This window comes from Bos javanicus, chromosome X (assembly GCF_032452875.1).
Source record: "Bos javanicus breed banteng chromosome X, ARS-OSU_banteng_1.0, whole genome shotgun sequence".
Classification (NCBI taxonomy): domain Eukaryota; kingdom Metazoa; phylum Chordata; class Mammalia; order Artiodactyla; family Bovidae; genus Bos; species Bos javanicus.
The window spans coordinates 90,614,273-91,190,988 of record NC_083897.1 but is presented as its reverse complement, the minus strand read 5'-3'; the positions used below and the strand labels follow the sequence as shown (position 1 = coordinate 91,190,988).

Here is a 576,716-nt window from a genome sequence, read left to right as displayed (position 1 = left end):
AGTAAATGAAACGCCAAGGAATCCTAAAAATATGGTTAGGATGTTGTAGTAGAAAATGATAAAACTCATACTCAGCTTTAAAAGATATTTGAGTAAATCAAGAGGCACTTTAGCAAAGTTGGGAGATTGGGCTGGTGTCTGCAGGGATTATTATTATTCATTTCTTGCTTAGTACTTTCTTGTTTTCAGTCACTTAGTCGTGTCGTGACTCTCTGGGACCCCATGGACTGCAGTACGCCAGGCTTCCCTGTCCTTCACTATCTGCTTAGGACTTGAAAGTGTCAGTCCCTTAGTCGTGTCCTGCCAACTCTCTGTTCATGGGATTCTCTGGGCAAGAATACTGGAATGGGTTGCCATTTCCTTCTCCTGTCTGCAGGGAGGTGTGGACCAAACAGGCTGCAGCTACAACACAGGTCTGCTTCACAATTGCCAGGTACTATCTCCTTGTCTTACCAGAGGTGGCGTTTTATAGTCTATTCCACCATTCCCGAGTCAGATTACACCCATGTAACATGTCTGTGCTGGGGGTGGGGCACAGTTTTTGGAAGGTAGAGGAGAGGCAACATTATAATATGGAAGGAGGTAGAGAGTGAATTCCTACTGGCAAAGTCATAGCATGTTTCTGGATAAAGAGATCCACAAGTTGCAGGTTTAGTACAATGCCTAGGATATTTACAAATTAGATTTTCCCCTGATTTTCATAAAATAATTGTATTTTCCACCTGTTAAAACAATAGGGCAAGACAGTTTTGACTTTTTCTAAACAAGAGTAGAAATCTTTTTTGAAAGACTAGCACTCCACTGCGTGGTTTATCTATAGTTCAGTGCTACTGCACTGATGAGCAGGGTTGTTTTTTGAGCCACTGTAGTAGTAGACTGTTACAGCGATAGCTGTGATATGTGCATGCCTCCCACATTGTCGTAGCCTTGGCGATGGAGCTTGCTTTGTCTGATGGCACAACAGCATGTGTGAAGCAAGCAGAGAGTTGAAAAGTGCTTGCACACTGGGGTTTGCCCTCTCTTGCTGTTCTTGAAACAAGATCATAGCAATGTGAAGAATCCTGGGCTAGGTGAATGATGAGCGATTCATGATCCATGCATCGCTTTTACCCTAGCTGCCAGAGAATCATTTACCAGAAGTGTGGGTGAGACCATCCTATACCATCCAGCCCCCAGCACAGCCAGTTAGCTAACAGAGCACTGACCACGAATGCATTAAGTAAGCCTTCTGAGAACAGCAGGACTGTTCAGCTGAGCCCAGCTGAACTCATTGAGCTGCAGAATTGTGAGCAAAAGAATCAGTTGTGCAAATTGTGGGGTGCATCAAGAGCTAGCTGACACAACCATTAACTGCCATCCATCAAATTCCAACCAAAACTAAAGAGAGAACGTATATTTCCTAGTAGAATTTCACCTCTTTTGAAGAAATTGACATTAAACTGAGTCAGACCTTGACTCTGACTGCAAAGGTAATCTTCCCTTCACTATGACAGATTGCACGTGTGCTGAGATTGCTGAGATGCACACCCAGTACATGTTGTTCCTTATGGTACAGACTTTCTCTTCTCTCATTTTTTTTTTCTACCTGGGTGATCCAGGCACTCAGGAGACCATAGCTTCTATGTAACATTCTAAAACTGAGAAGACCTGCCCTGAGAGCAACAGGTCAGGGATACATATTTGTGCACTTTTTCTGAGTTAGGAAGGAGCAGGCAGATTGGAAAGTGAGAGCAAGATTAGAAACATGATCCTGCACAGTTGGGCACCTTTCTTGGTGAGATGGGCATGGAACCCAGAGTTGTCTCTTTTGTGATTAAATTAAAGTGGAATACAATTCTAAGAGGGAGAAGTTCTCCAAAACAGATGTCAGCTCAGATGGAGACAATTTCAGACCTTCTCAGAGCTTTATGGTATTCACAGCTGATTCTAGCTTTCAGGAGAGTTACCACCCATATCTGCCAGGATTTCTGGATGTATTAAAGGGAAGCTGAGTCAGGGAATGTGATTTTAGTAGTAGTCAATGCGTGGGGAAAATTGGTGTTTTGTTAACCAAATGCCCTAGCATTTAAATCTCACTCTCTCACTAGCTGTATAGTCTTAAATCAGTGAATACCTTGGACCTTGATAGTTCTCATCTGTAAAATGCGGATAATGAAAGTACCTACCTCATTAATTTCTCCCTCCCGCAAAGGCTTTCCTGACCATTACTCACTCATCTCTTATACTGTGATTAAATTACCCTCCTCCTTTTTGCCAGGCTCCCTTGACTTGAATTCTGTCATAGTTTTATTTAGGGAGTGCTGTGATGATCTGTCTGCATGTTTGAAAAAAATGTAAAGGCTAGGGGCCAGCCAGATACATACCTGTTCCCCACGTCAGCACAGTGACCTGAACTTGGCATCCAGCAGGGATTCAAAATATATTGATTGAATGAAAGAGTGTGACAAAGGCTATTTGGATCATGAAGGATGGTTCTCATTACACCTAATAATTGTTTATTCCAAATATAAAATGAGAGATGAGTGAACACAGGCAACTCCATACGTGGCTTTTCATGTGGGGAGGCTTCATCGTGTTCCTTGCATTCTCTCTTTTTCCCTCAAGCGCAGAGAGGGGCTATAGTAAGTCATTCAGTAGAAACTTCTCAAACACCAAGTGATTAGAACAAAACAATGCCTCTCCAGTCTTTCTCTTTGATTAATCAGTGAACCATGGGGATAAAAACAAGACTTCTAAGTTTGTGATTGTGTGAGTAACAGCACACGTGTGAACAATCAAGGGTGTGAGCACAAAGGTCAATGGAGATCAAGTCCAGGTGAGTGTTACCACTCTCAAAGAGGCCGTGAGCACCCCTTAATTCCTCCTGCTTCTTTGGTGACTCCCTCTGGTTCCCTGACTGCAGTGTCCCCCTTTTTCACCGATTACTGTCCTCTCTACCGACCTAAATTCAGCACCCAAACCCTTGCTAGTGCTGTCTCTAGAGTCAAATGCTAATCACTAAGAGAGGTGTTTGAGGTCCTATAGAATCTGACCCTGTCTCCTCCCTGACTGTACCCCAAGCAGCCTCCCTTCAGTCACTCAGCTCCAGGTCAGCTGGGCTCTGCAGTTTCTGGGTCATGTCAGCGAGGCTCCCTCCTCAGGGCCTCTTCCCTTTGCCTGCATGCTCCTCACCCACATCTGCCTGGCTGACTTCCTCACTTCCATGGAGGTCTTGCTCATTTCTCACTTGCTTTCTTTGTGAGGGCTACCCAGGCCACTGGACAGTATATTGGCAAGTGCACCCACCTTTCCCACCGTCCACCCTATCCTTCATCCCCTTTATCTTGCCCTACATTGTCCTTTAGTTACAACACGTATCACCTAACAGACTCTGTTATTTACTTCTTTGCTTTGTTTGTACTTATCTCTGTCCTCCCCCATAGTTCCCAGCTGCAAAGTCCTTGATCTTAGAAATCTTTCTCTCTTGCTCACTGGTCAATCTCCACCAGCCTAGAACATTACTGAGAACACACTGTAGTCACGCAGATGATATCAGTTTATGTACTGAATGTATCTGCCTCCCTTGGTATATTGTGATACCCTTGAGGGCAAGGGCGGTTGTTTGTCTTTGTCAAACCATGGATCTTTGTCACTCCATGATCCAGCAAACTTTCTGATACAGCTGGAGAGACACTACTGAATATTCACTGAATTAATGAATTAATTTGTGAAAGTGGCACTAACAGAGAAAAGATTCTGTTTCCAAACTGTAGTTCTTCCAGTAGGCACCATCTGTGTGAGAACCATGGACCTATCAGCGCCATGCAAACTCTGCTAGTCAGTGCGGCCAGATGTCTGACTTGTTTTCTGTGGAAATCTCATAGGCTAGCACTCGGCTTACTACCCAGCCTGACTTAGGGTGGCATTTCTGGAACTCAGGCCTTCGTCATCTAAATAGACTTTGCTTTAGCTGTGCAGAACATGCAGTACTTTATGTATTTTCTTTCAATAAAATTGTATCTTTGAGAATAAAAGGTAATCATATAATCAAACGTGAGTGCAAAAGAAGGTAATGAGCTAGTTGGAGGAAATTGGAGACTACCATGGAATAATAGTACACACAAAGATTGGCACCAAGCTAGGCTCTTCCTGGATCTTCTGTAGTTGAATCCTAATAAAAACTCTCAAGAGGTAATATTGTCATTCCCATTTCACAAGGGAGAATATTGAGACCATGGACATTCTGTGAGTTGCCTGTGATCTGGCAGTAGATAGCCCAATGAGAGCCCAGTTCAGGGCTCATTCGTGATAACACCTCAGAGCAAGTTCAGCATAGACAGTTGCTGTTGCTGTTTAGTCACTAAATCGTGTCTGAATGACCAAACGGACTATAGCCCACTAGACTCCTTGTCCATGGGATTTCCCAGGCAAGAATACTGGAGTGGGCTGCCATTTCCTTCTCCAGGCGATCTTCTGGGCCCTGGGATTGAACCCGCATCTCCTGCATTAGCAAGTGGGTTCTTTACCACTGAGCCACCAGGGAAGCCCACAGCATAGGCAGATCCCCCAACACACTTAATCTGCTCCCAGCAGTCCTGTTTGGTTCCCTTCCTTTTTTCACTGATCCGCTCTCCAAAGCTTCATCCCAGCTCATATCACTTGCAGAAGTGCTTCATCCCAGAGATTTCGCCCCAGCTCCTTTGATCAAATGTTGGTGTATTCAACACTGACCCCTGCTGTGGCAGATGGAAGGTGACTGTTCTGAGCCCTTGCGAAGGAACAAAGTAACTGTTATTTATACTTCTTCATGACTTTTGATGATTGTGTATGCTGGGGAGGGTCCTTTGCTGCAGAGCTAGTTTCCTTGTGTGAGAATCGTGTTCTTGGCAGGATGCCCTTTCCTTCCACAAAGACTTCAAACTGGCCCAGGATGGAAGGTCAGGATCTTACTGATCAGTGCTGCTGTGTACCCACAGGCCCAAGCACTGCACCATGAGACCGGTTCCCTCAGAAGCAACACAGATCTCTCAGGGTTACCAAGCTGTTCTGCACATTTCACAGGCTCCTTTGATAAAGACAACAAGTGAGATTTGGAATCAAAATTGGGATCAGGAAAATGACCACAGTCTTCCAGGACCTCAGTAAAATCTGCCTGTTCTGGGATGATGCACATTAGTGAGCAGCATGGTAGAGGGGCTCTGACCGTGGATTCTGAGCCAGGCATCATTCTCTGGAATTCGAGATTACTAGACAATGGCTTCAGAGAAGGCAATGGCACCCCACTCTAGTACTCTTGCCTGGAAAGTCCCATGGACGTAGGAGCCTGGTAGGCTGCAGTCCATGGGGTCGCAAAGAGTTGGACACAACTGACCGACTTCACTTTGACTTTTCACTTTCATGCATTGGAGAAGGAAATGGCAACCCACTCCAGTGTTCTTGCCTGGAGAATCCCAGGGACAGGGGAGCCTGGTGGGCTGCCATCTATGGGGTCGCACAGAGTCGGACACAACTGAAGCAACTTAGCAGCAGCAGCAGCAGCAAACAATGGCTTCCCCTTTACTCTTTTACCCATCTTCTTCTCGGGTATTTATTTCAGGACACATTTGAAAATCAGTGGTTTTGTTAGCAGTTTTCATAAAATAGAAGATCTCCTAGCAGAGGACACCAATTAGACTCTTAGTTTCTAAACTTCATTTTAACGTTGATCAGATTGCTTTTGGTACCAGCCTACACCTCACAGGAAAGCTCCTTGACCTGTTGCTTTGGATGAATCTTCTGTTGTGTATAATTCCCAGAGTTCTTGTAAAGGAATCCTAGTTCTCTTGTTGCTGTTTCCGAACTACATATCAGAAGAGATGATAGAGTCTCTTTGGGGGCTACTTCGGGTCAGCTATTTTCATAACTCACTGACAATTTCCATAAAATCCCTGCAGCATAAATGCCATTATTCCAGTGTCACAAATGAGGGAATGAAGACCCGGGAGGATAGATGCCTTGCTCATCACAGAGTGAGGAAGTGGCCAGAGCTGGGATTTAGAACTGCTGTCACAATCCATTGTCTGCATATCTCCACAATTTAAAAAAGTATTTGAAGAACATTCTTGTTTTTTTTTTTTTTCTAATTTTATTTTATTTTTAAACTTTACATAATTGTATTAGTCTTGCCAAATATCAAAATGAATCTGCCTCAGGTATACATGTGTTCCCCATCCCGAACCCTCCTTCCCTCCTCCCTCCCCATACCATCCCTCTGGGCCGTCCCAGTGCACCAGCCCCAAGCATCCAGCATCGTGCATCGAACCTGGACTGGCAACTCGTTTCCTACATGATATTTTACATGTTTCATTGCCATTCTCCCAAATCTTCCCACCCTCTCCCTCTCCCACAGAGTCCATAAGACTGTTCTATACATCAGTGTCTCTTTTGCTGTCTCGTACACCAGGTTATTGTTACCATCTTTCTAAATTCCATATATATGCGTTAGTATACTGTATTTATGTTTTTCCTTCTGGCTTTCTTCACTCTGTATAATAGGCTCCAGTTTCATCCACCTCATTAGAACTGATTCAAATGTATTCTTTTTAATGGCTGAGTAATACTCCATTGTATATATGTACCACAGCTTTCTTATCCATTCATCTGCTGATGGGCATCTAGGTTGCTTCCATGTCTTGGCTATTATAAACAGTGCTGCGATGAACATTGGGGTACACGTGTCTCTTTCCCTTCTGGTTTCCTCAGTGTGTATGCCCAGCAGTGGGGTTGCTGGATCATAAGGCGAAGAACATTCTTGTGTTTTTGAGAGTCACCAATGTAAAATGAAAAATTCTATACTGTTTCTCTATCTCATCATTCTGTTTGTTTTTAGAGTCTTTCTCATGACAAATAGTACTTTCCTTTACAGACAGTATTAAGCTTATAACATTATACTTGGGGGTGGCAGACGTGGAAAGGCATATACATGACTCAGTTCTGCAAAGTGTCGCATTTCGCCATACTGTGGGCTAAAAACTGTGCCATATACTGTGTAGATGCACATGGAGAAAAGAGCCAGGTCTTGTCCTCCAAAACCTCCCGAGTTTCTAGAAGAGTTTGCATGGCACCTGATACTCATAAACCACAGCTATGCTACCTGTGTAGAAAGCCTCTACTGTACTACCCCAGGTTGCGAATGGATGTTTTTGAGGTTAAAGTTTCACGTTTAACATACCTTCAGCGATGCCTAAGATGTTTCCTGCAGTGTATGTCCTACATGATAAGCAAAGAGCAAAGCAACCATTGTGCCAGCCCTTAGGATCTCACAGGAAAACAAACCAAAAAGAAGTTGTACTTGCTGAATTAGAAGTATCCACAGAGTACATGTACAGTGCAAGATGGGAAAAGAGGAAGAGGAGACAAAGATTAGGGCTGAGAATGAAGAGAGGCAGTAGGGTCAAAAGTCAGATCATATTGTGACTGTGAACGCTAAGGCCTGTATTAGAAAATTCCACTGTTTGCGGGGGGCATGCGATTCCTTAATCGTGAATATTTGTGATTTTCAACAGAATGATTAAATAATCACATTGCCAGTTTTATCACTTCAGTTCAGTTGCTAAGTTGTGTCTGACTCTCTGCGACCCAGTGGACTGCAGCATGCCAGGCTTCCCTGTCCATCACCAACTCCCAGAACTTGCTCAAACTCATGTCCATTGAGTTTGTGATGCCATCTAACCATCTCATCCTCTGTCGTCCCTTTCTTATTATATTCTTATACAAGCCTTATATTCACTAATTAATCTCTCCAGTTACATTTTTTTAATGATTTTTATGTTTCCATCATTTTTTTATTTGCAAAGCCTTGGATTTCCAAAGGCTCCCATCATGAGGACATTTCAGAAACTGAGAGATTATTAGAAGGACCAACAATGATGATGAATCCAGGAGGTCGCCAGTACATTGGTAGTCAAGGCTCCTGAGTACAGGGAGCTGTATAAAAGTCAGGAAATGTGTATGTTCCACGCGCTGTGGTAGGCTCTGGGGTTAGATGTATCAGGCAAGCTGATCCAGCTATCTTAGTACAGAAAATCATGCAAGCACATCTTAAACCCAGTGGTCTGGAAAGATTTGTCAGGATTGTTGATGGAGGAGGTGTCTCACCTGCACACACACACACAGACACATACTCACACACAGTTAATAAATTATAAGTCTTAAACCCAGCTAGGATCATAGAGTTTTGGTGCCAGTCTGTCTGCCTCTAAAGCCTCAAAGAATGTCTATGACATTAAACCCTTTTTCATAATAATTTATTTCAATTTAATTGAGAACCATTACCTGCAGTTCCCCTGACTGTGCTTGCCTGTTGTTGCCCTGCAGAGAGACTGGGAACTGAATGTTCTGCTTTATCTAAAGGGCAGGGACTGAGTGGGCAGCTTCTGCACCCAAGCCCTTCATGCTGAGTATGGCCCCGTCAGACCTCCATGTGACCTCATGTTGTTGCCACACTGCAGGCTGCCTGTTCTTGCCTCTATATTATAATTAGTCTTCACTACAATTAGAGTTAGAATTCTCTGCACTGTGACTTTAGTGATGCTTATTTTAATTGGCACCTTTCAGGTACGTGTGATTATCACTGGGCCAGAAATGATTTCTTAACCTTCCCAGTAGATTGGATAATGCAGAGAATTACCTTATGCTCAACAGATTCAATACACTAATAACTTAAATACTGGTGATCAGTTTTCAATTACTGCACAGCAAATTGCCTAGAATTTGGCAGTTTAAACTAACACATATTTATTATTCCCTGGTTCCCATAGCTAATGCATGCTGCATGGATCAAGTGAGTTCTCTGCTTAGGGTCTTACATGGCTGAAATCAAAGTGTCAGTGGGACTGGAATTTTACCTGGAGACTCTGGGGAAGAAGCAGCTTCCAAGCTCATCCAAGTGATTGGCAGAATCCATCTCCTGTGGTGTCGGGACTGAACTATATCTTTGCAGGATGTTGTTAGAGTTGCTCTCAGATTCTAGCCTGTATTTCTCATCATATAGTTCCCTCCATCTTCAAGCAAATGAAACTGAAAGTTGCTCAGTTGTGTCCGACTCTTTGCAACCCCATGGACTATATATTCCATGGAATTCTCCAGGCCAGAATACTGGAGTGGGTAGCCTTTCTCTTCTCCAGGGGATCTTCCCAACCCAGGGATCGAACCCAGGTCTCCTGCATTGTGGGCTGATTATTTACCAGCTGAGCCACCAGAGAAGCCCAGGAATACTGGAATGGGTAGCCTATCCCTTCTCCAGCGGGTCTTCCTGTCCCAGGAATCAAACTGGGGTCTCCTGCATTGCAGGTGGATTCTTTACCAACAGGCTATCAGGGAAGCTTAAGCAAATGATGGTATATCAAAACCTTTTACTTCAAATCTCTCTTGCTTTCCTCTGCTGCAAGCAAGAGGAAACTCTCTGCTTTTAAAGGACTCCTGTTATTAGGTTAGGCCCCTTTGGATAATTCAGGATAATCTCCCAATTAAGGTCAGTGGATTAGTAACCTCAGTTATAACTGCACAATCCGACTAACCATGCAGATATAACACAAATGTGTGTGTAATTCCTCCTCTAATTCACAGTACCTGGGATTATGGTGAGATATCTTGGGAGACCAGTTTTAGAATTCTGCCTACCATAGCCTTTAATAACCATCAGATAATTATTTATTAAAACCATGTTTTGTGACCCTGATGGAGTATCTGTAAATCCTGTGATCATACTATAGCTCTTCACTGAGTTCCATCATGTCATTATGTAGTTTTATTTGCACCAGTGACTTGTGTATTAGTCAGGGTTCCAGAGGAACAGAGCCACTAGGATATTTAGAGAGAGAGAGAATAATTTTTTTATTAGGAACTGGCTCACATGTTTATAGAGGCTGACAAGATCCCAAAATATGCATTTGGCAAGGTGGAGACCTAGAAGAGCTGATGGTACAGTTCATCTGAGTCCAAAGGGCTGAGAACCAGGAGAGCCAGTAGTGTTAAGTTCTAATCTAAAAGTGCTGAGATCGAGCCTCAAGAAGATGTGCTTTTTCAGTTCACAGGCAGGAGAAGACCAGAGTCCCACCTCAAGCAGTCAGACTTGATTCCCTCCTCCTTGAAGGAAGCTCAGCTATTTTTGTTCTATTCAAGGAAGGTTTTAACTTGGTTTGGGACATCCCCTTAGAGGGCAACCTGCTTTACTCAGTCCACTTATTCCAGTGCTGATCTTATCTAAAACTCCCTCACAGACACACTCATAATAATGGTTGACCTACTGTCTGGGCACTTTCTGTGGCCCAATCATGTTGATGCAAAATATTACACATCAGTCCAGGTATATTGACACAGTCCATAGGTTATCATTTATTTTAAAATTCCTATTCTGTTTTAATTTAACTGCTTGGTTTCTCAGCTTCCTTGCCTATAAGAGGGAGCTGTGGATAAGTTCACTTTGTTAGTTGCATTTTAACCAATTACCTTTAAGGTATATGTGTGAAAGGGAAACACTGATCAGGAAGCAGTGTGCAGTCTATATGGTAAAGGAGAATTTTGCATCATGTAGCATGCAGATTTAATAATACCTAATATTTGTGAGCATTCTTTGGCATTGCCTTTCTTTGGGATTGGAATGAAAACTGACCTTTTCCAGTCCTGTGGCCACTGCTGAGTTTTCCAAATTTCCTAGCATATTGACTGCAGCACTTTCACAACATCATCTTTCAGGATTTGAAATAACTCAACTGGAATTCCATCACCTCCACTAGCTTTGATCATAGTGATGCTTTCTAAGGCCCACTTGACTTCACATTCCAGGATGTCTGGCTCTAGGTGAGTGATCACACCATCATGATTATTTTGGTCGTGAAGATCTTTTTGTACAGTTCTTCTGTGTATTCTTGCCACCTCTTCTTAATATCTTCTGCTTCTGTTAGGTCCATACCATTTCTGTCCTTTATCGAGCACATCTTTGCATGAAATGTTCCCTTTGTATCTCTAATTTTCTTGACGAGATTTCTAGTCTTTCCCATTCTGTTGTTTTCCTCTATTTCTTTGCATTGATCACTGAGGAAGGCTTTCTTATCTCTCCTTGCTATTCTTTGGAACTCTGCATTCAGATGCTTATATCTATCATTTTCTCCTTCGCTTTTTGCTTCCCTTCTTTTCACAGCTATTTGTAAGGCCTCCTCAGACAGCCATTTTGCTTTTTTGCATTTCTTTTACATGGGGATGGTCTTGATCCTTGTCTCCTATACAGTGTCAAGAACCTCCGTCCATAGTTCATCAGGCACTCTGTCTATCAGATCTAATCCCTTAAATCTATTTCTCACTTCTACTGTATATTCATAAGGGATTTGATTTAGGTCATACCTGAATGGTCTAGTGGTTTTCCCTACTTTCTTCAATTTAAGTCTGAATTTGGCAATAAGGAGCTCATGATCTGAGCCACAGTCAGCTCCTGGTTTTGTTTTTGCTGACTGTATAGAGCTTCTCCATCTTTGGCTACAAAGAGTATAATCAGTCTGATTTCGATGTTGGCCATCTGGTGATGTCCATGTGTAGAGTCTTCTCTTGTGTTGTTGGAAGAGGGTGTTTGCTATGACCAGTGTGTTCTCTTGGCAAAATTCTATTAGTCTTTGCCCTGCCTCATTCCATACTCCAAGGCCAAGTTTGCCTGTTACTCCAGGTGTTTCCTGACTTCCTATGTTCAAGCTGGTTTTAGAAAAGGCAGAGTAACCAGAGATCAAATTGCCAACATCTGTTGGATCATCGAAAAAACAAGAGAGTTCCAGAAAAACATCTATTTCTGCTTTATTAACTATGCCAAGGCCTTTGACTGTGTGGATCTCAATAAACTGTGGAAAGTTCTGAAAGAGATGGGAATACCAGACCACCTGACCTGCCTCTTGAGAAACCTATATGCCAGTCAGGAAGCAACAGTTAGAACTGGACATGGAACAACAGATTGGTTCCAAATAGGAAAAGGAGTACATCAAGGCTGTATATTGTCACCCTGCTTATTTAACTTATATGCAGAGTACATCATGAAAAATGCTGGGCTGGAAGAAGCACAAGCTGGAATCAAGATTGCCGGGAGAAATATCAATACCTCAGATATGCAGATGACACCACCCTTATGGCAGAAAGTGAAGAGGAACTAAAAAGCCTCTTGAGAGTGAAAGAGGAGAGTGAAAAGTTGGCTTAAAGCTCAACTTCAGAAAACTAAGATCATGACATCTGGTTCCATTACTTCATGGCAATTAGATAGGGAAACAGTGTCAGACTTTATTTTTTGTGCTCCAAAATCACTGCAGATGGTGACTGCAGCCATGAAATTAAAAGACGCTTACTCCTTGGAAGGAAAGTTATGACCAACCTAGATAGCATATTCAAAAGCAGAGACATTACTCTGCCAACAAAGGTCCGTCTAGTCAAGGCTATGGTTTTTCCAGTGGTCATGTATGGATGTGAGAGTTGGACTGTGAAGAAAGCTGAGCGCCGAAGAATTGATGCTTTTGAACTGTGGTGTTGGAGAAGACTCTTGAGAGTCCCTTGGACTACAAGGAGATCCAACCAGTCCATTCTGAAGGAGATCAGCCCTGGGTATACTTTGGAAGGACTGATGCTGAATCTGAGGCTCCAATACTTTGGCCACCTCATTCAAAAAATTGACTTATTGGAAAAGACCCTGATGCTGGGAGGGATTGGGGGCAGGAGGAGAAGGGGACGACAGAGGATCAGATGGCTGGATGGCATCACCGACTCCATGGACATGAGTTTGGGTAAACTCTGGGAGTTGGTTATGGACAGGGAAGCCTGGCGTGTTGTGATTCATGGGGTCGCAAAGAGTCGGACATGACTGAGTGACTGAACTGAACTGAATATTTGTGAAATAGTTACTATATTTAGCACACTCTTTTGTACGTTTTTTAAAATGCTTTACCTCCTTTGTTCAGCAAAATCCCATGAGATACATGCCATTGTTAGTCCCATTTCCATATGAAAAAACTGAAGCACGCAAGTAGTTTGTCCCAGATGACAGCTGGTAAGTAGTAGGTCCCAGGGTTTTCATCTATGGCTTCAGAACCAATGTCCTGAACTCATTAGTGTGAACATTGAATTTATCATCCACACCAGAATGAGAGCACCATTGAAAATTATACCTCAGTGGGCATAAAATGGAAAAGACTTAGATGTATGAAGACATTGCTCACTCTGCTAGTGAAAATCCTCTGCGTTGCAAGCAGCAGAAAATTCTTTTCTAGATTTTCTCAATGGAAAAGGAAGTTCATGATCTCAGAGGTTTTATAACATCATCACTGTCCCTCCCTTTGCTACATTATTCCTGTCAACATAAAAATTTATTATTATTATTATTATTTTAAAAAACAAAAACCCAAAACAGAAAAAAACCTTTTTGCCTCCCTCCTTCTTACCTGCTATGGGGACATTTCTTTTCCCCTTGGTAGCCGACCTCCCTAAGGAGGGTCTACACTCACTGTCTCCAGTTACCCCTACTCCCATTCTGTCTTAATCTCACTGTGATTGAATGTGGACACCTTCACCTGAACTGAAACTGCTCTAATCAACATAATAATCACACAATATTTCTAAATCAAGGTCTGTGTCGCAGACCCTCCTTACGTGACCTGTCTATAATTTGGAGCCGAGTCAATCACTCCTTCCACCTGGGACTACCTTCTCCCCTGGTGTATTATTTAGCATTCTCTGGAGACATGGAAACAATAGGATATATATACAGGAAGAGATTTCTTTAAAGGAATTGGCTTATGCAGTTGTGGAGGCAGAGAAGTCCCCCTATCTGGTGTCTGCAAGTTGGAGTCCCAGAGAAGCTTGGTGGCTTAATTCATTTCAACTCCAGCAGCCTGAGAACCAAGAGAACTCATGATGTAGATTCCAGTCAAGGTCTGAAGACCTGAGAAACTAGCACCAAGAACAGTAGAAGATCAATGTCCCAGTTCATTCAGTCAGGCAGGAGAGGCCCAGATTTTCCTTCCTCCACCTTTTTGTTCTATTCAGGACTGTTTGCCCTCGCACTGGTAAGGGCAAACTTCTTTTCTAGGGCCACAGATTCAGATGTTAATTTCACCCAGAAATAGCCTTACAGACACACCCAGAAATGATGTTTAGCCAAATATTTGGATACCCCATGATCCAGTCAAGTTGACGCATACACACCTGGGTTCCAGGACAACACTTCCCTAGTTGTTCCCTGATGTCATGTAACTGTAGCTGCTCAGTCTCCTTGGCTGGTTCTCCTCCTTTCCTTGTGTTCTCTCCATATTGACAAACCTCAGAACTGAATCCTTATCCTCTTCTTCTCTACCTACACTCATTCCTTTCATGATCTCATCCAGGACCATGGCTTTCTATTGCCATCTATACCCTCTTCTCTCCCCAGCTTTGATGTCCAACTTAGGCTCCAGAGTCTGTTGTCACTGTCCACCTGGAAGCACAAATGGATATCCAATAGACATTACATTTCAATCATGTAAAAAATGAACTTATTTCGTGTCAATCGACCGACCTCTGTTGTTTGTCATCTCAGTTAATATTATACTTCTAGATACTCACTTAAAAATTTTGGGGTCAGGGGAGTCTCTGCAGGTCCAGTGGCTAAGAGACTGTGTTTTTAATGCAGGGGACCTGGGTTCGATCCCTGATCAGGGAACTAGATCCCACATGCCACAACTAAGAGTTTGTGTGCCCCAACTAAGGATCCCACAGGTTGTACCAAAGATTGAAAATCCTGCATGCTCCAACTAATTCCTAGTGCAGCCAAATAAATAAATAAACATTAAAAAATATTGGGGTCAGTCTTACCACTACATCCATCCAAAAATCCAGTTGCTTCTCAACCTAGATGCCTATCAGCAGATGAATGGATAAGAAAGCTGTGGTACATATACACAATGGAGTATTACTCAGCCATTAAAAAGAATACATTTGAATCAGTTCTAATGAGGTGGATGAAACTGGAACCTATTATACAGAGTGAAGTAAGCCAGAAAGAAAAACACCAATACAGTGTACTAACGCATATATATGGAATTTAGAAAGATGGTAACAATAACCCTGTGTACGAGACAGCAAAAGAGACACTGATGTATAGATCAGTCTTATGGACTCTGTGGAAGAGGGAGAGGGTGGGGAGATTTGGGAGAATGGCATTGAAACATGTATAATATCATATATGAAACAAGTCTCCAGTCCAGGTTCGATGCACAATACTGGATGCTTGGGGCTGGTGCACTGGGACGGCCCAGAGGGAGGGTATGGGGAGGGAGGAGGGAGGAGGGTTCAGGATGGGGAACACAGGTATACCTGTGGCGGATTCATTTTGATATTTGGCAAAACTAATATAATATTGTAAAGTTTAAAAATAAAATAAAATTTTAAAAAAATGAAAAAAACAAAACAAACAAAAATCCAGTTGCTTCTATGGTCTAAGTAGACTGAGAGTATGAAAAATTTTGCCTCCTTCACTCTTACCACTTAATTCTAAGCCACTAGAACTTTTAGCCTTGATTACTGCCACATCAAAGTATTTACATGACCTACAAGTTTCTGCAAGATTTGATGTTATGTTATTTCTCTGAAATCCAACTACATTACCACGAAATCCCTCCATATCTACCTTAAATAGTCACATTTTACCTGAAGGCTCTTCAACTGGCTGTTGTCTGTGTTTGAAATGTTCTTCCTCTACATATTTAATGGCTCATCCCATCAACTCCTTCAAGTCTTTGCCTAAATATCACTTTCTGAGTGAGGCTTATCCTGACTACTTAACAAAATTTCCAATTACTTAGCATTCCAGATCTTTCTTAATTTGCTCTAATTTGCTTTCCATGCAGTATAATCTTCCTACTTACAGTATAGTTTAATCATTTATTTTTTATTGTTTATGCAGTTACCCCAAAATATGAGTTCTGTGAGGGCAGAGACAGATGTTCATTTTGTTTACTGTAGTATCTTCAGGAAGAACACTAGAGTGGGTTGCCATTAATACCTTTATTCAAATCTCGCCGTTTCTCTGTCTTGTGACCTTCCTATTCTTTTTCATTTGGTTCAGTTTTGAAATAATAATAACATACAAAAGAAGCATAAAACATATATACAGAGATTAATAATGAATAATTATAACATGAAAACATATATAACCATCACCCAAAACAATGACTCAAATATTATTAAAACCCCAGAGCCCCTGATGCTCCCCTCTCTGACCACAACTGTGTATCTCAGTAGAGAGATATGCCATCCTGATCCTTGCTCAGTATTTCTTCCTTACAGCTCATTATAGCTTCACCTACCACCTATGTAAACTACACTAAATTATCTACTTTCATGTTTGAAAAAAATCTTATGCCATCAGGCATCACATGCATGTTTGAGTTTTTAGTGTATACTTAGAGAACCACCTCATGTAACTTATTTATAGACGCTTCCTGAAATATTGAAATGAACCCGTCTTCCCAGGTTAAAGGGACAAATCCTTGCCCTAAGTATGTGCTTGGGAGTGAATTCAATGCGAGGGTATACATGAGAGCTAAACGGTGTTCTCAACCTCCAGTGAGTCTATAGGCCAATTAGGGAGAATGTGTTTACTGATGCTGTATGCTGCTAGAGCTGAAGATGGCTCAGGTTAGCAGCAAGGCCATGGGGGAGGTATTTCTGGTGGCACCTATCACTGGTTTGTGATTTGGGGCAAGTCTCTCTACCTCTCTGAGCCTGTGCACTTACTTCTTAAAGAGAGATTTAAAACCTGCATTGAACGGTTTCAGCTACATGCAATAAATTCTGATAAATTCTCTCTTAATTATTATTCTGTTATAAATGTTTTCAATTTTCCTTGCTGTGGCTTCTTATATATACCCATCATTTAAAAGTGGACAGTTAATTTCCAAATACATGTTTTTTTAAAACTATCCTTGATATTAATTTCTCATTTTGGTATTAATTTCCCATTTAAATGCTTTCTTCTCTGCAATCACCCTCTGTTTTTTCAGTCTTCTAACTTTATTGAGGCTTTCAATGGCTAAGTCAAAGATCTCTCTTGGTAAATCTCACATTGCACTTGAAAATATGTGGGTTATTTTCAAACACCTTTCGATATTGGTTTCTAACATAATTCCACAGTGATAAGAGAACAGATTCTGCGTGATTTCAATACCTTTAGACAATGAAGTTTTTGCAGCTCGTTTTATACTATGTCCCTGGATCTGTTCCAGTGTCTCCTGGTTCATAGTCTATGGGAACTTGAATGGAATTTGTATCCTGTTGTGTGAAAATTTTATAAATCTTAATTATGCTGAATTGGTTCATAGTGCTTTTCAGGTCTACTGTATCCTTCCACTTTTCTCTTTATCCATTCTATTAATTTTTGAGAGTTTGATATTGAAACTCCAACTAAAAATCTTAGTTTATCCACTTAAAAAACAATTGTAATATCTAATGGAACTATATGTAAGTTTGTTCTGTATTTTCCAAGTCTCCTGTAAATGTATTATCATACTTTCATACTTTTAAAAAGAATAAAGAAAAAAGCATACTCCCCATGGTTATCATATGTGGAACTTTATAGCTCTGTACTGTAACCCACTGATCACGCTGTTCCAAAGGAAGGGTCAACTATATTTTGATTTCAGTTTTCCCTGAACAGTGTAGATAGCATACATACAAGGTAAGTAACTTTAGTACCTACTAGATGTTAATGTGAGGATTTGTTTACCCCCAGGAACACACCAAGGCAGCTAAGTGGAGTGATAAGAGCCTGGACATTAAGATAATAAATATTGGGATTAATGATTATAATCATGGTGAAAGCTAACTTGTACTCTTCACTCTAAGTCCCAATGGGCATAGAGAGTCTGCTTCCAGCCGGGCACCCCAGTGCCACAGTAAGATCTGAGTACTTAAAACAGGAAAGTCTAGGTTAGTGATGTACCTTGCTTTTTACAAAATCAAAACATTATGGAGGCTTAACTTTTGTTGAGTATTCCCTGCGTCCAATATATTGCTTGATTATGTGTATCATCTCATTTAATCCTTTCCATGGCCTGAGGAAGTAGGTAGGCTCAGTGATTATCCCTATTTACTGGTCAAAAACATTGAATTCAGAGATTAAGTAACTTTTTTGGTGATCACACAGTTAATAATGAAGGGCACATAAAATGGTTTTAGACAGTTTCTAGAACCCACATTACTTTTTGTGAGGGAGATACTTTGAGGGGGAAATAATTTCAAACTTACAGAAAAGTTGTAAGAATAGTATTAATGCATGCAACTCCCATTTATACTTCATTCAAATTCTTCAATAGGTAATAATTTCTCTCTCCTTTCCACCTCTTTCTTTCTTTCTGCCTCCCTTTCTCATTTTCCTGTCCACACACATACCACACACAGATGCATATACATACAAATAGTTTCTAAATCATTTGAAAGTAAGCTGCATGCATATACATACAAATAGTTTCTAAATCATTTGAAAGTAAGCTGCAGACATGTTCTTTTACCCCTAAAAACTGCAGTGTTACTTCCTGAGAACAAAGACATCCTTTGGGGTAAGCACTGTACAATTATGAAAATCAAGAAATTAATGTCGACACAGTACTATTCTGTATCTTTTTACAGATCTTATTCAAACATGGCAATTATCTCAACAGTGTCATTTATATTGGGTTGATGAACAAGTAATTATGGTTTTGGACTGTGAATTATAAATCATTGTAACTAGGCTTAAACACATCTTTATTAATCAAAATAGGAACCATTACAATCAACACATTTTTGCCAATGAGAACTAAATTTGTTTATTCCTGAAGCATAAAAATCCATATTTCTGGATTTGTCTAGCTCTTGGAAAGCATTTTCTGCCTCCTGCTGATTGTGAAAGCATTTTCCCTGCAAAAATTTGTTGAGATGCTTGAAGAAGTGGTAGAATTGGCAAGAGGTCAGGTGAATATGGTGGATGAGGCAAAACTTCATAGTCCAACTCATTCAACTTTTGAAGTGCTGGTTGTGTGACCTGTGATCAGGCGTTGTTGTGGAGAGGAATTAGGCCCTTTTTGTAGACCAATGCCAGAGGCAGATGTTGCAATTTTCAGTGCATCTCATCAATTTGCTGAGCATAGTTTTCAGATGTAATGATTTCGCTGGGATTCAGAAAGCTGTAGTGGATCAGACTGGTATCAGACTACCCAACAGTGACCATGACTTTATTTTGGTGCAAGTTTGACTTTGGGAAGTGCTTTAGGTTTTCTTCTTGGTCCAGTCACTGAGCTGGTCATCACTGGTTGTCATATAAAATCTACTTTTTGTTGCACATAACAATCCGACATAGAAATGGTTTGTTGTTGTTGCATAGAATAAGAGATGATGCTTCAAAATGATTTTTTTTATCAGCTCATGAGGCATCCTTTTTGCAAGCTTTTTCACCTTTCCGATTTGCTTCAAATGCCAAATAACCGTAGAATGGCCGATGTTGACTTCAGTAACTTCTCATGTAGATACGAGAGGATCAGCTTCAATGATGGCTCTCAGTTGGTCACTGTCAACTTCCAGTGGCTGGGCACTGCACTCCTCATCTTCAAGGCTCTCGTCTCCTTTGCAAAACTTCTTGAACCATCTCTGCACTGTATATTCATTAGCAGTTCCTGGGCCAAATGCATTGCTGATGCTGCAAGTTGTCTCTGCTGCTTTCTGACCCATTTTTAACTTGAATTAAAAAATGGCTCAAATTTGCTTTTTATCTAACATCATTACTATAGTCTAAATATAAAATAAATAGCAAATAATAAGTCATTAACAAAATAAAGCAAGAAATTGCATATTAAATGATACATAACATAACCACACTTATTTAAGAATGTATTCCAATATCAAATGGCAGAGTTCAACAATGCAAAACTACAATTACTTTGCACCAACCAAATAGAAAGTTTTATAATTTTCGGTTCTACTTGCCAGTCGAGAATCACATTTGTATATAGTTGTTATTCCACTTTAGTGTTCTTCAGTCTGGAACAAATCCTCAGACTTACTGTCTTGAATGACCATAACAGTTTTGAAAGTATGAGCCATTTACTCAAATGTCCCTCAATATGGGTTTGCCTGATTTTTGATTCTCATGACTAGATTCAGCTTATGTATCTTTGCCAGGGAAAAGACAAAAAGTGGTAGTATATCCTTCTCAGTACATTATATCAATCAGTACATGATACTTATTCTGTATTGGTGATGTTGGATTTGATCACTTGCTCAAGGTTGTATTCAGCAAGTTACCCTGGAGTAAAGTTATTTTCCCTTTGTCCACTTGTTGTGGGGGTATACTTGGAGACTATGGAAGTATCCTATTCTATCATCACTGATGATTCTTCCCTAAACCCATTAACATAAGATGGTTGAAAAGTCATGCACATTTCCCCCCATTTACTAATTGGGATTCTTCTGCAATGAAGAACTTTTAATCTCACACTCACTTATAAATTATTCATGTCTTCATTTATATCCTGTGAGCTCATGGACATATATTTTATTCATTGGATAATAAAGCATTACCATCATAATTCAGTTTGATGCTCCAGTTTCCAGATCTGGTCAGTGGAAAAGCGGAGGCCCCTTAAATCTTGTTCCTGTGTCCTTTTGGATGTTCCCCTATTTTTCTTTGAAAAGTTATTTTGGTACAACAAGATATTCCTGGCTCTTTTTGTACTTTCCCTATTCTTTCCCTGAAATCAGCCATTTTCCAAGGAGCTCTGGTTTCTTTTGTCTAGAATGGTATTTAGAAATCAAGTCTGTGCTTTTAACCATTATTCTCTACTGTCAGAATGAGTTTACAGCCTCCTGCATTTCCCTTAACTTCAGTTACCCAATATGTGGAATTGGCATAAAAATAGGAATTTTGTTTTGACTGCACTGCACAGCTAATGGGATCTTAGTTCCCCAGCCAGGGGTCGAATGTAGGCCCTAAGCAGTGAAAGTGCTAAGTCCTAACCACTGAACCTCCAGGGAATTCCCCAAAATATGATTTTTGTCATTGGTATGTTGTAAGGTTTAAATATAGTAATGAAACGTTTAGTATAGTGCTTGGCACACAGGTAGTTTTTTAATGGCATAATTTAAGCATCAAAAAGAATAATAATAATAGATTATCATCCAGTAAATAAAATAATAATCTATAAGTCCATTAGAAAATAAGTGGTGGCTGTTTTCATCATCATTTTTGTTACTATCAAATACTTCCAACTGTCAATAAGAGATACCTCTGGGTAAAACCTCAGGTTTACAGTAGTAGCCTTGTCAAGTCAAAGCCAACTCAACAGCATCACGGAACTTGCAAAAATAGAAGCATGAAGAATGATCCCAGAAGCATGCCTCAGGCCTTAGTGACTAATACCACTTCAGTATTGGAAACAAAGGGCAGGAAGTGAAGAGCACCAACTACTCCTACAGCTCTGCTTCTGTATCCAGTACCTCCCTTATCATGGTCCCAAGAGCACTGTGCTCTAAACAGTTATTTGTTTGCTTTATTCAGTAGACCGTGAACTGATAGATGTAACTTGTTTATGACTTATTCTTGGCACTTAAAACAGTGCCTGTCAGAAGACATTTGACAAGTACTTGCTGATTGAATGGATGGAAGTTTTGAGTAGTTTCAACTATCTCATTATAATAAATAATGAGGGATAGAAACTAGGCTCAAAAAGGTAGAGGGATATCCCCAAGGCCATATAACTAGTAAGAAATAGAGGTGGAATTCCATCCTGGTCTGACTCTAGAAGCCTGACGTCTTAGTTGCATTGGCCTCTTTGAACAGTGGGCCTTCCCAGAAAGATTATCTTGTCCAGTTTCCATGTTTCCCCGAGTCAAGTGGGACACCCACAGACACCAGACTGAATATCTAAGACTGGTTCAGGATCAGGTATTTAATTCAACAAATATTTATCAATCACTTGCTCTAGGCCTTTCTGGCTCTGGGGACAGAGCTCTGAGCACAATAATCAGACCCCCTGTGCTCGTCAATATTTCATTCTCATGTGAAAAGACAATGAAGAAAGGGATAGATAAGATCTATGTGTGTGCAGAAAACAGAGTAGATGTGGACGTGAGAGAGAGCTTGCTGGGTTCAGAGAACCTGGAGTAGTTCATAATGGCCAGAGGTAGAATGGGGTATGGGCTGGGGGTTGAAGTGGGAAACTGGAAAGCAGAATCCCACAAGAAAATGAATTACTTAATTTCCTTGAGATGAAGTGCTCTTTTCAAGAAAATGGGGATTTGACATCCAAGAAAATGCATGGAAATATCTAAGACTGAAATCTAAAACAGTAACGTTATTGAGCAATAAAGACAATAATAATAGCTGGTTTGTGGAATCTATGGTATGTAGCCTTTTAAGTTTGGCTTATTTCATGAAGTAATACTCATTTGAGATTCCTCCATGTCTTGAGAATCCCATGGACTGAGGAGCCTGATGGGCTACAGTCCAAAGGGTTGCAAAGAGTTGGACATGACAGAGTAGCTATGCACAAATGTATATATTTTGATGAGTTTGGACACATAAATAAACCTGTGATATCACCGGAATCAAGGTATTAAACATCATATCCATCACATCCAAAAATTTCCTTGTGCTGTTTTGCAAGATTTTTTTGGTGTGTATGGGGTAGGAACACAACATGAGAGTATCCTCATAACATATTTTAAAACACAATATTATATTGTTAACTATAGATATTATATTGAACAAAAGATCTTTTCTTGTAGAGTTTTAAGAATTTTTTGCATATTTTAGATAAAAATTCTTTATCAGATGTATCTTGTGCAAATATTTTCTCCTAGTCTATGTCCTATCTCCTCATTATCCTTATATTGTCTTTTGCACAGCCAGTGATTTTAATTTAATAAAATCTAGCTTATCAATTATTTCTTTCAATTGTTTATCAATTATTTATTTCTTTTGTTCACCATCATACCCAAAATCCTCTGGATTTTCTCCTATGTTATATTCTAAGAATATTACAGTTTTGCATATTACATTTAGATCTGTGATCTATTTTGAGTTAATTTTTGTGAAGAGTATAAACTCTGTGTCCAGATTTATTTATTTTTTCATGTGAGTGTTCAGTTGTTCCAACAACATTTGTTGAAAAGACTATTATTCTTCTTCCATTAAGTTGTCTATGCTGCCTTGAGGTTGACCTTTATTTACTTGTGAGAATCTATTTCTGGGCTTTCGATTCTCTTCCATTGCTCTATTCGTCTATTCTTTCACTAGTACCACACTCTGTTGGTTAGTTTAGCTTTATAGTAAGTCTTAAATTAGAATAGTATCAATCCTCTGATTTTTTACTTCTCCTTAAATATTATGTTGGCTATTCTGGATATTTTCCCTTTCCATATAAACTGGAATCTGTTAGTCAATAACCATAAAATAATTTGGTGGGATTTTTATTGGAATTATATTGAATCTTTAAGCCAAATTGAAAAGAGCTGACATCCTGACAGTATTGAGTCTTCTTATCCATGAACTTGGAACATCTTTTCATTTATTTACTTCTTTGATGTCTTTCATCAAAGCTTCGTATTTTTCCTTATACAGGACTTGTACATATTTTTTTTCAGTTCGGTCGCTCAGTAGTGTCCAACTCTTTGTGACCCCATGGACTGAAGCACACCAAGCTTCCCTGTTCATCACCAACTCCCGGAGCTTGCTCAAACTCATGTCCATCAAGTCAGTGATGCCATCCAACTATCTCAACCTCTGTCATCCCCTTCTCTTCCTGCCTTCAATCTTTCCCAGCATCAGAGTCTTTTCCAATGAGTCAGTTCTTCGTGTCAGGTGGCCAAAATATTGGAGTTTCAGCTTCAGCATCAGTCCTTCTAATGGATGTTCAGGACTGATTTCCTTTAGGATTAACTGGTTTGATCTTATAATCCAGGGGAATCTTAAGAGACTTCTCCAACACCACAGTTCAAAAGCATCGATTCTTCAGTGCTCAGCTTTCTTTATAGTGCAACTCTCACATCCATACATAACTACTGAAAAAACAATAGCTTTGACTAGATGGACCTTTGACGGCAAAGTTATGTCTCCACTTTTTAGTATGCTGTCTAGGTTGGTCATAGCTTTTCTTCCAAGGAGGAAGCGTCTTTTAATTTCATGGCTGCAGTCACCATCTGCAGTGATTTTGAAACCCAAGAAAATACAGTCTCTCACTGTTTCCATTGTATATTTTTAGATTTATATATAAATCTATATGTTATGACCAACCTAGACAGCATATTAAAAAGCTGAGACATTAGTTTGTCAACAAAGGTCTGTCTAGTCAAGGCTATGGTTTTTCCAGTAGTCATATATGGATGTGAGAGTTGGAGTTTAAAGAAAGCTGAGCACTGAAGAATTGATGCTTTTGAACTGTGGTGTTGGAGAAGACTTGAGAGTCCCTGGGACTGCAAGGAGATCCAACCAGTTCATCCTAAAGGAAATCATTCCTGGATGTTCATTGGAAGGACTGATGTTGAAGCTGAAATTCCAATACTTTGGCCACCTGATGCCAAGAGCCGACTCACTGGAAAACTCTCGGATACTGGGAAAGACGGAAGGCAGGAGGAGAAGGGGACGACAGAGGATGAGATGGCTGGATGGCATCACTGACTCAATGGACATGAGTTTGGGTAAACTCCAGGAGTTGGTGATGGACAGGGAGGCCTGGTGTGCTGCAGTTCATGGGGTCACAAAGAGTCAGACATGACTGAGCAACTGAATTGAACTGAACTATATATATAAATATATATAGTTTTATATATATATATAAATAATATATAATTTTATTATATAAAATATATACATATTTGTTAGATTTATATATAAATATTTCATTTGTGTGCTAATATACATAGCATTGTGTTAATTTCAATTATACTTGCTCATTACTTGCATATAGGAAAATAGTTGTCTTTGGCATATTAACCCTTGCTTATTAGTTCCAGGCATGGAACTAATGAACCTCTTTATTAGAGGATTTTTGGTGATTCTTTCAGATTTTTCTACATAGATGATTATATCTTTTGACAACAAAGATAGTTTTCTTTCTTTCTTCCCAATTTCTATATACATTTTTCCCCTTTCTTGTCTTATTGTATTATCTAGGACTTTGAGTACAATGTTGAAAAGTAGTGGTGAGAGGGGATTTCCTTGCTTTGTTCCTAATATTAGCAGGAAAACATATAGTTTCTTACCATTAAGTATGATATTAGCTGTATGGTTTTTGTACATGTTTTTTTTTTTTTTATCAAGTTGAGGAAGTGCCCCTCTATTCCTGGTTTCTGAGACTTTTAGCATGATTGTGTGTTGGACTTAAATACTTTTTCTGCATCTGTTGATGTAGTCAAACAATTTTTCATTTGCCTATTAATTGAGTTTTGAATGTTGAACCAGTCTAGCATGCCTAGGATAAATTCCACATGATTGTGATGTATAATTCTTTTCATACATTGTTGCGTTTGCTTTGCTAATACTTTTCTGATATATTTGTTGTTGTTGTTTAGTCATCAAGCCATATCCAGCTCTTTCTGACTCCATGGACTGCAGCACTCCAGGCTTCCCTGTCCTCCACTATCTCCTGCAGTTTGCTCAAACTCATGTTCCTTGAGTCAGTGATGCTATCTAACCATCTCACCCTCTGTTGCCCTCTTCTCCTCCTGCCCTCAATCTTTCCCAGCATCAGTCAGTTCTTTGAATCAGGTGGTCAAAGTATTGGAGCTTCAGCTTCAGCATCGATTCTTTTGATGAATATTCAGGACCGATTTCCTCTAGGATTGACTGGTTTTATCTCCTTGCAGTCCAAGGGACTCTCAAGAGTCTTCTTAAGAGAGACATTGGTCTATAGTTTTCTTTTCTCCTTTAATGTCTGTATAGTTTTAATATTAGGGTAATGCTGGCCTCACAGATGGATTAGGAAGTGTTCCTCAGTTTCTGTCTTCTGGAAGAGATTATACAGAACTGATATAATCACATCCTTAAATGTTTGGTAGAATTCACAAATGAACCTATCTGGGCCTGTCACTTTCCATTTTGGAAGGTTATGAATTATTCATTCAATTTTTTATTGATTTTATTGATGGAGGCCTATTTAGATTATTTCTTCTTGTGTGAGTTTTGGCAGATTGTCTTTCAAGGAGTTGGACCATTTTATCTAGATTATCAAATTTGTAGACTCAGAGTTATTCTTAATATTACTTTCAATTTTCTTTTATTTATTTATTTGGCTGCATCAGGTTTTAGTTGTAGCACAGGGATCTTTGTTGTCTCATGTGGAATCTTTTTCACTGCGGCCCTTGGACTTTCTAATTTTAGTGTGCAGGCTTAGTTGCTCCAAGGCATGTGAGATCTTAGTTCCCTGACCAGGGATTGAACACATATACGCTGCATTGCAAGGTGGATTCTTAACCACTGGCCCACCATGGAGGTCCCTTGATTTTATTTTCAGTGTTCATGGAACTTGTAGCAAAATAGTGGAGAACTATAGCATATTGAAAAGCAGAGACATTACTTTGCCAACAAAGGTCCGTCTAGTCAAGGCTATGGTTTGTCCAGTGGTCATGTATGGATGTGAGAGTTGGACTGTGAAGAAAGCTGAGTGCCGAAGAACTGATGCTTTTGAACTGTGGTGTTGGAGAAGACTCTTGAGAGTCCCTTGGACTGCAAGGAGATCCAACCAGTCCATTCTAAAGGAGATCATCCCTGGGTTTTCTTTGGAAGCAATGATGCTAAAGCTGAAACTCCAGTACTTTGGCCACCTCATGCAAAGAGTTGACTCGTTGGAAAAGACTCTGATGCTGGGAGGGATTGGGGGCAGGAGAAAAAGGGGACGACAGAGGATGCGATGGCTGGATGGCATCACTGACTTGATGGACGTGAGTTTGAGTGAACTCTGGGAGATGGTGATGGACCCGGAGGCTGGCGTGCTGTGATTCATGGGGTCGCAAAGAGTCAGACATGACTGAGCAACTGAACTGAACTGAACTGATTCAATGGGGAAACCCAACAAACTCTACCTTAGCGAAGTGATTGAGGTTAACTTTTTCAGTTATAAATCAAGTTGATAGCACATATCCATTGCCAGGTGAAATATCAACAACCTCAAATATGTAGATGATACCACCCTGATGGCAGAAAGTGAAGAAGAACTAAAGAGACTCCTGATGAAGATAAAAGAGAAGAGTGAAAAAGCTGGCTTAAAACTAAACAGTCAAAAAATTAAGACCATGGCATCTGGCCCCATCACTTCATGGCAAATAGATGGGGAAAAATGGAAACATGAGAGACTTTATTTTCTTGGGCTCCAAAATCACTATAGATGGTGACTGCAGCCATGAAATTAAAAGAAGTTTGCTACTTGGAAGAAAAACTATGACAAACCCGGACAGTATATTAAAAAGCAGAGACATTACTTTGCCGTCAAAGGTCCATCTAGTCAAAGCTATGGTTTTTTCCAGTAGTCATGTACAGATGTGAGAATTGGATCACAGAGAAAGCTGAGCATTGAAGAGGTGATGCTTTTTAATTGTGGTGCTGGAGAAGACTCTTGAGAGTCCCTTGGAGTGCAAGGAGATCAAACCAGTCCATCCTAAAGGAAATCAGTCTTGAATACTCATTGGAAGCACTGGTGCTGAAGCTTAAGCTCCAATACTTTGGCCACATGGTGCAAATAACTGACTCATTGGAAAAGACTCTGATGCTGGGAAAGATTGAAGGCAGGAGGAGAAGGGCACGACAGAGGATGAGATGGCTGGATGGCATCACTGACTCAATGGACATCAGTTTGAGCAAGCTCTGGGAGTTGGTGATGAACAGGGAAGCCTGGTGTGCTGCAGTCCATGGGGTTACAAAGAGTCAGACATGACTGAGTAACTGTACTAAAAGGAAGTCAACCCTGAATATTCATTGGAAGGACCAATGTTGAAAATGAAGCTTCAACATTTTGGCCACCTAATGTGAAGAGCCAGCTGATTGGAAAAGACCCTGGTGCTAGGAAAGATTGAAGGCAAAAGGAGAAGGGAGCAGAAAGGATGAGATGGTTACGTAGCATCACCAGCTGAGTGGACCTGAATTTGAGCAAATCCTGGAGATAGTGAAGGACAGGAAAGCCTGGCATGCTGCAATCCATGGGTTTGCAGAGAGTTGTACATGACTTAACTACTGAACAACAACAACAATACATATATAAAGAAGTACATTAAAGGATTGCCATCATGTTTGCTATTGCTATTCCTTACAAACTACCACAAACTTGATGTTCTAAAACAAAATCCATTTATTATCTCAGTTTTCATAGTCACAAGTCTTGAAACAGTATGGCGTAAATGGGTTCTCTGCTTAAGTTCTCACAAAGCTGAGATCAAAGTGCAGGTAAGGCCACATTCCTTTCTGGAGGCTGTGAAAGAAGAATCCACTTCTAAGCTCATTCAGGTTGTTGGCAGCATTTAATTTCTTGTGGTTCTAGGACTGAGGTTCCCATTTTTCACTAGCTGTCAGCCAGGGTCCTTTCTCCCAGGATCTTCAGACTGCCTACATTCCTTTTCACATGAACCCCTTCATCTTAAAACATCAACAGCCTATTGAGTCTTCATGTTTCAGATCTTTCTGATTTCCTTTTCTGTTCCCACCGTGGACTTTTAAGAGCTCTTGTTTTTACAGTAGTATTACCTGAAAAATCCAGGATAGTCACTCTATCTTAAGGTCAACTGTTTAGTAACTTTAATTACATTTTCAAAGTCCATTTTGTTATGTGATACAACATATATATAGAAATGAATAACACTAAGGAGTAAAGATTATGGTGTCCAATTCTGCCTCACATAGTCAGCAAAATATTAATTGCTGTCACCTCAAAATAGAGAAACTTCAAAGCAGAAAAGTAATTTGAAGTGATCTTTTTTTTTTACACATTTAACTGCATTTTATTTTATTTTTTTTATTTTTTAAACTTTACATAATTGTATTAGTTTTGCCAAATATCAAAATGAATCCACCACAGGTTTTTTATTCACATGCATTCCTGAGTTGTTTGAATTTTGAAAATAATTCATATGTACTAATTATAATTGGGGTGAGGGCGGAGCTATTTATTCCATAGTGAAATAAAGTACATCAGTGTAAGAGGCCTGGCTCTTCATTATGGACTGGAATTTGGTGGTGGGGTAGGAATTTTACAGCTATTCAGTAGCCTTACACATAAAGTATATGTTATCCCACTCTGTAAATCCCTTGCTTAAAATTATTCGATTGCTTTTCTTACTTTCACAGTCAGGGAAATTGTAAGATCCATTTTTGTGAATTAAAGTCTAGGTGGGGATCTGTATATCACTCCATTCCAGGTGCCAAAGATGGTGTACTAAGCCTTTGTAGCAGGTTGCAGGGCTTGAATTTTCCAGGCCACTTCTAAGAGATCATTTCAACAGTCTTGTGGAGATAAGCAACCCAGAAAAGCCCATGTTTTTCACAGGCCTTTGAAGGAAGATAGGGGGAGTAGCTCCCAAGTATCATATGCCTGGTTAATAGGCCAGTATATTTCCTTCCCTGGCCCATCCAGGTGAAGAGAAGAGCAACCCCACATGTTTGATGATATTTTCAATGTTAGAGATTAGCGTTTCTGGGAATCCAGTCTTCCAAGTCAAAATTATTTCTGCTTTCCAATAAGAGAGCAGTATAAATGAGATCCTCAGGGAATGAAGCAAATTCTACATGTCCTTTTTGATGACTGGTGAGGTGACTGACTTCAATACTTTCTGTGGAGGAAGGGGAGAGTCTTATATTCCACTAAGAACTTCATGGAGTTGACAGGATGAAGGTTACCATCATTCTGAGCTCAGCAATGTACAGGTATGGGCAGAGGTCTAAAATGTAGCCAGGGCCATTCTTGGCCACAGATGAACACAGGCTGCACAGAAGGCCTCTTTTTTGAGCAGGGTGAGTCTATTTGTGAATTTTCCCAATATGGGAGGGGCCTACTACAGGCCTTCTTTTTGATATAGGGTAGAATATAACTCCATAAAATAAAAATGGAAAAAGAAATGTTGATATGTATCTATACTTACACATCTAAAGATCTAGCTCTACAGGGAGCACAGGCTGAAGTGTTTGTGGTTGTTACCTCTGGCAGTGGTGCTGGGAGTCAGGGGAATATGAAAGAGACCCTCCTCATTGAACACTAATTTTTGCCATCTGAAATTTTAACAGGTGTTTGTATTATGGAAGAAAGTGGCCATGGTATTAATATCAAGGCTTAGCAGCCTGTCCCTTGGTTTTGTGGGGCCTGCCCCTCCTCCTTGGTCTGTGGTCATGACCAGAGTCTTGACAGTTGTCTCCCAACCTTTGGTGGGCCTTTCAGTCCCAGGCTCAGTAGCCTCTGCTGTTCCAAACATTGTTTGCTCCTTCAAATGGCAAGTTCTCCATGGAGCCTGCAACACGAACTGAGAGCTTAAGGTAATTAGATGAGATCTCTCATCTTACAGAAAATAAAAAGCAATTCAAACTTACCATACGGGAAGGCATCAGGAGGTTGTACGTCATGCTTCAAGAAGGTGTGATGAGCAGGGAAGTCTAGAGGGAATCCCTGACAGGCACCAGTTGAGTTGCTCACTGTGCAGAAATAAAATAGCGAGTGATCCATACCTGAATTTCAATGATCTACTTTGGCCACTCTTAGGTTTCAGAAAGGACCTTCATCAAAAGTTGATATATTTCTAATATGTGGCTCAGATATCCCCCTCATTGTCCTTTCTCTAGTTTTTCTTTTTGCTGGGCATCCTGGCCTTGTCCGAAAGTTCCAAACTCAAAGTCATGTTTCAGGTTGTTGAGCAGAACAGTAACAACAACAACAAAGCCCCAAATTGAGATGATTTTGGAGGTACTTCCAATATATTTAATTGGGCTAAAGCCTACCATTGTTTCCCAAATATATACTAGCCTATTTGTAAAAGAAAATATACAAAAGCATACATATTACATGGACATGAAATTATTTTTATTGTAAGATATATATACACACATGTCTTTGTATATGTCAAGAAATAGAACATTAGAGTCTCCCAGATGTTTCCTGCATTTCTTTTCCACTCATGAAATCTAAGTCTTCATTTTTAAGGATAGCACAAAATATGTATCAGTAAATTGCAGTATATGATATAAAATGTGTGCATTCAAAATAATAATTTTAAAGCATACACTTGTGTAACAATAACCTAATTTAAAGACCACTTCATGTAATTTATAAACCCTTAGTGTGCCCCTTCTCAAATACATCCCCACTCAAAGTACACCTTTCCTGACCTTTGTAAAAATCTTTACCTTGTATTTATTGATACTTCAACCATATTTGCATACACCCCTTCACACTATAGTTTCCTATTCTTAAACCCTTTAATATGTAGTCATACTCTGTTTACTCCTTTTGACGTATTAATTAATTTTTCTCACTCTAATGAAAGTTGTTTATCTTGATACTAGTAACTATAGTTTCCTTATTTGTTATTGCTGTGTAAATACCATTCTATGAATTCTAAAATATATGCACCACTTCTAATAATGAGGAGCATTTGTGTTCTTTCCCATTTGGGAGTATTAGGAATAACGATGCTATGAATAGCATAAAATAACTTTACAGTAAAGGAACCCTCAGAAATATTTGACAGTTTATTTCTCAGAATTTCTAATGTCTTAAATGACAGCCTTAGTATTAATATTTTAAAAAAATTCTTACACATGTATAACCAAAATTAGAGAGTTTTTAACTTTTGACAAAAATGTCTAACATTCACAGAACAATCATAATTTTTCCTACTGATTATTACAATCTCTTTGTTTGCTTTCAGCTTTTATGGTCCTCAACTACCACACAAAGTAAAGACTGCCTGTACTATTGAACATTTTCCTACATTTTTCTACCTCTTTGGTATTCTTGACCAACTGCATTACTACATGATATTTAAAATTGCCTCACTGTAAAATTACAATTAAAATTGCCTCACTGTAAAATTACAATTAAAATTGCCTCACTGTAAAATTACAATTGTAATCTAAAATTACAATCACTGTAATATTTAATACAGTGATTGTTGGTATTTTTGTTTGTGATTATATTGAATCTTTAAAATGATCCAGAGAGAACTAATGTCTTTACAAGATTGAGTTTCTCAGTCAGTGAACACAGTACATTTCTCTATTTGATGAATGACTATTATCTGTATTAGTTTTCAGTTTAGATTGCAGTAACAAGATATCACAGACGGAGTTGTTGAAATAGCAGGACTTTATTGTCTCATGATTCTGAAGGCTAGAAGTTCAAGATAAAGGTACCAGCAGGTGCTTCTTTTTGAGGGCTATGAGGGACAATCTGTCCCATGCCTTTCTCCTAGCCTCTGGTATTTCCATATCTTGTGGAAGCATAACTCCATTTTTTACATGGCATCCCCTCTGGGTATGAATTTTGTAAGGACACCAGTCATATTAGATTAGGGGTTCACCTTACTCTGGTATTATATAATTCCAAAGCTATTCTCACATTTTTAGGCATTTGTTACATCAGCACCCTGCTTCCTGGTACCAAAATCTGTATTACATTAGTAGACTTCTATAACAAAATTGTTATTGTTGTTCAGTAGCTCAGTCGTGTCCTACTCTTTGTGACCCTGTGGAATAAAGCGTGCCAGATTTCCCTGTCCTTCACCATCTCCCAAAGTTTGCTCAAACTCATGTCCATTGAGTCGTGATGCCATCCAACCATCTCATCCTCTGTTGCCCACTTCTCCTCCTGCCCTCAGTCTTCCCCAGCATCAGGGTGTTTTCCAATGAGTCTGTGCTTCACATCAGGTGGCCAAAGTATTGGAGCTTCAGTCCTTCCAATGAATACTCAGGGTTTGTTTCCTTTAGGATTATCTGGTTTGATCTCCTTGCTGTCCAAAGGACTCTCAAGAGTCCTCTTCAGCACCACAGTTTGAAAGCATCAATTATTTGTCGTTCAGCCACCATTATGGTGCAACTTTCACATCCATACATGACTACTGGAAAAACCATAGCTTTGACTATACAGACCTTTGTCAGCAAAATTATGTCTCTGCTTTTTAATATGTTGTCTAGGTTTGTCATAGCTTTCCTTCCAAGGAGCAAGTTTCTTTTAATTTCATGGCTCCAGTCACTGTTCACAGTGATTTTGGAGCACAAGAAAATAAAATCTCTCACTGTTTCCTCTTTTTTCCCCTTCTATTTGCTGAGAAGTGATGGGAGCAGATGCCATGATCTTCATTTTTTGAATGTTGAGTTTCAAGCCAGCTTTTTCACTCTCCTCTTTCACCTTCACCAAGAGGCTCTTTAATTTCTCTTTGCTTTCTGCCATATTATTATTATCTGCGTATCTGAGGTTATTCATATTTCTCCTGGCAATCTTTTTTTTTAAGAAAATTTAATTTTTTATTTGAATAATGGAAATTTTACAATGCATTTCAGTTTATCATATTGCTGATGGTTTTGAATTTATGTTTATATATCTATGCTAAAATTTTATTTTATTTTTAAAATTTATTTATTTTAATTGGAGGCTAATTACTTTACAATATTGTAGTGGTTTTGCCATACATTGACATGAATCCGCCACAGGTGTACATGTGTTCCCCATCCTGAACCCCCCTCCCACCTCCCTTCCCATCCCATCCCTCTGGGTCATCCTAGTGCACCAGCCCCGAGCACCCTGTCTCATGCATCGAACCTGGACTGGCGATTCCTTTCTTATATGATATTATACATGTTTTAATGCCATTCTCCCATATCATCACCCCACTCCCTCTCCCACAGAGTCCAAAAGACTGTTCTACACATCTGTGTCTCTTTTGCTGTCTTGCATACAGGGTTATCATTACCATCTTTCTAAATTCCATATATATGCGTTAGTATACTGTATTGGTGTTTTTCTTTCTGGCTTACTTCACTCTGTATTATAGGCTCCAGTTTCATCCACCTCATTAGAACTGATTCAAATGTATTCTTTTTAATGGCTGAGTAATATTCCATTGTGTATATGTGCCACAGCTTTCTTATCCATTCATCTGCTGATGGACATCTAGGTTGCTTCCATGTCCTGGCTATTATAAACAGTGCTGCGATGAATATTGGGGTACACGTGTCTCTTTCAATTCTGGTTTCCTCGATGTGTATGCCCAGCAGTGGGATTGCTGGGTCATATGGCAGTTCTATTTCCAGTTTTTAAAGGAATCTCCACACTGTTCTCCATAGTGGCTGTACTAGTTTGCATTCCCACCAACAGTGTAAGAGGGTTCCCTTTTTTCCACACTCTCTCCAGCATTAATTGTTTGTAGATGTTGGATCGCAGCCATTCTGACTGGTGTGAGATGGTACCTTACTGTGATTTTGATTTGCATTTCTCTGATAATGAGTGATGTTGAGCATCTTTTCATGTGTTTGTTAGCCATCTGTATGTTTTCTTTGGAGAAATGTCTGTTTAGTTCTTTGGCCCATTTTTTGATTGGGTCATTTATTTTTCTGGAATTGAGCTACAGGAGTTGCTTGCATATTTTTGAGATTAATTCTTTGTCAGTTGCTTGGTTTGTTATTATTTTTTTCCCATTCTGAAGGCTGTCTTTTCACCTTGCTTATAGTTTCCTTTGTTGTGCAAAAGCTTTTAAGGTTAATTAGGTCCCATTTGTTTATTTTTGCTTTTACTTCCGTTACTCTGGAAGGTGGGTCATGGAGGATCCTGCTGTGATTTATGTCCGAGAGTGTTTTGCCTATGTTTTCCTCTAGGAGTTTTATAGTTTCTGGTCTTATGTTTAGATCTTTAACCCATTTTGAGTTTATTTTTGTGTATGGTGTTAGAAAGTGTTCTAGTTTCATCCTTTTCCAAGTGGTTGACCAGTTTTCGCAGCACCACTTGTTAAAGAGATTGTCTTTTCTCCATTGTATATATTTGCCTCCTTTGTCAAAGATAAGGTATCCATGGGTGCATGGATTTATCTCTGGCTTTCTATTTTGTTCCGCTGATCTATATTTCTGTCTTTTTGCAAATACCATACTGTCTTGATGACTGTGGCTTTGTAGTATAGCCTGAAGTCAGGCAGGTTGATTCCTCCAGTTCCATTCTTCTTTCTCAAGATTGCTTTGGCTATTTGAGGTTTTTTGTATTTCCATACAAATTGTGAAATTATTTGTTCTAGTTCTGTGAAAAATACCATTGGTCGCTTGATAGGGATTGCATTGAATCTATAGATTGCTTTGAGAAGTACATGCATTTTCACTACACTGATTCTTCGAATCCATGAACATGGTATATTTCTCCATCTATTTGTATCCTCTTTGATTTCTTTCACCAGTGTTTTATAGTTTTCTATATATAGGTCTTTAGTTTCTTTAGGTAGATTTATTCCTAAGTATTTTATTCTTTTCGTTGCAATGGTGAATGGAATTACTCCCTTAATTTCTCTTTCTGTTTTCTCATTGTTAGTGTATAGGAATGCAAGGGATTTCTGTGTGTTAATTTTATATCCTGCAACTTTACTATATTCACTGATTGGCTCTAATAATTTTCTGGTGGAGTCTTTAGGGTTTTTTTTTTTTTGTAGAGGATCATGTCATCTGCAAACAGTGAGAGTTTTACTTCTTCTTTTCCAATCTGGATTCCTTTTATTTCTTTTTCTGCTCTGATTGCTATGGCCAAAACTTCCAAAACTATGTTGAATAGTAGTGGTGAGCATGGGTACCCTTGTCTTGTTCCTGACTTCAGGGGAAATGCTTTCAGTTTTTCACCAATGAGGATAATGTTTGCTGTGGGTTTGTCATATATAGCTTTTATTATGTTGAGGTATGTTCCTTCTATTCCTGCTTTCTGGAGGGTTTTTATCATAAATGGATGTTGAATTTTGTCAAAGGCTTTCTCTGCATCTATTGAGATAATCATATGGTTTTTATCTTTCAATTTGTTAATGTGGTGTATTATGTTGATTGATTTGCAGATATTGAAGAATCCTTGCATCCCTGGGATAAAGCTCACTTGGTCATGATGTATGACCTTTTTAATATGTTGTTGGATTCTTTTTGCTAAGATTTTGTTAAGAATTTTTGCATCTATGTTTATCAGTGATATTGGCCTGTAGTTTTCTTTTTTTGTGGCATCTTTGTCTGGTTTTTGTGTTAGCGTGATGATGGCCTCATAGAATTAGTTTGGAAGTTTACCTTCCTCTGCAATTTTCTGGAAGAGTTTGAGTAGGACAGGTGTTAGCTCTTCTCTAAATTTTTGGTAGAATTAAGCTGTGAAGCCCTCTGGTCCTGGGCTTTTGTTTGATGGAAGATTTCTGATTACAGTTTCAATTTCTGTGCTTGTGATGGTTATGTTAAGATTTTCTATTTCTTCCTGGTCCAGTTTTGGAATGTTGTACTTTTCTAAGTATTTGTCCATTTCTTCCAAGTTGTCTATTTTATTAGCATATAATTGCTGATAGTAGTCTCTTATGATCCTTTGTATTTCTGTATTATCCGTTGTGATTTCTCCATTTCATTTCTAATTTTGTTTATTTGATTCTTCTCCCTTTGTTTCTTGATGAGTCTGGCTAAAGGTTTGTCAGTTTTATTTATCTTCTCAAAGAACCAGCTTTTAGCTTTGTTGATTTTTGCTATGGTCTCTTTTGTTTCTTTTGCATTTATTTCTGCCCTGATTTTTAAGATTTCTTTCCTTCTACTAACTCTGGGAATCTTCATTTCTTCCTTTTCTAGTTGCTTTAGGTGTAGAGTTAGGTTATTTATTTGACTTTTTTCTTGTTTCTTGAGGTATGCCTGTATTGCTATGAACCTTCCCCTTAGCTATGCTTTTAACGTGTCCCATAGGTTTGGGGTTGTTGTGTTTTCATTTTCATTCATTTCTATGCATATTTTGATTTCTGTTTTGATTTCTTCTGTAATTTGTTGGTTATTCAGCAGCATGTTGTTCAGCCTCCATACGTTGGAAGTTTTAATAGTTTTTCTCCTGTAATTGACATCTAATCTTACTGCATTGTCATCAGAATAAGATGCTTGGAATGATTTCAATTTTTTTTTAATTTACCAAGGCTAGAATTATGGCCCAGAATGTGATCTATCCTGGAGAAGGTTCCGTGTGCGCTTGAGAAAAAGGTGAAATTCATTGTTTTGGGGTGAAATGTCCTATAGATATCAATTAGGTCTAACTGGTCTATTGTATCATTTAAAGTTTGTGTTTCCTTGTTAATTTTCTGTTTAGCTGATTTATCCATAGGTGTGAATGGGTTATTATTAAAGTCTCCCACTATTATTGTGTTATTGTTAATTTCCCCTTTCATACCTGTTAGCATTTGTCTCACACATTGTGGTGCTCCTATGTTGGGTGCATATATATTTATAATTGTTATATCTTCTTCTTGGATTGATCCTTTGATCATTATGTAATGTCCTTCTTTGTCTCTTTTCACAGCCTTTATTTTAGTCTATTTTATCTGATATGACTATTGCTACTCCTGCTTTCTTTTGGTCTCTATTTGCATGGAATACCTTTTTCCAGCCATTCATTTTCAGTCTGTATGTGTCCCTTGTTTTGAGGTGGGTCTCTTGTAGACAACATATGCTGGGGTCTTGTTTTTGTATCCATTCAGCCAGTCTTTGTCTTTTGGTTGGGGCATTCAACCCATTTACATTTAAGGTAATTATTGATATGTATGATCCCATTGACATTTACTTTATTGTTTTGGATTCGAGTTTATACACGCTTTCTGTGTTTCCTGTCTAGAGAAGATCCTTTAGCATCTGTTGAAGAGCTGGTTTGGTGGTGCTGAATTCTCTGAGTTTTTGCTTGTCTGTAAAGCTTTTGATTTCTCCTTCACATTTGAATGAGTTCCTTGCTGGGTTCAGTAATCTGGCTTGTAGGATTTTCTCTTTCATCACTTTAAGTATGTCCTTCCATTCCCTTCTGGCCTGAAGAGTTTCCATTGAAAGATCAGCTGTTGTCCTTATGTGAATCCCCTTGTGTGTTATTTGTTGTTTTTCCCTTGCTGCTTTTAATATTTGTTCTTTGTGTTTGATCTTTGTTAATTTGATTAATATGTGTCTTGGGGTGTTTTGCCTTGGGTTTATCCTATTTGGGACTCTCTGGGTTTCTTGGACTGGGTGGCTATTTCTTTCTCCATTTAAGTAAGTTTTCAACTGTTATCTCCTCAAGTATTTTCTCATGGTCTTTCTTTTTGTCTTCTTCTTCTGGGCCTCCTATGATTTGAATGTTGGGGCGTTTAACCTTGTCCCAGGGGTCCCTGAGGTTGTCCTCATTTCTTTTAATTCTTTTTTCTTTTTTCCTCTTTGCTTCATTTATTTCTACCATTCTATCTTCTACCTCACTTATCCTATCTTCTGCCTCTGTTAGTCTACTGTTGGTTCCCTCCAGAGTGTTTTTTTATCTCATTTATTGCATTATTCATTATATATTGACTCTTTTATTTTTTCTATCCTTGTTAAACATTTCTTGCATCTAGTCAATCCTTGTGTCCAGGCTATTTATCTGTAACTCCATTTTTTTTTTTCAAGATTTAGAATCATTTTCACTATCATTATTTGGAACTCTTTATCAGGTAAATTCCCTATCTCTTCCTCTTTTGTTTGGTTTGGTGGGCATTTATCCTGTTCCTTTACCTGCTGAGTATTTCTCTGACTTTTTGTCTTGTTTATATTGCTGTGTTTCAGGTGGCCTTTCCATATTCTGACAGTTTGTGGTTCCTCTTTATTGTGGAGGTTCTTCACTGTGGGTGGGGTTGGACAGGTGGCGTTTCAAGGTTTCCTTGTTAGGGAAGCTTGTGTCAGTGTTCTGGTGGATGGAGCTGGATTTCTTCTCTCTGGAGTGCAATGAAATGTCCAGTAGTGAGTTTTGAGATGCCAGTGTGTTTGGTGTGACTTTGGGTAGCCTGTATATTGAAGCTCAGGGCTGTGTTCCTGTGTTGCTGGAAAATTTGCATGGTATGTCTTGCTCTGAAACTTGTTGGCTCTTGGGTGGTGCTTGGTTTCAGTATAGGTATAGAGGCTTTTGGATGAGCTCTTATCGATTAATGTTCCCTGGAGTCAGGAGTTCTCTGGTGTTCTCAGGTTTTGGGGTTAACCCTCCTGCCTCTGGTTTTCAGTCTTATTCTTTCAGTAGCCCCAAGACTTCTCCATCTATACAGCACTGATGATAAAACATTTAGGTTAATGATGAAAAGTTTCTCCACAGTGGGGGACACCTGGAGAGGTTCACAGAGTTACATGGAGAAGAGGAAAGAGGGAGATAGAGGTGACCAGGAGGAGAAGAGGGAATCAAAAGGGGAGAGAGCAATCTAGCCAGTAATCACACTCCCAAGTAAAAATGGGTACTGAAGATTGGGTTCTTAAAGGTACAAAATTGGTAACAAATACCAAAAAACAAAGATTAAAAATCTAGAGTAGAGGTTAGACTCGCAAAAATACAATATTAAAAAAACAAAACAAAGTCACAAAAATTATAAAATATATATATGATTGCTTTAAAAATAGGGTCTTTTTTCAAGGTAATAGTAGGTTATAAAAATGAAAATTAAAGGAGTAATAGAAGACTTTAAAATTAAAAAAATTTAAAAATGATAATAGTGAAAATATATCTAGGAATTTCTCTGAAGCTGTTGCGGACAGTGTGGGGTCAGCTCAGTTTCAGATAGTTCCTGGATCTGGCTTATACTTCTCAAGATCTATAGGCCCCTTCCAATGTAGTCAGTGCTAACTACAGGGTTTTAATCTATTGCACCTGTCACTTCCAAAGTGGTTTCCTCTATTTTAGCTTCTTCTGTTTGCTGGTCTCTTCAGTGTCTAATTTCCACCCTGACACAAGGGGGTGATGGTGGTCGCTTATTTAGGCTCACTTGTTCAGTCGTGCTGTGGGGAGGGAGGAACACTGCAAACAAATATCATTGGCGTATGTGGGGAGTGCTCACAGTGTTTCAAACGCACTGGGTTTGCCCCCGCTCATGGCGTGTGTGCTTTCAAGGTCTACACTTCTCAGGCTCTAGGTTGCTCTGACAGGAACTGTCTGAGGCGGGCCCTGGGTTGCGTGCACTTCCCAGGTCTAAGCAGCTCAGGTTCAGATTCTCGGGTACTTCACAAAGGTGCATACCCTGTTGGGCCTGTGTTTTGTGCCCTTCCCAGGTTCGAGCAGCTCAGGTGACCAGGTGCTTGGTGAGCACAGTCACCGGCAGGTGGGGGGTGCGTCTTATCGCCGCCTCCGTCCCAGCTGCTCGGTTTTCTGGGTGTACAATAGGTGCGCCTTCTCAGGTGTGCCGTGTGAGTCTTCTGGGAAGCTGATCTCTGGCTGTGACCCTCCTGGCGGATGTCAACTATACAGAATCCCAAGAAGTCTTGGTTAGCAATGAAGCCTGCTTGCAGTTTGGTAGAGGGTGCCTCTCTGGGGCCGCGATTGCCACTTTCTGGCTCTGGCTGCCCCCTGCCTGTTTGTCTCCAGCGGGGAATGGGCCGGTCCGCAGCCTGCTAGCTCTCCTCTGGTATTTGCTCAGGCCTTTGTTCTGTGAGTGGGCCTGGTAGTGTCTTAGGTTAGGGCTTTTTGCAGGATAGTTCTCTCTCTCTCTCTCTCTCTCTCTCTCTTTTTTCCTTCTCTCTCTCTGGCTATCCCACAGTCTGGGTTGCTATCTCATGTTAGTTTCCTCAGATTGCCCTCAGGGCATTTGGGCCTGGTCATTATTGTAACCAATGCATCCTGTGCCTCCCTGTTCAGCCCCCGCGTGCTGGTGGTGGCTGTGAGTGCTGGGAGTTGCTGTTAGGCACGTAATCTGTGGGTTTTATTTATTTATTTATTTTTCCTCGCAGTTATGTTGCCCTCTGAGATTCCAAGACTCCCCACAGACCCGCTGGTGAGAATGTTTCCTGGTGTTTGGAAACTTCTCTTTTAAGACTCCCTTCCCGGGACTGATCTCTGTCCCTACCTCTTTTGTCTGTCTTTTTATCTTTTATATTTTGTCCTACCTCCTTTTGAAGACAATGGGCTGCCTTTCTGGGTGCCTGATGTCCTCCAGCAGCATTCAAAAGTTGTTTTGTGGAATTTGCTCAGCGTTCAACTGATCTTTCGGTGAATTTGTGGGGGAGAAAGTGGTCTCCCCATCCTATTCCTCTGTTATTTTAGGACCGCCTCCTTCTCCTGGCAGTCTTGATTCCAGTTTTTGATCCATCTAGCCCGGCATTTCACATAATGGACTCTGCGTATAAGTTAAATAAACAAGTGACAATATACAGCACTGATGTTTTCCTTCCCCAATTTTGAATTAGTCAGTTGTTTCATGTCCGGTTGTAACTGTTGCTTCCTGACCTGCATACAAGTTTCTCAGGAGGCAGGTAAAGTGGTCTGGTATTCCATTCTATTTAAGAATGTCCCACAGTTTTTTGGGATCCACACAGTCAAAGGCTTTAGTTGAGTCAATGAAGCAGAAGCAAGTGATTTTCTGGAATTCTCTTGCTTTTTCTATGATCCAACAGATGTTGGCAATTTGATCTCTGGTTCCTCTGCCTTTTCTAAATCCAGCTTGTATATGTGGAAGTTCTCAGTTCATGTACTACTGAAGCCTACCTAAAGGATTTTGAGCATTAGCTTGCCAGCATGTGAAATGAGTGCAATTGTGTGGTAGATTGAACATTCTTTGAATTACCCTTCTTTGGGATTGAAGTGAAAACTGACCTTTTCTATTCCTGTGGCCATTGCTGAGTTCTCCAAATTTGCTGGCATATTGAGTGCAGCACTTTGACAGCATCATCTTTCAGGATTTGTAATAGCTCACCTGGAATTCCATCACCTCCACTAGCTTTGTTCGTAGTAATGCTTCCTAAGGCTCACTTGACTTCACACTCCAATATATCTGGTTCTAGGTGAGTGACCACACCATCATGTTTATCCATGTTCTTAAGACCTTTTTTGTACCATTCTTCTGTGTATTGTTGCCACCTCTCCTTAATCTCATCTGCTTCTGTTAGGTCCTTACCGTTTTTGTTCTTTATTGAGCCCATCTTTGCATGAAATACTCCCTTGGTATCTCTAGTTTTCTTGAAGAGATCTCTAGTCTTTCCCATTCTATTGTTTTCCTCTATTTCTTTGCATTGTTCACTTAAGAAGGACTTCTTACTCTCCTTGCTATTCTTTGGAACTCTGCATTCAGATGGGTATATCTTTTCCTTTCTCCTTTGCCTTCTGCTTCTCTTCTCAGCTATTTGTAAGCCTCCTCAGACAACCATTTTGCCTTCTTGCATTTCTACTTCTTTGGGATGGTTTTGGTCACCACCTCCTGTACAATGTTATGAACCTCTCTCCATAGTCCTTCAGTCACTCTGTCAGATCTAATCCCTTGAATCTATTTGTCACTTCTACTGTATATTCATAAGGGATTTGATTTAGGTCATACCTGAATGGCCTAGTGGTTTTCCCTACTTTATTCAATTTAAGTCTGATATTTACAGTAAGGAGCTGATGATCTGAGCCACAGTCAACTCCAGGTCTTATTTTTTCTGACTTTATAGAGCTTCTCCATCTTCAGCTGCAAAGAATATAATCAATATGATTTCAGTATTGACCATCTGGTGATGTCCATGAATAGAGTCATCTCTTGTATTGTTGGAAGAAGGTGTTTGCTAAGAATAGCGTGTTCTCTTGGCAAAACTCTGTTAGCCTTTGCCCTCCCTCATTTTGTAATCCATGGCCAAACTTGCCTGTTACTCCAAGTATCTCTTGACTTCCTACTTTTGCATTTCAGTCCACTATGATGAAAAGGACATTGGTTTAGTAGGGCTGCTATAAAATACCACCAACTTAATGGCTTAAACAGCAAACACAGCATATATATATGTATATATATGTATATATATATATATATATATATACACACACACACACACACACACACATACATACATACATACATACACGCACATACCACTGTCTGGAAGTTAGAAATCCGAAATGAGGGTATTGGCAAGGTTGATTCTTTCCGAGGGCTGTGAAAGAAAATCTGTCCCATACCTCTTTCACTCTTTTGGTTGTCTTCTCCCTATGTGTCTTCTTGTGGTCTTTCCTCCATTTATTTTTCTTTTCCTCAATTTCCCCTTTTTATAAGGACATCAGTCATATTGGGTTAGGGTCCACTGTAATGACTTTAACTTAACTAATTACAATTACTTTTACAATTAGTAATTACAATTACTAATTACTTAACTAATTACAACTGCAATGACTATTTACAAATAAGTTCACATTCTTAGGTACTAGGGCTTACAATTCCAACACATGAATTTGGGATGGTGGTGGGGGACACAGTTTAACCTATAGCAGCATCTCTGAATAAAGCTTTATAGTTTTTCTACATAGGTTTTTACATTCTGTAATTTATTCTGTGGTATTTGTGTCAGTTACCGATTTATTACCTCTCGGCTTGGAATATATCCTTCAATACATGGTCTGAAAATGTACTTCTATTAAGCATTTCTGCTTTTAACTACGCATGATGTTAAACTTTCTCAGTAGATGGCAGTAGAGGGACATTGAAAGAGAGGCTTTGCTTCAATTTCCAGCTGTGGCAGGGTGAGTTCATGGTGTAGGTGTGAGTCAGCTTAGTAGGCAGCTGCCTCAGCCACAGGCCTAGAACTCAGGGTCCCTCAATAACCTTGCAGCCCCTGTATGGCAGTAATCTGTCCACAGAACCTCTCAACACAGAAACCGGAACCCCTAAGATTCTCTACCCCAGAATAATTATTACTAGCATGTTTACTCAAAGTCCTCCCTCCTGTGCCTGTTTCCCTGAAGGCTACTCACCCACACCAGTCCTCTGATTTTTCTGCAGAACCTATCATACGCCTGTCTGTGGCCTGGAGGGTCCCATCCTCTCTACTCACCCACTGTACATCCAAGTCACCAGTTTACTGATTACCTTCTCCCTGCCTATGCTCCAGAGGGTTGCATTGCCTTTTACTTGTCCAGAGACTGTAGACCAGAACCAGCCTGGCTAAATCAACCAATTTCTCTTCTGTATAGTGTACTGAACTCTCAGCCCTAGGGTGTCATACAGAGTTTCTTTATATCTTATAGTTATTCTTTTGTCATAGCTAATAAGAATTTGTATCAAATTTACACTCTTTCCTGCCATGTGTGATGCCTTTCCTGATTAGATCCATACTGAATAGTAATGGTGAAAGTGGGCACTCTTGTCTTGTTCCTGACTTTAGAGGAAATGCTTTCAATTTTTCACCATTGAGGATAATGTTTGCTGTGGGTTTGTCATATATAGCTTTTATTATGTTGAGGTATGTTCCTTATATTCCTGCTTTCTGGAGAGTTTTTATCATAAATGGATGTTGAATTTTGTCAAAGGCTTTCTCTGCATCTATTGAGATAATCATATGGTTTTTATTTTTCAATTTGTTAATGTTGTGTATTACATTGATTGATTTGCGGATATTGAAGAATCCTTGCATCCCTGGGATAAAGCCCACTTGGTCATGGTGTATGATCTTTTTAATGTGTTGTTGGATTCTGATTGCTAGAATTTTGTTAAGGATTTTTGCATCTATGTTTATCAGTGATATTGGCCTGTAGTTTTCTTTTTTTGTGGGATCTTTGTCAGGTTTTGGTATTAGGGTGATGGTGGCCTCATAGAATGAGTTTGGAAGTTTACCTTCCTCTGCAATTTTCTGGAAGAGTTTGAGCAGGATAGGTGTTAGCTCTTCTCTAAATTTTTGGTAGAATTCAGCTGTGAAGCCGTCTGGGAATGGCTGCGATCCAAAAGTCTACAAGCAATAAATGCTGGAGAGGGTGTGGAGAAAAGGGAACCCTCTTACACTGTTGGTGGGAATGCAAACTAGTACAGCCACTATGGAGAACAGTGTGGAGATTCCTTAAAAAACTGGAAATAGAACTGCCTTATGATCCAGAAATCCCACTGCTGGGCATACACACTGAAGAAACCAGAAGGGAAAGAGACACGTGTATCCCAATGTTCATCGCAGCACTGTTTATAATAGCCAGGACATGGAAGCAACCTAGATGCCCATCAGCTGATGAATGGATAAGAAAGCTGTGGTACATATACACAGTGGAGTATTACTCAGCCATTAAAAAGAATACATTTGAATCAGTTCTAATGAGGTGGATGAAACTGGAGCCTATTATACAGAGTGAAGTAAGCCAGAAAGAAAAACACCAATACAGTATACTAACGCATATATATGGAATTTAGAAAGATGGTAGCAATAACCCTGTGTATGAGACAGCAAAAGAGACACTGATGTATAGAAGAGTCTTATGGACTCTGTGGGAGAGGGAGAGGGTGGGGAGATTTTGGAGAATGGCATTGAAACATGTATAATATCATGTATGAAATGAGTCACCAGTCCAGGTTCGATGCACGATACTGGATGCTTGGGGCTGGTGCACTGGGACGACCCAGAGGGAGGGTACGGGGAGGGAGGAGGGAGGAGGGTTCAGGATGGGGAGCACGGGTATACCTGTGGTGGATTCATTTTGATGTTTGGCAAAACTAATACAATATTATAAAGTTTAAAAATAAAATAAAATTTAAAAAAAAAAGAAAAAAAAAGATCCGTACTGATACAGTACTTCATGCTTCTGATGAAATTAATGTTCCTACATTTTAATTTTATTCATTTTCTATCACTCATTCACAGATATATAGGGCTGTAAATTATATATAGTGTGTGTGTGTGTGTGTGTGTGTGTGTGTGTATACATATATATTCCAGGATCCACAGTTTAGTCTATAGATTATTTTGAGTTTTCTAGTTCATAATCATGTCACCTTTCAATAATGACAGATTTATCTCTTCATTCATAATGCTTATACTTTTTATTATTTTTGCCTTACTGAGAGAATTAAGGTCTCCAATAGCATTGTTAAGTGGAACTACTTCTTTATTTCACTCTTTTAGTAAGATGTTTATTGTAGGGATTTAAAGGTAAATTTTATTTGGTTAAGAAAGTTTCTTTATATTCTTAAATGTCTGAAAAAATACTATGAATGCAGCTTGACATTTGTCAGACACCTTCTACTGCATGTATATGATTTCCATGCTCTATTCTGTTAATATGGTGGATTACAATAATTTATTTCCAACCTTGATCTTGATGTATCACTTTGTTTATACTCGCTGAATTTATTTGATAATATTTTCTTAATAATTTTTCATCTATTTTCATGAATGTGATTCCTTACTTATTCTTCTTTATTTATACCTTTGTAATTATTTATTGTAATAATTATATATTGTAATATTTACTATGAAAATCATTACCACATAATATGAATTAGGAAATGTTCCTTCTCACCTATGTTCCTTGGAAGGTTTTATTGAAGACTGGGGTTATTTTTTCCTTTAATATTTGGTAGGCCTAGAGTATTTTATTTTTGCTTTATTATGAAAAGTTTTTTTAATACTCATTCATTTATTTTAATGGTTATAGTCTATTCATGATTTCTGTATCTTCTTGAATCAAGCTTGTTAAGCTATATTTTTCAAATATATATTAATTGATTTAAATATTCACGGAGGTTGTCATAACATTTTGCATATTTTCTCATTATTTTTAAGTTATTGTTTTGATATCATATAGAAAAATGAGAATGAAATATAGATACGCATATAAAAATGAATACTTGTGGATTATCACTAAGGTCAAGAAATAAAACATTGCCAACCTTCTTGAAGTCCCCATGTGTCTTTTTCTTGCTGCAGTATCACCCTCACTCCTTGAAGTAGCCACTATTCTTTTTTATTAATTTCTTCATTGCTTTGTAATTTTTCCTACATATGCATATCTCTGAATCAGTACAGTTTCACTTTCCATGTTTCTTGCTGCTGCTGCTGCTAAGTCGCTTCAGTCGTGTCCGACTCTATGAGACCCCATAGATGGCAGCCCACCAGGCTCCCCCGTCCCTGGGATTCTCCAGGCAAGAATACTGGAGTGGGTTGCCATTTCCTTCTCCAAGTTACTTAGATCTATATAAAAAAATCAGAAGGTATGTGTAATTTGTGTTTGGCTCTACTTACCCAGCATTATATTTGTGAAAGCCATTCATGTTATTGTTGCATAATATTCCATTATATTAACACACCAAAGTGTATTTGTGTAACCCACTGCTAATGGACATTTGGGATTTTCCAATTTTTAGCTATCATGAAAAATGCTGCTATTAATATTTATGTCTATGTATCCATCTGCACAGATGCATACTTTTCTGTTAGGTACATATATAGAAAAGAAATTAGTGAGTCATAGAAGAGTGACAGTGAGTCATAACCTCAACTCTGCTAGAAAATGTTTTTCAAAGTGGTTGTATTATTTTACACTCCACAATACATAAAAGTTCTTGGTTCTCTACACTGATGACAATACTTAGTATTGTGAGATATTTTCATTTTAAGCAGATAGATTTTTTAAATTGTGTTTTATATTTGCTTTTTCCAGTGGGGTCTGGATCAATATGGAGGAGTGGGAAGGGCTTGAGCTCACCTCCTCCCACAGGCACAACAGTATTATAACTACTTACAGAGCAACTATCTCTGAGAATAACCTGAAGACTAGCAGAGAAGATTCTTCACAATTAAAAATACAAAGAAGTAACCACAACAAAATGGGTAGGATGGGCACAGATGTGTTCTAGTCAGGAACCATACCCCCAGTGCAGCAACCCACAGGCAGGAGGAAAATCACAGCCATGCAGGTCCTCCCCAAAGCAAGGAATCTGATCCCCACTTCTTGCTCCCAAACCCAGGGGACCCACACCAGGAAGATGAGCCCTCAAAATGTCTGACACTGAAAACCAGCAGGACATGTTCATGAGGGTCTTTGGGTTATAGGAAGCTAAGACTCCACTCCTAAATGGAGTGCACAAAAACTCACTCACTCTGAGTCACAGTGCAGAGATAGCAGTTTGAAAGGTGCCAAGATCAGATCTACTTGCTGATCTTGGAGAGCCTCTAAAAAGAGACAGGGGGCAGTTGGGATTCCCCTTGGGGACATAAATGCTGGCAGCAGCCATTTTTGTGATCTCCTTCTCTGTGCTGACACTGGTGCTGGTGAATTTTGGAATCCTCCTTCTAGCCTGTTAGTCCTGGGGGCATGCCATACACACCAGCATGTCTACAGCAGCTGCACACCATTGAGCCACACAGTCAGCTATGCCCACAGGAGTTGCATGCTGCTGGGCCATGAAGCCAGCTGCACTGGCGTCTGCCACACCAAATAGTGCACTCACAGCAGTTTCACAGTATAGGGTATCACAGCCAGCCACCCAGAGGCCTGCCCAGCACACCACCATGCCAGCAGTAGTAGCATGACACTGGCTTCACAGCCAGCCATGCTGGGGGCCTGCTCTACATACCAGAGTGCCTGGAGCAGTTGCCAAGATTCACAGCCAGTTGCATTGGGGGTCTATCCTGACCACCAGAAAGCTTGCAGCAGTTGCATGCTGGTGGATCTCGTGGACAGCGATGCTGGAAACCCGCCTTGCCCACCAGTGTGCACATAGCAAACAGCCTTGCCACAACAGAAAAGCACACACAACCCATGTAGGGAACAATCTTGAAGTGTTTGGCTCTGGTGGGCAGAGAGGAGCATGTTGCTGGGCCCCATAGGATATCTCCTACAAAAGGTCACTTATCCAAGAAGGAGATTAATGAAACTACCTAACAAAGAAATAAACACAGAAAATTAGGCAAAATGATACAAAATATCAGAAAAAGAACTAAATGAAATGGAGATAAGCAATATACCCAATATAGAGTTCTAGGGTATGATCATAAAGATGCTCACCAAACTTGGGAGAAGAATGGATGGGCATAGTGAGAACTTTAGCAAAGAGGTGGAATATACAAAAAAAAAAAAAAAACTAATCAGAGTTGAAGAATACAATAACTGAAATTTAAAATTCACTAGAAGAAATCAACAGTAGATTAGATGATATAGAGATCAATGATCTGGAAGACAAAGAGTATTGAAATTACACAAGCTGGAAAGAAAAAAATAAGAAAAAATGAACATAGTTTGAGGGACTTCTGGGACAACAATAAGTATACTAATATTTGCATTGTAGGGGTCCCAGAAGGAAAAGAGAGAGAAAAGGGCAGAAAACTTAGCTGAAGAATTGATAGCTGGAAATTTCACTAAGCTGCAGAAGGAAACAGATACCTAGGTCCAGGAAGCACAGAAAGTCCTAAACAAGATGAACCCAAAGAGGTCCATAACAAGAAAAATTATAATTAAATTATATAATTAATTTATAATTAAAATTTCAAAAAATTAGAAATGAAGAGAGACTTAAAAGCAGCAAGTGAAAAACAACTAGTTACATATAAGGGAACTCTGAGATCATCAGCTGACTTTTCAGTAAAAACTCTACAGGTCAGAAGGGCATGGCATGATATATTTAAAGTGTTAAAAGAAAAAATCCTACAACCAAGATTATTCCATTTGGCAAGGTTGTCGATCAGAACTGAAGGCAACAAAGAGATTTACAGACAAGCAAAAGCTAAAGGAGTTTATCAACACTAAACCTGTCTTACAAGAAATGTTAAAGGAGCTTGTTTAAGAGGAAGAGAAAAGGCCATAACAAGAAATATGAAAATTATGAAAGGAAAAATGTCATTGGTAAATGCAAATGTATAATAAAGGTAGTAGATCAAACACTTGATTAAAAGATGAAAGTAGGAACATTAAAAGACAAAAAGTAGTAAAAAATCATCTATGTCTACAATAAGTAGTTAAGGAATAAAAAATTATAAAATATGACATAAAAACATAAAACATGGGGGAATTAAAAATGTAGAACTTTTAGAATGCATTGGACTTAAGAGATCATCAACTTAAAATGCTCAACTACATACGCAGGTTGTTATATATGAGTTTCATATTAACCACACAAAAGTAAAGAAAAAGAAATCCAAATGTAACACTAAAAATAGTCATCAAATTACAAGAAAGGAGAGCAAGACACAGAGAACTACAAAACAACCAGAAAACAATTAACAAAATGGCAGTAAGTATATACTTATCAATAATTTTTTTAAATTTTATTTTATTTTTAAACTTTACATAATTGTATTAGTTTTGCCAAATATCAAAATGAATACGTCACAGGTATACATGTGTTCCCCATCCTGAACCCTCCTCCCTCCTCCCTCCCCATACCATCCCTCTGGGTGTCCCAGTGCACTAGCCTGAAGCATCCAGTATCGTGCATCGAACCTGGACTGGCATCTCGTTTCTTACATGATATTTTACATGTTTCAATGTCATTCTCCCAAATCTTCCCACCCTCTCCCTCTCCCACAGAGTCCATAAGACTCTTCTATACATCAGTGTCTCTTTTGCTGTCTCGTACACCGGGTTATTGTTACCATCTTTCTAAATTCCATATATATGCGTTAGTATACTGTATTGATGTTTTTCCTTCTGGCTTATTTCACTCTGTATAATAGGCTCCAGTTTCATCCACCTCATTAGAACTGATTCAAATGTATTCTTTTTAATGGCTGAGTAATACTCCATTGTGTATATGTACCACAGCTTTCTTATCCATTCATCTGCTGATGGGCATCTAGGTTGCTTCCATGTCCTGGCTATTACAAACAGTGCTGCGATGAACATTGGGGTACACGTGTCTCTTTCCCTTCTGGTTTCCTCAGTGTGTATGCCCAGCAGTGGGATTTCTGGATCATAAGGCAGTTCTATTTCCAGTTTTTTAAGGAATCTCCACAGTGTTCTCCGTGGTGGCTCTACTAGTTTGCATTCCCACCAACAGTGTAAGAGGGTTCCCTTTTCTCCACACCCTTTCCAGCATTTATTATTTGTAGACTTTTGGATCGCAGCCATTCTGACTGGTGTGAGATGGTACCTCATAGTGGTTTTGATTTGCATTTCTCTGATAATGAGTGATGTTGAGCATATTTTCATGTGTTTGTTAGCCCTCTGTATGTCTTCTTTGGAGAGATGTCTATTTAGTTCTGTGGCCCATTTTTTGATTGGGTCATTTATTTTTCTGGGGTTGAGCTGTAGGAGTTGCTTGTATATTTTTGAGATTAGTTGTTTGTCAGTTGCTTCATTTGCTATTATTTTCTCCCATTCTGAAGGCTGTCTTTTCACCTTGCTAATAGTTTCCTTTGTTGTGCAGAAGCTTTTAAGGTTAATTAGGTCCCATTTGTTTATTTTTGCTTTTATTTCCAATATTCTGGGAGGTGGGTCATAGAGGATCCTGCTGTGATTTATGTCAGAGAGTGTTTTGCCTATGTTCTCCTCTAGGAGTTTTATAGTTTCTGGTCTTACGTTTAGATCTTTAATCCATTTTGAGTTTATTTTTGTGTATGGTGTTAGAAAGTGTTCTAGTTTCATTCTTTTACAAGTGGTTGACCAGATTTCCCAGCACCACTTGTTAAAGAGATTGTCTTTAATCCATTGTATATTCTTGCCTCCTTTGTCAAAGATAAGGTATCCATGGGTGCATGGATTTATCTCTGGGCTTTCTATTTTGTTCCATTGATCTATATTTCTGTCTTTGTGCCAGTACCATACTGTCTTGATAACTGTGGTTTTGTAGTAGAGCCTGAAGTCAGGTAGGTTGATTCCTCCAGTTCCATTCTTCTTTCTCAAGATTGCTTTGGCTATTCGAGGTTTTTTGTATTTCCATACAAATTGTGAAATTATTTGTTCTAGCTCTGTGAAGAATACTGTTGGTAGCTTGATAGGGATAGCATTGAATCTATAAATTGCTATCAATAATTTTTAAAAGTAAATGGATTAAATGTGCCAATCAAGGTACATAGGGTAGCTGAAGGATTAAAAAAATAAGACCTATTTATATGCTAGCTACAAGAGACTCACCTCAGATCTAAAGATACACACATGGACTGAAAATGGAGAGATGGAAAAAGATAATCCATGTAATGCAGTAGCAATTCTTAAAATACACTTTTAAATTATTATAACAAGATAGTAAGAATGATAAAGAGGTCAATTGAACAAGAGGATATAACATTTATAAATATCTATGCTCCCAGTATAGAAGCATATAAACACATAAAGCAAATATTAACACAGAGGAAGAAATAAACAGTAACAAACACAATAATAGTAAGACATTTTAACACTCCACTTGCATCAATGGTTAGATCATCCAGACAGAAAATCAATAAGGAAGCATTGGTTTTAAATGCTACTTTAGACTTATATCAATAGTTAGACCATCCAGACAGAAAATCAGTGAGGAAACATTGGTCTTAAATGATAATTTAGACCAGATTCACTTAATAGATATATACAGAACATTCCATCCAACAGCATTGGAATACACATTCTTTTTAAATGTACATGAAACAGTCTCCAAAATACATCATATGCTAGGTTACAAGAAAGTCTCAATAACTTTAAGAAGATTGAAATCATATCAAGTATTCTTTCCAACCACAATTGTATGCAACTAGAAATCAATTACAATAATAAAACTGGAAAAAACACAACATATGGAAGCTAAACAACATGGTGCCAAACAACCAATTGGTCAACAAAGAAATCAAAAAGGAAATCAAAAAATACCTTGACCGTGGCGGATTCATGTTGATATATGGCAAAACCAATACAATACTGTAAAGTAAAAATAAATAAATAAATGAATAAAATAAACCCCTAAAAATAAAAATTAAAAATAAAATACCTTGAGACAAATTAATGGAAAAAAGTTACCAAAATCTATAGGACACTGCAGGAGCAGTTGTAATAGGGAAATTTATAATGATACAAGCTCATCTCAGTAAAGAAGAAAAACCACAAATAAATAATCTAACATTATACCATTATATACCATTATACCATTATAATGTTATAATAATATAACATTACAAAGGAACTAGAAAATGAAGAAAAAGTAAAGGCCAATGTGACTAGAAGGAAGGAAATAATAAAGATCAGTGTGAAAATAAATGAAATAGAGACTTTAAAATACCAAAAGAAAAGATCACTGAAACTAAAAGTTGGTTCTCTGAAAACATAAACATAACTGATAGCTGTTAAGCCAGACACATCAAGAAAAAAAGAGAGCCAAAATAACTAAAATTGGAAACAAAAAAGAAGTTACAATCAACAAAACAGAAAGGTAAAAGGATCACAAGAGATTAAACAATTATATGAAAACACATTGGACAACCTAGAAGAAATGTATAATTTTATAGAAAATGTACAAACTTATACAACTGAGTCAGGAAGAAATAGAAAATCTGAATAGACTTTATCAGTAGTGGGACTGAATAAATAATAATAATAATAAACAACTCACAACAAACACCCAGGAACAGACAGCTTCACAGGTGAATTCTGCACAACATTTAAAGAAGAGTTAATACCTATCCTCCTGAAGCTATTCTAAAAAATTAGAGAGGAAAGCGGAGAAGGCAATGGCAACCCACTCCAGTACTCTTGCCTGGAAAATCCCATGGAAGGGGAGCCTGGTAGGCTGCAGTCCATGGGGTCGTGAAGAGTCGGACACGACTGAACGACTTCACTTTCACTTTTCACTTTAATGCAGTGGACAAGGAAATGGCAACCCACTCCAGTGTTCTTGCCTGGAGAATCCCAGGGACAGGGAGTCTGGTGGGCTGCCATCTATGGGGTCGCACAGAGTCGGACACGACTGAAGCGACTTAGCAGCATCAGCAGCAGCAGAGAGGAAAGATCACTCCCTACTTTTTTTATGAGACAAACATTACCCTGATACCAAAACTAGAAAAAGACACTACTACTAAAAAATTTTCAGACTAATATCCCTGATAAATATATATGCAAATCTTCAACAAAACACTAGCAAGCCAAATACAAAAATAAATTAAAATGATCATACACCATGATCAAATGGGATTCATCCCAGGGATGCAGGAGTAGTTCAGTCAATGTGACTCCCAAATCAGTCAACATGATTTTCCATGTTAACAAGACATATATAAAAAAGAAAAAAAATCTCATTATCATCTCAGTCAGTGCATAAAAAGCATTGGAAAAAATCCAACATCCATTTTTTATAAAAACTCTCAACAAAGTGGATGTGGAGGGAACATACCTCAACATAAAAAGGGCATATATGACAAATCCACACCTAACATATTCAACTGAGAAAAGCTGAAAGAGCAGCAATAATACAAGGATGCTCACTTTTATCACTTTTATCCAAAATAGTATTGGAAACCCTAGCCACAATAATCAAACAAGGTGAAGATAGATAAGGAATCCAAACTAGAAGCAGTAGCAGACTTTATTTTCTTGGGCTCCAAAATCACTGTGGACAATGACTGCAGGCATAAAATTTTTAAATGTTTGGTCCTTGGAAGGAAAGCTATGGCAAACTTAGACAGCATATTAAAAAGCAGAGACATCTCTTTGCCAACAAAGTTCTGTATAGTCAAAGCTATGGTTTTTCCAGTTATGTACAGCTGTGAGAGTTGGGCCATAAAGAAGTCTGAGCGGCCAAGAATTGATGCTCTCAAATTGTGGTGCTGGAGAAGACTCTTGAGAGTCCCTTGGACTGCAAGGAGATCAAACCAGAAGATAGACACACACACACACACACACACACACACACACGTATGTATACACTGAAGAATATTATTCAGCCATAGAAAAGAATGAAATCTTGCCATTTGTGGCAAAATCAAGGGACTTGCAGGGTATATTGCTAAGTGAAATAAGTCAGAAGAAAACAAATACCACGTGATTTCTCTAATATGTGGAATCTAAAAAACAAAACAAATGAACAAACAAAACAAAACAGACTCATAGATACAGAGACCAAATTGATGTTTGCAAGGGGGAGGGGAGAACAGATAATTGAAGGGGATTAACAGGTGCAAGGAGAAGGCAATGGCACCCCACTCCAGTACTCATGCCTGAAAAATCCCATGGACGGAGAAGCCTGGTAGGCTGCAGTCCATGGGGTTGCTAAGAGTCGGGCATGACAGAGCGACTTCACTTTCACTTTTCACTTTCATGCATTGGAGAAGGAAATGGCAACCCACTCCAGTGTTCTTGCCTGGAGAATCCCAGGGACAGGGGAGCCTTGTGGGCTGCCGTCTATGGGGTCGCACAGTCAGACATGACTGAAGCAACTTAGCAGCAGCAGCAACAGGTGCAAACTTCCAGCTATGAGTCACAGTGATATATATAATATACACATAGGAATATTGTTAATAATATTGTAACAAATTTATATGGTGGCATATGATAATTGGATTTATTATAGTGATCATTTTATAATGTATAAAAATATTGAATCAATATATCATACATATAATATAAAATTGTCAATTAAAACTAATTTTTTAAAGATTAAAAAACACCTTCCTCTTTCTTGATAAGTTTGGTCACCAGGATGTTGAGTTTGGTGTAGATGTGAACCTCATAATCTGACCCTCTCAGATTGACCTGTCATTTACTGTCTGGGCTTGCCATATGAGGACTGTAATTTCCTTGTCTGGCACTGTCTCCACACACCAGGAGATGGCATGGAGCATAAGCTTGGGGTGGGGTAGGGCGGATAGATCAAACATGTAAGGGGGGGCAATAATATCCTAAATAAAGGAGTTCTGAGAGAATATCCCTCCTCTCACACATCTTTTTGGAAAGTTATATGACTCAACGACATGGAAAGATTATTTCAGGAGATTATTGGTTATCCAAAATTTTAATAGTGATGTGATTGTCACCAGAAAATATTATTTGCCTTTTGCTCCCCAGGAATGACCAAAGAGCAAAAACCCAATTAAACAAAACAAGATACTGTTATCTGAAGTCAACAACAATCTCCCAAATGGAGGTCTCCTAACCTAACCTATGGAGGTTTTACTTGGAAAAGCTTTTATTCTTGAAATTTTATATAAATTACATCTGTTCCTTTGGTTATGCATTCATTCAACATTTATTTAGCTCTTGCTATGTATCAGGCAATATTCTAAGTATATATGCTAAGAAAATTGACTAAAAAGTATTCTTGTCTGTTTTAACTCAGTCCCTTTTAACTCAAATATTTTAGGACTCTAGTTAAAAAACCCCACATTGATCTCTTTTGTATACCATAGCCTCTCTTACTTTATTTGAGAAATCTATATTTTTATATATTTTGCTTAATCATGGGCTACATGAATTCTTTTAGTAAAATTGAAAATATGTGTATATGTGTTTGTGTGGAGTTAGAATAAAATCTCAAGAGGTAGAAAGGACCTTAAAGGTCTTCTGTGCAATCCTACCAAATGAGTATTTTCTTTCAACAAGTCCTTTAGAGTAGGCATTTAACTTTTGCTTGAATATATCTGATGATGAGAAGCTCATTACCTTGCATTTTGTTGCAGAATACTCTTCTCTTTTAAATTATCCTTGCAATTTACAATTAGGATGAAACTACTGATGTGCTTGGTTTTGGTGTGGAAATGAGGAAAGTGAGTATAGCTTATGTGATCCAGAGATGAAAAGGGTACAAGAGAGCTTCAAGAAATGAAATGGGTACTTGGGAGGAAGACCTTGAAAGGCATAAAAATAACTGGACCCATGGGAAAGCTGCTAGAGCCCCGAGGAGGTTCCCTGCGTTTCAGGAGTCCAGTTGGCTGACAGGGATGCCAGTGTGGCTGCAGCAGACAGAGGGAGATGACATCAGAAAGGGAGACAGTCAGGACCATACAGCCCTGTTTAGATTTTATTCTTTAAGTTTAGTGGGAAGCATTGGGTGTTTTTAAGCAGGGAAACTATTATTTTTGCCTTTTTTACACATTCCCATGGCATTTATTTTATAACTGGAAGTTTGTACCTTTTGATCCTCCCCCTTGTCTTGCTTTTAAAACACCACAATTCTATTTGTGCAATTCTCTCAGCATACCCCCTGCTTTGTCACTTTACACCTCACTCCAGAAAACCTAAACTACTAATAATCCCCTGACTATACCAGATGGAGGAAGCATATCATGTTTCCCTACACTTATATGCATACCCACTTCTCTTTTCCTACAATTCCTTCCTCCCTGCTCTTGTCCATCTGGCAAATGATTTTCAAACAATTATCTCATTCTTCTGTCTTAGTTTCCTCAAATTTAAAGTAGGTATCATAATAATACCTAGCTCACAGGATTTGTATAAGCCTTAAATAAGGTAATCCACTTAAGTGCTATCCAGGCTGTGGCTAGAGAGACACATAAACTGTCCTACAGAAGCTGAGAGGAGGGAGGAGCTGATTGCTGGGTTGGTTTGGGAAGGCTTTTTAGAGAGGAAACATCTGAGCTGGGGCATGAAATACAGGAATAATTCTGTTCAAGATAGCTTAATCCAAAACTTAGACATTTGTTTCTTCATTTCCAAGGTGGGGAAAAAGCCCATATTAAAAATGGCTTTTCCTGGGTAATCATTCTATTAATTAAATTCCTGGCTTCTCTTTTGTGCATTAGATGAGTGGCCACCAGGAGGCAGCACAAAGTAATAAAATCATGTATTCCAGAGACACTGCATCCCTTTGCTTACAGTTCTCTCAAAAATTAGGATGTTCTCAAGTAACTTAATACAGAAACCAGGCTGAGCTCTCTAGAATATTCTCAAAATCCTGCTCACCAAGATTAGGCAAGGCGTAACTACACCCAGGTCTGTAGAAGCCTATGATGGAACTCAAGGCACTGACATCTACCCTGAAGGGCCTGGTCTAGGAGACCCCTCAGAGCCTACTGGGTACAAGTGGTAGCTTGCAGCAGTTGGACTTTATTTTCTTAGGCTCAAAAAGCACTGCAGATAGTGACTGCAGCCATGAAATTAAAGACACTTGGTTCTTAGAAGGAAAGCTATGACAAACCTAGATAGTATATTAAAAAGCAGAGACATCACTTTGCTGACAAAGGTCCATATAGTCAAAGCGATGGTTTTTCCAGTTGTCATGTACGGATGTAAGAGTTTGACCATAAAGAAGACTGAGCATGCAAGAATTGATGCTTTGGCACTGTGGTGCTGGAGAAGATTCTTGAGTGTCCCTTGGACTGCAAGATCAAACCAGTCAATCCTAAAGGAAATCAACCCTGAATATTCATTGGAAGGACTATTGCTGAAGCTGAAGTTCTAATACTTTGGCCACCTGATTCAAAGAGCCAACTCATTGGAAAATACCTGTTGCTGGGAAAGATTGAGGGCAGAAGGAGAAGATAGTAGCAGAGGATGAGATGGTGAGATAACATCACTGACTCAATGGCCATGAATCTGAGCAAACTCTGGGAGATAGTAAAGGACAGGGAAGCCTGGCATGCTGCAGTCCATGCAGTCCATGCAGTCCCAAACAGTTGGGCACGACTTAGTGACTGCACAACAACAACAACAAAGGCACGAGGTCACAGACTGTAACTTCAGACAGGGACTCGTATATTAGAGTCCATTTCTTCTGTAGTAGATGCTTTAATGCACTGTCCAAATCCCTTTCAGGACTCAAGTATTTTTAATCTCCTAGATGCTAGAAGCAGTGCCTGAAGATAGCTTTTTGGGAATTGTCATTCGACTCTACACATGGACATCGCCAGATGGTCAACACCAAAATCAGATTGATTATATTCTTTGCAGCCAAAGATGAAGAAGCTCTATACAGTCAGCAAAAACAAGACTGGGAGCTGACTGTGGCTCAGATCATGAACTCCTTATTGCTAAATTCAGACTTAAATTGTAGAAAGTGGGGAAAACCAGTAGACCATTCAGGATTTGGAAATCAAATCCCTTATGACTATACACTGGAAGTGAGAAATAGATTTAAGGGACTAGATCTGATAGACTGTTGATGAACTATGGATGGAGGTTCATGACATTGTACAGGAGACAGGAATCAAGAACATCCCCAAGAAAAAGAAATGCAAAAAAGCAAAATGGCTGTCTGGAGAGGCCTCACAAATAGCTGTGAAAAGAAGAGAGGCAAAAAGCAAAGGAGAAAAGGAAAGATATAAGCATCTGAATGCAGAGTGCCAAAGAATAGCAAGGAGAGATAAGAAAGCCTTCCTCAGCAATCAATGCAAAGAAATAGAGGAAAACAATAGAATGGGAAAGACTAGAGATCTCTTTGAGAAAATTAGAGAGACCAAGGGCACATTTCATTCAAAGATGGGCTCAATAAAGGACAGAAATAGTATGAACCTAACAGAAGAAGATATTAAGAAGAGGTGCAAGAATACATGGAAGAACTGTACAAAAAAGATCTTCACAACCCAGATAATCACAATGGTGTGATCACTCACATCCACCTAGAGCTAGACATTCTGGAATGTGAAGTCAAGTGGGCCTTAGGAAGCATCACTACGAACAAAGCTAGTGGAGGTGATGGAATTCCAGTTGAGCTATTTCAAATCCTGAAAGATGATGCTGTGAAAGTGCTGCACTCAATATACCAGCAAATTTGGAAAATCCAGCAGTGGCCACAGGACTGGAAAAGGTCAGTTTTCATTCCAATCCCAAAGAAAGGCAATGCCAAAGAATGCTCAAACTACCACACAATTGCATTCATCTCACACGCTAATAAAGTAATGCTCAAAATTCTCCAAGCCAGGCTTCAGCAATATGTGAACTGTGAACTTCCAGATCTTCAAGCTGGTTTTAGAAAAGGCAGAGGAACCAGAGATCAAATTGCCAACATCTGCTGGATCATCACAAAAGCAAGAGAGTTCTAGAAAAACATCTATTTCTGCTTTATTGACTATGCCAAAGCCTTTGACTGTGTGGATCATAATAAACTGTGGAAAATTCTGAAAGAGATGGGAGTACCAGACCACCTGACCTGCCTCTTGAGAAACCTGTATGCAGGTCAGGAAGCAACAGTTAAAACTGGACATGGAACAACAGACTGGTTCCAAATAGGAAAAGTAGTACGTCAAGGCTGTATATTGTCACCCTGCTTATTTTTTGTTTTTGTTTTTGTTTAAATATAAATTTACTTATTTTAATTGGAGGCTAATTACTTTACAATATTATATTGGTTTTGCTTATGCAGAGTACATCATGAGAAACGCTGGACTGGAGGAAGCACAAGCTGGAATCAAGATTGCCGGGAGAAATATCAATAACCTCAGATATCCAGATGACACCACCCTTATGGCAGAAAGTGAAGAAGAACTAAAGAGCCTCTTGATGAAAGTGAAAGAAGAGAGTGAAAAAGTTGGCTTAAAACTCAACATTCAAAAAACTAAGATCATGGCATCTGGTCCCATCACTTCATGGCAAATAGATGGGGAGACAGTGGAAACAGTGGCAGACTTTATTTTTGGGGGCTCCAAAATCACACCAGATGGTGATTGTAGCCATGAAATTAGAAGACACTTGCTCTTTGGAAGGAAAGTTATGACCAACCTAGACAGCATATTCAAAAGCAGAGACATTACTTTGCCAACAAAGGTCCATCTAGTCAAGGCTATGGTTTTTCCAGTGGTCATGTATGGATGTGAGAGTTGGACTATAAAGAAAGCTGAGTGCCAAAGAATTGATGCTTTTGAACTGTGGTGTTGGAGAAGACTCTTGAGAGTCCCTTGCACTGCAAGGAGATCCAAACAGTCCATCCTAAAGGAGTTCAGTCCTGAGTGTTCATTGGCAGGACTGATGTTGAAGCTGAAACTTTGGCTACCTGATGCGAAGAACTGACTCATTGGAAAAGACCCTGATTCTGGGAAAGATTGAAGGCAGGAGGAGAAGGGGACAACAGAGAATGAGATGGTTGGATGGCATCACTGACTCAATGGACATGGATTTGGGTGGACTCTGGGAATTGGTAATGGACAGGGAGGCCTGGCGTGCTGTGGTTCATGGGGTCACAAAGAGTTGGGCGTGACTGAGTGACTGGACTGAACTGAACTGAAGAAAGCTGTCTTGCCCAAAGCTGCATTCCCAAAGATGCAAGTATTTATTGCTTTATATGGAGGTTAAAAAGAAAAACCCTGATGGCTGGCTCCATTTCAGGAGGGCTGTCCCAATTTCAGAATTCCTGTGGGATCACCTGGAGTCTTTGTTGAGGCTTTATCATAGTTTGGCATCTGTGTCTGCCTAATCCTGCTTCTTTCCTTCCCCCAACAGCAGTCAATTCTGAGAGCATCTCAATAAACTTTCTGCACACTTAGCTCTGAGTCAGTCAGGTTCCCTGGAGAACTCAGTCCCACCTTTGTTTTACATGTGGGGAGACTCAGGCAATTTTGAGTGTCGTATTTTGAGAGATCACTCTCAAAATATGGATCACTCTCAGTGGCCAAAGACCTCAAATCTAAGGAGAGCAGTCCTCAAAGACATGCTGAACATTGTGAACACGTCCTCAATAGCAAGGTTTGTCTGTCTTCTTCCCTATATCTCTAGTGCCTCCACATAGTAGGCATTCAATAAATGAATGTTTAATGATTGAATAAATGAACACCAGTTCTTACATTGCAGATAAGTAGGAGTCCCTCAGACCCTTTTAGTAGGAAGCTATTGAGACTAGGTTATACTTCTTGATGTCTCTAGCCAGGTGTTTTCTTCTTGAAATCCCATAGCTGTCCTCAAAGGAAACATTCTTCTCAGTCCCCATCGAGAATGGCAAGAAGCTTTGGAGTGGCATGCCTAACTGTATGTCAGGCTTTGGCTGCACTGACTGCATGAGACTGTCAAACTGAGAATAGACACCTAAACCATCTTCATGCACCCTAGCTGGAAAATGTAAATATTAAGACAGAGAGTGCCTGTATTTTTGAGGCCACAGGTCAAAATCAAGAGAAATTAGTTTTAATTATTAATATATTCTAGTCAGTACAGAGAGCATTCCTCTGACATTAACTGAGATTGACTTTACTAACCCACTCTTTACACTGCCTTTTAAAAAAAAATTCTGGTAAATCTAAGATAATGGCCTAGAAAAAACAAAGCACTGTAGCCCATAGAAGATTAAGAGCATTGTTTATAAAATCAGAGATGCTTTTGTTCAAATCTTGGTACTTTAGTGGCAGTGTGACCCTAGGTGAGTTACTTAATGTTTCTTTACTTCAGTTTCCTCATCTAAAAAATAGGGATAAAAATATTATTATCTCCTTGGAGGTTTTACTGTGAAAATTAATAATCGTTTTAAAATAAATAATTTTTGATTATTTCTTTATTTCTGACTGCACTGGGTCTTTCTGATGCACCAGGGCTCTCTCTAGTTGAGGTGAATGGGGGCTACTCTCTAGTTGCGGTGCATAGGCTTCTCACTGTGGTGGCTTCTCATTGGGAAGCTTGGGCTCTAGGTGTGCAGGCTCAGTAGTCATGGTGCACAGGTTTAGTTGTCCCCTTGGCATGTGAATCTTCCTAGGCCAGGGATTGAACCCATGTCTCCTGCATTGGCAGGCAGATTCTTAACCACTGGACCACCATGGAAGTCCTGTGAAAATTAAATGAATTAATATATATAACGTGTTCAGAACAGTTGCTCAGCACCTAGGAAGTGTTTTATAAGGCAGGTGGGATCCCATCTTCTCACATTTCTAAAGAGACTCTAGATACTGGAATACGTATTCTAAGGAGCCTGTGGAGTCCTGGATATCCTTTGCTTTAGGGTTGTCTGGCTCTGTGGCTATTGTTTGTTTAACTGTATAACTTATGAGAAGCTAAGGTTTCTGGTTGGAAGATGAAAAAGATGCCTAATTTTAGCCACCCTCAAGTAACTGGTAAGCTGTTTTTTTGTTTGTTTTTGTTTTTGTTTATAGCTCTTAAAGGTATAGCGTGTTTGTACTTAAAAACAGTTACCTCCATTCTATAAATACCACTGGAGAGATTTCCAACCCTGGCCCTAGTCAATTTATTCATATCTCTTGGGGCAAAGGGGTAAGGGTAGATGTTGTGGAAATTCCACACAAATTGAATTCCCCCCTTAAGTACTCTGTATGTGAGATGTACAGGATCAAAAAAATAATAATAATAAAGTGACAGTGTAATTATGGGTCCCCTGCAAAGTGTACTCCCATGAAATCTTATTGGGATAGTTCAAGATCACTTGCCTGCTAGTTAAGGTGACATCTGCTTATATGTACTTCCCAAGCTTTTTATAATGATTATCTGATAATTCAGAAAAATGGGGTGTTCCATTGAGAGTCTCTCCTTGGAGAGGAATACTCATCCAATTCTTTCTTCTGTTATTTTGGGATGCGAATTATGGCTTATGGAGTTATGTGTTTTTTAAAATTCAGTGTTTCAAGGTCAAGGGTTTGGTGCTAGAGGGAGAAGGGCTTCCTACTGCTAAGGTCTGGCAATCAAAATTAAAAGGTAATTGACCATCCCTCCCTTGGCTAAGAACATGAAGGGCGCTTTCCTTTGGACATCCATACAAGGGATGGATTGTCTTATAAATAGACAAATATTAGTTACAAAGATAAAGATGGTTGAAAGCAAATAAGATTATGGCAAAATAAAAGTTTATAAATGTGATTTATGAAACTACAGCATGCAAAAAGAGTTTGGCTCAGTTCAGTTGCTCAGTCATGTCTGACTCTTTGCAACCCCATGAACCAAAGCACACCAGGCCTCCCTGTCCATCACCAACTCCTGGAGTTTACCCAAACTCATGTCCATTGAGTCGGTGATGCCATCCAACCATCTCCTCCTCTGTCGTCCCCTTCTCCTCCTGCCTTCAATCTCTCCCAGAATCAGGGTCTTTTCCAATGAGTCAGTTCTTCGCATCAGGTGGCCAAAGTATTGGAGTTTCAGCTTCAACATCAGTCCTTCCAATGAACACTCAGGACTGATCTCCTTTAGGATGGACTGGTTGGATCTCCTTGCAGTGCAAGGGACTCTCAAGAGTCTTCTCCAACACCACAGTTCAAAAGCATCAATTCTTTGGCTCTCAGCTTTCTTTATAGTCCAACTCTCACATCCATACATGACTACTAGAAAAACCATAGCCTTGACTAGACAGACCTTTGTTGGCAAAGTAATGTCTCTGCTTTTTAATGTGCTATCTAGGTTGGTCATAGCTTTTCTTCCAAGGAGCAAGTGTCTTTTAATTTCATGGCTGCAATCACCATCTGGAGTGATTTTGGAGCCCAGAAAAATAAAGTCTGCCACTGTTTCCACTGTTTCCCCATCTACTTGCTGTGAAGGATGGCACCAGAAGCCATGAGCTTAGTTGTTTTTAATGTTAAGTTTTAAGCCAACTTTTTCACTCTCCTCCTTCACTTTCATCAAGAGGCTCTTTAGTTCTTCACTTTCTGCCATAAGGGTGGTGTCATCTGCATATCTGAGGTTATTGATATTTCTCCCGGCAATCTTGATTCCAGCTTGTGCTTCATCCAGCCCAGTGCTTCTCATGATGTACTCTGCATATAAATTAAATAAGCAGGGTGACAATATACAGCCTTGATGTACTTCTTTCCCAATCTGGAACCAGTCTGTTGTTCCATGTCCACTTCTAACTGTTGCTTCCTGACCTGCATATAGGTTTCTCAAAAGGCAGGTCAGGTGGTCTGGTACTCCCATCTCTTTCAGAATTTTCCACAGTTTATTATGATCCACACAGTCAAAGGCTTTGGCATAGTCAATAAAGCAGAAATAGATGTTTTTCTGGAACTCTCTTGCTTTTGTGATGATCCAGCGGATGTTGGCAATTTGATCTCTGGTTCCTCTGCCTTTTCCAAAACCAGCTTGGAAGTTCACAGTTCACATATTGTTGAAGCCTAGGTTGGAAAATTTTGAGCATTACTTTACTAGCGCGTGAGATGAGTGCAATTGTGTGGTAGTTTGAGCATTCTTTGGCATTGCCTTTCTTTGGGATTGAAATGAAAACTGACCTTTTCCTGCAGAAGGATGGTAAGAGTAAGAAAACATTAGCTAAGGTGCATACTCCAAAGATAATGAGATAAATGTGAATAAATTTACATACCAGGGTAAAGTAAAAATGGATCAACTAAAAGAAAAACAGTGGTTATAAAGTGCAAAGCTTAATTTTTCCCTCTCCTGCCGTCATCTCTGTTTCTGTCTAGGCACTTTATCTGAAGAACCACCAGATGCCCTTGGACTCATAAGAGGGGCTCTGGAGAATTTTCATGCCTAAATAGAGACAACACTAGTGACCATCTACACCAAGGGCTCCTCACCCCAGGCAGCTGACATCTTTATTTCTGGATATAAAGTGCAAATACTTAAGTGCCAATGAGCTTGACTCCCCTGCAGGGTGCCAAATTTGAAATAGAGGATCATAGGAAAAGAGGAAAGCCTTACAGACTGCCTCCAGCTCTGCTGCATGCAGGAAGCAACAGGTGATAACCTGTTGGAGAAGAAAGAGAAAGCCAAGTTACTTTGTTAGACTATTCAACTTAAATTTTTGTAAGGTTTTGAAGGAGCCACATTTCAATACTGTATTAAGATTGAGTAGGAGGATATTTCATATGGAAAGACTGGAATGTCTACCTCAAACAGTGAATTTCCAAAGAGGTAAAATCTTTTTTCTCAAAAGGAAGAGAACAGTGTCAGGCAATAACAAGGGCGCTGCAGCATGAAACAGACTCTCCATTTTCAAGCAGAAAATCATGCTTGATCTGCCAACAGAAGGAAAAAAGAACAGGGAAGGAGTAACTGCCTACAATATTGGAGCTCCTGTTTGTTTGCCAGAAACTATGCTAGGTTTCTTATGTATGTTATCATCTACTAGATGACTTGGGTATTATTTTCATCTCCATTTTACAGAGGCTCAGAAAGGTTTAGTTACTTGCCTGTGGTTACACAACAAGTGATTCAACTAGAATTTGGAGTTAGGTTTGATTTCAACACGTATATATTTTCCCATTAGACCAAAGGAAAGCAGTACCATTATCTTTATTGAAAAGTGAATGTCCATTGTGGTTCTTCCTTAGGCTCTTGATAGGGCAGTAAAATGGCAGTATTTAGACTGTTATAAGGCTTTGACCTTACACTGCCTGGCTTCAATCATTGTACTTGTTACGTGGTACATTACCATGGGAAAGTTACCCTACCTTGTTGCAACTTAATTTCCTCATTTGTCAAATGCCTCCTAAGGCTGTTGTGATGATTAGGAGGTATAATATCTGCAAGCATATAATAATTCATACTTGTTATTATTGTTATCATCCTGCAAGGCCAATGAAATCAGAGAAACCAGGGTTACCTGGTTCTGCCATTGACAACTTCTGTCATTCTGAATATATCTCTTAACCTTCTTGTTCTTCAGTTATTCATCTATAAAATGGAGAAAATAATAGTGTTTACTTTGTTAGGGAGTCTGAGGATCAAATGAGTTAATACTTTCAAAACTATTAGAATGGTGCCTGGCACATAGTAAGAATTCAATATTATGAGAATTGTTGTTGTTCAGTTGCTAAGTTGAACATATGATTCTGGGGGCTGTACTTAGGTCTTTAATCTATGGCACTGTGGCCAATAATAGCACCCTAGTTTGGGCGAAGTATTCGTATCTTGAAAAGATAAAATTAGAGGAGGGAACAATTATTTCTCTATTTAATATGAGAGTTTAAACTTAAGAGCAGTCTGAGAGCAGATCTAAAATATGTTTTGAAAGCCATCTTTGGAAAAGATAGGAATGGATCCAGTGCAAATAACAAGAACCATAAATATTGTTGTTCCAAATTTTTTGTGCTGACAACTTCTGTAGATTACAGATTTTTTTATGAAGAAGAGGCCCTTAGAACATACTTGGAAACCTCACCTCAGGTCTGTTCTATAGGAAAACAGTGATTAATCTATAGGAAAAAAAGGTACTTCCCCACTCCCATGCTACCATCCCACTCTAACACTTTCCATGTTGTCTGTCACAAGCAAATACAGGGATTTCATGAGACCTGGAAACTGTCATGATGTGACAGTAAGATTAGAGAATGAGCACTGGATGAACAAAGAAAAAGCACTGACATTACTGAGCAATTACTGTCTATCACATCTTTTACATCCATTTACTGTTCAGCACAATCCTATGAGATGGGTACTATTTTCCCACACATTTACTAATGAAGAAATTGAGGCATGTGGATGTGAAATAATTTGTCTAAGGTCAACGGGTAAATGCAAGAATAGGGACTGACTTCAGGTTTGACTGACTTCAAAGTCATACATTTTCTATGGTAGCATTATGACATCATAATTCTACTCATAGGAGTGCCATCCTAATTCCAACTGAGTGGCTTAGAAACCATTAGACATATCTTTCTCTTGGGTCCTCGGGTTCTTCATCTATACAATGAAGAAGTTAGACATAGAGTTTGATTTCTAAGTGCTCTTTTTTTTCCCCCATTTGATTATCACATCATCCTATAAAAGAAACTGAGCAAATATTGTCTCCATTGTATAAATGAAAACTGGAAGTTCAGAGATGTTTTATGTCCTGCATACAGTCATGTAACTAGTTTCTTGGAGTCAGACTGAACCCCATGTTTCTGAATTTCAAGATTAAAGCTTCACAGGCCACTGGTCAAAATCATGTGACACTCTATTTCTTCTCATTATGGGAAAATTCCCCATTCCTATAGATCAGGGCTCCCATGAATAAAATGTTTGCATATTAAAGTATGATCTGAAATCCTTGCATATTTTCTCTGAATAAGTCATCAGTTAGAGGTTTGTTTTTGTTCTTCCAGAGATAGAATAACCCATTACTCATACCCTTTTCCAAAGGGTTTTGATGGGAACAAGTGATATTTAAAATGCAACAGTCTACCATATATACTAGATCCTGGACATTATTTCTGCAGTTACTAAGCTTGCTTGATAATCATAATCCCTAGAGAACTTGTTAAATACACAGATTCCTCCAAGCCACTGAGAGCTGCTGATTTGGAATAAGACTATGACTTTTTAATAAGCTCCCTCATACAATGGATCTTCACCATAAGCTAGGGCTGTTTTTTTTTTTTTTTTTTTTTATCAATATGGCTGACTAGTTGGTTTTTGGGCAGTGTACTTTGATTGGTCAGAGCACATGCCATACCATTTATTAAATATTCTGAACACAATCAGCAAGGCAGGGGTCAATATGTTCATCTGAGGTACTAAGAGGAACTTAGAGTCCCAGGAGGCTCAGTAGCTTGCAGAGATATTAAGCAGGTTGGGGTGAGGAAGAGGTGAAGGTACAGCATGTTCATTTTTTTTGACTGCAATAATTTTTTTTGGTCACTGTCAAAGACAGCAGACCATGGAGTATGTATCAGTCAGGGTTCTCCAGAGAAACAAGATCAATAGGAAATGTATAAAGAGATTTATTTTAAGGAATTGGCTCGTGTGATTATGGGGGCTGGCAATTTCAAAATATGTAGGCTAATAGGCTAAAAACTCAGGCAGGATTTCTATGTTACCTCTTAGGCAGAATTCCTCCTTTCCTGGGAAACTTCAGTTTTTGCTTGTTAGGGCTTGGATCAGCACACTATTAAGGGTAATTTTTAAGGGTAATTTATTTTATTTAAAGTCAACTGATTTACTTGAGAAAGAAGAAAAGGTTTAGACATCTTGATCCCTGATTTCGAAGTTTATTACAAGCTATAGTAATCAAAACAGTATGGTATCAGCATAAAAATAAACACATAGATCAACTGAACAGAATAGAGGACTCAGAAATAAGCCCATGCATATATGGTCAATTAATTTATGACAAAGGATCCAAGAATATACAGTGGGGAAAGGACAGTCTTTTCAATAAATGGTGTTGGGAAAACTGGATAGCCACATGCAAAAGAATGGAACTATTTCCCCTATTTTATATCACACACAAAAATTAACTCAAACAAGTCTTTAGATTTGAATGTAAGATGTGAAACTACAAAACTCCTAGAAGAAAATAAACGTGGTAAGCTCGTTGACATTAGTCTTGGTGATTATTTGTTTTTTGGATATGACTATAAGAAAAGGCAACCGAAGCAAAAATAAACAATCTAGTTTGCATCCAAAAGAAAAGCTTATCCACAGCAAAGGAAATCATCAACAAAATTAAGACAACCAACTAAATGGAAGAAAATACCTGCAAATCATATATTTATATCTGACAAAGTGTTAATATCCAATATATATATAAAGAACTCGTACAACTCAATGGCAAAAAAATAAAAACCCTCAATCCAATTAAAAAGTGAGCACAGGACCTGAATAAACATTTTTCCAAAGAAGACATACAGATGGCCAACAGGCACATAAAAAGATGCTCAACATCACTAACCATCAGGGAAATGCAAATCAAAACCACAGTGAGATACCACCTCATACCTGTCAGAATTGCTATTATCAAAAAGACAAGAAATAAGTGTTGGCAAGGATGTTGAGAAAAGGGAGCACTTGTGCATTGTTAGTGGAAAGATTAAAAAGGGGAGGGAGTTCTGTACTCCCTCTGAGCACTAGGAATTACCTTTCCCGACCCTGAGACAGCACTGGAGGACTTCTGGAGTCCTTTGTCTATGCCATTGTGCCCACTTCTGTGTTTTAGGCTGTGTTAAGACTAGGGGATACAAAAGGCGGGAAAGGGTTAAAAAAAAAAAGAGTAAACTCGCTGCTAACAGGGTAATTCTACTTTTGGTATTTTTTGTTTCTTTTTCTTGCTGCTGTTTACAGAGAACTTAAATTGCTGTGGTGTATTCTGTCCTGGTTTTATACTTGTTTTCAATGCAACAGACATGGTGAAGCATGCTCACTCCATCTTACTAGAACCAGAACTCCTGCAATAGATTCTTCACTACTCTCTCTGCTTTCACTCTAGCCCTTCTTACATACCATTCTCTACACATCAATTGGAGTGATCCTTAAAACCCTCAATAAGACTACATCACTCTTTTGTTTAAAAACCTGAATACTGTTAGTGGGAAGATTAAAAAGGGGAGAGAGTTCTGTACTCCCTCTAAGCAGTAGAAATTACCTTTCCTGATCCTCAAGACAATACTAGAGGACTTCTGGAGTTTTATGTCTGTGCCATTGTGCCCACTTTTGTGTTAAAACTAAAGGGGAAAAACAATTTAAAAAGGTAAACTCACTGCTAAGAGAGTAATTCTACTTCTGGTATTCATTCTTAAAAAAATAAAAATAGAACTACCATATAATCCAGCAGACCCACTCCTGGGCATATACCTGGAGAAAACCATAATTCAAAAAGACACATGTATCCCAATGTTCATTGCAGCACCGGTTACAATAGCCAGGACATGGAAGCAACCTAGATGTCCATCAAGAGAGAAATAAAGAAAGAAGATGTGGTATATATATACAATGGAATATTCCTCAGCCATAAAAAGGAACAAAACAGTGCCATTTGCGGAGACGTGGATGGACCTAGAGACTGTCATACAAGTATTTACATTAATATATGAGACCTATACTTTTTGTATAAAGGAAAAAATCATTACTTTTTGCTCCTTTCTTTTGCCATTGTTTCCCCCCTTCACCTACCAAAGCTATTGTTATTCCCTAATTTAAAGAAAAAGTACAAAATGTGTGCACCTTATTGTACATAAATTTTATCTCATAAGAAACAAGGAACTACAAAATATTGACCTTTATTTAATTATATGCATTCAATAAAATATTCATATGTAAAAAATCTAATTCGTGTATTTGTAGACTATTTTATTTTCCTTTTTCCACACAAATTTCAGCTCTTAGAGGGCAGAAATTCACTTAGTCTTTCTTGTTCACTTCTGTATCCTCCATGTATAGAGTAGCCCTTTACACATAGTAAATTCTAAAAATTTGATCAGTTGAATGAACATCTTTTGTATTTTACTTTTAAGCATACATTTAAAAAACATAAAGCATTTTTGGTAAATGCTCTGTTTAGTAGGGCTTAATATTCTGTTTCATTCACTTCAACAACATCACATCAAGAACTGCTTCATTGCACTGGGGGCTTTTGCATGAAATGTTGTGAGAGTCTGCATTCAGCCATTTGCCTGGTATCTACTTTATTTTGTGCTGGAATTATAATCTTGTCTTTGTTCATCTTGTCATTTTCTCATCCTTTTGTTTAAGACTAGATGTCTTTTCATAAAGCATTTCTTCACTGTGATCATATTGTTTATTAGATTACTTGATTATTTTTATGTTTTGTTGTTGATGTTCAGTTGCTAAGTTGTGTCCGACTCTTTGCAACTGCCTGGTTTGCAGCACACCAGGCTCCTCTGTCTCCCACTATCTCCCAGAGTTCACTCAAATTCATGTCCGTTGAGTCAGTGATACTATCTAACCATCTCATCCTCTGCTGCCTTCTTCTCCTTTTGCCTTCAATCTTTCCCAGCATTGGGGTCTTTTCCAGTGAGTGGGCTCTTTGCATCAGGTGGTCAAAGTATTGGAACTTCAGCAATAGTCCTTCCAATGAATATTCAGGACTGATTTCCTTTAGGACTGACTGGTTTGTTCTCCTTGCAAGGGACTCTCAAGAGTCTTCTCTAGTACCATAATGTCTTTGGTGCTCAGCCTTCTTTATGCTTTATTTTCATGCTTACCACTCAACAATATAAGCTTCAAAACTGCTCTTTTGTTTGCTGCTTTAATCCCTAATTTCCAGAACAGGCATTCTATCACTGTTTGTTGAATGAATATATCATATTTAATTTCATCAATTGCCTCATTTGTAAACAGGGATAGTACTCCTATGTCACTGACTCTTAGGAAGAACAGTAGTGCTATATCACAACATGTATGCTAGAGGGCATGTTAGGTGCCATGACTAGCTAAGGGTCAGGATGTTGCATACCAACTTCCACAGCAAGGCTAATTCAGATCTATGCTTTAGCAAAATTGCAGACTTTAACCTGAAGTTGAACATTGGCATTGCACTTATATATAGTTAAAATCACAAGTGAAAATCCCAAAGTGTTAAGTTTCCTCTCCATAGGAAGACAGTGAGTCCTGTAAAGAATTTTATATACTGGGAAATAGGGGTGAAATTGATTATGAAACACTTCATTTCTAAAATCAGGGAATTTCAGAACTTGGACTTGATGCAGTGGGCACTGGGAATGATTTTAAATTTCTGAGCTGGGGTGGGGGGTGGTGCAGAGGCAGTGTTATAAAAATGGGGTTTGCTTGAAGACTGCCACCATATCCTGCCTGTCTACCATACCCCACATGCATGGTGGGGTGTCTCTTCAGGACCTTGCTTCAGAAGTGTAAGTTCTCCCATCCACTAAACTGGTGTTTGTGTTTGCATGTGAGTGTGTTTTTCATTGCCAAAGGAGATCCAGTTGTTCCATGCTGTTGATTTGGTGGTGCTGTTGGTCAGCAAATGGGAAGAATAGGTAAGTTCTTTGTGGGGCTTTCAATAAGTGGCAAAAGCTTCCCAGCAGCTGTCTGTGGGGTGGGGTGGAAGAGAGTAACTATGAGGGACTTTTTTGTAGCTGTGTTTGTTTGCAAATTTAGAATATCTTGCTATGTTTCATGATATGTAAAATGCAAATAATATACAGGTGTATGTGTTCTAAATCTCCTCCCTTTCACACATATTCCTTGAGGCTACATTGGCTTGGGTAGCTCTTGGCTTTTCACTCAGTAATTACCTTTCTCAGTATGTTACAGCGAGCTTGAAAAGTATGGATTCAGTGATTCATCCTATTTATTGTCTAATTTAGAAGGACAGTGAAAGCACTCGTGGTTACTTTGTGATTTTCCACACTGACAGCTTAGGTAAGATATGGCAAGTCCCAAAGTAATTCAAAGTTCTTTCAAGTTCTCTGCAGCCTGGCAGAGTGCATGCCTAGAAAGAGAGAACATTACAGGGCTCCGATTTTAACACTAGACTGTCCAGCAGTCTCTGCTGTCATTCCTCTCTCAAACTAAGAGCCATAAGGAGAATTCCTTAATCTTCTGCCTCCACCTGAACTGACTTGTCAGGAAGATGGTCACCTTAAGTCTAAGGTCTAGACTTTATGCAAAGGTATGCTTTGATGGCATCTCTAAAAGACCTCCTGCCTCCAGATCTCTCCCCTAGTGTCTTGCCACACTGCCTAAATGTTCCAATTGTATAAATTGATTGCTGTATGACATTACCAAGAACATATGCTAATATTATTTATAACAAGGATAAAGGTAACGGGTTAATTCTGGAAGGCATCCTTTTTTGCCTATTTAAAAAATCTATGTTCATCATGTTTCTTTCCATAGCACAAAGAAATTACAATTTAATTTTAAAATTCCTTCCTTTAGATTCATGCTTTTTGTGTCTACATGACTCCTGGTTTGGAATGCAAACTCTGTTTAAGCTAGGAGTTAAGCCATTTGAAACCATGGTTATCTTGGGATGCATTAGTGTGGTAGTGTGGACAAAGCCAGGCTTGAGTCCCACATATCTGCATTCAAATCCCTACTCTACTGGTTAGTAACTGTGTGGTTTTGGAAAAGTCCCTTTAACTCTTTGGGCTTCAGTTTCTTGAGGGTGGTGTTACTTAATTCATAAGGTTTTGATTAAGAGAGGGAAAGAGAAGAGAGGGTCAGTTTATGTGGGTAATATAGAGCTATTGTGTAACCAGCTTTAGAGTCTCAAGAATTTCTCTGTAAGAGGTTGATAATCGGGTGGTTGATAATCGGGTGAAAAGAACAGAAGAGGTGGGCACAGGCTAGAGGACTTGCTTGTTCTGTTTTAATGTGGTATCAGACTTTTTTACTCATGTGATATATTTATTGGGGGTAGCTTATGGTGATGTGAAGGCTAAAGCCCTCTAAGCTTCCTATAGGTGCTGTCACTGGAGCTTAAGAACAGGCCAATATCAAAAGAGGTCCTGAATTTTCTGACTTCACAGTATTACAGAGGGCTGTACCTGTGCTGTGCTTAGTTGTTCAGTCGTGTCTGACTCTTTGAGACCCCATGGACTGTAGCCCACCAGGCTCCTCTGTCCATGGGATTCTCCAGGCAAGAGTACTGGAGTGAGTAACCTTCCCCTTCTCCAGGGGGTCTTCCCAACCCAGGGATCGTACCCAAGTCTCCCACATTGCAGGTGGATCTGAGCCACCAGGTAAGCCCAAGCAAGCCACTATGAGGCAGATGCTGCCTCTGAAAATAATAACAATAGCCACAAGCCAATAATAATTAATAGCTGGTTTACATAGTGATTATTAATGTGCAAGGTATTGGTTTAAGCACTTTAATTCAATTTCATCTTTCCGAAACCTCTTAGGAGGTAAACACAATTGTTATCTACATTCTATAGATGAAGAAACTATTGGATGACAGATATATGACAAAGGTAGGAAATCTCTTCTTTTTAAAGACCATTTGGAGGCAGGACTCTGAACTCTCTCTTCTCTTCTAACCTCAGTATTTGCCTTTCCAGGGACAGAGAGAGCATGGTCCAATATAATAGGTGCTGTGTTTTAAATATGGCTGAGTCACTGAGTCAGGAGGTTCCAACCTTGATAAGCAATTTGATGAGGGGGTAGCAGATTTTGTCTTTGAGGATCAAACCAATGCTATCCCAAAGATGTCCAGTCCCCCAAACACCCCGTAATGGTTAATTTTCTGTGTTAATTTGGTTACACTATGGTGCCCAGTTGTTTTTCAAACACTAGTCTAAATATTGTAAAGGTATTTTGTAGATATGATTAATATTTAAAATTGGTTGACTTTTTCACAATTTAAAATTTATTTTTTTATTGGCATATAATTGACATATAGCACTGTATTAGTTTCAGGTATACAACATGATTCAATATTTGTCTACATTGCAAAATGCTGACCATAATGTCTTTAATACTCATAAGCATACATAGTTAAAATTTTTTTTTTATATTGAGGACTTTTAAGACCTACTCTTAGCAACTTTCAAATACGCAATACAGTATTATTAACTATAGTAACTGTAGAATAAGGGAGTTAGAGAAGACAAGGTTTGGAAAAAGAATGAGACCAGCACTTTACAGGAACAGATCACCTTTAATGAGGCGAGAAGGGGCAGCAGTCAGATTAGTGAGCTGCTGCACTAACCCAAGAAAAGAGCAAGTTTGTCTAGGCATATATGTGGAACTCTACTGTATTAAGGGGGCCTGTTCTTCTCCAAGGTTCTTCAGAATAGTTATCTCTCAAATGGCTGGGGCAAGGAACTCTGGAGATGGGCCAGAGGCTGGACCAGCTGGGAGTTGGGCTTAATCAACCTTAAGTGAAGTAAGGTGAAATCGCTCAGTCGTGTCCGACTCTTTGTGACCCCACGAACTGTAGCCTACCAGGCTCTTCCATCCATGGGATTTTCCAGGCAAGAGTACTGGAGTGGGTTGCCATTTCCTTCTCCAGAGGATCTTCCTGACCCAGGGATCGAACCCAGGTCTCCCGCATTGTAGGCAGACGCTTTACCGTATGAGCCACTAGGGAAGTCTAATCAACCTTAATGTCCTTTTTTTTTTTTTTCCCTTTGGGCGAGAGAGTTCTTTGTTTTGCATAGAATGGTGGGGAGGACCCGGAGGGGAGTTTTAACTCCAGGCTATTTTGAGCCATGTAACTTTCTTTCAGTCACTATGATTTTGACCCTCCTGTTCATTTGTTTTGTGCCTCTCCCCTTGCCACCCAGAAATCACCAATCTGTTTTCTGTGTCTATAAGCTTAAGTTTTGTTGTTGGTTGGTTGGTTTTGTTTTTAGATTCCACATATAAGTGAGATCATATGGTAGTTGTCTTTCTCTTTCTTACTTCACTTAGTATGATAATCTCTAGTTGCATCCATGTTGCTACAAATGGCATTATTTCATTCTTTTTTATGGCTGAGTAATGTTCCATTATGTATATGTACCATATCATTTTTATCCATTCATCTGTCATGGACACTTAACTCTTGTTTGCAGTACTTGGTTTCACATGCTATGGTCTAGCACAGGCAATCCCAACATGTTTGCCATGAAAGATTCTATAGAATGTAATCATCCTAGCCACTACCTGGAGATGATTGGTAGATACATGCCATTTAAGGGTTTTGCCACAGCCTCACTTTCAGCTTCAAAAACATTATCTTTAGTTGGGTGAGTAAGGGTCTGAAAAAAAAGGAAAAAGTAGAATCAATCGGGTGCTCATCTCCCAAGCCTTAGCACTATGAAGTTCTATAAGACTTATCAGTTGAGTTGCCAGCAGCAGAAGTAGTAGCAAAATATATTAGGATTCCAGTAAGGTATAATATGCATGTAGTGCCAGAAAATAATCCTGGCAGATTTTAGCTAAGGTTTTGTCATTTCTGTGAGAAATGGTACAGTTACACTAAGCTTCCTTATGATCTGTAACCCATCCCTCCACACCCACTCTTGAGATTGCTCCTCCTACTTAATTGACATTGTACAAGTATCTGACACATTTCTGCTGTGTGGAAATCCCTTTGCTTCTGCCTCTCTGACCCAAACCCCCTCCCACCTTGCTTTCTGTGATATTTTTCTGTTGGCAGTCCCAGGGCAAGATTAAAGCACCAGGTTTAAGGTCTAGCACTAGGTTTAAGCTTGCTGACCATAAAAGCATTAAAATCTACAAAGAGGAGAAAGAGATAAAAGCATTTGATTTCCCTGTGTAGGGACATCATCTTCCTCCACATTACCTCTACTTGCAAATGAATTCTAGCAATGAACTCTAGTCACAAATGAGATTGCATATGCAATAGATGGATGGATGGATTTAAATGTATGTATGTGAAGCGTGGGGTATATATGTAGATATGCAGAAAGGTGTAAAAGTATATAACACTCTGGTTTCTAAGTCTATTTTTTTTCCTTTTTTTTAAATTTTATTTTATTTTTTAACTTTACAATATTGTATTGGTTTTGCCATATATCAACATGAATCTGCCACAGGTATACACGTGTTCCCCATCCTGAACCCTCCTCCCTCCTCCCTCCCCGTACCATCCCTCTGGGTCGTCCCAGTGCACCAGCCCCAAGCATCCAGTATTGTGCATCGAACCTGGACTGGCGACTCGTTTCATATATAATATTATACGTTTCAATGCCATTCTCCCTAATCATCCCACCCTCTCCCTCTCCCACAGAGTCCAAAAGACTGTTCTATATCAGTGTCTCTTTTGCTGTCTTGTATACAGGGTTATTGTTACCATCTTTCTAAATTCCATATATATGCATTAGTATACTGTATTGGTGTTTTTCTTTCTGGCTTACTTCACTCTGTATAATAGGCTCCAGTTTCATCCACCTCATTAGAACTGATTCAAATGTATTCTTTTTAATGGCTGAGTAATACTCCATTGTGTATATGTACCACAGCTTTCTTATCCATTCATCTGCTGATGGACATCTAGGTTGCTTCCATGTCCTGGCTATTATAAACAGTGCTGTGATGAACATTGGGGTACACGTGTCTCTTTCAATTCTGGTTTCCTCAGTGTGTATGCCCAGCAGTGGGATTGCTGGGTCATAAGGCAGTTCTATTTCCAGTTTTTAAAAGAATCTCCACACTGTTCTCCATAGTGGCTGTACTAGTTTGCATTCCCACCAATGTGTCTAAGTTTATTTAAAGCTTTATAGAATGATTAGAAATAGATTATCTGGGGAATTTCGTACCTGTTGAACAAATGAATGAGTAGAGAAGATTTGGATCTATGGGGAAAATCACAGTGAAATAGGGCTAATAGAAGAGCACTTCAGCAATGGTTCAGCAAGGACCTCCAAAAATCCACTCAATAAAATCAATAAGAACATTGGCAAAAAATTATTAAAAGTCAATTTTGGGGAAATTCCCTGGCAGTCCAGTGGTTAGGACTCCACGCTTTCAGTGCTGAGGGAATGGATTCCATTCCTGGTTGGGGAACTAAGGTCCTGTGGCAAAGCTCCCCTCTAAAAACTCAACTTTTTCAGAATTCTAGAATTAGCCAAAGGCTTGCAACAATCCAAAAAGCAATTATTCAAGAAAAATGACTGAACCCCCATGAGAATAGTGAGCTGTGTGGCATTTTAACTTATTCTATTCTTATCCCTGTCTCATTGCCTCCACAGTAGTTTTGAAAAATAACAACCTGATAATACCAGTAATTGTGAAAATTTGTAGCCTAGAAGCCACTGGAGGGGGCAGGTTGGGTTTGAGGTCTTCAAAAAGCCCCATTCCTGGAGAAATGTTACAATTTGACCTATCTGAAAGTTCTTGGAAACACCCATGCATATGACTCATCATTATTTGCCCTGGCTCAGAGCTCACTGCACACAAAATCCTTTTTTGTTTGTTTAATAAACTTTCTTTTTTTAAGAGCAGTTTTGGGTTTAGAGAAAAACAGGAGGAAGTACAGACTTTCCATATACTACCCTTCCTTCCTCTCCTAATAATAGCTATTATTATTAACAGCTTATATTATTGTGGCACACTTGTTAACAGCCGACAAACCAATATTGACACATCATTATTAATGAAAGTCCATAGTTTACAGGAAGTTCGCTCTTTCAGCTGTATGTTACATGGGTATTTTGACAAACGCATAGCGCCATGTATCTACCATTCCATGCAGAAGCATCCCACTGTCCTCAAAGGCCCCTATCCTCCATGTATTCATTCCCCACTCCCCTCCTTCTGAACTGGTAGCAAATGCTAAACTTTTTACTGTCTCTATAGTTTTGCCTTTTCCTGAATGTCGTATGAATGGAATCATAGAGTTTGTAGCCTTTTCAGACTGGCTTCCCTTGTGGCTCAGCTGGTAAAGAATCTGCCTGTAATGCAGGAAACCTGGGTTCGATCCCTGGGTTGGGCAGATCCCCTGGAGAAGGGAAAGGCTACCCACTCCAGTATTCTGGCCTGGAGAATTGCATGGACTGTATAGTACATGGGGTCACAAAGAGTCCGACATGGCTGAGCAACTTTCACTTACTTTCTTTCACTTTACTTATCAATATGCATTTAAGATTCCTCCATGTCTTTTCATGGCTTCATAGCTCATTTATTTTCATTGCTAAATAATATTATATTGTATACATGTACTAATTTGTTTATCCTATTTACATATTAAAGGACATCTTGGTGGCTTCCATGTTTTGGCAATTAGGAAGGAATAAAGCTGCTATAAAAAGTCATGTGCTTGTTTTTGTGTGGACATAACTTTTCAACTTAAAATCATACATGCTAGGTTTCTGCATTATGTGAACCAAAAACTTCCAGATGTCCAAGCTGGGTTTAGAAAAGGAAGAGGAACTAGAGTTCAAACTGCCAACATTTACTGGATTATAGAGAAAGCAAGAGAATTGCAGGAAAACATCTATCTCTGTTTCATTAACTACACTAAAGCCTTTGACTGTGTGGATCATGACAAATGGTGGAAAGCTCTTAGAGAGATGGGAATACCAGACCATCTTACCTATCCTGCAAGAAACCTGTATACAGGTCAAGAAGCAACAGTTAGAACCCTGTATGGAACAATTGATTGGTTCAAGATCGAGAAAGGAGTATGACAGAGCAGTCTTCTGTCACCCTGTTTGTTTAACCCATATGCTGAGCACATCATGAGAAATGCCAGGCTGGATGAGTTAAAAGCTAGAATTGAAATACATGGGAGAAACATCAAAATCCTCAGATATGTGGATAAAACCACTTTAATGGCAGAAAGTGAAGAGGAAGTAAAGAGCCACTTGCTGAGGGTGAAGAAGGAGAGTGGAAGAGTGGCTTAAGACTAAATATTAAAAAAAACTAATATCATGGCATCTGACCCCATTACTACATGAAGAGGTGACATTCCTCTTCTTGGGCTCCAAAATCACTGCAGATGGTGACTGCAGCCATGAAATCAGAAGACGATTGTTTCTTGGCAGGAAAGTGATGACGAATCTAGACAGTATGTTGAAAAGCAGAGACATTACTCTGCTGACAAAGGTCTGTATAGTCAAGGCTATGGTCTTTCCAGTGGTTACATACTGTTGTGAGAGCTGGAGTGCAAAGAAGGCAGAACGCCAAAGAATTGATGCCTTCGAACTATATGGTCCTGGGGAAGACTCCTGAAAGTCCCTTGGACAGCAAGGAGATCAAACCAGTCAATCTTAAGGGAGATCAACCCTGAATATTCACTGGAAGGACTGATGCTGAAGCTGAATGAAGGTCCAGTATTTTGGTCATCTGGTATGAGCAGACAACTCACTGGAAAAGTCCCTGATGCTGGGAAGGATTGAGGGCAAAAGGAGAAGAGGGCATCAGAGGATGAGATGGCTGGATGCCATCACCGATGCAATGAACATGAACTTGGGCAAACTCCAGGAGATGGTGAGGGACAGGGAGGCCTGGCGTGCTGCAGTCCATAGGGTTGCAAAGAGTCGGACACAACTGGGCGGCTGAACAACAACTTTTCAACTCATTTTATTTTTTAATTAATTTTTATTGGAGTATAGTTGCTTTACAACTTTGTGTTAGTTTCCACTGATATTCCCTCTTCTTTAGATTTCTTTCCCATTTGGATCACCGAAGAGCACTGAGTAGAGTTCCCTGTGCCATGTAGTAGGTTCTCACTACTTATTTTATACATAGTATCTATAGCGTATGTATGTCACTTCCAGTCTCCCAATTCATCCCACCTCCCCTTTCCCACTTTGGTGTCCATATATTTGTTCTTTATGTCTCTGTCTCTATTTCTGTTTTGCAAATAAGATCATCTATACCATTTTTTAGACTCCACATATATGCATTAATATATGATATTTGTTTTTCTATTTTGGACTTACTTTGTAGAACAGTCTCTAGGTCTATCCATGTCTCTATAAGATGATCCAATTTCATTCCTATGGCTGAGAAATATTCCATTGTATATATATACCACATCTTCCCTATCCATTCCTCTGTTGATGGACATCTAGATTGCCTCCATGTCCTGGCCACTGCAAACAGTGCCACAAAGAACACTGGGGTGCATGGTGCATGTATCTTTTTGAATTATGGTTTTTTATGGGTATGTGCCTAGTAGTGAGATTGCTGAGTCATATGGTATTTTTATTCCTAGTTTTCAAGGAACCTCCATACCATTCTCCATAGTGGCTGTATCAATTTACATTTCCACCAACAGTGCAAAAGGGTTCCCTTTTCTCCACACCTTCTCCAACATTTATTGTTTGTAGAATTTTAATGATGGATGTGAAGTGACACCTCATTGTAGTTTTGATTTGCATTTCTTTAATAATTAGTGATGTTGAACATCTTTTCCTGTGTTCATTGGCCATCTGTATGTCTTCTTTGGAGAAATGTCTGTTTAGGTCTTCTGCCCATTTTTTGATTGGGTTGTTTGTTTTTCTGACATTGAGCTGCTATGAGCTGCTTATATATTTTGGAGGTTAATCCTTTGTCTGTTGTTTCGTTTGCAAATATTTGCTCCCATTCTTAGTGTTGTCCTTTCCTTTTGCTTATGGTTTCCTTTGCTGTGCAGAAGCTTTGAAGTTTAATTAGGTCCCATTTGTTAATTTTTATTTTTTATTTTCATTACTCTAGGATGTGGGTCAAAAAAGATCCTGCTGTGACTTATATCAGAGTGTTCTATATGTTTTCCTCTAAGAGTTTTATAGTGTCTGACCTTACATTCAGGTCTTTAATCCATTTTGAGTTTGTTTTGTGTATGGTGTTAGGAAGTATTCTAATTTCATTCTTTTACATGTAGCTGTCCAGTTCTCCCACCACCACTTATTGAAGAGGTTGTCTTTTCTCCATTTTATATTCTCACCTCCTTTTTCATAGATTAGGTGATCAACTCTTTATAATAACAAGGAGTGTGGTTGCTGGATTGTATGGTGAGACTCTGTTTAGTATGTAGACTATGTTTAGAACTGTAAGTCTGTGTTCCAAAGCAGCCGTACCATTTTGCATTCCTACCAGCAATCGATGCTGTCAGCATTTTGGATTTGAACCATTCTAATAGGTGTGCAGTGGCATCTCATTGATTTAATGACCTGTGAGGAGGAACATCTCTTTATATGTTTATTTGCCATGTATATGCTTTCCATGATGAGGTTTCTATTCATATATTTTGCCCATGTTATAATTCAGCTGTTTGTCTTCTTATTGTTGAATTTTAAAGGTTCTTTGCATGTTTTGAATGCAAGTCTTTTTTCTGTGTTTTGAAAATATTTCCTTCTAGTCTGTGGCTAATCTTTACATACTCAGTAGTGTCTTTTGAAGAGCAGAATTTTTAATTTTAATGAAGTCCAACTTATCAGTTTTTTCCTTCTTCAGTTCATTTCAGTCGCTCAGTCGTGTCTGACTCTTTGTGACTGTTATGTCTAAAAAGTTATCATCAGGCCATCAGATGGATTTGGGTTAGGATCCAACTACCCACTCATATGGAGAAGGCAATGGCACCCCACTCCTGTACTTTTGCCTAGAAAATCCCATGGATGGAGGAGCCTGGTGGGCTGCAGTCCATGGGGTCGCTGAGGGTCGGACATGACTGAGCGACTTCACTTTCACGCATTGGAGAAGGAAATGGCAAGCCACTCCAGTGTTCTTGCCTGGAGAATCCCAGGGACGGCGGAGCCTGGTGGGCTGCCATCTATGGGGTCGCACAGAGTCAGACACGACTGAAGTGACTTAGCAGCAGCAGCAACCCACTCATTTGCTATGCTTTATGACTATGGGAAAGTCTCCAGAAACCTTCATTTCTGTAAATTAAAATGAGATGATATTTATGAAATAAAATGATATAAAGCCCTAAAAGAGCAAAAAGCAAAATATAGGAAAGAAAAGTCATTACTAAATCAAAGTTTACCTAGTTATCTTCTAGAAGTTTTATAGTTTGTGTTTGACATTTTTATCTGTGCTCCATTTCCAATTTTTTTTCATGTGCAGCTTTTTATTTGATTTTAGTATTCATTGTAAAATTTGTGCTATTTTGTATATGGATAGTGTTTTGTACATATTAGATTTTCTCCCCCATGCTCAATTAAAGTCATTTTTGTAAAAACAGCATTGCTCTTTAACACACTAGTCTTTGTGCTTAATTTGTATTTTGTACCTTCTCTTTGTACAGATTCATTTCTTTTTGCATGTGGTTGTCCAGTTATTCTAGCGCCATTTGTTGAAAAGATTATTCTTTATCCATCTAATTGCCTTTGCAGCTTTGTTAAAGATTAGTTGACTATATGTGTGTGGGTCTATTTTGGGGTTCTCTATTCTATTCCAATAATCTATTTGTTTATTCTTTCACAAATAGCACACTGTGTTGATCACTATAGCTTTAAAGTACTGAAGCTGAGGATCTATGAAAGCCACAACTAATGAACTTAATGGTAAAAGACTGAATGATTTCCCTCTAGGATCAGGAAAAAGAATATCTGTTTTCACTACTTCTATTCAACATTTTATTGGAGGTTCTAGATAGGGTAATTAGGCAGAAATAAAGAAGAAATTCAGATTGAAAGAAGTAAAACTATATATATTCACAGATGACCTTATATATAGAAAACTGTAAGAAATCCACACAAATTATTACAGCTAATAAATTAATTCAGCAAGGTTGCAGAGTACTAGCATAATATATAAAAATTAATTATATTTCTATATACTAGCAATTAATGGCCTGAAAATTTAGAAAAAATCCTTTAATAATAGCATCAACAAGAATAAAAAGCTAAGGAATGAATTTAAAGTGTAAGACATATACTGAAAAATGACAAAACTATAGAAAAAAATAAGTAAGTCCTAAATAAATGGAAAGACATTTCATTTTTATAGATCAGAAGACAATAATTTTAAGATGCCAATACTCCTCAAACTTATCTACAGATTCATTTCAGTCCATAATCAAAAAAAAAAAAAAACTCAGCTGGTATTTTTTTTTTTCAGAAATTGAAAAGCTGATTGTAAAATTCATATGGAAATACAAGTGATCCAGAATACCCTAAACAATCTTGGTAAAGAAGAAAACATTTGGAGGAATCACATTTCCTAATTTCAAAACTTACACAAAGCTACAGTTATCAAGACAGTAATGTCTTGGCATAATAGACATATGGATCAATGAAAGAAAATTTAGAGTCTAGAAAGAAACCCTTATGTTCAATTTTTGACAAGAGTGCCAAGATAATTCAATGGGGGAAAAATTAGTCATTTCAACAAATGGTGCTGTGACTATTGGACATCAACTTGCAAATCAATGAAGCTAGACCTTTATCTCACATGCTATGTGAAAATTAACTGAAATGGATTAAACACTTAAATGTTACAGCAAGAACTATAAAAAACACTTAGAAAAAGACATTAGTGTAAATTCTCATGATCTTGAATTATTCAAAGTTTTTTAGATGGTACCACAAGCATAAGAACAAAAGATAAAAATAATTTGGACTTCTTCCAAATTAAAAACTTTTGTGTTCCAGAGGACACAGTCTGGAGCCTATTATACAGAGTGAAGTAAGCCAGAAGGAAAAACACCAATACAGTATAATAACGCATATATATGGAATTTAGAAAGATGGTAACAATAACCCTGTGTACGAGACAGCAAAAGAGATACTGATGTATAGAACAGTCTTATGGACTCTATGGGAGAGGGAGAGGGTGGGAAGATTTGGGAGAATGGCATTGAAACACGTAAAATATCATGTATGAAACGAGATGCCAGTCCAGGTTCGATGCACGATACTGGATGCTTGGGGCTAGTGCACTGGGACGACCCAGAGGGATGGTATGGGGAGGGAGGAGGGAGGAGGGTTCAGGATGGGGAACACATGTATACCCGTGGCGGATTCATTTTGATATTTGGCAAAACTAATACAATTATGTAAAGTTTAAAAATAAAATAAAATTTAAAATTAAAAAAAAAAAGTCAAAAGACAATGCACAGAATCAGAGGAAATATTTGCAAATCATACATCTGATAAGAGACTAACATCCAGAACATATAAAGAACTTACACAGCTCAAAAATATGAGAAAATCCAATTAAAACTTGGGCAAACTTCAATGAACATTTAAGAAGATATGCAAGTTGCAAATAAACTTGTTCAACATGGTCAGTCATCAGGGAAATGTACTCAAAAACACAACAAAATAGCTCGTTACCAGTATGGCTAAAATAAGCAAGGCAGACAATAAGAAGTGTTGGTGAGGATGTAGGGAAATTGAAACCCTCAGACAGTTTTGGATTGTTAGATGGTACAGCTGCTTTGGAGAACAGTTTAACAGTTCCTCAAAATGTTAAACATAGACATACCATATGATTCAGCATGAATACTCCTAAATATTTATGCAAGAGGATTGAATATATATGTCCACACAAAAACTTCCACATGAACATTCAAGTCAGCATTATTCATAATAGCCAGAGTAGAAACAGCTCAAATGCCCATCAACTAATGAATGGATAAATAAAATGTGGCATATTCTAAAATGGAGTTTTATTCAATAAAAAAAAAAAAAAGAATGAATGATATAGATGAACCTTGAAAGTGCAATGCTAATGTGAAGACAGTCACAAAAAGCCAAATATTGCATGATTTGACTTATCTAAATATCCATAATCTACAGAAAAAGAAAATAAATGGATTAATAGTTGCCAGGGGCTGGGGTGAGGGAAATCGAGATTAACTGCTAACAGGCATGGGGTTTCTTTTTGTGGTCAAATCAATTGCAGTGTTTTCTGCACAACTCTGAATATACTAAAAACCACTGAATTGAACACTTAAAATTGTGGCTTCTTTAGTATGCAAATTATGTCTCAGCAAACCAATTTTTCTTTAATGGGGCTTATCCATCCTGCTTTATAGTTCTGTTGGGAGACTTAACTGAAGACATTTGAAAAGTTTTACAGAATTAGGCACCAAATATTTGGTGAAACTGAAGATAAGTTTCACCTGCTCCCCGACTTTGTCCAGAATTGGACAAAATATACTACCAAGGTAAATGCAACAGAGCTCCAGGGTCAGAAACAAGCTCAAATACCTGCTCCTTAGGCACTGACACATTGAAGAGAGTTCAAGCCTATTCAGTGGGGGAGCTGGGACAAGGTGGACTTTACTCTCTGCTTTCTATTTCTGGACCAAGTAAGTATTTCTCTCCACCCACTTTGGCAGACAGACTGCCATCCATACATCCTCCTTCACTAGCAAGCATATCTCCTTTCTCCCAAAGGTTTGAGGTATAGATCTCTTACTTTGGACTTGAGAAAAAGTGCTGATTTGAAAGCAATGTTTCAAAAGAAAAGAATCTGTAACATCAATCACAACTGATTCCATCTTGCTAGTATTTTCCTTGTATATTCTGACAGCTCAGGGCTTAATGGATAATAGGGCCAATTAACCCTGCTGCTGCTGCTGCTGCTGCTGCTGCGTCGCTTCAGTCGTGTCCAACTCCGAGCGACCCCATAGACGGCAGCCACCAGGCTCCCCCATCCCTGGGATTCTCCAGGCAAGAACACTGGAGTGGGTTGCCATTTCCTTCTCCAATGCATGAAAGTGAAAAGTGAAAGTTAAGTCGTGTCTGACTCTTAGCGACCCCATGGATTGCAGCCCACCAGGCTCCCCCATCCATGGGATTTTCCAGGCAAGAGTACTGGAGTGGGGTGCCATTGCCTTCTCCGAATTAACCCTGAGCCCTCCATAAACAGATTAAGTTTCAGACATATTCAGAAATCAAGGCTAGGAGATCATGATTTCCTGAAAATTCCAAAGAACACTGAGATGTTGAATTCAGAATCTGGTCCTGGGACCGAGGTCTGCATTCAGGCCTGTTAGGTATTTGTGCCTATCCCAGCTGGGTTGCAGAAATCACTGGCCTGGAAGCCAACATTTACTCTCCCATTTTAACTCACAGACTAACAATCCCAAGAACTGCCTTACTCAAGAACACAGCTGTCACATTCTAATTTGAATCATGATTTTGAAATAACGAGGCACAAAAATTCACCCTGCTTTATATACAAAGTTTATCTTTTATTGCATCTATTCCAGTGGAAAATGAGATATGTGAACATTGAAATATTCCATGTTAGGAAGAATGCATCCCTCACAAAAAAAGTGTGACTGTCTGATGCTTGTATCCATCAAGGACCAGTCTCCAATAATAAGGAAATGGGTAAAACACAGTTGAAACTCTCAAAAGAAGCTTCATCTTTTGGCAACAAGCACAGTTACACTAGAGTGTCTTCAAGGAAAGCAAACAACGCTGTGAGCACAGATAGTGAGATCCTACCTGAGTCACGGGTATCAGGAGGGGCTTTGAGATGAAGAGAAATACCTGAGCTGATTCCTAAAGATACAGTAAAGAAGGTAGATGGACAAAAGGATGTTAAGGAATAACCCATCAGGCAGAATAAAATTTATGTATTTATAGACATGTAAGATATTTCATTTAATTGGAACCAATTATTGAGAATGGAGTGGTAAAAATAAGTTAATGTATGATAGGTAAAAAAAAGATAGGGATATATGTTTGGCAAATATTTCAATATATGAAACCACCCTAAATCTGTCTCATTTCATTGACAACAACCATAAGATTAGTTAATTGGGCAGGGGAAATGCCTTACTGGGCTACTTCAATGGATCCCTTTGGTGAGAGCTGATTGTTAGCAGTGCTGCCTTCAGGGAGAACTCCAACTACACGCTGGGGCATTGGGGTTGAGTTCCTGGCCATAGCCTAGGGAATAAAGGAAATAAATTCCTTCCACCCACTGTCTCCCAATTTCCCAAACATTCAAGACTCTCTATAACAACAAAAATGATTTATTTGCAACACAACCCAGTCCCCATCACTTCAATACAGCACAGGAATAGAAAAGAGTCACAGTGCAAGCATTATTTAGTCCAAGGCAGAACTCCATGCCTCCCAATACAGCAAGCCTGTCTCCCCCAGAGACCCATGCTCAGAGCCCAGCTGAACACACAAACAAGCAAGCCCAGTATGAAGTCAGCCCCAGGTCTCAGCACATTTCACCCTTCCCCCGCTGCCCTATTAACCTTCCTAACTGCAGCCTTCTATGCCTTCCACTCCCAACCAGGCCAACTCTCAGGCTCTGAGCCACCAGCAAGCTTTCTCTGTAGGATTATTAACAAGGGTTTAAGGATTACCTAAAATGAGAAAATACCCTGTGAAATCTATTGTTCCAGAGAAAATTTAAAATGACTCCCCCATACATAATTCTAATCAACAATGACAACTCTTCATTTTTTCACTATAGATATAAGAGGTTTTGAAATGATTGCCATCTCTGCTCCATTCACATTTCCCTACTGGCTTTATTAACGGCTGTTCTCTTCACAGCAGGATAATAAAGGGATCATCCCAGGCATTTCTGCCAGGTTCAGAGCCTGAGAGGAAAAACCCTGATGGCTTAGAAAAAGATTCCCTTCTGTTTCCTTCAAAAGATTTCTAGGGAGATTACTGCTTAAAAGTTTCCTAGTCCATCTAAGAAACAGTTTTAGATTTAGAGGGAAATCCAAACACAGAAGCGGTCTCTTCAATTAGGTAATAGTTTCTAGGATTCAGGAGGCAAGGAAGAGGAGTTGCTGTCTCAAGTTGCTGTCTTCACCCCAAACCTTCTAGATCCTCAGAAGACGGACTAGTGGTCAAAACATACTGATATTTGGCATCAGAACTGTTTTTATAAAGTGAGACACTCATAAATAGGGGAAGAAGACTTAAAGTACAATGCTGAAGGCAAGGAATAGAATCTACAGATTGGGTAGAGCACTTGGGTTGAGCACTTTCAGATTTAACAGTATTTGTTTACGATAAATCCTTTTCTAATTTCTTGGGCAAACCTGATCTATCTGTACCTTTGCTGTCACCTGCATGTACAGGACTGGGCAATCATACCCTCATACTCCTTGTACAAGATACTCCCATTTGCCTCAATCAGAAGGATGCTAATGGGAACATACTTATAAGGGACACAGGAAGGCTGAGGGACACTCTGATCCACCAGCTCATTGACAAGGTTCTGGATGATGGCATGATTGGGAGAATTGAGACCATAGTGTAGTACCCGAGGACATACTCCCTTACAGTAGTTTGGGGTATAGAGATGGGGAGCGATGATCCAGTGATCCCAGCCCAGCTGCTGGAAGCTGACTTGAAAAGGGTGGAGGGAACACAGATTACTTTCAGGCCCGTCATGCTCCCTGGAGGGGCCAGGAACTTCAGATGCAATACTGCCTGCTTGACGAGCCCTCCTCAAGAGAAGAGAAGGGTCTTTTTCTGTAAATTCTTTCAGGCCTTTAGGGAGAGGTTTGGTCTTCTGAACACTCTGAGTGTCATTGAAATACAGTAACAAGAAGACAGTGTCCAATGATGAAGTTCCATGCCACCAGAACTCACGAACCTCACTACCTCTTGGCTGCTGACACACGAAGCGGAGTCGTAGAACCCTGCGCCCCTTGTGATTCCAGAGCTTTTGCCCAACATGTTCCATGATATCCATCTCTGTCCAAGCTTTGGGCAACAGGGAAGGCTTTGAGGAGCCTCTTCCTGAAGAAGGAAAGTGATTGGTTGGGCTTTTCTGGACCCAGGGCTCCACATGGCAGGAGAGGTGGGAATGAGTTAGGTGAAGTTGATGGCGGTAAACCACAGTGGCTCTGACTAGTTGGTATGCTACCCGGTTTGGTCTCAGAGGAAAGTCCAGGGTCTGTATGTGCCAGGAGCCTGTATTAGTAAGAGGGAACAAGAGCAAAGCGTTAGCTTCTTACCTCCTAGCCTTAGTCTCCCTAACAGACCGGCTCAGTACAAACTGACAAGCAGCCCTGAAATGAATTTAAGATCATAATAGTGATCTATTGAGCACTTATATAATGTATTAGATGCTTTACATGCATTAGCTCTTGAATCCACAATAGCCTTATGAGATAGTTGTTATTCCCATTTTGCAGACAAGGAAACTGAAGCTCAGAGAAGCTATGCCAGAGGACACACAAGCCAGTGTTTGTTAGAATGAAGATTTGAGTCCAAGTCTTTTTCCCTTAAGATGACAAATTGTGGCTCATTTTTAGATCACTCATAGTCCTAGGTGGAGAAAAACACTTCAAATACAGAACTGTCTGTATATATTGTATTATTTAGTTGACTATTAAAAAGGTGACCAATTAAGAGGGTCATTGAAACATGAATTAATAATAAATCCTCATGCTATATCACTATATAGTGGCAGCTTTAGGGTGACAGTCCAATATTGGGGGGTATCGTCTGCTATCGCTTCAAATCTGGGTTGGAGATGCCACAAAATAATTTTTTCTAGTTGGGACAGGTGTTTACTACTTTTGCTTTCTATTTGAATTTCTTCTTGAGCAGCTATTCCATTATTGGGCAGGTTCTCCCTTAATCCTCAGTCTCCCCCTTTTCCATTTCTTACCAGCAATGATTCTTCGTTTACCCCATTCATTGTAAATACCGTATTCAACAAGGCACAGTCATATAAATGACCTCAGCTAAGAAGTCTACTTAAAAGCTGCATCTTTTGAAAGTGAAAGTCGCTCAGCCGTGTCCGACTCTTTGCGACCCCATGGACTATACAGTCCATGGAATTCTCCAGGCCAGAATACTGGAGTGGGTAGCCTTTCCCTTCTCCAGGAATCGAACCCAGGTCTCTCGCATTGCAGGCGGATTCGTTACCAGCTGAACTACAAAGTGATTGTTTTAATCTAAACCGTGACGCTGACACCTAGTGGCCAAAGCATTGAAAAGTGGGACCTGCAGTGCTCTGACCTTCTGCGCCCTCTCCGGGCAAAGGTCAAGAGCAACGATTACAAAAACCAGGCATAGCAAGAAAAACCCTTCTGTCATCTTCAGCTATCACTAACCATCAGTTCAGTTCAGTCGCTCAGTCGTGTCCGAATCTTTGTGACCCCATGAACCAAAACACACCAGGCCTCTCTGTCCATCACGAACTCCCGGAGTTCACCCAAACCCATGTCCATTGAGTCAGTGATGCCATCCAACCATCTCAGCCTCTGTTGTCCCCTTCTCCTCCTGCCTCCAATCTTTCCCAGCATCAGGGTCATCTCAAATGAGTCAGCTCTTCACATCAGGTGGCCAACGTACTGGAGTTTCAGCTTCAACATCAGTCCTTCCAATGAACACCCAGGACTGATCTCCCCCAGGATGGACTGGTTGTATCTCTCAAGAGTCTTCTCCAACACCACAGTCCAAAGGCATCAATGCTTCGGCGCTCAGCTTTCTTTATAGTCCAACTCTCACATCCATACATGACCACTGGAAAAACCATAGCCTTGACTAGATGGACCTTTGTTGGCAAAATAATGTCTCTGCTTTTTAATATGCTGTCTAGGTTGGTCATAACTTTCCTTCCAAGGAGCAAGTGAGTTTTTTTTTTTTTTTAATTTCATGGCTGCAATCACCATCTGCAGTGATTTTGGAGCCCAGAAAAATAAAGTCTGTCGCTGTTTCCCCATCTATTTTCCATGAAGTGATGGGACCAGATGCCATGATCTTCGTTTTCTGAATGTTGAGCTTTAAGCCAATTTTTTTCACTCTCCTCTTTCACTTTCATCAAGAGGCTCTTTAGTTCTTCACTTTCTGCCATAAGGGTGGTATCATCTGCATATCTGAGGTTATTGATATTTCTCCCAGCAATCTTGATTCCAGCTTGTGCTTCTTCCAGCCCAGCATTTCTCATGATATACTCTACATATAATTTAAATAAGCAGGGTGACAATATACAGCCTTGACGTGCTCCTTTTCCTATTTGGAACCAGTCTGTTTTTCCATGTCCAGTCACTAACCATGGCCATGCTAATTTACATATTATCTACCTAATCTTCCTTCTCCACTGAATCCATGACCCTGGAATTCAGTAAGCTTGGGATGTTCAACATAGAAGCTCTTGAATGTTTTGATGCATCAGGATTTTAGTTATGTATCCAAGTTTCAGGTGCAAAATTCGTAATCATAATTCATCATAATTCAACATCTGTGTACACTACAGAGTGATCACCACCACAAGCTTAGTTACCATCATCTGTTACCACACAATTAACTCCCTTCACCTATTTCGCTCACTCTCCAACCCTGGTTACCTGCTGGTAAACACTAATCTGATCTGTTTCTGAGTTTTTAATTTTTGTTTTTCATTTATTTTGTTTTTATATTCCACATATGAGTGAAACCATACTTCAAAGTGAAGTCACTCAGTCGTGTCCAACTCTCTGCAACCCCATGACTGTAGCCTACCAGGCTCCTCCATCCATGGGATTTTCCAGGCAAGAATACTGGAGTGGGTTGCCATTTCCTTCTCCAGTACCATACTCCAAGTTTTTTTAAAAGTTCAGGTTCCAACTCATGCTTAATACACCCTCAAGTTTGGGGCACTTGGATATCATTCAGACAGAGCTCAAGCCAGGCTTGTAATTGCTTTCTCAAGTTACTCCATACTCCCATCCTGTAATAATCTTTCCAAGACACCCACCCATACATCTGCCCCACCCTGCCTGAAAAGGAATCTAAACCGAATCTCTAGCAGGCAGTCTGGTTAGGAACTGCCCTTTCCTTTCAGACCCTGACATCACATATTTCCTGAAGCAGGGTGGGGTTGCTAAGGATCAGGGCCAGGAAGGGTCTGCTCAGAACTTTTCAGGGAAATGTCTGACTCACACATCCTGTGCGATTGAACCTGGAATAGCTCTCAAAGCAAGCTTGATTCAGCTGGATCATCTCCTGATGGAATGATCAGACCCAACTCTCTTGTCATCCATTTCTGGATCCTTTCCAGAGTCCCTAGATACCAGTATGTCCCACAGTCAGACCAAGATACTGGCCTAATTCTCGACATTCTACTTTCTAGCCTCATATCATCTGTACAGAATTGATTTATGCAGCGTATGAATGAAATCCAGATTCCTTGTAATGACCACTGCATCCCTGAGTCTCATCAGTCTCATATCCCACCACTCTCTACAATCTCACTAGGCTCCAACCATCCTGATCTTCCTTCTATTCTTCAAGTACTTGTTTCCACCTTTCAGCCTTTGTACATGTTGTTCCCTCTGCCTAGATCAGACTTCTCTCTTCTCTTCTCATGCCAAGCTTCTTACCTTACAGACCTCAGCTCAAATGTCACCTCTTCAAACATGCCTTCACTGACAATCCCATGCAAAGGGAAGATTTCTTTGCTATTCTCTATCAGAACCACCTATTTCATTCTTTGGTAGCATTTACCACAATTTACAACTATCCATGTTTACTTACTTGTCTCACCCAGAGAACCATACCTATCTTGATCACATCCCAACACCTAGAACAACGCCTAGCACTTAGCAGTTGCCAAATAAATACTTGGTGAGTGAATCTCCAACCACATCAAGTTATCTTTTTCCTCAGTCAGAATGCACTTCCCTCCCTGTATCCATAGTCTCTTTACTCCTTCTGCAAAGTCTGGCCCAAATGCCACCTCTCCAATGAGGCCTTTCAACTATTTCAGCATTTCCCTCTCCTTTCCCTAAGCAGCAACCCATTTCTTCTTGGAGTCCCAGGAATCCTACTGCTTATCCTTTTCAAAGCATTTGCTGTGCTGTACCACCATTATGTTATTACTTATATATCCATTCTACTATAGTGGGGGCTCCTAGAGCAGTTATTTGCCTTCTCATACCCAACCCAAACACAGTGCTTGGTGCTCAATTAAAGTCTGTTAAGCAGTCAGCACAGCAGGATAATTAAAAGCACAGGCTCTGAAGCCTGAAAGCCTGGGTTAGAAACCCAGCTCTATTAATTACTAGCTGTGTTACACTGAGCTTCATTTTCTTCACCTATATAATGGGTATATTCATAGTATTCCATAGTGGAGCAGTAGTAAAGAATCCTCTTGCCAATGCAGGAAACACAGAAGATGTGGGTTTGATCCCTGGGTTGGAAGATCCCCTGGAGGAGGAAATGGCAACCCACTCCAATACTCTTGCCTGGAAAGTTCCATGGACAAAGGAGCCTGGCAGGTATAGTCCATGGGGTTGCAAAGAGTCAGACACAACTGAGCTCGCACACACAACTACTTCATACGATATTGGGGAGGATTAAGGAAGACAATGTTTGTAAAATTACTGTGCCTAATGCCTGGCATATGGTAAGCACACACTAAAGTTTAGCTTAGGGGAATGGTGGTTGTTTTACTTGGAGGAGGGAGGTAAATCATGTCTGTTGTCATCTCTGAGACTAGCAAAGGCTTAAGATTAATTTCACCAGGTTCCCAAGATTTCCTTGAGATTGATGGCTTTCTTCATTCCCTAGAGAACCCTGCACTGCATAAGCCCACTACTGCCCTAGATCAGTGTCTAATGAAGATGTTTAAAGCAGAAGGGAACCATGAGGAAACAAAGAAAATTCCAAAATACATTTGGTAATTTGGTACCACAAACCCAAACTAGCAACATAGTCTAAACAGAAAAACTGCTTCGTATACCAGGATATCGGGGTATGACATTCAAAACACTTAAGTAGTTATGGACAGACTATAAAACAAGACAGACTTGAAGCTCAACTCCTGCCTCTGCCACCCCATCCTTGTGACCTCTGCAAGTTATTTAACTTCGCTCTCTGCTTCCCTTTTCTTTAAAAATTAGGCTAAGCCTTTCAGGACAGCTAAGCAGAGTCCCTATCATTAAGGATTAAATAACAGACTCTCAGGTGTGAGCCTGTTTCTGTCCTTTCTGAGGCCTTGTAAATTTCCCCAACTCAACATCCTGTACCTTTTGTCTTCTAAGAATAAAACAACACAAACAGCCCTCCACAGAACATGAGTATTTCTCAATTATAATTTTCAGTAATATAATAAGCATTAAGACTTTCTTTGAAAGCTAGGAGCTGAGACATCACTCAGTTGCCCTGGGGCCTGAGAGAAAGTCTCAGGTAGGCCCCAAGGCAATCTGTTCTTAAATTGGAGCCCTAAAGGGAAGCAAATTTGGAGCCAGGTTCTCCCAAGGGTGTCATCTTTTGAAAATCAAGAAACCAAGCCCAAGAAAACCACCCACCCTGTAGGCAATGTGAAGCCTGACAGAAAACTGACAGATCCACTTTTTTCTACACTATTCTTCCCCATTTTTCTCTCCCCCGCACCAGAACAATATAGTATGATAACTCACCTCTGAGAGGCCTTGCTACACTAGCCAGCGGCCTCACCAGCCTCACCATGGTGGCCCCAACGGTGCGGTTTTCCCTAGGGTGTCCACTTGCGTCAGCTGAACGCTGGTACAACTCCAGCATATACCGTAAGGGATGCCCTAAGATCCGAGGCTTCCTCTGCTGCTTGCCAGGGGCTTCTTCCAGCAGCTCCTGAATCAGGGGCAAGGTAGGGGCCTCAGGCAGGTGGGCAATAGAGGGCTGCCCTACCTGTGTCATTTGGACCCTATGTTCCATAAAAAGCACCAGTCCCCAAAGAAGAAGGATTCTAAGGATGCTCAGAAGGACCATCTTGAAAAGCTTGGTGTTCAGCAACATGTTCTGGTAAAAGCCCAAAGGATACCACTTTAAACCTTTCCTTTTACATGGGTAACAGCATCCAGGCTCCACTACCACAAAAGATAGAGCAAGGAAAAATGAAAGGCTGGCAGGCAGGTCCTATGTTTCTTCCTCTGGTAGGATCTCCTGAACCAAAAAGAGGTTTTCTAAATTGTCCTCTTTGCATCAAATAAACAGAAACAGCAGGTGGGACAAGGCAGCGTGCCCATCCTGCGCTCCAGAGCTGGGAACAAGATCGTATTTAAAAGGAGAGGCCCATTCCAGGACTGCTCCCTTACCTTATCCACTAGGATGAAAAGAAGCAGCCCTAGCCTGCTCTGCTTCACAGCTTTAAAGGTAGTCTCTTAATCAGTCCTTAAAGGACCAGAGGCCTCCTGTTCCCACCCCACTTCCATGCAATGCTTTTCCTAATGTGGCATTTCCCAAAATGTGGTCTGCTAAGGACTTGCAGTGGAACTATTTGAGGGGATTGTTAAGAATTTGGGCTTCTGGGTCCAGACAAAAACATGGACTTTCTGAGCGTAAGTGCCAGAAATCTGAATCTTAAGTCCTCCAAGATGTTCGTATGAGTACTAAAACGTGGGAACCTCTCTGTGAGTATGGCTGCTGGAGCTTGAAGAAGATGCCCGAACAGTGGTTTTCAATCTTGACTCTATACTGGGACCACGTGGGGAGTTTTAACTATTATGGATGCCTGCGTACCATCCCTAGAGATTCTGATGGAGTCAGTATGGGGTATTACCAGGGCATCAGGAGTTCTTAAAGTTCTGCAGGTGATTTTAATGTGCAGCCAAGTTTGAGAACTCTGACTTAGAATTTTCTGGTTTTTCCATGGAAGGTGTTGAGATTTTGTGTGGGTTTCATCAGAGAAGCACAGGGCAGTGGGAGCTGAATCTATGAAACTTGGTTAGGAGCTAACCTAGCTTGGCTGGTTACTGGAGGCATCAGGGCTGAACCAGTTAGTTAAGGCTACCCCAGACCAGGATTCTGCAGAAAAATGGTAGGTGTAGTCCTGGCCCTGTCCAAGAAGAAGCAGTTTCCTGGATCTCTAAGAAGGTGGGACATTAGGTCAAGACATGGCTCTTTGGAACAGGTACGGACTTTGTAAGCAACGGACCTGTGTTTGGATTGTTATTGATACTGTTTCTTATTAGCAGTCATTTAAGCTCTCCAAAGCAAATCTCTTCATTTCCCTGAGCCTCAGTCTCCTCACCTGTAAAATAGAGATAACATGTTTTAATCCCACAGCTTGTTGTGAAGATACAAGGAAATAATCTGTATTCATCTCAACAAAACCTAATTAGACATACATGGTTACATGCTGGAAATTATTTCTTCCCTTCTCTGTTTTTTTCCAACTAGGCCTTGGTCTCTGGTATGTATTGTAAAACAAAAGATATGGGTCCCCTAGGTCTCAACTCAAATCCCAAGTCAACAACCTATTAGCTGGTGACCTCTAACAAGATTACTCCCAGTAATCTGTAATGAGTAATGAGTTTCTTCGTTTGTACCGCCAGCTCCTGCAGAGAGTTGTTGTGAGTGTTGTATTGTGTACATTTTTATTGTATACAATGATATACAAGTAAGGGATATAAGCAGATGATTCACAATAGGCAAAACCTGAATGGCCAAAACATGAAAAGATGTAAAAGAAATCAGAAAAATGTAATTTAAAACCACATAAGATACAACTTCACATCTAGGAATGGTAACATATCAGAAGTCTGATGTTATTAAATTCAGGTTAGGATGTAGAATGCAGGTAACTTTCTTACAGCCCTGATGGGAATGTGATTGGGTACAGTTGTTTTAGAGAGCAATCTGGCATTATCTCTAGTGAGTTTGAAAATGTGCAATTCAGGCATTGCTACTATTGCTAGAACAGTAGCTTTTAGACACTTTTGTCTGATTCACAGGAATAAATACACTTTACATCCAACCCACTATAAACACAAGCACACACGTGCATGCACACACACATATACCTGAAGTAAACATTTCCTTAAACAATTATTATCTTTACATGTTAGGAGGGATACTATATCATGATGAGTAAGAACATGGCTCTAGAGTCAAAATCCTAAATTCAGACTCCAGCTCTACCATTCATTAGCTTGACCTTGGGCAAGTTATTCAACTTCTCTGTGCCTCAGTTTCCTCATGTGTGAAATAGAAACTGTAGCCTCTCTCTGCTTCAGTTTTCTAATATATATGTACAATGAGGTTAATCAAAAGACAACTCACAGGATTGTTGTGTTAAATGAGTTAATACATGTAATGGACTTAAAAGAGTGACTGGCACAAAGTAAATACTAGACACAGGTTAATTATTATTACATTTAATGCAAGTTGTGCTCTCCAGAAAGCTGGGCTCATCTTGAAATGACCTGTTATGAGCTGTGGAGAGGCAGCCCAGAAGTTTCTCTGTCTTCCATGTCCACACCACTTCTCCCTTCTTTCTTACCCCTTCTCTGCCTCCTAACATTCTCTTTGGCCCCTGACCTCTGTCTGTTACCAGTTAAACTTCCTATTTTCTATCCAACATAACTCAATAAAAGTACAAGTTGTCAGAACAACTAGTAAAGTGTTCATAGCCAGTTTTCTTTGATGTTTCTCTGGTATTTGAGTGGAATTATATTCATCAAGAACATTTTTCTGCCATAATAGTGAGATTTTGATTCAGGATCAAAAGAAGTAAAGAGACAATATATTACCCTGGAAAGAACATGATTTGGGTTAGAATTCCTGGTTGTGCTATTTTTTTCTGTTGCTCAACCTCTCTCAATCTCAGCTTTCTTTTTTTAAAAAAAGATTTATTGATGTATTTATCGGCTGTGGTGGGTCTTCATTGCTGCACTTGCGCTTTCTCTAGTTGTGGCAAGTGGGGGCTACTCTTCATTGTGGTGCCCTGGCTCCTCATCGTAGTGGCTTCCTTGTTGTGGAGCACAGGCTCTAGGCACACAGTCCTTGATAGTTGCAGTGCATGGCCTCAGTAGTTGTGACTATCGGGCTCAGTTGCTCCGTGGCATATGGAATCTTGCAGGACCAGGGTTTGAACTGGTGTCCCTTGCATTGTAAGGCAGATTCTTAACCACTGGACCACCAGGGAAGCCCTATCTCAGCTTTCTTAACTGTAAATTGGGGATATTCTTTAGGAGTGTGGTGAGATTTAAATGAGATAATGTGTACAAACTATTAGCATATCAGACAGTCAGTTCAGTCGCTCAGTCGTGTCCGACTCCTTGCGACCCCATGAACTGCAGCACGCCAGGCCTCCCTGTCCATCACCAACTCCCAGAGTCCACCCAAACCCATGTCCGTTGTGTTGGTGATGCCATCCAACCATCTCATCCTCTGTCATCCCCTTCTCCTCCTGCCCTCAATCTTTCCCAGCATCAGGGTCTTTTCAAATGAGTCAGCTTTCTGCATCAGGTGGCCAAAGTACTGGAGTTTCAGCTTCAACATCAGTCCTTCCAATGAACACCCAGGACTGATCTCCTTTAGTGTGGACTGGTTGGATCTCCTTGCAATCCAAGGGATTCTCAAGAGTCTTCTCCAACACACACAGTTCAAAAGCATCAATTCTTTGGCGCTCAGCTTTCTTTATAGTCCAACTCTCACATCCATACATGACTACTGGAAAAACCATAGCTTTGACTAGACAGACCTCTGTTGGCAAAGTAATGTTTCTGCTTTTTAATATGCTGTCTAGGTTGGTCATAACTTTCCTTGCAAGGAGCAAGCGTCTTTTAATTCCATGGCTGCAATCACCATCTGGAGTGGTTTTGGAGCCCAGAAAAATAAAGTCTGTCACTGTTTCCCCATCTATTTACCATGAAGTGATGGGACCAGATGCCGTGATCTTAGTTTTCTGAATGTTGAGCTTTAAGCCAACTTTTTCACTCTCCTCTTTCACTTTCATCAAGAGGCTCTTTAGTTCTTCTTCACTTTCTGCCATAAGGGTGGTGTTATCTGCATGTCTGAGGTTATTGATATTTCTCCTGGCATATAGACACTCTTAAATAAATGGTAAAATTTACCATTAATAGCCTATGATTTTAAACTGTGTGTAAAGTGTTCCTGACTGAAGGAAATATCCACTTAGCATCCTCCTAAAGTTCACCTTAATTTTTATTCCATCCCTCTACTCACCAGGGCTTCAGGAGACTTGCCCGGTTGAAAAGGTCAGCTTTCTTATTTTCAGAACTTCCTATTTCTCATTTCAGAAAAAGATCCCAAAACTAACTCCTTTCCTATGACCAGAATTGAAAGAAGTTGACATGATTATTTCCTGGAAATATTGCCTGGTGGGCCTGATACATGCTATTGCCCTAATCCCCCAGAAGAGGGCAGGAACTGTCTTTCTAGCCTTTATGGTTGGAGTGTTGAGTTGGAGTGGAGGGACAGGTTATAGGCAACTAGAACAGATCTACTAAAGGATATTTAGAAGGTCTTTCTGCTTTAGAAAAAGTAATATGTGAAAACATTAATTATGTAAATTGAACAGTTTAGGAGGTGATTATTGACATAACAAAAAGGGTTCTTTGAAACAACAAAATGGGTCACCTCAAATTGCTCTGAGCAACAAGAAACATTAATGTACAGTATGGGTTAACTTTTCAAACTATAATGTGCTGGACTGGTAAGAGGCATAAAAATTTACAAAATTTTACATGAATTATGCATGTTACAGGCATATGTTCTAGACACTACTAGACCCCAGTAGTACAGAAATTAATAAGACAAGTCCTCTGTCTTTCACACTCCTAGTACTATGCTAGGCACTGAGATAGGTTGGGGTACACCAAAATAAAACAGGTAGTTTCTATCTCAAGAAGATAACAACTTTAATAGAGACATAAAAGATAGGATATATTTCCCATAACCATGATATTTCCTCTAAGTAGTCTTCTGAGTTCTTAAAAAAATTACCTATTTTCTAGATGTTATGTTAAAAAAATCATTTTCCTTAAAACAAAGAGTATCATATATTTTATAGAAATCTTTATTAATTTGGCATTAGACTATATCCTTTTGCATATTATATCTTATTTTTATCTTCATATCAACTCTGTGAGTTAAGCATTATATTCCCATTTATAGGTAAGGAAGTTTATCAGACAAGAAAACTCGTCCAAGGTTGTACAGTTCTTAAATGGTGGAATACATTGGGATTTGGATCCAACTAAGAGGAGACTTCGGAGAAGGCAATGGCACCCCACTCCAGTACTCTTGCCTGGAAAATCCCATGGATGGAGGAGCCTGGTGGGCTGCAGTCCATGGGGTTGCTAAGAGTCGGACACAACTGAGCGACGTCACCTTCACTTTTCACTTTGATGCGTTGGAGAAGGAAATGGCAACCCACTCCAGTGTTCTTGCCTGGAGAATCCCAGGGATGGGGGAGCCTGGTGGGCTGCCGTCTATGGGGTCGCACAGAGTCCGACATGACTGAAGCAACTTAGCAGCAGCAGTAGCAGCAGCAGCAAGAGGAGACTTGAGTCCCTCTCTTTGTATCTTATAGGTTGCTATATAAACTGTCAACTAGTATTTAGCACCTTAAGAAGACTCAGTTTCCCTGTAAGATAATCCCACATGGATTCCTGAGTATAGAATTTTGACTCTTATTGTTGCTTATGAACCATATGACTCCCAGACAACCAGAAGATTATGTTTTCTTTTAGCTAAGCATGACACATTCTGAAGGTCTGTTTGGCATCAGAGATACCTGCTATTTTTGGAGTTTTTGGTCATTTTTGGATAATCAAGGCATCAGTAACCAATTGACCACATTCTCATCCTATCAGTTTAGTTCAATTGCTCAGTCATGTCCAGCTCTTTGCAACCACATGGACTGAAGCAGGCCAGGCTTCCCTGTCCATCACCAACTCCTGGAGTTTGCTCAAACTCACGTCCATCAAGTTGGTTATGCCATACAAACATCTCATCCTCTGTTATCCCCTTATCCTCCTGCCTTCAATCTTTCCCAGCATCTGGGTCTTTTCCAATGAGTCGGTTGTTCGAATCAGGTGGCCAAATGATTGGAGCTACAGCTTCAGCATGGGTCCTTCCAAAGAATATTCAGGACTGATTTCCTTTAGGATTGACTGATTTGATCTCTTTACACCCCAAGGGACTCTCAAGACACTAACACCACAGTTCAAAAGCATCAATTCTTTGGCACTCAGCTCACATCCATACATGACTACTGAAAAAATCATAGCATTGACTAGATGGACCTTTGTTGACAAAGTACTGTCTCTGCCTTTTAATATGCTGTCTAGGTTTGTCATAGCTTTTCTTTGAAGGAGCAAGCGTCTTTTAATTTCATGACTGCAGTCACCATCTGCAGTAATTTTGGAGCCCAAGAAAATAAAGTCTTTCACTGTTTCCATTCTTTCCCCATCTATTTGCCATGAAGTAAAGGGACCAGATGCCATGACCTTCATTTCTTGAATGTTGAGTTTTAAGCCAGCTTTTTCACTCTCCTCTTTCACTTTAATCATAGTGTCATGTGCATATCTGAGGTTATTGATATTTCTCCCGGCAGTCTTGATTCCAGCTTGTGCTTCATCCAGCCTGGAATTTAACATGATGTACTCTGCATATAAATTAAATAAGCACAGTGACAATATACAGCCTGGATGAACTCCTTTCCCAAATTTTTTAAATTTTTTAATTTATTTTTTATTGAAGGATAATTACTTTACAGAATTTTTTTTTTGTTTTCTCTCATACCTCAACATGAATCAGCCATAGGTATACATATATCCCCTCCCTTTTGAACCTCCCTCCCATCTCCTTCCCAATCCTACCCCTCTAGGTTGATACAGAGCCCCTGTTTGAGTTTCCTGAGCCATACAGCAAATTCCCGTTGGCCATCTATTTCACATATGGTAATGTAAGTTTCCATGTTACTCTTTCCATAAATCTCACCCTCTCCTCCCCTCTCTCCATGTCCATAAGTGTATTCTCTCTATGTCTGTTTCTCCGTTGCTGCCCAGTAAATAAATTCTTCAGAACCATTTTTCTAGATTCCATATATATGCATTAGAATATGATATTTATCTTTCTTTTTCTGGCTCACTTCACTCTGTATAATAGGTTCTAGGTTCATCCACCTCATCAGAACAGACTCAAATGTGTTCCTTTTTATGGCTGAGTAATACTTTGCCAACAAAGGTCCATCTAGCCAAGGCTGTGGTTTTTCCAGTAGTCATGTATGAATGTGAGAGTTGGACTGTGAAGAAGGCTGAGTGCCAAAGAATTGATGCTTTTGAACTGTGGTGTTGGAGAAGACTCTTGAGAGTCCCTTGGACTGCAAGGAGATCCAACCAGTCCATCCTAAAGGAGATCAGTCCTGGGTGTTCTTTGGAAGGAATGATACTAAAGCTGAAACTCCAATACTTTGGCCACCTCATATGAAGAGTTGACTCATTGGAAAAGACTCTGATGCTGGGAGAGGTTGGGGGCAGGAGCAGAAGGGGATGACAGAGGATGAGATGGCTGGATGGCATCACCGACTTGATGGACATGAGTTTGAGTGAACTCCAGGAGTTGGTGATGGACAGGGAGGCCTGACGTGCTGCAATTCATGGGGTGGCAAAGAATCAGACACGACTGAGTGACTGAACTGAACTGAATATTCCATTGTGTATATGCACCAATACTTCTTTATCCATTTATCTGTTGATGGGCATCTAGGTTGCTTCCATGTTCTACCTATCATAAATAGTGCTACGATGAACAATGGGATACATGTGTCTTTTTCAACCCTGGTTTCCTCAGGGTATATGCCTAGGAGTGGGATTGCTGGGTCATATGGTGGTGTTTTATTCCTAGTTTTTTTAAGAATCTCCATACCGTCTTCCATAGTGGCTGTATCAATTTACATTCCCACCAAAAGTGCAAGGGTTTTCCCTTTCCTCCACACCCTCTCCAGCATTTATTGTTTGTAGACTTTTTGTTGAAGGCCATTCTGACTGGTGTGAGGTGATATCTCATTGTGGTTTTCATTTGCATATCTCTAATAATAAGCAATGTTGAGCATCTTTTCATGTGTTTGCTAGCCATCTGTATGTCTTTGGAGAAATGTCTAGGTCTTTTCTCCACTTTTTGATTAGGTTGTTTGTTTTCCTGGTATTGAATTGTATGAGCTGCTTGTATATTTTGGAAATTAATCTTTTGTCAGTTGTTTCATTTGCTATTATTTTCACCCATTATTAGGGTTTTCTTTTCACCTTGCTTATAGTTTCCTTTGCTGTGCAAAAGCTTTTAAGTTTAATCAGGACCCACTTATTTACTTTTCTTTTTATTTCCATTACTCTAAGAGGTGGGTCATAGAGGATCTTGCTTTGATTTATGTCACTGAGTGTTTTCCTCTAAGAGTTTTATAGTTTCTTGTCTTACATTTAGGTCTTTAATCCATTTTGAGTTTATCTTTGTATATGGTATTAGGAAGTATTCTAATTTAATTCTTTTACATGTAGCCAGTACCATTCTGGAGGAGGCAATGGCACCCCACTCCAGTACTCTTGCCTGGAAAATCCCATGGATGGAGGAGCCTGGTAGGCTGCAGTCCATGGGGTCACTACGAATCGGACACGAATGAGCAACTTCATTTTCACTTTCAGGCATTGGAGAAGGAAATGGCAATCCACTCCAGTGTTCTTGCCTGGAGAATCCCAGGGAAGGGGAGCCTGGTGGGCTACCGTCTATGGGGTCGCACAGAGTTGGACACAACTGAAGTGACTTAGCAGCAGCAGCAGCAGCAGCAGTACCATACTGTCTTGATGACGGCAGCTTTGTAGTATAATCTGATGTCAGGAAGGTTGATTCCTCCCTCCCAATTCTTCTTTCTCAAGACTGCTTTGGCTATTTGGGGTCTTTTGTGTTTCCTTATGAATTGTGAAATTTTTTGTTCTAGTTCTGTGAAAAAATGCCATTGGTAATTTGATAGGGATCACATTGAATCTGTAGATTGTGTTTGGTAGTATAGTCCTTTTCACAATATAGATTCTTCCTATCCAGGAACATGGAATATCTCTCCATCTGTTTATGTCATCTTTGATTTCTTTTATCAATGTCTTATAATTTTCTGTGTACAGTTCTTTTGTCTCCTTAGGTAAGTTTATTCCTAGATATTTAATTCTTTTTGTTGTAATGGTGAATGGGATTGATTCCTTAATTTCTCTTTCTGATTTTTCATTTTTAGTATATAGAAATGCAAGTGATTTCTGTGTATTGATTTTGTATCCTGTAACTTTGCTAAATTCACTGATTAGTTCTAGTAATTTTCTGATAATATCTTTAGGGTTTTCTATGTACAGTATCATGTCATCTGCAAACAGTGAGAGCTTTACTTCTTCTTTTCTGATCTGGATTCCTTTTATTTCTTTTTATTCTCTGATTGCTGAAGCTAGGACTTCCAGAACTATGTTGAATGATATTGGTGAAAGTGCACACCCTTGTCTTATTCCTGATCTTATGGGGAATGCTTTCAGTTTCTCACCATTGAGAATAATGTTTGCTGTAAGCTTATCATATACAGCCTTTACTGTGTTGAGGTAGATTCCTTCTATGTCCATTTTTTAAAGAGGTTTAATCATAAATGGGTACTGAACTTTGTCAAAGGCTTTTTCTGCATCTCTTGAGATTATCATATGGTTTTTATTTTTCAATTTGTTAATATGGTATATCATAGGGATTGATTTGCATATATTGAAGAATCCTTGCATTCCTGGAATAAACCCAACTTGAGCATGGTGTATGAGCTTTTTGATGTGTTGCTGAATTCTGTTTGCTAAAATTCTGTTGAGGATTTTTGCATCTATGTTCATCAGTGATATTGGCCTGAAGTTTTCTTTTTTGTGTGTTGTCTTTGTCTGGTTTTGGTATCAGGGTGATGGTGGCCTCATAGAATGAGTTTGGAAGTGTTCCCTCCTCTGCAATTTTTTGAAAGAGTTTTAAGCTTCCCTTGTAGCTCAGTTGGTAAAAAATCTGCCTGCAGTGCGGGAGACCCAGGTTCGATCCCTGGGTTGGGAAGATCCCCTGGAAAAGAAAATGGCAACCCACTCCAGTATCCTTGCCTGGGAAATCTCATAGACAGAGAAGCCTGGTGGGCTGCAGTTCATGGGGTCCCAAAGAGTTGGGCATGACTGAGCAACTAACACTTACTTAATTACTTACTTAGAAGGATAGGCATTCTCTAAATGTTTGATAGAATTTTCCTGTGAGGCCATCTGGTCCTGGGCTTTTGTTTTGGGGTAGATTTTTTATCACAGCTTCAATTTCAGTGCTTATAATTGGGTTGTTCATAATTTCTATTTCTTCCTGGTTCAGTCTTGGAAGATTGGACTTTTTTAAGAATCTGTCCATTTCTTCCAGGTTATTCATTTTATTGCCATATAGTTGTTCATAATAGTCTTTTGTAATCCTTTGTATTTCTGCATTGTATGTTGTAACCTCTCCTTTTTCATTTCTAATTTTGTTGATTTGATTCTTCTCTCTTTTTTTCTTGATGAGTCTGGCTAAAGGTTTGTCAATTTTATCTTCTCAAAGAACCAGCTTTTAGCTTTGTTAATCTTTACTATTGTTTCTTTCATTTCTTTTTCATTTATTTCTGCTCGGATCTTTATGATTTCTTTCCTTCTACTAATTTTGCAGGTTTTCTGTTCTTCTTTTTCAAATTGTTTTGGGTGTAAAGTTAGGCTGTCTATTCAATATTTTTCTTGTTTCTTGAGGTAGGATTGTATTGCTATAAACTTCCCTCTTAGAACTGCTTTTGCTGCATCCCATAGATTTTGAGTTGTCATGTTTTCATTGTCATTTGTTTCTAGGAAATTTTTTATTTCCCTTTTGGTTTCTTCAGTTACCTGTTGGTTATTTAGAAACATGTTGTTTAATCTCCATGTGTTTGTATTTCTTACAGTTATTTTCTTGTAATTGATATCTAGTCTCATAGCGTTGTGGTCAGAGAAGATGCTTGATGTGATTTCAATTTTCTTAAATTTACTGAGGTTTCATTTGTGACCCAAGATGTGGTCTGTCCTGGAGAATGTTCCATGTGCACTTGAGAAGAAGGTATATTCTTCTGCATTTGGATGGAATGTCCTGATGATATCAATGAGATCCATCTCATCTAATGTATCATTTAAAACTTGTGTTTCCTTATTAATTTTCTGTTTTGATGTTCTGTCCATTGGTGTGAGTGGGGTGTTTAAGTCTTCTACTATTGTGTTCCTGTCAATTTCCCCTTTTATGTCTGTTAGTGTTTGTCTTATGTATTGAGACTCTCCTATGTTGGGTGCATAGATATTTATAATTGTTGTGTCTTCCTCTTGCATTGATCCCTTGATCATTATGTAATGTCCTTCCTTATCTCTTGTAACCTTCTTTATTTTAAGGTCTATTTTGTCTGATATGAGGACTGCTACTCCAGGTTTGTTTGCTTCCCATTTGCGTGGAATATATTTTTCCTTTCTCTTACTTTCAGCCTATATGTGTCTTGAGGTCTAAAGTGGGTTTCTTGTAGGCAGCATATATATGGGTCTTCTTTTTGTATCCATGCAGCCAGTCTGTGTCTTTTGGTTGGAGCGTTTAATCTATTACATTTAAAGTAATTATTTATATATATGTTCATATTGCCATTTTCTTAATTGTTTGTGGTTGATTTTGTAGATCTTTTTTCTTCTGTTGTATTTCTTGACTAAGTCGCTTTAACATTTGTGGTAGAGCTGGTTTGGTGGTACTGAATTCTCTTAACTTTTGCTTGTCTGAAAAGCTTTTTATTTCTCTATAAATTTTGAATGAGATCCTTGCCAGGCACAGTAATCTTGATTGTAGATTTTTCCCTTTCAGTACTTTAAATATATCCTGCCATTCCCTTCTGGCCTGCAGAGTTTCTGCTGAAAGATCAGCTGTAAGCGTGTGGGGTTTCCTTTGTATGTTACCTGTTGCTTCTCCCTTGCTGCTTTTAATATTCTTTCTTTGTGTTTAGTCTTTGTTAGTTTGATTAGTATGTGTCTTGCCATGTTCTCCTTGGCTTTATCCTATATGGGACTCTTTGTGCCTCTTGTATTTGATTGACTATTTCCTTTTCCATGTTGGGGAAATTTTTAACTATAATCTCTTCAAAAATTTTCTCATACCCTTTTTTTTTTCTCTTCTTCTTCTGGGACCCCTATTATTTGAATATTGGTGCATTTGATATTGTCCCAGAGGTCTCTGAGACTATGCTCAGTTCTTTTCATTATTTTTACTTTATTCTCCTCTTCAGAAGTTATTTCCACCATTTTATCTTCCAGCTCACTGATTTGTTCTTCTGCTTCAGATATTCTGCTATTGATTCCTGCTACAGTTTTTTGTTTGTTTGTTTGTTTTAATTTCAGTAGTTGTGTTGTTTGTCTCTGCATGTTTATTCTTTAATTCTTCTAGGTCTTTGTTAATTGATTCTTTCATTTTCTCCATTTTGCTTTCAAGGTTTTTGATCACCTTTGCTATCATTATTCTGAATTCTTTTTCAGGTAGTTTGCCTATTTCCTCTTCATTTTTTGGACTTCTGTGTTTCTAGTTTGTTCCTTCATTTGTGTAGTATTTCTCTGCCTTTTCATTATTTTTTTTAACTTATTGTGTTTGAGGTCTCCTTTTTCCAGGCTTCAAGGTTGAATTCTTTCTTCTTTTTGGTTTCTCCCTCTAAGGTTGGTCCAGTGGTTTGTGTAAGCTTCTTATAGGGTGAGATGTGCTGAGTTTTTGTTTGTTTGTTTGTTTTTCTTCTGATAGGCAAGGCTGAGTGAGGTGGTAATCCTGTCTGCTGATGATTTGGTTTGTATTTTTGTTTCGTTTTATGTTTAGATGAGGCATCCTGCACAGGGTGCTATTGGTGGTTGGATAATGCCAGGTTTTGTATTCCAGTGGCTTCCTTTGTGTGAGTTCTCACTATTTGATACCCCCTAGCATTAGTTCTCTGGTAGTCAAGGGTCTTGGAGCCATTGCTGCCACTCCAAAGGCTCAGGGCTTGATCTTGCATTTTGCAGGAGTCTATATATTCTTTTCTGCTGGACAGGTACTCCTGTCCACTCTCAGCTGGTGTTCTGCATGTACTTCTGTGTCTGAAGGTGTATTCCTGATGTATCCATGGAGAGAGAGATATTCCATGTCCACGTACTCCTCCGCCATCTTGCTCCTCTCCTTTCCTAATTTTTAACCAGTTCATTGTTCCATGTCTGGTTCTAACTGTTACTTCTTGACCTGCATACATATTTCTCAGGAGTCAGGTAAGGAGGTCTGGTATTCCTATCTCTTTAAGAATTGTCCATAGTTTGTTGTAATCCACAAAGTCAAAGGCTTTAACATAGTCAGTGAAGCAGAAATAGATGTTTTTCTGGAATTCTCTTGCATTTTCTATGATCCAGCAGATGTTGGCAATTTGATATATGGTTCCTCTGCCTTTTCTAAATCCAGTTTGAACATCTAGAAGTTCTTGGTTCAAGTACTGTTGAAGCCTAGCTTGGAGAATTTTGAGCATTACTTTGCTAGCATGAGAAATTAGTTCAATTGTGTGATAGTTTGAACATTCTTTAGCATTGCCTTTCTTTGGGATTAGAATGAAAACTGACTTTTTCCAGTCCTGTGGCCACTGCTGAGTTTTCCAAATTTGCTAGCATATTGAGGGTAGCACTCTAACAGCATCATCTTTTAGGATTTGAAATAGCTCAGCTGTAATTCCATCACCTCTACTAGCTTTGTTTGTAGTGATGCTTCCAAAGGCCCACTTGACTTTGCATTCCAGGATGTTGGGCTCTAGGTGAGTGATCACATCTTTGTGATCTGGATCATTAAGATCTTTTTTTATATAGTTCTTCTGTGTATTCTTGCCACCTCTTCTTAATATCTTCTGCTTCTGTTAGGTCCATACCATTTCTGTCCTTTCTTGTACCCATCTTTGCATGAAAGGTTCCCTTGGTCTCTCTAATTTTCTCGAAGAGATCTCTAGTCTTTCCCATTGTATTGTTTTCCTCTATTTCTTTGCATTGATCCCTTAGAAAGGCTTTGTTATCTCTCCTTGCTATTCTTTGGAACTCTACATTGTGATGGATATAGCTTTCCATTTTTCCTTTGCATTTCACTCCTCTTCTTTCCTCAGCTATTTGTAAGACCCCCTCAGACAACCATTTTGCCTTTTTGCATGTTTTTTCTTGGGAATGGTTTTGATCACAGCCTCTGGACAATGTTATGAACCTCTGTCCATAGATCTAAGTCCATAGTTCTTCATGCACTCGACCAGATGTAATCCCTTGAATCTATTTGTCACTTCCACTGTATAATCATAAGGGATTTGATTTACGTCATACCTGAATGGTCTAGTGGTTTTCCCTACTTTCAACGTAAGTCTGAATTTTGCAATAAGGAGTTCATGATCTGAGCCACAGTCAGCTCCCAGTCTTGTTTTTGCTGCCTGTATAGAGCTTCTCCATCTTCGGCTGAAAAAAATATAATCCGTCTGATCATGTCCATGTGTAGAGTCATCTCTTGTGTTATGTTGGTGGAAGAGGGCATTTGCTATGACCAGCACATTTTCTTGGTAAAATTCTATTAGCCTGCTTCATTTTTTACACCATGGCCAAACTTGCCTGTTACTGCAGGTTTCTCTTGACTTCCTACTTTTGCATTCCAGTCCCCTATGATGAAAAGTACATCATTTATTTGGTGTTAGTTCTAGAAGGTCTTGTAGGTCTTCATAGAACCATTCAACTTAAGCTTTTTCGGAATTAGTGTTTGGGGCATAGACTTGGATTACTGTGGTGTTGAATGGTTTGCCTTGGAAGTGAACTGAGATCATTCTGTCATTTTCGAGATTGCACTCAAGTACTGCATTTGGGGCTCTTTTTGACTATGAGGTTTACTCCAAACCATGCTGTGTAGGGCCACCTAAGACATATGGGTCATGGTGGAGAGTTCTGACAAAATGTGGTTCACTGGAGAAGAGAATGGCAAACCACTTCAGTATTCTTGCATTGAGAACCCCATGAACAGTATGAAAAAGCAAAAAGAAGAAGTTTGGCCTTAGAGTACAAAATGAAGGAAGGCAAATGCTCACAGAGTTTTGTCAAGAAGACACACTAGTCATAGCAAATACCCTTTTCAAACAACACAAGACATGACTCTACATGTGGACATCACCAGATAGTCAACACTGAAATCAGATTGATTATATTATTTGCAGTCAAAGATGGAGAAGCTCTATACAGTCAGAAAAAAAAGACCTAGAGCTGATGGTGATTCATCAGTTCCTTATTTCAAAATTCAGGCTTAAATTGAAGAAAGTAGGGGAAACCACTGGGATATTCAGGTATGACCTAAGTCAAATCCATTATGATAATACAGTGGAAGTGATTAATAGATTCAGGGGATTAGATCTGATAGAGTGCCTGAAAAACTGTGGATGGAGGTTCGTAACATTGTTCTTGAGGCAGTGACAAAAACCTTCCCAAAGAAAAAGGAATGCAAGAAGGCAAAGTGGTTATCTGAGGAGGATTTACAAAGCTGAGGAAAGAAGAGAAGTGAAAGGAAAGGGAGAAAGGGAAAGATTTATACAACTGAATGTGGAGTTCCAGAGAATACTGAGGAGAGATAAGAAGGTCTTTAATGAACAATACAAAGAAGTAGAGGAAAACAATAGAATGGAAAAGACTAGAAATCCTTCAAGAAAATTGGAGATACCAAGGGAACATTTCACGCAAGTATGGGCATGATAAAGGACAGAAATGGTAAGGAACTATTAGAAGCAGAAGAGATGAAGAAGAGGTGGCAAGAATACACAAAAGATCTATAAAAGAAAGGTCTTAATGACCCAGATAACCACGATGGTGTGGTCACTCAGATAGAGCCAGACATCCTGGAATGTAAAGTCAAGTGGGCCTTAGCAAACATTACTATGGACAAAGCTAGCAGAGGTGAAGGCACTTCCAGCTGAGCTATTTCAAATCCTAAAAGGTGATGCTGTTAAAGTGTTGCATTCAGTATGTCAACAAATTTGGAAATGTCAGCAGTGGCCACAGGACTGGAAAAGGTCAGTTTTCATTCCAAACTCAAGGAAGGGCAATGCCAAAGAATGTTCAAACTACCATACAATTGCACTCATTTCACATGCTAGCAACATTATGCTCAAAATCCTTCAAGCTAGGCTTCAACAGTATGTAAACCAAGAATTTCCAGAAGTACAAGCTGGATTTTGAAGAGGCAGAGGAACCAGAGATCAAATTGCCAACATTAATGGAATCATGGAGAAAGCAAGGGAGTTCCTGAAAAAAATCTACTTCTGCATCATTGACTATGGTAAAGCCTTTGACTGTGTGGATCACAATAAACTGTGGACAGTTCTTAGAGAGATGGGAATATCAGACCATCTTACCTATCTCCTGAGAAACCTGTATGTGGCTCAAAAAAGCAACAGTTAGAACAGAACATGGAACTATGGACTGGTTCAAAATTGGAAAAGGAGTATAACAAGCCTTTATATCATCACCCTGCTCATTTAACTTATATGCAGAGTATGTCATGTGAAATGCCAGGCTGGATGAATCATAGGCTTGAATCAAGATTGCCAGGAGAAATATCAACAACCTCAGATATGCAGATCATACCAGTCTAATGGCAGAAAGCAAAGAGAACTAAAGAGCCTCTTGATGAGGTTGAAAGAGGAGAGTGAGTAAGCTGGCTTGAAACTCAACATTCAAATAAGATCATGGCATCTTGGTCCCATCAATTCATGGCAAATAGAAGGGGGAAAATGTGAAAGCAATGACTGATTTTATTTTCTTGGGCTCAAAAATCACTGCAGATGATAAGTGCAGCCATGAAAATAAAGATGGTTGCTCCTCAGAAGAAAAGCTACGACAAACCTAGACAGCATATTAAAAAGCAGAGATACTACTTGTTAACAAAGCTCTATACAGTCAAAGCTATGGTTTTTCCAGTAGTCATATATAGATGTGAAAGTTGGAACATAATGAAGGCTGAGCACCGAAGAGTTGATGTTTTCAAATTGTGGTGCTGGAGAAGACTCTTGAGAGTCTCTTGGATAGCAAGGAGATCAAACAAGTCAGTCCTAAAGGAAATCAACCCTGAATGAATTTGGAAGGACTGATGCTGAAACTGAAGCTTCAAAGTTTTGGTCACCTGATGTGAAGAGCTGACTCATTGGAAAAAACCCTGATGTTGGGAAAGATTGAAGGCAAAAGGAGAAGTGGGCAGCAGAGGATGAGATGGTTAGATAGCATCGCCAACTCAAAGGACATGAATTTGAGCAATCTCCAGGACATAGTGGAGGACAGAAGAGCATAGCATTCTGCAATCCATGGGGTTGGACATGAGTTAGCAACTGGAGAACAACAGCAACAGAAATTCTCCACCAACAAGTATGAGAGCTAATATATAGATTCAGTAAATTGCAGGGTACAGGATTAATATACAGAAATCTGTTCCTTTTATATACAGAAATAATGAACCATCAGAAAGAGAAAACAAGAAAACAATCTTACTTAAGATCACATCAGAAAGGGTAAAATACCTAGGGATAAATTTTACTATGGAGGTGAAATACCTATATTCTGAAAACTACTTTGATGAAGACATTTAACCATAAAGCTCCTAGAAGAAAACATATGCAGAACACTATTTGACATAAATTTTAGCGATATTTTCTGGATCAATCTCCTAAGGCAAAAAAAAAAAAAAGCAAAAATAGACAAATGGAATCTAATCAGACTTAGCATAGCACAAGAAACCATTGAGAAAATGAAAAGACAACCCATGGAATGGAAGAATATATTTTGCCAATGATATGACCAATAGGGGGTTAATGCCCAAAATATATAACCAGCTCATAAAAATATTAAAATACCAAAATGTCAAAAAAGCCAAAAGTGAAATTGAAAGTGAAAGTTGCTCAGTCGTGACCGACTCTTTGTGACCCCATGGACTGTAGCCCATCAGGTTCCTTTCTCCATGGAATCCTCCAGGCAAGAATACTGGAGTGGGTAGCCATTCCCTTCTCCAGGGGATCTTCCCAACCCAGGGGAAAAAACCAAACAATGTTATTAAAAGATGGCAAAAGACCTAAATAGGCATTTTGCAAAGAAAGCATACAAATGACCAATAGGCACATGGAAAAATACTCAACATCGCTAGTTATCAGAAAAATGCAAATTAATACCACAGTAAAATAATCACACCTGTCAAAATGGCTATCATCAAAAAGAACACAAATAATAAATGTTGATGAGGATGTGGAGAAAAGGGAAACTTACTACACTGTCGGAATGTAAATTGGTTTAGCCACTGTAGAAAACAGTATGGAGTTTTCCTCAAGAAACTAAAAATAGAACTACAATATGACCCAGCAATTCCACTTCTGGGTATATATCAGAAGAAAAACAAAAACACTAATTTAAAAATACATGCACTCCATGTATGTACAATGTTCATAGCAGAAGTATTCCCAATAGCCAGGACATGGAAGCAACCTGAATGTCTATCAGCAGGTGAATGGATAAAGAAGAGTTTATACACACACACACACACACACACGCACACACACACACGCACGCGCACACACACACACACACACACACACACACAATGGGCTATTACTCAGCCATATAAAAAGAATGGAATTCTACTATTTCCAAAAATATGGACGGACTTAGTAGCAGCAGCAGCAGAGAGTATTGCACTTGGTATAATAAGTCAAAGAAAGACAAATAGCCTGTTATCACTTATGTGTGAAATCTAGAAAATAAAGCAAATGTATATAATAAAACAGAAGCAGAGTCTCAGATATAGAGAACAAAGAAGTGGTTACCACTGGGGAAAGGGAAAGAGGAAGGGGCAATATAAGGGTGGGAGATTTAGAGATACAAACCTCTATGTATAAGATAAATAAGCGACAAGGGTATATTGTATGGCACAGGGAAATATAACCATTATTTTGTAAAAACTTTAATGGAATATAATATATAAAATTATTGTATACCTGAAACTAAAATAATATTGTAAATCAGGTATGCTTCAATTAAAAAAAAGAAAAAGAAAAGCTGGTATAAATCCCCGGGGAGAGGCCTTGGGCCAAAAAAAAAAGAATAAGGGAGTATAACATCCAGCTCCAACTTGGGAAATGGTTTTAGAAGTGTTTAGTATTGTGCATCGAACCTGGACTGGTGACTCGTTTCATACATGATATTATACATGTTTCAATGCCATTCTCCCAAATCTCCCCACCCTCTCCCTCTCCCACAGAGTCCATAAGACTGATCTATACATCAGTGTCTCTTTTGCTGTCTCGTACACAGGGTTATTGTTACCATCTTTCTAAATTCCATATATATGCGTTATTATACTGTATTGGTGTTTTTCTTTCTGGCTTACTTCACTCTGTATAATAGGTTCTAGTTTCATCCATCTCATTAGAACTGATTCAAATGTATTCTTTTTAATGGCTGAGTAATACTCCATTGTGTATATGTACCACAGCTTATCCATTCATCTGCTGATGGGCATCTAGGTTGATTCCATGTCCTGGCTATTATAAACAGTGCTGCGATGAACATTGGGATACACGTGTCTCTTTCCCTTCTGGTTTCCTCAGTGTATATGCCCAGCAGTGGGATTGCTGGATCATAAGGCAGTTCTATTTCCAGTTTTTTAAGGCATCTCCACACTGTTCTCCATAGTGGCTGTACTAGTTTGCATTCCCACCAACAGTGTAAGAGGGTTCCCTTTTCTCCACACCCTCTCCAGCATTTATTGCTTGTAGACTTTTGGATTGCAGCCATTCTGACTGGCGTGAAATGGTACCTTATAGTGGTTTTGATTTGCATTTCTCCGATAATGAGTGATGTTGAGCATCTTTTCAAGTGTTTGTTAGCCATCTGTATGTCTTCCTTGGAGAAATGTCTATTTAGTTCTTTGGCCCATTTTTTGATTGGGTCATTTATTTTTCTGGGGTTGAGCTGTAGGAGTTGCTTGTATATTTTTGAGATTAGTTGTTTGTCAGTTGCTTCATTTGCTATTATTTTCTCCCATTCTGAAGGCTACCTTTTAACCTTGCTAATAGTTTCCTTTGTTGTGCAGAAGCTTTTAAGTTTAATTAGGTCCCATTTGTTTATTTTTGCTTTTATTTCCAATATTCTGGGAGGTGGGTCATAGAGGATCCTATGGGGAGGGAGGAGGGAGGAGGGTTCAGGATGGGGAACACAGGTATACCTGTGGCGGATTCATTTCTATATTTGGCAAAACTAATACAATATTGTAAAGTTTAAAAATAAAATAAAATTTTAAAAAAAAGTGTTTAGGAACTTTGTTGAGAATTTCACTGAATTGTCAGAAACAGATGTCAATCTTTCAGACTATCCACTCATCAGATACTGAAACATGCCACCCAATTTCAGATGGCCTTTCTTCTTCATTTTAAAAACATATTTATTTATTTGTTTTATTTGGCTGTGTTGGGTCTTAGTTGAGGTGCATGCGCTTAGCAGTTGCAGTGAATGTCTAGTTGCCCCATAGCATATGGGAGCTTAGTTCCCCCACCAGAGATTGAACATGTGTCCTCTGCATTGAAAGGCAGACTCTTAACCACTGGACCACCAGGGAAGTCCTGGCCTTTCTTCTTTAGTAGGAGAATATATGCTGTATGAGAAAAACCTGTACTTTCACTCATTCATATCTATATTCACTGAATGAATATTTATTAACTACATGCTAAGTTAGTTCTCAGTGTGGAGGACACAGATGAGAACAATACTTGTAGTGTCCCTGTACTCATGGAATTTACAGTCAAGTAGGGGAGATAGATAGTATGTAGACAACCTCAAAAGATAAATATTTCAAATTGTAATGGAGTGCTATGAGAAAAATTATGGACTCCCAGGAAACATAATTCAGGGAGAGGGAAAGGTGTGATTTGTTGTTGTTGTTCAGTTGCTAAGTTGCATCTGACTCTTTGTGACCTCATGGACTGCAGCATACGAAGTTTCCTTGTCCTTCATTATCTTCCAGAATCTGCTCAAATTCATGTCCATTCAGTCGGTAATCCCATCCAACCATCTCATTCTCTGCTGCCCCCTTTTCTTCCTGCCCTCAATCTTCCCCAGCATCAGGGTCTTTTCCAATAAGTCAGCTCTTCACATCAGGTGGCCAAAGTATTGGAGCTTTAGCTTTAGCATCAGTCCTTCCAATGAGTATTCAGGGTTGATTTCCTTTAGGACTGACTGGTTTGATTTCCTTGCTGTCCAAGGGACCCTCAAGAATCTTCTCCAGCACCACAGTTCAAAAGCATCATTTCTTCAACACTCAGCCTTCCTTATGGCCCAACACTCACATCTGTACATGACTACTGGAAAAACTGTAGCTTTGACTATACGGACATTTGTTGGCAAAGTGATGTCTCTGCTTTTTAACAGGCTGTCTAGGTTTGTTATAGCTTTCCTTCTGAGGAGCAAGCATTTTTTAATTTCATGGCTTCAGTCACCATCCACAGTGATTTTGGAGCCCAAGGAAATAAAGTCTTTCACTATTTCCATTGTTTCCCCTTCTATTTGCCATGAAGTAATGGGACAGGATGCCATGATTTCAGTTTTTTGAATGTTGAGTTTTAAGCTAGCTTTTTCACTCTTTTCTTTCACCCTCATCAGAGGTTCTTCAGTTCCTCTTCACTTTCTGCCATTAGGGTGGTGTTATCTGCATATCTGAGGTTGTTTTGTTATTTCTCCTAGCAATCTTGATTCCAGCTTGTGAGTCATCCAGCCCAGCATTCCATATGATGTACTCTGCATATAAGTTAAATAAGCAGGGTGTCAATATACAGCCTTGATATACTCCTTTCCCAATTTTGAACCAGTTTATTGTTCCATATCCAGTTCTAACTGTTGCTTCTTGACCCACATGCAGGTTTCTCAGGAGACAGGTGAGGTGGTTTTGTACTCTCATCTCTTTAAGAATATCCAGTTTTTTAAGACCCACACAGTCAAAGGCTTTAGCATAGTCATTGAAGCAGAAGTAGATGTGATGTGTGTGATGGAAGAGCCAATTTAGTCAGATGGGTTCAGGAATATTTATGCAAGGAAATGACATTCAAGTTGAGACATAAAGCTTAAGTAGGAATTCATCAATGGCACCCCACTCCAGTACTCTTGCCTGGAAAATCCCATGGATGGAGGAGCCTGGAAGGCTGCAGTCCATGGGGTTGCTAAGGGTCAGACACGACTGAGCAACTTCACTTTCACTTTTCACTTTCATGCATTGGAGAAGGAAACAGCAACCCACTCCAGTGTTCTTGCCTGGAGAATCCCAGGGACAGCGGAGCCTGTTGGGCTGCTGTCTATGGTGTTGCACAGAGTCAGACACGACTAAAGTGACTTAGCAGCAGCAGCAGCAGGAGTTCATCAGGTAAAAATTCATGGAAAGGATGTTCCAGGAAAGAGGTTTCATAAATATAAAGAGTTTGAGGCAAAAACAAAATAAAACCCACCCAGGTGTCCTGGAAGAATGGAAAGAAGGCAAGTTTGGCATGAACACAGAACATAAAATGAGGCCAGAGAATTCAGCAGGGATCAAACCATACAGCCACCATTTAGACTATAACAATTATTTTGTATTTAGGAAAGGAAGCTCTCAAGAATAGTTGAATTCTGGTATGCATCACTGGAGGAATGGTGGTCTTTTTAGCAAGTTTGAAAAAGAGGGAAGATGAGTTTGGTTTTGGATGAGTTTGATTTCAGATGTACATCAAGTAAGTGATTGGATATATTATTTTGAAGTTTAAAAGTGAAGTCCAGAAATACTGGGAGTTGTTGGCATATATGTTATTATTGATGACATGGGAATGGTTGAGTTCATCTGGAGGAGAAAGCACAGTATGAGAAAAGGCAAGGGTCTAGAGTGAAACTTAGATGATTCCAACATTGTGATATAGAGTAGAGGTTAAGAGGGTAAAACATGCAGGAAGAGAGCCAGGGGAAGGCTGGACTCAGAAGCTAAAGAAAAAGTTTCAAGAAGGAAGTGATTAACTATATTGAATTATGCACTGTATTGAATTAAGAAAAGAATATGAGAACAAACAAGTGACCATCAGATTTAGCATTAAAGTTATTGATAACCTTAGTCAGAGCTGTATTTGGTCAAGTAATGGTAGCATTAACCTGATTGTATCAGGGTGGGGAGTGAGTAGGAGGTGAGACAATAAACAAGTGAGACTAGAAATACCTTTCAGAAATGTGGTTTCAAAGGAGGAAAAAGAGATAAAGTGATAGCTAGAGGAATGTGTGGGATCCAGGAAGTTTGTTTTGTTTTGTTTTGTTTTTTAATGGGTGATGCTAAGTTTTTTTTAATGGGAGAAACTCGTAACTGCTGATGGGAAAGTATCATGTACCAACTCTATTTTTCAGGCTCCAAGGACTATAAATTAGTCAAGGTCAGGTCATAGATAGAATGCTTGGGCCCACTGCCAACAAAAGCAGAATCCCTTGGGGTGTCCTGAGCAGACACAACTGTACTACTCTCAGCTGCTTTTAAGTAAGCTATAATTTAATTTTTCTGATGACCCTTATAAAAGGAGAGGGATTTTCTGGTAACTTTTATAGGCTAAGGACCTGTTAATACATTTGTTTGATATCTTGAAGCTGTCTTTAGTTTTTCTCAACATTATCCACACTGTGACTACTTGAGTAATTTTTCTAAAACATACATCTGATCATCTCACTGTCCTGCTTAATGTCTTTCAACTGTTCTCCACTACCTTCAAGATAAAGTCCTAAACTCCTCAGAATGAAAAGCAAGGCACTTTCTGATCTGACCTGTAACTATTTCTCAGGTCTCATCTATATTCTCATGCACATTTGCATCCTGCATGTCTGCTAAGTTGCTTCAGTTGTGTCTGACTCTTTGTGACTCCATGGACTATAGACGACCAGGCTCCTCTGTCCATGGGATTCTCCAGGCAAGAATACTGGAGTGGGTTGCCATTCCCTCCTCCAGGGGATCTTCCCAACCCAAGGATTAAACCTGTGTCTCCTGCATTGCAGGCAGATTCCTTACTGCTGAGCCACCAGGGAAGACCCACATTTGCATCCTACACTTCATTTAAGTTCAAGAACTTACAGTTCTTAGAATCAGGCAAGCTCTTCCTTAAACCGACGCCCCCCCCATATTTTCGCATGCTGTTCCCCTTGCCTAGAATGTCTTAAGCTGAGGTGTTTGACCAAAAAAAAAAAAAAAAAAAGAAAGAAAGAAAGAAAGTTAAATGAATGAATAAGTAAGTGAATGAATGTGTTTGCCTGTTTCCTTGGCCATTTTTGAGAGTGGCTACATGGCTGTACATGGTCATAAGTAGGGTATTTATTGGGGGAAGTCAGAGTATATTTACATGGTAGGATTTCAAGATATCACTGAGTTCCTCACTGTATTAAACCATCACTCCTGTTAGCTTCCCTAGTGGCTCAGACAGTAAAGAGACTTCCTGCAATGCAGGAGACCCGGGTTCAATCCCTGGGTGGGGAAGACCCACTGGAGAAGGGAATCGCAACCTACTCCAGTATTCTTGCCTGGAAAATCCCATGGACAGAGGATCCTGGGGGGCCCCAATCCATGGGGTTGCCAAGAATTGGACATGACCAAGCGACTAACACTCACTCACTCACCTGTTAGCTTATCACTGGAACTTATCCCATGAGTTTTGTTTCCCTGAGCAAGGGTTTGGTATTACTCGAAGTCTCTGAGGAAAGGAGGAGTGCTAAAAAAGAAAAAGGGGGCCAGAAAGAGAAATTGAAAGTGGAAGGGAGCTGATGGGAAAAGTTAATAGTAACACTTTGCCCAGAACTGATATTGTGATGGCACTGGAGCAGAAACAAGCCAATCTGAAATATAACCAAGAGCAGGGGGAAAAAATGACTTAAAGCCTAAAAAAAACTTTGAGCAATTTTAATTATCCTGTTGTTGACCTAGAAAAGGCAGATTGAATCACGTATACTCCCAATCCCATATGCCCAGGGTAGAGAACTAAGTGGGATGTAGCAGGGAGTTGGGGCTATTTCCAGAGACAGATCATTTTCAGTAGAGCCCTTGGGCTTGATAAGGACAGACATGGGTGGATTAGGATCCCCTAGCATAAACCAAGTCCATAAGACAAACAGATTAAAAAAAAAAAATCTCAGTTTTTTCCTAGTACCCATGGAGGGACAAAAGTCTGGCTCACAGATATCATAAAACCTTGTGAAAGATGAAGATACCTCCTCCTCTGGCCATTTTCAGACCTACCCTAAAGGAAATCAAACTCACCCAGTCTACCAGGCTCTCCTTGGATGGCTAGGATTGATGTTTATGGGAGGCCAATATCCCAGGTCAAAAGATGTCTACCCTTTTCCAAGAACCTGGACTAGACTAGGAAGGGAGGAATAAGAAAATCAAATTAAGCTCCATTGTACTTTTCCCCTATACTCTAACTCCCTACCAACTAAGAATAATTTTCTTCCATGGGTGAATTTTGTTAGTTCTTTGAAGAAACAGGAAGTTGGAGAACTGGATAAGAGACAAAGCTTGGGAAACATAGGATACAAATGAGCCTGGTAAATAAAATTCCCATAGAAGTTATCAAAGGGTAGTGGAAAGAATATGGACCTTGGACTCATTTTGTTCAAATTCCCCTTTGCCAACTTATCAGGTACATAACCTTAGGAAAGTCCCTCAATGAGCCTCAGCTTCCCACCTGTAAAACGAAACTAATAGTACCAGCTTTGTCCATATGAAGATTGAAGCCCTGGTGCCTAGGTGATAGTCAGTCAATGTTAGTTAAATTTCCCCTATTTGTGGAAAATGGTGGAGTGGTGAATCTTGACCTGAGGGATAAGAATTTTGAAATCCTGAGGTCTGGGTTGAGCAGATCTTATAGACTGTGTATGTAGAGGGGAGGGTCATTGCATGGATGAAGTACACCTCTAGCTGGCAACTATTGTCTGGATACTTTTATGGGTAAGCTGAGTTTGGGGGTATTATGTAAGTGGATGATGTAATAGGCCCTGTGATATCATAAAATCTGGGTTTCTCACTCTGTCTGGCTCAGCTTAGCTTTGTTGAGTTGTCTTGCATAAGCCACTATGTTTTCCCAATTCTAATCACTTTCTCTTCCCTCGTACCCTCACTCCCACCATCAAATCAAGATGTTATACAGAGTAATTATTATTTACAAACTATGAAGCTCTGAATACTCTGTGGGTAAGGAGAAAAGGGTAAAATTGAGAGAGAAAGGAAAAAGAGAAAGCGAGGCAGGGTGTCATCAGAGGAAGAAGGTGGTCTAGACAGGTGCTCTGGAAAGATGTTTTTCATAAGAAGGGATGTGGTTTGGCATTTAACATATGAAACTGGAGACCAGAAGTCATAACTATTTCTTCATCAAGAGTGTAATTTTATTGATTGACTCATTAGGAAGATTTTGCTTTCAGCCATGTAAGATAGAAGTTGAGAATATGAGATTATATTGCTTGACATGGACATTTTTACAGGATTGGTAGGAGTTTGTGGTATGCGTATGAGTTTGTGGGAAGGACTGGAAAATACTATTTGCCATGCAATCAACTGAGTGATTTTTAAAAATTGATCGGTCGCTTATGTAAGGAACTCTACAGTAAATAGCCATATTAAACATGCTTTTCTCTCACCCCTTATACTCCCTAGAGATGTATTTCTGTCTCTCTCCTTCCTTTTGCCATCAAATTTCTGACTTCATAATACATAATTCTAAACTATTTGCTTTTTAAATTAACTAATTAATTTATTTTTGGCTGTGTCATGTCTTAGTTGTGGCATGTGGGATCTTTCGTTCCAGCACACAGGCTTCTCTCTAGTTGTGGCCTGGGGACTCGGTAGTTGTGGTGCATGGGCTTAGTTGCTCCACAGCATGAGAGATCTTAGTTCCCGACCAGGGATTGAATCTGTGTCCCGTGCATTGGAAGGTGAATTCTCAATGACTGGGCCACCATGGAAGTCCCTCTATACTGACTTCTAATCCTGTGATTCAAACAATACTATTAATATTATCTCAGATGTTTCAACAACCTTCACATTGTGCAAATCTCTGTTCTCTTTTTTTGTGATCCTCTAATATTGCTGATTTCTTCCTCTTTGAAATTTCCTTTTCTTCCCCCTAGGCTTCTATGAGCCAGCACATATCAGGTTCTCTTATTATCTTTCTGAGAGCTCTTTCTCTGCTTCTCAAGGCATCATTTTCTGCCCCCTTGGCCCACTCAGAGCAAATTTTCCTCATGACTCTCTTCCCAATTATCTTCTCTTTCTGCAGACTCTTTGCCATCACATTTTCACAGCATCAGCTATCTCCTCTGAGTGAGTTTGATCTCCTTATCTCAGTCTCAAGCTCCAGTTAGTATTTTTGCCAGCTGGGCATCTCTGCCTGAATTTCCTGATGTCATCTGCTACTCTGGTCCTAACAACACATATCTACTTTCCCGAGCCAGTTCTCCATCATGTATTCCCTTCTTTTATTGCACCAACACTTTTCTCTGCCAAAAAACCCAATCAATTCAGTCATTCTTGACTCCTGTCTCTCCTTTAGCCTTCAAATTTGGTCTCCACATTTCTATTGATTCTACTTCTCAAAAGTATCTTTTTTTTTCCATAGCACCGTTCTTTATTTTCTATTTTTTATTTTATTTTTAATTTCAGCTTTGTTGAGGATTGACAAATGAAATCATGAGATAATTAAAGTATATGTGGTAATGATTTTATATATATATATATATATACACACACACATTGTAAAAGGATTCCCCCATCTAGTGATGGCACATCCATCACTCTGCAAACTCACATATTTATCTTTTTTGGTGAGAATATTTAAGGTCTACTCTTTTAGTGAATTTTTATTATATAGTATGGTGTTGTCAACTTTTAGTCACCATGCTGTACATTTAATCATCAGACCTTATTCATCTTGTAGATGAAAGTTTCTACCCTTTCACCAACTTTCCCTATTTCCCCCACCCTCCAGTGCCTAGAAACTACTTTTCTATTCTCTCTTTCTGAGTTTGACTTTTTATTTTAGATTCCATGTATTAACCTCTTTATTACTATATCACGATGTGCTTTTTCTCTTGTTACATTCTTCTTTTTTTAAAATCTGTTTATTTACTTGGCTGTGACAGGCCTTAGTTACAGCATGTGGGGTCTTCATTGAATCGTGTGGAATCTTTCCTTGAAGCACATGGACTCTCTAGTTGTGGCTGAAATAGTGCAAGGGCTCAGTAGTTGCGGTGTGTGGGCTTAGTTGCTCGGTGGCATGTGGGATCTTAGGTATCTTAAACCCATTCCTTCTTTGCCATTCCCATTGCCACAACTCTAAGTCTGAATCTCATACTTCTCCCCCAAATAATTAAAATAACCTCTTTACACATTTCATTACTGTTACATATACTCATTTCTTCGACAAACATATATTGAGTCAGTTAACAACATGCTGGGTGCTGGGTATACATGTATCTGATCTCAAGAACATGCAGTTTAGTAGGGAAGACAGATATTCAAAAAGGAAATAAACACACAGAGATAAGTGTCAGACTAGATGTAAATACAGGAAACTGTGGGACACAGAAGGACAGTTCCTAAACCAGACTGCAGGGTTAAGGAAAGATTCACAGAGAGTTTATCTAGCACAGGAGGATTAATGGGGTATTCTAAGCAGAGGGATAAACATGATCAGAATCATGGGAGTGAGAACACACTTTGGGGAAATTTGTGTAACTTATTAGAGATTACTAGTTATGCACCAAGAGAGGTGGGTCAGGATGCTAGATTTATTGGCAGGGATCAGATCATGAAAGGTCTAGTATCCCTGCTGAGGAGTTTAGAGAGTTTGGGAATCTCAAAATATTTTAATCAAGAGAAGAACAGCATCTATTTGCACTTGAAGAAGTTTTCCCTGGCAGTAGCGTGCAGGCTAAATTAGATGAAGGAAATTTCAATGCAAATCCTAGTAATAATAATTAGAATCCAGAAAAATACACTTGGAAAAATAATCAGCAAATAATTAAGAAAGTTGTACAAAGGGCCAATTAATAAGTATCAAGGAGGGTGACTGTTGGTAAAATAATTCCATGGTTAAACCACTGTGATGGTCAATTTTGTGTCAATTGAATTCCCATACATTTGGTCAAACATTATTCTGGGTGTGTTTGTGAGGGTGTTTCTGGGTAAGAATTATGTTTGAATTGGTGAAAGTCATTCTGCTGCTGCTGCTAAGTCGCTTCAGTCGTGTCTGACTCTGTGCGACCCCAGAGACGGCAACCCACCAGGCTCCCCGTCCCTTGTGATTCCCCAGGCAAGAATATTGGAGTGGGTTGCCATTTCCTTCTCCAGTGCATAAAAGTGAAAGTGAAGTCGCTCAGTCATGTCTGACTCCCTGCGACCCCATGGACTGCAGCCTACCAGGCTCCTCCATCCATGGGATTTTCCAGGCAAGAGTACTGGAGTGGGGTGCCATTGCAAGTCATTCAGTCGTATGCAACTCTTTGTGACCCCATGGACTATAGCCTGCCAGGCTCCTCTGTTCATGGAATTCTCCAGGTCAGAATACTGGAGTGGGTAGCTATTCCCTTCTCCAGGGCATCTTCCCAACCCAAGGACTGAACCCAGGTCTCTTGCATTGCAGACAGATTCTTTACCACTTGAGCCACCAGGGTTGAATTAGTAAGCCAGATTGTTTTCCCTGATATGGGTTGGCCTATCCAATCTGTTGAAGGCCTGAATAGAACAAAAAAATGCTGATTCTTCTGTGAATAATAGGGAACTCTTCCTGCTTGAGTACTTGAGATAGGACATAGATATTTTCCTGACTTTGGACTCAAACTAAAAAATCAATATGTGGAGAGGGGGTGGTGGTCTTGAGCCTGCTGGTTCACAAACTGGAACTTACACCCTTGGTTATCCTGGTTCTCAGGTCTTTGGCCTAGGATTGGGTCTACACCATCAGCTCTCCTGGGTCTCCAGCTTGCCTATGACAGATCTTGGGATATCTCAGACTCCATGAGCATTTAATATAATTCCTTACAATAAGTTATATATATAAATATCCTATTCTCTCTCTTTCTCTGGAGAACATTTTTAATACAGATTTTGGTAACTATAAGTAGAGTGCTGATATAACGAGTGCCTAAAAATGTGGATCAAGGTAAATTGGAAGTGGTCAAACAGGAGATGGAAAGAGAGAACACTGACATTTTAGGAATCAGTGAACTAAAATGGACCGGAAAGGGCAAATTTAATTCAGATGATTATATCTACTACTGTTGGCAAGAATCCCTTAGAAGAAATGGAGTAGCCCTCATAGTCAACAAAAGAGTCCAAAAGGCAATATTTGGGTGCAATCTCAAAAATGAAAGAATGATCTCAGTTTGCTTCCAAGGCAAACCATTTAATATCACAGTAATCCAAGTCTTTGCCCCAACCACTAACGCTGAAGAAGATGAAGTTGAATGGTTCTATGAAGACCTACAACACCTTCTAGAACTAGTACCAAAAAAAGATATCCTTTTCATCATGGGGGACTGGAATGCAAAAGTAGAAAGTCAAGAGATACCTGGAGTAACAGGCAAGTTTGGCCTTGGAGTACAAAATGAAGCAGGGAAAAGGCTAACAATTTTGCCAAGAGAACACACCAGTCATAGCCAACACCCTCTTCCAACAACACAAGAGACAACTGTACACATTGACATCACCAGATGGTCAATACAAAAACCAGATTGATTGTATTCTTTGCACCTAAAGATGAAGAAGCTCTATACAGTCAGCAAAAACAAGGCTGGTAGCTAACTGTGGCTCATAACATAAACTCCTTATTGCAAAATTCAGGCTTAAATTGAAGAAAGTATGGAAAACCACTAAGCCAATCAGCTATTTCAAATCCTAAAAGATGATGTTGTTAAAGTGCTGCACTCAATATGCCAGCAAATATGGAAAACTCAGTAGTGGCCACAGGACTGGAAAAGGTCAGTTTTCATTCCAATCCCAAAGAATGGTAATGCCAAAGAATGTTCAAACTACCACACAATTGCACTCATTTCACATGCCTGTAAAGAAACCCTTAAAATTCTCCAAGCTAAGCTTCAACAGTACATGAACTAAGAACTTCCAGATGTTCAAGCTGAACTTGGAAAAGGCAGAGGAACCAGAGATCTAATTGCCAACATCTATTGGATCATAGAAAAAGCAAGAGAATTCCAGAAAAGCATCTACTTCTGCTTCATTGACTATACTAAAGCCTTTGACTGTGTATATCACAACAAACTGTGAAAACAGAGACTTCTTAAAAAGATGGGAATACCAGGCCACCTTACCTGCCTCCTGAGAAACCTGTATGCGGGTCAAGAAGCAACAGTTAGATCTGGACATGGAACAACAGACTGGTTCCAAATTGGGAAAGGAATACATCGAGACTATATATTGTCACCCTGCTTATTTAACTTATATGCAAAGAACATCATGAGAATGTGGGGCTGTATGAATCACAAGCTGGAATCAAGATCACTGGGAGAAATATCAATAACCTCAGATATCCAGATGACACCACCGTTATGGCAGAAAGTGAAGAGGAACTAAAGAGCCTCTTGATGAAAGTGAAAGAGGAGAGTGAAAAAGCTGGCTTAAAACTCAACATTCAAGAAATGAAGGTCATGGCATCTGGTCCCTTTACTTCATGGCAAATAGATGGGGAAAGAATGGAAACAGTGACAGACTTTATTTTCTTGGGCTCCAAAATCACTGCAGATGGTGATTGAAGCCATGAAATTAAAAGACGCTTGCTCATTGGAAGGAAAGTTATGACCAACCTAGACAGCAGATACATCGCTTTGCCAACAAAGAGCTGTCTAGTCAAAGCTATGTTTTTCCCAGTAGTCATGTATGGATATGAAAGTTGGACCATAAAGAAGGCTGAGCGCTGGAGAACTGATGCTTTTGAAATTTGGGTGTTGTTGAAGACTCTTCAGAGTCCTTTGGACTGCAAGGAGATCAAACCAGTCAATCCTAAAGGAAATCAATCCTGAATATTCATTGGCGGGACTGATGCTGAGGCTGAAACTCCAGTACTTTGGCCACCTGATGCGAAGGGCTGACTCACTGGAAAAGACTCTGACACTAGGAAAGATTGAAGGCAGGAGGAGAAGGGGATGACAGAGGATGAGATGATTGGATGGCTTCACCTACTCAATGGACATGCGTTTGATCAAGCTCCGGGAGACAGTGAACGACAGGGAATCCTGGCATGCTGCGGTCCATGGGATTACAAAGAGTCAGACATGAATGAGCAACTGAACAACAACAAAAAGATGTGGAAGTGGCTTCAAAATTCGGTAATGGGTAGAGGCTGGAAGAGTGTTGAGGTACATGCTGGAAATACAGATGTTAAAGGAGATTTTAATGAGATCTCAGGCAGAAATGAAAAGCAGGCTATTGGCAATTGGGGGAACAGTGATCTGGTTTTAATGTGGCAATGAACTTGAGTGAATTGTGTTCTAATGTTTTGTGGAAGGTAGAAATTGAAAGTGATAAAATCAAATATTTAGCAGAGGAGATTTCAGAGCAAAGTATTGAAGATACAGCTTGGATCCTCTTTTATTTTTTTAGTAAAATGTGAAAGGAGAAAGATGAATTTAAGAAGGAATTGTTAGTCAAAAAGGAAGCTGAACCTTGAGATTTTGAAAACATTTAGTGTATGCATATTGCAGAAAATGAGAAAGCTTGTTTTGAAGAGAACAGTAAGGGTGTGGCTGACCAAACATTTGATAAGGAGATCATGGGCACACTCAGAAATTTGATCTGATCTGCTGAGCCATGTGGGCAGAAGCCAGGAAGAGTGATGGGATTACACGAATAGAAATACTGCCAGGTGGACCTAAAGAGGACAGAAAAAGTGAACTGAAGGAAGGCTGTCAGACTTCTTAAGTCCCGCAGGACCAGAACACAGAACTCTTTGGCTTCAAACATGCACTATTCTTCAAGAAAAGAGAAAAAATGGTTCTGAATGTGATTCAGAGACCACCAGGACTACCTCTTTGGTTTCAGAGTGATGTTGTACCCTCAGTGCAAACAAGCCATATGACCTTTGACTAGAGCCACAGGCACAGGGCTGCCTGGAGCCTTGGGGTGGGATTGCCACCTCTGTGGGTCCAGAAGGTGGGGCTTTGAGCCAAAGAGGATCATTTTCTAAACAACATTTAATGGAATTTGCCTTGCTAGGTATTGAACTCACTTGGAACCCTTTACTCCTATCTTCTTTCCTACTTCTGTCTTTTGGAGTGAGAATGTGTATCCTTTGTTCTTTCCATCACTCTATTTCAGAAACATATAACTTGCCTGGTTTCACAGGTTCACAGCTGGAAAGGAATTTTGCCTCATGATCAATTGTACCTTGAGTCTTACCCATACCATATTTAGATGACTTTTAGATGAGACTTTAGACTTTAGAGTGATACTAGAATGTACTAAGTCTTTGGGGGCTTTCAGGATGGAATGAATATATTATGCATGCAATAAGGATAGGAATTTTGGGGGAAAGCAACAGAATGCTTTGAATTGATTTGTGTCTCCCCCAAATTCATATGTGGAAGCCCTAATCCTCTGTGAGACTTCATTGGAGATAGAATTTTTGTTGTTGTTTTTCAGTTGTTCAGTCAAGTCTGATTCTTTGCAACACCATACATACCACAATTCACTGTCCCTTACTATCTCCTGGAGTTTGCTCAAACTTATGTCCACTGAGTTGGTGATGCCATCGAACCATCTCATCCTCTGTTGCCCCCTTCTCCTCCTGCCCTCAATTTTTTGTAGCATCAGAGTCTTTTCCAATGAGTCAGCTCTCTGCATCAGGTGGCCAAGTATTGGAGCTTCAGCATCAGTCTTTCAAATGAATATTCAGGATTGATTTCCTTTAGGATTGACTAGCTTAATCTCATTACAGTCCAAGGGGCTCTCAAGTCTTCTCTAGCACCACAGTTCAAAAGCATCAATTCTCTGGTGCTCAGCCTTCTTAATGGTCAAACTCTAACATCCGTGCATGACTACTGGAAAAACCATGGCTTTAATTATATGGACCATTGTCAGCAAAGTGATGTCTCTGCCTTTTAATATACTGTATAGGTTTGTCATAGCTTTTCTTCCAAGGAGCAAGCATCTTTTAATTTCATGGCTGCAGTCACCATCTGCAGTGATTTTGGAGCCCATGAAAATAAAATCTGTCACTGTTTCAACTTTCCCCCTTCCATTTGCCATTGAGTGATGGGACCAGATGCCATGATCTTAGTTTTTTGAATGTTGAGTTTCAAGCCAGCTTTTTCATTCTCCTCTTTCACCCTCATCAGAAAATCTTTAGTTCCTCTTTGCCTTTTACCATTAGAGTGATATTATCTGCATATCTGAAGTTGCTGATATTTCTCCTGGCAGTCTTGATTCCAGCTTGTGATTCATCTAGCCTGGGATTTCACATAATGTACTTTGCATATAAGTTATATAAGCAGGGTGACAGTATACAGCCTTGACATACTCCTTTCCCAATTCTGAACCAGTCCATTGTTTACATACAGGTTTCTCAGGAGGCAGGTAAAGTGGTCTGGTATTCCCATCTCTTTAAGAATTTTCCAGTTTGTTGTGATCCACACAGTCAAAGGCTTTAGCATAGACAATGAAGCAGAAGTAGATGTTGTTCTGTAATTCTATTGCTTTTCCAATGATCCAACAGATGTCGGCAGTTAGATCTCTGGTTCCTCTGCCTTTTCTAAAACCAGCTTGAACATCTGAAAGTTCTCAGCTCATGTATTGTTGAAGCCTATCTTGAAGGATTTTGAACATTACCTTGCTAGCATGTGAAATTAATTGTGTGGTAGTTTGAACATTCTTTGGCATTACCTTTCTTTGGGATTGGAATGAAAACTGACCTTTTCCAGTCCTGTGGCCACTGCTGAGTTTTCCAAATATGCTGGCATATTGAATGCAGCACTTTCACAGCATCATCTTTTAGGATTTGAAATAGCTCAGCTAGAATTCCATCACTTACACCAGCTTTGTTCATAGTAATGCTTCTTAAGGCCCACTTGACTTCACACTCTAGTATATCTGGTTCTAGGTAAGTGACCACACTGTCGTGGTTATCCAGGTCATTAAGACCTTCCTTGCATAGTTCTTCTGTGTATTCTTACCACCTCTTCTTAATCTCTTGCTTCTGTTAGGTCCTTACTATTTCTGTCCTTTTGTCCTTTATTGTGCCCATATTTGCGTGAAATGTTCCTTTGGTATCTCCAACTTTCTTGAAGAGATCTCTAGTCTTCCTCATTCTGTTGTTTTCCTCTATTTCTTTTCATTGTTAAGAAGGACTTCTTATCTCTCCATACTGTCCTCTGAAACTCTATTTTCAGTTTGGTATATCTTTATCTTTTTCCTTTACTTTTTGCTTCTCTTTTTTCACAGCTCTTTGTAAGGCTTCCTCAGACAACCACTTTGCCTTCTTGCATTTCCTTTTCTTTGGGATGGTTTTGGTTACCACCTCCTGAAGAATGTTGCAAACCTCAACAATAGTTCTTAGTTCTTCAGGCACTCTGTCTATCAGATCTAATCCCTTGAATCTATTCATCACCTCCACTGTATACTCATAAGGGATTTGATTTAGGTCATATCTGAATGGCCTAGTAGTTTTCCCTATTTTCTTCAATTTAAGTCTGAATATTGCCTTCAGGAGTTCATAATTTGAGCCATAGTCAGCTCCTGATCTTGTTTTTGCTGACTGTATAGAACTTCTCTATCTTCATCTCAAAGAATATAATCAATCTGCTTTCAGTATTAAAAAGATAAAATCTTTAAGTAGGTGAGTAAGGCTACATGAGGTTATAAGAGTGGGGCCCTGATCTGATAGAACTGGTGTCCTTAGAAAAGAAGCTGAATCACCAGAGATACAGCTCTCCACTATGTGAGGACACAGGGAGAAGGCTGCTGTCTGCAAATCAGGAGCAGAGCTCTCACTGAAAACTGAATTCTGCCACGACCTTGATCTTTGACTTTTCTATCTCCAGAACTGTGAGAAAATAAATTCCTTTTGTTTAGGCCACCTGTCTGATATATATATATTTTTTATTGTAGAGTGACCAGACTGACCCTGATTGCTGCATTGCTTGACTTCAAGACCCTATTTTACCATTTACTAACTGGGTGAACTGGGAGAACTGACTTGGCTATCCTGGTCCTTTAGTTTCCTCACCTCTCACATACAGTTTCATGTTTCTACACAGGTTTTATAACTATAATTTTAAATTTGAAGAGCCCTTACCATGTTGTTGAGTTTCAGGTATTTTCTGTATTTTTACTATTATAAAAATATTCACACATTTAACTTTTTCTTTCTATTGAATTACCCCCTTAGGATTGACTCTCAGAAGTAAGATTACTAGGTCAAAAAATATAAGTATTTTTATTGATTATCCATATTGCTCAATTGCTTCCCAAAAGGACCAAACCATTATGGACTGATTTAATAGGTATCAAAAACTTCCTATTTATTATTTCACTTTACATTTCCTGTTATTACTGATCTTGAACTTGTCCCCACATGTTTATTCACTTTTTACATTTCTTCTTTTGTGAATTATTTTCATGTTCTTTGTCTACTTTTCTAGTACATTCTTGATATTGCTATACATATAGGTATTAATCTTTTTCTGTTGTATTTTATGTACATATTTCCTTAACTATTTCTTTACTTTTTAGTTTTGTTCCTTTTCTCTATAAAGAAGATCTTAAATATATAGTAAATTCTATTGAGCTCTACTTCTGTAATTTTTAAAAACTGAATTAAAAATTTGAAATCATTCCAAAGGATATCTAAAAATTATTCCAATTCTTTTTTCAAAGTTTCTTATGATTGAATTTTTAAAAGTATACCTTAAATTTACTTCTGTGTACTTAAGATGTAAATCTAATATTTTCTTTCCTGCTTGTTCAATTATTATCCTAATATCAATAATTAAATATCCTTTCCACACACCATCAGTATGTATTTTTCACTTCATCATACAGGCAAATACTTTAATAATTATTAATATCAGATCAGATCAGATCAGATAAGTCACTCAGTCATGTCCGACTCTTTGCGACCCCATGAATTGCAGCACGCCAGGCCTCCCTGTCCATTACCAACTCCCAGAGTTCACCCAGACTCACGTCCATCGAGTCAGGGATGCCATCCAGCCATCTCATCCTCTGTTGTCCCCTCTCCTCCTGCCCCCAATCCCTCCCAGCATCAGAGTCTTCTCCAATGAGTCAACTCTTCACATGAGGTGGCCAAAGTACTGGAGTTTCAGCTTTAGCATCATTCCTTCCAAAGAAATCCCAGGGCTGATCTCCTTCAGAATGGACTGGTTGGATCTCCTTGCAGTCCAAGGGACTCTCAAGAGTCTTCTCCAACACCACACTTCAAAAGCATCAATTCTTCGGCCCTCAGCCTTCTTCACAGTCCAACTCTCACATCCATACATGACCACAGGAAAAACCATAGCCTTGACTAGACGAACCTTTGTTGGCAAAGTAATGTCTCTGTTTTTGAATATGCTATCTAGGTTGGTCATAACTTTCCTTCCAAGGAGTTGCGTCTTTTAATTTCATGGCTGCAGTCACCATCTGTAGTGATTTTGGAGCCCAGAAAAATAAAGTTTGACACTGTTTCCACTGTTTCCCCATCTATTTCCCATGAAGTGATATGGTCTATTGATCTGTATTTGGATAAGCATCACTGCCTTTCCATTATTGTTACTTTATAAGAAGTTTTAAAATCTTGTGGGAAGCCTACCTTTACCCATTATTGTTCTGCCTTTCCAGTTTTCTTTGATATTATTTCCTATTTATTTTCTCAGTAATATTTTAGAAGTCATCCAGAGTAATAGATTGGATCATGGTCCCAGTGCTTTCTTTTACATTCTCTTCCTCTAGGTGCTCAATAAACATTTGTGAAATTAAAAGATAGAAGAAATTATATAGCGTGGTGTTTGCTGAAGGATTCCAAGATAAAAACAAGTTTCTATCTGCTTCTCCAAACCCCTTACACTTCGAAAAAACACTTAGAATCTAGAATGTGTATTTGAGAAACCCTACTCTGCTGTTGGAGATTACTGTTTGCTCATGCACTCAACAAATACTTATGGAGTACCTATTTTATCCTAACGTTGTTCTAGGTACAGGGGGTAAAGCAAATGAACAAAAGAGACAAATAAATTAATATATTATGGAAGCCATTTATATATTGGTCTTCCCTGGTAGCTCAGCTGGAAAGAATCCACCTGCAATGCAGGAGACTCCAGTACCCACTCCAGTATTCTGGCCTGGAGAACTCCATGGACTGCATAGTCCATGGGGTCGCAAAGAGTCAGACACAACTGAGAGACTTTCACTTTCATTTTCTTTCTTTTATTTTTATACAGTACATGAATTGACCCAATGGCCAGGCTCCTCTGTCCATGGGATTTCCCAGCAAGAATACTGAGATGGATTGTCATCTCCTTCTCCAGAGGATCCTCCCACCCCAGGGATCAAACCTGTGTCACTTTCACCTCCTGTATTAGCAGGCAGATTTTTTTTTACCACTGTGCCATCTGGGAAGCCCCAAAATAAATAAACACACATGCACAAATAAGTAATAAAGCATAAAATAAATATATAATATTAAAATAGGTAGCCATATAAAATAAATAAGAAATATGAAATACAATATCTGGTTGATATAGATGCTCTAAAGTAAACCAGGGTGAGGACACAGAGAGCATCTGGGGTAGGGATAACCTTAGAAGGGACAAAGATTTCTCTGAAAAGGTGCCATTGGGCTAAGACCTTAATGATAAGAGTCAGGCTTGAGAAGCCCTGTGAGAAGAGCATTCTAGTCAGAGGGACCAGCAAGCATAAGTATTCTTAGGGATACATTTTATGCTTAAGGAGGAAAGGATAGCTATTGTGATAGAGTGGCACAGACAAGAGAAAGACTGGCAGCAGATGTTGCTCAGGTCTGGGTTCCTCTTTGACTCCCTAGTCTGAGCTTCTCTTTTGATGACAAGCTTGCTGAGCTTGAGTGAGGAAAGTCCTGGGGAAAGGCTGGTTTTTTTCCATGGTTATTAACCATCCAGCCAAACTATATTACAATTGTCATGACTAGCCCCCTCAAGTCATGTTTGCAAGTCAGCATCTGGAGAGTTATTGGCTTGGAACTATCAGGCCTTGGATCACCAGCCTTTCCTCTGTTCTAGAAGAGGCAGAATCAAGCATTGCTATCCATCATTAAAAAGTCTGCAAATAATAAATGCTGATGAGGTTGTGAAGAAAAGAGAACTCTTGTACACTGCTGGTGGGAACGTAAATTGGTAGAGCCATTGTAGAAAACAGCATGGAGTTTCCTCAAAAAACTAAAAACAGAACTACCATATGACCCAGCAAGTCCATTCCTGGGTATATATGCTAAACAAAACCCCACTAATTCAAAAAGATACATGCACCCCAATGTTCATAGCAACATTATATACAATAGCCAAGATATAGAAGCAACCTATATCTTGGGCTGCTCTGGTGGCTCAGATGGTAAAGAATCCACCTGCAATGTGGGAGACCTGGGTTTGATCCCTGGGTTGGGAAGATCCCCTGGAGGAAGGCATGGCAACCCACTCCAGTATTCTTGCCTGGAGAATTTCATGGACTGAGGATCCTGGATGGGCTACAGTCCATGGGGTTGCAAAGAGTCAGGGACATGACTGAGCAACTAAGCACACAGAAGCAACCTAAATATCTAACAGCAGATGAATGGATAAAGAAGATGTGATATATATATATATATATCACATCTTCTTTAGTATGTATATATACTAATATATATATATTAGTATACATACATACATATATACAGTGCAATATTACTCAGCCATAAAAAAAGGAATGTAATTTTGCCATCTGCAACAAGATGGATAGACCTGGAGAGTATCAATGCTTAGTGAAAAAAGTCAAGAAGAGAAACATAAATATTCCGTAACCTCTTATATGTGGAAGCTAAAAAATAAGGCAAACCAATTTGTATAACAAAACAGAAAAAGACTAATACATACAGAGAACAAACTAGTGGTTACCAAAGGGGAGAGGGAAGGGGCAGGGGAAGGCTAGGGGTATGCGATTAAGAGATACAAAGTACTATGTATAAAATAGAGAAGATAAAAAGATATATTTACAGCACAGGGAAATATAACCATTGTTTTGTAATAACTTTAAATGGAGTGTAATCTATAAAAACATTGACTCACAATGTTGTACACCTGAAACTAAATAATGTTGTAAATCAACTGTACTACAATAAAAAAAAAAAGTAAGTTATCTGGGAGAATCAATAATTTGGTTGCCCCCAAATTATTTCTATGAGCCTAGATAGAAAAAAACAGTGAAACTAGTTGTAACTGTTTTGCTCAGAGTGACTAGTTATCAGCCACACATGGTCTTTGAGAAATCAACTTCAGATCTCAGAGTTGATTCTCTTCCTATGGCTGAGCGACTAAACAAGAAGAAGAAGAAATGAATAACACACTGTGTAGCATAGAAGTAGCTTGTTGATTTTTCTATCTAGCCTCATTTGTCTCTACCCACCTCCTTATCCTGCCACATTTGTTCTTCCCACCAGCACCCCTACACACACACTTGCTATTCCGGAAATACTACACTGTTTACAGACTCTGAATTCTCTCAGAATCCCCAGGCCTCCATCTTTGCACATCCTGATTTCTCTGCATCAGTTCGGTTCAGTTGCTCAGTTGTGTCCAACTCTTTGCAACCCCATGGACTGTAGTATGCCAGGCTTCCTGTCCATCACCAACTCCCAGAGCTTGCTCAAACTCATGTCCATCAAGTCAGTGATGCCATCCAACCATCTCATCCTCTGTCATCCCCTTCTCCTCCTGCCTTCAATCTTTCCTAGCATCAGAGTCTTTTCCAGTGAGTTGGCTCTTCACATCAGGTGGCCAGAATATTAAAGTTTCAGCTTCAGCATCAGTCCTTCCAATGAACATTCAGGACCAATTTCCTTTAGGACGGACTGGTTGGATTTCCCTGTAGTCCGAGGGACTCTCAAGAGTCTTCTCCAACACCACAGTTCAAAAGCATTAATTCTTCGGTGCTCAGCTTTCTTTATAGTCCAACTCTCACATCTATACATGGCTACTGGTAAAACCATAGCTTTGACTAGATGGACCTTTGTCGGCTAAGTAATGTCTCTCCTTTTTAATGTGCTGTCTAGATTGGTCATACCTTTTCTTCCAAGGAGCAAGTGTCTTTTAATTTCATGGCTGCAGTCACCATCTGCAGTGATTTTGGAGCCCAAGAAAATAAAGTCTGTCACTGTTTCCATTGTTTCCCCATCTATTTGCTGTGAAATGATGGCATCAGAAGCCATGAGCTTAGTTTTTTTAATGTTGAGTTTTAAGCCAGCTTTTTCACTCTCCTCTTTCACTTTCATCAAGAGGCTCTTTAGTTTTTGTTTTTTTTTTTTTTTTAGTTCTTCACTTTCTGCCATAGGGGTGGCGTCATCTGCATATCTGAGGTTACTGATATTTCTCCTAGCAATCTTGATTCCAGCTTGTGTTTCATCCAGCCCAGCATTTCACATGATATACTCTGCATATAAGTTAAATAGGCACAGTGACAATATACAGCCTTGACATACTCCTTTCCCAATTTGGAACCAGTCTGTTTTTCCATGTCTGGTTCTAACTGTTGCTTCTTGGTCTGCATACATATTTCTCAGGAGGCAGGTAGGGTGGTCTGGTATTACCATCTCCTGTAGAATTTTCCACACTTGTTGCATTTCTCTGCATGGCATTCTCTATTGCCACCTTTCAAACCCTTAATAATCTTTTAGAAGAAGCTGAAGACATGGTACGTTCTGAAATAAGGCTGCCTGAATTTTTTTAATTAATTTATTTTTTTATCGAAGCATAATTGCTTTACAGAACTTTGCTGTTTTCTGTCAAACCTCAACATGATTCAGCCATAAGTATACATATATCCTCTCCCTTTTGAAACTCCTTCCTGAATTTAAGTTCCAGTTCTGTTTATTAGCTGTGTGGCTTCAGGCAAATTATCTAACATATCTGAGTCTCTGTTCCTCCATCTGTAAAACAGGGCTAGTAAAAGTATCTACCTAATGGGCTTTTTATCCAGATTAGATGAGTTAATAAATTTAAATTGTTTACAAGCATATTTGGTACACAGTAACCTCTCATTGCCAGGAGAAACATCAATAACCTCAGATATGCAGATGACACCACCCTTATGGAAGAAAGTGAAGAGGAACTAAAAAGCCTCTTGATGAAAGTGAAAGAGGAGAGTGGAAAAGTTGGCTTAAAGCTCAACATTCAGAAAACTAAGATCATGGCATCTGGTCCCATCACTTCATGGGAAATAGATGGGGAAACAGTGGAAACAGTGTCAAACTTTATTTTGGGGGCTCCAAAATCACTGCAGATGGTGATTTCAGCCATGAAATTAAAAGACGCTTGCTCCTTGGAAGGAAATTTATGACCAACCTAGAAAGCATGTTCAAAAGCAGAGACATTACTTTGCCAACAAAGGTCCGTCTAGTCAAGGCTATGGTTTTTCCAGTGGTCATGTATGGATGTGAGAGTTGGACTGTGAAGAAAGCTGAGTGCCGAAGAATTGATGCTTTTGAACTGTGGTGCTGGAGAAGACTCTTGAGAGTCCCTTGGACTGCAAGGAGATCCAACCAGTTCATTCTAAAGGAGATTAGTCCTGGGTGTTCTTTGGAAGGACTGATGCTAAAGCTGAAACTCCAATACTTTGGCCACCTCATGCGAAGAGTTGACTCATTGGAAAAGACCTTGATGGTGGGAGGGATTGGGGGCAGAAGGAGAAGGGGACAACAGAGGATGAGATGGCTGGATGGCATCACTGACTCGATGGACATGAGTTTGAGTGAACTCTGGGAGTTGGTGATGGACAGGGAGGCCTGGCCTGCTGCGATTCATGGGGTCCAAGAGTTGGACACGACTGAGCAACTGAACTAAACTGAACCTCTCAATGGAAGAGTTTGCTGTTATAATTTAAATCTTAGCATCAATACTACCTTATATATATGCTGGGGTCACAAATGGGCAGTTTGCAGGCTATATTTTACTAGGATCACATGGTGTTTACATTTTTTATTACAAAACTCACTTTGTTATTGTTTAGTCAATAGGTCATGTCTGATTCTTTTGTGACCCCATGGATTATAGCCCATCAGGCTCCTCTGTCCATGGAATTTCCCAGGCAAGAAAACTGGAGTCTGTTGCCATTTCCTTCTCCAGAGAATCTTCATGACCCAGGGACCAAACCCCCATCTCCTGATTTGGCAGCTTCCCTGGTGGCTTAGATGGCAAAGCATCTGCCCGCAATGCAGGAGACCTGGGTTCGATCCCAGGGTTGGAAAGATCCCCTGGAGAAGGAAATGGCAACCCACTCTAGTACTCTTGCCTGGAAAATCCCATGGATGGAGGAGCCTGGTCGGCTACAATCCATGGGGTTGCAGAGTCGGACACGACTGAGCAATTTCACTTTCACTTTCTTTACTACTGAGCCATCAGGGAAGCACACTATACCCTCTAGTTTAGTAGAAATTCTACTACTCCCTGTATCCACCTGTTTTATTAATTTGCCTAGTCTTGGAAGCTTTGGGTTTGAAATCTTTTGTAAGCACACCTCTTTTCTGATGCCCTTGGACAGAATCCCATGGGTTCAGTGCATACCTCCTTTAAAGCAGTTCTACAAATAAGTTCATTTGTATCACTTTTTTTTAGATTTCACATATAAGTGATGTCATATGATATTTGTCTTTCTCTGTTTGAGTTACTTCACTTATTATGATAATCTATAGGCCCATCCATGTTGCTACAAATGGCATTATTTCATTCTTTTTAATGGCTGAGTTATATTCCAGTGTATATGTATACTACATATTCTTTATCCTTTCATCTATCAATGAACATTTAGGTTACATCCGTATCTTAGCCATTTACCAAAGGGGAACACGGGGTGGGGAGGGATACATTAGGATTTAGGGATTAACATATACATATATAAAATAGATAATCAATAAGGACCTACTGTATAGCACAGGGAACTCAATTCAATATTCTGTAAAAACCTATCTAGGAAAAGAACCTGAAAAAGAATGGATATATGTATATGTATAACTGAATCATGGGCTTCCCAAGTGGCTCAGTGGTAAAGAATCCACCTGCCAATGCAGGAAATGCAGGTTCAATCTCTGGGTAGGGAGATCCCCTGGAGAAGGAAATGGCAACCCACTTTAGTATTCTTGCCTAGAAAATCCCATGGACAGAGGAGACTGATGGGCTATAGTCCATGGGGTTGCAAAACAGTTGGACATGATCTAGTGACTAAACAAAAACAACAGCAAATAACTGAATCACTTAGCTATACACCTGAAACTAACACATAGTAAGTCAACTATACTGCAATATAAAATAAAAATTAAACTTAAAAAATAAATAAATTACATGTGCTATAAATTAATGTCTGACTTAACCAAGATTATAATAGGTTATACTAATTTTGTGTGGTATATTTGTATTTAATGATTCTTAATCACAGCGGGTAAGTACATGTATAGTGGGGAAATTGTGAAAGCACAGGTGCTAGTCTTCAAATGACTCTGTAGCACTGATTTCCAATTATAAAAATTTATTTTAGATGATCAAATTAGTAGTAGAGGGAAATTTTACAGTGCTAACTTGGGAATTTCCCCCTACACCTGAGTTTTAATGTCACAAGTTATTAATTACCTAGAATATAGTTTAGATGTATTTTTCTGTAAGACTGTTTAAAAGAACTGCAGGGCTACTGATAGTATCTCACACAATCACCACTGTGCAATAAGCCAGATAGTATAATAAACTTACGTTGTTATTCCAAATAAACATAAAAGCTGTTCTACAGCCTTTGATTATTTTCTTGTTTGAGTCTTCACTGTGAACTTCTTGAGCAAAGGGATCTCAGTATTGCTAGTACCTACATGGCGCTGGTGGTAAAGAACCCGCCTGCCAGTGCGGGAGACATAAGACATGTGAGTTGAATCCCTGGGTTGGGAAGATCCTCTGGAGAAGGGAATGGCAGCCCAATCCAGTATTCTTTCCTGGAGAATCCCATGGAGAGAGGAGCCTGACGGGCTGCAGTCTGTGGCGTCACAGAGCTGGACATGACTGAGGTGACTTGGCATGCATGCATCCAAAATAGTGCCTTAAACAAAGAATTGCTCAATAAACATTTATCGTGTGGCTGACTGGGTGAATGAGATGAATAGTTGATGTAGACCCTATTGTCACTTAAGAACAGGCTTCTGGAGAGAGTTATGGGGTTTCTTTGCAGGCAAACCTAAACTTAAGAAGCCATTTACAGAGAGCTTTCTGGTCCTGGCTGACGGATTTAAAGAGTTCTCTTTAACTTCTTTCCTCCAAGGCCTTATCTTCTTTGATAGATAATGGAATCAAATATTTGCATGGCAAATAGAAGGGGAAACGGTGGAAGTAGTGACAGATTTCCTCTTCTTGGACTCCAAAATCACTGCGGATGGTGACTGCAGCCATGAAATCACAAGACGACTGCTTCTTGGCAGGAAAGCTATGACAAGCCTAGACAGTATTGAAAAGCAGAGACATTACTCTGCCAACAAAGGTCTGTATAGTAAAGGCTGTGGTCTTCCCAGTGGTCATGTACAGTGGTGAGAACTGGACTGTAAAGAAAGCAGAATGCCAAAGAATTGATGCCTTCAAACTCTGGTGCTGGAGAAGACTCCTCAAAGTCCCTTGGACAGCAAGGAAATTAAACCAGTCAGTCTTAACGGAGATCAACCCTGAACATTCACTGGAAGGGCTGATGCTGAAGCTGGAGCTCCAGTAGTTTTGGTCAACTGATGTGAGCAGATGACTCACTGGAAAAGTCTCGGATGCTGGGAAAGATTGAGGGCAGAAGAAGAGGGCGTCAGAGGATGAGATGGTTGGACAGCATCACCAATGCAATGAACGTGAACTTGGACAAACTCCAGGAGATGGTGAGGGACAGGGAGGCCCCACGTGCTGCAGTCCAAAGAGTCAGACACAACTGGGCAACTGAACAACAACAATAATGGTATCAAATTAGTGGGACTTAGCCACAAAGGCAAAAGAGGCAAAACACAGTGCAACTCCCTATGCCTTTATAAATAACTTGGAATTTGTCAGAATAAGAGGCGTCTTCTAAAATGAAAGGGCATGAATCCTTTATTGGAAGACCACAAGCTCAGGTTTTGCACAAAATTGTCCCAAAACAACATTCCATCTTTAAAAGTGATGAATTGTTTTTTCCAAGTTAAGAAAGTAGGGATGTGTCCATCCATCAGTTGGTTAAGACCCCAGAACCTAGGTCTCTGTGCTTAGAAAATGGACCTTTAATAGTTGTACATACATTTGGGAGTAGTAGGACTGGATGCCATGCATCCCTAATTGTAACAGCGTGATTCAGTGGAAAGATCACTGGATTTCAGACAAAGCTAGGTTGGAGTCTATGGCAAACAGACATTAAGATGGCAACCATAATCTCAATTTCTACCACTCACATACCTGTGTAATCATCTCTCTTTGAGTGGGAATGTAACCTATAATTTGCTCCTAACCAATAGAATATGGCAAAGGTGAGGGAATATTTATTCATGATTACATTGCATGATACAGTTGTCCCTTAGTATCTGTGGAAGAGTGATTCCAGGACTGCCTGCAGATATCAAAATCTGAGGATGCTCTAGTCCCTTACACAAAATGGTATAGTTTTGGTACAAAACCTGTATAATCCTCTTGTATACTTTAAATCATCTGTAGATTACTACTTATAATAAATAAGAAAATATAAATTCTATGTAAATAGTTGTGAATACAATGTCAATATTAATAATTACCAAGCACAACAAATTCAAGTTTTGCTTTTTGGAAATTTCTGGAACTTTTTTCCTAATAATTTTTGATCCATGGATGTGGAGCCTACAGATACAGAGGGCCAACTGCATATGACACCACCCTGGTAGCTGACTTGTTCTCTTCTTCTTGACTTTGAGGAACAAGCTACCATGATTCCTACAGTCACAAGGAACTGAATGCTGCCAACAACCACACAGGTGGGGAAGTAGATTGTCCCTTAGTTGAGCCTCCAGATAAGAACTCAGCCCTGGCCAGCACTTTGATTGTGGCCTTGCAAGACCCTGAGCAGAGAATTAATTTAAGCCCTTCTGAACAGACTTTCAACAAAATTAGTTATGAAATAATAAATATTTGGAATTTTAAGCTGCTAAGTTTGTGGTGTGTGCATGCTAAATTGCTTAAGTAGTGTCCAACTGTTTGGAACCCTATGGATCCAGGCTTCTCTGTCCATGGGATTCTCCAGGCAAGAATACTGGAGTGGATTGCCATGCTCTCCTCAGGGGATCTTCCTGACCCAGGGATCGAACCCATGTCTCCTACATCTCCTGCATTGCTAGGCTTGTTTGTTAGCACTAGCGCCATCTGGGAATCCCTAAGTTTGTAGTGAAAGTATTAACATTCAGTTCTGTCCAACTCTTTGCAACCCCATGGACTATAGCCCACCAGACTCTTCTGTGCATGGAATTCTCCAGACAAGAATACTTGAGTGGGTTGCCATTCCTTTCTCCAGGGGATCTTCCTGACTCAGAGATGGAACCTGAGTCTCCTGCATTTCAGGCAGATTCTTGGTTTTTTTTTTTTTAATTTAAATTTATTTATTTTAATTAGAGGCTAATTACTTTACAATATTGTATTGGTTTTGCCATACATCAACATGAATCTGCCACGGGTGTACACATGTTCCCCATCCTGAACTCCCCTCCCACCTCCCTCCTCATACCATTCCTCTGGGTCATCCCAGTGCACCAGCCCCAAGCATCCTGTATCCTGCATCGAACCTGGACTGGTGATTCGTTTCTTATATGATATTATACATGTTTCAATGCCATTCTCCCAAATCATGCCCCCCACACAGAGTCCAAAAGACTGTTCTATACATCTTTGTCTCTTTTGCTGTCTCGCATATAGGGTTATCGTTGCCATCTTTCTAAATTCCATATATATGCATTAGTATACTGTATTGGTGTTTTTCTTTCTGGCTTACTTCACTCTGTATAATAGGCTCCAGTTTCATCCACCTCATTAGAACTGATTCTTTACCATCTGAGGCACTAGGGAAGCCCAGGTTTGTGGTAACTTGTTACAAAGCATAGCAAACCAATAATGAGTCATAGTTCCACCATTAGCTGCGTAGCTCTGGGCGTGCGCCTTCCTCTCTCTTTGCCTCGATTTGCTCATCTATAAAATAAGAAATGATAACCATGCAAATGCTTGCCCCATCTCCTTTTGAGGGGGACTTTAGAAGCCAATGAATGTGGGAGTTCTTTGTAAATCATAAAGCCCTATACAAATGTGAGGAATGCCTATTGTTTTTCTTCCCAGCCTCTCCAGAGCCTAGCAGCTCAAGTAGGTGACCTTGAGAAAAAGAGAAGATTGGAAACAAATAACCAAAAAACTACAGTGGCCTTAACATTGACACTGGCTTGTCTGACCCATGTTGGAATATATGATTTAATGAAAAAGAATCCCTGTGGGTAGATTGAAACATCCTAACTGTTTGGAAGACATCCTAGCTAGATCCTTAAGATGTCTGGCTCCTTGTCTTCAGACTGTCCAGCAGCCAGGTGGACAGTCCTTTTTCCATCCTTTTTCTCTCTACCCCCTCCCATTCCCAGATTCTCACTTTACAGACATCAGTTCTAAAAGCCATTGTACAATAACCTTATTGCTTCTAGATCACTGCCTGAGGATGTGGAGGTTATATAGGGATGTGATGACCTGCTGGGTGGAGCAGAAGGCTGCTGACAACTGAGGGAGAGTAGAGTTCCTTTCAAAACAGACCAGTAGTTCATATGTTTGTTTACAGTTATTCAGCCTTGTGAGCCTGAGCTAGCGAAAAAGGTTTGCTGCTGAGGGCACTACACGACATGCACAGGTTGATCACCCAGCCTGCTCTTCCTTGAAATAGCAGAAATGTAGGTGTTAATCAACCACCTCTTCAGATACCCTGCTCCAAATTCATTCTGCCACATAGCTTTCATGGTATAATGTATGGCATTCAAGACCATGAATGATCTCGTTCCTGCCTGTTTTTTCTTGGTCCTCCTTCCGAAGCATCTTCTGGCTCTTCCTCAGACGCTGGTTTAGAATCTTCTCTTAGCCATTAGGTCTCTACCATAGAACAGAGAAAGCACCACTAACAATAACAACAACAATATGAACATCTAACACATTATGTGCTAGGAACCTTCCTAACTTTATTGTATATATTAATCCACTCATCACCATGACAAACCTAATAAGGAATGTACTGATATTTTTACCTGTTTTATGGATGAGGATATCAAGGTGCAGGTCCCCACTGCTAATGTGTAGTGGTGTGATTTGAACCCAGATACACTGAGCAAGAGAGCTATGCTATGGTTTGCTTTTTGTTTATTTGTTTGTTTCTCCCATCAGACTGCGTGTTCCTTATGAGCAGCAATTTTGTGCCTAGTGCTTAGTACAATGTTTGTCACATAGTCGTGCTTAAAAGATGTTTATTGGATGAGAGGATGAACAAATACACAGAGAAAAGAACACAGAATTTGGAGTCAGAAAGCCTAGTGTCCAGCTTAGTGTCTATCATCTAACAGTTTTGTGGATTTGAGCAAGTGAGTTAACCTTTCAAACTTCCAAAGTCCGCATAGCATTGTGTTTATACATGTGGACTCTGAACCAGGATACCTCTGCTCAGAATGAGGCACTACCACTTACCAGCTGTATGATCTTAAGCAAATCCCTTAGCCTTTCTGGGCCTCAGTTTCCTAAACTTTAAAATTAGAAAATTGTAATAACAATGTCACAGGTTGTTGTGAGGGAAATATGAGTTAATACATACCAAGTGCTTAGAACACTGCCTGGGACATAGCAAGTGCTTGATACATGTTGGTCATTAATGTTATCACGCTTTCATATTTTCCCTTATGAAGATGGAGACGAGAATATTTATCTCACAAGGTTGTTTTAAGGATCATATGAGGCAAGATGTGGAAATACCCGTCATCTTAATAGCGCAGTGTAGCTACTACAACTAAACTTAGAAGTTCAGGCCCTGAAGCTCAGTTTCTATGTAGCTTAATTTTACACTCACAGGCAAAGTGGCAATCCCCCAAAAGTTGGGTAAATACTCTAGTGTTGATTCTGCCAGTGGTAAGGGGCCTACAACTCCCAGATTATGTGTGAGCATGGTGTTATATAAATAGAGACCTTCCCTCGTGTAAGTTGTAGGCCACAAAGTCTTCTGAATATGTGACATTTACCCCTAAAAGAGGCCAGGAGGTGGTCAGAGTTTGGCAGAAAGAGTGATATGACAAGAATAAAGGACTGTTAGGTCTTAAGAAAAGTTTCCACCCTCTGCACTGTCTCCCCTGAGACAGGAGAGTGACTAAGGCACAGAGGGGCTTGTGTTAGATGAATGTGTTACAGTCCAGGCTACACACTGTCAACTCTGGACGCCATGAGTGAGAGAGAGAAGTGGGGAAGAGGATAAGAACTCAAGCAGTGGTCCAGCAACCCTGGTTCCCAAGAAGAAAGGGAATAGGGAGGAAAAGAACCAAACACTGCTCTAAAATATCTTGGGCCCAAGAAGATGATTGCAGTTTACACATACTAAGGTTCCCAGAGACAAGGGTGGCTAGATTTTGCTCAAGCTGTGACCCTCTTTGGCTTGCCTAGGACAAGGGCCTCATCCACTTAGCCTTACTAAGAGAAAGAGGGATATAATAACTTCAAGTGAGAAAAATGCATTTTTTAACGGTGAGGGAAAAGTAGAGTGTCTGGAAAAATCTCCATTTGGGTTGTTGGAGCCCCTTAATGCTGGCAGCTGCTGACTGAGGTTTGAGTGGGAGGGTACAAAGGAAAGGGAAGGGAGGGAGAGATTTATGCCTGGACTGGACTGAGGGACTGGTCTAAGGAAGGCTGGGTTAAGTATAAGTACAATGCCTGGACTGGAACCAGAGGGACAACAGTGAGTGAAGGTTGCAGACATTTTTTCCCGTGTAGAACCTGGAGCAGATCTTTTAACATTTTCTTTTCACTTTGTAATGCCTATAGTGACTAGAATAGGGATGGCCACACAAACAGCTGACTGAATGTTTAATAGAGGAGGGGCTGCTGAGGGAGGCCTTTAGTAAGGTTTGGAAAGCATAGGAGACCTCAGACTGGACGTCAGGGCTCTGCTATACATATGCAATTTTTTTTTCCTTTTAAAATAAACTTTTATTTATTTTTTTAATATAAATTTATTTCTTTTAATTGGACGTTAATTGCTTTACAGTATTGTATTGGTTTTGCCATACATCAACATGAATCCGCCACGGGTGTACACGTGTTCCCCATCCTGAAGCCCCCTCCCACCTCCCTCCCCATACCATCCCTCTGGGTCATCCCAGTGCGCCAGTCCCAAGCATCCTGTATCATGCATCGAACCTGGACTGGTGATTCATTTCATATATGATATTATACATGTTTCAATGTCATTCTCCCAAATCATCCCACCCTCTCCCTCTCCCACAGAGTCCAAAAGACTGTTCTATACATCTGTGTCTCTTTTGCTGTCTCGTGTACAGGGTTATTGTTACCATCTTTCTAAATTCCATATATATGCGTTAGTATACTGTATTGGTGTTTTTCTTTCTGGCTTACTTCACTCTGTATAATAGGCTCCAGTTTCATCTGCCTCATTAGAACTGATTCAAATATATTCTTTTTAATGGCAGAGTAATACTCCATTGTGTATATGTACCACAGCTTTCTTATCCACTCATCTGCTGATGGACATCTAGGTTGCTTCCATGTCCTGGCTATTATAAACAGTGCTGCAATGAACATTGGGGTACACGTGTCTCTTTCAATTCTGGTTTCCTCGGTGTGTATGCCCAGTAGTGGGATTGCTGGGTAATAAGGCAGTTCTATTTCCAGTTTTTTAAGGAATCTCCACACAATTTTAATGTGGTTTCTACAAAAATATACAGCTCCAGCTATGTGGCTAGCTGCTTGACTGCCTTGTACTGCATCCACTGCTCAGTACTGGATTTTAATCGGGATTTCCTAAGCACTTCATTGGGACCTAGTCTCAGGAGAAGGGGATTATAGTAGATAAAAAAGGTTAAGACAGTCTTTGTTCTCTAGCTGGAAAGATAAACTCATGTGTCCCATTATAAAACGTATCAAAGGGCCAAATGAGTGAGCTCAGAGACCCTGGAAGGTGAAAATGACTGAGCTGCTTGACCTTGAAGAATTATTAGATTAGTGAAAGGAGAAAAGGGAAAAGGCAAGAATGGAAGGGAAGAGAAACTCCAGGCAGGGGAGCAACTTGAGTAAAGGTTTGGGGGTAGGAATGAGCATAGTGTCTATTCCAGATACACAATCCTCATGTGATAGAACATATGACCTGTATTCAAGACATTTCTTCTACTCTTTAATCAAACACAGGTTTGGCTATGTAGATAGATGTACAGATGTTAGATGATAGATAGATGACAGATAGATAGATAGATAGTAAGTAATCCTGGGCCAATAAACAGAACCATGTTTAATTATTCTAGGTTGGCCATTAATTCACTATATACTAAATCAGTAATCCATTATGCCTTTGGACACATCATTTATTCTCTGTGGCCTCTGCTCTCTGCTCTACAACAGAATGGGGGCAGGCACCCAGACTCTTTAACGAAAGAGATTCACCCTCTTACTAGCCTCTCCCTCACCCACACACCCTTTATAATGCTGTATACTCCCAGGAACCCAGAGAATAACTGTGAAGTGAACAATGTTTCCCAGATATAATCAGAAGCAATGACACCAAGAGCCAAAGCCCATGACAGCCTGAGTCATTTTTAATCTCCTGCTCCTGGGATTAAACTTTAGATTCAAGGCACTGGGCAGAGGAAGGGGCCCCAATGTGGACATGGTACCCTGGCTGTGGCAGGAGAAGCAGCCCTGTGTCTTTGGGAGGCAGAGGTTTCAGTCTCCCACCTTGAACCTCAAAGGCTCCCCTTGGCCACCCAGGAAACAGGTGGGGCTGAAGTTGGGCAAGCAAGAAACAGCTGAACCAAGGCACCCATGTGTGAGGTACAGAAGGGTCCACTTCATCTGTCCTCCTCCCTCCAGGCCCTCATCAGACTTGGGCTAGAACATTTTTCAGCTCACCTGCTCCCACCTCTACCTGGTGGAGGACTCACCTTCTCTGCCTTCCTGCCAAGCATCCTCACCCAGTTTCCAAGTGAACTGGGGCAGACCTGGAAGCTTCTTGTCTCAGCTGGTGCAGGATTCTGCTTGACAGAAAGTTCTTCCTGCTGGTAAGCCAATCTTGCTCCCCTGTAACTTCCTTCCACATATCCATGTTCTGCCCTCAGGACAACCAACCAGACAGGACTGCTCCTTGTTCTCAGGAACTGTCCTTCACATATTTGAACACAGCTACAGCTGCCATTCTTGCTCCCTAGCCAGGCTTCTCTTTCCCTCTCTCTCTCACAGAGTTTTAGTGATATATAATTAACATACTTTATGATTTTTTTCATCCATTTAAAGTATACAGCTCAATTGTTTTCATTGTCTAGTTGCTCAGTCGTGTCCAACTCTTTGTGACCATGTGGACTGGAGCTTCCCAGGCCCCTCTGTCCATGGGATTCCCCAGGCAAGAATACTGGAGTGGGTTGCCATTCCCTTCTCCAGGGTGTCTTCCTGACCCAGGGATTGAAAACACATCTCCTGTATTAACAGGTGGATTCTTTATCGCTGAGCCACCAAGGCAGCCTGTACAATGCAATACTTTTAGTTTATTCACAAGGCTGGGCAACCATCACCACAATCAAAAAGAAATCTTGCACCTACTATCAGCCCATTTCTCCCCAGCACCTGAAGCCTAGGCAGCCATTAATTTACTTCATGTCTCTATCAATTTGTCTATTCTGGAAATTTTTTATAAATGAAGTTGGAAACATGGGTTTGATTCATACTCTATGAAATTTTGGGTAACTCACTTGACCTCTCTATGACTCAATTTTTCCAGCATAAAAATAGTAATATTCATTTTAACTTCATAGATTAATAATGAGGCTTAAATGAGCTAATGAATATAAAACACCTAATAGAGAGTATGCTTTTATTACTGCTTTTTACAAAGTGAATTTCCTTATCATTGCTCTCACCTTCAACTGATATGTTCTCACTGGAATGGAGCAGAGCAGGACTTAGAGTGATAATGTAAATATTTAGGTGATATTCAATACATTTAGCAGCCCATTAAAGCATGACCCATCAGAGTGACCTCAGCACTAAAGCAGGTCCTATATATAGGCTTTCTGTTGAACTGTGCACTAACTCACTGATTTCTGAACTATGGAAAGGTCAAGGGTTCGGGGGATTATTAGGGTAACAGAAGAGACACTTGGCAGCTTCTGTGGTACTACTGTTTACCAATCAGGATGGAAGGATTTCAATATTTTAACAACTGCTATGGCTATCCAGAGGCTTCCCAGGTGGTGCTAGTGGTAAAGAACCTGCCTGCCAATGCAGGAGACAAGTGAGGGTTCGATCCCTGGGTCAGGCAGATCCCCTGGAGGAGGGCATGGCGACACACTCCAGTGTTCTCTCCTGGAGAATCCTATGGACAGAGAAGCCTGGCGAGCTATGGTCCATAGAGATACAAAGAACTGGACATGACTGAAGCAACTTAGCACATATGTATGGCTATCCCATTGTGTACTGGCTGGAGGTTGGGCCTGAGCAGGATCATCATCTTCCTTGCTGTGGACACTGTACTTCTCACTACTGTATCCTCACCACTTTTTAATAACCACCTCATGCTGCACTGAGAATTGAGATTGAAGCCCTTAAACCTTTTCTATTCAGGCTGCTGCTAAGCTCTCTCATCCCTTAACAACCTCTACTAGATCATGTTTTGAATCTAAGTTAAGAATCTTAGATTTACAAATGTGATTCACTTTGATCATTAAGCTCCTTGACTTCAACTTCATACCCAACCTTCTAGAGGGGCTTCAAGGCTGCCATGCAGGCAGGGCTGGCAATGGCAATAATGACCCCTGGCCCCCACATTTTTTCCTTGGCTCCTCAGAAGTGGAAAGGGCTCTGTTAAGCTTTGCTCTTGACCATGAATTTAGAATATGCTACACATTGTGAGAAGAGGAGATGGCTTGAAGAAGGAGGAAATGGAAAGACTATACAAAAAAAATCAAAACTCCAGTCTGAATAGAGATGTGGCAACACCAGACCAATTTCAGTCCCAAGCAGGTCTCCAGGTGGAGGATGATCTGGGAGCAGCACCCAGGAAGGAGTCTTCCAAAGTACAGAAAGAAAGAGCCTCAGGCCAAGTAGAGACATTCCAGGAAATCTAACTGAGAAGAAGAGGAAGGTAAATAGAAAAATGACCCCCAAATGAGGACAGCAAATAGGCTTCTGGTCCAATGGTAGTATGTGAAGTAATGAGTGTCAGGGGCAGAAAAATGGGGTAGAAGTGGTATCTAGAATTTCTTTCCTGGAACCCAGACTAGCAAGATATTTCCAATTTCATTACTTGTAAGGTTGCTTTTTGCTATCTGTCTGACTGACCTCTTGGTGGTGGTGAAAGTGGGGAGAGAGAGGGCAGCTAGTATAAACAGCTGGGGCATAGCTCTATCTAGGTTGTGGACAGATAATCTAAGGGTCCGATGGGGTGATGAGTGCAGCCTGTCTAATGAGGAAAGCGGAATCTCTTTCCAGCTAGGCAGTCGGTGTACTGAGAAGTTTAGTTGGCATCTGGGGACTGGAAAAAGAAAATGTATCTCCTCAGAAGTCAGTGTAGCAGCTTGGAAGAGAAGAGGGAGGGTAGAATTTCAGCTTCATTTCTTGCTCAGCTCTGGTGGCTGAGTGTTGCAGGGTTGGGAGCAATTGAAGGGACCGTAAGATGCTCTGTATGGGCCTCCAAATGTATGCTCACTGATGCTGACACCTACTCATGAAATGTCTCTTGAATTATGCTAGGAAGACTTGCTAATGAAAACTCTGACCTGTTTAACAAGGCAAAGGTGTCTTTCCAGTGTGAAACCCCCAAATGTAGATTGGATATTTTTCTCCAGAAGACAGGGCTAGGAATCTCCACCCACAAGGCTAGATCTCTCTTCTATTTTGTTTGCTTTCATAATGTTGTGATTAACAGCAGTCTCACCTGGGTTCAAATTCTAGCCCTGCCACTTACTGTTACCTTCACGTCTCTGTGACTCAGTTTCCTCATCTGTAGAATAGGTATAATGAGAAAATCTTTCTCTTAGTGTTATTGAGAGGAATCACATTGTAGATCATACACAATTAGAGCAGAGCTTATCATGTATTAATAATTCAACATATGTGATGATTTGGATTCTGACTCATGATCTGACTTAGTCATAGCCCTTCTTGCTTTACATCTTCTGTAAATATCCCTAACTAAGCCACTTAAAAAACAAGGTTGGCACAAAGAGGGATCTCCTTTTTCCTTCTTACCAGCTTCCCACTCAGTTCTCCAGCCAATCTGAATACATGGTATATACCTGTATATATCCTGCAGTTACTGTGGTCTCACCTCTCACCTCTACTGTGTTGTTCTAGGACCACTCCTCTCATCCTCTATTCCCCTATATTACCACAGACTTGATCCCCTGGGAAGCTGCTCCTTCTATCTTTTCTCCTTTCCTGTCTGCCTTTTTCTTCCCCTACATCCATCCAATCCATCCAGTCATATAAGCCAGATATCTAAGAGAATAATCCTAGATTAAGAGTCAGAAAACTTTTCCTGTAAAGAGTCAGATGGTAAGTATTTTAGGCTGTGAGGGCTAGATATAGTCTCTGTCACAATTACTCAAGTCTGTCATTGTTGTATGAAAGCAGCCTTAGACAATGCTTAAACCAATGGGTGTAACTGTATTCCAATAAAACTTTATTTATAAACACAGGCAATGGGCCAGATCTGGCCTGTGGGCTATAGCTTGAGGATAAGAATCCTTGCAGCGGATTATTTTATGAGTAAAATCCAGTCTCTTTTCCAATTCATTAAAAAAATATCTCAAATCTGTTCACTTCTTGCAAACTACCTCCACCCTGGACCAAGCCACTGTCATTTCTTCCCTAGACCATTCATTGTAGGAGCCTCCTGTTTTGTTTCTCTGATTCCAATCTTGTTCCCCTACAGTTCATTCTTCACTTGACAGCCAGAGTGTTCCCTTAAATTTAATCATGTTACCCTTCTAATTAAAATCATTCAATAATTTCACACTTTTCTTAGGATAAAGATCCAGATCCTTACTATGGTTTATATCATGCTGCATGATCTGACCCTGCCTATCTTTGTAGATTTTTCACCTACCACTTCCTTCCTATTCACTATGCCTGAGTCACCTGGCCTTCTTTTAGTTCTTCAAACATGCCAAACTCTTATATCCTAGGGCCTTTACATAAGCTGTTTCCTGTACTAAAATTCTGCTTCCTCCTCACCCCTCCACCTCTGTTAATCCATGCTTAATTAATGGCTATTTATCCATCAACCCTCAACCCAAAGGCCATTTTCTTTGGAAAGTCTTCCCTAGTCATTCCCAGACTAGAATAAGCTTGATATTAATACAATTTCAGAACTCCCCATGATTTTCCTTCCTATAATATATCCCAGTTTCTAATTAAGCAGTGGTTTGTATGATTGTTTGAGTAAAACCTATCTTCCTTACTAAGGTATAAGCTTCATGGCAGCAGAGATTGGGCCTGTCTTGTTGATTATACAGATGTAGCCTTTATATTAGGTTGATGAAACCAGAAGGGAAAGAGACACGTGTACCCCAATGTTCATCACAGCACTGTTTATAATAGCCAGGACATGGAAGCAACCTAGATGTCCATCAGCAGATGAATGGATAAGAAAACTGTGGTACATATACACAATGGAATATTACTCAGCCATTAAAAAGAATACATTTGAATCAGTTCTAATGAGGTGGATGAAACTGGAGCCTATTATACAGAGTGAAGTAAGCCAGAAAGAAAAACACCAATACAGTATACTAACGCATATATATGGAATTTAGAAAGATGGTAACAATAACCCTGTGTATGAGACAGCAAAAGAGACAATGATGTATAGAACAGTCTTATGGACCCTGTGGGAGAAAGAGAGGGTGGGAAGATTTGGGAGAATGGCATTGAAACATGTAAAATATCATGTATGAAACGAGTTGCCAGTCCAGGTTCCATGCACGATATTGGATGCCTGGGACTAGTGCACTGGGACGACCCAGAGGGATGGTATGGGGAGGGAGGAGGGAGGAGGGTTCAGGATGGGGAACACATGTATACCTGTGGTGGATTCATTTTGATATTTGGCAAAACTAATACAATTATGTAAAGTTTAAAAATAAAATAAAATTTAAAAAAAAAAGAAAAAATAATTGCAGTTTCGGGTCATGAATTTTAAATCATTATAACTAGGTTCAAACACATCTTTATTCATCAAAATAGGAACCATTACAATCAACACATTTTTGCCAATGAGAAATAAGTTTGTTTATTCCTGCAGTGCAAAACTCTGAGCTTCAGGATTCAACAAACTCTTGGAAAGCATTTTCTGCCTTCTGCTGGTTGTTGAAGTGTTTTCCCTGTGAAAAGTTGTCAATATGCTTGAAGAAGTGGTAGTATGTTGGTGAGAGGTCAGGTGAGTATGGCAGATGAGGCAAAACTTCATAGCCCGATTCGTTCAACTTTTGAAGCCTTGGTTGTGTGATGTGCAGTCAGGTGTTGTCTGGCAGAAAAATTGGGCCCTTTCTGTTGACCAATGACAGCTGCAAGCATTGACGTTTTAGTGCACCTCATTGATTTGCTGAGCATACTTCTCAGATGTGATGGTTCTGCTGGGATTCAGGAAGCTATAGTGGATCAGACTGGCAGCAGACCACCCAACAGTGACCATGACCTTTTTTTTTTTTTTTGGTGCAAGTTCAGCTTTGGGAAGTGCTTTGGAGCTTCTTCTCTGTCCAACCACTGAGTTGGTCATTACTGGTTATTATATAAAGTCAACTTTTCTTCACACGTCACAATACGATCAAGAAATAGTTCATTGTTGTTGCATAGAATAAGAGAAAACAACACTTCAAAACAATGATATTTTTGATTTTGGGTCAGCTCATGAGCGGAGAAGGCAATGGCAGCCCACTCCAGTACTCTTGCCTGGAAAATCCCATGGATGGAGGAGCCTGGTAGGCTGCAGTCCATGGGGTCGCTAAGAGTCGGACACAACTGAGCGACTTCACTTTCACTTTTCACTTTCATGCATTGGAGAAGGAAATGGCAACCCACTCCAGTGTTCTTGCCTGGAGAATCCCAGGGATGGGGGAGCCTGGTGGGCTGCTGTCTATGGGGTCGCACAGAGTCAGACATGGCTGAAGTAACTTAGCAGTAGCAGTAGCAGTAGCAGCTCATGAGGCACCCACTTACTGAGCTTTTTTATTTTCCAATTTGCTTCAAATGCCAAATGACCATACAATGGTCAACATTGAGTTCTTTGGCAACTTGTGTAGTTTTAAGAGGATTAGCTTCGATGATTGCTCTCAACTGGCCATTGTCAACTTCTGATGGCTCGAAACTGGACTCCTCATCTTTAAGGCTCTAGTCTTCTTTGCAAAACTTCTTGAACCACCACTGCACTGTTACATTTGTTAGCATTTCCTGGTCCAAATGCGTTGTTGACCTTTCAAGTTGTCTCTGCTGTTTTATGACACATTTGAACTCAAATAAAATCACTTGAATTTGCTTTTTGTTTAACATCACTTCTATACTATAAAATAAATATAAAATAAACAGCAAGTAATAAGTCATTAGCAAAAAAAAATCGAGAAATGGTCATTAAAATGTATATAACATAACCACATTTATTTAAGAATGTATTTCAATATCCAACAACAAAGTTCAACAATGCAAAACCGCAATTATTTTTGCACCAACCTAATGAAACTGTTTCCATTTTTTAAAAAACTATGTTGTTGAGGTGTAATTGGCATATAATAAACTACATGTCTTAAAATATACAATTTAATGAATTCTGATGTATGTATATGTCATGAAACCATCCCTGCCATCAGCATAATGCTTATAACCATCACCCCCCAAAATTTCCTCTTACTCCTTTGTATCCTGTTCCTTCCCAGGTAATCATTAACCTGACACAATTATTTCTGACACAATAAGTTGGCTTGAATTTTTAAATTTTTATTTTTCACAACTAGGATATTATTTTTACTGTTGTCATTTTTTCTCATCCAATTCACCACCTCCTCTCCCCACCCTTTTATTGTGGTAAAATATATATAGCATAAAATTTTCCATTTTAACCATTTAAAAATGCACAATTCAGTGGCATTAATTACATTCACAATGTTATGCAACCATCACCAGTGTTGTTGTTGTTATTCAGTCACCCAGTCACTCTTTGCAACCCTGTGGACTGCAGCATTCCAGGCCTCCCTGTCCCTCACCATCTCCTGAAATTTGCCCAAGTTCATGTCCATTGCATTGGCGATGCCTTCCAACCATCTCATCCTCTCCTGCCCTAAATTTTTCCCAGCATCAGGGATTTTTCCAGTGAGTCAGCTGTTTGCATCAGGTGACCAAAATACTGGATCTTCAGCTTCAACATCAGTCCTTCCAAAGAGTATTCAGGGTTGATTTCCTTTAGGATTGACAGGTTTGATCTTCTTGCTACTCAAGGGATCCTCAGGACTCTTCTCCAGCACCACAGTTTGAAGGAATCAATTATTTGGCACTCTGCCTTCTTTATGGTCCAGTTCTCACAACCATAGGTGACCATCAGGAGGACCATAGCCTTAACTATACAGACCTTTGTTAGCAGGCTGATGCCTCTGCTTTTCAACACACTATCTAGGGTTGTCCTAGCTTTCCTGCCAAGAAGCAATCGTGTTTTGATTTCGTGGCTGCAGTCACCATCCGCAGTGATTTTAGAGCCCAAAAGAGGAAATCTGTCATTTCTTTTACCTTTTCCCTTTCTATTTTCCATGAAGTAATGGGGCCAGATGCCATGATCTTAGTTGTTTTAGTATTTAGTTTTAAGCCGACTTTTTCATTCTTCTCCTTCACCCTCATCAAGAGGTTCTTTAGTTCCTCTTCACTTTCTGCCTTTAGAGTGGTATCATCCACAAATCTGAGCTTGTTGATATTTCTCCTGCCTATCTTGACTCCAGCTTGTAACTCATCCAGCCCAGCATTTCTCATGATGTGCTCAATGTAGAGGTTAAATAAATAGGGTGACAACAGACAGCCCTGTCACACTCCTTTCTCAATCCTGAACCAATCAGTTGCTCCATACAGGGTTCTAACTGTTGCTTTTGACCTGCATACAGGTTTATCAGGAGACAGGTAAGATTGTCTGGTATTTCCATCTCTTTAAAGGATCACTACGAACAAAGCTAGTGGAGGTGATGGAATTCCAGTTGAGCTATTTCAAATACTGAAAGATGATGCTGTGAAAGTGCGGCACTCAATATGCCAGCAAATTTGGAAAACTCAGCAGTGGCCACAGGACTGGAAAAGGTTAGTTTTCATTCCAATCCCAAAAAAAGGCAATGCCAAAGAATGCTCAAACTACCACACAATTGCACTCATCTCACACGCTAGTAAAGTAATGCTCAAAATTCTCCAAGCCAGGCTTCAGCAATACGTGAACTGTGAACTTCCAGATGTTCAAGCTGGTTTTAGAAAAGGCAGAGGAACCAGAGATCAAATTGCCAACATCCGTTGGATCATCAAAACAGCAAGAGAAATTGTGGAAAATTCTGAAAGAGATGGGAATACCAGACCACCTGCCCTGCCTCTTGAGAAATCTGTATGCAGGTCAGGAAGCAACGGTTAGAACTGGATATGGAACAACAGATTGGTTCCAAATAGGAAAAAAGTACATCAAGACTGTATATTATCACCCTGCTTATTTAATTTATATGCAGAGTACATCATGAGAAACGCTGGGCTGGAAGAAGCACAAGCTGGAATCAAGATTGCCAGGAGAAATATCAATAACCTCAGATATGCAGATGACACCACCCTTATGGCAGAAAGTGAAGAGGAATTAAAAGCCTCTTGATGAAAGTGAAAGAGGAGAGTGAAAAAGTTGGCTTAAAGCTCAACATTCAGAAAACTAAGATCATGGCATCTGGTCCCATCACTTCATGGGAAATAGATGGGGAAACAGTGTCAGACTTTATTTTGGGGGCTCCCAAATCACTGCAGATGGTGACTGCAGCCATGAAATTAAAAGACGCTTACTCCTTGGAAGGAAAGTTATGACCAACCTAGATAGCATATTCAAAAGCAGAGATATTACTTTGCCAACAAAGGTCCCTCTGGTCAAGGCTGTGGTTTTTCCAGTGGTCACGTATGGATGTGAGAGTTGGACTGTGAAGAAAGCTGAGTGCCAAAGAATTGATGCTTTTGAACTGTGGTGTTGGAGAAGACTCTTGAGAGTCCCTTGGACTGCAAGGACATCCAACCAGTCCATTCTGAAGGAGATCAGCCCTGGGATTTCTTTGGAAGGAATGATGCTGAAGCTGAAACTCCAATACTTAGGCCACCTCATGCGAAGAGTTGACTCATTGGAAAAGACTCTGAGGCTGGGAGGGATTGGGGGCAGGAGGAGAAGGGGACGACAGAGGATGAGATGGCTGGATGGCATCACCGACTTGATGGACATGAGTTTGAGTGAACTCTGGGAGTTGGTGATGGACAGGGAGGCTTGGCGTGCTGCAATTCATGGGGTCACAAGGAGTCGGACATGACTGAGTGACTGAACTGAACTGATGTTCCTATTGACATTTTCTTATTTCTTTGTGATTGATTTTGTAGCTCTTTTTACTTCTCTTGTATTTCTTGACTGTATGTCCCTTTAACATTTGTTGTAAAGCTGGTTCAGTGGTACTGAATTCTCTTAGCTTTTGCTTTTCTGAAAAGCTTTTTATTTCTCCTTCAATTTTGAATGAGATCGTTTCCAGGTACAGTAATCTTGGTTCTAGATTTTTTCCCTTTCAGTACTTTAAATATATCCTGCCATTCCATTCTGGCCTGCATAATTTCTGTTGAAAGATCAGCTGTTAAGCATATGGGCTTTTCTTGTATGTTATTTGTTGCTTCTCCCTTGCTGCTTTTAATACTCTTTCTTTGAGTTTAGTCTTTGTTAGTTTGATTGGTGTGTGTCTTTGCCTGTTTCTCCTTGGGTTTATCCTGTATGGGACTCTTTCTGCCTCTTGGACTTGATTGAAAATTTCCTTTTCCATGCTGGGGAAGTTTTCAACTATAATCTCTTCAAAAATTTTCTCATACCCTTTGTTTTTCTCTTCTCCTTCTGGGGCCCCAATAATTCAAATATTGGTGCATTTGGTATTGTCCCAGATGGCTCTAAGACTATACTCGGTTCTTTTCATTCTTTTTACTTTATTTTGCTCTACAGCAGTTATTTCCACCATTTTATCTTCCAGTTCACTGATTCAATCATCTGCTTCAGATATTCTGCTACTGATTCCTTCTAGAGTATTTTTAATTTCAGTTATTGTGTTGTTTGTCTCTGTACATTTATTCTTTAATTCTTCTAAGTTTTTTTCTGTATTTATTTATAAATTTATTTATTTTAATTGGAGGCTAATTACTTTATAATATTGTAGTGGTTTTTGCCATACATTGACATGAATCAGCCATGGGTTTACATGTGTTCCCCATCCTGAACCCCCCTTGCACCTCCCTCCCCATCCCATCCCTCTGGGCCATCCCAGTGCAACAGCCCTGAGCACCCTGTCTCATGCATCGAACCTAGACTAGAGATCTGTTTCACATATGATAAAATACATGTTTCAATGCTATTCTCTCAGATCATCCCACCCTTGCCTTCTCCCACAAAGTCCAAAAGACTGTTCTATATATCTGTGTCTCATTTGTTGTCTCGCATATAAGGTTATTGTTACCATTTTTCTAGATTCCATATATATGCGTCAGTATACTGCATTAGTGTTTTTCTTTCTGGCTTACTTCACTCTGTATAATAGGCTCCAGCTTCATCCACCTCATTAGAACTGATTCAAATGTATTCTTTTTAATGGCTGAGTAATACTCCATTCTGTATATGTACCACAGCTTTCTTATCCATTCATCTGCTGATGGGCATCTAGGTTGCTTCCATGTCCTGGCTATTATACACAGTGCTGTGATGAACATTGGGGTACACGTGTCTTTTCAATTCTGTTTTCCTTGGTGTGTATGCCCAGCAGTGGGATTTCTGGATCATATGGCAGTTCTATTTCCAGTTTTTTAAGGAATCTCCACACTGTTCTCCATAGTGGCTGTACTAGTTTGCATTCCCACCAACAGTGTAAGAGGGTTCCCTTTTCTCCAAACCCTCTCCAGCATTTATTGCTTGTAGACTTTTGGATAGCAGCCATTCTGACTGGCATGAGATGGTACCTCATTGTGGCTTTGATTTGCATTTCTCTGGTAACGAATGAGGTTGAGCATCTTTTTGTGTGTTTGTTAGCCAGCTGTATGTCTTCTTTGGAGAAATGTCTGTTTAGTTCTTTGGCCCACTTTTTGATTGGGTCATTTATTTTTCTGGAATTGAGCTGCAGGAGTTTCTTGTATATTTTTGATATTAATTCTTTTTCAGTTGCTTCGTTTGCTGTTATTTTCTCCTATTCTGAAGGCTGTCTTTTCACCTCGCTTATAGTTTCCTTCGTTGTGCAAAAGCTTTTAATTTTAATTAGGTCCCATTTGTTTATTTTTGCTTTTATTTCCATTACTCTGGGAGGTGGGTCATAGAGGATCCTGCTGTGATTTATGTCGGGGAGTGTTTTGCCTATGTTTTCCTCTAATAGTTTTACAGTTTCTTGTCTTATGTTTATATCTTTAATCCATTTTGAGTTTATTTTTGTGTATTTGATTAGAAAGTGTTCTAGTTTCATTCTTTTACAAGTGGTTGACCAGTTTTCCCAGCACCACTTGTTAAAGAGATTGTATTTTCTCCGTTGTACATTCTTGCCTCCTTTGTCAAAGATAAGGTGTCCATAGGTACGTGGATTTATCTCTGGGCATTCTATCTTATACCATTGATCTATATTTCTGTCTTTGTGCCAGTACCATACTGTCTTGACACTGTAGCTTTGTAGTAGAGCCTGAAGTCAGGCAGGTTGATTCCTCCAGTTTCATTTTTCTTTCTCAAGATTGCTTTGGCTATTCGAGGTTTTTTGTATTTCCATACAAATTGGGAATTTATTTGTTGTAGTTCTGTGAAAAATACCGTTGGTAGCTTGATAGGGATTGCATTGAATCTATTGATTGCTTTGGGTAGTATACTCAATTTCACTATATTGATTCTTCCAATCCATGAACACAGTATATTTCTCCATCTATTTGTGTCCTCTTTGATTTCTTTCATCAGTGTTTTATAGTTTTCTATATATCAGTCTTTTGTTTCTATAGGTAGATATATTCCTAAGTATTTTATTCTTTTCGTTGCAATGGTGAATGAAATTGTTTCCTTAATTTCTCTTTCTGTTTTCTCATTGTGTATAGGAATGCAAGGGATTTCTGTGTGTTAACTTGATATCCTGCAATTTTGCTATATTCATTGATTAGCTCTAGTAATTTTCTGGTGGAGTCTTTAGGGTTTTCTATGTAGAGGATCATGTCATCTGCAAACAGTGAGAGTTTTATTTCTTCTTTTCCAATCTGGATTCCTTTTATTTCTTTTTCTGCTCTGATTGCTGTGGCTAAAACTTCCAGAACTATGTTGAATAGTAGTGGTGAGAGTGGGCACCCTTGTGTTGTTCCTGACTTTAGGGGAAATGCTTTCAATTTTTCAACATTGAGAATAATGTTTGCTGTGGGCTTGTCACATATAGCTTTTATTTTGTTGAGGTATATTCCTTCTATTCCAGCTTTCTGGAGAGTTTTTATCACAAATGGATATTGAATGTTGTCAAAGGCTTTCTCCTCATCTGTTGAGATAATCATATGGTTTTCATCTTTCAATTTGTTAATATGGTGTATTACATTGATTGATTTGCAGATATTAAAGAATCCTTGCTTTTCTGGGATAAAGCCCACTTGGCCATGATGTATGATCTTTTTAATATGTTGTTGGATTCTGTTTGCTAGAATTTTGTTAAGGATCTTTGCATCTATGTTCATCAGTGATATTGGCCTGTAGTTTTCTTATTTTGTGGCATCTTTGTCTGCTTTTGGTATTAGGGTGATGGTGGCCTCATAGAATGAGTTTGGAAGTTTACCTTCCTCTGCAATTTTCTGGAAGAGTTTGATTAATACAGGTGTTAGCTCTTCTCTATATCTTTGGTAGAATTCATCTGTGAAGCCGTCTGGCCCTGGGCTTTTGTTTTCTGGAAGATTTCTGATTACATTTTTGATTTCCATGCTGGTGATGGGTTTGTTAAGATTTTCTATTTCTTCCTGGCTCAGTTTTGGAATGTTGTACTTTTCTAAGAATTTTTCCATTTCTTCCAAGTTGTCCATTTTAGTGGCATATAGTTGCTGATATTAGTCTCTTATGATCCTTTGTGTTTTTGTGTTGTCTGTTGTGATTTCTCCATTTTCATTTCTAATTTTGTTGATTTGATTCTTCTCCCTTTGTTTCTTGATGAGTCTAATGGTTTGTCAATTTTATTTATCTTCTCAAGGAACCAGCTTATAGGTTTGTTGATATTTCCTATGGTCACTTTTGTTTCTTTTGCATTTATTTCTACCCTAGTTTTTAAGATTTCTTTCCTTCTACTAACACTGGGGTTCTTCATTTCCTCCTTTTATAGTTGCTTTAGGTGTAGAGTTAGGCTGTTTATTTGACTTTTTTCTTGTTTCTTTAAGTAAGCCTGTATTACTATGAACCTTCCCCTTAGCACGCTTTTACAGTGTCCCATAGGTTTTGGGTTGTTGTGTTTTCATTTTCATTTGTTTCTATGCATATTTTAATTTCTTTTTTGATTTCTTCTGTGATTTGCTGGTTATTCAGCAGCGTGTTGTTTAGCCTCCATATGTTGGAATTTTTAATAGTTTTTCTCCTGTAATTGATATCTAATCTTACTTCATTGTGGTCAGAAAAGATGATTGGAATTATTTCATTTTTTTGAATTTACCAAGGCTAGATTTATGGCCCAGGATGTGGACTATCCTGGAGAAGGTTCCATGTGCACTTGAGAAAATGGTGAAATTCATTGTTTTGGAGTGAAATATCCTACAGGTATCAGTTAGGTCTTACTGTGTATTGTGTCATTTAAAGTTTGTGTTTCCTTGTTGATTTTCTGTTTAGTTGATCTAGCCATAGGTGTGAGTGGTATATTAAAGTCTCCCACTATTATTGTGTTATTGTTAATTTCCCCTTACATACTTGTTAGTATTTGCCTTACATATTGTGGTGCTCCTATGTTGGGTGCATATATATTTATAATTGTAATATCTTCTTCTTGGATTGATCCTTTGATCATTATGCAGTGTCCTTCTTTGTCTCTTTTCATGGCCTTTATATTAAAGTCTATTTTATCTGATAAGTATTGCTACTCCTGCTTTCTTTTGGTCTCCATTTGTGTGAAATATCTTTTTCCAGCCATTCAGTCTGTATGTGTCCCTTTTTTGAGGTGGGTCTCTTGTAGACAACTTATAGAGGGGTCTTGTTTTTGTATCCATTCAGCCAGTCTTTGTCTTTTGGTTGGGACAGTCAACCCACTTACATTTAAGGTAATTATTAATAAGTATGGTCCCATTGCCATTTACTTTATTGTTTTGGGTTCAATTTTATACACCCTTCCTTTGTTTCATGTGTTTGGAAGATCCTTTACATTTGTGAAGAGCTGGTTCGGTGATGCTGAATTCTCTTAGCTTTTGCTTGTCTCTAAAGCTTTTGACTTCTCCTTCATATTTGAATAAGTTCCTTGCTGGGTACAGTAATCTGGGTTGTAGGTTTTTCCCTTTCATGGCTTTAAGTATGTCCTGCCATTCCCTTCTGGCCTGAAGAGTTTTTATTGAAAGATCAGCTGTTATCCTTATGGGAATCTCCTTGTGTGTTATTTGTTGTTTTTCCCTTGCTGCTTTTAATATTTGTTCTCTGTGTTTAATCTTTGTTAACTTGATTAATATGTGTCTTGGGGTGTTTCGCCTTGGGTTTATACTGTTTTGGACTCTCTGGGTTTCTTGGACTTTGGTGACTATTTTCTTCCCCATTTTAGGTAAGTTTTCAACTATTACCTCCTTGAGTAATTTTTTATGACCTTTCTTTTTGTCTTCTTCTTCTGGGACTCCTATGATTCGAATGTTGGGGCGTTTCACATTGTCCCAGGGGTCCCTGAGGTTGTCCTCATTTCTTTTAATTCTTTTTTCTTTTTTCCTCTCTACCTCATTTATTTCTACCATTCTTCTACCTCACTTATCCTACCTTCTGCCTCCATTATTCTACTGTTGGTTCCCTTCAGAGTGTTTTTGATCTCATTTATTGCATTATTCATTATTGATTGATTCTTTATTTCTTCTAGGTCCTTGTTACACATTTCTTGCATCTTCTCAATCCTTGTTTCCAGGCTATTCATCTGTAACTCCATTTTGTTTTCAAGATTTTCGATCATTTTTACTATCATTATTCTGAATTCTTATTCTGGTAGACTGCATATCTCTTCCTCTTTTCTTTGGTTTGGTGGGCATTTATCATATTCCTTTACCTGCTGAGTATTTCTCTGTCTTTTCATCTTGTTTAGACTGCTGTGTTTGGGGTGGCCTTTCTGTATTCTGGCAGTTTGTGGTTCCTCTTTATTGTGGAGGTTCCTCCCTGTGGGTGGGGTTGGACGAGTGGCTTGTCAAGGTTACCTGGTTAGGGAAGCTTGCGTCGGTGTTCTGGTGGGTGGAGCTGGATTTCTTCTCTCTGGAGTGCAATGAAGTGTCCAGTAGTGAGTTTTGAGATATCTATGGGTTTGGTGTGACTTTGGGCAGCCTGTATATTGAAGCTCAGGGCTATGTTCCTGCGTTGCTGGAGAATTTGCGTGGTATGTCTTGCTCTGGAACTTGTTGGCTCTTGGGTGATCTTTGGTTTCAGTGTAGGTATGGAGGCTTTTGGATGATCTCTTATCAATTAATGTTCCCTGAAGTCAGGAGTTCTCTGGTGTTCTCAAGTTTTGGGCTTAATCCTCCTGCCTCTGGTTTTCAGTCTTATTCTTAGTGTAGCCCCAAGTCTTCTCCATCCATACAGCACTGATGATAAAACATCTAGGTTAATGGTGAAAAGATTCTCCACAGTGAGGGACACCCAGAGAGGTTCAGAGTTACATGGAGAAAAGAAGAGGGAGGAGGGAGATAGAGGTGGCCAGGAGGAAATGAGGGGGAAATCAAAAGGGGAGAGAACAATCTAGACAGTAAACAATTCCCTATGTGCTGTCCACAGTTTGGAACCTTCAGAGAGGTTCATGGAATTACATAGAGAAGAGAAGAGGGAGGAAGGAGATAGAGGTGAGCAGGAGGAGAAAAGGTGGAATCAAAAGGGGACAGATAGATCTAGGCTATATTCTGTTCCCTAAGTGTTCTCCACAGCCCAGAACACACACAGAGATTCACAGAGTTGGGTTGAGAAGAGAAGGGGAGGGAGGAGATAGAGGTGACCTGGGGGAGAAATAGGAGAGTCAGTAGGGGGAGAGAGTAATCAAGCCAGTAATCACACTCCTAAGTAAAAATCATACTGAAGATTGGATTCTTAAATGTATAAAATTGATAACAAATATGATCAATCAAAGATGAAAAATCTAGAGTAGATGTTAGACTCTCAAAAATACAATATTAAAAAAAGATCACAAAAAGTATAAGAAATATATGTGAAGTTTGCTTTAAAAATAGGGTTTTTTTTTTTTTTGCAAGGTAATAATAGGTTATAAAAATGGAAATTAAAGGAGTAATAGAGGACTTACAAAAAGGAAAAAATTTAAAAATTTTTTTAAAATGATAATAAAAATGTATCTAGGAATCTCTCTGGTGCTGTTGCAGGTAGTGTGGAGTCAGTTCAGTTTCAGATAGTTCCTTATTCCAGCTTATATTTCTCATGATTTATGCTGCTGCTGCTGCTGCTTCTGATAAGTCACTTCAGTCGTGTCCGACTCTGTGCGACCCCATAGATGGCAGCCCACCAGCCTCCTCTGTCCCTGGGATTCTCAAGGCATTAGTAGTGGAGTAGGGTGCCATCGCCTTCTCCGCTCATGATCTATAGGCCCCTTCCAATGTAGTCAGTGTTAACTCCAGGGAATTTAATCTGTTGCACCTGTCACTTCCTAAGCGGTTCCCTCTGTTGATTTGTCTTCTGTTTGCAGGTCTCTTCAGTGGCTAATTTCTGCCCTGACACAAGGGGGCGAAGGTGGTCTCTTGTTTAGGCTCACTGGTTCAGTCATGCTGTGGGGAAGGAGGAACACTGTAAACAAATATCACTGGCGTGTGTGGGGAGTGCTCACAGTGTATGGACCACACTGGGTTTGCCCCTGCTCACGGAGTGTGTGCTTTCCCAGTCTACACTGCTTAGGCTCCAGGTTGCTCTGCAGGGAGCGGGCCCAGGTCTAAGCCACTCAGGTTCAGGTTCTCAGGTACTCCACAAAGGCACAGACTCAGGTGGGCCTGCGTTTTTTGCCCTTCTCCAGTCCGAGCACCTCAGGTGACCAGGTGCTTGGTGAGTGCACTCTCCCTAGGTGAGGTGCGTCTTATTGCCTCCCCCGTCCCAGCCACTCAGTTTCCAGGGTGCACCCGTCTCAGGTGTGCTGTGTATCTCTTCTGGGGAGCTGATCTCTGGCTGTGACCCTCCCGGTGGATGTCAACCATCCAGAATCTCAGAAAGTCTTGGTTAGAAACTGGAAGCCTGTTTGCAGTTTGGTAGGGGATGCCCTCTCGGGGCCGAGTTTGCCCCTTTCCAGCTCCGGCTGGCACCTGCCTGCCCCCTGCCTCTGGCGGGGGATGGGCCTGTCTACAGCCTGCTAGCTCTCCTCCCATATTCGCTCAGTCCTTTGTTCTGCGAGCGGGCTGGCAGTGCCTTCAGTTCAGTTCAGTTCAGTTGCTCAGTCGTGTCTGACTCTGCGACCCAATGAATTGCAGCATGCCAGGCCTCCCCGTCCATCACCAACTCCCGGAGTTCACTCAAACTCATGTCCATCGAGTTGGTGATGCCATTGAGCCATCTCATCCTCTGTCATCCCCTTTTCCTCCTGCCCCCAATCCCTCCCAGCATCAGAGGCTTTTCCAATGAGTCAACTCTTTGCATGAGGTGGCCAAAGTATTGGAGTTTCAGCTTTACCATCATTCCTTCCAAAGAACACCCAGGACTGATCTCCTTTAGAATGGACTGGTTGGATGTCCTTGCAGTCCAAGGGACCCTCAAGAGTCTTCTCCAACAGTTCAAAAGCATCAATTTTTTGGCGCTCAGCTTTCTTCATAGTCCAACTCTCACATTCATACATGACAAGTGGAAAAACCATAGCCTTGACTAGACGGACCTTTGTTGGCAAAGTAACGTCTCTGCTTTTTATTGTTTTTATTTAATTTTTTTATTTTTTTACTTTATAATATTGTATTGGTTCTGCCACACATCAACATGAATCCACCACGGGCGTACAGTATATTAATGCATATATATGGAATTTAGAAAGATGGTAATGATAACCCTGTATGTGAGACAGCAAAAGAGACCCAGATGTCTCTGGTTTTTAATATGCTATCTAGGTTGGTCATAACTTTCCTTCCAAGGAGTAAGTGTCTTTTAATTTCATGGCTGCAGTCACCATCTGCAGTGATTTTGGAGCCCCAAAAAATAAAGTCTGACACTGTTTCCACTGTTTCCCCATCAGGGGATAGTTCTCTCTCTCTCTCTCTCTCTCTCTCTCTCTCTCTCTCTCTCTCTCTCTCTTTTTCTGTCTCTCTCTCTGGCTATCCCAAAGTTAAGGTTGCTATCTCAGGTTAGCTCCCTCAGATTTTCCTTGGGGCATTCAGGCCTGGTCCTTACCCTAAGCAATGCAACCCGCTCCTCCCCATTTAGCCCCTGCTTACTGATGGTAGATGCAAGCGTCTGGGGTACTTCTGTGCTGGGAGTTGCCGTTAGGCACGTAATCTATGGGTTTTATTTATTTATTTTTCCTCCCAGTTATGTTGCCCTCTGAGATTCCAAAACTCCCCACAGACCCGCCGGTGAGAGGGTTTCCTGGTGTTTGGAAACTTCTCTTTTAAGACTCCCTTCCCGGGACGGATCTCCATCCCTAACTCTTTTGTCTCTTTATCTTTTATATTTTGTCCTATGTCCTTTCGAAAACAATGGACTGCTTTTCTGGGTGCCTGATGTCCTCTGCCAGTGTTCAGAAGTTGTTTTGTGGAGTTTGCTCAGCGTTCAAATGTTCTTTCAATAAATTTGTGGGGGAGAAAGTGGTCTCCGCTTCCTATTCTTCTGCCATCTTAGCCTCACCCCTCTTCTAGGTCTTTGTTAATTGATTCTTGCATTTTCTCATCTTGTTTCAAGGTTTTTGATCATCTTTACTATCATTATTCTGAATTCTTTTTCAGGTAGTTTGCCTATTTCCTCTTCATTTATTTGGGCTTCTGTGTTTCTAGTTTGTTCCTTCATTTGTGGAGTATTTCTCTGCATTTTTATTATTATTTTTAACTTATTGTGCTTGAGATCTCCTTTTCCCAGGCCTCAAGGCTGAATTTTTTCTATATTTTGGTTTCTGCCCTCCTAAGTTTGGTGCAATGGTTCGTGTAAGCTTGCTATATCGAGCTTTGTGTTGAGTTGTTTTGTTTGTTTGTTTCTTTGTTTTTCCTCTGATAGGCAAGGCTGAGTGATGTGGTAATCCTGTCTACTGATGATTGGGTTTGTGTTTTTTTGTTTGTTGTTTGGATGAGGCATCCTGCACAGGGTGCTACTGGTGGTTGGGTAATGCCAGGTCTTGTATTCAAGTGTTTTCCTTTGTGGGAGTTCTCACTATTTGATATTCCCTAGGGTTAGTTCTCCGGAGAAGGCGATGGCACCCCACTCCAGTACTCTTGCCTGGAAAATCCATGGATGGAGGAGCCTGGTAGGCTGCAGTCCCTGGGGTCGCTAAAAGTCAGACACGACTGAGCAACTTCACTTTCACTTTTCACTTTCATGCATTGGAGAAGGAAATGGCAACCCACTCCATTATTCTTGCCTGGAGTATCCTAGGGACAGCAGAGCCTGGTGGGCTGCCGTCTATGGGGTCACACAGAGTCGGGCAGGACTGAAGTGACTTAGCAGCAGCAGCAGCAGGGTTAGTTCTCTGGTAGTCTAGGGTCTTGGAATCAGTGTGCCTACTCCAAAGACTCAGGGTTTGATCTCTGGTCAGGAATGAAGATTCCACAAGAGGTTTGTTATGGCATTAAGTGAGATTAAAACAAATACAAGACACCCAAGATGAACCCCAGACAAATGGCAGTTACAAAATCAGGCAAACAATAAATAAAATAATGGAATATACACATATACATATACACCCATAAGCAAAGTCAAAACAGTCCAACAAAAATAAAGTACAATAGATTGACCCAGTGAACCGAGAAAACAAAAAATTATATCTACCAGTTAAGAACAAAACTAAAGCACAAACTGGAAAACAAAATGAAAGCAAATTGTCAAGAGGGAAATAAAGCAATTAAAACAAAACTAACAAATATGTTGAGAGGAAAGGAAAGTAAGAAAAGAAAGAATAGATATGCAAAGTTAAATAGAGGTAGATAAAGAAGATTTATATACATTAAAGATTAACTGCAAGGGGAAAAGAACAGTAGGAAAAGTGAACAAAGGAATAAATATAGAAAAAATATAAAGTTTTAAAAAGTTAAAAATTAAAATTGAAAAAAGAGAAAAGAAAAAAGGTAGATGAAAGAAAGAAAAAAAAAAGAAAAAGAAAAACTCCACAGAACTGTCAAAAGCCCAGAAGTTGATAACAATAAAAAGTATGATTAAAGAAAAGCTCTAAAGTGCAATTAGTTTTCATAGTACCAACAAAATTGACAACTACAATGGGGGGTGTAGGGAAACAAGGAAAAAAAAAACAAACAAAAAGAAAAAGAAATCCAAAAGAAACTGCAGAACAAGTCAAAACACAAGAATAATAAATGTTTCTCTTGAGTTACTGCTGTCAGGATCCTTTCCCTCGCTGGGAGTCACAGTCCACCTCACCTCCCTAGGATGCCCTCCAACACTGTGCTGGTCTCTGGACCTGCTGTGGGGGCAGCTCAGATTCTAATCTGGTCCTACTCCTGTATGTTCTTCCCTCCAACGTCCACAGCTATCAGAACTAGTGTGTTTTCTTTTGTGGGAGCTCTCAATGGCCTTTTATATATTCCATAGACACAGAGTCTGCCTAGTTGATCGTGCAGATTTAATCTGCAGATTGTACTGCTGGTGGGAAGGTTTTGGGACTTCTTCCTTTGCCGCACTGCACCTCGGTTTCAATTGTGGTTTTAATTCTACCTCTGCATGTGGGTCGTCCACTGGGATTGCTCCTGAGGCTGCCCTGGAGGATTGGGTCTGCCCTGTGAGGGCCGGGTGCAGAGGTGGTGCCGCTGCTTGGGTTGCAGAGGTTCTGGCAGCACCAGGTACTCAGGGGAGTTGGTGGCTAGAGCAGCAGGAAATATTGTGCTCTAGAAGGGTATGGCAACCAGTATTTGCCAATACACTCCCTATTTTTGCCTGGAGAACTCCCATGACAGAGAAGCCTGGCCGAACTCACAGTCCACAGGTTTGCAAAGAGTTGAACACAATGGAAGCAGCCCTACATGCATAGACACAAGACTTTTTTTGCCTGTAGCAGCTCTGCCCCAGTGAGGGTTGAGCATGAAGATGGCACAGCTGCTTGGGTCACAGGGACTCTGGCAGTGCCTAGTGTGCAGGGACATGGACTGCCTCAGCCACAGGAGCTATGGCCCTATCAGAGTCTTTTTTCTAGCCTCTGTTACTTGGTGATCCGAGGTCCTCTTTGGCTAGTCTTTCTCTGTAGCTCTGCCCGTTCAGGCACTTAGAGGTCCTTCTGGGGTCCTTCTATGTTGTTTGGTGCATCAAGCACATAGAGGGGGCCCCCTTGGCTGGAGTCCTACTCTGTAGATCAGCACATCAGGCACTTAAAGGGGGACCCTGGGTGGGATCCTACTCTGTAGTTCTGTGCATCAGTCACCTAAGGGAGCACCCTGAGTGGGTTCCTACTCTGTATCTCAGTGTGTCAGGTCGTTGATGGGCCAGCTTCTCTGTTGTTCAGCTGCCAATGTTGATGGGTGGGGAGAAAGAGGCTATGGTGATGGCTCCACCCCCTATATGTGACTCAGCAGTATCGCCTTGCTTCCATAGCTGCCTGGCTTTCATCCACAGATATTTCCCACCACAGTCTTATCCCTCACATTCCCTCAGTCCATCTCTATGCAGTCAATAGCAGCCCTAGCCCTGGGATTGCTCCACAGTCCCTAAACTCCAGCTCCCAGCTGCTGTGCCTTCTAGGGGACCTGAATCCCTGTCCAGGGTACATATGGCTGTGGCAAGGACTATATAATTGTCATTCCATTTAGGCTGCCACAGATCAGCTGTTTCACTCTCAGCCTTAAATGTTTCTCCTCTAACTCAGACAATTGCCCTGATATGGGGATTGGACCCCTGCTTCAGTTCCCCCACCTGCCAAGGATAGGTTGAGTCCTAATAACACTCCTATTTTTCCCCTTAGTTCCTTCATCCCACCGAGTTTTGTGTTGTTCTGTATATTCTTTTCTGTTGGTCAGGGACTCCTCTCTGCTCTCAGCTGGTGTTCTGCATTGACTCTTTTTGATTATAGGTATTTACAGCTATAAATTTCTCCTAAGCACTGTCTTTGATGCATCCCATAAATTTTGGTATATTGTGTGTGTGTTCACTGAAGTGTCTGTTCTTTAGCTTGTGTTCAGCTAGTATTTTCGCAGAGATTTCCTTGAATGACCACAGATTAAAACAAATACCTCTTTCAAACTTTGCAAACTGGTTTTTAGCTAAGCTTGCACAAAGCCTAGGTATCAGCCCAAAGGGAAAGTTTAGGGTTTTCTCAAGTCTTTTCTGAGCGTATGTCTTGCCTTAAGCATGTATGTGGCCTTTTAGATTCCCCTGCATGCATGGTGCTTTTGAATGTCCTAATTTCCCAAAGAAACTCTCCTCAGTATATGTTCCCATGCTTTAGACCAATCTATTGTCTGTTTTGAAAGTTATCTTTTGCTCCAGGTATCTGTGGGTTCTTACTTGAGCTTGCTGTGTTTTCAAGAAGTTTCCAAGGCTTTTTCAGCCTGAGTTTCAAGTTAGATGAGATAGAGATGAGCATCTTGTGTCAGTCTTTCAGGTAACCCCAGTCAGGTTAAAACAGACATGCTCAGTAATTTGTAAGCTCTTGTCTTCTTCTGGAACTAGGGACCAGTATCCCACACTGGCAATATGGGCTAAAAATGCTGCTTCTCTGGGGAGGAGTTGAGAGAAGGGCAAGTAAAAGTACCACAAAGATCTCTTACTACTTTGAAGTTGTGTTTTGTTGATTAAGCATTTGACTGGTTGTTGTAAACCCTTGACTGTTTGCCACAGTTCTCAGAAAGTTGGTTCTATTTTACTTGCTTTTGGATGTTTCTGAGGGAGCACAGAACTCCTACAAAATCACTCCAGGTGATTCTGAGGCAAGATGAATTTTAAGAACTTATGTGGCCCAAAAGATGTGGCTCAGATTCCTGGGGCATAGTAACTGGGGCTTTGGCATCTCCGTGTTAGGATTCTTTGTGAAATTCAGACCAGGAGTCAAGCAGTAAGTTGACTTCCACTCATATTACCCTTTTCTACTCCCAAACAGGACAGTCACAGCCGCTCCACCCTGGCTTTATAGCCCTGATACTGGTACACTTTTTACCTAGGTGAATCAAAGTCTGAGTAAAGCCAGACCATGTATGGATGGACACATGAAAACTAGGACTTGATCTTGGCCTAATCCCACTCTATAGAGTCTCTTCAAGAAAATTAGAGGTACCAAGGGAACTTTTCATGCAAAGATGGGTATAATAAAGGACAAAAGTGGTATGGACCTAGCAGAAGCAGAAGATATTAAGAAGAGGTGGAAACAATACACAAAAGAACTCTACAAAAAAGATCTTCATGACCCAGATAACAGGTGTGATCACTCACCCAAAGCTAGACATCCTGGAACATGAAGTCAAGTAGGCCTCAGGAAGCATCACTACAAGCAAAGCTAGTGGAGACAATGGAATTCCAGTTGTGTTATTTCAAATCCTAAAAGATGATGCTGTGAAAGTGCTGCACTCAGTGTACCAGCAAATTTGGAAAACTCAGTGGTGGCCACAGGACTGGAAAAGGTCAGCTTTCATTCCAATCCCAAAGAAAGGTAATGCCAAAGAATGCTCAAACTACTGCACAATAGCACTCATCTCACACACTAGCAAAGTAATGCTCAAAATTCTCCAAGCCAGGCTTCAACAGTATGTGTACCATGAGCTTCCAGATGTTCAAGCTGGATTTAGAAAAGGCAGAGGAATGAGAGATCAAATTGCCAACATCTGCTGGATCATCAAAAAAGCAAGAGAGTTCCAGAAAAACATCTATTTCTGCTTTATTGACTACGCCAAAGCCCTTGACTTGTGGATCACAAACTGTGGAAAATTCTTAAAGAGATGGGAATACTAGACCACCTCACCTGCCTCCTGAGAAATCTGTATACAGGTCAGGAATCAACGGTTAGAACCAGACATGGAACAACAGACTGGTTCCAAATTGGGAAAGGAGTATGTCAAGGCTGTATATTGTCACCCTGCTTATTTAACTTATATGCAGAGTACATCATGTGAAATGCCAGGCTGGATGAAGCACAAGCTAGAATCAACATTGCCAGGAGAAATATCAATAACCTCAGATATGCAGATGACACCACCCTTATGGCAGAAAGTGAAAAGGAACAAAAGAGCCTCTTGATGAAAGTGAAAGAGGAGAGTGAAAATGTTGGCTTAAAACTCAACATTAAAAAACTTAGCTCATGGCTTCTAGTCCCATCACTTCATGGCAAATAGATGGGGAAAGAATGGAAACAGTGGCTGACTTTATTTTTGGGGTCTCCAAAATCACTGCAGATGGTGACTGCAGCCATGAAATTAGAAGATGCTTGCTCCTTGGAAGAAAAGCTATGACCAACCTAGATAGCATATTAAAAGCAGAGACATTACTTTGCTGACAAAGGTCCATCTAGTCAAAGCTATGGTTTTTTTCAGTAGTCATGTATAGATGTGAGAGTTGGACTTTAAAGAAAGTTGAGTGCCAAAGAATTGATGCTTTTGAACTGTGGTATTGGAGAAGACTCTTGAGAGTCCCTTGGACTGCAAGGAGATCCAACCAGTCCATCCCAAAGGAAATCAGTCCTGAATATTCACTGGAAGGACTGATGCTGAAGCTGAAACTCCAATACTTTGGCCACCTGATGCGAAGAACTGACTCATTTGAAAAGACCCTGATGCTGGGAAAGATTGAAGGAGGGAGGAGAAGGGGACGACAGAGTGGCATCACCGACTCGACGGACATGAGTTTGAGCAAGCTCTGGGAGTTGGCGATGGACAGGGAAGCCTGGTGTGCTGCAGTCCATGGGGTTGCAAAGAGTCAGACATGATTGAGTGACTGAATTGAACTAAACTGAATAGAGTCAAGGTTACTACTGGGCTTAATAGCCATGCAAAAGGCCATAGACCCAAAATTTGGCTACTGAAGGAAATTCAAATGAATCTGCAATAAAAGATGTTCTGGGGGCAGTGGAAGCTCCTGAATTTTCATGTGGGAAAAGCTTGAATAATTGTTCTATTTGTAAATGCTAAGGGTGAACAAAAAATAGGAACTTTGTTCTGAAACTGTGTTTGTGTAGTATAGAGTGTATTTTTTTCCTCTGGGAGCTTTAGGAGTGACTAGAGGAGATTTTGAGTTTAAAGCCAGCCTTACCTCTGTCCTGATGCCAAGCCAGGTGAAGTTTTCTTGGCCAGTAATGAGTAATCATTTGCAGAAATGGACTTGAGAATGTGGTGGAAAAGACCAGTCCTATGAGACAGCAGAAATTTCCAGGTTCACTGTCTAGGGTCAGTGTCCTCATCCTCCATGAGAGTATAGATTAATAGCCTAAGCTGGAGTCACCAGACTCAAAGGCATGCACACCCAGTCCTCTGCACTCACGTGCTCCCCTTAGAGTCTGCATACCGCACCCTGCACACATGCTATGAGCCGAGACGCTGCATGAGTCTACTCTAAAACAACAACAGCAAAGCATTTATTTCCAAAAAAGGGACAAGGTCACAAGAAAAAGCCTATAATAATTAACTAAGTCAATGGAAAACTCATTTAAAAAAAATACCCCCCATGGAGGCTTAGGACAAAACAACAGCCTAGTGAATGTTTGGTTACAGTGTATAGCTACTTATTTTGCCCTTGATACACTGCTGTGATTTTTCAGCTTCTTCTGCCAATCTTGCTCAATACAAGTGGTTCAAAGATTAAAGTCCAGGTATGTGAATAGCCCTACTTGTAGCTTTGATGTGTGGGCTCTTCTGAGCCCTGAGGTACCCTGTGTTGATTTTTGTCATTTTTACCCTGGAAAAAGAAATAAAAAGTACACCAGTTAGAATCTAGCAGGAAAACAGAGACTGTATCAAGTGTCTAACAGATGACATTTAAAGAGGGAACAAAGTGGGAGGGCTGAGAGACCAGAGAGGAGAAAGCAAGGCAACCCAGAGGTTAGCCATAGTAGAAACCTGCCTATCATCCCAAGGACTGCAAAAGGACAGGGAGGAAGCAGTGTTACTATTGCCTGTGTGCCAAGTTCATTTTAGAGGCTGCCAATTGAGAGAAGGTTCCTCAGCAGAAACTAGAACTTAGGAAGAGATGTAGCTACAGTCAAGAGGCCACTTGAATTAGAAAACACTGTGCTTTTAAATCTTTTGTTGAACTTCCCTTCTCCCATTTGTTGCAGTTTTGGTGATACAGTCATACATAGTACTCTGCTCAAGTCTGTACATGGCATGGATGGGTATGTGATAAATGGCATACCAAACAAATCCTCTCTCAGTAATTGCAATCTTGAGTTCAAGGACAGAAAACAGTTGGAACTGTTTCCGCCATATGGTGGTATCTTGAAAAGGTCACACATCCATTCCTGTCTACCTGGATGCCCAGAAACACTCTAATTTGTATTTTGTTTTATTTTCCCCCAAACCTCTGTCAAATCTTCCATTAAAATCCTTTATGTGTTCACATTTGCTTAAGTTGCTTTCCTGATAGCTCAGTTGGTAAAGAAAACAGACCTGCAATGCAGGAGACCCCAGTTCAATCCCTGAGTTGGGAAGATCTGCTGGAGAAGGGAAAGGCTACCCACTCCAGTATTCTGGCCTGGAGAATTCCATGGACTGTATAGTCCATGGGGTCACAAAGAGTCAGACACAACTGAGCGACTTTCACTTGCTTAAGTCTGGCAATTTTTAACTATGATGCTTGCCTATACATCAAGTCCTTGTTTCCAATATTCATAATGCCCTTCCATGGTTCCTTAGTCTTAAGAGTGTCTCAGTTCAGTTCAGTAGTTCAGTCATGTCCTACTCTTTGTGACCTCATGGACTGTAGCACAGCAGGCTTCCCTGTCATCACCAACTCCTGGAGCTTGCTCAAACTCATGCCCATCAAGTCGATGATGCCATCCAACCATCTCATCCTCTGTACCCTTCTCCTCCTGTCTTCAAGAGTGTCTGCTGCTGCTGCTAAGTCACTTCAGTCGTGTCCAACTCTGTGTGACCCCATAGACGTCAGCCCACCAGGCTCTCCTGCCCCTGGGATTCTCCAGGCAAGAACACTGGAGTGGGTTGCCATTTCCTTCTCCAATACACAAAAGTGAAAAAGTGAAAGTGAAGTCGCTCAGTCGTGTCCAAATCTTAGTGACCCCATGGACTACAGCCTACCAGGCTCCTCCATCCATGGGATTTTCCAGGCAAGAGTACTGGTCAAGAGTGTCTACTCATCATTTAATACCAACTCATATGTTTTTGGAGAAGGCAATGGCACCCCACTCCAGTACTTTTGCCTGGAAAATCCCATGGGTGGAGGAGCCTGGAAGGCTGCAGTCTATGGGGTCGCTGAGGGTCAGACACGACTGAGCGACTTCACTTTTACTTTTCACTTTCATGCACTGGAGAAGGAAATGGCAACCCACTCCAGTGTTCTTGCCTGGAGAATCCCAGGGACAGGGGAGCCTGGTGGGCTACCGTCTATGGGGTCTCACAGAGTCAGACACGACTGAAGTGACTTAACAGCTTAGTAGCAAATGTTTTTTATTATGTGAAAATGTCCCCAGGCCTCACTCTTCTTAGAAAACTTTAGTTGCTTACTGCTCTCATTTTCTGTAGCATTCTATGCTGCTGCTGCTGCGTCGCTTCAGTCGTGGCCAACTCTATGCTACCCCATAGACGGCAGCTGACCAAGCTCCCCCATCCCTGAGATTCTCCAGGCAAGAACACTGGAGTGGGTTGCATTCTATACATATTTCCATTTCAGCACTTATCATAGTATCTGATTATTCCATATTTACTTGTCTGTCTCCCTTTCAGACTGTGAGGTTCTTAAGAACAGTCTCAGGATTCTCAATACCTAGCTGCTTGGCCGGAGAAGGCAATGGCACCCTACTCCAGTACTCTTGCCTGGAAAATCCCATGGATGGAGGAGCTATGGGGTCGCACAGAGTCAGACACAACTGAAGTGACTCAGCAGCAGCAGCAGCTGCTTGGCATATAGTAAATGCTTGACAAAAGCTTCCTGAATGCGTGAATAAGTGAAGAGATAAAGTTGCCAGCCTATCTCCACTGATTACAGTGGAAACCAAGTTTTTTTCCTTCTTTGCTTTTAAAAGGGTATGGAACTCATGGCTTTAAGGGCTTTAAGGGAATAAATTAGTTCAATACATGTTCCTAAGAATAGATATAAAGAGATACTTTTGTGGCTCAGCTGGTAAAGAATCCGCCTGCAATGCGGGAGACCTAGGTTCGATCCCTGGGTTGGGAAGATCCCCTGGAGAAGGGAAAGGTACCCACTCCAGTAATCTGGCCTGGAGAATTCTATGGACTGTATAGTCATGGGGTTGCAAAGAGTCGGACATGACTGAGTGACTTGCACTTTATAAAGACGAGATAGAAGAGAGAGACAGAGAGAGAAAGGGAGGGAGGAAAAGTGAGAGGGAGGGAGAAGAATGAGAATGAGAAGAAGGCAGTGAGGAGTAACAACAAATTACATGGCTGTACAAGGAGATTCTGTTTGGGGTTCAGAGATATTGAGAGAGGTCTTAGTGTGCCACTTGAGATGATGGCCATCAGATTCCCTAGAGATTTAAGGGAGGTAAGTCCAGTGGTATGCTGGTAAATATTTAACAACTAGTTCTCGGGGGTGGGGGGATGGGAGAGGAATACCTTAATTTGTAGCATATGCCGAAGCTCCAATACTTTGGCCACCTGATGAGAAGAGCCAACTCATTAGAAAAGACCCTGATGCTGGGAAAGAATGAAGGCAGGAGGAGAAGGAACAACAGAGGATGAGATGGTTAGATGGCATCACTGACTCAATGCACGTGAATTTGAGCAAATTCTGGGATATGGTGAAGGACAGGGAAGACTGGCATGCTGCAGTCTGTGGGGCTGGAAATAGTTTGAGTGACTGAACTGAACTGAAGTACTCCCACCATGGCCAAATTGAAGCTACCAATGTGGTGTGACTGAATGCAGAGTTGAGAAGAGATGTTCTGTAGTATACCATGATGTCGTATTTCCACCATATAGATACAGATATAAATAACTTTGAAATCACAGATCATAAAAAAATATAGTAAAATAATTAATGAATAATGAGAATTTATTACCCTTCTTCAAATGTGCATGCTTGCTCAGTCACTCAGTCGTGTCCGACTCTTTGTGACTCAACCCCATGGACTGTAGCCCTCCAGGCTCCTCTGTACATGGGATTCTCCAGGCAAGAATACTGGAGTGGGTTGCCCTTTCCTACTCCAGGGGATCTTCCTGACCCAGGGATAACCCATGTCTCTTGTGTCTCCTGCATTGGCAGGTGGATTCTTTACCACCGTGCCACTTGGGAAGCCCCTTCTCTAAATGTAAATATATATATATATATTTTTAACTTGTGTAATTGATTGATATAATTTTTAATGATGACTGAGTTTAACCACTTCCTTGCAAAGTTCCTGAAAATTTAACTATGAGCTCTCTTGAGCAGATGTGAGGCAGTAGCACAGTACTGTGGGTAACTCTATCCTTGGGCTACCTAGGATTCAGAGAAGCCCAAATAGGCAGAAATATACCAAAGTGAGATAATGGATGTTGGTCAACTGTCATTGTAGTGTAATGGATAGGATCAAGCCTGCTAGGTTGAAAAGTGCTGGATACTGAGGCAGCAAATCTATAAACACTGGTTTCCTGGTACCCAGAGGAGAAACTATACTTAGTAGCTCCAAATACTACATAGTTTCAAAATGGAATACCTCCAATTCATTGTATAATCTGCCTTATTGCTGAAATTTATCTTTATCACTGAGATAGAGGCAGTGAGCAAAACAACGTGTTCTGTTGAGACCATCTACTGAATATCCTGGAACTGAGATGGTGCATATAGAGCTATGTTGAGGGCTATGCTCTCTGAAATTTGTGCAACCAATAGTTTGGCCTTTCTCCTAAAGTATTCAGTTCATAAAGAATCCCCTTTTACTCAAATAAGAAAAATGTATTTGGAATGCCTAGATACTGGTTCAGATTTTATGCATGAAAATAAAAGGTGGTACCATTTAGAGTCTGCCAAGAAAGTCTCAGCTTCACAAACTCAGATTGTCTCTTTGCAGTGAATTGGGCGTATTTGTGGTTCCTCACTTCAATACTGTATTTTCAGTCTTCCTTAAACCTTGGGTTCCACTTTTACAGGACATTTTCAATACCTTTGAAATGAACAAGGAGGAAATACAACTCAACATCTGGTATCGTAATTACAAAAACATCTACTATGATGGCTCAGTGGGTAAAGAATCTCCCTGCAATGCAGGAGACACAGGAAACACACGTTCGATCCTTGGGTTGGGAAGATCCCCTGGAGGAGGGCATGGCAACCTACTCCAGTGTACTTGCCTGGAGAATCCCCAGTGACAGAGGAGCCTGGTGGGCTACAGTCCATGGGGTTGCAAAGAGTTAGACAGGACTGAGCAACTAAGCACAGCACATGTGCTTAACATACTATATATATCCATCATCTCATGTAAGTTTCAAAAAAAAAAAAAAAAAAGCCTGACAAATGGGTATTATTATTTCTTTTTTTACAAATGAAGAAATTACAATGGATAAGAAAGCTATTGTACATATACACAATGGAGTATTACTCAGCCATTAAAAAGAATACATTTGAATCAGTTCTAATGAGGTGGATGAAACTGGAGCCTATTATACAGAGTGAAGTAAGCCAGAAGGAAAAACATAAATACAGTATACTAACACATATATATGGAATTTAGAAAGATGGTAACAATAACCCAGTGTACGAGACAGCAAAAGAGACACTGATGTATAGAACAGTCTTATGGACTCTGTGGGAGAGGGAGAGGGTGGGAAGATTTGGGAGAATGACATTGAAACATGTAAAATATCATGTAAGAAACGAGTTGCCAGTCCAGGTTCGATGCACGATACTGGATGCTTGGGGCTAGTGCACTGGGACGACCCAGAGGGATGGTGTGGGGAGGGAGGAGGGAGGAGGGTTCAGGATGGGGAACACATGTATACCTGTGGCGGATTCATTTTGATATTTGGCAAAACTAATACAATTATGTAAAGTTTAAAAATAAAATTAAAAAAAAAGAAATTACAAATCAGTAAGGCAAAGTACCTTGCCCAAGGTCACATAGCTCATCAGAGCAATCCTGGGGTCTGAAGCCAGGTGTGTCTCATGGGCTTTCCATTACACCATGCTGTCTGAAGCAGTGTTTCTCCACTAGAGAAGCTACTGGTGGGGCCGGGGGGTATGCACAGCGTCAAAGATAAGTAGAAAAGCATATGTCTTTCTTGAGAGTCACATGGGAATTCTGAACTCTGGTCCATAACGTGGAAGCAACCTAGATGTCCATCAGTAGACGAATGGATAAGAAAGCTGTGGTACATATACACAATGGAGTATTACTCAGCCATTAAAAAGAATACATTTGAATCAGTTCTAATGGGGTGGATGAAACTGGAGCCTATTATACAGAGTGAAGTAAGCCAGAAAGAAAAACACCAATACAGTATACCAATGCATATATATGGAATTTAGAAAGATGGTAACGATAACCCTTTATGCAAGACAGCAAAAGAGACACAGATGTATAGAACAGTCTTTTGGACTCTGTGGGAGAGGGTGAGGGTGGGATGATTTGGGAGAATGGCATTGTAACATGTATAATATCATATAAGAAACGAATCGCCAGTCCAGGTTCGATGCAGCATACAGGAAGCTTGGGGCTGGTGCACTGGGATGACCCAGAGGGATGGTACGGGGAGGGAGGTGGGAGGGGGGTTCAGTATTGGGAACACGTGTACACCGTGGTGGATTCATGTTGATGTATGGCAAAACCAATACAATATTGTAAAGTAGTTAGCCTCCAATTACAATAAGTAAATTTAAAGATTAAAAAAAATAAAATAAAAGTAATTAATTGTCCTGCCTCCTTATATCAAACATATGGCTAATCTTAAAACAACTTGAAACCAATATTTCCTTTTAAAAGTTGGTACTTCAGGGCAGCTTTTAAATAAAGTTATTAAATAAAACAATACATCTTTATTCTCTTTTTCTTGTTCTTATTTGTTTTCCTTGCCATTCTTTGGAAAGCTTTTCCTGGCAGTTTAGCCTGCACCTCTTGTTCGGCATAAAAATCTCTTTAGTCTTCATCTCAGCTGTCAGACCAGGTTGCCTTCCTATTTTATCTCTCCCTCTTTCAGCCTGAAAGAACACCTTACGTGAAGGCAAAGAGGTAGGAGAGAAAGACTAACAGTGATGTCCCTCCTCTAACATGTCTCCTTTCCTTCCATGAGTAACATCAAGTGCCTCACTACATTTACCTCAGTCATACAGTTTTATAGCCATTTTGCCTGGGCAGTTTTTTCACGTGTGTGTGTGTGTTTCCTCCTTCCCTATTAGCATTCACTCTGCATTCCATCCTTCCCCAAGAGCATCTCAGTAGAGAGTTGCTTACATACATCGTGGCTACCAACATTTAGAAGTTTAGGTTATTGCTAATTTCTTAGCTGGTTCCCTTTAGAAACCCCTTAATAGTGGACATATTAACAAAGTGCTCCACAAAACTGACAGAGACCATATCTATTCCATCTTAACTAAAGAATTTGAATAATATTTGAACTGAAAATTAAACCAGTTTTATTACAAGGGCCCATCCTACCTTCCTTTTCATTCCTGCTCTTTTCTTCCCAGCATCTCCCCTTTTGCAGCCCTGTCAGGAGCCCAGGATCCACTCCCTCCCCTTAACCACCAATAAAAGAAAACTGACTGGAAGCATGTGGACTAGTGGTTCTTTTTCTTTTTGTCTTTTTTTTTTCTTTAATAGAAAATTATTTAATTAGTATACATGTGTTCCCCATCCTGAACCCTCCTCTCTCCTCCCTCCCCACACCATCCCTCTGGGTCGTCCCAGTGCACCAGCCCCAAGCATCCAGCATCGTGCATTGAACCTGGACTGGCATCTCATTTCATACATGACGTTTCACATGTTTCAATGCCATTCTCCCAAATCTTCCCACCCTCTCCCTCTCCCACAGAGTCCATAAGACTGTTCTATACATCAGTGTCTCTTTTGCTGTCTCGTATACAGGGTTATCGTTACCATCTTTCTAAATTCCATATATATGCGTTAGTATACTGTATTGGTGTTTTTCCTTCTGGCTTACTTCACTCTGTATAATAGGCTCCAGTTTCATCCACCTCATTAGAACTGATTCAAATGTATTCTTTTTAATGGCTGAGTAATACTCCATTGTGTATATGTACCACAGCTTTCTTATCCATTCATCTGCTGATGGACATCTAGGTTGCTTCCATGTCCTGGCTATTATAAACAGTGCTGCGTTGAACATTGGGGTACACGTGTCTCTTTCCCTTCTGGTTTCCTCAGTGTGTATGCCCAGCAGTGGGATTGCTGGATCATAAGGCAGTTCTATTTCCAGTTTTTTAAGGAATCTCCACACTGTTCTCCATAGTGGCTGTACTAGTTTGCATTCCCACCAACAGTGTAAGAGGGTTCCCTTTTCTCCACACCCTCTCCAGCACTTATTATTTGTAGACTTTTGGATCGCAACCATTCTGACTGGTGTGAAATGGTACCTCATAGTGGTTTTGATTTGCATTTCTCTGATAATGAGTGATGTTGAGCATCTTTTCATGTGTTTGTTAGCCATCTGTATGTCTTCTTTGGAGAAATGTATATTTAGATCTTTGGCCCATTTTTTGATTGGGTCATTTATTTTTCTGGAGTTGAGCTGTAGGAGTTGCTTGTATATTTTTGAGATTAGTTGTTTGTCAGTTGCTTCATTTGCTATTATTTTCTCCCATTCTGAAGGCTGTCTTTTCACCTTGCTAATAGTTTCCTTTGATGTGCAGAAGCTTTTAAGTTTAATTAGGTCCCATTTGTTTATTTTTGCTTTTATTTCCAATATTCTGGGAGGTGGATCATAGAGGATCCTGCTGTGATGTATGTCAGAGAGTGTTTTGCCTATGTTCTCCTCTAGGAGTTTTATAGTTTCTGGTCTTACGTTGAGATCTTTAATCCATTTTGAGTTTATTTTTGTATATGGTGTTAGAAAGTGTTCTAGTTTCATTCTTTTACAAGTGGTTGACCAGATTTCCCATCACCACTTGTTAAAGAGATTGTCTTTAATCCATTGTATATTCTGGCCTCCTTTGTCAAAGATAAGGTGTCCATATGTGCGTGGATTTATCTCTGGGCTTTCTATTTTGTTCCATTGATCTATATTTCTGTCTTTGTGCCAGTACCATACTGTCTTGATAACTGTGGCTTTGTAGTAGAGCCTGAAGTCAGGTAGGTTGATTCCTCCAGTTCCATTTGGTTGAATAATGGAATCATCTGCAAACTTTTAGAACTATTATGATTTGATTGTCTAGGATGGAGGTTGGGCATCAGTATTGTTTCATAGCTTCCTAGATGATGATTCTAATCCTATTCTCTGGGCCTGTCTTCCTTGCCCCACCTTTTTCACTATTAAAATTCATTCTCATCTATCAATTGCTTGGGAAAAGGTTTAATAAATTCATCTGAAATAAGGCATTGATAACTTATAAAAGCTTAATGGACTAGATGCCAGTGAGACGTTTCATTTTGTTTATGAAAAGATAAAAAGAACCAACTCTGGTGGCCTAAATTTAGGCTTATGGGAGATATTTGGATTGAAAAAGTTTCCCAGCCCCCAAATCATATTATATAGGTTAGTGTCTTGCATGTTTTCCTCTCTCACACACAAAATATCCATTACAAACCTAACTAAAATGAGAGAACTGAATTTTAAAAATCAATGAATAATGGTAATTGATTTTCAATATTTCACAAAGACACATACCCAGATAAATAATGACTGGAGTTAAACATCCATCTATATCCCTTCGGTTTCTTTGCTTACCTATATTTTGATTAAAAAAAAAATTCACAAATTAAAGTTGTTAGGAATGGTAGTGAGTATTTGCTGGCTCTGGCAGATAGTTTTGGATATTCATGTTCAGACAGAACACTAACCTAGAAATTATGAAATGATTTCTCACTACAGGCTACATTCAGCACCCCATCAGACAGGGAGATGATAAGCATTTACACTGGAAAGCTGAAAAGGTGGATGTTTCAACTTGGAAGATAGTAGCAAATTAATCTAATCCTTTATTTGATTGAATTAAGCTCTGAAAGATATTTTTTCACATTTTATTACAGCATTTTTACATGCTGATTTTAATATATGCCGAATTTCTTTCTCCAATAAGTGAAGCTTATCCAAGTCAAACTCTTAGTGACTGAAACATTTGTATCACATTTAAGTCATCTAAAGAAATCCTGATACCATAAAATGGTAATATTTAAGCTCTGAAGTGAAAAGCTCAGGCTGTTCAAAATGCAAAATATCATGCTGAGATATACCACTTGAACTATTCTATTGAAATACTACAGATTGTCTTTGGTATTATCACTGTTATGAAGAAATACTTTGTTTCATTCCTCAAAAATCTTGAGAGTTTATCTTTGTTGAAGATAGACTTCTACATACTGCCCATTTCTTCACTTAGCATCATGAAAAAAGAACACTCAATGGGAGGTTGCTGTTCAGTCGCTCAGTCATGTCTGATTCTTTGCGACCCCATGGACTGCAGCACGCCAGGCTTCCCCATCCTTCACCATCTCCCAGAGTTTGCTCAAACTCACATCAATTGAGTTGGTGATGCCATCCAACCATCTCATACTCTGTCATCTCCTTCTCCTCCTGCCTTCAATCTTTCCCAGCATCAGGGTCTTTTCATCAGTTCTTCATATCAGATGATCAAAGTATTGGAGCTTCAGTTCCAATGGGAGGTATCTTATCATAATTCCAATATTGACCCTCATTTTCAACAGTGAATCAAAAAAAAATCAAGACATATATTATTGACCACTAATTTCATTTGAATACTTGTAAGTATGAATTGACATTCAGGTGCAACTTCTTTTATTCATATGGCTGCAGGATCCTTTCTTGTGGCATGCATACCTGCTGCTTTGTCAATATTGATTTTAGCCTTATTTTTTTTCAGTTATTATCACACATTACAAAATGATCTTTATGTAAATGAATATTAAGACTATACTTTCAGGGATCATTTCTATAGTTCAGATGAATATTATCTTCTCTTGAAGGCTGGTATTTCAGTGATTAATGGAACAAAAATTCAGCGGCCTTTCCTTGAATATGTATATCAAGAACTTGCACTGTGTCATCAAATAATATTATGCAACGTATGATAGTAACAAAAGGCTTATGCCAAAAGTTTATTCTCAACGTTTATGAATATAATAGTTGCCACAGACTTTGTGGTTAGTGTTATAAGTATCTTAGAAAAGAATGTTGAATGCAGTGCATATTCTAAGCAGAGCAATTTTTTTGATGCCATTGTAATTTTGGCCTCTTACCTTGTTAGTAATAATATTCATCAATCTAGTATTAGAAAGTATTATTTTATACCATTTCTGGAAACATGACTGGTTACCAGAGTGGTCCCTGTGCTTTCCAACAAACTGTTATGAAGGCTATGGTGGTGTCAGTGGATCAAGTTCAATAACACTATGATCTCCACACAACAAAAGCCAGTGTTCAAATAGCCATTGTTTTAAATTCCTCTTTCCTGATTTCTGCTGCTACATTAGCAGAAATGTTTTTTTTTTTAATCTTAGAAAAGCCACATATTAATTCTATTAATCATGAAAAAGTAGCAATGTAAATTAAAAGCTTTTTTGACTGTTATATAAAATCATCATATTTTCACATTTACTTGTCCTAATGCATTGATTTTCGCATTGTATATTTATACCAAAATCAAGTTCATTATTTATGTTTTTAATATTACCTTGAGAGGTGGCACTAGTGGTAAAGAACCCACCTGCCAATGCAGGACACATAAGAGATGTGGGTTCAATTCCTGGGTCTGGAAGATCCTCTGCAGAAGGAAATGGTAACCCACTCCAGTATTCTTGCCTGGAAAATCCCATGGACAGAAAAGCCTGGCAGACTACAGTCCATGGGGTCACAAAGAGTCGGACACAACTGAAGCAACTTAGCATGTTGAACTACTGTGGTTTTTCATCACTGATTTTGTACTAGAATGAACCACTTTTGAGCCATTAATAATTTGGAAGATTAGAGAGAAAATGCAAAAAATGGTAATGTGGAAACATGCAAAATTAAGAATATAACCAATAACATGACAAATGACATGACACAAACATCTTGTTAGCTATATGTTAGCTGACATAAACCAATTACTGAATTCTTTGTAGTATATGAGCAGTTTCACCTATTAACACCACATTGAGATATCTAGGGAAAAAATATGGTTAGTCAGGTTTAACCCTGAATACTCATTGGAAAGACTGATGCTGAAGCTGAAGCTCCAAAACTTTGGCCACCTGATATGAAGAACTGACTCATTGGAAAAGACCTGGATGCTGGGAAAGACTGAGGGCAAGAGGAGAAGGGGAAGACAGAGGATGAGATGGTTGGATGGATTCACCAACTCAACAGACATGAGCTTGAGCAAACTCTGGGAGATAGTGAAGGATAAGGAAGCCTGGTGTGCTGTAGTCCATGGGGTCACAAAGAGTCAGATACACCTGAGTGACTGAACAACAACAACAACCTTGCCATTATGTCCCATGAGCTCTGGCACAGAATGTAAATACGTTCCATTACCACGAAGAAAACCAACATACACATGGGGGAAATGAGTCTTAGAGAGGCAAAGTGACTTATTCAAAGTTTCACAAGTATGAATCAAACCCAAGCTGCACAAGTTGGGCAATTAGCTGCCTTATTTAGTCATCAAGATAAGCATCATCTCCTTTGGCATTGATAGGGAGTGGTTGAAAGAGATGGGGGTATTTAGTTTGGGAAGGAGAAGCCTGGCTAGGGAGCAAGAATGGCAGCTGTAGCTGTGTTCAAATATGTGAAGGACAATTCCTGAGAACAAGGAGCAGTCCTGTCTGGTTGGTTGTCCTGAGGGCAGAACATGGGTGTATGGAAGGAAGTTACAGGGGAGCAAGATTGGCTCACCAGCAGGAAGAACTTTCTGTCAAGTGGAATCCTATGACAGCTGAGGCAAGGAACTTCCAGGTCTGCCCCAGTTCACTTGGAAACTGGGTGAGGATGCTTGGCAGGAAGACAGAGAAGGTGAGTCCTCCACCAGGTAGAGGTGGGAGCAGGTGAGCTGAAAAATGTTCTAGCCCAAGTCTGATGAGGGCCTGGAGGGAGGAGGACAGATGAAGTGGGATAGGTGGACCCTTCTGTACCTCACACATGGGTGCCTTGGTTCAGCTGTTTCTTGCTTGCCCAGCTTCAGTGCCGCCTGTTTCCTGGGTGGCCAAGGGGAGCCTTTGAGGTTCAAGGCGGGAGACTGAAACCTCTGCCTCCCAAAGACACAGGGCTGCTTCTCCTGCCACAGCCAGGGCACCATGTCCACACTGGGGCCCCTTCCTCTGCCCAGTGCCTTGAATCTAAAGTTTAATCCCAGGAGCAGGAGATTAGAAGTGACTCAGGGCACTATCTACACTTGGCAGCCAACACTGGAGAAATGTGAACAGCTGAGAGGACTTACCTTAACCTTGGCCATTCTCAAACCACAAGATACCTTCTACTTGAAAACCTTCTAGCTTACCTCTACCAAATCAGAAAGTTGCAATCCCCATATCCAGTGACTCCACATTAGCTTTAAGTATAAATGAAGCAGCAACAGAACAGCATGACTTAGGATGAGGTGAAGAAGACAGGTATTACTGGATTACAATTTATTCAAAGCTTCCTTGGTGGCTCAGACAGTAAAGAATCAGCCTGCAATGTAGGAGAACCAGGTTTGATCCCTGGGTTGGGAATATCCCCTGGAGAAGGGAATAGCTACCCACTCCAGTATTCTTGCCTGGAGAATCCCCATTGACAGAGGAGTCTGGCGGGCCACAGGCCATGGGGTCTCAAAGAATCAGACAGGACTGAATGACTTTAGTAGTGCTATCAGCACACTTTTCAAAGGTCAATGGTAGAAGATTTTAGAGACTTATTTAAACCATCTTTTTGCAATACTATTGTACTATCTATGGCTTCCCTGGTGACTCAGATGGTAAAGAAACCACCTGCAATGCAGGAGAACTGGGTTTGATCCCTAGGTTTGGAAGATCCCCTGGAGAAGGGAATAGCTACTCACTCCAGTGTTCTTGCCTGGAGAATCCCCATTGATAGAGGAGCCTCGCAGGCCACAGTCCATGTGGTCATAAAGAGTTGGACATGACTGAGCAACTAAGCACAGCATAGAGTACACATGGTACTATCTATAGGCAGAATGAGAAGAGGGTTTCAGAGGATGAGATGGCTGGATGGCATCACTGATGCAATGGACATGAACTTGGGCAAACTCCGGGAGATGGTGAGGGTAAGGGAGGCCTGGCGTGCTGCAGCCCATGGGGTCGCAAAGAGTCAGATACGACTGTGCGACTGAACAACAACATAGTACTATCAGTATGCCTAATTATATTTGACAAGAGGATCTCAAGGAATTCAAGAATTCTCTATGTCAGTGCTAGGGGTGGACACAGAATAGATGGCTAAGAGTGTTCTCCTAGGCCCAGGACTGATATACAGCTGGTATGCACTGTGATTAAAATTCTCTGGGGTTAAAATATTAAAATACTTCTGTACTGGCTTGTAAATAGCACTGCCCCAAGCCTCCCAGATGGCACTAGTGGTAAAGAACCCACCTGCCAATGCAGGAGACATAAAAGATGCCTGTTTGATCCCTGCATTGGGAAGATTCCCCTGGAGAAAGAAATGGCAACTCACTCCAATATTCTTGCCTGGATAACTCCATGGACAGAGGAGCCTGGCAGGCTACAGTCCATAGAGTCACAAAGAGTTGGGCTTGACTGAAGCAGCTTAATACACACAAGCCTCTCAAGTACCCCTTTGGCCCTGGCCACTTGAGCCTCCCCCTCCCTAGGCTCCTGCCATGCCTTCCTACAATCTAGGAACTATGGGGAAATGACTCACATGCAGGGGGCCTTCCAGATTCAGCTCCTGCTGAGACCAAAGATAGTTAGATATCTTAAAATATTACCCCTGATTAAGTCTCAGGTCTTTGGGAGAGGAGACATGAGACTTAGGGTCAAATACTCCAATGGTGAGAAGCCAAATTTGGAAAAATTTTAGTGTAATATATATATATATATATATATATATATATATATATATATATACACACACACACACACACTATATAGAGAGCAAATTTGGGTGCTAAGAAAGAGTCAGTGAAGGGCTGGGTTCTAATTCCCAAAACCATGACCCTTAAGCTCTTTGTAACAAAATAGATTCAGTGTTATAAAGCTTAATAATATGTCCTAAGAGCTTCTGATGAAGGACAAGAAAGGTTTTCTTCAAATCATAAGTTGGGATTTGTCAATTACTATTATTGTTCTTCTGATAGTTCTGAGTACCAGTTTTTTTCATAATGCAGTGATCATCCTTGAAATACCTGTCACATTAATAATATCAGCTAACATTTACTAAGCACTTACTCACCCAGACACTATTCTAAGCACTTTATATGTAGTGTCTAATTTAATACAACTATTCAGGTAGACTGGCTTCCCTGGTGGCTCAGATGGTTAAGAATCTGCCTGTAATACAGGAGACTCAAGTTCTATCCCTGGGTTGAGAAGATCCCTTGGAGAAGTGGATGGCTACTCACGCCAGTATTCTTGCCTGGAGAATCCCATGGAGAGAGGAGCCTGGTGGGCTACAGTCCATAGGGTCAAAAAGAGTTGGACATGAGTTAGTGACTAAGCACACACACATTCAGATAGATTCACTATAGTCACCATTTGATGTTGAAGAAACTGAAATTCAGGCACTATTTAACTTGTCCAGTGGGAGACCTGGGTTAAATCCCTGGGTTGGGAAGATCCCCTGAAGAACGGAAAGGCTACCCACTCCAGTATTCTGGCCTGGAGACTTCCATGAACTGTATAGTTCATGGTGTCGCAGAGTCAGACACAACTAATTTCACTTTCACTTTCAAGTCATTCAGCTTGTAAGTGGCTGAGCAAGGTTTTCAACTGAGGGAGTCTGACTTCTGAGCCCACATGCCTACCCACTATGCTATATTGTGTATCAACCGAGCCCACTACACCTAATTTAATCCTGCAATATCTACCTTAAGATAGGCATTATCACCCTCATTCTACAGACAAGGAAACTGAAGCTCAGAGATAAAACCACTTGCCCATGTTCACCCTGTCAATTATGATCAGAATTGCAGCTCCAACTCAAGTCTTTTATGCCAAAGGCTGTGAATTCTTGCCTCATGTGCTTTCCCATCTCCCAAATAATTTCCTTTCCTCTAGCACATTTATTCTTCCCTAGCTTTATGTTCACATGGTCATCTTCAATTTACTAGATTAGTAATTCCTTTCTTGGTAGCCCTGGTAACTTTCAGCCTTTAATATTGACCATATAACTAGTCTATAACCTGCTGCTGCTAAGTCGCTTCAGTCGTGTCCGACTCTGTGCAACCCCATAGACGGCAGCCCATCAGGCTCCACTGTCCCTGGGATTCTCCAGCCAAGAACACTGGAGTGGGTTGCCATTTCCTTCTCCACTGCATGAAAGTGAAGTCGTTCAGTCGTGTCCAACTCTTCGCAACCCCGTGGACTGCAGCCTACCAGGCTCCTCCGTCCATGGGATTTTTCCAGGCAAGAATACTGGAGTGTGATGCCGTTGCCTTCTCCAAGTCTATAACCTACTCCTCATTAAAATGTCCTCTCAGATTTAATGTCCATTGACCTTCACAGGAAGCAATTTTTACTGTGATGGTTGCAAAATGATTTTCTGACTCTAGCACTCTCATTTTCCAAAACATGCACAGCTGAAATCACAAAGTTAACCCTCTAATTACTTCCTGAGCCAGTCAAGCAAACTTTTTTAATGACCTCTGTTTGGGCTGCAACTACAGATACCTGATTCATTCATACTTAGAGAGTAAAGACATTTGATGATCTCACATAGCAAGAAGTATGGAACATAACCAAGTAAATTCCCAGGTTGCTTAATTCAGCAATTCAGTGATGTCATCAAAGACCCAGGATCAGAGGTCAGCTGCCCAGAGGAGACACATGACACACCTGAGATTGCACTCCCACAGCGCACCCAGGAAACCAACTGGCTGGGACCGGGGAGATGATTAAGATGCACAGCCCACCTGGGGCAGTGTGCTTGCCAAGCACCTGGTCACCTGAGCTCCTCAGACCTGCTGCTATTGCTACTGCTACTGCTATGGAGAAGGCAAAGGGCACAAAACACAAGCCCACCCAAGTCTGTGCCTTTGTGGAGTACCTGAGAACCTGAACCTGAGCAACTTAGACCTGGGAAGTGCACAAAACTCAGGGCCCACTTTGGACAGTTCCCCTGCAGAGCAACCTGAAGCCTGAGCAGTGCAGACCAGGAAAGCACACTGGGAAAGTGCCAATGAGCTGGGGCAAACCCATTGTGGTCCATACACTGCAAGTACTCCCCACACACACCAGTGATATTTGTTTGCAATGTTCCTCCCTCCCCACAGCACAACTGAACAAGTGAGCCTAAATAAGTGACTGCCTTTGCCCCCTGTGTCAGGGTGGAAATTAGACACTGAAGAGACTTGCAAACAGAGGAAGCCAAAATAAACAAAGAAGAGGGAACCGCTCTGGAAGTGACAGATGCAGTAGATTAAAACCCTGTAGTTACATTGACTAAACGTTGGAAGGGGCCTATAGACCTTGAGAAGAAGTATAAGCTGGAACAAGGAACTATCTGAAGCTGAAATGACCCCACACTGCCCTCAACAGCTCCAGAGAAATTCCTACATGTATTCTTATTATTATCATTTTTAAAATTTTAAGTTCTCTATTATTCCTTTAATTTTCCTCTTTATAACCTACTATTACCTTGCAAAAAAAGACCCTACTTTTAAAGCAAACTTCATATATATATATTATAATTTTTGTGACTTTGTTTTGTTTTTTTCATATTGTATTTTTGAGAGTCTAACCTCTACTCTAGATTTTTAATCTTTGCTTTTTGGTTATCAATTTTATACCTTTAAGAATCTAATCTTCAGTACCCATTTTTACTTAGGGGTGTGATTACTGGCTTGATTGCTCTCTCCCCTTTTGACTGTCCCTTTTCTCCCCAAGGTCTCCTCTATCTCCTCCCTCCCCCTTCTCTTCTCTACTTAACTCTATGAATCTCTGGGTGTTCCAGGCTGTGGAGAGCACATAGGGAATTGATTACTGGCTACACAGCTCTTTTCCCTTTTGATTCCCCCTCTTCTCATCTTGGTCACCTCTATTTCCCTCCTCCCTCTTCTATTCTCCATGTAACTCTGTGAACCTCTCCAGGTGTCCCTCACTGTGGAGAATCTTTTCACCATTAACATAGATGTTTTATCATCTGTGCTGTATGGATTGAGAAGTCTTGAGGCTACTGTAAGAATAAGACTGAAAGCCAGAGGCAGTAGGCTTAAATCCAAAACTTGAGGACACCAGAAAACTCCTGATTCCAGGGAACATTGATCAACATGAGCTCATCCAAAAGCCTCCATACCTACACTGAAACCAAGCTCTACCCAAGAGCCAACAAGTTCCAGAGCAGGACATACCATGTTAATTCTTCAGCAATGCAGAAACTTAGTCCTGAGCATTAAAACACAGGCTGCTCAAAGTCATACCAAACCCACAGACACCTCAAAACTCACTACTGGACACTTCATTGCACTCCAGAGAGAAGAGATCCAGATCCACCCACCAGAACAACAATGCAAGCTTCCCTAACCAGGAAACCTTGACAAGACATTAGTCCAATCCCACCCACAGGGAGCAGGCTCCACAATAAAGGGGAACCACAAACTCCCAGTGAACATAAAGGGCACCCCAAATATAGCAATGTAAACAAAATGAAAAGGTAGAGAATGTAAGGAGCATGATAAATGCCCACCACACCAAACAGAAGATGAGGAGATAGGGAGTCTATGTGAAAAATAATTCAGAATAATGATAGTAAAGATGATCCAAAATCTTGAAAACAAAATAGAGTTACAGATAAATAGACTAGAGACAAGGATTGAGAAGATGCAAGAAATGTTTAACAAGGACCTAGAAGAAATTTTAAAAAGTCAATCAATAATGAATAATGCAATAACTGAGATCAAAAGCACTCTGGAGGGAATCAACAGTAGAATAACTGAGGCAGAAGATAGGATAAGTGAGGTGGAAGATAGAATGGTAGAAATAAATGAAGCAGAGAGGAAAAAAATTAAAAGAAATGATGACAACCTCAGAGACCACTGGGACATGTTAAACAGCCCAACATTCAAATCATAGGAGTCCCAGAAGAAGAAGACAAAAAGAAAGGCCTTGAGAAAATGCTTGATTAGATAATAGTTGAAAACTTCCCTAAAATGGGGAAGGAAATAGCTACCCAAGTCCAAGAAACCCAGAGAGTCCAAAACAGGATAAACCCAAGGTGAAACACCCCAAGACACACATAAAACAAATTAATGAAGATCAAACACAAAGGGAAAATATTAAAAGCAGTAAGGGAAAAACAACAAATAACACACAAGGGGATTCCCATAAGGACAACAGCTGATCTTTCAATGGAAACTCTTCAGGCCAGGAGGGAATGGCAGGACATACTTAAAGTGATGAAAGAGAAAAACCTACTACCCAGATTACTGTACCCAGCAAGGATCTCTTTCAAATATGAAGGAGAAATCAAAAGCTTTACAGACAAGCAAAAGCTCAGAGAATTCAGTACCACCAAACAAGTTCTTCAACAAATGCTAAAGGATCTTCTCTAGACAGGAAACACAGAAAAGGTGTATAAAGTCGAACCCAAAACAACAAAGTAAATGGCAACGGGATCATACTTACCAATAATTACCTTAAATGTAAATGGGTTGAATGTCCCAACCAAGACAAAGATTGGCTGAATGGATAAAAAAACAAGACCCCTATATACACTGTCTACAAGAGACCCACCGCAAACCAAGGGATACATACAGGCTGAAAGTGAAGGGCTGGAAAAAGATATTTCATGCAAATGGAGATGAAAAGAAAGCAGGAGTAGCAATACTCATATCAGATAAAATAGACTTCGAAATAAAGGCTGTGAAAAGAGACAAAGAAGGACACTACATAATGATCAAGGATCAATCCAAGAAGAAGATATAACAATTATAAATATATATGCACCCAACATAGGAGCACTGCAATATGTAAGGCAAATGCTAACAAGTTTGAAAGGGGAAATTAACAATAACACAATAATAGTGGGAGACTTTAATACACCACTCACACCTATGGGTAGAGCAACTAAACAGAAAACTAGCAAGGAAACACAAACTTTAAATGATGCAATGGACCAGTTAGATCTAGTTGATATCTATAGGACATTTCACCCCAAAACAATGAATTTCACCTTTTTCTCAAGTGCACAGGGAACATTCTCCAGGATAGATTACATCCTGAGCCATAAATCTAGCCTTGGTAAATTCAAAAAAATAATTATCATTTCAAGCATCTTTTCTGATTACAATGCAATAAGATTAGATGTCAACTACAGAAAAAAAAGATTAAAAATACAAACATATGGAAGCTAAACAACACACTTCTATATAACCAACAAATCACAGAAGAAATTAAAAAATAAATCAAATTGTGCATAGAAATGAATGACAATGAAAACATGACAACCCAAAACCTATGGGATTCAGTAAAAGCAGTGCTAAGGGGAAGGTTCATAGCAATATAAGCTTACCTCAGGAAACAAGAGAAAAATCAAATAAATAACCTAACTCTACACCTAAAGCAACTAGAAACAGAAGAGATGAAGAACCCCAGGGTTAGTAGAAGGAAAGAAATCTTAAAAATTAGGGTAGAAATAAATGCAAAAGAAACAAAAGACACCATAGGAAAAATCAACAAAGCTATAAGCTGGTTCTTTGAGAAGATAAATAAAATAGACAAACCATTAGCCAGACTCATCAAGAATCAAAGGGAGAAGAATCAAATCAACAAAATTAGAAATGAAAATGGATCAATCACAACAGACAACACAGAAATACAAAGATCATAAGACACTACTATCAGCAACTATATGCCAATAAAATGGACAACTTGGAAGAAATGGAAAAATTCTTAGAAAAGTATGAACCAGGAAGCAATAGAAAATCTTAACAGACACATAACCAGCATGGAAATCGAAACTGTAATCAGAAATCTTCTAACAAACAAAAGCCCAGGACCAGATGGCTTCACAGGTGAATTCTACCAAAAATTTAGAGAAGAGTTAACACCTATCCTACTAAAACTCTTCCAGAAATTTGCAGAAGAAGGTAAACTGCCAAACTCATTCTATGAGGCCACCATCACCCTAATACCAAAACCAAAGATGCCACAAAAAAAGAAAACTACAGGCCAATACCACTAATGAACATAGATGCAAAAATCCTTAACAAAATTCTAGCAAACAGAATCCAACAATCATTCTAATGAAAGATCATACATCATGGCCAAGTGGGCTTTATCCCAGGGATGCAAGGATTCTTCACTATTCACAGATCAATCAATGTGATACACCACATTAAGAAATTGAAACATAAAAACCATATGATTATCTCAGTAGATGCAGAGAAAGCATTTGACAAAATTCAACATCCATTTATGATAAAAAAAAAAAAACCTTCAGAAAGCAAGCATAGAAGGAACATACCTCAACATAATAAAAGCCATATATGATAAACCCACAGCAAACATTATCCTTAATGGTGAAAAATTGAAAGCATTTCCCCTAAAGTCAGGAACAAGACAAGGGTGCCCACTCTCACCACTACTATTCAACATAGTTTTGGAAGCTTTAGCCATAGCAATCAGAGCAGAAAAAGAAATGAAGGAATCTATATTGGAAAAGAAGAAGTAAAACTCTCACTGTTTGCAGATGACATGATCCTCTATATAGAAAACCCTAAAGGCTCCACCAGAAAATTACTAGAGTTAATCAATGAATATAGTAAAGTTGCAGGATATTAAATTAACATGCAGAAATCCCTTGCATTCCTATACATGAACAATGAGAAAACAGAAAGAGAAATTAAGGAAACAATTCCATTCACCATTGCAACGAAAAGAATAAAATACTTAGGAATAAATCTACCTAAAGAAACAAAAGACCTATATATAGAAAACTATAAAACACTGATGAGAGATGATACAAATAGATGGAGAAATATACCATGTTCATGGATCGGAAGAATCAATGTAGTGAAAATGAGTATACTACCCAAAACAATCAATAGATTCAATGCAATCCCTATCAAGCTACCAACGGTATTTTTCAGAGAACTAGAACAAATAATTCCCCAATTTGTATAGAAATACAAAAAACCTCGAATAGCCAAAGCAATCTTGAGAAAGAAGAATGGAACTGGAGGATCAACCTGCCTAACTTCAGACTATACTACAAAGCTACAGTCATCAAGACAGTATGGTACTGTCATCAGACAGTATGGTGCTTGCAAAAAGACAGAAATATAGATCAATGGAACAAAATAGGAAGCCCAGAGATAAATCCACGCACCTGTGGACACCTTATCTTTGACAAAGGAGGCAATAATATGTAATGGAGAAAAGACAATCTTTTTAACAAGTGGTGCTGGGAAAACTGGTCAACCACTTGTAAAAGAATGAAATTAGAACACTTTCTAACACCATACACAAAAAATAAACTCAAAAAGGATTAAAGATCTAAATATAAGACCAGAAACTATAAAACTCCTAGAGGAAAACACAGGCAAAACCTCTCTGACATAGCAGGATCCTCTATGACCCTTTATTTGGGTCCATGCTCTGGACCCACCCCCCAGAGCAATGGAAATAAAAGCAAAAATAAAAAAATGGGACCCAATTAAACTTAAAAGCTTTTGCACAACGAAGGAAACCATAAGTAAGGTGAAAAGACAGCCTTCCTAATGGGAGAAAATAATAGCAAATGAAGCAACTGACAAAGAATTAATCTCAAAAATATGCAAGCAGCCCCTACAGCTCAATTCCAGAACAATAAGTGACCCAATCAAAAAATGGGCCAAAGAACTAAACAGACATTTCTCCAAAGAAGACATACAGATGGCTAACAGACATATGAAAAGATGCTCAACATCACTCATTATCAGAGAAATGCAAATCAAAACCACATTGAAGTATCATCTCAAGCCGGCAGAATGGCTGCTCTCCAAAAGTCTACAAACAATAAATGTTGGAGAGGGTGCAGAGAAAAAGGAACCCTCTTACATTGTTGGTGGGAATGCAAACTAGTATAGCCACTATGGTGAACAGTGTGGAGATTCCTTAAAAAGCTGGAAATAGAACTGCCATATTACCCAGCAATCCCACTGCTGGGCATACACACTGAGGAAACCAGAATTGAAAGAGACATGTGTACCCCAATGTTCATTGCAGCACTGTTTACAATAGCTAGGACATGGAAGCAACCTAGATGTCCGTCAGCAGACGAATGGATAAAAAAACTGTGGTACATATACACAATGGAATATTATTCAGCTTTAAAAAGAACACATTTGAATAAGTTCTAATGAAGTAGATGAAACTGGAGCCTATTATACAGAGTGAAGTAAGCCAGAAAGAAAAACACCAATACAGTATATTAATGCATATATATGGAATTTAGAAAGATGGTAATTATGACCCTATATGCGAGACAGCAAAACAGACAGAGATGTAACGAATAGACTTTTTGGCTCTGTGGGAGAAGGCCAGGGTGGAATGATTTGAGAGAAAAGCATTGAAACATGTATATTACCATATGTGAAATAGATCACCAGTCCAGGTTCGAAGCATGAGACAGAGCGCTCTGGGCCAGTGCACTGGGATGGCCCTGAGAGATGGGATGGGGAGGGAGGTAGGAGGGGGGTCCAGGATGGGGAACACATGTACACCCTTGGCTGATTCATGTCAATGTATGGCAAAAACCACTAAATATTGTAAAGTAATTAGACTCCAATTAAAATAAATAAATAATTAAAAAAAAAAGTCCCTGGCTCTTTCTATATTTATGTTCTACCATCCTGAGAGTGTAGTAATGTCTCTCCTTTCTTCTATAGCACATATTGTATAAAATTGAAACAGTACAGAGATGACATGGCCCCATATGAAGATCCTTGAATTCATGAAGCATGCTATTTTTTTCAAATAACTCTCTTTTAATTGGGGTGTCCTCAATATCCTTTTTTTTTCTTTTCCAAGTTGTGTCTAATGGTAATTTGTCTTTTTATTATTTTTTTTTAATTGGAGGCTAATTACTTTACAATATTGTATTGGTTTTGTCATACATCAACAGGAAAAGGCAATGGCACCCCACTCCAGTACTCTTGCCTGGAAAATCCCATGGATGGAGAAGTCTGGTGGGCTGCAGTCCATGGGGTCACTAATAGCCAGACACGACTGAGCAACTTCCCTTTCACTTTTCACTTTTCATGCACTGGAGAAGGAAATGGCAACCCACTCCAGTGTTCTTGCCTGGAGAATCCCAGGGATGGCGGGGCCTGGTGGGCTGCCGTCTCTGGAGTCGCACAGAGTCGGACATGACTGAAGCAACTTAGCAGCAGCATACATCAACATGAAATATCCTTTTAAAAAATTACAACCCCATCTCTTTATTCCCTCTCTCCCTTCCCTGTTTCACATTTTCCTTATCACTTATCATCATCCACCATGTAATATATTTTATTTGTTTCTTCTCCCCCACATTAAAATGTAAATACCAAGAAGGCAGAGTCTTTGGTCTGTTTTGCTCACTCTTACATCCCCAGTAATGAGAACATTCCCAGCACATAGGATGCACTCAATAAGTATTAATTGAGTTAATAAGTGACCACAAGATGATTGCTACAGCATTAACATCACATCCTTAACAACATTCTAAGGGGAAAAGAGACATGAGACAAAGATGCTGTTTTCTTTCAAGGCTTATAATTTTATCAGAGAAACCCCACAGCAGACTTTTCTTAAGTTCTCATTAGCTAGAACTGGTCATATGCCCATCAGTAGGTCTCACTAGGCAAATAGGAATGGGATTCCCATGGTTGGCTTAAACCAATAATGACACATTTCATAGGGCTGGGCAAAGAACAACTCTGGGTTCTTCCTTGAGCATGTGAAGTGAGCATGTAAGGTTGTCATTTGAGCAACCTATAATGTTTGGCCTAGTAGCTGCACATACTCAAGAATGTCATCTAATCCCTGTTTTCCTATCTTTCCCTCATATCTGGGAAAGCCCTCTTCTATCAGGTCAGCTCCCATTGGACCTTTCTGTCATTCAATTCAGCACACATAGCATCCAGATCTTGATCTCTAATACCATTTCCCACTAAAAGAAGTCAGAGCTCTTTAGAGAAATGGATGATTCCAGACCTGGAACAGAGTAATTACAAGGTAAGCCTGAAACATCTCATTATGCCAGAAACTAAGGAAGTGCTCAAGAAAACAATTGGAGACATACCACAAGGATACAGGAACTGTATGTTGAAAGGGTTCCCACTGTCTAAACTTGGAACAATTTAGGCACCAAAATAATTAAGAACAGTAATGAATTATAAACCATTGATCAAAAATAGGAATCCATGAGTGGGTTCATGCTTACAGTTGAATACTGAGGATTGACTAGTAAATGTGGAGGAAGTTCTAGAGTTGGAAAAAACCATCATTTTGCAACCATCATGGTAAAGATTGGTTTAGGCAGGGATCAATGGATACAAAATATGGGGACATTTTAATGAGGAGCAGTTTATTTGCAGGCTATTATTGTGTCTTCCTACAGATGCAAGAGAATAAATAGTAACTATACAATGAAATGATTGGGCAACATCTTAGTGTGGGTGCCTCCATGTACAATTCCCTAAGAAGGACAGAGCATCACCTATGTGATATTCTAGCCTGGAATATATAACCTGAACCTAACTGTGAGGAAACATCAGGCAACTACAATCAGCAATATTATACACTTTTAAAAAAGCATAGGATGGAAAAGAGCATATTCTTCAAAAATACTAATATCATAAAATACATACAAAGAAGTGCTGTATAAATGTTCTAAATCAAAAAAAAGAGTAAAATGACTTGATAGCTAAATTCAGTACCCGGTCCTAGACTGGATCCGGTACTGGCAAAAATTTTAAAATAAAAGCTATACATAGCAACCAATTGACACAATTAGAATATGGAATATCTCATATATGAATATGGAAAGTAGATGATATTAAATGTGTGATATCAAAATCATATTGATGTTAATGACATTGATAACTGTGCTGTGGTTATGTAAGAGAATACTGAAGTGTTTATGAGGAAAAGGGTCATGATATATGCAACATGCTCTCAAATGGTTCAGGAAAAATCAGCTATGACATATAGATAGATAAAGAGCTGATAAATTATAGAGCAAGCAAATGATAAAGCAAATGGGCAAAAATGTAAGCAATAGGTTAATCTGAGTAAAGGATATTTGAGTCTTCTTGGTATAATTCTTATTCTTACAGTTTTTCTATAACTTTGAAAACATATCCAAATAAAATATTAAAAAATACAGCTCATGGTCCATCCCATCCTGTTTAGAAGCCTTTCCTACTTAGTTTTGTGAAGGCTCTCAGGGCTCCAGAATAGCGAAGGTTGTCACCTGGGGATCTACATGTTTTGGCCAATGTGAACTCATCACAATTATTCATGGCAGCTCTTCCAGGAGAATAATTACTCAACGAACCTTTACTGTCTTCCAGGCATTGTGTTATGTATACGCTGGGATAAAAGGTGACTAAGCCAACTTCTTGCCCTCGAGAAGTTCACAAATGGGCACATAATCTATGTGTCAAGTACTATAATTAGAGGAATGCAGAGGTTCTAGGAGACACTAGAAGAAAGAGAGCTTATTCAGCTGGGGGTGGGGATCAGAGGTAGCATAGGCATGTGGAAAGGTCAGGGAATGTTTCCCAGATAAGATTCTTGGGTTAAGCCTTAAAGAGGTTAGCCTGTAGACAGTGAGAATGAAGGAAGGACGTTCTTGGCACACGGAAATGAATGAAAGAAGTAGGATAGTATTTAAGAACACAGACTCTAGAACTGGGCTACCTGGGCTGAGATCCTGAATCTGCCACTTATTAACTGCATGACCTTGGGTAAATGAGTTAGCCTTTCTCTGTCTCAGTTTCTTCATCTGTCACATAAGGATAATGTCACTATCTACTACAATGGATAGTTGCTGATGATTAAATTTTAAGAAGTGATATGCCTGGGCCACAACCTAGCACATACATAGGTGCCAAATAAATATGAGCTCAGTTTATGTTCCTTTCAGGAAGCAAGAATTTTCAGTCAGTAGACTGCAGAGTTCATGACAGGGAAGGTGGAGAGAAAGGAGGGCAGAGGTAATGCCAAACTAAGAAATTCATACTTTAGCCTAAAGGCAATGGAAAGTTATTGGAAAGTTTTAATAATTTCATCTAACTTGTGATTTAGAAAGGTCCTTCTGGCTTGGAGAATGAAGCAGGATAAGAATGGAGGCAAGAAAGCCAGTGAAGAGGTCATTGTATCAGTTCAGATGACAGGAGGTGAAAATCTTGGATAGGGTAGTGAGGCAATGTTATTGATGAGGGAACATTCGAGAGACTCCATGGGAGTAGAAGTCAAGGTTAACTCTCAGATGCCTTATTTGAGCACCAAGATGGATAAAGACTCTGTCCTCTGTGATAGAAAAGAGAGAAATAACAAGGTTTGGGAGGTAGGGGACAAAGATAATGAGTTCAGTTTTCACCACAGTAGCCTGAAGGGCCAGTGGGACATCCAAGTGGGGAAATCTATTCAAAGATAAGATATAAAGGCTGGGATTTTCCATTGCTTAAAACTCACAAAGCAAATTCTACCCTTTTCTACTTGTGTGGCCTTGAACTAAGTATATGTCTTTGCTAAGTCACCTTTTCCTCCATTAGAAAAGTATTGCAATGATTAAAATGCCATAGTATAAGTGAAAAGCACTCTTTATTGAATTACCAAGTATGATACAAATGCCAGATATTTTTCTCTTGGAGGGAGCTAACACAGAGAAAGGGGCTCCTCTGGTGGCTCAGACAGTAAAGAATCTGCCTGCAATGCAGGAGACCCGGGTTCGATCCTTGGGTTGGGAAGATCTCCTGGAGAAGAAAATGACAACCCACTCCAGTATTCTTACTGGGAAATCCCATGAACAGAGGAGCCTGGCAGACTATAGTCCATGGGGTCGCAAAGAGTCAGACACGACTGAAGCAATCGAGCACTTAACTAACACAGAGTAAAAGATTTACATTTTAGATTATCTTTTGGTGAAACTTTTCCTCTCTAGGGCAATAAAAAAAGTTTCAAGGATATATAGGAACAGACCTGTCCTAAGGACCTCTTAGGACCTCTCTCCTAAGCCTGGGTCTTTCTCCCCTCCTATTTTATATAAAATAGAAATAGATCAGAAACTTGAAAATAAATCCTCAATGGACTGAAAGAAACCAAAATTGAAATAAGGGACTATGGAGGCCAAAACTTAAGGTAGAATTCAAGCATTCTGGTGGTGCTTCATCTGTATTGAGATCTGACCAGCTTCCAGACACAATAGCAACAACTCAGACCCTGACTAGAGACAGCCTTGCAAGGCCTTTTGCAAAGTGCTTTGTTCTTATCTACCCTAACGGGGAGGTAGGTGTGGTTTAGAACTACAGGAGCCATACAACAGGTAATCTAATTCTCTGTACCACAAACTTTCTCTGCAAATCCTTAGGGACTTGTCTGCAAAAACAAAACAAAACAAAACAAAACAAATGTACCCTTGGTCCAATGGCCTTGCTCATAATTTTCCTATGGAAGTCCTCACAAGCCCCCAGATTCTTTTAGAACAGCAGATATGGTATTAGCTATTCAAGCTATAAAACTGTCCTCATTTGTAGAATGTGGGAGTATACAGTCTCCCTGGGAAGAGAGTACACAGTCTTTCTATTAAGTTCAGCTTGTCAGAGATTTACTTATTAACAATGTTTTATTGGGCTGGCATTCATGTTGCATCCCCAGATCTTGTGGCCCTGATCTTTGAGTCAATCATCTTTGAATCTTAGGCCCAATAAATATACCAATTTCTCAAAATCTCTGTTATTCTCTGTGGGGGATAATGAGGAACTTTATTTTCCTCACTTGTAAAGTAGAAACATTAATACTTACCTTACAGGTTTATTGTGAGGACTAAATGAGATTATACATTGAAAGTGCCAGCCCTCCATATTCATTCAAAAATATTTACTGAGAACCTACTATATGACGTGCTTAGTTGCTGAGTCATGTCCAACTCTTTGGGACCCAATGGACTGTAGCCCTGCAGGCTCCTCTGTCCATGGGGATTCTCCAGGCAAGAATACTGGAGTGGGTTGCCATGCCCTCCTCTAGGATCTTCCCAACCCAGGGATCAAACCCAGGTCTCCAGCATTGTAGATGGATTCTTTACTGTCTGAGATACCAGGGAAGCCCATATGCTAGACACTGCTGTATGCATTGAGGATGAAGCAATGAACAAAAAACACTTATTACTACCTTCACAGAGGTTATACTTTAGTGGAAGGAGTCTAATCACAAACAACTAAATAAATAAAATCTATAATATGACAGATGATGATAAGAGCTATGAAGAAAAATAAAGTAGAATAGGGGGCTAGTGAGTGCCAGTCAGAGGTGAAGATCATCACGCACAGGAGGTCCTTTATAAATGGTAGCTATTTCTAAGTCTCTTTGGTCTTTACACCTCTAGCATTACTTGGATACACAACCTAAGTGCTTGTAACAGTTCAAAGACACATATGAAAACATAACTATGGACAGAGACTCACTAGATTTTAGGAGTGTGAAGAATAACAAGGCATGATCCATAGCCATGTGGATCATTTCAACATGCTATAAGTGACTAGACATGGGATGAGGAGGACAGAGTGTAGAGGAGAGTCAATTAGCACAGTAAAGGGTCAGGAAAGGCTTTCTGGAGGTATTGATGTCTAGCTGACACTTAAAGGTTGAGAGGCAAGAAATTTAAAAGGGTGAACTTGGCAGAAAAAATGATACTGGCAAAGTCATGAGGACCATAGACTAGTGAGATGAGTAAGAAGGAGCTGTGTGAAGTTCAGGGGATAGAGAGTGAAAGGAGATGAAGCCAGAGAAGTAGGTACAAGTCGGGAGGACGTGGAGAGTCAGGTTGTGGACATCACTTAGAAGAAAATTATGGAACAACTGTAAGTTCTTTGGTAGAGAAATCATATGGTCAGATTTGCATGTTAGCAAGATTGTTTTGTAGAAAAAAAAGTACAAGAAAAGGGATCATGCTGGCTGCAGTTTGTAAGCTAGATTACAAGAAAGTCAAAACTAAAGGCAGAGCATCCAGATAGGACTCTACTAGAATAGTCCATGTTGGAGAGAATGAGAACTTGAATGACAGGAGACAGAGAGGAAGTGATAGATTTCAAAAGCATTTAGTAAGGCCTTAGTGGCTGATTCGATTAAGAATGAAAAATCAAGGTGACTCCCAAGTTTCTGGCTTGGGTTGATGCTAGTGCTCTGATGGGAAGTACACAATGAAGGATGGATTTCCAAGGGAAAGATGATGGATTTCCAAGGGAAAGATGACAAATTCGTTCTGGATCCTCCAAACCTTATTCAATAGCTTATTCTCGAAAGGTACTCTTTAGAGACTTGGTATACTTTAAGGTTTTGTCATCAGGCATAGCTGGGTCCCGACTATAATGTGGGAATAATAATAAAAATTTACCTCATAGCATGATAATGAAGTGAAGTTGCTCAGTCGTGTCTGACTCTTTGCGACCCCATGGACTGTAGCCCACCAGGCTGCTCCATCCGTGGAATTTTCCAGGCAAGAGTACTGGAGTGGATTGCCATTTCCTTCTCCAAAATATTTCTTTGAGCCCCTTTTTTTTGGGGTGGGGTGCAAGAATACTGGAGTGGGTTGCCATTCCCTTCTCCAGGAGATCTTCCTGACCCGGGGATTGAACCTGGGTCTCCCGCACTGTAGGCAGACGCTTTACCGCCTGAGCCACCGCATGATAAGGAAGACATAATGATATAACAAAAGAATTGCTTAGCACAATGCTGACACATAGTATGGATTCAGTACTAGCAATTATTATTAACATCTTTCTTTTGTGGGCTCAGATACCACCTCCCACTTCTACTCAACTCCTAAGTTTGCTTTTAAGGTTTTCTAGCTGACTTGTCTCTGACCTCTTAGCATATTCCTTTGGGGGCTGCCCCATGAATTTCTACAATCTGCATTAATCATCCTGTTTACTTTCTAGTTTCTTTATTGTTTTGAAAAGAGCTTCGTCTTTATTCTGCACATGTTTTCCCTGCTGAGTCACCATCTTGGGCTCCCCTTGACCTTCAGATCACTATGATTCATACTGCTTGCTTAGAAGGAATTTTTTAACAGGTATGCCTCTCCAGGCACCAATCTACTTGGTATCAGCATGAGCATTAAATACCCCCTTTATCATCTAATAATTTTGTTACTAGATGAGACTACCCAGTGCAGCAATTTTTTGATGACAGCTAACATATATTTAGCACCTATTATGCCAGGAGCTTGAAATTTATTCTCCCATTTCATATCTATGAACCTTATAACGTAGGTACTAGTACTATCCCTGGAGAAGGCAATGGCACCCCACTCCAGTACTCTTGCCTGGAAAATCCCATGGACGGAGGAGCCTGGTAGGCTGCAGTCCAAGGGGTCACGAAGAGTCGGACATGACTGAGCGACTTCACTTTCACTTTTCACTTTCATGCATTGGAGAAGGAAATGGCAACCCACTCCAGTACTCTTGCCTGGAGAATCCCAGGGACGGGGGAGCCTGGTGGGCTGCCATCTATGGGGTCACACAGAATCGGACACGACTGAAGTGACTTAGCAGCAGCAGTACTATCCCAATTTTTTAGCCAGAAATGAACATTTATTTAGCATTTACATGATACCCAGTACTACATTAAGCCCTTTGCATATGCATATTTAATTCTCACACCAAAATGTAAGTACCATTATTAGCCCCAGTATTCAAATGAACAAACCTAGCAAGTTAAAGTAACATGCTTAAAACCACACAGCTGTTAGTGACAACTTGGGGATGGAAATATGAGTGTATTTGCTCCTGTGTCCTGCTGCAAGCCATAATGGGACAAGAAAAGGAAAGGCTTGGGAGTGGGAACCAGACTGAGTATGCATATTTGATAGGATGAATAGGTATGGCTACTGTATATCTTTGTATTGAAAGACAAAATTGTGTGTTTCTCAGTTGGCTTTACTTGTAAGGTGATGATCAGGAAATTGAATTAAGGGGGCTGGCATTTGAAATACTTTCTCTGGCTCCTTTGCATTTCCCACCTTCTACTCAAACACACATTAAAACTTCTGAAGTCAATAATCAAAGACATATGTATACCTATGGCTGATTCATGTTGATGTATGGCAGAAACCAACACAATATTGTAAAGCAATTATTCTCCAATTGAGGTAGAGGGGAAGAGACTATTATTCAACCCATTATCCTAATGCAAGAACTTTCATTTTCTATAGTAGTTTCTAAGTTGTGTCCATATAAAGACAGTTGGACCTGGTTGTATCTATTTTGTATTTTGCTTTATTCATTTAACATTATAGACTTAATGTTTTATCTTTCCTATGTCATTTACTGGTGAGTCCTAATGTACATCAAGTTGTTCAACATTAAGATCATTTCCAGTTTCTCATTAGTAAAAATTATACTGTATTGAAAATATTTGTGCCTATAGACTTGTGTTTCCCTTCTGCTGAAGTCTGTCCTTAGGATAGAACCCCCAGAGGGACTGCAGTGTCAAAGGCCAGGAACATAATTATGGCTCTTAATGCAAATTACTGAATTGCTTTCCCAAAGAATCAGACCTATTTGCATTGAAGTTGTGAGAGTGCAAGCTCATCACTGGTATATGAGTCTTTTTTCTATTTTTCTTTCTGTTTTTAGTTGAGTCTTAACCTTTATTATTTCTTTGATTAGCTATATATTCAAAATAGTGAGAAGGTGGCAAGAAAATAAAAATTACCAATGAGGAATGAAACAACTGGCCACAATTTAAAATCCCTTTCAGATGTATTTGTGTCCATGAAGATTTGCCAGCAGGCTGGTATTTCAGTCATTTTCAGATCCATTTTTCCATAATGAGATGACAGGTAGAAATATGGCCAACCTGGCAGGAGTCCCAGTTGGCAAGGTTAGATGGAGAGTGGGAGGGACATCAGCCAGTGTTGAGGGACCTGGTGGGTGGCACATGTAACCAGGACACAGAAGACAGAATCACAGTTTAAGGAAGAACTAAAATCATCATCGGCATCAAAATTTCTTCCATTGTGTAATTAACCTGGTAGTGCCTCCCTTATACAGAAACTCATTTGTGGTCATACTAAGTAGCATCAAGAAGCCGTGCCGGCAACAAAGTAGGAAAGTCCAGATCTACTGCCCCTAGGAACAATATAGAGACAGAATGATAACAACTCTTATTCAGAGCTCCTGCCTCATGTTCAGTACTGTATGAAATGTTTCCTCCAGCTTATCTCTAATCCTTACAACAACCCTATGAGTTGGGTGCAATTAAGCTGATTTTTACTGATGAGGAACCTAAGGCTTGGGGACGTTGAGTTGGCAGGCAGCATGAAAAGGTAGTTAATAGCATGAGTTCTAGGGCAAGAGGGTCTAGGTCAGAAACCTGCATTTCCCATTTACTAGTTATGTGATCTTAGACACATTAGTTCTCTGCCCTTCAGTTTCTTCTATATACTGGTAGAAGATGGTAATAAAAGAAGAGCCTTGTTTGCAAGGATTGAAGGAAACAATATATGAAAAGTGCTTTGAACAGTGATTGCCACAGAATAAGCATCCCCAAAAGTCTGACCTGTGATCATTGCTATTACCCAAGATGCCACAGTTAGTAAGAGGGACGCTTGGATTCTGGCCCAGATTTGCTGGCCTCCAAATCTCATGCTCCTTTCATTAAATCAAAGAACCCACTTAGCACTAGTGTATGATCCCTGGGTTGGGAAGATCCCCTGGAGAAGGGAAAGGCTACTGACTCCAATATTCTGGCCTAGAGAATTCCACGGACTGTATAGTCCGTGGGGTTGCAAAGAGTTGGACAAGACTGAGCAACTTTCACTTTCATGTTAGTAAACTCTGTTTAGTCACCCAAATTGTTTGCTTGTAGTCTGATTCTCCTAGGAGCCACCTGCAGTGGCAATGTAAAGATTTGAGTCATCTCCTAGCTCTTGTGGAACACCAATTCTTCCCAAAGGGAAAAGGTCACTAAGAGAGTGAAGATCATAGGTTCTATGTCCAAATATAACTCTTCCAGGGCTGAGACAAGCTTCTATTCTATACTTTTTTTTTGAAAACCTAGAAGTTGTATTCACATTCAATTTTAAATTCCTAACCAAGTGCTTTGCATCAGGCCAAGTATAATGGTTAAAGTGATATTCAAGTAGAGAGGACCTTCTGTGAATGCTAATGATAATAGTTAACACTTATTAAAGATATTAAAGTGTTCTGGGTACTATTATCACCTCCTCACCATTTCTACATTTAATCGGCACAACAACCCTCTATGGTAGGTACTATTCTTGCTTAACAGAAGAGGAAAGTAGACACAGTGGTTAAGTAAACTGACAGGTCACTTAACTAGTAAATGTAAGTGCTTAGATTTTAATCTGGGCCCTAGAGCCCACACATACAATCACTATACACTACCAGTCCCCAACATTTTGGCACCAGGGACCAGTTTTGTGGAAGACAGTTTTTCCATAGACCTGGCCAGGGCGCGGGGGGAGGGGGCGGATGGGAGGCGGGGAGGGTTGGATGGTTTCAGGATGATTCAAGTACATTACATTCATTGTATTTATTTCTGTTATTATCATACCAGCTCCACCTCAGATCATCGGGCATTAGTTCCCCAAGACTGGGGACCGCTGCTATACACTACTCTCTCTCATTAATGGTAAAAGGCTAATAGGGGCTAACCTTAATCTCTAGCATAGTGCCTGACACATAGAAGGCATTTATTACATAATTTTGAATGAACCATTCATTGTTTATGTCCCCTTACCATGCAACCCAGTAATAATTGTGCAATTAATTAAATAAATTAGTCATATTATTAATTTGCTTAATTATCAAATTGTGTGCCTGGATTAGCCTTCAGTAGGGCTTCATGTAATTTAATCATCTGTTCAAAATGCACTGCAAAGTCATTGGTTCATCCTTCATTGGTTGAGAAAACCTACTAGAAGCAAAGTCCCGATACTATCTTCTGGGATACAGAGATAAATAGACATAGGAACTCACAGTCTAGTGCAGGAGACAGACATATATGCAAATACAAATGATACCGTCTGATCAGAGCATTGAAATGGAGAGGAATATGAGAGGACAGAAGAGGAAAACTAAGGATGAACATATAGTGCTTCTGCTGCCCAACATGTTTTCTTCTGATAACAGAGCTCATTCCACCTAAATGGATACATTACCCAAGGCTGGTATGATGATTAATTTTAAATGTCAGCTTCACTGGGCTGAGGGATACCAAGACAGGTGATAAAACATTATTTCTGGGAATGTTTATGAGGGTGTCTCCAGACACCTGAATCAGAAGACTGAATAAAGATCACCCTCATGTATGCCAGTGGGCATCATCCAACCTGTTGAGGAACTGAATAGAACAAAAAGAGAGGAAGGACGGATTTGTTCTTTGCTTGATCTGTCCTTGGACATTGGCACTCCTGGTTCCTAGACCATCAGAGTCAGACTGAATCACACTACCAGCTTTCCTGGTTCTCCAGCTTGCAAGTGGCAAATTAGGGAAATTCTCAGCCTCCCTAACTGTATTCCTATAGAAAACAAACAAACAAAAAGAATTGTTCTATTTCTCTGGAGAGCCCTCACTAATACATCTGGCTGATCAGAGAATTCTGTTTCTCTGGCTGTTATTAGTTCAAGGATAGACTCAATTCAGGAGCTTTTGCTGGGACTATTGATAAAGTGGGTCTGTGTTTCTACTGGGGTTGCTAAATGGTAAGATGCAAATCTCTAGCTCTTGGTGGCTATCTTGGCCACCATGTAGAGAAGGCCTGTGTGAGAACTGAGTCGATATAGAAGAGATCAGAGCCAAGAAATAGAAACATAGCTGATGATGTCATTTGAGCACCTGGATCTAGCTATGCCTAAAATCATCCCTGTGCTTTTCTATTAGTATCAATAACCCTTTTCTTTTTTCTAAAGCTTATTTGTACTGTGTTTCTGTCACTTGCATGCAAAAGAGTTGCGACTGATACAAACATACATCTAGACTCTGTGTATATGCCAGAGTATGCACACATATACAGTGGTGTGTTGGTTAGTTAGGAAAGGTTTACTGGAGGAAATAAGGCCTGAGCTAAATCTTGTGTTGGTAGGAGCTACCTAATGGAGAAGGAAATGGCAACTCACTCCTGTATTCTTGCCTGGAGAATCCCATGGACAGAGGAGCCTGGTAGGCCAAGGTCTATGAGAGTTGGACACGACTGAAGCGACTAAGCATGCTGCTGCTGCTGCTGCTAAGTCACTTCAGTTGTGTCCGACTCTGTGCGCCCCCATAGACGGCAGCCTACCAGGCTCCTCTGACCATGGGATTTTCCAGGCAAGAGTACTGGAGTGGGTTGCCATTGTCTTCTCTGACTAAGCATGCAGGAGCTACCTAAAGCTAAGAGAAATGTATTTTAGACAGAAAGACAGCATGAGTAAAAATATGGAAGTAAGAAACACTGCAAAATGAGGGAGGTGGGGATATTGTAAGCAGTTTGGCATGGTTGAATAATTGAGTGAGAGTCAGAAGAGGAAGTAACAAAGCTGGAGAGCAAGGCAGGGGCCAATTTGTGGAGCACCTGGAATACCATGTTAAGAAGATGGTAATCTGTGTTCCTTATATTCCTTTTCTACAGCTCAGCAGAGTTTTTCATTGTTTCTCTTTGTTATCAGTTCTCCAGTAACATGTACCAACAAAGAATATCAAAGTAGAAAGCTTTCTAGGCTTGGAGTCTAGTCAATCTCGGGATCCGCTTTGGATTCTGAATCACCAGAGGAGCCTCTTTGTGATGTCCTATTTGTTGAGCGTTCTATGGGAGGCAATCATTATCTTCCATTCCATGATTAAGAGATATATTAAGACACTAACCAGAATGTTCCTTCCTTATGACAAAAGTGCCTTTGGTCTTCTAAGCCCAGGGCTATAATTTCAGTGATGATTGAGCATCAACTATATTCATGCCCTGTGCAAGACATTGGGGAGCATATTGAAGAATCAGGCATGGTTCCTGCCCTCAAAGAATATCCAGCACAAGGGAGGAAACAATTACAATAAAATATCATCAGGGCCACAGTGGAGTAATATAAAGGGAGCAGTGGGAACATCAAGAAAGAATACCTTGATCAAAGAAGATATCTTCTGCCAGTGTGACCTTTGAACTGACTTGAAGTGGTAGTAGAGGTTTTCCAGATGCTCAAGGATAGAGTGGAGGGTATTCCAGGCAGGAAAAAAGTTTGTGAAAAGGCCTAGAGGTACAAGAGAACAGATTGTGCTTAAGGTGACTGCCCATAATTTGGTACTTCTATAGGTCTAAGTGTGTGTTGTGCAGGGAGGTTGGCAGAGAGTTTTGGGTGGAAGAGGGGAGAGCAGTATGTAGTGAGGAGCCACAAAAGAAGGATCTTAGTCAAGGGACTTAGATTTTATTCTGTAAACAATGGAGAGTCATTGAAAAAAAATGAACAGAGGTGTTACATACAGTTTGTGTTTTAGAAAGAGCATCCTGTTTACAAAGTCCTGCAAAGCAGAGAATGAATTCAAGGCGTCTGGGTAGAACTGCATCAGGGAGCCCAGTTAGGAATCTATTCTAATGGTCTAGTTATAAGATGATGATGGAATGCCAGTGGGCATGGAGAGAAATAGATGGATATGATAACTATTTTAGGACTATAAATGACATATCTTGATGGTTGAGTGGATGTCAGTGGTTGGGAAGAAAAAGGGAAAAGTATGCTATCCAGGTTTCTGAAGTTTAACTGAAACCAGTGACAGAAAACACACTGAAAATTCCCCCAGTATTAGAACATCAGGTAATTGTCAGGTTCCTGACAGTTGTTCCAGAATTTAGGAATTCCTTTCTTTATCAATTTGAGTTGCCAGACTCTGAGAGAAAGGAGCCAGGCATTCCCAAATTTGAACATGAGTCCTTATGTGTGGCTTTGTTCATATATCTATATAGGTGAAAGGGTGGATGTATATACATCTAGGCACACATACACATGCCTGGGACTACCTTTCCTAAGAAAATATTTGGATAAAGTCATTTTTTTTTCTGAAGTCCATCTGACACTTGTGGACAAAGGCAACTGGTTATTCTTTCCTCTTTGTGCTAGGTCATTCTAGATTTAAGTTAAAGCAAAACAGTTTCCTTTTAGCCAATACTTAATAGATAGCATTCATTTCTACTTACTTTAGAGTAAAAATAATCTATCAAAGAAAAGAAGGATATCTATATCTATATTTTTACTGTTAACTATATGTATACTTCCCCAGAACTTCATCAAGACCATAGTGGGGGTTTTGTTTTGCCCAAATGCCCATTGCATTGGTATACCTTCTCTGCTACTGTAGGAGGGTAAAATGATAGAAACTATTCAAAAGTAAAAAGGCTGGAATTTGTGTATATGTGTATGTGTGACTTTTTTTTCTTTCCAATGGCTGAAGTAATTAAGATAAGAGCTTGATATGCACCAAAATTTTGTTTTATTGATGACTAAGGAGTAACAAATGGCTCACAGAAAACAGCATTTGAGAACTAGGAACAAATGGTTAACAAACAGCTCAAAGCATGCCTTGGACCCTGTCCAAGCTCGGTACCAAGAAGAGGCCATCTTCAAGCCCACATTTTGGATCTGAGCATTCATCTGATTTTCATATCCTTGATATGGAGTCAATCCCTGGCTAAAACTTCTGTAGAGCAACAGTAAACATCTATCACAGCTCAGCTGAACCTCTACTAGATGACTGATTTCCCCAAGGGCAAATTGAAGGTTTCCAGTTGGGCTGACATTACTGTGAGCTTAGAACACAAACAAACCAACTCCTGCTCCAACAAGCCTTCCCAGAAAACACCAACCACAGCAGATAGCAGCCTGGTACACACACACACACACACACACACACACACACACACACACGCACACAAACTGTCTAGATTTGTCAGCTCAAGAAGGAAGAAATTCTAAATCTATAGTCTCAAACAGAACACGAAGTCAAGATACTGAGATTCCATGACATAACTGGTATGTTTCTAAATGGGTAAAAGCATGGGTTGAACCAAATGGCAATAGAAGGATTTTTTTTTTATAAAGTTACCCAAGGAGAAAGCGAAATATATTTCTCCAGAGGCATGTACTCACCAGCATTTATTTAACAAAAGTAGTGACTAATATTATAATAGCTTAAAACAGGCCTCTATCATAATGTCTTTCCCTAGCCCTAGGCAAAATTCCCCAGGAATCAAACTCTTTTTGTCCTTTGTTGCAACACTCACGTCCCACTCCTCGCCCCCCGCCCCACATAACATATACACTATTTGAGGTATACTGGAGGGAGGATCTTGCTATCATTTTCATGTAATCTGTATATGAATAATACCAGCCACATTAGACTTTTTCCCCCTCTCCAATAATAATTATCATTGCCATAGATCTCTTCTCTGTGTTGTTGTTGTTCAGTTGCTAAGTCAAGTCCAACTCTTCGAAACCCCATAGACTGTAGCACTCCAGGCTCCTCTGTCCTCTACTATCTCCCAGAGTTTGCTCAAATTCATGTCTATTGAGTCCATAATGCTACCTAACCATCTCATCCTCTGTAGCCCCTTCTCCTTCTGCCTTCAATCTTTCCCAGCATCAGGGTTTTTCCCAATGAGTCAGTTCTTCACATCAGGCCAAAGTATTGGAGCTTCAGCATCAGTCCTTCCAATAAATATGCAGGCTTGATTTCCTTTAGAATTGACTAGTTTGATCTCCTTGCTGTCCAGGGAACTCTCAAGAGTCTTCTCCAGCACCACAGTTGAAAACATCATTTCTTTGGCCCTCAGCCTTCTTTATGGACCAACTTTCACATCTACACATAACTACTGGGAAAACCATAGCTTGGACTATATGAACCTTTGTCAGCAAAATGATGTTTTTGCTTTTCAATACACTGTCTAGGTTTGTCATAGCTTTCCTTCCAAGGAGAAAACATCTTTTAATTTCATAAATGAAATTAAATTTCATCTTTAAAAAAAAATTCATCTTTTAATTTCACTGCAGTCACTCTGTCTGCAGTGATTTAGGAGCCCAAGAAAATAAAATTTGTCACTGTTTTAACTTTTCCCCTTCTATTTGTCATGAAGTGATGGGACAAGATGCCATGATGTTAGTTTTTTGAATGCTGAGTTTCAAGCCAACTTTTTCACTTTCCTCTTTAATCGTCATCAAGAGGCTCTTTAATTCCTCTTCACTTTCTGCCATAAGGGTGGTATCATCTGCATATCCGAGGTTTTTGATATTTCTCCTAGCAAACTTTTTTTTTAAAATAAAACAAAGATGAATGTTTTTAATGATAAAAGGTAAAGTTCACAAAGATAGACATCATAAACCATTAGACACCTAACAACAAAGAAACAAAGATACATAAAACAAAAATCAAAAGAAATATAAGGGAAAAGAAAAATATACATAATCATAATGAGACACATTAACATTTCTCTGAGAATATTTTATCAAGTGCAGAAAAAATAATAGGAGTACCTTGAATGATATCATTAATAATTTAAACATAATAGATTTATATTATATTAATTTATATTAATCTTATATCCTACACAAATATATTTAAAATTTTGTATCCCACACATTGTTATTAGATGTCCATAGGGCATTTAGAATAACCAGCAAATCTCCTGGCAATCTTGATTTCAGCTTGTGATTCATCTAGCTCGACATTTATATGATGTACTCTGCATATAAGGTAAATAAGCAGGGTGACATTATACAGCCTTACAGACTTCTTTCCCAATTTTGAACCAGTCTACTGTTCCGTGTCCAGTTCTAACTGTTGCTTCTTGTCCTACATACAGGTTTCTCAGGAGACAGGTAAGGTAGTCTGGTATTCCAATCTCTTTAAGAATTTTCCATAGTTTGTCATGGTGAAGAGGCTTATGTAATTCAATGAAGCTATGAACCATGTCATGCAGAGCCACCCAAGACAGACAGGTTATAATAAAGAGTTCTGATAGAACGTGGTCCAGTAGAGAAGGAAATGGCAACCTACTCCAGTATTCTGGCCTGGAGAACCCCATGGGCAGTATGAAAAGGCAAAGATATGATGCTGGAAGATGAGCCACCACCCCCGCCCCCAGATTGGAAAGTGATGAATATGCTACTTGGGAAGAGCAGAGGGCAATTACTAATAGCTCCAGTAAGAAGGAAGCGACTGGGCCAAAGTGAGAACAGTGCTCAGCTGTGGGTGTGTCTCGTGATGAAAGTAAAGTCTGATGCTGTAAAAAACAATATTGCATAGGAACCTGGGGTGTTGGGTCCATGTGTGTGCTCAGTCACCCAGTCATGTCTGACTCTAGCCCACCAGGCTCCTCTGCCCATGCAATTTTCCATGCAAGAATACTGGAGTGGGGTGCCATTTTCTACTCCAGGGTATCTTTCCAACCCAGGGATCAAACACACATCTCTGCCTTGGCAGGTGGATTCTTTACCACTGACGTCACTCATGAATCAAGGTAAATTGGATGTGGTCAAGCAGGAGATTAGGAAGACTGAACATCAACATCAACATTAGGAATTAGTGAACTAAAATGGACAAGAATGGGCAAATTTAATTCAGATGACCATTATTTCTACTACTGTGGGCAAGAATCCCTTAGAAGAAATGGAGTAGCCCTCATAGTAAACAAGAGTCTGAAATGCAGTGCTTGGTGCAATCTCAAAAACAACAAAATGTTCTCGATTCGTTTCCAGGGCAAACCATTTAACATCACAGGAATCCAAGTCTATGCCCCAGTCTCTGATACTGAAGAAGCTGAAGTTGACTGGTTCTATGAAGACCTACAAAATCTTCTAGAATGAACACCAAAAAAATATGTCCTTTTCTTCACAGGGAATTAGAATGCAAAAGTAGGAAGTCAAGAGATACTCAGAATAACAGGCAAGCTTGGCCTTGGAGTACAAAATGAAGTAGGGCGAAGGCTAACAGAGTTTTGTCAAGAGAGCACACTGCTCATAACAAACACCCTTTTCCAACAACACTCCTCTGTGAGAAACAGCTGAAAGAGCCAAGGTAATTGTTGGGCAGGGTGGGGATAAATGAAGAGAGGGCTTTATAAATCAAAGTAGAATAGTCCAATAGATACAATTGATGAGATTAAAAATGAACACGTTTTGATATCATTTATGAAATAGTCTTGTTTCATTAAAAAATGCTCCAAGTCTCCCTTTGCCTGTGAGTCAACTAGCCCAGGAATATTCTGGGCCCACCAATAATTTTTTTTTCCAAGGAAGCATGGAGAGATGATTAGTAAAGAAGGAATCTATTCTCCCTTTGGTTTCACCTGTAAAAAATGTGACTCTAATTTTGACTCTTACCTTATTTTTCCCAATGGAGTGATGAAATTAAAAAGATGATGATAAAATGTGCTGAGTATCTTAGAAATATGTGCCATAGTACACTAGATAACAATCACAAAACACAGGTTAGATTTCTCTAATAGGATCATTTGCCAATGAGAAATGGGAGCTTTCCTGCTGCTGCTGCTGCTGCTAAGTCGCATCAGTCATGTCCGACTCTGTGTGACCCCATAGACGGCAGCCAAGCAGGCTCCATTGTCCCTGGGATTCTCTAGGCAAGAACACTGGAGTGGGTTGCCATTTCCTTCTCCAATCCATGAAAGTGAAAAGTGAAAGTGAAGTCGCTCAGTCGTGTCCGACTCTTCATGACCCCATGGACTGCAGCCCACCAGGCTCCTCCGTCCATGGGATTTTCCAGGCAAGAGTACTAGAGTAGGTCGCCATGAGCTTCTCTAGTCTGTAAATAATCTTCCAACAGTCTGTGAGCCAGCACAGAAAGGGTTTCTGAAATAGTGACTGCTAGCACACAGACAGGAAGTCTGTGACTCCAGAACAGAAGGAAATGGGAAAAAAATGGAATTAAGTAGTTTTTTGAGGTAGAGCCTGCTTCTATGGGAGAAGGTAGAGCCTGCTTCAAGGACCATTATGATCACCATTGGAAGGTGGCCCTCAAAGCCATGTTCAAAGAACACATCTTCATTCTCTCTCCCTCTCTCTCTTCCCTGCACATACTCAGATACGATCACCCTTGAGGACTACATGCAACTTGGGTGTAACACCCACATACCTTTCTTGCTATATATATGTGGAGAAGGCAATGGCACCGCACTCTAGTACTCTTCCCCGAGGCACCTAGGCAATCTGAGCTGCATTCAGAAACAGGTCCATATAGACATTCAGAAGAGAACATGGAATAGCTAGCTAACTGACCCAGGACACACAAATTGCATAAAATGAGTTGAGTAGGTATATTTGGGGGGTAGTGGTGAATATTAACATTCTCATCCACACTCAAGTTTAGAACCAGTTGAGAGACACAGGAAGCAGAGAGGCAGAGATTTAAAATATCTGTTTACTACTGTTAAAAGCTGATTAGAGAACCTGGGAATATGTAGACATCCATAATAGACTTCTTCATACCCTCTTCACTTAGCTCAACAGAATAGACAACTCACCCAAAGGTGGGGAAAGAGGCCAAGAAAGTTATTCTAATAGAAGCACTTCCAAAGGGAAATATGAAGAGAGCAGAATGGAAGATTCCAAACCATTCCCTCACCTGCAGAAGAGGGGAATATGACAGAGACACTATTAATAAAGTTATCATAGGATACTTCTCCAGCCTCCCTGCCTTGAAATCCTGGTTTTACCACTTCCTGTCTTAGTTTCCTCACTTGGAAAGCAGTTACTAAAACCTACTTTGCAGGGTCTTTGTAATCTTTGCCAAAAATATATGAAAAACTGTGTTGAATGGTATCTAGCAGTTAGCAATTGTTTTCTGAATGTAAGGTAAATTGGCGGGTAAAGAACCCATCTGCCAATGTAGGAGATGTAAGAGACTTGGGTTTAATTCCTGGGTCGGGAAGATCCCCTGGAGTAAGGCAAGGCAACCCACATGAGTACTCTTGCCTGGAGAATCCCATGGACAGAGAAGCCTGATGAACTACAGTCTGTGGAGCCACAAAGAGTCGGGCATGACTGAAGAGACTTAGCATGAATGAATACCAAGTTTTCTGTTGAAACATTGTTTTAATGAATATGTAAGCTCTTTAAAAGAACTGTTATGGTCAGATGACACTGTAGACTTAATGCAATCCCTACCAAAATTCCAATGGCATTTTTCAAAAAAAATAGAAAAGAAATCCTAAAATTGGTATGGAACCACAAAAGACACCAGAGAGTTAAAGCAATCTTGGGAAAGAAGAACAAAGCTAGAAGCACTATAGTTCCTGATTTCAAAATATATTACAAAGCTAGGTGCTGTGTGCTGTACTAAGTCGCTTCAGTCATGTTCAACTCTTTACGACCTTATGGACTGTAGCCCACCGGGCTCCTCTGTATATGGGATTCTCCAGGAAAGAATACTGGAGTGGGTTACCCATGCCCTTCTCCAGGGGATCTTTCTGACCCAGGAATTGAACCCAAGTCTCTTACATCTCCTGCATTGGCAAGCAGGTTCTTTACCACTAGTGCCACCTGGAAAGTCATAGTAATCAAAACAATAGGATACTAGCATAAAAAACAGACACATAAACCAGTGGAAGAAAATAGAGAGCCCATAAATAAACTCCTGCATAGACTTTCAACCAATATTTGACAAGGGCAATGAGAACATCCAATAGGCAAAGGATAATTTCTTCAACAAATGATATTGGGAAGACTGGATATCCACATGCAAAAGAATGAATCCGTACCCCTACCTTATGCCATTCACAAAAATTAACTCAAAATGGATTAAAGACTTAAATATAAGACCTGAAATTGTAAAACTAAGAGAAGAAAACACAGGGAAAATTTTCATGATGTTGGTCTTGGCAACAATTTCTTGGACATGACACCAAAAGCATAGGAAGCAGAAGCAAAAATAAATATATGGGACTACATCAAACTAAAAAACTTCTGTACAGAAAGCAAAACAAACAAAAACAACAACAAAAACTGTAGACAAGGCAACCTATAGAATGGGAGAAAATATTTGAAAATCATATATCTGATAAGGAGTTAATATTCAAAATCTATAAGTAAATTATACAACTCAGTAGCAAAGAAGAAAAAGAAAAAAGAAAAAGTAAATAACTAGATTAAAAATGGGTAAAGGATTTGAATTTTTCCAAAGAATATATACCAATGTCCAACAGGTTTATGAAAAACACAGCTCACTAATCATCAGGGAAATGCAATGCCTTTCACATCACACCTGTTAGAATGACCATTATTTTTTAAAAAATCACATTAACCATTGTTGGCAAGGGGGTTGAAAAATTGGAATCATTGTACATTGTTCGTGTGAATGTAAAACAGTGCAGCCAGCATGGAATACAGTATAAAAGTTCTTCAAAAACTTAAAAATAGAACAACCATGTGATCTAGAAATCCTACAACTGGGTATTTATCCAGAAGAATTTAAATCAGGATCTTAAAGAGATGTTTGCACTCCCAAGTTCATTGCATCATTATTTACAAGGGCCAAGAGGTGGAAACACCTAAATGCCCATTGACCAATGAATGGATAAAGAAGATGTGAGATATATGAATATATATATGAATACATATGTGTGTGTATATATATATATATATATATATATATATATATATATATATATAATGGAATATTATTCAGTCTTTGAAAAGGAAATACTGTCATACTACAACGTGAATAGACATTGAGAACTTTGCTAAGTGAAATAGGCTCATCACTAAAGGGCAGCTACTTCATGACTCCACTTATATGAAAAATCTGAAACAGTCAAGTTCATAGAATCAGAGTGAAACAGTGGTTGCTGAGGGCTGAGGAGAGGTGGGAATGGATGCTATTGTTCAATGGGTCCAACGCTTCAGTCATGCAAAGTGAAAATATTCTAGAAATCTGCTGTACAACATTGTGCATGCAAATGATACTTTACTGTACACTTAAAATTTTGTTCAGAGGGTAGACTTCATATGTGCTTTTGACACAACAGAAAAAAATCTGATCTTTTACTAGAGCAAGAATTCTGAAGCTAAGGTTTATAAGCCTTGCTGCTGCTGCTAAGATGCTAAGTCACTTCAGTTGTGTCTGACTCTGTGTGACCCCATAGACCACAGCCCACCAGGCTCCCCCATCCCTGGGATTCTCCAGGCAAGAACACTGGAGTGGGTTGCCATTTCCTTCTTCAATGCATGAAAGTTAAAAGTGAAAGTGAAGTCGCTCAGCCGTGTCCGACTCTTAGCGACCCCGTGGACTGTAGCTCACCAGGCTCCTCCATCCATGGGATTTTCCAGGCAAGAGTACTGGAGTGGGGTGCCATTGCCTTCTCTGCTATAAGCCTTAGCACAAACTATATACAACATGGGATGATCATGTATAGATTTCTAGGAATTTCTAGGGGAGATTGTGCATAGCTTTCCCTAGACTCTCAAAAGAATCTTAATTTAGAAAGGAGCTAGAGGCACTGCTTTGAGGAAAATTGTATTCAAATTGAGCTAAAAAGTAAAAAAGTTCAGAGAATAATTGCTATTTCAGTCTCCTTCCTTCCGAAAAGGTAAACTGGTCAATAGATTTCTAAAGAAGAAAAGACTCTTGTGAGGATTTTTTTTAAACTTCTCTTTCTTGTTTCTGCTGAAGGAGTTTTGCCCACCTCCCCTGTCTGCTTCTTTTTAGATCCTTTGTGATCCTTCTTGACTTTTAAATACTAGAATGATTTTAAAAATACCATAATCCAAGATTTCATCTTAATCTTCCTTTTCCTATCATTCTATCATTCCTACCATATATCCCTGCATGAGATTATCCACTCCAAATGGCTTCAACCATAATCCAAGTGTGTTTTATCAATCACTATTCCTTGCTTGATATGTGGTTTCCTATTTCTACCTGCCTACTGGACTTTCCAGGCTTCCCTGATGGCTCAGCAGTAAAGAATCTACCTACCAATGCAGGAGACATGGGTTCAATCCCTGGGTTGGGAAGATCCCCTAGAGAAGGAAATGGCAACTCACTCCAGTATTCTTGCCTGGGAAATCCCATGGACAAAGGAGCCTGGTTGGCTAGAGTCCGTGGGGTCACAAAAGAGTTGGACATAACTTAGAGACTAAACAACCAAAAAAAACCAAACTGGACTTTCTATGTTTTTACCCAAAGGCAATTTAATGTATTTTAGAGTGAATTTATTACCTGTCCATTGACCGCATCGCACACAGACACACACACACAGAAATACACCCCTGGTCTCTTCATTGCTTTATTTTCACATGGTTCATCTCCATCATTAAGGCTTCGTTTGCACATATACTATGTTTAACCGCTTGCCAGGAAGTAATCCCAGAATTTTTAAAACTGTAGAGGAACTTAAGAAATCAAGTAGCACAATCTTTTCCATTTATAGAGAGGGGCAGTCATCTGCTTAATATCATACAGCAATTTAATGGCAGAACCAGCTTAAAATCCAGGCATCTCACATTCTACCCAGTATCCTTTCCACTACATAATCATGCTCCCACAAACTGTGGAAAGAATGAGATCCCTGCTACTAGAAGGGATTTTTAAAATATACTCTATTTATTTATTTTTGGTTGCAATGGGTCTTTGTTGCTGTGCACGGGCTTCTCTAGTTGTGGTGAGCAGGGGCTGCTCTTCATTGTAGTGCATGGGCTTCTCATTGTGGTGGCTTCTCTTGTCCTGGAGCACAGGCTCTTAGGTAGGTGCGTGGGCTTCAGTAGTTGCAGCACCTGGGCTCAGCAGTTGTGGCTCGGGGGCTTAATTGCTCTACAGCCTCATATGGAATCTTCCCAGACCAGTGATTAAACCAGTGTCTCCTGCATTGGCAGGCAGATTCTTATCCACTGTACCACCAGGGAAGTCCTAGCAGTGATTTTTATCAGTAAAGAAGATTATCTGTCCATCTGATGTTCAAAATGGCTACTTATGTGATGTTTTTCACCAGGGATTAGATAATTTATGTTCTTTTGCTGTAATAATGGAAAGGATAAACTGAAGAGTGCTGCAAGACAGCGTGGAGTAAGCCTTGCAATGAAGATAGACTGGTTAAAGGCCAGCTCAGTGCTTGCTTTCATAATAATGTTGTGAGGATTTTGACTTTTTCCTTGCCAAAGTGTTTTCATATGTATTATTTCATTTTAGTCTTCAATAGACCTGGGAGGGATGGAGGTCAGGACTTATTAGTTGATGTTTACAGATGAATAAAATGAGACTGAAAACAGTTCAGTGATTTGCCCAAGATGACCCATTTAGTTAGTGTCAAGGCCAGGGCTCAGATGTGTGTCTCCTGCTTCCTAATCTTCTTTCTTTTAGTCTAGACACATAATTCTAGTAGACCTTGAGTGATAACTACAGACCTTGTGAACTGAAATTTATGGATTTCAATATGCTGAAACTGAAACATGCTAAGTTCTAATCAAGTGACAATCATGGAGATAGAAGTCTTAAAAAGAAGGGAAAAAAGCTCAGTTGCAAGGTGGAACAGAGCAAATGAGTGTTATGTCATAGGCTGACATGTGATCCAGAATCAACAAACCCAGCTGCCATTTTCTCAAATTTTCTGCTTTCTAGTGGGAGAAATGCAAACCAAAGAAAAAAAAAGTGAACATGATTGAAATGATTTTTGCAGGTCTAAAAATCTTAAAGATTGAAGGTGGTTCCCCATGTGAATCATCTTTAAAGATTCTTTATTTTTTTAAAAAAATATTGGAGTATTGTTGATTTACAATGTTGTGTTAGTTTCTGCTGTACAGCAAAGTGAATCAGTTATACACATCTAAGGAATTTTCAAAAGCAGGTTATAAACATCAAAAACTGCAGTTTTATTAAAGAAAAGTCAGGTCAGCATCATATAATGAAGACAATCCAGGAGACAAAGAAGAAACGATTGGGGGAGGGAGGAGAGCCTGTGAGAGAAATTTCAGTGGCCTGAAGAGGCACACACAGGCTGAAGTGTGTTGAAGAGGGTGTGACAGGTGAGGAAATGCAAGCAAAGAGTGACAACCTTGTCTGCAGAAAGCTGACTGTGGAAGGAAGGGTGTCATGGTGTGTGTTCTTGACGATGAAGAAGAAAGTGCATAAGAAGGCATCAAGAGACTGAACAAGCAAGAACCTTGGAGGGTCCTATGGAGGAGCCACGACTGAGTTGTCAAAACTTTCCTTGCTACTGCGAAGCTCTTTAAAAACTCACTGCCTGAATGTGGCTCCAGAGAAAACGTCTCAGAGAGGGGTGGTAACTGTGTCCAGGTGAAGACTGAGAAATCAGCCCAAGATTTGATAATAAATTCAAATATTGTGGAGACTACTAGCGTGGGTATTTGTTTGGTCAGTTCTAAAAGCTCGGCTCAGACACTACAGCCTCAAGCTTGAACAGATGAGCAGAGATGTTCTGGCCGTTGTCTAAAAGCCGATTCTTCCAAAAGGAACAACATTGTTAATTGACCAGCTTATCAATGGATGCTCTTTCCTGTAGGTTTCTTTAGAAGTGAAAACAATACTGCTAGTCATAAAGTTTGCTGATTCCTGGCTTGGTCATCTCAGTGGGGCAAGTGCAAGGCCGTGCCAGAAACTCCAGATGACTGGAATATACACAAGCACAGTGCTACCCATAAACCATAAACGCCAGCGCTGAGCCAGGGTGCGGCTGAGCCTGGGCAGGGGGCATCCTCAAAGTGCTTCTTTATTTAAACTATGCTCCAGGGCAATGTTTCATAATGACCCCACACACCTAGCTCGCACACACAGAGCAGCCTACTCACACAGCCCCACTGTGTTCCCTGGCATGCTTGCTTGACTTTCCATCCCTCTAGGCAAGATCCACAAATTAGCAGCTTTGTAACCCTCCCAGGACCCGGTTCTCGGGGCCTTCAGAAGAAAAAGGCAGTCAGAGAAATATGAACGCGCTAATCGGGAAACCAGCATTTCAGCCCACTCAGCCACGCGGGCCATCTACACTAACGACTTTCACCTCCCCTGGCCTTGGCTGGCTGGAGGGGCGGGGAACTAGGCAGTAAGGAGGAGGACCAAAGCGGGGGGGCGGGGGGGAAGCTGCTTGAATGAAACAATGTAACAATTGATGTGAAGCCTCGCCTCACTCCCACTCCCCAGCGCTCTTATAGGCGAGGTCCCACTGACTGACCCTCCCCATTGCTCCGTTTTCTTGTCCATTACGCACTATCCTTCCGCCTCTCCTTTTCTTTTCTTTTTTCCTCCTTCTCCTCCCCCCTCCCCCTCTCTCCAGCTCCGTGTCATTTCCTCCTTGCGCTCGCTCTCTGCCCGAGCGTCTCCAGCCAGGAGAGTAGGCGGAGCTGGGCGGTGAGGGGTGGCGTAGCGCTGGAGGGCGATGGTGGCGGAGCCGCTGGGGGCGGAGGCAACGTAGCCCCCGCAGAAAAGGAGTCCCGCCGCGACTGAGCCGAGCGGAGGATGGAGAACCGGCCTGGGTCCTTCCAGTACGTCCCTGTGCAGCTGCAAGGGGGGGCGCCCTGGGGCTTCACCCTTAAGGGGGGTCTGGAACATTGCGAACCGCTCACGGTGTCTAAGGTAAGAACTGGCTGCTCTGTCTGAGCAGTGCCCAACTTTGAATGGGCGAGCGGGTGTTCAGGCTGCCGCGGGACGCGGCCCTCAGACCAACTTTGAAACTTGGCCGGAGTTGGGGATGAAAGCCCGCTCCCCCCGTCTCCCCCCACCATGGAGCATTAGCTGCACTGGGGGTCTGGCCACCAGCCCCGGCGCAGACACTCCTTCGGGGTGGCGGGAGCGCGGGATGAGAGTGCGGCCGGTCCGAGGCTAGAGTCCCGCGCGCAGACACCCCCGAGAGGGCTCGGGGGCCGCTTCTGCTCCCCAACGTCTGGCGGCTTGCTCCCCTCCGTTGGAGCTGGAGGAAGTGGTAGCTGTTGGGAGTTGCTCCTTGGAAGTTCCCGCGCCCTTGTGGCACAGCGAGGGGCTGGAGGGACAGGCAAGGCGGCTTGGCAGCTTTCTTTGCGGTGTCTGCTCCTGGATCGACCGCCAGGCCATCCCGCCTGGGCAGATTACTGGGCGAGGGTCCGGTGTGGGAACAGAGATGAGGCGTCGGTGGCTTTCGTCAGCCTCACTTCCCACGGCCGGACGCGCGCACATCCATTCAGCCGGCGGGGCGTTGCGGCTTGGGCTCGGCCTTTCCTTCCCACCAGAGTCCTGCCCCAGCGCCGGCGAGATTTCCTGCACGTTGAGGAGCGTGGAGGAAACTTTTGCGCCATGGAGCGCAGCTGTGTTGGAGCTGCCGCCGCTGCCGCCAGAGTTTGTTTGTTTTAGGAGGCTGTGGTCTGCTGGAAGCCAAGTTGCAGCTGAGGACAGGGGAGAGGTGCTCTCCCGAGCTTTCCAGAACCCCCCTGAGCAAGCCACCCCCGAGTAGGGGTGAGGGTAGTGGGTGGGGGCCGCCGGGGCTGTAACTAGGAAGAGAGATTTGCAGGACGACTCACCTTGAGGCACCAGATGGCCAAGGGAGTGAACTTCACGAACTTTATTCTGATTTTTTTGTTTGTTTTAAGATTGTTTTTGTTTCTCTGAAAAGCCCTTCCCCTTCCAACCCGCTCAAATTGCAGTTGAGGTGGAAAACGTGAATTTGTGCTGGAGACAGATGTGGTTTCTCTGTGGGTAACAAATGTCACTTTATTGTTTTAGCTTCTTAACGTAGGTCACATCTCAGGAGAGGGAGGCGAATGCCCCCCGCCACACCCCTGCAGAAACCTGTGCCCTTTTGCCAGGCACCAAATTGCTGGTTAACTTATTAGTGTAGGGGGTTCTTCAGGCCTTGAGGCCACACTCTTAGCAATCCTGGGGAGTTGTCACGGGGTGTGCCTATCACCTTGAGCTGCCTGAGGTATGCTGAGGCAAAACTTTGAGGAGCTGTCAGGGAAAACTGAAATCTTTAGCTTCTCCAAACACCTATAACAGCCTACATCTTCATCCGGCACCCCTTTTCCTCATACTAGTCATTTATTTCTAACCAGCCTAAGATGACTTTGTCACCTACTGGCATGTCACCCCCCACTCCAGTATTCTCTGGAGGGAGTAATAAGCCTTTTTTTTTTTTTTTTTAATTTGAACAGTCTCAAACAACCCCTTTGAGGAGGGGAATCCTGGCCTTCAGGACTTTGTTCTAATCAAACTCCTCCTCTCCCTCCATTCCACCAAGGTCAGAACAGTCTATGTAGCCCTCCATGGTCTGGCAGTTCCTCCCTTTCTTTTTATCCTGACACTACTTGCAGACTTCCCAGTCTGCCCAGACAACCTGCCTTGGAGAGGTCATTCTCCACCTCTGCCCAGGGCTCACCCATCCTAAGAGGCACCACAGAGAGTGGTTGCTGCTGTGCCCTGGGTTGTTTTGTGAGCCAGCACAAACATGGCAGGGGGTGTTACTAAGCACAGGGCAGCCAACAATTTGTGGTCTACCTGGGGGATTATTTGAGGGTAGATGAGGCTTTCCTTGGCCAAGCTGTTGAGGAAGTGACTCGTGTGTTGAGAGGCAGGGTGCCTTTTACTGATTCCCTTTCTGCTGAAGGTATGCTTGACCCCTGTTATATATGAAGGGTCATTATTACACATATTTGGTTATGCAGTGGGTAAAATCATTTCTCTCATATATTCCAAATGGCTTGAATCCTTACAGTAAAAGCCAGCTATATATATAACCTAGTTTGTTGTTGTTGTTTAGTGGCTAAGTTTTGTCTGACTCTTGCACCCCCATGGACTGTAGCCCCCCAGGCTCCTCTGTCCATGAGATTTCCCAGGCAAGAATACTGGAATGGGTTGCCATTTCCTTCTCCAGGAGATCTTCCTGACCCAGGGATCAAACCCATGTCTCCTACATTGGCAGGTGGATTCTTTTCACTGAGCCACCTGGGAAGCCCATATAACCTGGTTGTGTGTTACTCAGTCATGTCTGATTCTCTGTGACCTTATGGACTGTAGCCTGCCAGGCTCCTCTGTCCATGGGATTCTCCAGGCAAGAATACTGGAGTGGTTTGCCATTTTCTTCTCTAGGGGATCTTCACAATCCAGGGATCGCATTACAGGCAAATTATTTACTGTGTGAGCCACCAGGGAAGCCCATATAACCTGGTTAGCCCTATATTTAAAGGGGCCATGGCAGTTTTGTAAAGTTCAGTGGTTACCTGTATTTTTTTTTCTTGCCTAGATAGTATGTGGCATAGTTCATTAATCCCCTTTTAATTTTCCTCCCTTTATGCTTCAGAACGATACAGCTTTCTTCTTGGAAAAAGACTCAGTCTGCACACGTTGGTGGGGATGGGATAGAAGGGTATAGAAAGAGAACTGTATTGGCAGATTGAAAACTTGGGTTCTAATTCTTGCTCTGCCATTCACTAGCACCAGGATCCTGGGTACTTCACTTGCCCTCCCTGGGTTTAGATGTCTCCATGTCTACTGTGAGGTTCAAGTCTTTAAGTAAGACTGTGACAGTCTAGTAGCCAGTCTTTTCTGCTGTGCTAGCTTTGACCCTTTTCATCCTAGAAGGGTTTCTGACTGAGGAAGATGACACTTTGTTCTATTTGCACGCAGTGTTACTGTTTTATAGTGTATTTCCACATCTCTTTTTTTCATTAGCCTTCTACAGCCACCAGGTGAGACAGTCAAGGAAGGTTGTGGAGAAACTGATGGAAAAACTGAGGCTGTGATGCACTGACTGGCATGCATAGGTATGTCATATGGTGAGTCAGTGGTAGGCTCCAAATCTATCATATGTTCTACTACTTGGAGAATTTCTTTGTTAAAAATTTTTATTTTTCATTGAAGTACAGTTGATTTGGGGCTTCACAGGTGGTGCTAGTGGTAAAGAATCCTCCTGCAATGCAGGAGACACAACAGACATGGGTTTGATCCTTGGGTCAGGAAGATTCCCTAGAGTAAGAAATGGCAACCCACTGCAGTATTCTTGCCTGAGAAATCCCATGGTCAGAGGAGCCTGGCAGGCTGCAGTCCATGGGGTCTCAAAGAGTCAGACACGACTGAACACTCTGCAATAGTATAGTATAGTTGATTTACAATTTTGTGTTAGTTTCAGGTATACAGCATAGTGATTCTTTTGTTTTAGGTTATATTCCATTATAGATTATTACAACATAATGAGCATAATTCCCTGTGCTATATAGTACATCCTTGTAGCTTATCTATTTTATGTATAGTAGTTTGTATCTGTTAGTCTCGTACTCCTAATTTGCCCCCACCTCCCTATCCACTTTGGTAACCATGAGTTTGTTCTCTGTGTCTGTCAGTTTGTTTCTGTTTTGTATATAGATTCATTTGTATTATTTTTTAGATTCCACATATATATGATATATAGTATTTGCTTTTGACTATTTCACTAAGCATAATAGTCTCTAGGTCCATGCATGTAGCTGCAAATGGCAATATATCATTCTTTTTTATGGCTGAATAGTATTGCATGCGCGTGCGCGCGCGCACACACACACACACACACACACACACACACCCACATCTTTATCCATTTACCTGTTGATGGAAACTTGGGTTGCTTCCATATTTGGCTATTGTAAATAGTGGTGCTATGAACACTGGTGTGTGTGTATCTTTTCGAATTAATTTTTGTTTTTTCCAGCTGTATACCCAGGATTGAAATTGCTGGGTTATATGGTAGTTCTATTTTTAGTTTTTAAAGGATCCTCTATGCTATTTTCCATAGTGGCTACACAGATTTACATTCTCACCAACAGGGTACAAGGGTTCCCTTTTCTCCACACCCTCTACTTGGAGAGTTTCTTGATTTTTCTGGTGGTACTGCAGTTTGTGAAGAGACATGGGGCAATACCACTGAGGAGTGTATTCAGTCTTGGCAGCCTCCCACCCCATTGACCCTTTGCATGCCAGCCTGTGGTTCCATAGTAGGTGAGGACTGGGATGCAGACACTCCCTGGTGGAGTCTAGGCTCGGGAAATAGGAGAGGACTGTTTTGGTCACTCCAATCCACTTATGATGATCTCAGGTCAGGCAGATACAGAGGTAAGGTACCAGAACCATGGTGAGAAATATTGGAGAACTTCCTTTGGTGTCATGGGAAAAAACCCAAAAGAAATTTGGATCTGGTGTGGCATATATGCTTGGAGATAGCTTGTGGAACAGGTGGAGACATCTTGGGAGTGGAGGAGTTTGAGGAAATGTGATTAGTGGGAAAAGAGTGCATAGAGTGTGAAAGTATATTTCATAATTGTTATGGGGGAACATTTGGATCAGGAAATGATCAAGTTGAGGAAGTCATCAATTTCTATATGCTCCAGTGATATCCCTGAAGGAGGGAATCACCTGTCAAAGTTGTGGAGACTGATATAGTCTTAACTTCTCTTCACTTCTTTTAACAGTTAAGTGACAAAGAAGAAATGTTTAAAAAAAGACAAACAGCAACCCCTCCCCCTAACAACTATTATTATTGATTATCCTGGACATTAAGGAATGGTTTGTGATTTCCTCATACATTGTGGTGTTTCTAAAGAAACATGACCCACTAGAGAATTGGGCCCATGCCTTTGGTTAGCATCTTATACCTTATTGACCCAGGGAGCCTGTCTGAAAGAAGTGGAGATTCTCTTCTAATCAGATTTGACTATTTGGGCTGTTTGCTACCTAGGGCTCTCCCTTTGCCCCCTCTACAGTGTAGACAGTCATCCATGAATTAGGCTCCCTGTGCTGGAAAGGTCCACTTTGGGGGATGGGTGACCTTTTCAAGGTTCTGGTGCCAGTGATTATGCATCAAATAGGGCTTCTCAGAGGTCTCAGAGATTCAAACTGTATCCTCCTGTGGTGTGTGTATGTGAAAGAGAGAGAGAGAGAGAGAGAGTTACTAAGCTGTATTGTAAGATTCCTATACTCATTTTGAGTTCTTGGAAATGTGCCCTGAGGTTGGCTGAGGGTGGAGACCAGTGGGGGATGTAGGAAAAGGAGGAGGAGGAGAATTGGGGAGGAGGACAAGACATGGCAGAAACAGACTCATCCTATGTATTTGCCATCTTCCTGGTCCATTTTTGTGACAGTCTCCATCTGGCACAGTAATGGAAGTGGCCACTAGTTACTTACTGTTCTGAAACAAAGTAGGGTCAGGTGGGGCAGTAGCCTGGAGGAAAAAGAAGTTTCACCTCCTCCGCTTAGTGTGCACTGATGTATTATTTTATCCTCTTTGGACCCAAGATTTCTATATGCCACATGGGGGTAGCCATACCTGCGCCATCTTTATTAGCACAGATGATGTGAGAATAAATTGGGCAAACCTTAATACTGTGTGGCATCCTTAGCCTAGGAAGAGGGCAGGGCATGCTCTTTAAGTTTTTAGTCTCTCCTTCATCCCCACTGAAGCACACAAAGTGGCAGCTGAGATTTCAAGAGGATGCGGATCAAGTCAGATTGAGGCCTGGCTGCAATTTGGCTGCAACTTTGAGTTCTTGTTGGGTGCACAGGTAGTGTTATGTGAGAAGTGATAGTTCTGTGAAACCTTCTTAGTTACGTTGCAGGCCAGGACCACCCCCAGACCAGGACTTGGCATTCACAAAGGGACCTTCATGAGGTCTGCTTCTTTGTGAGCTTAGTACACCCTGGTTACTTAGATGAATCCCTTCCTCATCTCTGCTTCTAGAATCAACAAAGATGTCTACTGCCTCAGCTCCCCAACTGCTCCTCTCTCTCAGAAAGTAGGCTTTTGGGTACATGGGGTAGGAATCCATCCAAAGGAAAACAAATCAGGTTGGTGAAAAGTAGTAAAGCAAAGAAAGTGGGTGATATGTCTGCTAACCTTTGGCTGAGCTTTGGCTACACACTGCTTTGGGGCCTGCTGGGTTGTTATAATATAACTGGTAACCTATTGTGATCCACACGTGTGCTCCCTGAAGTGAAAAAAAGGCCAAGCCTGTTAGAGGCTTTTCTTTCTCTAAAACCTCAGACAGAGAAAATTCAGCTCCAGCTGGAAGACACTTGAACATTGCCTTTAAACAGAATTCAAATGATTTTGCCTCATGCTCTCTCCTATCTCCTCCTAGGACTTGTTTTTAAGAGAAAAGAGAAACTCAGATTTGAGGTTGGTGTTTATGGAATGATTATCTAGAGGGAACATCACAGTTTTTATAGTTAGGCTCCTTCAGAACGAGAGGGCAAAAAGATGCTGACCTGTCTAAGAACAGTTAATGAAGAACAGCAGAGATTAAGTCAAGGGCTACCCTCACTAGCCACACACTCTCCTGCACCCCCACCAAAGGGCAGACTAAACTGAGGCCTACTAACTGAATACTGTTCTTTGAGGTGGCTGGAATCATAGATTCTCAAAGTGAGGTGGGTTTTGTGGAAGTCACCTGGTCTCAATTGATCCATGAGTCTCCTATGCAGTATCCCTGAGCTTGTTCTCCTCTGGTCATGGGGGAGCTCATTTCCTTCTTAGCCAGTCCTATTCAGTGTTAAAAAAAAAAAAAAAAAACAAAGGTTTTGACTGTAGACAGCTTTTTCTCATGTCGGGCTGCAATCATTCTCCATCTGCCTACTCTCTGTGGGTTCTAGTTTTGCCTTCTGAGACCACAAAGAGCAAGTTATCTGACTTAGGACAACCTTTGGGAGGTCTGAAGACAAAGACTATGTCCCTTTGTCTCAGTTTTCTAGGCTAAAGAGCCTTAGCTCTTTTAGCTGTTCTCTATGGGATCTGAGATCCAGCCTCCTGCTCCCACTCTGGATACACTCCAGCCTGGCCATATTCCTCTTGAGTTAGGGAGCCCACAGCTGAATGCAGTAAGTGAGGAGCGTCTGACTGAAGTTGAGTAGGACCATTCTTTAAAACAACTGAAGACTACTTTGGTTCTTTCTGGCATCCATGCCATATGAAGACTCTGTATCAAGCAAAGTGTTCTAGTGGAAGTATCTATGCTGCTGCTAAGCGACACCTGTCCAAGGCCTCTACATAGGCACCTACATGGGGACAACTACGTAAGAGATTTGGGAGGGGCACATCTCTCACTATGTATTTAGAATTGTCCCTAGCCCTGTCCCTAGCCCAGGTCAGCCTTAGAAAAAGTGTTCTAAGGGACATGATAGAGAAGGCATAAGCCCTGACTTCCAGGAGCATATATGTTTCTACAAAGAGTTACAGCCAAGGAATTTGTATAATAGAAGAAGGAAGTGGTATTTGGTCAAAAATCAGACCTCCAGAACATCAGATTGTTTGATCTTTAACCAGTTGCTGGCTTTGAATTTGTAGGAATAAACTCTATGAACTTAATTTTCCCCTTGTGGAACAAATAGGTGTGTTTGAGATTGAAGATGCTGACCGTACGTGACATACAAGAAGCCTCCAATTTACAGAAACCCTGGGTAGGAATTTAGACACGGCAGTCTCTAACCCTGTTAGGTTTTTATTTCTGTGCACATTGTCATTGGCACTGGTTGCAAATCTGCTATTGTTGCTGCTATTCCTCTGTTCTGAGGTCTTCTGTCTGTACCTGGAATACCCAGGGGAGTCACTCTTGCTGAAGGTCTTGCATCCACAGTCTCGTTGCCGCCCCTTCTCCATGTCCTCACATCTACCAGATTGTCACCTGAGTTGAGCAAATGTCTTTTCTTGGTACTAAACTCCTGATGGGGGAGTGTATTGAAATGGAGCTTAATCCTCATTATCACTGAAGGATGAGAGGCTTGGAGAAGAGAGTTAAAGTCTAGGAAACATGTCCCTCTAACACAGTTATTGATAGTTGCCACGTTCAGAACATTTCTGGAGAGCGCTCTTTGGTCCAGAGTATATCCTTGATGAAATCACAGAAACTAACCACCATTTTATAATATTCTATCTACAGGGAACTGCATTCAAATCTCCAAATAACCTTGCTTATTTACAATTTTAGTCTGTCTACAGGGAACTGCATTCAGAATTTCAAATAAGCTTGCTTATTTACAAAGGTAGTCTTGAAAAACAATGTGGAAGTCAGGGATAACAAGTGCTCTAGGTATTTCTGTTACACAGATCTAAGTGGGTTTGGGGTTTCTACTACTCTCACTGCCCAGGTGCTCATAGCCTTCGTGCTGGGGCCAGGATTTGTGTGTACATGCAGTGTTTGCATTGTTAAATCTCTCTGAAACTGAACTTCACAGGTTTACCTGAGTTATCTTGTAATCAGCAAGTGACCCTTTTTTATTAGTTATGTGGGTACCTAGATCACTTTCACTGTTTCTGTGGGGGCAGTTCTTTGTTTCCTGATGCTTCCCTGAAATACCTGCTTTAGACAGACTTCAAATAAGTCATTAATGAAAAAGTTGAGGTATTATATTTCCCTGCTAAAGAGTGTGCTGTAAGAACTGGGAATGGGATAGATGTTTGTCTCTTCACACCCCTTCACCCCATCTAGTATAAACAGGCCAAATGGAAAGATTGTCTTAGGCATTAGTTTTCCAAGGGATGATTTGTTCTTCCTCACATCACACTGGCATGTTTGCTTGGGCACACAGCCATCCTGGCTGGGCACCAAAATTGCAAAGATCAAGATGACTTGGTTTCTCAGAGACTAACTGCCCCCACCCCCGCAAGCCCCACTTTGACTTCATCTCTACTCCCTCCTCTTTCAGTGAAAGTCCATGACTGTGCCATGCCACAGAACGAACACTGCTTGGTAGCAACAGAGACACACTTTCCATGCATCTAGGCTACCCTTCTTTCATGTCCGGCCTTTGGTTTGCAGTCCCCACCTCCAGCACCAAGTTGCTTGAGGCCTACATGTGGGACTGTCTCACTCAAGTGCCACTGCTTCTTTGTTCATTCATTGGCTTCCCTGCTCACTGTCCAAAACCCAGCTTGTTTTTTTTTTTTTTCTTTTTTGGTCACAGTGGGCCCTTCTAGTCTGCTGTACCAGCTCTGTCCCTCTTGGCTCAGCCATGCATCTGGTGTGTGTGGGGGGAGGGGAGAGAAGTTCAGCATTAAGGCTGATAAAGTTTGACAACACTCAGCAAATTGGTAGCTGGGTCAGGGGGAACTTTTCTCACGCTGTGTCTCTATCCTGTTTCAGTGGAGGACCAGACCTCTGTTCCATTCCTGATACTCTCTTATCAACTCGCTGAGTAATCTTGGCATGTTACTTCACCTCTCTGTACTCTCCTGTTTCTTCTCAGCCTCTCTGTGGGGCAAGCTTCTGCCTTATTGAAGGGATGCTATGGGCTCCAGGATCTTCTCTCAGAGTTTAGGCTGTGGAGGTGTTAAGGCTGACTGACATTAGGCAGTTCATCCAGGGCTTTGCTTTCCTCTACACTCCTACTTCCTATCTTTCCACAAATGGCTGTTTCCTGGTATGTTCTCAGGGACGACATGTCTCATGGTCTGTTAACTTTCACTCAAGTCTTTTAATGTTACATCTGTGAGGAATGCAGGAGGTGGGACTGATTTGACAGGATCAACGGTTAAGCCCAGTGATGGACAGACTCTTTGTGGTGTCTTCTGGCTTCCACTCTAATGCCACTCAGCAGATTCCCAGCTGTATGGTCTTCTCTCTTCCTGAGTCCCTGGCAGGGAAGTTTTGAGTGGTTCTCCTATACTGCCTTTCATGGTCCATCAGAAATTAATTTTTCTTTGGGGGGAGGACGTTGGGGGTAAGATGAGGTAAAGCTGGGAGGAAAGCTGGTTCAACTAGTTATTCTGGAAAGGTGTTAGAGTCTCATGGCTTCTGCCCCATCTTTGCTTATGAGAGGATGACAAGCTAAAGCCTTGTCTTTGTTGGGCTGCCTTGTTGCTTTCCATTTATGTGTATATGTGTGTGTGTTTAATATAAGTGAAAGCTCCTCTACAAACTTCTGTAGGTAGGCTGTTTTTGATGTCATCTTATCTGACTGAGAGGGTGACTGATGACATTTTGGAGCCTCGGAGGTAACTATCAGGTCTTGACTCGCATGTTCTTTGAAGGACTTGACTGAGAGTTTGGAGCTCTGTGTTAATTAGAAATTGTAATCAGGGAGTAGCAAGGCAACAGGCAGAAAGTGGACCAGGCGAGAATCTGGATGCACTACTTGTGTGCTTGTGCCTCACTGGATGGAGGGAATGCTATTTGGTTGTGTCTCAGCAACCTCTTGAAACAAAATGGGCAATCCAGGCCTAGTATGATAGGATAGGAGACGTAGTGGACCTGCTGTGTGGGAAATACTGGTACTTTTAGGAGTTTTACGTATATTCTTATCTAATTTTACAATAACTCTTTGAGGTAGATATTGATCTCCCCATAAGTGATAGACTCCACATGGATAAACTGACCTTCAAATTGACTTCTGTCTGACTCCACATCCCAAGCTATTTTCATAAGTAAAAGAAAGAGAAGAAGAACTAGGTAAGAGTATGATGGGGGAAGCTGGGAAAAGAGAGAAAGAAAAATTAAAGAAATGTAATCTGCTGCAAAAACTGGTAATGTTACCGATATATGCCCCTCAGGGGTCAGGGTCAAAGGAAAGGTATTGTTTTATTTTGTTCTAAATCTCAAATCAGGGTAAGAAGTATAAGCTTGGATTCAGAAGACCCTAAGTTCAGTCTTCGATTTGCCATTCAATATTTGTGCATCAATGGGCATGTCATTTTCCTTTCTGTGTCTCCATTTCCTCACCTGCAAAACAAAATAATAAAATTCACACTTTTTTCCAGTAGGCAGGGAGATTGAGTTTATCCTTTTTTTTTTTTTTTTTGAGTTTATCCTTTACCTCATATAAATACTAGATGTGTATGCGATTTAAGAAGAAAGGAAAAGCATTCCACAGATGTCCCTTATTAAACAGAAATTTTCTTAGGGGAATTCTGAACTTAAACAATGAAGTGTATGAAGTTACCAAATCTTTGGAAGTTGTATGAAATGGCAGGACATCTTTAATGCAATGTTTGCTGCTGGCAGACATTGGAATACCAGACATGATTTCTGGCTAATGTTTGAAGAGACAGCAATTTGAAAGGTGATGCTAAGCCTTGTTTGGCTCCTACCTAAGAGCTCTCAATTAAGTCTCCAATCAATCAATCAGTCCGCCAGTCAACACATATTTGTTGAGTACTTTGTAAAGTGCTAGAGAATACAAGAGATAGTCACCATGGAAGACCTGTTCCATAGAAATGACTGTTTTATTGAAGAGGGACATTACTGCAAGCCTAGGGAACAAAAACCTTACTTTAAGTGCTGAAACCATGGGCTAGGTTCTAAGAGCAACATTTTCAAAAACTTTATTGAAGTATAGTTGATTTACGATGTGTTAATTTCTACTGTACAGCAAAGTGATTCAGTTGTATGTATACATACATTCTTTTCATATTCTTTTCCATTATAGTTTATCACAGGATATTGATTATAGTTCCCTGTGCTATACAGTAGAAGCTTGTTGTTTATCCATTCTGTATATAATAGCTTGCATCTGTTCCCCACCCACCTCCCCCTTGGCAACCACAAGTCTGTTCTCTATGTCTGTAGGTAAGAGCAACATTTGTTCAGTGAGAAGAGATTTCATTGTAGGCTGATGTGGTTGGAAGCTTTGTGGAAAAAGGAAGAATTGAAGCTAGGTCTTGAGGGCTATATAGGATTTAGGTAGGCTGAGGAGGAAGAAAGGCATTCATTCTAGTTAGTACAAGTGCTGCATGTTCTAAGGACACAGACAAGTGACAGGCCGGTTGGTTCACCCTACAGTGAACTAACAGTATGAGCTCCTCAAGATCTGGGTATGTGTGGTTTGTTCATTTATTCACTTGTTAAAGCATCACTATGAACAAAGCTAGTGGAGGTGATGGAATTCCAGTTGAGCTATTTCAAATCCTGAAAGATGATGCTGTGAAAGTGTTGCACTAAATATGCCAGCAAATTTGGAAAACTCAGCAGTGGCCATAGGACTGGAAAAGGTCAGTTTTCATTCCAATCCCAAAGAAAGGCAATGCCAAAGAATGCTCAAACTAACGCACAATTGCACTCATTTCCCACGCTAGTAAAGTAATGCTCAAAGTTCTCCAAGCCAGGCTTCAGCAATATGTGAACTGTGAACTTCCAGATGTTCAAGCTGGTTTTAGAAAAGGCAGAGGAACCAGGCATCAAATTGCCAACATCTGCTGGATCATCGAAAAAGCAAGAAAGTTCCAGAAAAACAGCTATATCTGCTTTATTGACTATGCCAAAGCCTTTGACTGTGTGGATCACAATAAACTGTAGAAAATTCTGAAAGAGATGGGAATACCAGACCACCTAACCTGCCTCTTGAGAAACCTATATGCAGAACAGGAAGCAACAGTTAGAACTGGACATGGAACAACAGACTGGTTCCAAATAGGAAAAGGAGTACATCAAGGCTGTATATTGTCACCCTGCTTATTTAACTTATATGCAGAGTACATCATGAGAAACACTGGGCTGGAAGAAGCACAAGCTGGAATCAAGATTGCCGGGAGAAATATCAATAACCTCAGATATGCAGATGACACCACCCTTATGGCAGAAAGTGAAGAGGAACTAAAAAGGTGTTGATGAAAGTGAAAGAGGAGAGTGAAAAAGTTGGCTTGAAGCTCAACATTCAGAAAACTAAGATCATGGCATCTGGTCCCATCACTTCATTGGAGATGGATGGGGAAACAGTGGAAACAGTGTCAGACTTTATTTTTGGGGGCTCCAAAATCACTGCAGATGGTGAATGCAGCCATGAAATTAAAAGACGCTTGCTCCTTGGAAGGAAAGTTATGACCAACCTAGATAGCATATTCAAAAGCAGAGATATTACTTTGCCAACAAAGGTCCATCTAGTCAAGGCTATGGTTTTCCCAGTGGTCATGTATGGATGTGAGAGCTGGACTATGAAGAAAGCTGAGCACCGAAGAATTGATGCTTTTGAACTGTGGTGTTGGAGAAGACTAAAGTCCCTTGGACTTCAAGGAGGTCCAACCAGTCCATCCCGAAGAAGATCAGTCTCTTGGAGGGACTGATGCTGAAGCTGAAACTCCAGTGCTTTGGCCACCTCATGCAAAGAGTTGACTCATTTGAAAAGACCCTGATGCTGGGAGGGATTGGGGGCAGGAGGAGAAGGGGACGACAGAGGATGAGATGGCTGGATGGCATCACTGACTTGATGGACATGAGTTTGAGTGAACTCCGGGAGTTTGTGATGGACAGGGAGGCCTGGTGTGCTGCGATTCATGGGGTCGCAAAGAGTCGGACACAACTGAGTGACTGAACTGAACTGAATTCATGCATTAAATTTATCGAGTGCCTGTTGTAGGAGCTGAGCTATTCTTCCTGTGGCCTGTGAAACCAGCACAGAGCCCCATAAATGCCACTTTTATTTGTTTTCTATTAATATTTTCATAGTACATATCTTGAGCCAGGCACTGGTTTTCTATCTTAATACATATTAGCTCCTTTATCAACCCCATTTTTACAGATGAGGAAATTGAGGCACAGAGAGGTTAAATAACTTGCACACTGTCTTACTGCTTGTGTGCCTGGATAAGTGGATCAGTGGAGATATGCTTGATTGTTATCGAGTAATGAGATATAAAGGTGAATGGATTTGAGTCAGTTATTCTGAAGCACCCAGAACATCAGGCTGTGGGGTGGACTCAGGTTGGAAGTACATACCCATTTTGTTGTTTTTTTGGAAGACTACTGTTAATGTGTTAAAAATAAAGCACCTAACACAGTACCACAGCTGTATATGTGCTTCCACGAGGAAAGACCTACACTGAACAATTGGAGGGGGCATTTTAAACGATCAGTCATCTTGGCAACATGTTGACTGTTGTTAATACATTAGCAAGTTGCCAGAGGTAGTGGTAATATATAACACTGGAATCTGAAGAAATGAGGGAGAGGCAGGAGTTGAGATGAATCCAATATTTCTAATCTAAAAGGCTCTTGGTGGTGATGGAGGTTGGGAGGGCTAACTGGGTTTAGTTCAGTTTTGGATCTTCTGAGACCTTAGGATTATCGAGGTAAGGTGTTCCATAGGCAGTTCAGGAAAAATAAAAGTTTATTTAAGGCCACTGGTCAGTTAAAACAACAAATTATTGTTTCAGGAACATAATGATTAACACAGATGATTTACTAATCTGCTGATTGTTGTGAAAATCAGTGAATTGCCAGACAATCTCATGCCCCAGCAGACATCGGAACAGGCCAGCATTGTTATTTAATGGGCTTTTCTGGTCATAGTTTGGTCTTGCTATCTCCTCCAATCTGCAGGCTGCCTAGTCACCTGAGGTATTACTGGCTGCAGTTCTTTCTGCCTAACCGAGTGTTTTCAAGTGATGGGGAAGTCCAACAATCGAACAAATAAAAAAGAGAAGAAACTCAAAATATGAAAATTCAGACAGGAATTTGGAAATGTTAAAAGGTTTGAGGCTGTTAAAAAACATCAGTTGTCTTGCCAACTTGTTTAAGGATTGTTTTCTGTATATGAAAAGTAAAATGTGTGGGCTTGATAAGGCAAACTCCACTGGAGTTTCAAGTCTGGATTGCATTTTTGGTGTCAGTAGTTTTATGCTGTCTACATAGTGGAGTATTATTAATCTGTGAATATCATTGTTCATATTTCTGCAGTAGCAAGGGATCTTTGAAAAAACATTATTAAACTTGCAAGTATGATTTGTTTTCAGTGGTGTCTTCACTGTACTTTCATCCTGAGTTTTACATTAAAATAAAAAGGAGATAGGGATTTATTTCACAAATTCATTGCTGCAAATCTGGCTAGAAAACATCACTGTATTAAGAGACTTTTGCATATTTGGAATGATTATCTAACCCGATGCCCTGTATCCTTACAGAAAATTCTCAGGAAAAGTTAACTTTGTGTACAGGTGGGTGTGCCAGTCCCTTGCCTACCTCCATTCTTCTTAGATTTGCTTTCTATAACTGTAATTTTTTTTTTTTTTTGCTTTTCTGTGTGATGAAAAACTGAAATTCAGAATGTTGTAAAGATGCTTGTGCCATGGAACTTGGTCTCTTCACTCTCCTTTCCTCCCTCGTAGACAAAACTCATTTCATGGTAAAAATCTAATGGGCACATGGGTTCCTTTACCTAACTCTTCTCTCTGGCCAGGTGAAATAGCTTGTAATTTATATTTGAAACTGATTGGAATATCTAACTGCTGGGGGTATTTTTGTGACTACCCAAGTGCTCTGGCTTTTACAAGAGCCAGCTTGCCAGTTTCTCTCTGCTGTATGAGGTCTGGTGGGAGGATGATATTCTCCCTCTCTGGATGTAAAGGGTTAAATATGTAATTTTCATGTTTTCCCGTGCCTTTGGCTGGAGAAATGCACAGTGTTCTGAAACCTGCCCAGGCCCTGCACATACTGTATCTGCTTAAAGAAGGCTTTGGCTCTTAGCCCTTCTCAGCTGCATTAGGGTTCAGGTTTCATCTTTCTCCCCTTCCGGCCACTAATAAAAGCCAAAAGAATTAAGGATCAGGGAGAGTTAATTCCCACTGCTAAGACCCAGGTGGGGCCCTTCCACCTCCCATCCCATCCTCTAGGTTAGAGCTCTAATTCAGGGCTGAGCTCTAGTCTAAGCCTGTATGTGACAGCGATCTGGAACAGGCCGCAGAAAAGCACTTGACGATCAGGTTTTGCCTTGTGCTGGCATATCTCTCTCTCCCTCTCTCTCTCTCCCCTCCCTCTCTCTCTCTCTCCCCATCTCCCCGCTCCCTTTCTCCCTATCTCCTATCTCCCTCTTTCCCCATGCAGCAACTCTATTGGGATCTTAGAAGAGATGAGGGGTCAAGCCAACCAATGCTATTACAGAGATGGAAATGATGTATCATTGTTCTTTTCTTCTAAACTAGGAGTTTGGGATGAAGCTTCTGCTTTTTTTTTTTTTTAAAGTCCCTGACCCAACCTCAGTACAACATTAGGAATCTCATTCAGAATAAGAAATGTCATTGATATTTCACCCAACTTAAAAGAGATGCATAATAATGAGCTCTAAAATAGTGAGCTCAGTCAGAGAGGGCAACTTTGAAGGAGGATTTTGTAAGAACTGGGATAGGCAGGAAGAAGCTTCCTTCTGGAACAACTACACTATTGTAGTTGCCTCCTCAATGGTTTCCCTCCCTTTGATCACCCCCTCCCACTTAAAATTATTTACTGTTTCCCTATTACCTCCAAAATAGAGCCCAAACTACTTTAGCCTGATGTAGGGACTATTGTCCACTGGGCTCAAGTTTTACTTTCTAGCACTCCTTCCAGGACACAGATTTTCAGGCAGAGTGATTTCCTTTCCAACCCCCACCCCCAACACAGCCAGGAAGTTCTGGCCTCCAAATTTCCCATCCTGATGTTCCTTGAGTGACTTACTGGCCACTCAGAAGACCTACTCCCCTCCTCTTCCTTTCGGGCCTAACCTTCAAGCCCTACTCAAGGGCATCATTTCAGTCTGCTTTTGGTGAGGAAAGTCTCTCCCTTTTTGAAATCCTGGACCTCTGATTTTCTAGTAGAAATCTTTGACTGCCCTGTGTCCAGTTTGCTAGACCCAAATCTTCTAGAGGACAATGGCTATGTCCCCTGTATCTTTACTGTTCTCAGCACAGAGCAGAGTAGACTCTCCATAATGTTTGCTGAAAGAGTCAAGTAAAACTTTTGTACTAAATAACAGGTTATGTCCCCCTTTCTTCTCCTCATTCCAAATGAGAAAGAGGAAATGACTTGAAGAGCTGGATATACTAGCTGAGTTTTCCAGTCTCTCTGTGACACCTAGTAACTGGGGTGAGCCTTGGATCACACAAACACACACATGAACTCAGGACAGAGGGAACAAATAGAAGGAAATAGTGGTACATGTGAACATGGAGAGGGATCCCAGACACAACCCTGGATGAGAAGGGAGAGGGCAGCCGTGGAGGCTAGGGCCATCTAACTGCTTGTCCAAGACCTGCCTGCAGTTGGGTTTGCTACGGTTGGGTTTCTTGCCACTGCAGCTCGTGTGCGTGAACTGTGTTCCTGAGGCTCGCCTGTGGGAGCGGCCTGCTGGCTGATGATTACAGCATTCCCTTGCTGTTGGGAAACGTTGCTGTGAGACTCTTAAAACAGCAGCCACCCCTCTTGTTGCTATGTGTTCAGGGAGGATCGACTGTGAGTCTTTGGCCTGACTCAAGTGTTTCATTGCTTCAACTGAAAGGAGATAGCTTTATGTGAACCTACTCTGTGTGTGTTTGTGTGTGTGTGTATTTTCACTTTTGCTTAAGCAAGCCCTAACGCGTTCTGTCTGACTAGCCTTGGATATGAGTCACCGTCTGGTATTTATACCCAGTGCCTTTTCTCACTGTTTTATTCAAAGCTGAGAATGCTGAAAAGAGCCAAAAGGAACCTTCTCCATCCTCCTTCCTAATGGGGTCTCATCTAATTGGCAGCTGTTTCTGTGGAAGCCAATTAGGTTATGTTAAGGCACTAAAGGAAACACATTGGAGCTCACACTGGCACTACTGTGACAGTTTAAAATACACTGTGGGGCCTTCTCTTAATTTGGTCCTGCCCAGACTATAGTTGGAGAGTTTGGTCTCTGGAGCAAAGTTTAGGAACAGGCCTCCAAAGGGACCCCCCCAGGGAAATGTTTGTCCCTATCAGGATCACATAGTAAGTTTGCAAGGAGTACAAGAATCTGAGAAAGTCTTAGAGGAGGTAATTCAGTCTTTGCAGGCATTGGTGGGAGAAACAGAATGTTAGCATGCTCCTCACTGCTGTTCCCATTAAGGTTCTTCCAAAGTTGACAGTTTTGTCTTGGGAGCGTGCTCCTAGAGTGTGGGAATGGTAACCCCATCAGGGCCACTGTTGTTATCAAAAGGACAGGGCCTCAGAGAGGAAGGACATGACTTCTAGCATGGTTATTTGGAGGCCAGGCAGCCAGTAAATCATTTGAGAATGAATTAAAAGTTCAAAGGGCAGGCAGGAATGCTTTGGGTGACCTCATAGGTGCTTGAAAAATCAAAGGGATAGCTGGTGTGCTTTTATTTTTTGAGGGCTGGTTCGAAGAAGCAAGGGAATAGAAGTACACAGTAGGAAATTGGCTTTCTGTTTTCATGTGCTTGGGAGCCTTAACTCTGGGCTAGGGATGATCAAAGCTACCATGATTAAATGCCAATTACGTTCTGGGAATTTTATGTGCACAATCTCTAATCTTCTCATCATTTCTCTAAATTAACTGATAGAACTCCTGTTTTACATATGAAAAAAAAAAGAGGCTCAGAGAGGCCAAACAACATTCTCAAAGTAACAAGGCCAGAAAGTGGTAGAGCTGTGGTTTGAACCCAAATTGGCCTGACCACAAATTCTATGCTTATCCCACTGTAGTTTGGAATTTTGTTTCACATCCTCTTTTTGTGCCTCATGTTCTCTAATACCAATATTAACTATTACTCTGCCTATGTCCTGTGTACCATAGCATTGGAGAAGTGGGGGGTCATACAGACCAGTCATTCCCAAGCTTTCCTAGGAAGTTTTTAAATATGTGGATTACACTCCTAGGATTAAATAATACAGTGTATGAGATATACTTAATAGTGTCCCTATTCTGTGCTGTGCTTAGTCGCTCAGTTGTGTCTGACTCTTTGCAACCTCATGGAGTGTAGCCACCCCACCCCCCTAGGCTCCTCTGTCCATGGGAATTCTCCAGGCAAGAATACTGGAGTGGATTGCCATGCCCTCCTCCAGGGGATCTTCCCGACCCAAGGATCAAACCCAGGTTTCCCGCCTTGCAAGTGGTTTCTTTACTGTCTGAGCCACCAGGGAAGCCCAAGAGCACTGGGGTGGGTAGCCTATCCCTTCTCCTGGGGATCTTCCCGACCCAAGAATTGAACCGGGGCCTCCTGCATTGCAGGTGGATTCTTTAGTAGCTAAGCTACCAGGGAAGCTCCCATCCCTATTCTAAGAGACAGAAATTACAGTTTAGAGAGTTTCCATAATCCACTGGACCAGTAAGTAGCAGAGCTGGTATTCAAATTTCGGATTTTAGAGTGACTATTCTTCGTAATGTCCATGGTGCCTCTCACTCTGGGACAAGGTAAGTGATAAACAGAAAATTCTTCAACTGTCTGATAGTGTCTACTTGAACAATCTTTCTCTTTTTAAATCTCAAACCCCAATATATCTAAAGTGGAACTTGTTATCTTCCCCTTGCCAAACAGGCTCTGTCCTTGGCCTCCTGCCTCCCAGTCAGCTAGCATTGAAATCTTGGAGTCACTGCTTATTCACCCCCTATATCCAATCCATCACCACGTACTGTCAGTCCTTCTTCCTTCAAAATAGCCCTCTTATCTACTCCCTTCCTTTCAATTCCTGCGACTCCCACCCTCTTCCAAGCCCTTATTTATTTCTGGACTTCTGGATTCCTGGCTAGCTTTCCCACCTCTAGGCTCACCCATTTAAATTTTACCCTCTAAGTCACTTCCTCTATCTGAGAATTTTAATTTCCCTATCTGTACAGAGAATAAGCTGAACTGACAGGTTGATCTCTGCAGTTCTTTCCAGCTCTGACATTCTAGACGAGCAAATTATCATTGACACTCCTGTACTGCCCTTTCACTTGAATAGTTGCTCTGGCTCCATTCTCCTAGCCTTGCATAAATCTTTCCTCCATATTGTTCCTAGAGTCTTTACGTGAAATCAACTTACAGTTGAAAGAGGCATTTCAAGTTGGCCAACACTCACCCACTGCCTGACTACCATTTATGACGCCCTTGAATTTGGCTGACCAGGCTGTGCCTGAACCCTTCTGCTAATAGTAAAAACTTTCTCATGAGTCAGCCCTTTGCATTGTTGGGTAGCTACAGTTGTAAAATTCTCCTACCACAAACTGACAACAGTTAATTGGCCTTTGTGACACTCTGTTATTCAAAAACTTTCTTCAGTTTTGTTTAAGTACCAACCCTTCAAATTTGGCAACCCAAGTTCTCTATAATATGGTTCTACCTTCTCTCCTAGCCTTACATCCTCTCTACTCCCTTTGTATTTCTTCCAAATAAAAAAAATGGCTAATATTTATTGCACACTTACTGGATGCTAGACACTGTTCTCAGTCATTTTGCATGTTTTATCTTATTTAATCCATATAGCAACTATATAAATTCCTATTGTTCTCCCCCATTTTGGAGAGGAGGAAAATGAGGCATATAAGAAATTTGAAACATGTATAATATCATGTATGAAACGAGTCACCAGTCCAGGTTCGATGCATGATACTGGATGCTTGGGGCTGGTGCACTGGGACGACCCAGAGGGAGGGTATGGGGAGGGAGGAGGGAGGAGGGTTCAGGATGGGGAACACAGGTATACCTGTGGCGGATTCATTTCGATATTTGTCAAAACTAATACAATATTGTAAAGTTTAAAAATAAAATAAAATAAAATAAAAAAGAATTGTAAATGATTTACCCAGAGTCTCACAGCTAGGACTTCCCAGGTGGCACTAGTGGCAAAGAACCCTCCTGCCAATGCAAGAGACATAAGAGACGTGGGTTCCATCCCTGGATTGGGAAGATCCCCTGGAGAAGGGCGTGGCAACCCACTCCAATATTCTTGCCTGGAGAATCCCATGGACAGAGGACCCTGACGGGCTACAGTCCATAGGCTCGCAAAGAGTCGGACACACTGAGTGACTTAGCACACACACACACACAGCTAGTAAATAGTAGAGCTATGATGTTAATCCAGAAAGGCTGTCGAGAACACATGTCCGTAATCCCTGCCATACACAGTAAGCCCCAAATATGACAACTCACAATTTCCTACACATACTCATTGCTTTGTTCATCATCTTCTTTCAGTGTCTTCCTAGTCCTACCTACCTGACTAAATCTTGCCTATTCTTTGAGGCCCAACAGAAATTATGCTTGCTTTTTGGTGCCATTCTACTCTTACATCCCTCCATTCTTCTCCATTTTTCTTCCCACAAAATCTTTACAGTTTTCTTTACCTCTCTGCTAGAGCTCACCATGTTCTTTCTAATTAGCAGTGTGAACCTGTTTTATATTACTTATGGAGATTTTTTTCATATTTTAAGTTTATATGAATCTTTGCTTTCTGAATCTGATTTCTTTCTTAGGCTCAAAATTTAATTTCTCTCATTGCCCTGTGATTTGTACATTTGTTCCCAAGTACCATTAGTGACTGGGACAAGAAAGCCAAACAGTTCAAGCATTGCCATCTGTAGTAATATTGTATAGTATGTATTGCATAGTTATTTACATATGTATTATTTTATATATACATTTATAAAATGCAATATAAAATTTATATATTTACAATTTCATATTATAATATTAATTACATATTGTGATATTAAATATTTATTTTAACTAAGAGCTGAATGAAGAACAACCTAAAAATGAAGGAGGAATTTTCTTAGAGCCTCTGTCCCCAAATATGACTGCCTTAATATTTATTACTTCTCATTTTCCCTCTTCCTAGCCCTTAATATTTATTGCTGTGCTATCTACAAACTAATATAAATTTTGCTTTTTTACATCAATGGATAGGTAGATAGAAGGATAGATACTTTACTGCTTAATCTAGAGATTATGAATGTGTGTGTGTGTGTGTGAAATTTAGGGGGAGTAGGTGGTAGTAGTTGTTGGCTGGTTGGACATAGGTGGTTCTTTGGGAATAGAAAGGTTCTTTGCCTTCTGTGCTAAGAAAAAATCCTTAATTTTTCCCCACAGTTTTATTGAGATATGATTGACAAGCAAAGTTGCACATATTTGGAGTGTGCAATGTGATGATTTGATACACTTTTTTTTGGTGAGAACCCTTAAGATCTACTCTCTCAGCAAATTGTATCTATGCGATACAGTATTATTAACTATAGTCACAATGCTGTACATTAGATTCTTAGAACTCATTCATCTTATAACTGAAAGTTTGAACCGCTTGACCAACATCCCATTTCCTGCACCCCGTATCCCCTGTCAATGACCATTCTACTCTCTGTTTCTATGAGTTTGAATTTTATTTTTAGATACTACATGTAAATGATACGAGGCAGAATTTGTCTTTCTTTGTCTGGCTTGTTTCACTTGGTATAATGCCCTCCAAGTTCATCCATGTTCTCATGACACTTTGTTTATCCATTTATGTCAATGAACATTTAGGTTGTTTCCATATCTTAGGTATTGTGGTTAATGCTTCAGTGAACATGGAAGTGCAGATACGCTATGAAATATTGACCATATTTCTTTCAGATATATTCCCAGAAGTGGAGGCCATCTGGTAGTTCTGTTTTTACTTTTTCTGAGGAACTTCCACAATGTTTCTGTAATGGCTGCACCAATTTGTATTCCCACTAACAGTACCCAAGGGTTCCCGTTTCTCCACATCATTGCCAACATTCGCTATTTCTTGTCATACGTTTTCATGTAATCTGCTGGTCCTTTGTATTTCAGGTCTTTTGCCCATTTTTACCTGGATTGTTTTTTGTTTTTCTATTGAGTTGTTTGAATTCCTTATAAATTTTAGATATTAACCCATTATCAGGTATATGGTTTGCAAATATTTTCTCCTCTGTAGATTGCTTTTTAACTTTGTTGATTATTCTCTTTGCTGTGCAGAAGCTTTTTAGTTTGATATAATCCCACTTGTTTAGTGTTGCTTTTGCTGCCTGTCCTTTTGGTGTCATTTCCATGAAATCATTGCCAAAACCAATGTCATGAAGCTTTTCCCCTGTGTTTTCTTCCAGGAATTTTATGGTTTCAGGATTTACATTTATGTCTTAATGCATTTGGAGTCTATTTTTGGGAGTGGTATAAGATAAGGATTCAGTTTCATTCTTTTGCATGTGAATATTAAGTTTTCCCAATGGCATTAATCAAAGAGGCTATCCGTTCCCTGTTGTATGTTCTTGACACCCTGTCAAAAATCAGTTGACTGGATGTGCATGGATTTATTTCTGAGCTCTCTATTCTATTCTGTTGGTCTGTGTTTTTATGTCAGCATCGTACTGTTTGGACTACTGTAGCTCCATAATATAATTTGAAATCAGGAAGTACAATGCCTCTAGTTTTGTTTTTCTTTCTCAAGATTGCTTTTGTTATTTAGGATCTTTTGTAGTTCCATATGAATTTTAGGAGTTGTTTTTTCTATTTCTGTGAAAAATTCCACTGGAATTTTGATAGAATCGCATTCAGTTTGTAGGTTGCTTTGGATAGTTTAAATGAGTTATCAATATTAATTCTTACAGTCTAAAAACATGGTATATCTTTCCATTTGTGTCTTTAATTTCTTTTATTTTCTGTTCTTGATATTCAGCTTAGTTACTCCTTTTTTAAAAAATTGAAGCATATTTGATTTATACTATTTTGTTAGTTTGATGTATACAACAAAGTGATATACATATATATGTTTCAGATTATTTTTCATTATAGGTTATTACAAGATACTGAATATAGTTTCCTGTGCTATGTAGTAGGTCCTTGTTGTTTACCTATTTTATATATAGCTGGAGGAGGAAACCGCAACCCACTCTAGTGTTCTTGCCTGGAGAATCCCAGGGACGGCGGAGCCTGGTGGGCTGCCGTGTATAGGGTCGCACAGAGTCGGACATGACTGAAGCGACTTAGCAGCAGCATGTATCTGTTAAACCTGTAATCCTAATTTATTCCTGCCCCCTTTTCCCCTTTGGTAACCATAAGTTTGTTTTCTATGTCTGTGAGTTTCTGTTTTATAAATAAGTTCATCTGTATTATTTTTTAGATTCTGCATATAAGTAATATCACATGATATTTGTCATTCTCTGACTTATTTCACTTACTGTGATATTCTCTAGGTCCATCTGTGTTGCTGCAGATGGCAATATTTCATTCTTTTTATTGCTGAGTAATAGTTTATTATATATGTATACACACACACACACATACACACACACATTTCTATGTTGAGTAGAAGTCTTGAGAGTGAGGAACCTTGTCATGTTCCTGATCTTAGAGGATAAGCTTTTAGCTTAATATTTATTACTTCTGATCTTCCTTCTTGCTTACCCTTAACATTTATTGCTATGTTATCTTCAAACTAATATGAATTTTGATTTTTCACATCAATGTATGGATAGATACTTCAAGGCACTTGAACTTGTAAAATTTAGTGTGTATAAGACTGTGTGTAAAAATGGACTTAGAGGGAAAGAAAGGTGGTGGTGGTGAGAGAGTCACTGAGGGGGTGATTCTTTTTGGATTAGAAAATTTCCTTGTCTTCTGTGCTAATAAAGCCCCTTTAAGGCGCTGCTTCCTACGGAACTTTCTCCTCCCCCTCCCCTCCTGTTTTCTTTCTTCCCTATGCTCTTCTCTATTTCTGTCCTTCTTTTGCTAGTATTTGTGGTCTCCCATTTGTATTTTGTAAATGACTTCCATCTGAAGAAACTTTAAATTTATCTGCTTGAGTGAGATATGCCTATCTAGCATGTTATACAAGAACATGATTTACTATCCAGAAAGGGCTTCCCTTGTGGCTCAGCTGGTAAAGGATGCACCTGCAATGCGGGAGACCTGGGTTCAATCCCTGGGGTTGGGAAGATCCCCTGGAGAAGGGAAAGGTACCCACTCCAGTATTCTGGCCTAAAGAATTCCATGGACTGTATAGTCCATGGGGTTGCAAAGAGTGGGACACAATTGGCTGACTTCACTTTTACTTTCTTTCAAGACAAATTCAGTGTGTAACACATTGTTCTCTAAAGGATCAGGATACTTTTGCTAATTCCCTGTGTGTACCAATTTAATTAGATTTCAGAAGTCAGAAAACTTTATGCAGTTCCAGTTGCAGTGTTCTAGTTCACTGAGCATTAACTAGAAATCACTAGTGGGCACTTTAAAAAAAGTCTGTTGATGGATTGGCTGGTATTTTACATGAATATAAGCAACCTAACCTAAGGATCTCTTAGTGGGTTTTGCAAAGTAAAAGAATGGGCTCTTGATATCTCTCTCTGGCCACAATATCTTTGTCAACCCCCACTATATTCCTATATACTTTGCATAAGGCCCCTTTTCTTCTCCCTTCATATATTCCATCAGACTCTTTAAGGGCATCATAGACTGGTTGTGATTATTACTGAACCATATGGGAAACACATGTCTTCTTTTATTCTTCTTCTACTTTCTTGAATTATGGTTATGTCTCCATAAATGAATTTTTAAAAACCCCTAAAACTAGTTTTTAACTATTGAACAACTTATTAGTAAGTTCAGTTCAGTTCTGTCACTTAGTCATATCCAACTCTTTGCGACACCATGGACTGCAGCATGCCAGGCTTCCCTGTCCATCACCAACTCCTGGCGCTTACTCAAACTCATGTCCATCGGGTCGGTGATGCCATCCAACCATCTCATCCTCTGTCGTCCCCCTCTCCTCCCACCTTCAATCTTTCCCAGCATCAGGGTCTTTTCAAATGAGTCAGTTCTTTGCATCAGGTGGCCAAATTATTGGAATTTCAGCTTCAGTATCCGTCCTTCCAAAGTAGCCCAGTCTTAATTACATCTTTTGTTTCTGTAATATGTTCTGAAGGAGGATGATACTAGTTATTACAGTATGTATTAGTGTGCAGCCTTGATGACCTCTTATTGTTTTGACTAACAATCTTCTGGATTAGAAGAGTCTGGGAGTTATTATTTAGACTCATTTTCCATACTGCATAAAGCTTGGCTATGAAATAAGTATACTTATTTTTATTTGTTTGGGAAATCAATTCCTATTATACAGGTGTTTTTTTTTTTTTTTAATCTAGTTATTTATTTTTGGCTGTGCTAGGTCTTTTTGCTGTGCATAGCTTTCTGTAGTGGCAGCAAGCAGGGCTACTTTCTAGTTCCATTGTGATGCACGGGCTTCTCATTGCAGTGGCTTCTCTTGTTGCAGAGTATAGGCTCTAGGGAAAGGGCTCCAATAGTTCTGGCTCATGGACTTAGTTGCTCCACAGCATGTGGGATCTTAGTTGCTAGACCAGGGATCAAATCTGTGTCCGCTGCATTGGCAGGCAGATTCTCAACCATTGGGCCACAAGGGAAGTCCCTACAAGTGTTCTATTTTGTTGAGGAAATTTTGATTGATTTTATATTTTACACCTTTATTAGAGATACCAAGGGAACTTTTCATGTAAAGATGAGCACAATAAAGGACAAAAATGGTATGGACATAACAGAAGCAGAAGATATTAAGAAAAGGTGGCAACAATACACAGAAGAACTAAACAAAAAAGATCTTCATGAACCAGATAACCACGATGGTATGATCACTTATCTAGAGCCAGAAATCGTGGAATGCAAAGTCAAGTGGGCCTTAGGAAGCATCACTATGAACAAAGCTAGTGGAGGTGATGGAATTCCAGTTGAGCTATTTCAAATCCTAAAAGATGATGCTGTAAAAGTGCTGCAATCAATATGCCAGCAAATGTGGAAAACTTAGCAGTGGCCACAGGACTGGGAAAGGTCAGTTTTCATCCCAATCCCAAAGAAAGGCAATGCCAAAGAATGTTCAAGCTACTGCACAATTGCACTCATCTCACACGCTAGCAAAGTAATGCTCAAAATTCCCCAAGCCAGGCTTTAACAGTACTTGAACCAAAAACTGCCAGATGTTCAAGCTGGTTTTAGAAAAGGCAGAGGAACCAGAGATCAAATTGCCAACATCTGCTGGACCATCAAAAAAGCATAAGAGTTCCAGGAAAAATCTACTTTTGCTTTATTCACTTTGCCAAAGCCTTTGACTGTGTGGATCACAACAAACTATGGAAAATTCTCAGAGAGATGCGAATACCAGACCACCTGACCTGCCTCCTGAGAAATCTGTATGCAGGTCAAGAAGCAACAGTTAGAACCATACAGGGAACAACAGGCTGGTTCCAAATTGGGAAAGGAGTATGCTGGTAAGTCACTTCAGTCGTGTGCGACCCCATAGACGGCAGCCCACCAGGCTCCCCGTCCCTGGGATTCTCCAGGCAAGAACACTGGAGTGGGTTGCCATGAAAATGAAAAGTGAAAGTGAAGTCGCTCAGTCGTGTCCGACTCTTCGCGACCCCATGGACTGCAGCCCACCAGGCTCCTCCATCCATGGGATTTTCCAGGCAAGAGTGCTGGAGTGGGGTGCCATTGGGCTGTATATTGTCACCCTGCTTATTTAACTTATATGCAGAGTACATCATGCAAAATGCCAGGCTGGATGAAGCACAAGCTGGAATCAAGATTGCCAGGAGAAATATGAATACACAGATGACACTGTCCTTATGGCAGAAAGCAAAGAAGAACTAAAGAACCTCTTGATGAAAGTAAAAGAGGAGAGTGAAAAAGTTGGCTCAAAACTCAACATTCAGAAAACTAAGATCATGGCATCTGGTCCCATCACTTTATGGCAAATAGATGAGTAAACACTGGAAGCTGTGACAGACTTTATTTTTGGGGCTCCAAAATCACTGCAGATGGTGATTGCAGCCATGAAATTAAAAGACACTTGCTCCTTGGAAGGAAAGTTATGACCAACCTAGACAGCATATTAAAAAGCAGAGACATTACTTTACCAACAAAGGTCTGTCTAGTCAAAGCTATGGGTTTTCCAGTAGTCATGTATGGATGTGAAAGTTGGACCATAAAGAAAGCTGAGCGCCAAATAATTGATGCTTTTGAACTGTGATGTTGGAGAAGACTCTTGAGAGTCCCTTGCACTGCAAGGAGATCCAACCAGTCAATCCTAAAGGAAATCAGTCCTGAATATTTATTTGAAAGACTGATGCTGAAGCTGAAACTCCAATACTTTGGCCACGTGATTCGAATAACTGGCTCGTTTGAAAAGATCCTGATTCTGGAAAAGATTCAAGGCAGGAGGAGAAGGGGATGACAGAGGCTGAGATGGTTGGACGGCATCACTGACTCGATGGACACGAGTTTGAGTAAGCTCCAGGAGTTGATGAAGGACAGGGAAGCCTGGCGTGCTGCAGTCTATGGGGTCTCAAAGAGTTGGACACAACTGAATGACTAAACTGAACTGAAATTATACATGTGTAAATGCATATACCATTTGATGAGTTTTGACAATGCCCAAGAAACTATCACCATAATAATGTTAATAAACATATGCATCACCCCAGAATTTTCTTTGTGCCCCTTCAGTATCTACCCCAGAACTCCCAGGCAACTGCTTTCTATCACTATAGGTTAGTTGGCATTTTCTAGAATTTTATATCAACGGAATCATTTAGTATGTACTTTTTGTCTGTCTTCTTTCTCTCAGCATAAATATTTCTATGTTTTTCCATATTCTTACATGGATCAACAGTTTCTTTTTATTGCTGAGTATTATTCCAATGCATGATTGTATTGCAGTTTGCTTATCCATTCAGTTGTTGAACATTTGGATTGTTTCTGGTTATTATGAATAGTTAGCTATTATGAAGAAAACTGCTATATGTATAAGTCTTTGTGTAAACATAAACTTTTATTTTTCTTGGTTAAATCTACAAGTGAAATGACTGTCATATGGTAGGTATATTTTTATTATTTTTAAAAGCTACCAAATTATTTTCTAAAGTGGTTGAAAATATCTTACACCAGCAGTGTAACAGAGTTCCATTCCATACCAACACTTACTATGGTCATTTAGAAAAATCTACCCATTCTAGTAAGTGTGTACTGGTATTTCTTTGTAGTCTTAGTCTGTGATTTTTGATAGTTAGTGGTATTGAGCATCTTTTTGTGCACTTACTTGCCATATCTTCTTTAGTAAAAGTCACTCAGTCATGTCTGACTCTTTGCGACCCCATGGACTATACAGTCCATGGAATTCTCCAGGCCAGAATACTGAAGTGGGTAGCCTTTCCCTTCTCCAGGGAATCTTCCCAACCCAGGGATTGAACCGGGGTCTCCTGCATTGCAGGCGGATTCTTTACCAACTGAGCTATCAGGGAATTTTGCCCATTGTTACTGGTTTTTCTCTTCTGATACTGAGTTGTAAGAGTTCTTTATATATTCTAGATACAAGTCATTTGATGGGTATATGTGATCTGCAAATACTTTCTCCCAGTCTGTTATTTGTCTTTCCATTTATAAAAGGGTTTTTTAAAAAGATGTCTATATCTCTGTCTCCATCTCTTTCTAGATCTCTCTCTCCATACTAGTGGGTGTGAAGTTATATCTCATTCTGTTTCTAATTTGTGTTTCCTTTAATGACTAATGATACTGAGCAGCATTTTTTCATGTGCTTTTTGACCATTTGTATATCTTTGAAGAAATGTCTATTAAATCATGTAAACATTTTTTTTTATTTTTTTAATAAATTTATTTTAATTGGAGGTTAATTAATTTACAATATTGTATTGGTTTTGCCATACATCAACATGAATCTGCCACAGGTGTAAACGTTTTAATTTTGATAAAGTCCAGTTTAATTATTTTTTTTAATTTTATTTTATTTTTAAACTTTACAATATTGTATTAGTTTTGCCAAATATCGAAATGAATCCGCCACAGGTATACCTGTGTTCCCCATCCTGAACCCTTCTCCCTCCTCCCTCCCCATACCCTCCCTCTGGGTCGTCCCAGTGCAACTAGAAAACGAAGAAATGAAGAACCCCAGGGTTAGTAGAAGGAAAGAAATCTTAAAAATTAGGGCAGAAATAAATGCAAAAGAAACAAAAGAGACCATAGCAAAAATCAACAAAGCCAAAAGCTGGTTCTTTGAAAGGATAAATAAAATTGACAAACCATTAGCCAGACTCATCAAGAAACAAAGGGAGAAAAATCAAATCAATAAAATTGGAAATGAAAATGGAGAGATCACAACAGACAACACAGAAATACAAAGGATCATAAGAGACTACTATCAACAATTATATGCCAATAAAATGGACAACGTAGAAGAAATGGACAAATTCTTAGAAAAGTACAACTTTCCAAAACTGGACCAGGAAGAAATAGAAAATCTTAACAGACCCATCACAAGCACGGAAATTGAAACTGTAATCAAAAATCTTCCAGCAAACAAAAGCCCAGGTCCAGACGGCTTCACAGCTGAATTCTACCAAAAATTTAGAGAAGAGCTAACACCTATCCTGCTCAAACTCTTCCAGAAAATTGCAGAGGAAGGTAAACTTCCAAACTCATTCTATGAGGCCACCATCACCCTAATACCAAAACCTGACAAAGACCCCACAAAAAAAGAAAACTACAGGCCAATATCACTGATGAACATAGATGCAAAAATCCTTAACAAAATTCTAGCAATCAGAATCCAAGAACACATTAAAAAGATCATACACCATGACCAAGTGGGCTTTATCCCAGGGATGCAAGGATTCTTCAATATCCGCAAATCAATCAATGTAATACACCACATTAACAAATTGAAAAATAAAAACCATATGATTATCTCAATAGATGCAGAGAAAGCCTTTGACAAAATTCAACATCCATTTATGATAAGAACTCTCCAGAAAGCAGGAATGAAGGAACATACCTCAACATAATAAAAGCTATATATGACAAACCCACAGCAAACATTATCCTCAATGGTGAAAAATTGAAAGCATTTCCTCTGAAGTCAGGAACAAGACAAGGGTGCCCACTTTCACCATTACTATTCAACATAGTTTTGGAAGTTTTGGCCACAGCAATCAGAGCAGAAAAAGAAATAAAAGGAATCCAGATTGGAAAAGAAGAAGTAAAACTCTCACTATTTACTATTACCAGTTTAATTATTTTTAAAAACATTTATAGTTTCAGCTTTTTCTGCTCTGTTTAAGAAGTCTTTGCCTTACGCAATGTAACTATGATTTCTCTGGTATATTTTCTTTTATAAGTTATATAGTTTAAGCTCTTGTACTTGGGTCTAGGATCCATTTTGGGTTAATTTTTGTTGTGTGAGGTAACAGCTGAGAGTTTTTGGTTTGCTCTTTGTTTTTATTTGTTTTGCATGTGAACATCCAATTGTTCCAGTAACATTTGTTCAAAGATTATCCTTCTATTTAATAGCTTCAGTACCTCTATCAAAAATCAATTGACTTTATACACATGGACACTTTAATATGTTATCTTTGACCTATACGTTTTTCTTTATGCCAAAGCCACATTGTTTTGATTAATATATATTTATAATGTCTTGTCGGAGAAGGCAATGGCACCCCACTTCAGTACTCTTGCCTGGAAAATCCCATGGACGGAGGAGCCTGGTAGGCTGAAGTCCATGGGGTCGCTAAGAGTCGGACAGGACTGAGCAACTTCACTTTCACTTTTCACTTTCATGCATTGAAGAAGGAAATGGCAACCCACTCCAGTGTTCTTGCCGGGAGAATCCCAGAGACGGGAGAGCCTGGTGGGCTGCCGTCTATGGGGTCACGCAGAGTCGGACACGACTGAAGTGACTTAGCATAGCATAGCATAGCATAACGTCTTGTATTCAAGTAATGTAATCAATCCCTCCAACTTTGTTCTTTTTTGGAAGTGTTTTGGCTATTTCCAGTTGTTTGAATTTTCATATAATGTTTAGAATCAACTTGTCAATTTCTTTTTAAAAAGCCTGCAAGAATTTTGATTGGGATTACACTGTATCTGTAGATCATTTTGGGGAGAATTTACACCTTAAAAATACTGACTTTTCCAGTGTAGGAACAGGGTACGTCTATTTAAATATTCTTTATCTCATCTATTTTTTGTAGTTTCAGTCTACAGCTCTCAGACGTTTTTTGTCAAATTTATCTCTATTTCATATTTTTGATGCTATTATAAATGGTTTGTTTTTTAAAAATTCACTTTCTGATCCTCAATTTCTAGTACATAGAAATGTGATTGATTTATGTGTATCAATTTTGTGTCGTAAACATGAGATGATTAAATAGCATCACCGACTCAATGGACATGAATCTCAGCAAACTCTGAGAGACAGTGAAGGACAGGGAATCCTGGTGTGCTGCAGTCCATAGGGTTGCCAAGACACAACTGGGCTACTGAACAATGACAGCAACCATGGTTATCTCACTTATCAGTTTTAGTTGCCTAGTTATAGATTTCTTAGAATTTTCTACCGGGGGTTCCCAGGTGGCGCTAGTGGTAGAAAAACCTGCCTGCAGTGTTAGAGACATGGGTTCGATTCCTGGGTTGGGAAGCCCCTCTGAAGGAGGGAATGGCTACCCACTCCAGTATTCTTGCCTGGAGAATCCCATGGACAGAGGAGCCTGGTGGGATACAGTACATAGAGTTGCACAGAGTCAGACACAAGTGAAGCGATTTAGCACAAGTGAAGCGATTTAGCAGAACTGAAGCGATTTAGAACTTTCTACCTAACTGATCATATCATCTATAAGTTAAAATGATTTCACTTCTCTTCCTAACAATAACTAGCAGTGTGCAAGTTAGATATGTTATGTAACTTCTCTTAAAACTCAGTTTCCTCATCACTAATATGAAGATCATAGTAGTACCTACTTCTAGGGTTTTTGTGAGAATTAAATGAGATAATGTTACTAGTACAGGACTTGGCAGAATGTAACTCCTAAATGTTCATCTTCTGGGCCCTCCTCCTAGCCAACATCCTTAGTAAGTGATGTTCTCCAAATATTAATTTCCTTTTAAAATATTTGTTATCAATTACTTTATCCAAATCTAAAAACAAACTTGTCAGACTGTTCTAAACTTTGTACATAATAATAATTTCTATGTATTATATATATAATAATACATATAACATTTATAGTATACATCTTCAGTTCAGTTCAGTCACTCAGTCGTGTCCGACTCTTTGTGACCCCACGAATTGCAGTACGCCAGGCCTCCCTGTCCATCACCAACTCCCGGATTAATATTTCTATGTATTATACATAATATAAACTATGTAATATATTTTCTAAGTATACTAATTGATGAACTTGGACTTTGTTTACTGGCTATAAATTTACCATTTTAAGCCTTTTCCTGGACTCTCTTCAGCTTGATGCTGCTGTCCCTGAGATGTGATGACCAGACCTGTACACAGTTATCCCAGATGAGGGTAAATCTATAGGAAGGAACTGAGGGCAGAGTAAGGTGAGGGAATGAGGGAAGGGAACATCTAATTTTTTTTTCTATTCCTGACATGCTTAGACCAATACTTATTTTGACTGAAAGAACAAATTAGGCTGGTGTCAGTCTACAGTAAACTGTCTACAGTGAATTCCGGATCTCTTATTATTCAGAGCTGATAGTTTAGAGCCCGTATTCCTAGAGGCAAAACCCTATACTACCAAAAAAAATCATAAAAATCATTAATTACCTTATACTTTTCCCTTTTGAGACTGTATTTAGAGTAGTTGGGAGGCCTCTTGGTCTCTCAGCATACAAGTATAAGTATCCCGGGTCAGACAAAAGCCTCCTTAGGAGTGTCCAACCATCCCCGTCATTGCACTCCCATCCCTGTCCCTCTAACCAAGAGCACTCACTGGAAATATATGAATATTTATAGAGTTGCCTGCCTGTGCTCCCTGCCGCTCTTTAACTTGCAGTGGACTTCATCTCTATTTACATGACCAGTGTGGAGCAAAATTAAGAATTTTTGTTGAGAAAAATGGAGATAAGATGTCTATATCAGATTGACCTTTCATGTTAATCTCCTATTATCATCGTAGTCTAAATTAGAACAGAAAGATGTAGAATGAAGGAAAATTTGCAGCTTAACTCAGTATAGTTTGATGAGCCTTCTGCCAGAGAAGAGAATATATACCTGAGTGATTTCAAATTAATTCTAATAGTTGGAAGGGTGGGAGGTGTAGGTGGTGATAAGGAGAGGAGAATTATGCGCAGGTGCAAGTTCAATTTGGGACTGTACTGTGGGGAGGATCAGAGGAATCCTAGTAGCCTGGCTATTTAAGTTCCCCAGTGATTCTGCACATACATAGGCAGGCCCCTATCTGTCTTCTAACTTATTTTACCCCAAACTGCTTATGCATTCAGTGAAGCAAAGTTTGGCATCTCTTATGTGTGAAAGGCTCCTTCTAAAACTTTGGTAATTTCTTTCTCTGCCTATCTGTTTTTTTCTTTTTTGGGAGTGGCGCATTGTTTGTTATTGGTTTAGCAAACTATTTGAGATAATTATTCAATTCATCTCAAGTACAGAATTAGAAATGGAGAGCATCTATGGTCCCTGACTTCACAGCACTTTATCCCATCCCACTCCACCTTCACCAGATTTTTAGTTTATGTAAAGCAAAATAACCCTACAGTCCACAGTTGAAATTATTACTTACATGATCTTACTTTGACTACTTACTTTGGGCAAGTTCCTAGTGTTCTTTAGGCCTCATTTCCTCCATCTGTTGTAAATAGGTAAAACTAAGTTTGCTAAGGACCCTGGCAGCCTCATTCTGATCCTAACTTTTGTTTTCCCTTCATGAATGTGATATGGGGCTTAAAAAATTATTTAGAATGCTAGCAATTTAATTTTCAGATTAAAACAATTTTTAACTACCCATTTGACTCTTAACTCTGTTGGGAGTTTTAGCTTCAAAGACACTGGTATCTTAGTATTATTATAAGATATGTGTTCTTGAAAAGAGATCAAGTGAGTTAGAGATTAAATAGCTGGATCTATTTGGGGTTGGCACTTTAATATTTGTCTCTGTAGCTGTGTGTGTGTGTGTGTGTGCGCGCGCACACGCTCAGTCAAGTCTCACTCTGCGATTCCATGGACTGTAGCCTGTCAGGCTCCTGTGTCTATGAAACCCTCTGAGGACAGTCTCCTGAGCTGCCACTGGCCTGTATGGTGCTTTTATGTCAATTACAGAATGATGCTCCTTTATTCATGGGACATTCAGCCCTGTGGAAAGGCACCAGGCTTGCCAAGTGGAACCCAGGTTTCGATTTATTCCCTTAGCTTGGGAACCTTATGCAGTGCTTGGATGCTATGCAATTTCATTAATAGCACTTTTTGTAATATCCTTTTCAGGTAGGACTCAATTTTTCTTGTTTTTCTAACTCTTTAAAATTGAGTTTTCCATATATCAAAATGAATCTGCCACAGGTATACATGTGTTCCCCATCCAAAACCAATACAATATTGTAAAGTTAAAAAAAATAAAATTAAAAAAAATAAAATTGAGTTTTCCAATCAGATCTTATCACTGCAGACACAGACTCAATTTCAACTGCAGCATCCTTTGAGGCTGCCATGCAATCTTTGGTTCTTCTTATTTGCTTTCTTACCCTTTGCCTGGAGTACCATATTATTGATCCTAGGTCCCATGACCTCTGCCTACTTGTTGATTAGCTTTTAAAAATTATCTTATTCATTTAGGTGGCTAATGTTCACTCACCTGTATGCACAGAGAATTCTGTGTCTGTTTTCCTGCTCTTGTTTACACAGGGCTGATTCTGTACTCTTTTACATACTTCCTTACCCAAAGGATTTATTACTAAGCAGCCATGCAAAGAGGTCCTCACCCATGTGTCAAACACCATATTGGGAGCTTGCTATATCTTTGGCCTCTGGGCCTTTTCTCTTTACAAGATGCTGTCACTGCTATGAGTTTGGAATACTCCCCAAGGCCCTCACTTGCCCTGCCCCCTTGCAGTCTTTTCAACAGGAGGGGAGCAGTACACTACTTTCCTAGATTTGGCCCTAATCTCAGGCATTATCTTCCTCTGACTTCTCTTAAGAACAGTGTGTGGTTTGCCTTAAGTACTGGTGGTGGTGATCATGGTCACCATGTGAATTCCTGGGTAGCAGTATCCAGGACAGGAATGTTGCAGACACATTGTGGGCCTCTCTCATCTTTCTATGTGCTTCAAATTCTCTGATTCCCACATAGAAATAACTGTACCTAAATTCCTGTCAAGGGATAGTCCAGGTAACTGGGGATACAGACAAGTTTTCATTACCCATTTCTTTGCCTGGAATACTGAGGGAGAAATCCCAGATGACTGCCTTTGGCTTAACCTTCACAAAATATCTGCTTTGTGTTTAGGTCACTGAGTACAATATCCATAATACTATTTTAATTATTCAATCAGTGAACCTGTGAACTCTTGCAAAGCTAGATCTTTTCCAAAGTCCGGGTACTCCAAACAGTCAAGCCGTAAACTTTTACCTCATTCTTTATTATCTCTTAAACCCATCAACTCTTTCTTTATTCTATTGCCTTCAAAGGCCCCTGCTTATACACATTAGAGAACATGGACTCTGAAATCCTTCAGGTCTGAATTCAAATTTAACTGTTTAAACTCTACCTTCTATAAAAGAAGACTACTATCAATCTCACTGAAGAGTTGTAAGAATTTAGAATGACTATCCATGCTAAATTCCCAGCACACACTCCATCAGGGAAATACTTCTGTAGTTACGATTGTTAATGGCCTAAATTTTGAAATAATTATCATTCTAAGGCAATATTTGTAATACCTAAAACTTACATAATGGTAACTTGGACCTCCCTGCTGGTTCAGTGGTTAAGAATCCACCTGCAATATAGGGAACACAAGTTCAGTCCCTGCTCTGGGAAGATTTCACATGTTGTGTGGCAACTAAGCCTGTGAGTCACAACTGCTCAGCCCGTGCTTTAGAGCCCATGAGCCACAACTACTGACCCCGAGTGCCACAACCACTGAAGCCCACACACTTTAGAGCTGGCATGCTGGAACAAGAGAAGCCACCACAACGAGAAGCCCATGCACCACAACTAGAGGGTAGCCTCTGCTCACTGCAAGTAGAGAAATCCCACAGAGCAGTGAAGACCAGTGCAGCCAAGAATAAAAATGCACCACAACTAGAGGGTAGCCTCTGCTCACTGCAAGTAGAGAAATCCCACAGAGCAGTGAAGACCAGTGCAGCCAAGAATAAAAATTAAACAAACAAACAAACATATATAGTGGTAACTGTGGTAGATGCTCTTTAAGCACTTCCTAATGTTTCACTCAGTTAATTCTCAAAATCTTTTGAATATTTATTCAGTTCAGTTCAGTCACTCAGTCGTGTCCGACTCTTTGCGACCCCATGAATCGCAGCACACCAGGCCTCCCTATCCATCACCAACTCCTGGAGTTCACTCAAACTCATGTCCATCAAGTTGGTGATGCTGTCCAGCCATCTCATCCTCTGTCATCCCCTTCTTCTCCTGCCCCCAATCCCTCCCAGCATCAGAGTCTTTTCCAATGAGTCAACTCTTCGCATGAGGTGGCCAAAGTACTGGAGTTTCAGCTTTAGCATCAGTCCTTCCAATGAACACCCAGTACTGGTCTCCCTTAGAATGGACTGGTTGGACCTCCTTGCAGTCCAAGGGACTCTCAAGAGTCTTCTCCAGCACCACAGTTCAAAAGCATCAATTCTTCGACACTCAGCTTTCTTCACAGTCCAACTCTCACATCCATACATGACCACTGGGAAAACCATAGCCTTGACTAGACAAACCTTTGTTGGCAAAGTAATGTCTCTGCTTTTGAATATGGTATCTAGGTTGGTCATAACTTTCTTTCCAAGGAGTAAGCGTCTTTTAATTTCATGGCTGCAGTCACCATCTGCAGTGATTTTGGAGCCCCCAAAAATAAAGTCTGACACTGTTTCCACTGTTTCCCCATCTATTTCCCATGAAGTAATGGGACCAGATGCCATGATCTTCGTTTTCTGAATGTTGAGCTTTAAGCCAACTATTTCACTCTTGTCTTTCATTTTCATCAAGAGGCTTTTTAGTTCCTCTTCACTTTCTGCCATAAGGATGGTGTCATCTGCATATCTGAGGTTATTGTTATTTCTCCTGGCAGTCTTGATTCCAGCTTGTATTTCGTCCAGCCCAGTGTTTCTCATGATGTACTCTGCATATAAGTTAAATAAGCAGGGTGACAATATACAGCCTTGGTATATTCCTTTCCCAATTTGGAACCAGCCTGTTGTTCGCTTTACGGTTCTAACTGTTGCTTCCTGACCTGCATACAGATTTCTCAGGAGGCAGGTAAGGTGGTCTGGTATTCCCATTCTCTGTCAAAATTTTCCACAGTTTCTTGTGATCTACACAGTCAAAGGCTTTGGCATAGTCAATAAAACAGAAGTAGATGTTTTTATGGAATTCTCTTGCTTTTTCTATGATTTAACGGATGTTGGCAATTTGACCTGGTTCCTCTGCTTGTCTAAACCCAGCTTGAACACCTGGAAGTTCACGGTTCACTTAGTGTTAAAGCCTGGCTTGGCGAATTTTGAGCATTATTTTCTAGTGTGTGAGAGTGCAATTGTGCAATAGTTTGAACATTCTTTGGCATTGCCTTCTTTGGGATTGGAATGAAAATTGGCCTTTCCCAGTACTGTGGACACTGTTGAGTTTCCCAAATTTGCTGGCATGTTGAATGCAGTTTAAAAGCACCATCTTTTAGGATTTGAAATAGCTCTACTGGAATTCCATCACCTCCACTAGTTTTTCTCGTAGTGATATTTCCTAAGGCCAATTTCACTTTGCATTCCAGGATGTCTGGCTCTAGGGGAGTGATCACACCATTGTGGTTATCTGGTTCATGAAAATCTTTTTTTGTATAGTTCTGTGTATTCTTGCCACCTCTTCTTAATATCTTCTGTTAGGTCCATACCATTTCTGTCCTTTATTGTGCCCATCTTTGCATGAAATGTTCCCTTGGTATCTCTTATTTTCTTGAAGAGATCACTAGTCTTTCCTGTTCTATTGTTCTCCTCTATTTGTTTGCACTGATCACTGAGGAAAGGTTTCTTATCTCTCCTTGCTATTCTTTGGAACTGTGCATTCAGATGGGTATATCTTTCCTTTTCTCCTTTGCCTTTAGCTTCTCTTCTTTTCTCAGCTATTTGTAAGTCCTCCTCAGACAACCATTTTGCCTTTTTGCATTTCTTTTTCTTAGGGAGGGTTTTGATCACTGCCTCCTGTACAGTGTCACAAACCTCTGTCCATAGTTTTTCAGGCACTCTGTCTATCAGATCTAATCCCTTGAATCTATTTGCCACTTCCACTGTATAATTGTAAGGGATTTGATTTGGGTCATACTTGAATGGTCTAGTGGTTTTACCTAATTTCTTCAAGTTAAGTCTGAATTTGGCAATAAGGAGTTCATGATCTGAGCCACAGTCAGCTCCTGGTCTTGTTTTTGTTAACTGTATAGAGCTTCTCCATCTTCGGCTGCAAAGAATATAATCAATCGGATTTCAGTATTGACCATCTGGTGGTGTCCATGTGTAGAGTCATCTCTTGTGTTGTTGGAAGAGGGTATTTGCTATGACCAGTGCATTCTCTTGGGAAAACTGTTAGCCTTTGCCCTGCTTCATTTTGTACTCCAAGGACAAATTTGCCTGTTACTCCAGGTTTCTCTTGACTTCCTACTTTTGCATTCCAGTCCCATATGATGAAAAGGACATCTTTTTTGGGTGTTAGTTCTAGAAGGTCTTGTAGGTCTTGATAGAACCATTCAGCTTCTTCAGCATTACTGGTTCGGACATAGACTTGGATTACTTTGTTATTGAATGGTTTGTCTTGCAAACGAAAAGCTGGAAAGTAGTGGAGCCAGATTTTTGATCTCAGGCTGGCAACTTCATATCTCATGTTCTTAACCATTGTGCTGTATTAAATACATTTGACCACAGTAAGTTTTAAATATGGCCTTTAAAGCTATTTTGAGTTGACGATCAGTTACTGAGGACCTCCTGGATTATAGGAGTTGAGACAAAGGAAAAATGTAACAACATTTTTTTTTCTGATAAGTTTTTTCCTAAAATTTGTCTTCTGTCAAAATTAATTGAAGAAAATATTATCCTTCAATTCCACTTTAATTTTTAAAAATTTTATTGGAGTATATTTGATTTACATTGTTATATTAGTTGGTATATAGCAAAGTGATTCATTTATACATATACATACATTCGTTCTTTTGCAGATAATTTTCCCTTATAGGTTATGTGAGTTAGTACTTTTTGAATAGTCTTACCATCCAAGAAAAGAGATGGGCAAACACACGTGAGAGAGGCATAAGCACAGCTTGGAAAGAGTAAATGAATCCTTCAGTTAATTATAGCTGTCAGCACTTCACTTTACTTTTACAGCTTTAGGGCCTCCTTGGCCAGTGCATCTCAGACATTACTGTGTATACAAATCACCTGGATACTCTTAGATGCAGACTTTGATTCAATAGGTCTGGCTGAAGCCAGAGATTCTGCCTGTCTAAAAACTCCTCAGTGAGGCTGATGATACTGGTTCAGAGACCACACTTTAAGTAGAAGGCTATGACACATCAAGGGTCTACTGTGTAATAATACCATACTTTCTAGTTAAGCAAAGACCTGTTGAAGACTTTTAAGCTGATTACATTGGGACTAGTATGATAGTTGGAGAATGTCATAGAAAAATTGATTTAAAAATTGGTGTGATATGCGAAGAGTGCCTGGGAACCTGTGGGAGTCTGAGCTAAGGATTAATAGAGTCTGAAAGGTGATTCTTGGTGCTTTGTGGGGGGTGGATAGTGGGGGCCAGAGTCCGGAGGACATCCAGCTCTGAGACTAGTGTGGTAATTCAGACAATGAGACGGTAAAGGCCTGGAGTGTGATTATGGCAGTGGAAATGGGCAGGAAGAGACAGATTGGCTCCAAGAGAGATTGATTTCTGCAAACCACCAAAAATTTAGCACCCTTAGAATCTCCTCAGTAATAGCTCAGAAGTGAAGAGTACTCTAATGTTTGAAAAATCACTTCCATGTCCATTATCTCATTTCATCAGCACAGCAACTATGGGAGATTAGTAGCTACTTTCACCCCCATTTTAGAAAGAAAACTGAGATAATGTAGCAGCAACTTAAACTATGTCTGAGAAAAGGCAAAGCTAATTGCTAGAGAAAAGACCCTGTGAAAAGGGTCACAATTATTCATCTTGTTTTTATAAATTGATTTTTTTCTCATTAAGAGTAATATATTTTGATTATAAGAGTAATATATATTTGAGGTCATACTACATGGCTGTATTGTCTGTATTCTTACCTCAAATTCTTCCACTTAACTTATTATGGCTGTTTTTCCTTGTCATTAGGAACTTTTTAAAAACTTATTTTAGATTACTGTGTAGTAAAGCCCCATATGGATGTATTATAATTTAATTTACTACTTACTTGTAATTGACCTTTTAGATTTCCTTTTTTTTTTTTTTTGCTATTATAAATAACGTTGTGGAGACCATCTTTGCACATATATCTTGGTCCAAGAATCTGATAATTTACTTAAAAACTCTTTAAGAAGTCTTCTACTGAGTTACAACTGGCTGATTTAATGATTGATAAATGATTGGGTCAGCCTAGGGCTTGAGGAGTTACCCAAGCGTCTCTCATTGTCTCAGATGGCATAGTGAGTTCTTACTGGGCTACCAGATTCAGGAAATCATTCTGCTGTCATCATCGAGCTTGGCTCTCCTCATGGTGGTCCATTCTGTGCTGGGGTTGAAGTGTGACAGTGGGGAGAAATGAAATAGAAGGCCTAACTCCTGCCTGCAAGGGGTTTATCAGCTTTTTGGGGACAGACACATGTGGGATACTTAAGGAACAGATCAAATCAAAACACCACTGTGTGTAGCTTGAAAGTATGTAGAGAAAACCAGATACATTTATGCCATTATAGGTGATTTTGTTCTCTTCTTTTTGCTTATCTCTATTTTCTGCCATATCTATATGGAAGAGTTGGGAAGGAGTGTCATATGGATCTGGAGGCTGAGTTGAACTGAAATTCTGTCAGTTACTTCTTGTGTAACCTCAGACAGGTTATTGAACCTCTCCATGCCTAATTTTTCATCTGTGGATTGTCGATAATAATAAAATTTATATGCAGATTTTCTGATATGAAGAAACAATCTAAACTAGTAAGTGCTTAGTCCTGTATTTGGTGTACAGTAATGCTGATTGCTACGTAATAACTACTATGTAATGTTATTATTAATAGTTGGGCACAACTGAGCGACTGAACTGATTAATATATTGGTATTATTTAAATAAAATTTAAAATATATAGGCAATTATATATGTATGTGTGTATGCATCTGTATATTCTAGGCAATTATATATGTATGTGTGTATGCATCTGTATATTCTGTTTTAAATATAACTATATACACACATCTATATTTATAATTATATTTAGAAAGAATAAAATAGGAATATCAGGAAGCCTATAAATCCAGTTTTGATTGGCTCTAGTTCAGGAAAGAAGCTTTTCTTAGGTCACCAAGGCAAAGTTGCTGTTGCCTCCCCCTCCTGCCACCACCAGTATTGGGTCCTTGGCTTCTTAACTGTGTAGGACTGGCACTGTTCAGTAGGATGTGTTGAAAGACTACAAGTTGTGGAACCACAAGTTCAAAGCATAGAAGATATATTTTCTAGCCATGTAATTGTTGTTTAGTCGCTAAGTTGTGTCCAACTCTTTTGGGACCCCAGGCTCCTCCGTCCATGAGATTTCCCAGGCAAGAATACTGAAGCGGGTTGCCATTTCCTTTCCCAGGAAATCTTCCCAACCCAGGGATCAAACCCACATCTCCTGTGTTGGCAGGCAGATTCTTCATCACTGAACTGCCTGGGAAGCCCAGCCATGTAATTACACTGAGTAATTTCTGTGAAGCAACTCCCTGTGTTTCAATTTCCTCATCTGTTAGATGGCAATCATTCTTAGGTCACAGGATTGTTGTAGGGACAATTAAATTGAGTAATAATGGTTGTGTTTGGTCCATGGTTGAGTACCAATTCTTTCCTTTTCCTTTCTTTTCTCATTGGAATTTCTGCCTGGCTTTTGCAACACCATACCCTTCACCTCTTCTCCTGGCCTGGACTAGACACCACCTCCCTCACATCTTACACCTCAACAAGACTTTGGCTCCTAAATCAAGACTTTGGCTTGTTCTCCTTTTTTTTGTCACCCATTGTCAGATGTTGGTCTCATAACTTAAGTAAGTTAAAAATGTCCTTTTTTACTAGCTATTCAGAATTTTGCTTCCCAGACTGTTTCTTCAACCTCCCTTGTACCTTCCCTTGTCAGCATGTCATTTATTTCTCTTTACTTGCCTCAGACTTACCCCACCTCCAGGTCAGTAGAGGTGGGGATTGGGGTTTTCCCATGATTAAAGCCAAACATTTTTCCAGGTTTGGAGTCCTTGCTCTGGCACTGTTCCTAAAAACTGAACTGTCTACTGGTTAACACCCACCTCCCCTGGCTCCATTCTCTATATTCACACCTAGAGTTCTTTTCTCCTGAGTATGATCTTTAATCCAAACTGGGTCTGCCTCTGGTTTGGCCTGCTTGGTGTTGATTTTTTTCTTTTCTTTCATTCTTTTTTTTTTTTTTTTTTGTGCTTCTGGACCAATAGGCACATTGCTGCAGTAGGAAAAAAAAAAAAAAACCTTAAATCCACCGACTTTCCTACTCAAAGCCCAGTATCAGCTATTCCTAAGGAACTATGCTGCTAGTTACTGCAGTTAACCACTGCATAGCCCTAAACATGTTCTAGGCCCAAATGGGTATTTTTCTCTGCTCTCTGGACCTAGCATTTTTGAGATGCCAACCAAGTATCCAAGAACTTGGAGCAGATCCAAAGCTGAAGTTTCAGGAGAGCATTGGCACTGCCTGTTTACAGGTACCTCAGTAAGAGTACTGGGAAGCAAGAGAGGAAAAAGAAAAATATATCTACATAGGGAGGGTGATTTAAGATGTGAGGGTCAATTTGCGAAATGATTATAAGACAGGATTACATTTTGCCAAAATGATGTTGAAGAGATCAGCCTTTTGTGGGTTTATTTTCAATTGTCCTCTGTATAATTCATATGTAGAATCCAGGGCCAACCAATAGTTTTCCTCTTGACATGTAAGCTTCTTTCCTTTTACCAGATCAAAGTTTTAGAACCTTTAGTGTTTGCCTTTATGCCTTGGCTGCTAGGAAAGTTGGAACAAATTTGAGTTTTCAATGAAGCATATATCAACAAAAGGTTTCCTTCTTTTTAAATATAATTACCTCCACCTCTGTTTTTTTAAACCTCTTAATTTTATGGTCCTGTGATATAAGAATTTTTATTGTAAGGTACTTCAAATATTTTTGGATATATGTAGTGCTTCCCTGGGAGAAGGCAATGACACCCCACTCCAGTACTCTTGCCTGGAAAATCCCATGGACGGAGGAGCCTGGTAGGCTGCAGTCCATGGTGTCGCAAAGAGTCGGGCATGACTGAGCGACTTCACTTTCACTTTTTACTTTCATGCACTGGAGAAGGAGATGGCAACCCACTCCAGTATTCTTGCCTGGAGAATCCCAAGGACGGCAGAGCCTGGTGGGCTGCTGTCTATGGGGTTGCACAGACTCAGACACGATGGAAGTGACTTAGCAGCAGCAGCAGGGCTTCCCTGATGGCTTAATGGGTAAAAGAATCTACCTGCAATGCAGGAGACACAAGAGACTTGGGTTTGATCCCTGGGTCAGGAAGATCCCCTGGAGGAGGGCATGGCAACCCACTCCAGTATTCTTTCCTGCAGAAATCCATGAACAGAGGAGCCTAGAAGGCTACAGTCCATGGGGTTGAAAAGAGTCAGACACGACCTAGTGTCTAACACACAGAGGCACACACACATACACACACACACCTGGTTGGAAGGTCTTGTCATCATTGGTTTTTTTTTTTTTTCTTCTTCTTTTGCAGTACTAGAAAGTATTAAAAAGTATAAGGGAGATTCCTCAGTCTTCTTTGAGTGGGGCAACAGACCTTAATGGGAGAAACACCCCTGAAAGCTTAGCTTAGGTGGAGACAGGGAGCTGTGCGTGGTCTTTGGCGTTTTGCTTTTCAGGAGCTCTGTTCTCTACTCCCAAGTTGGTCTTTTATGAAATTAGATGCAGGTGGTTCAGGTGAAAAATAGCACATTTTGGACACTTTTAATGACTGCTATTGCTACCTGACACCATTCTAAAACACTGGGGAGGCTGAGTTCAGTCTTCTTCAGCATGAACTTTGTAATATGCAATGATGGGGAACTGGGGTCCTAGCTTCCTGTATCACCTCCAGAAATGCAGTCGTGAGTCCTCAGTTTGGGAACTCAAGGAGACAAGTGACATTCAGTTAGCACCTTGTTGGCCTGCACCAGTACAAGGAGCTTGTTCTGTAGACTAGGCTTTCTTGTCTGTTCAGTTCAGTTTAGTCGCTCAGTCGTGTCTGATCTTTGTGATGCCATGAACCACAGCATGCCAGGCCTCCCTGTCCATCGCCAATTCCCGAAGTCCACCCAAACCCATGTCCATTGTGTCGGTGATACCATCCAACCATCTCATCCTCTGTCGTCCCCTTCTCCTCCTGCCCTCAATCTTTCCCAGCATCAAGGTCTTTTCCAATGAGTCAGCTCTCCGCATCAGGTGGCCAAAGTATTGGAGTTTCAGCTTCAACATCAGTCCTTCCAATGAACACCCAGGACTGATCTCCTTTAGGACAGACTGGTTGGATCTTCTTGCAGTCCAAGGGACTCTCAAGAGTCTTTCCAAGACCACAATTCAAATGCATCAATTCTTCTGCACTCAGCTTTCTTTATAGTCCAACTCTCACATCCATACATGACCACTGGAAAAACCATAGCCTTGACTAGGTGGACCTTTGTTGACAAAGTAATGTCTCTGCTTTTGAATATGCTATCTACGTTAGTCATAGCTTTCCTTCCAAGGAGTAAGCGTCTTTTAATTTCTTGGCTGCAATCACCATCTGCAGTGATTTTGGAGCCCAGAAAAATAAAGTCAACCACTGTTTCCACTGTTTCCCCATTTATTTGCCATGAAGTGATGGGACCAGATGCCATGATCTTAGTTTTCTGAATGTTGAGCTTTAAGCCAACTTTTTCACTCTCCTCCTTCACTTTCATCAAGAGGCTCTTTAGTTCCTCTTCACTTTCTACCATAAGGGTGGTATCATCTGCATATCTGAGGTTATTAATATTTCTCCCGGCAATCTTGATTCCAGCTTGTGTTTCTTCTAGTCCAGCATTTCTCATGATGTACTCTGCATATAAGTTACATAAGCAGGGTGACAATATACAGCCTTGATGTACTCCTTTTCCTATTTGGAACCAGTCTGTTGTTTCATGTCCAGTTCTAACTGTTGCTTCCTGACCTGTATACAGGTATCTCAAGAGGCAGGTCAGGTGGTCTGGTATTCCCATCTCTTTCAGAATTTTCTACAGTTTATTGTGATCCACACAGTCAAAGACTTTGGCATAGTCAATAAAGCAGAAATAGCTGTTTTTCTGGAACTCTCTTGCTTTTTTGATGATCCAGCGGATGTTGACAATTTGATCTCTGGTTCCTCTGCCTTTTCTAAAACCAGCTTGAACATCTGGAAGTTCATGGTTCACATATTGCTGAAGCCTGGCTTGGAGAATTTTGAGCCTTACTTTACTAGCGTGTGAGATGAGTGCCATTGTGTGGTAGTTTGAGCATTCTTTGGCATTGCCCTTCTTTGGGATTGGAATGAAAATTGACTTTTTCCAGTCCTGTGGCCACTGCTGAGTTTTTCAAATTTGCTGACATATTGAGTGTAGCACTTTCACACCATCATCTTTTAGGATTTGAAATAGCTCAATAGCTAGGTGTATCCTACCTCAAATGAGAGACAACACTGCCTCAGGGGACAGGTATCACCACTATCAGGTTAATTTTCCTAAAGCCCCATTTTGATAGTTTCACTTTTCTTCTCAGCACTCTTCCTTGGATCTGCCTCATGCGCATCCCTTTTGATACATCTTGCTCATTGTGCCCTGGTTATTCCTTTTAGCTAAAACCTACTTTATTTACCAGAAAGGAAGTACCTCTCACAAAGTTGTACAAGGAGATGTGGTGTCAGTCAGACCTGAGTTTAAACTTTGGTTTTGTCACACTGAAGCAGAAGGGGCTGACGCTTTCTGAACCTCATTTACTCATCTGTAAGATAAGGTCAAGTGTACTTCTCTGATAGGAAAGCTTCTTCTTGTGAAGCTTAGTATATTAAGGCAAGATCTATCATTTACTGGGCATATATTAATAATCTTCATATCATCATTATTAACTCATGTGCCCTTTAAGACAGGTAGCAAAAATGCCACGAAAGACAGAAAACATCATGTATTATTGGAGATTCCCCTGAAAACTCCTTGTATTGCAATAACACCACATCTATGTATAGAATCCTAGACAGTAATTCTTTAAAGTGTGTGAGTCTCTGATCTGGACTAAAGAAAGGACTAGGATCTTATTCTCTTATTGGCTTTGAAGAAGCAAACTTCCATGAATATGACTTACCTATGAAGAAGGCCATATGACAAGCAAATGAAGGCAGTCTATAGCTGACAACCAGCAAGACTCCAAGAGCCTACAAGGAACTGAATCCTGTCAACAGTCACATGAGCTTGGAAGCAGATTCTTTCCTAGTTGAGCCTCAGATGAGACCTTAGCCCTGACCAACACCTTGATTAAAGCCTTACAAGCAATGCAGCTAAGCCATGCCTGGAAAGTGACCCACAGAAACTGAGAGATAATAAGTGTGTGTTGTGTCAAGCCAAAAGAAAAAAAAAAGAACAAATGGAAAGTGTTTATAGAGTTGTCTGCATATTCAAACCATTTTATCTCTGTGATGACCATTACATCTCTAGTAGTAAATAAGGGAATCTGTGGAAATTCTACAGATTTTGTTTGTTGGATTTATTTCATGTTTTTAATATTAAACCTTTACCTAAATCCAAGTTAACAGAATTCTGATTGTGCACATATATGTTATATGTAAAGCACTTAGCTCAGTTTCCACCACTACCAGTAAGGACTTAACAAAATGTTAGCTGCTATTTTCCTTAGTAGTAACAGTAATAGTAATACTAATAAGATATGTGACAGCACTCAACACAGAGCCTGGTACATAGTCATTGCTCATTAATGTCAACTGGTTTTGGGTGATTGAATTCATATATTTACTATTCTTTTAAAGGATAGTAAAGGAGGATTTGGCACCTGCTTCTTGTCTTTCCAAGTTTCCTGTTATGGCCCCTTGGCCATCGGTCACATTTCATCCTGAAGTTTGTGCTGAAGTAATTCTGAAGGCCCAGAGTCTGTCTTATTCATCTTTGTACCCCTACAGTTCCCGGCACATGATAGGTACTCAGTGAAGGAATAGGTGGATGGAGGAAGCCAGGGTTTGACTTAAGCAAAGACTCTCCTTGCCTTTGTGAGATTTTAGGGGCCAGACTTCAATTTGGGCTACTACTGCTTTTCCTGGACTTCTGGCACCAGGCCTTGCTGGTTCTGTATATTCTTGAAACCTCGCTCTGAGCTGGAAGCAGTTTTATACTCTTAATGGAGTCTCTCTGACATAAGTACTCAAAAATATAAAATCTGGCTTTGGTACATTGAGTACTTCAAGAGAGAAATAGCCCTTGAGAAGGAAGGCGATAGAACAGCGAGTAAGACCATGAGGTTTAGTCAAGAGGAAACCTTAGTTCAAATCCTAGTTTTGTCACTTCTAGCTATGTGACCTTGGGAAGTCCTTTAAACTTTCTAAGCCTCAGACTCCTCATATGTAAGGTGGGTGACAGTATTACATACCTCCTGAAATTATTATGAGGGTTAAAATACAGTGTGTGTGTGTCTGAAGCTTTGGTGTATAATAACTACTCAATAAATGGTAGCTGCTGTTGTTGCATACCGTATTTTCTCTCCTGTTCAAAATGAACATAGCTTTTTTTTCCCATGTCATCAAGAATAATACTGTTTGTTGCTTTAATATTAATTTAAAAGATATACACACATTTAAAGAAGAAAATTAAAGTTATATTCTACCACTTAGAGATAACCAGATTGATAGGTATATGTATATTTCACACTTAATTTTTCTGTTTATACGCACATATTAAAAATGAGGTCCTAGAATATATAGTTTTGTAGCCCACTTTTTTATACCTGATAATACATTACAGAAATCTTTTCTAGTCTGTGTAATCATTTTAATGGCTTTACAATATCACACTTTATGACTTGATGAATATTATAAATGTTTTAACCAGAACCACATTAATGTAATTCACTTCTAATGCTTTGCTGTTATAAACTGTACTCTGGTGGCCATTTGTATACATATATTGTCACACACTTGTCTATTTTATTAAGAGATATAGAAGAAGCAGAATTGCTAGGTCAGGCAGAATACACTTTAAATATCATCTCCTTCATTAACTACAACACAGACTAGATTAATTTGTATTAAATGGAATAATGAATGGCAGGAAGCTTTTAGTGTTGGAGGTGTGGCAGACTGATGACTTTAGGGACTGGAGAGAGGATAAGGCTCGATTTCTCTCGGATTCCCATGAAACACACCTATAGGAACATGCATGCATAAGTGGGTGGTTACTGTTTATCCTAGAGGATCTATACCTTACTCCCTCTCCCAAACTTTAAAGATGAAGAAAGCCTCTTGTAATCCTAAATTGGAACAATAGCTTTTAAATATGGCTCTTTTAACCAAATGTCCAGACCTGTTTATTTGCAATCTTTAATTCTAGGAAAGCACTAGAATAAAAAAGGTCTCCCAAACTAGCTCTGCTCTGAGTTCTGCTACACTCTTGAGAACCAAGCCTGAGGGCCTGGTGACTTTATTTGTGTGTCTGGGGGTGGGATGGGGAGTGTGGGGGTTATTGGGGAGAAAAACTTTTTACTTTTTTTGAAGGCAAGGCTGGCATAAAAATAGTGAAATAAATGCCATTTGCAGCAAATGCCATTTGCAGCAAGATTATCATACTAAGTGAAGTTAGTCAGAAAAAGAAAAATACCATATGATATCACTTATGTGTGGAATCTTAAAAAATCATACAAATGAATTTATTTACAAAACAGAAACTGACTCAGACTTTGAACACAAATTTATGGTTATCAAAGAGGAAAGTGGGGGAGGGATAAATTAGGTTAGGATTAACATATACAGTCCCTTGGACTGCAAGGAGATCCAACCAGTCCATCCTAAAGGAGATCAGTCCTGGGTGTTCATTGGAAGGACTGATGTTGAAGCTGAAACTCCAATACTTTGGCCACCTGATGAGAAGAGCTGACTCATTTGAAAAGACTCTAATGCTGGGAAGGATTGAGGGCAGAAGGAGAAGGGGACGATGGAGGATGAGATGGTTGGATGGCATCACTGACTCAATGGACATGGGTTTGGGTGGACTCCGGGAGTTGGTGATGGACAGGGAGGCCTGGTGTGCTGCGGTTCATGGGGTCGCAAAGAGTGGACGCGACTGAGTGACTGAGCTGAACTGAACTGAACTACTATGTATAAAATAGATAAAAAACAAAGACCTGTATAATAGCACAGGGAACTATACTCAACATCTTATAATAACCTATAATGAAAAAGAATCTGAAGAAGGGTATATGTGTGTGTGTTTGTGTGTATGAACTTCCCAGGTGGTGCTAGTGGAAAAGAACCTGCCTGCCAGTGCAGGCAAAAGAGATGTGGGTTTGATCCCTGGGTCCAGAAGATCCCCTGGAGGAGGTCATGGTAACCCACTCCAGTATTCGTGCCTGGAGAATCCCATGAACAGAGGAGCCTGGCAGACTACAGTCCATAGGGTCGCAAAGAGTCAGACACGACGGGAGCAACATATATATATATATATATAATTATGTATGTATAATAATTACATATATTATATACATATATATATCACTTTGCTGTACAACTGAAACTAGTGCAACATTGTAAATTAACTATACTTCAATTTAAATATGATTTAATAAAAAGGCAAGGCTGATTTGGTCAGTGCCTAGCTTAAGGATCTCTTGGTCATACCTTCATTGGAGAAACTCAGCTTTCCAGCCAGCCTGACATTCCACAGAGCTCAGGCAAACCTAGATATACTAACTCACCCAACCACTCCTGGCTCCCTGTTTTTCTAGCAGCCAGAGTGCCTCTTGAGTGTAACTTTATTATAAGAATTGTTGAGTAGGGGAAGTGTGTGTTGAGAAGTCTTGAATCTGGATCTCCTCATCTAAAAGCCTGAATTCTCTCTGACTTCAAAGGCTGGGCATTCATCCAGGAATGATGCTCTTGGCCTCTGCAAGAGGGTGGGGCCAGGTGTGAGAATACAAACAGACTGTGGGGGCCTGTACGAGGGTAAAAGGCAGCAAGAGAATATGTGACCATGGTGGGGAGCAGATGCCTGTGTACTTGTCTAGCCTGTACCTTATAAAGAGTGCTTCTTGAAGGAATGTTTTCAATGATGCCTGTCAGAGATCTTGGGCTCTTTGAACCTCGAAATCTGAATTGGGTGATGTTTGCCATAAGCAATAATGAGCATGGAAATGATTTATTCTGGGACCTTGACTATATTACTATGAAATCACTGGGGCCTATTGATCCTCAACTGTTTCCTGAGTTCTTGCTACAAATCCATTCTCTCCAATTCCACCAAATCAGTTGGCACTACTGGCTCTGTGTGTGCTGCTTTCTCAAAAAGCAGTACTCTGTGGGTATTTTGGACTTACTCTTTTTCCTTTCTACCCAGGTCTCCAGCTCACTGAGCTGTGAACTTTCACCACCCCTCCCCAATCTGTTTACTTTCTCTTCTGACTGTAAGCAAGCCTGTGTACATACCTTTTCATGTGTTCACATGCATTTCTGGGTATGCATGCTTGGCTCCCTAAGGTTATTTGTAAGTCTGTTTGGATATGGATAAGCCTTCTTGTCATTAAAGGGATCTCATCTGTGTGTATCTCATCAGGAACCCTGACTGTGTGTGCAGTACAGGCAGGATGTTATTGGCCCCTCTTTCGGACAAGCAGGCTTGAGTGAGACCTTAATTGAATTATGAACAGGGACCTTATCTCATAGTGTTGGGGAAGAGATGGAAGATTACACTGGCTCTGTAAGAGAATATCTTTATTTTTTTCTAGAGCTTGCGGGGGTAGAGTCAATGACTAATGCAGGGTCTAGGGGGAGGAAGGGAGATGGAGGGAGAGGGAGAAGGGGAGAAATACTACAATTAAGTTAAAACAAAGATTCTTTGTTCTGTTCAGGAAAAATGTGGGGTTTGAGATGTGCAGGTGGGCTTAAGGAAAGTGAGGTTTTGAATGGCTCATGTGTATCCCATCCCCTCTAGACAGCCCTTTGAAGGTTCAGTCTTCCTTATTTTTGCATTTCCTTTCTGGGTCTTGTACAACACAGACATTTAATAGTGAATGGATTATTAAGGCAGAAGGATAGACTTCTAGGCTTCTGAGACTGTCGATGGCCCTACAGAGTCCGACATAACTCCCCAGGAAGGAAGGCTTGAGCCAGGGAGGTCTTATTTCCAGAACTGCCCCTAGACAAGTGTCCCGTCCTCCCCACTTATGAAGTAATTGGCAGAATGGCTAGAACAAGTGAATGATTGTGCCATAATTAGTTTATAACCTGAGGGCATGCCAGTTTGTAGCCCTGCCAGTCTGCTAGCTGCCACCAGTACAGATATGCCTCATAAAACTGCAAGCAACAAAGCTATGGTACTATTCCCTGAGCTTGCTAAGCCAAATGACTCAGGCCTATGAACTGAGGGTAACTGAGCTAGTACGTTAACATTCCCTGAACGCTGCTGCTGCTGCTAAGTCACTGCAGTTGTGTCCGACTCTGTGCGACCCCATAGACGGCAGCCCACCAGGCTCTCCCGTCCCTGGGATTCTCCAGGCAAGAACACTGGAGTGACTTGCCATTTCCTTCTCCAATGCATAAAAGTGGAAAGTGAAAGTGAAGTTGCTCAGTCGTGTCCGACTCTTAGCGACCCCATGGACTGCAGCCTACCAGGCTCCTCCGTCCATGGGATTTTCCAGGCAAGAGTACTGGAGTGGGGTGCCATTGCCTTCTCTGCCCTGAACACTGACCTTTTATATTTTCATTTTATACAAAAGTAACCTTTATTTCTTACATTTGTTAATCTTTGTTTTAACCTAGTTGTAATATTTCTCCCCCTCTCCTTCTCTCTCCATCTCCCTTCCTCCCCCTTCCCTCCTCTACTTTCCTTCCTCCTCCTTTGTTTTGGAAGGAGGAGCACAATGAGGCTAGGGCAGGAGAGAGTATCTGGCCTATACTGTGACAAGAATTGAAATAATTTCCTTCTGATATGCTTAAGAAATGGCTCAGTCAGTATCTCCTGCGGGTGTCTCACCCTCCTGGCCTGCTGCTGGTATGATTGTTGTCTAAATATTCTCTTCCAGTGTCCTAAGAGTTCAAGAAACCCAACTTTGGTCATGAGAAATCTATCAACTTGGCAATATAAGTCATATAAATGTGTACCAGAGTGTCACTGCCAGATGTCAGCAGATCTGGATTCTGAAAGTGGGTTTTAATTCTGCAGTTCCATAAACTCTTCAGTCTTTTCCTGACTATCAACCTGCATTGTATTTTTATTTCAGAGGCTCAACATATGGGAATCTTTGGATCAATTAAAGTTGAATTAAGAGTGTTCAGTCTCTCAGTCATGTCTGACTCTTTGCGACCCCATGAACCACAGCACGCCAGGCCTCCCTGTCCATCACCAACTCCCGGAGTCCACCCAAACTCATGTCCATTGAATCGGTGATGCCATCCAACCATCTCATCCTCTGTCGTCCCCTTCTCCTCCTGCCCTCAATCTTTCCCAGCATCAGGCTCTTTTCAAATGAATCAGCTGTTCGCATCAGGTGGCCAAAGTATTAAGAGTGTACAAAGTATTTGTTGCTGGCCAAAGCATTAAGCAGCTCATGTTCCTAGGTAGTGGAAAAGATGTACAGATTCACTAACACAGCTTCCATGGGTTTCTTTGGTGGCTCAGTGGTAAAGAATCCACTTGCAATACCAGAGACCATCTACAATGTGGGAGATGCAGATTCAATCCCTGAGTCAGGAAGATCCCCTGGAGAAGGAAATGGTAGCCCACTCCAGTATTCTTGCTTGGGAGATCCCATGGACAGAGGAGCCTGGTGGGCTACAGTCCCTGGAGGTCACAAGTGTGAGACATGACTTGGCAACTAAACCACCACCACTGATACTACTTCTATATGTAAGAAATAAAGCAGTTTGCAGAATGACCAAAATTAAGGAATGGCTCCCATTCAGGGATTATTTTCAGAACTATTAGGATGTTTTTTTTTTTTCTATCACACAAGCAGAATTAACACCCCTGGCCCCATCCAGGGAACAGACCCAAGGTGGGTAATTCTTCATTTTTTTTTTTTATCTTCATTTCATCACAGCCAAGTTTTCACACCTTCAGTTTCTTCTGAGTGTTCTGTTTAGTTGGTTGTCATGGTCAAAATGAAGATGTCATTCTCTTTTAACATTGTCAGCAATCACCTTTTTCACCAAAACGTTCTTATTTCTATTTATCTTGAATTGCCTTTAATGTGTCTATTCACTTCTTTCATAGGCCTGGTCTAGATCTTTCACAGAAGGGCTCTAATATGTTTATGTTAGGGCTTGTATTTGGTTCTTGCATTGATTTCAGATTTGAAGTCTAATCATATGTGGCCTTAAAACCTATGACTCACAGAGAACTGATATTTGTTTTAACAAATTAGTTTGAGATTGGGTCTTTGAGAAATGTTTGAAATTGGGTCTTTGATGATAAATATGACTGTAATTTTCATATGTTTGTGAAATTCAAGCACATTATTATTTCAAAGCAGTAGTAAGCTGTAATAAAACCAAAGAAACCAAAAGTTTAAGTAAATGTATTTTAGTTAATAATAGGCATATGAGCATGACTCTTAATAAATGATTTTGCTATTACTTGTCCCCAAGTTTCTCTTTAATCATAACATGGCCACATGTATTCTCAAGACTTATAATTTATAGAGTTTAAGGCTATCTTTCCTGATCAGAGGTATTTCCATATGAAAATATTTGTAGTATGAACTGAAAGAGTTCTGTTCAAAAACATAGTGTTCATGAAATGCAAACAGTTTTACTGAAGGCTCTGTAATTAAGGCAAAACCATTTGCAATAATGCCTCACTTCTCCTGAAGCCCAGAACATAGCCTGGACCTCGGTAATAAGTTAAGGAAAGAAGAAGGCTTTGAGATCTTGAAACAGCTGTTACAAAGCCCATGGTACAGGGAAAGAGGCCCTCATCCCTTTACTTCAGAGAGACTCACTGATCCTTAATTTAGTGGGAACCTCTCAGTCCCTCGGTTATAGCAGAACACAAGCAGTAAATTAGTATTGGGGGTAGCAGCTACATAGGTTTCTGGAGGTAGTTTACACTAGAAATAGGCACAATGACAGTTGAGTGAGTACCTAACAACCGAGATAGAAAGATTACATAAAGAAAGATCTGGCAATACGGAATAGGTAGATAGCCTTCTGCACAAAAATATAAGATTGTGGTATTCTGTTGTATTGATATGCCAGATTTTGTTTAGCCATTCTATTATAATTGGGGATTAAACTTATTTAAAATTTTCACTCTTATAAAAAGTGGTACAATAAATGGTTTCTGTACAAATTGCATTTCTTCTGTTCAGAGTTATTGCTTTCTGATATGTTACTAAACATATAATAACCAGGTCAAAGGTATGAGTTATTTTATAGCTGTTGCCTGTTGCCAGACTGTACTCCCAAAAGATTAAACTGTATGTCTATTTTCTCACAGCCCTGCAGTCCTGAATGCTATCATTTTTAATATTTTTGCTAGTTTAATAGGTATATATGTATACTCTCTGGAGAAGGGAATGGCAACCCACTCCAGTACTCTTGCCTGGAAAATCCCATGGATGGAGGGGCCCGATAGGCTGCATTCCATGGAGTCGCTAGGAGTCGGACACAACTGAGCGACTTCACTTTATTTTTTCACTTTCATGCATTGGAGAAGGAAATGGCGACCCACTCCAGTGTTCTTGCCTGGAGAATCCCAGGGACGGGGGAGCCTGATGGGCTGCCGTCTATGGGGTTGCACAGAGTCGGACACGACTGAAGTGACTTAGCTTTATGTATACTCTCCATTTGTTTTAATTTTTATTTATTTAATGAAGCTTTCCATTTCTTAATGTCATAATTTGCCATCTCTTTCCTTATTCATTTTCTTTGAGTGTTGATCAAGAAAAATCTATTGACCTACATTTTTATCCATTCCTTATATTTTGGATAGTTCAACTTTATCAGTTATATTTGTCACATATTTTTCCAATTTTGTTGCTTTCATTTTTATGTGTGCTTTATTATATTTCACTATGCAAAAGTGTTCTTTTTCACATTTATGTATTCAGATCCATTCATCCTGTCTCTGATGTTCCTTTCATTTTTCAATATTCAGAAATTTACCACTCCTCCACAGCTGGGACAAATATGTGATTCTGTCCTCCCACTCCCCCAGGGTGTTTTTTCTTTTTTGTGTTTAATTCTTGAACCCATCTGGAATTTATTGAAGTGTATGGTATGAGGTATGGATCTAAAGTAAAATCTCCATACTGATATCCAAATGTTTTAGCAATTCAATTTGGCAAATATTTCTTGAACTCCTCCTATGTGCTAAGCATTGTGCTAAGTACCACAGGAAAGTTTTTTAAAAATGAGGCAAAGCCCATGCTTTCCAAGTGTGTTATCTTTTGTCTGTGTCTGTCTCGTGCTCTTCCTGTTTCTCTGAAGAATGGAAGGGTGGCAGTGGCAGTAATAAGGCAGATGTTTAAATATATTATAACAAAGCACAAGGAAGACTGATATAGGTATTATTAGAGATGTTAAAAGCCAGAAGCTGTGGGAATATAAAGATCTGAGAGATTCCACCTGAGACAAGGAAAGGGCTCAGAGTAGAGGTGACATTTAAGAAGGGCTCACATGGAAGGATTTTATTTATTAAAAAAACACATACTGAATATCTGTTCTGCTATGCCTCATGCTGGTGCTAGGGCTAGAGGTGAGATGACCTAATCCCTGACCTCAAGAAGCTCTCAGACTAGCAAGACATGGTGTGGATAAAGGAAACATACTAGGAGGAGGTAGTAGAAAGGGAAACTAATGTGGTTGGAGAAAATTATAAGTTGGGGAATAGTGGAGATTGAGACTGGAAAGTTAAGGTTGGGGCCTCAAATCTCAAGAAGAGGCATTGATTCTTCCTTTGTTTTGGCATGGAAAAAGGTTTAGAGGTATGAAGGTGCCATGATCAGAGTGAATTTCTGGGCCAGTCAATTTCATTGGGAAGGCTGTTATTTCTTTGAACTGTTCTCTGAAATATGAGTGAGGTAAACGTGTGCACCACTTTGATATTTGGACTCCCTGGCAGTATCACGTCTACCCTTTACAGTGTCTATCAATATGTGTGATACCATTATACAATTGACAGTTTGTGATATCATTCTGATATATTGCAGGTGGTTCCTTTTTAGTAATCCTTTATTCTGTCTTTCAAGTAGCTAGGATCACTTGCTTCTTAAGTTATTTAGAAGACATTTTAGAGTGAGTCCCTTATGATGGCTATAATGAAGTGTCTGATGCTTGAAGGAATAAAGTTCAGATATCAGAAAGATTTGGTTATGGGAAAACAGCTCCTTCCCAACTTCTGCTGGAAAAACAAGGGGCTATGAAACACAAAATTAACTTAAATGCAACTGCTCACATGAACATATACCTAATTAATTTGAGAAATGTTTTATTTCTTGTTGTGGGCACGAAGACTACAGTGTTGAAATTAAACTATTGATAAGTTGATCCAATCCATCTACAAATTTAAAAATGGATTGTTTTCCAGAGGCTAAGAAAAATCTTAATTAGAGGCTTGAAAATTAGTGGTTTGGAAGTAGAACTTCCAGAGAGGCTGTGAGGAGCTTAACGGATCTTCTTCCCAGTGAAAAACCACGTAATTGATGAAAATGATCAAAACCAACCATTTAAGTTCTCTGGAAGTTGACCTAGAGGAATTCAAAATATTGAGAAGCATTTATTCAAGGAAATCTAAATTTCACTAAGAACTATGGGAGCCTAGTTGTCACATCTCTCCCACCCAGCTCCATGCTATGGATGCTTTACTCTGGACAATTGTAGCCAAAATATGGGGCTACCTTTACTCTTCACTCTCAGTCACAGGGCAATTGTTTCATCTCAGTGGGGACAGGCTGCCAACATCTCTTTTCCCACACAGTCAGTTTCAAGTTGTGGAAGCTCTGTTTTGGGCTGACATGGGCAAGGAGCCTGGGGTCTCCCACCCTAGGTCCCATGTATAGGGCAGAGGTTCCATGATAGAAGATGCAACCATAGAAGACCATAGGCAATCAGCCTCCCCCAGGTCCTGCTTGGAGAGTGGAGGTTGTTCCATAAAAGGAAGGGCATACCAAGAAGATGGGGGCTCCCACCTCTACCTTCCAGCTCTTGCTGGATATCACCCAGGTAAAATCGGGTTGTCACTACACCTTCACCCCAGGGAAACAGTATAGAAATTATGCACAGGGCTTTAGGCAAGACTGGAGGGTCAGCACCCCAGCTCTGTTAAGGGGTCTGGTTTTATTTGGAACAGAGTGTAGAGGCACACCATCCTGAAGGTGTTGTCAAAAATAATAGAGATCTTTGTGTTGAACAATTAGTAGAAGGCTAATCTTTCCATGAAAGTAGGAGCAACAGATGAGATGGCAGACCAGCCAGAAGTTTAATTGAACCAGAGAGAGAGAGAGCTAAAAAGAGCCCTGTTAAAGTCATACTTATCCCTGGGGGTTGGAGAGAAGGCTGAGTACATATGCTACATTGTGTTCCTTCAGAAGCAACCAGAGTGGGCACTTGAGAGCTACTAGACACTTCCTGAATGTGGAGCTGACTTAAAAGCATTTCCCAAGCAACACAGAGATCCATCAGCAAATTCTGAAGCCTTACGGTCTCAAGGGACATAAGCATGACCTCTGATCAATCAATAGCTAAACATTGAACTCCTTGACCCGGGAGCAAGTCTGAGGTAGTTAAAAACAAGCAAACAACCTATTATACAGAGTGAAGTAAGCCATAAAGAAAAACACCAATACAGTATACTAACGCATATATGGAATTTAGAAAGATGGTAACAATAACCCTGTACGAGACAGCAAAAGAGACACTGATGTATAGATCAGTCTTATGGACTCTGTGGGAGAGGGAGGGGGTGGGGAGATTTGGGAGAATGGCATTGAAACATGTATAATATCATGTATGAAACGAGTTGCCAGTCCAGGTTCGATGCATGATACTGGATGCTTGGGGCTGGTGCACTGGGACGACCCAGAGGGAGGGTATGGGGAGGGAGGAGGGAGGAGGGTTCAGGATAGGGAACACAGGTATACCTGTGGCGAATTCATTTTGATATTTGGCAAAACTAATACAATATTGTAAAGTTTAAAAAATAAAATTAAAAAAAAAAACAAGCAAACAAACAAAGAGGAAAAATTGAGCAGTAAGATCAGAGGTTACACAATGCAAAGGAGTTAGACTTTACAAACTTAATTCAGGCAAGCCACCAGACAACAAGGCCTGTGGTGGCAGTGATGGTGGTGAGACTAGTCAGAATATAGAATTGATGCACAATATTATTTAAAGTGTTCAGTTTTCAACAAAAATTACAACAGATGAAAAGAAACAGTGTGACCATTGTATAAGGGGAAAGCAGGCAATAGAGATTACCTTTTTTGGGGTGGAACACTTAACAGATAAACACAAACACTTCAAAATAGCTATTATAAATATTTTTGAAGAACTAAAGGAGTCAATTTAAAAAATGATGAAAGGAAGATATAACAATGAGTCATCAAAGAAAGAATATTAGTAAAGGGATATAAATTATATTTTAAAAAGCAATGACATGAAAATTCTGGAGTTGAAAAGTACAATAACAGAAATGAAAAACTTATCAGAAAGGAAGAAGATAGAATTAGTGAACTTGAAGTTAAAGCATTAGAGATTATACAATTTTAAGAACAGAAAAAAAAAAAAACATGAAAGAAAATGAACAGAGCCTGAGAAATCTATGGGACATTATTAAGTACACCAACATATTCATCATGGGAGTACCAGAATGAGAGGAGGGTGAATGGAGTAGGAAAAAATTGAAGATACAGGGGGTGAAAACTTGCAAAAACATTGTGAAAAACATTAGTCTGCACCTGTAAAAACAAGCAAGGTCTATACCTGGGCATATCATAGTTAAAATGTTGAAAGCCAAAGGGAAAATCATGGGAAAAGAAAGAGAAAAAAAGACTCATCATGTATAAGTGAACCTCAATAGGATCAGTAGCTGACTTTTCATCAGATGAAATGGAGACTAGAGGCAGAGGGATGACATATTCACAGTGCCTTGTTCAGTCACTCAGTCTTGTGTGACTCTTTGCAACTCCATGGACTGCAGCATACCAGGCTTCCCTGTCCTTCAGCATCTCCCAGAGTTTGCTCAAACTCATATCCATTGAGTTGGTGATGCCATCCAACCATGTCATCCTCTGTCATCCCCTTCTCCTCCTGCCTTCAATCTTTCCCAGCATCAGGGTCTTTTCCAATGAGTTGGCTCTTCACATTAGGTAGCCAAAGTATTGGAGCTTCAGCTTCTGCATCATTCTTTCCAATGAGTATTCAGGGTTGATTTTCTTTAGGATTGACTGGTTGATCTCAAAGTGCTTAAAGGGGAAAAAAGAAAACGAGTCCTATGTGCAGCAAAACTTCCAGAAATGTAGGCAAAATTAAGACATTACCTGATAAGCAGGAATGGAGAGAATTCATTGATAACAGACTGGCCTTACAAGAAATATTAAAGGAAGTTCTTTAGGCAGAAAGGAAGCAACATCACACAGTAATTCAAATCCACGTGAAAAACAGAGTGCTGGTAAAGGTAATTGTGTAGTAACATAAAAACAGTGTAACTACATATTTCTTCTCATCTGTCCTTAATTCATTTAAAAAACAATAGCATTCAAGAATCTGTATAATTGAATCTTGGGGCCTGTAGTATATGGAAATATACTTAACAATGACAGCACAAAGTAGCAGGGAGAAGTGATAGTAGAGCAAGAAGTAATACCAGAGAGTACCTCAAATCCATAGGAAGAAACAAAGAGTATCAATTCAGTTCAGTTGCTCAGTTGTGTCCGACTGTTTGCGACCCCATGAACCGCAGCACACCAGGCCTCCCTGTCCATCACCAACTCCCAGAGTCCACCCAAACCCATGTCCATTGAGTCTGTGATGCCATCCAACCATCTCATCCTCTGTCATCCCCTTCTCCTGCCCTCAATCTTCCCCAGCATCAGGGTCTTTTCAAATGAGTCAGCTCTTCTCATCAGGTAGCCAAAGTATTGGAGTTTCAGCTTCAGCATCAGTCCCTCCAATGAACACCCAGGACTGATCTCCTTTAGGATGGACTGGTTGGATCTTCTTGCAGTCCAAGGGACTCTCAAGAGTCTTCTCCAACACCACAGTTCAAAAGCATCAATTCTTCTGCGCTCAGCTTTCTTTATAGTCCAACTCTCATATCCATACATGACTACTGGAAAAATCATAGCCTTGACTAGACAGACTTTTGTTGACACAGTAATGTCTCTGCTTTTCAATATTCTGTCTAGGTTGGTCATAACTAAAGTTCAATTAAAAAAAAACTTTATATAGTTTTCCCTAGTTAATTCTAATAGCATGATTATTTAAAGAAACAATTATAACACTGATGTTGGGTTTGTAAAGTATATAATCATATATGGCATTAACAATACAAAGGAGGAGATAGGGGATAGAGCCACAATGAAGCAATTTGTTAATATTTTATTGGAATTAAGTTAATATAAAACCTGAGTATGATAAGTTATGGTGTATATTGTAATCCCTAGAGCAACAAATAACATAAATTTAAGAAATAAAGTGAAAAAGTAATTTAGAAGATACATTAGGAAATATCCATTTTCCAGTGGTGGCATAAATTAAAGAAATTATTATCTCACATTCTGGGGCCCAGAAGTTGAAGATTAAGGTGTCAACAGGTCAGGTTTCTCCTGAGGCTTCTCTCTTTGGATTTTAGATGGCCCTGTTTTTATTGTTCTCACATAGTCTTTCCTCTGTACACATGCATGCCTTTGTTGTCTCTGTGTACAGATTTCCTACTCTTATTTATTTTAATTGGAGGCTAATTACTTTACAATATTGTAGTGGTTTTTGCTATACATTGACATGAATCTGCCACGGGTGTACATGTGTTCCCCATCCTGAAACCCCCACCCACCTCCCACCCCATCCCATCCCTCAGGGTCATTCCAGTCTACCAGCCCTGAGCACCCTGCCTCATGCATCAAACCTGGACTGGCAATCCATTTCACATATGATAATATACATGTTTCAATGCTGTTCTTTGAAATCATCCCACCCTCACCTTCTCCCACAGAGTCCAACAGTCTGTTCTTTACATCTATGTCTCTCTTGCTGTCTCACATATAGGGTCGTCATTTACACTGAATTAGGACCCAACCCAATGGCATCATTTTAACCTAATTACCTCTTTTAAAGGCCTTACATCCAAATTCAGTCATATTCTGAGGTACTTGGAGTTAGGCCTTCAATGTATGAATTTTGGGTTGACACAGTTCATCCTATAAAAATTGACAAACCTTTAAGTATGTTGATTGAGAAAAAGAAGAATGAAATTACTGATATCAAGAATGATAAGGATATTAACACATATATATGGAATTTAAAAGACAGTAATGACGACCCTATATGCAAGACAGCAAAAGAGACACAGATGTAAATAACAGACTTTTGGACTATGTGAGAGAAGGCGAGGGTGGGACGATATGAGAGAATAGCATTGAAACATGTATATTACCATATGTAAAACAGATGACCAATGAAAGTTCTATGCATGAAGCAGGGCACCCAAAGCTGGTGCTCTGGGACAACCCAGAGGGATGGGGTGGGGAGGGAGGTGGGAGGGGGCTTCAGGATGGGGGGACACATGTACTCCCAAGGCTGATTCATGTCAATGTATGGCAAAAACCACCACGATATTGTAATTAGCCTCCAATTAAAAGAAAGAAATTAATTTAAATATAAAATGAAAAAAATATAATAGTACAAAGCATCCTGTGTACCCTTACCTAGCATGTGAGGTGACTAAATGGTGAAATCTTATATAACTGTATATAATATAAGAGTATAATATTGTAATTATATTTATATTATCTTTATAATATAAATATATATAATATTTATAAATACTATTATTATATAATTATATGTTATTATATTACATGATTATATATAATAATAATATATAATTATATTATAATGTAAGATTTCACTAACTGGTGAAATCTTATATAACTGTAATATAATAGTAAAGCCAGGAAACTGACATTGGCTCATTGCTGTTAACCAGCCTACAGACCTTAATTTGTTTTCATTTTTCAGTTAATAAAGGTTAAATTTTTTAACTAAAAAAAAATGAATGATGAGGGAGCATCACTATTGAACTTACAAAAAAGTGAATAAAGATTATAAGAGAAAACTATGAAGAGCTGTGTGCTAAGATATTTGGTAACTTAGATGAAATGGAAAAATTATTAGAAAAATTAAAATTGTCACAGCTACACAAGAAGAAATAGAAAATCTGAATAGTCTTATAACAACTGAAGAGATTGGATTAGTATTCTAAAATCTTCCCCAAAATAAAAGCCCAGGCCCACATAGCTTCACTGGTAAAGTCTACCAAATATTTAAAAAAGAGTTAATACCAACCCTTCACAAACTCTTCCAGAAAATAGAAGAGGGAACAAATCCAATGCATTCTACAAGTATTGCCTTGATTCCAAAGCCAAAGAAATCACAAGAAAAGCAAACTAGAGATCAATATTCCTTATGTAAAAGCCCAGGACAAAATACTTGCAAACTGAATCCAACAGCATACAAAAAGGATTATACATCATGACCAAGTGAGATTTATCCTAAGAATGCAAGGGTGGTTTAGCATCCAAAAATGAGTTGATACAAACATTGCATTCATAGAATAAAGTAGAAAAAAAACATGATCAATTTAATAGATGCAGAAAAAGCATTTGGTGAAAATCAACACCCATTTGTGATAAAAACTCTCAACAAATTAGGAAGAGAAAGAAACTCAAGGTGATAAAGGGCTCAGTCATGTCCGACTCTTAGTGACCCCATGGACTGCAGCCTACCAGGCTCCTCCAACCATAGGATTTTCCAGGCAAGAGTACTGGAGTGGGTTGCCATTGCCTTCTCTGAGAAAACCCTACAAGTAACATCATATTTGATAGAGAAAGACTAAGTGTTTTCCTTTTAAGATGAGAAGAAGATGAGGATGTCTGCCCTCACCAGTTATATTTGGCATATTACTGGAGCTTCTTGTCAGGGCAACCAGAGAATAAAAGGTAAATCTGTCTTCATTTGTAGATAACATGAACTTATATATAGATAACTCCAAGGAATGTGCTAAAAAAACTACTAGAAGTAGTAAAAGAGACACTGATGTATAGAACAGTCTTATGGACTCTATGGGAGAGGGAGAGGGTGGGAAGATTTGGGAGAATGGCATTGAAACATGTAAAATATCATGTATGAAACGAGATGCCAGTCCAGGTTCGATGCACGATACTGGATGCTTGGGGCTAGTGCACTGGGACGACCCAGAGGGATGGTATGGGGAGGGAGGAGGGAGGAGGGTTCAGGATGGGGAACACATGTATACCTGTGGCAGATTCATTTTGATATTTGGCAAAACTAATATAATTATATAAAGTTTAAAAATAAAATAAAATAAAAGAATATTTCAAAAAAAAACTACTAGAAGTAATAAACAAATTCATTATGTTTGCAGAATACAACATCATCATTAAAAGATACTTGTATTTCTGTACAGTAACAATGGACAATCTGAAAATGAAATTTTGAAAAGCTTCCATTTACAATAGCACCAAAAAATAAAATAATTATGAATATATTTGACAAAATACAAGACTTATACACTGAAAACTATAAAATATTAGTGAAAGCAATGAAATAAGACCTAAATAAATAGGACGATATCCCATGTTCATGAATTAGAAGACAGTATTGTTAAGATGTCAGTACTCACCAAATGGGTCTACTGATTCAACAAAATCTCAGATGACTTTTTCTCTCTTTTTTTTATTTTTGCAGAAAATGGCAAGCTGATCTTAAAATTCACATAAAAATACAAAAGACCCAGAATAGCCAGAATAATTTTGAAAAGATGGAATTTGGAGGGCCTATAATTACTCATTGCAAAACTTACTACAAAGCCATGGTAGTCAAGTCAATATGGTACTGGCATAAGGACAGATATATAGATTAATGGAGATTGGTGGAGATCCCAGAAATAAGCCCTTATTACATTTTTTACCAATTGATTCTTGACAAAATTTCCAAGAAAGTTCAAAGGGAAGAAATGATGCTTAGCTAATAGAATTTAGCCAATAGGATTGATTAAAATTGGTATTTAGCCAGTAAGCTGTCTGCATGCAAAATAATGAATTTGGTCCTAGACCTCACACCATACACAAAGAATTAACTCAAAATGTATAATAGGCTTAAGTATAAGACCTTAAACTATAAAACTCTTCGAAGAAAACATTGAAGTAAATCTTCATGATCTTGAGTTCCACAAAGATTTTTAGATGTGATATAAAAGCAGAAGTGATAGAAGAAAAAAATGATAAATTAGGCTTAAACAAAATTAAGCTTTTTTCATTTTAAAAGATGCCATCATGAAATTGAAATGTCACCCCAAAGTCTGGGAGAATATGCTCTAAATGGTATATTTATAAAGTATTTGGATTCAAACTATATAAAGGCCTCTTACAACTCAGTACTAAAAAGACAAGTTACCCATTAAAAATTAGGATAAGGATTTGAATACCTTTTTTTCCAAAGAAAATGTATGTATTTTCCAAAGGGGCCAGTAGAATGCAAATAGATACTCAGCATCCCATGTCTAGGGAAATGAAAATCAGAACCTCAATGAGATAATATTTCTTGCTCTTAGAATGGCTATAATAATTGTTTAAAAATACAATAACAGCTGTTGGTAAGGATGTGGAGAAGTCAGAACTCTCTCATACATTGTTATTGAGAATGCAAAATGATACAGTTCTTAGGAAAATAGTTTAGCAGTTCTGCAAAATGTTAAAACATGAAATTTCCATATGAATCAATAGTTTTATTCCTAGATACCTATTTTTTTGTTGTTATTCAGCTGCTAAGCTGTGTCTGACTTTGTGACCCAATGAGAAATGAAAATCTGTTTACATCAAAACTTGTATGTGAATGTTCATAATATCATTATTCACACTGTCCCAAACACCCTAAATATCCATCCAATGATGAATAGATAAATAAGATATGGTATATCCATACAATGTAATATTGTGCAGCAATGAAAAGAAATGAAGCACTCTTATATGTCACTATATGAATAACCAAAATATGATACTTAATGGAAGAAGTCAGACACATAAGGCTAAATTGTATGATTCCATTTATATGGAGTGTTTTTTAATTAATTAATGTAATTGGAGGCTAATTATTTTATAATATTGTAGTGGTTTTTGCCATACATTGACATGAATCAGCCATGGGTGTACATGTGTCCCCCATCCTGAACCCCCCATCCCATCCCTCAGGGTCATCCCAGTGCACAGCTCTGAGCGTCCTGTCTCATGCATCGAACCTGGACTGGTGATCTATTTCACATATAGTAATATACATGTTTCAACGCTATTCTCTAAAATCCCACCCTCACCTTCTCCCACAGAGTCCAAAAGTCTGTTCTTTACATCTGTGTCTCTTTTGCTGTCTCGCATATAGCGTCATCGTTACCATCTTTCTAAATTCCTACATGGAGTGTTTTTTCTTAAGCAAATCTATAAAGACAGAGTTAATTGGTGGTTGCTTAGGGCGGGAATGGGGACTGACTGACTGACTAAATGGCTCAAGGGTTTTTAGGATGATGGACATTCTAAAGTTACATTGAGGTGATAGTTGTACAACTCTGTAAATATGCTAAAATACATTAAATTGTACATTTAAATGGGTGGGTTTTGTCATATGTAAGTTATATATCAACAAAGCTGTTAAAAATGCAGTGATGAGAAAATAATAATGTGATGATTTTTATAAAGGATAAGTTCATGAAAACAAATTATAAAATCTATTCCCAGATAAAACTATAACTCCCCAATTTTTATTCCTATTACCTTTTCAGGACCTTGTTCCATTTGTCAGTTTCCTCCATGTGCCCCTTCTGTACCTTTCCATGGATCTCTTTGGATTCTGTATCCCACTTTTTCACTTGCCTTGAGCCTATTTACCCTTCCAGAACTTCTTTCTCTCCGAGCATTATGGTTTGTGCTCTCATCTGTCTCCTACATCTCTCATCTTCATCTTTTCTCTGAGGCTTTATTTCACTTCCAAATTGTGAGTATTTTTCTCAGACTGCTGGTTCTATTTCTTTGATGAAAAGTGGCAGATAATATCTCCTGGGATTATGCATTTGACAGATGTTTACTAAGTACCTGCTGTGTACTTGACCCTGTGATGATACTTGTGGTGGCTTATGTTGCTGATCTTTATACTTGGGGAACAATAAGAATTTTTAATGCGGCACATAAGATATTCTGTGTAGAATTTCTAAACAGATATATTTATGGCAGTATTTGTTCAACCTACTGAAAGGTCTCTGTTTCAAAATTTGAAGTGTGTAATTGCCTTCTCTTAGTCCCTGAGCTGTCCCTGTGTCTTGGGGTTTAAGCCAGTGGTGTGCTGGTAAACAGGATCTCCAGGGACATTAAATAAATAAAATGTGATTTGTATAAATTGTGATTTCCATACTGGGTATACTGCCACCATGGTCAGTTTCAAGTTATTAACATGATATTGAATGCAGAGTTGGGAAACTAGCCAGTCTGAGCCTTCTGGGAGGCAATTGCTTAGTCCTAATCCCAAGAATAGCTTTCATGCTATCCCTGAACTCAACTTAGTTGGAAGGACTTTGGGAAGAAGAGAATTAATGGTTCTGGAATACCAATTCTGTGCCCTTTATATACTCCTCATAACCCTGTGAGGGAGATACCCCTTTCATAGGTGAGTAGATGGAGACTCAGAGAGTTAAAATGGTCTTCCCAAAGCCTCACAGTATACTGCAAAGCTAGGATTTGAATCCTGATTATTTTGATGACAAATCCCATGCTAATTTCATCATACCATGGTACCTCCTATGGCAAAACTACCACTGTTAAGGGGAGAGAATGAGACAATGTATTTTTCTAGTGGTAGTGCCACTAGAAACTATATAATGTTCACCTTCTGAGGACTGGACATAAGCATATCTCCTGAAGTGCATTTTGCTTGCTAGAGGATGTTAGGGTAATCTCTCTGTGGGCAGCAGGGAAAGTGGTGAAGACCTTGGTGTGGGGTAACTTCTTATCCCTTTGACTTATTTGAACTAAGGAGGGACTGAATTGAATAGCCAGGAGTTCTTGACTTCCAGGGGAGTGGTAGAGAGATGCTGAAGCAGCACACAATTCTTTTGGGCATCAGGTGAGACCTAGAACTGTCCATTTGAGAGGTCACTGCCTTCCCTGGGGAGAAGGCAATGGCACCCCACTCCAGTACTCTTGCCTGGAAAATCCCGTGGATGGAGGAGCCTGGAAGGCTGCAGTCCATGGGGTCGCTGAGGGTCGGACACGACTGAACGACTTCACTTTCACTTTTCACTTTCATGCATTAGAGAAGGAAATGGCAACCCTCTCCAGTGTTCTTGCCTGGAGAATCCCGGGGACGGGGGAGCCTGGTGGGCTGCCATCTGTGGGGTTGCACAGAGTCGAACATGACTGAAGCGACTTAGCAGCAGCAGCAGCCATCCCTGGAGGTAGTGGTTTTCAAATCAAATTGGAATATAAGTGATTGAATCAATTTTCTGAAAACAAATCTATGCCTAATTTTTTATTAGAAATAAAACTCCATAACAGCAGGGATATTTGTCTATTTCGTATATTGTTAGATCCCTGTTATCTAGAACAGTGCTTGACAGTCAATATGTTGGGTGGATAAATGGATGATTTGCCCCCAGGCCTTCAGCTCTTTTCCAGACCTGGCTACTGCTTGAAAGTAAGTTTTTCTTCCTCAGAGATTTCTAAGAGATCAACACTGGGGCTCCTCACATTTTTCCCTGCTAAAGATCTCATTAGTTATTATGTAAAGACAAATGATGTTACATGGTGATGAGATGCTTTAGGAAGTCCTCTTCACTGTCTTTGGGTGGAATAGCTACCAATCATTGAGTGTTTATGGTATGTTCCCACCAGGGTTCCCTGGTGGCTCAGATGGTAAAGAATCTGCCTGCAATGCAGGATTCAACCCCTGGGTTGGGAAGATCCCTTGGATGTGGGGAGCGAGCTCTGCCCCTGGCAAGGTCATGAGGAAGGAGGCTTGACATACGCAAAGGCGGGATCAAGCCTCAGGAGTCTCCCTGGAAATTCTCGAGCAATCTACCCCCCAAACCAGAGTCTGCCTACTTTCTGCTTTGTGCTTTCACCTACACCTCTGACTTTACGGGGGCTGTCCCCCACTACCTCTCTCTGAAAAAGAGTTAGCTTACAGCTCCAGTTAATAATTCCTGGGTGTGACAGTGTTTCAACCTACAAACTCCCTTGGAAGTCCTCTAGCCTGCCTGAATAGGTTTTTCCGGCCACACGTGATTGCTCAGAGCCTCCAAACTGTGAGAGGCATGAGATGTTCCAAACTGTCTAAATACAGATTCCTTTGAGCAGTTAAAAGATTGATTAGAAATTGTATTGGTGAAGGGATTTTCACTTGTTGGGCCAATGTTTGCTGCTAAGTCTCCATATCCCTTACCTGCTGTGTCCCTGGCAGTGTATTGATTAATATAATTGGTGTAAATAGTAGCTTTAATGTTTGTAATCTGGGACCCTTGAGTTAATTCTTATTCTTGTTATAGCCCACCACACCTTTGCTCTGTAGGAATGCAGCTTTATCTAATGCTTTTGGAGGGTGGCGCTTGACTTATCACCTTTAGAGAAAAATAAGTTTTCTGAAGAAAGGGTCTTAAAATGTTAACAGGCCTCCGGGCCAGAAGATGATGCAAATCACCTAAGCTTTTGCATATGATAAGTTTGCAGGAAGAAAGCCTGGCTTGCTGCATGACTCTACCCCTTCCCCCATTATCCTCTGTGCATAACTTAAGGTATAAAAACTACTTTGGAAAATAAAGTGCGGGCCTTGTTCACCGAAACTTGGTCTCCCCATGTCGTTCTTTCTCTTACCTTCTGGCTGAATTATTCAGCCTCTTTTCTCCACTGAATTTCCTCACTGAGCTATCCTTATTCTATTACTCTTTATATCCTTAATTAAAGTTTAATTAAGCAGTTGTTTCCTGATCCTCGCCAACGCCGTCCCCACTTCGAATTCCCTGGATCAGCCGGGGCTGGTCCCCGGCACTTGGAGAAGAACATGGCTACCCACTTCAGTATTCTTGCCTGGAGAATCCCATGGACAGAGGAGCCTGGCAGGCTATAGTCCATGGGGTCACAAAGAGTGACTGGGACACTAACAAACATAAAAATGGTATGCTATGTAGAGAGATAAATGTTTTACGTGCGTTAACACATTAAATCCAATACAGTATACTAACGCATATATATAGAATTTAGAAAGATGGTAACAATAACCCTGTGTACGAGACAGCAAAAGAGACACTGATGTATAGATCAGTCTTATGGACTCTGTGGGAGAGGGAGAGGGAGAGGGTGGGGAGATTTGGGAGAATGGCATTGAAACATGTATAATATCATGTATGAAACGAGTCGCCAGTCCAGGTTCGAAGCATGATACTGGATGCTTGGGGCTGGTGCACTGGGATGACCCAGAGGGAGGGTATGGGGAGGGAGGAGGGAGGAGGGTTCAGGATGGGGAACACAGGTATACCTGTGGCGGATTCATTTTGATATTTGGCAAAACTAATACAATATTGTAAAGTTTAAAAATAAAATTAAAAAAAAATCCTCATAATGACCTTGTGAAAGAGACACTTAATTAGGTCCACTTTATGAATGAGGAAATGAAGGCCTGGAGAGTTTACATAGATTGCACCACAAGGCTATACCGTTAGTATGAGGAAGAGCCAGGAGTCAACCCCAATTTTCCACAACAATTAATCCTATACTTGCTCTAATATACTACAATGCCTCTTTTTCTGTGTTACTAATCATTCATTGATTCAGGGAACGTTTATTAAGTCCCATGCTCTGTTGTATGCCAGACACTTAGACCTTCTGAAGGGAAAGGGAATCTTCCTCTGCTGAAATGTCATTAGAACACTTACATTTTCTAACACCGTTTTCCCCTATTTCCCATAACTATGATCCCTAGTAATTTGGAGCTAACAAGAGACATCAAGTAACTTTACCTTTCCTCTTCCCAGATGCTTCAGGAAGTTCCCTTGGTTAAGAGTATCTTATTTAGCCCCAAAAGATGAATAGAATCTCAAACAGTGGTTTTAAAAACTGTATCATAGCCAACTCCCAAAGATTTTCTTTTGGCTTTCCATACTTGAGATGCTCCCCCTAAAATGTTTACCTTGTATCAAGTAAGTTAGGGCCATATAAATACAGCCTTTCATTTTAAGACTGTTCTTTCAAAAATGCTAAATCTATTTAATGCTAGTTAAAGGGGCCAAAGGGGCTTTAAAGGGTCACATAAGGAGTCCCAGCAATGCAAGTTCTGCCTCTTAGGATTGGAGACTCAGAAGGAGATGCCTCTTAGGATTGGAGACTCAGAAGGAGATGCCTCTTAGGATTGGAGACTCAGAAGGAGATTGAAAGGGATTGGATTAAACCCAGGGTTGAACCAACCATTCCTTGATACTTCTGTTAAAGTTCTTGTTCCTTTTGCTGTTGTTTTGTTCTTCAACAGACATTTATAGAATGTCAACTATGTGGCAGGCCTGGTTCTAGGCTAGCGCTGTCCAATATAAATATAATGAGAGCTATGTATATGCCATTGTAAGTGTTCAAGTCACATTAAAAAAGTAAAAAGAAATAGGTGACAGAATTCCCTGGTTTCCCAGTGGTTAGAACTCTTGTTCTTTCACTGCCAGGGCCCAAGTTCAGTCCCTAGTCAGGTAACTAATATTCCACAAACTGTGCAGTATAGCCCCCCCACCAAAAAAAAAAATAGGCAAGATAAATGTTAATAATAATATGGACCTAGAGGTTATCATACTAAGTGAAGTAAGTCAGACAGAAAAAACATGATATCACTTATTTGTGGAATCTAAAAAAAGATACAAATGAACTTATTTACTGAACAAAACAGACGCACAGACATAGAAAATAAACTTACAGTTTCCAAAGAGTAAAGAGGGGGAGGGATAAATTAGGATTTTGGAATTAACATATACATATTACTATATATAAAATAAACAACACGGACCTATTGTATAGCACAGGGAACTGTAATCAATATCTTCTAATAATCTATAATGGGGAAGAATATGAAAAAGATTGTCTATATTCTTTTTTACTAAATCACTTTGCTGTACACCTGAAACATTGTAAATCAACTATACTTCAACTTAAAAATTGGGAAAAATTTAATCACTGGTTAACCCAGTATATCCAAAATGTTTGCATTTCAACATATAATCAGTATAAAATGCTATTAATGATATGTATGGCAATCTTGTTTGCTTATTAAGATTTTGAAGTCTGGTGTGTGTATTATACTTACAAACACAGTTCAGACTAGTCATGTTTAAGTGCTTGATAGTCACGTCTGACTAGTGGGTAGTTGGTGGACAGGACAAATCAGTGTTAGGCCTTGCTGTCAGGAATACTGGAATATATTAGATACCTTTCTGCGAGGTGTTGAGGAAAGGCACATCAGTGGGAATGAGCCTGATAATTTGTTCAGCAGAAAGCTATTCTTTCAATTATTACCTACATGGAATGCAAATCACGAGGTTAGAACCTCATGTATATATTTAACATTAACAGTTCTTTAAATTCCTTCTACATCTCCTCCACTACTTCTGGGAGAGTAACTCTCTTAAAGAACAACATCTTTTGATTCTGCAAACATTCTTCAAGGTAGGGAGGTCCCAGACCTCTGGAGAGTGGCCATGAATTTAGGCAGAAAGTGATTTAAGGTGGGAATTTCAGAGTCATCAAAGAAGAAGCCTCTGGTATTCAAGACCTTCAAGTGAGCCAGGGAAAGTACCAGCAAAGAACTACCTACTAGCCTGGAAATTCTCTCTCTTTTCTCTGTACTCTACCTTCCCCCATTACTCAGTTTCTTCTCTCAGGACAGTCCATCTCTCAGGGGCTCCCTGTTTGTCCTCTGTTCTCTGGAGTATGTATAACTGTTTGTGTGAGAGTGTGCAGTCATGTGTGTGGCTGTGTGTGGGAATGTGTCTGTGCTGTTATGATTCAGCTGTGAAAGGGATGGATGGGTGAGTTTACGGCCCCAGCAGTGTATCTAGGAATAATCAAGTAAAAAGAATTTTCCTAGATTTTGTCCTCTCAGAAGGAGACACAAATTAATGGAGGCTCTGAATTAGGTGCTGAACTCACCTGACAGTTTGTAGCTACAGACTCTCCCTGTCGTTGCAGAGGCTATCTGGCACAAAGGAGGATTCAAAACTGGAACTGGGTTTTTCTCCTTTGGAAAACAGTATTTTTAATCTGTTTTCTCACACAAAGGGCTTTCGGAGTTATCTTAGCTTTTAGATAATCTTCCTTGATTGGTGACTTAGAAATGTGTTTTTAAAGCCCTTTGGAGAAGGCAGGTTTCTTTTTTTTTTTTTAACCTTTCAGGGTGGAAAGAAAAGAAGGGGTGAGAAGGTAGTACTTTTCAGGTGGAGCCGTTGCAGCAGGCCTTAAGCCACATCAGGGATTCCCTTAGACTGCTTGTAAAGGCAATCAAGCTAATGGGGTTAATCATCTGAAAAGTAAGACAGGTGGCCATCTCCTGTTCTGAAATAGAACAGTCACAGATTAGCTGTTGTCTGCTTTCCCCAGGGAGAAGATGTGGCTCTAAGCCAGTGTATCAAAAGAGAAGAAAAAAGGCATATTCCTTAGGATTGAGGTGTGGGTCAGATTTACCCTGTCTGCTCTATCAGAATAGGAAGTGCTTGAGGGACCATATTTCCCAGAGGGCTTAGTCTGCTATTGAAGAACCATGTGCAGCCAGGAGTGACTAAACCTGGGTTTAAAGCTAGATGGTGATCAAAACAAGGAATCTTTGTAAATATTGGGCACAAAAAGTATGGAATAAAATGTTTATCCTCTCTTTTTAGTCAAGATTTACTGAATACCTTATCAGAACACCCTGTGTTATCTTTATCTTCCCAGATATAGGAATAGTATAGATTAAAGGGGAAAGTAACTTTTACTTAAAGAAATGTGCCAAGCACTTTACACATTATTAAGGCCATCCTATGGGGTAGATAGCATCTTCCCTACTTTATCAATGAGGGGACTAATACCTCTAAGACTTATGTGGCTTATAGCCAGTGAGGGGGAATTCAGACTTGGATATGGCTTATTTCACAGCTTATTCTTCCCACTGCCCTACACTGCTGTCTTAAACCTTACTGTTTAGCCAAGGAGACATGACATCTATTCTCAAAAAACAATTAGAGAAAAGAAAGTTCCATGGTAATGATAAGCAGTAATAATTTAAAGTAGAGACAGCATATCTTTAACATGATCAGGAACAGTTCTAAGGTCAGAACAGACTTTGTACTTCCCTAATGGTATTGCTTAGTTTCATGTTGGGTAGTAGGAAAAGTGAACAAAGAATTGTCAACAATACAGCCCAATATTACTAAAGAAAATGACTATGGTCACCCTCCTCCAAACCACCTCAAAAACAAACTGATCCAAAATTTAACAATGAACCCAGCTCTGCTTGGTATACAGAATATCATTGGCTCCTTAGCTAACATTATTTTACCATAGTGATAGAGAAACATCCTTTTTGGTAGGGCTAGGTCTGAGTTACCCCAGTGAGTGAAGAAATGCTAGTTCTCTATTGTTCCCCCAGGAGGTATAGCTGAGCATTCAATGCCTGATATTCTTGAAGATAAAAAGTTGTATTATTTTATTCTGTTATCATATCAATCCACATAACAACTTCATAGTTGATCAAAGCAGTAGTACCACAGAAGTTCATCTATATTCTGAACTATGTTGGTTTTGTTAAAAGCCCATAATCATAGAGTCCATGATTTCAGTTAGAGTGATAGAATTCTCTCATTGCCTCATAAGTGTTAACAAAACCAGCTGTCTTGTTACAAATGAATAAAGAAAGAAGAGTTCAAATAACAGTGCTTCCAAAAATACATTCTTCTATATGTGTCTTTATGAAACCTTGGGTGAAGATAATGAAGGCAAGTTTTAAATTTCATCTCCTTTTTGTTGAGCAAGAAAGACTCTTACTGTTGTATATGGGTGGTATATTAAATGGCGTCTTAATGGCTTGACAAATCTAATGGCCAATCTCTTCTAGTAACCCATTTCAGAACAGTCTTAACCAAGCTGTGGTTAGACAGCTTTTATTAAATGCCCAGTACTTTACTACTACTGTCTACCATTTTCCAACCTGATCATTTGCTTGAGGGTGATGAGGGATGATGATGAACATTATAAGGTTTCTTCCCTTATAGTCCTTAAAATCAACTGAGGTCAGTGCAGTTAGAAATAATTCAGAGACTTGACTGCTTCAGAAGAGGTATAATCATAAAAACAGGACCTCTTTGAACCACATTAAGAAGGAAGCTACTGACAAATTCAGAAATTCATCCCTTTAGGAAGGGCAATGAAGATTCCTGACTGAAACCCTTTGTACACTTTCCCATGGAGAAGCATTGGCCTTTAGTAGCTGATGTTGGCCAGGCGCGCTGGCACATGTGGCACTCCTTTCTGATCTCTCAGTATTAGAGTCTCATTGCAGATAGATCTTCCTTCCTGGAAGTGTTGCCTAGAAAAGGCCAAAATAATGAGGCGGCTTCCTGCTCTTCTTGGTGGCTTATGACAGCTTGAAGTCCCCAAGAAATGTCTTTGTTGTCCAAGACCAGTTCACTATGGCTTTGATAATCCTCAAGAGATAGATGATGGAGGTCTTCTAAAACTAGATTTCTAGTGGTGGGGCATAGCCGAGTCTGGAGTTAGCAATAGAAGGCAGTTCAGGATATCAACAATTGTAAGCTTGCTGAAAGTCTACTTTTATTTTTTTATTTAGTTTTTATTTTATATTTGGGTATAGTTGATTTACAATGTTGTGTTCGTTTCAGGTGTACAGCAAAGTGATTATATCTATTCTTTTTCAGATTCTTTTCCCATCTAGGTTATTATAGAATATTGAATAGAGTTCCCTGTGCCATATAATAGGTCCTTGTTGATTATCTATTTTATATATAGTAGTAAGTACATGTTAATCCCCAAAAGTCTCGTTTTAGAGAGAATCTCCCTGTAGCAAGAATATGAAGAATAATGTTCCCCACACTTTGTATGCCCTAACTAATCCATATCTGACAGTATTCTTCAAGTACACCAATATCTTTTCTACCACGTTGTCTTTGCACATGTTGTACCCTTCTTAGAATATCCCCATCTTCTTTTCATATAGTAAACTCTCAACCATTCTTCAAGGTACAGCACAAATGATAGATTCTCTGTATATCTTTCCCTTATTATTCTGACCTTACCAGTTCTGTGGTCCCAGAGCCTTTTGTATAGATCTCTATTCTAGTACTGCTCATACCAGGGAGTAAATCATCTATGAGGAGATCTCGGATCTTTTCAAAGGTGAGAATTGTATCTTACTATCTGTTATCTCCATTAGCTAGAACAGAGACTGGCATGCAGCAGGCTGAACCAGGTAAATGCTGATTAAGTAACTGAATTATTTATCCAGATGTGGCTGGGATTGCATATTTCTGAATACCATCGTCAGTAGGCTTTATTTGATATCATACCCTGTGTATGTATATTTCAGGGACTTCTTATTTAAAGAAATTATTAAACTTTTTGACCCTTTTTGTTTGTTTCTTTGAGGGAAAGGTACATTTGTAGCCTTCAAGTGAATTGGTCCAATGCCCAGATTCCAGTGGAACACCACGGGCTCCCTCTTGTGAGCCAGTCTCAGAATTTCTCCTCTAATTAATTTTTTAGGAGGTCGGTGGACAAGTAGCTCTTAGTAGAGTTGTTCTAATAGTTGGAATGCTTTGGCTTCTAAGTGTTGTGTACTTAGAAACATTAAGATCTTCACTTGACAAGGGTAACGAGGCCATTCTAGGAATCTTTGTTGTTGTTTTTGTTCAGTCTCTAAGTCGAGTCTGACTCTTTGTGACCCCATGGACTGCAGCATGCCAGGCTTCCTGTCCATCACCAACTCCTGGAGCTTGTTCAAACTCATGTCCATTGAATCCATGATGCCATCCAACCATCTCATCCTCTGTTGTCCCCTTCTCCTGCCTTCAATCTTTCCCAGCATCAGGGTCTTTTCCAATGAGTCAGTTCTTCCATCAGATGGCTAACGTATTAAAGTTTCAGCTTCAGCATGAGTCCTTTCAATGAGTATTCAGGACTGATTTCCTCTAGGATTGATTGGTTTGTTCTTCTTGCTGTCCAAGGACTCTCAAGAGTCTTCTCCAACACCACGGTTCAAAAGCATCACTTCTTTAGCACTCAGTCTTCTTTATGGTGCAGCCCTCATCACATCCATACATGACTACTGGAAAAACCATAGCTTTGACTATATGGACCTTTGTTGGCAGAGTGATGTCTCTGCTTTTTTAATATGCTGTCTAGTTTTGTCATTTTTGAATCTTTACCAGCTCAAAAATCTGAGCACCCTGGAGTGACAAGGCTTCCTGGAGGTCATCTTTGTAACCTAATCTCACAAATCAGCTAGTGACAGTTTTGAGTTGCTTACCATTCTGGAGGTTTCTCTGTCTTTTATAAGATTATTCCTTTTAAGGAACTGAAATATCCCTCCAACTGGTCCATACAAAATAGTCTGTACCTTCGCAATAACTAACTGCCTTTTGGGCAGTTAATGACAATGTTGGATTCCTCATGACATATTTTATATATTCAGTATTTTTCAACATTTTTGAGCACCTTCCTAGTGCTGGGCACCCTGGTCTAATCTTCTCTGGGTCTCTCAGCTGTTTGCCATATGTCAAGTTCCTCTGAACTACTTATATAGATAATTTCCACCTTGTCACAGGCTCAGAAGTTTGTATCTTGTTACATATTATTCTTGTTAAATGCTTTCCATTGTTCCACCAAGTCCAGATCTTTAAAATCCCATCATATGTGAGAACTACCATGTTCTAGGTGAGTCTGCTATTTTAGATCATCAGTATAAGTTCCTAGTTACTGGACTTTGAAATAGTACCTCTCTTGAAACAGTATGATGTAGTTAAATTGGAGGGCATCAGGTATTCAATTTATTTAACCTGAGACTATTGGAGTGCCAGGTCTCCTTCCTTCATAGGGTTATTGTCAGGGTTCATGATACTATCTCTTAAGCAAGCATTAAGCCCTGTGTCTGAACACTTAGTGGGTACACAATGGAAGTTAATGTCCCTCTCTTCCTTCCAGCCTTGTCCTGCCTACTACTGCCCTCTACTGAGGAGAGTTGGTAACTGCTTTGAACTTGAATTTCTGGTTTGAGCCAAGTAGCTCTGTTCCATTCCATCTCTTTTTAGCCCTGTAAGGAATAGGCAGTTTACATGAGATACAACACAAACTGGTGAACCAGATTCAATTTTGTGAATTAGTCCTTGTAAAAATATTGCAGTAGGTATCTTTGCCAATTTCTGACATAGCAAAACTGAATTAGAGTTTTATATTGCATGGATAGCTAACCATTGGTGAGATTTTTTTTAAGTATTACAAGATCCAAAGGTACTAATCATGGACGTTTGGAATATATAACCCAATTTGTGTTGTTCATTGTCATGGAAATAGTTAAAATCACAGCCTGAATCAATTTCATTCACAATTTTTCTGGATAGTATGATTTCCATGTTCTTTTTGAAGGAGGAACATTTATATGAATTGGTACTTTTAATTCCCGACAGGATGATGTAGGTTTGTGTAAGAACAATAAAAATACAGGACCCAAGAGGTTCTTAGTGCCACACTGGTGAAAGGCCATATCATTAGATTTCTCTTCCATGAGAGGATTTTGGGGTGTGGAGGGAGATCCTTATGCCTGGCAATCAGACATTATAGTAAAAGGTAGTGAACAAAGGGCATTCTTGGTGTCAGATCCGAGTTTCAATATCACCTCTGCGCCATTCACTAGGTATATGATCTAGACGAGTCTGTTGACCTCACCTTACCTCAGCTTTATCTTGTGTAAAATGGGGAACAATTATATCAACCTTGAGGACTTATTGTGAGTATCATAAATGAGATAAACAGTTCTGTACCACTTAGCACAGTGCTTGGCATACAGAAGGCAAGCAACAAATCATTGCTCTTAGGATCGATTCCAGTTAATAGCGGTTAAGCACCTTGGAGTGCAGTATCATTTCCCTAGTGGAGAGTGAAAGGAGCAATATCATGTACATGATACAGGGACTCAGTTCCTGGGTTCACATAGAATCTGAGCCACCCTGGATGCTTCAGGTTCTGTTAGAAGTTTATAGTCGTTCTCCCGAAGGGCAATGGGAATTCACTGGGTTGCTTAATAGCCATTGGTGCCATGTGAGCAAAAACAGTGAGAAGAATTCTGGGGAGTAAGGTGCTACTTGGCTCTGGCCAGGTATTAATATTTTAATATTAATATTAAATGCAAGTATTAATATTTGGATTTACCGACCCACACAGGAGTGAAATGCTGCTGCCATTTTGGGGTTCTATAAACATATACTCATGAATCTGGTGAGCCAGTCACCAGAGCTCCCTTTTGAGAGGAGGGAGGTTGCTGGAATCTTTGTTTCCTGTTGAGGAATCTTGCCCTAGAGACAAAAAGAAAACCCTAAACTGTTCTCACAAGAAGAGAACAATCTGGCTTAGGAGGGTTCCTTAGTAAAGGATAAACTTCGCCATCAACCAGCTTTGTAAATGAAAAACAGGCACACCAATTAATCTATGGTGATAGAAAGATGATCAGCCTGTGAGGGAGCCAGGAAAGGGTATGTGGTGGTTCACAGGGCAGAAGGAAACTTTTGGGATTAATGAGTTTTGACATATATATGTTCACTATCTTAATTATAGTTACGGTGCATACGCTCATCTAATAATGTACTTTAAATATGTACAGTTTAAAGTATTTCAACTATATCTTAATAAGGCTTTTATTTAAACCCAGTGCCTATAATACCTGGCATGTAGTGTTGTTCGTTGTTCAGTCTCTCAGTTGGTTGTGTCTGACTCTTTGTGACCCCATGGACTCAACACACAAGGCTTCCCTATTCTTCACCATCTCCCAGAATTTGCTCAAACTCATGTCCATTGAGACGGTGATGCCATCCAACAATTTCATCCTCTGTCATCTCCTTCTCCTGCTCTCAATCTTTCCCAGCATCTGGGTCTTGTAGTCAGCTCTTCACATCTGGTGGCCAAAGTATTGGAGCTTCAGCATCAGTCCTTCCAATGAATATTCAGGGTTTGTTTCCTTTAGGATGGACTAGTTGGATCTCTTTGCAGTCCCGGGGACTCTCAAGAGTCTTCTCCAGAACCACAATTCGAAGGCATCAGTTCTTCAGTGCTCAGCCTCCTTATGGTCCAACTGTTGCATCCATACACAACTACTGGAAAAACCATAGCTTTGACTAGACAGACCTTTGTAGGCAAAGTAATGTCTCTGCTTTTTAACACGCTGTCTAGGTTTGTCATTGCATTTCTTCCAAGGAACAAGCATCTTTTAATTTCATGGCTGAAGTCACCATCTGCAGTGATTTTGAAGCCCAAGAAAATAAAGTCTCTTACTGTTTCCATTGTTTCCCCATCTATTTGCCATGAAGTGATGGGACCAGATATCATGATCTTATTTTTTTTTTTTTTGAACACATAAATGTTATTTCTTTACTTCATCACCTAAGGAAGAAAAAATGTCTAAGTGGATTTTCCTCAAATATTCCAGTAATACAAATTTTTATTCAGTACAAATACAAAATATTTTAACTTATAGAGATAATGAAAAAAAATTTTTTTTTCTTTTTTTTTTCAATTTTAATTTAAAAAAATTATACATGTGTTCCCCATCCTGAACCCTCCTCCCTCCTCCCTCCCCATACCATCCCTCAATGTTGAGTTTTAAGCCAACTTTTTCACTCTCTTCTTTGACTTTCATCAAGAGGCTGTTTAGTTCTTCTTCACTTTCTGCCATCAGGGTGGTGTCATCTGTGTATCTGAGGTTATTGATATTTTTCCCGACAGTCTTTATTCCAGCTTGTGCTTCATCCAGCCCAGCATTTCACATGATATACTCTGCATATAAGTTAAATAAGCAGGGTGACAATATACAGTCTTGACGTACTCCTTTCCTAATTTGGAACCAACCTATTATTGGTTCTTGACCTGCATACAGATTTCTCAGGAGATAGGTAAGGTGGTCTGGTATTCCCATCTCTTGAAGAATTTTCCACAGTTTGTCGTGATCCACAACACAGTCAAAAGCTTTGGTATACTCAATAAAGCAAAATTAGATGTTTTTTTCTGGAATTCTCTTGCTTTTTCTATGATCCAACGAATGTTGACAATTTGATCTCTGGTTCATCTGCCTTTTCTAAATCAGCTTGAACATCTAGAAGTTCACAGTTCATGTTCTATTGAAACCTGGCTTGGAGAATTTTGAGCATTACTTTGCTAGCATGTGAGACGAGGGCAATTGTGTGGTAGTTTGAACACACTATTCTTTGGGGTCGCCTTTCTTTGGGATTGGAATGAAAACAGACCTTTTCAAAAAAGTCCATAAAAATTCATAAAATTCATAGCCCCAGTCTAATCACAAAGAAAATATCACACAAATACCAGTGGAGGAACATTCTACAAAATACCTAACCAGCACTCCTCAAAAATGTCAAGGTTGTTAAATACAAGGGGAGTCTGAAAAACCATCAAGAAAAAGAATAGCCTAAAGAGATGTGCCAACTAAATGTAATGTTGTATGTAATGTAATGTTGGCATCCTGGAACAAAAAAAGGATATTAGGTAAACAATAACAAAATCTTGAATGTTATGGACTTAAGGTATCAATAATGGTATCTGTATTGATTAGGTATCAATATTGATTAATTTTAGTTATTACAAGTGTATCATATTAATGATACATATTAATAATAGGGGACATTGTGTGGAGGACATTGTGTGGAGGGAATCTTGTGCTATCTTTGCAGTTTATATATCTAAACTACTCTAAAGTAAAAGTTTAAAAGGAAATAGCACTAACATCATACTTAATGATGATAAGCTTTCTCATTAAGACCAGAAACAGGGCAAAGATGTCCTCTTTCACCTCTCCTTTTCAACATTGTACTAGAAGTCCTAGATAATGCAGTAAAACAATGCTGCTGCTGCTGCTAAGTCGCTTCAGTCGTGTCCGACTCTGTGCGACCCCATCCCTGGGATTCTCCAGGCAAGAACACTGGAGTGGGTTGCCATTTCCTTCTCCAATGCATGAAAGTGAAAAGTGAAAGTGAAGTCGCTCAGTCGTGTCCGACCCTTAGCGACCCCATGGACTGCTGCCTACCAGGCTCCTCTGTCCATGGGAGTTTTCAGGCAAGAGAACTGGAGTGGGGTGCCATTGCCTTCTCCAAGTAAAACAATGAAAAGCATATTTTGGGATGGAAGAAATAAAACTATTTGTCAATGACATGGTGGTCTATGTCAAAAATCTGAAAGAAGGGACAAAACAACTTGAAGTGAATAAGCAATAATAGCAAAGTTGCAGGACACAAGGTTAATGTAGAAAAGTACATCACTTTCCTATATACAAGCAATGAACAAGTGAAACTTGAAATTAAAAACATATCATTTATATTTGAAATACTTAGGTATAAATCAAACAAAATATATGCACAAACTATATGAGGAAAACCACAAAAAGTCCAACGAGTGAAATTTAAGAACTGAATAAATGGATAGATATTCCATGTTTGTGGACAGAAAGATGCAATATTGTCGAGTCATTTCTTTTCAAATTGATATATAGATTCAATGCAATCTCAGTCAAAATCCCAGCAGATTTCTTAGTGGATATCAGCAAATTAATTCTAAAGTTTATTTGGAGAGGCAATAGACCCAGGATAATCAGCACAATATTGAAGGACAAGAACAAAGTTGGAGGACTGACACTACTTGACATTAAGATTTACTACAAAAGTAATCAAGAAAGTATGGTATTTGCAAAAGAATAGAAAAATAGAGCAATGAAACAGAATGAAGAGCACAGAAATAGTCCAATATAAATATAGCCCACTGTTTCTTGACAAAGGAGCAAAGGTAATACAATGGAGCAAAGGTGGTCCTTTCAACAAATGGTGTTGGAATGACTGCACATCCACAAGCAAAAAATAACAATAATAATCAAGACAAAAACCTTATACCCTCCACAAAAATTAACTCAAAATAGATCATAGACTTAATGGGGAATATAAAAATATAAAAGTCTTAGGAGATAGGAGAAAACCTAAAAGACTCTGGGTAAGGTGATGGATTTTTTAATAAAACACCAAAGGCATGATCCATGAAAGAAATAGTTTATAAGCTGGACTTCATCAAAATTAAAAAATTCTGCACTGCAAAGACACTGAGAATGAGAAAACAAGCCACCAGCCTGGGAGAAAATATTTTCAAAAAACATCTTTATCCATTCATCTGTCAATGGATACTTAGGTTGCTTCCATATCTTGTAAATAATGTAAATAATGCTGCAGTGAACTTGGGGCAGAGGGTTCAGATATCTTTTCAAATTAGTATCTCTAGTTTCTTTGAATAAATATCCACAAGTGGAGTGGCTGGATCATATGATAGATCTAGTTTTAATATTCTAGGAAATGGCTGGATCATATGATAGATCTAGTTTTAATATTCTAGGAACCTCCATACCTCCATAGTGGCCAAACAAATTTACATTTATACCAACAGTGCACAAGGGTTCCCTTTTCTCCACATCTCCTCCAACACTTGCTTCTTAGCTTTTTTAATAGTAGTGGGTTGCAAAGAATTGGACACTACTGAGTGACTATCACTCACTCACTCATTCTGATAGGTATGAGATGATATCTCAAGGTGGTTTTTATTTGCATTTTTATTTGATTGGTTACATTAAGCATCTTTTCATGTGCCTGCTGGCTATACGCCATCCTTGGAAAAATGTTTCTGCAGATCCCCTACTCATTTTATAATCAGGTTTTTTTTTTTTTTAATGAAGTTGTGTGATTTCTTTATATATTTTGAATATTAAACACTCGTGGGATATTTTATTTATAAATATCTCCTCCCATTCAGTAGACTGCCTATTTGTTTTGCTGGTAATTTCCTTCACTGTGCAAAGGCTTTTTAGTTTAATATAGTCCCATTTATTTATTTTTGCTTTGTTGCCTTTGGCCTGAAGAGACAGACTTTAAAAAAAAATTTCCAAGACTTATAAGAAAGAGCATGGTCTATGATTTCTTTAGCATCTTTTATGGTTTCAGGTCTTAAATTTAAGTCTTTAATCCATTTTGAGTTTAGTTTTGAATTTTGTAAGAAAGTGCCCCTTTTTCATTATTTTGCATGTAGCTGTCCAGTTTCACAACACCATTTTTTTTCTTTTTTTTTAATTTTATTTTATTTTTAAACTTTACGTAATTAGTTTTGCCAAATATCAAAATGAATCCACCACAAGTATACATGTGTTCCCCATCCTGAACCCTCCTTCCTCCTCCCTCCCCATACCATCCCTCTGGGTCGTCCCAGTGCACTAGCCCCAAGCATCCAGTATCGTGCATCGAACCTGGACCGGCATCTCGTTTCATACATGATATTTTACATGTTTCAATGCCATTCTCCCGAATCTTCCCACCCTCTCCCTCTCCCATAGAGTCCATAAGACTGTTCTATACATCAGTATCTCTTTTGCTGTCTCGTACACAGGGTTATTGTTACCATCTTTCTAAATTCCATATATATGCGTTATTATACTGTATTGGTGTTTTTCCTTCTGGCTTACTTCACTCTGTATAATAGGCTCCAGTTTCATCCACCTCATTAGAACTGATTCAAATGTTTTCTTTTTAATGGCTGAGTAATACTCCATTGTGTATATGTACCACAGCTTTCTTATCCATTCATCTGCTGATGGACATCTAGGTTGCTTCCATGTCTTGGCTATTATAAACAGTGCTGCGATGAACACTGGGGTACACGTGTCTCTTTCCCTTCTGGTTTCCTCAGGGTGTATGCCCAGCAGAGGGATTGCTGGATCATAAGGCAGTTCTATTTCCAGTTTTTTAAGGAATCTCCACACTGTTCTCCATAGTGGCTGTACTAGTTTGCATTCCCACCAACAGGGTAAGAGGGTTCCCTTTTCTCCACACCCTCTCCAGCATTTATTATTTGTAGACTTTTGAATTGCAGCCATTCTGACTGGTGTGAAATGGTACCTCATAGTGGTTTTGATTTGCATTTCTCTGATAATGAGTGATGTTGAGCATCTTTTCATGTGTTTGTTAGCCATCTGTATGTCTTCTTGGGAGAAATGTCTATTTAGTTCTTTGGCCCATTTTTTGATTGGGTCATTTATTTTTCTGGAGTTGAGCTGTAGGAGTTGCTTGTATATTTTTGAGATTAGTTGTTTGTCAGTTGCTTCATTTGCTATTATTTTCTCCCATTCTGAAGGCTGTCTTTTCACCTTGCTAATAGTTTCCTTTGATGTGCAGAAGCTTTTAAGGTTAATTAGGTCCCATTTGTTTATTTTTGCTTTTATTTCCAATATTCTGGGAGGTGGGTCATAGAGGATCCTGCTGTGATGTATGTCAGAGAGTATTTTGCCTATGTTCTCCTCTAGGAGTTTTATAGTTTCTGGTCTTACGTTGAGATCTTTAATCCATTTTGAGTTTATTTTTGTGTATGGTGTTAGAAAGTATTCTAGTTTCATTCTTTTACAAGTGGTTGACCAGATTTCCCAGCACCACTTGTTAAAGAGATTGTCTTTAATCCATTGTATATTCTTGCCTCCTTTGTCAAAGATAAGGTGTCCATATGTGCGTGGATTTATCTCTGGGCTTTCTATTTTGTTCCATTGATCTATATTTCTGTCTTTGTGCCAGTACCATACTGTCTTGATAACTGTGGCTTTGTAGTAGAGCCTGAAGTCAGGTAGGTTGATTCCTCCAGTTCCATTCTTCTTTCTCAAGATCGCTTTGGCTATTCGAGTTTTTTTGTATTTCCATACAAATTGTGAAATTATTTGTTCTAGCTCTGTGAAGAATGCTGTTGGTAGCTTGATAGGGATTGCATTGAATCTATAAATTGCTTTGGGTAGTATACTCATTTTCACTATGTTGATTCTTCCAATCCATGAACATGGTATATTTCTCCATCTATTAGTGTCCTCTTTGATTTCTTTCACCAGTGTTTTATAGTTTTCTATATATAGGTCTTTGGTTTCTTTAGGTAGATATATTCCTAAGTATTTTATTCTTTCCGTTGCAATGGTGAATGGAATTGTTTCCTTAATTTATCTTTCAGTTTTCTCATTATTAGTGTATAGGAATACAAGGGATTTCTGTGTGTTGATTTTATATCCTGCAACTTTACTATAGTCATTGATTAGTTCTAGTAATTTTCTGGTGGAGTCTTTAGGGTTTTCTATGTAGAGGATCATGTCATCTGCAAATAGTGAGAGTTTTACTTCTTCTTTTCCAATTTGGATTCCTTTTATTTCTTTTTCTGCTCTAATTGCTGTGGCCAAAACTTCCAAAACTATGTTGAATAGTAATGGTGAAAGCGAGCACCCTTGTCTTGTTCCTGACTTTAGAGGAAATGCTTTCAATTTTTCACCATTGAGGATAATGTTTGCTGTGGGTTTGTCATATATAGCTTTTATTATGTTGAGGTATGTTCCTTCTATTCCTGCTTTCTGGAGAGTTTTTATCATAAATGGGTGTTGAATTTTGTCAAAGGCTTTCTCTGCATCTATTGAGATAATCATATGGTTTTTATTTTTCAATTTGTTAATGTGGTGTATTACATTGATTGATTTGCAGATATTGAAGAATCCTTGCATCCCTGGGATAAAGCCCACTTGGTCATGGTGTATGATCTTTTTAATGTGTTCTTGAATTCTGATTGCTAGAATTTTGTTAAGGATTTTTGCATCTATGTTCATCAGTGATATTGGCCTGTAGTTTTCTTTTTTTGTGGGATCTTTGTCAGGTTTTGGTATTAGGGTGATGGTGGCCTCATAGAATGAGTTTGGAAGTTTACCTTCCTCTGCAATTTCCTGGAAGAGTTTGAGCAGGATAGGTGTTAGCTCTTCTCTAAATTTTTGGTAGAATTCAGCTGTGAAGCCGTCTGGACCTGGGCTTTTGTTTGCTGGAAGATTTTTGATTACAGTTCCAATTTCCGTGCTTGTGATGGGTCTGTTAAGATTTTCTATTTCTTCCTGGTCCAGTTTTGGAAAGTTGTACTTTTCTAAGAATTTGTCCATTTCTTCCACGTTGTCCATTTTATTGGCATATAATTGTTGATAGTTGTCTCTTATGATCCTTTGTATTTCTGTGTTGTCTGTTGTGATCTCTCCATTTTCATTTCTAATTTTATTGATTTGATTTTTCTCCCTTTGTTTCTTGATGAGTCTGGCTAATGGTTTGTCAATTTTATTTATCCTTTCAAAGAACCAGCTTTTGGTTTTGTTGATTTTTGCTATGGTCTCTTTTGTTTCTTTTGCATTTATTTCTGCTCTAATTTTTAAGATTTCTTTCCTTCTACTAACCCTGGGGTTCTTCATTTCTTCCTTTTCTAGTTGCTTTAGGTGTAGAGTTAGGTTATTTATTTGACTTTTTTCTTGTTTCTTGAGGTGTGCCTGTATTGCTATGAACTTTCCCCTTAGGACTGCTTTTACCGTGCCCCACAGGTTTTGTGTTGTTGTGTTTTCATTTTCATTCATTTCTATGCAAATTTTGATTTCTTTCTTGATTTCTTCTGTGATTTGTTGGTTATTCAGCAGCGTGTTGTTCAGCCTCCATATGTTGGAATTTTTAATAGTTTTTCTCTTGTAGTTGAGATCTAATCTTACTGCATTGTGGTCAGAAAAGATGCTTGGAATGATTTCTATTTTTTTTGAATTTACCAAGGCTAGCTTTATGGCCCAGGATGTGATCTATCCTGGAGAAGGTTCCATGTGCACTTGAGAAAAAGGTGAAATTCATTGTTTTGGGATGAAATGTCCTATAGATATCAATTAGGTCTAACTGGTCTATTGTATCGTTTAAAGTTTGTGTTTCCTTGTTACTTTTCTGTTTAGTTGATCTATCCATAGGTGTGAGTGGGGTATTAAAGTCTCCCACTATTATTGTGTTATTGTTAATGTCTCCTTTCATACTTGTTAGCATTTGTCTTACATACTGCGGTGCTCCTGTGTTGGGTGCATATATATTTATAATTGTTATATCTTCTTCTTGGATTGATCCTTTGATCATTATGTAGTGACCATCTTTGTCTCTTTTCACAGCCTTTGTTTTAAAGTCTATTTTATCTGATATGAGTATTGCTACTCCTGCTTTCTTTTGGTCCCTATTTGCATGGAAAATCTTTTTCCAGCCCTTCACTTTCAGTCTGTGTGTGTCCCCTGTTTTGAGGTGGGTTTCTTGTAGACAACATATGTAGGGGTCTTTTTTTTTGTATCCACTCAGCCAGTCTTTGTCTTTTGGTTGGGGCATTCAACCCATTTACGTTTAAGGTAATTACTGATAAGTATGATCCCGTTGCCATTTACTTTATTGTTTTGGGTTCGAATTTATACACCGTTTTTGTGTTTCCTGTCTAGAGAATATCCTTTAGAATTTGTTGGAGAGCTGGTTTGGTGGTGCAGAATTCTCTCAGCTCTTGCTTGTCTGAAAAGCTTTTGATTTCTCCTTCATACTTGAATGAGATCCTTGCTGGGTACAATAATCTGGGCTGTAGGTTATTTTCTTTCATCATTTTAAGTATGTCTTGCCATTCCCTCCTGGCTTGAAGAGTTTCTATTGAAAGACCAGCTGTTATCCTTATGGGAATTCCCTTGTGTGTTATTTGTTGTTTTTCCCTTGCTGCTCTTAATATTTGTTCTTTGTGTTTGATCTTTGTTAATTTGATTAATATGTGTCTTGGGGTGTTTTGCCTTGGGTTTATCCTGTTTGGGACTCTCTGGGTTTCTTGGACTTGGGTGATTATGTCCTTCCCCATTTTAGGGAAATTTTCAACTATTATCTCCTCAAGTATTTTCTCATGGTCTTTCTTTTTGTCTTCTTCTTCTGGAACCCCTATGATTCGAATGTTGTAGCATTTAATATTGTCCTGGAGATCTCTGAGATTGTCCTCATTTCTTTTAATTCGTTTTTCTTTTATCCTCTCTGATTCATTTATTTCTACCATTCTATCTTCTAATTCATTAATCCTATCTTCTGCCTCTGTTATTCTACTATTTGTTGCCTCCATAGTGTTTTTAATTTCATTTATTGCATTATTCATTATATATTGACTTTTTTTTATTTCTTCTAGGTCCTTGTTAAACCTTTCTTGCATCTTCTCAATCCTTGTCTCCAGGCTATTTATCTGTGATTCCATTTTAATTTCAAGATTTTGGATCAATTTCACTATCATTATTCGGAATTCTTTATCAGGTAGATTCCCTATCTCTTCCTCTTTTGTTTGGTTTGGTGGGCATTTATCCTGTTCCTTTATCTGCTGGGTATTCCTCTGTCTCTTCATCTTGTTTAAATTGCTGAGTTTAGGGTGTCCTTTCTGTATTCTGGCAGTTTGTGGAGTTCTCTTTATTGTGGCGTTTCCTCGCTGTGTGTGGGTTTGTACAGGTGGCTTGTCAAGGTTTCCTGGTTAGGGAAGCTTGTGTCGGTGTTCTGGTGGGTGGAGCTGTATTTCTTCTCTCTGGAATGCAATGAAATGTCCAGTAATGAGTTATGAGATGTCTATGGTTTTGGGGTGACTTTGGGCAGCCTGTATCTTGAGGCTCAGGGCTGTGTTCCTTTGTTGCTGGAGAATTTGCTTGGTATGTCTTGCCCTGGAACTTGTTGGCCCTTGTGTAGTGCTTGGTTTCAGTGTTGGTATGGAGGCGTTTGATGAGCTCCTGTCAATTAATGTTCCTTGGAGTCAGGAGTTCCCTGGAGTCAGGGTTTGGACTTAAGCCTCTTGCTTCCAGTTATCGGTTTTATTTTTACAGTAGTTTCAAAACTTCTCCTTCTATACAGCACCATTGATAAAACATCTACATTAAAGATGAAAAGTTTCTCTACTGTGAGGGTCACTCAGAGAGGTTCACAGCGTTACATGGAAAAGAGAAGAGGGAGGAGGGAGTTAGAGGTGACCCAAATGAGATGAGGTGGAATCAATAGTGGAGAGAGTGGGCTAGCCAGTAGTCACTTCCTTATGTGCACTCCACAACTGGACCACTCAGAGATGTTCACGGAGTTATACAGAGAAGAGAAGAAGGAGGAAGGAGACAGAGGTGGCCAGAAGGATAAAAGGGGGAATGAAAAGGAGGGAGATAGATCCAGCCAGTAATCAGTTCCCTATGTGTTCTCCACCATCTGGAACACACAGAAATTCACAGAATTGGGTAGAGTAGAGAGGGGTTAGGGAGGAGACACAGGCGACCTGGTGGAGAAAAAGGAGAGTCCAAAGGGAGAGAGAGCAGTCAAGCCAGTAATCTCGCTCCCTAGTGAAAAATGGGTCCTGAAGATTGGGTTCTTAAAGGTACAAAATTGGTAACAAATACATAGAGGCAAAAATTAAAAATCTAGAGTAGAGTCTGGAATTTCAAAAATATGATGTTAAAGAAAAGAAGAAGGAAAAGAAAGAAAAAACAAAGTAAAACAAACAAGGTTGTGAAAATTATAAAGAAAATACAGGTACAAAATTGATAACTAATACCAAAAAGCAAAAATTAAAAATCTAGAGTAGAGTTTGGAATTTCAGAAATACAATGTTAAAAAAAAGGAAGAAGAAAAATAAAGAGAGAAAACAAACAAACAAACAAAAACAAACAATGTCGCAAAACTTATAAAGAAAATACAGGTACAAAATTGATACAAATACCAAAAAGAATAAATTAAAAATCTAGAGTAGAGTTTGGAATTTCAGATATACAATGTTATATAAAAGAAGAAGAGAAAGAAGGAGAGAGAAAAAAAAAGTCACAGAAATTATAAAAAAAACTATAGGTACAAAATTGATAACATACACCAAAAAGCTAAAATTAAAAATCTAGAGTAGAGTTTGGAATTTCAAAAATACAATGTTAAAGAAAAGAAGAAAAAAAAAAAGGTCAAAAAATTATAAAATATATATATATATATGAAGTTTGCTGAAGAAGAAAAAAATAGGGTCTTTTTTTTTTTGCAAAGTAATAGGTTATAAAAGTGAAAATTAAAGGAACAATAGAGGACTTAAATTTTTTTTTTTTAAAAAAAAAGAAAGAAAGAATGATCGTAAAAATAGTAAAAATATATCTAGGACTTTCTCTGGTTTTGTTGTGAGTATTGTGGGTTCAGTTCATTTTTGGCTAGTTCCTTGGTCCAACTTATATTTCTCAAGATCTATAGGCCCCTTCCTATGTAGCCTGTAGTAACCACAGGGTTTTAATCTCCGAGGCATTTCCCTCTGTTATAACTTCTTCTGTTTGCTGGTCTCTTCAGTGTCTAGTTTCCGCCCTGACACAAAGGGGACGGTGGAGGACACTTTTTTTTTTTTTTTTTTTTAGGCTCACTTGTTCAGTCGCGCTGTGGGGAGGGAGGGAGGGATGCTGCAAACAAATAACACTGGCGTGCGTTCGCAGTGCCTCAGCCACACTGGGTCTGCCTCCACTCACGGCGCATATAGCCTCCCTGCCCACACTGCTCGGGCTCTAGGTTGTTCCGCCGGGAACAATCCGAGGCCGGCCCTGGGCTGCATGTACCTCCCAGGTCCAAGCCGCTCAGGTTCAGGCACTCGGGTAGTCCTCAGAGGCGCAGACTCAGTTGGGCCTGTGTTTTGTGCTCTTCCCAGGTCCGAGCAACTCAGGTGATGAGGTGTTTGGCGAGTGCCAATGCTGCAACTTATCGCCTCCCCGCCACTTGGTTATCTGGGTGTAAAACCGGCGCACCTTCTCAGGCAGATGTTGACTGTCCAGACCCCCAAGAAGTTTTAGTTAGCAAAGAAGCCTGCTTACAGTTTTATAGATAATGTTTCTCTGGGGCTGCTATTGCCCCCTTCCGGTTCTGGCTGCCTGTCACCGGAGGGGAAGGTCTGCAGCTGGCTATCTCTGTTCAGTCCTTTGTTCCGTGCGCGGGCCTGGTGGGACAACACCATTTATTGAAGATACTGCCTTTTTCTTACTGTATATTCTTGCATCCTTTGTTTTAAATTAACTGCCCATATAAGTGTGGGTTCATTTCTGGGCTCTATTGAGGTCCATTTATCTGTCTGTCTGGTTTTGTGCCAGTACCATACTGTTTTGATTACTATGGTTCTGTAATATAGTTTGAAATCAGGAAGCATGATACCTCCTGTTTTTATTATTCTTTCTTAAGATAGTTTTGGCTATTAGAGGTCTTTTGATTTTACATACAAAGTTTAGAATTACTTGTCTAATTCTGTGAGAAATGTCACTGGTATTTTGATAAGGAATGCATTAAATCTGTAGATTGCCTTAGGTAGCCTGGTAATTTTAATAATATAAATTCTCCCAAGCCATGAACATGATATATCTTTCCAAGTATCTGTGTCATCTTAAATCACTTTCATCAGTGCTTTATCATTTTCTGAGTATAGGTCATTTACCTTCTTAGATTTATTCCCAGGTATTTAATTTTTTTATACAATTGTGAATAGGATTATTTTCTTAATTTTTATTTCTGCTAGTTTATTTTAGTGTATAGAAAAGCAGCAGGTTCCTGTATATTAATTTTGCACCCTACAACTTTACCAAATTTATTAATGAGTTCTAGTAGTTTTGGTGGTATCTTTATGATTTTCTATGTATAGTATCATGTCATCTGTAAACAGTGACAGTTCTTTATTTCCAGTTTTGATTCTTTTTATTACTTTTTCTTGTCTGATTGCTGTGACTATGACTTCCAATACTATATTGAATAAAAGAGGCAAGGGTGGGCATTCTTGTTCCTGATCTTAGAGGAAATGCTTTCAGTTTTTCACCATTGAGTATGATGTTAGCTGTGGGACCTTTATTATGTTGAGATATGTTCCTTCTAGGGGATTCTTTAGGGGCTCAGTGGTAAAGAATCCACCTGTAGTGCAGGAGATACGGGTTCCATCCCTGGGTCGGGAAGATCCCTGGAAAAAGAAATGACAACCCACTCCAGTATTCTGGCATAGGAAATCCCATGGACAGAGAAGCCTGGTGAGCAATGATCCATAGGGTTGTAAAAAGTTGGACACGACTTAGCAACTGAAAAACAACAATGTTCCTTCGATACCTACTTCCTTGAGAGTTGTTATCATAAATTTTGGATTTTTTCAAAAGAATTTTCTGCATCTATTGAGATGATCATATGATTTTTACTCTTCAATTTGTTAGTGTGGTATATCATATTGATTGATTTGTGGATATTACAGAAAAGAACTAGCTGAATATTCATTTCATTCATTCATATATATTTAATGGTAATTCTAAAATACATGTTGAATTGCATGTACTCTGTTTAGCCAAAATAATCTTGAAGAAGAAGAACAAAGTTGGAGGACTCACACCTCTTAAATACAAATTTAGTAATCAATTAGTATAATAAGACAATGTGGTACTGGCATAAGGAAAGACATATATAAATAAATAGATACTCTTAGATATCTGCCTAAAAGAAATGAAAACATTTATCTATGCAAAAACTTGTATGTTTCATATTCTTAGCAGCATCATTCCTAATAGTCAAAATTTAGAAATGTTCCAAATGTCCATTAATGGTGACAGAATAAATAAAACATGATACATCCATAAAATGGCATCCTCTTTGGTAATAAGGCTTTCTTATCTCTTCTTGCTATTCTTTGGAACTCTGCATTCAGATGCTTATATCTTTCCTTTTCTGCTTTGCTTTTCGCTTCTCTTCTTTTCACAGCTATTTATAAGGCCTCCCCAGACAGCCATTTTGCTTTTTTGCATTTCTTTTCCATGGGGATGGTCTTGATCCCTGTCTCCTGTACAATGTCACGGACCTCATTCCATAGTTCATCAGGCACTCTATCTATCAGATCTAGGCCCTTAAATCTATTTCTCACTTCCGCTGTATAATCATAAGGGATTTTATTTAGGTCATACCTGAATGGTCTAGTGGTTTTTCCTACTTTCTTCAATTTCAGTCTGAATTTGGCAATAAGGAGTTCATGATCTGAGCCACAGTCAGCTCCTGGTCTTGTTTTGGTTGACTGTATAGAGCTTCTCCATCTTTGGCTGCAAAGAATATAATCAATCTGATCTCGGTGTGGACCATCTGGTGATGTCCATGTGTAGAGTCTTCTCTTGTGTTGTTGGAAGAGGGTGTTTGCTATGACCAGTGAATTTTCTTGGCAAAGCTCTATTAGTCTTTGCCCTGCTTCATTCCATATTCCAACGCCAAATTTGCCTGTTACTCTAGGTGTTTCTTGACTTCCTACTTTTGCATTCCCGTCCCCTATAATGAAAAGGACATCTTTTTTGAGTGTTAGTTCTAAAAGGTCTTGTAGGTCTTCATAGAACCATTCAACTTCAGCTTCTTCAGCATTACTGGTTGGGGCATAGACTTGGATTACCGTGATATTGAATGGTTTGCCTTGGAAACGAACAGAGATGTCTCTGTCGTTTTTGAGATTGCATCCAAGTACTGTATTTCGGAATCCTTTGTTGACCATGATGGCTATTCCATTTCTTTTGAGGGACTCCTGCCTGCAGTAGTAGATATAATGGTCATCTGAGTTAAATTCACCCATTCCAGTCCATTTCAGTTTGCTGATCCCTAGAATGTCTACATTCACTCTTGCCATCTCTTGTTGGACCACTTCCAATTTGCTTTGATTCATGGACCTGACATTCCAGGTTCCTATGCAATATTGCTCTTTACAGCATCGGACCTTGCTTCTATCACCAGTCATATCCACAGCTGGGTATTGTTTTTGCTTTGGCTCCATCCCTTCATTCATTCTTAAGTTATTTCCCCACTGAACTCCAGTAGCATATTGGGCCCCTATGACCTGGGGAGTTCCTCTTTCAGGATCCTATCATTTTGCCTTTTCATACTGTTCATGGGGTTCTCAAGGCAAGAATACTGAAGTGGTTTACCATTCCCTTCTCCAGTGGACCACATTCTGTCAGAAATTTCAAGAAAATTAGAGATACCAAGGGGACATTTCATGCAAAGATGGGCTCGATAAAGGACAGAAATGGTATGGACCTAACAGAAGCAGAAGATATTAAGAAGAGGTGGCAAGAATACACAGAAGAACTGTACAAAAGATCTTCACAACCCAGATAATCACGATGGTGTGATCACTGACCTAGAGCCAGACATCCTCGAATGTGAAGTCAAGTGGGCCTTAGAAAGCATCACTACGAACAAAGCTAGTGGAGGTGATGGAATTCCAGTTGAGCTATTCCAAATCCTGAAAGATGATGCTGTGAAAGTGCTGCACTCAATATGCCAGCAAATTTGGAAAACTCAACAATGGCCACAGGACTGGAAAAGGTCAGTTTTCATTCCAATCCCAAAGAAAGGCAATGCCAAAGAATGCTCAAACTACCGCACAATTGTGCTCATCTCACACGCTAGTAAAGTAATGCTCAAAATTCTCCAAGCCAGGCTTCAGCAATACGTGAACTGTGAACTTCCTGATGTTCAAGCTGGTTTTAGAAAAGGCAGAGGAACCAGAGATCAAATTTCCAACATCCACTGGATCATCAAAAAAGCAAGAGTGTTCCAGAAAAACATCTATTTCTGCTTTATTGGCTATGCCAAAGCCTTTGACTGTGTGGATCACAATAAACTGTGGAAAATTCTGAAAGAGCTGGGAATACCAGACCACCTGACCTGCCTCTTGAGAAATCTGTATGCAGGTCAGGAAGCAACAGTTAGAACTGGACATGGAACAACAGACTGGTTCCAAATAGGAAAAGGAGTACGTCAAGGCTGTATATTGTCACCCTGCTTATTTAACTTATATGCAGAGTACATCATGAGAAACGCTGGGCTGCAAGAAGCACAAGCTGAATCACGATTGCCGGGAGAAATATCAATAACCTCAGATATGCAGATGACACCATCCTTAGGGCAGAAAGTGAAGAGGAACTAAAGAGCCTCTTGATGAAAGTGAAAGTGGAGAGTGAAAAAGTTGGCTTAAAGCTCAACATTCAGAAAACTAAGATCATGGCATCCGGTCCCATCACTTCATGGGAAATAGATGGGGAAACAGTGGAAACAGTGGCAGACTTTATTTTTCGGGGCTCCCAAATCACTGCAGTTGGTGACTGCAGCCATGAAATTAAAAGACGCTTACTCCTTGGAAGGAAAGTTATGACCAACCTAGATAGTATATTCAAAAGCAGAGACATTACTTTGCCAACAAAGGTCCGTCTAGTCAAGGCTATGGTTTTTTCTGTGGTCATGTATGGATGTGAGAGTTGGACTGTGAAGAAGGCTGAGCGCTGAAGAATTGATGCTTTTGAACTGTGGTGTGGGAGAAGACTCTTGAGAGTCCCTTGGACTGCAAGGAGATCCAACCAGTCCATTCTGAAGGAGATCAGCCCTGGGAGTTCTTTGGAGGGAATGATGCTGAAGCTGAAACTCCAGTACTTTGGCCACCTCATGTGAAGAGTTGACTCATTGGAAAAGACTCTGATGTTGGGAAAGATTGAAGGTAGGAGGAGAAGGGGACGATATAGGATGAGATGGTTGGATGGCATCACTGACTCAATGGACATGAGTTTGAGTAAGCTCTGGGAGTTGGTGATGGACAGGGAGGCCTGGCGTGCTGCAATTCATGGAGTCGCAAAGAGTCGGACACGACTGAGTGACTGAACTGAACTGACTTGGTAATAAAGAGTATTTAAGTACTGATAAATGCCACAACATGGATGAACCTTGAAAACATGCTAAGTGAAAGAAACCAGGCAGAAAAGACCTTATATTTTATGATTCTGCTTATAAGAAAGGCAAATCTAAAGAGACAAAGTGATTAGTGGTTACCTACGGTTGGGGGTAGGAACATGGACTGACTTAATATGAGCTCAGAGTTTCTAATTAGATGTGGTGATGATTGCACAACTCTATAAATGTGCTAAAAACCTTTGCAGTATACTTAAAATGGATGGATTTTATGGTCTGATAATTTTGTGGCATATAAATTTATTTCAACAAAGCTTTTCATTAAAAATTATAAATAGTTATTCCCCTAAATGCTATATATTGTCAGAAGACTTCGGATAAGACTTGTCATTATATCTCAAGGGAAATGATATTAATAGAAAGGGAGTGAGATGAAAAATAAAACCTGTTTTCCTGGTATTTTTTATTGAAATCTAGTTGATTTACAATGTTGTATTGTTTCAGGTGTACAACAAAAATGGTTCAGATATATATATATAGATATATATATATATAGATATATATATAGATATATATATATATATCTTTTTAAGATTCTTTTCCTTTATAGATCATTATGAAATATTGAGTATAGTTCTCAGTGCTGTACAGTAGGTCCTTGTTGGTTATCTATTTTCTCCTACTCTTTTTTATGCAATTGGAATTTCAAGAATGAAGTTGTCCATGAGCAGAAATCTACTGTTCTTAGACTGGGAGAGATGTTCACGTGACCCAGCTTCTTATCTAGGCTGTATTTCAGAATTGTAGAGTTAAATAGAGAGGGAAGCCTGGGAGGTTTTTGTAAGATTCTCCAGTTCTGCCTTTACCTATAAAGTGCTTTTGGTTCATTTTAGTGATTTAATTTCCATTGTTAATAGGGAGAACCCACACCTTGTGGGTTGTGCTGGTGCTATAGCAGCTGCTGATGGATGACCAGAGCAAAATCAATCAGAGTGCTGATTGCAGAGGAGCCAAGGGTTGCATCTGGCCTGCATGTTAGAGAGCATATCCCTCATGTAGGCTTTTGCCTGACTTATGTACATTTATCCTAGCTGAAACCCCACTGCCATCCCTCCACAGCCACATTCCCTGGCCTTCCCTGAACAGTGCTGTGGGCCCCCTCCCTCCTCTGGAATTTTAAAGAAAGATCTTTTCAGCATTGCTTTGAAATTTCATTTTCTCTCCCCCTCTGCTACTACTTAACTCAAGGACAGAGGAAATAGCTGCAGTCCAGAAACACACATAATAAAAAAAGAAGGCAAAGAAAGAAAGAGAAGTCCCAAACCCGTCCCAAATCTTTAAGAAAACAATTCCCATAGGATTTGGTTTTGAATTGCCATGCAGTGTGGGGAATGTGAAACATGTGCTCATCAGAGCCCTTTCTGCTTGGAGCCTACCTGACTTCTCTCCTCCCTCCCCAGCTGGCTGAGCTAGGCTAACCCAGAGGAGCTACAAAGCTGCCAGCTCAGAAGATGGAGACAAATGGCAAGGCCCCAAAGGACAAAATAAGACTGTTACTAGTTTTGAGGCAAAAGCAAGAGATGCAGTGTTCAAGGGCTGTGGGGGTAGATGCTGCAAAGCCTGGAATCCACACTTTGAAGTTAGACTGTGGCTGACTTGCAGTGACTTTGCTCGAGGCAGCATTTTCTGATCTGGGCCTCCATTTGCTTTACCACCTGACTGTCACCTTGACTATTACCACGCTTTCCTGACTTGGTCTCCCTGCAGCCAGTCAGTGCCTCTTCTGAACTGTCTGCCTACATGGTTGCCTCACTGCTCAGAGATATGATCTCTACTCCCTTTCATTTAGTTTTTCTCATCTCCTCCAAGAGAAAAACACAATCTTTAACATGATAGATGAGATCCTTTATAAACTAACCTCAACTGCTCTAGCCTCGTGTTTCATCACCCGTACTTATTCTCAAGTAACCCCACAAACTATTTACCTTTTTCCTGAAGGCATTTTTTTTTCTTTCCTTCATCAGCCCCTTCGCATCTGCTAGTCCTTCAGCCAGGAATGAATACCCTTTTCCTCTTTTTCTCCATTACATGATCTCTCACCCATCATTTGAGACCATGTGCTTACTGGGAGTGGTTTTCAGCTTTTTTCTTGTTGCCAGAGCTCACTGAATATACCACAGGAAGGCAGTGTGATGCAATGGAAAGAACCCAGACTATTAAGTCAGCCAGACTGTGTGATAATGGGTAAACAACTTAATTTCTTCTGAACTTCAGTTTCCTCACCTGTAAAATGGGAATGTACAAAGTAGTTGATGTTTATACGTGCCAAGCACAGTACCTAGTATGTGATAGGGCCAGGTACTTGGGCAATGTCGCATGTTATAAAAGAGATGATAGAAAAATCATTCCTTCATCCTCAGTTAGGATTCTATGGAGGCATTTCCCTCTCGGCAAAATAGTGGGTGGTGTTCTCTGAGACTAGCTTTACCTAGTTGACTTCTTGAGGCTTTCCTGTCTTTGGCCACTCTAATGTCTAAACGGTGTTTTTCAAGTATCCTGCTTTCTTGGGATCAGTTATCAGCCGCCTTCCCATTCATGTCCCTTGGAAATTTAAATGGGCAGGTATGAGAGGGGAGGGGTGACATTTTAGTATCTCTTTCTTCTCCTCCTCATGTCCTAGTCTTGTCCTCAAGCCTCAAAGAGATTGTCGAGCAGTCACTCCATGTTGGCTTCATTCTTTCCTGCAACGTTCTCCCTGGGCTTTTTTTCCGCAGTTGGGATTTCAGAAATTAAATTGTCCATGAATAGGAATCTACTGTTCTCCAATTGAGATGGACATACATATGAGCCCGTTTCTCATCTGGACTCTATTTCAGAAATGTATACAAGATGTCAAAAATATACCACTTGGAACGAGAGCAATATTTATTTTTTTAAAAAAATAGAGGGAAAAAAGTTGCCTTGCTTCAATTCCTACTGGAATGTAAAATAACTATGTGCTGATGCTGCACTTTGACAGCATTGATTTAGTTCTCCTCAGGGTCACTGGATGAGCGGTGCATGGACACACACACATTCAGAGTGTTTTGTTGTGAACTGGGAATTTCAGGCATTCTGATGCTAGAGCAGGGCTTTACTGGATCCAGTCATTCATTAAAAATGCTTTATTAAGTGTTCCCTTGTGTGCCAAGCCTTGCGCTATGCAGGGAGAAGAAAAGAAGCCAGGGAACCAGAAGTTACAGATGGAGAAATCTTCTAGAACACAGTAGGGGAGAATAAAGGAAGCATTAAGGCAATAATACAAAGTAAATTTTAAAGGAGAACGGGTTGAAGTTACTGAAATGGAGTCCCAGGACAGATTTCCTGGAGGGGATGGCGAGACTTGAGCAGGGCCCTGGAGGATAGGGTTGGAGACTCTGAGTCACTTGAAGTACTCTCTTAGCAATGCACATTAGAATTAGTATTTGTTTGCAGAATGTGGGAGCAAGAATGCTCAGTAATTATTCTGAAGGAGGCTACATAGAAAGCTGAGAGGCAGAAGAACAGAACAGGAACAAGAGGCAGAAGGCATCTTAGTCCTAGTGGTACCACTGGGCAAGTCCTTTCTCTCTGAACCTCAGTTTCCCAATCTATACAATGGAACTAAATGATACCAGTCTTACCCACCTCCCAGGACAATTGTTAAGAAAGGAAATGAGATAATTGTGTGACTGTGCTTGGAAATGTGGAAAGGATAGTTGGTATTATGAAGGTAGATGTTTATATTGCCTTCATTCTCCTGTAGCTGGAACTAGGATGACCTCAGTATTTGAATGCATTTTTCTTGGCAGGCCTCTTACCTGTCACAATTATAGCCTGCCTGCCACTAGTTGAGTGTGTATACTTTAAACAGGGTCTTTCATACAAGTATACGTGTGTGTATGTATGTATTCATAAGCTTACACTGGGCTAGGATATTCAGAGAAGGCAGTGGTACCCCACTCCAGTACTCTTGCCTGGAAAATCCCATGGACAGAGGAGCCTGGTAGGCTGCAGTCCATGGGGTCGCTGAGAGTCGAACAGACTGAGCGACTTCACTTTCACTTTTCACTTTCATGCATTGGAGAAGGAAATGGCAACCCACTCCGGTGTTCTTGCCTGGAGAATCCCAGGGACGGGGGAGCCTGGTGAGCTGCCATCTATGGGGTCGCACAGAGTTGGACACGACTGAAGTGACTTAGCAGCAGCATTAGCAGCAGCAGGGCTAGGATATTAGAGCCAAGACAGCATAAAGACTGGAGAACACTTAGGAACAAAAGTGATATATAGAGATGGGGATTTGTGCAAACATCTTTTAGCCAGCTTAAAGAAATGCATGCCTGTTTTCCATGGGCATGACAGGGCATGTAAGCCCTGTCATCTATTTTCCTTGGTGTATTGCAAAGCCTTTCTCTTTTTCTCCCTGATTGCAGGCTGCCTCAATATAGTTCATACTGCTGCTAAAGTGCTCTTTCCACCCACCATGGAATTCATGGGGTCCTTGGTGCCCATAAAGTAACATACATGTTCATTCACATGACATTGAAGCAGGGCACTGAAATATCCACAATTCAGTTCAGTTCAGTTCAGTCGCTCAGTCATGTCCGACTCTGCAACTGTATGAACTGCAGCACGCCAGGCTTCCCTGTCCATCACCAACTCCCGGAGTATACTCAAACTCATGTCCATAGAGTCGGTGATGCCATCCAACCATCTCATTCTCTGTCATCCCCTTCTCTTCCTGCCCTCAATCTTTACCAGCATCAGGGTCTTTTCAAGTGAGTCAGCTCTTCGCATCAGGTGGCTAAAGTATTGGAGTTTCAGCTTCAACATCAGTCCTTCCAATGAATATTCAGGACTGATCTCCTTTAGGATGGGCTGGTTGTATCTCCTTGCAGTCCGAGGGACTCTCAAGAGTCTTCACCAACACCACAGTTCAAAAGCATCAATTCTTCAGTGTTCAGCTTTCTTTATAGTCCAACTCTCACATCCATACATGACTACTGGGAAAACCATAGCTTTGACTAGATGGACTTTTGTTGGCAAAGTAATGTCTCTGCTTTTTAATATACTATGTATGTTGGTCATAGCTTTTCTTCCAAGGAGTAAGTGTCTTTTAATTTCATGGCTGCAGTCAACATCTGCAGTGATTTTGGAGCTCCCAAAAATAAAGTCTGTCGCTGTTTCCATTGTTTCCCCATCTATTTGCCATAAAGTGATGGTACTGGAATAGCCACACCTCTTGTTAATATTGTGGGATATTTTAATACCAGCTTTTCTTCTTTGTTCCCTCAAGACCTCTCCTTCTGCCCTTTTCCCCACTCCTGGGCCCTTTTTAACCTCCTCAAAGCCCAGCATCTAAAGAGATAGTACCCAGCATAGCAGGAAGCCTAGAGGACAGTGTTTTGTACATTGATCTACATCAGTTCTACTTGGTCAGTGCTCCTGCTGTTCTCCTTTTTAAATATTTTGAGGATTATCTCTGCATTCATGGTTCATTTCATCCAAGCTCATTTTTTTCTGGCCTCATCTCTCACAAGTTCTCCCCACAGATGGCAATAACACTGAAATTCTCATATTCTATATCTGATACAACTGTTTCTCTCAAATATACTAGAAACTTCTTGAGGGCAGAGACAGTGATTCCATCACATAATTTCAAAGCCCAGCTCAGGATCCAATACATAGTAGACACTCAATACGTGCTTGTTTCTTAACATAGAGAATACTGGTAGATGGAACCACTCTGTTTGTAATCCTGTAAATTACTCCAGGGTCCAGACCTGAAGTTGGTGCAAGGCACTTTTCTGGTCTTACTACATCCTTCCTGAATAGTATTCACATTTTTAGTGTCCCTGAATTGGAGGGGAAGAGAAAATACTATTTCCATTCTTTTATTATGAAATGGAAATATTTCAAAGGTGTTTCTTAACCACACAAAGAATGCTTAATAGAATTGAGACATAAAGTCACATCTCTGGAACTTTCGCTTACACACAGTGCTATAAAGTCCTTTGGGATTTCGGGGTGAAAACTGCTGCCCAGCTGTGAGTAATTGTAGATTGCTGCCTTCTGGGTATGTGTTGGCTTGAAACCTCTCTAAGGGGGCATGAGGCCTTCCTCCAGCACTACCAGGGAAGACACCAGTTTGTGGGGATGAAGGTAGAGAATACATTACATCTCTCTCGATTTGGTTGCCAGCTTCTGTCTCATTAGCATGTTTTCAAAATTGGCGGTCCCTTGAGCAACAAGCTAACTTTTGTTTCAGGAACCTTTCTGACACTCTGAGTTCCATCTTCCCCACCCCAACAAGAATAGTCCACTGTAAAAAAAAAAAAGAAAAAAAAAAGAATAGTCCACTGTAGCCAGCTAAACTGTGAGGACTATAGGGAAGACCAAGCTGGGAAAATGGCTGGACCCCATCTTCAAAGAACTTAGTGTTCCTTTGGAAACAGACCTCTTCCATCAGGTATGACTTAGGCTGCAAGTAACTGAAACTGACTCTAACTGGAAATTATCTCACATAACAGGAAGTCCAGGGAAACTGTAGGCATCAGGATGGGTTGATTCAACTGCTCATAATGACTGTCAGCAGGTACTTGGTTTACTTTGTTCTTATCCAACAGGAAAGAGAAGAATATAATAGCTAGGAAGTCCAGGAAACCGTGTTGGTGCCCAACATTCTCAATTCCATCTATATAGATAGTAAAGAACATGAACACTGGAGAACAGTAGGGTAGATTCAGAGTACACACTGAGTTCACATTAGCTGTGTGGTCTTGCACAAGCCCATTAACTGCTGTGTGAGCACGTTCCCTTATGTGTCAAACGGCAATTGTTATATCTGACTTGCTTCCTAACAAGCTCATGATGGGGAGGGATCATGTGACATAAGATAAAGCATTTGGTAAGCCAAATACAGTACCATAAGACTGTTAAAAATTACTTTTATCAGACAAGATGTACATGGAATACCTACTGTGCACAAGGTACTGTTAGATTACAAAGTTAAAATAAAATTCAGTTAATACCCTCAAGTTCCCCCAGAGTCCAACAAACATCTACTAAACACCTGTAGGTGCTGAGGAAACAGATAAGAGAAATACATAGTCTCTGCCCTCTGGGAGTTCCCAGTAGGGCAAAGGAGACAGACCCATGGACAGACATCTTCAGTGCAATGTGGTAAGTGCATGGGACAGTAGAGGTGTGTACAGAGAGCTCTGGGGAGTCATAGGAATTATTAATCTATCCAGGCTGTACAGGGAAGGGATAGGATTAGTGTCAGGAGCTTATAAAACAATAAGAAGATAAGAAAAGAATCATTTGGCACAAGCACGCACGCACGTGCGTGCACATACACACACAAACACACACACACACATTTATTTATTTAACAAAGCCCCCAAACAGCTTTCTTACTTTATACTTGAGGAGCAAACTAAGGAGTAGAGTCTGTAGAAAACAATGAGTAAACAATGGGGTGATGAATTCTTTCCTCCTTCATCTCCATATGTTGTGGTTAACCCACATATGCTCCCTAGAGGTTCTAATCCACATCTGCAGTCTGAAACTTAAGCATCTCCATGGACCTCAAAATGTCATGGAACACTGACCCACATTGATAGAACAATATCCTCCTAAGTTGCTTCATGATAATAGCATATCCTCTGAGAGTTGCAGAAGGTTGGACCCCTAATCACTGGGTATGTGTATCAGCTTTTTCAGAAAAGATTATTTGTAGAGTCTCACATATGCTATCATTAAAAATTACAATTCTCTCTCCTATGTTGCTGTCTTAATATACCTTAAACTAAAACTGTATTCAGAAATGGTTTATGGACATTTTAAAAACAGTAAAATATTCTTTAAATATAAAGTGATCTTTGTTTTTTTCACATGCTGTTTTCATCAACCTTAACAGTTCCTTGAACCTGCTAGTTGTGCTGCTAGGAGAGAGCATGCAAAGTCTTAGAATCTACTCCTTGTCTTTCTGTCTGACTTACTTCACTTAGTATGACAATCTCTATATCCATTCATGTTGCAGAAAATGGCATTATTTCATTATTTTTAATGAGGAAGACAAATGTCATGATATTGCTTATATGTGGAATCTAAAAAAAATGATACAAAGAAAGTTATTTACAAAATAGAAACAGATCCACAGACAGAAAACAAACTATGGTTACCAAAGGAGAAGGTGGGGAGGGATAAATTAGGAGTATGGGATTAACAGATATACATTACTATATATAAATTAAACAACAAAGACTTACTGTATATCTTTCCTCTAATGGAAAACAATCTGAAAAAGAAGTATATATATATAACTGAATTGCTTTGCTGTACACCTGAAACGAACATTGTAAATTAACTATACTTCAGTAAAAAGAAAAAATTTTAAAGTATCTAATCCTTCAGAGTTAGATGTTGAATCTCAGTGACAAAGTGTTACTTGTCACCACTTTCTTGTGTAGAGAGATTTGCTGCTCAAAGCTTTCTGCTTCCTAAAATGCCTTAGTTAGAGCCTGATTGGATTTGACCACTAGAAAGTAGACTGCAGTTCTGGTGCCTAGTTTCCTGTGCTTCAGAGGCTCACAAAATACCTCCCTGGACAGCTTCGCAGGCCTGGGTTTCTGTTCTTTGGCTGACTCTGTGCTTTATTACCTCCTGAAGTACTTAGCCACTGCCTGTTCTTAAGTTACTCCCCCAAGCCCAAAGTTTGACAGTACTTTCCTGGGGGACACAGCCAGCCTCCCTATTGCCCCATCCCAGCTGAAGGACTCAAAAAAGCCAGAAGCAACCACTTGCATGGGACTGGCCTTGGAAATGGAATGGCTCACCTTTCTCACACCAATGTATGAAGGAGAGGATCTATATTGAGGGGAAGAATGCTGAGTGAATCCTTCCAGAAAATGAACATAAAAGCAAGAAGGGGTGGGCATGTTCTCCAAATGGTAGGGCTCTTTATTATGTTGGGAATCATCCCAGAGCTGGAAAAGATGCCAGAGCTCTGGTAGAGGGTGAGCCCATGGGCTAATAATCAACATTTTGACCTTGGGTTCAAATGGATGTGGCAGAGTAACCTTAGACCACATTGCAACATCTATCTTTTCTTTAAATTTTACTTTATACTCCTGTCCCCCCAAAATTGCTTTCTAGTTTTTGTTTATTCATTTGCAAAAGGGAGTTTGCAAACCCATAACATCTAGTCAAGGGATTGGTTAAAACATTCGAGTTTTGTACAAACACTATAATCTAAGGTCTTGGTCCAAGCTGCAAACAATTTCCAAGAAACAAAAAGTGCACAGCAAGTGAATTGAAGCTAACATAAAAGGATTTCCAAGGATGAGACCTTGTGGATCCCACAGGGTAGAGCAATAAGAAGCACTTCTTTGTGAGTTCCCTGCTCAATATAGCTCTAGTTAAATGCTCACCAATGTAATTCCACCAATAACCATTCTGTGAGGAAGGTGTTATTATTCTCCCCATTGAACAGATAAGAAGGCAAGTTTCAGAGAGGTGACTTGCCAAGGTCAAACTCTGCGGCTAAATGGTAGAGCCAGGATTTGAACTCATGCCTAACACACAGTGAAGTCTCATCTCATGCATATTGTTTGTGGAATGAGTAAATTAATGAAATCTTTTTGACAGTTATATCCAGGAGCAGTTTTGGGGCCTGTTAGTATGTTTCTGACATTTTATAACAGAGCTTTTCAAACATACAGAAAGAATTGAAGGAATTTTACATTGCACATTCATTTACCTATTATTATCATATGTGCTTGTACTCAGTCACTCAGTCATGTCTGACTTTTTGCAACCCCATGGCCTGTAGGCCACCAGGCTCATTATCATATACCCATCTATTGTTGATATGTTATACTTATTTGATCACATATATGTTCATTTATTGATTTCATCTATCCATCCGTCAGCCCCCATTATTTTCTGATGCACTTCAAAGTAAATTGAAGACATCAGTACAGGTCTCTATAAACATTTCAGCATACATATCATTTATCCTTGTTTATGTTTCTTCTTTTGAGGTAATATTTACATACAGTAAGATATACAAATCTTCAGCATACCATTGAGTGAGTTTTGACAGACCCCGCACCTGTGCATCCCAGACCCCATCAATATATAGAACGTTATCATCAACATAATTTTTCTCAAGTATGCTGCTTTTAATTGTGCTATACAACTTCCTCAATTCCATTGAAAGCCAGACGTCAATGATTCTAACTGGGAGGCTGTGTTGAGATTGCTTTTCCTCACTGACCGTTGCTCTGGGGGTGAACCAGGTGGCACTTAACAGGATTTGGTCCTCAGGGCCCTTCACTTTGATGAATTTCACCTGGAAGCACTTCTCCTTAACTTTATCAGTTTAAACTGAAGTGAAACAATTAATTTGTTTTATTTTATTGTAATTTAATGTCAGTAATGTATAAGGGCCTGCTCTTTTCAACAGGGACTCTTTCATCTGTGTTTGTTTAAAGTAAAAATAATGCTGCTAAAGATAAAATCTTCCTGGCTTGGACCTCAAAGTGAGCTCCAGTTAGTTCATTGAAACTCACACGAGGGCTGAGAGATGAAATATACACAGAACACCCAAAAGAGTGTGTGTGTGCCTGAGCAGGCTTTAAATGAGAAACCTAAAGGGCCTTTGCCCTATTTGAAAAGGGCATATTGGAACAGATAAGCAGGGTTACCTCCTCAAAACCTTGGCTTAAAGTAATTTGGTTTGTAGTAAGAGTCAGGCTATTTTATGATCCGGGGATTGTGAAAAGGATTTAGGCTGAATTAGCAGAGATACTGATGGGCCTCCCAAATATTGCCTGTGGTTTTGGTCCTTTTGGTTAATGGTACTGTTGCTGGTGGGCAATGGGATGATCACCACTAGGATTTCTGATTCAGGAATTTTCAGAGTTTAGAGTTTATCAGAATTACCCTGAGGGATTGAAACACAGATGATTGCGACCCACCTTCAGAATTTGATATTCAGCATACCTCAGGTGGGTTCTGAAAATTTACACTTCTAACAGGCTCCCAGGAGACCCTGCTGCTGCTGGTTCGGGGACCACACTTTGAGGACCACTGCTTGAATGAATGAATGAGTAGGACCTCTTATATTGATACAAAACTACATTTTCTCCCTGTATAACCTTATGGTATTATTGATGTTGAACACTATAAATAAGAACAGGCTCTCACTCCCTACACTACATTACCATGTATGGTATGCTTGTTCCTACTTAGTTTTAGAGTTGGAGGAGGGGATACTAGAGAAGATATACACACTACTTCTTTCTCCGACCTGCACAGCAGGAATTTCACTTTGTACTGGGCTTATTATGACTCTGGCTTTACCACAGTCCTAACTGATCTTGCTGCAGACAAGGAAAGAACCCAGGCCTCAAACCACATGGCACAGTTTTCATTCCCTCCTGTGTCAGGACCTTTAGAGATAATATGTGGCTGTGGGGACCATGTGTCCCAGATTTCCAAAGATAGCTCTGATTTCACATATTCTGTCCTCTTGTCCCCATAAATATAATTGTCAGACCATGTCCCGCTTTGGGCTCAGAAAATATTGTTCCCATATGCATGGCTTAGGGGCCCTGGGGAGCCAAAAGCAAGTCTTCCCTTTCTTTCTTGAGATTGTGAAGGTCAGGGCACAAAGAGGCTCATAGAAAAGGCTAAAGGGTTGGGGTGAATCTAAACATCTGAGATCAGCAACAAGCTGCTTGTTGCTTTTTTTCCCTCCAAGCATCTCTCAGTGATCTCTGTTACAGATCCTTGAATGTTACGATATGAGATTTCGAGTGCCTAGAGGGACTGAACTGGGCCTCTGACTGCCTCTCTCTCCTCCCCACCCCCCAACCGGAAGGACCACACAGAAATAGCCCAGACAGAAGAGCCACTCCAAAAAAGGAAATTCCACATCCTTCATTGACTGACCACTCAGTCTAATATTTACCTACTTTCTCTGGAAGGAAGTTCTTCCTTCTTGCTAACATCAGTCTCCCTCATTGTGATTTCAGTTTCTTTTCTCTTGTTTTGCTTTCAGTCAAAATTGAGAACAGCTGGTCCTCACCCTCTACATTCTTTATGTGCTTAAAAGTCATATTAAACCGTCCTTCCTGGGCCCAGGTTTAACCATCCTTGGAGCTCCTTTATCCTCCTGCATGTATCTGACTTGCCAACCGTTTAATCATCTTTGCCACGGGGAAGTGGCTTAGGCAGTTTGGACCAACAGTGCAGCAAAGCCTAAAGCTTTATGGCTTGTGCTAATGGGCATGCTAAATGTTTAGTAGAGACTATTTTAGAGCATGCAGTTGTGAACAATTTAAAGTGGACTATACATGGAACCCATTTCCTCTCCCAGCTCCCCCAACAGGGCCTCCCCTTAGCAGCTGAAATGAGTTAGTGGCAATCAGCACAGAGTAGGAATCCTGTGGTTTCTGCCCTTCCCTCCTGCTGGTTCTATGACAGCTAGTCTCTAAAAATAAGCTTTCTCCTTAGTATGGCCAGTAAATGTGACTTTGGAATCAGCTGGGCAAAGAGTCTAGGAATCATGTTAGCCAAAGATCAGGGGGTGCTAGTGCTGAAGCTCCATGTGGGGTTTAGGAGAGGCTGGGGGTGAGGGCTGGGGTTAACAGGGATCTGTGAGAGACTAGATCCAGAATGTTTGCTGTCTACAGGATGATTGCACCTCAGGGTTGGACATGCCTTTTTTGGCAAGTTTGCAGAGGACTTGTCTTGGCCTTTTGTTTGTGTGCTTGGCCTCTGTCCACTCGACCAACTCTGAAAGTGATACCAGAAATCTTTGGCAGAATCCCAGCCTCATTCCTGTTTGGTTCCTAAAGTAGAGGAGAGTAACTTGCCACACGGTTCTCTGGGTTACCTACCTTCAGTGGGATGCATTACTGAGCTGTTCATGTGGTGTGGGAAGGCTGTTGTCTTAGGTCACGCTGCAGGATGGGTTCAGGGCCTCTGCTGATCAGAATGAAATACATCTAGCTGATGGTGCTGCAGAAGAAAAGCATAGGGCCAACTGATATTTGTCCTATTCTCATCTTCTTACTGTTGGCTCCTCCTTTTTAATAAAACCTTAAAGGCTCTCCTCTTCATAAACACTAGCCAGGCAGTTTGTCACAGCAAAACTATAGGAGCAGTTAATGTACCCAGCCATAAAGAAGGAATAGAAAGAGACAGAGATGGAAAAAAAAGGTTTCATTTGTATGAGGGTGTCATTGAAGACTTCATCAGGTGGGAGTGGGGAGAACTGTTTGATTGAAGTATTAGCTACCTTGGCACTAAGCCAAGGCAAATTTCCAGAGAACCACTAAACTCTTTGTAATTCTGTGTAATTCACAGCAGCCACAGGTAATCTGAATCAGACTCGACAAAACTTCCCTATCACTTATTATCCATTAGTGATGAATGCATACTACGGATGTTTAAACTTTTTAAAATTCATATCATGGTGGCCACATTTTCTAAAATCCAAATCAGGAAACCTAGCTTCACAAATTTTTTTTTCAGATTTATGAATATGTTTATATGGAAAACCTCACAAAGGTATAAATCCTAAATTCCACTTAAATACTGAACAAATGGCCTTTAAGGAAGGAACTATAGTCACTGTGAAACTGGGTCAGGGTTCTCATTCAAACATTGGTGAGGGTCTCCCACACACACCTTTTTAAGGATCTGAGGAATTGGTTAATTAAGCACTAAATCAAATTAGAATATGGTTTATGCCTATCATCTGAATTTGCTCTTAAAATTCTCAGGGATGGTAGACTGAAAGAGCCTGTTGTAATTTCTTTAACACAGGAAGGTGGAGTAGATGTTACTTTGAATTCCCAGATGTCGGGAGCAGTTAAATCTCTTTAGTGTTCATGGTCTCTTTGTGAGGGCTTGTGTGTGTTTTAAATTAACTTCCTAAGGCTGGGAGCATTGCAAACTAAAGAGAATCGTATATGGATACAAGGTATTGTTGCCATGCACCTAAGTTTACTTAAAAGCTTCATTCCTCCCACCAAATTAGCATTCACCTCTGAGCACTCATCACAAAGAGGAGATGTTTAACTCAAAGAACAATTATTCTGGAATATTCTGAGCCAATAATAATGATGTTTTTTAAAGGCTTGGAAAACTAAAGTACCTCTTTAGTCAGAACTCTTTGAGTTTCTAGTTAAGCAATCTACCCATGGAAAACATGGGCTTTGTCACAATCTTGAGGAAGAAAAATATTTGAAGCCTAATCGTGGGCTTTCCTGATGGCTCAGATGGTAAAGAATCTGCCTGAAATGCAGGAGACCTGGGTTCAATCCCTGGGTCGGGAAGATCCCCTGGAGAAGGAAATGGCAACCCACTCCAGTATTCTTGCCTGGAGAATCCCATGGACAGAGAAGCCTGGAGGGGTCCATGGGGTCGCAAAGAGTTGGGCACGACTGAGTGACTAACACTACTAGATTTTCTATCTTGGGCAAGGTGTGTAACATCCCTGAACCTCAGTTATATGATAAGAAAAGTTAAAATAATGTTACTTGTCTGCTGTTGCTAAGTCGCTTCAGTCGTGTCCGACTCTGTGCGACCCCAGAGACAGCAGCCCACCAGGCTCCGCCGTCCCTGGGATTCTCCAGGCAAGAACACTGGAGTCGGTTGCCATTACCTTCTCCAGTGCATGAAAGTGAAAAGTGAAAGTAAAGTCACTCAGTCGTGTCCGACTCTTAGCGACCCCATGGACTGCAGCCTACCAGGCTCCTCTGTCCATGGGATTTTCCAGGCAAGAGTACTGGAGTGGGTTGCCATTGCCTTCTCCGGTTACTTGTCTAGAATCAGGCAAATGAATGGAATGATATTCTGCTGCTGTTGTTCAGTCACTCAATTGTATCTAACTCTTTGCAACCCCATGGACTGTAGCATGCCAGGCTTCCCTGTCCTTTACCATCCCCCAGAGTTTGCTCAAACTCGTGTTCATTGAGTCAATGATGCTATCCAACCATCTCATCCTCTGTTGCCTCCTTTTCCTGCCCTTAATCTTTCCCAGCATCAGGGTATTTTTCCAATGAATCAGCTCTTCACATCAGGTAGCCAAAGTATTGGATCTTCAGCATCAGTCTTTCCAATGAATATTTAGGGTTGATTTTCTTTAGATTGACTGGTTTGATCTCCTTGCAATCCAAGGGATTCTCAAGCATCTTCTCCAGCACCACAATTCAAAAGCATCAATTCTTCAATGCTTAGCCTTCTTTTTTTCCAATTAATTATTTTAATTGGAGGATAATTATTTCACAATACTGTGATGGTTTTTGCCATACATCAGCATGAATTGGCCACAGCTATACATGTGTCCCCCCAATCCTGAACCCTCCTCCCACCTCTCTCCCCACCCTGTTCTGGGTTGTCCCAGAGCACTGGCTTTGGGTGCCCTGCTTCATGCATCAAACTTGCACTGGTCATCTATTTTACATATGGTAGTATATATGTTTCAGTGCTATTCTCTCAAATCATCCCACCCTCGCCTTCTCCCCCCGAGTCCAAAAGTCTGTTCTTCATATCTATGTCTCTTTACTGGCCTGCATGTAGGATTGTCAGTACTGTCTTTCTAAATTCCATGAGTGAGAGAGTGAGTGAAGTCTCTCAGTCGTGTCCGACTCTTTGCGACCGCATGGACTGCAGCCTACTAGGTTCCTCCCTCCATGGGATTCTCCAGGCAAGTGTACTGGAGTGGGTTGCCATTTCCTTCTCCAGGGGATCTTCCCAACCCAGGGATCGAACCTGGGTCTCCTGCATTGCAGGCAGATGCTTTAACCTCTGAGCCACCAAATACAGGGCTTCCCTGATGGCTCAGCAGTAAAGAATCTGCCTTCAATGCAGGAGACCCAGGTTCAGTCCCTGGGTCAGGGAAGATCCCCTGGAAAAGGAAATGGCAACTCACTTTAGTACTCATGACTAGAGAATCCCATGGACAGAGGAAACTTGCAGGCTGCAGTCCATAGGGTTGCACAGAGTTGGACATGACTGAAGTGAGTAAGTAGAACCAGCATGCGTTAATATACAGTGTTTGTCTTTCTCTTTCTGACTTACTTCACTCTGTATAATAGGCTCCAGATTCATCCATCTCATTAGAACTGACTCAAATGCTTTCCTTTTTATAGCTGAGTAATATTCCATTGTGTATATGTACCACAACTTCCTTATCCATTCATCTGCCTATGGCTATCTAGGTTTCTTCCACGTCCTAGCTATTGTAAATAGTGCTGCAGTGAACATTGGGGTACGTGTGTCTCTTTCAGTTCTTGTTTCCTTGGGGTGTATGCCCAGGAGCAGGAGTGCTGGGTCATATGGCAGCTCTATTCCCAGTTTTTTATGGACCAGTTCTCACATGACTACTGGAAAAACCATAGCTTTCACTATATGGATCTTTGTTGGCAAAATGACATCTCTACTTTTAATACATTGTTTAGGTTTGTCACAGCTTTCCTTCCATAGAGCAAGTGTCTTTTAGTTTCATATCCTGAGGTCCTTTCTAATTTTAATTTCAACAAAAATTTATTGAACAAACACTATGATCAATACAGACTTTTATTTTCCTAGGTCCAGTAATAGGACTGTGAAAAGACATTGTCTGACTATCTCCCATTATAATGCAAGTATCCTAACAAATGTCAACATATATAGGAATAAATAAAATAATGCAAAATGATAAATTCTATGAAGAAAATAAAACAAGTAATATGATGGAGGGGGCTTCCCAGGTGGCTCTAGTGGTAAAGAACATGCCTGCTAATCCAGGAGGCTTAAGAGACCCAGTTTTGATCCCTGGGTTGGGAAGATCCCCTAGAGGAGAGCATGGCAACCCACTCCAGTATTCTTGCCTGGAGAATCCCATGGACAGAGGAGCCTGGCAAGCCTCAGTCCATCGGGTCGCAAAGAGTCAGACATGACTGAAGTGATTTAGCATGCACACATACAGTGTGATGGAAAATGATGGCAGTTGGGGTGGAGGAAACAGAGGAGTCTACTTGATATTTGTGGTCAGGGAAGGCCTTCTTAGGCCTTGTGGTATTTGAGCTGATACCTGAATGATGGGATACTACATAAAGATCTAAACAAGAATGTTCTCAAATGGTCCTGAGGTGAGGATAGACTTGACCTCTCTGAAGAACAGAAAGTTTGGTATGGTCTCACTATATGTAGGAAATGAGGCCAAAAAGGCAGTCATAGCCAGATTGTGTAGGGCTTTTTACACTATAAAAGAATATATATTTTTAAATTTACACTGTATTTACACTATAAGAATCATTCCTTGGTCTCTCTGTCTGATTCAATTAGTAAACATAAGTGCCAGATGTTAATGATAGGGGTACTTGATATTTACCCATAAGAAATGCAGGAAAAGGCACAGGGGTAGGGGGTTTAAAACAGAGAACAAAGCCTAAATGCTCAGGAAAGAGAGAGGTATGGATGGAAGAGTGTATGTACACAGGGAGAATGACTGAGGAGGGATGGAGAAAGTTTGGAGGGAGGAAGAAAAGCTCCAGAGTAACCTTGACTATGAGGAATATCCTCAGTGCCTAGGTTTGTGTAATCTGTGGTCTGAAGAAGTCAACCATTATAGGGGAAGGGGTAGGGATCTGCCCTTGTGTGTAAGATTAAAGAAGTGAGTGAGTGAGTAGGGACAGGAAGTAAAAGTCTGTTTTTCTTTTCATCGAGCCTTAACCTGAAAAGCAAGTCTGCTAACTAGGAGAAAAGCTTCACACTGCTTTACCCTTATTGATTCCTCAGACCTTGAACTCAAATGCCCATCATTTCCTCCTTATTTTCTTTCCCAAGAAATCCTGGTATTGCAAAGGAAAATGTGCTCTGATATGAGTCCCTACCCAACACTAGGGGCTTCCCTGGTGGCTCAGTTGGTAAAGAATTTGCCTGCAATGCAGGAGACCTCGGTTCAATCTGGGGTCTGGGTTGGGAAGATCCCCTGGAGAAGGGAATGGCAACCCACTCCAGTACTCTTGCCTGGAGGATCCCATGGACAGAGAAGCCTGGCAGGCTACAGTCCATGGAGTCGCAAAGAGTGAGACATGGCTGAGCGATACACATCCAACACCAACACACAAACAATTGAGTACATTTCCTCTCCCTTTTGATTTTTTCATTTGTGGAAACTCAGTTTTGTTTTCTGTTATTTGATGCATTTCGGTGAGCCAGAGAGTGATGGTATGTCACTTCTCAGTCACCACACAAATAGGACAGTATCTTGGAACTAAACAGTATAATGGCTTACTTGTTACCAGCATTGTAGCACTAAGTGAAAGCAGCAGCAAGTGTGCCAGTTTAAGTTAAAATGGGATCTATCCTAGGGTCAGTAAAGAATAGTATTGTTGTTAACCTTTGCAATGTCCACCTGGGTAGGTTATTTCCATGGGAGTTGTTTGCTTTGTTAGCAATTGTGTACAAGGATGGGAGGAAATTAAATGCCTGTTTCCCTCACTCTTTATCTGATACTGTTCTGAGAGCTAAGTGAAGACCCAAGATTCAAATCACTGCTGCAGGACAGGACCTGGGCAGAGGCAGTGTTCTGGGAGAGGAATGCAGAGGCCCAGCTGTGGACAATAGAAAGTAAGCCCTGCAACCCCTTGGTCCACATCTGGTAGAGGGCATGTGGGTTCCTAGGAAGCTGGACAAGTGGGTTCCAGGCAGTAGAGCAGGCCTAGTGGTTTTCAGAGGCAGCCTTTTGTCCCTTCCCTGAAGGGTGTTAGTCCTTTGGTCTTTTTCCAGTCAGAAATGACTAATGTTGGGTATGTGGACTCTTTAGAAACTGTCTTTAGCTTTTTTCATAATGGGTTATAAATAAAAGGCTTCAGGGAATCATAAATAAGTTATTGAATGAAACTGGCTTTGGTATGGTTCAGACTCCAGATAGCTAATCATGTCCTCCTCTTGGGTTGGAAGGCTATATCTAACCCATTTGCATTCAGCTAGAAAGTTAAAAGGACACTATTGACCAAGTTGAAGAATAGTTTTTAAATCAAAAGTAGCTTGGTACTAGAGAAAGATTATATTAATCCAAGTAGAATTATTTCCATTTCTGTGTAGTAATCTGGTAATTAAAGTAACACTCATATTTATTTTTAATTTGGGCAGTTCTTATAAGCATTTATGCACAGTTCATAAATGCCAATAAATTAATGTGTCCTATTTACAGTATTTTTTTTTATCTTATGTGGTATATAAAAGACTATTGGTCTTTTCAGTCCCCTAGGCTCAGCCACTAGTTTTACACTCCATGCTCTCTTGATGCTAGGGGGAGTCATCAAGGACTTTAAGTTTTAGACTATTAAAACCCTGTACAAGGGAACTTATATCATGGTTGTATATAGTGAACTCTTTTGCTGGCAACTGCTTCTAGAAATCAGGAACAAAGTCTTTAACCTGCTGCCATATCCATTTGTTGAGCTTTTGATCTTTTTCCACTTCAGTCCTCCCTGAACTCTGTCTACCACGTCAGCTTTGCAAGGTTCTTTCTCACTTGTACCACTGAAATTCATAGCTTATTAGACGGCTAAGAAGCATAGGTAATACAGTAGGAGGCAGTAATGTTATCTGAAGAAGAGATCCTTGCCAGTGTGACAATGGCCTGACCTAAAGTTCTGCTTCTCAGAGTGGGTAGCAGGAATCCTAGGGACCATGACAAAGAAACATACCTGAGATAGACAGGAGAAACAAAGGTGGATTGCTCTAAGATTAGATAAGGGATTGATTCTGGTTTTATGATATATCAACATAGAAATTGGTTGGTGATTTAAACTTTTCATCTTTACTAGTTGACAGGTAAAGAAAACAAAGTGCTTGTCTCCAGCGTTATTTCCTACTAGAATCACCTACTTTATTGGAAGGAGGTGGGTGGGTGGCAGGTGGAGCAGATGAATACTATCTCAAAGCCCAGAGGAACAATCGGCAAATTCATAAGTTTTAGCCCTATCATAAAGGCTTACTCTTTAAGTGAAATACTTTTGCCTTGATTAAAGCTATGAGTATGTGGATATAGTGCCCAGTCCTTGGGTCCTACCTCAAAAAGTATAATCTGTATAGTGTAGAGTTCTTAAAAGTATCTCTTAAATTAAAGAATAAGTGTTTTATATATATATATATATAGAGAGAGAGAGAGAGAGAGAGAAACTTATTTGAGGTTGGCAAATTTTGGGGGCAGAATACAAAAAGCAATGATCATAAAAATACAGTATTATATTGGAGTTCTTCAAAATAAAAAATATGTTCATTTTAGATGTCACCATATATATAAATTCACATATCTCAGTGACTTTTAGATGTATATCTATTTCCCATGTAATCAGTTCCCAGATTAACATGTAAAACATTTCCAGCACCTCCGAAAGTTATGCTCATGTGCTTTCACAGTCAGTACACCCTCTCAGAGGGAACTACAAATCTTTTTATCACCATAGATTAGTTTTGTCTATTATTGTTCTTTAAATAAAATAGAATCATACAGTGTTTGTTTTAATCTGGTCTGTTTTGCTCAATGTAATATTTTTGATAAGCATCCACTTCATTGTGTGTATCAGTAGTTTGCTCTTTTTTTTGTTGCTAGGCAGTATGCTAATTTGTGTATAGGTATGTCTTGATGGGTCATTCTTGCATGCATGCATGCTAAGTCACTCAGTCATATCCAGCTCTTTGCAACCCCATGGACTGTAGCCTGCCAGGCTCCTCTGTTCATGGAATTCTCCAGGCAAGAATACTGGAGTGGGTTGCCATTTCCTCCTCCAGGAGAACTTCCTGACCCAGGGATCAAATCTGAGTCTCTTATGTCTCCTGCACTGGCACCACCTGGGAAGCCCCAGGGTCATTCTTATTTTTTGTCTATTGTAAATAAAGCCACTATGAACAATCAAGTCTCTTTTTGTGGACACATACACTGCTTTCTCTTAGGTACACTTGGATGTACAATTTCTTGGTCCTAGATTAGATATACAGATTTCCAAAGTGGTTGTACAATTTTATACTCCAACCAGCAATGTGGAGTTCATATTGCTGTACATATATTTTTAGTGAAGTTCCTGTTCAAGTCTTTTGCCAGTTGTCAATTGGTTGTCTTTTTCTTATTGATTTTCTGAATATAAATCCTTTGTCAGATATATGCATTATGAATATGTTTCCAGTCTGTGGCTTGTCTCTCCACATTTTTAGTGACATTTTAAGGAACATATTTTTATTTTGATGAACTCCAATATAACACTGTATCTTTTATGATTATTGCTTTTTTGTATCCTGCCTAAAAAATTTTGCCCTCCTCAGGGTCATAAAGATATTCTGTGTTTTCCTTTAAAAGCTTTATAGTTTTAGCCCTCTCATTGAAGTCTGGCCAAATTTTTTTTAGTACAAATTTACATCACTGAAAATGTTTTGAGCACATGTCTCCAATGTACATTATTTTATTTAGGATGATACAATATACCACCACCAATATTAAATACTGATAAGGCTTATTTTTTAATTAGATAAGCATAAATGTAATCAGAACTTCCATTATCACCCTTTCCAGTAGATCATTTGTGTATAGCCTGGGACATATAAATCCATCCTACAGACTACTGTCCTAAACCACCAAAAACTAAATAACATTTTTGACAAACACTGATAACATTAAATGTCAGCAAAAGATTTCAGTGTCAACAAATGGCTAGAGTTGACAAAGTGTGAACAGGATCCCAATAAGCATATTTGCTGATAATGTAAGAAACTCTGAGTTTGCTCTTGCACAGTGATTTTTTTTCCTTCCTTACCTGACTTACGGAGACAGCAGGACTGATTGACTTAGTAGGAGGAACAAAGACCAACTTGCTTTTGTTTGCTGATGTAGGATATGGTGCACTTAACTCCCTACCCCTTTCCTCATCATCAAGTTCTTAGAGCTGAGCTTGGCTCTGGATTGAGTTTTTGCAAAGATGTTTAGAATTTGACTTGGGATAATCCCTCGGGGAAATTTAATGATTTGGAGCATTGAGAGCTTTCCTTATGAGGATTAGTAAAATAGATGGCAGTTAAGCAGCTTGGGAGGAACGAGTTGTCTATAAAGATTGGTCATAATCTAGGGCACAGTTCCCTTGGTCCAAGGTCAGGAGAGCCAGTGATTCTGATCCACAGAACTTTACATTCTGGGGCAGCCCCTTGTAGGATTCTTAGTTGGTAAGGGAAAGAATATCTTCTTTGGTGTCCACCTCCTCAATCTGGTTCCATATAGGAATTACTACTTAGAACCATGCCTATTTACATCTTTTTAGTTGGTTGATGTTATTTAATTCTCATTTATTTAAGAGAGGGGCTTTTGTTTTCTGTTTTGCCTTTGGGGAAGCTGGGGTAAGGTAGGGAAGTTTAAATTAGAAGTGACAGTTCCTTGTTTTTCAAATTTAGACTACTTTGGAGTTTGGGAGGAATTTTGAAGGGAGAGAGTGACAACCTAGAGGGATGGGAAGTAAGAGGGAGGTTCAAGAGGGAGGGGATGTATGTATGCCTATGGCTGATTCACATTGATGTATGGCAGAAACTAACATAATATTATAAAATAAGTATCCTCCAATTAAAAATTAAAAAAAAGAAACAAGTTAGGGCAGGTAGTTTGTCTGCAGCCCAGACTGTTGAAAGCCATGGAAAATAGGCTGCGGAGATTTCAAACCCTGCATCTCCCTTCTCCAGGTCACTCTGATTGATTCCTCCTAGCATGAGCAGATTCTAGGGGATACCAATGGGGTAAGAGAGGGAAGATCAGAAACATCCCCAACTTGTGGTCTGCTCAAGTCAAACTTAGTTTCAGAATAAGCACAGACTTTATCTATAATTTGATGATCCATTCCTGATAGCTAAATTTCTCAAAGCCAGATTATCTCCATCTCTACGTTTTCTCTCTATTGATTACACAGAAAAGGCCAAATTGCTGAATTGGTGTCTGGAGTGTTACTCAAATGGAAACAGCAATGGCACCCCACTCCAGTACTCTTGCCTGGAAAATCCCATGGATGGAGGAGCCTGGTAGGCTGCAGTCCATGGGGTCACTAAGAGTTGGACACAACTGAGCGACTTCACTTTCACTTTTCACTTTCATGCATTGGAGAAGGAAATGGCAACCCACTCCAGTGTTCTTGCCTGGAGAATCCCAAGGACGGCGGAGCCTGGTGGGCTGCCGTCTGTGGGATCACACAGAGTTGGACACGACTGAAGTGACTTAGCAGCAGCAGCAGCAGCAGTGTTACTCAAAACTTGAAAATCTTTACAAAAGTTATAAAAAGACATTCAGAGAATATACCTTTCTTTTTGATGCACTGTGTCTTAGTTGTGGCATCTTTCAGCAGGGAATGCTGGCTCTTCTTGTGGCATGTGGCTCAGTAGTTGCAGCTCGTGGGCTTAGTTGTCCTGCAGCATGTGGAATCTTAGTTCCTTGACCAGGAATCGAACCCCATGTCCCCTGCACTGGAAGGCAGATTTTTAACCACTAGACTACCAGGGAAGTCCCAGAGGATATACTTATTTTTTAAAGCCATATAGTTACTATTGGGCTTCCCTGGTGGCTCAGGTGGGATAGCATCTGCCTGCAGTATGGGAGACCTGGGTTTGATCCCTGGGTCAGGAAGATCTCCTGGAGAAGGAAATGGCAACCAATTTCAGTACTCTTGCCTGGAAAATCCCATGGATGGAGGAGCCTGGTAGACTACAGTCCATAGGTTTGCAAAGACTGACACAACTGAGTGACTTCACTTTCACTTTCATAGTTACTGTATTCTGAGTGGACCTTTTCCATTTATGTAGTTCAAAAAAGTTAATTCACATAATTAGCTATGTTGTTTGCCTTCTTAGACAGTAGACAAGCTGGTGGAGGTAGGAGAATGGCCAGGTACAGTGGTCCCTAACCCCTGTGGATACCAAAATCTATGGAAGCTCAAGAATCTTACAGTTCACCCTCCCTTTAATATATGATTTTGCATCCATGAATTCAACCAACCAGGTGAACCTGTGAGTTCAGGACTGTGGTATAATCTGGCTAGAAGCCCTAGAACTGGACAGTGAAGTTTCAGTTAATTGCCTAGTTTTTCCAATAAATATTTCATAGCAAGCAGAGGTATTCACAATTATGCCATTGACTTTTTAAAAAACTTTGTATTTTGAATTGGGCTACAGCCAATTAACAATGTTGTGATAGTTTCAGGTGAGCAGTAAAGGGACTCATCCATACATATACATGTATCCATTCTACTTCAAACTCCCCTCCCATCCATGCTGGCATATAACATTGAGTAGAGTTACATGTGCTACGGAGTTGGTTACCCATTTTAAATATAGAAGCGTGTACATGTCCATCCCAAGCTCCTTAACTATCCCTTACCCCTTTTATTCCCAACTGCAGCTGTAAGTTTGCTCTCTAAGTTTGTGTGTCTCTTTCTATTTTGTAAATTCATTTGTATCATTTCTTTTTAGATTCCTCATATAAGAGATGTTGTACAATATCTGTCCTTCTCTGTCTGACTTACTTCACTCAGTATAACACTGTGGAGTGTCACATTCAAGCAACCATCCATGTTGCTGAAAATTGAATTATTTCCTTTTTCTACTGGCTGAGTAGTATTCCATTGTATATATGTACCACATCTTCTTTATTCATTCCTCTGTTGATGGACATTTAGGTTCATGTCTATCATGTCTTGGCTATTGTAAACTGTGTTATAATGAATATTAGGGTGCAAGAATCCTTTTGGATCATGTTTTTCTCCAGATATATGCCCAGGAGTGGAATTGCAAGGTCATATAGTAGCTCTATTTTTAGCTTTTTAAGGAACCTCCATACTGTTCTCCATAGTGGCTGTACCAATTTACATTCCCACCAACAATGTAGGAGGGTTCCCTTCTCTCCACATCCTCTCCAGCATTTATTATTTGTGGTGTGAGGTGATTTCTCATTGTAGTTTTGATTTGCATTTCTCTAATAATTAGCTATGTTAAACATCTTTTCGTGTGCCTCTTGGCCATCTCTATGTCCTCTTTGGAGAAATGCCTATTCAGGTCTTCTGCCCATTTTTTGATTGGGTTGTTTGCTTTGATGCTGTTAAGCATCATGAGCTGTTTGTAAATTTTGGAGACTAATCCTTGTCAGTCACATCATTTGCAAATATTTTCTCCTGGGCTGTCTTTTTGCTTTGTTTATTGTTTTCTTTGTTGTGAAAAAGCTCTTGAGTTTAAGTGGATCCCATTTGTTTATTTTTGTTTTTATTTCCATTATTCTGGGAAACAGATTGAAAAAGACGTTGCTGTGATTATGTCAATGTTCTACCATGTTTTCCTCTAGGAGTTTTATAGTGTCCAGTCTCACATTTAGATCTTTAACCCATTTTGAGCTTATTTTTGTGTATAGTGTTAAATAATGATCTAATTTCATTTTTTTTTACAAGTAGCTGCCCAGTTTTCCTAGCACCATTCATTGAAGAGACAGTCTTTGCAAAATTGTGTGTCTTCCCTCCTTTGTCATAGATTGACCATAGGTGCATGGGTTCATTTCTGGGTTTTCTATCCTGTTCTATTGATCTATTTTTTTGTGCCAGTACCATACTATTTTGATGACTGTAGCTTTGTAGTATAGTCTGAAGTCAGGGAGCCTAATTCTTCCAGCTCCATTTTTCTTTCTCAAGATTGCTTTGACTATTTGGGGTCTTTTGTGTCTCCATACAAATTTTAAGACTTTTTTGTTCTAGTTCTGTGAAAAATGCCATTGGTAATTTGATAGAGATTGCATTGAATCTGTAGATTGTCTTGTGCAGTATAAGCATTTTGAGAATATTGATTCTTTCAATAAATGAACATGGTATATCTTTCCATCTATTTGTGTCATCTTCAATTTCTTTCATCAACGTCTTATAGTTTTCAGAGTACACATATTTTGTCACCTTATTAGGTGGGTCTGTGCATGCTATGTTACTTCAGTTGTGTCTGGCTCTTTGCAACTCCATAGACTGTAACCCACCAGGCTTCTCTGTCCCTGGGATTCTCCATGCAAGAATACTGGAATGGGTTTCCATGCCCTCCTCCAGGGGATTTTCTTGACTTAGGGATCAAACCCATGTCTCTTACATCTGCTGCATTGGCAGATAGGTTCTTTACCACTTGCACCACATGGGAAGACTAAGCTTTCACTTTTGGGCTTGCCTGGTGGCTCAGATGGTAAAGAATCTGCCTACAATGGAGGAGACCTGGGTTCAAGCCATGGATTGGAAAGATCCAATCCATGGGTTGGAAGACGGCATGGCAACCCACTCCAGTATTCTTGCCTGGAGAACTCCATGGACAGACAAGCCTGGTGGCTTATAGTCCATGGGGTTGCAAAAGGTTGGACATGACTGAGTGATTAACAGTTTCACTTTAGGTAGGTTTATTCCTAGGTATTTTATTCTTTTTGATGGGATGGTAAATGGAATTTTCTTAAATTTCTCTTTCTGATCTTTCGTTGTTACTGTATAGAAAAACAACAGATTTCTGTATATTAATTGTATAACCTGCAACTTTACCAAATTCATGATGAGTTATAGTCGTTTTCTGGTAGCATGTTTAGGATCTTCTATGTATAGTATCATGTCATCTGCAAATAGTGACAGTTTAACTTCTTTTCCAATTTGGATTCCCTTTATTTTTTTTTTTTTCTTCTCTGATTGCTTTAGCTAGGACTACCAAAACTATGTTGAATAAAAGTGGGCAGAGTGGACATCTTTTTCTTGTTTCTGATCCTAGAGGTAATGCTTTCCACTTTTCATCATTGAGTGTGATGTTAGCTGTAGGTTTGTTGTATGTGGCCTTTATTATGTTGAAGTATGTTCCCTCTATGCCCACATTGTGGAGAGTATTTTTTTTTTATCACAAATGGGTGCTGAATTTTGTCAGAAGCTTTACTGTTTGTATTGAAATGATCATATAGTTTTTATTTTTCAATTTATTGATGTAGTATATCACATTATTGATTTGTGGATATTGAAAAATCCTTGTATCAGTGGATAAATTCTAGCTGATTATGGTGATTGATATATTTAATGTATTGTTGGATTCAGATTGCTAGTATTTTGTTGAGGATTTTTGTGTCTATGTTCATCAGTGATATTGCCTTAATTTTATTTTTGTGTGTGGTATCTTTGTCTGGTTTTGGTATCAGGGTGAATGAGTTTGAAAGTTTTCCTTCCTCTGCAATTTTTTGGAACATTTTCAGAAGGATAGGTGTTAACTCTTCTCTAAATGTTTCAAAGAATTCACTTGTGAAGTCATCAGGTCCAGGACTTTTCGTTTGTCGGGAGTTTATAATCAGAGTTTCAGTTTCAATGCTCGTGATTATTCTGTTCATATTTTCTAATTCTTCCTGGTTCAGTCTTGGGAGACAGTACCTTTCTAAGAATGTGTCCATTTCTTCCAGGTTGTCCATTTTATTTGCATACACTTTCTCATAGCAGTTTCTTATGATCCTTTGTATTTCTGTGGGGTCAGTTGTAACTTCTCCTTTTTCATTTCTAATGTTATTGATTTGAGTCTTCTCCCTTATTTTTTCTTGATGAGTGTGGCTAAAGGTTTGTTAATTTTGTTTATCTTTTCAAAGAACAAGCTTTTAGTTTCTTTGATATTTACAATTGTTTTCTTTGTCTTTATTTCATTTATTTCTACTCTGATTTTTATGATTTCTTTCTACTAACTTTAGGTTTTGTTTGTTCATCTTCCTCTAGTTTTTTAGGTGTAAGGTTAGGTTGTTTACTTGAGATTTTTCTTGTTTCCTGAGGTAAGATCGTATTGCTACAAACTTCCCTCTTAGAACTGCTTTTGCTGCATCCCATAGGTTTTGAATTATTGTGCTTTCATTTTCATTTTTCTCTAGGTATTGTTTTATTTCCTCTATGATTTCTTCAGTGATCCATTGGTTGTTTAGTAACATATTGTTTAACTGCCACATGTTTGTATTTTTTTTTCTTTGCACATTTTTAATTTTTAATGTCAAGCTTAAAGAAAAGTTCCCAAAATAATACAAATAATATCCATATAACCTCTGCCCAGATTTTTCACTTGTTCTTATCATTTCACCCCATTTCTTTATTATTTGTCTGCTCCCCACCCAAAAAGTTTTTTTCTAAACTCTTGGAAGGCCTGCTGCAGATATCATGGTTTTTATTCCCATGAAGTATCCCACATACTTCAGTACATATTTCTGAATTTCCTAAGAATAGGGATATTCGGTTAATAACTGTAATAGTACAGTTGTCAACTTCAGTAATTTAACATGGATAAAATACTTTTATTAAATCTACTGTCTGTATTCTAATACTGTTAACTGACCCTCAGTGTCCTTTTTAGCACTTTTTCCTTCTAATACAAGATCTAGTCCAGGATCAGATACTGCATTTCATTGTCATGTTGATAAAGTCTCTTTTAATCTGGAACACTTTTACAGCCTTTCTTTGTTTTTTATGATATTGTCATTGTTAAAAAATACTGCCCCTACTTTGTTTTTGTTTTTTTTTTTTTTTGACAGCTTTAATTTTTCAGCACTTTATTTTTTTTTATTTGATAAATTTAACACCTTTTATTGCCATACCTCATTTTACTGTGCTTTGCTTTAGTGAGCTTTATAGATACATGTTTTTTTTGATTTCCTTGTTAATTTTCTGTTTAGTTGATCTATCCATAAGTGTGAGTGGGGTATTAAAGTCTCCCACTATTATTGTGTTATTGTTAATTTCTCCTTTCATACTTGTTAGGATTTGTCTTACATACTGCGGTGCTCCCATGTTGGGTGGATATATATTTATAATTGTTATATCTTCTTCTTGGATTGATCCTTTGATCATTATGTAGTGACCTTCTTTGTCTCTTTTCACAGCCTTTGTTTTAAAGTCTAATTTATCTGATACGAGTATCGTGACTCCTGCTTTCTTTTGGTCCCAATTTGCATGGAAAATCTTTTTCCAGCCCTTCACTTTCAGTCTGTATGTGTCCCCTGTTTTGAGGTGGGTCTCTTGTAGACAACATATGTAGGGGTCTTGTTTTTGTATCCATTCAGCCAGTCTTTGTCTTTTGGTTGGGGCATTCAACCCATTTACGTTTAAGGTAATTACTAATAAGTATGATCCCGTTGCCATTTTCTTTATTGTTTTGGGTTCGAGTTTATACACCATTTTTGTGTTTCCTGTCTAGAGAATATCCTTTAGTATTTGTTGGAGAGCTGGTTTGGTGGTGCAGAATTCTCTCAGCTTTTGCTTGTCTGAAAAGCTTTTGATTTCTCCTTCATACTTGAATGAGATCCTTGCTGGGTACAATAATCTGGGCTGTAGGTTATTTTCTTTCATCATTTTAAGTATGTCTTGCCATTCCCTCCTGGCTTGAAGAGTTTCTATTGAAAGACCAGCTGTTATTCTTATGGGAATTCCCTTGTGTGTTATTTGTTGTTTTTCCCTTGCTGCTTTTAATATTTGTTCTTTGTGTTTGATCTTTGTTAATTTGACTAATATGTGTCTTGGGGTGTTTCTCCTTGGGTTTATCCTGTTTGGGACTCTCTGGGTTTCTTGGACTTGGGTGATTATTTCCTTCCCCATTTTAGGGAAGTTTTCAACTATTATCTCCTCAAGTATTTTCTCATGGTCTTTCTTTTTGTCTTCTTCTTCTGGAACCCCTATGATTCGAATGTTGTAGCTTTTAATATTGTCCTGGAGGTCTCTGAGATTGTCCTCATTTCTTTTAATTCGTTTTTCTTTTATCCTCTCTGATTCATTTATTTCTACCATTCTATCTTCTAATTCACTAATCCTATCTTCTGCCTCTGTTATTCTACTGTTTGTTGGCTCCAGAGTGTTTTTAATTTCATTTATTGCATTATTCATTATATATTGACTCTTTTTTATTTCTTCTAGGTCCTTGTTAAACCTTTCTTGCATCTTCTCAATCCTTGTCTCCAGGCTATTTATCTGTGATTCCATTTTAATTTCAAGATTTTGGATCAATTTCACTATCATTATTTGGAATTCTTTATCAGGTAGATTCCCTATCTCTTCCTCTTTTGTTTGGTTTGGTGGGCATTTATCCTGTTCCTTTATCTGCTGGGTATTCCTCTGTCTCTCCATCTTGTTTAAATTGCTGAGTTTGGGAGTCCTTTCTGTATTCTAGCAGTTTGTGGAGTTTTCTTTATTGTGGCGTTTCCTCGCTGTGTGTGGGTATGTAGAGGTGGCTTGTCAAGGTTTCCTGGTTAGGGAAGCTTGTGTCGGTGTTCTGGTGGGTGGAGCTGTATTTCTTCTCTTTGTTCAGTCGCGCTATGGGGAGGGAGGGAGGGATGCTGCAAACAAATGACACTGGCGTGCGCTCGCAGTGCCTCAGCCACCCTGGGTCTGCCCCCGTTCACGGCGCGTGTAGCCTCCCTGCCCACACTGCTCAGGCTCTAGGTTGTTCCACCGGGAACAATCCGAGGCTGGCCCTCGGTTGCATGCACCTCCCAGGTCCAAGCCGCTCAGGTTCAGGCACTCGGGTAGTCCTCAGAGGCGCAGACTCAGTTGGGGCTGCGTTTTGTGCTCTTCCCAGGTCCGAGCAGCTCAGGTGATGAGGTGTTTGGCGAGGGCCAATGCTGCGACTTATCGCCTCCCCACCACTTGGTTATCTGGGTGTAAAACCGGCGCACCTTCTCAGGCATATGTTGACCGTCCAGACCCCCAATAAGTTTTAGTTAGCAAAGAAGCCAGTTTTATAGATAATGTCTCTCTGGGGCTGCGATTGCCCCCTTCCGGCTCTGGCTGCCTGTCACCGGAGGGGGAAGGTTTGCAGCCGGCTACCTCTGTTTAGTCCTTTGTTCCGTGCGCGGGCTGGCGGTGTCTTAGGTTAGGGCTGGCTTTTCGCATGGTAGATATCCCACAGTCTGGTTTGCTAGCCCAAATTATTTCGCTCAGATAGTGCTCAGGGTATTCAGGCCAGATTCTTACTCTCAGCGATGCAGCCCGCGCCGCGCCTCCCTGCCCAGCCCCCGCTTGCTAATGGCGGATGCAGGCGTCTGCGCTGCTTCTCCGCTGGAGGAGTTACCGTAGGGCTCGCAATCTGCGAGTTTTAATTGTTTATTTATTTTTTCTCCCTGTTATGTTGTCCTCTGTGCTTCCAAAGCTTGGCACGGATTCGGCAGTGAGAAGGTTTCCTGGTGTTTGGAAACTTCTCTCTTTTTAAAACTCCCTTCCCGGGACGGAACTCCGTCCCTCCCTCTTTTGTCTCTTTTATTGTCTTTAATATTTTTTCCTACCTCCTTTCGAGGAGTTGGGTTGCTTTTCTGGGTGCCTGATGTCCTCTGCCGGCATTCAGAAGTTGTTTTGTGGAATTTACTCGACGTTTAAATGCTCTTTTGATGAATTTGTGGGGAGAAAGTGTTTTCCCCGCCCTACTCCTCCGCCATCTTGGCGCCTTCCCCCTGTATTTTTTTATAGTTTTATTTCTTGTAGTTTATTTCTAGTCTCATTGCATTGTGATCAGAAAAGATGCTTTATGTGATTTCAATGTTCTTAAATTTACCAAGGTTCACCTTGTGGCCCAGCATGTGGCCAATCCTGGAGAATGTTCCATGTATACTTGAGAAGAATGTGTAGTCTGCTGCTTTTGGATGGAATGCTCTATAAATATCAATTAACTCCACCCGGTTTAATGTGTCAGTTAAGGCCTGTGTTTCCTTATTAATTTTCTTTTTTTTTTTTTTTTTGGTGGGGGTACCCTACCTGTCTGTAAGAAACTGCAAGAAGGTTAAAATGTCTCTCCTGCAGAAATTTCCAGGTGAAGAATGCCACTACTGTGCCCGTAGATGGGAGATTATGCATAAATTAGCACTAGTTCTGGGGGAGTTAAAATCAGTCACCATTCATCTTTGAGCAAAATTGTGTAGCCATGATTCCCAGGCATCCCCTGAGACCTTCCTGGGTATTCTATACCCTGCCTCTAGGTAGAGGTGATGGAGGAAAATCTGAAGCTGTACCACATGCTGAAGTCCTTATTAATTTTCTATCTGTATGATCTGTCCATTGATGAAAGTGGGGTGTTAAAGTTCCTCACTGTTATTGTATTACTTTCAGTTTCTCCATTTGTGGTTGTTAGTATTTACCTTACATATTGAGGTACTCCATGTAGGTGCATATATATTTGTAACTGTTCTGTCTTCATCTTGGATTAAATCCTTGATTATTATGTAGTGTCCTTCTTTATCTCTTATAACAGTCTTTGTTTTAAAGTCCATTTTGTCTGATAGGAGTATTGCTACTCCAGCTTTCTTTGATTTCCATTTGCATGGAATACCTTCTGCCATCCCCTTACTTTCAGTCTGTAAGTGTCCCCAGATCTGAGGTGGGTATATAGTAGATAGCATATATTCAAGTCTAGTTTTTGTATACACTCAGCCAGTCTATGTCGTTTGGTTGGTGCATTTAATCCACTTAGATTTAAGGCAATTACTGATACGTATAATCATATTGCTGTTGTTATTGTTTAGTCTCTAAGTCATGTCCAACTCTTTTGCAATCCCATGGACTGAGCCCACCAGGCTCCTCTGCCAATGATCATATTACTATTTTCTTAATTGTTTTGAATTTATTTCTCTGTTGCTCTTTTCATTTTCTTGTGTTTCCTGCCTAGAGAAGTTCCTTTAGCATTTGTTGTAAAGCAGGTTTGGTAGTGCTATATTCTCTTAACTTTTGCTTGTCTGGAAAGCCTTTGATTTCTCCATGAAACCTGAACAAGACTCTTGTTGGGTAGAGTATTCATGGTTGTGGGTACTTCCTTTTCAGAACTATAACTATATCATGCCATTCCCTTCTGGCTTGTAGAGTTTCTGTTGATAAATCAACTGATAACTTTATGGGAGTTCCCTTGTATGTTATTTGTCATTTCTTCCTGGTTGCTTTTAATATTTTATCTTTCTCTTTAATTTTTGTCAGTTTGATTACTATGTCTTGGTGTATTCCTCCTTGGGTTTATCCTACCTGGACCTCTCTGACTATTATTTCCTTTCCCATGTTATGGAAATTTTCAACTACTAGCTCTTCAAATATTTTCTCGAGTCCCTTTTCTCTCTCTTCTCCTTCTGGGATCCCTGTAATATGAATGTTGGTGTGTTTAATGTTGTCCCAGACTTCTCTTAGGCTGTCTTCATTTCTTTTCATTATTTTTTCTATATTCTGTTTTGTGGCAGTAATTTCTACCATTCTGTCTTCCAGGTCACTTATCTGTTTTTCTGCCTCAGTTATTCTGCTATTGATTCCTTCTACTATATTGTTCATTTCTGTTTGCTTGTTCTTTGGTTATTCTAGGTTTTTGGTAAACATTTTTTGCATCTTTTCCATTCTTTTTCCAAGTTCCTAGATCATCTTCACCATCATTATTCTGAATTCTTTTTCTAGAAGTTTGCCTATTTCCACTTCACTTAATCGTTTTTTTCTGGGGTTTTATCTTGTTCCTTCATCTGAGATATAATCCTCTGCCTTTTCGTTTTAATTAACTTGCTGTAATTGTGGTTTTCATTCTGGAGGCTACAGGATTGTAGTTCTTCTTGCTTCTTCTGATTGCCCTCTTATGGATGAGGCTATTTTAGAGGCTTGTGCAAGGTTCCTGATGGGGAGAGTGGTGGTAGGAAAATCTGAGTCTTGCTTTGGCGGGCAGGGCTGTGCTCACTAATACCATAATGTCTGCTGATGAGTGGGACTCCATGCCCTCCCTGTCAGTGGTTTGGCCTGAGGTGACCCAGTCCTAGGGTCTACAGGCTGTATGTTAGGGCTAATGGTGACCTCCAAGAGGGCTCATGTCAAAGGGCACCTCCCAGAACTGCTGTTGGCAGTGCCCCTGTCCCTGCGGCAAGCCGCCACTGACTCATGCCTCACAGGAGACACTCCAACACCAGCAGGTATATCTGGTTCAGTCTATTATGAAGTCACTCTTCCTTACCCGTCAGTCCTGATACACACAAGATTTTGTTTATGCCCTCCAAGAGTGGAGCCTCTGTTTCCCCTAGTCTTGTGGAGGTCCTGCAGTTGAATCCTGTTGGCCTTCAAAGTCAGATCCCCTGGCATTTTCTACTCCCTTTGCCAGATCCTCAGGTTGGAAACCCTGATATGGGGCTCAGAATCTTCATAATAGTGGTAGAAGTTCTTTGGTATTACTCTCCAGTTTGTGGGTTGCCTACCCTACAGATATGGGATTTGATTTTATTGTTATTGTGCCCCTTCTACTGTCTCATTGTGTCTTCTCCTTTGTCTTTGGACATGGGGTATCTTTTTTGGTCGGTTCCAGCATCCTTCTGTCACTGGTTGTTCAATGGCTAGTTGCAATCTCAGTGTTCTCACAGGAGGAGGTGAGCACATGTCCTTCTATTCCACCATCTTGAACCAATCATCATTGACTTTTAATACTGCTCTTACACTATAGTAATAAGGATTCAGTACCTGCTGGTTATTGTTAATGATGATGTTTTTCCTGCTGACACATTTTTTCCACAAGATAAATCTGGTTTAACTTTTCTTTCTTTCACTTTCTCATATTTCCTCATTTAGTCAAAAGACTTAACCAAGTATCTGCCGTGTGTGTGCTTAGTCATTCAGTCATGTCCAATACTTTGCAACCCCGTGGACTATAGCCCACCAGAGTCCTCTGTCCATGGAGTTTCCAGGCAAGAATACTAGAGTGGGTTGCCATTTCTTACTCCAGGGGATCTTCCTGATTTAGGAGTGGAACCCTCATCTCCTGCATTGGCAGGGAGATTCTTTACCACCCCCTGGGAAGCCCAAGTATCTGCTAATATCTTTTGTTTAGTATAAAAGCTACTAGAAAGCCAGTAAATACTGTTAAGTCCATTTTGTTTGTCTTTACTCTCAAGAAGCCAATTTGTCACTTTGTTGACAGATATTAGAGCACTTCATGCTTCATGGATTCATCAAAAATTTCCAGTTCACCAGCTCATTAGCACAAAATAGGGCTTCAAGAGTCTATTTCTCTCAGTGTCCCAGCTGTGCTTTTACAAATGTTCCAACCTTGATGGACCACTCTGAAACAATGGATAAAGACCACAGGGAAATGAGAGATGGATGTTGATTAGTCAGTTTCATAGGAGTGAAACATGAGTGAAGGCAAAACACAGTGGGATTATCTGTGTCAGCAGAATGATAATGCATGACTTTGCTAACTGTACACAGGTCACTGAATGTCAGAGATCCACAGGTCCTCAGAGGTCATCTAGTCAGACCCCCCACTTTTTAACCAATAAGGGTAGAAGAGGCCAAAGGAGGGGAAAGAGACTTGTCCAATGTCAACCAGGCTTCCCCGGTGGCTCAGTGGTAAAGAATCCACCTGTCGATGCAAAAGATGCAGGAGACACAGGTTCAATCCCTGGGTCAGGGAGATGGCCTGGAGGAGGAAATGGCAGCCCCACTTCAGAATTCTTGTCTGGGAGATCCTATGGACAGAGGAGCCTAGTAGGCTACAGTCCATAAGGTCGCAAAGAGTCAGCCACAACTGAGTGAACACACACACACACACACACACACACACACACACACACAAGGTCTGTCATCCCTTCCCAACTTTCCAAACACCAGCCAGCTTTTGGCCATTTGACTATGCAATCAGTTTTCAATTATTTGAGCCACTCACTGCTAGCCCAATGATCACTTAAATATTCCAAAGTGACACATAAGTTAACCATTGTTTACACTGGGCTTTGTAAAGATGTGTGTTTATTACTGACATTCCAGTGTGTGTGGGTACAATCTGAGAATTCACCAAACTTCAAATGAAAGAAGAAAGAAACCCTGAAGGTCTGATTCAGGAAGAGCTGGAAAATTGACTAGCCATATTGAATGGATAGCATCAAATGATGCTATACAGCCCCTCAAGCAGAACATGTTATTCCAAACATGTTTGTTGATTCACACCTCTCCTGTACCCCAACCAGTTATAAGTTGCACTGTAGGAAGGGAAAAACAATATCTTTTATAGAAGATATGTATATATCTTCTATAATATGTATAGAATATACATATGTATATAGAATATACATATTATTTTTTCTCCCTTTCTTCTTCTTTCCCTTCTCTTTCCTTTTCACTGTTTTTCCTTGCTAGAAAAAATGAACAGCTGCTTTATCTTTTATATAAACAAATATGTGGTTGAGCCATTGACCTGGAGAACTGGTTGTCAGGATGCCAAACAATAAATGGAAAACATGCTGGATCCCATGAATATAGAGGTGGAGGAAGGAGAAGGAAGACCAGTGAGCAATACTTTTTACTAGAATCCAAAAGTCAGGAGGAGTAAGAAGGAATCTGTTGTATAGCTCAGTGAATTCCCTGGGTCCGGGAAGGAGCTAGTTTGAAGTATAGTCCAAGGGCTCTTGAACCAAATGGAGTTTCATTTCCTGATCTGGCCCTGTCTATACTTTGGGGTTGTGCTGAATGCTCATAATTTTCTGGTTTGTTGTCTGCAAATCCTCACACTTGGGCTAAAATGGAATTATTATTATTCATGTTCTGAAGGTGATGCTGCTGATGACTGAGAAAGGGCATGAAACAGAAAAAGTGGCATGAACAATTGGCTTGAGGCTACATTCCAAGAAAGAGTCCCTGCAAGGATTCAGATGGTGGCAGGCAGAGTGGCAGTAGGGAATGAAAAATGCCTGAGCTTTTGATGCAGCCATAATTAAGCATTTTGGTTTAAGAGGTACCCCCCTTTCATTTTCTCATCTAGAATAAACAAATCTTGTTGATGTAACAACGTGCTTAATAAACCCGAGGTGGTACTTAATATCAATACATACTGAAGGAAAGACTTGCTATGGTTAATGGTAATATGGATAATTGAGTTATATGAATTTAAAAATAGGTAGAGTAAATTAAGACTAATGTACATCAACAGGAAAAATCTATTAGTATTCATTAGTTAGACTCCTGTTTATGGTTCTTTGTTAGCCTAAGGAAGCCCTTTCCGATAACTAATGCCTGTTGAAAATCCTGCCTAATAACTTTCCATGGATGCCAAAGGAATGAGTCATTCACATAGAACTTCTGACATTCAAATATAGCATTTTGCTTCTTTTTCTTTTTTTGGCAGCAGTGACTGTGAAGTAATAATAATGATGACAATGGAAATAAGAGATCCTAATTAATTTGCTGAGAGTTGTTCCCCATTTACCAATATTGGCTTGTTTTGTCTTAAGTGGTGGCCCAGGTACTAGACAAAGGTATATATATATATTCAATGTCACTTGGCTAACCTATGATTTGTCAGACAAAGGTTAATTTAAAAAAATGTTGGATTAGCAGCAATAAATTTAATAACAGTCTGTGATTTAAGTCAGAACTTCAGTTTATTTGATGGGATTTTTTAAATCCTGAATTAACATTTTTCTCTGAGCTCAGGAGGTCTCATCTGCCAAACTGCACATGAGCCGGCCAACCAAAAGCTCATCAATATTCTAACTTACACAGTATGGGGATAGATTGGAGCGATGCTATAAAAGACTGGAAGAAAGATTGGAACAAGAAATGTAAAAATACCTGCAGCAAAAACCAGTCCTTAGTTGTCCAGTTTCGAACCTGACTTTCCCTAATAATTATATGGTTTAATCATCTTCAACTTTTTCTTGCCCCCGAGAGAAACAAACAAACAAACAAACATCTCTTCTTGATTCCATTCATAGGTTGGACCTGTTTTCACCCGCCCATCTCCATGGACGTATGAACTTTAGATGGTAATCCACCCCTGAATCTGGGAGCTATGTGTGCCTCATTCATTTCTGTATCTTTAGCAGTTAGCATGTTGTCCCTTGCATACAAAAACTTTACCAAAAATTAACCAAAAACTTTAGAATAGATTAAAGGATGGATGAGATGACTCCTATCACCAGGATGGAATTAATGTTCCCATAGGTAGAACTCACCTCTGTGATAGAAAAAATGTTACATACAAAGGTAGATGTAAATAAGGATCCTTAGGGGACATTCTGCTTTGCTTTCACCTACTCCAGTGGCTGTTAGTTCTTCCTTTGGTTTCAATGCCCACCTCCCAGCCTCACTACATTCCTGCCAAGATTGCCCTTGACCAATGGAAATTCTGTAGGCTGTGGTGGAACAGTTAATACCTATATTCCCGTTTTGCCCAGTGCCCACTGTGTGACAGACACTGGAAGCACTGTGCTAGGCGCTTGTTGAAGAGGTATTGATAAATGACCTTTGTATATTTTACGATTCCATTCACAGAAGGTTGAGCTGGAAGCCACCTTCAAAGTCTTCAGAGTCAACCCCCTTGCTGCAATAATCAGAGCTCACATTCATTGAGAACTTACTGCCCCCAGACATTTCATATACTAATGGCCCTGTGAAGTAGGGACGCTTATTTTCTGTATTTCTCATCTGGGGCCATTGATACATGGAGATGTTAGGTAACTTCCTTGGGGTCACACAGCTAGGAAATACTAGAGCCAAGACTCATGCTCAAGTTTGTCAGACTTCAGAGCCTACTGAGAGAAAAAAACTTGCCAAAAGTCATTTTGAGCCTAGTTCTTCTGGCTCTAATTTGTTTTCACGGATTGCTATTCTATGCTCACACACTGAGGTTTCTTAAAATATCATTTTGTTATTTGGAATCACATGTCTCCCCAAATGGACTGTGGATTCCTCCAGGGCAGATATTGCATTGTATCTGTGGTGCCTTCTCCCTTGAGGGCATGCCCAGGCTTTGCTTTCAGTAAATAATGGACTGTGACCAGCTTCTTAGCTGTTCTTTCGAGCATCTTGGTGTCATCCCCCAGGACATCTTGTGGCTCAGAGGTTGGGAGGAGCCAGGAAGTAGAATTTTGGGGAAGGAGTCACCTCACCACCTGCTTTCTATTTTGTTCTCTACAATACAGATCGAAGATGGAGGCAAGGCAGCCTTGTCCCAGAAGATGAGGACTGGTGATGAGCTGGTGAATATCAATGGCACTCCATTATACGGCTCCCGCCAAGAGGCTCTCATCCTCATCAAAGGCTCCTTCCGGACCCTCAAGCTGATTGTCAGGAGGTAAGGTACAGGGAGATTTGCTGTAAAGTACAAGGGTCACTGAAACCGCTTGGTTGGTAATAAAGCCTCAATAGAGGTATGTCTATCAATATTAAGGAAAGAGGTGTTTCACATGAACAGAATTTTGCAGACAACTGAAGCAGAATGGCATAAGAGAAAGGGCCTTTGGTTCAAATCCTAGTACTGTCACATGCTACCCATGTTATCTTGGATAAATTTATTTTACCTCTGTAGGACTTAAGAATCCTTATTTGCCTTTGAGAGAACTAAATGACTCATTACACACCAAGGGCCTATCTGAACTACTGTTTTTCCATCTACTCCTTCACATGAAGCTGCCACTGCTGAAACACATATATTTAAAGAGACCCTATTCCCAGCATGGTAGGCCCTCTGGAGGCTGTGGCAAAGTCTAAGATGAGAAGCCTGCCCTTGAGGAGTATGCAGTCTAACAGGGTAGAAAAGACACACGTATGACAAATTAATTAGCAATACATTTTTTAAGAAAACCATAAAGGAGATTCCAGAAGATAAGGGTGATTGTCAAATGAATTGCTGACCGAAATTGCTGTTAGAGTTCAAGAGAAAGAAAAGGCACTTCAGAAGAGATGATTAGAGTAAGATTTCATTGAGAAGGTGAAATCTTAACTAAAAGATGGGTAGAATTTGATAAGAAACCATCAGGAGGGGAAAAGCTTTCCAGGTAAGTAGAGTGGCATACCAGGGGCTTCCCTGGTAGCTCAACTGGTAAAGAATCCGCCTGCAATGCAGGAGACCCCAGTTTGATTCCCAGGTCAGGAAGATCCCCTGGAGAAGGGTATGGCAACCCACTCCAGTATTCTTGCCTGGAGAATCCCCATGGACAGAGGAGCCTGGTGGGCTACAGTCCATGGGGTTGCAAAGATTCGGACATGACTGAGTGACTAAGCACACACACAGTGGCATAAGGAGGAGGAAAATAAGGACAGTCATTCTATTGTTGTCAAAGCATCTGCCTATTGGTGAGGTTTCCATTGGTCTCCCTTTCATTTTGCTGCTGTATATTTGTTTTGTACTACTGGAGTTCATACTTCTCCCCTTCTGTGTGTTTCCTTTATCTTATACATGTCCCCAAGCTTTTCCATCTTAATTATTTTTATTAGAAAAAAATTTAAGTGTCTTCCTGCAGTCATACTTCCCCTTCTGGCTTCTGCCCCATCTTCTTTTAATTCATATCCAGAAGGAGAGTCTATACTCACTGTTTCCTCTTACTTACCATTTAGCTTTCCACCCGCTGCAGTCTGAATTTGACCCCCAGAAGTCCACTGAAACTGCTCTCTTTCTCTCTCTCTCTTTATATACACACACATGCACACACACACACACACACATGTATGTGTGTGTGTATATATAAATGTATGTATGTATATATGAAACCTCCTAGTTGTCAAAGTCAGTGGGTTATTTCCAGTCTTCATCGTATATGACTTACATTTGGAATGTGACGTTGTTGCTCTGGATTATGCCCTTCTTTGTGAAACTTTACTTTCTTGCTTTCAAAATATTCTATTGCTTTCTATTTCTACCTCTCTGTTCATTTTCTAAATGAGGTTCCTCTACCACCTGCTCTTCCTCTGCCCATCCCTTTTAAATGCTGGTGTTTCCCCTAGTTCTATCCTTTCTATTTTCATTAATATACCATGGAAAAATCTCACCTGATCCCCGAGTTTCAACTATCATCTATATGTTGATGACTATATCTCTTATGCCCCAGACCCCTGTGGCCAACTTCCTACTGGACATTTATACTTAGATTTCTCAGAAGCGTTTCACACAAAACATGCTCAAAACCTAATACATCATCTTCTTCTCACAAGCTCCTGATCTCAGTGACTGGGACCACCAGACCCTTAGTAAACCAAGCCATTGTTTATTTCCTCCATTTTTCTCCTGCTCTATGTCCAAATGATCTCAGTTAGTAAAGATGAAAATATATAGGATCCCACTGATTTATTATATTATTAAAGCCTGCTGGTCCTTAAGATTAAGCCATGCCTGCCCATATACCTGGTGGCACTAATGGTAAAAACCTGCTGGCCAGTGCAGGAGACATAAGAGATGCAGGTTCGATCCCTGGGTCGGGAAGATCCCTTGGAAGAGAGCATGGCAACCCACTCCAATGTTCTTGCCTGGAATTTCATGGACAGAGGAACCTAATGGGCTACAGTCCATGAGGTCGCAAAGAGCTAGACAAAAGTTGCTAAAGCAACTTAGCATATATGCATGTCCATGTACCTAGGTAAAAAGTAATGTGTAAAATAATGTCTTATACACTAGACACACTGTCACTGTCTTGGATAGGTCATGATTTAGGTTTTAAATAAGGCTTCTTGAAGGAGCAGCTTGGTGAATTTGAAAGTTTTTTTTTAATTTATTTTTAATTAGAGGATAATTGTTTTACAATATTGTGTTGGTTTCCGCCATACAACATGAATCAGCTATAAGTATACATATGTTCCCTCCCTCTTGAACCTCCCCCCCACCTCCCACCCCATCCCAGCCCTCTTAGTTTGTCACAGAGCATCAGATTTGAGCTGCATGCATCATACAGCAAATTCCCACTGATTATCTATTTGACTATGGTAATGTATATCTTTCAATGCTGCTATCTCAATTAGTCCCATCCTCTGCTTCCCTCTCTGTGTCATTTTGGAGTCAGACAGACACATGTATGCTGTTTCCTTGTTCTGTCACATGGGAAATAATAGTTTCTGTGTAATAGCATTATTGTGATGATTAAATGAAGCAATTTATGTAAAATGCCTTTATCATAATGGGTTCTCTGAACTTCAGCCCCACTCCTTTCCCTAGGATATAAAGGAAGCATAATTGGAGTAACCAACCACCATTATGAAATAAGGAGAGCAACAAACTGTATTGTGCTTTGCAAACTAACCTTCAGAGACAAGATTTGCTGGGAAACCATTAGGAATAAAAAGATCTGACAGGAAATAAAGACCCTTGTGAAATACTGGTTATACAGAGATATCAACACTTAGAAAGAGTATAGACATGATCTGCAGCAGTGGCTTCTGATCCAGTCATAAGAATGAGAGTTTTCAGGTGTGTCAATCACTTATCCTCCATTGATGAGTTTTATGTCTTCATTCTCCCTGCTGTGGTGACATCTGCCACTGCTAGTCACTTGGAATAGCTATAATTATGGCCTTGGAAATGGTGGGACCCTTTGGTTTTCATGGTGTGGCAGGTCCTATGGCTCCCTAAGCCTACATTTTCTATCCTTTCAGCCTCCTTTCAACCCCTGTTGGAAGAAGCTTTCAGTAACATAATTTATTAGGCGATGCTGCCCTCTTGTGGAAAACTTCACTTTCACCTATGTACTACCCTGGGGATGCTTTAGGACATTTATTCCTTCTTTTCCTTAGTCGAAGTTATTCTTCTAATTTATGAAAGAGCTCTTGGCACATAAATGAAATATCTCCTTGAAATTTAATATTTACCCTAGTATTTTATACTAAGGTGGAAAGTCTTTGTTTGAGTAAAACAATCAACTGACAAAGATTCAGCACTGAGGTTTAAGTCCAGACGTGAGTTTTGGGGATGGATATAAAGGAGGAACTTTAGGAAATGGCTTATTCTGAAAAGCCAGCCCAGCTCTTCCTCCTATATTGCATTTTAGATAATGGTTAATGAAGTCAGAAATCTAGGTGTTGCCCTCAGTGCTCCTCTCTTGCCTCAACCCACTTCAATTCAAGTTATACCAAGTCTTGAGTATTCTACTTGCTGGAAGCCTCTCTGTAGCTCTTAACTTAATCCAGTTGTTCATAATTTATTATCTGTGCTGGCTTAGTCACTCAGTCATGTCTGACTCTTTGTGACCCCATGGACTGTAGCCTGCCAGGCTCCTCTGTCCATGGGGATTCTCCAGGCAAGAATACTGGAGTGGGTTGTGATGCCCTTCTCCAGGGGATCTTCCCAACCAAGGAATCGGACCCAGGTCTCCTGCATTGCAGGCAGATGCTTTACCACCTGAGCCACGAGGGAAGCCCAAGGATACTGGAATGGGTAGCCTATCCTTTCTTCAGGGCACCTTCCTGACCCACGAGTTGAACCAATGTCTCCTGCATTGCGGGCAGATTCTTTACCAGCTGAGCTACCATGGAAATCCCATTTCTTATCTGGACCATTGTAATAATCTCACTGGCTTCTCATCCTTTAGTCTCACCTTCTTCCAATCATTCCATTCTCCAAATAGACATCTAATCATGTCACTTATATATTTATGGGAAAAAACAAGACCAATAACTATATAATCATAATTGTCCCAACAGATTCATTTTACATTGATAGAAAATGCAAGCTATGTTAAGGATTTGTATTCATGAACCATTTTTTGGAAAAAAGAAGTACCTAAATATATGAAGAAAATAACCTGCAAAACAAGAAGAAAAATTATAAAAATGTCTATATGGGAGACTTTAACATAATTTAGCTATAACAGATAAAGTAGACCTAAAATATATATTTCAAGGACTTTAAAACCATAATTCATAAGGCCAAATTAATGTCAAAAATTACATTTTATGGACAGTGTTTTCAAATATTCTGATAACATTTAAAAATGATCATATGATATGCCACAAAGAAAACCTTTGCAAATTCTCACAAGTAGAAATCACACTTTCTCTGTTCTCTGATGATACTGTAAAACTTTTATAAACTTGAAAACAGATTTAAACAGAAGTCTTGGAGGTGGTCCTGAGATGGCAGAAGAATAGGACGGGGAGACCACTTTCTCCTCCACAAATTCATTGAAAAAATATTTGAACGCTGAGCAAATTCCACAAAACAACTTCTGAATGCTGGCAAAGGACATCAGGCACCCAGAAACGCAGCCCATTCTCTTTGAAAGGAGGTAGGACTAAATATAAAAGACAAAAAGAGAGGCAAAAGAGTTAGGGACGGAGACCCATCCCGGGAAGGGAGTCTTAAAAGAGGAGAAGTTTCCAAACACCAGGAAACCCTCTCACCGGCAAGTCTGTGGGGAGTTTTGGAAACTCAGAGGGTAACATAACCGTGAGGAAAAAATAAAGAAGTAAATAAAACCCACAGATTACGTGCCTAATGGCAACTCCCAGCAGAGAAGTAGCCCAGACACTTGCGTCAACCACCAGCAAGCGGGGGCTGGACAGGGACGTGCAGGCTGCACTGTGTTGGGTACAGATGGGGCCTGAATAATACCCTGAGGGCAATCTGAGGGAGCTAACGTGAGATATCAACCCAGCAGAGAAGTAGCCCAGACGCTTGCGTCAACCACCAGCAAGCGGGGGCTGGACAGGGACGTGCAGGCTGCACTGTGTTGGGTACAGATGGGGCCTGAATAATACCCTGAGGGCAATCTGAGGGAGCTAACGTGAGATAGCAACCCAAACTCTGGGCTAGAGAGAGAGAGAGGGAGGGAGGGAGAGAGAGGGAGGAGAGAGAGAGAACTATCCCGCAAAAAGCCCTAACCTAAGGCACTGCCCAGCCAGCTCTCAGAACAAAGGACTGAGCGAATACCAGAGGAGAGCTAGCTGGCTGCGGACTGGCCCATCCCCCGCCAGAGGCAGGGAGGCATGCGGGGGGCAGCCAGAGCTGGAAAGGGGCAATCTCGGCCCCAGAGACAGCATCCTCTACCAAACTGCGATCAGGCTCCCAGTTACTAACCAAGACCTGGGATTCTGGATGGTTGACATCTGCTGGGAGGGTCGCAGCCAGAGATGAGCTCCCCAGAAGAGACACACGGCACACCTGAGAAGGTGCACGCTCTGCACACCCAGAAAACTGAGCAGCTGGGACAGGGGAGGTGATAAGATGCAACCCCCCCCCCCACCCCGGAGGAGAGTGCTTGCCAAGCACCTGGTCGCCTGAGCTGCTCGGACCTAGGAAGGGCACAAAACACAGGCCCAACCGAGTCTTCGCCTTTGTGGAGTGCCTGAGAACCTGAACCTGAGTGGCTTAGACCTGGGAAGTGCATGCAACCCAGGGCCTACCTCACAAAGTTCCCCTGCAGAGCAACCTGGAGACTGTGCAGTGTAGTCTGGGAAAGCACACACGCCATGAGTGGGGGCAAACCCAGTGCAACCGAGACACTGTGAGCACTCCCCACACATGCCAGTGATATTTGTTTGCAGTGTTCCTCCCTCCCCACAGCACGACTGAACAAGTGAGCCTAAATAAGTGACTACTTTCGCCCCCTCATGTCAGGGCAGAAATTAGACACTGAAGAGACCTACAAACAGAAGAAGCCAAAATAAACAGAGGGAACCACTTTGGAAGTGACAAGAGCAACAGATTAAAACCCCGTAGTTAGTTAGCACTGAATACATTGGAAGGGGCCTATAGATATTGAGAAGTATAAGATGGAACAAGGAACTATCTGAAACTGAACTGACCCCACACTGCCCTCAACAGCTCCAGAGAAATTCCTAGATATATTTTTACTATTATAATTTTTTAATTAAAAAATTTTTTTTACTTTTAAGTCCTCTATTAATCCTTTAATTTTCATTTTTATAACCTACTATTACCTTGCAAAAAAAACCCCTATTTTTAAAGCAAACTTCATATATATTTCTTATAATTTTTGTGATTTTGCTTTGTTCTTCTAATAGTGTATCTTTGAGGCTAACCTCTATACTAGATTTTTAACCTGTGCATTTTGGTATTTGTTACCAATTTTGTACCTTTAAGAATTCAAACTTCAGTGCCCATTTTTACTTATGAGTGTGATTACTGGGTTGACTACTCTCTCCCCCTTTTGATTCTCCTTTTTTTCACCCAGGTCACCTCTATCTCCTCCTTCTCCCTTCTCTTCTCTACCCAATGATGTGAATCTCTTTGTGTGTTCCGGGCTGTGGAGAATACTTAGGGAACTGATTATTGGCTAGATCTGTCTCTCTCCTTTTGATTCCTACTTTTCTCTACCTGGTCACCTCTATCTCCTTCCTCCCTGTTCTCTTCCCTATGTAACTCCGTGAACATCTCTGAGGGTTCCAGACTGTGGAGAGCACATAGGGAATTGATTACTGGCTAGATTGTTCTCCCCCCTTTTAATTCCCCCTTTTCTCCTACTGGTCACTGCTATCTCCCTCTTCTCTTCTCCATGTAACTCTGTGAACTTCTCTGGGTGTCCCTCACTGTCCCTCACCCTTACTGGGTGTCCCTCTTTTCACCATTAACCTAGATGTTTTATCATCGGTGCTGTATAGATGGAGAAGTCTTGAGGCTACTGTAAGAATAAGACTGAAAACCAGAGGCAGGAGGCTTAAGTCCAAATCCTGAGAACACCAGAGAACTCCTGACTCCAGGGAACATTAACTGATAAGAGCTCATCCAAAAGCCACCATACCTACACTGAAACCAAGAGCCACCCAAGAGCCAACAAGTTCCAGAGCAAGACATACCATGCAAATTCTCCAGCAACACAGGAACATAGGCCTGAGCTTCAATATATAGGCTGCCCAAAGTCACACCAAACCCATAGACATCTCAAAACTCACTATGGGACACTTCATTGCACTCCAGAGAGAAGAGATCCAGTTCCACCCACCAGAACACCGATGCAAACTTCCCTAACCAGAAAACCTTGACAAGCTACTCATCCAATGCAACCCACAGGGAGGAACCTCCACAATACAGAGGAATGACAAACTACCAGAATAAAGCCACCCCAAACATAGCAATCTAAACAAGATGAAAAGGCAGAGAAATACTCAGCAGGTAAAGGAATATGATAAACGCCCACCAAACCAAACAAAAGAGGAGGAGATAGGGAGTCTACCTGCAAAGAATTCAGAATAATGATAGTAAAGATGATCCAAAATCTTGAAAACAAAATAGAGTTACAGATGAATATCCTGGAGACAAGGATTGAAAAGATGCAAGAAATGTGTAACAAGGGCCTAGAAGAAATAAAAAAGAGTCGATCAGTTATGAATAATGCAACAAATGAGATCAAAAACACTCTGGAGGGAATCAACGGTAGAAAAACACAGGCAGAAGATAGGATAAATGAGGTAGAAGATAGAACGGTAGAAATAAATGAAGCATAGAGGAAAAAGAAAAAAGAATGAAAAGAAATGAGGACAACCTCAGGGACCTCTGGGACAATGTGAAATGCCCCGACATTCGAATCATAAGAGTCCCAGAAGAAGAAGACAAAAAGAAAGGCCATGAGAAAATACTTGAGATAATAGCTGAAAACTTCCCTAAAATGGGGAAGGAAATAGTCACCCAAGTCCAAGAAACCTAGAGAGTCCCAAACAGGATAAACCCAAGGTGAAACACCCCAAGACACATATAAAACAAATTAACAAAGATCAAACACAAAGAACAAATATTAAAAGTAGCAAGGGAAAAACAACAAATAACACACAAGGGGATTCCCATAAGGATAACAGCTGATCTTTCAGTAGAAACTGTTCAAGCCAGAAGGGAATGGCAGGACATACTTAAAGTGATGAAAGAGAAAAACATACAACCCAGATTACTATACCCAGCAAGGATCTCATTCAAATATGAAGAAGTCAAAAGCTTTAAAGACAAGCAAAAGCTGAAAGAATTCAGGACCAACAAACCAGCTCTCTAACAAATGCTAAAGGATCTTCTCTAGACAGGAAACACAGAAAGTGTGTATAAACTAAACCCAAAACAACAAAGTAAATGGCAACAGGATCATACTTATCAATAATTACCTTAAATGTAAATGGGTTGAATTCCCCAACCAAAAGACAAAGACTGGCTGAATGGATACAAAAACAAGACCCCTGTATATGCTGCCTACAAGAGACCCACCTCAAAAAAAAGAGACACATACAGACTGAAAGTGAAGGGGTGGAAAAAGATATTTCAGGCAAATGGAGATGAAAAGAAAGCAGGAGTAGCAATACTCATATCAGATAAAATAGAGTTTAAAATAAAGGCCGTGAAAAGAGACAAAGAAGGACACTACATAATGATCAAAGGATCAATCCAAGAAGAAGATATTACAATTATAAATATATAAGCACCCAACATAGGAGCACCACAATATGTAAGGCAAATGCTAACAAGTTTGAAAGGGGAAATTAACAATAACACAATAATAGTGGGAGACTTTAATACCCCTTTCACACCTATGGATAGATCAACTAAACAGAAAATTAGCAAGGAAACAAACTTTAAATGATACAATGGACCAGTTAGACCTAATTAATATCTATAGGACATTTCACCCCAAAACAATGAATTGCATATTTTTCTCAAGTGTACACAAAACCTTCTCCAGGTTCAATCACATTCTGGGCCATAAATCTAGCTTTGGTAAATTCAAAAAAAATTGAAATCATTCCAAGCATCTTTTCTGACAACAATGCAGTAAGATTAGATGTCAATTACAGGAAAAAAATCTATTAAAAATTCCAACATATGGAGGCTAAACAACACGCTTCTGAATAACCAACAAATCACAGAAGAAATCAAAAAAGAAATCAAAATATGCATAGAAATGAAGGAAAATGAAAATGCAACAAACCAAACCTATGGGATACTGTAAAAGCAGTGCTAAGGGGAAGGATCATAGAGATACAGGCTTACCTCAAGAAACAATAAAAAATCAAATAAATGACCTAACTCTACACCTAAAGCAACTAGCAAAGGAAGAAATGAAGAACTTCAGTGTTAGTAGAAGGAAAGAAATCTTAAAAATTAGGGCAGAAATAAATGCAAAAGAAGCAAGAGACCATAGCAAAAATCAACAAAGCTAAAAGCTGGTTCTTTGAGAAGATAAATAAAATTGACAAACCATTAGCCAGACTCATCAAGAAACAAAGGGAGAAGAATCAAATCAACAAAATTAGAAATGAAAATGGAGAAATCACAACAGACAATACAGAAATATAAAGGATCATAAGAGACTACTATCAGCAACTATATGCCAATAAATGGACAACTTGGAAGAAATGGACACATTCTTAGAAAAGTACAACTTTCCAAAACTGAACCAGGAAGAAATAGAAAATCTTAACAGACCCATCACAAGCACAGAAATTGAAACTGTAATCAGAACTCTTCCAGCAAACAAAAGCCCAGGACCAGACGGCTTCACAGCTAAATTCTACCAAAAATTTAGAGAAGACATAATACCTATCCTACTCAAACTCTTCCAGAAAATTGCGTAGGAAAGTAAACTTCCAAACTCATTCTATGAGGCCACCATCACCCTAATACCAAAACCTGAAAAAGATGCCATAAAAAAAGAAAACTACAGGCCAATATCACTGATGAACATAGATGCAAAGATCCTTAACAAAATTCTAGCAAACAGAATCCAACAACATATTAAAAAGATCATACATCATGACCAAGTGAGATTTATCTCAGGGATGCAAGGATTCTTCAATATCCGCAAATCAATCAATGTAATACACCACATTAACAAATTGAAAAATGAAAACCATATGATTATCTCAATAGATGCAGAGAAAGCCTTTGACAAAAGTCAACATCCATTTATGACAAAAACCCTCCAGAAAGCAGGCATAGAAGGAACATACCTCAACATAATAAAAGCTATATATGACAAACCCACAGCAAACAATATCCTCAATGGTGAAAAACTGAACGCATTTCCCCTAAAGTCAGGAACAAGACAAGGGTGCCCACTCTCACCTCTACTATTCAACATAGTTTTGGCCACAGCCATCAGAGCAGAAAAAGAAATAAAAGGAACCCGAATTTGAAAAAAAGTAAAACTCTCACTGTTTGCAGATGACATGATCCTCTACATAGAAAACCCTAAAGACTCCACCAGAAAATTACTAGACCTAATCAATGAATATAGTAAAATTGAAGGATATAAAATTAACACACAGAAATCCCTTGCATTCCTATACATGAACAATGAGAAAACAGAAAGAGAAATTAAGGAAACAATTCCATTTACCATTGCAAGGAAAAGAATAAAATACTTAGGAAGATATCTACCTAAAGAAACAAAAGACCTATATATAGAGAACTATAAAACACTAATGAAAGAAATCAAAGAGGACACAGATAGATGGAGAAATATACCATGTTCCTGGATTGGAAGAAGCATAGTGAAAATGTGTATACTACCCAAAGGAATCTATAGATTCAATGCAATCTCTATCAAGCTACCAACGGTATTTTTCAGAGAACTAGATCAAATAATTTCACAATTTGTATGGAAATACAAAAAACTTCGAATAGCCAAAGAATCTTGAGAAAGAAGAATGGAACTGGAGGAATCAACCTGCCTGACTTCAGGCTATACTACAAAGCTACAGTCATCAAGACAGTATGGTACTGGCACAAAGACAGAAATATAGATCAATGAAACAAAATAGAAAGCCCAGGATAAATCCACGCACCTATGGACACCTTATCTTTGACAAAGGAGGCAAGAATGTACAATGGATTAAAGACAATCTCTTTAACAAGTGGTGCTGGGAAAACTGGTCAACCACTTGTAAAAGAATGAAACTAGAACACTTTCTAACACCATACACAAAAATAAACTCAAAATGGATTAAAGATCTAAACATAAGACCAGAAACTATAAAACTCCTAGAGGAAAACACAAGCAAAACACTCCCCGACATAAATCACAGCAGGATCCTCTATGACCCACCTCCCAGAGTAATGGAAATAAAAGCAAAAATAAACAAATGGGACCTAATTAAATTTAAAACCTTTTGCACAACAAATGAAACTATAAGCAAGGTGAAAAGACAGCCTTCAGAATGGGAGAAAATAATAGCAAACGAAGCAACTGACAAAGAATTAATCTAAAAAATATACAAGCAACTCCTGCAGCTAATTCCAGAAAAATAAACGACCCAATCAAAAAATGGGCCGAAGAACTAAACAAACATTTCTCCAAAGAAGACATACAGATGGCTAACAAATACACAAAAAGATGTTCAACATCACTCATTATCAGGAAGTGGAAATCAAAACCACAATGAGGTACCATCTCACCCCAGTCAGAGGGCTGCTATCCAAAAGTCTACAAACAATAAATGCTGGAGAGGGTGTGGAGAAAAGGGAACCCTCTTACACTGTTGGTGGGGATACAAACTAGTACAGCCACTATGGAGAACGGTGTGGAGATTCCTTAAAAAACTGGAAATAGAATTGCCATATGACCCAGCAATCCCGCTGCTGGGCATATACACTGAGGAAACCAGAATTGAAAGAGACACGTGTACCCCAATGTTCATCACAGCACTGTTTATAATAGCCAGGACATGGAAGCAACCTAGATGCCCATCCAGAGATGAATGGATAAGAAAGCTGTGATACATATACACAATGGAATATTACTCAGCCATTAAAAAGAATACATTTGAATCAGTTCTAATGTGGTGGATGAAACTGGAGTGTATTATACAGAATGAAGTAAGTCATAAAGAAAAGCAGCAATACAGTATACTAATGCATATATATGGAATTTAAAAAGACGGTAATGATAACCCTATATGCAAGACAGCAAAAGAGGCACAGATGTATAGAATAGTCTTTTGGACTCTGTGGGAGAAGGCGAGGGTGGGATGATGTGAGAAAATATCATTGAAACATGAATATTATCATATGTGAAACAGATCACCAGTCCAGGTTTGAGGGATGAGACAGGGTGCTTGGGGCTGGTGCACTGGGATGACCTGGAGGGATGGGATCAGAAGGGAGGTGGGAGTTCATTTAGGATGGGGAACACATGTACACCCATGGGTGATTCATGTCATTGTATGGCAAAACCACTATAATATTGTAAAGTATTTGGCCTCTAATTAAAATAAATTAATTAAAATTTAAAAATAAATAAACAGAAGTCTTCAACTACATGAATATTTCAGAACACATTTATATGCAAGTATTAACTCAAAGAAGCCCTGACAGACTAATAAAAAATAACAAAAATGAAATCATGAGTTATTAAATCTTTCAGAGCCATGTTCAGAAGTAAATTCATAACCTTAAATATTTCATTATTAAAAATAAATGAAATCATGTTACTAAGAATCCAATATAATACAAAGTCAAGGAGTAAGCTTTTTTAATGGGGGGATGAATTAAGTAGATAAGCCTCTAGCAAATTTAATCAAGAAAACAAAGATAAATTATAAATAAAAATTTAAATTATAAATGGAGTATAACAAGAAATAAAGTATTTCTTAAATCATAGGACACTATTAAATTGAACTACTATAAATTTGAAAATCTCAGAGAAATTAAAAAGATCTAATAAAATGTTAAATTATAAGCATTACTGAAAAGTTGCAAACTAAATAGACCTATAATTGTAGAAACATTGAAGACAATTATCAAAGAGAAACTTCTAAAAATACTTAAGGTCAGATGTATTTATCTGTGAGTTCTTTCAAACTTTCTAGGAATAGCCAAATTCAATTCTATAGCAGTGTTATACAATTGAAAATCTTGCAGTTATTCACATTCGTTTTGAAGGTAGCATCACTCTGATACTAATGCTTGATAAACTGCTCCAAAAAGAACATTCTATCCAGTTTGTGAATTCTGATGCAAAACCTATGAATGAAATTCTATCAAATCTAGTTCAGTAATGTTGGACAATAACAATACATTGCAATTGTTAAAAGATAATTTTTGAGAAGGTAAAATCTTAACTCTCATAGTGATAGATAAACATGTATTAAACATTTTTATTTAATATTAATGAGGAAATTGTAAGGTGTTATTCCCAGTTCAAAAGATAAGCCAAAGAAGCACAAATTTAATTTGAAACCAACACTAGATCTCAACAATAAGGAGCTATGAGGAGAAATATATTCCATTCACGATAGCAACCAAACAATATAATTCTTACAAATGACTTTAATAGGAAATACATGTGAAAGAAAGAGGTTGTATATGCTGGAAATTACAAAATTGTACAGAAAGAGAAAATACATGGTTATCACATGGGTAAAGTTTCAGTGCACTGTTGTAATATTAACTTATAAGGTCTGGTCCCATTACTTCATGGGAAATAGATGGGGAAACAGTGTCAGACTTTATTTTTGGGGGCTCCAAAATCACTGCAGATGGTGACTGTAGCCATGAAATTAAAAGACGCTTACTCCTTGGAAGGAAAGTTACGACCAACCTAGATAGCATATTCAAAAGCAGAGACATTGCTTTGCCAACAAAGGTCCGTCTAGTCAAGGCTATGGTTTTTCCAGTGGTCATGTGTGGATGCGAGAGTTGAACTGTGAAGAAAGCTGAGTGCTGAAGAATTGATGCTTTTGAACTGTGGTGTTGGAGAAGACTCTTGAGGGTCCCTTGGACTGCAAGGACATCCAGCCAGTCCATTCTAAAGGAGATCAGCCCTGGGAGTTCTTTGGAAGGAATGATGCTAAAGCTGAAACTCCAATACTTTGGCCACCTCATATAAAGAGTTGACTCATTGGAAAAGACTCTGATGCTGGGAGGGATTGGGGGCAGGAGGAGAAGGGGACGACAGAGGATGAGATGGCTGGATGGCATCACCGACTCGATGGACATGAGTCTGAGTGAACTCCAGGAGATGGTGATGGACAGGGAGGCCTGGCGTGCTGCGATTCATGGGGTCACAGAGTCGGACACGACTGAGTGACTGAACTGAACTGAAGAGTGTTTTTTAACATGTATTTTTAAATGATTGGGGAAAAGAGACAAAAGACAAATAAGCTTTCATAACATGTGAAAATCGTATGAAACTCGCATTTCTTTGTCCATAAAGCTTTATTGGAACAGAACCATGCCTATTCATTTACATATTGTCTATAACTGCTTTTATACTATGATGGCACAGCTCAGTAGTTGTGACAGAAACTCTATGACCTAAAATATATTTATTATTACTCTCTTTATAGAGAAAAATGTACTGACCCCTAGACTAGAATAACCATGAGAGGAGGGGCTGCTCCATATTCATTGTTGTGTCCCCAGCACCTGGTACACTTTATGGTACATAAGACTAAGAATTTTTTTTACACATCCTGATGTAGGGGAGTAGAGAATGTATGTAATTGGTCCACTTGATAGTTTTCATGGTCACCTAAGTTGATATATGAGATTGTGTCCAGTCCTTTTTGAGTATAGTTATTTGTGATCTTGTTTTTAACTGATCAACTCTAGGTACATTGATCAGAAAAAAAAAAAAAATTCTAGTTTTTTTTTTTTTTCCCCTGCACACCTGATGTTCAGATCTTATACCAACATGGTTAGTAAAATGATCTATCATATTTGGGGGCTTTATGCCACCTGCCAACCTCCCTAGTTGATCTTTCTCTGTTGTGATTATACCCCTGCCATCTACAATTAAATGGAAGGGAATATATCCCTTCACTGTTCATCTGAAACTATCACAACATTGTTAATTGGCAAAGTGAAAGTGTTAATCGCTCAGTCGTGTCCGACTCTTTGTGACCCATGGACTGTAGTCCACCAGGTTCCTCTGTCCACGGGATTTCCTAGACAGATTTTTTACCATCTGAGCCACCACAGAAGCCCTCAATACAAAATGTTTTTGGTGTTAATAAAAATTACATTAAAAAATAAATGGACAATCTAGGTTGCTTCCATGTCCTGGCTATTATAAACAGTGCTGCGATGAACATTGGGGTACATGTGTCTCTTTCAATTCTGGTTTCCTCGGTGTGTATGCCCAGCAGTGGGATTGCTGGGTCGTATGGCAGTTCTATTTCCAGTTTTTTAAGGAATCTCCACACTGTTCTCCATAGTGGCTGTACTAGTTTGCATTCCCACCAACAGTGTAAGAGGGTTCCCTTTTCTCCACATCCTCTCCAGCATTTATTGCTTGTAGACTTTTGGATTGCAGCCATTCTGACTGGCGTGAAATGGTACCTCATTGTGGTTTTGATTTGCATTTCTATGATAATGAGTGATGTTGAGCATCTTTTCATGTGTTTGTTAGCCATGTGTATGTCTTCTTTGGAGAAATGTCTATTTAGTTCTTTGGCCTATTTTGTCCATCAGCAGATGAATGGATAAGAAAGCTGTGGTACATATACACAATGGAGTATTACTCAGCCATTAAAAAGAATACATTTGAATCAGTTCTAAGGAGGTGGATGAAACTGGAGCATATTATACAGAGTGAAGTAAGCCAAAAAGAAAAACACCAATACAGTATACTAACACATATATATGGAATTTAGAAAGATGGTAACAACAACCCTGTATGTGAGACAGCAAAAGAGACACAGATGTATAGAACAGTCTTTTGGACTCTGTAGAGGGGGGTGATTTGGGAGAATGGCATTAAAACATGTATAATATAAGAAATGAATCACCAGTCCAGGTTCGATGCAGGATACAGGAAGCTTGGGGCTGGTGCACTGGGATGACCCAGAGGGATGGTATGGGGAGGGAGGTGGGAGAGGGGTTCAGGATGGGGAACACGTGTACGCCCATGGCAGATGCATGTTGATATATGGCAAAACCAATACAATACTGTAAAATTAAAAAATAAATTAAAAAAATGCAATCTGAAAAAAATTTTGAAAAAAATAAATGGAAGGGGTTAAACTGTTAAAACTCATTAAAATTGTGTTAGTCTTGTTATATATTAATATATCAGGGATAGGAGAAGCCTCACAGTTGACACAGTGTTAGAGAAGTCCTGGAAAGGCAAGAGATAGCATAAGTATGAAAGTACTTTCATAGAGCAGGGATTGGTAAACTGTAGTCTGTGGCAAAATCTGGTCTGCCACCTGTTTTTATAAAGTTTTATTGGAACACAGCCGTGTTTATTGATCTACATGTTGCATTTAAACCACAATGGCAAGGTTGAGTATTTCCTTTGGAGAACATATGGCCCTCAAAGTTCAAAATATTTACTGCCTAGCTGTTTATAGAAAAAAGTTTGCTGACTCTTGGTATAAAGCATTCTCTAAAAAGAAGACCTTGAGATTCTATCTAAAGGTTAAAAGGACTGAAAGAAAACCATTAGTGTGTACAAGTGAGACTGAATTTAAAAAATCACAGAATGTTTAAGCCAACAATATGAGGCCAATTGATGAATTCTTGAGATTCAATTACTCTTTAGAGTTTTGGTGATGATGTGGCTGGTATAAGGCAAAATGAACAGCATTTATATGTGTCTGCTTGCTTGCTTCCTCTTATTCAAACGATGTATACAGTACTATATATAAAACAAACAACATGGACCTACTATATATAGCACAGGGACCTATATTCAATATCTTATAATAACCTAATATATAAAAGAATCTGAAAAAATATATGTATATATATATATGTGTGTGTGTGTGTGTGTGTGTGTGTGCATTTGTGTGTGTCTGAACCACTTTGCTGTATACCAGAAACTAACACAACATTGTAAATACTTCAATAAAAAATATATTTATTGAATGCTTCTGTAATCTAGATACTGGGCTAACTGCTGGGGACAGCATAAAGAAGAAAACAGACACATTCCCTGCCCATATGGAGCTTATAGTCTATTCTGTTTGACGCTGGCATGACATTGAACAAATTTACATAACTTGTTTTAGCCATTCTTATTCCTCCTGTATAATGAGAATACTAATGCCTCTTGTAAGATTGTTTTAAGGATTAAATGAGATTTTATATATATATATATATATATATATATTTCCCAAATCATTCAAAGAATATTTATTGAGTGCCAACTATGTGCTAGGCATTACTCTAGGTATTGGTCATATAGCAGTTAATACAGCAGACTTAAAGAGAAAATTTTGCCCTCAAGGAAATTGCATTTTAGTCAAATATATGAAAGTACCTGAAACAAAGTAGGCATTTGATAACTGTTCTTTTCCTTTTCCTGAGTAAATAAAAGGAAGGCAGTGCTTATCCTTCAGTACTGATTTTAGCAGGGAGTACAATAGTGGTTAAAACTTCATTATACATATTTCCTTTTAATAGCTAGCACTTTTGACAGCGTATTCAGTGTATTATTATCAATCATAATCGTCAAATAATCATTAGGTTAGATAGCACAATTTGTGAAAACAACTAGTTCCAGATTGGTTTATTTCTCATTCCTTAAATTTGCCTTTTTGCCTTTTCTATGCTGTTCCTTGACTTAGAAAGTTTTTCACCCCTCCCTGCTGAACCAAAGCCTGGCCATACATTGAAGTCAAGCTGTAATCAAAAGAAAATGTACTGTCAGAGCTAAAAGGGGTCTCTCTAATCACGATATTCAGTGACCCCATTTTATAGGTGAAAAAAAAAACTGATGCCTAGCACAGGAAAAGACTCTTAAGTTCACATAGCTTGGAAGTGACAGAGGTAGGACTAAACCAGCAGCTTCTGCTTACCAGTCAAGCATTCTTTCCACCATTTCTGAGATGTCTCACATTTGCTATCTCCTCTAGGAATCCTTCCTGCACTTGAGGGAAACATACTCTTCCTGCACCCAAAGTACATTCATGATCCTATCCTTTACCTTATCTTTTCCCTCTGCTAACTCTTTTATGAATTGATCTACATCCAAGTGTTTCACCTCTCTCTTAGATGCAGGAGACTGCCAGATCCCTCTGCCCAGCTTTACCTTCTTTTTGAGCTGCAGATTTCTATCCCAAAGTGTGTATTAACCTGTACCCAACTTCCCTGCCTAATATCTCTATTTCAGACCATGGCATATATCCCACCCCTGGAAGTCAGGCTCACAACTATAGAATTCTCTTCATTCCCTCTCTTATCCCTAATTGTCATCAAGTCTTTTCTGAGCTTCTTCTGCAGTGTTTCTAATATCCAACTCATCTATCTCCTTTGCCTTCTTCCTGCTACTGCCAGATACTCATTACCTCTTGTCTGGATGTACTCCAACCCATTTTCTGCAGTTCTGCCAAATAAATCTCCCTAAAGCACATCTCTGTAATCATTTCAATCAGCAGTAATTGTGCTTTGGGTAAGCCTTATGAGTTATGAGATCTCCATTGTGTTTAGCCTGGATCATGTCATTCCCTTTCTCAAAAAAAAAAAAAAAAAGCCTCAATAACCTCCAAAATTAAGTCCAGCCACTTCTTTCCAGTGTTGAAGACCTTGTATGCTATGCTGTGCTAAGTCACTTCAGTCGTGTCTGACTCTGTGCGACCCCATAGATGGCAGCTCACCCGGCTCCCCCATCCCTGGGATTCTCCAGGCAAGAACACTGGAGTGGGTTGCCATTTCCTTCTCCAATGCATGAAAGTGAAAAGTGAAAGTGAAGTCGCTCAGTCGTGTCCGACTCTTAGCGACCCCATGGATTGCAGCCTAACAGGCTCCTCTGTCCATGGGATTTTCCAAGCAAGAGTACTGGAGTGGGGTGCCATTGCTTTAATAACACTAAATGACTCTTTTCTTTCTATCCTTATCTCCCTGAAATTCAAGGGATATGCATTTTAAAAAGTTTGTCTTCTTTGTTGTTCAGTTGCTGAGTTGTGTCCAACGCTTTGTGACCCCATGGATTGCAGCAGGCCAAGCTCCTCTGTCCTCCACTATCTCCCAGTTTGCTCAAATTCATGTCTAGTGAGTCAGTGATGCTATCCAACATTTCCCCCTCTGCTGCCCCCTTCTTCTTTTGCCTTAAATCTTTTCCAGCATCAGGGATTTTGCCAACGATTTGGCTCTTCACATCAGGTGGCCAAACATTGGAGCGTCAGCAGCAGTCCTTCCAATGAGTATTCAGAGTTGATTTTCTTTAGGATTGACTGCTTTGATCTCCTTGCAGTCCAAGGGACTCTCAAGAGTCTTCTCCAGCACCATAATTCAAAAGAATCAATTCTTTGGCACTCAGCCTTCCTTATGGTCCAAATTTCACATCCATACATGCCTACTGGAAAAACCATAGTTGGACTATGCCAACTTTTTTTGGCAAAATGATGTCTCTGCTTTTTAAAATGATGTCTAAGTTTGTCATAGCTTTCCTTCCAAGAAGCAAGCATCTTTTCACTTCATGGTAGCAGTCACTGTCCACAGTGAGTTTGGAGCCCAAGAAAATAAAATCTCTCACTGTTTCCACTTTTTCCCCTTCTAGTTGCCATGAAGTGATGGGACCAGATGCCATGATTTTAGTTTAGTTTTTTTTTTTTTTTAATGTTGACTTCCAAGCCAGCTTTTTCACTCTCCTCTTTCAGCCTCATCAAGAAGATCTTTAGTTCCTCTTCACTTTTTGCCATTAGAGTGATATCATCTGCATATCTGAAGTTGTTGATATTTCTCCCAGCAATCTTGATTCCAGCTTGTGATTCATGCGAGCACTTTGCATGATGTACTCTGCATATAAGTTAAATAAGCAGGGTGACGATATACAGCCTTGTTGTACTCCTTTCCCACTTTTTAACGAGTCGTTCCATGTCTGGTTCTAACTGTTGCTTCTTGACCTGTGTGTAGGTTTCTCACCATACAGGTAAAGTGGTCTGGTCTCTACGAATTTTCCACAATTTGTTGTGATTCATACAGTCAAAGGCTTTAGTGTGGTCAATGAAGCAGAAGTAGATGTTTTTCTGGAATTCCCTTGCTTTATTTATGATGTAATGAATGTTGGCAACTTGATCTCTGGTTCCTGTGCCTCTTTGAAACCCAGCTTGTACATCTGGCACTTCTCAGTTCATGTACTGCTGAAGCCTAGCTTAAAATATTTTGAGTATAACCTTACTAGTATGTGAAAGGAATGCCATTGTATGGTAGTTTGTACATTCTTTGGCATTTCCCTTCTTTGGGATTATAATGAAAACTGACCTTTTCCAGTCCTGTTTCCACTGCTGAGTTTTCCAAATTTGCTGACATGAGTGCAGCATTTCAACAGCATCATATTTTAGTACTTTAAATAGCTCAGCTATAATTCCATCACTTCCACTAGCTTTATTCATGGTAATGCTTGCTAAGGCCCACCTGACTTCACATTCTAGGATGTCTGATTCTAGGTGAGTGACCACACCATTGTGATTATCCAGGTCATTAAGACCTTTTTTTGTATAGTTCCTCTGAGTATTCTGGCTACCTCTTCTTCATCTCTTCTTTTGTTAGGTCCTTACTGTTTCTGTCCTTTATTGTGCTCATCCTTGCATGAAATACTCCCTTAATATTTCCTATTTTATTGAAGAGATCTCTAGTTTTCCCCATTCTATTGTTTTCCTCTGTTTCTTTACATTGTTCATTTAAGAAGACCTTCTTTTTTAATTTAATTTATTAAAAAAATTTTTTTTAGGATTTATTTTCTTTACTTTACAATATTCTTATCTCTCCTTACTATTCTCTGGAACTCTGCATTCAGTTGGGTACATCTTTCCCTTTCTCCTTTGCCTTTTGCTTCTCTTCTTTCCTCAGATATTTGTAAAGCCTCCTCATACAACCACTTTGCCTTCTTGCATTTCCTTTTCTTTGAGATAGTTTTAGTCACTGCCTCCTGTACAATGTTGTGAACCTTTGTCCATAGTTCTTCCCGCACTCTTATCTACCAGATATAATCCCTTGTATCTATTTGTCACCTCCACTGTAAAATCATAAGGGGTTTGATTTAGGTCATACCTTAATTGGCTAGTGGTTTTCCCTACTTTCTTCAATTTAAGCCTTAATTTTGCAATAAGGAGCTCATGATCTGAGCCACGGTCAGCTTGTTTTTGCTGACTGTATAGAGCTTCTCCATCTTTGGCGGCAAAGAATATAATCTACCTGATTTTCCACGTGCAGTGTCATCTCTTGGGTTGTGGGAAAAGGTATTTTCTATTACCAGTGTGTTCTCTTGACAAAACTGTTAGTGTTTTCCCTGCTTCATTTTGTACTCCAAGGCCAAACTGGCCTGTAGTTCTGGGTATCTCTTGATTTCCTACTTTTGTGGTCCAGTCCCCTGTGATGAAAAAGACATCTTTATGGTATTACTTCTAGAAGGTCTTGTATGTCTTCATAGAACCATTCAATTTCAGCTTCTTTGGCATCAGTGGTTGGGGTACAGACTTGGATTACTGTGATGTTGAATGGTTTGCCTTGGCAATGACCAAAGGTCATTCTGTTGTTTTTGAGGTTGCACCCAAATACTGCATTTCAGATTCTTGTGTTGACTATGAAGGCTACTCCATTTTTTCTAAGAGATTCTTACCCACAGTGGTAGATATACTGGTCATCTGAATTAAATTCGCCCATTCCTGTCCATTTTATTAATAGTTTACTGAATCCTAAGATGTCAGTGTTCACTCTTGCCATTTCCTGCTTGACCACGTCTAATTTACCTTGATTCATGGACCTAACATTCCAGGTTCCTATTCAATATTGTTCTTTATAGCATCGGACCTTACTTTCACCACCAGACACATGCACAACTGAGCATGTTTCCACTTTGACCCAGCCATTTCATTCATTCTTTCTGGAGCTATTAGTAGTTGCCCTCTGCTCTTCCCCAGTAGCGTATTGGACACCTTCTCACCTTGGGGGACTCATTTTCTGCTATCATATCTTTTTGCCTTTCATACTGTTCATGGGGTTCTTGCAGCAAGAATACTGAAATGGGTCACCTTTTCCTTCTCCAGTGGACCACATTTTGTTAGAACTCTTCACTGTGACCTATTCATCTTGGGTGGCCCTGTATGGCATAGCTCACAAGCCTCTTTGCCATGACAAAGCTGTGATCCACAAAGTGGATCTTTTCACTTGGAGACACCCAGTTCTTGTGTTCTGGTCCTCATTCCCCTCTACTTCCTAGAGAATTTTTTTTCTTTAATTCCCACTTTCTTTTTTATACATACAGTCACCCTGTTATCGTTCTCTTTGCCTTGGGTCCATCCTCTGTGTCTGAAAACCAGTTCAGGTTTTTCCCATCTTGAAAATAACCTTTGTCAGACCTATTTTATCTTTAGATATTACTCTTTTCTCGTTCATGCTAAACTACCTTGAAAAGTTGTCTACACTCACTATTGCTACCCTGCCACCTTTCATTGACAAGCATAACTCATAAGAATCTAGTTGTCCCCCAGTACATTCCTCTAGTGACTGTGACTGATATTACCAGTGACCTGTTAGTTATTTAAAGTAATGGTCTTTTTTTCCATTCTTATCTTCCTCCACTTCTGCATTAGTGTGCTAGGGCTGCCATAATGAAGTACCACAAGCTGGGTTCCTTAAAAAACAGAGATTCTTTCACAGTTACGGAGACCAGAAATCTGAAATCAAGGTGTTAACAGGGCTTTTCTCTTTCTGAATGCTCTAGTAAAGAATCCTTCCTTGCTTCTTCCTGGCTTCTGGTGGTTGCCAGCAACTCTTGGCATTTCTTGGCTTTTAGACACATCACTCTAGTCTCTGCCTCCTTCTGTACATAGAATTTCCCCTTTGTGTCTGTGTCTGCATGGCCTTCTTATAAGGATACCATTTATTGGATTTACAGCTAACCTTAATCTTGTATAACCATATATTAACTAGTTATATCTGCAAAGGCCCTATTTCCAAATATGGTTGCACTTTAAGGTTCTGAGTGGACATACATTTGTGGGGGGAAGCAACCCATTACAGCCTCTCCTCAGTACCTAACACTGTTGAACACTGCTTCCTTCTCAAAATTTCCTCTTCCTTTGGCTCTGGCAACACTGTATTTCCCCTAGTTTTTCTTTGGTTTCTCTTTTCTATTCCTCCACTTTCCCCTTAAGTATTGTATTCTCCAAAATTCTATACAATGTTCTCTACTTTTCTCACACTATAAAATCTGAGTGATTTTTAATTCATTCTCATTCTATTCTGTACTTCTCTCTTATGTATCCTATTGCTTTCTGGATATTTGTATGCCCCCACATACTTCTCTGGAGAAGGCAATGGCACCCCACTCCAGTACTGTTGCCTAGAAAATCCCATGGATGGAGGAGCCTGGTAGGCTGCAGTCCATGGGGTCGCTAAGAGTCAGACACGACTGAGCGAATTCACTTTCGCTTTTCACTTTCATGCATTGGAGAAGGAAATGGCAACCCACTCCAGTGTTCTTGCCTGGAGAATCCCAGGGACGGGGGAGCCTGGTGGGCTGCAGTCTATGAGGTTGAACAGAGTCGGACACGACTGAAGCAACTTAGCAGCAGCAGCAGCAGCAACATACTTCTCAAAAATTCCACATGTATGTATCAAACTTACCAACCTGTACCTCCAACACCTGATGAAATCTCCTCTTATGTACCTCTATATACAATGGGTAAACAGTTTCCAGTGAATTCATTTTTCTCAACTACTGGCTTCTGTATCTAATTGACCAAGGCTTGGCAGTTTTTACCTACTGAAAATTTATCACATTTCTCCTTACTTATGTGTTCACTGCAATAGTCCCCCAGCTGGTTTATTTTATCTTCAGTTTTTCCATACTCTACCCCCTCCCCCGCTGCCCCCGAATTGAATCTGTTCTCCATAGTACAATGAGTCTTCTTTTTAAATGTGAATCTGGTCATGAAAACCTAACTCACCATAACACTTCAAAGTTCCCTATTTGTTTAAGATAAAATTCAAAGTCCTTAATTTTATTGAACAAGGCCCTTTAGAACATAACCCTTTTAATCTCCATACAAGCTTCCACTCTATGGAATGCCCATGCTATGCCCAACTTCCCAACTATAACATCATCTCTCATATCTCTGTCTTTTCACATTCTGCTCCTTCTTCCTATCATGATGACTGCTCCCTTCACTTGTTTGCTTAGCTAACTCAAGATTTAGCCAAGGCTTTAACACTTGTAAGATGCTTTCCTTAGCTGTTTCATCCCTGAACCGTATTAAGTTTTCCTCCCATAAACAATACTCTCTGATTTCTTCCATCTAGAACTGCTTATTCTATATTGTAGAAGCATATTTACTCATCCATTTCCCTCTGTAGATTTTGGGTGGTGTCCATGTGTTATTTATCCTTGTATCTTTAACACAGCCATCATAGTGCCTAGCAGGAATACAAGTTCGATACTCATTGAATAGCTAATTGAATCAAATGAGTTTATGCCAGGCAAGGTCAATCAGGGTTACTGGAGTGAGGATTAAAGGCTGAGAACCCCAGGGATGTTGGGTTGTCAGACCTCCAAATGTTAATATCTGAAAATTGAGATGGTGAGTTCAAGAAAATAAATATGAGTCAAAGATGAGTCTAAAGTTTCTTGCATAATAGGGTACATGGAGTTGTAAGAACTAGGATTTATTGAGTCCCTACTAGACACTAAGCATTTAATTCAGTATTTTATATACATGATATCAGAAGGAAGGAAAATAAAGAGCTTAGTTCTAGACCTGCAGAGATTGAAGCATCTATAAGACCTCTTAATAGAAATGTTCAGCAGACAACTGTAACTATAATTCTTGGGTATGGGAAAGAAAGAAAGACTCAATAATTAGATTGAGAATTAGTTGGGTAGATGGTAATTGAAGTCATAGGTCAGGTGGGAGGGATCTTACAAAAAAGGTAGCATAGAGGAGAAGGGAAGAGGACTGGACAAAATCCTGGGGAATGTATATCTAAGAGCTAAGCACAGGGAGAGGAACTCTTCCTTTGTCCTTCCGTCTCTCCTTCTCTTCCTTCCTTCCTTTAACAGACAAATATCTACTAGGGCCATCTTCTGGGCCAGGCACTCTTATAGGAACTGGGAATATAGCAAAGGGAAAAACAATTCTTTTTTTCATGAAGCTGATATTCTAGTGGGGTAGAGAAAGTAGACAATGATTACAAACAAGTAAATATATTATCTGATATTAGTTTTGGGCTTCCCTGATAGCTCAGTTGATAAAGAAGCTGCCTGCAATGCAGGAGACCCTGGTTTTGATTCCTGGGTCGGGAAGATCCACTGGAGAAGGGATAGGCTACCCACTCCAGTATTATTGGGCTTCCCTTGTGGCTCAGCTAGTAAAGAATCCTCCTGCAATGCGGGAGACCTGAGTTCAATCCCTGGGTTGGGAAGATCCCCCAGAGAAGGGAAAGGCTACCCTATCCAGTATTGTTGCCTAGAGAATCCCATGAACTGTATAGTCCATGGGGTTGCAAAGAGTCGGACATGACTGAGCAACATTCACTTCACTTAATATCAGTTTGTGATAAGTTCTATAAAGGAAAACAAAGAAGTATAAGAGCATATAAAATGACTGAGGGTGGGTATGATGGTGGCAGAGGAGGCTTTAGCTAGTTCAAGGAAGGCTTCTCTGAAGATATTTGAACTAAGAAGTAAATGATGAGAGAGAGGCAGCCATATGAATATCTTGGGAGAAGAGCATTCCCAGCAGAAGGATATCAAGTGTAAAGACCCTTAAATGGGAAAATGCATGGTGTATTCAGAGATCATAAAGAAAGCTTTTGAAACTGGAGTGTAGTAAGCAAAAAGATGCATAAAAGGAGATGAAGTTGAAGAGGCAGTCAGGGACACAATCACATAGGGCTTTGTAAGCTTTGGTAAGGAGTTCAGATTTATTCTAATTGCAAAGTGAACCCGTTCTATGCAGAACAGCACTGTGATTTGTTTTGAACTCGGAGATGAACACCCTGGCTGCTGTATGGAAAACAGACTGTAGGGGGCAGAAAGGAAGCAGGGAAATTTGTTAAGAGTATAATTGATTCAGGCAAGAGATGGTTATGTCTTAGCTCAAATTTTAGTAGTGAAGATAGTGAAAAGTAGTTTGGATGTGGAATGTGTTTTAGAGTTGCTAATTGATTAGGGGTAAGTTGGGCAATGTTATGGTATGGAGAGAGAGAGAGAGAGAGAGAGAGTGTGTGTGTGTGTGTGTGTGTGTGTGTGTGTGAGTGCACAGGTGCGCTCAGTCGTGTCCGACTCGGTGACCCCATAGAGGGTAAGCTCACCAGTCTCCTCTATCCATGAAATTTTCCAGGCAGGAATACTGGCGTGGGTTGCTAGGTCCTCCTCCAGGGGATCTCCCTGACCCAAGTATCAAACCCAGGTTTCCTGCATCTCTTGCATTGGCAGGCAGATTCTTTACCACTGTGCCACCTGGGAAGTCTATGGAGTGGGTAGGTAAGGAATAAAAGATACCCTGGTTTTAGCCTGAAAATCAAGGTGGGAAGACTGAGGTGGGAATGACTGGAAAAGGAATGTTTGGTGAGTGGTAAGAAGAAATAGGAGATAAATAGCTTGGTTTTGTACATGTTAAGTTAAAGATTTCCATTGGGTAGCCACATGCTAATATTTACTAAGAAATTAGATGAATCAAAAATGTCAATATTAAATATTTAAATTATCACCCTCTGATAAAGCTTTGAGACTAGATGAAACCTCTAAGGGGTTAAGTGTAGACAGCAAAGAGTCCTTGGACTGAGCCTTGGGGTACTTCAATATTTAGAGGTAGGACAGATGATCAGTCCCCCAAAAGCTGAGACATGGCCAGTGTGGTAGGAGAAAACCAAAACAAGGTGGTGTCGGCAATCCAAGTGATGAAACTGATTAAAGAAAGAGGGAGTAGTCAGCTGTGTCAAATGTTAATGAGACATTGATTCTGAGAATTGACTTGATTGTGGCAACATGGAAGTGATTGGTAACTTTAACAATGGAATGCTGGAGATAAAAGCCTGAATGGATTGTTTCATGAAAGAATAGGAAGTGATGATAACAAGTTTTCCTAGGAGTTAAGCTGTGAAGGGGTACAGAAAAGTGGAATATTAACTGGGAGGCAATTGGAATCAAGACTGGGAGGTTTAGTACTAAATATCTGACTGCTAATGGGATAATCCAGTAGTGAGGGGAAAATAAGTGGTGTAGAAAAGAAGGGATAATTTCAGCAGCAAAAGCCTTGGGAGGTCAGATTAGTAGGGGATTGAACTTTGATTAAAAAAGTAAGGATCATGATCTATATTAAGAAGAGGTATGACTTCCCTGGTGGCTCAGACAGTAAAGAATCTTCCTGCAATGCTGAAGATCTGGATTCGATCCCTGGGTTGGGAAGATGCCCTGGAGAAGGAAATGGCAACTCACTCCAGTGTTCTTGTATGAGAAATCCCATGGACAGAGGAGCCTGGTGGGCTACAGTCCATGGGGTCGCAAAGAGTCGGACACAACTGAGTGACTAGTAGATGAAACATGGAACATGTCAAGATAGGTTGGTAATGAAGTGATGGAAAGATGAGGATGTTCTCTTTTCAGTACTACTTTTTTTAAATCAAAATAAGAGGAAGATATCAACTGAGTGTGAGAGGAGAAAGGGGGTGTAAAAGAGAAAGGACAATCAGAGATGTAGGAGCAGGCATTATGGGAGAGTGGTATCATGGAAACTAAGGGCAGGGAGAGGATTTTAAGAATGAGCAGGCCATCAATCAATGGTGTTAAATGCTCTTGCATTCAAATTGTATGAATATTGAGAAGAGGCCATTTGGTTTACTAATTAGATGATTGGTTGACATTGACAGTAAAGACTGTTAAAATATTAGGGGCAGAAGCCCAATTTCAGTGAAGGGTAAATGGGACATAAATATGTTAGTAAACAACATTCTTTAGAAAAGGAGGTAGGGGATAATTCGTTGGAGAGAAAGACCTATTTATCTTTTTTTATTAGACTGTGAGTTCTTGAAAAGAAATATGTCAGATTTACATGGTATACCTAGTGACTTGTACGGGATATAACACTGCTGGTTTTCAATAAAAATTGAGTATGTGAGTGAATGAATGAATTCTGCACCCAGATAGAGTCAACTAAATCCTCTAAGATATTCTTCTGAGAAATTGGATCTGTTCTACTACCCTCAAAACAACTGGTTGGGGAAAAAAATGGCCAAAGAAGTGCTTCTGTATCCTAGAGAAATAGAATAATCAGTTCAGTTCAGTTCAGTCATTCAGTCGTGTCTGACTCTTTGCGACCCCATGGACTGCAGCATACCAGGCCTCCATGTCCATCACCAACTCCTGGAGTATACTCAAACTCATGTCCATTGAGTTGGTGATGCCATCCAACCATCTCATCTTCTGTCATCCCCTTCTCCTCCCACCTTCAATCTTTCCCAGCATCAGGGTCTTTTCAAATGAGTCAGTTCTTTGCATCAGGTGGCCAAAGTATTGGAGTTTCAGCTTTAGCATCAGTCTTTCCAATGAATATTCAGGACTGATTTCCTTTAGGATGGACTGGTTGGATCTCCTGCAGTCCAAGGGACTCTCAAGAGTCTTCTCCAATACCACAGTTCAAAAGCATCAATTCTTTGGCACTCAGCTTTCTTTATAGTCCAGCTCTCACATCCATACATGACCACTGGAAAAACCATAGCCTTGACTAGATGGACCTTTGTTGGCAAAGTAATATCTCTGCTTTTTAATATACTGTCTAGTTTGGTTATAACTTTCCTTCCAAGGAGCAAGTGTCTTTTAATTTCATGGCTGCAGTCACCATCTGCAGTGATTTTGGAGCCCAAGAAAATAAAGTCTGCTTCTGTTTCCACTGTTTCCCATCTATTTGTAAATGAAGTGATGGGACCAGATGCCATGATCTTAGTTTTCTGAATGTTGAGCTTTAAGCCAACTTTTTCACTCTACTCTTTCACTTTCATCAAGAGGCTCTTTAGTTCCTCTTCACTTTCTGCCATAAGGGTGGTGTCATCTGCATATCTGAGGTTATTGATATTTCTCCCGGCAATCTTAATTCCAGCTTGTGCTTCATCCAGCCCAGCGTTTCTCATGATGTACTCTGCATATAAGTTAAATAAGCAGGGTGACAATATACAGCCTTGGAGTACTCTGTTCCCAATTTGGAACCAGCCTGTTGTTCCCTGTATGGTTCTGTCGCTTCCTGACCTGTATACAGATTTCTCTGGAGGCAAGTCAGGTGGTCTGGTATTCCCATCTCTTTCAGAATTTTCCACATTTTGTGGTGATCCACACAGTCAAAGGCTTTGGCATACTCAGTAAAGCAGAAGTAGATGTTTTTTGGAACTCTCTTGCTTTTTCAATGATCCAACGGATGTTGGCAATTTGATCTCTGGTTCCTCTGCCCTTTCTAAAACCAGCTTGAACATCTGGAAGTTTACGGTTCACGTATTGTTGAAGCCTGGCTTGGAGAATTTTGAGCATTACTTTACTAGCGTGTGAGATGAGTGCAGTTGTGTGGTAGTTTGAGCATTCTTTGGCATTGCCTTTCTTTGGGATTGGAATGAAAACTGACCTTTTCCAGTCCTGTGGCCACTGCTGAGTTTTCCAAATTTGCTGGCATATTTAGTGCAACACTTTCACAGCATCATCTTTTAGGATTTGAAACAGAATAATGGAAATAACAAAGGAAGAAATCCAAATGCAATCTGTGATGCCTGGACACCCACACCACTGCCTAGTGTATAAGCAGAGACCTGGAGGGTGTAACCCCAAAACTGCAAGAAATTAGATGATGTTCTCTGCATAGAATAGGAAATACTGAAGTAGCTAGAAGTTGTGACAGAATAGTAAAGTTTTCTCTGCCAGTGTTAACTTAAGAATCAGCCAGTTCAATCTTGGAGAGGAGAGGGAATAGGGTTTGATAGCCATATAGCTATATTTGAAAGGTATAAATATAGCAACAAATGAGGAATTGCAGAGATTGTGATAAGGGTTGATCAGAGCATAATTAAATGAAGTCAAGACATGGGCTATTTTAGCTAAGTCTCAGTGAAACCATCTTGACACTGAAAATTACTGGATTGTGGGCTAACCGTTGAGAGGAAATAGTGGAAACCCTTCTACTGAGTCATTTAGAATTATTTACAATTAGGCAGGACAATGTAGTTGAGAAATACTGTAACATAATACAAGGAGTGGTTTTGCTCAGTTCCCAGAGGGATGGACTGGATGTGACCTAATAGCTTTTTCCTACACTAATTTGGTTGATTGTGTCAGAGAAAAAACTGGTTGATCATTTTGTTTTCCTGCTGTTGAGTTACTCATACTTGAGCTGACCACAGGGCTATAACAAAGAGAATGTTCATTGATTAGGCAGATGACAGAATATGGAATGGGGAGGGGGGGCAAACGATAAACTTCTTCAAAACTTAAAGAGTTCGTTAGGAACAGGTGAAGCTCCCTAAAGACCTTGTGTTGTTCACCATTGATTTCAGGACACGGATCCAGAGCTTGGAATTTGATGAAGAAATATCTGATGAGTTAATGAATGGCACCTTGGGCAGAACACTAAGGAACACCAGTATAATACAAACAGTGGACTGATAGATTGAATATGTTCCTTAACATATTTGAATCAGCTTTCTCAGTTTCTTTTCAATGGGTTCTTCTAAGGATGAGCATATAGATAAGATACTTGGCACTTAGCACCTTAAAAAGTATTAGCTTTCTTTCCTTTTTTATTTTTCCAGACTCAGTCTCTCCAGATAAGTCATATTTTGTGTTTATGTTTTACCCCATTGGGAAGAAAAAAATTATATGTTTTCTCTTAAAAATCATAGGTATTGATGTTAAAACAGCTTAGCTTAACATTAACCAACACAGCAGGCAATTTAAGAGCAATTTTTAAAAACAATAAACAGCTAAGGCACTACCAGGTATGATACTCCTTCACTTGCTTTTATCAACCCAACCCCAAATCTTAATGCAAAAATAAAAAAGCTCTTTGGCAACACGTCCTCATCCTTGGGACTTGCTCAGTATCCAAAACACCCAGGGCTGCCTCTCTCCGTGATTAACTATAATTCACACTGTGTTGGTCATAGATAAGCTGTTCCGCTAGCCTTCGCTGTTACAGCTAACCAGTGGAAGGAATTCCAAATTTACCTTTTCCACCTCCTTGCTTCTGGATTTTATTATATCATTTTTTGGTCCTTCCACACCAGACAGAATTTATAAATAAAAAGAATAGTTTCATTAAAGAAGTAATATCACTAAATGTATAAAAATCTCTTTCTTTCTTTCCCTTAAACAGAAGATTGTTTCTCTCTTTTGTATTTCTTCTCTTCCTTCCACTTTGCTGCTTTTTGAGCTGGATTTAGGAGACATTGGCTTAATTTGGATACAATAACTGGGTTTGACTAATATCCCAGGGCAGCTCACTTCCTTTAGCAACACTGCCTAATACTTTTTTGTCTGAAATGCTCAGTCCAAGGGCTTATATGTCTTGCATAGAACAGAATGTTTTGGACAACATTTAAACATAGTTTTGATCTGAGAGTTAAAGTGATCCTATCATAACAGCTAAAGATGGGTTCAGAAAATTTGTTGATCAAGGAAGTGTGATAAAGTGATTAATGTATAGAAAAGTCATTCTCAGGTGAAGGCTTTGTAAAAGAATCAAGATTATTAAACCTAGAGAAGGTAAAGTTTTCAGACTGTGAGAAATAGCCACTTGCCATGGATGGTTTAAAAAATAAAAAGAAAAATGCCAGCTTAACTCATTCCACAAGCAATTTAATGTTCATGAATGATTTTTGCCTTGTAAATAAGCCATGTGTTGGATTCTTTATATATTTCTTTTGCAACTCAGGAAGACATGATGTAATAATTGCCTTTAAGTATTGAAAGATATTCTCTAGGAGAAAAATCTGCTTTTATAGAATGCTAGGAATTGGGTCCTGTGGTCTCCTCTAACCACCCCCTTTTCCCTGTCAAGCCTAAGACTTCCCTTCAGCCGCTTTATATTTCTTAAAAAAAAAACAAAAAACACCTACTTTCCCATGCTGTCCATACCAGAAAATACATTCTGTGATACACACAACAGGATGTCTAACTGTTTTCTTTTTCCATTAAGGACAACACAAAAGGAAATGTTATCATTTGTAATAGAAGGAATTTTAGCTAGGTCTTCTAGAGGACTTCCAAATAATTTTCTGTAATCAGTGATAATTTACCAAAGAAAGCTATGGAATTTTATTTACTGACCTCAGCAGATCTTTACCTCCCCAGAGATGCTGTGCTGAGACAGAATAGGAGAAGGGAGTTGGCAGCAATGGCTGAGAAATGGATGAACTACAGCCTTTTCATCTCTTTATTTTATTCAAGCCAGAGTTCTCTAAATGTTAATGCATTGAGGGGAATCTAAACTACTTTTGTGAAGACTGAATGGCAAGCAGTCAGAAAAGAACATTTGGACTTTGCCCCATTAGTTTCTTTTTGTCTTTCACACATATACACATATCTAGCTTCTCAGTCTGTCCTTTCAGTACATAACATAATTTATTACCATGGCTTCAGCTACCTGAATACTGATGACTCTTCGATTTACAACTCTAGCCCAAACTATTTTGTGAATACCAGACTCATATTTTCAGTTGTTGAAGGACATTTTTGTCTAGAAACAAGAGTACCTCAACCTCAACTTGTTGATATCCCCCCTCCACAAACAAGAACCCCTCTTCCTTTCCTGTTCCTTATCTCATGTAATAGTCCTAGTCCCATAAGATAAGACCTAGAGAAACATCTTGATCCCTCCTTTCTCTTAGCTACCCATTTCACTTTTGTCTAATCAGTTACCAAATCCTGTTGATTCTAATAGGTCTTCTTTCATATCTCATGCTTTCAGCCTCTTTAAACATAGTAAACATTTCCTGAACACACAATATCTTATTTTTTTAATTTAATTTTTATTTTATATTTGACTAGAGTTGATTTACAATGTTGTATTAGTTTCAGGTGTACAGCAAAGTGATTCAGAATATATATAGAGATATATTTATATATATATATATAATTTTTCAGATTCTGTTCTCATAGAGATTATTACAGAATATTGAGTAGAGTTCCCTGTGCCATACAGTAGGTCCTTGTTTGTTATCTATTTTATATATAGCCTGAGCCCAACGGCTCCTGGACGGGCATGGTGGGCGAGCTCATCAACAGGATGCTTCCCTCTTGCCGCCTCGGCTTTGTCTTTGCTCAAAGCTCAGACGGGAAAGAATCTACCTGCGATGTGGGAGATGCCCTGGAGAAGGGAATGGCTATCCACTCCAATACTCTTGCCTGGAAAATCCTATGGACAGAGGCTACAGTCCATGGGGTTGCGAAGAGTCAGACATGATTGAGCGACTAACAAAGACTTGAGTGAATGAAGGAGACGAGGAGTCAGAACTGGAGGGACTGGACAACTGGAGGAGGTGGAGAAAGCTTCCTGTGGGAGGCAGAGCTAGGAGGGGCAGCCAGGGACTGCACCTCAGGTGTGCTGTGCCCCGGCACTTGCCAGGAGGTGGACTTTGAGGTTGCCCATTGCTCTCGCAAGTCCACTCTTCCAGTAGATGTTTATTGAATGTCTAGTGTGTGCCTGGAGAAGGCATAGGCACCCCACTCCAGTGCTCTTGCCTGGAAAATCCCATGGATGGAGGAGCCTGGTAGGCTGCAGTCCATAGGGTCGCTAAGAGTCGGACACGATGAGCGACTTCCCTTTCACTTTTCACTTTCATGCACTGGAGAAGGAAATGGCAACCCACTCCAGTATTCTTGCCTGGAGAATCCCAGGGGCGGGGGAGCCTGATGGGCTGCCGTCTATGGGGTCGCACAGAGTCGGACACGACTGAAGCGACTTAGCAGCAGCAGTAGCAGCAGTGTGTATATGTTAATCCCAAACTCCTAATTTATCCCTCCCCTGACATTTCCCCAGTGTTATTACATAAATTTGTTTTCAAATATGTGAGTCTGTTTCTGTTTTGGAAATAAGTTCATTTGTATCATTTTTAAAAAAGATTCCACATATAAGTGATATAATAAGATATTTGTCTTTCTCTGGCTGATTCACTTCAGTATCTTCTGACAACTCTTTGCCATTTACAGATATTACTCTTTCAGCTTGGAGTAGTCTCCCATCCCTTCTTTAACTGGTAAGCTCCTACTCATTTTAAAGGGCCCCACTATACATAAGCCATTCCTCATGAGATTTTAACAGGAACTGCATTAAATCTGTGTATGAATTTGGGGAAAAACTGACATCTTTACTACGTTGAGTCTTCTAATCCATGAACACAGTCTGTCTGTTTACTTAGATCTTTGATTTCTTTTATCAGCATTGTTGTCCTTCTTAGCATACAGGTCCTATACAGGTAACTGGTAGATTTACACCTAGTATTTACAACTAGATTTACACCTTTTCCTTTGCAGCCAGTGTAAATAGATGTAAAAAAAAAATTGCTTCCTCATATCTATTGTTAATGTATAGAAATGCAATTGATTTCTGTGTTGATCTTGTAGGCTTCAAAACTGAACTTAGGAGTTCTAGGAATTTCCTTTGTTTTTCAGATTCCTTGAATTTTCTATGTATGTCATCTATAAATAGGGACAGTTGTATTTCCTCCTTTCCAATTTGAATGTCTTTTTATTGCTTTTACTTACCTTATTGTGCTGGCTATAAATTCCAGTGCTATCTGAGTAAGAGTGGGGAGAGTGGATATCCTTCCCTTGTTTCTTATATTAGAGGAAAAACATTGTCTTCCATTATTAAGTATGATGTTAGCAGTAGGATTTTTATAGATGCTGTTTATTGATTTGATGGAGCTCCCCTTTATTCCATGTTTGCTCAAAGTTATCATAAATGGATATTAGATTTTGTCAAGTGCTTTTTCTATATGAATATATGAGTTTTCTTCTTTAGCCTGTTGATACGGTATATGAAATTGACTGATTTTTGAAAACTGAACCAGCTTTACATCACTGGAATAAACCCTACTTGGTCACAATATATCATTCTTTTTATATATTGCCAAATTCTATTTTATGATATTTTGTTAAGGATTTTTTTTTTATTACAAGTGTCATGAGGTATGTAGCTTTATAAATCTGTCATTGTCTGGTTTTTATATCATGGTACTACTAGTTTCATAAAATAAATTGAGAAGTATTACATCCTCTTTGATTTTCTAGAAGATACTATGTAGAATTGGCACTGATTCTTTTTTAAGCATTTGGTAGAATTCTCTAGGGAAACTATCTGGGTCTGAGGATTTCTTCAAGGAGAGTTTTTTATTTACAAGTTAAATCTCCTTCATAATTATAGGACTATTCAAATGATCTGTTTCACATTGGGTAAGGTGTGATGCTGCTGCTGCTAAGTCGCTTCAGTCGTGTCCAACTCTGTGCAACCCCATAGACGGCAGCCCACCAAAGGTGTGATAGTTTGTCGTATTCAAGAAATTTGTCCATTTCATCTAAATTGTCATATTGATGTTTATAAAGTTGGTCATTGTAGTTCCTTGTTGTCTTTTTTATATCTGTGAAGTCTATAGTGAGAGCCCTTGTTTCAGTCCTGATATTGGTAATTTATATCTTCTCTCTTTTTCCTTTGTCAATCTTTCTAGAAGTTTGTCAATTGTATTATCCTTTTCAAAAAAATCAGCTTTTCCCCCCATTGATTTTCTCCAATTTTAAAATATAAATTTCATTGACTTTTGCTCTTTATTATTTCCTGCTTTTTGCTTGCTTTGGATTTCTTTTTTAATGTATTTTTTAATTGAAGAAAACTTGCTTTACAATGTTGTGTTGGTTTCTTCCATACAACAGTGTAAGTCAGCCATAATTTATACCCCCTCTCTCTTGAGCCTCCCTCCTCTCATCCTATTCCACCCCTCTAGGTCATTAAAGAGCACCAGGCTGGGCTCTCTGTGTTGTATAGCAACTTCTCACCAACTATCTGTTTTATACATGATAGTGTAAAATATGTTGATACTACTTTCTCTATTTGTTCCACTCTCTCCTTACCCTACTGTGTCCACAAGTCCATTCTCTATGTCTGTGTCTCCATTCCCTGTAAATAGATTCATCAATACCATTTTTCTAAATTATATATATATATATGTTAATATACAATGTTTTTCTTTTTCTGACTTAGTTCACTCTGTATAACAGGCTCTAGATTCATCTACCTCACTAGAACTGACTCAAATGTGTTCTTTTTATGGCTGAATAATATTCCATTGTATATATGTACCATATCTTCTTTATCCGTCCATCTGTTGATGAATATCTAGGTTGGTTCCATGTCCTAGCTATTGTAAGTAATGCTGCAGTAAACATTGGGGTACATGTGTCTTTTAGAATTGTGACTATCTCAGGGCTTATGCCCAGTAGTGGGATTGCTGTGTCACATGGTAAGATTTATTCCTACTTTTTAAAGGAATCTCCATACTGTTCTCCATAATGATTGTATCAGTTTACATTCCCACCAACAGCATGGGAGGTTTCAGCTTTTATTGTTTGTAGGTTTTTTGATGGTGGCAATTCTCCTTGGTGTGAGGTGATAACTCATTGTACATTTGAATTGCCTTTATCTAATAATAAGTGATGTTGAGCATTTTTCATGTATTTATTAGCCATCTTTATGTCTTCTTTGGAGAAGTTCTTCTGCCCATTTTTTGATTGGGCTGTTTGTTTTTCTGACATTGAGCCTTGGGTTTCTTTTACTTTTCTTTTTCTAGCTTTTTGACATGGGAGTGTAGATAATTTATTTGGCACTTTTTTTTATTTTTTTTACTTTTCAAATATAAGCATTTAATGCTATAAATTTTCCTCAACATGGCTTCATCTGTGTCACACAAATTTTGATATATTGTATTTTCATTTAACTAATGTAATTTGTATTTCTCTGGAGAGTTCCTCTTTGATCCATAGATTACTTAGAAGTGCATTGTTTAGTTTCCATTTGTTTTCTAGTCATTCCTAGTTTAATTTCACTGTGATCAAGGAATATACTGTATATGGCTTCAGTTCTTTTAAATTTGTTCAGGTTTGTTTTATAGCCCAGGATATAGTCTATCTTGGTATATGTTCAATGAGCACTTGAAAATAATGTGCATCCTACTGTTAGGAGAAGTAGTCTATAAATGTAGATTGGATATTGTTGGTTGATGGTAATGTTGAATTTTTCAATATCCTTAATTATTTTCTGTCCAGTTGTTCTATTAATTGCTTAGAGAGGAGTGCTGAAGTCTCCAAGCTTAACTGTGTATTTCTGTATTTTTCCTTCCAGTTCTATCAGTTTCTGCTCATGAATTTTACATTCTGTTGTTTGATGCACATAGATTTAGGATTATCAATTCATCATGGTGTGTTGACCCTTTTATCATTTGGCAATGTTGTTCTCTTTCTCTAGTAAATTTCTTTGCTCTGAAACCTGCTTTATCTGGTATTAATTAATATAGCCATTCCTTCTTTGTTTTGATTAGTATTTACATATATGTTCCTATTTTTTTTACTTTCAACTTCTATTATTTTATTTGAAGTGAGTTTCTTTTGATTGTATGTAGTTGGGTCGTGTGTTTTTATGCAGTCTTCCAATCTCATCTTTCAATTGGCATATTTAGACTATTTAAATTTAGTGTAGTTATTGATGTGTTAGGGCTTAAGTTTAATATTTTATTTAATTTTCTCTTTGTACTCTTTTTTTCTTACCTTACTGTGGATTACTTAAACATTTATTAGAATCCCATTTTTATTTATATCTAGTTTTTAGGTATATCTCTTCATATAGACATTTTAGTGGTTGCTATAGGTATTACACTGTATATACATAAATTATCTGTCTATTGGTGTTGTCATTTTACCATTTTGGGTGAAGTATAGAAAATTTATCTCCTTTTACAACCCTCTATCCTCCCTGATTTATAATAAAATTGTCTTCAATATTTATGCTACATACATTTACAATCATATCAAGCATTGCTATAATTTTTGTTTCCACCATCAAACAAAATTTAGAAAACTCAAGAGGAAAAGGAAGTCTATTATTTTTACCCATTTTTCATGATGTTTTCTTCCTTCCTGATATTTCAGGATTTCGTCTCTTGTCATTTCCTTTCTTTTAGGGAGCTTCCTTTAGCCATTATTTTACAATAGGCCTGCCAGTGATGAATTCTCTCAGTTTTCCTTCATCTAAGAATGTCTTGATTTCCCCTTCATTACTCAAAGATATTTTTCTCTGGATATAGGGTTCTGGATTGATAGCTCTTTTCTTCCAGCACTTGAAAAATATTGTGGCACTTCTTTCTGGCTGCATTGATTTATGATGGGAAATCATGTCTTTCAAGTAATTATTCCTAAACAGGTAAGATATTATTTATATCTCTCTGCTTTTAACATTTTCTTTTGTCTTTAGCTGAGACTTTTGGCTAAGATGTGTCTTGGTATGAATTTCTTTGGGTTTATCCTGTTAGAATTTGCTTAGCTTCTTGAATTTCCAGGTTTATGTCTTTTGCCAAATTTGGGGAGTTTTCAGGTACTATTTATTCAAGTAGTTTTTTAGTCCTATTTTTTCTCTCTTCTCTCTTTCTGGGACTCCAGTGCCATTAATGTTAGATATTTCATTATAGTCCCACAAGATCCTAATATTCTCTTTATTTTTTTCAGTCTGTATTCTTTCTGTTGTTTATATTGGATAATTTTTATTGTTCTGTCTTCAAGTTCACTGATTCTTTTGTTCCCTTCATTATGCTATTGAGACTATTCATCTAGATTTTTATTTTGAATATTGTAATTTTAAGTTCCAAAATTTCCATTTGGTTCTTCTTCATATTTTCTATTTCTTTGATAGGAATTTCTATTTTCTCATTTGTTTCATGCATGTCTATAGTTGCTCATTGAAGCATCTTTATTATGGTCACTTTCTCATTTGATTCTAAGATTTTTAGCATCGTGATATTGGTGTCTATTGATTATCTTTTTAAATTCAGTTTGAAATCTTTCTGTATTCTTTGTATGACAAATGATTTGCAATTTAAATCTGGACATTTTGAGTATTATGTTATGAAATTTTGGGTCATATTTAAACTTCCCATTTTAGCTGGCTTCTTTTGACACCCCTCTGGCAGGGGGAAGGAGTTGCTGCCTCCATGCTGGCACGTGGAAGTAAATGTCCAGATTCCCTGTTGGAATGTACTAATACTCGAGGAGGGAGGCCCCTTTCTCCTGCTAAATCTGTCCTTGGTGTTCCCCATGTGGCCTCCTCTGGCACCACAGAGAGCAGAGTGGCCTCCTTACTGCTGGGTGGTAGTGAAAATTCTAACTCTCCATTAGGCCCCCTCTGATACCACCTAGAAGGGAAAAAAGTAGAAGCAGTGACAGATTTTTTTCTTGGGCTCCAAAATCATTGCAGACAGTGACTGCAGCCATGAAATTAAAAGATACTTGCTCCTTGGAAGAAAAACTATGACAAACGTAGACAGCATGTTAAAAAGCAGAGACATCACTTTGCCAACAAAGGTCTGTATAGTCAAACTGTGGTTTTTCTTTAGTCATGTATGTATGTGAGAGTTGGACCATAAAGAAGGCTGAGCACCAAATAATTGATACTTTTGAACTGTGGTGTTGGAGAAGACTCTTTTTTTGTTTTGTTTTGTTTTGTTTTTTTGTTGTTTTTCTTTTATTTTCCAACCCTATGGAAATTTATTTTTTTAATTTAATTTTATTTAACTTTACAATATTGTATTGATTTTGCCATATATCAAAATGAGAGTCCCTTGGACAGCAAGAAAATCAAACCAGTCAATCTTAAAGGAAATCAACCCTGAATATTCATTGGAAGGAATGATGCTGAAGCTAATACTGTGGCCACCTGATGTGAAGAGCTGACTCATTGGAAAAGCCCCTGATTCTGGGAAAGATTGAAGGCAAAAGGAGAAGAGGGAGGCAGAGGATGAGACAGTTAGATGGCATCACCCACTCAGTGGACATGAATTTGAGCAAACTCCAGGAGACAGTGGAGGACAGAGGAGCCTGGGGTGCTACAGTCCATGGGGTCGCAAAGACTCAGACACAACTTAATAACTGAACAAGGATGACACACCTCAGTAGGGAGAGGGAGTTGTTTCTTGTTACCACAGGTTGGAATTACATTCTCTTGCTTCTTACACGATCCCCATTGAAGTTGTGAATAGAGGAGGGCTTGCTACCACTCAGCATGGATGAAAATCCTATCCTAGTATTCAGTCTTTTCTGCTACCACCTTGGCCATGGTGATGTCAGAAAAGATTTCAGTACAGACTGGCCATAGCAAGCTCTGGGAGTTGGTGATGGATAGGGAAGCCTAGCATGCTGCAGTCCATGGGGTCACAAAAAGTTGGACATGACTGAGCAACTGAACACCTGACCAGGGTGAAGTCTTGGCTCTCCACTTAGCTTTTGTTGGTGTGAGTGGAGATGCTGGTCACAGTTTTTCTGTAGTGTTTGGTTGGAGTAGAGCGGTTATATCTAAAAGTTTTCTGTCTTGTTTGTCTACCCCTAACCTGGTTCTCTGCATAGGAAAAACAGGCTTCTTTTGAGATTTGTTTTGTCTGTGCCCATTTAGCATACCCATTGTTGCTTCTCAGCTCCAAGCCTGGGTTATATAACTCAAAAAGAAAGTCCAGGAAACTTATGACTATATTTTCCTTGGGATGAAAGGTCTCTTAGTCAGTCAGCTTTTTCAATATAATAAATGTCTATCAAGGATGTGGAGCAACAGGAACTCTCATTAATTGTTAGTTGGAATGCAAAATGGTATAGCCACTATGGACGATTGTTTGACAGTTTCTTACTAAATATACTCTTACCATAAGATCCAGCTGTCACACTCCTTGGCATTTACCCAAATGAGATTGATACTTGTGTTCACTCAAAAACATGTACATGGATGTTTATAAAAGCTTTATTCATACTTGCCAAAACTTGGAAGCAACCAAGATATCCTTCAGTAGGTGAATGAATAAATAAACCGTGGTATATCTAGACAAGGTGATATTACTCAGTGTTAAATATATTGATACATGAGCTAACAAGCTGTGAAAAGACATGGGAAAATCTTAAATGTGTATTACTAAGTGAACGAAGCTGATCTGAAAAGGCTTACTGTATGACTCCAGCTATATGACATTCTTGAAAAGGCAAAACTATAGAGACAGTTAAAATACCTGTGGTTGTCTAGGGTTACAGGGGAGCAAGGAAGGGATGAAAAGGCAGAACACAGAGGAATTTCAGGGCAGTGAAACTGTTCTGATGATTCTCTAATGTTATAAACAGTGTAATTATGCATTTATCCAGACCCATAGAATGTACAACACCAAGAGTGAACCCTAATGTAAACTATAGACTTTGGGTGATTATATTGTATCAAAGTAGGTTTATCACTTGTAACAAATGTACCATTTTGGGGAAGAATGTAGATAATGAGGAAGATTACGTATGTGTAGGGGCAAGAGGTGTATGGGAAATCTCTGTACCTTCTTATTTTTGCTGTGACTCTATACTAAAAAACAATCTTTTGTATTTTCTTTCTTTTTAAAAAATTTTATTGGATTTTAGTTGATTTACAATGTTTTGTTAGTTTCAGGTGTACAGCAAAGTGACTGTTATACATATAAAAGTCCAATGTCTTTTTAAAAGTAGCTAAACTAAGCAAACCTTCAGCAACAAAGGTGTTTATTTTAGCTGATGAAAGAAACATGAATCCTGAAGGCAGTCATTTTTTTTCACCAGCCCTTATTATTTAATAGCTTCTTCAAGCCTCAGTCTTAAACTTGGATCCTGATGAGTATGCCAATCCTGGATCTTATTGCAAGTGTCAAGATCTCTTCTGGGGATTTGTCCCTGAACTGCCAGCTCTGGACTTCAGGCCAGTTTCTATTTTGAGTGAAAGCTCCAATCTAGCAAGAGTACATTGATTGCTTTCCAGCTAATCAAAGGGAAAGCATTGGTTTGCTGTTCTGGCATCCTTGTTCAGCTAAAAATGATTATGTCTCTGGCTCCTAATGCAAAGATATATTCTTCCTTCTTTTCCTGTGATGATGGTGCAGAATATCCTTCAATTTTGTTAAGTATAAAGTTAATGTATGCCTTTGAATAGTCTTTGAGGAGTTATACAGGGTATTTTTTTTCTCCCTAGGGGAAACAGCAGAATATTACCTGCCCTCCTCTTTCTCTCAGTCATAAAATTTGTGTGATTTAAATTTACATACAGTGAAAGTTACTTACCTGAGGTTGTACGTCTTTGCACTTCAGAAATAGATTTCTTAAAGTATACTCATGTCCCTTCCAACAGAATGGAACATTTGAAACAAAAATTTAAAACTAGTCTTGGTACATGAATTTTGTATGAAATTAGGAGATTTTTTTCTTGTGATATACTTCCTTCTCTCTCTCTCTTTGTGTGTCTGTGATTCTTCGCTACTCTGTACTTCTTGAGAGAACCTTGAGGTTTAATAAATAAAAGTTTAAGTAGAGAGCATTCCCTGATGGTCCAGTGGTTAGGACTCTGTGCTTCCACTGCAGGGGGCCTGGGTTTGATCCCTAGTCAGGGAACTAAGAGGCCACAAAAAAAAGGGTAAGTGGAAGAGGGCACTCATGAAGTGATGGAGAGTATAGTTGATCTCTTACATGTGAATCAGTATCACAATTTTGATGACTCTCTCAGAACTGGAAGAATTGCTAGAAGCCTTTTTCCATGCCACAGTAAAAAGAATTTCTTCTTTCCTCCTGATGCTCATCACGTTAAACACTTGCCATAGCCATTGGTTTGCCATAACTGGACAGGGAAAGTAGCTCTGTGTTGTCTGTGTATTACATCCCAGGATCTGAGTGACTTGCTAGGCTGAGACCTCATGTGATCATGAGAATTTAGTTAGTAATGGCACTGTAACATCTATTGAATTCTCACCAAAATTATATGAAATATATATTACTTGAGAAAACCAAGGCTCAAAATGGACATGTCAGTTGTCTAAAGCCATATAGCCAACAAGTGCCAGAGCCAGGACTTGAATCTGATCTCTGTGTGTGACTCCAGAATCCATCTCTTTTTCCTGTATTCACATTGCTGTGAATTCCAGTCATGGGGAATCTATCATAGTTCTACAACTCACTGAGATAGTGATGTATCCATTTTCTACCAAGTAGTTCATTTGACAGAGAAGGCAATGGCACCCCACTCCAGTACTCTTGCCTGGAAAATCCCATGGATGGAGGAGCCTGGTAGGCTGCAGTCCATGGGGTCGCTAAGAGTCGGATACGACTGAGTGACTTCCCTTTCACTTTTAACTTTCCTGCATTGGAGAAGGAAATGGCAACCCACTCCAGTGTTCTTGCCTGGAGAATCCCAGGGACGAGGGAGCCTGGTGGGCTCCCATCTATGGGGCCGCACAGAGTCGGATACGACTGAAATGACTTAGCAGCAGCAGCAGCAGCAGCAGTTCATTTGAAAATGTTAAGACCAGTAAGGGATGAACTGAGTTCTCCACAGGAATTTGGATTCAGGCTGAAGGGTTTTTCCAAGGTGCTTTCCCACCTAAGTTTGAAGAGATACAATCAGAACTTTCAGATTTAATAGACATACTGTAAATATCAGTTCTGCCCTCCTATCCCAGCACTTACTACAGATCAGATGCTTGTAGATCAGGTGCTTGGAGCTCTCAAATGCATCATGTTATTTAATCATCATAGCTCTATTATGGGAGAAGGCAATGGCACCCCACTCCAGTACTCTTGCCTGCAAAATCCCATGGATGGAGGAGCCTGGTAGGCTGCAGCCCATGGGGTCGCTAAGAGTCGGACATGACTGAGCGACTTCACTTTCACTTCTCACTTTCATGCATTGGAGGAGGAAATGGCAACCCACTCCAGTGTCCTTGCCTGGAGAATCCCAGGGATGGCGGGGCCTGGTGGGCTGCCATCTATGGGGTTGCACAGAGTCGGACACGACTGAAGCAACTTAGCAGCAGCAGCAGCAGCAGCTCTATTATGAGGTATAGGGATGAACATATCCCCATATTACAGGTGAGGAGACAAAGGTACAAAGAAATGAAGTAACTGACATGTCCATTATCTCATAGTCAGGTCCATCTAACTCCATAGTATTGAAAAAATAATTTGCTCTCTATAATACCTCATTTGGTTCCTACCTACCTATCTATTTTACTTCTGTCTCTGTAACATTTTCAGAAGCTTTAAATTGAATATTTTAGTTGAGATCTTCAAGAAATCCTTTTATGACATTAAAAATCCATAGGCTGTGCGTGCTTTCTCACTTGCCTCACCTTGTTAGTATTATCTTCAGCAGTAAGCTTGCACCTCAGTAGAGCTCAGAGCAAAAGATGTAAGTTGCTCTGAGAGGACAGTCACCCAGGCCTTAGCTGTGCCTTGACCTGGAATGCTTGCTCATCTTGACAGAATAATCTGAGTTAATCAGCTTGTGGATAGGGTGAGAGTTAAGGTTCTAGGTGTGGGTCTGTTTGCAGCTGAACTGATGGGTTTTGGCATCTTAATTAAGGGATTCAATAGCCATCTGCTGGGTGAAGACATCTTCCTTTCTCAACTGAAGCTGGGTCAGTCTCAGTCAGTGGGAAAATGTTGTCATTTGTATTCTGTATTCCTCCTGTTTCTTTGGGTTGTGCTATGTTTAATATAGCGTGCATTAGGAGATATTGAAAAAAGAGTTTTTAATTTAGTCTTTTTCTCCCAATACGTTTAAACTGTTTCCAAAGTGCCTGTGTGTGTGTGTATGTGTGTGTTAGACAAATTTCTCTGAAGAAGTTGACACCTCATTATGTGTAGGTTATTGCATTTGTGGAACAAAAATCTCCCTTAATATATATTTCCCTTGATATATCTATGTGTCATAAAAAATTAATTCACTTGATATGAACGTGTTTTCATTTTGGGACACGACTGAGCAACTGAACTGAACTGAATAGGGAAATATATTCTAGTAGATTAGTTTATAATGTTTCTAAATAATAAATCATAAACACAGTAAAAGAAAACAGCTAAAATGTACATATTTGAGAGTCAATTATATGTTGATTAACCTTATTGCTTTTGCCATAATTCTTACTATTGCCATTTTCCTTTGCTGTCAAAAAATTCATTTTTGGAACATAAAATGCATAATTATGAATGTTAATATAGCACCCTGCTGCATCTCATCTCTCTTTGTGTTATGGCACAAGTTTACTTTGGGGACACACAGATACTTTCTGTCATTATTCATAGTAACTGTTATTAGATGCTAAAGTTGAGATATTCATTATTTACCTGTCTTGTTAGAAGCTATTCTTACATCAAGACTATAGAAAAACCATGTTTATAATTCAACTAAGAAACATAGAAGCCTGTTTAAAAATTAAACAAATTAACCTGTGTTACAGACCACCTGACCTGCCTCTTGAGAAACCTATATACAGGTCAGGAAGCAACAGTTAGAACTGGACATGGAACAACAGACCAGTTCCAAATAGGAAAAGGAGTATGTCAAAGCTGTATATTGTCACTCTGCTTGTTTAACTTATATGCAGAGTACATCATGAGAAATGCTGGGCTGGAGGAAGCACAAGCTGGAATCAAGATTGCCAGGAGAAATAGCAATAACCTCAGATATGCAGATGACACCACCCTTATGGCCGAAAGTGAAAAGGAACTAAAAAGCTTCTTGATGAAAGTGAAAGTGGAGAGTGAAAAAGTTGGCTTAAAGCTCAACATTCAGAAAACGAAGATCATGACATCTGGTTCCATCACTTCATGGCAAATAGATGGGGAAACAGTGTCAGACTTTATTTTTGGGCTCCAAAATCACTGCAGATGGTGACTGAAGCCATGAAATTAAAAGATGCTTACTCCTTGGAAGGAAACTTATGACCAACCTAGAGAGCATATTCAAAAGCAGAGACATTACTTTGCCAACAAAGATCTGTCTAGTCAAGGCTATGGTTTTTCCAGTAGTCGTGTATGGATGTGAGAGTTGGACTGTGAAGAAAGCTGAGCGCCGAAGAATTGATGCTTTTGAACTGTGGTGTGGGAGAAGACTCTTGAGAGTCCCTTGGACTGCAAGGAGATCCAACCAGTCCATTCTGAAGGAGATCAGCCCTGGGATTTCTTTGGAAGGAATGATGTTAAAGCTGAAACTCCAGTACTTTGGCCACCTCATGTGAAGAGTTGACTCATTGGAAAAGACTCTGATGCTGGAAGGGATTGGGGGCAGGAGGAGAAGGGGACGGCAGAGGATGAGATGGCTGGATGGCATCACTGACTCGATGGACGTGAGTCTGAGTGAACTCTGGGAGTTGGTGATGGACAGGGAGGCCTGGCGTGCTGCGATTCATGGGGTCGCAAAGAGTCGGACACGACTGAGCGACTGAACTGAACTGATAGAAGATGGAGCAGTGGACTTGGGGGTTCTCATTGCAGGCTCTGAGTACACAGTAGAAATACTGGACAAGTCTTTAACCATCTTATAGTCTTATATTTATGAATAATTCAGGGAAGTGAGTCCTACCTGACAGGAATCCATAAGGATTATTAAATAATCAATATACTTACATTAGTACTTGATACTGGGTACCTAACTAGTGAATGTATACTGTTTTTAATATGACATTTGAAAGTGAAAAAGAAAGACATTTTCTAAACATTTATTCACCAAATATCTCTTTAATTACCAAGTTCTCATATTCATCGATTTAATAAGTGTTTTTGAGTTTGTGTGCTTAGCATATACAGACAGCAAGGAGATCAAACCAGTCAATCCTAAAGGAAATCAACCCTGAATATTCATTGGAAGGACTGATGCTGAAGCTCCAATACTTTGGCCTCCTGATGTGAAGAGCTGACTCTTTGGAAAAGACCCCGATGCTGGGAAAGATTGAGGGCAGGAGGAGAAGGGGGCAGCAGAGGATGAGATGGTTGGATGGCATCATTGACTCCGTGGACATGAGTTTGAGTAAACTCTGGGTGTTAGTGAAGGACAGGGAACCTGATATGCTGCAGTCCATGGGGTTGCAAAGAGTTGGACACAGCTTAGTGACTGAACAGCAATAAGCAATATGTTAAATAGTGTAGTGGGGCTCACAGCAGGAGTGTGTTCTAGCCATGAACTCTAGTGGAGGGAAAACATATATAGGTAAAATGGTTGAGAAAGGAGGTAGGTGATTGTCAAAATGAGTGATACCAGCAGCAAGTAGTTGTAAAAATTGGAAGAAGAACATCACAAGGAACTTGAACAAAAGAAGGGGAGGTTGGCTCAATTCCTAAACAGAATGTGGTAAGGCATAAAGAGAGGATGGAGAAACTAATACAATTATGTAAAATTTAAAAATAAAATAAAATTAAAATTACAAAAAAATAATAATAATAATAAAAAAATTTTTTAAATTTTTAAAAAAAAGAGAGAGGATGGAGAGAAATGTGTATGTAGGTTTGAGAAATATTAAGTGAGCCCACCCAGATTAAGATTTATAAAGAGGATCAGTGAGAGGTGAATTTGAACCATCTAATAGAAGGCCCAGAAAAGCAAAGTTTATCTAGTAGGCCATGAGGAGTCATTGCAAGATTGTGAATAGGTGAATAAGAATTGGTATCTGTGGGAAACCAGTAGGGAGGCCATGTGACATGATTGCTTGTATAAAGTAGTGACAGTAGGAATGGACAGGACGAGTTAATAGGGGATATATTTCAAAGCTAGGATGTGGAGACTAATTCAATATAAAAGCCAAAGAAGAGAAGGAAACAATTTACAAGGTTTGAGTTAGTCAGCTCTTTAGGGATTTAAGACACAACAAAAAGATAAATTAGGAAGAGCTAGGCTTGATGTCAATGTTTTTGTTTTGTCTTTAATTTGAGGAGATTGATGGGAGATGTAAACATTCAATTGGCAATTGTAGAGTATAGGTAGAACTGCTGTGGTTTTGGGTTCAGATAAAGACCAGTGATTGTTCTAGACCCATAGAATGTTACTTGTAATCTAAACTAATCTCAGTTATACAGATATCTTCTGGTGGTCACTTCATCTTAAAAAACATCAGCTCTCCTTAATTTTTGTCCTCTTGCAATTACCAGTCTCTTTTCCATCACAGCCAAGCTTCTTAGGCAGTTGAAAAGTATCATTACACTCATTGTCTCCATCTTCTTCCCATTTTCTCACTGCAGTCTGGCTTCTTCCACTACATGACAGTCTTCTCTATAGGACCAAGATGAATTAGTATCCTCCAGATTGAATAAAAACTCAAGGAGCATCTTTTCTTCTTTTCCAGTCAGCAATTTTTCAGTAGCAGAAGGAGTACAATGGAAGGCACATAGCCATTGCTATTTAATAGCGCTGGTGTCAAATCACATATCAGCTGGCTGACCTTCTGTAAATTAGTTAACCAAAATTTTCTCATTTGTAAGATGAGAATAATGATATTTACCTTAAGCCCTTTAAAATAGTTGCTTAATAAATAATGGCCCTATTTAACTTTTTTCTGAAAATTTCTTCTCTTTGATTATGAAATATATCTTTCTCCTAGTTTTTTCCTACTACTTATCTTCAGCTCTCTTTCCTTAATTTGTCACTTGACTATAGGTGTACCCTAGAAGAGTAGTCTTCAAACTTGAATGTGCATTAGAATCCTCTGGAAGGTTTGTTAAGGAACATATTGCTCCCCTCCCCAACCCAAGTTTCTGATCCAGTCAGGGTCTAAGAAATTTTCAGGTAGTGCTGGTCTGAGGACTGAACTTTGAGAACCACTAACCTAGAGTTCTGCCTCAGACCCTCTTTCTCATTCTGTGAACCTTTTTTTGAGAGGCTTCAGATATCACTGATGACTCTCAGATTTCTGTATCCAGAGAAGATCATACTCCTAGACACCAGATTATCATTTTCAACAGCATGTTACTATTTGCCACCAAGATGTCTCCCAAAAACATCATAATCCAACATGCCCAGGTTTATTCTGAAGTATATGTGCTAAGTTGCTTCAGTCATGTCCAACTCTTTTGCTACCCTGTGGACCACAGCCTGCCAGGCTCCTCTGTCCATGAGAGTCTCCCAGCAGCAGTACTGGAGAGGGTTGTCATGCCCTCCTCCAGTGAATCTTCCCAACCCAGGGATTGAATCTGCATCTCTTACATCTCTTGCATTGGCAGGCAGGTTCTTTACCAATAGTGCCACCTGGGAAGCTCATCTAAAGTACATATGGAAATTTAAATATAATACATATATATGATCTATAAGAGTAGTCAAGCAAAGTCTGAAAAGGAAGAGTAATAAGGGAGAAAGGGACCAGTCCTGTTGAAACATATTATAAAACTACAGTAATTAAAACAGTTTGGTACTAGCACATGAATAGACAGATCAGTGGACCATAATTGAGTCTAGTAATTGATCCAAAGGCACAGTTTAGTGTATGGTTTTTAATATATGATTTTATTAGTAAATATTGAAGGTCTTTCTAAGCACAACACAAAGGAAACCATAAAGGAGAACATTGTTAAATTTGACTACATGAAAGTTAAAATTTACAGTACCACAAAAATACATAAACAGAATCCAAAGACAAAAATCTGAGAAGGATTTGTATCTGATATGAGAAATGGCTGGTTCCCTGTATATATAAAGAGCTCTTGAGACCGAGAATCACTTAGAAAAATATCAACAAACCATTATTTTAAAAATAGGAAAAAAAAAAGAAACTAAACAACCAGTCCAGGGAAAAAGAAAAGTGGCTTATAAAATAAATAGATACTCAACAACACTCATAATTAAAGAAATATAGGTTAATTTAATCAATAATTCTCACCTTAACACCAATACAACTTTCACTAATCAGAATGGCAAAAATCAGAACATGTAATACATATTTTTTGACAAGCATGTAGAGAAATGTGTACTCTTACACCTTAATACATACCTTGCTACTCAAAGTGTGATCCTAGGACCAGCAGTATCTGCATAAACTGAGAGCTTGTTACAAATTCAGCCCTATCCCAGACCTACTAAATCAGAATCTGCATTTTAATGAGTTCCCAAAGTGATTTGTTTGCACATGAAAGTTTGAAAAGCACTGCTCTAAAATATTGTTGGTGGAAAAGCAAATTAACATAACTTCTTTGGATTTCGGGAGACTTTATCACAATTAAACATTCATATGCTCTGAACCAGAGCTCCACTTACAGGAATTTATCTAACAGATATAATCATATATGTGTGTGTGAAGAGTTGTTCAAAAATATTCATTGCGACATTAAAAAAATTAGAAACAAACTTAATATTCATTAATTGAGTAATGGTTAAATAAAGTATGAAAATTCACACAAGTACAATAGTAAGTGGTTATTAAAAATTTGTGAAAAACTACATGCAGATACAAAATTATCTCCTACATATATTGTTAAACACAAACAGCAAGATCTTGAACAGTACTCTAGTATGCTTTTTTGTGTGTCCTGTTATTATAATAGCTATTTTACAGATAATGTAAGTGAGGCAGAGATGTTGAATAACTAGTCCAAGGGCACACTGTAGCAGTGGCAGATTCAAATCTAGACAGTCTCATTCCAGAGCTTATGTTCTTAAAACTATGTCATACTATGCCTAGGGATAAACAAGAAACTGTTAATGATGGTTTCCCCCAGAGTATGGGGAACTCATTTTTCATCGTATATGCCTTTGTACTGTTTGAGTGGTTTACCTTTCACAAATATTGCTTTTAGTTCAGTTCAGTTGCTCAATTGTGTCCGACTCTTTGTGACCCCATGGACTGCAGCACACAAGGCTTCCCTGTCCAACACCAGTTCCCAGAGCTTGCTCAAACTCATGTCCATCTAGTCAGTGGTGTGTTCCAACCATTTCATCCTCTATCATCCCCTTCTCCTCCTAACTTCAATCTTTCCCAGCATCAGGGTCTATTCCAATGGGTCAGTCCTTCACATCAGGTGGCCAAAGTATTGGAGCTTCAGCTTCAAATTCAATCCTTCCAATGAATATTCAGGACTGATTTCCTTTAGGATTGACTGGTTTGATCTCCTTGCTGTCCAAGGGATTCTGAAGAGTCTTCTCCAACACCACAGTTCAAAAGCATCCATTCTTCGGCGCTCAGCTTTCTTTATGGTTCAACTCTCACATCCATATATGACTACTGAAAAACCATAGTTTTCACTGGATATACTTTTGTCAGCAAAGTAATGTCTCTGCTTTTTAATATGCTGTATAGGTTTGTCAGAGCTTTTCTTCCAAGGAGCAAGCATCTTTTAATTTCATGGCTGCAGTCACCATCTGCAGTGCTTTTGGAGCCCAAGAAAATAAAGTCTGTCACTGTTTCCATTGTTTCCCCATCTATTTCCATGAAGTGAAGGGACTGGATGCCATGATCTTGGTTTTTTGAATGTTGAGTTTTAAGCTAGCTTTTTCACTCTCCTCTTTCACTTTCATCAAGAGACTTTTTATTTCCTCTTCACTTTCTTCCATAAGGGTGGTGTCATCTGCATATTTGAGGTTATTGATATTTCTCCCAGTAATCTTGATTCCAGCTAGTGCTTCATCCAATCCAGCATTTCTCATGATGTACTCTGCATAAAAGTTAAATAAATAAGGTGACAATATACAGCCTTGACATACTCCTTTCCCAGTTTGGAACCATTCTGTTATTCTATGTCCAGTTCTAACTGTTGCTTCTTGACCTGCATACAGATTTCTCGGGAGGCAGGTAAGGTGGTCTGGTATTCCCATCTCTTGAAGAATTTTCTGCAGTTTGTTGTGATCTACACAGTCAAAGGCTTTAGCATACTCAATGAAGCAGAAGTAGATGTTTTTCTGAAATTCTCTTGCATTTTCTCTGATCCAGCAGATGTTGGCAGTTTGATCTCTGGTTCCGCTGCCTTATCTAAATCCAGCTTGCACATCTGGAAGTTCTCAGTTCACGTACTGTTGAACCCTAGCTTGGAGAATTTTCAGCATTACTTTGCTGACACGTGAGATGAGTGCAGTTGTGTGGTAGTTTAAACATTCTTTGGCATTGCCTTTATTTGGGATTAGAATGAAAACTGAACTTTTCCAGTCCTGTGACCACTGCTGAGTTTTCCAAATTTGCTGGCATGTTGAAAGCAGCACTTTCACAGCATCATCTTTTAGGATTTTAAATAGCTCAGCTGGAATTCCATCACCTCCACTACCTTTGTTTGTGGTGATGCTTCCTAAGGCCCACTTGACTTCACATGCCAGGAAGTCTGGCTCTAGGTGAGTGATCACACCATCCTGGTTACCTGTGTCATGAAGATCTTTTTTTGTATAGCTCTTCTGTGTACTCCAGCCACCTCTTCTTAATATCTTCTGCTTCTGTTAGGTCCATACCGTTTCTGTTCTATATTGAGCCCATCTTTGCATGAAATGTTCCCTTGGTATCTCTAATTTTCTTGAAGAGATGTATAGTCTTTCCCATTCTATTGTTCTCCTCTATTTCTTTGCATTGATCACTTAGGAAGACATTCTTATCTCTCTTTGCTATTCTTTGGAACTCTACATTCAGATGGATATATCTTTCGTTTTCTCCCTTAGCTTTCATTTCTCTTCTTTTCTCAGCTATTTGTAAGGCTTCCCCAGACAACCATTTTGCCCTTTTCCATTTCTTCTTCTTGGGGATGATTTTGATCCCTCCCTCCTGTACAATATTATGAACCTCTGACCATAGTTCCTCAGGTACTCTATCTTTAAAAATATAAAAACTTAAAACTCAACTTGTCCAAAACTGGACTAATTTCCCTCCCTACTCTTCTTGGTGACAGACTCAGTCATTTACTGAAGTGAGATATCTGTACACACTCTGGACCCCTTCCTTTATCTCTCACATTTGTCCAACTGGGAACCAAGATTTATTGGTTTTATCTCCTATACCATTCTCAGACAAGACTCAAATCTGCCTTACCACTCTATCCCTGAATCATGGATCATGTTGGACTATAACATTCATTTCCTAACTGGTCCACCTGCTTCTTTCTCCCTAAAAAAAAAATGCTAGCAGATGCATCTTTCAAAAATACAAATCTGACCCTGACATTATCATGCTTAGAGTTTTTCACTTGGCTCCTCAGTGCCTGTGGGGAAAGTCAAAATTCATTAGCATGGCAACCTGGATCTTCTATGTTTTTTTCAGCCTGCCTCTCTAGATTTACCTCCTACCACCCCTCCTCATACACTCTACCTTCAGAACAGTATGTTTTTCTCAAATTTCCTTGATTTTTACAAGCTACTCTTATAGAAGTACTTTTCATCTTGGTCAATTCCTACCCTTTCTTCAGGACCAGACCTCATGTTTGACCTCCTTTATGTAAGTTTCTCTGATTTCAGGCTCTTGTTGTTGTTTAATCACTAAGTTATGTTCAACTCTTTGCGACTCTGTTGACTGTAGCCCACCAGGTTTCTCTGTCCATGGGATTTCCCAGGCAAGAATACTGGAGTAGGTTGGCATTTCCTTCTCCAGGGGATCTTCCCAACTCAGGGATCCAACCTGTGTCTCCTGCATTGGCAGGTGGATTCTTTACCATTGAGCCACCAGGAAGATCCTGCAGGCTATTAGATATTATGTATTCTGTGCTAGGCAGGTCAGGATACCCAAAAGTCCCATGACCTCTCAGTTTCCCATAGGAAAGAGCTGCTTCTCTAGCTCTTCCCCTCAACTAGTTCAGTCTTCTCCCCATGTTTCCCATAGGCCCCAGAACTCTTCTGGTTCACCTAGGACATCTGGGAGACTTTCCCTTTTAGTCTCAATTTTAGATTCATCATGCCCCCCCTTCCGATCCTTCTGTCTTTAGGCAAGGGAGATTAGAATAGTGGTTAAGAATATGGACTCTGGAGCCAGGCTGCCTGAGTTTGAATACCATCTCTGTGACTTTGTAGATCTGTGATCTTGGGCAAGTTACTCTATCTCTCCAGGCCTCTAATTTTCCTCTCTGAATAATGGAGATGACAATAGTAGCACCTGCTTTGTAGGATAGTTACGAGTATTAAGTGTTTTAATATTTGTAATACATAATAAACACTGTAAGTGCTTTTGAGATAAAAAAGCCTAAAATGTGAGGTGAAAGAATCTTCTCAGATTGACATAGAAGGCAAGCCTTTTTCCCTCCTGGAGCTGTTTTCTACTAAAGATAGCTCGTTAGTATTAGAAACAAGTATATATGAGTCAGCAAGAACCCCCATCCCTTTTCAAGTCTCCTGTACTTCTGGCTTGTTTCCCCAAATGGATGACAGATTGAAAGCTTCTTGAGGGCAAGGATCATAGTGCAGACTTTTTAGATTCCTTGTGTGTGTGTGCTAAATTGCTTCAGTCATGTCTGACTTTTTGTGACACTATGGACTGTAGCCTGCCAGGCTTTTCTGTCCATGGGATTCTCCAGGCAAGAGTACTGAAGTGGGTTGCAATGCCCTCCTTCAGGGGATCTTCCAAACCCAGGGATCGAACCCACATCTCTTATGTCTCCTGCATTGGCAGGTGGGTTCTTTACCACTAGTACCACCTGTGAAGCCCTTTAGACTCCTGAAGATCCCCTGGAGGAGGGCATAGCAACCCCCTCCAGTGTTCTTGCCTGGAGAATCCCATGGACAGAGGAGCCTGGTGGGCTATGGTCCATAGAGTCACAAAGAGTCGGACACAACTGAAGTAACTTCGCATGCACACATGCACAAACAAATAATAGACACAGGATTTATTTCCATCACTCTTACAATTAAACCCCAAATCCTTACAATAACCCATTCACCTGGCCCCTGACTCCTTCCCCAACCTTATTTCCTACCTCTCTTTGTCTTGTTTATTCTGCTCCAACCACACAGGCTTTCATGCTGTTTTTGGACCATGACAAGCTGATCCTGTCTCAGGACCACTGCTCTGGCTGATGCCTCTGCCTAGAACATTTTCCCTCAGTATTTTCTTGGCTCCTTCCGTGACTTTGTTTATTAATACTTTTGTTGTTCAAGTATCACCTCCTAACAGAAGCCTTCCCTGACCACACACTCTAAAATAGAATTGGCCTTCACATAGATAGACCTGCCAGTTTATCCCTTACCCTGCTTTCTCTATCTTCATAGCACTTATCACTACCTGTCATATTCTGTATTTATAGAGTTGAGTTCCATGGAGACTATTTTGTGTGTTTTATTGATTGGTTTGTCCCCAGCATCTTGAATGGTGCTGTCTTGGCTCTCAATAACTAACGAATGAATCGATGAATAAATAAATGAATGAATTCAATGCAAGTGCCTTATAGAAGGGGAAATACAACCAATTCTGTTCACTCCTAGCGTCTTGAAAATTTTATAATTCTCAGTCCATGGTTTTGTCTTTCTGCTTCAGCATTTTCAAATTAAATCCATATCTATGTATGAGTTTTGTTTCAATTTGACGAAAATCACCTTGACAAAAGTTAAAATCCAGTATATGTCAAGTCCAGTTCTCCAAAGAGTAACTGATTTGTTTGTTCTCCATCTTATGGTGGGGAGGAATATACATGACTTTGTGTGTATGTGTGTGTATGTGAGAGAGAGAAAGAATGAACAGTTACCTGCAGTGAGGAAATTGGGTGTCCAGGTTCCCCAGAAGGAAAATAATTTTGTTTCAATTGCTGTGTATTTTTTCTCAGTTGTTGCTTCCAAATCCATTAAAAAAAACCCAACCAAAATACAAAGAGATGAAAAGCCTGATGAACTAGAGGTTTGTAAACGTAAATACATCAGATCAGGGAATTTCCCAGGGGCTCATGCAGAGCATTGTAAAACCATATGAAAGCTTTATGAAGAGAAACTTCAGCAGAGGAGATAGATATATGGCAGCTGCTTGCCAGCTCACGTATCCACTCAACAATGGAAGTTGCGATGTGGGAACTGCCCTTTTGGTTCTGGGATGTGCCTCACCATGAAGTAGAATGTTCCTGCCCCTGGAGCCCGAATTCTGTTCAAGCAGATACCCTCTATTGTATACATAGCCACTAGCTATGTGTACAACTGCCGCTGGCAGTTGAAGGGAGGTTCCCAGACTGCCTTGGAAGACAAGACCCCAACATAAGTAAAAGCAGCAGCAGCCAATATTTTGAAGAAGCCATTTGAAAATCTGTTTAAAATGTATGGTAGCATTTTTTTTTAGAGTGATGGGTCTCAAACTTGAGCACGAATCAGAATCACTTGGAGGGCTTGCTAAAATTCAAATGGCTGGGCTCCACTCTCAGAGTTTCTAACTCAAAAAGTTTGGAGTAGGGCCCCAGAATTTTATTTCCTTCAATTTCCCAGGTGATGCTGATGCTTCTATATGTGACAAACTTTGAAAACTATTGTTTAGGAAAAAACAGAAATTTTGAAGTAAATAATTTGGATTCAAGCCTTGTATGATTTTACCTCTGAACCTGACATGGAGGTTCTTCTTTTCTAACATGGAGTTTATAAGGTTCTTGTAAGAATTAAATGGGCTGGTGTTCATGAAAGTTCTTTGGGAACTATAAATATTAGCAGTTATGGCTTCACAAATAGTACTTGGCTGCCACCCCCATCATCTTTTCCTGTGCTTTGTCACCTCTCTACCCGACTTTGTCCTATCAAGTTCATCAGGCATCTAGAAAGAAACCAAAGTCAAGAAGGTCCTAAGTAGTAAAATGATTTTAACCCAATGAGTATGGCCATGATGCTGACTTTGACTTGATCTCCTTTTCCTTCTAACTGGCCTCTTCTCAACTTGCTCCTGTTCTTCCAGCTCTGGCCACATCTCACAGCAGAGAACAGCAACTAGTGCTGATATTGGGGTAAAAAAATGTCAGGTAGAATTTTTTTTCTTTTACTTAATAGAATAAGCAGAGGAATCTACTTCCAAACAGGAAAGTATTTGTTGGGGAAACCATCTTGCTAGGTTGGTGGGCTCTGAGCTGATTTCCCTAAGGGCAAAATCCAGATGTTTAAAAGAGTTAAGTGGGATCATAAGTATAATTGCAGATTCCTAACTTAAGAATGTGTCAGACAGCTGTATTAGACAGTTGCCAGGGTAAATGATATGTCTGTATATGAGGGAGTCCTTTTTCTTTGGAAACCTTTTCTCATTTAAAAGTAATACACATGTTATGTACACAATTTTGAAATTTTCTAAAATTATAAAGAATGAAAATATCCCTTAATTCTGACACACAGAGATACTTAATGGTAAGATATTAGTAATTTTCATCTAGCCTTTTAAAAATTTTTATTTATTTGGCTGTGATGGATCTTCACTGTAGCATGTGAACTCCTGATGGTGGCATGAGGGATCTAGTTCCCCTACCAGGGATCAAAACCAGGCCCTGTGCATTGGGAGCTCGGAATCTTAGCACTGGACCACCAGGGACATGCCCATACAGGCTTTTAATATGTGTATGCTTGTACATGAATATATGCATATGGATATTTGTTTTTTGAGTTGGGCTGATACAACATACAGGTTTGCATACTGTTTTTCCTCTTTTGTAATAGCAGACTATGGGCTTCCCTGGTGGCTTAGCAGTATGGAATCTGCCTGCCTTAATTTCTCTTTCTGTTTTTCAATTGTTAGTGTATAGGAATGCAAGGGATATCTGTGTACTAATTTTATATCCAACAACTTTACTATATTCATTAAATCAGTTCAGTTACTCAGTTGTGTCTGACTCTTTGCAACCCCATGCACTGCAGCATGCCAGGCCTCACTGTCCATCACCAACTCCCAGAACTTGCTCAAACTCATGTCCATTAAGTCAGTGATGCCATCCAACCATCTCATCCTCTGTTGTCCCCTTCTCCTTCTGCCTTCAGTCTTTCCCAGAATCGGGGTCTTTTCCAATCAGTCAGTGCTTCACATTAGGTGGCCAAAGTATTGGAGCTTCAGCTTCAATATCAGTCCTTCCAATAAATATTCAGGACTGATTTCCTTTAGGATTGACTGCAGTCCAAGGGGCTCTCCAGAGTCTTTTCCAACACCACAGTTCAAAAGCATCAATTCTTTGGTGCTCAGCTTTCTTTATGGTCCAACTTTCACATCCATATGTGATTACTGGAAAAACCATAGCTTTGACTAGATGGACCTTTGTCAGCAAAGTAATTTCTCTGCTTTTTAATATGCGTCTAAGTTTATCAGAGCTTTTCTTCCAAGGAGCAAGTATCTTTTAATTTCAAGGCTGCAGTCACCATCTGCAGTGCTTTTGGAGCCCCCCAAAATAAAGTCTGTCACTGTTTCCATTGTTTCCAAATCTATTTCCCATGAAGTGGTGGGACCAGATGCCATGATCTTGGTTTTTTGAATGTTGAGTTTTAAGCTAGCTTTTTCACTCACCTCTTTCACTTTCATCAAGAGGCTCTTCAGTTCCTCTTCACTTTCTTCCATAAGGGTGGTATCATCTGCGTATCTAAGGTTATTTATATTTCTCCCAGTAATCTTGATTCCAGCTTGTGCTTCGTTCAATACAGCATTTGGCATGAGGTACTCTACATATAAGTTAAATAAGCAAGGTGACAATATACAGCCTTGACATACTCCTTTCTTGATTTGGAACCAGTCTCTTGTTCCATGTCGGTTCTAAATGTTGTTTCTTGACCTGCATACAGATTTCTCAGGAAGCATATAAGGTGATCTGGTATTCTCATCTCTTTAAGAATTTTCCAGTTTGTTGTGATCCACCCAGTCCAAGGCTTTGGCGTGGTCAGTAAAGCAGAAATAGATGTTTTTCTGGAACTCTCTTGCTTTTTCAATGATCCAGCAAATGTTGGCAATTTGATCTCTGGTTCCTCTGCCTTTTTTAAATCCAGCCTGAGCATCTGGAAGTTCTTTATTCACATACTGTTGAAGCCTGGTTTGGAGAATTTTCAGCATTACTTTGCTAGTATGTGAGATGAATACGATTGTGTAGTAGTTTGAACATTCTTTGGCATTGCCTTTCTTTGGGATTGGAATGAAAACTGACATTTTTTTCAGTCCTGTGGCCACTGCTGAGTTTTCCAAATTTGCTGGCATATTGAGTGCAGCACTTTCACAGCTTCATCTTTTAGGATTTGAAATATTTCAGCTGGAATTCTGTCACCTCCACTAGCTTTGTTCATAGTAATGCTTCCTAAGGTGCACTTGACTTCGCTCTCCAGGATATCTGGCTCTAGGTGAATGATCACATCATCTCGGTTATCTAGGTCATTAAAATCATCTTTGTATAATTCTTCTGTGTGTTCTAGCCACCTTTTCTTAATTTCTTCTGCCTCTGTTAGAGCCGTACTCTTTCTGTCCTTTATTGTGCCCATCTTTGCATGAAATGTTCCCTTGGTATCTCTAATTTTCTTGAAGAGATCTCTAGTCTTTCCCATCCTATTGTTTTCCTCTATTTCTTTGCATTGATCACTGAGGAAGGCTTTCTCATCCCTCCTTGGTATCCTTTAGAACTCTACATTCATTGATTAGCTCTAATAATTTTCTGGTGTTATCTTTAGGGTTTCCTATGTAGAGGACCATGTCATCTGCAAACAGTGAGAGTTTTACTTCTTCTTTTCCAATCTAGATTCCCTTTATTTCTTTTTCTTCTCTGATTCCTGTGGCTAGGACTTCCAAAACTATGTTCAATAGTAGCAGTGAGAGTGGGCACACTTGTCTTGTTCCTGATTTTATAGGAAATGCTTTCAGTTTTTCACCACTGTGGATAATGTTTGCTGTGGGTTTGTTGTTTATAGCTTTTATTATGTTGAAGTATGTTCCTTCTATGCCTGCTTCCTGGAGAGTTTTTATCATAAATGGGTATTGAATTTTGTCAAAGGTTGTCTGCATCTATTGAGAATATCATATGTTTTTAATCTTTCAGTTTATTAATATGGTTATCACACTGATTGATTTTTGAATATTGAAGAATCCTTGCATCCCTGGAATAAAGCCCACTTGGTCATGATGTAAAATCTTTTAAATATGTTGTTGGATTCTGTTTGCTATAATTTTGTTGAGGATTTTTGCATCCATGTTCATCAGTGATATTGGCCTGTTGTTTTCTTTTTTTGTGCCATCTTTATCTGGTTTTGGTATGAGGGTGATGGTGGACTTATAGAATGAGTTTGGGAGTTTGCCTTCCTCTGCAGTTTTCTGTAAGAGTTTGAGTAGGATAGGTGTGGCTCTTCTCTAAATTTTTGGAAGAATCCACCTCTGAAGCCATCTTGTCCTGGGGAAACAATCCCATTCACCATTGCAATGAAAAGAATAAAATACTTAGGAATAAATTTACCTAAAGAAACAAAGGAACCATAGATATAAAACTATAAAACACTGATGAAAGAAATCAAAGGTGACACAAATAGATGGAGAAATATACCATGTTCATGGATTGGAAAAATCAATATAGTGAAAATGAGTATACTACACAAAAATAAACTCAAAATGGATTAAAGATCTAAATGTAAGGCCAGAAACTATAAAACTCTTAGAAGAAAACATAGGCAGAACACTCTCTGACATAAATCACAGCAAGATCCTCTATGACCCACTTCCCAGAGTAAAAGAAATAAAAATAAACAAATGGTACCTAATTAAACTTAAAAACTTTTGCACAATGAAGAAAGCTATAAGCAAGGTGAAAAGGCAGCCTTCAGAATGGGAGAAAACAATAGCAAACAAAATAATTGACAAAGAATTAATCTCCAAAATATACAAGCAACTCATGCAGCTCAATACCAGAAAAACAACCAACCCAATCAAAAAGTGGGCAAAAGAACTAAACAGACATTTCTCCTAAGAAGACATACAGATGGCTAATAAACACATGAAAAGATGCTCAACATCACTCATTATTAGAGAAATGTAAATCAAAACCACAATGAGGTATCATTTCACGCAGGTCAGAATGGCCACCATCAAAAAGTCTACAAACAATAAATACTGGAGAGGGTTTGGAGAAAAGGGAACCTTCTTACACTGTTGGTGGGAATGCATACTGGTGCAGCCACTATGGAGAACCGTGTGGAGATTCCTTTAAAAAAAAACTGGAAATAGAACTGCCATATGACCCAGCAGTCCCGCTGCTGGGCATACACAGTGAGTAAACCAGAATTGAAAGAGATACATGTACCCCAATGTTCATTGAAGCACTGCTTACAATAGCTAGGACATGAAAGCAACCTAGATGTCCATCAGCAGATTAATGGATAAGGAAGATGTGGTACATATACACAATGGAATGTTACTCAGCTATGAAAAGGAACACATCTGAGTCAGTTCTAATGATTTGGATGAAACTGGAACCTATTATACAGATTGAAGTAAGTCAGAAAGAGAAACACCAATACTGTATATTAACATATATATATAGAATTTAGAAAAACGGTAATGATAACCCTATATGCAAGGCAGCAAAAGAGACACAGATGTAAAGAACAGGCTTTTTGACTCTGTGGGAGAAGGTGTGGGTGTGATGATTTGAGAGAATAGCATTTTAACATGTATATAACCATATGTAAAATAGATGACCAGTGCAAGTTTGATGCATGAAGCAGGGCACTCAGAGCCGGTGCTCTGGGACAACCCAGAGGGATGGAGTGGGGAGGGAGGTGGTGGTGGGGGCGATGTTTCAGGATGGAGGGACACATGTGCACCTGTGGCTGATTCATGTTGATATATGGCAAAAACCATCCCAATATTGTAAAGTAATTATCCTCCAATTAAAATAAATTAATTTAAAAAAAGATATGCACCAATAGGAACAGACATGGAGACAGAGATAGAGATGGAGTTAGAGACACTGATATAGAGAAATAGAAACAGAGATATGCAATATACAGAAGTCCTCAAAATAACTTTTGTTTTGTACATGAATAAAGACATTCTAAAAGAATGGCTGGAATATGGTTGGCAGCCTATAAATATTTATTGAATGAATAAATAATGTCTTATTTATGTAAGAAAATTTAGGGAAACAGAAGCGCATTTAAATATTTCACTTTCTATAGTTCTATTCTGGGTAAGTGTTTGAAATTAAAAGTTCAATCATATACTCAAAGGGGTATAAAAACGTTTCTCAAATTAACAAAGAAGAAAAGAATCTGGCTGCAATGCAGGAGATGCAGGTTCTATACCTGGATTGGGAAGATCCTCTGGAGAAGGAAATGGCAACCCATTCCAATATACTTGCCTTGAGAATCCCATGGACAGAGGAGCCTGGTGGGCTACTGTTGATGGGGTCACAAAGAGTCAGACACGACTGAGCAACTAAAGAACAACACAACTATGGTAGACTATTGTTCCTTCATGTAGATACACAGTACTTCACCTAACTTCCAAAATTTTGAACAGTTCAGTTCAGTTCAGTCACTCAGTCGTGTCCGACTCTTTGTGACCCCATGAATCGCAGCATGCTAGGCCTCCCTGTCCATCACCAACTCCTGGAGTTCACTCAGACTCACATCCATCGAGTCAGTGATGCCATCCAGCCATCTCATCCTCTGTCGTCCCCTTCTCCTCCTGCCCCCAATCCCTCCCAGCATCAGAGTCTTTTCCAATGAGTCAACTCTTCGCATGAGGTGGCCAAAGTACTGGAGTTTCAGCTTTAGCATCATTACTTCCAAAGAACACCCAGGGCTGATCTCCTTCAGAATGGACTGGTTGGATCTCCTTGCAGTCCAAGGGACTCTCAAGAGTCTTCTCCAACACCACAGTTCAAAAGCATCAATTCTTCGGTGCTCAGCTTTCTTCACAGTCCAACTCTCATATCCATACATGACTACTGGAAAAACCATAGCCTTGACTAGATGGACCTTTGCTGGAAAAATAATGTCTCTGCTTTTCAATATGCTGTCTAGGTTGGTCATAACTTTCCTTCCAAGGAGTAAGTGTCTTTTAATTTCATGGCTGCAGTCACCATCTGCAGTGAGTTTGGAGCCCCCCAAAATAAAGTCTGACACTGTTTCCACTGTTTCCCCATCTATTTGCCATGAAGTGATGGGACCAGATGTCATGATCTTAGTTTTCTGAATGTTGAGCTATAAGTCAACTTTTTCACTCTCCTCTTTCACTTTCATCAAGAAGCTTTTTAGTTCCTCTTCACTTTCTGCCATAAGGGTGGTGTCATCTGCATATCTTGGAGAAGGCAATGGCACCCCACTCCAGCACTCTTGCCTGGAAAATCCCATGGATGGAGGAGCCTGGTGGGCTGCAGTCCATGGGGTCGCTAAGAGTCGGACACGACTGAGTGACTTCACTTTCACTTTTTCACTTTCATGCGTTGGAGAAGGAAATGGCAACCCACTCCAGTGTTCTTGCCTGGAGAATCCCAGGGGCAGGAGAGCCTGGTGGGCTGCCGTCTATGGGGTCACACAGGGTCGGACACGACTGAAGTGACTTAGCAGCAGCAGCATCTGAATATCTGAGGTTGTTGATATTTCTCCCGGCAATCTTGATTCCAGCTTGTGCTTCTTCCAGCCCAGCATTTCTCATGATGTACTCTGCATATAAGTTGAATAAGCAGGGTGACAATATACAGCCTTGATGTACTCCTTTTCCTGTTAGAACAGTTAGGATATTCCTAATTTTACATTATAAATAACCCTGCAGCTGTTGACACTTCATGTACATAAATCAATATATTTATTTCTAATTGCTCTCTTAGGATAGAATCATTGGAATGGAAAGATTAGATTAAAGGGTAGGAACATTTTTAAAATTTTATTTATTTATTTTAATTGAAGGATAATTATTTTGCAGTATTGTGATGGTTTTTGCCATACATCAGTATGACTCAGCCATAGGCATACACATGTCCCCTCCTTCCTCAACCTCCTCACACCTCCCTCCCCACGCCATCCCTCTAGGTTGTCACAGAACTCCGGCTTTGGGTGCCCTGCCTCATACATCAAACATTTTTAAAAACAAATATAATCTACCAACCATAAAATTAATTACTTTCAAGTGTGGAATTAAGTGGGTTTTAGTATGTTCACAAGGTTGTATAGCCACCACCACTCTCTAATTCTAGAAAAAAATATGCCGTGCTTCACAAATTTGCTGTCATCCCTGTGGGACAGCCATGCTGATCTTCTCTATATTGTTCTGATTTTAGTATACGTCAGCTAAAGCAAACACAGTAGGAACATTTTTATGTCTCTTGATAACATATGGCAAGTTTCCTTGAGGCAAATGTATACCCAATCCATTCCCATCCAGCAGTTTATAAGAATACTTCTTTACCTGCAACTTTGCTGACAGTTTTTAAAAATATACTGCCAATATCATTGAAAATTGCATTTTATTGTTTTGTCTTTTTGATTAGCTCTTCTTCCTCTTTAGCTGTTCTGTAGAGATATGTCATCCACTCTATTTCCTTTGCATGCATATATTGTGGGCAGTCACGTGCACTCGGCTGCCCCCTCTCTGTGGATAATGACCACATGTCCATACCCTACCCTAACCTCTTTCTAGCACTACAGCCCAGATATCAGGCTGCTTGTGGGGCATGACTATCTACATTAGACAGCATATCAAACATGCTCATGTCTAAAGTCAAACTCGTGTCTCTGGTTCTCAACTTCCCAATCTAGATAGTGATACCACTAGCTGTTCCATGGCCATCTTAACTTCTCTTTCCTCCATATTTAATTAGTAATCCAAGTTTCTTGATTCTGTCTCTTATGTCCTTTCTCACATCCTTTCATTCTGCTCCACTCTCACTGTCACCTCTCCAGTTCTACCTTTTATTAAGTCTATGGCACTAGCCTACTCACTTCACTATTCTTTCAGTATTTATCCACATAATTCATCCTACATGTGGCTATGAGAATAACCTTCCTAACATACTGCTTTTACCATCTCTTTCATCCTATTCTGGAACCTCCAAAGCCTCTGTCTTGCCTGTTGGTAAAGTAAATGTTAGGATAAACACTTAAGGTTCACCATGTTGTTGCATCATTCTAATTTTATTTCCTGTATGCCTTAGAAAAACTCTATGTTCTTCCTTCAGTATATTCCTGCTCTTCCCACTCTTGTTTTTACAAAACACCTCGCATGACCTCTTCCCCAGTCTCCTCCTGTTGAAATTATCCTGAGTTTTCAAAATTAGAGGCTCTGCAAAATCTTCCTTGATTCAACTATCTGTGCTTTCTCCTTTGTTTCCTCCTTGACTGTCTGGTTTTAGACACCACCAATTTAATAGCATTTTCAACAAAAAAATAAGAAAACTTGCTTAATAATGTTTTTATTACATGAATGGTTTTAAATTTTTATTGAAGTATAGTTGATTTACAATATATCATGTTAGTTTCAGGTGTACAGCAAAGTGATTTGGAGATATATAAAGATATATAATATTCTTTCTAAAAATTATTTTCCATTATAGGTTATATAACATATTGAATATAGTCCCCAGTAAAGTAAAACCCTTGTTCTTTTTTTAAACTCTCATTTTGTTAGCATTTCCTTTATGACACGATATTCTACTCTGTTTAGTTACATCGATTTTTTTAAATTAACTTATTTTTTTATTGAAGGATAATTGCTTTACAGATTTTTGCTGTTTTCTGTCAAACCTCAACATGAATCAGCCATAGGTATACATATATCCCCTCCCTTTTGAAATTCCCTCCCATCTCCCTCCCCATCCCACCCCTCTAGGTTGATAAATTCAAACAGAGCCCGTTTGAATTTCCTGAGCCATACAGCAAATTCCTGTTGGCTATTTTACATATGGTAATGTAAGTTTCCATGTTATTCTTTCCATACATCTCACCCTCTCCTCCCCTCTCCCCTTGTCCATAAGTCTGTTCTCTATGTCTGTTTCTCCATTGCTGCCCTGTAAATAAATTCTTCAGTACCATTTTTCTAGAGTCCATATATATGTGTTAGAATATAGTATTTATCCTTCTCTTTCTGAGTCACTTCACTCTGTATGATAGGTTCTGGTTCATCCACCTCATTAGAATGGACTCAAATGTGTTCCTTTTTATGGCTGAGTAATATTCCATTGTATATATGTACCACAACTTATTTATCCATTCATATGTTGATGGACATCTAGGTTGCTTCCATGTTCTAGCTATTGTAAATAGTGCTGCAGTGAACAATGGGATACATGTGTCTCTTTCAGTTTTTGTTTCCTTAGGGTATATGCATAGGAGTGGGATTGCTGGGTCATATTGTGGTTTTATTCCTAGTTTTTTAAGCAATCTCCATACCTTTTTCCATGGTGGCTCTATCAATTTACATTCCCACCAATAGTGCAAGAGCATTCCCTTTTCTCCACACCCTCTCCATAATTTATTGTTTGTAGACTTTTTGATGAGGGCCATTCTGACCAGTGTGAGGTGATATCTCATTGTAGTTTTGATTTGCATTTCTCTAATAATGAGTGATGTTGAGCAGCTTTTCATGTGTTTGTTAGACATCTGATTTCTTCTTTGGAGAAATATCTGTTTAGGTCTTTTTTTCACTTTTTGATTGGGTTGTTTGTTTTTCTGATATTGAGTTGTATGAGCTGCTTATATATTTTGGAAATTAATCCTTTGTCAGTTGTTTCATTTGCTATTATTTTCTCCCATTCCAAGGGTTGTCTTTTCACTGTGCTTATAGTTTCCTTTGCTGTGCAAAAGCTTTTAAGTTTAATCAGGTCCCACTTGTTTACTTTTGTTTTTATTTCCATTACACTAGGAGGTTTGTCATAGAGGATCTTGCTTTGATTTATGTCATCGACTGTTCTGCCTGTGTTTTCCTCTAAGAGTTTTATAGTTTCTGGTCTTACATTTAGGTCTTTAATCCATTTTGAGTTTATCTTTGTGTATGATGTTAGGAGGTGTTCTAATTTCATTCTTTTACATGCAACTGTCCAGTTTTCCCAGCACCATTTATGGGAGAGGCTGTCTTTGCCCCATTGTATATTCTTGCCTCCTTTGTCAAAAATAAGGTACCCATAGGTGCATGGGTTTATTTCTGGGCTTTCTATCTTGTTCCATTGGTCTATATTTCTGTTTTTGTGCCAGTCCATATTGTCTTGATGACTGTAGCTTTGTAGTATAATATGAACTCAGAAAGGTTGATTCTTCCAGCTCCATTCTTCTTTTTCAAGACTGCTTTGGCTATTCGGGGTCTTTCGTGTTTCCATATGAATTGTGAAATTTTTTGTTCTACCTCTGTGAAAAATGCCATTGGTAATTTGATAGGGATCACATTGAATCTGTAGACTGTGTTTGGTAGTATAGTCATTTTCACAATATTGATTCTTTCTACCCAGGAACATGGAATATCTCTCCATCTGTTTTTGTCATCTTTGCTTTCTTTCATCAGTGTCTTATAATTTTCTGTGTACAGTTCTTTTGTCTCCTTAAGTAAGTTTATTCCTAGATATTTAATTCTTTTTGTTGCAATGGTAAATGGGATTGATTCCTTAATTTCTCTTTCTGAGTGTTTTATTGTTAGTATATAGAATAGTTACATAGGTATTTTTATTCATTCCCTGGTGATGATGGTTTAGTTGCTAAGTCATATCCAACTGTTGCAACCCCCTGGAATATAGCCCACCAGGCTCCTCCGTCCACAGGATTCTCCAGGTAAGAATACTGGAGTGGGTTGGCATTTCCTTCTCCGGGGAATCTTCCCAACCCAGGGATTGAACCCATGTCTCCTGCATTACAGGCAGGTTCTTTACTGTCTGAGCCACCAGGGAAGCCCCATATTGACCCCCCCTACCACACTATAAATTTCTTGAGCACAGGAATCATATCTTCTTCATTTTGGCATGTTTCATAGTACCTCTCCAAGCACCTTAAATGTAGATAGGAGTTCCATAAATGCTTGAATAAAAGAATGATAAAGATTGCTAACTTTTTTTTTAAGAACTACTAATGACTCAGTTTCGGGAATGAATTCTGTGCTAAGAAGTTACAGATGCCAGGCAACTCTGATGGCATGACTTCTTCTTTATCCCTCACTCTCCACATCCAATCCATCAATGAATATTGTCAACTCTACCTCCAAGATATCTGTAATCAAACCTCTCTTCTCTACCCCTACTACTTCTTCCCTAGAACAAATCACCATTATCTCTTACCTATAAAAGCCTTTTTAAACTGGTTCCCTCACTTCTACTCCTGCCCTGCCTAAATCTATCAGCCTAGTGAGATCTTTATAAAACTTAGATCATTGTCACCTTCTTAACAATCTCCAGTAGCATATTTCCCACTACATTGGAAATAAAACCCAAACTTCCTACCTTGACCTTGAAAACTCTGTGATCTGGCCTTCGTACTTCCCCAGCCTCATGTCCCTGTACTATCTACCTTGCTCACCATGTTCCAGCTCTGCTGAGCACTGATTCTCATTGTCATGTTTGCTCAAAGGAGAATGAGTAGGTTCTCTTGGTTCTATTGAGGTTCTCACTGCTACTGGACATTGTCTTTGGGCTTCATGCATTTAGTAGTGGAGATGATTTAGGGAGTGGCCAGAAGCAATTCTAAAGGGTTTTGAGACTTGACTTTGGGCAAAATCTTTGTGGAGTTCATCATTTTCCTGAAAATTGGTACTCCAATATTGAGTTGGAGATATTTGGCTTAAAATGAAAAGAAAGGAAATCTTGTATTATTCCTGCATTCATTCCCAAGGGATGCTGTGGTATTACTGATAGAAACTAAGGCTGGAGGACAAACATCCTCCACCTTCTTTATCACTCTGGGTGTTGGTTTAGGAAATTGGGCATCATAGCAGAAGCTGACTCAACAGATGCTATTCTGTGAACCTGTCGTCATTTTCCCTGTGTGCTCATATGAAGTCGCCCTCAGCCCTCTGGTGTTACACCCTTAGCTTTTATATGTACAGGGAAGAGAAAAAAACTCTCTTTCATTATTCAGATTCTTGACTTGCTCCCCTTGCTCCTAGAAGCTGCGAAATATGCACCATCCACCTCCTTGCCTTTGGGATCATTGACAAGAAACAGTCTATGATGGGTATGTTTTATCTGCCTCTACATAGATATGTAAACTAGAATATGTTTCACAGCCAAGTCTGAAAGAGAATTCTAAGTACTGTGTTTCTAAACTACTAAGCATTTTTCTAGCCCCTAATATTTGCAGAGCTCTCCCACTTCTTTCATATGGTTGCCTCCCTCCAACCTCCTTTAGAAAAATAGGTGTCCCCATGTTTTAAAGATTCTAATGTGAAAAAATGGAGAAATGAAAGCGGAAAGTCAAGTGTAAAGGCCCTAACCAAATGAGGGTATTACTCTTTACTTTCATACTTGGAAAGCCAAAAGACACCCCTTGACACACATCACAGCATTTGAGGGAGTCTTTACTCCCAACCCAGCATTCCCTTCCTTTCTTATTCACTACCCTGGGCTTCTTTTTAGCCTTGAATGTATCCTGAGGTAGAGGGTAGAGAGGCAGGGGATTCAGCAGATTTCTATGAAAGAACTTGACCTGGCTATTCCAAGAGGGGAGGGGAAGTAGAAGAAGTGGGGAAGGTGGAAGGGCAGAACTGGGTACCAAAAGTCCCCTCTACATAAAGTACCTATATCTCAGATGACCAAAATTATAGCTTCCCAACTGACAAGAAAGGTCTTGTCTTAAAGTTCTCTTTAAACTCATACATATGTATATATACACACATATACATAGATATACACATACTTACCCATACATGCACATGCATACATGCATACTTACCCATACATACACTTTCACACATTTACATACATATACATGTTCGTCCTTGGTTGGGTCTGTATAAGGAAGGTCTCCAGATCAGCAGGGTCATCCAGCTAACAGTGTGAGGTTGTGAGGAGGCCTTCAGAGATCTGTATCCCTTCATGGTGATCAAGCGGCTTTTGCCTCCTTCTGCCAGATAAACAAGCCATGCATTGTTTTGTCCACTGGCTGTGGACAAAACAGGCTTCCCTTCCTGCTGAGCAGGCCAGAATGAGTTTGAATTCCTTCATGTGGGGCAGGTAGAATGTGCTGGTAGGGGCGGAGGAGGCTGGAAGAGCCATAGAAAGTCAACAGAGCTAATCAAGGACACCTCTTTGTGCTTCTCCTTATCTAAACACTTTCAGAAGAGGAAGGAACCTGTGGTAGGTTATGACCCAGACCTCAGGCTAAGCATAACCCCAAGCAACAGGGGCTGTATTTTCCTTCTTGCCCTGGGTTGGATCAGAGCCAGGGTTCTCTTTTGCTTACCCCCTGCCTTCCTCCCTCCAAGTAGTTCTTGAGGGGTCTGCTGAGAGCTAGGCTCAGAGACCAGTAGTTGTGTTGGAAGGTATTGGGGTGACAGCCCTCTAGAGCAGCTAGAGAGTGACTCCTTCTAAAATTGGTCCACTTCCCTCCCCTCACCTCTCACAACAGCCTTTACAAGGGAGCCTTTCTGACAGATCTGTCATTTCCACCTGCATGTGCCCACCCTCCTTGCTCCAGGCCAGGTTCTTATCCTCTGAGTGCTTGGAAAAGATACAGTCATCTTTACCTTCCCCTGAACAGAGGAGGTGATGCTTGCTCATGTTGTCTGGAACTTAGCTCTGCTAAGTGAGAAGTTACCCCCTTTATCCCAACCCCACATCCCAGTCTCTCCTTTCTAAATCCCAAACTGGCCAAACTGCTGAAATCCCTCTCTTATTATCCTCTCCACAAGGATTTCTTGAGTATATACTGCCTGTGTCCATCTGTCCATCATATCACCTCTTCTGGTGACTTCCCAACTCTCATACTCCCATCCTGCCTCCCTACCTAAGGCAATCCCCAAAACATGCTTGCACCTCTAGTCAAAACTTCCTCAACCCATCTGACCACTGACAGGGCCAGGCTGCTATCACATTTGTTATTCTTTATTTCATTAGGAAATGGGGGTCAGGGAAGCATTTTTATGGACTGAGTTACAGAGTGGAAGGAGAAAGGCACTTGGTGACCAGATTTGGGAAGGCTAGGTACCCAGGCCTGAGTAATGGGATTAGAAGTGACTATTTATTCTGATGCTGTTTCAGAGCAGGGGTTATTCCCTAGTGTTGTGCTATTGCTAAAGGTACTGTATTCCCTAGTGTATTGTCAGAATGTGGTTATTACACCACCAGCATCACCATCACTCTAGAGCTTCTTAGAAAGTCAGAATCTGGAGCCTACTCTAGATCTACTGAATCAAAATCTGATTCAAGATGGCCAGGTGATTAGTCTGGCCACTGAAGTTTGAGAAGTGCTACTCTAGAGAGTTAGCCTTGATTTTTGAACCTTCTCTTAATTAGTCCTCTTGCATTCCTCTTCATTTGGCTTGAAGAAATTCTTTTTCTTGCCACTAATAGTACCTTATCCATTATTATTTGGGGTCAAGGATGATATTAATAATGGATATCATTTACTGAATGCCTTTTGTGTGCCAGGCATACATTGAAGATGAGGAAATTGAGTCTCTGTGACATGCCCAAAGCCAAACAATTAGTGTGTAAAAGCTGAATCTTCAACCCAGATCTGCAGGCATACTAAATCCCCAAACTCCCACCTTACAGGACTTCTGATTACCAGAGGAGGGTCTGTGGGCTTACTTGGATGGCACCTGCCTTTTATAGGCACATGTAAACAAAATTCCTTTCAAACTTCCCCAGGAGGTCCAGAGGGCAGAGCAGGTAAGGGGCCACTTGGCATGGTTTCCCCAGAGAGGAAGGGCCCTTGGATATTTCTTGGTCTGAGGAAGCTCACATAAGCTCTCTCAGGCCAGAAATGGCTGAAATTGAGACCAGAGGCCAAAGGAAACTGGCCTGGAGATCCTGGAGTATTATGAAGGGAAAAATCCCAACTCTGAATCCCCAAGAAGAATTAAATTCTGATGCTTGAGCTTCGGCTTAGGGTATGTAATAAACTTCTGTGGGGCTTCTCTGGGTCCTGGCTTTGCATAGGTCAGTGAGACATCATGTGGACCCTCAGCCTGGGGCTGGGGACTGTTGCCTCAGAGTGTGCCATATAGTTGGAGAGGTTGTTTGTGACAATGGGCTTTAATGTTTTATTTTGCAGAGAGGAAACAGAAGCCCAGACAGGGGGAGTAAATTGCCAGAGGTCAGAGTAAAGTCATGGCAGAGGCAGGGATGCTGACTCCAAGCAGCACTGTTATGGAGTTAGAGTCTCTGGTGTGAAATGCAGTTTCCTCTGGGTCTGCTCAGATGCCCATAGGATGGGCAGACTCTGAAAATACGGTCCAGAACGGTTTGTGAATCTTTCTGTCTCAACAGGATATTCATTCTGGGAGATCTCTAGGTTCCTTGCCCCCAGCTACGTAAAACCAGCTGTAGTGCTACTTTCTTGGCTGGACCTGGAGGCTGCTGGGCCTGGCTGATCTGGGTTTTCCTTTTCTGGGGCTCAGAGGACCTGCGGAGATGGCTGGGTGGAGTCAACTCAGTCCAGGAAGCACAGGAATTCTTTTAAGTGTATGTGTCTGGGGTATTTTTCTCTCTCACTTGCGTGTATTTAAAAAAAAATTTTTAGACACCCACTTTATCTTTCCCAAACATCATTTCCTTGCTCCTTTCCTGAGTTCTAGCAGTGGCTGGGGGCCCAGCTTCCTTATTGGCCTCTGAGCTATGTAAGGGGGTGGGCCAGAGCTCAGAGGAGGCTGGAGTAGGGAACAGGAGGGCTGTTTGTGCTGCTGGAACTGCCTTTCATCCTTCCCTTTGCCACCAGGGTGCTGGCTACTTTCTGGAGCAGCGTCTTCACTCCTATCCAGCTCTTGACACTGGCCCTCATTCCCTAAGGTGGTGGCCTCCTCTAGGCCCAACCAGGCTGATGGCCATACCTTGCCTTCGGTGCTACTCCTTTCTGTTCTTGGAATTGGGACCTGACTGTGCCTGAGCCCCTTGGAGCACACTCAGGGACTTGGGCTGATGGCCCCTTCTCTCACGAGGTTTTAAAGGAAGGCAAATGAGTCTCAACTAAGGGAGGATCCAGCCTGCGGAAAGAAGCCCCAGGGGCTGGCTGGAGGGGTTTTGAGGACCATCTGAGCTGGCTGGATACCTAGCCCTCTCCTAAGCTATCTCCCCATCCTGGACAACTTCCATGGTAGGTACTACTGGTAGCCATGGCCATCATGGCTGTTACCCTTCTTCCCCCTTCTGCTTTCTTTCTTCAATATCCCTTTCTTTTTGCTTCCTAAGAAAGGAATTTGGGGTAATGAATGATGTGTGTGTGTGTGTGTGTGTGTGTGTGCTCAGTCATGTCCTACTCTGCAATCCCATGGACAATAGCCTGCCAGGCTCCTCTGTCCATGGAATTTCCAGGCAAAAATACCGAAGTAGGTTGCCATTTCCTACTCCAGAGGATCTTCGTGACCCAGGGATCTAACCCATGTCTCCTGCATCTCCTGCGCTGGCAGGCAAATTCTTTACCACTGTACCACCTGGGAAGCCCCAGTGAATGATAGTGTGTTTAATAATAGTGCCTTGGGAGAAAGGGTAGGAGACTGTTGCCTCTATAGCTAGATTGGTGGTTGGCATCTTCTTTTACCTCTTTGCTTATTTCTTCTCATCCTCCTTCCCCACTGCCTAAGGAGGGAATGGTTTAAACTTTAGGACTACCGAGACTTTCCTTTTCTGACTGCTTCTTGAGGGAATACCTAGGAGAAGGCTCAGGTATATAAGCTCTTTGAGATAGATCCCTCTTTGGGGAGGTAGGGGCATGTGGTACCCTAACAAGTGTTGGAGGACCAGAGCCTCATTCTCAATTCCTGGTTACTAACTGTGTGTTCTTGGCAAAGCAGTTCAGCTCTCTGTGTCTCTGTTTCTGCATCCCATGAAGGGCATAATAATGGTGCTTACTGATAAGGTTGGAGTGAGGATTGAATCAGCTAATGCATGTAAAGTGCTCAGTGCCAGGTACATCTTAAGTGTCCAGTAAATTGTCCCTGTTATTTTTTTTTAAGTTAATAGTATATTAGGCACTATGTGGAGTGATTTCACACGTGGGACTGCATTTAATCCAGACTTTAAATCATGAGTAAGATTTGTTGATTGTCTCCATTTTACCGGTAAAGAATTACAACTCAGAGAATGACTGTGCCTCCAGTCACACAGCTAGGATTAGAATATGAGTGTGAACTCACTCCAAATCTAGGGCTCTTTAGGAATAATAATAGACCAAGTATTAGACCCTATAGATGGTGTCCTTTCCTTTCCCAATCTAGGATTAGAAGGCTCCTGTTCTGACTGCAGTTCTTGCACTGGGGTTTTCCTCTCTGTAGCTTGTGCTTTTCTCTCAGTGTTCTCAAAGCCTCCACTTTCTTGCTTCTATCTCCTTTAAGGTTGTTTCCTACTCCTGGAGAAACCCTAGAGAGAGTAGGAGGCTTTGTAAGCTACCTTTCAAAGTATGGCAAGGGTGATGCTAGTGGAACCCTGACAGTGGATGGGTAAATCTGGGTGGAAGGATTCTTGAACTATCAAGAAGGCTAAGTCTGAGCCGACAACTCTTATTACAGTACCCTCTCCTTATTGACCATATGCTATACATCAGTATGTGTCCCAGAAACTTTGACAGTGTTCTGCCTCATCCCCATAGTAACATAACCAGGTAAGGATTATTGTTTTTTGTTTTTTTTTTCTGATAATAAAACCGAAGCTCAGATGGGTTAAGTGACTAACACAGAATCACACATCCAAAGTGGTAGAGTTAGGCTATGAACCTAGTAGATCTGACTCATTTGTCTTTGTCTTATCACCTTTGGGCTTGATATAGTTCATAGGATGAGAGTAATGTACATGAAATGATGATGATCAATATCAAACATTATTTTTGATGGGCTAAATTGTGGGGACTAGATTACTAAGGACAAGCTCCATGGAGTAGACATTACTTGAGTAGTACCTTGAAGAACAGGTGGGACTTAGAGTACCAAAATGGGAGGGGGCATTCCAGGCAGAGGGAACAGTCACAGTCATAACTGAAACTCTGTTCTAGGCAGTTGACAAGCACTGTATCATTTGAACATTACAACCCTATTAATTAGGTACTATCATCACCATCTTACTGTCATGGCAGCTAGACCTCTGAGAAGCAGAGCTTGTAAGTGGTGGAGCTGGGATTTTAATCAATGTCCAATTCCAGGGCTTGTGTTAGATTCTACTAGAAAACCAAAAGCAAAGGCACAAAGCTGGTTGCAGAGTGTGACTGGAGCAGAGACATGAGAGGTTAGGTTGGGTGGGTAAAGATAGCTTAGAAAGGGCTTTGAAAGTCAGGTCCAACTGGTGAAGATTCTTGAATAGGAGAGTACCACAATCCAATTGGTATTTGACATATGATCTAAAAGCAGCGACTGGAGGTAAAACCAGGTGAGACTAGCTGCCAGACTAACACAGTATTTTGGTCGCAAAATGTTAAAGGCCTGGACTAGAACAGGAGCTGTGGGTGACAGGTTCTGTGGAGAAGTATGGTTATGTAGAATAGTCTCAGTGAGAATGGTATGGGTGTGGGGAGAGAGAGAAAGAGGCCAAGCCAAAGAGATATTGTAAAAGAAGCTTCAGTAGAACTTTATAAGGGATTGGATGGTTGGAAAAAAGGTGGTATCAAGGCTGATTGCCCACATTTTAAACCCTGGACTCAGAACTTCAAAAATGCTGGATATGGAAAAGAGCCCCAAATAAGAGAGGTGCCCAGATCTCCACTGTATCCTCAGTGCCTGGAACTGTGCTGCATAGTTAGATACACATGGTACGTAGCATCTACTCGTACATAGTACTTCTACGAGATGCTTTATAAATAGTTGTTAATGGATGGCTCCTGGGTAACAGCCACTGGAGAGATTTCTAGCAACATGGTTTTGTGTGTGAAACTCTGGAGCAGACACCTTCCCCAAGGTCTTCTAGTGCCTTCAGCCTCCCTGCTGGCACTCTGAAATCCATATAGAACAGTGGTTAAATATGTGGCCCTCACTTCCTCTCCTTCCCATAAATTTTCACTGCCACAGCTGATCTGTGGCTCTGGTTCCTGACCTTTGGCAGGCATCTTCCACTGCCCTTCCTTTTATATCTCCTTCTCTGTGTCTGGCCTGTTACCACTCAACACATGTTTTCCCCAGCAAGGCCATTTTCCTCAGGACTACTTTTTCAGGCCTTAGCCCTCTAGAGCTCTGCCCTGCTGGGATTTTCTGTATTTCTGCCAGGATAAGGGGCATTCCCTGCGAATATGGATTCAGCTCTAGTCTCTCTACTGCTGCTCCTGGGAGGTAGAGAGCTGATTTATCCCACTCTATAACAAGCATGTTGAAAACCAGGGGCCTTATCTTAGTCAACTCTGCTTCCTCACTGTCTAGTATGGAACCTGCCACAGTAATTGAATGAAAAAATTAGTAAATAAACTATCATCTGTTTATCTTTCTGTCCTCTCCTTTATTTATCATCTGTTTCTCTTACTCTGTCATCTTGTTCTCTGTCATCCATTTCTCCCTGTATAGCTCCCTGTACTCTTTCTCAGACTTCTCCATTTCTGTCATTTGTTTATATCTGTACCATCTCTTCCCTCTTATCTGTTATTTACCTGGCCCATCTGATATCTGTCTTTCTCTTCTTGTTTCTTCTCCTCTCCTCACCTCTCCTACTCTGCCCTCTCCTCTCTTCTCCCTTCCCCTTCCCTCTCCTTCCTTCCCTCTCTCTCTCTTCTTCCCCCTGCCCTCTTCCTTTCCCCCCTCTCTTATTCTTGTCCTCCCCACTTTCTCTCCCTCTCTCTCTCCCTCTCTCATATCAATCTTCTCTTTATCCTCTGGCACTACCTGTGCCCCACTCTTGTTCTTCCCCACTAGCAAGGGTGACTTCTATTCATGTGAAATATACCAGAGCACAGGGACGGGTCCTGAAGAAGCCTGTCAGTGCAAGAGCTGTGGCTGCAGCCTCCCGCACTGGACAGGTACTGTGGTTGCATCCAGGGCCTTGGCCTCAGACCTGTTTCTCTTTATTCACCCCTGCCCTGAAAGCCAGTCTTCCCTGTTAGCCTAGTACCATGCCATCTATCACGTTGTCCTATTCTCCCTGGCTGAAATGGGGGTTTCTTGCCAAACCTCTACCTACAGACTTAGCAGCCTCACCTCTGTGGCCATCTTGTCCTTCCCTCTCTCAGTGCCTTTACCAGTAAGTTCTCAGGAACAAAGCCTATGCTTGATTGATCTCTGTATCCCAAGAGGTATGCACAGATGGTACACAGTACACAGACAACAAATGTTTATCAAATTGAATGAGCCCAAAACTGGAGAATTGGCAGTCAGTTGGTGTTGACTTGTTCAAGCTTCTCAATGATTTACCTATTCCTTTCTTAGAGAAAAATGGGAAGATTGGCTACATTTTTTTTTTTTTTCAGAGAAAACTTAGAGTGGGCACACTGTTCATTGAGCAACAGTACTCACATATTCCACAAATATTTATTGAGCATCTACTATGTGTCTGGCATTGCTGTACATGCTTGGGATATACCCATGACCAAAAGAGCCCTATGACTCTCAAATTCTGAATGTCCATGGATTGTCTTTGGGGTGAAGGAGATTTGAGTTTTGGGAGCTGAGGGGGTAGCTGCTAAGATTTCTACACCAGTTCCTTGCAAGATGTGCTACTTCATTTAAGGGAAAGAGGGGGTGGGGGCGGAAGCTGCCTGGGAAGTGATTTCAGCTCTGGTTCCCTAAGTTGACTTCCTGTGCTTTTTTGCTGTAGGAGAAACGCCCCTGTCAGTAGGCCGCACTCATGGCATGTGGCCAAGCTGCTGGAGGGATGCCCTGAAGCGGCCACCACCATGCATTTCCCTTCTGAAGCCTTCAGCTTGTCCTGGCATTCCGGCTGCAACACAAGGTGAGTCTGGAACCTTCCCTTCAAGACAGGCTGGAGGCTAGACCACCCGGCCACGCAGGAGTGCTCTAGTCCCCGTTGGAGGCTATAGAGCCCAGAGTGCTATCCGGGAAAATGAAGGGGGGTGGGGCAGTCCAGAGGGCCTGGCTTCCGGTCGTCAGCTATTGCTAACTCTCTGTGACTTTAGGACAGTCCCTTTCCTTTTAGAAAATGTTTCCTTGAAATATTTCACATGGCTTGAAGACACCTCTCTTTCCTGTTCTTCACCTTATTTCCTTTGCAATCTCTTTCCCTGGCTCCCCCATCATCCTAGTCTCTGTTGTCAGTGACCCTGTGACTGGGTTCTGGTCCTCTTCTCTAGCTATAGTGACTCACAGTGACCTCATCTAGTGTTTCTCATCCAACTCTGTCACACAACCAAAGCCTTCAGAATGGGGACCTCCCTGAATAACAGGGTCCACCTGCAATAAGGATCTCTCAATTTAGGGAGCTACCCAGCAAATGCAGAGAACTTTTTAAGCAAGCCCAGAGCCAGCAAAGCTGCTAGCTTAAGCTGCCTTTTCCCTTCCACAGCAAGATCTTACCGCCGAGAAGGAATTTCTGTTGATGAGGCTCAGGGAAGCTAAGGGTTGAGTTTAGCTTAGGTATCTTTATTTGATATCGGAAGCCAGGGGCTCAGGGCAGAGGCAGGGGCAGTTTTGTTCTGAAAGGATACACAGAAGCACATTCTGAGCTTGGCTTCTGTTTAAGTGGGGGTGTGGCTGTTTTCAGCAGGAAGGGTGGTGGGGTGGATAGCAAATCTCCCTGCCAACAAGGAATTGATGGATTCTTAGCCCAGAGGTCAAGTAAGCGGAGTGGCTAAGGGGCAAGGCGGTGAGAAAGAATTAGAAGAGGCTAACCTGGAGGATCTTGTGGGTGCCTGCCACTGCTCAGCTCTGGCGTTCAGAACTATGGCCTTTCTGAGCCACCTGCAACCTCTGGGGTTCTAGTGACAGGGAGTTACTGGCATGACTTGGCTCAGTTTGGCTTTGTGTGTGGGAAATGGTACTTAAAATTCAAGATTGTGTTTGATCCTAGTACCGTCATTGGTCTCCCAAGTTTGGCTTTGCTGTGGGGGAAGAGGGCAGCCTGGGTGGGCAGGGGCCACTATAAGGTCAATAGTCATAGTAGAGGGGATGCTGATAACAATACTCATGAAAACAACAATCAAGAGAGGTGCTACTCTCAACCAGGTGTTGAACCCTCACTAGGCGCCTAGAGCTTCACTTTTATTATCTGATATCACCCGCAAAGCAACCCTCTGGTACAGATACCACTATCATTTCCATTTAACAGACAGTGTAGCAGAAGAGCCAGGACATTAGACTCACAGAGGCCCGGGTTCAAAATCCAGCTCTGCTTCTTTAGCAGCTGTATGAGCTTGTCATTTTACTTTCCCCCTCTAAGCTTTGGTTTTCTCACTTGTCAAGTGGAGATAATAATCTCTCCCCTTCAGTTTGAAACGAGACATTAGAAAGTGTCTGGCACATCATAGGTCCTTGGTAAACAGTGAGGAATACTATTATCAAGAAAAGAACAGGGGAATGCTAAAACTGTGGCCCTGTGTGGGCTGTGAACGAGAGCTGGGTAATCTTGAGAAAATTACTCCCTCACAATCACTTCCCTTTGTAGGGCTTGCTTGACACCAGTAGTTCTCGAAAGTGTGGTCCCTGAACCAACAGCTGTAGCATCACCCAGAAAACTGTCAGAAGTAAAAATTCTCAGGATCCACCCAGACCTAAAACTCTGGGCATGAGGCCTAGTCACTTGTGTTTCTTTGAACCCTCTGGATGATTCTGATGCATGATCAAATTTGAGAACCACTGATTTACAAAATAGGCTGACTGAAATTAAATTAGCCCTTTAGGGCCCCTCTCAAATGCTAATCGTCAGTGCTTGTTTCTCCAAGCAGAGAGCCGAGAGCTGGCTCCCAGGAGACAGCAACAGGCCAGAAGCAATTCTAGACTCACTTAAGGCAGAGAAACAGAGGACTACCCCTAGTGAGTTCTTGCACTGTTAGTCTTTGGATCTTGCCCTATTCTTCCTCCACGTATCGTCTTGCCTCCCATTTTACCACATTTCTGTGGCATCCCCAGCGTCCTTCTCTTCCCATTTCCCTTCCTTCCTCTTTTGCCGTATCTCCCTCTCCTTTGTGGCATGGGTGCCTCTGGGTTGCCTTGCCTTCTCCTGTGGCAGGGATGGCCAAGGTGGGGAAGTAATCTGGTGACGTGGCTAACTAACCGGTGTGTCCTGTGTCTTGCAGTGACGTGTGTGTGCAGTGGTGTCCACTCTCCCGGCACTGCAGCACTGAGAAAAGCAGCTCCATTGGCAGTATGGAGAGCCTGGAGCAACCAGGCCAAGCCACCTATGAGGGCCATCTTTTGCCCATTGACCAGAGCACATACCCCAACCAGCGTGATTCAGCCTATAGCTCCTTCTCAGCCAGCTCAAATGCCTCTGACTGTGCCCTTTCCCTCAGGCCAGAGGAGCCAGCCTCTGTGGACTGTATCATGCAAGGCCCAGGGCCAACTAAAGCCCCTAATAGTCGCCCTAATGTGGTCGAGACCTCAGGAGGTGGCTGGCGCACCAGTGGGGGTCACCTGACTGCTAGCTCCCAGATGTCATCCTGTCCTCAGGAGGTCTCCCACTCAGAGCCTGCCAAGGCTGCCAGGGGTCCCCCTCAACCTCCAGTGAGGCGAGACAGTCTTCAGGCCTCCAGAGCCCAACTCTTCAATGGAGAGCAGTGCAGGGCTTCTGAGCTTATAGATTCCTTGCAACAGAAGGAGAAACCTAGCTTGGACACCATGCTATCCCCAAGGAACCCTAATAGGTTCTGCTGCCTCAGCGGGCAAGACCAAGTGACAAATGAAGGCCATCAGAACTGTGAGCTCAGCCAACCTCCTGAATCTAACCAGAAGGGCTCTGAGAATCTACCAATGGAGGCCTCAGCCAAAGCTGTTGGAGTCCCAAAAGCATGTGACAAAACTTCCAGCATAGGTTCCAGCCCACTCAACCAGGCTTCAGCAGAGCTAGCTAAGACTTCTTCTTTTGGCAGCTCTCCACACCTCACAGGACCCACAGGGCATCGCCATAGTGCCCCTGAACAGCTGCTGGTGTCCCACTTGCAGCGTGTGCACCTTGATACTAGGGACAGCAGGGGGACAGAGCTCCAAGCTGGGCAGGATGGGCAGGAGTGGACCGTATCCCCTTTGCACATGCACAGTAGCCACACAAGCAAGAAAAGCCCATGTGCCCCTGCAGGAGGAACCCAGGACCAGCCGAGCAAAGACAGAAAGACCAAGCCAGTGGATGATAGACCTCTGGGTTCAGGTCATCAGAGCCCAAGCAGTTCCCCACATGGAGAGGCTGACGGACACCATCCAGAAAAAGGCTTCCAGGATCCAAACAGAGCAAGCAGAGCTGATAGTGAACTGGTCAGCCAGCAGTCCTCTGGCTCCCTTGCTCAACAAACCAGGGACTATTCTTCAACCTCTAAAGTAGCTGGCAGCACAGAGGCAACTGAGGAAGGGGACAGTGAGCCCAAGGAGTGTGGCCGGGTGGGCAGTAAGCGAAATGGAGGGTTCCGGGGCCGCTCGATCCAAAACCGGCGGAAGAGCGAACGTTTTGCTACCAATCTACGTAATGAAATTCAGAGGAGGAAGGCCCAGCTCCAGAAAGGCAAGAGTCCCTTGTCACAGCTGTGTTACACCAAGGAGCCAGTGGAAGAGACCAAGGAGACCCTGGAAAGTCCTCCACTTCCTTCCTCTAACTCAGCCCTTCTATCTTCATATAAAAAACCACCAAGCCCCAGAGACAAGCTCTTCAACAAGAGCATGATACTCAGGGCTAGGTCTTCAGAGTGCCTCAGTCAAGCCCCTGAGGGTCAAGAATCTAGGATTGGCTTGGAGGGACGAGTGAGTCCTGGCCAGAGATCTGGCCAGTCCTCTTTGAGCCCAAACAACTGGTGGAAAGCATCTGACCCATCCTCGTCAGACTCTGAAAAAACAAACGTTCACCATGGAGTCTGTGGAGGTCACTGGAGATGGTCACCAGAGCACAACCTGCAGCCACATGTGGCACTAGCCATGGAAGGCCCTTCCAACCCAGGTGACAAGGAATTGAAAGCGTCTACTGTCCAAGCTGGGGAGGAAGCCATCCTCTTGCCCTTTGCAGACAGAAGAAAGTTCTTTGAAGAGAGTAGCAAATCCTTATCTACATCTCATTTGCCAGGTTTAACCACTCATAACAAGACTTTTACCCAGAGACCAAAACCTATTGACCAAAGCTTTCAGCCAATGAGCTCCAGCTATAGAGAATTGAGGCGCCATCCCATAGACCAGTCATATCACTCCACAGACCAACCCTATCATGCCACAGACCAATCATATCATTCCATATCACCCCTTCAGTCAGAAACTCCCACTTACACAGAATGTTTTGCAAGCAAAGGTCTAGAACAATCCATGTGCTGTAAGCCACTACACTGTGGTGATTTTGATTACCACAGGACGTGCTCTTACTCCTGCAATGTCCAGGGAGCTGTAGTCCATGACCCTTGCATTTATTGTTCTGGGGAAATCTGTCCTGCTTTGCGAAAGAGAAATATGATTCCAAACTGCTACAATTGCCGGTGCCACCATCACCAGTGCATCCGGTGTTCAGCTTGCTGTCATAATCCCCAGCATGGTACCCTCGAGGACAGCAGCTTGAAACCTGGCAACACTTGGAAACCCAGGAAGCCGACAGTGCAGGTAAGGACTTGGTTCTTGGATGGATGAGCTTCATTATTCTCTTTGCAAAGAGAAAGCTAGGTAAATAATTTGAAATATAACAATTATAATGCCTTAAAATTTTATAGTGCTGGGTCCACCAGCTGGTATCTTACTAACTTTGGGCAAGAAATCATCATTTTTAGAGGTAGAAGAAAATAACTTTGCTTCACAAAACCAACAGAAGTGGGCTTTATATCCTGACTGTATAATTGGTATCAGAGTGACCTTTTGCAAGTCATCCAACCACCAAGAGTTGCAGTTATGTGATTTTTTAAAGGGAAAAAGAATTTTTACCTCATCAAATGGCCAGTGCTAAATAAAGTCTTATTACCTCATCTTTAAATTGGAGGAAAATAATGGCTGCCTTATGAATTAGTTGGGTGGATCAAATGAGTTTGTGTAACAGAGTGCCAGGCCCAGTACCTGATACAAAACAGCATGTACAGTAAGTCCCCTACATACAAATGAATTCCACTCTGAGAGTGTGTTCATAAGTCCACCCAAGTTAGCCTAGGTACTTAACTAACACAATCAGCTATATAGTATTGCACTGTAATAGGTTTATAATACTTTTCACACAAATAATACATAAAAAACAAATAAAAAAATAAAAAATAAACATTTTTAATCTTACAGCTCAGTACCTTGAAAAGTACAGGAGTACAGTACAACAGCTGGCATACAGGGGCTGGCATCGAGTGAACAGGCAAGAGTTACTGCCTGGAGGTGGGAGATGGTAGAGCTGAAGGATCGTCAGCAGTAGGAGATGGAGGGCAAGCTATAATTTCACTCACGCCTGACGTTGATGGCACAGATTCTGGTTCCTTGCTGGATTCAATTCTATCTACCATCTTGAAAAAAACAGTTCAGTGATGTCTAGTAGTAGCTCTTTTATTTTTGTCATAGATGACCTGGTAGCCCTAGATTGCATTCTGAATGCCTGCTGCAACCTTTGTTTCATTCTACATTCTACATTCAGGTCCTGTGCTTCAAAAACTAACAGTGCCTCCTCAAATAAAGAAAATCCCTCTGGCGTTTCCTACATCGTGTATCTCTTCAGTTATTCTTCCTCTTGTCACTCTGCTCTCTCAGTTACTTTCACTTTTGTTCCCATCATTACTGCTTGGCACTTCTTAGCAGTACTGCTTTTATGCTTGCTTCTGGAAATCCTGTGCTTGAAATAAAGATACTGTACTACTGTACTCTACACAGTACTGTACCGTAAAGTACAGAAAAGCACAACCACTTGTAGAGGATGCATGCACCTGACAATGTACACCAGACATGTGAACTGACTTACATGATTGGACATGCGAACATGATATTTGCATCTTTGAAACTTGAATGTCCGTATGTAGGGGACTTACTGTATTGCCTTTCATTTCCTGCTTTAAAACTATTTGGAGCTGTAAAATTTGCAAATGTCTCCCAGGTTTTGCTTCCAGAGGTCTGACTTTTCTGAGAGCAGAAATCCTTTCCCTTTGCTCCAGTATGAAGAAGAGACCCAGGTCTAAATTGGCTGTAACTATACACCCTAGTTATGATCTACATCCCTAACACAAGCCACCACCATCCCCCATGGTATTTCTAGGACTTCCCATGCCACTGCCAGCTCACTGCCAGACTACTTCCCCATAGCTTTCCTAGTGCCACCTTTTGGCTGGTGCATTCAAACCAGAAGTTAATTCCTGTGTTGAACTGTTGATGCATAGACTGACACTTCTGAATGACTTAGCATATGTAATTGCTCAGTAAATATTCTTTGTTGAAACAAGGGAATTCCCTGGTGGTTCTGTGGCTTGAACTTGCACTTCCACTGCAGAGGGCAAAGGTTTGATTCATGGCCGGGGTACTAAGATCTTGTATGCTGCCTGTGGCACAGCCAAATAAAAAAGGAAAAAGAAAGACACTTAGGGGTAAAAGAAGCCTTACACAAGAGAGTATGTACTCTACTATCCCTTCATATAAAGTTATAAAACAGCTAATCTATAGGAAAAAAATTTCAAAACAGTGGTTGCCTGTGGGAGGTGTCACAGAGATTACCTGGGAAAGAGCATGAGGAAATTGTTGTGTGATGATCTATATCTTGAAAAGAGAGTTACACAGGTGTATACATTTTCCCAAACTCAGCAGATGTATACTTAATGTTCGTGCATTTACTGAAAGTAAATTTTGCCTAAAATATTGTAAACAAATATAGAACTTTATTTAATGGATATGTATGCTTGAGTTTTTGAAATGCATTGATCTATGCAGCTTATTTTCTAGTTTTCAGCATATAGGTGTTACACATATTTGTTATATTTATCTCTTAAGATTGCATGTTTCAATGCCATTGTAAATAATATTGTTTTCTTAAGATCAAATTAAAATTCTTTACTACCATATAGAAATGCTATTTAATTTTGTATATTGGCCTTGTATCCTGCAACCTTGCCAAACTCACTTTTCTTGGTAGATTTTAAAAGATTTTCTACAATCATGTCATCTGCAAATGGTTTTGTCTTCATTTCCACTGTGTATGGCTTTTCTAGGAGAAGGGGTCCTATTGCACTCCCTAAGACCTTCAATACAGTGTTTAGTAGAAGTGGTGAGAGCAGATACTGTTGCTTTGTTCCCAATTTTTTATTATTAAGTTTGATGTTAACTGTAGATTTTTTGGTAGGTGCAGGTTGAAAATATTCCCTTTTATTCCTAGTTTATTGTGTTAGCTTTTATCAAGTGTGGATGTTGGATTTGTTTTTTCAAATACTTTTTCTGTATCTATAGAGATGATCATATAGTTTTTCTCTTTTAATCAATTGATATAGTGAATTACAGTGATTGATTTTTAAATATTTATGATTTATTTGGCTGCATTGGGTCCTAGTTACAGCATGCAAGGTCATCTGTTGTGGCCCTTGGGCTCTTCCTTGTGGTGCTTGGGCTTCTCTCTAGTTGTGGTGCATGCTCAGTAGCTGTGGCGCATGGGCTTAGTTGCCCCAAGGCATGTGATATCTTGGTGCCCTGACCAGGAATTGACCTCCCGTCCTCTGCATTGGAAGGCAGATTCTTAACCACTGCCCCACCAGGGAAGTCCTACATTGATTGATCTTTGAAACAAGAACTAGCCTAGCATTGCCAGAATAAATCCCACTTGGTTATGACATCTTAGCCTTTTTAAATGTTACCAGATTTGGTTTGCTAATAGTTTGTTAAGGTTTTTTTTGTTTGTTTGTTTATGCATTGATGTTTCAGGGATTTTAGTCTATAGTTTTCTCATGATGTCCATGTCTGGTTTATATATCTAGATATTGACCTTACCAAATCAGTTGGGAAATGTTTTCTTCTCTCCTATTTTCAAGAAGAGTTTGTATAGAATTGGCTTTTTTTTTTTTCCTTGCATGTTTGTTAGAATTCATCATTGAAGACATGTGTGCCTAGAGTTTTCTTTGTGGAAAGATTTTTAATGACAACGTCAATTTATTTAATAGATACAGAGTTATTTGTGCTATCTATTTCTTCTTGAATGAGCTTTGGTAGTTTGCCTTTCAAGGAATTTGTTGATTTCATTTAAGTTTTCAAATGTATGGGGTAAAGTACTTTGAAATGCATAAAGAATTTAAGATGAATTTGTGGATGGATAACAGAACAAATAGATATGTGATAGGGTAAACATAGTAAAATACTAATTGTAAAATCTATACAATGGTGGATATACAGATATTCATTGTAAACTTGCTCAACTTTTCTATATGTTGGAAAATATTCATAATAAAATGTAGGGGGGAAAAGGAGAGGAAATATGAAATAGTGGTTTAAGGGCTTGATGGTAGAACCAGACTACCTGGGTTTGAATTCTTAAGCATTCCCATCTAAAAAATGGGAATAATAATAGTACCTATTTCATACATTGGTTGAGAGGATTAAATGGTGTAACATATACAAGGCACTTAGAACAGTGACTGCCAGATAGTAATTATCTTTTAAGGGTGAGTTATTATCTTTTAAAATAAAGGGAGATTTGGGCTTACCTTGAGAAATTTTTGCCAAAAGAAGGATCTGCAAGTAGACAGTGGAGGAAAAGGGTTAATGTTGGGGGTGGGGTACACAGAAGATGGTTGCAGAATTGTCAGCCAGTAACTCCATGAAGGAAAGCAGTGAAATTTGCACATTGTAGTAGCTGGCAGCAGCAATACAGGTGTGCCTGTGCCCATCCATGCCTCTTCTTTTATATTCTGAGGGAAGGACATATTGGTCTCCTAATGTCTGTTAGATGAGCTAAGTAGGTCTGCTTAGACGCTAGGCTTTTAGACATATGGACGGCCATCCACGAGGCATTTTGTGCCCATTTCTACCCCTGCCAGCTGAACCACCTTCCCCTCAGACATGGGAAAAACTTTTAGCATGGGTTAGGATTCCCCAGCTTAGCTGGCTAGGTAGTTGTAATGGTGGCTATCTGAAGTAGGATTGAGATCCTGCTCGTTATGCCCCCTGGACGTGGTTGGGAAGCTAACTGGCTCCTATTTGGTGCTGTTAAGAAAACTGAAATCAGCACACATCTAAATCTTTCATGCTTCATGCCAGTTAGTTTTGCATATATATAAAATTATTTCATTTAGCAATTATATGAGATATGTTATAATAGGACCCCATTTTCCAGCTAAGAAAGCTGAGGTCACACATCTTACAAGTGGTGAAGCCAGGATTTAAACAACATAATGATTACCAACATTTGAGTGTCTACTGTGTACCAGGTGCTGTTCTAGGTGCTTTACAGGTATCAACTCACATGGTTGTCAAAGCAATCAAGAAATAGATACTGTTATTATTATCACTATTAAATAGCTTGAGAAAATGAGCTAAGATAAACTGCTGTGTAGTCTGCCTGAGGTCACACACAGTGTGGGATTTGAATCCATGTAGTGTAGCCTCCAAGGCCAGGCTCCAAGTTGTGCTACGCTGCCTCTCCATAAGCTGATTGCAAAGCCCATGCCCTCTCCAGTCTGGCAGGATGCCTTCTAGCAGTACAGCTTCACTCAGGCACCAAGTTCCTACCATAATCAATCCTCATCCGCAACAAGTCGTGGAGATAACTGCCTCTTTATTCAAAGAGTGCATACAATTTACAGCAACTTAAGTGGCTCAGTGGGGAAAATAATGTAAGGTGATACTGGGGACTTGGGGGATTGAGAGTTGGGACAGGACTTTGTTTGCTTTGGACACTGCTATTTTCTGAGCACTCCCCATAGGGCTAGACAGGGAATGGACAGGAAATCCTGGCTCCCACTGTGGCCGAATGAGTAATACTGTCTTTGAAAGCAGGGACATCTCACAAGGGCGTCAGGCACAATCTGAAGTTGAACAAGTGGTTTTTGCTGCTCTAACTTGACAGGTACAGGCAGAGAGACTGTTCTGGTTATGTGAAAGCTGTGAAACCTCATCTATTCTATGGCCACTAAGATCCCTAGCCTCCTACATGCCAAGTGCTGTACTAGGCATTCTCTGCACACATCCCATTTTATCCTCACTCCTGGGAACCCAGCAAGGCTAGATAGCACAGTCCTTATTTTCCAGATAGGAAGTTTGAGGTCCTGGGAGGTGACATAGCTGCTCTCAAACAAAAAATATCTTAACCAGGATGACTGACAACCACATCTTACCTACACAAGGTAGTAAAATTTTTTTACTGAGGCAAAGGTAATAAAAGCTTGAACAGGACCAATAATCGCATTGGGGAGAGAGACTTTGGAAGGTCAGTGAGGTTTAGGAAAAATTGCATTCCCAACGGAATAAGTTCTGAGTCTCTAGGTAGAAGGTATGGAATGCTGAAATTAGAGAGGATGTCAAAGGCAAATTTTCATTAGTCTTGGAACTAGGATAGAAGGCAGGGACATTTCTACAAATGGCATATGCAGCTTGGGCTGCAGGGAAAGAATGCTTGGGCAAAGCCCTTATGGATAAAATGCCCAGGGTGAAAAGTCTGCTCCTGTAATATGGGGAATGTGGCACCCAGCACACATGTTCCCCAGAAATGAGCCCATCTCAGCCCCTTTCAGCAGGTCTGGGAGGAGGAGGAAGGGCCCCTACAGTACTGGGGTTGGCTGGCATGCATGTTCTCTAGCTGCCTCCCCCAGGACAGGGTTGCGGCAGCAGGAGCTTTAGTTCTCAAAGTTATCTTAAGGGCTGCAACGTCCAAGAAGATGCTTTCTTTGGTGGAAGAGGCTAGAGGAATGAGCAGGTCCACTGGGAAGAGCAAATAAAAAGATCTTTGCAAGAGCCAGAACAAACAGCAAACATGCTAAACTGGTTTTTAACATGGTTTGGGAGGGGAGTAGAGAAAAAGGGTAACTCAGAGTTTCTAGATCACACTGAGGTCTCTGAGTGCTATCTTAGACTCTGCATGGCCCCAGCAGTGCAGAAGGCCTCCTGACAGAAAGGCAGCCCTCTAGGTACATAGTTCTCTACCCTGCATAGGAGAGTAAAAGGAATCAGCTGGTGGGGGGCAGCGGTGGCACCTGGCCTTGGACAGGCTCCTGACCGATTCACAGTTTTGAAGCCATCTAGATTACCTGGCTGTTCAGAGCTCCCTAACTTATCAGAATTTTGCTTTGCAGGAATTTCCTGGGGACAAATGGAAACCAATAACAGGAAACAGGAAGACCAGCCAGTCAGGGAGGTAAGTTGACCACTCATGGAGTTGGGTAAGTTAGTACCTCTGAGGTTTCCGTGGAAATTGATAAGGTTTTCTATTTGCTGTGTTTCCTTTGAGGAACCTGGTCTGGTGTCAATACCAAGGGGTTGACGTATAGATGGAATCCAGCCTGCCCCCCAGGCATCTGGGCTATAGACCAAACTGACTGGTAGCACATTTTGGAATACATCATAGTCAGGAGTGTTGCAGGACATTATGCTTATCAGCTCAGAGGCCTGAGGCAAGTGCCCAGGCACAAGGACGTGGGGACTAGACCATGCTGAAACATAGATGGGAAGGCATAAACTATGCTTACCTTCCCAGTGGCCACTGGGTGATTGGAGGAGCCAGAGAGGAGGCAAGGCTGTCCAGCTACTGCTGTGCCTTTGCTTCAGAGTGTTTCTTGTGTTCTGCCACCTTTCTTTTTATAGGACTCATTGAGAGCTTCAGGTCTACTCATTAAAAATCCAAGGCAGAGCCTGCTAACGATAGGTTAGAATTCCTGAAGAAGGTAGAAACATTTTTACAAATGGTGTATGTAGCTTGGGCTGGAGGGGAAAGAGGTGCTTGGGCAGAGCCCTTAATAATGCCTTTAATAATTTATACTAATTTAATAATTTAATAAAAGGCAGAGCCCTTAATAATGTCCATAGTAGAGACTCTGCTCCTGTAATGTGGGAAACATGGCACCTGGCACTCATGCTCCAAAGAGATGAGCCCACCTATCATAGTGATCACGACAAGGAGACAATTACCTCCTCCAGGGTCCTCTCCCATCAGCCTGGTTGGAACCCCTTTTTTTGTGACGTTTCTCTTCTATCCAGTGATATACTTTTCAGCCAGTTCTTCTCCAGGACAGTATTAGATATTCAACACAACCCCTTTCCTCAAAGAGCTCACAGTCTAGTAAGGGTGCTCGGTCACATCTGACTCTTTGTGACCCTATGGACTGTAGCCCACCAGGCTCCTCTGTCCAAGGGATTCTCCAGGCGAGAATACTGGAGTGGGTTGCCATTTCCTTCTCCAAGGAATCTTCCCAACCCAAGGATTGAACCCATGTCTCCTGTATCTCCTGCATTGCAGGCATATTCTTTACCCGCTGAGCCATTGGGGAAGCCAAAATTATACTGATTCTTTTACTCAAACTCCACAAATGAAGGACAGGCAGGGAAGATGGCTTTTAGCTGTGCCTCTGTGGGGGCACCTAGGGAGAGGACTAGAATCTGGGTCTCTTGATCTCTGAAAATCCCAGGGTTCTTTCCAGGGCTCCACATTATCCCCTGTGACTTGGTAGTCAGGCAGAAATAATTTTGGTTTTCTTCTGACTCCAAAATCTGGGAAACCTATCAGTTTTCCAGTTGGCAATGGAAAGAGAGGAAGTCAACATTTATTGATCATCTACTAAGTGTCATTCATTGGGTTGGATCTTCTTATACCCATAATCTCCACATAATCTCCAATTTCCACAACAGTTAATTGTACTACCTGTTGTATATATGAGGTCTAAAGAGGTTATATAACTTAGCTGAGGTCACACAGCTAGTTAAGTGATGGAGCCAGGACTCAGACCCAGGTTGGTCTGGTCCCAAAGTGCATGCTTTTTCCATTATAACTGCTTCAATCAAGATCCCAGAGGAAACCCTTCAAATGGACCCCTCATCATAATTTCTCAGGAATCTGAGGCCTGGGTGGGAATACTATGGGATTCTGTGGCTGGTCTTGATTCCTCACTATAGGCTGATTTGTACCACGTTCTTGGTGAACTTTCACCATGGTCTGGTGGGTCTGCTGAGTTTCCCATATTAGACTGAGACTGTCGAGAAAGGAGACCACCCCTCGGTCATGGATGCCTCCATGCTTAGCACAGTGCCTGACACAGAGAAGCTGCTTGAGATATTTTTGTCATTTGCCTACAAAATGAAGAAACAGAGCCTCTTCCACCACTGAAAGGGTGAAATGACACAAAAATAATAATGCTGACTTAACATTTCTTGAGCACAGTTCTCGATTCTAGGCACCATTCAAAGCACTTTGGAAATATTAAATATACCATAACCTTAAGGGGTATATACTATTAATTGGAGAGCCAATTGACAGAAGAAACTGAAGCACGCACAGATAAAATCATTTGCGTAATGTCCCACAGCTAGACCCCGGTTGTTGTTTTTCAGTCGCTAAGTCATGTCTGACTTTTTGTCACCCCATGGACTGCAGCACACCAGGCTTTCCTGTCTTTCACTCTCACCCAGAGTTTGCTCAAACTCATGCCCATTGAGTTGGTGATGCCATCCAACCGTCTCATTCTCTGTCTCCCCATTCTCCTCCTGCCTTCAATCTTTCCCAGCTTGAGGGTGTTTTCCAATGTGTTGGCTCTTTGCATTAGGTGGCCAAAGTACTGGAGCTTCAGACCAGGTAATCTAACTTTAGAGACACTATACTATGCTATGGTGCTTCTCCAAAATGGCTGTCTTACTAATCAGCCAGTCAAATAAGAGGATTTTATTTAAAACCTGGTGTGTGTAATGCCTGTTTTGAAGTAAGCAGGGAAATATTAGAGAAAAGCATCAGGAAGCATAATGCCTGCTCATCCCTAGCTTGAGCAAGGAAGACTAATCTATACAAAGTTAAGTAGCAGTAATGATAAATTACCATTTGCAAGACAACCTAGGTGCCACCAGCTAAGTTATACATACTCTGTTTTATCTTCCCCAAAACTCTGTCAGATAGGCATTGTTATAGGGCGTTGGTTCTCAAACTTGAGTGTGCATTAGAAATACCTGGAGGAGTTATTAAAAAAAAACTGGGATAGATGGTAGTTCCCACCCCACCCCCAGGGAGTGTGATTCAGTAGGTATGGAGCATGGCTTAAAATGTGCATTTCTAACAAGCTCCCCAGGTGATGCTGATGCAGCTGGTTCTGGGATCACATTTTGAGAACCATTGACTCAGATAAAGAATCTGAGGTTCAGTGGTGCTAAGTAACTTATTCAGGGTCTCACAGCTATTAAAGGAACAGGCCAGGTCTTCAACTCAAGCCAGTAGCTATAAGGTGAAAAGTGGTTTAAACAAACAAGAAAAGCCTGACACATTATAACAGGCCAATACATGTGAAGTATCATTGTGCCCTATTTAAGTTCATTGGGGGTTAAGAAAACTGAAGGCTGGAGTCTAAAGAAGGAAAGGACCAGAGAGGACACTAAGCAGGCTGTATTGCAGGAATAAACCCTGCTGGTTGTTAAGCTTTCTGGCCTTGAAGTCAGTCTGTGTGCTAAGTTGCTTCAGTCTGACTGAAGTTGCCTCATATCTGACCCTTTGGGACCCTCTGAACTGTAGCCCACCAGGCTCCTCTGTCCATGGGACTTCCCAGGCAAGAATACTGAAGTGGGTTGCCATTTCCTTCTCCAGGGGATCTTCCTGACCCAGGGATTGAACCTGTGTCTCTTATATCTCCTGCATTGGCAGACAGATTCTTTACCTGGGAAGCCACCTGGGAAGCCCTTTGAAGTCAGTCTGCATGGGTTCAAATCCAGGCGTTCTATTCTCTAGCTCTGTGAACTTCGCACATGGCTTTCTCTCCATGCCCCCACAACCTTTCACTCCATCCATTGGTTTCCTTATTTCTGAAATGGGCTAAGAGTACTTACCTTCTATGACTGTTGTGTGGATTAATTGAGTTAGTATATGTAAAGCATTTAGGACAAAATATGGCACCATAAACCTTCAGTAAATGTTAGTTGTAAAGAGGAGGAGGATGAGGAGCAGCAGCAGCAACAGTAACAGTAGAGAAGAAGGGTCAAGAGTGAAGTATTGTGCCCGGATAGTTAGGCCTTGAAAACTAGATAGGATGGCAAATATGGAGGCAATTGAAGATTATTGGTCAGGTAAGTGACATGGTAAATATGGCACTTTAGATAATTTGGCAGCATTTGCAGCCTAGATAGGTTGGAAGGAGACCAGGTTGGGGCAGTGATCCAGACATGAAAGAGTGTGCCCCTGTATTGGGAAGGTAGGGTACAATAGAAATAGAGAAGAAGGGACAGATAAATATGTGTGATATTTGGGGGGGGGCGTTTATTGTGAAAGCAATAGTACAGGAAATTAAAAACAGAATAAAAGGTATCCTAATTCTTACCACCCTAACACCCTGATTGTTTTCATTTCCCTGCCAGTCTTTATCTATAGGTATAGAGGATTGGCAGGGGTCTCATGATTATAATAACTGTGTAGATATAATTTTGTGTGTCCTGCTTCTCTTGTTTCACTAGGCATTTCTTGGTAAACAGTTTTTCCTGTTGCCATAAAGGCTTCCTCAGTAGTTATATATTTTAATGGCTGCATAATATTTCACCAGCTTAATGTGCTCTAATTTGCTTAATCATTCCCAAATTGGTGGATAATTAGGTTTTTTTCCAATTTCTTGCTATTATAAAGTAATGCTGCTGAAAAATTTTGAGCAGCTATAACCTTTTTCTAATTTTGAATTATCTCATTAAAAACAATTATACAGAGTTGCGATTACTAGTTAATAGAAAATGAACATTCTTATTGTTCTTGATTTATTTCCCAAACTACTTTCCCTGAAGGTGTTTTACTCTGCCATTAGCAGTATATGAGAATACCAGTTTCCTGTAAAATTTGCCATCATGGAAAATTTTCTAATGAAGTAGGTTTAAATGGTACCTATTTTAATTTTAATTTGCTTACTTGTATTATTCTGTTTTGAAAATTTTTCATGTATTTAATATTTGCATTGCTTCCCATGTGAATTGTTGGTCCAGATTATTTGCTCACAAATACATGACAACTTTTGAGGTAAAAAAAAAAAAAAAGTAGAAAGAACTCAGTGATTGGAACTTGGGAAGAAAGGAGTTAAGCTAAAAAATAATTCTGAGCCCCAGTGACTTGGAGAAAATTAATGATATATTGGGGGCAGGTGAGAAGGGGACCTGATTTGGTAGAAATGACAAGTTTGAGTTGGGATATGTTGAATTTAAAGTTAGCGAGGAAGACAGGGAAATGCTTTTGAGCAGACTTGTTGATCACCTGGCCAACGAGAGTAGGATGAAGAAGAACAGCCAGCAAAGGAGATTGAAGGAGCAGGCATCTGGAGTGGTAAGAAAGAGAAGTATGCCAGGGCACCATCACAGAAGATAAGGAGAGGACTGCTATTGGCTTTGGCAGTTTGGACTCACAAGTGAGCTTCAAGAAAGCAAACTTAGTAAAATGGTGGGCATAGAAACTAGAAGGGATGATGGTCTATAAAGGGAATGCATAGAGAAGAAATGCACACAGCTTTACACATCCTAAATTCACCCGTTTTAAGTGTACAATTCAGTGAATTTTGGTTAATTTGAAAATGGAAGTGTTAGTTGCTCAGTTGTATCCAACTCTTGGGACCCCATGGCTCCTCTGTCCATGGAATTTTCCAAACAAGAATACTAGAGGGTGCAGCCATTCCCTTCTCCAGAAGATGTTCCTGACTCAGGGATCGAACACTATGTAACCATCACCACAATCCAATTTTAGAACATGCCCATCTCCCTAAAAAGATCCCTTTTGCTCAATTCTGAAGTAAAAGTTAAGTGTTAGTCACTCAGTTGTGTCTGACTCTTTGCAACCCCATGGACTGTAGCCCACCAGGCTCCTCTGTCCATGGGATTCTACAGGCAACAATACTAGAGTGCGTAGCCATTCCCTTCTCCAGAGGATCTTCCTGACCCAGGGATTGAACCCAGGTCTTCTGCATTGCAGGCAGATTTCTTACCATCTGAGCCACCAGGAAAACCCCTTGCTCATTTCTAGTGACTCTCTATTCCCAACCTCAGCCTCAAGCAACCACTAATGATTCCATTTATATGAAATGTAGAGGATAGGCAAATTCATAGAGATACAAAGTAGATTAGTATGTTGGTTGAGCCTGGTTGCTTGAGCCTGAGGTTAGAAATAGAGAGTGATTGCTCATTTCTAGTCACTGTCTATTCCCAATCTCAGCATCAAGCAACCACTAATCTACTTTCAGTCTCTATTAATTTGCCTATCCTGTATATTTCATATAAATGGAATCATATAATATATGGGCTTTTGTCTCTGGCTTCTTTCACCTAGCATGCATTAGAAGTTCATCTTTAGTATAGCATGTAACAGTATTTCATACTCTATTTTTTTCCAAATATTTCATTGTATGGACATACCACATTTTATTTATCCATTCATATATTAATGGACATTGGATTGTTTCCACTTTTTAGCTACTGTGAATAATGCTGCCATGACTGTTCACATACAAATTTCTATGTGGACAGCTGTTTTAAATTCTCTTGAGTATTTAGGAGTAGAATTTCTGGGCCATATGATAACTCTGTTAACTTTTTAAGGAACTGCCTGTTTTCCAAAGTAGCTGTACCATTTTACACTTCCAACAACAAAATAGGAGGGTTTCAGTTTCTTTTCATTAGTTTTAATGAAATGATTATATGTTACTGTGTGATTTGAAAAATAGTTTAAAATAAGAGTGCTTGAAAAGACATATCTTCATGTGAGAAATATCAATAACTTCAGATAAGGCAGATGACACCACCCTTATGGCAGAAAGTAAAGAGGAACTAAAGAGCCTCTTGATGAAGGGGAGAGGAGAGTGAAAAAGCTGGCTTAAAACTCAACATTCAGAAAACTAAGATCATGGCATCCGGTCCCATCACTTCATGACAAATAGGTGGGCAAACAATGGAAACAGTGACAGACTTTATTTTCTTGTGCTCCAACATCACTGCAGATGGTGAGTGCAGCCATGAAATTAAAAGACACTTGCTCCTTGGAAGGAAAGTTATGACCAACCTAGAGAGCATATTAAAAAGCAAGACATTACTTTGCCAACAAAGGTCCATCTAGTCAAACCTATGGTTTTTCCATTAGTCATGTATAGATGTGAGAGTTGGACCATAAAGAAAGCTGATTGCCAAAGAATTGATGCTTTTGAACTGTGGTGTTGAAGAAGACTCTTGAGAGTCCCTTGGACTGCAAGGAGATCAAATCAGTCAATCCTAAAGGAAATCAATCCTAAATATTCATTGGAAGGACTGATGCTGAAGTTGAATCTCCAATACTTTGGCAACCTGATGCAAAGAGCTGACTCATTAGAAAAGACCCTGATGCTGGGGAGGCTTGAAGGTAGGAGGAGAAGTGGACAACAGAGGATGAGATGGCTGGATGGCATCACGAACTCAATGCACATGAGTTTGAACAAACTCTGGGAGTTGGTGATGGACAGGAAGCCTGGCATGCTGCAGTCCATGGGGTCACAAAGAGTTGGACATAACTGAGCTACTGAACTGAACTGAAAAGACATTTATACATTTAAAACTATCTAAAAAGAAGTTGGCTAAGAAAAGGAAGGAGAGAAATGGGGTGGTAGTTAGAGAGGGAAGAAAGGTTTAAGTTAGTGGTTCTCAAAATGTAGTCCTAGGGCTTCCCTGGTGGTCTAGTGGTTAAGAATCTGCCTGCCAACGCAAGGGACATGGGTTCTTTCCCTGATCCTGGAGGATCCCACATGCCACAGAGCAACTAAGCCCATGTGCCATCGCTACTGAGCCCGTATTCCCTAGAGCCTGTGCCCTGCAACAAGAGAAGCCACTGCAATGAGAAGTCTGCCCAATGCAACTAGAGAGTAGCCCCCCCCCACCATAAGTAGAGAAAGCCCTCAGGCAGCAACAAAGACCGAGCACAGCCAAAAATAAATAATTAATTAATTAACTAAAAAATGTAGTCCTAGGACCAACACCCTCAGTATCACCTAAGAACGGAAGTAGAAAGGAAAATTATTGGCCCCTACCCAGATCAACTGAATCAGAAACTGGGGCAACATGGCCCAGAGATGTGTGTTTTACAAGCCCTCCAGGCAATTCCGATATAAGCTAAATATGAGAACTTGCGATTTAAGTGAACTTTTGATCAGGATTTGGGAAATTGGCTTAAGTTTAAAAACAGAAAGGGGAGGTCAAAGGAAAGGTCATATTGATGCTGAATATGGAGCTGGCAGATCATAGTTTATGATCTCAAGGAAGATGAGAAGGCCTAGGAAAGGTCAAGGGCAAAGATGACATTTAAAGAGAAATTCTGATGGAGCTTCCAATTACCTTCCCCAGACTACACACACATTTCTAACTTTTCTTATGTCACTTCTACCCCACTTCAGTACTCTTGCCTGGAAAATCCCATGGATGGAGGAGCCTGGTGGGCTACAGTCCATGGGGTCGCGAAGAGTCACACACAACTGAGCGACTTCACTTTCACTTTTCACTTTCATGCATTGGAGAGGGAAATGGCAACCCACTCCAGTGTTCTTGCCTGGAGAATCCCAGGGACGGGGGAGCCTGATGGGCTGCCGTCTATGGGGTTGCACAGAGTCGGACACAACTGAAGTGACTTAGCAGCAGCAGTAGCAGCATGTCACTTCTGTCACAACTAGAATGATGAGTATAGGTGGGAAAATTAAATGTATATTCTTGAGCCACTCTGCCTGGAAGCCTGCAACAAAATTTAATTCCAGGTAGTTGTGCTCTTGGTTGTCTCCCTCCACTGTTATTTAGTTTGTGTGCAGAGAATGCAAATGCATTTTAATATTAGCAGGAGGGGAAAAAATTGGTGAGTAGCTCTGCTGGGAGGAAAAGGTACATAAATGTGAAGTATTTAATAGCTCAAAGAAATTATTTTATGGATTACCTCTCTTGGTTTTCTGTACTTACAATTGCCTCCTGTGGTCTTTTCCATTTTTCCACTTTGCACAGACCTTTAAAATGTGTAGGGTGTATATACACATATATAGCCACAGTTAATCCTCACAGCAACTCTGTGTGGTTAAGCCTTATTTTCCCGATTTGACTGATAAGGAAGCTAAGACTAAGGAAAGGTATTGCTATACTATTATTAATAACAACAACAAAAGGTATAGTATCTAACATTTATTAAGTGTTTATTGTATATCAGGCACTGCTATAAGCATTTTCATGTGAATTATTTTATTTATTACTAACCATGACCCTATAAGATAGTTACCTTTTACTGACACAGTTTTAAAGGTGAAACTTATTCACAGATAGATTAAAGTAACTTGCCTAAGGTCAAACAAGCATCTGACTCCAGAGCCCATTACTTCTGGAATTATACAGCAAGAACATGACTAAATTGGAGCATTACCCAGGTTTTTCAGTCCTAGGCCTAGGGCTCTCTTCCTTCTTTTTATCATACCACATCATAAGCAGAGTGCGGACCATCCAGTACACATTTCCTGTTTGCCAATTGAGTGAAAGAAAATGGGTAATTGAGAATTGAATCTCATTTCATTAGGTAGAGTACACTTTTCAGGAAGGCTTTACCAGCTAAGAAGAATGAAACCTTCAGAGGCAAGAAAGGATTTGTCAAAGAGCATGACAAAATGAATTTAAATACTTGGGTATTAATTTAATCCTGGCCACACAAAACTTATTCAAGGAAAATCAAGAAACTCTAATGGGAGAAATAGACATGAATAAATGCATAGCTATTCTCTGCTTCAATTTGGGAAGACTAATACAGTAATGATTACAATACTCCCTAAGTTAATATATAGATTTAATACACTACCAATTAGAGTCACTGTGGGATACTTTATAGAACTTGTTAAATTCATAGTGAAATTTATCTGAAAGAAAAAGTGGGCAGGAAGACCAAAGAATACATTTATATAAAGAGGTAATGGTGGTAGACTTACCCTATCAGATTTTAAAGTTTGCCATAAAGTGACAGTTATTAAAACCATATGATAGTGGGTTGAAAAAATGTCAAACAGTGAAATTAAATAAAAAAGAGAGATTCTAGGAACAGATTCTAAGACTACAGAGCACATTGGAGGCAACTGTGAACTGCAGAAAGCAATCATTTTTCTTCAGTAAATGTTGGGAACTGTAGGTATCAATATGGAGAATAATTAACTTAGAGCTGCAGCACATACAATACTCTATAGTATAAATTTCAGAAAGCACACCAGTGGAATAGCATATTCATTCCAGTTGTGGATGGAAGATAAATTTGTGCCTATTAAATGGAGGATATCATCAGAGACAAGATGGATGATTGTTATATAAAAGTTGGGGAAAGAAACTTTTGTACAACAAAATGTAATAAAAAGCTAAATAAGAGAATGAGAAAAATGTCTGGGGTCAGCATCACAGATAACAGTTGACTGTCCAAAAAATATAAAGAATGGATACAGATTATAGAAGGTCAGCTTTCAGATTCAGCTTCATAAGGGACAAAGAAAATAAACAGCCAATTTACACTTGAGGAAATAAAGACAGTAAAATCATTGCATGGAAAAGTACAACCTCTGTACCAATTAAACAAGTACAAATAAAAACAACTTCAAGGTATCACAATCAGCTTATTAAATTATCAACAGTTGATTGAAATTATAAATAGAAATTACAAAACCCTATCTTGACAAGACTTGAGGAAACAGTATGTGTTTCATGGAGCAGTATAAATTAGTTCAGTTTTCTTAAAAGACAATCTAGAAATATGTGACAAGAGTTATAAAACTGTACATACTCCTTGATCTAGCATGCCCCCCAAGGAAGTAACCTAAAAAGGGAAAAGTAACTTGTTTAAAGATATTTGTAGTAGTGCTATTTATAATCATGGAAAAGATTTACCAATCTAATATATCATGTTGGTATAGAATATAGCCATTAACTATGATGGGTATCCAAATATTGGGTCTTGCACAGATTTGACTACTTGTAATAATATTAACAACAAAAAAGGCTAAATTCTAAACCATGTTGAATCTGATAGTAGCCATGTACAAAGAAGATTCAGAAAGGCATCTGGTAAAATGTAAACAGCTGGAGCTGAATGCATGTGGTGTTCTTTGGGTACATGTCAACTTGCTAGAATTCATAACAAAAAAGAAAATCTGAAGAAGAGGCAACCCACATTGGTTTGATGTAGGCCTGCAAAGTTAAAGATCAAGGGCTTTGGAAAAATCCCTGTACCAATGACAGACAGTGTTATTTAGCAGCCATGCTTGATCTCTCAGCTAGAATTTGTTTTGCTAGAATTCTCCATCAACTAGCATTTCTGCTTATCTGTCTTGACTTTTCTGAGGCAGTACATCACCAGACCTCTGTGAATCTTCAAATTTGTCACCATCACTACAACATAGAACCTCTCCCTCCACTCCCACTAATGAACATTTTATTATCTGACTTAGAGCCATTACTTTCTCAAGACCTTTACATTTGCTCTTCACTTCCATCATCAGCACTAGTTGGCAAGTAGTTTGCATTACAGAGAAGCATTTTTTCTCTCTACCAGGGTTACTGTGCACCTGTGTACCTTGATAGCAAATAGAGACCCATCAAGTCACATTGACATGCGAATGCCAAGTGGTTGACTAGCCTCCCTCCTTTGCTTGGTGACTTGCCCTGCAAACCAGTATTATAATACCTTGCAAGTCAAATTCATACCCTTTGCATAATGATAAGTTACTACACTTCATGGACCTTTAGGGTTACTCTTAAAGGGTTAAAACCTCAAATGGTATATACATGCATGCCAAAGAACTACTCTATAATAATAATTGCCGTTCATAATTCAGCACCCAGATTGCCTTTTAAACTATTGGAGATAAAATTATGTTCTTTGTAACTTTGGTATTAAATCTATCCCCCTGTCTTTGAAATTCAGTACCTGAACACCTGGTATCAGAGAAGGCAATGGCACCCCACTCCAGTACTCTTGCCTGGGGAATCCCATGGACGGAGGAGCCTGGTAGGCTACAGTCCATGGGGTTGCAAAGAGTCAGACACGACTGAGCGACTTCACTTTCAATTTTCACTTTCATGCACTGGAGAAGGAAATGGCAACCCACTCCAGTGTTCTTGCCTGGAGAATCCCAGGGACAGTGGAGCCTGGTGGGCTGCCGTCTATGGGGTCGCACAGAGTCGGACGCAACTGACACAACTTAGCAGCAGCAGCAGCAGCAACACCTGGTATACATGGGCATTCAAATATACAAAAATTGCTCTCTCCCTCTGGCACATCCATTGTTTAACAGTGGTGGGGCACTGAATTTCCTTAAATAGCATCAAGATTCCCAGAGCTTTGTGGACCTCCAGTATACTCATTTTATTTTGTAAATCTTCATCCCACTTGTCACATGGGTGGTATGTATATAGTTAATTAAAATTCCTTTTTAAGAGTTTTTTAAAATGGGTTTATACCTCTTAAGATACCCTAGTAAGTTGGGAACCTGGAAAATAATGACTGATTAAAGCAGTGTATCTCAAAGTATGATTTGGGAGCAGCAGTACCATCATCATTCTGAAAATTGTTAAAAATTAAATTTCTACACCTTGCCCTAGATTTACCAAATCAGAAATTCTGGGGATAGGACTGAGCCACCTGTGTTTTAATAAGCCTTCCAGGTGATTCTGATGCATGTTTAAGTGTCAGAACCACTGGCTATTAGAGAATAGAGCCTCAATAACCTCAGGCAGCCTGATCTTCTGTTAAATTGTGCTGGTGGATATCAAACCCTCCTGACATCTCAACAATACATTATGTGCACTTAAAATGTCTTTTATTAAATCTTTTGAGAAGGTTATGAGAATGCTGAAGAGTCAGCATGTTGTGCTGGCATAAACCATGGGCATTGGAGTCAGATGGACCTTGGTTGTAACTTCTCCCGGCTGCTTACGTTGTTTAACCTCCCTGAGTCTCATTTCTAACATGGGCAAGAGAATGCTCAAGCCACAAGATTGTCTCAAGGATGAAATGAGATCAAGTCTCTTAACTGTCCAGCCCTGTGCCTGACACATGATGGACTTTGAGTAAACAAGAGCGATCGCTACCCTCCGTTAGCACCATGTTTGTGACACTACATAGAATTCAGAGGAATAATGGGAAAACCTTCTTGAAAACTCCAAGCTGGGGTCATTGGAGAGAGGGATCTAAGCTTCACCCAAGATAGCCACAATAAAGCAAGGACTTCTCAGATCTCTTCAAAGGACACTTTGCACCAGACTCCTGGGAGCTGTATCATGCCAGAGCAAATCATGCCACTTGTGTTTGCTGTTACCAGACTAATTGTTCCTTACTTGAAGTTCTGTGGCCCCAGAGGTAGAGAAGGGTGGCAACAATAAGCGTTTTGGGCCCTTCTCCCTCCCTGTGTACCCTCCTTGTGTCTCACTTCCTGGATCTTGCAAATATTTCCTTCAGCAATAAGCTGGGAGTGGCTGTTTCTCTTGGAGCAGTCGTATCTTTTAGCTCCTGAGAAAGGGGGAAGGGGAGATGGAGCTGGAACTGTGCCATCTCGCGGCTGAGATCCTGGAATGCCAAGCTATTGTGGTGAGGTTAAAAATAAAAATTCCAAACAAGAAAGCTTCAGAAGGCCAAAGGAGGCAGGGGGAGACTTTTTCAGCCTCTGCAAATATTAGTTTTCATTTTCAATTACTATGAACCCCTCCCCAAAGAAGATTGTAACAAAAGGGGAAAATCTATTTATCAGAAGCACAGTCTACCTGTGCCAAGAGGAAAAGAGAATAACAGCCCAGGACTTGGCACATGATTTGCTTTTGTTTTTGAGATGTAGTCTCCTTGGCTGGTGTCAGCAAAGCCCTTTCTCAGACTTAGCTTCCATGCTTCCTCCCCTCTCTTCAGCAAGGAGCCAAAGTCTTTGAGAACACCTTGTGATGAATGTAGTGCGAGTACCTTTTGCCTCACTCCAGGAGTCCTTGCTTCAGTGTGATTGTCCCTTGGAGCCAAATAAGGCAAGTTCCAGTCCAGACACTACTACTACTCAGTAGCTGGTAAAATTAATTTCCCTTTCTAAGCTTCAGGATCCTCATTTTCAAACTGGCAGTAATGGCATAGTTACTTCAGTGAGCTTGTGTGAAAAGTAATAGAAATACATAGGCAGAAGTGCCTACAACAGTGCCTGACACATAGCAAGCAATAAGTAAGAAACCATAGTTCTTTTTCCTTAATGAAGTTCCTTATCCTCCACTCTAGGGAAGAATCCTTACTTGTTCGCAAAGAAAACTGTAGATTTCTATGCATATAGGGCCTCTAGAGAACACTGTTCTTGGTTTGAGCCTGAAACACTTCAGTGGAAGCCTCCCATTCACCAGTCTAGGGCTTCCCAGGTGGCACTAGTGGTAAAGAACTCACTTGCCAATGCAGGAGATGTAAGAGACTCAGGTCATGATCAAACCCATGTTCGATCCCTGGGTCAGGAAGATCTGCTGGAGAAGGGAATGGCAACCCACTCCAGTATTCTTGCCTGGAGCATCCTATGGACAGAGGAGCCTGGCGGGCTATGGTTCATGGGGTTGCAAAGAGTCGGGCAGGACTGATGTGACTTAGCATACATGCATTCACCAGTCTACTTCAGTTGTTAGTGCCTGGAAAGCAAGGACTATGGGTTTGGCTCCCCTTAGATCTGGTCATCTTGCACAGTGTAATACTGAATGACAGCTTGGAATGACATATATACACATTGGCCCAGCTGATCTCTTTGAGGGCAGTCCTTACCCTTTTCTGGAGTCTTGCCTATTTCTGCTCCCCTCATGTAAGTGACTCTAAAAGGTTTAGGCTGCCCTTATACAGACCATGTTGGTGGGAGGGATGTGCTTTTCAAATTCGAATTTATGCAGAGAATAGCAATGTCCAGGTTGCCTTGCTGGAGCCCCATGCCACGGATAGTGTTATAGTGCCATGGATTGGGTCACTGAATGTCCCTACAAGAGTGTGCTCTTTTCTTCCAACTGGTTCTGGAGTTGGCTACTTAGAGGTAAATTCTGTAAGGCTGACATAACTGATTAATGCCTAAACAAAAAACAACTTAGAATATATAGTCTTGTTGTTCTTCACACTGCTTTTAAGCCTAAACTTGGCTTTTATTCTTTCTCCTTTTTAAGTAGTTGAGAAGAGTGAGTAAATGAACCTATGGTTAAAATCCTTGTTAATCTAGTGCCTCCTGGCTCAGCAACCATGTATCTGAGCTAAGACCCAAGTTCTCTTTGTTTCTTGGCTATTGAGTAGGGCTGAACATTAACCAGAGGATGGTGCAGTTCAACTCTCTTGATAAGAACAAGGAGTAGGGCTGAAGCATACAGAAGTGAAGGTTGTACACTGCACAGTTTGTATAATCATTTGCAGGGACCCTGAGTAAGTGACTTCACTCTAACAATAAGTATCCTAGTCATATCCGACTCTTTGTGACTCCATAGACTGTTCCCTGCCAGGCTCCTCTGTTCATGGAATTCTCCAGGCAGGAATAGCATTCAGTTCAGTTCAGTCACTCAGTCGTGGCCGACTCTTTGCGACCTCATGAATCACAGCATGCCAGGCCTCCATGTCCATCACCAACTCCCGGAGTTCACTCAAACTCACGTCCATCGAGTCGGTGATGCCATCCAGCCATCTCATCCTCTGCCGTCCCCTTCTCCTCCTGCCCCCAATCCCTCCCAGCATCAGAGTCTTTTCCAATGAGTCAACTCTTCACATGAGGTGGCCAAAGTACTGGAGTTTCAGCTTTAGCATCATTACTTCCAAAGAACACCCAGGACTGATCTCTTTTAGAATGCACTGGTAGGATCTCCTTGCATTCCAAGGCACTCTCAAGAGTCTTCTCCAACACCACAGTTCAAAAGCATCAATTCTTCAGCACTCAGCTTTCTTCACAGTCCAACTCTCACATCCATACATGACTACTATAAAACCCATAGCCTTGACAAGACGGACCTTTGTTGGCAAAGTAATGTCTCTGCTTTTGAATATGCTATCTAGGTTGGTCATAACTTTCCTCCCAAGGAGTAAGCATCTTTTAATTTCATGGCTGCAATCACCATCTGCAGTGATTTTGGAGCCCCCAAAAATAAAGTCTGACATTGTTTCCACTGTTTCTCCATCTATTTGCCATGAAGTGATGGGACTGGATGCCATGATCTTCATTTTCTGAATGTTGAGCTTTAAGCCAACATTTTCACTCTCCACTTTCACTTTCATCAAGAGGCTTTTTAGTTCCTCTTCGCTTTCTGTCATAAGGGTGGTGTCATCTGCATATCTGAGGTTATTGATATATCTCCCGGCAATCTTGATTCCAGCTTGTGCTTCTTCCAGCCCAGCATTTCTCATGATGTACTCTGCATAGAAGTTAAATAAGCAGGGTGACAATATACAGCCTTGATGTACTCCTTTTCCTATTTGGAACCAGTCTGTTGTTCCATGTCCAGTTCTAATTGTTGCTTTCTGACCTGCATATAGGTTTCTCAAGAGGCAGGTCAGGTGGTCTGGTATTCCCATCTTTATCAGAATTTTCCACAGTTTATTGTGATCCACGCAGTCAAAGGCTTTGGCATAGTCAATAAAGCAGAAATAGATATTTTTCTGGAACTCTCTTGCTTTTTCCATGATCCAGCGGATGTTGGCAATTTGATCTCTGGTTCCTCTGCCTTTACTAAATCCAGCTTGAAGATCTGGAAGTTCACAGTTCATGTATTGCTGAAGCCTGGCTTGGAGAATTTTGAGCATTACTTTACAAGTGTGTGAGATGAGTGCAATTGTGCTGTAGTTTGAGCATTCTTTGGCATTGCCTTTCTTTGGGATTGGAATGAAAACTGACCTTTTCCAGTCTTGTGACCACTGCTGAGTTTTCCAAATTTGCTGACATATTGAGTGCAGCACTTTCACAGCATCATCTTTCAGGATTTGAAATAGCTCAACTGGAATTCCATCACCTCCACTAGCTTTGTTCATAGTGATGCTTTCTAAGGCCCGCTTGACTTCACATTCCAGGATGTCTGGTTCTAGGTCAGTGATCACACCATCGTGATTATCTTGGTCGTGAAGATCTTTTTTGTACAGTTCTTCTGTGTATTCTTGCCACCTCTTAATATCTTCTGCTTCTGTTAGGTCCATACCATTTCTGTCCTTTATCGAGCCCATCTTTCCATGAAATGTTCGTGGTTCTGTCATTTATGAATCACCTTTGCATGTACCTAGCATCATTGCTAGATCCTTTTTATATGGTTAATCCTCACAGCAGCTTTGTAAGATAGATATTTTACTAAAACTGAGATAGATAAATTTTGCTCAAGGTCACAAAACTTTTGGGCTCTGGAGACAGATTTTTAAATTTTACTGGAAGTCAGACTCAAGTCTTTCTAAACACTGTGTTCTTTCCAGTCTGCTTTGTTGTCTTCCCTGTGCCCTGGGAAGGAAAGAGTGGTAAATTTAATGACTATCACAGAACAGGGTTATTTCTCACCAGAGCTACAGGACATTGACCCCACCAGAACCTTTGGAGATGTTGCTTTCACCACCTGCATCTCATAAGATCTAGATTGGAGATGAAGGTGGGGAAAAGTGGGAGAGGCAAAGACAGAAGGTAGGAATGTGTGTGCTGAGGGTTGGGGCACATACTATATAGATGGGAAGCCAGCCTAACTGGAACAAGTAACTCTATCCCCAAACCTCTTCCCCCAAACCACAACACTCTCATCTTTTTCACCCTGAATCTTTGTAGAAACAAAGATACTATAGAAATAGTATGACCCCTGAAATATTGATATTAGAATCCCTTGGGGCAGTTGTTTATAGATTCCTGAGGTATTAAATCTCAATTTTTAGAGGTGGAGCTGAGGAATTTGCATGTTAAACAACATCTTCAGGTAATTCCAATTAAGAGCTACTTTCATTAGGAGCAACTGCCCCAGACCAATGGTTTCCAACTTTTTGGATCATGCACCCTTCTCAGAAAGGGTCTTTTGAACCTTTAATATGTGTTGGTAGTTTATTAATAAATTCCTTATATCTGCTAATGTTCTAGTATTTCTGTTTTACATGCAAAATGGTGAGTTTTGCATTAGTATTCTTCGATGAAAATAATCTCTGGTTTTCCTTTATGTATGTTCTAGTCGCTGGGTTTTGGTGTTGATGTTATACAGGATTCTTTTCATCTCCCTTTATTCTCTAGATTCCAAAATCTAGAAAGGGTAAATAGCATATGGGTTGTCTGATGCTTAAGGTTGGTAGAATTAACACTGGTGGCTCAGACAGTAAAGAATCTGCCTGCAATGCAGGAGACCTGCGTTCGATTCCTGCGTCAAGAAGATCCCCTGGGGAAGGGAATGACTACCCACTCCAGTATTGTATTGTTGTCTGGAGAATTCCATGGACAGAGGAGCCTGGTGGGCTACAGTCCATGGGGTTGCAAAGAGCTGGGCACGACTGAGTGACTAGCACTTTTACTTTCTTTCAGAATTAACACAAGACCATGGGAGTATAGGGCTTCCCTTGTGGCTCAGCTGGTAAAGAATCCGCCTGCAGTGTGGGAGACCTGGGTTTGATTCCTGGGGTGGGAAGATCCCCTAGAGAAGGGAAAGGCTACCCAGTCCAGTATTCTGGCCTAGAGAATTCCATGGAATGTACAGTCCATGGGGTCGCAAAGAGTCAGACATAACTGAGCGACTTTCACTTCACTCACATGAGAGTATGCTATCTTTTGGTCAAATTTATCAATTTTTTTTCCTATGGTAACTGGTGGTTTAGATATTTTCATTTTTCTGGAATCAGTTTTGGTAATTTTTGTTTTTCTAGAAAACTATTCTAAGTTTTCAAATTTGTTTTCATAAAGTAGATCAAAGTGTTCTCTTACTGTTTTCATTTAGTCTGTAGCTGTGGTTGTCCATTTCTAATTTTGTGCATTTAGGGTTTTTAATTAGCAAGTGGATAATCTGTTTTATGGTTTTTTCTTTTAAAGAAAGTTGTTGGCTTTAATTATTAGTTCTAACATTTGTTTTCTAGTGTATTAATTTCTGCCACTAGATTTATTTGCTTAGTTCTATTTTTGTGTCTCTTAACCTTCTTTTGTTGAAAGCATAATTCATTTATTTTGTTTTTATGTATTACTGTAAGTATTTAAGACTATCATTTTTTTAACCATTGCTTTAATCATCCATATTCTCTTACTTCTGATATTTTCATTATTGTTATTTTCTAGGTAGTCTACAATTTTAGATTGTCTCCTTTTTTACTAGAGTGGAGGATATTTTCTCCCTTTCATTTTCTATGTGCTAGAAATAATTGTTTTTCATTAATTTTTAATGTTATTGTATTGTGACTAGATACAAGTCTGTGTGTATTAGTCGCTCAGTCATGTCTGACTCTTTGTGACCCCATGGACTGTAGCCAGCCAGGCTTATCTATCCATGGGATTCTCCAGGCAAGAGTACTGGAGTGGGTTGCCATTTCCTTCTCCAGGGGATCTTTCCTCCTCAGGGATAGAAACTGGGTCTCCTGTATTGCAGGCGAATTCTTTACTGCCTGAGCTACAGTAGTAGCTCTTCTACTTCTACTTTTTGGTTTTATATGTAGTCAATAAAAAAATTTTTTAATGGGCCCTTAAAAAGAAAGTCAAGTCTGTTTTTGGTATATGAAGAAATTTAGATTTTTTTTCATTACTTTTTGACTATCATATCTGTCATCAGCTGAAACAGTCTCATATTTTGTTTCTGCTTTTTTCTACCTATACATTTTCTATATTTTTGCTTTATGAATTTTGATGCTATATTACTTGGTACATAAAGATTCAGGATAATTAGATTTTGTCTTTTTTAATCGTTAATATTATAGTGTCCTTCTTTGTCTTGTTTATTACTTTTTGCTTTTACTTCAACATTTTAAAAATTATATGAGTATCATGGCCCCTGGAATTTTTTTAATTACCTCATTTATTAAATATTTATGAATGCCTACTATGTGCCAGGCACTAGGTATCAGATGAATGACACACACAAGATCTCTGCCCTTGTGGGAATGTATGCTCTGAGAAAAACAAAACAGAAAAAGGATAATTAAGGATAAGTTGTCTCTATTTTAGATTAGGTGGTCAGGAAAGACCTGTCCGCCCGATAGCATTTATCATCCTTTTACTTCACACTCACCGTCTTGCTTGTTTGCTTCCTGACCAGGGGAAATGGCAGGTGGAACAGTTTGTACACAAGGAATTTTTATAATCTTAAGAAGCTAGAGGTGGGCTAAGGTCCAAATGAGAAGAGAATGGGGAATGTGTGGCTATGAATTTCTGATCCACATGAAGGATGAGCTAGCCAGGATGGGGACTGGAAATGAGGGGAGTGAAGGAGATTTTGCTTTCCATTCTGTCTCATTTTGGCCACCATTATGTGTATTATTATTTTTAAGGAAATATTTTCAGGCTCCAACATGACTACTGAATGGGTATTCTGTCTGATGGTTTAATTCAACTGTTGGAATTTCCTGTCAGGAGGCAGTACTTAGCATGATGCTGATTGCTCACAGGCTAAAGCAGGAAACCAGATCTTCTGGCTTAGAGAGTTTAACTCTTCAAACTCTGAGACTAAAGAGATGTCCTTTGCTTTGGTCATTCTTTATTATACTGAAGTTTGACTTTTTATACATATTTAAGTAAACCTAGACTTCTTTTCCTTGTATATACTTTTCTATTACAAGATGCGAATTTCTTATTTCACCTCACAAGTGACAGATTTTAAGTTTTCTGATAGTTTTTTTCTTATAAGTATATAATATATACATATATAACACATATATTAACATTTTATACACACACACCCCCTTAACTCTTGAATCTGGAATTTATTTTGATATATAATATATGGTACAGCTTCAAATAACACTGCTCCTCTGCTATTGTCTCAAAAATATATTAATACATCTTTATCTTCTTGTTATGGAAGGTGAATTATACATTTTTATAGTTTGATATTAAATATGTCTCTGGACTTTCAATTCCATTCTATTAATCAGTAAAACACTGTTTTAATTACAATTGCTTTATATTATGCTTAATGCCTTACTTAGCTCCCATTCTTCTGTAGCAAAGTATACATTTCATTATACAGTAGTCCTCCCTTATCTGTGGGGGATACATTCCAGGACCCTCAGTGGATACCTGAAAACACGGATAGTGCTGAGCCCTATATATACTATGTTTTTTCCTATACATATATACCTATGATAAAGTTTAATTGGGTGGTGTGTGTTAGTCACTCAGTTGTGTCCAACACTTTGAGACTCCCACTATAGCCTGCCAGGCTCCTCCGTCCATGGAATTCTCCAGGCAAGAATACTGGAGTGGGTAGCCATTTCCTTCTCCAAGGGGAATTAGGCAGAGTAAGGGATTGACAATAATAATTAATAATACAATAGAACATTATAGACATATTCTACAATAAAAGTTATGTGAATTCTGTCTCTCTCCTTGATCAACTTCTCAACTCTGCCAGAAACATGGCAGTGGCTTCTTCATTGGCAGATGCAGCCTTTCCAGTAACTTTTATGTTTTTCAGTACAAACCTATTCCTGAGTCTTTATAACCATCCCTTACTTACAATAGTCACTTATTTCAGGGAATCCCTTGCTGAAGTCTTCATATAGGCTTCGTGTTTTCTGGTGTAACACGTTGCTGTCAGCCGGAACATGTTCTCCATTTATGTCTTGCATCCACAAATGTAATGCCTTTTCATCTTAACTAAACCCTTCTCCTGCACTGTGGCCACAACTTTTGCACTTTGAGGTATGATAGCAGAATGAGCACAGGTTTTTTTCCCTCTCATAATTTGACGGATAGAAGATTCATTCTTACTATAGATCTTAGCAACCTCAGCATTTGTTCCCTTTCTTTATTAAGTCAAGAACTTTCACCTTTTCACTTAAAGGAAGATCTTTATGGTTTCTCTTTGGCAGATCTAAATTGCCAGCATCACTACTCTTGGGCCTTAGGGCCATTATTAAGTAAAATAAGGGTTACTTCTACACAAGCACTGTGATACTGTGACAGTCCATCTGATAACCTAGATAGCTACTAAGTGGCTAATGGGTGGGATCCACTGGACAAAGGGATGATTTACATCCTGGACAGGATGGAGCAGGACAGATAGAGATTTCATCACACTACTCAGAATAGCACACAATTTAAAAGTTTTAGTTGTTTATTTTGGGAATTTTACATTTACTGTTTTTTGGACTGTGGTTGAATATAGGTAACTGAAGCCATGGAAAATGAAACAGTGGATAAACGGGGATTGTTGTATCTTTCTTTATTTTGCAACTTAACAAAAAGCATTCTACAGTTAAAAATTCCTGTTGAAAATTCTGTTTAGAATTGCATTAGAAGGGTATATTTAAAATCCAAAATAGCAGATACTTCTGAATGGCCTGCTTGATGTTTTTTGGCACGAGAACATGGACAGAAAGTATACATGCCGAATTCATGATATAGCTTGCATGTAGAGAGGCAGCAGGGTTATAGAAGTAGGGGGTGAAACAAAGGGGTATTATTTATTTATTTTAAAAATTCATGGGGAATTCCCTGGTGGTCCAGTGGTTAAGACTCTGCCTTCCAATGCAAGGGACATGAGTTCAATCCCTGGTCAGGGAACGGAGATCCCACATGCTGCACTGTATGGTCAAAGCAATAAATGAATAAAATTTAAAAACTAAAAATCATGAAACATAGATGGCAACATATTAAAATATCTTAATTCTGGGAAGTAGGTGGGGATATTTATTATAGCAATCTCTGTATGTTTTAAAACATTTGAAATGTTTCACAGTTAAAACAAAAACAAATGTAGCAGGATAACTACACTTGCAAGCCCCAGAACACAGCACATTCAATCTGAGTGAGTGGGGTGGTGTGTATATCCAGACTTTGGAGCAAGACTCTCCATGTTTAAATCCTAGTTCTGCCACTTACTGCTAATAGCTCTGTGACCCAGAGCAACGACTGGGTTATAATTGTAACAGATACTTCCTAGACTTGTTGTGAGGATTAAAGAAGTTAAGACATGGAAATCGCTTAAAACCATGTCTGGCACCTAGATGTTAGCTATCAATGTTATATATCATATATTAGTATTACTAATATTTTTTTTAATCCCCCTCATTTTTTTAAATTTTATTTTATTTAACTTTACAATATTGTATTGGTTTTGCCATATATCAAAATGAATCTGCCACAGGTATACATGTGTTCCCCATCCTGAACCCTCCTCCCTCCTCTCTCCCCATACCATCCCTCTGGGTTGTCTCAGTGCACCAGCCCCAAGCATCCAGTATCGTGCATCGAACCTAGACTGGCGACTCGTTTCATATATGATATTATACATGTTTCAATGCCATTCTCCCAAATCATCCCACCCTCTCCCTTATATGGAATTTAGAAAGATGGTAACAATAACCCTGTATACGAGACAGCAAAAGAGACACTGATGTACAGAACAGTATTACTAATATTATTACATTTACTACCTATATTATATTGTTTTGTTGCCATTTTAAAATTTACATAAATGAGGTTATCTAAAGTTATGGGACCATCTGCAGTGTGCTTGTTTTATCCAGCCTTCATCTGCTGTTTTGCAGGGAAATGGCTCATTCCAAGGCTAGCTTTTCATGGGCAACCCCATTCCATCCTTGCCTTGAGAACCCAGCACTGGACTTGTCAAACTACCGAGCAGTCTCTTCTCTTGACCTCCTTGGAGACTTTAAGCACTCCTCCAAAAAAACAGAGGAAACCTCCGTTTATGAAGAGGAGAGCTCCCTAGCCTCCATGCCTCGCCCGCTGCGCAGCCGTGCCTTCTCAGAAAGCCACATCACCCTGGATCCTCAGAGTTCCCAGGTCTGGGAGCAGCATAGGAAGGAGCTCTTCAACAAAGTTGATGAGACCCAGCCAGATGCTCTGGGTGCCAGGAAGAAGGCCTTTCCTCCTCCTCGTCCTCCTCCTCCCAACTGGGAGAAGTACAGGCTCTTCCGTGCAGCCCAGCAACAGCAACAGCAGCAAAAGCAGCAGCAGCAAGAGGAGGAAGAAGAGGAGGAGGAGGAAGAGGAAGAAGAAGAGGAGGAAGGGGTAGAGGAGGAGGAAGAAGAGGAGGAAGTGGGGGAGGAGGAGGAGCTGCCACCCCAGTATTTCAGCTCAGAAACCACTGGTTCTGGTGCCCTCCATCCTGAGGAGGTTCTGGAGCAGCCCCAGCTTCCGGCCTTTGGCCACCTGGAGGCCCCGAGGCAGGGCTCACAAAGCCTCCCAGCAGAGCCAGAATCCTTTGCTCTGCGTTCCAGTGATTTCCTGCCTCCAGTAAGGGGCCACTTGGGATCTCAAGCTGAAAAGGCTCAACCCCCTTGTTATTATGGCATTGGTGGGCTTTGGAGGACATCAGAGCAGGAGACCACTGATTCCAAGTAAGTGCTTATGAAAGACACTAGGTCCCTGAAGAGGGGGCAGCATGAGTTTGAATTCCATCTCCACCATTTGCCAGCTGTATGACCTTCGACTGGTCAATTAAACTATTCCCAGTCTCATTTTTTCTCACCTGGAAAATGGGCATGATTCTACCTATTTCACGTGGTTCTTGTGAGAATGAGGATAATCCACGTAAAGGACATAGCCCCATGCTTAGCACATAGTAGGTGCTCAGTAGGTGGCTCAGACGATAAAGAATCTGCCTGCAGTGCAGGAGACCCAGGTTTGATCTCTGTGTCAGGAAGATCCCCTGAAGAAGGGCATGGCTACCCACTCCAGTATTCTTGTGTGGAGAATCCCATGGGGTCACAAAGAGTCAGAGTGACTGAGTGACTAACCCTATCCTAAATAGCACTATTGAGATACTGTATTTATCGTTTCTAGTTTGTCTTTAAGGTACTCATCAGTTTCTGGCCCCTGAGGGAGAAGGCATTAAACCTTTGTTGCCTTTTCCAGAAGCCTGGTTCAAGTCCTCTTCTGCCTTTTCTTTTGCTTGCTCTCTAGAATAAATCGCCAGCTCACAACCTGACTGCCTGGGCTTCTAAACTCTTCCCCTGTGCCCAGTATCAAAGGTGTTCCTGGAGTTGACCATTCCTTACAACAGCCAAAGGCATTCTTTTCACCTTCCACTTTATTCATCACCCCACCCTTACTTCCTCTGCCTCTTTCCTCTGAAGCATTTGCTTCAGTAAGCAAATGGTACTACCAAAAGTGGTAGTTGACAGAGTTAGCTGTCTGGGCAGAGAGGCTGAAGCAGGAGTGTAGTTTGACTGGAGAACTGTTCCCTTCACCGTGCCCATGCTCAGCAGCATGCCCCACACTGTGTGGTTGTCCTCTGTGCTCCAAAACAAGAGCTTTGACTTTCAGTTCTGCCAGTCCTCCTGCAGAGAGCTCCACCCACTCTCTGCAGGAGGTGGGGATAAGGGGCAGGTGTCTATCCTTTAAGTGCTTTCCTTAAATAACATTACAGAAGGAACTTGCCTGAGTTTTGTTGCTATTAGAAGTACCTTGTTATTGTGTCTTTTACTGATGGACAAATCTGTTACTTGATTATCTGGAGCTGCTGCTGCTAAGTCGCTTCAGTCGTGTCGGACTCTGTGCAACCCCATAGATGGCAGCCCACCAGGCTCCACTGTCCCTGGGATTCTCCAGGCAAGAACACTGGAGTGGGTGGCCATTTCCTTCTCCATTGCATGAAAGTGAAAAGTGAAAGTGAAGTCGCTCAGTCAGCAACCCCATGGACTGCAGCCTACTAGGTTCCTCCATCCATGGGATTTTCCAGGCAAGAGTACTGGAGTGGGTTGCCATTGCCTTCTCCATATCTGGAGCTAGCTAAGAAGTTTTCCAGCCTCACATGCCACAAGCCCAGCACTTACAGGGCCTGGCTCCCAGACATGGAGATCTCTTATCAGATCTCTAATGGCTCTTTCTCAAGCTGCCCATCTATCTGAAAGCATTCTTATTGTAATTAGAGAGCATCATGGAGTTTCCATGATCTATAGTGAACTTTGTTATGAGTAAGAAATAAAGTTTTATCATTTTAACCCAATGAGATTTCTAGGTTGTTTATTTATTACAACAGTGATGTAGCCCAAAGTTAATAATACAACACAGATGGGGTTTTGATCCTGAACCCAAGTTCTAGTATTGACCACTTGATTCCCCATCTCACTGATTATGATAGAAATTGCAGCTCCTTGAATACCTAAGGCTACTCTTAAAATCCTGTGCTCTAGGTCTTCTAATAATTTTATAAGTACCTAATATTCTATTAAACCCCATTCTTTGAAAATACACAAAAGAAAGCTTTGTGGAAAGTGACTGTGGATTGTTATCTATCACAGCAGGGAAAAGGTAAGCCAACATAGCACATAATCGACACTTAATATTTTGGAAGAGGGAATGAATAAATGAATGAATGAATACATATTAAGCATATGCTATATGCCAGACACTGCTTGTCATTTTAAATCTATTATTTCATTGAATCCTCCCAATGACCCTATGAGCCCTTATCCTTATTTGACAAATAATGAAACTAAAGCTGAGTAAAATAAGGGACTACTTAACTCTGAATTACACAGAAAAGACTCAAAGCCAGATCTGACTCTAAAAATCTATGCTTCTTTTCCCATTCTGGGCAGCCCCTCTCAGGGAGCTCTGGTTCCTGCAGTAGCCAGGCCTTCACTTAGATCTCATGTCTCCTAGAAGGCAATGTGCACCAGAGGTAGTAAAGCCCCAGGCTTACCCCTTCCAGCCTCCTAGTCCTTCCTCTTCTATGTACTTCCGTTCACTGTGGCACCTTGTCCAGAGAGAAGGAAATTGCTAGTACTAGGGATTTTATAACTTAGTCTACAGATTTGTTTTTGCTTAATGACTGTGGGATGTGAGGGGAAACATTTGCACAAAAACCTGGCTTGTGGTGGCAACAAATCAATTATATATGCTTCTTTGAGTGATGGAGATTTAAGGAACATCATTCCCAACATAGCTAATATTTCATTGCCTGTTCTCTGTGTGCCAAGTATTGTTCTAAGCACTTTTGTGTATTGACTGACTTAATCTTCACAACAAACCTATGAAATAGATACCATTAGTCTCCTACATTTTTTTAGGTGAGGAAAGTGAGGCACAGGGATATAAAGTAAGTTGCAGAAGATCATAAGTAGCCAGAACCCAGATTGTCTGGCTCACTGTGCCCACTGCATCACCCCGGGAACTCCTCAAGAAGATCCTATTCCAGACCCTCAGAGAGCACAGAGTTCTACCCAGCAGGAAGTTTTTAAGGTTTTATAAGAGAAAGTAGTACTAAGGGCAAGTAGATGTGTAATATTTTGAATCTAAAATGTAAAAAAAAAAAAAAGACATCCTAATTTCAGCCAAGTTAAACTAGAGTATCTCTATAACCCACATACTCTTTTGTTAAAAAATGTCAGGATACACATAGAAGCAGGTGAGTGGAATTATCGAGTGTTGGTTAAATCTAATAACTGATTCAAGTACAGGTATAGTTTGCTTTATGGACTCTGTGCATTTCTTCTCAGTAGTCTGGAGAAGGAATCTGCTTTTCATATCAAATTTTGTTATCAAAGTCAGATTATGATCTTATAGATCTCCAATAACCTTTGCCCTATTAATGGAGTGAATGAGGAAAGGAGCCTAGAACATAGTGCCTGATATGATACACTATAATATAGTACAGGGCCATGTCTGCTAGGGAACTGAGTCACATCCACTTTCAAAATTTTTCTCCAGTTTTATTGACATATAATTGATGTATAGCTGCATTCTTTAAAAAAATAAAACTTCTGTGCTTGCTTTCAGTATTTCATAACTCTCAACTCACACACATGCCCTAAATATTTTTCTTATATAATTCTTTTAGGAATTCCCTAAGTTCATACATTCATATTCCCTCTAGAACATTCTCTCTTCTCTGCTAACATATAATCCAGCCAGAAAATTCCTTACATGCAGGGTTTTATATGACGTCAAGTTGTCCCTTTGGCAGTATAATATAGTGGCTGAAAGCACAGATTCTGGAGTTAGGTCACCTGGGTCTAAATTTTGAATTTGCCATCTACTGTCTGATGGCCCCGGGAAAGTCACTTTACCTCTCAGTGCCTCATGTTCCTTATCTGTAAAATGGTTGTCCTGAACATTACATTTTATATCTATATTTACACACACACCCACACATGTCTTAGGACAGCTCCTGGGCATAGTAAGCACTATGTGAATATTAGCTAGTAGCAGTCTTATCCATGCTATTAGCTTAAAAACCTACACATAAAATGAATACCTAGGATGAGAAATATTGGCATGCCTAAATTTCTTTTGTATGATGAATTAGGAGACAGCATAGTGTGAATCAGTAAATAGCTGTGGAGCCTTTTACCCATTATTTTTGACCTTTATCTAAGAGCTGCAAATAGCTGCAAAAATGACTAATGAGTGTCTCCTATTTTTCCTTTCAAACTGCTAGAGGTTAGTGAAGGGGCAGTGACACAGACAGGTGGAGGGTAGCGGTGGCTGGGAGGCAGCAAGAACATAGTGGGTATGGGTCTCCCCCTTACATAAACCATAGATGGAATTATTTGCCTCTCCATTACTGAACCCTAACATTGAAGCATTTCTTCTCATTTCTTTCCTCACATCAGACCAGAAGCTTTGATGGCGGAAGAGTCCAAATCCAAACCAGCATGGAGCCAGAGCTACTTCTTTCCTGAGGAGCAGTTCTCTTTCATGGGCTGGGGCTCAGATAAGCAGCACCTCAACCCTTCAGGCTTCAGTGAACCCAAGACAACAGGGTTTGCTATTACACTTGTCAAGTCCATGGGCACCGCTTGTTTTATTCCCATTTTATTCTGCAGCCATGGAAGAGGCTGGGGCCATTGGGGATATACCAGAAGTGAAGAGATGTTATCTCTTCTCAGGCCAAAGACCTGCGCCACATCAGGCAATCTCAGAAGAGCTCACGAGAGATGTTGTACACCATGACAAGTCTCTGGCAGGGGTACTAAACCCAGCCTCCAACATGGTGACAATTGCTGAGGTCCTGGGTGACCTCTTTGCTGTGGGAGAACTGCAGTGTGTGTGTGTGTGTGGGGGGTTATTTCCAGCAGGAGTGGCACCGCCAAGAAAGAAGACATGATGAGGGTGTCCAGGAAAGCCATGGGATGCCTTTGTAAGCCAGCAGACTAGATAGACCTGGGGGTGGGCTGGCATCCAGGATGGGTAGGAGGGAGGCCAACAGTCTTAAAGGATGAATAGCTAAGGTCTCAGACATGTTCTTACCATGTAGCCCCTTCCTAGGGACCCATATATTGAGACCATGAACCAAGGAGAATCATTGATGATCAGAAACCCAGAACTTCAGGAGACTATTTTTTTCTGGATTTTAGTAGAGTATTAATGATGAAACCCATTGATCGCTAAAGAAGTCTCACTAGCTGTGGAAGTCAGGGATGTAGAAATAGCCCTCTCATTTCTTCAAGTTGGCCTTAACTTGGTTTCTGGAAAAAGCCTTCATATGGCCTGTTTATGTTTGAACAGGCCCTCCTAGTCCATAATTTCCTTATTTTACAACTCTTTGGTGAACCTGGGTCCCATTTTACAAATGGAGAAATAAAGAAGCAGAAAGGTTAGCAGATTCTCAACAGAGGTACTCAAATGTTCATTTTTTTGTTTCCACAGACAAGATTTTCAGCACTTCTCACCTCCTCAGGGGGCCCCAGGGATCCCTACCTCTTATTCAGCTTATTACAATATTTCTGTGGCCAAAGCAGAGCTGTTGAACAAGTTGAAAGACCAACCTGAGATGTTAGAGATTGGCCTAGGAGAGGAGGAAATTGACCACGAACTGGCTCAAAAAAAGGTGATGTTTTTGGCATGCCTTAGAGGTTTTCACCATTTGCTTGAGTGTGGCTAGAGGTTGACCTGCCTTCTACCTTCTCCAGAATATCTTGGTGCATTCCTATATCTTCAGTATAGAAATCAAATAGCCTCTCTGGGTTTCTCACAAATGCAGCTCCAGTCTCTTTTTGATCTAGGCAATAGCAATAATAATAATACAGTAACCATCATCATCATCATCACCACAGTGTTGCTCAAATCCTAAAAACAACTCTACAAGGTAGGCATTACTGTGTTCTTTTTACCAGTTGAGAGGACCAGGCTACCCAGAGTTACAGACTAAGGGTAAATCCAGGACTCGGAGTCAGTGCTCTCTGACTTTCTACTCTGAAATAAGCAAGCCTTGTTAAATAACTTGTTATCCAAGGCACATCTGAAGTTTTGCTAGTGAGCTCTAACCAGTGGCAGCAATTGATTGTATTCTCTATAACTTTCTGGAGGAGAGAACAGACTGACCAAGAAAGAAAAGAAAAAAAAAATTATAGGCCAATCAACTTTAATATTTATTTGCAAGTATAATCAATTATCTCTTAAAAATACTAGAATAGATAAATGGAGATGATGTTGTTGTTCTGAAGCCTCCCCTTTCTTCCTCTAAGTACCCCTAGCGTGGGTTTCTAATCAAATTCCTGGAATCACTTTGCCCTCCCTGCACTTACCCCTTTTATTTCATAAGCAAATAGGGTTTCCATGGCAACCTCAAAGGCCCAATTTACTACTTGGTAGACATCTGAGCTCAATGTAAATTGCTCTTCTGCCCATATTTATTATGAAGGACACAACCTGTACAAAAGCTCAAGGCCATTTGCAAGAGACCCCCACCACTTTCCAATCTGAAGCAAAGGGTCAGGGAAAGAATAGGAGACATGGTGGAATCAAAGTTTTATTGATTCAGATGCCTGCTTCCTTGGATTCCATGTTTCCTGAGCATGACAAGGCTCCTCCTGGCTTAGCCAGGACCTTTTTATTAGGAGCAAGCCTAATAAATGTCTGACGAGGAGAAGCAAGAAATGATCAGAAATGGCAAAGCACAGAACAGCAGATAGTGAATTGAAGTGATTGTGGGTGGACTAGGACAGTTTTTGTCTCTGAAGAAAATAGGTGAGGAAGGTCACCAATCTGCAATATCCCAGAACAGTCACTCAGCTCTAGCTGGTCTGTGATGACTCCACAGCTCTATCCACTACACTTTCCCTAGAGTTGAAGTTCAGGTTGCAAAGCCAAGTGCTGAGAAACAAAGGGCTGTGTCCACTTTCATCACTCAGGTCTATGGAACCAAAGAGCTGGGGTTGGGTAGGTGATTTTCCAAGTTGATCATTTGGCCCCCAGCCTTCCCTTGTCCTTGGCATTGAGTTTTGTTTGGGAAATTAGAGGGTGTGGATATAACAGAGCCTCTTGGCATCTAATTGTGTTGCCTGATTCATATCATTGATCCTTAATTCCCAGTGGGTTTTGAAATTTTCCCTAAATGTCTACCTGTTACATTTTACACTAAGATAATGGTGATCTCCTGACTTTTGACCGCTTCTGAAATATGACAACTGGCCCAGACCCAGAGCAGGCTCTCTTGTCCTTTGTCACCTTGGACATCTCTAAATAAATGACTAGAAAGGAATATACTCTAGATAACTACAGGCCTATGGTCTGAGAGTTCCTGGCCAGGAAGACTACACTGAAGCATATTTCCTATATACAAGACAATATTCTAAGCATGTAGCATGTATTAATTATGTTATGTATTTCATTCACATAACAACACTATGAGTTAGTAATACAGTTACTCCATCTTTTAGATGGTAAAATTGAGGCACATAGAAGTTGAGTAATTTGCTCAAGTTCACACCACTATTTTGTGTCAGAGCTGGAGTTCAAACCCATGTAGTCTGGCATCAGAGTCCTTGCCCTTAACTATAATGTGATACTGACTGCAAAGGCTGGGGGCAACCTGGGACAGGTCTATTCTTGTAAGGACCTTGCAGCTAGACAGGTTGCATTAGCTCAGAGTGCCTGGTGATTGTGGTGGCAGTTGCAGTAGCAGTAGCAGTAACAGCATCAATAAATATGTATCGAGCACTTAATGTACCAGGCACAATACTAAGTATTTTACTTCTATGATCTCATCTAACACTTACAACAATGGAGGGTTGGGGGCAGGAGACATACTTCTCCAATTTATAGATGAGAAAACAGAAGTCGTAGTAGGATTGGGTATCTTGTCCAAGGTTACACAGTTTGGAGGAGGTGGAATTGAAAACCAGATGTCTATAACTCCAAAACACCACTCTACCACACTACCTTCCCATAAGTGCAGTTCCACAACTGGTTACACCTATAGGGAGACAAATCAGAAGACACATATAGTGCTTCCCTTGGGAAACTTAGCCAGTAGTAGGAGAGGGATCAGATGCACACACAGAAAACAAAAAGTGAACAACTTCCAATTACACTCTCAAGGGTTCTCATTTAAAAAGACTGAAGAGTGTAGAAAAGAAAAAGATAATTGAGACAGGAGTTATGGAGACAGGAGCTTCCAGTAGGGAGAGTGGGTCAGAGCTGGGCTCTAAAGAAAGAATGGGAATAGCCAAAGTAAAGGAAGAGATAAAGAGCTGGCAGAACTTCATAAGCAAATCAGGAACATAAGACTGATTGTTGTGAACACGTGAGGAGCTAATCCTCAGAGGTTCTGAGGAGTGAGATAATAATAGATATAATAATAGCTGAATAATAATAGCAGCTGCTTTTATTGAGTACTCAGTCTGTGCTAAACCTTTGGCATGCATTATGTCACTGAACCCTTATTACAATTCAGTGAAATAGGTACTGCAGTTACCCCCATACTACAGATGAAATAAAACTCCATAAAGAAATTCACCTAAGGACTTCCCTGGCACCCCAGTGGTTAGGACTCCATGCTTCTATTTCAGGGGGCACAAGTTTGATTCTTGATCAAGGAACTAAGATCCTGCATGCTGTGTGGTATAGCCAAAAGAGAGAGAGAGAGAGAGAGAAAGGAAGGATGGGAAGATTTGGGAGAGTGACATTGAAACATGTAGAATATCATGAAAGAAACGAGTTGCCAATCCAGGTTCGATGCACGATACTGGATGCTTGGGGCTGGTGCACTGGGACGACCCAGAGGGATGGTGTGGGGAGGGAGGAGGGAGGAGGGTTCAGGATGGGGAACACATGTATGCCTGTGGCGGATTCATTTGATATTTGGCAAAACTAATACAATTATGTAAAGTTTAAAAATAAAATAAAATTAAAAAAAAAAAAAAAGAAATGCACCTAAGGTCACATAGCTAGGAAGTGGCAGAGCTAGCAGTCAAACTTAGTCATTGTGACTCCAGAACTCCAGTCTTAACCAAAAAGCCTCAGAAGTCAAGCTGAGTGGGGGAAGATCTAGCGCAGTGCCATCAACATCAGAGGTACTAAAATGGAGTCAAGGAGAATTAAGGAAGCACAGGGAAATACTTGATGGCAGTGCTTTTCCAACCTATGCTCTCACAGACATTCCTTTTTATATTTAACAAACAGCAAGTATTTAGTGAATTACATTTGGCAAATGAGAATTAGCCGGTGGGTACCAGTCATCTAACACCAAGACGTTTGGTGGTGACAGAGATTCCTGGCAGACCTGAAGGGATGGGGGAAAAGGCACCCGTCCAGAAAACTGAAATTGCTCATGACTCTCAGGTTTCCTTTGTTTCCAATGACGAGGGTAGAGCCCACTATCTGTGACTTGAATCTCAAAACAGATGTTCCAGGCACAGATCTGTTTCTGTCGGTCCCCATTCTCATCCTTTGCTTTATTTCTCCTAGGTACAGCTTATTGACAGCATTGGCAGAAAACTCTCTGTCCTGCGGGAGGCCCAGCGAGGACTGCTGGAAGACATCACTGCTAATTCTGCCCTTGGGGAGGAGGTGGAGGCCAACCTAAAAGCCCTCTGCAAATCCAATGAGTTTGAAAAATACCGTTTATTTATCGGGGACCTGGACAAAGTAGTCAACCTGTTGCTGTCACTCTCTGGTCGGCTGGCACGGGTGGAGAATGCTCTCAACAGCATCGATTCAGAGGCCAACCAGGAGAAGGTAGGGTTGAGGTCTCCAGGGTATGGATGAAAGGAAGTGCCATATGCTTCTTCCCAGGACTTCTCCTTTCAGGTTTGGCTAGTCTGGGAGGCAGTAGATCGTAGTGTGAAGAATATAGGCACTGGCTTTTAAGTGGAAATTCTGGCTTTAGCACTAATTAACTGTGTGATTGTGGGCAAAGTCACCTAACCTCATCCTGTCTCCATCTCTTCAAAAGTGGGATGACCCTACTACCTATCTCATGAGGTTGTGTGACTTGAATTAGGTAATCTATGTTAATAATTTAAAACAGAGCCTAGAACAAGGTAATACTGAATCAGTGCTAGCTGCCAGTGATAGTAATAATAGTATCAAGTAGTTGAGATTAGGAGGCTGTCTATTTCATAGGTTGGAGCATTCTATGTACATTCTTAAACCCAAACTGCATTACCTCTTCCTGTCCAAGTGGATTTTAGATACAAATTTGAAGCCATAGTAAAAGGCACATATGCTTTTGCATACACACATGGATACATCCTCTCACACTCACAAACTATTTTGAAAACCATCATCACAGTGATGGTTTTTCACCAGATGGAACATGTGCCAGCTGGCTTTGTCAGAGCCTTCCTCCACCCCAACCCCAGTGGTGGTCCACAGAGTAAAAACAGTTTAGGGATGGAAAACAGTGGTCACACATACCCCTGTCCAGAATTGCTGTTGTGTTTATCCTCCCCTTGCTACAGAAAGGAAAGTCTTTTGCATGAAGATGGCCTTCAGGGCAGGAAATCTAGACCTGGTGACTGAGCAGAGGGGCTAGTGGGTTTGTGGGAGCATCCTTCGTAGAGTACTGCATTGATGAGATAACTGGATTGGGATGGCCCTTATTGGTCTTCTGCTTCCCCAGTTGGTGCTGATAGAGAAGAAGCAGCAGCTGACAGGGCAGTTGGCAGATGCCAAGGAGCTGAAGGAGCATGTGGACCGTCGGGAGAAGTTGGTGTTTGGCATGGTCTCCCGTTACCTGCCTCAGGACCAGCTCCAAGATTACCAGCACTTTGTGAAGATGAAATCTGCTCTCATCATTGAACAGCGAGAGCTGGAAGAGAAGATCAAGCTCGGGGAAGAACAGCTCAAATGTCTCAGGGAGAGCCTGCTCCTGGGGCCCAGTAATTTCTAATTTCTACCAGCAGACTGCCTACACCATCCCTGCCCCACCACAGTGGGAAGTGCTTTCAGTCCTTGTTAGCAGTTTATTAGCAAATTAGATAGCAGTTAGTTAGCAGTTTGTTCCATATTCTCTCACTGCCCCTTAACCTAGTGGTGTTCCCAACCAGCTAAGAAGTCCTGGGGAGGCCCCAAGCTTCTACCTGAGAGAGAGCAGAAGCAAGAAGTAGGAGCTGAAGCAAAGTGTGATCATACAACCACACTCTCCTTCTCAGGTTGTATGGCCAAGTACTCACCTCACAACAGAACCAACAAAGTGCCTTCCTTCTTCTTTGTACTAGGATACCAGGAGCATCCTGCACTCACCACCCACCCAGACTTTGAAGTCTTAGAGAGCAGTTGCCCGTGCAGCTCCACTCTGTCCCAAGGCTTGTGGCCCAGACATTTCCCAGGGAGATCTGACTGTCTTGAGGACTTTACCTACCACCAGCTTTAGGGTCTCACTGCAGCTTTGCAGCAGGAAGCACAGACAGATAGATGACCTTTAACAGAACGTGAGCAAAAGTTGAGAATCCCCAGGTACCCTGCTAGAAGGAGCTATGCTTAAACAAGCTGGCTCTACTCCCACCTTCCACAGCATCTAACTGAGGGGTAGGAGGCCTATTGTTAGCCCTGGCTAGTGTGGCCCTCCCCTTGTACTAAGGCTTTGACTTACCACTTGAGGTTTCATCTTGCCTTTACATTACTGGGGGTTCCAAGTGCCTATCCTAAAGGCATCACACTATGGGGAATAGCTCTACTAAAGCTGACTTCTCGATACATGTTTTATTATTGGGGGAGAGGGGATTGTTATATTTTAAATTGCCTTTGGATTTTATTTATTTTTATGTCTTTATTATTTTTTTCTTTTTTAAACTAATAAGGTAAGAGGGGAGTTGGAGAGGGGGAAGTTAGCTGAGAAAGAAAGTATTTTCTGCAGATCAGCCTTAATCCACCATCGCTAGGTAAGTGGGCACCAAGGCCTTGAATTCTTCCCACCATAGCTGACAAGAGTCTGAGGGAGGAGTTCTCACTTCCAACTCAGAGCTATGGCCTGGCCCTATATTTCCCTTGAAGTCTGGATGACCATGAGCTTAGCGTTCCCCAATAGGCTTCAATTTTTTCTTGCTTTCTTTTTCTTGAAACCAAAGAAAGGGACAAAGGTTCAGTCATTTCTCTTCCATTTCCAAGCTGAGGAAGGCGTAGAGGTGAGCTCAGGAAGAGCTCCTCTATCTGTTGTTTTCTTAGCCTGTGGCCTGGCTCAAGGAAGCGAAATTCATTGATAGCTGGAAGCTCCAGCCAGGGCCAGCCCCTCAGAACAAGTTATAATCCAGGATCTTAGGCACACAAATAATGAATGCTGCTCCTATGGTGAAGGTCCTATCACCAGTAGCCAGTTTCTATCCTGGAAAAGCCCCCAGGTGAGTGATGGCAGGAAAGGAAATGTGGCCAAACTCTGCCCTGTTATCCAGCTCAGTTACCTGTTCTTTGTTAACTGGGGCCCATGCTTGATATTGTACAATGCTGCTCAGACAGCCCAGGCGTCACTTCTAGTCACTGCTGAGTTCCTCCGGGTCCTTGGAGGTTAACTGTAGCAGCAAAGGTGCCTCATTCAACCAAAGAATTTGCCAAGGAACTCTGCTGCTGCTACAAATACTGGTTGCTAGCTTCTGTTTCCTCTTCATTGTATTTGGAAACAATGGAAGAATCCTTGCCAGCAGGGTGTCCTGGGGGAGGGGGGGACCTGAAGTACACTGTTGCTGTCAGAACCACTGTTAAAATATCAACCTGCCATTCTCCCATCAAGTGGAGGATTATACTTTATTCAGGATGGCTGATGGCTTATGAAAAGGCTAGGTTTATCTAAGCCAAGGTTGAGGAATATGGAGGAGTACTTCGAGTAGAAGCTGTGATTGCCATCTTTTTTCTTTTTAACAGGCTCTTAGACAAAGAGTGAGCAGGCTGAGACGTCCTGCTACTGGGGCAATGAGGCCATTGTATCCCATCTTTCTAAGATTTTTTTTTTTTTAGCCAGAACAACTTTTTGGGAATAGAGCCCAGGGAAAAGAGTGGCCACTTACATGGACACCATGACATGGTCTGGGCTTTTGTAGTCAGCATTAGAGTGCTGTGTGCTGTGCCTAGTTGTGTCTGACTCCTTGTGACCCCATGGACTGTAGCCCACCAGGCTCCTCTGTCCCTGGGATTTCCCAGGCAAGAACACTGGAGTAGGTTGCCATTTCCTTCTCCACAGCATTAGAATGATTGTACCTTAAATGTACCTTAAGTATATCAGACTAAAGTGGAGTTGGAGAAGACTCTTGAGAGTCCCTTGGACTTCAAGGAGATCCAACCAGTCCATCCTAAAGGAAATCAGCCCCGAATATTCATTGGAAGGGCTGATGCTGAAGCTGAAACTCCAACACTCTGGCCACCTGATGCGAAGAACTAACTCATTGGAAAAGACCCTGATGCTGGGAAAGATTGAAGGCGGGAGGAGAAGGGGACGACAGAGGATGAGATGGTTGGATGGCATCACTGACTCAATGGACATGAGTTTGAGTAAACTCTGGGAGTTGGTGATAGACAGGGAGGCCTGGCGTGCTGCAGTCCATGGGTTGCAGAGTCGGACACAACTGAGCGACTGAACTGAACTGAAAAAATACCATTGACTCTGGTTGTTTGTGTCCCTTATCCCACCTCCAGTTATTCTAAAATTGGAATCAGAGCACAAGAATGCTTTCTTCACACAGAGAGTCAATTTCCAAAGCACTTAATAAAAAGAATCCCCAAACTGTATTGAGCAGTGAAGCTTGGCAGACAAAGGTGAACTACCAGACAGGCACAGATGCCCCACACTGCTGATGTGGCAGGCTCATTGTGGTGATAGCACTACAAAGTTGCCAGTATTTCTTGAGATGCAGTGTCTCTTGCCTATTCTCATTTCTTGGGCTCAGGCCTCCACCTGCCAGGAAGTAGCAGTTTGGAAGGCAGGCTGAGGAACTTCTCTAAAGACAGAGTTATTGGTCTTGACTTCTGCCTTCTCCTTTCAAATACCCATAGAGGCCACAGTGGATAATGGGTAAGTACAGTGGTTGAAATACAGAGAGAAATCAGTGTAAGGGGCTCTGGGTAATTGAGTCTCCTTGAGTCCTACCAGCTGCAAACTCAGCCAGGGAAGAGCAGTAAATACTCAAGGGGAACCCAAGAGAAAGGACAGAGACACTGAAAATAAAGCCCCAGAAAGGGAGAGAAAGAGACTGGAAGCCGAGGAACAGAGAGAGTGAAAAGATGAAAAGCCACTTTCAAGGGCCAGATTCAGGTTCTGTTCTCCATTTCACCTGATGTGCCCCAAAGCTGCCAAGGGGCACCAGAGCCTCAGCCTTAACTTCAGTCTCCCTAAAGGTGCTCTTCTGCCAGTAGCAGGCCCCAAATGGAGGAAGCTAGGCGCATTTTTAGACTACTTCCTCCTGTCTGGGGTTTGGTGTCTCCCACCGTTTTTGCCAAAGGAGTTGTCTATGCCGGTAATATTTCTGTAACAGCATATTATATTCTTTGCAAATTAGTAGGTCTTTAGAGGGGGGTGGGGCAGGGGCAATTTCTGTAGAAAAAGAACAAGTGTTTGTTGTACAACTGTTGGGGGGGCATCTATCCCATGTGAAGCTATTATTTTTCTGAATCTTATTGTTTCTGCATTTGTGTCCTCCACCAATCCCTTCTTGGCTGACATTGATAATGCCTGCCAGATTGTCATCAAGGGTCATGCTTCAATAAAAGGTGCTAAGGACAAAAAAATTAATTCTCATGTGTTTTGACTAAGGTGATGGAAATTCCCTAGCATTCTGCTGAAAAGTGTTGGAAAGGAATTTGGTCACCTATCCATAGTCCTTCATAGATAACCATATGATCAGAGCCTTACCCACAGTCCTAAACCCTTACCCTGGCCCCTCAGGGATAGCACTGATACTTCACCATCTGTTATCCCCAGTACAATAATTGAAAATTCATGAAGAGTCAACAATAGGCATGATCTCAAGTGTAGACTGCAGCAGTATACAGAGTCCAGTTCTGGAGTCAATCCTGATCAGAGGTGAACCAATTTGTAAACCTCCTCCAATCCTGAATTCTGTCTACTAGTATCATCTGACTTCTACCTGATAATTTGGTCTCATACCTTTACTCTTAGTTGCTGATCAGTTCTCCAAGATAACCTCAAAATTCAGAGCCAAATGCACTCCAGGCAGGTCCTGTGACACTGAAAAGCTTACTTGCACCTCCTCCCTGATAATTTGGTCTCATACCTTTACTCTTAGTTGCTGATCAGTTCTCCAAGATAACCTCAAAATTCAGACCCAAATGCACTCCAGGCAGGTCCTGTGACACTGAAAAGCTTACTTGCACCTCCTCCCATCTGTATATTATTCATATCCCAACTGATCTCGGCAGTGGAGTGGAAAGAGCCCAGTTTGGACATTAGAATGAACTGTGTTCTAATCCTGATTTTGCCACTTCTATGAATCTGGCTTATTTGCTCAGCTTCTGAGTTCATTTTCTTATCTATAAAATGGAAACTGTAATATGTATCTTACAGGACTGCTGTGGCTTAAAAATAAGAAATGATAGCCACCAGCTATGGAGAGATTGTTAGAAAGGCAGTATCCCAGTTTGCATTCAAAACCCACTGACAATAGTCTACATTTTAACTAGACTCCCAGGAGATTCATGTGCATATTAAAAGATGAGAAGCACTGACTTATCACAAACAGGCTCAGTAAATAGTAACTATCATTCTAGTCATTATTTATTCAACTCATTATTTTCTAATCCAGACATATCCTTGCTTTTCTCATACTTCTCACAACTGCCTGCCTATATGAATTTAGCAAGGTTGCAGCATACAAGATTAATATATAAAATCACTTCTGTTTCTGTACACTAGCAATGAACAATCTGAAAACAATTCTATTAATAGTTGCATCAAAAAGAATAAAATATTTAATACATTTAACAAAAGTATAAGAATTTTATACTAAAAGCTAAGAACATTGTTGACAGACATTTTAAAAATCTAAATAAATATAAATATAAAAATATAAACCCTATGTTTATGGATTGGAAGACAATATTATTTGTATCACAGTACCACTCATATTGACCTACAGATTCAGAGCAAGCATTGTATTGAATGCTTTTGAGAATCCTTTTGAGAATCCTAGCTGGCTTCTTTGCATAAATGGAAAAGTCAAACCTAAAATTCATTCGGAATTGCAAGGGACCCAGAATAGTCAAGACAGTCTTTAAAAATAACAAAGCTGGAGGACTCACACTTCTCAATTTCAAAATCAAATCTCACCACAGAGCTACAGTAATCAAGATAGTATGATATATGCACAAAGATAGACATATAAAGAAATAGAATAATATTGAGAGTATAGAAATAAATCCTCATATTGATGATCAGTTAATTTTCAATAGTGGTGCCAAGACAATAGAATTCTTGGAGAAAGAATAGTCAACAGATGATGCAAGGACAACTAGATATCCACATGGACAAGAATGAAGTTGAATCTCTTCCTTACACCATACAGCAAAATTAACTTGAAATGGATTATAAAACTCAATGTAAGTATTAAAACTATAAAATCCTTAGAAGAAAACATAGAAATAAATCTTTCTGGCTTTGGGTTAGGCAATGATTACTTAGGTAAAACCCCAAAAGCACAAGTGACAAAAATATCAATAAGTTGGAGTATATAAAAATTTAAAACATTTTTGCTGCAAACAATACCATCAAGAAAGTGCAAAGACAGTCCACATAACTGGAAAATTATATAATATTGGGCTTTTATTCAGAACATGTAAAGAACTCTTATGACTCAAAAATAACCAATTAAAAATGGGCAGACTTGTTTTTTTATCAAAATAGACATTCCTCCGAAGAATATATGTAAATGATCAGTAAGCACATAGGAAAATTCTCAAAGCTAAGGAACCATAAATCGAAACCACAATGATATACCAATTCATACCTAGTATGATGACTATAATAAAGTCTAACAAGTGTTGGTGAGGATATGAAGAAATTGAAACCCATACATTGCTTCTGGGTAAAATGTAAAGTGATGTGGCCATGCTGGAAAGTAATTTGCCAGTTTCTTTTAATGTTAAACATAGAGTTTCCATATGACATAGCAATACCACTCTTCGGCATACACCCAAGAGAATTGAAAACAGGCATTCAAACAAAAATATGTACACAGATCTTCAAAGCAGCATTATTCATAACAGCCAAAATGTAGAAACAACCTAAATGTCTATCAACTGACAAAGGGGTAAACATTGGTGGGTTATTATTCAGCCATAAAAAGGAATGAGGTACTGACATCTGCCACAACATGGATGAACTTTGAAAATGTTATGCTAAGTGAAGGAAGCCAGTCACAAAAGGTCACATATTATGTGATTCCATTTATATGAAATGTCTAGAATAAGCAAATCTACAGAGGCAGAAAACAGATTAGTGGTGACCAAGGGCTGGTGGGATGGGAGAAATGAGTGCATGGAGTTTCTTTTGAGGGTGATGAAACTATCCTAAAATTGGATTGCCATCAAGGTTACCCAACTCTGTGAATATGCCATAAACCATTTAATTGTACACTTTAAATGAGTGAACTGTATGGTATATGAATTATTTCTCAAAAGTGTTCTTTTTTTAATTTTTGACTGTTTCTATCAGTCTCATTCCTATTGACAAAAATCTGAATTGATGGTAAGCATGTAGTTCATGTCTGAGCCTGAAAGATACAATTTTCATACCATTTTTATTTTAAGAGGGAACTTATTACACCCTTTCCCTTGCAGACTTGGCAGACCCAGCAACACAAGGAGTAAGAGTAGTCTCAGCTCTGTCTCGTGACTTCAGTACGAATAATAGGTATGGGACCTATAGAAGAGGGCAATCTTTCTCGATAAGGAGTATAGCAGAATGGATAAGGACTTCAGCTCTTTAGGCAAATAAATCAGGTTTTAGATCCCGACTCCACCAACTTACTATGTTACCTATACAACTTACTTGACCCCTCTCAAGCTTCATCTCTAAAAGGGGGCTAATAAAAAGTACCACCTCAAAGTGTTATGAAGATTAAATGAGAGAATCCATATGAAGCACCCAAAATAATGCCTTCTATACAGTAAGTATTCAATAAACATTAGCTGCTAGATTTATTATTTTTATTGAGGTGAGTTTGAAGCAAAACAATATAAAGAAAAGTAAGGGCTTCCCTGTAGCTCAGATGGTAGAGAGTCTGTCTGCAAGGCAGGAGACCCAGGTTCAATCCCTGGATTGGGAAGATCCCCTGGAAAATGGAATGGTTACCCTCTCCAGTATTCTTGCCTGGAGAATTCCATGGGCAGAGGAGCCTAGCTACAATCCATGGGGTCGCAAAGAGTCAGACATGACTGAGCAACTAACACAATTCAAGGCACCCTCAGCTTTGGAATCAGACTGCTCTGTTAATGTGACCTGGGAAAGTCACTTCATTTATGGAGATTTAGCTCCTCCTCTGTAATAAAGATAATAATTCTTCTCTAGGGAGGCAGTTTAAAGCCTTGGCATGGGACCCCACACCACCTGGTTTTGAATACTGTCTCCACCACTTACAAGCTGTGTGACCTTGAGCATATTTACCTTCTCTGTGTCTGGGTATCCTCTTCTGTCCACTGGAGGTAACAAAAATACTTATACTTCCTTGGGTTGATGTGAAGAAATACTGAATTAATCCATGTAAAGTGCCTTGTACTTCTCTGGTGGCTTAGATGGTAAAGTGTCTGCCTACAATGTGGGAGACTCAGGTTCAGTCCCTGGGTTGGGAAGATCTACTACAGAAGGAAATGGCAACCCACTCCAGTATTCTGGCCTGGAAAATCCCATGGACGGAGGAACCTGGTAGGCTATAGTCCATGGGGTCGCAAAGAGTTGGACAAGACTGAGCAACTTCACTTTCTTTCTTTCTTTCCTTAAAGTGCCCAGAACAGTGTCTAGCATGGAGTAAGTACTCCAATGTTAATGGTGTTATAAAGCTAAAGTAGAAAACATATGAGATCCTTGGTAAAGCTAGGTATGTAGTAGGTCCTCAGTAAAAGGTGGTTCCCTTCCTCACCCATCCTGCTCTGTGCACCAGGTCAAGATTTCCTTGGACTAGCAGAGAAAATGTTTCAGACTAAGAAGATCTTCATAGTAAGTGAGAATTTTCTGGCTGGCTCAATATTACCATCTACTGGGAACAATGTCATCTCTAAGCTGCCTGCAAGATGACCACCTGTATTCCTCAGAACATACCCCATTCAGAGCAGCAAGGAAAGAATTATTTTGCCTGTGGACTACTTGGGCTCCAATTTGAGGATGGCTTAGGAATATCTACTTCTCCTCAAAATTTCTCTAGATTTGGCATAAATGTAAATGTAATTGAGTTCCCTATCCTAGGATAGGCACTTTTACATATCTGCCACTATTTTTTCCTATCTAGATATACAATTTTTAAACAAAAATTCTCATTTAATCTACAACATGTCTGTGGCTTTTAAATACTTGATTTTTATTCAGAAGTGAACAAAATAGGTAAATTGTCCATCTTCATGAGGCTTCCATACTAATGAGACAATTCCATAATACTTTATATATAGAAATACATACACATAGTCATTTCTTTTTACCATGATGTTGTTGTTCAATCGATCAGTCATGTCTAACTCTTTGTGACCCCATGGACTGCAGCATGCCAGGCTTCCCTGTCCTTCATCATCTTCTGGAGCTTGCTCAAACTCATGTCCATTGAGTCAGTGATGGCATCCAACCATCTTATCCCATTTTCCCCTTCTTCTCCTGCTTTCAATCTTTCCTAGCATCAGGGTCTTTTCCAGTGAATCATCTCTTCACATCAGGTGGCCAAAATATTGGAGCTTCAGCTTCAGCATCAGTCCTTCCAAATGAATATCCAGAATTGATTTCCTTTAGGATTGACTAGTTTGATCTCCTTGCAGTCCAAGGGACTCTCAAGAGTCTTCTCTAACACCACAGTTCAAAAGCATCAATTATCTGGTGATCAGCTTTCTTTATGGTCCAACTCTCACAGCTATACATGACCACTGGAAAAACCATAGCTTTGACTATATGGACCTTTGTTGGAAAAATAATGTCTCTGGTTTTTAACGTGCTATCTAGGTTTGTCAGAGCTTTTCTTCCAAGGAGCAAGCGTCTTTTAATTTCATGACTGCAGTCACCATCTGCAGTGATTTTGAAGCCCAAGAAAATAAAGTTTGTCACTGTTTCCATTGTTCCCCATCCATTTGCCATGCCATGAAGTGATGGGACCAGATGCCATGATCTTCATTTTTTGAATGTTGAGTTTTAAGCCAGCTTTTCACTCTTCTCTTTTACCTTCATCGAGGCTCTTTAGTTCTTCTTTGCTTTCTGCCATAAGGGTGGTGCCATCTGCATATCTGAAGTTATCAATATTTCTCCCTGCAATCTTGATTCCAGTTTGTGCTTCATCCAGCCCAGAATTTCTCATGATGAACTCTGCACATAATTTAAATAATCAGGGTGACAATATACAGTCTTGATGTACTCCTTTCCCAACTTGGAACCAGTCTGTTGTTCCATGTCTGGTTCTAACTGTTGCTTCTTGACCTGCATACAGGTTTCTCAGGAGGCAGGTAAGGTGGTCTGGTATTGCCATCTCTTTAAGAATTTTCCACAGTTTGTTGTGATCCACAGAGTAAGGCAAAACAACTTTTTTTCCTGGATTCCATGGCTATTAACAATAGGCTAATAAATTCATGACTTTTTGCTACTGAAATAACTAAAATATTTTTATGTTACTTTTTGGCAGCAATATTCTTATTTTCTCACTGAATGGAATTTGTAATGGGATTTTTATTTTTTAATATTTATTTATTTTTGGCTGCTGTGGGTCTTTGTTGCTGCATGTAGGCTTTCTCTGGCTGTGGCAAGCCAGGGCTTCTCTCTAGTTGTGGTGCTTGGGCTTTTCACTAGGGTGGCTTCTCTTGTTGCAGAGCACAGGCTCTAGAGCACAGGCTCAGTAGTTGTTACACACGGCCTTAGTTGCCCCGAGGCATATGGAATCTTCCTGGACCAGGGATCAAACCCATGTCCCTTGCATTGGCAGATGGATTCTTAACCTCTGGACCACTTGGGAAGTCCTATAATGGGTTTTTTTAAAAATGCTTAGCAAAAGGATAGCAAACCACTATCCCTGAAGAAGTTGATTTAGGGATGGTTTAGACAGAAAGGCTAAATTCCACTATTAATAAAGATAACTAACATATCACATAGAAAGTGAAAGTGAAGTCGCTCAGTTGTGTCTGACTCTTTGTGACCCCATGGCCTGTAGCCTACCAGAATTCTTGGTCCAGGGGATTTTCCAGGCAAGAATACTGGAGTGGGTTACCATTTCCTTCTCCAAACATATCACATGGAACTAGTGCCTATTTTGTGCATGGTTCAAACATAGCCACTGACTAAAGGTTTCTTGACAAAAGCTTCTCTCCTACTGGGCAATGTAAAAATCTTAAAAGATCTGTTTGTAAACTAAGTTTCTTAAATATGTCCCTTCACCCTGGATTTGCTCACTGCTGCTAACTGAATAAAATAACAAGGTTTGAATTCCCATTTTCCTCCCAGCTACTGATTTTCCATCTGAAAAGGATAATTAATGGAACTCACTTCCTTAGGTACTGAGTTGTTCATATTTTTTGCAAAGGAAATAATTTGGGAAAAGGCCATGAGTGATAAATCTTTCCAACTTGAAAATGCATTAGGTTAAATGTGAATAAGTCAAAGTGCTGGAAAAAATAATCTGATTTGTCCACATTTTTTAGTTTAAGAAAAGTAAAATAGCAGAACAAACCATTAGATACAACAAATGATAAATTATAATTGAATGAAATCTCTTATTTGGGCTAAGCTTAAAGAGCTACTGTTTAGAAGTCTCATACATGACTATATACTTAAACACCTTTTGCAAATAGGAAAACTTCCTTTTTCTTTCAAAAGGAGGCCATGGTAAGAGTGAGGAGAGGCAAATAGAGAAGAGTAATGAAACTGTGGATAAATTAGATAATGCAATGCATTTAGGGCATAACTTTGGTCACTTTTGCACAGTCTGATATTAAGTAAGTCTGTTGTAAGAATCAGACAAATTCAATTTTGACAAAGCATAGTCTAAACCATGTCTGTTACAGAACAATCTGAAAATGAGAAAAATCACATGTTTTCTGGACCTTGCTGTAATGGCAATCAGACCCTTAGACCTAGAGCCATCTCTGCCCTCCCTCTGAGACCAAGTGTTCCTTTGTCGGGTCTGTGGAGGGGATACTTTTGTGGTTATTAAAGAAGTAATATCCTTCTTGGCTCCAGACTCTGAGTATAAGGTGCATGTAACACTTCTCCACACCAGGCTCCCAAATGGCATACATGGCCAGGTCCTTCTAACTGACCTCACTGCCCACAGGATAAAGTCCTGACTCACTGCATACATGGCTATTTGTGATTTATCTCCTGTGAATCTATCTCTTCTCCAGCTAGGACTCCTGACACCTCCTCATATTCATTGTCAGCTCTATCTAATTCTCCAAACATGTCATGCAGTCTCATCCCTCTGTGTTTTCCAAGAGACATGTTCCTCTCCCTGAAAATCTCTCCCCTGACTTCCCCCAAGTAACTAATTTCAGCTTGTCCTTTGATGTCAACTCAGATTTCACCTTTTTCAAAAGTATCCCTTTATTATACTATAAGAAAATTTTTATGCTTTCTGTCTTTTACTTTAGGCTGTGGGCTTCTTGAGAGCAAGAAGTAACTTATACCACTAATATTGATGACAGTGGCTCTGCTTCTGTTGCTGCTAAGTCACTTCAGTTGTGTCCGACTCTGTGTGACCCCATAGACGGCAGCCCACCAGGCTCCCCCATCCCTGGGATTCTCCAGGCAAGAACACTGGAGTGGTTGCCATTTCCTTCTCCAATGCATGAAAGTGAAAAGTGAAAGTGAAGACGCTCAGTCGTGTCTGACTCTTAGTGACCCCATGGACCACAGCCTACCAGGCTCCTCTGTCCATGGGATTGTCCAGGCAAGAGTACTGGAGTGGGGTGCCATTGCCTTCTCTGACAGCGGCCCTAGCTCATTGTAAACACTTCAGAAATACAGGGTAGTAATGTTTTATGAGAGTGAGGCATTCCTGAAGACTTTACTGTGAGCCTCATATTCTGGAAATATACTGGCTTCTCCACCTCAACACAATTATTAAATATTGGAGTGTCTTAAAACCTGATGCCAGCCTCTCTTGTTTTCTCACTACATTCTCTCGTCCCTCTTGTGTTCTCACTTCCCCTCTCTTCCATCAGAAGATTCATCCATCCCATCATTACAGTTTACCTCCCATATAAAGCTGCCTAAATTTGTATCTCTAGCTTAGATCTTCTCTTAGTTCCAAAGTTTTATATCTATCTGGATGGCTCAATGACATTTTAAACCCCATGTATGAAACTGAATGTAACCTTTCCCTCACCAGACTGATTGCCTCAAGTCTTCTCTATATTTCAGTGAATGATACCCCTATCCAATCAATCAGGAAAGCCAGTCCTCTTAGATCATCTTGGACATCCTACCTGCTCTCACTCCTTCCACATGGAATCCATCACAATGTGCTATCAGTTTTGTCTCCTAATTATGTATCAAATCTATTCACTTCTTTTTAAAATTAATTTATTTTTTAACTGAAGGATAATTGCTTTACAGAATTTTGCTGTTTTCTGTCAAACTTCAACATGAATCAGCCATAGGTATACATATACCCGTCCCTTTTGAACCTCCCTCCCATCTCCCTCCCCATCTCACCCCTTTAGGATGTTACAGAGCTCCTGTTTGAGTTTACTGAGACATACAGAAAATTCCCATTGGTATCTATTTTACATATGGTAATGTAAGTTTCCATGTTACTCTCAACATATATCTCACTCTCTGCTCCCTTCTCCCCATGTCCTTAAGTCTATTCTCTGTGTCTATTTCTCCACTGATGCCCTGCAAATAAATTCTTCAGTACCATTTTTGTAGATTCTGTATATATGCATTCACTTCAGTGCAGTTCAGTCACTCAGTCATGTGCAACTCTTTGCGACTCCTAGAACCAAAGCATGCCAGGCCTCCCTGTCCATCACCAACTCCCGGAGTCCACCCAAACCTATGTCCATTGAGTCAGTGATGCCATCCAACCAGCTCATCCTCTTTCGTCCCCTTCTCTTCCTGCCCTCAATCTTTCCCAGCATCAAGGTCTTTTCCAGTGAGTCAGCTCTTCGCATACGGTGGCCAAAGTATTGGAGTTTCAGTTTCAACATCAGTCCTACCAATGAACACCCAGGACTGGTCTCCTATAGGATGGACTGGTTGGATCTCCTTGCAGTCCAAGGGATTCTCAAGAGTCTTCTACAACACCACAGTTCAAAAGCATCAATTCTTCAGTGCTCAGCTTTCTTTATAGTCCAACTCTCACATCCATACATGACTACTGGAAAAACCATAGCCCTGACTAGATGGACCATAGGTGAAAAAGTAATGTCTCTGCTTTTTAATATGCTATCTAGGTTGGTCATAACTTTCCTTCCAAGGAGTAAGCGTCTTTTAATTTCATGGCTGCAATCACCGTCCACAGTGATTTTGGAGCTCAAAAAAATAAAATCAGCCACTGTTTTCACTGTTTCCCCATCTATTTTCCATGAAGTGATAGGACCAGATGCTATGATCTTAGTTTTCTGGATGTTGAGCTTTAAGCCAACTTTTTCACTTTCCTCTTTCACTTTCATCAAGAAGCTCTTTAGTTCTTCTTCACTTTCTGCCATATGGTTGGTGTCATCTGTGTGTCTGAAGTTATTGATATTTCTCCTGGCAATCTTGATTCCAGCTTGTGCTTCTTCCAGCCCAGTGTTTCTCATGATGTACTCTGCGTAGAAGTTAAATAAGCAGGGTGACAATATACAGCCTTGACGTACTCCTTTTCCTATTTGGAACCAGTCTGTTGTTCCATGTCCAGTTCTAACTGTTGCTTCCTGACCTGCATATAGGTTTCTCAAGAGGCAGGTAGGTGGTCTGGTATTCCCATCTCTTTCAGAATTTTCCACAGTTTATTGTGATCCGCCCAGTCAAAGGCTTTGGCACAGTCAATAAAGCAGAAATAGATGTTTTTCTGGAACTCTTGCTTTTTTGATGATCCAGCAGATGTTGGCAATTTGATCTCTGGTTCCTCTGCCTTTCCTAAAACCAGCTTGAACATCTGGAAGTTCACAGTTCACATGTTGTTGAAGCCTGGCTTGAAGAATTTTAATCATGACTTTACTAGCGTGTGAGATGAGTGCAATTGTGCAGTAGCTTGAGCATTCTTTGGCATTGCCTTTCTTTGGGATTGGAATGAAAGCTGACCTTTTCCAGTCCTGTGGCCACTGCTGAGTTTTCCAAATTTGCTGGCATATTGAGTGCAGCACTTTCACAGCATCATCTTTCAGGATTTGAAATAGCTCAACTGGAATTCCATCACCTCCACTAGCTTTGTTTGTGGTGATGCTTCCTAGGGCCCACTTGACTACACATTCCAGGATGTCTGGCTCTAGGTGAGAGATCACACCATCGTGATTATCTGGGTCAAGAAGATCTTTTTTGTACAGTTCTGTGTATTCTTGCCATCTCTTCTTAATATCTTCTGCTTCTGTTAGGTCCCTACCATTTCTGTCCTTTATTGAGCCCATCTTTGCAGGAAATGTTCCCTTGGTATCTCTAATTTTCTTGAAGAGATCTCTAGTCTTTCCCATTCTGTTGTTTTCCTCTATTTCTTTGCATTGATCGCTGAGGAAGGCTTTCTTATCTCTCCTTGCTATTCTTTGGAACTCTGCATACAAATGATTATATCTTTCCTTTTCTCCTTTGCTTTTTGCTTCCCTTCTTTTCACAGCTATTTATAAAGCCTCCTCAGACAGCCATTTTGCTCTTTTCCATTTCTTTTTCTTGGGGATGGTCTTGATTCCTGTCTCCTGTACAATGTCACAAACCTCCGTCCATAGTTCATCAGGCACTCTGTCTATCAGATCTAGTCCCTTAAATCTATTTGTCACTTCCACTGTATAGTCATAAGGGATTTGATTTAGGTCATACCTGAATGTTCTAGTGGTTTTCCCCATATTCTTCAATTTAAGTCTGAATTTGGCAATAAGGAGTTCATGATTTGAGCCACAGTCAGCTCCTTGTCTTGTTTTTTGCTGACTGTATAGAGCTTCTTCATCTTTGGCTGCAAAGAATATAATCAATCTGATTTCAGTGTCAACCATCGTGTGATGTCCATGTGTAAATTCTTCTCTTGTGTTGTTGGAAGAGGGTGTTTGCTTTGACCAGTGTGTTCTCTTGGCAGAACTCTATTAGCCTTTGCCCTGCTTCATTCTGTACTCCAAGGTCAAATTTGCCTGTTACTCCAGGTGTTTCTTGACTTCCTACTTTTGCATTCCAGTCCCCTATAATGAAAAGGACATCTTTTTTGGGTGTTAGTTCTAGAAGGTCTTGTAGATCTTCATAGAACCATTCATCTTCAGCTACTTCAGTGTTACTGGCTGGGGCATAGACTTGGATTACCGTGATATTGAATGGTTTGCCTTGGAAACAAACAGATCATTCTGTCGTTTTTGAGATTGCATCCAAGTACTGCATTTCGGACTCTTTGTTGACCATGATGGCTACTTCATTTCTTCTAAGGGATTCCTGCCCACAGAAGTAGATATAATGGTTATCTGAGTTAAATTCACCCATTCCAGTCCATCTTAGTTTGCTGATTCCTAGAATGTTGATGTTCACTCTTGTCATCTCCTGTTTGACCACTTCCAATTTGCCTTGATGCATGGACCTAACATTCCAGGTTCCTATGCAATATTGCTCTTTATAGCATCAGACCTTGCTTCTCTCACCAGTCCTATCCACAACTGGGTGTTGTTTTTGCTTTGGCTTCATCCCTTCATTCTTTCTGGAGTTATTTCTCCACTGGTCTCCAGTAGCATATTGGGCACCTACCAACCTGGGGAGTTCATCTTTCAGTGTCCTATCTTTTTGCCTTTGCATACTGTTCATATATGCATTTATATATGACATTTATCTTTCTCTTTCTGACTTACTTCACTCTGACTAATAGGCTCTAGGTTCATCTACCTCATTAGAACTGACTCAAATGCATTCCTTTTATGGCTGAGTGGTATTCCATTGTGTATATGTACCACAATTTCTTTATCCATTCATCTGTCAATGAACATCTAGTTTGCTTCCATGTTCTAGGTATTATAAATAGTGCTGCAATGAACAATGGGATACATGTGTCTTTTTCAATTTGGTTTCCTCAGGGTATATGCCTAGGAGAGGGATTGCTGGGTGATATGGTGGCTTTATTCCTAGCTTTTGAAGTATCTCCATACCATCTTCCATAGTGGCTGTATCAATTTACATTCCCACAAACAGTGCAAGAGTGTTCCCTTTACCCCACACACTCTCCAGCATTTATTGTTTGTCGACTTTTTGATGGTGGCCATTCTTAACAGTGTGAGGTGATATCTCATTGTAGTTTAGATTTGCATTTCTCAATAATGAGCAATGTTGAGCATCTTTTCATGTGCTTGTTAGCCATCTGTATGTCTTCTTTGGCGAGATGTCTGTTCAGTGGTGAGATGTCTGTTTAGGTCTTTTCCCCACTTTTTGATTGGGTTGTTTGTTTTTCTGGTATTGAGTTGTATGAGCTGCTTGTATATTTTGGAAATTAATCCTTTGTCAGTTGTTTCATTTGCTATTATTTTCTCCCATTCCAAGGGTTGTCTTTTCACCTTGCTTATAGTTTCCTTTGCTGTGCAAAAGCTTTTAAGTTTAATCAGGTCCCACTTGTTTACTTTTGTTTTTATTTCCATTACTTTAGGAGATTGGTCATAGAGGATCTTGCTTTGATTTACGTCATTGACTATTCTGCCTATGATTTCCTCTAAGAGTTTTATAGTTTCTGGTCTTACATTTAGGTATTTAATTGATTTTGAGTTTATCTTTGTGTATGGTGTTAGGAGGTGTTCTAATTTCATTCTTTTATGTGTAGCTATCCAGTTTTCCCAGCACCATTTATGGAAGATGCTGTCTTTGCCCCATTGTATATTCTTGCCTCCTTTGTCAAAAATAAGGTACCCATAGGTGCATGGGTTTATTTCTGGGCTTTCTATCTTGTTCCATTGGCCTATATTTCTGTTTTTGTGCCAGTACCATACTGTCTTGATGACTGTAGCTTTGTAGTATAATCTGAAGTCAGGAAGGTTGATTCCTCCAGCTCCATTCTTCTTTCTCAAGACTGCTTTAGCTATTCGGGGTCTTTCGTGTTTCCATATGAATTGTGAAATTTTTTGTTCTACCTCTGTGAAAAATACTGTTGATAATTTGATAGGGATCACACTGAATTTGTAGATTGTGTTTGGTAGTATAGTCATTTTCACAATATTGATTCTTTCTACCCAGGAACACGTAATATCTCTCCATCTGTTTATGTTGTTTTTTATTTCTTTCATCAGTGTCTTATAATTTTCTGTATACATTTCTTTTGTCTCCTTAAGTAAGTTTATTCCTAGATATTTTATTCTTTTTGTTGCAATGGTGAATGGTATTGATTCCTTAATTTCTCTTGCTGATTTTTCATTGTTAGTATATAGAAATGCAAGTGATTTCTGTGTATTGATTTTGTATCCTGCAACTTTGCTAAATTCACTGATTAGCTCTGGTAATTTTCTGATACTATCTTTAGGGTTTTCTATGTACAGTACCATGTCATCTGCAAACAGTGAGAGCTTTACTTTTTCTTTTCCAATCTGGATTCCTTTATTTCTTTTTCTTCTTTGATTGCTGTAGCTAGGACTTCCAAAACTATATTGAGTAATAGTGGTGAGATTGGACACCCTTGTCTTGTTCCTGATCTTAGGGGGAATGCTTTCAGTTTTTCACCATTGAGAATAATATTTGCTGTAAGCTTATCATATATGGCTTTTACTATGTTGAGGTAGGTTCCTTCAATGCCCATTTTTTGAAGAGCTTTAATCATAAATGGATGCTGAATTTTGTCAAAGGCTTTTTCTGCATCGATTGATATTATCATATGATTTTTATCTTTCAATTTGTTAATGTGGTGTATCACACTGATTGATTTGTGTATACTGAAGAATGCTTGCATCCTTGGAATAAACCCAACTTGATCATGGTGTATGAGCTTTTTAATGTGTTGCTGAATTCTGTTTGCTAAAATTCTGTTGAGGATTTTTGCATCTATGTTCATCAGTGATATTGGCCTGTAGTGTGTGTGTGTGTGTGTGTGTGTGTGTGTTGTCTTTGTCTGGTTTTGGTATCAAGGTGATGGCAGCCTTGTAGGATGAGTTTGGAAGTGTCCCTTCCTCTGTAATTTTTTGAAAGAGTTTTAGAAAGATAGACATTATCTCTTCTCTAAATGTTTGATAGAATTCTCCTGTGAAGCCATCTGGTCCTGGGCTTTTGTTTTTTGGGAGATTTTTTTTTTATCACATCTTCAATTTCAGTGATTGTAATTGGGTTGTTCATAATTTCTATTTCTTCCTGGTTTGGTCTTGGAAGACTGAACCTTTCTAAGAATCTGTCCATTTCTTCCAGGTTATCCATTTTATTGCCATTTAGTTGTTCAACATTCACAAAACTAAGATCATGGCATCTGATCCCATCACTTCATGGGAAATAGATGGGGAAACAGTGAAAACAGTGTCAGACTTTATTTTTGGGGCTCCAAAATCACTGCTATGGTGATTGCAGCCATGAAATTAAAAGATGCTTACTCTTTGGAAGGAAAGTTATGACCAACCTAGATAGCATATTAAAAAGCAGAGACCTTACTTTGCCAACAAAGGCCCATCTAGTCAAGACTATGGTTTTTCCAGTGATCATGTATGGATGTGAGAGTTGGACAGTGAAGAAAGCTGAGCGCCGAAGAATTGATGCTTTTGAACTGTGGTGTTGGAGAAGACTCTTGAGAGTCCCCTGGACTGCAAGGAGGTCCAACCAGTCCATCCTAAAGGAGACCAGTCCTGGGTGTTCATTGGAAGAACGGATTCTGAGGCTGAAACTCCAATACTTTGGCCACCTCATGCAAAGAGCATCAGGAAAAGACCCTGATGCTGGGAGGGATTGGGGGCAGAAGGAGAAGGGGACGACAGAGGATGAGATGGCTGGATGGCATCACCGACTCAAAGCACATGAGTTTGGGTGAACCCCGGGAGTTGGTGATGGACAGGGAGGCCTGGCGTGCTGCAATTCATTGGGTTGCAAAGAGTCGGACATGACTGAGCGACTGAACTGAACTGAACTGAATAGTCTCTTATAATCCTTTGTATTTCTGCATTTTCTGCTGTAACCTCTCCTTTTTCATTTCTAATTTTGTTGATTTGATTCTTCTTTTTTCCTTGATGAGTCTGGCTAAAAGTTTGTCAGTTTTGTTTATCTTCTCAGAGAACCAGCTTTTAGTTTTATTAATCTTTACTATCGTTTCTTTCATTTCTTTTTCATTTATTTGTGCTCAGATATTTATGATTTCTTTCCTTCTAATAATTTTGGGGGTTTTTTTGTTGTTGTTGTTCTTCTTCTTTTTCCAGTTGTTTTAGGTGTAAAGTTAGGTTGTCTGTTCGATGTTTTCCCTTTTTCTTGAGGTAGGATTGTATTGCTATAAACTTCCTTCTTAGAACGTCTTTTGCTGTATCCCATAGGTTTTGTCATGTTTTCACTGTCATTTGTTTCTAGAAATTTTTTTATTTCCCTTTTGATTTTTAAGTAACCTGTTGGTTATTTAGAAACGTATTGTGTAATCTCCATGTGTTTGTGTTTTTTACAGTTTTTTTTTTTCTTGTAATTGATATTTAGTCTCATAGCATTGTGGTTGGAAAAGATGCTTGATACAATTTCAATTTACTGAGGTTTTATTTGTGACCCAAGATGTGGTCTATCCTGGAGAATGTTCCATGTGCACTTGAGAAGAAGGTGTATTCTTCTGCATTTGGATGAAATGTCCTGCAGATATCAATGAGATCCATCTCATCTAATGTATCATTTAAGACCTGTGTTTCCTTATTAATTTTCTGTTTTGATGATCTGTCCATTGGTGTGAGTGGGGTGTTAAATTCTCCTACTATTACTGTGTTACTGTCAATTTCTCCTTTTATGTCTGTTAGTGTTTGTCTTATGTATTGAGGTGCTCCTATGTTGGGTGCATAGATAGTTACAATTGTTATGTCTTCCTCTTGGATTGATCCTTTGATCATTACATAGTTGTTCTTCCTTATCTCTTGTAATCTTTATTTTAAGGTCTATTTTGTCTGATATGTGGATTTCTACTCCAGCTTTCTTTTGCTTCCCATTTGCATGGAATATATTTTTCCATCTTCTCACTTTCAGTCTATCTGTATGTGTCTTTAGGTCTGAAGTAGGTTTCTTGTAGAAAGCATATATATGGGTCTTGTTTTTTTTTTTTTTAATTCATTCATCCAGTCTGTGTTTTTTGATTGGAGCATTTAATCCATTTACTTTTAAAGTAATTGTTCATATATATGTTCCTGTTGCCATTTTCTTAACTGTTTGAGGGTTGATTTTGTAGATAATATTCTTGTCTTGTATTTCTTGACTATATACGTCCCTTTAACATTTTGTTGTAAAGCTGGTTTGATGGTACTGAATTCTCTTAACTTTTGCTTGTCTGAAAAACTTTTCATTTCTCCATCAATTTTGAATGAGATCCTTCCCAGGTACAGTAATCTTGGTTGTTTTTCCCTTCCAGTACTTTAAATATATCCTGCCATTCCCTTCTGACCTGCAGAGTTTCTGCTGAAAGAACAGCTGGCAAACCTATGGAGTTTCCTTTGTATGTTACTTGTTGCTTTTCCCTTGCTGCTTTTAATATTCTTTCTTTGTGTTTAATCTTTGTTAGTTTGATTAGTATGTGTCTTGGTGTGTTTCTCCTTGTGTTTATCCTATACGGGACACTGCACCTCTTGGACTTGATTGACTATTTCCTTTTCCATGTTGGGGAAATTTCCAAAAATAATCTCTTCAAAAATTTTCTCATACCCCTTCTTTTTCTCCTCTTCCCTATAATTCAAATGTTGGTGCATTTGATATTGTCCCAGAGGTCTCTGAGACTATCCTCAGTTCTTTTCATTCTTTTTGCTTTATTCTGCTCTTCAGAAGTTATTTCCATTTTGTCTTCCAGCTGACTGCTTTGTTCTGCTTCAGATATTCTACTATTGATCCCTTCTAGAGTATTTTTAATTTAAGTAATTGTGTTGTTTGTCTGTGTGGTTATTCTTTAATGCTTCTACATCTTTGTTAATTGATTCTTGCATTTTTCCATTCTGTTTTCGAGGTTTTTGATCATCTTTACTCTCATTATTCTGAATTCTTTTTTCTTTTTCACGTAGTTTGCCTATTTCCTCTTCATTTATTTGGACTTATGTGTTTGTAGTTTGTTCCTTCATTTGTATAGCATTTCTCTGCCTTTTCATTATTTTTTTTAACTTATTGTGTTTGAAGTCTCCTTTTCCCATGCTTCAAGGTTGAATTCTTTCTTCCTTTTTATTTTTGCCCTCCTAAGTTTGGTCCAGTGGTTTGTAGAAGCTTCATATAGGGTGAGATCTGTGCTGAGTTTGTTTTTTTTGTTTTTCCTCTGGTGGGCAAGGCTGAGTAAGGTTGTAATCCTGTCTGTTGATGATTTTGTTTGTATTTTCTGTTTGTTTGTGTTTGGATGAGGTGTTCTGCACAGGGTGCTACTGGTGGTTGGGTGATGCCAGGTCTTGTATTCAGGTGGTTCCCTCTGAGGGAATTCTCTCTATTTGATACTCCCTAGGGTTAGTTCTCTAGTAGTCTAGGGTGTTGGAATCAGTGTTTCCACTCCAAAGACTCAGGGCTTGATCTCTGGTCAGGAACAAAGATTCCACAAGTGGTTTATTATGGCATTAGGTGAACTTAAATACCCAAAAATGAGAAACCCAAGATGAACCCCAGACAAATGGCAGTATGGCAGCCTGATTTACAAAATCAGGCAAATAATAATTAAAATAATGGAATATGCGGCTACGGCTAAGTCACTTCAGTTGTGTCTGACTCTGTGCGACCCCATAGACAGCAGCCCACCAGGCTCCCCCATCCCTGGGATTCTCCAGGCAAGAACACTGGAGTACATATATACATATACCCCCATAAGCAAAATCAAAACAGTTCAACAAAATTAAAGTGCAATAGATTGACCTGGTGAACAAAGGAAACCAAAAATTACATCTACCAGTTAAGAACAAAACTAAGCACAAACTGGAAAACAAAACTAAATCAAGGTGCCAAGTGGGGAATAAAGCAATGAAAACAAAACTAACAAATATGTTGAGAGTAAAGGACAGAAAGAAAAGAAAGAATAGATATGCAAAGTTAAATAGAGGTAGATAAATAAGATTTATATATGTTAAGGATTAACTGAAAGGGGAAAAGAAGAGTAGGAAACAAAGGAATGAATGTAGAAAAACAATAATAGTTTTTAAAAATTTAAAAAAGAGAAAAAGAAGAAAGAAAGAAAAAGAAAACTCCACAGAACTGCAAAAGCCCAACGTAGAGGCAGAGGTTTATAACAACAATAAAAAATGTGACTGAGGGGAAAAAAAGCTCAAAAGCTTAGAGTCTTTCTTGAGCCTCTGGTAGCTTGTAATCAGAAGGCCTCTTTGGCCAGTCTTTCTCCATTGCTCTGCCCATTCGGGCACTTAGAGGGCTCCCTTGCCTGGGGTCCTTTTCTGTCCTACTGGCTTGGGTCTTACACTGTAGATCAGCACGTCAGGCACTTAAAGGGACACCCTGGGTGGGGTCCTACTCTGTAGTTCAGTGCCTCAGCTACTTGATGGGCCAACCTCTCTATTGTTCAGCTGCTGAGGCAAGTTTTGTGTGGTTCTGTACATTCTTTTCTGCTGGTCAGGTACTTCTGTCCACTCTCAGCTGGTGTTCTGCATGTACTTCTGTGTCTGCAGTTGTATTCCTGATGTATCCATGGAGAGATATGTACTCCATGTCCACCTACTCCTCCACCATCTTGTTCTCCTCCCATTCACTTCTATTTCCATAACTATTGCCTTCTAACCTACAGTATTAGCCTGCTGGCTGTTCTCCATATATCATGTCTTGCCCGCTATAGTCTATTCTTCATGCTGTACACAGAGAAATTTTGCCAAAATTGAAATATGACTCTTTGACCTCTTCTCTTGCTTAAGTCATTTAAACAGATTCCAAATCCAGACCCATCACCAATGAAACTGCATGCTCCAGTGTCTAAGGACACATCACTTTGGCATCAGCCTCATTATCTGGCCAAATCTGATTCATTTATGGCTTTGGCTTTTTTTCCTCCAGGATATTGAGATATAGTTGACATAAAACATTATGTAAGTTTAGGGTGTACAATGTGATTATTTGATTTGGTGTTGTTCAGCTGCCAACCTGTTCTTCACAATCCCTTGGACTGCAGCATGCCAGGCTTTCCTGTCCCTCACCGTCTCCTGGAGCTTGCCCAAGCTCATATCCATTGAATCGGTGATGCCATCCCACCATCTCATCCGCTATCACCTTCTCCTTCTGCCTTCAGTCTTTCCCGGCATCAGGGTCTTTTCCAATAAGTGAACTACTAGAGGTTCAAAAAAAGACTCTGATAGGGCCATGACTCCTGCAGTGGAAGCAGTCTGTGTCCCTGCACATTTGACGCCACCAGAGTCCTGGCAACCCAAGCAGCTGCACCACCTTCATGCTCAACCCTCACTGGGGCAGAGCTGCCACAGGCCAAACAAACAAACAAACAAAGTCTTGCATCTATGCACTCAGGGTTGCTTTGGTCCTGTTCAACTCTTTGTGGCCCTGTGGACTGTGGCCTGTCAGGCTTCTCTGTTAGGGCAGTTCGCCAGGCAAGAATACTGGAATGTACTGGCCAACACTGGTTGCCATACCCTTCTAGAACACCATATTTGCTGCTGCCCTAGTTCCCAACTCCCATGAGTACCTGGTGCTGCCAGAACCCCTGTGACCCAGGCAGCTGCACCACCTCCACACCTGGCCCTCCCTGGGGCAGACCCAAGTCCTCCAGGGCAGCCTCAGGAGCAAACCCCAGTGGACGACCCACATGTAGAGGTGGAAATAAAATCACAGTTGAAACCTGGGGGCAGTGTGTCTAAGGAAGAAGACCCAAAACCTTACCACCAGCTATACAGCTGCAGATTAAATCCACATGATCAACTAGGCAGACTCTGTGTCTATGGAATATATAAAAGGACATTGAGAGCTCCCACAAAAGAAAACACACTAGTTCTGATAGCTGTGGACATTGGAGGCAAAAACACACAGAAGTCGGACCAGATTAGAACCTGAGCTGCCCCCACAGCAGGTCCAGAGACCAGCACAGTGTTGGAGGACATCTTAGGAAGGTGAGGTGAACTATGACTCCCAGCGAGGGAAAGGACTCTGATAGCAGTGACTCAAGAAAAATATATATTATTCTTATGTTTTGACATGTTCTAAATATTCTTTTGGATTTTTTTTTTTACTTTTTTCTTTTTTTCCCCCTCTGCTGTAGTTGTCTATTTATTGGCACTATGAAATCTAATGCATCAAGTGGTCAAAGTATTTGAGCTTCAGCGTCAGTCCTTCTAGTGAATATCCAGGGTTGATTTCTTTTGAGATTGGCTGGTTTGATCTCCTTGCTGTCCAAGGGACTCTCAACAGTCTTCTCCAGCACCACAGTTCGAAAGCATCAATTCTTTGGTACTCAGCCTTCTTTATGGTCCAACTTTTACATCCATACATGACTACTGGAAAAACCATAGCCATGACTATATGGACCTCTGTCAGCAAATTGATGGTTTTGCTTTTTAATACACTGTCTAGGTGTGTTATAGCTTTCCTTCCAAGGAGCAAGTGTCTTTTAATTTCATGGCTGCAGTCACCATCTGGAGTGATTTTAGAGCCCAAGAAGAGGAAATCTGTCACTACTTCCACCTTTTCCCCTTGAATTTGGATGAAGTGTTAGGACCCAATGCCATGATCTTAGTTCTTTTTTTTTAATATTTAATTTAAGCCAGCTTTTTCACTCTACTCCTCATCAAGAGGGTGTTTGGTTCCTCTTTGCTTTCTGCCATTAGTCATATCATCTGCATATCTGAGATTGTTGTTATTTCTCCCAGCAATCTTGATTCCAGCTTGTAACTCATCCAGCCCAGTATTTCACATGATGTGCTCTGTGTATAAGTTAAATAAACAGGGTGACAATAAACAACCTTGTCATACTCCTTTCTCAATCCTGACCAAGTCAGTTGTGTCATACAAGGTTCTAACTGTTGCTTCTTGACCCGCATACAAGTTCTTTAAGAGTTTTCCACAGTTTGTTATTATCCAGACAGTCAAAGGCTTTAGCATAGTCAATGAAACAGAAGTGGGTGTTTTTCTGTAATTCCCTTGCTTTGTGTATGATCCAGTGAATGTTGGCAATTTGATCTCTGATTATTTGATACACATACATATTGTGAAATATTTACCACAATAAGGTTAGTTAAAACAATGTTGATCTCATATGATTACCATTTTGTTCTTGTTGTTATGGTGAAAGCATAGTTTCATAGCAACTTTCAAGTATATGATCCAGTCTTGTTAGCTGTAGTCACTGTGCTGTGCCTTAGATTCCCAGAACTTATTCATCTTATAACTGAAAGTTTATGCCCTTTGACCAACATCTTCTCACTTCTCCAACTCCCCACCCCTGGAAGCCACCATTTTACTCTTTATTTCTGTTAGTTTGATGTTTTTAGATTTTATATATGTGAGACCATACAGCATTTGTCTTTCTGTGACTGATTTTTTTCATGTGGTGTAATGCCCTCAAGATCTACTCACTCTGTGGCAAATGAAAGGTTTCCTTTTTTGGCTGAATAATATTTCATTATATATTATATATGTGTTTATGTGTGTGTGTGTGTGTGTGTGTGTTATTGTCTGTGCAATATCCAGAGCAATTAGGCAAAAAAAAGAAAAAGAAATAAAAAGCATTCAATTTGGAAAGGAAGGAGTAAAATTGTCTCTACATGCAGATGACATAATGTTGTATATAGAAAATGCTATATATGTGTGTGTGTGTGTGTATAATTTTGTTTATCCATCCAGCAATGAACACAAGTTTTTTTCCATGTCTTGACTATTATAAATGATGTTGCAGTAAAACATGGGAGTGCAGCTGTCTCTACAGGATAGTATTTCATTTCTTTTGAAAATATACTTAGAAGTGGGGTTGCTGGATCATATGGTAGTTCTATTTTTAATTTTTCAAGGAGTCTTCATACTGTTTTTCATAGTGACTGTACCAACTCACATTCCTACCAACAGTGCATTAAGGTTCTCTATTCTCCATGTCTTTACCAGCATTTGTCATCTCTTGTGTTTTTGGTAGTAAGTCATCCTAACAGACTTAAGTTGATATTTCATTATGCTTTTGATTTTTATTTCCCTCATGGTTAGTGATGCTGAGCCACTTTAAATGCACTTGTTGACTGTATATCTTTTTTTAAGAAATGTCTATTCAAGTCCCCACTCCAGTACTCTTGCCTGGAAAATCCCAAGGATGGAGGAGCCTGGTGGGCTGCAGTCCATGGGGTTGCTAAGAGTCAGACATGACTGAGCGACTTCACTTTCACTTTTCACTTTCATGCATTGGAGAAGGAAATGGCAACCCACTCCAGTGTTCTTGCCTGGAGAATCCCAGGGACGGGGGAGCCTGGTAGGCTGAGGTCTATGGGGTTGCACAGAGTCGGACATGACTGAAGCGACTTAGCAGCAGCATTCAAATCCCCAGCCTGTTTTTTTTTTTTTTTCATGTTGCATGTAAAATTTAATTAGAAAATTCATAGTTCACAAGAGTACATATATTTTGTTGATAGCTCATGAGGACATTATCATAAACTTACTTAAGATACAGAACAAAATTCACAGCTTGACATTTAGTACTATAAAATTTTAAGGTGAATCCACGGATATTTTTGTTAATAAGGTACACTTGAAACAATGCAGACTACCAATGAATTGACGTTTTGTTGTATAACCAAGATCTGTTGGTTTTACAATATGTCTAGTAATCAATCACTTCACCAATAATTTCAATGAGAGATCCAGTTGAAAAGACCACTGACATATACTTCTGGGGGGACAGTTAAAATAAGAAGCACTAGCAGCTTTGATTTCCATTTTCATGAATACATACAAGACAGATCTGTATTTTTACAGTTAAAAGTTATTCAAAAAGTCAAGCCCTGAAGTATTTCTTCCCCTAAGAGAATAGTTCTGATGTTAAAACTTTGTTTAAAAAAGAGAGAGAGAGAGAGAGGTAGTATGTGAAAGTATTTTTACTTAAAATGTTGAACCCCTGCACCGCTCGTAATATAAATGAAATGTAACCTTCTACTTACTAACATTTTGCCATTCAAGAGTTAAGCTTGTAAAACTCAACAGAATGTTAAACCTGGAACGCCATTAAAAAATAATGGTTAAATAAGTGGAAGAATTTCTATGAATTCAACAAAAAGTACACTGTGTTACATAACATTGTGCAGTTAATGGTTTAGTGATAATGTTTAGTGGTACAATGTGAACAAAATACGTTGAAGTATTCTGAGTCAAGTGATCTTCATTTAATCAACTTTACTTCATATACTTTTACCATATAAAATATCCTTCAAAACGGAGTCATTCAATTCTTCATTGTTTTACTAGCACACAATTGTTATAAGGTATCCATTCTAGCCCTACCATAAAATTAATCAATAAATAACTCTGAGCGCAACATCTGTAAGCCAGGGAACTCGTGTAGTTCATACTATTCTTAGTCTTTATATACAAGCTACGGTAGTGCCTGTGCACCTCATACAACGAAACCAGGCAAGGAACGAAAAGTTAGCAGCCTTACTCTTACCTAGTTCTAAGTGGATGCATCAGAAAGTAATAAATAGCCTCTTAACATTAATCAAGATACACTCTACCTGTCAAAGGTGAATACTACATGCTTTCCATAAAGTGTAGGCAGTGTTCCTACAAACCCCACTAAGGAAAACCCAAAACTTTCATATAAAAAGTGCACAAGGCTGTCCTGTGTATAAAAATCTCTTAGTTTGGGTGTTTTTTTTTTTTTTTTTTTTAATGAAAATCATTCACACTACTCAAACACATTAAAAGGGTATAAAAGCAGACCAACAAAATACACAAACAAGAAAGGAATGATTTTCAATGAGATTCGGAATGAGGACAAGAAGACATGGGAGAGAGTCTCCCACATCAGCAGGGGCGATGGAACTGCCTTTCACGACATCTAAGGGATGCCTGAATGGAAGCCTGTTTTTTAACTGGACTGCTTGGATTTTGGCTATTGAGTTATATGAGTTTCTTATATATTTTGGCTATTAATCCATCATCAGATATATGGCTTGCAAATATTTCCCCCCACTGCTTTTCATTTTGTTGAGTGTTTCTTTTGCTGTGCAGAAGCCTTTTAGTTTGATGTGGTCGCGCTTCTTTATTTTTGCTTTTGTTGCCTTTGCTTTTGGTGTCAAAAAAAAAAAAAAAATCATTGTCATGACTGATGTCAAGGAAATTACGACCTGTGTTTTCCTCTAGAATTTTTATGGTTTCAGGTCATACATTCAAGTCCTTAATACCCTTTGAGTTATTTTTGTGAGTAGTGTAAGATAGAGGTATCCAATTTCATAGTTCTGCATGTGAATATCCAGTTTTCCAGCAATATTTATTGAAGAGGCTATTCTTTGCCCATTGATTATTCTTGTCTTTCTTGTCAAATATTAGTTGACCATATATGCATGTATTTATTTCTGGGCTCTTGATTCTGTTTCATTGGTCTACATGTATGTTTTTATGCCAATACCATACAGTTTTGATTACTACTACAGTTTTGTATTACAAAACTACTATAGTTTTGTGTAAAGGAAATCAGCCCTGAATATTCCTTGGAAGGACTGATGCTGAAGCTGAAACTCCAATACTTGGGCCACCTGATGAGAAGAACTGACTAAGTGGAAAAGAATCTGATGCTGGGAAAGATTGAAGGCAGGTGGAAAAGGGGATGACAGAGGATGAGATGGTTAGATGGCATCACCAACTCGATGGACATGAGCTTGAGCAAGCTCCAGGAGTTGGTGATGGACAGGGAAGCCTGACATGCTGCAGTCCATGGGTCGCAAATAGTCAGACATGACTGAGTGACAGAACTGACTGACAGTTTTGTGATATAGTTGAAAATCAGGATGTGTGATGTCTCTAGCTTTGTTCCTTTTCAAAATTGCTTTGGATTCTGGGGACCTTTCATGGTTCCATATTGCAGTCCAGTCTGCCTGTGATGCAGGAGACCTGAGTTCAATTTCTAGGTCGGGAAGGTCCTCTGGAGAAGGAAATGGCAACCTACTCCAGTATTCTTGCCTGGAGAATCCCATGGACAGAGGAGCCTGGCAGGCTACAGTCCATGGGGTCACAAAAGTCAGGCACAACTTAGCAAATAAACCGCCACATGGTTCGTATTAGGATTGCTTTTTCTATTTCTGTGAAAAAATTCCACTTGGAATTTTGATAGGGATTGTGTTGAATTTGTAGAGGGTTTGGGGTAGTATATCAATAACCTCAGATATACAGATGATACCACCCTTATGGCAGAAAGTGAAGAGGAACTAAAAAGCCTGTTGATGAAAGTGAAAGTGGAGAGTGAAAAAGTTGGCTTAAAGCTCAACATTCAGAAAACGAAGATCATGGCATCTGGTCCCATCACTTCATGGGAAATAGACAGGGAAACAGTGGAAACAGTGTCAGACTTTATTTTTGGGGCTCCAAAATCACTGCAGATGGTAACTGCAGCCATGAAATTAAAAGACGCTTACTCCTTGGAAGGAAAGTTATGACCAACCTAGATAGTATATTCAAAAGCAGAGACATTACTTTGCCAACAAAGGTCCGTCTAGTCAAGGCTACAGTTTTTCCTGTGGTCATGTATGGATGTGAGAGTTGGATTGTGAAGAAGGCTGAGCGCCAAAGAATTGATGTTTTCGAACTGTGGTGTTGGAGAAGACTCTTGAGAGTCCCTTGGACTGCAAGGAGATCCAACCAGTCCATTCTGAAGGAGATCAGCCCTGGGATTTCTTTGGAAGGAATGATGCTAAAACTGAAACTCCAGTACTTTGGCCACCTCATGTGAAGAGTTGACTCATTGGAAAAGACTCTGATGGTGGGAGGGATTGGGGGCAGGAGGAGAAGGGGACGACAGAGGATGAGATGGCTGGATGGCATCACTGACTCGATGGACGTGAGTCTGGGTGAACTCCGGGAGTTGGTGATGGACAGGGAGGCCTGGCGTGCTGTGATTCATGGGGTCACAAAGAGACGGATACGACTGAGTGACTGAACTGAACTGAACTGGGGTAGTATGGACATTTTAACAATATTAATTCTTCTGATATGAACATGGGACATCATTTCATTTGTGTCTTTTTCAGTTGAGAAATTGAATGTCTTACAGATTTTGGTATATAAATATTTCACCTCCTTGGTTAAGTTTATTCCTAAATATTTTATTGTTTTTGATGCTACTGTAAATGGGATTATTTTCTTTCTTTTTTTAAATTGTTATTATATTGAAGCACAACTGATTTTACATGTTGATTTTATATCCTGAAATTTTACTGAATTTGTTTTATTAGTTCAAACAGCTTTTAGTGGGGTCTTTAGGATTTTCTATGTACAACATTACATCATCTGCAAACAGAGAGAGTTTTGCTCTTTCCTTTCCAAAATGAATGCCTTTTATTACTTTTTTTGCCTAATTGCTCTGGCTAGGGCTTCCTGTATTTTGTTGAATAGAAGTGGTGAGAGTGGGCACCCTTGTTCCTAACTTTAAAGGGAAAAGCTTTCCACTTTTTCACCAATGAGTAATAATGTTAGCTGTGAGTTTTTAATATATGGCTTTTACTGTGTTAAGGTATGTCCCTTCTATACCCAATTTGTTGAGAGCTCTTTTATCATGAAAGGATGTTTAACTTTTTCAAATTCTTGTTTTGCCTCTGTTGAGATAATCATATGATTTTTGCATTTTATTCTATTAATGTGGTGTGTCACATTTATTAATTTGTATATGTTGAGCTATCCTTACATGTCAGGGCTAAATCTCACCTGATTATGGTGTATAATCCTCTCAATATGCTGTTGGATTTGATTTGATAGTATTTTGTTGAAAATTTTTACACCTATATTCATTAGGGATATTAGTTTGTAGTTGCTTTCTTTGTAGTATCCTTATCTGGCTTATCATGATGCAGAGTATATCATGAGAAACGCTTGGCTGGAGGAAGCACAAGCTGGAATCAAGATTGCCAAGAGAAATATCAATAACCTCAGATATGCCAATGACACCACCCTTATGGCAGAAAGTGAAGAAGAACTAAAGAGCTTCTTGATGAAAGTGAAAGAGGAGAGTGAAAAAGTGGGCTTAAAGCTCAACATTCAGAAAACGAACATCATGGCATCCGGTTCCATCACTTCATGGCAAATAGACAGGGAAACAGTGGAAACAGTGGCTGACTTTATTTTTCTGGGCTCCAAAAGCACTGTGGATGGTGACTGCAGCCATGAAATTAAAAGACGCTTACTCCTTGGAAGGAAAGTTATAACCAACCTAGACAGCATATTAAAAAGCAGAGACATTACTTTGCCAACAAAGGTCCATCTAGTCAAGGCTATGGTCATGTATGGATGTGAGAGTTGGACTATAAAGAAAGCTGAGCACCGAAGAATTGATGCTTTTGAACTGTGGTGTTGGAGAAGACTCTTGAGAGTCCCTTGGACTGTAAGGTCTCATTTTAAGATCCAACCAGTCCGTCCTAAAAGAGATCAGTCCTGAGTGTTCATTGGAAGGACTGATGTTGAAGCTGAAACTCCAATGCTTTGGCCACGAGATGTGAAGAGCTGACTCATTTGAAAAGACCCTGATGCTGGGAAAAATTGAGGGCAGGAGGAAAAGGGGACGACAGGATGAGATGGTTGGATGGCATCACCGATTCAATGGACATGGGTTTGGCTGGACTCTGGGAGTTGATGATGGACAGGGAGGCCTGGTGTGCTGCAGTTCATGGAGTTGCAAAGAGTCAGACATGACTGAGTGATTGAAATGAACTGAACTATCTGGCTTTGGTATCAGTGTAATGCTGGCCTCAAAATGAGTTTGAGAGTGTTTCCTCTTCTCAATTATTTGGAAGAGTTTGAGAAGAGTCAGCATTAATTCTTTTTTAAATGTTTGGTCGATTTCACCCACACGAGGCCACCTGGTGCTGGGTTTTTCTTTATCGGAAGGTTTTTGATTACTGATTCAATCTCCTTACTTGTTATTGGTCTGTTCAGATTTTCTATTTCTTTATGATTCAGATTTGGTAGGTTGTATCTTTCTAGGAATTTATCCTTTTTTTTCTAGGTAATCCAATTTGTTAGCATGTAGTTAGTTATTTATAGTAGTCTCTTTTTACCCTTTTTAATGTTTGTCCTTTCATTTATAATTTTATTTATTTAAGTCATCTTTCATTTTTTATTAGTAAGTTTAGCTAAAAGTTTATCAGTTTTGTTTATCTTTTTAAAAGCCCAACTCTTGGTTTTGTTATTTTTTCTATTGTTTTTCTCATTCTCTACTTTACTTATTTTTGCTATGATCTTTGTTATCTACTTACTTCTGCTATATTTGGCCTTAATTTGTTTTTGTTCTTCTAGTTCCATGAGGTTATTTATTTGAGATCTTTCTTTTTTCTTAATGTAGGCATTATAACCATCAACTTTCCTTTTACTACTGCTCTTGCTTCAACCTAAGTTTTGGTGGTTGTGTTTCCATTTTCATTTATTTCAAGATATTTTTGATTCCCCTTTTGATTTCATCTTTGACTTGTTGATTGTCTAGGAGTGTGTTTTTAATTTTCACATGTTTGTGAATTTTCCAGTTTTCCTTCTTTTATTGATTTCTAATTTATCATGTGGTCAGAAAAGATACTTGATATGCTTTCAGTCTTTTTAAATTTCTTGAGACTTGTTTTGTGACATATGATATATCCTGGAGAATGTGCTGTGTACATTTTAGAAGAATGTGTGTTATGCAGGTGTTAGAATGTTTTGTGTATGTCTTTAGGTTCATTTGGTCTAAAGCATAGTTCGAGTCTAATGTTTCCAGGTTGATTTTCTATCTGGGTGATCTAGATCCATTATTGAAACTGGGATATTGAAGTTCCTATTGTCACATTATTGTCTGTTACTCCCTTCAAAAATGCTTAGTATGTTTAGGTGCTCTGATGTTGGGTGCATATATATTTATAATTGTCAACCTCTTCATGAATTGAGCCTTTCATCATGGCCTTCTTTGTTTCATTACAATTTTTGACTTAAAGTCTGTTTTGTCTAGCGAATGAAATTTTTCCATTTGCACCAACGTGGATGGACTTGGGGGGCATTATGCTAGGCGAGATAAGTAATACAGAGAAAGACAAATACTGTATGATATCACTTATAGGTGGAACCTAAAAGATACAAGGCCATGTACACACTGCTATATTTAAAATGGATAACCAACAAAAACCTACTGTATAGCACACGGAACTCTGTTCAATGATATGTGCAGCCTTGATGGGAGGGAAGTTTGGAGGAGAATGGGTACATGTATATGTATGGCTGAGTCCCTTCACTGTTCACCTGAAACTACCACAACATTGTTAATTGGCTAAGCTCTAATACAAATTTTTTTGGTGTTAACAAAATTTTAAAAATACAACAAACTATCAAATAAAACAAACAAACAAAAAGCAGACTCACAAATATAGAGAAAAAATAAGTGGTTACCAGTGGGGAGAGGGAAGGAAAGGGGGACAATAGAGGGGTAGAGGGAAAAAAGGATTATGGGATTATATGAAATCATGTGTGTGAAATATACAAATTGTAAAGAATTTTAGAATTTTAAAAATCTTTCATTCAATAAAAAAATAAAGTCTGTTTTGTCTGATATAAGTATAGTACCCCTGCTCTCTTTTGGTTTTCGTTTCTGTGGAATATCTTTTTCATCCCTTCACTTTAAGCCTATGTGTGTCCTTGAAGCTGAAGTAAGTCTCCTATAGGCAACATATAGATGAGCCTTATTTTTATTTAATCATTAAGTCACCTTCTGCCTTTTGATTGAAGAATTTAATCTATTTATATTCAAAGTAATTACTGATAGGTAATAACTTACTATCAAAATCTTATTTTTTTATTATTTTTTTTTTTACTTTACAATATTGTATTGGTTTTGCCATACATCAACATACATCTGCCACGGGTGTACACGTGTATTGTTTTCTGACTGTTTTAAAGTTCCTTTGCTCCTTTTCTCTTCCCTTACTGTCTTCCTTTGTGAACTGATAATTTTCCACAATAGTGTACTTTGACTTCCTTCTTTTTATCTTGTGTTCATCTATTATTCATAGAATTTTATTTTGCAGTTACCTCAATGCTTACTGGAAATACTTTTTTTTTGTATAACAGTATATTTAAATTAATAACAACTTAATATTGATTGTATACAAAAACTCTACCCTTTTGCACCCCATTTTATTGTTGATGTCCAAATTTACATGTTTTTATACTATGTAGTCATTAAAAGATTTTTGTAGCTATTTATAATACTTTTGTCCTTTAATTTTTATACTAAATTTATGTGGTCAACATAGGACCATATTACAGTATTGTTGTTGTTGTTCAGTCCCTCAGTCATGTCCAACTCTTTCTGACCCCATGGACTACAGCATGCCAGGCTTCCCTGTCCTTCACTATCTCCCAGTTTGCTCAAACTCATGTCCATTGAATTGATCATGCCATCCAACCATCTCACCCTCTGTTGCCCCCTTTTCCTCCTGCCTTCAATCTTTCCCAGTATCAGAGTCTTTTCCAGTAAGTCATCTCTGCATCAGGTGGCCAAAGTATTGGAGCTTCAGCTTCAGTATTTGTCTTTCCAATGAATATTCAAGGTTGATTTCCTTTAAGATTGACTGGTTTGATCTCCTTGCTATCCAAGGGACTCTCAAGAGTCTTCTCCAGCACCACAATTCAAAAGCATCGATTCTTCAGCACTCAGTCTCATTTATGGTTCAACTCTCACATCCATATAAGACCACTGGAAAAACCATAGCTTTGACTATATGGATTTTATCTGCAAAGTGATGTCTCTGCTTTTGAATACTCTAAGTTTAGCATAACTTTTCTTCCAAGGAGCAAGTGTCTTTATAATTTCATGGCTGCAGTCACTGTCCATAATGATTTTGGAGCCCAATAAAATTAAGTATGTCACTGTTTCCATTTCCCCCCCATCTGTTTGCCATGAAGTGATGGGACCAGATGCCATGATCTTAGTTTTTTGAATGTTGAGTTTTAAGCCTGCCTTTTCACTCTCCATTTTTACCTTCATCAAGAGCCCCTTTAGTTCCTCTTTGTTTTCTGCCATTAGGGTGATATCATCTGCATATCTGAGGTTATTGATATTTCTCCTAGCAATCTTGATTCCAGCTTGTGATTCATCCAGCCTGGCATTTCACATGAAGTACTCTGCATATAAGTTAAATAAGCAGGGTGGCAATATACAGCCTTGACGTACTCCTTTCCCAATTTTGAACCCAGTCTGTTGTTCCATATCCAGTTCTAACTGTTGCTTCTTGACCTGCATACAGTTTCTCACAAGGCAGGTAAAGTGGTCTCATATTCCCATCTTTTTAAGAATTTTCCAGTTTGTTGTGATCCACACAAAGTCTTTAGTGTAGTCATAAGCAGAAATAGATGTTTTCTGGAATTTCTCTTGCAAAACTATGATCCAGTGTTGGCAATTTGATCTTTGGTTCCTCTGCCTTTTCTAAATCCAGCTTGTACATCTGGAAGTTCTCAGTTCACATACTGTTGAAGCCTAGCTTGAAGGATTTTTGAGCATTACATTGCTAGCATGTGAAATAAGCACAGTTGTGTGGTAGTTTGAACATTTTTTTGGAATTGCCTTTTTTAAGGATTTAAATGAAAACTGACCTTTTCCAGTCCTGTAGCCACTGCTGAGTTTTCCAAATTTGCTGACATATTGAGTGCAGCATTTTAATAGCATCATCTTTTAGGATTTGAAATAGTTTAGCTGGAATTCCATCACCTCCACTAGCTTTTCTGTTGTAATGCTTCCTAAGGCACACTTGACTTCACACTCCAGGATATCTGGCTCTAAGTGAGTGACCACACCATCATATTACAGTAGTAGCGTATTCTAAATCAGACTACATACTTAATATTACCAGTTTGTTATATATTTTCTTATGTTCTCATATTACTCATTATCATCCTTTCATTTCAGTTTGAAGAACTCCTTTTAGCATTTCCTGTAAGGCAATTTCTGGTGGTTATGAGCTCCCTCACCTTTTGATTTTTGTGGAAGTCTTTATCTCGTCTTCATTTCTGAAAGCAACATTGCTAGGTAAAGTCATCCTGGTTGGCAGATTTTGCTTTCAGCACTTTGAGTATATAATCTCATTATCTCCTGATCTGCAATGTTTCTGCTGGATTCCCTTGTATGAGATTTTTTTTAGATTGCTCTTTTTAAAATTTCTTCTGTATTTTATTTTAGACAATTTTATTATAATGTTTCTTAGAAAAGATTGTTTTGGAATGATATTATTGAGTGGCCTCCTAGCTTTATGAATTTGAATATCCAAATCTGTCCAGATTTGGGAACTTCTCAGCCATTATTTATTTAAACTTTCTCCTTCTCTTCTCCTGCTGAGATTCCAATTATGCCATAGATTGTTTCTTTTAACGGTGTCCCATAAACCCTGTACACATTTTTCATTCTTTTTTTCCTTTTGTCTCAATAATTTCAAATGATCTGTCTTTAAGCTCATTGATCTGTTTGGTCCAATCTGATGATGATGCTCTCTATTGAATTCTTCAGTTCAGTCATTTTATCTTCAGCTTCAAAATTTTTGTTGTTCTTCTTTATAATTTCTGTCTTTTTGTTGGACTTTATATCTTGTTTTTGTATTTTTTCCTGATTTTGTTAAATTGTTTATCTGTGTTCCCTCAGCATCTTTAGAAAAATTATTTTGAATTCTTTGTCTGGCAATTCACATAGCTCCATTTCTTTGAGGTTGGTTACTGGAAGTCTAGTATGTTCCTTTGGTGGTATCACATTTCTCTGATTCTTTGTGATCCCTGTAGTCTTGCATAGGTTCCTGTACATTTGAAGACACAGTCACCCTTTCCAGGCTTTATGGACTGACTTAGGTAAGGAATGGCCTTCACTCACAAGTAGGGCATGATGGGACATGATATGACCCTGGATCTAGTGGTGTAGGGCCCAAGTGCAGGGGCATGTGTGGCTCCAGGTCTGAGGGTAGTCACGATGTCAGCTCAATATTCTGGGGTCCACAGCATCAATAAATGTGTGGTGAGAACTTGGTGGGTTGCAGTGGCTACAAGGGTTGGTGGGGTCCTCAGCTCTACCTCCAGATCTAGCAGCTAGGGACCAGGAGAGGCAGTGGTGGTAGCTGGAGCTGATGGCATGCCCATGCTTAGCTATGGGGGCCAGCTTCAGGTTCCTGTATAGTGGGAGGGGCTGCTTACAGACATACACAGTGGTGGGGGCCAGGACCAACAAAGGGCTTGGGCCAACTGTTTGTTTACTGGCAACCATGGAATACCTGGTGATCAGCATGCACTCCTGTTGCTATAGAGTCTCCTCATGAGTGCATACATAGCAGTGGAGGCTGGGGGAGGGAATCAGGTAGAGTTATACAGGTGCACAAATGGAGAAGCTAGCAGTAGCTGAAATCAGTGTTTCAGGCTAAAAACAGGAGACAGCCAGGTCCACAGCAGTTTCAGGGGCCTTGTTTGTTGGCACACACTATAGCAGCTACAGGATCTCCACATGGTTATGTGCACGACAGTGGATTCAGGTGATGAGAGTCAGACCAGGAACATGCAGATGCATAGATAGGGGACAAGGGGAAGCTAGCTGCAGGTGAGCCCATTGGTGCTAGCTAGTGACCAAAGCTAAACCTATAAGCAGCCATAAGGACCTTGACTACAGGATCCTGAATTGGGCACAGGCATCACAGTAGAGACCAGTGATGAGAGGCAGGCTGGTGGTGTGCAAGTACACAGCTAGAGGGACTAGCCCCAAGCACTCACATAGCAGTTAGGGACAGTCACAGGGATCTAGGCTGGTGTCACATGGCTAAAGAGGCCTGGGCTGGCTACTAGTGTAGATCTCAGGCTCCAGTAGGAGCAGGGGGCAGAAGGAGCTAAGAGGGTCTTGTGTAGCTGGCATCTGTGATTCCAAATATCGTGGGTCAAAAAATGGTGAAATCTGCATGAGATCCACACGGATTGTGCTGACCATTGGTTTCTTTAGTGCAAAAGCTGCTGGGTCCTCTACAGAGCAGGTCACTGGGAAACATGAACCCTCCTGCTTCATAGCTCATACTGGTAGCCCTGCTTCCTTCCTTGTTCCTTACCACTTCTATATGCTTCAGCTTTGCTAGTCTCTGGGTGAGAAAAACCTGAAAAGGGTCCTCCATTTGGTGCCTTGAAAGGCAGGGGAAGCTGGTCAGTCAGCCCTACTCTCCCTTTCCTGGCAATGAAACTCTTTCTAGCTGGGGAGTTACTTCTTGGCACTGAGTAATGTCAGGTTGGGGGATAGGATGATGAAGGCAAAATGAAGCTGTTCTTCCTTCTCTTTGTGTGGTTATTCTTAGTTTTTTGTGTTGCTAAAGTTTCTTAAGTGGACTCTTGTGGTCTCCCAGAGCTGTTTCTATTTACAAATAGCTGTGTAATTGTTAACATTTGTGGGAATACAGAGGCTTGGTCTCCTACTTCACCATCTTGATGATATCACTCCTTAGCTTTGGCTTTGATATCTGAAGACCAAGTAGCCAATATATTCTTCAATTTTGAATTAATTAGCTTTTGTAGCAGCAACAAACAATCTCTAAATTTCAGTGGCTTACAACAACAAACATTCCCTATGATTCTCAATGAGGGCTAATGGTTAATTACAGCTTTGCTGTTTGGCTAGGTTCAGGTGGCCTCATTAATCTTCTCATTTGGTGACCCAAACTAAAGGAACTGCCACACCCCTTTGGCCCACTCTTCTCTTGTTGAAAGTCTTAAGCTTGAAAGAGACAGAGCCAAACCATGAAAGGATGTTTAAACCTTTTCTGATATGAGGTATACCATATCCACTGTATTATCTATTGTTATATGATAAATTATAAAAAAACTTAGTGGCTTACAACAACACATTTATTGTCTCACATTTCCTGTGGGTCAGGAGTCTGGACATTGCTTAGCTGGGTCCACTGCTTAAAGGTTTCACCAGCTACTGCTGACTGTCAGCGGAAGGCTACCTTCATCTCCTAAAGGTTGCCCTCAATTCCTAGAGGCTACCCACGGTTCCAGTGCATTTGCAGTTCCTAGAGGACTCTCCATAGTTCCTTGCATTGTGACAACCGAGCTAACAACTTCACGAAGCTAGCAAGAAGAGTCTCTAAAGTAATTCTCCTAGCAAGACTAGATCTTATATCATGTCATATAATCACGGAAGTGACATTTCACCACTTTTGACATATTTTATCAGAGGCATGTTACAAGTCCAATCTGCACTCAGGGGGTAGAGATTGCAAAAGGGCATGAACACCAGGAGGTGAGGATCATGGAGACCATTCTAGAGTCTATACACCACATTTACTTACATTCTGTTGACTGAAGTTAGTCACATGGCTGGCCGATCCCCAAAACAATAGGGTAGTAAGGTGTAATCTTCCTAGAGAGTGGGGCTTCAAGCCAGGAGGGAATGGCAAGACATACTTAAAATGATGAAAGAAAATAACCTACAGCCCAGATTATTATACCCAGCAAGGATCTCATTCAAGTAGGAATAAATAATTTTGAATATGTAATACAATCTTCCAAAAACTTCTGGCATTCTTAAGCTGTATATAATCAATAACACTATGATCAGCTGTCATATTCATTAGCATAATAATGATAGTAATATGAACAAGGGAAGTCAGTAGGACTTATTGTTAATATCTTAACATTCACTTTAAAACATAGACAAGCATTTTAGATGGAACTTGAAGATAAAATATTGTTATATATTCTTTATGTTTCAATTCTTTCCATCAGTTGAAGAATAAATGTATATTATGGCAAAAGCAAAATATAACAAAAATGGATGCTGATTGTAACACCTGTTAGTTTTACCTTTATAAAGATTAACTTTCAAATAGTTAAACAGAGAAGTATATTGGTAATTAATACAAATTTTGAGGTTATCACTAGACAACCTTAAGAAGAACAATATTTCAGTTTTGAGCTAAAATTCTTTTAAAATGTTAAGTAACAGAGATCTAAATTATAATCTATAATCTATATTATAGATTATATCTATAGATTATAATATATATATATCTATAGATATCTATTATATCTATATATATTTATATATATCTATAGATCTATCTATAGATCTATAGATTATAATATCTATATTATATTATAGATTGCTGCTGCTGCTAAGTTGCTTCAGTCGTGTTCGACTCTGTGCGACCCCATAGACGGCAGCCCACCAGGCTCCCCCGTCCCTGGGATTCTCCAGGCAAGAACACTGGAGTGGGTTGCCATTTCCTTCTCCAATGCATGAAAATGAAAAGTGAAAGTGAAGTTGCTCAGTTGCGTCCGACTGTTAGTGACCCCATGGACTGCAGTCTACCAGGCTCCTCCATCCATGGGATTTTCCAGGCAAAAGTACTGGAGTGGGGTGCCACTGCCTTCTCCAGTCTTATAGATTATATCTATATAATCTATAATATATAATCTATATTATAATTCTAAACCGTAGACTTGTTTGAGGTATTAGCATTCATAATAATAAACAAAATACCTCTAAGTACATACTTAATTTTTAGTTATTAATTTCATCCTTCTTTCAAGAAAAAAAAATCTTGCATGGGAATTGTTTACATCTTATAAGGATGGCTTAAAACCAGTATGTCAACTTTGCCACCTCTGATTTTTCAAGGAAGGTAAATCTCAAAAGTGGAGTTTAAAGAAATTGTTCCAAAGGAAATGATAATTAAACTAAAACCCAAAAGAGTTAAACAGGCGAAAGTTAAATGAAGAAGGTGGAGGAAAATTCCAAGTAGAACAGGTGGCATATAAAAGAATGAGATGGTTGAGTACATGTTACAGGGGCTGAAGTGCTGTGGAGAATATATATTAATTTATGATGCCACTACAACTTAATGACTTAAAACAGCATGCATTTATTATCTCAAAGTTTCTATGTATCAAGAATCCAGGCAAACTTTATCTGGGTTCTCAGTAAGACTACAATAAAAGCCTTAGCCAAAACTGGTCTCTAGAGGATCAACTAGAGAAGGTGCCACTTCCAAGCTTAGTCCAGTTATTAGCAGATTCTTTTTCTTGTTGCTTTAGGAATCATGGCAGGTTGCTTCTTGCAATTCAGCAATGGAGAGCGAGCAACTGCAAATTTAGCTAGTAGTATTCCCTGGTGGCTCAGACGGTAAAGCATCTGTCTACAACGCGGGAGACCCGGGTTCCATCCCTGGGTCAGGAAGATCCACTGGAGAAAGAAATGGCAATCCACTCCAGTACTATTGCCTGGAAAATCCCATGGACAGAGGAGCCTGGTAGGCTACACAGTCCATGGGGTCGCAAAGAGTCAGACACGACTGAGCGACTTCACTTTCCTTTTCCTATGGCCAAGATGGCAGGGTCAGAAGATGCTGAGCTCACCTCCTTCCACGGACATACCAAAATTACAACTATTTATGGAGCAACTATCTGTGATAACTAAAGACTAGCATAAAATATTTTCCACAACTAAATATATAAAGAAGGAACCACAGTGAGAATGGTGGAAGAAAAAATATAATCAGGACCCACACCTAGGTAGGCAACCCCAAAATGGGAGGATAATGACAATTACAGAGGTTCTCCTCAAGGAGTGAGAAGTCTGAGCCCCACATTAGGCTATTCAGCCTGGGGGATCCTGCCTTGGAAGATAAGCCCCTAAACTTCTGGCTTTGAAGGCCAGTGGGGCTTGCATATGGGAGAGCTGGAGAGCTATAAGAAACAGAGACTCTCTTATTAAAAGGCATATGAAAATTCTAACATGCTCAAAGTGCCAGCACAGAGGAAGTAATTTGAAAGTAACCAAGGTCAGAAACATTTGTCAATCTTGGAGAACCTGGAGAGACAGGTGGCAACTGGGACTCCCTCTGCAAACATAGATACTGGGAAATTCATTCTACCATGAGGACACTGGTGCTGGCAAGCATAATTTTAGAGTTCTCTCTAACCTAAGAGCACCAGGAACATATTCACCCACTAGCAGGTTGCCACAAAACCCGTGACAAACAGACCCCACAGCCAGCCACCCTGTGTCCCAAGCCCTGCCTACTAGCAATCCTGGCACGAACACCAGGACCCACTGGGCCAGAGAACAAGCCATGCTGGGACCTAGCCCTGCCCACTAGTGGGTTGGCAGCCCCCATTTAAGGCAGGGCCTGGCAGCCAAATAGGCCAGGGGTCAGTCCCACCTACCAGTGCACACACAGTAATCAGGCCCACCATAACAGAGCTCCCCAACCAACTCACATGGGGAGACATGTGAACACATAGAACACAGAGCTCTGCTCACCAAAGGGGAATGCACAGCTAGGCCACATAGGATGTCTCCTACGTAAGGCCAGTTCTTCAAGATCAGGGAATGTAACTGACAAACCTAATATATAGAAATAAACACAAAGGATTAGGCAAAATGAGGAGACAAAGAAATATGTTCCAAACTAAGCAATCTGAATTCAACAATACATTAAAAAGATCATACACTATGATCAAGTGGGATTTGTTCCAGGGATGTAAGGATGGCTCAGTATCCACAAATCAATCAATGTGATATACCACATTAAAAATTGAAGAGCAAAAATAATATAATAATCTCTATAGGTGCAGAAAATATTTGACATAATTCAATATCCATTTATGATAAAAATTCTCCACAAAGTGGGTATAGAGGGAACATACCTCAATATAATAAATCTACAGCTAACATCAGCCTCAGAGGTGAAAAGCTGAAAGCATTTCCTCTAAGATTGGGAATGTTTCAAGGATACACTCTCTCACTACTGTTTTCAACATAGTATTGGAAATCCTAGCCATAGTAATCAAACAAGAAAAAGAAACAAAAGGAATACCAAACTGGAAATAAAGTCATACTGTCACTATTTGCAGATGACAATGATGCTACATGTAGAAAACCCCAAACATTCTGCCAAAAAACTATTAGACTAATAAGTGAATTTAGTAAAGTTGCAAGGCACAAAATTAACATATAGAAATCTGTTGTGTTTCTCTAGACTAATAAAAAACTATCAGAAATAAAAACTAAGAAAACCAATACCATTTATAATTTCATCAAAAATAATAAAATACCTAAGAATAAATCCAACCAGTGAGGCAAAAGACTTGTACTCAGAAAAAATAAGACATTGATAAAAGAAATTAAAGATGACATAAATGAAAAGATATAGCGTGCTCATGGATTGGAAGACTTAGTATTGCTAAAATGACCATACTTACCAAGGCAATCTATAGATTCAATGCAATCCCTATCAAAAAACAATGTCATTTTTCATGGAACTAGAATAAACCTACAGCTGGCATCAGCCTCTAAAATTTGTATGGAAACACAGTAGACCCCACATAGCCAAAATAATTTTGAGAAAGAAGAGTAAAGCTGGAAGAAACATGCTTCCTGATTTCAAACTATATTTCAAAGCTATAGCAATCAAAACAGTATGGTACTGACATAAAAACAGACACATAGATCAATGTAAAAGAACAGAGAGCCCAGAAATGAACCCACATGTATATGGCCAATTAATCTATGACAGATGAGGTAGGAATATACAATGGGGAAAGACTGCCTCTTCAAAAAATGGTGTTTGGAAAATTGGACAGCTACATGCAAAAGATTCAAACTGGACATCTTTCTCATACCATAAATAAAGGTAAACTAAATGAATTAAGGACTTATATGTAGGACCTGAAACCATAAAATGGTTTTTGAAAACCTGAAAACCATAAAATGCCTAGAAGAAAACATAGGCAGTATGCACTTTGACATCAATCTTAGCAATATATTTTTTGATTTCTCTCCTCAGGCAAGGGGCAAAAGCAAAAATGAACAAAAGGGACTATAACAAACTGAAACTCTTTTGCAAAATGAAGGAAACTATCAACAAAATGAAATGGCAGCCTAATGAATGGGAAAAGATATTTGCAAATGATATATTCAATAAGGGGCTAGTGCCTAAAATATACAAAGAACTCATATAACACAGTATCAACATAACAAACAACCCAATTAAAAAGTTGGCAGAGGACTTGAATAGTCCTTTTCCCAAATAGGACATACAGATGACTAAAAGACATAAAATATGCAATATCACCAATCATCATGGAAATGCAAATCAAAACTGAAAGGCAGTATGACCTCATATCTGTCAGAATCATCATCATCATCAACTATCATCAAAGAGACAAGAGATAAGAAGTTTAGGTGAAGATGTGGAGAAAAGGGTACTCTCATGTATTCTTGGTGGGAATGTAAAGTGGTGTAACCACTATGGAGAACAGTGTGGAGGTTTGTCAATAATTAAAGATAGATCTATCATACAATCCATCAATTCTACTTCTGGGTATTTACCCAAAGAAAACAAAATCCACTTACTCAAAAAGATACTGTACACATACGCCAGTGTCAGTGCAGCACTATTTACAATATGAAGATATGGAAGCAAACTAAGAACCCATCAATGGATAAAATGGACTATTACCTAGCCATTAAAAAGAACAAAATCTTGCCATCTGCCACAACACTGATGGGCCTAGAGGGAATTTTACTAAGTGAAATAAGTCATACAGAGAAAGACAAATACCACATTATTTCACTTATATGAGAAATAAAAAAGTAAAACAAATGAACAAACAGAACAGAAACAGAGATACAGAAAGTACACTGGTGGCTGCCAGAGGGGAGGAAAGTGGAGAGATGAGTGAAATAGGTGAGAGATACTAAGTACAAACTTTCACTTATAAAATAAATGTCATGGGGATATAATGTACAGTGTAGGGAATATAGTAAATAATAGTGTAATAACTTTGCATGCTGACAGATGATAACTAGACCTATCATGGTGATCATCTTGTAATATATAAAAAATCAAAACATTATGTTGTACACCTGAAGCTAGTGCAATATCATGTCAATTATCTATCAATTCAAAAAAATAAAAATAAATAAAACAAGCCAACTAGCAAGACAGAGTCTTACATAATGCCGTATATTCACAGGATCGACATCTCATCACCTTTGCCATCTTCTGTTGGTTAAAACCATGGCATCTGTTCTGCCCACGTTCATGGGGAAGGAGATTACACAGAAATATGAATACTAGGTGATAGGACTCTTAAGGGGTTACCTCAAAACCTGTTCACCCCAGAGAGACATGGTGGTTCCAAGTAGGTGGTAGAGGCTCACTTAATTCAGTCTGGACAAATGCTGCTTGGCCAGGTATCAAAAACATTTAGCCAAAGCTGAGGCCAAACTCCTAAATCCTCATATATTGAAATTCTTGTATACAAGAGTAAATTTGAAATTATATCAAAGAATTAACCATAAATTTATTGTTAAAGTATTAGTAATCAATTTTTTTTAAAGTTTATCATTATAATCTGGGAACAACATTTCTAAGCACTATCACACTGCCTACCATACTGTTGAAACTCTCCTTCATGACATTTTTTGGCCACAATGTTACATTTATTTGTATGACTAGTTGATTAATATTTGAGTATTATGCTGAATTCTAATCTCCAGAAGAATAGGAGCCAGTGTCCAGTTTTGCTTATAGCAGTACTTTTGGTGTAATAGGGTTCTCCCCCATGTCTCCCTTACTCCTACTACCTATCCTCACCCCTCATGGCAAGGGAGATTGTTAGCATCATAAAAGTGCATTAAAATTATTCCATCTGAAGTGATCATTAAATAGCGAGAGGCGTTTATGAACAAGGAAGTTCACTTTAAGCTTTTAATAATTGTGAAAATTTTGGAAGCAATCTAAATGCCCAACAATAGAGGAATTATTATAACATGGTTCATTTAATCCATGCAGAAAGAATATAAGCTATTCTTTCCTTTATTAGGTGGTTACCCTTTCCAGATATACAGAATATGAACGAGATTGCTGCCCAAGCAGCACCATCTGCACTTTCTAGTAACGGTGTAGTGAAATGTTCATGTACTTTGGAGTTGAACGTACCTAAGTTTAAACTCCAATTTTACCAATCTTGGATGGCCAAATGGAGGTCTATGTATCCTGAATGAGGTTTGTCTAAAGCAGCGGTATTCAAACTGTGGTTCTTGAAGGAGCAACAGTAGCGTCACCTGGGAACATGATAGAAATGCAAGTTTTCTACTCTCAACACAGACACACTGAATCAGAACCTATAGGGGTGGGGCCCAGCACACGTTTTAACAAGCTTTCCAAGTGATTCTGAGTCATCTCAAGTGTGAGACCCCAAATTCAAGTCACATATGTTTTACCGGTCCCTTCTTGATTATATTGGTCTTCAACCACAAGGTGGCAACCTCTGTCTAAAATCCAATGGGTTGACCAATGGTTACAGTATGGTTGACATTGGTCTAGCCACCTTACTGTCCAAAATGTAGTAAGTATTAATAGTAATGTGATATAGGGATGTATGAGAGAAGTGGGAGATCAGAGAAAAAGCAAAGAGGTGGAATGAAGAATAGGGATGGAGGGGGCTTTATCTTTGCTCTTAATATTGCAAGTTAACTAGGATGAAGAAGTGGTGGCAATGGAGTCAGGGTTCCTGGTATCAGGTTATTTTCCATCTAACAATTCAGCTCATTCTGGGTCCAAAACTATGCGCATGAATGTTGGAGAGTTTGTGGACAGCAAATTTCATCCACACTTTTCATCCTTTAATACACAGACACTACTCAAAGGCAAGTACCTCGCCACACCATCACCTACACTCTTCCTATAGTTATACTCTAATCATGAATTCCTTATCCACTTCTCATTACTGTTTCTCACTTTTAAAATTTTTCTATAGTTCTCCCTGGAATTCCATTGCACAGAATAGCAAGCTCAGACTGTGAAAATGTTCTTTGTTGCCCTTATTTATTTATCTCTCCTTAACTGTGACTTAGTACTCCCCTGAAGATTGTGCTTTCCACGTATCCCTCTCTGGTAAAATCTGTTAATTTATGATTCCCCAGAAATCATATGGTTTGATAAAGAGGATAGAGAATGATAAATTCCAACAACAGAAGTCTCAAAGAAGGATAAAATTTCTCATTTCTGGCAATGGGATCCATGCAGGCATGTCACCCAGCACCTTAGATTCTCAGTTCTGTTAGCTGCCTCAATTCCATTTCACTTGAGCCACTGTCACCCATGACCACACAGTGGATTTTTCAACACCTATACAAAATCCACATTGGAAATCCTTTTTCACTCAGTTATCTTTTTCTTCTTTCCTGTTTTCTATAGGATAGATGGAATTTTCATTTCCCGGTTTAGAAGTTATGCATCCTACCTTTGTTCTTATTGTGGTTTCCCTTAACACCTGGGTTTATTTACTCCTTTAATTTATCAGTATATTTTCCTCTTAACAATACAAGTATTTGAAAATGTTTTTATGTCTTTTGGTTCTATCACACCTACTCCATCATTCTGATAATGTTTAAAACTTGAGTTTTGGGTTACTAGGGATATACTTTTTCTTTCTGCTCAGTATTTTTAATTTTTCACATCAGCAATAAACTATATCATGATATTTAATCATCCCTACTTTTCATATTTCTTGAAGCATCTCTTTTTTTTTCTTATTTGAAGACTTCCTCCAAAATTGTCTTCAACAAGGATCTTTGTGTGGCAAGACTTCTGAGACATTGTATGCCCCCAAATATGTTTATTATTCTACTATATCTAAATGAAAAATGACTGGATATAAAATTATAGGTTAAAACATGATAGATCCAGTCTCTTAAAAGTATGACTTGATTGTAATATTTAACTTTGCTAATAATAAGTCTGTTATAAATTTACTTCTTTCCTTTGTAGAGAATTTTATTTTTTGTATATGGTAGCCTTGAGAAGTCTTTGCTATTATTAAATTCAATTTTTATGTGTGTATGTGTACATACATATACATATACAGGTTTCACCTTATCTCTCTTGGTCTGTGTCAGCCACAGAGTTTTTGAGGAGTGGGGGAAAGAGAACCAGATACTATAGAACCTGTTGATCATTCCCATTTGCTGCTATGATCAAGGCTTCATCTTGATACTCTTTGAAATAAGCAGCACTATTGAGGATCCAGTGTTCCCAGGTAGTAATCTACCAGCCTTGGGGATTTGAAAGGGATGGAAGAGAGTGATACCAATACCCACACCTATTTTTAAGTACTCAAGCAACCAAGCAGGGCTTTTTTTGCTGCCTGATATACTCTAATATGTCCACAAAAACTGTTAACTGTGGTTTGGGATGTTTCTGTTGATTCCTATTATGAAGGTAGATAATGTAGGTACCATGGCAATTAGAGGAAATAGAAGAGTGAAACATAAAAAGCTTTTATTAAACATCCTCTCAGTATTGTCTCCAACTATCCTCTATTTTAGATTGCAAAAACCACAGCCATGCAGATTGAAGTCACATAAACAAATGGCTTTTATTCTTAGCTGGGCCCGGCCCCACTCAGCTATCTCTTTGTCAGCTTCCTCTCCCATTTGTTCAGTGCCTATTCAAATCTGCACCACACTCTTCAAGCCCCTCCAGTCCCTCTTCTTTTCAGCAATAGACTGAGAAACCACACCTTACACAAGACCAGAGTTACTCTCTCATACGTGAATGCCAGTCCTGGAGCATAATATAGAACACAGTGAAAATTATACTTCCAGTTGTGTTAGACAGGCCCTGGAAGGACTTTGAATCCTATGTCAAAGGAAAAGGAAGACAGTGAAATGACAAGAATGGAAAATCATAGGCCACTCTCTGTATGCTGTGAATATATCACTCAGGAGTGAAGCAGAAATCAAGACATTCTCAGACAAAGGAAAACTAAGAATTTTTCATCTGTAGGCCTAGGCTGTGCCTAAAGGAAGTTCTTGATGCATAAAAGAAATATTTTAAAAAGGAATCTTGGCACATCAGAAAGGAAGAAAGAACAATGGAAGAACAGAATTATAGGTAAATGTAATAAACTTTCATTCTCTTCTTGACTTTTCTGAATCATGTTTGATAGTTGAAATAAAAATTATAATATTGTCTGATATGAGTCTCAAGGTATATAGAGGAAATAGTTGATAAAATTATAGTATGAATGGGAGAAGGTTATTAAATTTAAAGGGAAATGCTTCCCAGGTGGTGCTAGTGGTAAAAAATCCACCTGCCAATGCAGGAGACATGGGTTCGACCCCTGGGTTGGGAAGATCCCTTGGAATAGGAAATGGCAATCCACTCCAGTACTCTTACCTGGAAAATTCCATGGACAGAGGAGCCTGGCGGGCTATAGTCCATGAGGCTGCAAAGAACTGGACATGACTGAGCACTGAGCACACACACACACACACCTCACTGGAACTAATAAAATGTCTACACAGCCTATAGACTTTGATAAGTTATATAATATGTAATATGTATAGTATTATGTAATATCTACAGCAACCACTTTAAAAATTTATATGAAGAAATGCACTAAAAAAGGACACTAGCTAATTCAAAATGAAATTCTAAAAAATCTTGAAGTAACCCATAGGAAAGCATGAAAAAGAAAACAAAGAGTGGAGAGAATAAAAAGAACATGAACCACTCCCACCAAGCTCACACAATGAAGGACTTAAGCCCTAACATATCAATAGTTAAATTAATTGTAAACTATCTAGGGACTTTGATCAGACAAGATGGCAGAGACTCATTTCTCCCTGCCTCTCTCTGTTAACAACTATAATATGACACAAGAAGCAAACATAGGAGGACTCTGAATGATAGAGGAAAGTAGACTGCTCAAGACCCCAGTCCTGGAGAAAAGATATGGCAGATGGGCATCTTACAACTCCTCACTCAGCAATAGAAGGCAACCAAGCCTGGCATCTCCTGACCCAAACATATTGGATGAAGGTGGCTCAGGTAGGTTCATGTTTTATCCAGATTAAATGGGTATTTTATGATGACAACTCCAGTCAGGCCCAGTGGCAATGGTAAGGGTTATCAAGTGGGAACTTAAAAAACAAAACGTGGCCAGGGAAAATAATCTTTACTTCTGTGGGTCAGAAAGTTTCTTCTCTAACCTAAAGATGACCAGTGGCACCAGCAGGGGTGATACCACCACCACAAGTGACCCAGTTTGGAAAGCATTCTCTCTCTTTTTTTTTTTTTTCATTTTTAAATCATTTTACTGTTTATACCATAGTCACATTTGAATTAGCAGAACTGTTCCCATGACAGACCAGACAGAAACCTGTTATTCAAGGAAAAAAATAAGTGAAGGCTTTCCTAAAGCTTAAGGAAAGATGTCCCATAGTTCCTAACACAAGAATGGCTTGTAGCAATCTCAGACAATGGTGCCAAGGTGTGTGAGCAGGTAGAAACAAAGGGTGCTCCAGAGTAGCTGGCCTATGAATGTGTGTTGGCCTAAGACCACTGCTGCTTCCTAAAGAGATTTTCTTATTATGTTTGGCAAGCAGATGACTTGTAACAGATGTATAACTGAAGTAGGGTGACACTTCTGCAGCAATAATTCTACAGGTTTTGGGACAGGTTCTACAAATTTCATTGGTGATTAATTGTTGCATAATTATGATTCTGAAAAGGTAGATCCCATAAACAGACATCCAGGGAAATTTTACAACTGGTAAAATTCTTAAGCCAAAAAATAAATAGCCACACATAACAAACCTACACACCATAAATTAAAATGGTGACATGTTAGGCCTTCTGAAAGAACCAGAGCAGGAAAGCTTATTCAAACAGAAAATCTTCATCCTTCTTTTCAACCAGGAGATTAGCAGGCTCTATCACCTCTTTGGCTGCCCTCCGTTGCTCCAAGTCCTTATCAGACTTTTCCTTGAGAATCTTTTTCTTCTCCTGAATTTTCCTTAACCTGTAGAACTCCTCTTGCTCTCTCTCATCCAGCTCTGTGATAATATAAGCAAGGGTATGTTCAATCCGGGGAATGATGACATGTTCTATAGCATTTACATGCCTGTCAGTTATCTTAATAGCTTCATCCAAAGTAACAAAGGAAGTCTGCAGTGAAGCCAGTTCCACCAGTAGTTCCACTGCTTTGGCATAATTCCTCTTCAGTTTAGCCAACTGTTCCCCACCTCCGGCTAAACCAGTCAGTTCATAATTGTCAGTTCCTTCATGATAACGTTCAAATACTGGCAATGTCACACCTGCTACATTATCTTTCTTTGCTCTAATCTTCACTTGGGCCTTATTTACATTTTGGATAACTGTGGTGCTGAAGTCCCCTGCTGTGAACTTGGCCTCAGCAAGTGAAAAAGCAACCTCTCTCATCACTTCACCCATCAACATTTTAGTCTCTATTATCTTCTTAAGAATATGTCGAAATCAAAGAGTTAAGGATCAGATTTTTTCTTCAGGAGGTTTCGACCTGTCTGTGCTCCTTTTAACTGAGCCTTCATGATGGTCTGTGCCCTTCGTGAGGGAAAGATTTCAATTCAGTCTTTGCCCGACATTCTGACGATGATTGTTCTGCTTGGGTCCCTGGACGGGCAACCGTGGCTGCAACAACTCAGCCACTGAGTCTTTCTCTACCTGGAAAGCATTCTTTGTATTTTGTAGTTGAAGACTCCGTTTGCTCACCTAGGAACACTGATAGATCTGACAGCACTGGAAGTGGGGAAACCCACTACCACAAGAAGCAAAATTCAAGAAACAGAAGTAGTGTGCTCCTTATATAAAATATCCTGAAAAAGACAAATTATTAGAGAAGAAAGCAGTTTTGCCTGGGATTGGAGATAGGAGCAGGGCCTGACTACAAAGGGATTCAAGAAATTAGGACTGGGGGATGGTGGTAAATATTCAAAAACAGGATTTGGTGGTGGCCGCATAAGACTATGAATGTACTAAAAACACTGAAAGGTATACTTACAATAGCTGAATTTTATGGTATGTAAATTATACTTCAATAAAACTTTTTAAAAATTCACAGGTAACTAAAACTAGAAAGAACTTCTTTAACCTAATGACAAGCATCTATAGATATAATCATACTTAATATAAAAGACTGAATACTTTTCCCTTAAGACCATGGAAAAGACAAGCATCCTTATTTTTACCACTCATGTTTAATACCATATTGGAAGTCCTAACTGGTGTGAAAATGCAGGAAAAAATAAAAGGTATACAGAATATAAAGGAAGAAACAAAATTATCTCTATTCAAAGATAACATGATTTTCTATGTAGAAAATTTCATGGAATTTACAAAAAAGCTAGTAGAACTAATATATGAGTTTAACAAGGTCTCTGGGAGCTCAGCTGGTGAATCTGCCCAAAATGCAGGAGACCCTGATTCGATTCCTGGGTCAGGAAGATCCCCTGGAAAAGGGATAGGCTACCTACTCCAGTATTCTTGGGCTTCCCTGGTGGCTCAGATGGTAAAGAATCCACCTGCAGTGTAGGAGACCTGGGTTCGATCCCTGGGTTGGGAATTCCCAATACCCTGGAGGAGGGCATGGCAACCCACTCCAGTATTCTTACCTGGAGAATCCCATGGACAGAGGAGCCTGGCAGGCTATAGTCCATGGGGTTGCAAAGAGTCAGACACGACTGACGACTAAGCACAGCACAGCACAGCAATGAACAACCAGATGTCAGATGTTTTTTAAAAAACAGTATAATTTACAATTGTACCAGAAAAAATGAAATAGGTAAAAAAAGAAACTAACAAACTATGTTTAGGATATGTACACTGAAAGCTACAAAACATTTAAGAAAAATATCAAATAAAAACTAAATAAATGGATATATGAACCATATCCATGGATTGGAAAACTCAGTATTGTTAAGAGGTCAATTCTCCCCCAAACTTGTTCTATGGATTCATTGCAAACCCAATTAAAATCCCAATGGGATTTTTTCTAGATATTAATAATATAATTTTTAAATTCATATAGAAAAGTAAGGAAACAAAAATAGCTGAAACAATTTTGAAAAAGAACAAAGTTGAAGAACTCACAATATCTTGTTTCAAGTATTAACTATTAAGCTATGGTAATGAGAACAGTGTGGTATTTGGAGGAATCAGTCTATCAAATGTTAAGGCTAACTATATACCCATAAAAATCAAGGTAATTATTGTATTGGCACATATATAGATCAATGGAAAAAATACCCGAACTAGAAATAGTTCAATACGAGTAGAGTCAACTTATGTTTCACAAAGATGCAAAGGCGATTTAATGGAAAAGATAGTCTTTTTGACAAATGGTGCTGGAACATTTGGATATCCACATATTTAAAAAAAGAACCTTGATCTGTACCTCACACTTTATATAAACATGAACTCAAATGGATCATAAACCTAAAATTTTAATGTAAAATTATGACTCTTAAAAGAAAAAAATGAGAGAAAAATTTTGTGACATTTGATTAGACCAAGGGGTTCTTATATACCACACCAAAAACACATGCTATTAAAGAAAAAATTGGTGAGCTGGAACTCATCAAAATTAAAAACTTCTGCTCTGTAAAGAACACTGTTAAGAGAATAAAAAGACAAGCCACAGAAAATATTTGTAAAACTGATATCTGGGGAAAGACTTTTGTCCAAAATATATTAGGAATTCTTAAAACTCATTAATAAGAAAACAACACAATTTAAAAATGGACAAAACAGCAAATACCTCACCAAAGAAGATATTCAGATGGCTAATAAGCATATGAAAAGATGCTCAAATGATATGTTTGTCAAGAAATTGCAAATTAAAACAACAATGAGATATAACTACATGCCTATTAGAATAGATATAATCCCTGATAATACCAATTGCTAGTGAGGACAAGGAGCAACATGTGCTCTTGTTAATTGCTGGTGGGAATGTAAAATGGTACTCAGCCACTTTGGGTAACAGTTCGGCAGTTTCTTACAATGTTAAACTTAGTCTGATCACACAGTTCAGCAATCTTGTTCCTAAATATTTACCCAACTGATTTGAGAATTTATGTCCACACAAAATCCTGCATGCAAATGTTTATAGCAGCTTTATACATAATTTCAAAAATTTTTAACAACTAAGATGTCCTTCCAGGTAAATGGATAAACAAACTGCAGAACATCCATACTATAGAACACTATTCAGCAATTAAAAGGATTAAGCTATTAACTTATACAATGGCATGGATAAATCTTAAATGCATATTGCTAAGTGAAAAACCCAGAGAAAGCTATTAGTCTATTTATATGACATTCTGAAAATGTGAAGACTATAGAGACTGAAAACAGATGAGTGTGCCAGGGGTTTAGGGAGGAGCAAGATTGACTAGGTGAATCACAAAGGATATATTAGGGCCATGAAACTATGCTATATAATACTGTACTGGTAGATATACTGCCCATTTGACAAAATCTATATGTTACAAAATAAAAAGTAAACCTGAATGTATGCAAATTAAAAAATCAACTAGGAAATTGGGACTCTCAGGATGGAATGTAGACTGTGACAAAATTATTTAACTGTGTTACAAAAGTATGACACAACCTCACTGAAGGGGATGGGGAAAGGATGTTCTAACCTAAGAAACTGAAAATTACTAGACTACACACTGTAGGAATAATAATAAAAGTAACTTTACATAAGCACTTAACCACAGGTTGTTTTTCACAAGGGTACAGGCTAACAATTCTAAAACCGCATGTATACCAGAATTTCAACAAATAAACGGACAGCAGACAATATAAGCCAGGTTTCTTACTGTTGGAATAGGAGGTTATAGATAAACAAGAGAGAAAGGCTAAAATGAACCATGTAGTACTCTGTTAATATCAGAGACATCAGTATAAACTCATATTTAACTTAATATAGACACTGACATAGAAATCACTGTTGTTGTTCACTCAGTCATGTCCAACTCTGCGATCCCATGGACTGCAGCACGCCAGGCTTCCCTGTCCATCATGATCTCCCGGAGTTTGCTCAAACTCATGTCCATTGAGTTGGTGATGCCATCCAACCATCTCATCCTCTATCATCCCCTTCTCCTCCCGCCTTCGATCTTTCCCACCATCAGGGTCTTTTCCAATGAGTCAGCTCTTTGCATCAAATGGTCAAAGTATTGGAGTTTCAGCTTCAACATCAGGCCTTCCAATGAATATTCAAGATTGATTTCCTTTAGGATTGATTGATTTGATCTCCTTGCATTCCAAGGCACTCCAAAGAGTCTTCACCAACACCAGTTTGAATGCATCAATTCTTTGGCATTCAGCCTTTTTTATGCTCCAACTCTCATATCCATACATGACTACTGGAAAAAACCATAGCTTTGATTGTACAGACCTTTGTCAGCAAAGTAGTCTCTGCTTTTTAATACGCTGTCTAGGTTTATCATAGCTTTTCTTCTAAAGAGCAAGCATCTTTTGCTTGCTCCTTGGAAGAAAAATCATTGTAGAAATATGTGTATACATAGGTTAGTCTACATACATATATTCCCCAGCTCTGTCCACTGAAAAGGCCTAGAAACAATGACACCCTAGTAGCAACAAGTACACCCAGCACCCAGATCTTGGTTTTTAATGTCATTTTCCAGTAAAAGAAACAAAAGATACTTGCAGAAATGGATGATTCTAGGACAGGCGTCTTGGAGCACCAGAAAGTAAGTCCTCAAAAAAGCCACAATGATGGAGGTATATCAAAGGGACATAAGCACCAAATGAAAGAGCTCCCAAAGGCCAAAGCTGGAACAATTTGAGCAACAAAATAAAATAGATTATCTTTCTATATAATAATTATATATTTCTATATAATTTTATAAATAAAATAGATTATATATATTTTGGATTATAACCCAAAGTACAAAATCAATATCCATAAATCCATACTGATATAAGTGATTGAATAAACAAATAAATGGAAGAAGACAAATATTCCATGCATAAGAATTCAAAATAATTTCTGTAGCTACTCTGCCCCCAAGGAAGAGGTACATAACTCCCCTCTCTAAGTATGGGCTGTGTATCATGACTTCCAAAGACTATGGTACAGAATAGAGGAAAAAATTAACTTTACAGTGGAGAAACCTGACAAACACTACCTCAGTCAGGTAATCAAGGTTGACATCAAATGCTATATGTCATGTTCACACTATTTACCCTTGGTAAGATGTTATGAGAAAGACACTTTATCTCTGTGGTCTCCCTCCAAAAACCAATAATTTCTGCAAAATTATAAGAAAAACATGAGACAAATCCCAGGTGAGAAAGATCTTTTAAAATATCTGACTAGTACTCTTTAAAGCTCTCAAGATCATAAAAAAAAAGAAAATCTGAGAAACTGTCACAACTGAGAGGAACCTATAGAGAAACGACATCTAAATGAAATGTGGTATCCAAAATGTCGTCATGGAACAAAAAAGGATATTAGGTAAAATCTAAGGAAATCTGAATAAAGTAATAACTTTATTTAATAATACTGTGTCACCACTGGATCATTAATTTTAACAAATGTTCCTTACTAATAATATGTTAATACTAGGGGAAACTGGGTATGGGATATATGAGAGCTATGTACTATCTTGGCAAATTTTCTATGAAGGTGCTTGGCAAAGTGAAAACAAGTCTCAATATAAATAGTTACTAGGGAAATGAAAACTAAAACCACATTGAGATACCTCTATACACCTATCAGAAAGGCTAATTTTTAAAAAATCTAACATTATCATGTGCTGTCAAGGACCAAAGCAACTGGAATTATTATACGTTGTTAGTGAGAATGAAAAATGGTACAGTAACTTTGAAAAACTATTTGGCAATTTCTTTTAAACACACACTTACCACAAAACCCACAAACACCACTTCTGGACAATTGGTTAAGTGAAATGAAAACTTAACTTTTCACAAAAATCTGTATATAAATATTTGTTGTAGATTTATTCTTAATTGCCAAAACTAGAAACAACTCAACTATTTCTCAAACAATAAATGGATTAACAGTAGCACATCAATATGATGGAATATCATTCATTAATAAAAAGGGAACTATTGATACATAAAAGAAACCAGACTTAAATGGCTACATAGGATTCCATATATATATAATGTCCTGGAAAAGGCACAACTATAAGACTGGAGAATGTATCCATTAGTGACAGAGGTTAAGGGTTGGGGAGGAAGTTTTAATTACAAAAGAGAAGTTTAAAGATATTTTGGGAGGTAATGGAATTGCTCTGTGTGTTCACTGTGGTGATGGTTAGACACTATTATGCATTTGTCTAAATTCTTAACTGAACACCAAAAAGAAACATTAACATATCTACATTTAAAATAAAACCTAAAACTCAATTAGAGTTGGCCCTCTGTATCCACAGTTCCCCATCCACAGATTCATCCAATCATGGATTGTGTACTATTGTTATTTTTGTGTGCTTATTTGTTCCTTTTTATTAAAGTATAGTTGATTTACCATATTAGTCTCATCTATAGCATAATAATTTATTATTTTGCAGATTCTACTCCATTATGGGTTATTACAAGATAATATCTATAATTATTTGTGCTATACAGTATATCATTATTGCTTCTCTATTTTATACACAGTAGTTTTACCTGTTAATACCTTACACCTAATTTGTCCTTCCTCCTTTCCCTCTCCCCTTTGGTACAAGTTTATTTTCTGTTATCTGTGAGCCTTTTTCTGTTTTGTATATACATTCACTTATATTATTTTTTAAATTCCACATAAAAGTAATATCATACAGTATTTGTCTGACATTTCATTGAGTACAATATCCTCTAGGTACATTTATATTGCTACAAGTGTTACAATTTCATTTTTTATTGCTGAGTAATATTCCATTGTGTGTGTGTATATATATATATATATATATATATATATATAGCGCATCTCTTAAGCCAATTGGCTGTTGATGGGCACTTGGATTGCTTCCATATCTGGGCTATTTTAAATAGTGCTGCTATGAACATTGGAGTGCATTTATCTTTTTAAGTTAATGTTTTTGGCTTTTCTGGATATATACCCAGGAGTGGAATTGTTGGATCATATGGTAGTTCTATTTTTGGTTTTTAGAGGAAACTCCAACTTTCTTTCATAGTGGTAGCACCAATTTACATTCCCACCAATACTGTTCAAGAGTTCCCTTTTTTCCCACATTCTTTATAACACTTGTTATTTGTGGACTTCTTTTTTTTTTCCATTTAAAAAAATTAATTTATTTTTTACTGAAGGAAAATTGCTTTACAGAATTTTTCTGTTTTCTGTCAAACCTCAACATGAATCAGCCATAGGTATACATATGTCCTCTCCCTTTTGAAACTCCCTCCCATCTCCCTCCCCATCCCACCCCTCTAGGTTGATACAGAGCCCCCCTGTTTGAGTTTCCTGAGCCATACAGCAAATTCCCATTGGCTATCTATTTTACATATGGTAATGTAAGTTTCCATGTTACTCTCTCCATACATCTCACCCTCCTGTCCCCTCTCCCCATGTTCATAAGTCTATTCTCTATGTCTGTTTCTCCATTGTTGCCCTGTAAATAAATTCTTCAGTACCATTTTTCTAGTCCATATATATGTGTTAGAATATGGTATTTATCTTTCTGACTCACTTCACTCTGTATGATAGGTTCTAGATTCATCCACCTCATTAGAATGGACTCAAAGGCATTCATTTTTATGGCTGAGTAATATTCCATTGTATATATATACCACAACTTCTTTATCCATTCATCTGTTGATGGACATCTAGGTTGCTTCCATGTTCTAGCTATTGTAAATAGTGCTGCAATGAACAATGGGATATGTGTGTCTCTTTCAATTTTGGTTTTCCTCAGGGCATATGCCTAGGAGCGGGATTGCTGAGTCATATGGTGGTTTTATTCCTAGTTTTTTAAGGAATCTCCATACTGTCTTCCATAGCGGCTGTATCAATTTACATTCCCACCAACATTGCAAGAGTGTTTCCTTTTCTCCACACCCTTTCCAGCATTTATTGTTTGTAGACTTTTGATGATGGCCATTCTGATCGGTGTGAGGTGATATCTCATTGTAGTTTTGACTTGCATTCCATTCTCACAGATGTGGGTTGGTACCTCATTGTTTTGATTTGCTTTTCTTTAGTGATTTCTTTTTAACATTGAGTCTTATGACCTGTGTGTATATTCTGAATATTAACCCATTGTTAGTCAAGGTACTTGCAAATATTTTCCCCCATTTCTGTAGGTTGTTGTTTTATTTTGTTGATGGTTTCCTTTGCCGTGCAAAAGCTTTTAAGTTAATTAGGTTCCGTTTGCTTATTTTTTCTTTTACCTATTTTGCCTTAGGAGGCCAATCCAAAAAAAATCACTATGATTTATGTCAAACAGTGGTCTACCCAGGTTCTCTTCTAGGGGTTTTATGCATTTTGTTATATTTAGTTCCTTAAACCATTTTGAGTTTGTTTTTATATATGGTATGAGATAACATCCTAATCTCATTGTTTTACATATGAGTGTCCAGTTTTCCCAGTACCACTTGTTAAAGAGTCAGCCTTTTCATATATATGCTCAATTCAGTTCAGTCGCTCAGTCGTGTCTGACTCTTTGCGACCCCATGAATTGCAGCATGCCAGGCCTCCCTGTCCATCACCAACTCCCGGAGTTTACCCGAACTCATGTCCATTGAGTCGGTGATGCCATCCAGCCATCTCATCCTCTGTCATCCCATTCTCTTCCTGCCCCCAATCCCTCCAAGCATCAGGGTCTTTTCCAAAGAGTCAACTCTTTGCATGAGGTGGCCAAAGTACTGGAGTTTCAGCCTCAGCATCAGCCCTTCCAATGAACACCCAGGACTGTTCTCCTTTAGGATGGACAGGTTGGATCTCCTTGCAGTCCAAGAGACTCTCAAGAGTCTTCTCCAACACCACAGTTCAAAAGCATCAATTCTTCAACTCTCAGCCTTCTTCACAGTCCAACTCTCACATCCATACATGACCACTGGAAAAACCATAGCCTTGACTAGACAGACCTTTGTTGGCAAAGTAATGTCTCTGCTTTTTAATATGCTATCTAGGGTGGTCATAACTTTCCTTCCAAGGAGTAAGTGTCTTTTAATTTCATGGCTGCAGTCACCATCTGCAGTGATTTTGGAGCCCCCCAAAATAAAGTCTGATACTGTTTCCACTGTTTCCCCAACTGTTTCCCATGAAGTGACGGGACCAGATGCCATGATCTTCGTTTTCTGAATGTTGAGCTTTAAGCCAACTTTTTCACTCTCCACTTTCACTTTCATCAAGAGGCGTTTTAGTTCCTCTTCACTTTCTGCCATAAGGGTGGTGTCACTACTATGTATAAAATATATAACTAATGAGAACCTACTGTATAAGCACAGTGATTTAAATGGAATGGAAATCTGAAAAAGAGTGGATATACATATACATATGACTAATTCACATTGTTCTACAGCAAGAAATTAATACAACATTTAAATCAACAACACTCCAATTAAAATTAATAAATAAAAAATGTACTGCCTTTTTCCCATTGTATATGCTTACTTTGCCTGGAAAATTGCATGGATGGAGGAGCCTGGTAGGCTGCAGTCCATGGGGCCGCTAAGAGTCAGAGACGACTGAGTGACTTCACTTTCACTTTTCACTTTCATACACTGGAGAAGGAAATGGCAACCCACTCCAGTGTTCTTGCCTGGAGAATCCCAGGGACGGGGCAGCCTGGTGGGCTGCCGTCTATGGGGTCACACAGAGTCGGACACGACTGAGGTGACTTAGCAGCAGCAGCAGCATGCTTACTTTTCTATCATAGATTAATTGACCATAGGTGTGTAGGTTTACTTCTGGGCTGTCTATTCAGTTCCATTGATCTATGTGTCTGTTTTTGTGTCAGTAACATGCTGTCTTGATTACTATAGTCTAAAGTCTGGGATAATTATACCTCAAGCTTTGTTCTTTCTCAAGAGGGCTCAGGGTCTTTTGTGGTTCCATTTGACATTTAAGATTATTTATTCTAGTTCTGTGAAAAATGTCATGGGTATTTTCATAGGGATGGCATTAAATCTGTAACTTGTTTTGGGTAGTATGTCCATTTTAACAATATTAATTCTTCTAATCCAATAGCACGGGATATCTATTCATTTCTTTGTATCATCTTCAATTTCCTTCATCACTGTTTTATAGTTTATAAAACTATATTTATAGAGTATAAATCTTTCATCCACAATTAAGCTTGTGTGTTAGTCAGTCAGTCCGACTCTATGTGTTCCCATGGACTGTAGCCTGCCAGCCTCCTCTGCCTATGGAATTCTCCAGGCAAGAATGCTGGAGTGAGTAGCCATTCCCTTCTCCAGGGGATCTTCCCAACCCAGGGATCAAACCCAGGTCTCCTGCATTGCAGTAGCCACCAGGGAAGCTTATCCCTAGGTATTTGGTTAGCCAAAAAGTTAATTTTGGTTAGCCAAAAAGTTCATTCAGGGTTTTTTTTTTTTTTTTTTTTTGGTAATGTCTTATGGAAAAACCAAATGAACTTTTGGGCAACCCAGTATTTTATTCTTTTTCATGCAATTTTAAATGAGACTGAATTTTTTTTTTTTGGTTTCTTTTTCTGATATTTCATTATAGTGTGTAGAAATATAATAGATTTCTTTACATTAATCTTGTATCCTGAAACTTCACTGAGTTCTAATAATTTAGGGGTGGAGATTTTAAGGTTGTCTATATAGAGTATCACGTCATCTGAAAATAGTGACAGTTTTAACTCTTCCCTTCCCATATGGAAAGTTTTTTCTGTCTTTCTTCTCTGATTACTGTAGTTAGGACTTCCAGTACTATGTTAAAAGTGGCAGGAGTGGGCATTCTTGTCTTGAATTTACAGGAAAAGTTGTTAGCTTTTCACTGTTGAGTGTGATGTTGGCTGTGGGTTTGAATAAATGCCCTTTAATAGGTTGTGATAGGTTCCTTCTATATGCTCTTTGATGAGGGTTTTTATCAAGAATGGATGTTAAATTTTGTCAAATGTTTTTTATGCATCTATTGAGATGGTCATGTGATTTTTATCCTTCCTTTTGTTAATGTGGTTTATGACATTAATTGATTTCAGGATATTGAACCATCCTTATGATCCTTGAATAAATCCAGCTTGAAAACGGTGTATGATCCTTTTTATATATTATTAGGTTCAGCTTGCTAATATTCTGTTGATTGTTTTTGTATATATATTCATCCAAGATATTGACCTGTAATTTTCTTTTTGTAGTGTCTTTATCTGGTTTGGTATCATGGTAATGGTGTCCTCATAGAATGAATTTGGGAATGTTCCCTCCTCTTTAATTTTTTGGAATAGTTTGAGAAGGATAGGTATTATTTCTTCTTTGTATGTTTGGTAGAATTCCTCTATGAAGCCATCTGGCCCTGAAATTTTGTTTGCTAGGAGTTTTATTATTATGATTATTATTACAAATTCAATTTCACTTCTAGTGATCAGTTTGTTCAAATTATCTGTTGCTTCTTTATTCTGTTGTGGCAGACTGTATGTTTCTAGAAATTTGTCTCTTATTTCTAGGTTGTCCAATTTGTTGGCATACAACTGTTCATAGTGTTCTCATGATTCTTTTTTTTTTTTGTATCTCTATGGTATTGGTGTTACTTTTCCTTTTTCATTCCTAATTTTGCTTATTTTTGTCTTCTGCTTGGTGAGACTGGGTAAAGGTTTATCAATTTTGGTTATCTTTTCAAAAATCAGCTCTTTGTTTCATTTTTCTATTTAAAAAATGTTCTATTTTATTTCTTTCCACTCTGATCTTTACTATATTCCTCCTGTTCACTTTGGGCTTTGTTCTTTATTTTCTGATTCTTTTAGGTGGTATGTTAGGTTGTATATTTAAAATTTTTATTGTTTCTTGAGGAAAGCCTGTATTGCTATAAACTTCCCTCTTAGAACTCTTCGTGTAGCATTTCCCCAACTTTTTGGAAAGTTATGTTTCCATTTTTATTTGTCTCAAGGTATTTTCTGAGTTTCTCTTTGATTTATTGACACATTTTTTTTTTAGTAATACATTGTTTACTCTCTGCTTTGTTATTTTCCTATTTGTCTGTTGTTGATTTCTAGTTTCATATCATTGTGTCAGAAAATATGCTTGATAAAATTGCTATCCTCTTGAATTTGTTGAGGCTTGTTTTGTGACCCAGTATGCAATCTATCCTGGAGACAATTTCAGGTGCACTTGAAAAGAACATGTATTCTGTTGTTGTTGGATGTAATGTTCTATAGTGAAAGTGAAAGTCACTCAGTCATGTCCGACTCTTTGTGAACCCATGGACTATATAGTCCATGGCATTCTCCAGTCCAGAATACTGGAGTGGGTAGCCTTTCCCTTCTCCAGGGGATCTTCCCAACCCAGGGATCGAACCCAGGTCTCCTGCATTACAGGCAGATTCTTTACCAACTGAGCCACAAGGGAAGCCCAAGAATACTGGAGTTGGAATATCCAAGAATCAAACTGGGGTCTCCTGCATTGCAGGCAGGTAATGTTCTGTAGATGTCTATTAAGTCCAACTAGTCTATTTTGTCATTTAAGACCACTGTTGCCTTATTGATGTTCAGTCTGGATGATCTGTCCAGTCATGTAAGAGGGGTATTAAATCCCCCTACTATTATTGTCAGATTCTCCCTTTATGTCTGTTAGTATTTGCTTTTTATAATTACAAATTCCTGTATTTTGGTACATATATATTAACAAATGCAACATCCTCCTTTTATTTTGATCCCTTTATCATTATATAGTACCTTTCTTTGTCTTTTGTTACAGCCTTTGTTCTAAAGTATATTTTGTCTGATATGAGTATTGCTATGCTTATTTTCTTATCATTTATATTTGCATGAAATATCTTTTTCCACACCCTCACTTTCAGTCTGGGCATGTCTTTAGTTCTAAAGTGAATCTCTTGTAGGTAGCATATTGAGGGTCTTATTTTTTCTATCCAATCACTCACCATAGTTGGAGCATTTGGCTCACTGATATCTAAAATAATAATTGATAGGTATGTATTTATTGCCACTTTATTGTTTTTCCAATTGTTTCTGTATTGTTTTTCCAATCTTTTCTGTTCTTTCTTTTTGTTTCTTCCATTGTGGTTTGATTATTTTCTGTAGTAGTATGCTTGCATTCCTTTCTTTTTGGTTTTGTGTATCTATTGCAGGTTTTTGATTTATGGTTGTCATTGGGGTTCATATAAGTTGACCCATAATTTTATTTACTTGATTTAAACTATGTCATTTAGCTTCAAATATATTCTAAAAGATTATTTTCATTCCCTTCCCCCATATTTTGTGTTTGTGATGTTATAGTTTACATCTTCATGCTTATTATTCCTTTACTGTTTATTTTAGTTACAGTTGCTTTTTACTATTTTTTGTCTTTCAATTTGCATAATGGGTTATTTAGGTGATCTTTAATCCTTACTGTACATTTGCCTTTCCTATTGGGATTTTCCATTTCCTATAGATTCTTGCTTCTTTTCCATTTAGGAAAGACCCTTCAACATTTCTTTTATGGAAGGTTTAGTATGGGTGAATTATTTTAGTTTTTGCTTGTCTGAGAAGTTCTTTATCTCTCCTTCTATTCTAAATGATCATCTTGTTGGGTAGAGTATCCTAGGTTTCAGGGTTTTTTTGTTTTTTTTTTTTTTTCTTTCAGTCTTTTGAATATATCATGCCACTTCTTTCTGGCCTGCAAAGTGTCTGCATAGAAATCAGCTAATATCCTTATTGGTGTTCTTTTGTATATGACTCTGTTTTCCTCTCACTGCCTTTAGTATTCTCTCTTTAATTTTGCTATTTTAATAATTATACATCTTGGCGTGTGTCTGTTTGGGTTCATCTTGTTTGAGACCCTCTGTTGATTCCTGTACCTGGATATCTATTTCCTTCTTTAGCTTTGGGAAATTTCAGCCATAATTTTTCAAGTACATTTTCAATACCCTTCTCTCTCTCTTTCCTTCTGGAACCCCTATAATGCAAATGTAAACATGTTTAATGTTATCCCAGGGATCTCATATGTTGCTTTCATTTGTTCTCATTTGTCTTTCTGTCTGCTAGTCTGGTTGGGTGATTTTCATTATTCTATCTTCCAGGTCACTTACACATTCTTCTGTCTGCTTCTATAGTGTTATTTTGATTTTGTCTTTTTTTTTTTATTTTATATTTATTTGTTAAAATGACCTCTGTTTAGATCACTTCTCTTCCCAATTCAGTAAGCATTTTTTATTACCAATGTTTTGAATTCTTTATCTGGTAAGTTGTTTTTCCATTTTATTATTTATTTTTCAGGGGTTTTCTCTTGCACTTTCAAATGAAAGTTGTTTCTCTGCCTTTTCATTGTACTTATTTTTCTCTGTCTCTGTGAATTTAGGTGAAACAGTTACCTATTGTGGTCTTGAATGGGTGTTCTTATGTGGGCATGTACTTACGCAGACTTCAAGTGCCCAATGCCTTTCTTGGGAGGGACGGATTTGTTGTGGATGTCAGTCATGTCTTTCTTCAGGGTATTCTGGCAGATATCACCTTGGTAGGGAGTGGAGTTGGTGATGGAGAAGCTAGAGCCTACCAAAGGTGTATAGAAGGACTTTCTCTCTGCTCAGTGGCTATCACCACCCTTTCAGGGGTGGAATCTGCTCCCAAGTCACTGGAGCAAAAGTCCTGAGGGTCAGGGTCAAGCTGGCACTGTTCCCTTTAAGTGTGTGTTTTTCTTTCTCCTCATACTGGGACCTTTGCCCAAAGGAGGGGCGTACTAAAGCCAGTGGGATTGTATGCTTACAGAGGTGTGATGCTCTCCCTCTGTAGGTGAATATGACTGTGTCAGATGCAGCACACAGACACGTCTTTTCCCTAGTTGTGGCCAGTCTAATGCTGCTCTGTGGCTTGGAGTGAGTTTGGCTTGTGCTGGGGTGCACTGAGATGCTTGTGGGAAATCCAGCCACTGCACTGCCATCATAAGTCAGGGCTCCTTCTGGGGTACCATTTGAGTAAGTACCAACAATGGCTGCTGTGTCCCACCTGAGTTATATCCTGGGCCCCCAGGTCACCTCTGCATCCCTAGATATAGTATTTTCCAGGTCCTGGACACCCTGGATCCAGTGCCAAGCTGTGATGTGGAGTGAGTGGGACTATAGCATTCACTCAGCTCAAGGTAGGGAGTGTGGTGAGGTGGCAGTTGCTAAAGCAGAACTCTCTCCACCCTGCTGGTGGCACACCAGCACTTGCACACTCCTCACAAGTAAAGCCTAGGTATCTCTAGCCTTTCTATCTATCCCAGAAGTTTTCCAAGCAGCCAAGGGAGCTTGTCTCCTATATGTAGGACCACGGTACTGGGACAGGCAGTCTGTGGCTGAACCTGCCCATTCCCCAGGGAGTGTTAGGCTGAGAAATATCCCTTTTCCTCTGAGTTCCCTCTCAGGGGCACAGGTCCCAAATCAATGCTTTTCTTCTCATCCTACCCTATTGCCTGTGTATTTTTCTTAAAATCTTGGTTGTACAGGAATCCTTCTAATTTCTGGTTAGTTTTCTGTAGTTTTCTGTGAGATTTGTTCCACACATCAACATATTTTTGATGTGTTTGTTGCAGGGAGGTGAATTCCACATCCTAGTCTGCCATTTTGATCTCCCTGTAGATTGTTAGCTTCCCTCATAGCTCAGTCAGTAAAGAATCTGCCTGCAATACAGGAGACCCAGGTTCAATTCCTGGCTTGGGAAGATTCCCTGGTGAAGGAAATGGCAATCCACTCCAGTATTTTTGGCTGAAAAATCCCATGGACAGAGGAACCTGGCAGGCAAGAATTGGACACGACTTAGTAACTAAACCACCACCACCTGGATTGTGTACTTTTTGTAATCTATGGTTGAATCCATGGATTATAAATGTGAAACACATGTATATAGAGGGCTGACTATGGGACTTGAGTATCTGTGGCTTTTAATATCCACAGTGGGTCCTGGAGCCAATGAGCCCCCAGATACTGAGGGAGGACTGTATATTTCTACATTCCATTAACAAAGAGTTAGAAAACAAAATTCTTATAAGACATCTCTACAATAGAATCAAAAACTGTTCTGGACACAGTAGCAAATCTAGCAAATTATGTGCAATAACACTTTAGGAAAAATTATGAAAATTAATTGGGATACATTGCTTTGACTGAACACATATATATAATACATATATATATATATGTGTGTGTGTGTGTGTGTGTGTATAAAATTCCCAATACGATGATGTTAAGAAGTGAGGGCCTTTGGGAAGCAATTAGGTAATGAGAGTATAGCTATAATGAATGGGATTAGGGCTTATTAAGGAGGTCACAGAGATCCCATTTACCATTGCATCAGAAAGAATAAAATACCTAAGAATAAAACCACCTAGGAAGGCAAAACAACCATACCCTGAAACTATAAGATGTTGATGAAAAAAATTGAAAATGAAACAAACAAAAGGGAAGATATACTGTGTTCTTGTATTGGAAGAATCAATATTTTAAAAATGTCTATATTACCCAAGACAATCTACAGATTCAAGCAATTCCTATAAAATTACCAATGGCATATTTGAAAGAATTGGAATAAAAAATTTAAATTTGTATGGAAACACAAAAGACCCTGAGCAGCCAAAACAATCTTGAAAAAGAAAAATGGAGCTGTAAGAATCAGGCTCCTTGACTTTGGATTATACCACAAAGCTATAGTAACCAAAAGAGCATGGTACTGGTACAAAAACAGAAATATAGATTGATGAAACAGAATATAAAACTCAGAAATAAAGCCACGTAATATGGTCTATTAATCTTTGACAAAAGAGACAAAGATATACAATAGAGAAAAGATAGTCTCTCTAATAAGTGGTATGGAAAAACTGAACCTGTAAAAAATCAAGTTAGAACATTCTCTAACACCATACATAAAAATAAACTCAAAATGGATTAAATACCCAAATGTAGGACCAGATACTATAAAACTTCGAGAAAAACAGAACATTCTTTGACATAAACTGCAGCAATAGCTTTTTGGACCTGTCTCCTAGAGCAATGGAAACAGAAGCAAAAATAAATAAGTGGGACCTAATTAAATTTAAAAGCTTTTGTACAGCAAAGAAAATCATAAACAAAACAAAAAAACAACCTGCAGATTTGGAGAAAATATTTTCAAATAATGTAGCTGACAAGAGATTAATCTCCAAAATATATTAACAGCTCATACAGTTCAAGATCCAAAAAACCAAACAGCCCAATCAGAAATGGGCAGAAGATCTAAAAACACATTTCCCCAAAGAATACATAGAGATGACCAAAAGGCATATGAAATGAGTTCAACATCATTAGATTATTAGAGAATTGCAATTACTAGAATTATTAGAGAAATGCAAATTGAAACTAGAGTTAAATATCACTTTACACCAGTCAGAAGGGCCAACATCAAAGAGTTTACAAATATTAATAATAAATGCTATAAAGGGTGTGGAGAAAAAGGGACTCTCCTACACTGTTGGTAGAAATATAACTTGGTACAGCCAATATGGAGAACAGTATGGAGGTTCCTTTAAAAACTAGAAATAGAGCTTCCATATAGTCCTGCAATCCTGCTCCTGGGCCTATATCCAGAGAAAAAAATAATTCAAAAAATACATGCACTGCAATGTTCATAGCAGCACTATTTACAATATCCAAGACATGGAAGCAACCTAAGTGTCCATCAACAGATGAGTGGATAAAGAAGATGTGGTACATATATACAATGGAATATTTCTCAGCCATAAAAAAGAATGAAATTATGCCATTTGCAGCAACATGGATGGATCTAGAAATTATCATACTAAGTGAAGTAAGCCAGATAGAGAAAGACAAATATCTTATGATGTCACTTATATGTGAAATCTTAAAAAAAATGATACAAATGAGCTTATTTACAAAACAGAAATAGACACACAGACATACGAAACAAATTTATGCTTACCAAAGGATTAGGGGAGGAAAAATTAGGAATTTGAGATTAATGGATACACATTACTATATGTAAAATAGATAACCAACAAGGGCAGGAAACTATACTCAAAATTTTGTAATAATGTATAATGGAAGAGAATATAAAAAAAAAAAACTATACCAAGATACCAAGATTTGTTATAGATCTATTGTCATAAGGAAGTGCAGTATTGGCACAAGTAAACCAATGAGACACACTAGAACATACCAAAGCACTCTCAAGTATGTGGATACTTGTTTTTATAACAAAATGGTACTAGAAAGGAATGGATAAAAGAAGATTTTTTGATAAATGGTGCTGAGACAATGGGACATCTATATGGTAGACAAAACTAAATGGAACCCTATTTCAAACCAACACCAGGTATTGGTTTATAATCGAACCTATAGATTATAGAACTAAAAAGCAAGTGGCAAAACTACAAAACTTTGAAAATTATGTATGAAAATATCTTCGTACCCTTGGAATAGGGAGAAAATATTTACAAAACATGAAATAGGACTTATAGCTAACCTTTTTTTTTAATTTCATGTGCATTGATAAGAGACAGACAGCCCCTAGAAAAATTAGGAAAAGGCTTGAAAAGTCACTTGACAAAGAAGGAAATCCAAATGATCAATAATCATAAAATATACCCATTTGTAAATATAAAATTTTAAATATGACAAATGCCAATTATAGAAAAGGGTATGAATCAATAGTAACTTTTATATACTATTGGTGGGAATGTAAACTGATACAAGCACTTTGTAAAACAGTTTGGTATCATCAATTAAAATACTATGACCCAATGGGTATATCCTCAGTAATGAACAGAACAGAAATGTGTGAATATATACACAAATGATATGAAACTTTATTCATAAAAGCCTAAAGCTAGACACAATCTAAATTCTCGATGGCCAATACACACATGAAAAGATGTTCAACATCACTCATTATTAGAGAAATGCAAATCAAAACTACAATGAGTTATCACCTCACATCAATCAGAATGGCCATTATCAAAAAATCTACAAACAAGAAATGCTGGAGAGGATGTGTAGAAAAGAGGAACTGTCCTGCACTGTTGGTGGTAATGTAAATTGATATAGCTACTATGGAGAACAGTATGGAGATTCTGTTAAAAATGAGGAATAAAACTACCATATTACCCAGCAATCCCACTACTGGGCCATAAAACCTGAGAAAACCACAAAGCAAAAAGACACATGTACCCCAATGTCCATTGCAGTGCTATTTACAATAGCCAAGGCATGGAAACAATCTAGATATCCGTCAACAAATGAATGTATAAAGAAAATGTGGTACATATATACAATGGAATATTACTCAGCCATAAAAAGGAATGAATTTAGTCAATTGTAGTGAGGTGGATGAACCTAGAGCCTGTTATACAGAATGAAGTAAGTCAGAAAGAGAAATACAGACACTATATATCAACACATATATATGTAATCTAGAAAACTAGTACTGATGAACCTATTTACAGGTAAGGAATAGAGACATAGACATAGAGAATGGACTTGAGGACACAGTGAGAGAAGGAGAGAATAGGAGGAATGGACAAAGTAGCATTGATATATATATATATATATATATATACACTACCATGTGTAAAATAGGTAGCTAGTGGGAAGCTGCTATATAACACAGGGAGCCCAACCTGGTTCTCAGTGATGACCTAGAGGGGTGGGATGGGAATGGAGAAGGAGGCTCAAGAGGGAAGGCATATATGTATAATCATAGCTGATTCACATTGTTGTATGGCAGACACCACACAACATTGTAAAGCGATTATCCTCCAATTTAAAATAAATAAATTCCCTTCAATGTGGAGTGATATTTTTTTTCTGATTTATACAATAAACTATCATGCCTCTGCAAAGACAAAAATATGATAGTACATGAAACAACATAGATAAATCTCACAAATATAATCCAGTCATAAATTTCAAGACAAACAAAGTTTAACCACAGTGTTTAAGGATATATACCCAGGTGGTGAAGGTATAAACAGATGGTAAAAAGTCACATCATATTTAACTTTTAGCAGGGTGGAGGGGTGTGTGATAGGAAGGAACCGAGGCAGGATGCCCTTTCTGGGTGCTGACAGTTTTTTTCTTATCTCAAGTGATGGTTATATTAATACATGTGTATTTATTTTGTCATAATTCATTGAGTAATATACTCATGATTAATGTATGATACTTACATTTCAATATTTAAAAAATCTTTAAAAACAAAGAATGGAGGCTATCTGACAAACTGTCTCAGCTTGCCACCCCCTCCCCCCACTTGCTAGTCAATGCATCTGTGTGTATGCTCATCCTTGCCTTTTTCCCTCTAGCCTCAAAGATATGGCATCTCTTCTGTCTCCTCTAAGCCACTTTGCAACTAAATTACCCTCTTTCTCCAACATCTTTGACTTATCAATCCACTGTTACATCCTATCACCCCACTCCAGTACTCTTGCCTGGAAAATCCCATGGATGGAGGAGCCTGGAAGGCTGCAGTCCATGGGGTCGCTGAGGGTTGGACACGACTGAGCGACTTCCCTTTCACTTTTCACTTTCATGCATTGGAGAAGGAAATGGCAACCCACTCCAGTGTTCTTCCCTGGAGAATCCCAGGCACGGGGGGGCCTGGTGGGCTGCCATCTATAGGGTCGCACAGAGTTGGACACGACTGAAGTGACTTAGCAGCTACATCCTATAAATATGCTAAAGCAATCTAGTATGCCCCCACATTTTTCTTTCCTTCTTCTTTTTCCCCTTCCACCTCCCTTTCTCTTTTCAAAGGTTAATTTACACACACACACTCTCTCTGTCTCTCCATTTCGTTCTTCAATCAATTGAAATCTGGTTTCCACACTTTGTCTCACTGCCCTCTCTCTTTAAGTTCAGCAATGACCTTCCTTACAATCGTCATTGGCTGTTTCAGGTGTCATCTTTTTGGCCCTTTCTATTGTATTTTATATTAGTAATCAAATTCATTGAAATCCTCTCCTCCTCTGGCTTCCAGGACATTGCTGTTTCCCAGATTTCCTTTTGCTTATGTTACTATTACTAAGAAGAAGCATATTTTATAGTTAACAATCATGTATCTTTTTTTTCCTGTGTCCTCAGCAACTTTCTAAGCATTTACATATATTAACTTATTCCTCATACAACCCTATAAAATAGATAATGTTGCTATCATCTTTTTACAAGTAAAGGAATGGAGGCACCTAAGGTCATCAAGATAAGTGGCAAGGGGAGAATTTGAACCTAGGTAGTCTGGATCCAAAATTTGTTCTCTTCACTTTTACCTCTCCTGCATACACAGTTGCAATTGAGGGCTTTCTTTCTTCTTTTATTTAACTGTTGATGTTCCCTGGAATTTATCCTCAACCCTCTGCTCCCCTCACTCTAAAAGTTCTCTTTAGCTAATCTTGTCCACTCTCAGGATTTAAAAAACCATCTATACGCCAATGAACCCCAAATCTTACCAACAACCCTGACTTCTCTTTGGGATTGGCCTCGTGTATCCTGTGGGAGATGATATACACTTAGAAGGGTCTGGTTCAGTTGCAAAGTTGTGTTCAACTTTTTATGACCCCATGGACTGAAGCATGCCAGGCCTCCCTGTCCCTCACTATCTCCTGGAGGGTACTGCACTTGGATTAATACTCTGTTGTCACTACCTTGAATTCTTAATTCTTGAAAGAGTGGATCTACATTTTCATTTTGCAATGGAACTTGCAAACTATGTTGCTGTTTCTGGCTAAGCTTATGATATATATTCAATTACCTAATGGACAGCTCCACCTTTCTCTCCAGATCTACACACATGTCCTTCAAATACCAACCTTACTAATATTTTGTCTGATACCCTAACTTCAGTTGATGGTAACAGCCAGTCACCAACCCAGAAACCTGAGAACCATCCTTAATTTCTCCTTGTAACTTCATCCAAACCTGCCAAGACCTGCCACCGTAACTTGCTACCTTTTCTTTGAATCATCTTCTCCTTTTCATCACTGTTGCCCTAGTTCAGACTCTCATTTTCTTTTGTCTAGAATATTGCAATGATTCTCTTTAAACCCATCTTTCCTGATGCTGCCAAGCAGGGCTGCCACACTGTATAACTCCAGGTAACATTATTCACACTGTGCAATGTAGTAGCCCTAATAACAAGACTGAATTTTCTTAAATGCAAATCAGTCAGTTCAGTTCAGTTCAGTCACTGAGTCGTGTCCAACTCTTTGCGACCCCATGAACTACAGCATGCCAGGCCTCCCTGTCCATCACCAACTCCCAGAGTCCACCCAAACCCATGTCCATTGAGTCAGTGATGCCATCCAACCAGCTCATCCTCTGTCATCCCCTTCTCCTCCTGCCCTCAATCTTTCTCAGCATCAGGGTCTTTTCAAATGAGTCAGCTTTCCGCATCAGGTGGTCAAAGTACTGGAGTTTCAGCTTCAACATCAGTCCCTCCAATGAACACCCAGGACTAATCTCCTTTAGGATGGACTGGTTGGATCTCCTTGCAGTCCAAGGGACTGTCAAGAGTCTTCTCCAACACCACAGTTCAAAAGCTTCAATTCTTCAGTGCTCAGTTTTCTTTATAGTCCAACTCTCACATCCATACATGACTACTGGAAAAATCATAACTTCGACTAGATGGACCTTTGTTGGCAAAATAATGCCTCTGCTTTTGAATATGCTGTCTAGGTTGGTCATAACTTTCCTTCTGAGGAGCAAGTGTCTTTTAATTTCATGGCTACAATCACCATCCGCAGTGATTTTGGAGCCCAGAAAAATAAAGTCAACCACTGTTTCCACTGTTTCCCCATCTATTTGCCATGAAGTGATGGGACCAGATGCCATGATCTTCATTTTCTGAATGTTGAGCTTTAAGCCAACTTTTTCACTCTCCTCTTTCACTTTCATCAAGAAGCTCTTTAGTTCTTCAATTTCTGCCATAAGGGTGGTGTCATCTGCATATCTGAGGTTATTGATATTTCTCCTGGAAATCTTGATTCCAGCTTGTGCTTCATCCAGCCCAGCATTTCTCATGATGTGCTCTGCATATAAGTTAAATAAGCAGGGTGACAATATACAGCCTTGCTGTATTCCTTTTCCTATTTGGAACCAGTCTGTTGTTCCATGTCCAGTTCTAACTGTTGCTTCCTGACCTGCATACAGGTTTCTCAAGAAGCAGGTCAGCTGGTCTGGTATTCCCATCTCCTTCAGAATTTTCCACAGTTTCTTGTGATCCACACAGTCAAAGGCTTTGGCATAGCCAATAAAGCAGAAATAGATGTTTTTCTGGAACTCTCTTGCTTTTTCAATGATGCAGCGGATGTTGGCAATTTGATCTCTGGTTCCTCTGCCTTTTCTAAAACCAGCTTGAACATCTGGAAGTTCACAGTTCACATATTGCTGAAGCCTGGCTTTAAGAATTTTGAGCATTACTTTACTAGCGTGTGAGATGAGTGCAATTGTGTGGTAGTTTGAGCATTCTTTGGCATTGCCTTTCTTTGGGATTGGAATGAAAATTGACCTTTTCCAGTCCTGTGGCCACTGCTGGGTTTTCCAAATGTGCTGGCATATTGAGTGCAGCACTTTCACAGCATCATCTTTCAGGATTTGAAATAGCTCAACTGGAATTCCATCACCTACACTAGCTTTGTTTGTAGTGATGCTTCCTAAGGCCCACCTGACTTCACATTCCAGGATATCCAGCTCTAGGTGAGTGTGAGTGATCACACCTTCCTGGTTATCTGGGTCATGAAGATCTTTTTTGTACAGTTCTTCTGTGTATACTTTGTTAATACCCTACTTAAATCTCTTCAGTGGCACCTCAGTTACTACAGGATAAATTCCAAACTCCTTAGCATTCCAATCAAGCATGATCCCGGCCTCAAAAATCTCTCCTGTCCTTCATTTCACATTATATCAATCAAGGTAAACTGGAAATGATCAAACAGGAGATGGCAAGAGTGAACATCGACATTTTAGGAATCAGTGACCTAAAGTGGACAGGAACAGATGAATTTAATTCAGATGACCATTATATCTACTACTGTGGGCAAGAATCCCTTAGAAGAAATGGAGTAGCCCTCATAGTCAACAAAAAGTCCAAATGCAGAACTTGAGTGCAGTCTCAAAAATGACAGAATGATCTCGGTTCATTTCCAAGGCAAACCATTCAATATCACAGTAATCCAAGTCTATGCCCCAACCACTAATGATGAAGTTGAACAGTTCTATGAAGACCTAAAATTTTTCTAGAACTAACATCAAAAATGTTAGAAGATAACATCAAAAACGCCAAAGAATTGATGCTTTTGAACTATGGTGTTGGAGAAGACTGGACTCTGTGGGAGAGGGAGAGGGTGGGAAGATGTGGGAGAATGGCAATGAAACATGGAAAATATCATGTAGGAAACGAGTTGCCAGTCCAGGTTCGATGCATGATGCTGGATGCTTGGGACTGGTGCACTGGGACAGCCCAGAGGGATGGTATGGGGAGGGAGGAGGGAGGAGGGAGGAGGGTTCAGGATGGGGAACACATGTATACCTGTGGCGGATTCATTTTGATATTTGGCAAAACTAATACAATTATGTAAAGTTTAAAAATAAAATAAAATTGGAAGAATAAAAAAAAAATAAAAAAAAAAAAAAAAAAAAAAACAAAGTAGAGAGTCCCTTGGACTGCAAGGAGATCCAACCAGTCCATTCTGAAGGAGATCAGCCCTGGGATTTCTTTGGAAGGAGTGATGCTAAAGCTGAAACTCCAGTACTTTGGCCACCTCATGTGAAAAGACTCTGATGCTGGGAGGGATTGGGGGCAGGAGGAGAAGGGGACAGCAGAGGATGAGATGGCTGGATGGAATCACTGACTCAATTGACGTGAGTCTGAGTGAATTCCAGGAGTTGGTGAGGGACAGGGACGCCTGGCGTGCTGCGATTCATGGGTTCACAAAGAGTTGGACACGACTGAGTGACTGAACTGAACTGAACTGAACATCAAAAAAAGATGTCCTTTCATCATAGGGGACTGGAATGCAAAAGTAGGAAGTTAAGAGATACATGGAGTAACAGGCAAGTTTGGCCTTGAAGTACAAAATGAAGCAGGAAAAAGGCTAAAAGACTTTTGTTAAGAGAACACACTGGTCATACCAAACACCCTCTGCCAACAACACAAGAGATGACTCTATATATGGACATCACCAGATGGTCAATACCCAAAATCAAATTTATTATATTCTTTGTAGCCAAAGATGATGAAGCTCTATACAGTCAGCAAAAACAAAACCAAGAGCAGACTGTGGCTCAGATCATAAACTTATTGCAAGATTCAAACTTAAATTGAAGAATGTATGGAAAACCACTAGGCCATTTGGGTATGACCTAAATCAAATCCCTTATGATTATACAGTGGAAGTGACAGATTCAAGGGATTGGATCTGATAGACAGAGTGCCTGAAGAACTATGGAAGGAGGTTCTTAAGATTCTACAGCAGACAGTGATCAAAAATGCATAAAAGCAAAATGGTTGTCTGAGGAGATCTTACAAATAGCTGAGAAAAGAAGAGAAGCAAAAGGTAAATGAAAAAAGGAAATATATACCCATCTGAATGCAGATCTCCAAAGAATAGCAAGGAGAGATAAGAAAGCCTTCCTAAGCAAAAAATGCAAAGAAATAGAGGAGAACAATAGAATAGGTAAGATTAGAACTCTCTTCAAGAAAATTAGAGATACCAAGGAAACATTTCATACAAAAATGGGCACAATAAAGGACATAAATGATATGGACCTAACAGAAGCAGAAGATAATAAGGAGAGGTGGCAAGAATATATGGAAGAACTATACAAAAAAGATATTAATGACTAGGATATCCATGATGATATGATCACTCACTTAGAACCAGACATCCTTGAGTGTGAAGTCAAGTGGGCCTTAGGAAGCATCACTACGAACACAGCTAGTGGATGCGATGGAATTCCAGCTGAGCCATTTCAAATCCTAAAAGATGGTACTGTTAAAGTGCTGCACGGAATATGCCAGCAAATTTGGAAAACTCAGCAGTGGCCACAGGACTGGAAAGAGTCAGTTTTCATTCCAATCCCAAAGAAGAGCAACACCAAAGAATGTTCAAACTACAGCACAATTGCACTTATTTTACATGCTAGCAAAGTGATGCTCAAAATCCTTCAAGCTAGGCTTCTACGGTATGTGAACTGAGAACTTCCAGATGCACAAGCTGGATTTAGAAAAGGCATGGGAACCAAATTGTGAACATCCATTGGATCACAGAAAAAGTTAGAGAATTCCAAAAAAAATATCTATTTCTGCTTCATTGACTATGCCAAAGCCTTTGACTGTGTAGACCACAGCAAACTGTGGAAAATTCGTAGAGATGGGAATACCAGACCACCTTACCTGCATCATGAAGAACCTGTAGGCAGGTCAAGAAGCAACAGTTAGAACTGGTCGTGGAACAATGGACTGGTTCCATATTGGAAGGGAGTATGTCAAGGCTATATACTGTCACCATGCTTATTTAACTTATATACAGAATACATTATGAGAAATGCCAGGCTGGATGAAGCACAACCTGGAATCAAGATTGCCAGGAGAAATATCAATAACCTCAGATATGCAGATGACACCACCCTTATGGCAGAAAGCTAAGAAGAGTTAAAGAGCCTCTTCATGAAGGTGAAAGAGGAGAGTGAAAAAGCTGGCTTAAAACTCAATATTCAAAAAACGAAGGTCATGGTATCCAGTCCCATCACTTCATGGCAAATAGATGGGGAAACAGTGTAAACAGTGACAGACTTTATTTTCTTGGGCTCCAAAATCACTCTGGATGGTGACTGTAGCCATGAAATTAAAAGACACTTGCTTCTTGGAAGAAAGGCTATGATAAACCCAGACAGCATATTAAAAAGCAGAGATGTTACTTTGCCTACAAAGAGACATCTTGTCAAAGCTATGGTTTTTCCAGTACTCATGTATGGATATGAAAGTTGGACCATAAAGAAGGCTGAGCACTGAAGCATTGATGCCTTTGAACTGTGGTCCTGGAGAGGACTCTTGAGAGTCCCTTGGACAGCAAGGAGATCAAACCAGTCAATCCTAAAAGAAATCAACCCTGAATATTCATTGGAAGGACTGATGATGAAGCTGAAGCTCCAATACTTTGGCCATCTGATTCAAAGAGTTGACTCATTGGAAAAGACCCTGATGCTGGAAAAGATTGAAGGCAGGAGAAGAAGGGGACGACAAAGGATGAGATGGTTGGATGGCATTGTGGACTCAATGGACATTAGTTTGAGCAAACTCCAGTAGATGGTGAAGGACAGGGAAGCCTGGTGTGCAGCAGTCCATGGAGTCACAAAGAGCCGGACATTACTGAGTGACTGAACAATAATAACAAATACTTGGTATTTCCTGTTCACACCATGCTTTTTTCTCTTCCTGGAATGTCTTTTCCTCAGCCTTAATTTTCTTAATCCTTTTCATCTGGGTAATTTTACAGTATTACTGCTTCAGAGCTCAGTCAGTTCAAACAATATCATTTAGGAAGCTTAGTCTGAAACTCAACCCTCAACCACAGGCTGCTCTAGGTATCCCTCCCTCTATCATAGCACTTGTAACACTCTATGATCATTGCCTGTTTATAGTCCCCTCCTCTGAGTATAGGTGATGTAGTGGTAAAGAATCCACCTGCCAATTCAGGAGATGCAGATGACACAAGAGACATGGGTTTCATCCCTGGGTCGGGATAATCCCCTGGAGTAGGAAATGGCAACTTACTACAGTATTCTTGCCTGGAAAATTCAATGGAGAGAGGAGCCTGGTGGGCTACAGTCCATGGGATTGCAAAGAGTTGGTTGTGACTGAGCGCGCGCGCACACACACACACACACACCTTTCAGTATAAGCTCCTTTAGAGCCAACACTCAGTGTCCTCAGCACCTAGCAAAGTGCCAAGCCAGACAGAATTGACCCAAGCAAAAGACAAACTCTACACTAACCTCAGGGTAGGAAAATTTTTTTCAGAAATCCTATTAAACTATTTAAAATGGCAAAGAGTATGCATGTAACCCTGTTAAAGAGGATGAAAATGATAAATATATCCAGGTCCTATATGAAGCTAGTATGCAGGATTTCAGTCATACTGATTGTGAAAATATTGAAATATTTTTATACTAGCCAGTAAATAGCTATTTAATACTGAGGCTCTCCAACTCCTTCCGCTGCTCTTCCAGGCCTTCCCCTAAGATGCTGCCAGATTTATCCATGATCCAGCACTAATGTCTCTTTTGATTGATTATTGTCCATGCTAAAAAATATTTTGAATATTATATCTAAATTTACTCTTCCTCAATTGTGCAGCACTTCCTCCAACAGCATTTTTGGCTTTCCTTTTTATTTCATGATCCTTGGGACCCTGGCATAGATTCTAAGCCAAACAATCATCCACTGGAAAGAGTAAACTACAATCTAAACAGATATTTAGCATTATCAGGACTGACATTTATCAAGCTTTCCCTGCAATTGGATCACCCTCTTTTTTTGCAAATTAAATTTTTATGTGTATGGCAGGGCAATATACTACTAAGTTAATTTCCAAATAGCTTTCTCTTTTTCTTTTCAGTGGAATTTATTAATAAACAAACCATGGAACCAGGAGGTTTGGAGCAAATCTAAGGTTGAAGCATATCTAACAAGCTCCCAGGTGATACACATACACACTGAACTCTCATCTAAATTCATCGTGGAGATGAGATTAGTTGCCAAGATGGAGAGGGGACATACTATCCTGAAAGAGGAACAATGAGATCTTTGTTGCTGGAGCCTGATTACCAGGTCCTTCCTGGACTGCCTAAACCTAAGATTCTGATATAATTGAAATGAGGTGAAAGGATCCCACAAAGCAATTGATATTGGACTTCTGGCCAATACTGCTGAGTGGGAATTCAAATAGGACACATTAATTTCTCTAACTTAATCTGCATAGATTTTATTGCACTTTTAAAAACGGATATTGCACTTTTATTTAAAAAGAGTATGAGATGGTTGAATGGCATCTCTGATTCAATGGACATGAACTTGGGCAAACTCCAAGAGATGGTGAGGGACAGGGATGCCTGGCGTGCTGCAGTCTATGGGGTAGCAAAGAGTTGGACACAACTTGGCAACTGAACAATGAAAAATGGATATATATGACATTTCATCTAATAAGCCTAATACATAAGTTAAAAACCAATATTGTTTTAGCTGCTAAACGTAATACTAACTCTGAAGTTACACTAAATTCTGCAATTAATCTTCAGGTCTGTATACCTCAAAGTTGCTCAAAAATGAAACTTTCAAAATTGTACTTATACTAGAAAGCATCTGTATTCAAAGTTATCCCAACAGCAAGAGTAACATAAGATGAAGCAAGACCACAGTTACAATAAAATTCTATTTTTTTAATTTCACAAATCAGAGCATTGATTTTATTTTAATTAAGCATTTAAAACATGAGTTGTGTTATTTTTCATTAGACTTTTAATTTGAGATAATTATAGTCCCATGGAGTTGTGAGAAATAATCCAGAGAGATCCTGTGGACCCCTCATTCAGTTTCCCCCAATGGTAACTATATTACAGTACCACAACCATGATATTGACATTGATACAATCCACTGATCTCATTCAAATTTATCCAGCATTACTTGTACTCAATTAAGTGTGTACTTAGTTCTACACAATTTATCACTTTTTGTGTATCCATATCATAGTCAAGATACAGAACAGTTCCATCACTGCAAGAATCTCTTGTTTTGCCCTTTTATAACCATACGCACTTCCCTCTGACAACCCTCCCCAGAACCAAAACTCTTAAGTCCTGACAACTGTAAACTGTTGACAATTTCTATGATTTTGTCATTTAAAATTTCTTCCATAAATGGAATCATATTGTACATAACTTTTGGGGATTGGCTTTTTTATTTAGCATGATTACCTGGAGATATCTTTTTTCTATTAATATATTTTTCAGTTTGCATTTTGTTATTTTTTATAACTTCTATTTCCTTGCTGAGATTTTCTATTTTTTCATTTGTTTCTAGCATGTTCATAATTGCTCATAGAAACATCTTTATAATGGCTTCTTTAACATCTTTGTCAGATAATTCCAACATATGATTCATCTCTGTGTTGGCGTCATTTGATTGTCTTTTCCTTTTAAAGTTATTTTCCTGGTTCTTTGTATGACAGGTGATTTTTAAATGTATTCTAGAAATTTTGGCTATTGTGTTAGGGAAGTCTGCTGCTGCTGCTGCTGCTGCTGCTGCTGCTGCTAAATTGCTTCAGTCGTGTCCGACTCTGTGCGACCCCGTAGACAGCAGCCCATTAGGCTCCTCTGTCCCTGGGATTGTCCAGGCAAGAACACTGGAGTGGGTTGCCATTTCCTTCTCCAATGCATGAAAGTGAAAAGTGAAAGTGAAGTCACTCAGTCATGTCCGACTCTCAGCGACCCCATGGACTGCAGCCCACCAGGCTCCTCCGTCCATGGGACTCTTCAGGCAAGAGTACTGGAGTGGGGTGCCATTCTAGTCCTATGCAAATCCTCCATTTTATCAGGCAGTTTACTTGTTTAGGTTTAGCACATAGGTCCTGGCCAATTTTTGTTTGCCATGATTCCAATAACAGTTTAATCTACAGAGCCTTTGCTGTGCTTTGACTGGCTTGGATTAACTGGTACCTGATGCACTCCAAGTGGTCTGTGCTGGTTTAGCTAGTGGAGGCAAAATTTTCTTCTCTAGTCTAGATTGTGTGGTGCCTCTAAGTGGAGAAAGGAAGTCTCCGTGACGAAGAACACTCTGCACTTGGGCCACTTGTGACTGCATTTCTCCACCCAGGACTGCCTGGCCAGTCTATGTGGGGGAGGGGATTCTTAGGACCATGAATGCAAACAACTTTCTTAGCTGGGTCACTTGCTCTAGAGGGGTCCCACTTTCATAAGACTCCCTGGCCTCCCAGTACCCCTCAGTAGGGAAAGGCATCTCAAGGACTACAGAACAAAGGGGTGTATTTCCAGGATTTATAGTTGTACCTAGTAGGGAAGAGCAGAGAGCAATGTTTCTATGCCATCTTATCTGGACCAGAAGCCCTCTTGTTTCTCTTTTATGCTACTTAAGATGTCTTAGTATTGAACTAATCTTTCTTTTTCTAAATTGTATAGAGCATTTTTAAAAATATTGTTCTTGCTCTACATTTAAGAAACTTAACATCATCTCTCACCTCTACAGCCAACTGGGTTATTCACCAATAAATTAACTGAGATAGTCACTGGTGTTTTATTTAATATTATCACTTAGGAAAACATTTTCTTGTTGTGTAACATAAATACAGAAAAATAAACAAATCTTAAGTTTACACACCAGCAAATTACCACAAAATGCTCATATTAATATAGTGTTTCTTTAGACTAAAAATAATCTGGATATCTATTTCATAAAAATGTGAACACACTTAACACTACTAAACTGCACACTTAAAATGATTAAGATGGTAAATTTTATATGTCTTTTTTTTTTTTTTACCAGATTTTTAAAAAGGAATCTGGAGGAACAAAACACCTAAATTCTGAATAATGCCAACAATGCCTCCAAACTCACAGCCTAGCAGGGGTTTAGCAGGAGCAAATTCCTAGTATATAGACCCTATGTCTTCAGCTCCTTTTTCCTTCTACATATTCAGGAAAACAAGTATTTTGTTTGACTTTCACCTATGAAAGAAAATAAAGAAATGTGGCATCTGTTTGTTATACCTTAAGTGTTGTGGGAAAAGCAAAGCACAATTGTTCTAGCTGAAATCAGTTTGGTATAGTAGCCCTGCACTTTTCACTACACAGTCATCCTGTCATCAGTGTGTGTATGTATATGAATGTTACTCAGCTGTGTCTGACTCTTTTCAACCCCATGGACTGTAGCCTGCCAGGCTCCTCTGTCCCTGGAATTCTCCAGGCAAGAATACTGGAATGGGTTGTCATTCCCTTCTCCAGGGGGTCTTCTCGACCCAGGGATTGAACCCAGGTCTCCTGCATTGCAGCCAGATTCTTTACCATCTAAGCCATCAGTACTGTTGTGCAAATTAAGTGAAATAAAATAGGTGAATGGTTTTCTACATGGTGTGCATACTCAGTTGCTCAGTCATGTCTGAATCTTTGCAACTGTGTGGACTGTAGCCTGTCAGGATTCTCTGTCTATGGAATTTTCCAGGCAAGAATACTGGAGTGGGTTGCCATTTTCCTACTCCAGGCAGGTGTTGAATATGGAGACAAATGAGAGGGCAGTATAGACCCATAAACAAATGCTGATAACATCCCTTAAAAGGAAAACCAAGGAAGAATAGTCAAGGGGTAGGACTTAATCTGTGTGCGAAGCATCATGAATAGTGATTTATAAATGATATTCCATTTAACCTTCTACAATTAATGCTAAGGAACCACTAATTTTCCCACTTGACAAATGAAAAATCTTAATCTCAGAAAGATTAGGACAACTAGGCCCATGGACACACAGCTAAAAAAAAAAAAAAGTAACAGAACCAGGATTTGAATATCTTCTCTCCAGCTTACAAAGCCAAGCTTGTCCAAAGAATAAGGCTCAAACCCATTTTCATGGAGTGCAATAATCCAGCTCCAGCAGATCCTCCCAGCTCTCTCTCTCCACATTTCCCTGTGTATTTCATGCTCTCAACTGAATAATCCATCTCTTATCCTTTCCCCCTTAACCAATCATTACACATTTACATGCTATTGTTTCTCACTTCTATTATTTGTTCATAATGCCCTCAACTTGGCATCCTCTCCCTCTCATATTTGCATGGCTAAATCACCTCTTCTTGGAAATCTTCTCAAGTCTCCATTGTCCCTGTCTCCTTAACCTGCCCATCCTCATATGTTTCCACTATGCATTTTGCTTATTTATATTGAATTGCCATTGTACATTTACTTTTTTCTCATTATCTAGGGATACATTTATTACAAAGGCATTTGACAAAAATTTTTCTTGTATATTTATATCTATGTGAGCTCTTGAAGGCACAAACCACTTCTTATTCATCTGTATTATGTCTAATATGTTTCTTGGCACATACTTGTTATCCAATAAATATTTGTTCAGTGATAAAATGATTGAGTGAACAGATAAATGCCTCTAAACAGTGTTCTTCCTCTTCAGCCATTCATCTATCTTGTTCTGAATTTTTGAACCATATTCTTGTGCCAACCACCTTTATGTTTATTATTTACTGAATTTTTTCTTTAACTCAAGTCACTTTTCAATATTTTAAATCAACCTAGCCTTATTTTAAGCAATCATGGGCTAAATATATACACATAAAATATGTTGTTGGTATTCAGTCACCAAGTCATGTCCAACTCTTCACGACCCCATGAACCACAGCACACCAGGCTTCCCTGTCCCTCACCATATACATATATATATATACACACACACAATTACCAGGTGAGCCACAAGGGAAGTCCAATCTCCAATACATATTTCAATTACATTAAAATGACTACTGAAAAAATTTTGGTGCTTATCCATTTACCTCCTAGATCATCTTGTAACCTCCAGAGGTACACATACCATGCTAAGGAAATAATTACCTAATGTCACTGCTGTTGTTGCGTGCAGCCTGGATCTGATCGGCAAAGGAAGCTGAAGAGGTAAATGGCAGTGGGATACCTTTGTGTTATATCACCAGGGCAGGTGACTGAGTCAATACTGAGACTATCTCGGTTACAGCAGGAAATCCCCAAACTGCAGCAGATGCCTATGATACTGTTTGACTAGTCTTTGGAGTATGGCATTCTAGACCCCAGGATACATATGTGGTTCAAGGGGTTCAGCCCAGCTATATCTGGCCCCATCATGATGCACCTGGCTCTGTTAAAATTGAGTTCTGTGTTCTATGTTCTATGTTCTATGTTCTATGTTCAAGCCTTCCCTGGGTGGTACACACTGTATATAGTACTATATGTGAGACAGTATAGCCTATTGCTGACTCCTCACTGGATGACCTGGAACAAATTTTCTGAACTTATTAATAATTTTCTCACCTATAAAATGTATATGTTATATATATGCCTCAATTGTTCTCAATCCTGACTATACATTATAATTACCTGGGGATATTTTTTTTAATAGTTTTTGACAAAAATTTTTATTTAATTGGTGCATTGAAGCTTGGACCCTGATACAGTTTTTCAAGTTCTTCAATGTGCAACTAAGGTTTAAAATCACTGAGTTCACTGGATAAATAAAGAATTTAAAAAGCACCTGGAACACAATAAATATGCTAGAAATGTAAGATATTATTAGTGTTATAATTATTACTAATAGGCTTATTCATTGGTTATCCTTTCTAGTTTTCATCTGGTAGCCTATAATCTGCCTTACTCTGAAAAGCCTACACATCCCCCACCCCAAAGAACAGGCCAGCTGTTTGAATCATGTTTTCTCATGATGACTTTGAATGTCATCCTCTGCTCTTCTAGCACAGCTTCTGTGACTGGGACCATATGTGTTCCACACACCCTGGTTGAAGCCACTCATGACTAAGTTTGTGGGTAATTATTAACTACACCCCCATGGCTTGCTTCTCTGTAGAATGAGATAGAGTGGGTGGCCATGGCAATCACCATAGTCAGTTTCTTCTCTAGCCCTCCCTCTTATCCAGGAACATCAGGGTACAAAAGAATGAGCTGTTCTTCTAGCTTAGTAATGGGACGGGAAAAGGGGATGAGGCCAGCTGTATGCATGTGAGTCGCATATAAGCTGCGTGTGAAACCCAGGTGAGTTTTTTGTTATGGAGTGTTTTTTTCCCCGCTTTTCTCCCATACCATCAGTGACTGAAGCTGGTTTTGAACCTAAGGAAGGCTGCTAATGTGGCTACTTGTTAATGATCACCCTAAAAGCAATAGTTAGTGTTTATTGAATGCCATGCACTGTGTCAAAGTGCTTATATAATCATCCTATTTAGTCTCCAGAGCAACTCTTGGAGGAAGTGTCTATTTTTATTATCTTCATTTTCAAATAAGAAAACTAAGAGGCCCAGAGAGATGAAGTAACTTGCCCCAAGGTAGAAGGTGAAAAGTAGCCCAAGAAATCTGGCTGTGGAGACTGGGCTTTTACCCCGATTTCTGAATTTAGTCCTAGAGGTGCAAAAGACCTGAGAGATCTCCCAATCCAACCCTCTTGTATTATCAATGGGGAAACGAAGAACTAACTAGGGAAAGGGACTTTTTCCTGAACAATGGATATCTTTTAAGAAAATTCATTTAATGAATACTTATTGAACTCTAATGCCAGGCCCTGTGTTGGGTGCTAGAGATAACACAGTTGTTGTTGTTGTTGTTGTTATTGTTGTTTTTAAAGCAAAAGTCCTTGCCCTAATGAAGCTGATATTGTAGGGGAGAAACAGTCTTTAAACAAACTAGTGAAAAGTAGTATATTAGAAGTTGACAAGTACTACATGCTTCTCTGGTGGCTCAGACAGTAAAGAATCCACCTGCAATGCAGGAGACCCAGGGTCAGTCCCTGGGTTGGGAAGATCCCCTGGAGAAGGGAATGGCTACCCACTCCAGCATTCTTGCCTGGGAAATCCCATGGACCAACGATCCTGGCAGGCTACAGTCCATGGGGTTGCAAAGGGTTGGATATGATTGAGCGACTTAAGCATACACAAATGCCCATGCACATGAAAAATAAAACATAGAAGAGGCAAATGGAGTATGGGGTGATTGCAAATTTAAATAGAGCAGTCAGGGAAGAGCTCACTGAAAAGGGGTATTATTTTAATTATGATCTGAAGAAGGTGAGGGAGTGAATTATTTGAATATTTGAGAGAAGATTTTTCCAGGCAGAGAAAACAGCTAGTGCAAAGTCCCTGTGGTAGGGGCATGCTTGTTTATGTCCAAGGACCAGCAAGGAAGCAAGTGTGGCTGGAGCAGAGTGACTGAGGCAAAGCAGTGGGACCTGATACTGTAGAGATGAAGAGGGGACAAATCAGGCAGGGATGTATAAGCCATTACAAGACCTTTGACTTTTATTCTGAATGAGATAAAAAGTCATTGCAGAATTTGAAACAGAGGAGTGATGTGATCTGACTTGATAATGGAAAGTCTCCCTCTGGCTTCTGTAAGGAAAATGGAGAGGCAAATACAGAGACTAAAGGGAGTGAATGGTGGCTTAAAACAAGGTGGTAGTGGTGAAAAGGATAAAAACATGGTCAATTTTTGAGAAAATTTGAAGGTAAACCCAGTTGTAAAGGAAGCATAGCTGTGAAGTGTGAGAGAAAGAGAAAAATCAAGAATGTCTGGCTCAGACTCCCCCATAACACTCCCTGTTGGGCCCAAGAATTTCTTTGGCCAAGCAGCTGCCATTACTTCTCATTCTTTCTCCCTGTCTCAGTTTTAATACAACTTCTAGAATACTCTGGAGAGTCTACTGGCCTCTTGGAGAATTACAGGAAAGAGATGAAACCACAGAATTATTGAGTCACCATAGTGAAGGTGCCCTATCCTGATTCAAATTACCTGCCCCAAAACCACTGCAAGAAAACAGAATATACTGAAATTTGAGACCATTTGCAGTCTTTTGCCTGCTGGATAAGGCAGTCATTATGGCCTGAAAAGGAAATGGTGTGATTTCCCTCACCCTTCGTGCAGAAGGTCAGCAAAGGCCTACGTGACAGCCTGCAGGCAGAACGTCAGGGAGAGGAACACTCTACACCAGTTAGAGGTCATCTTTAAGAAGTGCCTCAGGTCCCATGGCAGATATTTGGAATCCAGAAGGGGGAAAATTCTTTAGTTTTCTATTTTAGGTAACAGCTCTACATTCAGATATTTTCAGACACATGAAAAGTAAGAGGCTTTGCTTCTTCTCCCCTCCCTGATCTTTTGAGTCCTGACTATCAGGATTTACAGTTTCAAGATGCTTGAGAATAGCAGCTAATTCTAGTCATGCTTTCAATTATGCACCTCTAACAACTGCATTTCCAGGAAGATATTAGGCAAGTCAAGAGTTTCCTTAGGAGATCCACAAAATAAAATAATACTTCATTAGAGAGGAAAGAGAGTGTATGAAGAAATAAGGAGAAGTGGAGTCCCACCTGGATCTCTGGACAATGTGTTTCCACAGTTATTCACTGCTATCTTCCCAGAACTGGACTAGGGTAGTTAAAAGGGGCAGGGCAATCTCCAGAGTCTAACAGTGACATATAGATCAATATCAAGAAGAGAAGTTGAGCTATGGCTTCCTTATTTCTAGTTGTCCTCAACCCATTGGTAACTCCCCAGAGAGATCACTACTCCCTAGGAATGGTGGGTACACATGTGGGGCAGTTTCCCTAGCTCAAGCCTGTCTTTGGTCATACTTGCCAACTGGAAGGCATCAGGAACCCAACGCTATAGGTTTCTCAGTAGTCTGAGGGACAAGCTACCGGGAAAAGAAATTATTATTTTAAGTGAATATTGTCACTAGAAATTCTACATTGATGGGCTTTGAGGAATCACTAACTAAAAAAACTTTAAAACATTTATTACAAAAGCTCTGCTGTACACTGTACCAGTCATAAAGTAATAGATAGCCTCCATTGATGGTGACCTACTCTGTGCTGGACACATTATAAATTGTTATTCATTAATCTTCACAGCAACCTTACAGAATTAGCACGGACATACCAATCTGAAAGGTGAGGAAATGGAGGCCACTGACTTTATCCTATGCCACACAGCTTATCAATGGCAGATTCAGGGTTCAAA

General features: G+C 39.8%; 2 protein-coding genes, 2 non-coding genes and 3 pseudogenes across 6 annotated transcripts; 2 read left to right on the top strand and 5 right to left on the bottom strand.

Annotated features, from left to right (window-relative positions):
• Positions 1-18,765: 18,765 nt before the first annotated feature.
• On the bottom strand, positions 18,766-48,399 carry LOC133242630 (histone-lysine N-methyltransferase SETMAR-like; annotated as a pseudogene).
• A 40,337-nt stretch (positions 48,400-88,736) lies between these two features.
• On the bottom strand, positions 88,737-95,658 carry BMP15 (bone morphogenetic protein 15). Its single transcript, XM_061408697.1, has 2 exons — positions 95,035-95,658; positions 88,737-89,593 (listed from the first exon to the last, which is right to left on the bottom strand). The coding sequence occupies exons 1-2, from the start codon at positions 95,387-95,389 to the stop codon at positions 88,737-88,739; spliced, it is 1,212 nt and encodes a 403-aa protein (XP_061264681.1). The 5' UTR covers positions 95,390-95,658.
• A 58,502-nt stretch (positions 95,659-154,160) lies between these two features.
• Positions 154,161-155,466, bottom strand: LOC133242512 (histone-lysine N-methyltransferase SETMAR-like; annotated as a pseudogene).
• A 69,744-nt stretch (positions 155,467-225,210) lies between these two features.
• Positions 225,211-491,082, top strand: SHROOM4 (shroom family member 4). 3 transcript variants are annotated; one of them, XM_061410120.1, is made up of 11 exons: positions 225,574-225,662; positions 228,726-228,817; positions 362,247-362,398; positions 440,646-440,780; positions 443,080-445,567; positions 452,185-452,246; positions 475,725-476,537; positions 480,759-480,908; positions 481,795-481,975; positions 485,836-486,105; positions 486,992-491,082. In XM_061410120.1, the coding sequence occupies exons 3-11, from the start codon at positions 362,283-362,285 to the stop codon at positions 487,259-487,261; spliced, it is 4,485 nt and encodes a 1,494-aa protein (XP_061266104.1). In that variant the 5' UTR covers positions 225,574-225,662; positions 228,726-228,817; positions 362,247-362,282; the 3' UTR covers positions 487,262-491,082. The 3 variants fall into 3 exon arrangements, with proteins under 3 accessions (XP_061266103.1, XP_061266104.1, XP_061266105.1); XM_061410119.1 differs by lacking the exon at positions 228,726-228,817 and having other exon boundaries at positions 225,211-225,662; XM_061410121.1 differs by lacking the exons at positions 225,574-225,662; positions 228,726-228,817; positions 362,247-362,398 and adding an exon at positions 435,536-436,020.
• On the top strand, positions 405,503-405,575 carry TRNAG-UCC (transfer RNA glycine (anticodon UCC)). The gene has a single exon. It is a non-coding gene; the product is annotated as a tRNA-Gly (tRNA).
• LOC133243582 (U6 spliceosomal RNA) lies at positions 426,992-427,094 on the bottom strand. Its single transcript, XR_009735136.1, has one exon. It is a non-coding gene; the product is annotated as a U6 spliceosomal RNA (small nuclear RNA).
• Positions 491,083-538,325: 47,243 nt separating the features above from the next.
• Positions 538,326-539,375, bottom strand: LOC133242508 (V-type proton ATPase subunit D-like; annotated as a pseudogene).
• Positions 539,376-576,716: the final 37,341 nt, after the last annotated feature.

Excerpts from the sequence above, each read along its gene's own strand:
- BMP15 (XM_061408697.1), bottom strand. The coding sequence starts at position 95,389 with ATGTTGCTGAACACCAAGCTTTTCAAGATGGTCCTTCTGAGCATCCTT. Across the intron at positions 89,594-95,034 it reads TGTAGCAAGGCCTCTCAGAG|GCTCCTGGCACATACAGACC; the intron begins GTGAGTTATCAT and ends TTACTAATACAG.
- SHROOM4 (XM_061410119.1), top strand. The coding sequence starts at position 225,546 with ATGGAGAACCGGCCTGGGTCCTTCCAGTACGTCCCTGTGCAGCTGCAA. Across the intron at positions 452,247-475,724 it reads AAGACCAGCCAGTCAGGGAG|GGAAATGGCTCATTCCAAGG; the intron begins GTAAGTTGACCA and ends GCTGTTTTGCAG. Across the intron at positions 486,106-486,991 it reads CAGAGGCCAACCAGGAGAAG|TTGGTGCTGATAGAGAAGAA; the intron begins GTAGGGTTGAGG and ends CTGCTTCCCCAG.